This window comes from Pelophylax lessonae (assembly GCF_965119305.1).
Source record: "Pelophylax lessonae genome assembly, chromosome: 8".
Lineage (NCBI taxonomy): Eukaryota > Metazoa > Chordata > Amphibia > Anura > Ranidae > Pelophylax > Pelophylax lessonae.
The window spans coordinates 149,350,969-149,927,684 of record NC_138775.1 but is presented as its reverse complement, the minus strand read 5'-3'; the positions used below and the strand labels follow the sequence as shown (position 1 = coordinate 149,927,684).

At 41.1% G+C, this 576,716-nt stretch overlaps 3 protein-coding genes across 3 annotated transcripts in view; all 3 read left to right on the top strand.

Annotated features, from left to right (window-relative positions):
* Positions 1-42,493, top strand: part of COLGALT2 (collagen beta(1-O)galactosyltransferase 2) — a 166,240-nt gene extending 123,747 nt beyond the window's left edge. The window contains exons 7-12 of the mRNA XM_082265582.1: positions 3,688-3,764; positions 18,621-18,727; positions 22,161-22,293; positions 24,422-24,549; positions 36,284-36,490; positions 41,258-42,493. Coding sequence (XP_082121708.1) covers positions 3,688-3,764; positions 18,621-18,727; positions 22,161-22,293; positions 24,422-24,549; positions 36,284-36,490; positions 41,258-41,531 — 926 coding nt within the window. The 3' untranslated portion in view covers positions 41,532-42,493. The remainder of the gene's footprint in view (positions 1-3,687; positions 3,765-18,620; positions 18,728-22,160; positions 22,294-24,421; positions 24,550-36,283; positions 36,491-41,257) is intronic.
* A 53,196-nt stretch (positions 42,494-95,689) lies between these two features.
* APOBEC4 (apolipoprotein B mRNA editing enzyme catalytic polypeptide like 4) lies at positions 95,690-96,785 on the top strand (the record flags this gene model as incomplete). Its single annotated transcript, XM_082266398.1, has 1 exon — positions 95,690-96,785. Exon 1 carries the CDS (start codon positions 95,712-95,714, stop codon positions 96,783-96,785), a length of 1,074 nt encoding a protein of 357 aa, XP_082122524.1. The 5' UTR covers positions 95,690-95,711.
* Positions 96,786-108,279: 11,494 nt separating this feature from the next.
* HMCN1 (hemicentin 1) lies at positions 108,280-561,033 on the top strand. The gene is made up of 106 exons (XM_082265585.1): positions 108,280-108,673; positions 148,268-148,338; positions 151,820-151,978; positions 165,992-166,114; positions 167,100-167,271; positions 169,117-169,223; positions 171,623-171,743; positions 180,890-181,153; positions 181,383-181,527; positions 182,648-182,769; positions 186,126-186,401; positions 193,390-193,531; positions 194,146-194,273; positions 195,238-195,351; positions 195,439-195,597; positions 200,198-200,380; positions 202,847-202,942; positions 204,033-204,160; positions 205,038-205,182; positions 208,652-208,764; positions 209,161-209,320; positions 220,498-220,669; positions 223,091-223,218; positions 225,359-225,619; positions 225,980-226,075; positions 230,118-230,312; positions 234,162-234,292; positions 241,371-241,518; positions 243,518-243,644; positions 246,037-246,191; positions 249,177-249,455; positions 252,860-253,141; positions 253,566-253,674; positions 259,603-259,772; positions 268,896-269,047; positions 272,943-273,066; positions 273,832-273,933; positions 274,967-275,143; positions 276,120-276,271; positions 277,611-277,734; positions 282,289-282,464; positions 298,904-299,000; positions 302,084-302,206; positions 304,341-304,502; positions 305,153-305,434; positions 308,891-309,058; positions 309,224-309,337; positions 337,858-337,941; positions 343,441-343,632; positions 344,288-344,461; positions 348,182-348,295; positions 348,386-348,531; positions 352,202-352,343; positions 364,290-364,493; positions 369,437-369,550; positions 370,401-370,588; positions 371,698-371,794; positions 373,884-374,045; positions 378,278-378,391; positions 378,482-378,684; positions 378,933-379,014; positions 382,580-382,711; positions 383,899-384,048; positions 384,134-384,293; positions 385,821-385,945; positions 404,107-404,290; positions 413,486-413,583; positions 415,080-415,343; positions 417,639-417,835; positions 420,679-420,760; positions 424,606-424,742; positions 432,011-432,152; positions 432,236-432,380; positions 434,542-434,669; positions 435,102-435,258; positions 438,134-438,255; positions 442,393-442,557; positions 443,081-443,188; positions 443,692-443,826; positions 443,926-444,060; positions 444,680-444,949; positions 445,480-445,670; positions 447,398-447,611; positions 449,182-449,316; positions 449,426-449,616; positions 453,053-453,134; positions 455,107-455,376; positions 461,645-461,815; positions 468,781-468,951; positions 474,430-474,600; positions 474,872-475,042; positions 478,498-478,668; positions 479,431-479,601; positions 485,310-485,459; positions 492,541-492,678; positions 492,964-493,085; positions 493,657-493,894; positions 520,001-520,063; positions 533,675-533,794; positions 544,800-544,934; positions 551,609-551,722; positions 552,645-552,770; positions 555,544-555,672; positions 555,757-555,876; positions 557,383-557,506; positions 560,567-561,033. Exons 1-106 carry the CDS (start codon positions 108,361-108,363, stop codon positions 560,931-560,933), a joined length of 16,554 nt encoding a protein of 5,517 aa, XP_082121711.1. The 5' UTR covers positions 108,280-108,360; the 3' UTR covers positions 560,934-561,033.
* The last annotated feature ends 15,683 nt before the right edge of the window (positions 561,034-576,716 follow it).

The window sequence follows — 576,716 nt, the reverse complement described above, 5'->3', positions numbered from 1 at the left end:
TCAGAGATTATGGGAAGATGAATGGAGCCAAATACAGGGCAATCTTAGAAGAAAACCTGTTAGAGTCTGCAATAGACTTGATACTGGGGCGGAGGTTCACCTTCCAGCAGGACAATGACCCTCTTGTGCCCAGCCAAACTAAGTGTTTGTGAGAGAAGGGCCTTAATCAGGGAGATGACCAAGAACCCAATGGTCACTCTGACAGAGCTCCAGCGATTCTCTGTGGAGAGAGGAGAAACTTCCAGAAGAACAACAATCTCTGCAGCACTCCACCAACCAGGCCTGTATGGTAGAGTGGCCAGACGGAAGCCACTCTTCAGTAAAAGGCACATGGCAGCCCGCCTGGAGTCTGACAAAAGGCACCCAAAGGACTCTTAGGCCATGAGAAACAAAATTCTCTGGTCTGATGAAACAGAGATTGAGCTTTTTGGCCTGAATGGCAAGCATCATGTTTGGAGGAAACGAGGCACCGCTCATCACCTGGCCAATACCATCCCTACAGTGAAGCATGGCGGTGGCAGGATCATGCTGTGGGGATGTTTTTCAGTGGCAGGAACTGGGAGACTAGTCAAGATTGAGGGAAAGATGAATGCAGCAATGTACAGAGACATGCTTAAAGAAAACCTGCTCCAGAGCACTCTGGACCTCAGACTGGGGCGAAGATTCATCTTCTAACAGGACAACGACCCTAAGCACACAGCCAAGATAACAAAGGAGTAGCTATAGGACAACTCTGTGAATGTCCTTGAGTGGCCCAGCCAAAGCCCAGACTTGAACCTGATTGAATATCTCTGGAGAGATCTGTAAACAGCTATGCACCTTGCTCCCCATCCAACCTGATGGAGCTTGAGAGGTCCTGCATAGAAGAATGGGAGAAACTGCCAAAAAATAGGTGTGCCAAGCATGTGGCATCATACTCCAAAAAGACTTCAGGCTGTAATTGGTGCCAAAGGTGCTTCAACAATGTATTAGGCAAGGGCTGTGATTTTTTTTTGTTTTTTATTTTTAATACATTTGAAAAGATTTCAAACAAACCTCTTTCACAATGTCATTATGTGATATTGTTTGTAGAATTTAGAGGAAAATAATGAATTTAATCCATTTTGGAAAAAAGCTGTAACATAACAAAATGTGGAAAAAGTTAAGAGCTATGAATACTTTCGGGATTCACTGTACATGAAGCATTTTTATGCACTTGGTAATATCAAGCAGCCCCACCAAATTAAATATTATGTGTGGTTTACGCCTTTGCACAAGTGTTGGTGCTGCAGGAGATGGACTGTAAACCCTGTTAAAGGCATATTTATTTATTACATCAGGGTTGATTTACTAACGGTAAATAGACCGTACAGTTTGCAAGTGCAGTTGCAGTCATTTTTCCCAGAACTTAGTGAATGTGGTAAAGCCTAAGTTTGTAAAGAATACCCAACCAGCTGGCAATAAAAAAAAAAAAAAAAATCATACTTGATTGGATGATAAATACAAGGATGCCACACTAATTAGTATTTGCTTTATCTGTGCTGACAATCACAAAATATAAAATATATGGTGCCATACAATTATACCATATATCCAATATCATGTGCTTTGGTAAATATCCAAAATAATGTGCATAATCATATGCAAAAACATATATACAAACTTACCGGCCACTTTATTAGGTACTCCTTGCTAGTACTGGGTTGAACCCCCTTTTGCCTTCAGAACTGCCCTAATTCTTCATAGCATAGATTTATAGATTTAACAAGGTGTTGGAAACATTCCTCAGAGATTTTGGTTCATATTGACATGATAGCATCGCGCAGTTGCTGCAGATTTGTCAGCTGCACATCCATGATACGAATCTTCCTTTCCACCACATCCCAAGGGTGCTCTATTGGCTTGAGATCTGGTGACTGTGGAGGCCATTGGAGTACAGTGAACTCAGTGTCATGTTTAAGAAACCAGTTTGGCATGATTTGAGCTTTGTGACATGGTGCATTATCCTGCTGGAAGGAGCCATCATAAAATGAGTACACTGTAGTCATAAAGGGGTGGACATGGTCAGCAACAATAGTCAGATAGGCCGTGGCATTTAAACAATCCTCAGTTGGTACTAAGGGGCCCAAAGTGTGCCAAGAAAATATCCCCCACACCATTACACCACCAGCCTGAACCATTGATACAAGGCCGGATGGATCCATGTCTTCATGTTGTTTACGCCAAATTCTGACCCTACCATCTGAATGTCGCAGTTGAAATGGAGATTCATCAGACCAGGCAATGTTTTTCCAATCTTCAATTGTCCAATTTTGGTGAGCTTGTGCGATTTCTAGCCTCAGTTTTCTGTTCCTATTTGACAGGAGTGGCACCCTGTGTGGTCTTCTGGTGCTGTAGCCCATCTGCTTCAAGGTTTAAAGTGTTATGCATTCAGAGATGGTATTCTGCATACCTTGGTTGTAACGAGTGGTTATTTGAGTTACTGTTTCCTTTCTGTCATCTCAAACCAGTCTGCCCATTCCCCTCTGACATCAACAAGGCATTTTTGTCCACACAACTGCCGCTCACTGGATATTTTCTCTTTTTTGGACCATTCTCTGTAAACCCTAGAGATGGTTGTGTGTGAAAATCCCAGTAGATCAGCAGTTTTTAAAACACTCAGAGCAGCCCTTCTGGCACCAACAACGTATGCCATGTTCAAAGTCACTTAAATCCCCTTTCTTCCCCGTTCTGATGCTCGGTTTGAACTTCAGTAAGTCATCTTCTCCATGTCTAGATGCCTAAATGCACTGAGTTGCTGCCATGTGATTGGCTGATTAGCAATTTGTGTTACCAAGCAATTGAACAGGTGTACCTAATAAAGTGGCAGTTGAGTATATATTGATGCATTCAATATCCACCATAAATTGAGAAAAGTCCTAATATTTGCATGAACTATTAATTATTTTCTTGTGCACACCATCAGTGCCTCCTTTTTTAACAAAAAAAATTGCCTTTTAAAACAATTTCTACCTCTTTAGTGACCTCTACCACCATGTAGGTATTGCCCTCACCTCCAACAGTTTCCTTAACAAGCATTTAGGTCTATCAGCGAACTTCCCCTGTAAGGGTATTCACTCAGCTGTTGGTTCCTCCATGGGGCAATAAGTGTTGAGGATTGCTAAGGACAAAATGGAAGATACAGGTTGTTTTTCATTTGCTAAGCATAATAACCAAATCTGAATAACAAGTCTTATGAGTTGTATTGCTTTTTATTTTTTTTTTTAATTTCTTTATTAAATAATTTCAACATACAAAACATTTTAATACATACAGTACCGTTTCATTTTTCAGAACATTTTTACCGATAGCAACCCCCCCTTCCTTCCCTCCCCCCTCCTTTTCCCTATTTCCCCCGCCCTCCCCCTTTCTTAAATCAGTAAGTAATCCCTTGTTTCTTTAAAATTTTGCCATAACCCCCATATCTCTACCCTATTCTCATATTGCTCTTCTACCCACATTGTTAGAGATTCTAACTTTATCGTTTTTCCACTCGTAGGAACCATTCTTTATATGATGGAGGTTCCTTTTTTTTCCAGTTTAGGGGGATTAAACTTTATGCTGCGTTTAATAAATGGGGAATCAATGATTGTATTGCTTTTTAAATGATGATAGATGCATATCTTTATTCTAATTCTATTTTGTAAACTGGCCCTTATTGTCTTCTAGTTGATCGACCACCCCTGGAAACATCACGATATGTCTACGTGCCACCTAAACTTCCAGACAAGATGGGATTTGATGAGGTTAGCTGTTGACACTTTAAGATTAAATACAATGTCAAGAAAATTAACTTAATTAAATTAGACCAAAAGCAAGGTAACTGTTTTTTTTCCACATGCACTATATCTCTCAGGGAGAGTTGATATGCAATAAGCAACTGTATGTTATAAATCACTGTCACAGCCAAGGGATTTGTGGTGCTTAATATATTTATTGTACAAGGACTGCATTTGGCAACTTATAGGAACTTAAAGCCTAATTCAGTAGAGGCAGTACCCGGCAGCACAGGAATAATTAAAGTGGTTTTACCCACCTTGATTTAGAAGGATCCAGTTCTCATTTTTTTCTAGGGTATGCATAACACACACTAGTACTTACCTTACTCTCCAGCCTAGTACTAAGGTCCTCTTCTCTTCAGCACTGAAATATGGGTGGATACTCCTACCTGTGTATATTTCATGTTCCCCTGCAGTTGTTCTGCACTGTACATAATGGAATGAAGTGACAAGAAGAGGGAGGTTGCTGAAGGAGAGGCCCAGTCATCATAACTAAGAACTGGAGAGGAGGAATATCTTAAAGTGGAGTTCCACCCATTTTTGGAACTTTAGATCTATGTAATCCCCTTTAAAACGGCTTTTAGCAATGGAAACTTTTTTTTTTTGCTAGTAAATACCTTAATTTCTGCTTTATTCCTCCTCTCCTCACTCAATGAGAGGAGGCGGGGCGGAGGCGGGGCAGGCATGGCTCAGTACAGGTCAGCTACTGCAAGATTTCTGGAATAGAATACATCCCAGCAGACACTGCGAATTGCCGAATGACGTCATCGCCGATCGGACCCGGAAGTGAGGAGAGGAGGAATAAAGCAGAAATTAAGGTATTTACTAGCAAAAAAAAAAGTTTCCATTGGTAAAAGCCATTTTAAAGGGGATTACATAGATCTATGCATTCCAACCTATTAAAAATGGGTGGAACGCCGCTTTAAGACTGTGGACTAAAGGGAGTATTAGTGTGTATTACTCGTGCATGACAGAAAATGAGCATTAGATCCTTCTTCGGTAGTGGGAGTTGGAGCTGGATAGAGACCATTTTAATAATTTGTCTTATATATTTAGTCTTATAACTCATAATATATTTGGTTGTAATGTTTCTAGCATGATTTAGATATCCCCATGGTGTACTGGTATTTTTCACATTTGGCTTCATCAGGGCTGCACATGGTCGCCATAGTTCCCTGGTAACCAAGCCTTCATGCCCATGAGCTCTCACACTCAGGATGTCGAAACACAACCTGCTGTACTGTGTAAGCTACCCGGAAGTGGGACACAGTTTCTTATCATGTGATGGTCAACTTTCTGTAACATGATGCAGAACACAGGGAAAGCGGAGTCGTGCTTCCTGGCAGTTTGCGCAATACAGCTGTTCTCATTTGAGTAGTCACGGAATATAAGCAGCTTTGCGTTACAATAAACAAGGTCTTCTTGAGAGTAGGCTTCGCAAAGGACCAAATCACGGTCTTTAAAGTGTAACAATTTAAAAATGAAGGTGTGAGGCGGTGCCCAAGGCAGCCCCCTGGCCATGGGGATACCATATGTCCGCTCTGCAGTACAAAAAGTGAGAAAACTTGGCGTTCAGAAGCAGTTGCACCAGCAGCTTTTCAATGAAGGTTGTTGGGTCTGAGCTCTCTACACCCTCTGGAATGCCCAGAATGTTTATTTTATTTTTTATTATTTATTATTTTATTATTTATTTCAGGTACTTATATATAGCACTGGGAATACCCAGAATGTTTAAGTTGTTTCTGTGATTGTGATTCTCTGCATCTCCAGCCCATGCCTCTAAGTAGCGGACCTCGGTTTTAAGGCCAATGGAGATCAGCTGTATGGTCCTGTTGTCTATCTTCAGTCATGAAAATGCATTTCTCAACTTTGGTAATGTGGTCACGGCATGAATTTAAGCCCATTCTTATCAGACCGATGTCCTATTGGAGGTGCTCCATTTTGGTAGTCAGACCCATTAGACACGTGGAGATGGCTGCCATAACCACAGTGAAATTGTCGATTTAAGCTGCTGCTGCAGACCCTGAGAATCAGTCCATGTGTGGCCATGTTTACAGAAATGGTGCAGCTGCTAGGAACTTTTACTGATTCTTGTGTCACACTAGCTCCTTTGTGGCTGCTTTGCGGCACACTCTTCAACCTGGTTATAGCCCCACGACAGGAGACCAGGGACAAATAACAGAGTGTTGTAATAAGCACTCTGTGTTACTGGCCAAGCTAGTGCAGCTGCCTGTGAGCCCCGCAAGTCCCAAAGTGCAGCAGTGGCTCCCGCTTAGTTGTAATATGCACGCTGCCTCACTAACTTAGATGGCGAAACCGCCTGTGATCTCTACAGGTCTTGGGGTTCAGCAGTGACTCCCGCTGGGCCGCAGAGGAGCCCGCTGCCTTTGGACCGGGCTCCCAGGGAGGAACGGAGGAGATACAGAGGGATGAGACAGAACAGTTTCAAAATACTGCAGGATAAAGGACAATTGGGTCTGGCATGCAGAGACTTTTTAATGTGCACCCTCTCCTATCTATATGTTGGGCATGCCCCCCACAGCTGTTCTCACATTAAAAAAATGTCTGAGCTTTGAGATAATTGAATACCAATCTGCTAACAATAGCTATTAAACACACTGTGGTTTTTTACTATAACCAAATTTTCACCACATTCACTAAGCTAAGACAAAATTCCCTTGCAAAGTGAACAGCCTTTTTGCCTTCATTAAATCAATCCCAATATCACTAGCATTACATAGTAGAGCCAGGGGTTATTAGTAAGGGGAGAATTGTATACATGGATTCTATGAAGGGGCCCACTCTACTCCGATCTGCAGGGGATCAGCTTACAGATCCTCTGCTGATCAGAACGTAATCTGTCCCATGTGAAAGGGGCCTTACTAGTCAATATTGCTGAATCTGAAACAGGATATGGCAAGGTAAATAAAACTGGGCAAAATGTCATATTACTTGTGAATATAATACGGGTCCTCTTGTGGTCAGGTATTAACTACTTGTTGCTCTGATATATTATTGCTGCACAAATGGCCTTTACTGTCTCTTCTATGAACGTGAAGGGCTTGAATAGTCCGGCTGAACGTAGTATGGTATGGCATGAAACCAAACGCTTAAACTGCGATGTCATCTGCCTACAGGAGACTCATTTCCGGTCTCGCGACCCCCCTCCATTCCAGAACTCCAAATTTCCTCACATTTATTGTTCTAATTCACCTAAGAAAAGGGGAGGCACTGCAATAGCTATCAGAGACACAGTCTCCTTTCGGCAGATAGACACCTACTGTGACCCTGGAGGTAGATATGTTGTCCTAATATGTGAAATTAACAACAGCTTATACACCCTAGTCAATGTATACTTACCTAATAGCCGACACCTTACTTATTTGAAAAAAATATGGAAACGGGTAATCTCCATGCGTCAAGGATACTTAATACTATGTGGAGATTTCAATGTTATCCATGATTTGGATTTGGATAGTACGGCCTCCAGTGCGGCCAAGAAATGAAAGCCGACCCTTAAAAAATTTATTTTAGACTCAGCCCTCCTTGGCGTTTGGAGATGCCATCATGCCACAGAAAAGGATTTTACCCATTACTCCCAAGTCCACCAGACCTACTCCAGGATAGATATGTTTTTAGTAGATAAGTTTCTCCTTAAAAAAATCTCTAAATCTGTGGTCCACAATATCACGTGGTCGAGTCACGCCCCTATTTCTATCTCGGTAGGCGTATCCCAGACCGAAACACGAGCTAACAGATGGCGCAATGATCTTTCTATACTTTTGAACCCCCAATACTTTCAAGATATTTCCTCTGCCATCACTGAATATTTTTCTTTAAATGACCCCTCCGTACAGGACCCCTTTGTCCTCTGAAACTCTCATAAGGCAGTTCTCAGAGGCGTCCTTATCTAAATTAGCAGCAGGGTGAGGAAACAGAAAACCAAAACTTTAAATGACCTCCTTGCAGTAATCCATGACTTGGAAAAACGGCACCAAACGTCCCCATCTGCTCCAGTTGCAGATAAATTATTCAAAGCCAGACACGACCTTCGTCTACTACTAATTGACAACCATGGCCGCAATCTTAGATTCCTAAAGGCCCAAACCTATAGATACGGCAACAAGGCCGGGAAATTGTTGGCCTCTCAGCTTAAAGAAAAACAAGCAAAACAAAAGATTAAAAAACTGGGCAAAATGTGAACCTGTGAACAAAACTGTACCAGACTCCATTTAAAAAATACAGGAAAACAGCGGCCAGATGTGTGAATCAAGCTTAAAGTGGTTGTAAACCTCAGTCTTGGAATCAGAGCAAAGTACATATATCTGTAATGTTAACTTATCTCTCTCCTCTCTCTAAGTGTCGTTTCTCTCTGGTGCTTTGTTCTTCTTTTATCAGCATGAGTCACTTGTGGGAAGTTTTCCTGACACATGAGATAAAATTTGTGTCGGGGAGGGAGATAAGCACTGAGTTTGTCTATTCACAACACAGTTCGTCTGCTGTGTTGAGGGGGGGGTGCCTTTCCTCCAATCAGCTCTCACACACTGTAATTGCAGTCTCTCCGCCACCTCCTTTGTGCTCCTGACAGATGCAAAAGGATTTTAACATTTTTACGCCCATTTGAAGCGGTGTAGGGAAGAGAGGGACGCAGATAAACAAGTAAAATCTATGTAGGAAGATTTGTTTCATCTCTGTGTATCATCTGAGGCTCTTCACTTCACTGGGTATATGTGAGGGTTTACAACCACTTTAAGAGTGTCTTATTACAAGATTGATAAGTTTAAGTCCCAGTGATTCAGGAACCTGGTGGTCTAAGGGTAAATTTATTGTTGGGGGTAGGCGGAAGGTTAGGTTTAGTGATACGGTCAAGTGTCAGGGGGTTAAGGTTAGGGTTAAGATTAGGGTTAGTGTTTATGAGGTTAGGTAATAGTTTAAGAATTAGGATGCAGGTTAGGGGGAATTTAAAGTTTAGGTATTTGTAAAACTTTCCTAGTATTGAGTAAAATTACAAAAAAATCTTCAGCTCAGTTATGTGCTATGTGCATTCCTGTCCCTTCCTCCTTCCTGAATCCTAAGTAAATGGATCTGTTTGTTACAATCACTAGATCATTCTTACTGGTGTAATAATAAAATGGTACCCCTTCCACATAGAGGAGAAGAAGCTTAATCTCCAACTGTTAAAAGGGGTTCTTTGTTGTAAAGTAGTAAAGATGTATTTTACAAGAACTGGTTGGAGCTCATTCAGTCCTCTTCACAAAAGGGTTCAATAGTTCCCTAATGTAATATAATGTTCATTGTATTGTTTTGTACACAGTTTATATTAGGGTTGCAGGCATTGCGTTTAAAAAAGCAGTTTTGTAATTATAAGTACAATGCAAGAACAAGGATCTGCTGTGTCTACTAGTTAACTGGAATTTTGAAAACACAAGACTTCAAGATCTATGTAGGTTAGAGGGGCCTCTTCGAGGTTAACAGCCAAAAGTTGTTAAAATTAATGAGCGGGATACATGCCAAAGATTGAGAACATTGTTCTAATTGTCTAGTTTCTGTTTACAGTCTTGAATGATAACCCTCAGGTGTGCAGTGGCTTTTCCTAAAATAAAAACACTTTTTATGGAGTCTCCATGGCTATAAAATAATACACATGCAATTTTTTTTTTTTTTTAAATGACATTGATTCTCAAATTACTAAATCGGGAATAAAAAAAGCTTTTTTTTTTTTTTTAATAGTGGGAGGGGCTCTGAATAAAGTATTGGAATTTGATTAAAGTAAACTTAAATATGTTCATTGTTTTAATGTTTCTTAGATATGCAACTTTTTTTAGAATAAGACCTTTTTCAGGCATGTCCTGTCACTTGAGTGGTCTGTTTGGTCCACACTCCTCTCTTAAAGACTGCAAGTGCCCATGCTGATGCACTTTACACAGGCATTATCAACTGTTGTGACAATATTTTATGAAAATAAAGCATAATCATTATTTATGATACACTATTCATTAGCAATTTAAATGTTTTACAGTTTTAGGGTTTATATCAACTTTAAGTATTTAACTCAACCATACCTTACAGGTGCTAAATGCATAGCTCTACTGGCTTTTTTCATACAATACATACATTGTCCAAACAGCACATCCGTGAGAACATTCCCTTGAAAGAAACAGAGACAGAAAAAGTTAGATTTTCAACTCCTCCCGACATTTCTTTTTGCATAAGAGGAATATTAACAGTCTGCCAAAAATGTGAGAAGGTGAAAAATATGGCTTACATATAGAAATACAAGGAGGGAATACTGTGGGCTTTCAGCAACATTAGGAAAATATAATTACTAGTCTGTTCCATTTTTTTTTGACCTGTCCTCAATGACCACAACTGAGAAATACATCGTTTGGATGGGGGGATGCATCCAAAATCTTAGACTTGTTCCCAAACATCTCTAACTGATGAGGCTTTGTAAATGTGTAGAAACCCAACCAAATAGCCAGCTTACAGATCGGGTTAAATAGAGGTAGGTGCTACTTTAGTGCAAGCGGAAGAGAAACTTCTTTATTGGTACACATTTTTACTAGTCAAAAAAAAAAGAAAAAGGAGGAAACATGGACTTTGCAGGCACTGGGTATTTAAAAATCACATTTTATTGTATAATGCATTTAAAATCATCAAAGAAAAAAAACACAAAAAACATATAACAGTAATATCCCATATACGGGAAATATAAAATACAAAGTTGACAAATAGGTGATTACACTGGTGGTAATGCTGGACAATTATACAAACACAGTATAGTATATCAGTAATAATACTTCACATGGAGACGATCATAGCCGCAGGTGACAGGGAATGGTACTGTCTTCCCAGGAAGATCGAACGATGTATATTAGCAGTAGATCGTACAATTCCGTTGAGCTATATTGCTCTACATGTTTCGCCCTATGCTTTCTCTGGGAGCTAATGGATCAGTATTCTGTATAATTCAATAGGCAATGACGATGTAGATAAAAGGCTTAGTTAGTAGCCAACAGGGAAGGTGTATGAAGGATCAGAATCCTAAATGTTGATGGTTGTTAAAGATAAATATGCAACCAAGTGTTATAGACCAGCAAGAATTGGCATAAAGCACATCAACTGGTATGCCAGTTCACTTTTGCTTGTTTTGTTTCACGTTTTTATGTGATTTTCTGCTCAAATGAAAAAAAAAAAAATCGTAATAGTATATGAATAAATGAATGTAAAATAAATACACAAATAACTAAAATGTATCATAAATAATTAATAAATAAAATGAATACTATGTAATAATAAATAAATAAATAATAATTAACCCCTAACCCTAACAAAAATTATATAAATTAATAATAATAATAATAATAATAACAGCACAATAATAATTAAACACCCAAACCCAAACAAAAAATATAATATTAATAATCATAATAATAATAATAAGTTGTTATTATTATTATTGTTATTATTATTATTTATGATAATAATTTATTTCTTTATTTTGTTTTACAGTGTTTGTATATTATTATTTTATTATTATTATTTTTATTATTTTTTTTTCAGGGTTAGGAGTTAAGGTTAGGGGGTATTTATGTATATATTATTACATAGTATTCATTTATTGTATTTATTCATTTATGATTATTTTATTAATTTGTGTATTTATTTTACATTTATTATTAGTAGTAGTATTAATATCCTAACCTAACAAAGATAAATAAATAAATAAATACATAATAATAATGATAAAACAATAAATACAATTTTAACCCCTAATCCTTACCCTAACCCCAACCCCTAATCCTAACACTAACTTAAGCTTAACTCTAACCCCTTACCCTAACAAACAAAAAAACTTAACTAAGCAAATAATAATAATAATAAAAAAAAGAAATAAAAGCTGACGGAAAAGCTGAAAAACAAATGAAGCAAGATAATAGTTTTATTCGATTGAATAATAAAAAAATGCCAAAGCTCAAAAACACTGTTTAACCAGTTCTGGTCCGGAAGATTTTCCCCCTTAATGACTAGGCCTTTTTTTGCAATTCAGCGCTACGTTACTTTAACAGACAATTGCGCGGTCGTGCGACGCTGTACCCAAATAAAAATTGATGTCCTTTTTTCCCACAAATAGAGCTTTCTTTTGGTGGTATTTGATCACCTATGCGATTTTTATTTTTTGCGCTATAAACAAAAAAGTTTGACAATTCTGAAAAAAAAAACAATATTTTTCACTTTCTGCTATATATTATTCCCAATAAAAAAACAAAATTTAAAAATCAAGCTTTTTATTCATTTTAGGCAAATTTGTATTCTGCTACATATTTTTGATCAAAAAAAAATCCCAATAAGTGTATTTTAAGTGGTTTGCGCAAAAGTTATTGCGTCTACAAACTAGGGGAAAGATTTATTTATGTAATTTTTATTATTATTATTATTATTTTTTTTACTAGTAATGGTTGCGATCTGCGATTTTTAACCGGGACTGCAACAATGTGGCGGACAGATCGGACCCCTAACTGACATTTTTGACACTTTTGGGGGGACCAGTGACATTACTACAGTAATCAGTGCTAAAAATATGCACTGTTACTGTAATAATGACACTGGCAGGGAAGGGGTTAACCCAGGGGCGATCAAAGGGTTAAATGTGAGCCTAGGGGGTGTTTTCTAACTGTGGGAGGGATGGGCTTGAGAACTCAACACAGAGACCTGTGTTCCTAAATTGGAAGATCACAGGAGCTCTGTATTGATTCCAGAGAGAACAACGGTCTGCTGTGTTTACAACAGCAGACCACCTTTCTCTCTCCACGGGAAGCGATCACCGGTGACAGACGGGAATCACGGCCGCTGGCCCCGTCGATTGTCTTCTCTGCTGACGAGTGGGCAGGCACAGATATGGCATTTTGCGGGAACCTGCTGACTTGCCGCCGTGTAACTGCAAAAACGTGCATAAAACACCCAAAGACACTTCGCTCAGGTGTAAATGCAGCTTGACAGAGTAGCTAGGAACACCCTGAGGACAGGATACTATGATCAATAACAACTAGATTAGGGTACCATGATCACGCAGAAGCACATGCTAGTAATCTGAAGGCTACACCAGGCTTATAGAATGTGGACTCATTCATATGTAGACTGCACCAGTCACTTAAAAAGAAAAATAAGGACAGGAAAAAGTTAGACAGTGCGAAAAAAAGGCAGAATTTTTGCCCAAAGGTAGGCTGAAAGGTAAATGAGGCAAGAAAAATAAATCATACCATTGTTAGAATATTCTATCAGCATGGTTGGAACCTACCAAAGTACCCTGCCTTGTCAGGTATAGCGAGAAAAGGCCATTTGACAGTACGGATCACTAGGACTGAGCACTGTCATGTGGGTATCTGACCAAAGCCTGTGCAAGTTGGTATAAAGAACACAAGATTGAAGACTACTAAAGGACTCCAGCAACAACTCAAAGCCCTGTAGGTTTACATACCAGCTGATCTAGACCTGACTGAGGATTTAAGTTGGAGATAAGTGGGAGTAAAGCACACCTAAAAGAAAAAATATAAAGTATTGTTTATAAAAGTTTAAAAAAGTAGTCAGGACGGATTCCCCTCTTCCACTGAAGCAAAGTGACATATGTTTAATGATAGTTTTTTTTTTTTTTTTTTTTTTTTTTAGCTTATTAGAGATGTCTTCTTTTCAGTGTATGTTACTACAATAGCATACCTCCCAACTTGGTAAGATGGGAATGAGGGACACCTTTTGGCAAACGTATGTAGGCATAGGACACACACCCCTGCCATGCCCCCTTAAAGGAGAATTATACACAAAATGATTGGTTAACCTCCCTGGCGGTATGATTATGTCTGGAACTTTCTACCAAAAGCGGTACAATTTTTTGCATGGACATTTGGCGTTATGTATTATAGGCCTACAATTCTTAGTAATTACTGACTTAAACCTTACCAAACAAGACTCTAGTAGACATCCCAGATGTGATAAAGTTTGAAACACAAAATCAAGAATTATAATCTAATAAATAATATAATTTTGTTCAATAATGTAATAAATAATGAAATTTGTCAAACAAAGAAAATTCAATAAACATCCTGAGTGTGATAAATTTTGAAACAATCACAATCACAATCAGTCCCAATCAGGACAATGGAACCTGGTTTCTTCTCTTTCCATTGACTTTCTTTCCATTGCCATCTCTCTTTGAGCAGCAAACTATGCACATCCTGATAGGTGCTGCCTTTTTTGCGGTTGGCGGGAGAAAGTCTGCAAAGTGACGACCGGTCAGGCGTTCTGGGTTGACAACGTCAACAGCGCGATGTCCAGGTCTATTTACAATTACTGATGGCGTCTGGTGCTTGACAAAAATCCGCTCAGCCACCTTACAGAAAAACTCAGAATGAACAAGAGGCTTGTCACTCTTTGCTCTGTGCAGGATATATGCATTCCAAAGGCATTGTTCCAGAAGATGTCTGAATATTTTCTTATAATTTTTTTTGCTGTTTGCGCATAGCCGGATAAAATGTCATTGCCTGATCGGCTCTGTCGATACCTCCCATGGTTTTGTTATAGTCTATCACGACTTGTGGCTTCAGCACATCTTTCCCACTTTTTGTGTGGACCATGGCAGTGGAGGTATTGTGCACAGTGCTCATGAGACACACGTCCTTCTTGTCTCGCCATTGCATTGCCATCATCTTACCTTTCTGCCAGGCAACCATTTCTCTGTTTTTTTTTTATTTTTTGGCAAACAAAGATGGCATGTCTCTTCGGTTAGGCCTAACGGTACCATATGCGTCAGTTTTGTTTTGTAGCAAAACCTCATATAGTTCCGGGGACGTGTAGAAATTGTCCTTGGTCACACAATATCCCTGGTTCAGCAATGGCTCCAGAAGTGCAAGGACAGATGATGTGGCCATCCCATAGCCGCTGTACCTGGGGTTGAACTTTGTGCCTTTACCGGTGTAAATTACCGAATTCCAGATGTACCCAGTGGATGACTCGCAGAGCATATAGGATTTGATGCCAATGTACTGTATCCAGCTTAGGCGTCACTTGTAGGCCATCAAACTTTCATCCACGCTGACATCCCTTTCTGGCACGTAGGTCCGCTGGAAGTTGGCCGCAATAATTTGCCATACCTCCCAGATTATTTTTAGTTTGGGCGCAGGATGCGTGGCCTCATCAAACTCGTCATTGTTTGTGAAGTGGAAATACTTCATAATCAGGGAAAAGCGGTATTCAGACATCACGGTGCCAAAAAACAGAGTGGCCAGTAACTTGTTGGTGGTCCAGTACCATTTCTGGAACGGTTTCCCCACCAACCCCTGAAGAATGATGAGTCCTAGAAACTGCCAGATGTCCTCTTGCGTCAACGGTTCCCACTTTCTGCTTCTGGAAAACCTGGCATGTGGATTGCTGCTCTTGGTAGCGATTCGTCTCCGTGACAATTTTTTCAATTACCTCCTCAGTGAGGAATAATTGCAGGTATGCCAAAGGGTTGTCACGCTCGACATCTACCTTCATCCCAGGTGATCCAGTGAACGGTAATCTTGGGGGCACTACCTGGTCCGCATCGCAGTCAATAGCGCACCAAGTGCGCACATCGCTGAGGTCAGGTGCAGGATCATCGCCATTGTCACTTGCCAGATCAGTGTCAGATGACAAATCACCCCGCGACTCGCTATCGCTCGGTTCTGCGAGCACCTCCGTGTCGCTCTCACTGCCGCTGTCATTCAACTGGTCCAAAAGCGCTTTAGTAAAGTGGCGCTTTTTTGACGCCATGTTATATTTTTTTTGGGCACAAATGACAGTATAATGTCAGGCAAGGGGCACTGTAATGTATCTAATGTCAGATCTGAAGTAATCTGAGGTAATACAGTGTAATCCTCTCAGATTACATTGTATCACCTCTTTTATTTATTTTTCCACTTTTGAAATTCCCGCCCAGTTCCGCTCCTGTGCGCCGCCTCTGCTCGCAGGGAACGGAACCAGGAAGTCAGACGTCGGTCAGCTGACGATCAGAGTGAAGGACATCGCTGGATCGCCGGGACAAGGTAAGTGGACTTCACTGGCAGCTAAGGGGGCTCCGCTGGCACTCTGCAATGCTACCCCGAGCTTGACTCCGAGGTTACCGCTCCTGACAGAAAAAATTATCCCCGAATCACGTTCGGGATCACTGCCAGGGAGGTTAAACACGGCACAGTGGTGTAGTGGTTAGCACTTTCACCTAGCAGCAAGAGGATTGCTGGTTCGAATCCCAACCACGACACTACCTGCCTGGAGTTTGCATGTTCTCCCTGTGCCTGCGTGGGTTTCCTCCCACACTCCAAAGACATGCTGGTAGATTAATTGGATCCTGTATAAAACATTTGGCCCTACTGTGTATGAATGTGAGTTAGGGACCTTAGATTGTAAACTCCTTGAGGGCAGGGACTGATGTGAATGTGAAATGTATATGTAAAAGCGCTGCGTAAATTGACAGCGCTATATAAGTACCTGAAATAAATAAGTGTTGTTTTTTTTTTTTTTTTTAGCACTACTATTCCTTTATATTGGCTTTTGAAATTTACAAATGCAGAAATGTAGAAATTGGATGAAAGGTTTAGCACTGGGAAACACTTTTGTATAGTGGATAATAGTGTATTTTATATACAACTATATAGATCAGAGCAAAATAAGGATGAAAGAGGGACAGAGGGACTTTGTTCCGAATGAGGGACAGTCCCTCAAAATCAGGGAAAGTTGGGAGGTATGCAATAGAAATGCATGTAACATTTGGAATAGAGCTACGAAACAAGGCCTAGTCTTTGACCAGGATAATATAGGTACAGTGGGTACGGAAAGTATTCAGACCTCCTTAAATTTTTCACTATTTGTTATATTGCAGCCATTTGCTAAAATCATTTAGGTTCATTCTTCTTCCTCATGAATGTACACATAGCACCCCACTGACAGAAAAACACAGAATTGTTGACATTGTTGCAGATTTATTAAAAAAGAAAAACTGAAATATCACATGGTCCTAAGTATTCAGACCCTTTGCTGTGACACTCATATATTTAACTCAGGTGCTTTCCATTTCTTCTGATCATCCTTGAGATGGTTCTACACCTTCATTTGAGTCCAGCTGTGTTTGATTATACTGATTGGACTTGATTAGGAAAGCCACACACCTGTCTTTATAAGACCTTCCAGATCACAATGCATGTCAGAGCAAATGAGAATCATGAGGTCAAAGGAACTGCCTGAAGAGCTTAGAGACAGAATTGTGGCAAGGCACAGATCTGGCCAAGGTTACAAAAAGATTTCTGCTGCACTTAAGGTTCCTAAGAGCACAGTGGCCTCCATAATCCTCAAATGGAAGACGTTTGGGACGACCAGAACCCTTCCTAGAGCTGGCCGTCCGGCCAAACTGAGCTATCGGGGGAGAAGAGCCTTGGTGAGAGAGGTAAAGAAGAACCCAAAGATCACTGTGAGCTCCAGAGATGCAGTCAGGAGATGGGAGAAAGTTGTAGAAAGTCAACCATCACTGCAGCCCTCCACCAGTCGGGGCTTTATGGCAGAGTGGCTCGACGGAAGCCTCTCCTCAGTGTAAGACACATGAAAGCCCGCATGGAGTTTGCTAAAAAACACCTGAAGGACTCCAAGATGGTGAGAAATAAGATTCTCTGGTCTGATGAGACCAAAATAGAACTTTTTGGCCTTAATTCTAAGCGTTATGTGTGGAGAAAACCAGGCACTGCTCATCACCTGTCCAATACAGTCAAAGTAGTGAAGCATGGTGGTGACAGCATCATGCTGTGGGGGTGTTTTTCAGCTGCAGGGACAGGACGACTGCTTGCAATCGAGGGAAAGATGAATGCGGCCAAGTACAGGGATATCCTGGACAAAAACCTTCTCCAGAGTGCTCTGGACCTCAGACTGGGCCGAAGGTTTACCTTCCAACAAGACAATGACCCTAAGCACACAGCTAAAATAGCGAAGGAGTGGCTTCACAACAACTCCGTGACTGTTCTTGAATGGCCCAGCCAGAGCCCTGACTTAAACCCAATTGAGCATCTCTGGAGAGACCTAAAAATGGCTGTCCACCAACGTTTACCATCCAACCTGACAGAACTGGAGAGGATCTGCAAGAATGGCAGAGGATCCCCAAATCCAGGTGTGAAAGACTTGTTGCATCTTTCCCAAAAAGACTCCTGGCTGTATTAGATCAAAAGGGGGCTTCTACTAAATACTGAGCAAAGGGTCTGAATACTTAGGACCATGTGATATTTCAGTTTTTCTTTTTTAATAAATCTGCAACAATGTCAACAATTCTGTGTTTTTCTGTCAGTATGGGGTGCTATGTGTACATTCATGAGGAAGAAGAATGAACCTAAATGATTTTAGCAAATGGCTGCAATATAACAAAGAGTGAAAAATTTAAGGGGGTCTGAATACTTTCTGTACCCACTGTAAGATGGTTATTAACATGCAGTCCTGAAAACCTTTTTCCAAGCCATAGGGAGTCTGCTACTACAATATTTATATTTCTCCTACTCATTCACACAACATTTGCTTACATCCTATGGGCAGCCTTGGTTACAGTGGAGACCTGCTCATCTGTTGTCATACTTTTAGTCACTAGGCCTCTGTTGTAATAATTGTGTATCACTGTACACATAGAAATGGCTGCTGTAGCTAAGCTTCCTGACACTTACATATATCACTTACATTAAATTAAAAATAATACTAAGTGTATGTACAGTATATGTTAGAAAGCCTGTTTACAGAAAATATCTATATAACTTTTTTTTATCTTTCATTTCTTATAAATAGGTTTACATGATTAATTTAAAACGTCGCCAAGATCGGCGTGTTCGGATGCTGCGTAGCCTTTATGAGCTAAAAATTCAAGCAAAAATATTTGATGCTGTAGATGGCAAGTAAGTATTTATTTTCCAATACATTTTTATTGAAGGTCAAGCAGTGTATTACAATAAAAGCGAAGGATGCTTAACAAAAAGGCTGTGACACAGCACGCCTATATAGTAATAAAGAAAATACTACAATACAAGCTACATATAGTATATGACGAATCATAAAAAGGCATAGTGACAATGTCATTATCAAAAAGACATTCCTCAATATTTCCAATGTTTAAAGAAGAAGTACAGCCAAAGTTCATTTGGCTGTACTTTCACCGTGGATCACAGGAGTGCAGATCGTTCTGCACCCCCTGTGAACCATTTTCAACCTGTGAACCGCTGTTGGCTGACATTACAGAGCTGGTCCAGGCTTGGGAAGGATCGGACCATATCGGGATCCACCCACATGCCTGGACCGGACCAGCGTGCCGCTGAGAGTCTGAGCCACCTGCTCCCGCCCCCTCCACAGCCCAGCGCTCCAGTGAGCAGGGGGGGGGGGGGAGTAGAAAGCTGGTGACTGACAGTCAGCAGTTCTCTGCTCAGGTAGCCCTGAGAATCAAGTGATCAGTAGTGTATTTACACTTATGCTAATGTGTATTGTACTTCAATGGCAGAGACAGGCTTTTCCTTTTGTTTATGTATTGAGATGTGATGTGGATTCTGTTAAGCCTGTGTATCCCATTGTTAAATGTCAATGAACATATTGTTCCTGTCCAGATGGCTAGATAATCAGTTCAGGTAAATTATAGTTCTATATACAATTTAATCTGCATATGATAATGTAATCAGGTAATCCCTGACCTGTGTATGGTAATCTGATCAGAAGGCGGAAGTCCATGCTGTATATAAATTCTGTGTGACTGTTAAATAAACAGAATATTCCAGTATAAGCTAAGTTGTCGGCTAGCTTTGTATGGGGGTGGCTGGAAAATCTGATATCTATGTTCACGACTGGGAGGAAGCCGTATACTGACGGAAGTCCACAAGTACAGTGTGGGTTGCGGTTCCGTTACAGTTGCATATATGAAAGTGTACAATAGTGTCACATTCCACGTCATTTTGCCATATAAGGGGAGCTTATCTATGACACAATATCTTTATCCAACTTTGGGAAAACCATATTATAATACCTCAATCACATTGGGTGTAATAAAGCGGACGCCTCCATGGAGGGCCGTGTTTACCTGCACAGGTGTTATGTACATCCCTGTGCAGGCGGTCCCATTCATGTCAATTGAGATGCAGCAGCTGCATGACACAGACGCAGCTCCCAATCTGACATCTTTGCAGCTGTGAGTGTACAGCCTGTAAGGAAGACAGTATGCGTTCAGGGCCGTGAACCCACACAGATGTCAGAGTGAGAGCAGCGTCTTTATCTGTGCATCCTCTGCGTCCCAATTGACACCAGTGCATGGAAACACAGCCCTCCATGGGCATACACTTTAGTATGCCCCATGTGAATGACACCTAAACTTATACACATATAAAGAAACATTTTCCGTTGTAATAATTTTTACCTGTACTTTTTTACCTGTATTTTTTAATTGACTGACTAAAATTAAAGCAGTAGTAAACCTGGGATTTTTTTTTTAACTTGCAAGGCAAAGTTAGAATGTGCTAGTATGTATCACATACTAGCACATTATGTGAAACTTACCTTAGAATGAAGCCCTCCAGTGGCGAACTGTCACCGCTGACATGGCTTTCATTTTCACTCGGTCTTTCTTCCAGGTTCGCGGACTGTGTGAGTGACTGGAACCACAATGATGTCACTCCCACGTGCTGCCGTTTACAGCACAGGACTCTGAAGGATTGGCCTAGGCAGACATCACTGGCTGCATGTACAGTAATTATCTCCTAAACAGTGCCCGTTTGGGAGATATTTACAATACCTGTAGATAAGAGTTATGATAGGCTTACCTATAGGTACAATTCATGCATAGGAGTTTACTCCCACTTTAAAGCTGGACTTCATGCAGTTATTAAAAGCAATTTAATATACTCATTCAGAAATACAAACTGTATTACTAAATGCAACTAGTTTTAGTACCTGAATTTGTCATAATATAATCCTCTTGTAGTGCCCTGTATAGCAGTACAGGGACTGGGAAAAGGAAGAGAAACACTCGAAGTAGGAAAATATGTGCTTACACGAAGTGAGCACAGTGTGATGACTTCATCCTCACGACTAGTCTCCCTCTCAGTAGTCTCCAGATGTTTCAATATTCATCCATCCTTGCCACCCCATAGGGAAAGACTAACTCAAGTTTCAAAAAGAGTATACTATTATTGTGTTCTCTGTTTTACCATCAATATTTTATGAAAATACTTAAAAATGTCACTCAAATAAAAAAATGCACAAATCTTGTGCACTTTAGATAAAAACCCGTTAAAGGAGAGTTACAGCCAAAGCTCGTTTGGCTATACTTCTTCAATGGATCACAGGAGTGTATTTAGTTTAGTTTAGTTTTAGTCCTGTGGCCCGTTTTCAGCAGAGAGAGGTCTGAAGTCCCATCTCTGCTGACGTCACAGAAGTCGGTCCAGGCACCTCGTCATCAAAACAATGGAAGTCGATACCTGCCAGGTGCCTGGACCAATACTCTGCTCAGCTAATCAGCGAGCTGCTGAGAGGCTGAGCCCGCCGCTCCCCGCTCCTCCACAGCTCAGCGCTCCAATGAGCGAGAAGGGGGCAGAGCAGAGAGCTGCTGACTGACAGTCAGCAGCTCTCTGCTCAGGGAGCTGTCAGAACCGAACGATCAGCGATGTTCGATCACTCAGTTCTCATCATAGATGCGTCAGGGGACAGATGCAGCATCGGGCTTTGCTGCATCAACCTAGGTAAGTATAATTCTGGAAAAAAAAAATAAAAAATTCTCTTTTAAGGTGCAATATCTCTGGTCACTCACAATATGGCGGCCTGCTCATTTATGGTATTACGGCAGGAGCTGATGACGTCATGCCGCAATACTGGAAGTGAGCGAGCTGCCATCTTAAACTGCACCTTATGGGGGAGCCAGTGCTTTTTTCCTGAAGTGCACTAACTTTGTACACATTTAATGTGAGTGGGATTTTTACATATTTTAATTAAATAATGCTGGGAAAATGGAGAATGCTTTGATAGTGAGAATTTTCCTGTGGAGTGTCATTATTTATTTATTTATTTATTACAGGTATTTTTTTTTAACGCCAGCAATTTAAAGCAGCACTTTACATATTGTACATTCACATCAACCCCTGCCCCCAAGGAGCTTACAATCTAAGGTCCCTACTTCACTTGTGTACATACAAATATCTTTAGATTATATTACAGCTGAGTTTTTTTTGTGCAGTCATAGCAGTCTGTTATAATTCATCTCCATAGTTCAAAGTACAGTACTGTGTATTCAATAAGTTGCTTTGTTATTGTTACCTTGGTTATAGTTACTAAACATTGATTTTCCTACCCTCGCAGGGCCCTTAATACAAGCCAACTTAAAGCTCTGAATATAGATATGGTACCGGGATATCATGACCCGTATTCAGGGAGAACACTAACAAGAGGCGAGATTGGATGCTTCCTTAGTCATTATTATATATGGAAAGAGGTAATCGTTTAGTAAATCTTGCTATTCATTTTGTATCCCATCTAAAGCTGCCAAACATGACTCAAATATAGGTGGTTCCTTTGGATCGGGCAAAGTTTGAGGCATGGATGGCCCTGCAACTGGCTTGATGATCTCCAACTGAAAAGTTGAAGGAACCAGGTGTAAAGAAGTTTTCCAAAATGTGACAGTAGCCAATTGACTGCAGTCACTCTTTTGGTATTCTGACAGTCGTAGGTGCTGGTTGGCAAAATACAATAGCTACCAGTGGGAGATTTTATATAAGAAACAGAGAAGCGCCTCTAAGTGTATACTTTTATTAGCAAGATACAGCAATAGTAATTAGCAACTCACAAGGGATGGTAAAATCAGGCTCATCAATAAGCGGAAACATATCTCCTTCAGGTAGAATGCCCATGCACCATGCAACCAATCAGGGAAGGAGGGATGATTTGTATTCAGGTAGGCTTCTAAAGGAAAGGACATTTTTTTTACAGCTGTTATCTAGGTATTTATTAGAGCGCTATTAAGAAATAGAAGGTGTAATAAAGAGCAAACAGTTGCCTGTATATACAGAACTGTTAGACAGGATGGCAAGAAGAATGGTATGGTTCACTTTAAGTTTTTTAATGTAAAACTAAACTGGTTTGAAATCAATTGTATCTTAGTTGTTTTATTTTTCGAAGGTGTTTACCGTTGTAACTGTTTTATAGCTATTTACTACCTTTCAATATTCTACAAATGACCCGGTTTGTAGAAGTGAACAGCCATAATGTTATGCATTATAAAAGATTCTTAGAACATTTATGTGCATAGATTATTTGCATTATGACACAGCAAAAAATAAAAAATAAAAAAGACTCTCCTAAACTAAAATGGAACCATTAATTTTGGGCTTTGCTATATTGCATAAAACACAAGTACAAGGTACCCTAATACATGGGAGAAATAGACAGTTTTGGCTACTTCCTAAAGTAGCACCCTTGTCTTAAACAGGGCTACTGGTAAATTTAGCTTTGCTGGGTAGTAGTTAACCTAGCTGATTTGTAGGCTTTATGATCACTTGGATTTTCTCCTAAGCCTTGTATAGCTGTGGTTCCTCCCTTCTGTCAGTAGGTGGCACTGTTACCTTTGGTATTAGTATGATGAGATATAGGGAAGTTAGGTTATGAATATGCATAATTTTCTCAGCCAAGCAGTATGAGTTTCTCGTGGCCGCTGAGCATGCTGGGGAATGATATAAATATTTGGGGAGATCAAATGATCAGGGTCCTTCCACCCAGACCTTGGTCTGGTGTGGATGTGTGAGGAACAGCTGCTGTTCTGGGTAGGTCTGAAGCCTAAAGCCTAACCATGTGCTTGAGGCTCTGCAAGGGAGAGCCTGCCTATGGACTGAAGGCATGAAGGAAAGGATGGAGACCTGAGATTAAGTACCAGAAGTTACTCTGCAATGGACCGGGAAACCGTGGAGAGCCTGGAAAAGTGTCAAGATGGAATCATCCAGAGAATTACTGCCCTCCTTTTTTTGAGTTATTTTCCAGTTGCTATAGGAAATATCCATTGCTAGAAAAGTACAGATTGATGGTTACAGCTTAAAGGCTCTTTTTCTGTACAGCTGTCTATCCTTTCTACTTTTTGTCTAAGGAATCTGCTGGTCTCCTAGTCTGTTGGTTGTATTTGACTAAAGGTGTCCAGTGCCCTACCCCTTTCTCCCTGAAATGTCTGTTATCTTGAGCAATAAACTCACCTTTGTTCAGCATAAAAGTTACTGGCGCCCATCTTTTCTACCTTGTACACCAACCACCATGCCTAGTAACCTGCACCCTGAGGGGAAATGTCAGCCCTCCCTTTCTCTGGGGGCCACCACCACACCTCAGGAGGTCAGGGAGGTGCTACACTAGGTTTCATGGAAAATAGCTGTAGGGGAATCAGGGGAAACTGTACTTTAAATTATGTATTTCTATTAAAAACCCATAAACTCATATCTTTACATATCAGATAAAGACAAAAGGATATTCAATTAAAATCTAATGAAACAAAAAAAAATGTGAGAAAATGGTTAGGGTAACCTTTAAGTGAGGGAGTCTAATCTTAAAAAACGTTCTTGACTTGATTTTGTTTACATGTTTAGGTGATTGAAAGGGGACTAGAGCAAGCTCTTATAATAGAAGATGATGTCCGGTTTGAGTACCAGTTTAGAAGCAAACTGCTAAAGGTCATGCATGATGTTGCAATGACTGAGTTGGATTGGGACCTAATGTAAGTATATTTATTTAGGTTGTTATTAAAGCTAAGTTATATTGTAATGAGAATGTCATGTGGGCCTAGTATCGACTACAATGTTATAAAGTTCACTTGTTATGAGCGAAATATTAGAGCTGCCAATGGTGGAGCTTTTGAAGATGCTAGTTGATTGCATATCTGACTTCAATAGAGACCTGAAACAGGCATACATCAAATAAAAGTCAGGGAAAAGGCAAAATTCCATATATTTATACTTGTTCCAGGTCCACATAGGTTAGAGGGGACCTAGAAAGTATTAAAATAAAACAGCCGTATGAAAGTAAGGCACAGAAGCATTTTCATAAATAGGGGCCAGTAATAGATGGTAGAGTTTAGAATGACCTTGCCAGGAAGAAAATGCCCAAAAAAGAGAGTAAATATTACCTGTCCCACCCCTGGTGCTTTGTAGTGATATTAAAGTCTTGTTTTTTTTTTTTTAAATAACAAACATGTTATACTTACTTGCTCTGTGCAGTGGTTTTGCAAAGAGCAGCCCAGATCCTCTTCTTCTTGGTTCCCTCTATGGCGCTCCTGGCCCCTCCCTCCTGCTAAGTGCCCCCATAGCAAGCAGCTTGCTATGGGGGCACCCCAGCCGCTGCTTTGTGTGTCCATTCAGACACAGAGCCATGGCTTGGCCCCGCCCCCTCTCTCTCCTCATTGGTTCACTAACTTTGACAGCAATGGTGCTGACTGCTGTCTCAGCCAATGAGGGAGAGTCCCTGGACAGCCGAGACTCTTGTGCAACATTGCTGGATCAAAATTGAGCTCAGTTAAGTGTTGGGGGGGGGGGGGGCTGTATTTTTATAGAATGCATTAAGATAAAAAAAAAAAAAAACCCTTCTGCCTTTAGAACCATTTCAAAGTCTCCTAAGAAAGCATTTCTTCAATTTCCTTGATCCCTACTTGTCACAGTGCTTCCTCCTGCCGACCTCTATATCAGTACTATGTCCTGAAATGGTGTGGATGCCACTGGAAACTTGGATGAAGGTGGAAAATACTTCTAGTGTTTGCTTTGAGAGCTGTAATGGAATCAGTGGAATGGAAAGCCTATTTAGTAGACATGAGCTCCTCATCTTCCATTAAAAAGGACTGTATAGAAAAGTTCAGAAAGACTGGGTGGTATTGATTACCACAAATGAAATACAATGACAGACCAGTACAAATGCCCTCTTCTGCTAATTTCAGAGTTAAAGGTCTATCAGTGGGGGCAATAATCTTTTCTAAAGTCGATCTGAAAAGGATTTCAGTTTAAACTGCTTTAACTGCTTCCCACAAAATCACGTACCTGTACGGCATTTTGAGGAAGGGGTTGTACCGGGGTGATGCTTGCAGCTAGAGGCATCACCCGGGTACCGTTCTTTTAGAGCAGACAGTTGGCTTTCATGTAATAACAAACGATCTGGCTAAGCAGCTGCTCGGCCATTATCACAAGCAGCGGGAGGGGAACATCTCTCCCTGCCACCTTCTACCTCTCCGCCCAGGTCTCCCATCCCCATGGGAGACCCGAACGAGCAGCCGGAACATCCGCCGGCTAGCCATAGACCCGATCGGGTCCCTGATGTAGTAACCTAAAAACGAGGTCACTTCTGGTTTACTCGGTAGCCACCGGCGCAGATTTTAAAAAATCCACAATATTCAAAAACGCTGATCTAGGTGTTTTAAATTCTTTGAAGTGAGAGAAGGGGTTTGGGGGTCTTCCCTCCAGTACCCTCCATAAAGAGTATCTGTCACTGCCTATTACTGTCACAAGGGATGTTTACATTCCTTGTAAAAGCAATAAAAGTGATCAGATTTTTTTTTATTTTTTTTTTTTAAAGAGACAGTGTAAAAAAATAAAATAAATAAGAAAAAAAACATTTTTTAAAGCGACCCCGTCCCCGCGTGCCAAAGAAAACACATGCGTAAATTGGGCCCCTAAATTTAAATCACACATGTGAGGTATCACCACAACTGTTAGAGCCAAGAGCAATAATTCTAGCAAAAGACCTCCACTGTAACAGATAACTGGTAAAAATTTTAAAGCGACGCCAATGGAGATTTTTAAGTACCGTAGTTTGTCGCCATTCCACAAGTGCGTGCAATTTTAAAGCGTAACATGTTAGGTTTCTATTTACTAGGCATAACATCATCTTTTACAATATACAAAAAAATTGGGCTACCTTTACTGTTTAGTTTTTTTTACATTCAGTGAAGTGTGTCTTTTCCCCAAAAAAATGAGTTTGAAAGACCGCTGCGCAAATACTGTGTGACATAAAATATTGTAACAACCGCCATTCTCTTCCCCAGAGTCTCTGCTAAAATATATATATATATATATATATATATATACTGTTTGGGGGTTCTAAGTAATTTTCTAGAAAAAGATACTGATTTAACTTGTAAGCAACCAATCTCAGAAATAGGCATGGTCTGTATGGCTGGAGAGCAGGTATTTCACACACCTGCTGGCAGGGCCGGGACAATGGGTGGGCAGGAGGGACGGTTGCCCTGGGCGCAATGGTTTATTGCAGGGATGGGAGGGTGCCTTGACCCTAACCCTAAGGGAAGGGGGGGGGGCGCAGATTGACATCCTTGCCCTGGGCACTGGATGACCTTGTCCCGGCGCTGCCTGCTGGTGTTGGGTACCTGCAGTAGCCAAAGAAAAGCAATAGCAGTTTCAATACATGAACTGCCAGAAGGGTAAATATAAAGCATCTGCTTTTACACTCTGTGCTTGCTTAATTCTGCTGTCAAAGTGACAGAGTTACTTTAAGAGGAATTAAAAAAAAAAACTTGCACACTTAGGTGTTACCAACATATGCTTTTGGTTTATGTGTTGACACAGCTGCCTTTGAGAAAATTTGTGGGTGTTATGCTTTGAGAGCTTCTGTGCCAATTTATCACCTGTCTAGACGACAAAACAAATTTTTCAAATCAGAAAATCAAAAATGATCAAATCAGTGATTCTCCTAATGTGATCATCCAAGTCTCAGATAACACAAGACAAAACTAAAAATGGAAAATGGAAACTTAGTTGTACTGGCTGGGTACTATAGCAGTTTCATGCAGGCAATATCTTGATGTTCATGATCAGGCACCTGGAAGTGACGGGGACGATAAATGTTTACCTTTAAATCCTATGGGACTCTTCACACCACTGCGTTACAAAGTCCTGCATTCTGCTGCTTTGGTGTGGTTTAACCACTTTACTACCGGAGGATTTTGCTGTCTTACGTCCAGGCCACTTTTTGCGATTCGGCGCTGTGCGACTTTAACTGACAATTGCGCGGTCGTGCAACGCCGTACCGAAACAAAATTTACGTCCTTTTTTTCCCACAAACAGAGCTTTCTTTTGGTGGTATTTGATCACCTGTGCGATTTTTACTTTTTGCGCTATAAACAAAAAAAGAGCGTTTATTTTGAAAAAATAACAATGTTTTTTCAATTTTTTTATATGAAATTCCCCCCCAAAAAAATGTAAAAATCAAAGTTTTTTTAAATTTTTGGCCAATTTGTTTTCTGCTACCTATGTTTGGTAAAAAAATCACAATAAGCATATTTTGATTGGTTTGCGCAAAAGTTATTGCGTTTACTAACTAAGGGAAAGATTTCTGTCATTTTTGGTGTTTTTTTTTAACGCGTAATGGCGGCGATCTGCATTTTTTTTTGCGGGACTGCGACATTGCGGCGGACAGATCGGACCCTTGACTGACATTTTTGACACTTTTGGGGTTATCAGTGACATTACTGCAGTAATCAGTGCTATATATATATGCACTGTTACTGTAAAAATGACACTGGCAGGGAAGGGGTTAATTTTATTGGAGAGGGAGGGGTTAATGTATGCCTGGTACTGGGGGGGGGGGTGACTGAGTGAGTCAGGGACGGATCGGATGTTCAGCTATGCTGAACCATGCTATCTGTCCCTGCCTGTCACTTAGGAGATCCGCCCGCTCTGTTTACACAAGCGGGCGGATCTCCAAACTAGATTCCCCGACGATCGGGGAAGAGCAGCGGCGATTGCCGCCGCTCCTCCCCTGGCCCGACTCCCGCTGTGACTGAACACAGCGGGAGCGAGCCAAAAGGGGCGGAGTCCAGCGACGTAGGTCTATGTCGCTGGACGATAACGAGCCACATTGCTGCAGTAGCAGCAATGTGAGCGGAGTTAAAGTGGTTAAGGCCCGTACACACGATAAGAATATCTGTAGGGAAAATTCGTCCGACGACTGATCTGCCGATTTTCGGATTGTTAGTATGGTGCTTTCGACAGCCAACTCCGACTTTTTGGCTGACAAAATCCTGATGTGCAGGCTATAAAATTTTTGTCGTCCGTAATACAACGTCCGATTTTCATCTCATTAGTACAGATTTAGACGGAAAAAAATCTTAAGAGCAAGACTAGGCATGCTCAGAGACGAAAGAACACATACAAAACAATCCAACACAAGACATCACTTCTGAAGTAGAATTCTGTCGTACGGGAAAATTCGTATGAAAATAACCTCTTCACTTTCCACATCAGACTAGCATGCCACAAAAAACGGACAACAGATCGTTCGATAATCTGATCATGTGTACGGGGCTTTAGAAAAACCGCATCAAAAACCACAGCTTCTCGTTTAAATGAATGTAAATTGTCGTAAAAATGCACCTCTTTGCAATTTTCCACAGGTTCAGGCAACTAAAAAACGCACCAGAAATACAATGGAAAAGCATCTGAAACACAGCAAAATCACGGTTAAAAACGGATATGCTACAGAGCAGTGTGAAAGGGCCCTAACATGTATACAGGGATTTCCAAGATAGTAGATGAGATCACTTTTAGGCCTGAAAGGCATTTTTTTTCTAAAAAAATCTAAATGCAACCCATTGTTTTCTATTTTTTTTATAATCTTTATTTAAGACAAAGTAACATTTCCAATGATACAAAAACATAAGTTTCAAGGACATGTATAAAATGTGAGTAAACATGAGAATAAAAGGAGGAACAACAGTTGAATAACAGAATAACCATGGGGCTCTCCCCCCGGGGAATCATGAGTAGACCCCCTGAATCCATCACCAACTAGTGTGTATATACATGAATCCAAAAATAAGAAAAAGTCTTCACAAGGAGACCAAATGGCTGGCACTAGGCCAGCATATCCTAATGAGAGTGCTAGATGAACTACTGGAACTGCCCGTCATGCTAGTGCATTATTAAGAAGCTAGAAATATATAGAGTGCATACACACTCCTGCACCTGCGCACAGGACCAAAGCAATAATGTAAAAAAAAAAGTGTGAATGAATATACAAGGTACTGTATATAACTCACAAGCAGCCTGTCATAAAGCAAATACTTTGCCAAAGATGAAAAACAATATACAGTACCTCAAAAAAGTGAGTACACCCCTCACATTTTTGTAAATATTTTATTATATCCTTTCATGTGACAACACTGAAGAAATGACACTTTGCTACAATGTAAAGAAGTGAGTGTACAGCTTATAAAACTGTGTAAATTTGCTGTCCCCTCAAAATAACTCAACACACAGCCAATAATGTCTAAACCCCTGGCAACAAAAGTGAGTACACCCCTAAGTGAAAATGTCCAAATTGGGCCCAATTAGCCATTTTCCCTCACCGGTGTAATTTGACTCGTTAGTGTTACAAGGTCTCAGGTGTGAATGGGGAGCAGGTGTGTTACATTTGGTGTTATCGCTCTCACTCTCTCATACTGGTCACTGGAAGTTCAACATGGCACCTCATGGCACAGAACTCTCTGAGGATCTGAAAAAAATATTTGTTGCTCTACATAAGGATGGCTTAGGGCTATGAGAAGATTGCCAAGACCCTATAACTGAGCTGAAGCACGGTGGCCAAAACAATACAGTGGTTTACCAGTACAGGTTCCACTTAAAACATTCCTCGTCATAGTTGACCAAAGAAGATAAGTGCACATGCTCAGCGTCACATCCAGAGGTTGTCTTTGGGAAATAAACGTATGAGTGCTGCCAGCATTTCTGCAGAGGTTGAAGGGGTTGGGGGTATCAGCCTGTTAGTGCTCAGACCATACGCCGCACCCTGCATCGAATTGGTCTGCATGGCTGTCATCCCAGAAGAAAGCCTTTTCTAAAGATGATGCACAAGAAAGCACGCAAACAGTTTGCTGAAGACAAGCAGGCTAAGGACATGGATTACTGGAACCATGTACTGTGGTCTGATGAGACCAAGATAAACTTAATTGGTTCAGATGGTGTCAATCATGTGTGGCAGCAACCAGGTGAGGAGTACAAAGACAAGTGTGTCTTGCCTACAGTCAAGCATGGTGATGGGAGTGGGGCTGCATGAGTGCTGCCGGCACTGGGGAGCTACAGTTCATTGAGGGAACCATGAATGCCAACATATACTGTGACATACTGAAGCAGAGCATGATCCCCTCCCTTTGGAGACTGGGCCGCAGGGCAGTATAAGGACCCCAAACACACCTCCAAGATTACCACTGCCTTGCTAAAGAAGCTGAGGGTAAAGGTCATGTACTGGCCTAGCATGTCTCCAGACCTAACCCCTATTGAGCATCTGTGGGGCATCCTCAAATGGAAGGTGGAGGAGCACGAGGTCTCTAACATCCACCAGCTCCATGATGTTATAATGGAAGAGTAGAAGAGGACTCCAGTGGCAACCTGTGAAGCTCTGGTGAACTCCATGCTCAAGAGGGTTAAGGTTGTGCTGAAAAATAATGGTGGCCGCACAAAATATTGACACGTTGGGCCCAATTTGGACATTTTGACTTAGGGGTGTACTGACTTTTGTTGCCAGGGGTTTAGACATCAATGGCTGTGTGTTGAGTTATTTTGAGGGGACAGCAAATTTACACTGTTATACAAGCTGTACACTCACTATTTTACATTGTAGCAAAGTGTCATTTCTTCAGTGTTGTCACATGAAAAAATATAATAAAATATTTACAAAAATGTGAGGGGTGTACTCACTTTTGTGAGATACTGTATATGTACTGTATATGTATATGTATATATATATATATATATATATATATATATATATATATATATATATATATATATATAAGGTTGACCGCGCTTAATAAAGCAAAATTTATTAAAATGATAAAAACCACTATGTGAAAAAAGCACAGTGCTCATAGTCCCATAACATAAATTCCTCATAAAAACCATTAAGTGCGGATACAGTGCTCATAAAGTCCCATTACATGAATTCCTATATAACCATGGAAAATTAACATGAGTAGTATGAGAAACATAACCGAGTGGTAATAACCACACCAAAATTCAAAATGTCTATAGGCTAGGCGCAGGGCAGCGCTCCCGAGGGAGAAGTCCCAAAGCCTCAACCAACGGTCCCAATAGGGATCTAAATCCGTATAGGTATGTGCCAACGTGAGAGGGGCGGTGGGGGTGCTCATGCCCAGTTCATCTTATGAGTTGCATACTCAGGGGTGGGAGAGATCCTTGCGGAGTACCCAAATGTTCCAGTCCTGGGCTTTAGCAGCGAGTCTGGGGCACATTAAATAGGAGCTCAAGCAACATTAACATAAAGTCCCGGTAAGCTGGATCCTTGTTCACTGTGCATATTCATGAGCTCTTTTAGGAGCAATCTTACCAGTTCTCGATAAGCATGAGTACCGACTTAGTCCAAGTTGTGGGGGTTACCTTTAGGGCTTAGGTTCTTTCCCCAGCAGAGGGAGAACATAGCCAGTCAGTCCCTTGGAGTGGATGGGCCTGGAGACGAGCCCAAAGCAGGGCGCTGTCGACCCCTTTTGCGGCTTCGGCGCTTAGCAGGCAGCCAGGGTTGGGAGGGGCTCGATAGTAGGAAAGCCCAACGATGCTCTCCAATCTGGGAAGTTGACTGGATCCAGCCCGTGAGTGGACAAGAAATGAGGAAGATCATCTTTAGTACACAACGAAACCTGTCTGCCATCTTAGTTACCTGTAGGTAAAATGGAAAACCCCAACGGTAAGTGAGGCCTGCCTCTTGGATAGCGGCCGGTAGGAGGTGGAGTGCCTGGCGTTGCCTGAGAGTGTGCCTAGATATGTCCTGATAGAAGATAAGGTGTGCCTTATCAAAGTCAAAGTACGGTTTCCCACGCATTTTTTGCATATTGCGATCCTTAAAGAGGTTGTAAACCCTCGAAACTTTTTTATTTTTCTGCAACCTGAAAGAGAAACTCATAATGAGCTAGTATGCATCGCATACTAGCTCATTATGAAATACTTAACTAAGAACGAGCCCCCGCCGTGCCGCCCGCTCACCTGTATGACGGGATCGCGGCATCCGGCCATCTGATTGTCCGGAGCCGCGGTGACGTCACTCCCGCGCACGCTCGCGGGAGCCAACGGTCACGGTACGGGGCTCTGAATTTACGGCACCAGCGGCCGTTCCTTCAGAGCGCATGCGCCAGTGACGTCACTGGCTGCATGTTAGGTAAATATCTCCTAAACGGTGCATGTTTAGGAGATATTTACAGTACCTATAGGTAAGCCTTAATATAGGCTTACCTATAGGTAAAAGTGTCAGAGGAGGGTTTACTTCCTCTTTAAGCGTGTATTTGTGTAGCTTACAGATGACATATCTAGGATTGTTCAAATCTTGAGAAGGAGGTCTAAGTGCCCTATGAGAACGATCAATCTCGATGGGAGCTGTATGCGGGAGCTCCAGTATTTCCCTAAATATGGCCATCAGAGTTGGAATGATATCTCTGGGAGCTGTGGCTTCTGGCAGGCGCAGCCCATTGTTTTTATTGTGCCTTTATACACAGGCGTGTAAACATGTGCTGCGTACGGATCAGTAAAAAGAAAAAAAAATCCAGAAATCAGAGTTGTTGGTCAGTTTTTTTGTGTGTATCCTCACAAACACGCTCATATATGCACAAATAAGCACAAATGACATCCTTCCTGTTTGTGTGTGTGCAAACTTGCAAATACGCGCAGGTCATATACAGCCCATACTTTTGTTTTTTTCTGCCAGAAATGTCTGATGTTCATACATCAGTACACTGTGCAAGAGGCCTCGCTTGAAATGAGCATACACATACAATTCTGCAGTAGAACAGATACATTGTAAAGAAGCAAATGCACTAGCAGAGATTGAATTACTAAGATATAAACAGATCTGTTACTGTAGCATACAGTATGTAATGACCCATAAAATACCAGGCACAGTAAGAGGTAAATATAATTGTCTTAGAGGATGTGGTGGAAATATAAATAATTCAAATGCCTCAGAAGAAATGAAACATAATACAAAGAGAGCAGTGAATACAGTTCAATATACGGTACAGGTTTTCATAAATCAGACAACATAGAAAAACACAAAAAATAAATAAATGTAAAAAGACCTAGCAGAGCATATAAAAGATTATCAAGATTTAGACGTAGCAAAATACTCACTAAAGTAGGAGAGTAATAGTTTGATTTTGAATGTGCAATAAGCAGTTTTGGTCCATAAACTCATGGACATGTCTGAGCCCTTTTGTTTATTATTATACACTTCAGTTATAGTACATTATTGTGTTTCTCTTTATTGGAACTGCTGCACCTTTACAATTTTCCTTCATGTATATTTTCCTTTTTTTTTTGGGGGGGGGGGGGGGGGCTGCTTAACCACTTGCTGTCTCACATACATGTTTTTGCTAGAAAACTGCTTAGATCCCCAAGCATTGTATGTTTTCTGAAAAAAAAAAAAAAGACCCTGCAGAATAAAATGGGGGCTGTTGCAATTTTTTATGTCACATGATATTTGCACAGTTGTTTATCAAACCAAATTTCAAACCAAGAATGAATACACCCAAATTAATTGTATTGCACACAAACACAATATAATACCCATTTTTTTTTGTAAAATATAAAAGATGATGTTGCATTAAGTAAAAAGATATACCTCTGATGATTTAAAATTGTGCATACCTGTGAAATGGCAGCAAACTACATTACCTAAAATTATCCAAAGATGGCTCTTTAAAAGCTTTTACAGGTTACCAGTTAAATGTGAGCTCTGGCATAGGAATTATTGCTCTGTGATATTCATTGTGATATCTCACATGTATGGTTCAATTACAGTTTATGTGTGGGAGCTATGTGTGCCTTTGCATTTGCATATGAATGGGGTGCTTTACTTTTTTTAATTTAAATTAATTTTTTAATACTTTTTAAAATTGTTTTTATTCAACTTTATTGCTCCCACAAGGGATGAACAACACTCCTTCCCCTTGTGATAACTTTGGGCGGTTACAGGTATTCTTTATGGAGAGACCTGGGGTCTGTTAGATATCTGATTCCTTATCAACCCTCCAACTGTTAGATCTGTTTGATTGACTGCTTCACTTGCTGTACCAGCCATTGAAACACTGTTTATAGCAATTCTGCGCTCCCTAGTGGAACAGGAGAGCCTGGGAATGGCGGATGGAGGAAGGCCCCCTTCCAAGTCAGGTAAAAGTGATTAGGTGGCTGTAGAGCCACTCAGATCACTTTTACATGAAAGCTGATCACCGTCTCTAAAAATCAATACCAGGCTCATTGCTGCAGCTGCAGCCGCCGCCATTATCCTGGTATAACCACTTGCTCCCGATGCCATGTATATATGACCAAAGAATGAAAAGCAGTTAAAGAAGGAAGGGAAGAGAAAGAGAAGAAAGAAATATTTTAAGTAATTTGAGACTGAACCGCGCTGACAATGAAGTCCACGTGTACAAAACAGAAAAAGCAGTATACATAAGACAAGAAGCAGAATTATCAGGTTGTAGGATCAAGAGAAGAAAACAATAAGCCGTGTTGGATAAACCAGAAGATGCTGCAAACCTTTGGGGGTTTTCCTTCCTTCTGGTCCTTTCAGAAATGCAGCTCTGTTAGTACTACTTTAATGAAAAAAATATCTATGAATGGAGAAGGCAAACCTTTCATTCATTCACCCATCCTCCATTCATAGATTGTTTTTTATTCATAGAAGAAATAGTACAGGTGGCTGGAAAGGGTGGGCAGGGGTGGGGAGTGCCTGTCCCAGTTCCCTCAGCTTTAATAACTCCCACCACCAGCATAGGTGTGCACAGCCTATTGCATTAGGGTGTGCACCTCAAAGCTCAAACACATACATGTGTATATATACTGATGGTGTCAGTAGAGCAGTGGACGCTGTCAGTAGGGCAGAGAATGGTGTCAGGGCAGTGGATGGTGTCAGTAGTTTTTATTTTTTATTATATCTTACAATTTTAGCATTTTTTATAAAATTGTAGGAGCCATTAGGGGGCTTTGCTGAAATATCAGGGGTTCAAACAGGGGGAATCTGCTCCACACAGGGTTATTAGGATGTGCCCAAGCACACCTGGCACACCCTGTGCGCACGCCTATGCACACCAGAAGATTACAGTGGCATAGCTGGGAAGAATCGAAGAAGGATGATTTCAAATAGGCCAGGAGACAACAGCATAAGGGACAAATCACATTGATAGTAAGTAATGTCCCTTGTGTTGATTTTTTAAGTAAAATTAGGCTTTAAGAAATCACTAAGACCTGATTTTCTTGGTAGAACAGAAGGACACTGAATTCAATAAACATGCCTAGTATAGTTTAGATGTTAATTTAATTTCATCATACAGGAAAGAAAGTCTGCTATCTAAGTTATATGTTTATGCAACCATGTAAGAAATTATTCCACATGCAATATAAGAAGCAATTTTAGTAATTGTTTTAATGTATATTTGTTTTTGATCCTTAAAGCTACATTGGCAGGAAAAGAATGCAAGTGCAACGCCCTGAGAAAGCTGTTCCCAATGTAATGAATTTAGTTGAAGCTGATTATTCATACTGGACACTTGCATATGCCATCTCCCAGCAAGGAGCTCGGAAACTTGTTGCTGCAGAACCATTAAACAAAATGCTGCCGGTGGACGAGTTTCTTCCAGTGATGTATAACAAGCATCCAGTGTAAGTATAACCATTATTCATGGTGGACCAAAGCTCTCACAAACATATTAAAAAAAAACATGAGTGATGTTTAAAGGGCATAGATAATGCTAAAATACTTTTTGTTGTTTTGGAATGCTTGCAATTTACCCTCAGGCACTAATCACATGAACAGCGCTCTATCCTGGAGGGCTGAAGAACTGAAAGCATTCCAAGTGGAAGCTGACTTTTTTCAGCACTGTGTACCTTTTTTTTAAATCCATTGCTTAAGGTGATTTTCTTTTTACGTAAAAACAGGTACTATAGATATGACATAAACACCCTTTACACAAGTTTATGTGCTTGGTAAAAAATAATTATTTATTGTATATGAATATAATCCCCTTCACACAAGGAATCAGGCACCTGGAAAACCTGATATCTATCAAAAGCTATGCTGTATCTGAGAACATTTACTGTTGTAAGATCCATTGGGTTGGTGGATCTTATTTTTGCCCCTTATCAATATAATGGCAAACACTACAGCAGCCTGTACAGTTTCTGCGGTTTGACTTAATCACACCACCCATCATCTGTCTTTGTTACCATTGCATAAAAACCTATTGCCGCAATATTGCTGTTTGTTTATTAGCACTTCCAAAGTAAACTGTGCATGAAACTTGTATCTAGCTTCCTATATACTCTTTGTATTTGTAAATGTTATACACATTTACCTAATATTCACAGTGCATAAAGAGTCTGTTCCAAAATACAGCAACGCCCATGCTCGTTATGTGCAGCAAAAATGCTAACAACCACTCAGGTGATGCATATTCCAAGTTTGCAAAACCAGAACTAGCAACTGGATGACTGAATGTGTTCTCATAAACCAGCTTCTGGGCTTTGTATTGTGAATATTGCTCAAAGTTTGATTGAACCCCATTACAGGGATCTCCATACTACGGCCCTCCAGCTTTTGCGGAACTACACAACCCATGAGGCATTGTAAAACTCTGAAATTCACAAATATGACTAGGCATGATGGGAATTGTAGTTCCTGAACAACTGGAGGGCCATAGTTTGGAGACCCCTGGTCTAAAGGGAGAGGGATGACTTGTTAGTTTCAATTCTGGCCAGTTGTAGAGCTAAAAGGCAAGCTATGATCCAACAAATGGCATGTGATGCCAGCGACTGCCATGAGGATATGTATTAGTGATAAATTAAAAAAAAATCTCAACCTGTGCAATTTATTATAGCTCTCTATCCCCTCCCCCAAGAGCAGCTTCCAGTACACTGAGAATATGGCTGCTCTAAGCTCCGCTTTAATATTGAGGAGGTTGGCTCTTTCAACCTTCCCCCTTTTTGGCCTATCTAACTGTGTTGGCTTTATGTTTTGAAAATGTGCTTTTAAAAACATTCTGGGGATGAAAATGTAGAACCACAGGATTTGTTGCGAACCCATGGTATCAGCAAACCTGAGCTCCTTCACTAATTACAAAGGATCTGACATGTTCAATCCACAAGTATCAAAATATAAACCTTCTATGAACCAATCTGACAACAGTTGGCAGTTGGGATCAATTAATGAGCAGCACTTTGGACAAGCTTAAGATTCATAGAAAATTGATATATTGATTAATTGATATATGCCTAATAGAGCCAAAACAACACAATTGCTATTAAGCCACCTTGTAATTTGATGCATTTTGGAACAAGTTGTGTGTAAAGCCATTTGGGAATCATTTACAAACACAGATTAATTTAAAAACTGTACCAAATCATAAGGTAAATTACTGACACCTAATTTATATCAAAAGGCTATACTGCATGTGGCTGGAACATGTCTTTTTGTTGTACAGGTTTTGAGTCACTTATATTGTGGCATTGCAGCATTGTAAATACAAATGAGAGCAAGGAGGAGGAAAGTAACTGGAGTCTAGAGTGAGGGGAAATTAGTCAGGGAGAACCTTTCTGACCGTAACTGGGTGCCCAATAGAGTAGAGGAGGAAAGGGAGGGAGAGGCACAACCCCAGTAAGGCAGGATGTCATCCAGAGACAGCTTTCAGAGAAGTAGAGGGAAAGGCCACCCAAGTCAAATGAATGGCAGAGCTCCACAGGGGCAGGGCACTATGATTCCTCGGTCTGCTCCCCAGAGCTCACCTTTGGGTCTGGTATACGCCAACATTAAAAAAAAATGGCGTAGGGTCCCCCCAAAATCCATACCAGACCCTTATCCGAGCAAGCAGCCTGGCAGGCCAGGAAAGGGGGGGACGAGCGAGCGTGCCCTTCTCCTGAACCATACCAGACCGCTTGCCCTCAACATGGGGAGAGTGCTTTGGGGTGGCCCCCATAGCACCTTGTCCCCATGTTGATGGGGACAATGGCCTCTTCCCGACAACCCTGGGCTGTGGTTGTGGGGGTCTGCAGGTGGGAGGCTTATTGGAATCTGGAAGCCCCCTTTAAGGAGGGGGCCCCCAGATCCTGCCCCCCTATGTGAATGGGTATTGGATAGTACCCGTACTTATGCACCAAAAAAGTTAAAACCACAGTTTTTGACTCTTTATTAAAAGTCATGACTCCCGCCGGACCCGGAAAATAGAAACGTCATGTGATGTCAGAAGGGGCGGTGCCACCGTGAAAAGAAGAACTGTCAAAGCTGAAGATCAGGCATACAGCGGGTAGCCTCTTAAGAGGCAAAGCATTTTTACATTTTTATATTTTTTTTTTTTATATTTTTCGGGTCCGGCAGGCATCGTGATTGATGATGGATTTACATCGAAGGACACTATTTTTTTTTCTTCTAAATAAAAGATTGTCAAAAACTATGTTCTGTGGTTTTCACTTTTTGACAATTTTTTGGTGAATGGGTAGGGGTACGATGTACCCGATACCCATTCACATGGGGGGGCGGGATCTGGGGGCCCCTGGTTAAAGGGGGCTTTGAGATTCCGATAAGCCCCCCACCTGCAGACCCTGACAACCACAGCCCAGGGTTGTCTGGAAGAGGCCCTTGTCCCCATCAAAATGGGGACAAGGTGCTTAAGGGTGGTGGGTAATAGCCCCCCTGCCTCAAAGCCCCCATGTTGAGGGCATGTGGCCTGGTATAGTTCAGGAGGGGGCGCTGGCTCATCCCCCCTTTCCTGACCTGCCAGGCTGCATGCTCAGATAAGGGTCTGGTATAGATTTTGGGGGGGACCCCACACTGTTTTTTTTTACATTTTGGCCCCCAAAGGGCCTGGTATGGACTGGGTGGGGGACAACCCTATGCTGTTTTTTTTTTTTAATCTGCATTGCCCGGAGACAACAATACATTACAGCCGCGAACAAGTTTAAATTACATTTTTTCCTTTATAAATGTCAGTATTGCTGCAGCAGGCTCCTTACACCGTACAGATGCACCACTCTACAGACACATTAAGGGGACCCCCCAGGCACGATATTTAAAGGATTTTTTAATTTTTATTGTTTCACTTTAACCTTTATTAAAATCACCGCTCCTGTAAAAACAATTGTTTTTTTTTTTTTATTTGCTTGTTTGTGTCTCAAAGACTTTAATAGAGTTTGTATGTTCGCTAGAACCTTTTCCCTGTTTGAGATGTTTTGGTGCGAACCGAACGGGGGGGGGGGGGGGTGGTGTATTGATCGGCTCATCACTATATATGGATATATTGTGTATATACAGAGTGTGTATTTTGACTAGAGGAAACGGCTTTTGCAGATTTCTCTGGATTTTGGTATTTCTGGATGGGACTCTGTAGTTTGGAGATTTCAAAGTGCCGTGGGAGGAAGGAGATCTCCAACCCGGTGGATTTTGTGGTAGGCCTGCATGGTGTGTGCCCAGGTGCACACAACCCCTTTTAATAATGGTTTGGTGAGAGTTTCCGGTGGAGTAGGGGTAGAAGGGGAAGTTGGAGTTGCAGTGGCTGCAGTTTGGAGACAGACCCCCTGTCCGCAGAGCTGGTGGTGCCTTTCAGAGACTACATGCCTTGTGTAAGAGACTTTCTGGCAAAGGACTGAGAAAACCAGGGCAGTTATGTGGGCTTGAAAGTCCAAGAGAGGGTCTGGGAAGCTGAGAAAACTGAGGCGTTTAGCCAGTCCAAGAAGACTGGAGAAAATTTGGAGGTCTCTCAGAAAGTGAATGAACCCAGGGGGGGCTAGGGAATCCTGCCGAGGCCAGGAGTAGGCCTGTGCAGTGAGGTAGTACAAACCATGTGAGCTGGGAAAAGCCAGTGGACTAGCAGCAGTCAGACTGCCAGTGCATAGCAAGGTTATTTGGCATTTTTGTTGCTGTCATTATTTGTATTTTTGCTGGAGACTTTTGCTTTATTTTTGCCTTTTAATAAAAGTAAAAAAAGGTGTTTCATTGACAAGGAGACCCTCCAGCTGTTACCCATCTCTGGTATTAGTAGCATGGACAGGACATTTGGCCTCGGACCTTCTGTCTCTCCACTTCCTCCTTTCAAGATCTTTTCCCAAAAAAACACAGAGTCAGAAAGTGGCATACACATTTTTTAAACAATTTTACATTATAATGTGATATTAGCAGCTGACAGTAGAGTGCATCGGATCCCTACACATGTCTTGAGAAGATGGCTAGAGCGCCACTGAAACATCTATACAATAAACATTTTAACTATTATAAACTGTAACGGTATATGTAATATGTTTTCACCAACTGATATCAAAATGTAGTCAGCTAAACATACATAATACTATTTGACTGCATTTGGATGCACACTGTTATTTGAAGTTATCTTTTAATTTGTGTGTATCTGCATAGGTTAATTTGATCTACTCTTGTGTTTTTAGAGATACATACATGGAGTTTTATCATCCACGGGATTTGAAGGCCTTCTCCGCGGAACCATTGCTTGTCTACCCTACTCATTACACAGGTCAGCCAGGATACTTTAGTGACACAGAAACATCTACTATATGGGACAATGAAACTGTATCAACAGACTGGGACAGAAGATACTCAGGAAAAACTAGGCAACAAGGTGAAATACACACTGATGCTCAGAACACCGAAGCATTGTCACCACAGGCAACACTTGATGCATCATCCCGAGATGAACTTTGATTTTTGCAAAGTATGTGTAGAGCAGATAGATTTTGCATAGAACAATTTAACTGTGAATAACTGAGATTTTTTTGTAAAGATAAATAAACATGTGTATTGTACGCTTTGTAAAATTACAAAAACAACACTTGGATTGCAAATCTTGAATTTGCTCACTTACTCCTCTAAGAAAAAGCAAGAACACAGTGGGGAGTCTGGACTCCCTATAATACATATTTATGATTTTATTTATGTACATTTCAAAAGTAATATATGTTCTTTAGATGTGTCAATATCGCAAAGGATTTCAAAATGAAGAACATATATAATATTGTTGTACAACTAGAAAAATTGAATTTTTACTTTGATACTAGAACTTTCAATGGTAATTATTTTTACAAATTAGTATGAATTTTGGTTAAATGGGTTTTGCTAATTTTTTAATGTTTTATTCAAGTAGACTTGAGAATAATTAATACATAAAATATATAAATACATTTATTTTTGTTACTTTAATAATGATGACAATAAGCTGCTGTTTCAGCTAGTTTTGTAAAAATCTCTGATATAAACAGGAACTATAATTATTGTGACCTTAGACAGAGCAACAAAAATGTTATCCATGCTGCAGGCCCATCTGTAATGTTCAATATTATATTTTACAAATGGTCTCTGCACAGACAGTTTCCAGATTCACTGGTGAATAAAGAGTATAATTAAGCATCTGGATTTGCATCAGAGATACCTATTAGTGCCAACGCAAAGGTATGGAAAAAAAAGTATTTCCACATAAGAAGTCCATCCTACTTAGTTTAAACTAATAAGAGTTGAAAAAGAAAATACATATTTCTGTTCTGCTATCCTACAACATTCTCAGTAGAGGTATATGGCAGGATTAAAAATGTATATGTATAGGACCTCTACAGCAACTAAAATCAGCAAGTTATGGATAGAAAAGGCAGCAGTGGAATATGATCTCAAACTTCATGCAGTACCAAAGTTGGCAAGCAAAGTGAATATCTGGTATTGGATATTTAATGCCATGGTCTGAAAATGTCAAGTAAATTTAAAGTGTTTGTAAAGGTTACATTTTTTTTTTTTTTTTAATAACAAGCATGTCATACTTACTGTACCTGCTCTTTGCAAAGGTTTTGTAAAGAGCATCCCCGATCCTCCTCTTCTCGGGTACCCCGCCAAAACTCCCGGGCCCTTCCCTCTGCTGAGTGCCTTCATAGAAAACTGCTTGCTCTGGGGGGCACTGGTCGTGCTCGCTCCTGAACTACCTCTGTGTGTCTATCAGACAAGCAGAGTATGGCTCGGCCCCATCCCTGCTCTCTTCTCACAGGCTGTGATTGACAGCAATGGGAGCCAATGGCTTCTGCTGCTGAGTCAAAGCCAATGAGACCTGGGAGAGCTTCTGCTCCCATGCACATCGTAGGATCGGGCTCAGATGAGTATACGGGAGGAACTGAACACTGAAAGTTTTATACCTTCATGCATAGACAACATTAAGGTAAAAAACCTTCAGCTTTTAGAACCACTCAACAAGTTGTCTAGCTGATACCTCTTTATGTCAGGTACAGGTTACTATAAGACAGTTAGGGAGGCTGGGGGCCACTACTACATTAGGTATGTAAATATGAACTAACCATAGGTGTCAATGGCAGCAGATTTGTGTATGGAAATATCTCTGTTTACTATCGTCATCTAAATCTCAATGTATATGACCAATTTAACTGGATTTATTTATCAAAATGTTTTGAAAAAAAGCTGTTGTTTTTACATGTTATACTACAATGGGTGGATATAACATAATTTGGTAAGTACACTTGATAAAATAATACTGATATGAGAAGTATCTTACTGCCAATTAGGACCAGGAAAAGCATTCCATCTAAACTCCTAAACCCCAAGAAGTGGAAAATTTCCTGGACCCAGTAGAATCATAATATTCTCTATTTATTATATTCCCTTACATGACTAGTTCTTGCAAGGAAGGAACCAACTACATTTAAATGTAATAACATGTAAGTTATTATAAATCAGAAGTGTTTTATAAAGATTGGACCAATTTTAACAGTTTTTTATTATGTTTAAACTAAACTGAATAAAGTATTTTCTCTTTTGACCATTTTTTTTATTCGTCTGACATAAACAGTTTGTAGGCAGAGATTAAAGGGAGTTAGCAGGAAATATAATGCCTGGTATTTTGTGGTTTAGACGTTAATGGCTGTGTTGAGTTATTTTTTGAGGGGATACCAAATTTACACTGTTATACAAGCTATACACTCACTACTTTACGTGTAGCTATATAGTGTCATTTCTTCAGTATTGTCACATGAAAAGATATAATAAACTATTTACAAAAATGTGAGGGGTGTACTCACTTTTGTTAGATACTGTGTGTGTGTGTGTATATATATATATATATATATATATATATATATATATATATATATATATATATATACTTACACTGCTCAAAAAAATGAAAGGAACACTTTGAAAAAAACATCAGATCTCAATGGGGAACAATATCATGCTTAATATCTATACTGATAGGGTTTTGGTAATGTTTTAGGAATGAAAGCATGCCACATTGTTTAATGGAAATAAAAATGATTAACTTACAGAGGGCTGAATTCAAAGACACCCCGAAAATAAAGTAAAAAAGTGATGCAGCAGGCTAGTCCATTTTGCTGAAATTTCATTGCAGCAACTCAAAGTGGTACTCAGTAGTTTGTATGGCCCCCAAATGCTTGTATGCATGCCTGACAACATCGGGGCATGCTTCTTTTGAGACAAGGGATGTCCTGGGGTATTCCCTCCCAGATCAGGACCAGGGCATCACTGAGCTTCTGAACAGACTGAGGTGCAACCTGGTGGCATCCGATGGACCAAAACATAATGTCCCAGAGGTGCCCTATTGGATTTAGGTCAGGCTAGCGTGGGGGGCATTCAATGGTATCAATTCTTTCATCCTCCAGGAACTGGCTGCATACTCTCGCCAAATGAGGCTGGGCATTGTCGTGCACCAGGGGAAACCAAGGAGCCACTCCACCAGCGTGGGGTCTGACAATGAGTCAAAAGATTTCATCCCAATACCTAATGGCAGTCAAAGTGTCATTGTCTAGCCTTTAGAGGTCTGTGCATCCCTCCATGGATATGCCTCCCTAGACCATCACTGACCCACCCCCAAAGCGGTCATGCTGTACAAGGTTACAGGCAGCATAACATTCTCCATGGCTTCCCCAAACCCTTTCACGTCTGTCACATGTGCTCACGGTGAACCTGCTCTCATCTGTGGAAACTCTAGAGTCTATAAACTTGTTGTGTCGCAACCAATAATTGATATGTCTTTTGAACTGGACAAAGCCTAATTCTGACAGAAAAGACAAATAAATGTCTCCTGCACTCAAATGTTGCATGAAATCCAAAGAGGTGGTGGCTAGATAGTTGGCATCTAAGGTCTTGCTGCCCTCTCAGGATGATGGGTATCCACACAAACTGAAAGCATAAAAAACAAGAGAAGGGCACACTGACCTAGTGCAATACCATAAACTGTTTATTGGAAATGGTTAAAAGTCACAACATACATTATACTCACAAAACTATGCTGTGTAGAAGCATAGAACCAAGGAAATCCTTCGGCTATCCAGAGACCTCAGGAACATATTCCTTAACCGCTTGCCGACTGCTCACAGTATATTTACTGCGGCAGTCAGCCCCTCACAGGCAGAGCGACGTAGGTCTACGTCGCTAGCCTGTGAGGCTCTGGGGAGCGAGCGCGCGCCGCCGGAGGCGCGCTCCCGCTCCAGCGCGGTGACGGACCCCCCCCGCGCGTGTGACCGGCGGACCCGATGTCCGCCGGTCACTCGGCGATCGTCGGGGGAGAGGGAGAAAGTCAGGCGGCTTGTGTAAACAAGCCACCTGTCATTCTCCCCGGTGTAGAAACACTGATCACACGGTTCTACAATGTAGGACCCTTGATCAGTATTCCTACAGCTCAAGCCACAGCCAATCACAGTAAGAATCACGCCCCTAGGGACACACACAGCCCCTCCCTCTCAAATAAAGTTTACCCCTTCACTACCAGTGTATTTTTACAGTAACAGTGCATATGTATAGCACTGATTACTGTAGAAATGTCACTGGTAACCCCAAAAGTGTCAAAAATGTCAGTCAAGGGTCCGATCTGTCCGCCGCAATGTCGCAGTACCGCAAAAAAAATCGCAGATCGCCGCCGTTACGCGTTAAAAAAAAAAAACAACAAAAATGACAAAAATCTTTCCCTTTGTTAGTAAACGCGATAACTTTTGCGCAAACCAATAAAAATACGCTTTTTGCAATTTTTTTTACCAAACATATGTAGCATAAAACAAATTGTCCGAAAATGTTAAAAAATTTTGATTTTTACATTTTTTTTTGGGGAATTTCATGTGAAAAATATTGTTATTTTTGCAAAATTGACGCTCTTTTTTTGTTTATAGCGCATGATCAAAAAATCGCACAGGTGATAAAATACCACCAAAAGAAAGCTCTGTTTGTGGGAAAAAAAGGACGTCAAATTTGTTTAGGTACAGCGCCACACGACCACGCAATTGTCCGTTAAAGTCACGCAGTGCCGAATCGCAAAATACCCCCTGGTCTTTTAGCAGCCAAATCCTCCGGGGCTTAAGTGGTTAATAGTGACAAGCGAACTTGATACTGTCCATACAGATAAGGCTAACGCGTTTCGAGGGAGGACCCTCTTCCTCAGAGCCAGCCATTACCAAAATTAAAAGAAAAAAATGCTTGAAATATACCACTTCGTGTGTAACGCATCTATATAAAATATATGAGTTTCACTTTTTGAATTGAATTACTGAAATAAATTAACTTTTTGATGATATTCTAATTTTATGAGATGCACCTGTATAACAAATTTCTAATAACAATAGATATAGTTCACAAATGCATTAACATGATATCCATATATAAAGTCCATAGTGTATATCTTCTTATTCGTAAACTGAACCAATCCATCCATTTACACATCAGAAGATATGCACTATGGACTTTATATATGGATATCATATTAATGCATTTGTGAACAATATCTATTGTTATTAAAAATTGGTTATATATTACACTGACTAGAGTTTATAAAAAGGACAATTTTATTTTATTTTATTTTATTTTTATTTTACTATCCTTCATTTATTTTAAGGTAGCTTTCTATACCATTTGGTTTTTATTTCTTAAAGACACAGCACTTTTATTAGAGCAACAACCCATCACTTATATTGTTCACTTTCATAAGGAACACACCATAAGCATAGGATTATTTTATACATATTTTGTTTAGAAAACAGAAATACATGCTAAATAAATCAATTGTCCACCAACTAATTGTTCACCCCGCAAAGAAATAGATACTGTAGTCACCTCAATACTAGATGGTTGATACAAGCTTCTTTCTGAAACCTAGGGAGTATATTCAACCTCAAAGGAAGAAACTGAGCTTCCACTTCTCATCAAATAAAGTCATTCCTATCCTACACATTATTATACTTTGTAATATGACATGCTTTTGGTATTGCTTGCTGTATTTTTCGGTGCATGCCATTACCAACATGTGCCATGGGATAGCAGACAGGACTTATTCTAATACTTAGCAACTTAACCTAAAATAATGACACTGTACGCCAATCTGGAATTTTAAAGGCCGCGGCCGTTTTAATACTTGTATAATAAATTAACATTCAGTAAACATAAACTTAACCCGACCACTACGATCCAGGTTAACCAATAAAATTATATAACCACCAAAAAATTATCCATCACATATTCATCTCTTGAAACAAATAAACAATATCAACACATCGCCCCCCTTTGCACTACGCAAAGGTGACCCAACAAGTATAAACTGACCGCGACAAACAAAGGGGAAGGAGGGGAACAAAAGCTGGAATCTTGACGCAAAGTCCTTCTTGAGGTGAGTGGAATCTTCTTGTCCTGAGCCCCCTTAAATATCCCACGGGCAGGCTCTAAAGGCAGGAAAAAACAGGAAAAAAATAGTTATCTGCCTAATCTCCCTAGCTACAGAATAAGCCCCACTCAGATTGGGGCTTATTCTGACCAAACGTGTGCTCCCTTACTTATTCTGCCTAGCAACAACTACCTTCACTAAAAAAAACCCTCTTAAGATGGATTCTTAAAGCTTACCTAGCCTGTCACTATCCCATCTAGAAAAAGGGGCTTATTCAAGCCTCTTTTTCTTTACATGGGATAGCAGACAGGACTTATTCTAATACTTAGCAACTTAACCTAAAATAATGACACTGTACGCCAATCTGGAATTTTAAAGGCCGCGGCCGTTTTAATACTTGTATAATAAATTAACATTCAGTAAACATAAACGTAACCCGACCACTACGATCCAGGTTAACCAATAAAATTATATAACCACCAAAAAATTATCCACCAGACAGGATGCTTAAACCCTCCTGTCACCACCCCACTGCGCGGCCTGTTCGGCACAAGTACCCAGATTGGCGTTGAAGATATCGAGCCCGATATCGGACAGGTGAGTGTCATCACACCTATATAGTCCGGCGATTCCACCTTCCAGCTCGAAATGCGGAAAAGATAAAATGCCAGCATTACCTAACCATCTAGCTAAAGCCTTGTTGATTCGCCTCCGCACCTTCTCCAAGGGCTTCAAGTGCGGATGCTTAAACCAAACAAGCCTGGGAATAACCTCTGAAAAAACAAGCTTTATACCTGGATAAGCGGACTTAAGGTAAACGAGATCGTCTCTAATTTAAAAAATTAAGTCAAGAGTCCTGAATTTACCAATGTCATTTCCCCCCAGATGAATTATCATTACATCAGCGGGGGAAAGGACCTGTAATAATCTACAAATTTTGGGTAAAAATTCCGACCAACACAAGCCCCGTTTACTAAACCAATGGACGTGATAAAACCGTGGATCCAGGCCAATGTTCTCGGAATAAATCCTCCTCCTGGCTCTCGCTCAGGCCCAATGAACAAAAGAGTTTGCCAACGATCCAGACCGAGAGGCATTGGAGTCCTAGAATATCAATGACAAGTGTTAGGAGGAATATAAGTGATATAAGCATCCGACTTCCACCTACCAATGTTTTTTAAAACCTGAGCATTGACCCCTAACCTAGCGGCCTCAGTGGCCGTTCCAATCCTAAAAGAGTGTGAAGATAGCTGAGATTGCTCCAGGTTCAAAAACTTTAGACACTTCCGGAAGACAGCATTAAATTGGAACTTAGTCAATGCCTTACCAGACTGGTGAATGAAAAGAGGCCCATCACTGGACGACCGTACTGATAAAAAAAATTTTAGCAATAAAACAGGGCATATCTTGGATTGCGTGTATTGGTACAAATGAATCCACTTACCAATACCTAACTGATCCATCTTGGAAAAACGCAGCATAATACTGACATTGGTATCCCGAACTTTGAGATCGGATAATAGTTAACCGGAGTTGCTACGCCTGCCATCATGGAGAAGCTCAGAGATCCTCAACGCCCCAAAAAACATAACCGAAAAAGCCGCCTTGAACATGGCCGACTCATATGGCGAAAAACATACACGCCCAGTTGCATGACATAAGTGCTCCCAGAGGTGAGGTGTCACAGCCTCCCTGCGATCAGGGCGCCAGTTCACTTTGCGATAGCCTTTTAGAGCCTGTCGCACAGAAAAAAAGGAAGAACATGGGGGGTGATTTCGTAATTTAGCGAAAAATGAGACAACCGCTAATAATTTGTTGATGTGGGACCAAGAGTACTGCTTAAGAAATAAAAAATTTAAAAAGGATAAAACCAGCTGTTCTGAAAAAAGATCTTGAGATTCCCCAATAGAGCTCAGATGGGACAACCAAAGATCCCAGGCCGATTGATATCCGGCCAGTGTCGCCGGAGCCAGGGAAGCAGCAATATTGTGAGAAACCAAATTCATACAATGCCCCACAGCTGAGCCGGATAACGACAACCTGCTCGATCCGCGTCCGGAAATAGCCGAAAAAATCGCTCCATCTGCAGTCGAGATAAAGAGTCTGCCAAATCGTTGTCCTTACCAGGCACAAAAGCAGCCTTAATCCAAATGTTTAATCGTAAACACCTGGATACAAGGTACCGCAGAAGTTTAATGACAGGTGGGGACCTAGAAGAAAGGCAATTAATGGCAAACAGTACCCCTTTATTGTCAGTGCGAAAAAGAATGCGCCTGTTCCGGAAATGGGAACCCCAAACCTCAAGGGCAACCACAATTGGGAAAAGCTCCAACAATACACTGTTGCGAGTGTAACCCAGTTGCTTCCATCTGTCAGGCCAAGAGTCAGCACACCAATGCGTGCGCCATATGGCGGCGAAACCCACTGAGCCCGCTGAGTCCGTGGCAAGACAGAAGTCCCGATCAGTGACAAAATCTTCCTGCCATACTGCTCTACCATTAAAATAAATCAGAAACTGCACCCAAACCAGCATGTCCCCTTTGATTTCAGAAGACAATCGGATGTGTGCAGTAGGTGACTTCAAACCAGAGATGGCAGCGTACAACTTCCTAGCAAATAACTTACCCAAAGGGATGATTCGTGAAGCAAAAGCTAGGAGCCCTAGAAGTGACTGCATTTCTTTTAAAGTTGCCTTCTTTCTGCGTATCATCAGTAACAAGCAAGATTCCAACCTGTCAACCTTCTCCTGGGGCAATTTGAATTCCATTAAAACAGAATCAATGGAGATACCCAAAAATTGCACATTAGTAGATGGCCATTCTGTCTTTTCATGTGCCAAGGGGATCCCTAACTGTTCACATATATCAAAAAATGTTTCAAGCAAATGTAAACAATCAGAGGATGCCGTCTGACCCATGAACAAAAAATCGTCCAGATAGTGTACAAGACAGGAAGAACCCGACCTGCAGGACACTACCCACTCTAAAAAAGTAGAAAAACATTCAAAATAAAAACAGGACAGGGAACAACTCATTGGAAGGCATCTATCAAAGAAATAATGGTTCAAAAAGAAAAATCCCAGAGAATTAAATGAATCGGGATGAACCGGCAGCAGGCAAAACACAGATTTAATGTCTATCTTTGCTAGCAGCGCTCCCCTACCCAATTTCCGCAAAATCACCAAGGCATCCTCAAAGGAAGAATACTGTACAGAGGCATCATCCCCGCTAATCTCATCATTTAATGACTCCCCAAAAGGGAACGATAAATGATGGATAAGGCGATATGTATTAGGTTCCTTTTTTTGAACTATGCCAAGGGGAGATATCCGGAAATTGGCAAAGGGGGGGGGGAAACAAAGGGGCCTGCAAATCTACCAGCCTGTAACTCCTTACATATTTTGTCAGCAACCACATCTTCAAGATAAGAAACAGATTTGAGATTATTTACCAACTTACAACCTGTGCCGCTAAACTTGGGCAAATAAAAACCATCAGTAAAACCCTCAATTACCAGCGTGGCTTTCGCCCTGTCGGGGTACTGCTGAAGCCACGGTAGCATTGCGCACACCCTCACCGGCGTGGAGGCCTTTTGAAAAACTCCCTGGTTGCTGAGAACTCTGCATTCTCTTAAAACACTTGGCAACTGAGTGGGAACCTGCACAAAAGGCACATTCGTGCCTATATCTGCAGGTCCCAGGCCACTTGCACTGTGAATCGTTGTAACTAAAGCATACTCCTTTCCGAAAGGAAGGAGTAGAAGGCTGTGGTTGTGTACCCACAAACGTTTGTCTGTTAAAAATGGACCTTTGTGGAAGTAAAAGATCCAGCCAAAGGCTGACATCCTTCACTCCCCACTTTAAATTCTGCTGCACAGACAACTTCTGACGGAAGGCAACGTTATAAGAAAACCAAGCCGTTCCGCCAAAGTTTTTATATGCCTCCAAAATGATATCCAAATGCAATGGAACAAACCGATACATTTGGAAGGGTGTTTTTCACACATCACTGCAGCATATATATAAAAATGCCTGTAACCAGTTATAAAAATTTTTAGATACTGGTCGTCTCCTCTCATCCTCATCCTTTCTGTCACCCTTGGAAACAAACTCCTTTGCAGAAGGCAGCAAAGAAAGCATGTCTATATAATTTCCACTCCAAATTTTTTCCTTTATGGAATCCGATAGGTGAAAACCTAAAGGTGACATTTCACATGTCAAAGCCTCCCTGAGACACACCTCAGGGAGATTCTGAGATTTCGCCAGGGTGACAGAGGCAGGAGGAGCGGGAGGAGAACTAACACTTGGGACAGGATTAAAAACTGGCATGCCCGTATTAATTCCTAAAAGGCCACTAGATGGCGCCCATACATCCAACGGAGAAGAAACATGTACTGCAACATCAGCTGAGGTGGTTGACACAGGCACACCAGTAGTAACAACAGGCATATGAACGCTACCAGTGGACACAGGGACATTGGAGTGCAGTACCTGCCTAAACTCATTAAGAAAACCCTGGAAGACACTCGCCATGGCATCGGTGGCTCACTGTGCAGAAAATCCAGCACCCATGTCAGCGTGCCCCGCCGTGACCGGATTGCGGTCATCAGAGCGGAACAAACCTGGGGTCAATGGGGAAGGAGCCTGTGGGAGACAAGAGTTAGAAGCCTCACCTTGCCCCATAAGGGGCGGACGATCTTGTAACTGCCGATCCTGTTCCGCGGCTGCCGGGGCTGCGACCAGCCCGCCGGCGGAGCGTGAGGCCGACCTGCCTCTCTCCTCTCTTCTTGGCGACGGACGCGGTGACTGCCTCAGCTCCCTGTCGACGACGGATGGCGAGTAGCGGCGGCGGGGTGCCCGTTTCCTCTTCGCCGGGATGGCCTCCAACCCGGAAGGTCTCAATGTGCCGCGCCTGCGCACTGCCGACGAATGATCTCCCCCGTCCGGATCCGGTGACGAAGACGCCCTTCGACCTCTGGCGCTGACGACATCCGCTCTCCTGCTTGACTCGGAGGCCGGCTCCATCACTGTGGAAGGACGAACTGCTGCTTCCGGAGGCTCCGCTTGACACGAAGAGGACGACATGGCCAGACACCGCTTGATCCAGTCTTCCGATCCCTCCTCACCGGCCCGCTCAATCAAACGGCGGAGAAGACTCATCACGAAGAAGATTGCTGAACAGGAACAAAAGCTGGGATCTTGATGCAAAGTCCTTCTTGGGGTGAGTGGAATCTTCTTGTCCTGAGCCCCCTTAAATATCCCACGGGCAGGCTCTAAAGGCGGGAAAAAACAGGAAAAAACTAGTTATCTGCCTAATCTCCCTAGCTACAGAATAAGCCCCACTCAGATTGGGGCTTATTCTGACCAAACGTGTGCTCCCTTACTTATTCTGCCTAGCAACAACTACCTTCACTAAAAAAACCCTCTTAAGATGGATTCTTAAAGCTTACCTAGCCTGTCACTATCCCATCTAGAAAAAGGGGCTTATTCAAGCCCCTTTTTCTTTACATTCCCAGTGACTCCAGCTACTGTCAGTACTTTAGGGGCCAGTTCACACCATAGAAATGCAGTCCGGATGCATTCCAGATGCTTTTCGGCACTGAACCATTGCTATTATTTTTACATCACTCTATCAGGAGAATCTGTGATGCTGATACATTCTGTTCAACCACAATAGTACTTGCCTGGTTTAATTGAAGATCTCTCACACTATTCAAGCTCTTCTGTTTATCAAGTCTTTTCCTGGATGTACTCTGTTCTTTCATCATAAAAGATCAGCAAGTGCACCACCTTAAAGACACTTAACATCTAAAGGGCCCTGTCTATATTTGGGATTCTGGTTACTATATGTGTGAGTTAATTCAGTGCACTGGGTAGGGTACTGTGTTTGCACAGGTTATTTGAGACTGTGATGCTGGGGTGAAGAAGGGAGAGTACACCTGTAGCAAAGGGAGGCACTTCCCAAAAGCACTGCAAAGGGTAGTATAGCATGCTTGAACACTACTATAATGCAGGATATTATTATTATATGGGATTTATATAGCACCAAACGTTTGCACAGTGCTTTGCAAAAAGAGGGCAAACTGTACAGTTACAATACAAATCAATACAAGATGAATCAGAGGGCCCTGCTTGTTAGAGCTTACAATTAAAAAGGGAATCTCAAGTGATTCAAAAGGTAATAACTGTGGAGGATGAGCTGATGGAGAAAATAAAAGTACAGTTGTTAGATGGAGGGAGAATAGGCTTCTCTAAAGAGAAAAGTTCTTAGGGATTGCCTAAAAGTGGACAGAATAAGAGATAGCTGAACAGATTGGAGTAGGGAATTTCAGAGGATGCAAGAGGCGCTACAGAAGTCCTGGAGGCGAGTATGGGAGGAAGTGATGTGGGCACTAGAGAGCCGGAGGTTTTGGGAATAAAGAAGAGAATTATTTGGTTGGTATTTCAAGGCAAGGTTAGTGATATAGCTGGGGGCAGAGCTGTGGATGGGTTTTTAAGTTGTTGAGTGGAAGCCAATGGAGGGTATGGTAGAGAGTAGGGTTGAGCGAACACGGACTGTATTATTCGTGTTCGTACCGAATAATTGGATTTTTGTTACCCGAACACGGACACGGACACTTTACTGTATATTAGGGTAAAAATCCGTGTTCGGTCGTTTTATTTCCGGGTTTTGCATGCTTTGGCGCGCTTTTCATGGCGGGCTTTCAACAGCCAATCAACAAGCGTTTAACTGGTGTGCCTAAGCAATTCCAGCCATGCCTGCAAATGTATCAGTAGCTGTGATTGGCCGTCTGAAGCATGTGACCAAGTCTTTATAAGTTCGAGGCAGCGCCACAGCGGCGTCATTCTGCTGCTTAGATCAGGGAGAGAGCACACATCAACGTGCTGGCTGCTGATTAGGGACAGACAGGCAGGAAAAAAACATTTGTGTCCGGATAGAATTGAGGGACAGGTCGGAGTGTTTTAGGCAGGGCCAGTTGTAGGCATTTTAGGGATAGAGTCTGCTGATTTTTAGGGAAAGTGTGTTCTACAAACTACAATCGACATTGCTGTGTGGGGTGGGGTCTGCACTTAGTCCCGTTTTACGATCTCTTATCAATCCTGTTAGGGATAGAGTCTGCTGATTTTTAGGGAAAGTGTGTTCTACAAACTACAATCGATATTGCTGTGTGGGGTGGGGTCTGCACTTAGTCCCGATCTACGATCTCTTATCAATCCTGTTAGGGATAGAGTCTGCTGATTTTTAGGGAAAGTGTGTTCTACAAACTACAATCGATATTGCTGTGTGGGGTGGGGTCTGCACTCAGTCCCGATCTACGATCTCTTATCAATCCTGTTAGGGATAGAGTCTGCTGATTTTTAGGGAAAGTGTGTTCTACAAACTACAATCGATATTGCTGTGTGGTGTGGGATAGGAGATAGGCAGGTGTCAGTGATCCACATCCATTTTGCTGTGTGTGGGCTGCAGTGAACACAATCTTTTTGGGGTGCAGTGAACACAATCTTTTTGGGGTGCAGTGAACACAATCTTTGTGGGGTGCAGTGAACACAATCTTTTTGGTGTGCAGTGAACGAAATCCTTTTGGGGTGCAGTGAACACAATCTTTGTGGGGTGCAGTGAACACAATCTTTTTGGGGTGCAGTGAACAAAATCCTTTTGGGGTGCAGTGAACACAATCTTTGTGGGGTGCAGTGAACACAATCTTTTTGGGGTGCAGTGAGCAAAATCCTTTTGGGGTGCAGTGAACACAATCTTTGTGGGGTGCAGTGAACACAATCTTTGTGGGGTGCAGTGAACAAAATCCTTTTGGGGTGCAGTGAACACAATCTTTGTGGGGTGCAGTGAACACAATCTTTGTGGGGTGCAGTGAACACAATCTTTTTGGTGTGCAGTGAACGAAATCCTTTTGGGGTGCAGTGAACACAATCTTTGTGGGGTGCAGTGAACACAATCTTTTTGGGGTGCAGTGAACAAAATCCTTTTGGGGTGCAGTGAACACAATCGTTGTGGGGTGCAGTGAACACAATCTGTTTGGGGTGCAGTGAACAAAATCCTTTTGGGGTGCAGTGAACACAATCTTTGTGGGGTGCAGTTAACACAATCTTTTTGGGGTGCAGTGAACACAATCTTTGTGGGGTGCAGTGAACACAATCCTTTTGGGGTGCAGTGAACACAATCTTTGTGGGTTGCAGTGAACACAATCTTTTTGGGGTACAGTGAACACAATCTTTGTGGGGTGCAGTGAACACAATCTTTTTGGGGTGCAGTGAACAAAATCCTTTTGGGGTGCAGTGAACACAATCTTTGTGGGGTGCAGTGAACAAAATCCTTTTGGGGTGCAGTGAACACAATCTTTGTGGGGTGCAGTGAACACAATCCTTTTGGGGTGCAGTGAACACAATCTTTGTGGGGTGCAGTGAACACAATATTTTTGGGGTACAGTGAACACAATCTTTGTGGGGTGCAGTGAACACAATCTTTTTGGGGTGCAGTGAACACAATCTTTGTGGGGTACAGTGAACACAATCTCATACTTCTGAAGATTTGAGGGTGCTGCCTGTTCCATACTCCTCCTACTCCTCATCCATCCTTTTAGGGGTACAAACAATAGTAATTGGGGCCTAGTGTGGTTGTGTACGTGTGAGATATATACACTTTTTTTGATCATATTTCCTATTCCGCTATTCAATAAAAACCTTTGGGGATCAATTAAATTGCGGGATAGTCTGTGTCAGTACGTGTGAGATCAACCTTTCCAAGTTTTTGGGGTTCATCTCATACTTCTGAAGATTTGAGGGTGCAGCCTGTTCCATACTCCTCCTACTCCTCATCCATCCTTTTAGGGGTACAAACAATAGTAATTGGGGCCTAGTGTGGTTGTGTACGTGTGAGATACATACACTTTTTTTGATCATATTTCCTATTCTGCTATTCAATAAAAACCTTTGGGGATCAATTAAATTGCGGGATAGTCTGTGTCGGTACGTGTGAGATCAACCTTTCCAAGTTTTTGGGGTTCATCTCATACTTCTGAAGATTTGAGGGTGCTGCCTGTTCCATACTCCTCCTACTCCTCATCCATCCTTTTAGGGGTACAAACAATAGTAATTGGGGCCTAGTGTGGTTGTGTACGTGTGAGATACATACACTTTTTTTGATCATATTTCCTATTCCGCTATTCAATAAAAACCTTTGGGGATCAACTAAATTGCGGGATAGTCTGTGTCGGTACGTGTGAGATCAACATTTCCAAGTTTTTTGGGTTCATCTCATACTTCTGAAGATTTGAGGGTGCTGCCTGTTCCATACTCCTCCTACTCCTCATCCATCCTTTTAGGGGTACAAACAATAGTAATTGGGGCCTAGTGTGGTTGTGTACGTGTGAGATACATACACCTTTTTGGATCATATTTCCTATTCCGCTATTCAATAAAAACCTTTGGGGATCAATTAAATTGCGGGATAGTCTGTGTCGGTATGTGTGAGATCAACCTTTCCAAGTTTTTGGGGTTCATCTCATACTTCTGAAGATTTGAGGGTGCTGCCTGTTCCATACTCCTCCTACTCCTCATCCATCCTTTTAGGGGTACAAACAATAGTAATTGGGGCCTAGTGTGGTTGTGTACGTGTGAGATACATACACTTTTTTTGATCATATTTCCTATTCCGCTATTCAATAAAAACCTTTGGGGATCAATTAAATTGCGGGATAGTCTGTGTTGGTACGTGTGAGATCCACCTTTCCAAGTTTTTGAGGTTCATCTCATACTTCTGAAGATTTGAGGGTGCTGCCTGTTCCATACTCCTCCTACTCCTCATCCTGCCTTTAGGGGTACAAACAGTAGTAATTGGGGCCTAGTGTGCTTCTGTACGTGTGATATACATACACTTTTTTTTTGATCATATTTTCTATTCCGCTATTTAATCAAAACCTTTGGGTATAAACAATTAAATTGCGTGATAGTCTGTGTCGGTACGTGTGAGATACACCTTTCCAATTTTTGGGGCGCATCTCATACTGCCGAGGTTTTGAGGGTGCTTCAGTCTGCCTCCTGCCTGCTCCTCCTACTCCTCTTCCTCATCCTGCCTTTAGGGTACAAAAAATTGTAATCGGCGGGGCCTAGTCTGTGTTTGTACGTGTGAGATACACCGTATTATAAAATTTTTCCTATTCCGCTATTCAATAGACACCCTTTTGGAGTGTAAAAAATTAAATTACGGCATAGTCTGTATTGGTACGTGTGAGATACACCTTTTAAATTTGTTTGGCGCATCTCCTTCCCCCGCCAAGGATTGCAGGGCGCTTCAGTTTGCCTCCTGTTCCCAACTCCTCCTACTCCTCTTCCTCATCCTGCCTTTAGGGTACAAAAAATTGTAATTGGGGAATAGTCTGTGTTTGTACGTGTGAGATACACCGTATTATAAAATTTTTCCTATTCAGCTATTCAATATACACCCTTTTGGAGTGTAAAAAATTAAATTACGGCATAGTCTGTATCGGTACGTGTGAGATACACCTTTTAAATTCGTTTGGCGCATCTCCTTCCCCCGCCAAGGATTGCAGGGCGCTTCAGTTTGCCTCCTGTTCCCAACTCCTCCTACTCCTCTTCCTCATCCTCCCTTTAGGGTAGAAAAAAATTTAATCGGGCCTAGTCTGTGTTTGTACGTGTGAGATACACAGTTTTTTATCCTATTCCGCTATTCAATATACACCCTTTTGGTGTAAAAAACATTAAATTGCGGCATAGTTTGCATATTTGACTGTGAGATACACCCGTGCGATACTGTTGTTGTTTTGTTCCGCTATTCAATAAACACCTTTCTAGGGCAAGATCTTAAATTACAGAAATATGAGGAGACCGTCAAATAAGGGCCGTGGCCTGGGTCGTGGTGCTGCTGGTAGAGCTCCTGTTGCAAGGAGAGGACGTGGTCGATCTGTGCCAGCTACACGCAGAAGTGAAACACCTTCCTCAAGTGTGAGTAGGCGACAGAACCTGCATCAGTATTTGGTAGGGCATCATACGCCTCTAGAAGTGATGAGGCCAGAACACAGAGAGGCGATAGTAGATTGGTTTGCTGCTGACAGTGCCTCCAGTTCCTTCACATTGTCTCCCACCCAGTCTACTGCAGAAAGGTCAGAGTTGGCACCTGCAGCCGATGTCCAACCGTCTTTCACCTCACCTCCTTGCAAATCAGGCAAGCAGTCTGAGCCCCAAGCCATACAGCAGTCTCTTCTTCTTTTTGATGACTCTGTCAGCAGGGTTTCCCAGGGCCATCCACCTAGCCCTGCCCCAGAAGTGGAAGAGATTGAGTGCAGCGATGCCCAACCACTTATTTCTCAAGATGAGTACATGCAAGGACCATCGCAGCACGTCTCCGATGATGACGAAACGCAGGTGCCAACTGCTGCGGCGTTCAGCATTGTGGAGACCGACAAGGAGGGCAGGGGTGAAGACTGGGTGGAAGATGATGTGGAGGACGATGAGGTCCTCGACCCCACATGGAATGAACGTCATGCAGGTGACCTGAGTAGTTTGAAGGAAGAGGCGGTGGTCGCACAGAGCCACCAGCACAGCAGAAGAGGGAACAGGGTGCAGAAGCGGAGCGGCCGTGCCCTAGACACTACGCCTGCTACTGCCCAACGCAGCAAGGGAACGAGCGCACCAAAGTCAGCTCAAAGGAGTTCTCTAGCGTGGAAGTTCTTTAGAAAATGTGCTGATGACAGGACACGAGTGGTTTGCACCCTGTGCAATCAGAGCCTGAAGCGAGGCATAAACCTTCTCAACCTGAGCACAACCTGCATGATCAGGCATCTAAGTGCAAAGCACGAGCTGCAGTGGAGTACACACCTTAAAAACCAAGAAACGTCTCTGGCTCATCCTGCTTCCTCTTCTGCTGCAGTCTCGGCCGCTCCAGCCACATCTGTAGTGATACCGACACCTGCCACCCCGCAAACAGACGATCTGTCAGCAACACCACCACCTGGGTCACCAACAACCATCTCCACAATGTCCCGTGGAAGCGTTCAGCTTTCCATCTCCCAAACACTTGAGAGGAAGAGGAAGTACCCCCCTACCCACCCGCGATCCCTGGCCCTGAATGCCAGCATTTCAAAATGATTGGCCTTTGGAATGCTGTCATTCTGTCTGGTGGAGACGCACAGTTTTAAAAACCTTATGTCGGTGGCTGTCCCACAGTATGTCGTGCCCAGCCGCCACTACTTTTCCAGGCAAGCCATCCCTTCCCTGCACAACCAAGTGGGGGAAAAAATCAGGTGTGCACTGCGCAACGCCATCTGTGCCAAGGTCCACCTAACTACCGATACGTGGACCAGTAAGCACGGTCAGGGGCGTTATATCTCCCTAACGGCACACTGGGTAAATGCAGTGGCGGATGGGCCTGAGGCGGATAGCAATTTGGCCCTGTGCGCACGCCTATGACACCGCCACATCCACCACCACCTCAACCTCCCTCCTACTCCATATGGGCCTCGTCCTTCAGAGATGAAGAACATTGTTTTATTTTTCTGTTTTTTTTTGTTGTTTTAAGTTATTTCCCTATCCACATTTGTTTGCAGAGCACTTGCCATGCTCTTAATTACGTTTTGCTGCCATTTGCAGCACTCTAGCCCTTTCCTTTGGTGTTTTAGAGCCATTTTAGTGCCTGAAAGTTCGGGTCCCCATTGACTTCAATGGGGTTCGGTGTCCGGGAAAAGTTCGGCAAAAGTCCGGGACACGGACCCGGACTTTTTTTTAAAGTTCGGCCGAACCCGTCGAACACGGACATCCAGGTGTCCGCTCAACTCTAGTAGAGAGGGATAGCAGACACTCAATGGTTGGTAAAGTGGATGAATCTAGCAGCAGCATTTATGGTGGACTAAAGGGGCGATAGCCTATTTAAAGGTAATCCAATGAGGAGGGAGTTGCAGATAACCAGGAAGTAAATTAGAACCTTTTTAGTGTCATTTGTTAAGAAGGGGCATATTTTGGAGATGTTGCACAGGTTAAAGTGATTGTAAAGTCTTGTTTAAAAAAACAAAATAACAAACATGTTATACTTACCTGCTATGTGCAGTTGGTTTTGCACAGAGCAACCTGGATCCTCTTCTCGGGTCCCTCAGTGGCTCTTTGCTGCTCCTGGCCCCTCCCTCCTGTTGAGTGCCCCCACAGCAAGAAGCTTGCTATGGGGGCAACTGAGCTGAGCTCCATTCAGGCACAGAGCTTCCATTCGGCCCTGCCCCCTCTCTCTCCTGATTTGCTAACTGATGTTGATTGACAGCCATGGGAGCCAATGGCGCTGCAGCTGTGTCTCAGGCAATCAGGAGGGAGAGTCCCTAGACATCACTGGATAAGGATGCAGCTCAGGCAAGTATTAGGGGGTGCTGGGGTGGCTGCTACATACAGAAGGCTCTTTATCTTAATGCATAGAATGTATTAAGATAAAAAACCTTCTGCCTTGAAGGCATCAAGATTTGGGCAGTGATTGGATGTTGGGCTGAAATGAGAGTTCAGAGTCCAAGATTATATCTAGCACTGTGGCATGTCAAGACAAACTGATAGTTGTGCCATTAATCTTGACAGAGAAGTCAGGGGAAGGGCCACATGTGGGAGAAATAAATGATGAGCTCGATTTTTTAAGAAGTGGTGTGACATCCAGATTGATATTTCTGTTAGTAAATTAGTGATGCGTGAGGAGAATTATAAAGTAAACAGAGGGGTAGAAAGATATATTTGGGTGTCGTCACCATGTAAATGGTATTGAAAGCTGTGGGAGGCTATCAGCTGATCCAGGAGGAGATGTACATTGAGAATAAGGCTGGGTACACACAAACCAAATATCGACCGGTACAGGTTGGTTCAATAGGAATCGACCGATATTCGGTTAGTGGACATTCAGTAAGGGATTTGCTGGAAAACCAGCATCTGATTCTGGTGAAGGGGGGGTGGGGGGGGGCAGTCTCTCTGTCAGAACACAAAGGCACAGCAGGGGAGATCGCTGCAATAACATTGCTTGTGTTAGTACGACAAACTCTCAGGTTTCTTCATTCAGCCCCCTGGCTTTAACAAAAAAAACTTTGTGTTTACCCCGCCTAAGAGAGGTGCAAGAGCAGAACTTTGGGGGGCCCCGACAGAAAAAGGAAGAGGAGTAGAGGAGGTAGAATTGTAAGTGACACTGAAGGTGCAGTGGGATAGGTAAGATGAGAACCAATGAAGAGTACAAGGTAATGAACGATAAACTCACATTTGCATACAAGACAGAAAGGTGAATAGAAGAAGGTGATAATTGTTTCTCATCTTCCTCTCAGAGCCAGCAGCAGACAATAAGAATATATCAGGTGAATCTTGCCAAGTTCAGAAAAATCCATTCTGTCTGTAAAAGTTAGTGTATTTTATCTTTTTAATAAAGCAGTGTTCAAATGTGCTGCACTGTGAATGTGCACTTTTTTGCTTGTCGCCATATTACTGAGAGGAGGAAAAGAAATACCAGTTTACTGACTACAGTATAGGTAAACATTATGCTGTGATGGTGGGGAATATTAAATATAAATCATTTAAAGGTTAAATAAGATAAACAAATTTTTCAGACAAATTTACCATCTTACCTGTCAATTAGGGCCTGAAAATACAGAAACTGTCATCTACTGTGTCCCAACAATCACCCAACTGTAGAAGGTACAAGATGGAGACCACAAGCAAACTAAACTAGTGCCTTTCCCCTGTAGTGCCCACTAGTGGCAGAAATGCAGATTTATCTTGTTTAAGAACTGCATTAAGAAGTACAGTGTTACCTGAACTGTATTCCAGGATTTGCTTGTCTTCAGCTGAAAATGTTTGCAATAATAAGTCTTTACATAAAGTCTTAGAAATCTTTAATTTAAGGTCTTCATGTTATATAGTTTGAATACCATGGCACAGACATACTACTTATCATTGTAAAAGAACATATTTTACACTTCTTGTTGGTAATATATTAATACCTGAAATAAAATGGATAATTCATTAGGAATTTTGGGATTATATAGATAGAGTATGTCTAATAAGTCCTATATTATTTTATACAGCAGGTGCCAAATTACAACTGAACTATGACACTGACATTTTTTACATTAGTGCTACCTCAAGGATGAAATCATCTCCTGCCACATTGTTTCATTCCCACCAGGCTTTGCATACCACAGCTGATTGGGCTGGCAGAGATGTGATTATTTGACAAATCCCCACAGGTTCAGCCAAACTTGGTTTGGACAAAGTCTTGACTGAACCCTAACTCATCCCTACCTGGGGGTATGTAACATGCTTCCCCATAACTGGAAGCACGGAGTAAATTTGCCAGCTAAGGCAATTAAAGGGAGAGCTTTCAAGATTAGAATCACTGAGCCTTGGGGTCTTTTGCACAGACTGTCACGTTGTTTGTCTTGTCTATTTAATGTGCTACTTCTTGTTTCCAGTACATTATTTATTTAGCAGTTCACAGGAAGGAAATGTCTCCTTTCAATTCTTTCAATCTGGAAACTATACACCATAATAGATTCATAGTGCCCACCTATCTTGTAGTCCTGTTATGAAACACAGCATAGTTTGGATCAATGTAGAGTTATCATGCTTTATCCAGTGCAATATAATCTATTTTCGCTTCTGTACTCCCTTGGATCCTCTACAATTTATTTGTCGATATTTCATGGATGGAGCAAATCAATGTCCAAATAAATGTACAATATGTCTGGATAGCTGCAAGTTATAGGTCACAGAACTGACACATTTAATAAAAGAAAAATACAGGATTTAAGGGAAGGAATGGAGGAAAAGGCTCCAGGAAGACGTTAAAGTAGCTCTAAAAACCTGGATGATATTTAGTATGGTAAAGCATTGCGTAACATAAATAATTGTAGTTTTTTTTTCTTGTCAAATGTTTAATCCGTTTTTTTGCAGCTCAGTGTTGCTGATCTGCACCGGCCTCCCTCGACCACTTCTTGTCTACATGCACATGTTCCACTGTTGGCTGCAGAACATCATCCTAGACCAGCTCCCTTATAGTGACAATGATGCAAGTCTGAGTAATACATCACATATACAGTAGTCTCCATCATAGATTTGTGTCATAACATACAAGCACAATTGAGGGAAAATTGTCACCCCATAATAAGAATTGCCTGAACAAGTGTCTTCATGGAATGATCACCAGTTATAGTTTTAAAGAGAATATGCAGGTTTCAAAAGAATGAAGAAAACTTTTATAATCACGTTAACATGTTTAAACTTGTATGTTGTTTTAGTGATTGAGCATAGGTCTACTTGGTTAAGTTTACATCTTTTCTGAGACTAACTTTGCAACTACATTTCTGCAAGTCCTTCTAGCTTTTAATGAATTAACGTACTCCTTCTTCAGTCACTCAGGAAAGACTTGCTATAAGCTATGAAATAACCCAGTCTATTGTTACATTATTATGTCCGGTTTTGCAGTTTTGAGAATTCTTGAAGCGTGAAATCCTGTATGTGAGTATTATGTTACAAATAGGAGAGGAATGCTTTAGTGGTGTCTGGCTTGTAAAGTAATTTAGCCACACCTAGCTAGAGAGACGTAACAGGCACTTGACTTAGCAACAGCTTTGTATTGAGTATAAATAAATACAAGGACGTATAAGAGATACACTGCTGATAAAGTCTTACAAAAATTACTGAATCCCTAATCAACAGATCATTAACGGTAAGAAAATATATTTCTATCGGTTTTGATGACATGTGCTTTCAAATAGCTAAAAATAATATTTATTTGAAAGTGAGATTACAGTGGAAAAATGGATTCTGCACAAGTATACAACCAAGCAGGATAGCTACTCGAACTGAAAGTTACACCTACATGATGATTGTAAAAATCTATTACTATAATCATCATATTAATTGTTATAGATAGAACATATTTATTTTAAATATACAATAGTAATCTTAAAGTACTTAAAATTGCATTTAGCAAACAGTTACCTGCCTGTCATGCACCAAAGATTCTTAATATGATCAGATTAAGTTTACAATATTAATGCTGAATTTCTTTTGTTTATAATGAAGCTTGTTGAGTTTTCTTTTCGTTGTTTTTTATTCTTTATTTTGGACAAGGTGTTTACAGATAAATACACAGCCATTATACATTCTGTACTAATACAGTCCAGTCAGATATATTAACATACAATACAATATTTAAAAACACAAAGTATAACTAGTATCAGGTTTTTTAACATGCAAGCACATACAGTGTCTTCATACCCCTTGAAATTTTCCACATTTTGTCATGTTGCAACCAAAAAGTATATATATTTATTGACATTTTTTGTTATAGACCAACAAAAAGTGGCATATAATTGTGAAGTAGAAGGAAAATGATAAATGGTTTTCAATTCTTTTTACAAATAAATATCTAAAAAGTGTGACGTGCATTTATATTCAGCCGTCCTTTACTCTGATACCCCTAACTAAAATCCAGTGGAACCAATTGCCTTCATAAGTCACCTAACTAGTAAATAGAGTCCACCTGTAATTTCATCTCAGTATAAATACAGCTGTTCTGTGAAGCCCTCAGAGGTTTGTTTAAAGCAGGGTTAGTTTATAAAAAATGTCCCACGCTTTGAACATTTCACGTTCAGCACTGTTCAATCCACCATCCAAAAATGGAGAGTATGACAAAATTGCAAACCTACCAAGACATGGCCATCCACCTAAACTGACAGCCAGACAAGGAGAGCATTAAATTTGAAGCAGTCAAGAGCCCCATGGTAACTCTGGAGGAGCTACAGAGATCGACAGCTCAGGTGGGAGAATCTGTCCACAGGACAACTATTAGTCGGGCTGGCACTCTACAAATCTGGCCTTTATGGAAGAGTGGCAAGAAGAAAGCCATTGTTGAAAGAAAGCCATAAGAAGTCCAGTTTGCAGTTTGCAAGAAGCCATGTGGGGGACACAGCAAACATTTGGAAGAAGGTGCTCTGGTCACATGAGACCAAAATTGAACTTTTTGGTCTTAAAGCAAAACGCTATGTGTGGCGGAAAACTAACCTGCACATCACTCTGAACACACCATTCCCACCATGAAACATGGTGGTGGCAGCATCATGTTGTTGGGATGCTTTTCTTCAGAAGGGACAGGGAAGCTGGTCAGAGTTGATAGGAAGATGGGTGGAGCTGAACACAGGGCAATCTTAGAAGAAAGAAGAGAGATGGCAGCGCTCTTGTGAGGGATGATGGTCAGTCCTGGGCAGCAGCAGGGAGGTGACACTCAAGGCAGCACTTTGGTGAGGAGAAACAACTCTGGAGAATCAGGAAAAAGAAAAAATGCACCTCTAAGTACAGGATTAAAATGTATTCATGAACACAAGGGGTTACAAACACTTACACAATTATCATGGAGATGGACCAAAAACATTAAAAGATTTTTCACTAGTTCATGCGCTGACCAATTAATCCTTCAAAGTTGGCTGGTAGATAATCTTGTTACAACTAAATAAAACCTTTATAATGCCAGGTTGTTCCAGCTCTCCTTGATTCCACTGGGTGGTGGACGAACAATCTGTACAAAAAGTCAAAGGAAGACAAGTGCATGGCCACCCTAGCATAGAAAAGCTTTTATTGTTGACATTGAACAAAAACTTTTGTTCAGTGTCAACAATAAAAGCTTTATTATGCTAGGGTGGCCATGCGCTTGTCTTCCTTTGACTTTTTGTACAGATTTTTCATGGAGATAAAGCATATCAATAGTGATCCTCTGGCAGATCGCTGGGCCCTGTGCTTCTGTGTGGGAGAGAGCCATGTATGTCAGCAGTAATCCTCAGGGGGACCGCTCATTTTCATGCCTCTGTATGGGGAAAGAGAGAGCCGGACAGCAGCTGTCATCCCTGGAGAGCGCAGAGAAGCTTAGGAACGAGGAAGCGATGACACAGCGCACCTTCCAGAACCACGCTGGAACGCAGGCAGCCGGTAGTAACATGGGATGATGGTGGTAGGTGGTAAAACGTTCCTGAGCAAGCACGACTCCTTCATCAGACCTATGCCCATTGTTCCGAGGTTGGCTTATGAAAGGTAAGGGGGAGAAGAGAAGGGAGTAGTAGAGGCTCAGCAGACTGAATGATCAAAATTCACAGTGGATACAGGAGTATGCAGCCGATGACCTGCTGGGGGCGTGGCTAGTCACAGGCATATTTACAATGTGATGGTATCATGCCATAAAAGAGTAGCAATACAGGACAATTAATATGTGCATGTATATATTTGGAGGCACTGGAATGGATACGTTACACGGCAAGGGTATATAAGCAAGCAGTAGCGTAGCGCGGGTTGTCAGCCCACGGGGCAAGGTAAGTAATTTGCGCCCCCTACACAAATCTACTAGACCACTAAACAGACCACTACACTGACACCTACACTGACCTAGCTGACCACTACACAGACCTACCTTATTCCTACACTGACCTACCTGATTACTATACTAACACCTACACAGACCTACCTGACCACTACACAGACCTACCTGGCCACTACACAAACCTACCTGACCACTACACAAACCTACCTGACCACTACACAGACACCTACGCTGACCTACCTTATTCCTGCACTAACCAACCTGATCACTACACTAACTTACCTAATTTCTATACTGACACACAAACCTACCTGACCACTACACAAACCAACCTGACAATTACACTGACCACTAAACAGACCTACCTGTTTCCTGCACTAACCTACCTGATCACTATACTGACACCTACAGAGACCTATCTGACCACTACAGAGACCTACCTATTTTCTACACTAACCTACCTGATTACTGTACTGACACCTACACTGACCTACCTCACCACTACACAGACCTACCTGACTACTACACTGACCACTACACTGACCAACCTGATCACTACACAGACCTACCTAATTACTATGCTAACAGTTACACAAACCTACCTGACCACTACACAGACCTACCTGACCACTTCACAGACCTACCTAATCAATACAATGACCACTACACTGACCTACCTGTTTTCTGCAGTAACCTACCTGTTCACTATACTGACACCTACAGAGACCTATCTGACCACTTCAGAGACCTACCTGATTCCTACACTAACCTACCTGATTACTATACTGACACCTACCTTACCACTACACAGACCTACCTGATTCCTACACTAATCGACCTGATCACTACACTGACCTACCTTATTACTACACTGACCCCTAAACTTACATCCCTACACTGACCCCCCCCCCCACACTGACCCCCCCCCACACACACTGACCCCTTCACTGACACCTACACTGACCCCCCTACAGTGACAACTACACTGGCCCCCCTTCACTGACCCTTCTTCCCTGACCCCTCTTCACTGACCCACCTACACTGGCCCCCCTAGACTGAACCCAATTCACTGACACCTACATTGACCCCCCTTCACTGACACCTACACTGACACCTACACTGACCCCCCTACAGTGACACATGCACTGGCCCCCCTTCACTGACCCTTCTTCCCTGCCCCTCCTTCACTGACCCCCCTTCACTGACACCTACACTGACACATTCACTGACTTCTACACTGACCCCTAGACTTGCCCCCCCCTACACTGATTCCCCTTACACTGACTCCCCCTACACTTACACTGACCCCTCTACAATGACCCCCTACACTGATCCCCCTACACTGACACCTTCACTGACCCCCCTTCATTAACCCCCCTACACTGACCCCCCCTAAACTAACACCCCCCTTCATTGAACCCTTACACTGACCCCCCTACATTGACCCCTTCACTGACACCTACACTGACCCCCCTTCACTGACCTCCCTTCATTGACACCTACACTGACCCCTTCATTCACACCAACACTGACCCCCCCTACACTGACCCCCCCTACACTGACCCCTCCTACACTGACACCTACACTGACCCCCCCTACACTGACCCCCCCTTGCAGGCATAGTAGAGGAGAATGCATGGCTGTGGGCATGGTAATGGTACAGGAGAATGCAGGGCTGCAGGCATGGTACAGGAGAATGCAGGGCTGTGGGCATGGTACAGGAGAATGCAGGGCTGCGGACATGGTACAGGAGAATGCAGGGTTGCAGACATGGTACAGGAGAATGCAGGACTGCAGACATGGTACAGGAAAATGCAGGGCTGCAGGCATGGTACAGGAGAATGCAGGGCAGTGGGCATTGCACAGGAGAATGCAGGGCTACAGGCATTGTACAGGAGAATGCAGGGCTGCGGGCATGGTACAGGAGAATACAGGGCTGCGGGCATTGTACAGGAGAATGCAGGGCTGCAGGCATGGTACAGGAGAATGCAGGGCTGCGGGCATTGTATAGGAGAATGCAGGGCTGCGGGCATACTACAGGAGAAAGCAGGGCTGCGGGCATGGTACAGGAGAATGCAGGGCTGTGGGCATTGTACAGGAGAATGCAGGACTGTGGGCATACTACAGGATATGCAGTGCTGCGGGGATGGTACAGGTGTACCATCCCCGCAGCACTGCATCTCTTGTAGTATGCCCGCAGCCCCGCATAATGGCAGGTAGTGCGGCTATGGAGGAGTCTCACACTTACCTGTTCCTGAGGTGCCATAGATTCAAAAACGGCGCCGCCTGACGGCAACACGTCATTGCACATGTGCCGCCGCCACTAGGGAAAGCTCATATACGTTCGGCTATTCCCGGCGACGCATGCGCGGTGACATGTTTAAATCTAAGGTGTTCCATTAAAAAAAAACTAAACCAGCTGCGTTTAAGTGACACTGGCAGGGCCCCCCCCCCAGATTTTGCGCCCGGAGCGGCTGGTCCCCCCAGCACCCCCCACGCAGCCACGCTACGCCACTGTAAACAAATAAGGGGTATGTTGCCGGTGCCATACTGGAGGCGTGTCACAGGTATGCAGATGAAATGATCATATCGTGCCATAGTGTAGTTTTAGCAAAGAATATTAGTATGCGCACTTTTCACATATTTATTTGTAAAAAAAATTGAAAACCATTTATCATTTTCCTTCCACTTCACAATTATGTGCCACTTTGTGTTGGTCTATAACATTAAATCCTAAAGAGACACTTTTAAATTTTTGGTGGTAACATGAAAAAATATGGACAATTTTAAGGGAAAAAAATACTTTTTCAAGGCACTGTATATTAACCTAAAAGGTGTCCATAAAGCCTGACCAGTATTGATTAAAGAACATAGGAACAGGTCAGAAATTACAATATACAATACTTCTTGAGAGGTAAGGTTATTAGGGCTGTGTGTCATAGAACATATAACTTTATAAACAGATTTCCAATATCACCATGGCCGAGTTTTTACCTCTATGTAGCCTCTTTCGGAGACTGGGTCTTAGATCAGACCCCTAGAGTTGGAGGATATGGGGAAGGGCCTTACAATGGAATGGAATTACAGGTAAGAGGTATAGGAAAAAGAAAAAGAAAAAGAAAAAGAAAGAAGAAAAAAAAAGGGAAAACAAGGACAAAGGATGCAGGTGGAGGGGGAAACTATGAAAGTGCAAAAATTACACATCTAGGACCCTGGAGCCCCCGCCCCTCGCCTGAAAGTCCCTAAATGGAGTTTTCTATGCAGCTTACAATTGAATGTGGTAGCTAGTGTATATACCAGTACATGTATTAAAGGAAACCAGTGCAAACACATGGAACACAATTAAACTGCATGCAGATAGTTTCACTGATGGAATCTAGCAGTCGGGGCATTGCTACTGCTAGACCATGTCACTGTGTCATGCAGGGTATATGCCCTAGTTTTTATATTGAGTGCCTCTCACCTCCTTTGCAGTAATTGCTACGGTTATCCCAAGTACAACTGTTTTTATATATCATTATCCCTTTCATATATTTCTATAGTGCTGATGAAAAAGGTGCTTCAAGACCTTCAAAAGGGTGAGGAGTAATTTTGGCTGTATTCCTGTTTGCTTAATTAAACAAAAACATGGATTCTTCACATCAAAGCCTCATGACCATTTTTTTCATTACTCCTCACCCATCACACATTAAAGTCACATGCTTAAATGGCTCTGAGCCCGTGTTGAGCTGTTACAGGAGAATTCTCCTATAATGTACATAACCCTACTGGAATTGAAAATATCCAAACAAATATTGGTTTGCTATTTTACAGTTGCTTATGCTTTCCTATTCCAGTATGTTAAGCCTTTTTATACCCTATATTTAAAAAACACAAAATATTAACAGCATTACAGTACTGTACCAGTGGCATTCATACCTAATATTAGCCTCTCCCTCTGAATAGGTTCACCAATTTTGTTCTAGTTGGCCAGTTTTGACTCAGTTCATTAATTTTTTCTGGCCCTTTGGCACACGGCACAATTTCACTTACAAGCAAACTTGGATAGCCAGTCAAGCAAAGCGTTTCTTCCTGGCAAGATGTGATTCAGAGAGAACCAGCCCCATTTGCTTTGAATTCAGAAAATCTATTTGTGGGCAGGATTTAAACACCCAATGGGGGACCCTTATGAACATGCTAACTAATCCCCAGGACACAGGCAAGGGGGGCTATGGTTATGCGAAAATCAGCATTAGGGCTTCACCCTAACTTAGAAGCGAGTCATTTGCCTTGCACAGTTCCACATCATACACTGAGAACTCTTTAAAGCACTTGTCCCGAGGGTGCGAATGCGCGGCAGTTCCGGGACGGATGACTAGCCCGTGAGCTCCGCACCACTCCGGTCTATTGTGAGCCCCAGCTCCGGCACCGCCGGGAGAATCTCTCTCCCCCGTCAGAATCCAGCCTCCCGCACACCCGAGGGATGTTTTCTGCATGTCGGCGGGTCACAAGAAGGAGGTATCCCGCCGACTCGACTTCTCATCCCCTCTGCTGGACTTTTCTAAAATGGCGGTGGCCAGCTCACAGCAGCAAGATGCACGAGGCAGCTCTGAGGTAGGAGGATTTCATGACTCCATTGCAGACATACCGCCAGCATCCCCTGGGCCCTGGTCCTCCCCAGCCACCCCAGCCTATCCCACTAATCACCCGGAGATCTCTCCTGCCTCCACAGAATCTCTTCTGCACCGATCACTGGTACAACTAGGGGGGACACCAGGACTACACAGCCCGGCCTCTCAGGCCTGCTCGCAGCAAATGGGCCTCAGTCCCCTATGTCCTAACCCTGACATCGCACAACTAATGGCCCAGTTTTCTGACATGCTGGCTGCGGGGTTAGCACACACAGCCACCCAGATTACTGATTCGATCAAAGCAGAATTACAAAATATAGGCGCAAGAATGGAAGCTATAGAATCCACAGTGGACCAAACCGTGGCAAGAGCCAATCAAAACTCAGCTTGCATCCAAACGCTCCAAGACCAATTGAACACTGCACTTTCAAAGCTGGACGACCTAGAGAATAGGAGCAGAAGGCTTAATTTCAGGATCCGTGGGGGCCCCAAATCCGTCACGGATGTTCCCACCTCTGTTAAGAACTTTATAAAGGACCTCATCCCTGACATCCCGGACCACCGGCTAGAGCTGGACAGAGTGCACAGAGCCCTGCAGCCACTTCGCAAGGATGGTTTACCGAGAGACATTATTGTCAAGCCTCATTTTTTCGGGGTGAAGGAAGAAGTTATGAGGAGAAGCAGGGGCAAAGAGGATCTATCTGTGCAAGGTCAAAAAATTCCGTTTTTTGCTGACCTCTCGCCTAGGACGATTCAACGCCGCAGGTCCCTGAAACCATTACTCAATGCTCTTTCCAATAAGTCTCTGAAATACTGGTAGTCCTTCCCTTTTAAGCTGAACTTTCAACATCACAAGACTTTTGGCTTCTCCAGCTTCCAGGAGGGTGAAGGTTTGCTTCTGCAGCTGGGAATCATCACCAGAGACCCTCAGACCTCTGCTCCGACAGCAAGACCACCATTGTCCAAGCGACCTCCTCCAATCAGCCCCCTCTCGAACGTTTGGAACAAACATCAAACGAAATGCCATTATGATGTCCAACCCCCTTGATGACTCTGTTTGGTCCCAAGTTTTGTTTTTTCCTTGTTCCACTTTGTGCTTCTGGGATTCCTATCCCTGATGGGGTGGCTTACTGACACCATAGTCCTACTTGGAGGTTTTTTTGTTTTTACTTGATTAATGGGCCTTAACCCTAGCTCCCCCCCTTTTTTTTTGGCCCTTCTTTTACCTTTTCTTGGATTTACCTCCCCGCAGTCCAAAATGTATATGTTTGTCTTACGCTTGTTTTACCATTCCTGCATATGTTATTAGTTTATATCCTGTCTCATTATATGGATGTTTAGTTTTATTTTTGCAGTTCCTCTTGCCACCAGTCCAAGCCCTCCTATTGTTTCACTTACTACTGACCCCCTTTTTTAAACTGCTCCTAGGCAATAGTATTGGCTGCTGCCTTCCTTAACATTCAACTAGTACCTTTTACCCTTCATTCCTACCTTAACTCCCCTTCCCTCCTGCCTACCCCCTCCTCTCCCTGCTTCCACTCCCTCTCACCCTCCCCTTCCCCCATACCCCCCCTTTCCTCCCCCCCTCCTTTATCTTCCCCTCCACCATTCCCTCTTCCCCTCCCTCTCCCCACAGGTTTCCCTCGCTTCTCAGGATCAGGTGGGGTTTATCCCTGGCAGGCAGGGCCCTGACCAGGTATGGAGGGTAATTGATGCTATCTCCCTGCTGCATTCGGGTTGGGATGGCGGGAAGGCTCAGGAGGGGTTTCTCCTCTCGCTGGATCTGCAAAAGGCCTTTGATTCCCTATCTTGGGCATTCCTTTTTATCACACTGGAAAGATGGGGCTTTGGCCCCTCTTTCCTCACAACACTTACTTCACTTTACTCCTCCCCGATAGCCCAAGTCAGATTACAAGGCTATTATTCGGCTGACATTTCAATCTGCAGAGGCACGAGACAAGGATGCCCTTTATCCCCACTTCTTTTTGCCATTGCTTTGGAATATCTGGCCACGGCAGTACGCCTTCGCCCTAACATTCATGGCATCCGTTGCGGAACTGCTACCCACAAATGTGCTCTGTTCGCGGACAACATCATGCTATTCGTTACCTCGCCTTTAATATACCTTCCTAATATAGTTGCCCTCCTTGACACCTTTAGCGCAGCCTCAGGCCTACGGGTCAATATGAATAAATCGTTGGCACTGAACGTCAACCTCCCCACGTCGCTGGTTGATCGTCTTAAGGCCCACTTTCCCTTTTTCTGCCACTCGGACGCCATCCCTTATCCAGGAATCTCCTTGACCTCCGTGATAGACAAGCTTTACTCAGTCAACTACCCACCCATGATCAAAAAATTGTCTAATGACCTATTGGAGTGGTCGCGTTATCACATTTATTGGTTAGGCGAATTAATGCAGTTAAGATGACCCTCCTTCCGCGCATTCTCTATATTTTTCGCTCACTCCCCATCCCAGTGTTTAACCTGCACATTCAGAAACTTCAAGCTAGCATCTTTAAGTTTATCTGGGGTAAGAAGGGCTATAGGATAAACAAACACACACTCTTGCGATCCCGGAAACAAGTAGGCCTGGGGGTACCAGACCTCTGGAAATATTATCAGGCAGCTCAATTAACGCAGTTTTCCATCATATACTCCAAGGGGGACAAGCCTGACTGGTACTATATGGAACGTCAGGCCATCCCTCTTCACACTATTGACTACCTGGTTTGGGGCCTACTAAATCTTGCCCTCCAGTTATGGCGCCTACCCTCTCTCACTCTTTCTCCTTATGTGATTCAATCCACAAAACACTGAGGGTCACATCTCCTTGGGCTCCCCTCACTCACATATTTCATAACCCAGCATTTCCTCCTGGTGAAGATATCAGGGCATTTAAATGGTGGACGGACAAGGGCCTCTATAGGATAGGCCATTTTTTTGACAGGACAGGTCCCCTATCGTTCTTGCACTGTACGAATACATTGAAGATGCCACCTGTGGAGCGATTCCGCCTAACTCAAATTACACACTTCCTCAATTCCCTCAGGACTGATTCCCCCGTACCCCTCAGGGTTACCCCGTATGAACAGTGGTGCGCCCAAATTTTCGATGTGAAGAGAGGGATTTCCCTGATTTACACTCTATTGAACGACTCTCAGACCAAAACCGCCTACATGATTAAATGGGAACACGATCTAAATTTTGACTGGGACGTCTCTGACTGGCATGCCTGTGTTGGGCGTTCCTTTCAGGGAATACACAACATAGGACTCATGGAAGCTAACATCAAGGTGATTATGAGATGGTACATGGTACCTACATGTTTGGCGGCAATCTTTCCCTCTTCCACCCCGGTCTGTTTTTGGGGCTGAGACCTATCTGGTACTCTCCTCCACACATTTTGGGAATGTCCCAAAATAAGGATGTTTTGGCAGTGAATCTTTGGAATGGTTCGTCAAATTACAGGCCTGTCCCTTCACCCTTCTCCAATTTATGCCCTGTTGGGCCACCGCGTCCCCAAGGTTCCAAAACACACCCAGGCGCTTATTTTCTATATATTTCTCAGAGCCAAAATGACAGTAGCCAAACAATGGAAGATGCCTTCGGTTTCTTTCCGTCTTGCTAAACGCAAGATCTCCTGGATAATGTCTCAGGAGAAAATATTCAGTATTTTAGATGACTCAAAAAAAAAAATTCGAGAAGATCTGGGAACCTTGGGCAGCTTTCGTAAATGTATCGATCTAATACTAGCCAAGTCTAGTCTTAACGACTAACGCTATTCTTCAAACACGTAATGGGAGGGACACGGGCCGCAGGAACCTTCTCCCTATCACTTCTTCTCTCTAAAACACTCTTCTCCCTCTCTCTACCTCTCTGTCCTTACCGGCTCCTTTCTCTTCTCTTTTTCTCCTATAGTGTTTTTGCTGTTGACAAAGTGTCAGGTTTTAATGTTTCAATAGGGATCGGGTGGGTCGGGGTCTCCTACCCCATGTCCTGATTTGGTTGGGTACAGACCCCACATTTTGTTTTGGCCAGGCTTATAAGTTTTCACAATTTTTTTGTTTATGTTGTAAGGGAAAGCAAGGTCTCTCAGATAAACTTGTAATGTGGGGTTTGCTATGGTCTCAAGTAAGATCCTTTTTAGGTGGGACACTACCCCTGACACACAGTATGCTCCCTTTAGGGGTGTCTTAGGGGTCGTGGCCAAGCGTTTTGGGGGTCCCCCCCCTTTGTTTTGTTACCTCCTTTTCTTATGCTGTTCCATGACCTTATGCAAATTTTTCTACCCTCATTACCTGAAGCCTGATTCGCTTATTATGGTTTGACCTGGTTTTATTCTGTCCTACTGCTCACTTTTGATACCTGTTGTCTGACCTTTGTTATCAGTTGGTATGTCTACTTGATTTTGCTGTACCTTTACTGTTTTGTATCTGCAGTTGTTATACTTTAATAAAAACCATTGAAACATAAAGCACTTGTCCCCTCTTACTGCACATCTTCTTCTCTCTTCCGAATGCAGCACTTCTGAAGGGACACCGTGGAGCCTATATCCTGCTTCACCAGCAACGCCATCATTGCCATCTCACTTCCAGGGACAATGTGAGGATCCTGCCATTCACACATTTCGTTGCTTATAAGCCTTAACACTTTATTGCATCCACTTCTCTCTATGCTCCCATTCCTCCAGGCTAGGTCCAGAGATTCCCTGTGCCACAATGCTTGTCCTGGCAAGGAAATGGAGAAGGCGCCTCTAAGTGCAGCTAGTGATACTTTTATTTTGCACACGAGAATAAAAACACTTACTGATGTCATTACGCTTTGTGCGTTCCACAGGTGAGGCGTGCGTTCCATCGCAGCCTCGAACAGAGTCACTGCCCCTGGTTGAACTCCTCCATTCCATCATCTCCTTGCTGCTGGACGGCTAGGGAGGATCGAGCCGCAGGGTCAGGAAGGGACCCCGAGCAATGACGCTTATGTTTTTCCATCCTGTAAGTGTTTTTATTCTCATGTGTAGAATAAAAAAATCACCAGCTGCACGTAGAGGCCCCTTCTCCATTTCCTTGCTTTAAACAGTTGGATTCGCTTCTACCAATTCAGAAGAGCTTCCCCCTGTGTCAGCGTGGTACCTCCGCACGAATATGGGAGTCCATCCATCTCTTTTCCCCTCTTTTTTCCATCATTATTGAGGATTGATTTTCCAAACAGAAGCGCCCTTTATTCCATGCACAATGCTTGTCCTGGGTATGGGGTACCGATCGCTAGCGAGAGGGGCAAGCTCACCAGCCCTTTCACTAACAGGGTTACCGTCTCCCATCACCTTTAAATTATAAAAACATAGGGAATAATAATAGGGGCAAATGGTGCCTCTTGTTGGTTGTCCACTCACTAATAAGTGATAGTTTGGCTCTATGGTTCAAACTCATGCATTACTAAATAACCAATAGGAAAGAATAAATTGTTAGTACTAGAGACTATAAACTTGAACCCGCAGAGCTTAAGCCCGACTATTAATAAATTAGTCTGCAATATGCAAAATGACAAAAGTCTTTTTTTAAAAAATACTCAAATCATAAGCACCAAAAAGTTTATGAACAAGCAACCCACCACCACTTTAAAAAAAGACATAGTTGTCTTTTCACATTTGTAGGGGTCTTAGCGTCTCTCATACATGCACTCCACCATGTTAGTAAGCCTTAGCTGAGTGAAAAGAGGTTTCCATAAAATCTCATAAATCCTTATTATGGAGTATAAAGGAAGGCTATCTCATTGCTAAAGTCCCCTTCAGAGAAACATACACATTGTGGTAATAGATTCCAGACTGCCTCCCCTTCTATTTATAGCCCTCAAGAAAGGGGCAGAGCTATGAACAGCCGGGAGTGAGCAGACATAATTCCTTCCTAACTCCCTGGGTGGCCTTTTACACAAAACCCACTAGCACAGACATACTACAAACCCCACATAAACTAGTAATATAAGGCAGTGTACACCCCAACAGTAGGCATCTGCCTACAATCTCTTCTCTATTACAGCCACATATATTTAATGTGACAAATAAAATGTATTATTTTGCAGACTATATTTTTGATGGATCATTTTTTGGTATCTTTCAGTGTGAGATGATTTTCTTTTTTTAACCATTTTTTTTTTTTTTTTTGTAGCTAGAATTAATGCAACACACTTTTTGTCCATGCCTATATTCCTCCCTTATTAACAATAGGATTGTATTTACAACAGAATATTGACTGAACATTGAGTCATATAGCATGATGGCGGTGTTATACTTAATCAGGTTGCAATAATTATTGTAACAAAGTAGGGAAAAGAAAGAAAGAAAGAAAGAAAGAAAGAAAGAAAGAAAGAAAGAAAGAAAGAAAGAAAGAAAGAAAGAAAGAAAGAAAGGAAGGAAGGAAGGAAGGAAGAAAGAAAGAAAGAAAGAAAGAAAGAAAGAAAGAAAGAAAGAAAGAAAGAAAGAAAGAAAGAAAGAAAGAAAGAAAGAAAGAAAGAAAGAAAGAAAGAAAGAAAGAAACCCTAGCAAAGGGTAGAGCATAGTCTTGCTATTCTTTCATGGGAACACAATCCTTCTTATGCCATCAACTAGGAAAAGTCCTTACAAACCAGTTCCAGATGAGAAATACTGTTTGTTTTTATCTACAGGCTGAACCCTGTACTACACCCTGCACTAACCCGTCAACCTACTTATATAATCCTACAGGATCATCCCAGACTGTCAGGGCAAAGTTGCCAAGCAACCTAAGGTGGGGTGCCATCTTAAAGGACTTTATCACAACTTCTCCTCAACCTGCAAACACTTATAATAGTGACAATTTGTGTTGGTTCAGGGACTACAGCCAGAACTCTACTGGACTCCCTACAACAGCTTTCTATTGGCCAACTGAGCAGAGTACACGAAAAAAGCTTTTTAGAATACTAAGTTCTCTTTGCAGGCATAGTGTACTAAATTTCTTTCTAATGTATAAACACCCAAACATAAATTTGTTATCACTTTGACATCCCTGTGTAAAATACATTTCTGCACAGATGATATTCACCTAGCAAATGATGTTGAAACTTATAACAACTCACTGTGAGTAGACAGGTTTATTGAAGCCTTTGAAATACATGGTGCTCTTTCTTGGAGACTGCTCAATTTGCAAAGAACTCTAATTCCATGGCTCCATTGAAATTAGATGAATAATAATTGAGCATAAAACCTCTGTCACATTTTGAATACACTTTCAAAGTGTTTAAATTCCCATTTAGTGCAGTGGTTCTCATCTCCACTGTTGGCCTGCAGCCTCCCTCCTTCTGGGCCACAGCTTCAGGATCAGGCAGGGCTGGAGAGCAGATGTGGTTGGTGCCTCTGTAGGTTGTTCAAGTTGCACACCCATTCAGAACTCTATCAGAGCAGCACTTGCTGTAAGAAATGGTAGCTGAACTGAAAGAAGTGTTACAGAGTGTAATGAGTAAACACAATCAGTAGCCGATCAATCACTTTGAAGCTGCAGCTATTTAGCACTTTCACATAACAGCATCAGACCTTCCTGGCTGCAGTTCCAAGGTGTCTAACTGGTTAAACATTGTTACACATTACACGCAGGACCATGGCTATTTAATTCATTAATAGATTGTAGGATAAATTGGGGACGAGAGAGAACAAGAGATAGAAAAAGAATGAAAAGGAGATAGAGAATAAAGGAAAAGTAGCTAAAATGTGGGATAAAATCCATCCAGATCGTAATTCGGATGGTTTAGCAAGAATTTCGATCCATCTATTGGCCGCCTGGTTGAACTGAATTTGATCCATTGGCTTTTTACGTACGATCACTGCTGCCGGCATCGATCATTGTATTCTGATGCAAGGAAAACCTGCTGTCAGAATACAATAGTGCGGTGGAAGGTATTTCCCTATCAACACTGACTGTGTTGATGGGGGAATCAAGTGATTTTGTTTTTTTCAACCCTTGGTAAAAGGAAAGAAAATTGCATAGTCTATAGCCAGCCTAAGGTAGAGAGAATCAGAGAGAAAGAAAAAGAATAGTTGGAAAGAGAATAAGAAAAATAAAACTTTAAATAAACCTAAATAATTTTCGTTATAGGGGTCTGTTTATCAAAAAATGACTTTGAGAATGTCTCAGCATTCACACACTGGTCTCAAATAAAGCCCGCAATGTTTGTAACATGTGTAAAATGTTCATATGTATTTGACCCCCTTTGCAGAGTGAATACTATTGTTGTGTTAATACGTGATTTATATAGCGCCAACACTTTTCGCAGCTCTTTACAATGTTAATATAGCTAACATCACTAAAATTTGGTCCTAAAAGGAAAATAGCTTTAAGAGCAGTTGACTAGAAAAAATGAAGAACATTCAACCAAAAGAGACAATAACATGAGAGGGATGTCTGCACTGTATATTAAGGAGTTGAATAAAAAAGAATTTGCATAGCTATTCGCTCAGTAAAAGTACATTTGTTCTGTGGATCAGGGGCAAAAACTCACATGTAAATAGGCTATTTTATATGCTTTTCAAATATGAATGATTGATTTAAAACAGAAAATACCAGATCTGTCCACTAGATTGAAGTATTGGTGTATGGACATTTCTGTGTTTACCACCAGGAATGGGCTGATGGCTTAGTTCGGAGGAACACCCAAACTTTTGCCCATACAGCTCTGCAGGAGCAAGGCATCATATATAGAAACTATAATTCTACTGCTTCTATATATGACAGCTTCCTGCTGCTATTGGTTCTTAAGGACGTGTTGTGTGCTTGCACCTGTCTCATCCCTAGCAACTGCTGATGTCAGTGGTAATCCCTGCCACTTAAGCAAAGGGATGGGGATAGCAGTGACATCACTGTCCAAATATAGATTTTGACCATGTTTGAGTAATGATGTCACCACTATCCCCACCCCTTCCCACATATAGCTGATAACAGCTCAGGGAGCTGTCATTCTTCTATATTTTTTTTTGTAAGTTGACCAGTGCCAAGCATCGAGGTTGACAGTGGATTTACTAAGACGGACATTTTTTGATGATTTTTATTTTTTTACAAGGAACTTGTCAAACATTTGGGTGTCTTCGTTTGTAGGTTAGAGCTTTTTTTTTTTTTGTGAAAGAGTATGGGTACTATGAGGGGGGCATTTAAAGTGGACTTCCAGATTCTTATAAGGCCTATGCCTGCTGACCTATATTACTACCAGCAAGGGTTGTGGGGAAAAGGCCCTTGTGCTCATTAACATGGGAACAAGGTGCTTTGCAAGGGGGCAGGAGGAGGGGGTGTCTCTAGCTGCATGCTCGGACCCTGGGGAATCTTACTTATTTTGCCTATTTTTTTGCATGAGGTACCCCTAAAATCCACACCAGACTCTTTACTAATTGTTTTCTGGATTAACATAGTACAGTTTTATTTTCCTGGAAAAATTCCCTTTCTCAGTTCACTACACCATACAGTGAGGGGAAAAAGTATTTGAACCCTGCTGATTTTGTATGTTTGCCTACTGACAAAGAAATGATCAGTCTATAATTTTAATGGTAGGTTTATTTTAACAGTGAGAGACAGAATAACAACAAAAATATGCTGAAAATCGCATTAAAAAAAATTATAAATTGATTTGCATTTTAATGAGCGAAATTAGTATTTGACCCCTTTGCAAATCATGACTTAGTAATTGGTGGCAAAACCCTTGTTGGCAATCACAGAAGTCAGACGATTCTTGTAGTTGGCTACCTGGTTTTCACACATCTCAGGAGGAGTTTTGATCAAAGCCTCTTTGTAAATCCTAACTATATTTCTACTGATATGCAACAACATATGTGAGTCCTAAACTGGCTATACACTCAGATTTTTAAACGAGCATTCATACAGACATTTGTGCAAGAATTTGTATAGAAACTCTCTGCATATTTGAGGGCTTAAAAATTTTAATTTGAAGGTACTTAAAAATTTAGCTTGTTTGGAACAAATATATTTTCTTGAACGAAAACCACATACATTGTTAGAAATTAGTTAGTTCACCAAAAATTTTCTATCTTTCTCCTTTGTAGGGATGTTCGTCACGTGACGTCAGAAGGGGGCGGTGCCCCCGGGTGACACAGCCTGGTGGCCCCGCACCTTGTCTATAAAAGAGCTATCAAAGCTCAAGATCGTCATTCAGAAGAGGCGGAAGTGTCTTTCAATTTTTTTCTATTTTTCGGGTGCTGCGGGTTTTGTGATTGACGATGGATTTACAGTACATCGAGGGACACATTTTTATTTTTGAATAAAGGACTTGTCAAAAACTGTACACTTTTTTGGTGAATGGGTAGGGGTATGATGTACCCGACTCATTAATATAGGGGGGGCTGAGATATGGGGCCCCCTTGTTAAAGGGGGCTTTCAGATTCTGATAAGCCCCCCACATGCAGACCTCCACAACCACAGCCCAGGGTTGTCGGGAAGAGGCCCTTGTCCCCATCAACATGGGGACAAGGTGCTTTATGGGGGGCACCCCAAAGCACCCTCACCATGTTGAGGGCAAGGGGCCTGGTATAGTTCAGGGGGGGGCGCTCGCCCCCTTTTCTGGCTTGCCAGGCTGCATGCTCGGATAAGGGTCTTGTATGGATTTTGGGGGGGACCCCACACTGTTTTTTTTTTAATTTTTGGCGTGGAGTTTCCCTTAAAATCTATACCAGACCCAAAGGGCCCAGTATAGATTTTGGGGTGGCCCCATGCCATTTTTTTTAAATTCTGTCATAGGGTTTCCCTTAACCACTTAAATACAGCGCACTTTCACCCCCTTCTTGCCTAAACCTATTTTCAGCTTTTAGTGCTCTTTGGCATCTATGGGAAATATTGGTCAGCTTGACATGGCACTGCTCCCCATCTTTAACATTGGTGTCTATGGGAAATATCGGTCAGATTGGCATGGCACTGCTCCCTGTCTTTAACATTGGCGTCTATGGGAAATCTTGGTATGCTTAGCATGGCATCGCTATTACCAGGAACCGACAATACATTACAACCGCAAGCAAGTTTAAATTACATTTTTTCCTAGAAATGTCAGTATTGCTGCAGCAGACTACATACATCATACAGATGCTCCGCTTTACAGGCACATGAAGGGGGCTTCCCAGGCACGATATTTAAAAGGAATTTTTCATTTATATTGTTTCACTTTAAGCATCATTAAAATCACTGCTCCTGTAAAAATGATTGTTTAAAAACATTTTTTTTTGCATTGATGCATTTCCCTAGGGCAGTACCCGGTCCCCATACATTTTTTATGGCAATAACTTGCATATAAGCCTTTAAAATTAGGAATTTTGATTTTTCATGTTCGTGTCCCATAGACTTTAATAGAGTTTGCATGTTCACTTTTTCCCTGTTCGAGATGTTCTGATGCGAACCGAACAGAGGGGTGTTTAGCCCATCACTAGTCCTTTGTATTTTATCATCACTGCGCTCGAAAACCAATGTGGTTTTGACCCTACTAATGATTGGAAAACTGAAGGATAAAAAGAAAATGTTCAAACGAAATTCTACTAGTGTATATCCAGCTTTAGTCTGACAAAGTGGGAGGTTGTTGGGGGTAGTTTCAACAAACTCCAAATAAAACCTCATTCAACAGTCATTATATAAATGTGTTTGTACCTTTTAATTAACCTTCTGGGAGATCACATGCCTATTTCTAAAGACTTATTTACTGTATATTTTCCTTCTTCTGAAACATCATTTTCTCTGACTGATGTTAAACTGTGTTTATGGTCGTGCTTTTGAAGTGAAATACCTCATGTGTACAGTTTTTAAATCAAAGCAAGGCTGTTACATGGTGTGCGCACACACACAAAAGTGCAAAGCACAATGAAACGTTTCCAGTTGCTGGTAAACACCAAATAAAAAAAAAAACCTAACAATTGACATTAATACAATCATTACCAGATGTACTGTATAGAAGTATGCTCTGTTCTATGACATTTCTCCAATGCATCATTTTACGTATCGGGTTTTTAAAGAAACGCATTTGGAAATATTTTTCTTAATTTCCCTGCAAAATGGAAGAAATATTTGCATTTTATCTATGGAATTAGAGCAACATTCTTTAACATCTTTTTCTCAGAATTTTTTTGAAAAACTTTATTATTACTGCTCATGAGACTAAAATGGCTCTAAATAAAGGAACAGTGGGGTTGGGTTACTAAAAATGAAGAGTGCAAAATCTGGTGCAGCTCTGCATAGAAACCAATCAGCTTCCAGAATTATTTTTTTTTTTTGTCAAAGCCTAATTGAAAAAGCGGAATTTAGATTCTGATTGGCTAACATGCACAGCTCCACCAAATGTTGCAATCTATAGTTTTAGTAAATCAACCCCACTGTTATTTTTCTTCAGATCTACAAAAAGATCTGTATACTTACTTTTTTTTGTCTGCTCCACTCTGGTTATGGGATCCTGCAGCTCTGACTGCAGCTCTGACTCCCCTATGTCAGTGAGCAGCAGCTGCAGGGGGGAAGAGGGAGCACTGACAATTAGGGATGATCGAACGGTTCACGCCGACCATCGGTTCGACCCGAACATTGGGAGTTCATATTCTGAACTTTTTGCGGTAAAAGTTCGGAATTTGGTCACCAGAACTGCCCAAAATGCAATGGGACAGGAACTGGGCTTTAAAAGCCCGTGATTGGCCCAGAAATGTCAGTAAAAGCCAATTGAGGGGGCAGGAGTCTGCTAGGAATGTGATTGGGGTGACTACGAGGTCCAGAGGCCAATCAGGAGTGAATACACCCCCCAGTATATAACATAGCCCTGCCAAACCTCTAGCACTGTAATACAGAGGCTGTGGAAGAGAGTGGAAGCATTTGTGTTTCTCCTGCTGTTCGTCATTTTGCAATTATCTTCTGTTGTATGGAGCTGTTCTTTTAGTGTGAGGAAAGGGATATGCAGTGTAGTTAGGGTACTATATACCACTATAGTTAGATTCAATAATCTAGTTTTTGTAGGGATACTTTTAAGTATCAGGGTGACCATAGTGTCATTTAGGGTGACCTGATTCTGCCATGTCAGGGTGACCGTAGTGTAGTTTAGGTGACCTGACTCTGCCATGTCAGGGTGACCGTAGTGTAGTTTATGGTGATCTGACTCTGTCATGTCAGGGTGACCGAGCTCTGCCATGTCAGGGTGACCCCACTATGCAGATTCTGGGTTAGGGGTATATATATATGTATATATATATGTGTATATATATATATATATGTTTATATATACACACACATATATATATATATATATATATATATATATATATATATATATATATACATACACACATATATATATATATACACACACACACACACATATATATATATATATATATATATATATATATATATATATATATATATATATATATATATATATATATATATACCCCTATACAGAAGTTCAGATGTCATGCCTGCCTCCAAACGCCTTTAAAAAATGCCCAAAAAACGCCTGAAAAACGCCTGAAACAAAAACGCCCAGGTGTGAAAGGAGGGTAACACCATCCCTGTGCTACTGAAATTAAAAAAAAAAATATCTGTTTTTTTCTGGTTCTGGACATGCTACAAAGCTGAAACTTCACAGGTACACTTTTTAGACCCCCCAGACACTAAATCCAAAGAAATCTAAATTTTTTTTTTCAATAATTTTTTTAATAATTGTCTCTCTATCAAAAACGACAATTTTTAAGAACTTTTTTTGCCTGATTCATAGTCCCTGGGGCATGACCCAGAACCCTAGGCACTTTTTAGGGGCATTTATTGGGTTTTAGGGCTTCAAAATGTTTTTTTTGATTCCCGAAGTTCGGGTCCCATTGATATCAATGGGGTTCTGGAATCCGAACCAAACTTTCGGGAAATTCGGGTGTTCTGGTCGAACCAAACTTTTCAAAAGTTCGAACATCCCTACTGACAATGTCACGCTCCAAAAATTCCCCACTATTGTCAAGCACTCCATGACACAGGGGACCTGGGGCTGTAGGATCACATGAGTGGACCAGTCCGAACTGACAAAAAAAAGGTAAGTATACACAGGGTAGGCAGAATAGGTGGGGGGGGGGGGCAATTGTAAAAATAGTTCCACTTCAATGTGAAAGGTAATAGAGATCTTAAGGGGTAACTCCACTTTCGTGGGGAAAGGAAATTGCAAATAAAGAAAAAATGATATAGCATATTAAAAATATGACACAAATCATATTGTAACTGAATGTTATTAAAAATTCCCTTTCCATTTCAATCTGCAGCTGTTGTATTTTTCTGAAAATGCAATGCAATATGGCTACCTGGAGCTGTTCTGTACACAGAATGTATACTGACCACACCCCAGAAACATAATGTCCTGCTTGTGTGATTGGCTTACCAATTTTCCCAGAAGTCTGTCTAAGATACAAGTCAGATTTCTGGCAACAAAAATGTCATTTTTGGTGAGATACTCCCAATAGGAACATGTCTAAAGGGATGCAGGCCCAGCAGCTTTCCTCATTAGAGCCCTGCAGCTGCCGCAGCTGATAGATAATTATGAAACGACTCCCATTAGACACACTTAGCACAGAGGCACAGAGGAACAAACAGGGATTTCTTCAGAAAAACAAAAGGTAAGAATCTGCAACCACGTTTTTTAAAATCCTTGTAATGTACAGAAATCAGCCAGAGGGGAATGTTTTTTTTCTCAACAAAACTGGAGTTACGCTTTAAAGCAGAACTTAAAGTTTCTTACCTGTTCCAAGGGTTCATCACCTATGAGGTCCCTCACCGACACTGTTATCTTCTCCTTTGCTTCTTCTGGGTTCAGTCCTTGGCTGCCTTGATTGGCCAGTGCAGGATGATGTCCCTCCCACGCATGCAGGTTTATTCATTCATCATGGTACACTGGCATCGTGATGAAAATGTAAACTGAGTTGAACATACATTCTGCAGGGGATTGCAAACAGGCAGTTAAGTTTATTGGGTTTATACTTTTCTGCAGTAAGGTTCCTGCCTGCTAGTAATTTTTTTTTTTTTTTTAGCCCTTTTTTCAAAAAAATTTTTTAACGTTGGACAAATGCAACATCGAATCAATGCTTAATCCACCTAGATGTATATAAATGTTTTTTTCAAAATACCATACATATTTTTTTATTTTTAGGCTGGCCATACATCTACCAGTAATAATATGAGGTCAAAACTAAACAACACTTTCAATTGTATCCAATTAGGCAGGCCTTTGTACTACATAGTTGAAGATAAATTAAAAGAAAATTGTACAGAAAATTGTAAGAAAATTGTAAAATGGATGGCCAGCCTAAAGCCTAGTACACACGCAACGATTATCGGCCGACCGATCATCCGTCTTTTGTCCAGAGTGGTGTTTTGTTGGTTGGAATGTGCCTAGACTGCACACGAATTTTCTCGCCCGACAAAATTCTACTTCAGAAGTGATGTCATGTGTTGGTTTGCTTTCTTTGTGTTCTTTCTTCTCTGAGCATGCCCAGACTTGCTCATTAGATTTTTCCCTGTCGAAATCTGTACTGAATGCCCGAAAATCGGCCGTGTTTTTACGGCAGACAAAAATTTTATAGCCTGCACACCAGATTTTTTTCGGCCGAAAAGTCGGATTCGGTTGTCGGAAGCATCATACTAACAAGCCGAAAATCGGCAGATCGGTCGTTGGATGAAAATTCCCTGCTGATTTTCGACGCGTGTGTACGAGGGTTTACTTTCTGACCTAGCCAGTATGATAACCTGAGCTGTAGGAAGGGGTGGGAACACTCACTTATCAGAGCATCAATTGTTAGTTCATTTATCGTAATAAATATGTAATTTACACACTAATTAATGCACATTAATGTCACTGCTGTTGTGTTCTGTAAGCAGTGTCCAATTAAGGTATCCATACAGATGCCCATTGTAAAAGGACAATTGTAAGGACAAAGTGGTGTTAGTTTACAAAAAACTAGAGAGTGCAAATCTGGTGCAGCTGTGCATGGTAAACAAAACAAGGGGGAAATAGCTGCGCTCAAAACATACACTAATAGAAAGGCTGCCGGTACAGTAGTATATCAAACCATAAAGCAATTGTAATTAAGGTACAGCGCCACTAAATTCAAATTCTTAAAGCAATGAAAATACACCAGAGTCCATATAGTCCATCTGAAAAAATTAATTCAGGTGTAGAAAGGTATATATGTATATTTCAACACCAATTGTGCAGAAAAGTTCCTGATGGTCACCACGGGAAAAGCAATAAATGGTTGTCTCCTTACCAGAAACTTAGACCCCCTGTTAAGGAAGGTCCACCAGGCATGCGAAGTAGATGGTCACCAGGAACAGAAACGCACCAAACCTTCCTCCAATCCTCCACGGGATATCCAGATAGAACCACGGACTCGGTCAACCTCATATAGCCCAGATGAAAGACATAGGTGTTCCTCCAAGAATACAAATGGGGGCGCACATAGTGAAGTATGTACAGGTTTTATTGATAAAAAATCAGGTAAAAGCACTCACATGATATCTGCTTGATACAGGCATGTATATGATAAAGATGATGGCCACGGCTGTAAGCATGTCTGCATGGGGGCTGGCGTGGCTGACGCGTTTCGTCCTGCTGAGGCGTTATCATGCTTTTACCTGATTTTTTATCAATAAAACCTGTACATACTTCACTATGTGCGCCCCCATTTGTATTCTTGGAGGAACACCTATGTCTTTCATCTGGGGTATATGAGGTTGACCGAGTCCATGGTCCTATCTGGATATCCCGTGGAGGATTGGAGGAAGGTTTGGTGCGTTTCTGTTCCTGGTGACCATCTACTTTGCATGTCTGGTGGACCTTCCTTAACAGGGGGTCTAAGTTTCTGGTAAGGAGACAACGATTTATTGCTTTTCACGTGGTGACCGTCAGGAAATTTTCTGCACAATTGGTGTTGGAATATACATATATACCTTTCTACACCTGAATTAATTTTTTCAGCTGTGCATGGTAGCCAATCAGCTTCTAATTGCAGCTTGTTCAAAAAACCTGGGAGCTAATTGGTTTCTATGCGGAGCTGCACCAGATTTTGCACCCTCCAGTTTTAGTAAATGTATTTAAAATATTTATGGAGCAGAAAATCTTAGACCCTTATCTCACATGCATACATACACATGCAAAGAGCCAATTTAGGCTACAGCGAATTAAACTGGAACAACTGGAGGAAACCCATGCAAGCACTGGGAAAACATGGAAACTCAATCCTTTTAGTACTTCGGCCTTATTTATCTTAAATCTTATTTACACACAAAAAGAAAACTGTAATATATTGCAGCTTACCAATAGGTGAGGTAGCACATTAGTCTTCTTTTTTTCAGCCCTGTTTCTTATACTTGCTCTTGGCAATTGTGCCTGTAACACACTTCCTAGTCCTGGCTATGTTTGCTCCTCCTCTGTATGTATGGAGGGAGTCATTGTTGTTACTCAGGCTGGACTTCAAACATATCTCAAAACCAAAAACAAAAATGTTATATATTGCAGCTTACTTATTCTTATATGTGATTGCTGCATTTGTTTTCCTTTTTTTCGTTTTTTTTTCCCCCTTTATTTTCACCTTGTGAAATATAAAGTAAAAACTGAACAAAACTGAAAAATGCCCTTGCTAATGGTGTAGGCCAATTATGTACCCTATGAAGCCTGACTGGAAAACTCCCAGGAAGTTGCTAGGATGGTGCTAAGAGAGGCCCAGCTGTTACTGTTCACATTCACCATTACAGGAGTGAGCTCTTTCACTGATTCAAACCCCATCACATGCACTTTATCTCCCATGATGCACTAGCTCTGATCTCAGAGTTTGAGAGTGTACGGGGAAGCTGATTCATGGGGCCGGCGCCCATGATCGCTCCCCATGGAGAGAGAACAGCGGTCTGCTGTTGTAAACACAACAGACCGTTGTTCTCTCTGGAATCAACACAGAGCTCCTGTGTTCCTCCTATTTAGGAACACAGGTCTCTGTGTTGATTACATAAGCCCACCCCCCCCACACTTAGAAAACACCCCCGAATCGTAAAAAATGGCCTGGTCATTAAGGGGGACAATCTTCCGGTCCAGAAGTGGTTAACTTTAGTCAAAGCTACATAGTTTGTTTTTATGCACAGATATCCCTTATCTGCATAGGCAGTTTTTTTGGTAAAGGTAAATGAACACTTTACCAGACCAAGCTGTCCAACAAAAGTGGCAGTTAGAGGGATGAGACAAACCATTTAACACTGACAGGGTTGCTTTGATCATCCCTGGTGTTAACCCCTTCCCTGCCAGTGTCATTAGTACAGTAACAGTGCATATTTTTAGCACTGATTACTGTAGTAATGTCACTGGTCCCCCCAAAAGTGTCAGTTAAGTGTCCAATCTGTCCGCCAAAATGTCCCGGTCCCGCTAAAGAACGCTAAAGGCCACCATGACTAGTAAAAAATAAATTAATTAATTAAAATTACATAAATGTATCCCCTAGCTTGGGATAACATTTGCATGCACCAATCAATATACACCTATTGGGATTTTTTAAACCAAAAATATATAGCAAAATACATCTTGGCCTAAATTGATAAAAACATTTGATTTTTAATTTTTTTTTTATTATTGGGAATGTTTGATAGCAGAAAGTAAAAATATTGTGTTTTTTTCAGAATTGTTGCTCTTTTTTTGTTTATAGTGCAAAAAATAAAAACTGCAGAGGTGATCAAATACCACCAAAAGAAATCTCTATTTATGGGAAAAAAGAACATCTATTTTTTTGGGCACAGCGTCGCACAACCGCACAAATGTCAGTTAAAGTAACGCAGTGCTGTATTGCAAAAAATGGCCTGGTCATTAAGGGGGTAAATTTTTCCGGTCCTTAAGTGGTTAATTTGTTAATAACTTCTCCCATGTTTTGTACAATAAACACAATTTAGTGTTTTATGGCAGAATAAAATCCATACTTTTTATTTACAGTAGTAGGAGTCATTTATTTTTTCTTTCTGCCTGAAAATATATATAACTAAATAATTATTTAAACATAATAGTACTAGTAAAATGCTTGATTGTTCCAAAAAAAGATCAACACATTAATCACTTTGGTATCTTAAGCTATTCTTCAATAAATAGGTCTATAATTAAAATGTGGAAATTTCTCTAGTCCAATTTGGAAAGCAGCTTCAAGAGCTAATGTGAAAAAAACAAATTTATACCCGCGCTTATGGAATAAAATAGCTAAATTATAAATCTCCAAGTGATCAAATGGTGTATAAATTCAGTGCAAAGAAATAGTATAATTATAAATGAGCAGCTGCTGCGACACTAAGAAAATCTTAGGAATGATGTACAACACAAATTTAAAGCAGCGCTAGCCCTAAAATTGTATAAATAAATAAATAACTCTAGGTAGCTCCTAGGTAAAAAATGTGACACTCTCAAGTAAAAAATGTGAATATTAAATTATGTTAAACAATTTTTAGAAACAACTATATATTAGATGTTGTGAAAATGACAATTTCAGTGCTAAAATACATATATGATTATAAAAAGCTGTGAAATCGTGCTAAAGTCCATAAAAAATATGAAATAATAGCCCTTGGGTGATCGAAATAAGGTGCTCCGGTGCCGGTTATACAGTAAAGTGCTCCAAGGTGAAAAAGGTGCCCCTTTTGGTTCGCTACTCACCACAACGCCAATATTTAAGAGCCTCAACAGTATTGCAAATAAGCCTTGACACCAGGATAATCTCCTCTGTACACCTTTCACTATAAATATGGGTCCGCTTACGCATCCACCATTGAAAGAAATAAAGGGCGTATATAGTGAAGTACGCCGGAACTTACGGCGAAATGCGTTGACGCACTTCCTGTCACGCACGTAGCGGCACGTCACTTCCGGTCCATCACTTCCTGCCCGTGGAACGCACGCCGAGCGGCGTAACCACGAGGCACTATTGTGTATATGCCTAATTATCTTTTACTTGCTGTAAGTATGCATTTGGCTGCTAAACAGAAATAAACCCATACGTACATACTTCACTATATACGCCCTTTATTTCTTTCAATGGTGGATGCGTAAGCGGACCCATATTTACAGTGAAAGGCGTACAGAGGAGATTATCCTGGTGTCAAGGCTTATTTGCAATACTGTTGAGGCTCTTAAATATTGGCGTTGTGGTGAGTAGCGAACCAAAAGGGGCACCTTTTTCACCTTGGAGCACTTTACTGTATAACCGGCACCGGAGCACCTTATTTCGATCACCCAAGGGTTATTATTTCATATTTTTTATGGACTTTAGCACGATTTCACAGCTTTTTATAATCATATATGTATTTTAGCACTGAAATTGTCATTTTCACAATATCTAATATATAGTTGTTTCTAAAAATTGTTTAACATAATTTAATATTCACATTTTTTACTTGAGAGTGTCACATTTTTTACTTGAGAGTGTCACATTTTTTACCTAGGAGCTACCTAGTGTTATTTATTTATTGATACAATTTAAGGGCTAGCGCTGCTTTAAATTTGTGTTGTACATCAAGAGCTAATGTGGTTAAAAACATCTCATTGAATAGAATGCTGTACTAATTGCAGTTTCTTCAAGATGTCATTATCCTAGAGAGTCACATATTTTAATGTCATTCACTTGAATTGTTTAAACTTTTAGTTTAACAAAGATGCAAACATGTTGTGTGTTGTAATGTTTTCATTATCAAGCCTCGGTTCACATTTATGCGATGCGGGAAGGCTGCGAATCCGCAGCCTGTTCCCGCATCGCACACGAACCCCCGGCAGTTCACACTGCCATATGCGATACGCTGGGGGTGTCAATGTAATGTTAACGACACCCCCAGTTTGATCGCATATCGCAGTGCGATCGTGCAGCTCGCACAGGATCGAATCGCACAAGTGTGAACCGCTGTGCAATCCGATCCTGATGCGGCTGCCAAAAAGGGTCCCTGTGCCTGTTTTCTGCGGCTGCGGTGCGAATTTAGCCATACAAACTGTATGGCTAAACTCGCACCGCACAGCCGATCGCATGTAATGTCGGAGCAGTGCGAACCGGGGCTTAAGGAAAAGAAGGGCAAAAACTCTTTTGGCCCTACTTCTCCTGGGGATTACAGGAGTGCACTTCGCTTTAGCCTGGGCATCACTCAGCTGGTCCAAGCTCTGGAGAGATCCCAACTTTAATGTTGGAATTCACCCAGATGCCTGACTGGCAGCTGGCTCAGCCTCTCAGTGTGCTGCCGAGAGCCTGAGCCAGCCACTCCTGGCCCCTGCACAGCCTGGAACTCCAGTGAGCATTGGAGGAGCAGAGCAGTGACTGATAGTCACCGCTCTGTGCTCAGAGTGGACCTAAGAACTAAGTGGTGAGTGGTTCTCGGTTCTTGGTGCAGAGGCAGCAGGGGACAGATGCAGCATCGGGTAAATTCTGCATTCAGCTAGGTATGCATGTTTGTTTTTTTTCATATCCTATACTTCTGTTTTAATATTGTGATTTATGGGCGGCACAGTGGTGTAGTGGTTAGCACTTTCACCTAGCAGCAAAAGAGGCACTGGTTCGAATCCCAACCACGACACTACCTGCCTGGAGTTTGCATGTTCTCCCTGTGCCTGCGTGGGTTTTCTCTGGGTACTCCGGTTTCCTCCCACACTCCAAAGACATGCTGGCAGGTTAATTGGATCCTGTATAAAAAAAAAAAAAAAAAATGGCCCTACTATGTCTGTATGAATGTGAGTTAGGGACCTTAGATTGTACGCTCCATGAGGGTAGGGACTGATGTGAATGTGTAATGTATATGTAAAGCGCTGCATAAATTGACAGCGCTATATAAGTACCTGAAATAATAATAGACTGGTCAGTAATGCCCTAATGTCACCTTAATCTGACTGCCAAATGTGTCGCTTGGGGTAATAACATAGACTTGACTAATCTGTACAATCCTTCCCTCTTTTTAGAATATTGAGTCATAAGAATCAGCATTACATCTTCAAGTGATCAAGGTGATAGATGTCTCCATTATTCTCAGGTAAACATCTTCTGCTTGTGATGACAATTTGATGAGCATCAGATTAGATTTTAGGATTCATTATTTGGAAATCCAGAAAATGTAATCTGAAAAGTAGCATTTTTGCTAATGCTAAAAGGATATCTAAACCCAAGAAGATATGTAAAATATACAGATGCATATATTTACCAACTTTTAAGCTCCTTCACCACTCTGTTTAACTGCTGGGAGTAAAATAAAAGTCCTTTATAAACCATGAGTTACCAGACATGCTACTATCACAGAACTATGAATTAACCTGTGACAAAACTGTCCTACAGTGTCACATGGTGTGAATCACATGTTGGTTACTGGGTGTTTATTTCAGCTTCCAATGTGGTTGGGCGAGTAAATGAAAAATAAGCATATGCTGGTAAACTTTCTTAATACATCCCACAATACAATGGTGTCTCAAACACCCACAGTACGCTCAATCCATATCATGTAGAGACTGGTGGGAGTGGCTATTCATACACAAATAGCAACATAGAGTAAATTGTTTTTTGGATAATTTTGCTTGGATTGTGTTTTTTCAATTAGTAAGAGCTGTGTTCAACCACAAACAGGAACATGGATAGTGTAATATTTTATTAAACGTGGAATAATGCAAAAGTCACTCAGAGTTAGGTGACATAACGGTTAGCTCATTTGTTGCCCAAGTCCTATCCAGGTGATCCCTTTCACTTTGGTCAGAAGGTGGGATTAGGCTATGTAGTGTTATAGGTCCCAAGATTGACTGTAACAGACCCACTCCTTAGATGTACGCAAAAAGGTGCTATGCAGCCACAAAGACTCCTTATGGCTGCATACTCTGGACTACAGCAAAATGGCCAACAAGCCTTTTTCTTTGCAGACAACTCAAAGGGTTATCATTTTAGTTGTCCTCAAAGAAGAAGGCTCAGTTCATAAAATAAGCCATGATGTAGAAATGTTAACATTCTGAGTATTTTCACCAGGTTTCATGGATGACAGAAAAGGCCTACTGGTATGGCGTTTGCATTAAACAATATTATAACAAACAGCACAGTGCATTTTAAACTACAGGTGACCCTTGTCTGCAGGGGCCAGTTTATGTAAAAAAAGACCCTTGTCTGCATAGATCAGTTTATGTGAAAAGTGAACTTAACCTTTAGTTGTCCTTTAACTTTAACAAAGTTTGATCAAACAAATGAATTAAGAACCATCCAGCGCCCAGTCCAAGAAACTTCTCAAAATGACTATGGGAAGCAATGGTTTCCTCAATGCAACCCTCCTTAGACTGGAGGATCTTCAAAGTACTGTAAAAACACACACAAGAGGGTGCAAATGTCTAGTGCATTACCACCATAACCATTTTTTAAATACACACAACTTCTGAGGAAAGAGGCCTGTCCCCCAAAAATTATAAGCTTCTCCACCATGTGTCATCAGATAAGGATACCCGTCCCACCTGCTGGAGCTGTGTATTTGGAAAGCTTGATTAAATCTACTTTTATGAGTAAGATGTTGTGTGTTGTTAATAAATGCATATGGTGGTAATGTACTAGGCGTTTGTGCCCTCTTGTGTGTGTTTTTACTGCTATATAATACAAGGACTTCCTGTATCCAAAGAGAAACCTGTGTAGCCAAAATTAAAAAATTTGAAATGTCCAGTTTTAAGGACAGCTAGCCACAATGCTCATAGAATACCACCTTAACAAACCCAGCAAAAAGAGATAAATACAAGGATGTATCCTTATGCTGAAGAGGGTATATTAGGTTTAGTGTTAATGTATTTAAGGGGATTTTTCCTTAGCTGTGGACTGTTTGTAAAGTGATTGTAAAGGTTTTTTTTTATATTAAAATAGAAAAAAATGTTACACCTACCTGCACAGTGCAATGGTATTGCACAGAGGGATGACTTATCACCTGTTCTGAAGTCCCCCACCAAAGTTCTCCACTGCTCCTTCTTCCGAATGTCCCCTTAGCAAGCTGGCTGCTGAGGGGGCATCCATTCATCATAGATACACACAGCGCAGCTCAGTCACACTCCCCCGCAGATGGAACAGCGCTGGATTGGTGGAGGATTTAGGCAAGGTAAAAAAATGCTTAGACTTTAGAACCACTTTAAATGAAGCTGCAAGTCCATATTAGAAAACTGGGTACATTTATAAGAATCCTGCTTCGTTAGCTCATTAGTTTAAAAACAGATATTGTATGTTCTTGTCTTTGTAGATAAATACTGGAGCTGGAAGGCCATATCTAAGAAGCTTTAGATGGAAACCGTTTTTCAAGAATTCTCTAGTTATCATGGGACATTAGTCAAACCTTATTACTGGCTTTACCCAAACCAGAACTGCTCCAAATGTCCTTATCATATTAGAACAGGAGAAGAGTCAAGAGTCACCTACAGGGAGTTTTATGAAACTTTTGGATTCCCGTATGGGCCAACAATGCATGAAGACAAACAACTCATATTTTATGAAATAAAGTCCTTTAATGGAACAGTAATACAAAAAGGCCAAGTTACTAGTTGTGCTGCTTCTAACATTCATGCAGAATCCATGTTGTTTGAAAAACATGGCTACTTGGATTCCCTTCTCTATCAGCATGATTCAGTTGGCTACATTACTCTTTATGCCAACTTTACACCTTGCAATGAGTATGGTCACTACTGCATTAGCAAAATGTATGATATATTACTTAAGTATACACAAATGCGTCTAGACATCTATTTTTCACAGATGTATCATGTTGAAGTGAATTTTCCTTCAGCTGTCTGGAACAGAGATGCATTAAAGAGCCTTGCCGGTCACTGGCCTAGAGTAACACTGAATCCACTGAGTGATGGAATTTGGAAAACTGTTTTGTACACCTTTGTGAAAGAAGTTCCAGAGACAACAATGAATAAGCCCATTTTGCCTATCCGAGCATCTGCAGATAGACACAATGCATACATGATCCATGTTATCACAGGCATTAAGCCCTACTTTGTTGAAGATCCTCCTGTGCCTCAGCCTGAAGAAACAAGACATCAGCCAAAATATCACAGACAGAAATTAAAATACAATGTAGCTCCCCAGCTTCCAAATGGCTTCCAGCAATACCTCCCTTTCTTTGTTCCGCAAATATCATTTGCACCTGCTTTGCAAAGTCAGAGAGAACTGATGACCAAGCCTAAACAAGTTGTCCGTCATCTTAACATGCCTATGAACCTGAATGAGGAAGCAAATGAGAGCGAATTCATACCCAGTACCAGGAAATTTACCAAGGTCGTAAACACTGAGAAATCAGTGTGGGAAAAGGATAAAGAAACAAAAAGGAACACAAGGAAACTAAAGAAACAATAATATGACAGTGCCAATTCAGAATAAGTCATCAACAAACACAGATCAGAATAACAATGCTAAATGTATATTGTTCTCGCAAATGCCAAGTGCCCTTCAAAAACTGGGCTTAGAAGTCTGCACTGAGTTGAATGGCTGTGGGTGGAAGTAGGCCTTTGTTGTGTTGTGGTCCTAACAGGATGTTCAATAATTAGACTACAGCTGTCTATTGTCTCCTATAGCTTTCTAACAGCAGTCAAGGTGTGGGTAGAAAACTGTCCATGCAAGTTCCCATCAGATTTTCCACTAATTGCTTTTTCCTGCTTATATGATTGCAGGTGTATCCATTGTTGGGCCTAATTATAATGTCTAAAATATGTAATGGGTGCCCAAAGAGTGGAAAGAAAGCAAACAGAAACAGCCCCACAATTACATAAGACTTCTGTTTCTGATTTACAGGGCAAACTCTGTGTGGCAAATTTTCTTCTAACATTATACCCATAACATCTTACAGAGGAAAATAGCTATTTATTGCAATAAGATTTTATTTGTAAATTTTGTGTTTCATCTTATCTTAATAATGTATATATACAAAAACAAAGATTCAAACTGAATCAAATGTTACTAACGTGAAAGCACTAAATTATGTTTGTGTATAAAATAAATTTGTTTGTTTTACTGTTTGCTGACAATTGATATCCTAATAAATGCCACAGCTGTTTTACAAAAGTTAAAGCAAATTAACGAACAAAATAAACCATTTCAATTGCTTTTTGATACCTTTTTTGTCTGTGTCCAGATGAAGGCCTGGATAGTCTTATTCTAGAAGACAGCAGACCTTTATTTAAACATGCATCCTACACCTGTTATGTGGCCACATGAAGGCCCAGATAGCCTTATTTAATGCCAGGGAAAAGCCAGGGGTGGAAGGAAAGGGATAGCCTGGAAGGAATACAAATTTGGGGATATGTCTTTCTTAACAGCATTAATGCGACCAAATCACGATATGGACGGTTTATCATAGGCGTTGAAACAAGTACAGGCCTTATGTAAGAGTGGTGTGCAATTAAGGTTTGTCATGGTGGATAGTAAAGATGGGATGTAAACGCCTAGATATTTTATAGCTGTTTGCTGCCATTTGAATAAAAAATTAGTTTGAAGTTGGGATACTAGTGATTGGGGCAGAGAAACTGTCAGGGGTGTCGTGGCAGAGCCTGGCGTGTAGAGGAATGTCTCAACGGATGAAGAGCCTGGAACTATGTGCGTCCCCAGGACAGGGATGCTGACAGGATACCTTAGCAGTAGGGATGATCGAACTTTTGAAAAGTTCGGTTCGACCAGAACACCCGAACTTCACGAAAGTTCGGTTCGTATTTCAGAACCCCATTGAAATCAATGGGACCCGAACTTCGGTAATCAAAAAACACCATTTTGAAGCCCCAAAACCCAATAAATGCCCCTAAAAAGTGCCTAGGGTTCTGGGTCATGCCCCATTAACTATTAATCACACAAAAAAAAGTTCTTAAAAATTGTCATTTTTGATAAAAAAGCCAATTATTGAAAAATTAAAAAAAAAAAAAAAAAGAGATTTTTTGATTTTTACTTTGGATTTCAGATCTGGGGGGTCTAAAAAGTGTACATGTGAAGTTTCAGCTCTGTAGCATGTCCAGAACCATAAAAAAAAAAGATCGTTTGTATTAGAAAACTTTAAGCACAGGAATATGGCTTCTCTGCTGTAACACCTTGCCGGTTTAATAGAAGGCATTTTTTTGGGTTCTTTGCAGTTAGGAAAAACATCTGAACTTGTGTATAGTGGTACTGTGCACAAGTTCTGATGTTTTGCCTGCCTCCAAAACCCCCCAAAAAATGCCAGCAAAAACACACCTGGGCATTTTTTTTTTTGACGCTAGCGTTTTTTTTGGCATTTTTTGGGGTTCTTTTGAGGCAGGCAAAACATCTGAACTTGTGTATAGTGGTACTGTGCACAAGTTCTGATGTTTTGCCTGCCTCCAAAACCCCCCAAAAAATGCCAGCAAAAACACACCTGGGCATTTTTTTTTTGACGCTAGCGTTTTTTTTGGCATTTTTTGGGGTTCTTTTGAGGCAGGCAAAACATCTGAACATGTATATAGGGGGTATATATAGACATATATGTCTGAATATATACCCCTAGACATATATAGGTGTGATAGTAGCAGAAATAAATGCTTGCGCTAATGAAATCATTTACAGTAATATATTTCTGCTACTATCCCACCTATATATGTCTAGGGGTATATATTCAGACATATATGCCTATATATACCCCCTATACACATGTTCAGATGTTTTGCCTGCCTCAAAAGAACCCCAAAAAATGCCAAAAAAAACGCTAGCGTCTAAAAAAAAATGCCCAGGTGTGTTTTTGCTGGCATTTTTTGGGGGGATTTGGAGGCAGGCAAAACATCAGAACTTGTGCACAGTACCACTATACACAAGTTCAGATGTTTTTCCTGACTGCAAAGAACCCAAAAAAATGCCTTCTATTAAACCGGCAAGGTGTTACAGCAGAGAAGCCATATTCCTGTGCTTAAAGTTTTCTAATACAAACAATCTTTTTTTTTATGGTTCTGGACATGCTACAGACCTGAAACTTCACATGTACAATTTTTAGACCCCCCAGATCTGAAATCCAAAGTAAAAATAAAAAAATCTCTTTTTTTTTTTTTATAATTTTTCAATCATTGGCTTTTTTATCAAAAATGACAATTTTTAAGAACTTTTTTTGTGTGATTTTGTGTCTGGGGGGTCTAAAAGGTGTACCTGTGAAGTTTCAGCTCTGTAGCATGTCCAGAACCCCAAAAAAAGATCATATAAGTGTAAAAGAGGGGTCCCACCATCCCTGCTCTACTGAAAAATGATCTTTTTTCTGGTTCTGGACATGCTACAGAGCTGAAACTTCACAGGTACACTTTTTAGACCCCCCAGACACTAAATCCAAAAAAAGTCATGCCTGCCTCCAAAAATGCCCGATAAATGCAAGAAAAAGCGCCGTAGAGAAGCCGTATACCTGTTCTAATAAAAATTATAAGAAAATGCTAATTTTTGGGGGGTTCTGGACATGCTACAGAGCTGAAACTTCACATGTACACTTTTTAGACCCCCCCAGATACTAAATCCAAAGTAAAAATCAAAAAATCTCTTTTTATTTTTTTTATTTTTTTTTTTATAATTTTTCAATCATTGGCTTTTTTATCAAAAATGACAATTTTTAAGAACTTTTTTTTGTGTGATTTTGTGTCTGGGGGGTCTAAAAGGTGTACCTGTGAAGTTTCAGCTCTGTAGCATGTCCAGAACCATAATAAAAAAGATCGTTTGTATTAGAAAACTTTAAGCACAGGAATATGGCTTCTCTGCTGTAACACCTTGCCGGTTTAATAGCAGGCATTTTTTTGGGTTCTTTGCAGTCAGGAAAAACATCTGAACTTGTGTATAGTGGTACTGTGCACAAGTTCTGATGTTTTGCCTGCCTCCAAAACCCCCCAAAAAATGCCAGCAAAAACACACCTGGGCATTTTTTTTTTTTTGACGCTAGCGTTTTTTTGGCATTTTTTGGGGTTCTTTTGAGGCAGGCAAAACATCTGAACATGTGTATAGGGGGTATATATAGGCATATATGTCTGAATATATACCCCTAGACATATATAGGTGTGATAGTAGCAGAAATATATTACTGTAAATGATTTCATTAGCGCAAGCATTTATTTCTGCTACTATTACACCTATATATGTCTAGGGGTATATATTCAGACATATATGTCTATATATACCCCCTATACACATGTTCAGATGTCATGTCTGACATCAAACATGTCCTCAAAAAACACTGGCAGTGGCAGCCCCTGCAGCATAAAAAATGCTTGCTGGTGAGAAGCCACATACCTGTCCCGAAGCAACTCAGAGAAATGATCATTTCTCTATAGCGGTCACCCTGCTATGGAAGGGTTTTGTCACCCTGCCATAGCAGTCACTGTCAGTTAACCCTACACTACACTACGGTCCCCTGACACTTAACACTTTCCCTACAGAAACTAAATTTTTGAAGCTAACTTAAGTGTAAAGGAGCACTCTAACTACACTAGATATCCCTTTCCTCACACTAAAAATAGCTAAATGACACTTTTAAAGTAAAATTAACAGAACTGCTTCCACTCTCTTCCATGTCCAGTATAACAATGCTGGGAATATGGCGGGGGCGATCTTATATACTGGGGGGCGTATTCACTAATGATTGGTCTAGGGACCCCCTAGTCACTCCAATCACATTCCTAGCATTCTCCTGCCCCCTCAATTGGCTTTTGCTAATGGTTCTGGTCCAATCACGGGCTTTTAAAGCCCATTTCCTGAAGCATTGCATTTTGGGCGGTTCTGGTTGCCGAATTCCGAACTTTTTGGGCAAAAAGTTCTAAATTCGGCCGAACCTCGAACACCCAATGTTCGGGCCGAACCGATGGTGGACCCGAACCGTTCGATCATCCCTACTTAGCAGGACACAGGTTCACCAGAGGCGTGGAGTCTAAGTGATAGCCGGTATTCACCAGGGCCCCTGATGGTGGGGATATGTTTGGCTGCGTGCTAACACCAGGTCGCAGTCCTCCGAATTCTCCAGCCAGGCCAAGAGCAGGTCCAGGTCTAACGGCCGATAGCAGGTAAGCAGATTAGGGTGAGGCGGAAGAGTAGTCAAGACAAACCCAGGTCAGGTACAGGAGACAGGAAAGCTGAAGATCACACAGCAAAGATTCAGTGTGACCACTGCCCTTAAATAGGATGCTTGGCGCCAATGATGATTGCGCGCACATGCGCATTGCCGCGAAGGCGAGGTAGCCTCCAACTATTCTATGGTAACCTCTAACTATCCAAGGCGCCTCTGCGTACGTGCATGCGCATAGGCGTCCGCCGGTTTGCAGCGCCTCTGCACCTGCGCATAATAGTGAATCCCGGAGAGAAACATTTAAGACCTCCGTCTTGCCATAGTTTCTTTTGAAATTGCTCACCGCCCCGATTTCTCAAAAGTGGGCATGAGAGAAGGAAAAGAAATATAGGGGTGTGTGATATAAAGCAGAAGATCATCCGTGTAGAGTGAGAGCTTGTATTGATGCTAACCTATAGTGAGACCCAGGATATCTGGGCTTTGTCATATGGCTATCACCAGATACTACATGGTGAGTATATACAGTAACAAGGAGAGAAAGCAACCCTGTCGGGTGCTGTTGTGGATCCAGATAGGGTTAGTTTGTGTTTAAACAAATTTGTATTTCTTTGGGGACCAAAGAATTTCAGTGGGGGGAGAGAGTGTAGTGCTGGAGAGGAGAGCAAAGAGGGGACTTTGATTGGCCGCTGTTGCTGTAGCCAGGGGCCTGTGTCGAACCCTAGTAACAGGGACAGAATAATTCCTATTGCCCACCACAGTGGCAGGGTTTAGACCCACCCACCACACAGACAGGAGAGGAGCAGAGTGAGGGAGAGTCTAGAGAGCCTAGGGTGGTCTATAGGCAGTACACTAGAATTGAGTCCATGGTCTGGGAGAGAGCTGCTATGGGCTTTGATCCCTGGCTGTGTGACTGCTGGGAGACTAAAGGACAGAGCTGAGAGGGCTGCAAGAGAGAGGTCATGTGACTGTGCTGCCTGGAAAAAGAAACATGACTGCATATCAGATGAGAAAGCATATGGCTGTGGTGCTGCATCTGGGAGTGAGAATGCCTAATAACCTGTGCTACTGCTGCAGTGTGTTGCTGGCTTGTGTGCCCACCAGAGACTTTGTCGTTGTATGACAATATGTGCTGTGCTGCTGTGAGAGACCACTGCATGGAGCTAAGTTGCAGAGACCATAAACTGACTAAGGTACTGTGCTACTGATCCAATCTGCTCCCAAAAAGACAGAGAGAGCTGCAGGACCAAAAGGTTGCTGTCCAGGGCAAAGTATCACATACCTGGAGAAGACTGGAATGTTGTGAAGGCCTCACAACATCCTGAAGGTGGAGACAGGGAGTGTAAAGGCAAAGAGTGGCACGAGTGCCGCAGCAGCTAGCTGGTGATGTCCACTCTGTAGCTGGGTAGAGCTGGTAGTCACAGTCCTTGGAACAGGATACAGGAGCAGCTTGGCATCAGAACGTGGGATGGAAGTAGAACCAGAAGACCAGCAGAAGTCAGCGGCAACCGGGCAGGGAGGCACTGAATCAGCAGGCATAGCAAGTCCAGGAGATAGGTCAAGGTCATTAACAGCCGGGCAATGCAGTACAGAGTTAGCAGGGAGAACAGATCCAGTAAAGAAACCAAGGTCGGAGGAGTAGGTAACAGAACTAGAGTGAGAGCAGAGGCGAAGTCCAAAGGCAACCTGGGTCATACACGAGTAAGCAGGTACAGCAGATCAGGTCTTGGGAACACAGGAATGAGCTGAAGACCATTCAGCCTCTGCTCAGGTGATAGACCAGTTGAAATAGGCCGCTGGCTGCCAAGTGCTCATTAGTATGTGCATGATGAACTGGCACTGCATAAGTGACATTGGTCCTTTACTCTCTATTATTAGCACATGCGCAATGTGCATGAGCATGAATCTGCACTGGCCTTTTGGTGCTAGAAATCTGGTTTACCTTACACAATGCTGTATACCAAGAGACTGCAGAGGGCCCAACGGGTGCAGGTTTTACCGGTGGGTGTGGAGCCTGGTGGACTATCTTTTTCCTGATTCCCTTAGCAACTATAGCAGCTCTGCTGCTATAGGGGTAGGGAGAGTTTACTGCTCATGTGCAGGTTTTGAAAGAGAGAAATGTATGATGCGTCCTAGCTTCTAGCCATGATGGGGATGATTGTTTACAATGGGAGTTTTTCAGCCATTGTGGATGCTGCTCATGGCATACATGTATGGCATTTAAACTAAGCAAAAACTTGTAAAATGTTTTAATCTACTGGAGACTGTTGACTGCAAAGTTTATTTTATTCAAAAAGTGAACTTGGGCTTTAAGAGATTTTGTCAATCTCTCTAAAAAAAAAAAAGCAGTGAGAGCACTTTAACACAATCCCTCATTCACATAAAAAGTTAGAGGGGTTGTGGAGAAATTCACTTTCAATTTTTTTTCCTATTACTTTTCATGGCACCAGAATTTTGAAAGCCTTTCAATCTTGGAAAGTAAACACACATTAGGTGCTTATATTCTGTTAGAAACTAACAGAAACTGGACGTTAGAGCCTTTTTTGTGATCTTTGAAGAATTTTGAGAATTAATTACTTTATAGTACAAGCAGATACAGAGGTCAGCAGCATTTTGCTTTAAATCCCTTTTACTGCTTGTTAAAAAAAAAGGAAATAATGTAATATCCATTGCATGGCCATAGGTGCATTTTAACCACCAGCCTGTATTACCCCTTCATTACCAGGCCATTTTTTATTTTCGTGTTGTGATATTTGACAAATGTTCTGCTTTGCAAAGCTGTACCCAAATAAGCTTTATTTTATCTTTAGTCCTTGTTCACACTGCCGCGGCTCCAAAGTTGCGCGACTTTATAATTGACATCCCTGCATGTCTTTATCACGGCTTGCATATGACTTCTTTAACAGAAGTCAATGCAAGTCGTGATGAAATTGCACCAAAGTAGCGCAGGAACCTTTTTCTAAGTCGGAGCGAATTGAGTTGCACTGATTAGAACGGTTCTATTGCCGTTAATTGACGTTATTGGGGCGCAAACTCTCAAGTCGTATGTCGCATGACAAGTTGTGGCAGTGTGTTTGTTAGGATGGACTGACTGACAGGCAAAGCACTAAACAAGGTAATAATATTTTAGTTGCAATAGCAAATGTAAAATATTTAAAAGATTTCTACCTTTCTTTTTTATGATGCCACAGCACTGGCACTGGTGAACCAATGGGATTGATCCTAACATTAGAGCCAACATTTTTGTTTTACTTCTCTTTTGTTTCCTTCTTATCCCATTTTAATATTTCATTGTTTTTGTAGAAAGCGTAAGAGTTATAAAAATGTATCTGACAAACAACATTATACTTTTCAGCCACATGTGCATGATATTATAAAAGAAAAAAGAGTTTAAAAAATAAGAAGGAAAGTTGAAACATTGAAGCAATATTTTTTGTAAAATTCAAGTCCAGCCAGATTATATGTTATTTGGCTTGGATAGGTTAGGACGTTGAGTTTTTATGGGTGTTTGTTGGGGGTCTTACTCTAATTTCTTGCTCCAGGTGACCCCTTTACAGGAAGTGAAGAGAGTCTTTTAATGGTTGTATAAGCAGAAATTAAAGTCTGACCAAGGTTCTAACCCTTCCCTGGTCTACTCTGTCTCAGGTTTCTTCTTACTTCCCGTCTTAATGATCCCACAAGATGTGAAAGGGAAATAGACAGCAATACAAAATAAATAGAGATTTTAGCTCTTTCACTACGCACATTTTTTTTAACTGTTTGTAATTTGTCAGATTGCCTTGAACTCTTCAGCTCCAATTGACTGTTCTTTAAATTTAAGGCTGGTAGAACTGATATAGAAAGCTTCTACAATTACAGTGGGAGGGGGAAAGAGCTAACTTACATACTCAAGATCTATTTTCTAGCAGCTCCTACAATTTAATTGGTTAAAAGATACATCTATGACCAAGGCTGTTAGAGGAACACAATCCATAACTTTTTACTTTTTACTTTTTACTTTTTCTTATGAAGTAAATCTAAATTGAACCATTAGGCGAGAAATGTTATATCCAGGAAAACTGGACAGTACATTCTTACGCTGGCCATACACTATACGAAAAATCGTTCAAACTCATTTTAAAAAAACGAACACTCGGTTGTGAGAGCTAACGATAGTGGCATCATGTAATGACTGATAAATCGTCCAATGGACATAAATTAATCAGTTTTTTGTTCGTTTTTTCACATATACCTAGTGCAACACTTTGGATGAGAAACACATTAAGCTTTCAATTTATTGTTCATTCGGCAGGAAATTTCCAAACTTGTCCTTCGTTTTTTCGGCTCAAAAACTTTACAACCATGTCCATGCCCATTAACTGGCCAAAAAACTAAAGAACTGTCCAAATGACCGAATTTCAGCTGATTTTTTCTTATAGTGTATAGCCAGAATTTTAACTGGAAGTCCTTCAGAATCTCTCAAGAAAATAATTCAGATGATATGGTAACTTAAGAGAGAATTGTGAGACTAAAGAAATCAATCATACTCACCTAGGTGAATGCAGCATTGGTCAGATGCTACACCTGTCCTCGCCGCCTGAAAAGATTGACTCAAAGACTGCTGATCACTCAGTTCTCAGTCTTCAGTTAGCAGAGAGCTGATGACTGTCAGTCTGCTCTTCCCCTCAAGCGCTCACTGGAGTGCTGGGCTGTGAAATTAGAAGCCTGGAAACCATGTACCGAAAAGAATACAATTAACATATTCTGTAGTGGGTTTAAAGGACACCCCATAAAGAAACATCAACGTATTCTTTATTGATATCTAGAGACTAAAGTAAGTGGGGTTGATTTAATAAAACCTGGAGAGTGCAAAATCTGGTGCAGCTGTGCATGGTAGCCTTCTACCTTCGGCTTGTTCAATTAAGCTTAGACAAAAAAAAAACCTGAAAGCTGATTGGTTTTTATGCAGAACATCAGATTTTGTACTCTCCAGTTTTAGTGAATTAACCCTAGTGTTTTATCATTCCCCATGCTGTGTTCATGGCATTTGACACAGTAGACCATTACATTCCAACAAAATGCCTTGAGCGATAATGTGGTATAGATTGCTCAGTACTCACATCTTTCTTAACAGGAAAATCTTACATAATCATGTCTGGACAGTACTCCTTTACAAGTATACCTCTTTCCTACAGAAGATTGCACGGATCAGCACTGTTAACTTCACTTTTTACAGCAGATGTAATACTAGTCAGCAATATCATCAAAGGCTTTGACCTCCTCTATCATTCCTATCCAGATGACACCTGGTCTTATGTGTATCTAAATTTCAGGCAGCTATTAAAATAACTGCAATTATGTAATCTTAAAAAACAAAATTGTTAAATATTTTTTAAATGTTCTACTGTATGTACCTGAATTTGACCGAACATCAGGCTCTTATAATGCCTTGTACAGCAACACTCAGATTGTTAAAAGTAGAGGCAGCACTAGGAGCCAATAAGGCACACACATATGCTGAGAAGGAACATGATGACAGAAGGAAAGAGAAGAAGAATCTCATCAGCCTATTTCTGTTCCTTCACGGTTCAACCACAAGCTGGGGGCAACAAAGTGATCTAGCTGTATTGGTCTTACATTACTTTAGAGAAAAGTCATGTAACCAATCTGGTTGTGAAATCTAGCAGGGCTGAATGAGTAGAACTATAAATCCCTCATCTCCCAAATATATATTTTAGCAGTTTTTTTGTATGTTTGCCTGTAGTTTAGCCTTTGAAGTTTAAAGAGCAACTTTACTCACTACTTCATAATTTTCTTTAATCCCCACATACATGTTATCCAGGCATGTCCTCATCTCCTCGATTCAGATACTCATCCACCTAGTGGATCCAGTGGTGCTATGCTGTAATCTGCTGATCAGGTGCAGCAGCCCGGGTCCCATGCTACCATCTTGGTACTCCTCAGTCATCGGAATCTAGCTGCCTCCTTCTGGCTTAGGCAGCTGGCCTCCGATGATATGTGAAGCTCTGACCGATGGGCGCTGTCAGCCACTATTCCTTTAGCCTCCTAGGATATGTGATGTGGAATCCCAGGAGGCTGAGGCAGCAGGCAATAATTGCAACAGAGGGTTACCAGACATTAAGTGTGGAAAAAGCAGTAATAAAAAAAAAGGGCAATCCATACTGCAGAGAGGGGTGGGAGTGGAGGAAGCCATGGGTGATCTAGAGGTTGAACGTCCACTCTAATTCAAGGTTTTTTTTTTTTGGATAGGGTTTAGTAAATGTAATGTAAAATAAGCTGTCTTACCAGCAAAAACCCTGCTTCTACTGACCTCTCAGTAGTACATTGTTTTACAGCAATACTTGTCACCAACATGAATCAGAAGTATACACCTGCACCTAACCATTGGGTAGGAGGCTAATTTTAAAAAGACAATCATAGAACCTTGAATTTTCTTACATTTTAAAATCCAAATACATTTTAGTGCCAGTTACAATGTGAAAAATGCTTATATTTGGGATCCATAAATGCAGTTATGTCATGTCAACGTGTCATCTATTTTCCAAACTTTCCTTTTTTTTCCAGAATTACTTTGGCAAAGAGAAAATGATGTTAGATAGTTTTTTTTTTTTTTTTTTTTTAAGTTTTACTAGTACTTGCAACTAGTCAAGAAAAAAAATCCACATTAGGAGAAAAGGACTCCTGGAATATACATCACAGCTCCAGCAGGTGGCAGCCATGACCTATTCCAGCAAGAAGCTGGAAACCTTTGTCTCTGCAAAGTAGAAACAAAATATAAAGCACAGTTGTGGTTCAGCCCATTGAGCTGTTCCATTGTTTGTGCAGTTTGAGAGGAACAACTGGAAAGCCACTTGGACTCTTCCTTAAGCAATGTCTTAAGACATTTCACTATATTCCTATCACACTATCATCATGTCAATAAGTCAACAAAGTGAAATCAGGAGGAATGTTAGGATGTTTTTCTTTAGGAACATTTCCATCCAGCTGCCAATTGTTCTACTTCTGCTTCAACTACTCAAACTACATTCCTGTGCAGAATCAGAGCCACAAATTGGAAAAACCCCGGACGGAGCTTCTACTTTAGCATTTGTTTTTGACGTCACTGGATCCATGTATGACGACTTAGTTCAAGTGATTGAGGGAGCATCAAAGATTTTAGAAACATCTTTAAACAGACCGAAAAAGCCGCTGTATAATTTTGCTCTGGTGCCATTTCATGACCCAGGTAAGAAGCTTTGTCTATCTTATTTAAAAATGTGTATACCTTTAAATGAATGTCAGTTTTTTTTTTTTTTTATAACAGTGAAGAATACAATATAGTTACATAATAGATAGTACTATTTAGCAGGAGTATTGCTCATTATTTATCATGTAACTCAATTGGTGATGTCATTGCTTATCTGATTAAATGGAATTTTTTCGTCACCCACATCATAAAGTAACACAAGTTACATTTTATAATTCAGATATTATGCAGGAATAAGAGTGTCAGACTTTTAAGTGAAATAAACAGTGGTACTATTAAGCATGTTGGATTTCTTCTTTGTATGGTATATGTGTTTAAATAAGTAGCAGCAGTAAAATTAGTATATATTTATGCTTAATTTATCCTAGCGCTGGAAATTACTACATTGTATTATACTTTATGGTATTATTATTTTATTTTAAAATTGGTACTGTCTATGGTCTAATTGTGTATTTTGCTACCTTAAAATTCTCCAAAACCAATAGCAGAATAAAGTTTAAAAGTTTGAACTTATTTGTTTGAACTAGATGAATTAAAAGTTTGGCACGTTACATGAAGCAAAGCAGTAACAAATCCATTGCCTTTAGTCATGCTGACATTCTTTAACCCTTTTGATGTACATTTTTAACCTCCCCGTGCTCTTTCAAGTAACAAGAATCCAGTGCAGGAAGTTATCACAGCCTAACGTTAATTCTCTTGATGTTTATATGTTGGATCATTGCACTTTATTAACCTACTACAAGTTCTGTACTTGCTTTAGAGCTAAATGTCTTTTGGAAAATGTGGATCTAATTTGGTAGGTTACAAATTCTTTTAGATTCTCAAATTAGAAAATATTGTGCAATAGTAAATGGTTTACATAGATTTTTAGGATTCCCATAGCAAGTTAAGGAATTGGTTATGTGGCTTGTGAAATTGGACCGCAAACAAAGGTGCATGTTATGTATTCCGATTTTATTGGAAGAGACAAACAGGATCAGACGGTTTGGGATTTGACCAAGAATACCGCAACTGGCACGGTTACAAATGATGGTTTTATAAAAGACCTTTTATCTCCAATTATGAAAATAATGGATAGAGATGGTGAACTGGACACTGATGGATGGGGCTTCAATTTGGTTGCACATTTGTATACTGGGAATAAAATTCATAAATTGACTATTTAAATTATAAACTCCATGCACCTTCTGCAAAGAGGAAACATGGCCTACCTACCTTCTGTTTCAACATTTCATCCAGACACCAGCCCACCCTTCCCACCATTCTTCTACCTGTTTGTCGGTGTTAGTTTGCTGTGTCTTACATGTAGAAAAAAAAGAGTCTATACAGCAGAACTAAATGCAAAACTTTCTACATTTTGGATAGAGTAAAGGAATGTTATAAATCCTGTCAGTTTTTTTTATTTGTCATTTGTATCCCATTGGGGAGATTTCCCTTCACTTCCTGTCCCGTAGCCAAAACAGGAAATCAGAGGAAACTCCTGCAAAGTAAGGGAACACCTGGATGACACCAGGATCACTGGAACCAATGTCCCCATTGGAAGATTTCCCCTCTATTACTGTTTTGACTTTCTTTCACTTTCATACACAAAGATAACAGTAAACAGGACAAGTATGAAGGCAATGGAAGAACAGACAGCAATAAAAAGCTGACAGGGTTTTTAAATCCTCTCCATTCTGTTCAAAACTAAAAAGAAAAAAAAAAAAAAAAAAAAAAAAAAGGTTTTCTTTTAGTTAGACTTTAAGAAAAGACATGAAGTTGTACAAAATACCCACACCACATATGAGCTGCTTTCTGAAATCCAACTACAGTTGGATACATATACCTGGTCACAAATTGCTAAACTCCCTGATAAATGTTATTTGATGCATGGAATTCATTGTATTTTATTTTTTAATAACAAACAATGGTTTTGCACAGAGCAGCCCCGATCCTCTTCTTTTTGGGTCCCCCACCGTCAGTCTTAGCTCTATTCCTCTGCCGAGTGCCCCCAATAGCAATCTTTTATATTTGGGATGCACCAATACCATTTTTTTTAACACTGAGTATGAGTACCGATACTTTTTTTAAAGTACTCGCGGATACCAATTACCGAAACCTATTGCCTAAGAAGAGTAGGTTCAGGGGTGGTTTGGAAGGTGGAGAAGGAGGGGAGTAATGGGTAAGGGCAGGGTAGTTGAGGGTGGTTTGAGATAGGGGTTATGGGGTGGGAGGGCTGGAGTTGTTGGGATGGAAAAGGCTGTGATCACTGGGGTGGAGAGGAATGGATGGGAGGGTCATTGGGAGATTGCTGGATGGCCAGCAGGAACCTCTGGAGTGTTAAATTTGGGTGGTAGAGGATAGGGCATAAGGCTGGGCTATGTATTGGGGGCTGTGGACATATTAATGGAATGAATTGTCAGCCAGTTATTAATTTAAAGCAGTGGACAAGAGTAGGAGGCTTTAGGAGTTGACGACAATGTTGGGAGGAATGGAGGCTGCTGCGGGTGGAGCAGGTGGGAGCTGGAAAGACATGGGGACAGAAGTAACAGCTGGCAGAGGGAAGGAGGAGACTGAGAACCCAGCAACACATTACTGCCAGCACTGTTCCTGCCCTCAAACAACTCTGCACACTGTACCCCCTCCCACACCTGCACTCCTATACCACCCATGTGTCCCCTGCCACCATTGCACTTCCCCTTTCTACCACTGCCATCAATACTCCTCTTGCATACCTCCTCTGTACCCCTAACAAATCTCCACCATAATCTTTGTCACCACTGTACCCCCAGCACCATGTTATTCCACCATCAGGTCGCTTATACTGCCTGCAATTTCTTTGTTACAGTCAAAAGATCTTCTTTCCTCAGTCAAACCGCTTAAAACAAGCTGTGCTGTTGGGAAGGGGGCAGGAGCAGGTTGTGGTTTTCTGCAGGCTCCTTGCAGGGATTGGAGCCTCTCTACAGACCTGCCCCCTGTCTCGCCACAGATCAGATCCGATCCTCTGTGTCCGGTCACCACAGTGACCAGGAGAAACAGCAAGAACCGCACATGCAAATCGGGACTCAGCCCATCAGGACACAGACATCCCGGGACAATGGACCAACGCTAGGCTAATGTGTGCAAGATGAGGGGTGAGCGGCTACAGCGAAGATCCGTACAAGCTGACGTCACTTTTGGTATCGGTTTTGGGTATCAGAGTATTTGAGTGAGTACTGACACAAATGCTTAGTATCGGCAACGATACCAATACCAGCATCAATATCAAGGCAACCCTACTTTAGATATATAATATATACTCTGTATCTTTCGCTGTTGTCACTTTAGGGATGTTTTCTGCTGAGGAAGCCTACTGATCCTCCCAGGGTTTGATTACATATTTACAGTATATAATATATATATATACTATATATATATATATATATATATATATACAGTATCTCACAAAAGTGAGTACACCCCTCACATTTTTGTAAATATTTTATTATATTGTTTCACGTGACAACACTGAAGAAAGGAAACTTTGCTACAATGTAAAGTAGTGAGTGTACAGCTTAAATAACAGTGTCAATTTTCTGTCCCCTCAAAGTAACTCAACACACAGCCATTAATGTCTAAACTGCTGGCAACAAAAGTGAGTACACCCCTAAGTGAAAATGTCCAAATTTGTCCAATTAGCCATTTTCCCTCCCCGATGTCATGTGACTCGTTAGTGTTACAAGGTCTCAGGTGTGAATGGGGAGCAGGTGTGTTAAATTTGGTGTTATCTCTCTTACTCTTTCATACTGGTCACTGGAAGTTCAACATGGCACCTCATGGCAAAGAACTCTCTGAGGATCTGAAAAAAGAATTGTTGCTCTACATAAAGATAGCCTAGGCTATAAGAAGATTGCCAAGACCCTGAAACTGAGCTGCCGCACAGTGGCCAAGACCATACAGCGGTTTAAGACTACAGATTCCACTCAGAACATGCCTCGCCATGGCCTACCAAAGAAGTTGAATGCACATGCTCAGCATCATAACCAGAAGTTGTCTTTGGGAAAGAGACGTTAGAGTGCAGCCAGTATTGCTGCAGAGGTTGAAGGGGTGGGAGGTCGGCCTGTCAGTGCTCAGACCATACTCTGCACACTGGATCAAATTGGTCTCCATGGGCGCGCAGCACGGTGATCTGGGACGAGGCTCGTCCCTCGGACAGAGCCCGTCCCCGGTCTAGGTAAAGAGCCAATGAAATTCACTGTCAATCACAGCCGGTCACAGAATGTTTACAGAGAACACGGTAACCAGCTGTTACCGTGTTCTCCTCCTCACACACTGATCCTGTGTGAGGAGGAGATTGTGGTAACAGCTAGTTACCGATTACAGTGCACCCCAAAACACACTGATTGCCCCCCCAATGAAGAGGACCTGTCACTAGCCCATCAAAGTACCTGTCACCAGCCCATCAAAGTACCTGTCACCAGCCCATCAGAGTACCTGAGTACCTGTCACCAGCCCATCAGGTACTCTGAGGACAGGTACTCGGGTACTCTGAGGGTACTTTGATGAGCTGGTGACAGGTATTTGGGTACTCTGATGACAGGTACTTGGGTACTCTGATGACAGGTACTCGGGTACTCTGATGGGCTGGCGACAGGTACTCGGGTACTCTTATGGGCTGGTGACAGGTACTCGGGTACTCCGATGACAGGTACTCGGGTACTCCGATGACAGGTACTTAAAGTACCCGAGTACCTGTCGTCAGAATACCCGAGTACCTGTCATTAGAGTACCCGAGTACCTGTCATCAGAGTACCCGAGTACCTGTCTCCAGCCCAGAGTGCCGGAGTACCTATCTGCACCCCATCATTTTACCCGAGTACCTTTTTCCAGTCCAGAGTGCCAGAGTACCTATCTGCACCCCATCATTTTACCCAAGTACCTGTCTCTAGCCCATCAGAATACCCAAGTACCTCTCTAAAGCTCATCAGAGTACCCGAGTACCTTTATGAAGCCGATCAGTGTACCTGAGTACCTGTCTGCAGCTCATCAGAGTACCTGAGTACCTATCTGCAGCCCATGCCTCCTAGATTATGTGTTGGGGTGTTTGCTTTCCAAAATTGGGTCATTTTGTGGGGGTTTCCATTGTCCTGGGGTTCCAGGGCCTTCAAAATTGTGATTGGTTGTAATTAAATTATATGTGTACTTTATGCTCCTAGAACACCTGAAGGTGCTTCATGCATATTGGGCCTCTTTTTGTGGCTATGCTGTCACAAAGTCCCACATATGTGGTATCCCTATACTCAGGAGGAGTAGTAGAAAGTTTTTTGGGGTGTCATTTGTGCTATCTACATGCTATGTGTTAGAAATATCTTATAAATTGACAACTTTGTGTAAAAAAAAATGTGTTTTCATTTTCTTTCCACATTTTCCAAAAACTTGTGGAACAAAATGACATGTTCAAAAGACTCATTATGCCTCATATACATTGGGGTGTTTGCTTTTCAAATGGGGTCATTTTGTGGGTAATTCCATTGTCCTGGAGCTCCAGGGCCTTCAAAAGTGTGATAGGTCGTTAGGAAATTATATGTGTAATTTATGCTCCTAGAACACCTGACGGTGCTCCTTGAATGTTGGGCCTCTGTATGTGGACAGGCTGTGTAAAAGTCTCACTCATGTACTATTGCCATACTCAGCAGGAGTAGCAGATTGTATTTTGGGGTGTAATTGCAAGTATGCATATACTGTGTGTGAGAAATAACTTGTTATTATGACAATTTTGTGTAAAAAAAAAGTATTTCTTCATTTTCCCAAGAATTGTGGGAAAAAATTACAAATTCAAAAAACTCACTATGCCTCTTACTAAATACCCTGGAATGTCTACTTTCCAAAAAGGGGTCATTTGGGGGGTATTTTTACTGTTCTGACATTTTAGGGCCTCAAGAAATGAGTATACATCGGTACATCAGGTGTGATCAATTTTCAATGATTGGCACCATAGCTTGTAGACTCTATAACTTTCACACAGACTGAATAATAACCACTAATTTGGATTATTTTTACCAAAGATATGAAGAAGTATAAATTTTGGCCCAAATTTCTGAAAAAAAAAATACTTATTTGCAAAATTTTATAATAGAAACTAGGGCTGGGGAATATAATCGAAAGATTGATGCATCGCGATTCGACCCTTCGCGATTCTGCATCGATGCGGGCTGCCGGCATAATCGATTATACGAAATGACGTCATCAGCCGCGGCCACGCCCTATCGTGCAAGGAAAAAAAAAAAAAATCACAAGATCGCAGGATTGGCAGCTGATTGGTGGGTTAGTGGTGGGAGCTTAATAAAAAGGCTCCGCCCCTCCCCTTCCGCCTCTTTGACCCGGGCCGAGGCGCAGCAAGACATCCCCCGCGTGTATCGGCGTCCCACCTGCGGCCTAGAAGCCAGCCAGCCATCCAAGCCAGAAGCCGCCAGTCCAGTGAGTCCACACACAGGAGCGAGGAGCCCCAAGTGCGTCCCCATCGCAGCCAGCCAGCGCCGCCAGCCTCACCTCACCGTAGCCGACAGGCCCTGGAGGCCCAGCCGCCACGCCACTGCCAGTGACGCCAGCCACCCACCACAGAGCCCAGAGAGCAGCACAGCACCTGTCCTCCTCTGCAATGCAGTGCACAACAACCCACACAGTCACACAGCAGGTATGTCCGAACAAATAATTGTGTAATCATTCATGGGGGTCTCTCGTCTGTATCTCTGGGGGATGTCTGTGATGGGGGTGGCCTGGGACAGGGGATGGTCGGTCGGGGCCCGGGGGTACTGTTCTGCTGTGGCAGTCTGGCAGCCAGGGGGGTCAGTCAGTGTCAGTGGGGGCCTGGGGGTCTCTTTTAGTGTCAGTCAGCTATGGGGGTCTGGGCAAGGGGGGGACTCACTCAGTGTTTGTCAGTGCTGTGGGGGATTGGGGAAGGTGTGGGGGACATCCAGGTCTCTGTCAGTGTGGGGGTCTGGGCAAGGGGGGGACTCACTCTCACTCAAGTGTTTGTCAGTGCTGTGGGGGATTGGTGAAGGTGTGGGACTTCCAGGTCTCTGTCAGTGTGGGGGTCTGGGCAAGGGGGGGACTCACTCACTCTCAGTGTTTGTCAGTGCTGTGGGGGATTGGGGAAGGTGTGGGACATCCACCCAGGTCTCTGTCAGTGTGTCAGGCTGCAGTCAGCTCAGCTGTGGGGGGAGGGGGGTCTCTGTCAGTGTCACTGTCACTGTCACAGGCAGCTGTGGGGTAAGGGGGGGCCCCGGGGGTTTTGGCTCAGTACATGCAAGGAAGGGATTATCCAAAATCCAAAAAGTTTGGCCTTTAGTTGTACTTTAAATGGTGGTAGGCCTGGCTTATATTAATATTTTCTTTTATGAAGCAGTAAACTGCACTACTACAGTTTTTTACTAATTTTACTGTTACTTCTAGTAAAATACTAGTGTTGTTGTCTGTCTCTGCTATGCTGTTTGCATTTTCAGACCTTCCTATATGTTTGCAGTGCAAGTGCACTAAAGTATGCAGGGCTTGCAGGCCATGACAGGGTCCAGGAAAGTGTCCTTTGAAGCAAATGAAAATAAAAAGGATTCTTTTATTTGTGACTGCTTGATTGTTTGTTTTTTTTGATAAAGTTTTGAAAACCATTGGGCAGTGGGCTGGGCATGGGCATTGGGCAGTAATCGTGATGCATCGTGATGCATTGCGGAATCGAATCGTATCGATTTGTGACCCTAATAATCGTAATCGCATCGATTCGTGAGGTAAGTGAAGATGCACAGCCCTAATAGAAAACTAAAACAAAATGTTTTTTTTCAAAATTTTCACTCTTTTTCCACTTAAAAAATAGAAAACCCAGTGGTGATTAAATACTACCAAAAGAAAGCTCTATTTGTGTGAAAAAAATGATAAAAAATTTGATTGGGTACAGCGTTGTATGATGTAATTATCATTCAAAGTCTGAGAGCACCGAAAAGCTGAAAATTGGTCTGGGCAGGAAGGGGGTGTAAAAAAAAAAAAAAAAAGCTTTGCATATAGTTCTATTTTAGTGTAATAGACTTACCAGACTTGCTGCTTCTCGCTCAATGCGTGGTTCCGTCTGCGTGTCGCGTGGCTCCGCCTATCCGCAACTTGAGGCACGAAATTCATTTCCCTGGCATCTCAGGAACATAGCAGACGCAGGAGAACAGCCTCCTACAAGCCGTTCTTCCTGTCTTCCTCCCCACTGAGACTGTTCCATTCTCCAGACTCTCGCATCAATAGCTAAGTCACAGCACCATCTAGCGGCAGAAGAGTGGAACTACATCAGCTGTTACCTCCAAACACCAACTTTACCAGTAAACAGCAAGTACATTATCTGAATTCCAAATTGTTATTTCTGCCTAAAGTCGCACCGTGATGTAACTATAGCCTATACCACCGAAACCTGGTTTTTGGTGGACATTGCTTCATTACTGAGTGTCTTCACTTCATTACTACGCAGCTGAGGTCCATATAAAATTTGTGTGAATTGCTACATTTAGGTCTGGTTTGTAAGTGTTGCAGAGCTGACCTGATTTTACTATGGCACTGAAACCAAGACATACAGTTCAAGGAACTGTGAGCTAATAAACCCCATGTGATCATTCATGCAAAGCTTGTAGGGAAACAAAAGTACTCCACTAAAAAATAAAGTATAGCAACCCTAATATTGCCTTTACAAATAACATGACATGCTTAGCAGATCTCTTGGGACATCCCCACTTTCTTTCATGCTAGGGGGATTAAGGGAAAAAATTATAAATATAATATAAATATAAAGACAGATTTTCCTTATCTTATATAAGGTTGGAAAACTATAAATTAAGTCTGAAAACGGTAGCCTTTACTTCTGTTGTCTTTTTATTGAATTTCCTTCTAGGTCTATGTTATAGAACACATAAATGTATGAATTAGTCATTAAAAACCAAATACGGAAAGGTTTTTTCACAGTAAGAGCTGTGAAATTGTGGAAAAGACTCCCTCCAGAGGTGGTTCTGGCCAGCTCAGTAGATTGCTTGAAAAAAAGGCCTGGATTCTTTCCTAGGTGCACATAATATAACTGGGTACTAATATTTATAGGTAAAGCTGATCCAGGGAATATCCGATTACCTCTCTGGGGATTAGGAAGGATTTTTTTCCCCTGTTGTAGCTTATCGGGTCATGCTTTACTGGGGGTTTTCATCTTCCTCTGGATCAGCTGCGAGTATAGGATTGTGTATATGGGATTGTATGGTTTTTTTGTTTTTTTTATTGGTTGAGCCAGATGGACTTGTGTCTTTTTTCAACCTGACTAAATATGTAACCAATTAAATCTAATAAGTACATTTAGAATTTGGTTAGTAGTAAACATTTATGAAAACCAGTGGAAAGAAAAGTGAAGGCCATAGCTACAGCAACTAGATTCCAGTTGTTACTTTTTCAGTTCTCTTTAGAACATGAGAGTTCGTTGTCTTACGATGACTATACTGAGTGAATTTTCAAAAATGATCTTTAAAAAGAACTGACATTAACACTAAACTTTCAAGCAAGAAAAAGTTACTTAAATTATTATGTACTCACACTAGGAATGTATTTTTAAAAAAACAAATTGCATAGCAATTCATCCAGTGAAAGTGCATGTACATTAGTTCTTTATGAATGGGGCAAAAAAACCTAATGTAAATAGGTAATATCCTGTGATTTAAAATGGACAATGCTCCATTTGGTCACTTGATGGAGGTAAGTATCAGAGAACGTTCCTTTAATTATTATTATTGGTTTTTTTTTAGGATTTATATAGCGCCAACAGTTTATGCAGCGCTTTACAATTTGAGGGTAGACAGTACAAATACAATACACTTTAATACAGTAGGAATCAGAGAGCCCTGCTCGTTAGAGCTTTCAATCTAAGAGGGAGGGTCAAGAGATACAAGAGGTAATAACTGTGGGGGTGGGCTGATGGTGAAAATAAAAGTACAGTTGTTAGGTGGTTGTCAGACATCTCTGAAGAGATGTGTTTTCAGGGATCGTCTTAAAGTGGACAAAGTAGGAGATAGTTGGACAGATTGGGGTAGAACATTCCAGAGGATGGGATAGGCTCGGGAGAAGTCCTGGAGGCGAGCATGGGAAGAGGTGACAAGGGAGCTAGAGAGCAGGAGGTCCTGGGAGGAACAAAGAGAACGATTTGGTTGGCATTTTGAATACTTAGCTCCATCTAGTGCAGTATTTTATGTTTAAAATCAATTATTTACATTCAATCAGCACATATTTTAACCTATTTACATTTGTTTTTTCCCCATTCGCATATAATGCACTTTCACTAGACGAATTAATATGCAAATTATAAAATATCCTCTAGATGTTTTCACCATGCCCAGGCTTGGCACTTAGGGCTGTCTGTGTAGCATAAGTGCTCCAAACCATGCCCAGTTAAGCATGCCATTTGGAAACACAGTTCACATGGAGTCTAGTACTGTTTGCTTTAGTGTGAGTGTAAACTGTGCCTCTCCATAGATCACTAAGCATTTAAACAGGGATCACTGTGGTCTGGCTGGCAGAGGTGATGACGTAAGTGTGCCTGGGAATGCTTCCTTTCAAGAACAGCGTGTGCGCAGACCAACAGAAGAGTGGGGAGGGGGAACAATTGTACTCGGGCCTGGTTCCCATCAACCATGCCCAATATGAGTATACCCTAAAAGTAGACACACTGAAGCAAATTATTTTCCAATGTAGTTAGGGAGGATAGCAACATAAAAACAATATTAAAATGTATTGTAATAAAAAATGTTGAAATTCAAGTCTGAAGCACAATTTCTAGAATTCCACCTTTTTATTAGAATTTTTCTTTCTAATAAACTCTAAGGGTATTTTAACATAATAGTGCATTTAATATCAATAATTAAAAAAAAATGTTTAGTAGCATGTTGCTGTTGAAAACTATTATCAACGAATAAGAATTCTCCCACAACTACTGTTTATTAGGTTAAGGCTGGATGACCTTTTTCAGGAAATACAATCTGCCATAAAAAAATATTTACATTTTTTAATAAGAACGGCTAAACAAAATCCTAAAAAAAAAATATTAACACCAGACGTTTGGCAGAGCTATGAAGACTACAAAATGTTAGGAACTGTCTGCGTTCACATTCCCACCATGAAAACATCTTATGCTTTATCAGTCTTAAAACAGCCAAGAGGCTCAGATGTAATCTTGTCTCTTCCTAAGGTTAAGTTCAAAGTATTCTCATTAGTATTCCAGCACAGGGGGTAAAAATCAGAGATGTGTGTGAAAAGGCAGTTACAGGTCATCCAGAGCTTCATACCACGACTGGGACAAATTAGATACCCCCAGACCTAGAAAAAGTTAAGCAAAGATTTTGTTTAATCATCATCATTCACCCCAGAAGCAGCATTTTGGTATGGTGGAAGGTGTAGCCAAGATATAGGCCTGAATGAAAAGGAAATCTTTAAGCCTGGCTTCAGCCTTAACAGTTTTTTTAAGTAGAAAATCAAAATTCAGTTGCAAGCTTGAGGAGAGAACCCACCCTTCTTTTTCCCTTAAGAGAAATAGGGATGGGAAAATAGAGGGATTTGAAAGTGCCAAGCATAAATGAGCACAATATACACTTTATTAGTATACCATATGTGAAACATTTGACAATACATTATTCCACATGGTGTGTCTCACTAAGCACAAACAATTAAAGCAGATGTGGGTAATTCGGCATCTACGCAATTCGCCTGGACATAGGGGCTTCTTCAGGATCCAAAACAGTTGAATCAACACCACTATAGATACAAGAATATAATTTAAAAAAAGGTCATATAGATCAACATATGAATACAAACATCCATCTGTACATATTGCAATTCAAAATATATATAGCTATGAAATAGCAGCATGTTAGAAGCAAAATACATAGGGAGGAGAGATCAAGGATAATCAGCACCAGTTGCAAGCTTATTTATTTTAAACTAATACAATCATGTCTTAATTTTGTTCTAGACAAACTTTTTTCCCTTTCCCTTTCTGTTCTTTGCTTTCTTTTCTTACCTACTTAAATAAATTATGGCTCAGGAAAAACTCAAGGAAAAAAAAAACATTAGATACAAAGAAAATGCCTGTCTCAAATTTGCAGCTTTGCTGCTGTTCTATCACCTTTATTCACAAAGACCAGTGGGCATCCTGGTACACGAAGTTCCATGGCTTTTTTTAGAACATTCTAATGTTGCCTATTCTCCAACAACACTTGGATAACAGCCTCTGTTAATTCAATCAGGCAAACCACAGTTTGCCTCCAAAGCCAAGTATCCTGAGTCTGCTACAGAGGCCAGGTACCCTGAGTTTTGCCTCCAAGGCCCAATACCCTGAGCTTGCCTCGGATGATCAGTACCCTGAGCATGCCTCTGAGGACCAGTACCCTGAGTTTGCCTCCAAGGGCCAGTTCCGCAAATGAGATGCTGGGTCAGGGCTGAGTGTCTCAGGGAGACTGGATGACTTAGCAAGCAGCACCTCTGTTAACTCCCCTTGCTCTCTGAAACCTTGGAGAAGCTTCCAGAAGTAGAGGGCGGAGTTTAGGAGGAGCTGCTTGGAGTATTGATGAGGACCCCAGTATCACATACCGGGTGCTGGAGACCAATGGAGAGAGGGGTTCTGTTGCAGCTAAGTTTCAGACCCCCCTGAGGGTGAAACAGGAGGGATCATGCCCAAAGTAGCACACTGCTGGGCTGTGTGCAAGAAGTTTCAGAGTACCGTTGGTGTGCTGGAGTGGAGTCAGCAGGCAGGTGCTGCCCGTGAGATGTTGCAGGTCTAGGATAGTGCCAAGACTGGTTGGAGGAACCCGAGGTGAGGAGCCAGGTGGGTATTAGAGCAGACATGCTCAGGTGGATAGCTCAGGAATATCACGGAGATAACACACTGAAGGAGCTGAAGATCAACCAGCAACTGAAGTCACTGACAGGCTACCTTATAAAGGCCAATTGGTGCCAAAACTAGGCCAGTTGCATGCACTTCTTAACGCCAGATCACCTGCACGGTCCTCCGTGGTCTGGCGCACACCCGTGCACGCACCCGTTTGCCAGTGCGTATGCGTGTGCGCACTGGTTATGCACCAATGCGAATTCCTACGACCATGTGAAGTACTGGTGGAGCTGTCAGGTCCTTGAGCACTTTTATTGCTGTTGATGCCCTGACACCCAACCAATACCCAGCAAGAGCAGTCGGGTGGAAGATGGAGAAGGAGTGCTGAGGAGGCTGTCATGGCCCTGGAGGATGCCCCCTGGCCGAGGGGGAGGTGACATCGGGCCTAGAGTCAGCTGGGTGGGCTGGTGAGTAAGCAGTCTGGGAGGACTGAGGAGAAGTAGCCAGGAGGGCTAATGAAAGGGCCAGCTGCAGCCAGGTCGGCTTGCAGTGTCTGAAGAGGTGTGCTGGGATCAGTAGCCACAGGGTTGGAAACTTGACACTGATTTTTGCTACACATTTAAAGGGGCCTCGGGTTCCTGCTTATAACAGGCTGTTGCTCTGAGATCTGACTGAGTGCTGTGTCAGGATAATTTTTTTGTCAAGTGTACCAGTGGAGTTCTGCAAGCAGGACTGCTGGAGGAGCAGAGGCGTGTATAAAGTCAGTATATAGGAAAGTTGTCCCTGATGTGGTCTGAAGTCAAGTGGGCATCCCATAATATCCCTATTCTCCATCCAAGTTTTATCCCCTCAATAAAGTACAAAAAAAGTGCTGGACTGCTTTTTAACTCTAGGAGACTGGGGAAATTTGGTGTTCCTGGCTGTGCAGGGTGGGGGATCCAATTTCACCTGTGGCTTCTACTTGGGGTGCGGTACACCATGATAAAATGATGAGCAAGAATCTGAGAGAAAGATGAGAAAGAAACTGATTTAACGAAACACCCACTGGACAAAAGTGGCTGTACATAGATACCAAATAGCCATATTTTAGCAGAAACAAACTTTGAAGATTTGTTAGGCTCTGACTAGTTGGGGAAATTAGGAGTAACTAAACAGAAAGTAAAAATGTGTAACAGACTCCAGATGGCTACACAATTACAATTTCCTATACGAATGCAAGGGCCTCAGGCTCACTGCTGTACCTAATGGATGTAAGGGCCTCATCCTATCTAGCTTTAATGATAGCAATTGCAAAGAACCACAGCTTTCTCCAATCACAAACAACAACAGCTTTTCCCACATGGGTTGACATACTTGGGTCTGACACCTGCTGCACATATAGCAACCAATATAGCAACCACATGTACTTATGCTAGCGTCTAGAACTCACTAATAATTATAGTTCAAAGTGGAATATACAATATAAGCCTAAAATTGTGTAGTGCTACTAGAAAAAAATAGATCTATTTTTATTTTACTACAGGATTCTTATTAGCGCCATCAGTTTGCACAGCCCCTTTTTAAAATAAAAGGAGACTGTACAGTTACAATACAATTCAATACAAGAGGTCAGGTGGCCCATCTCACGAGAGCTTACAGTCTAAAAGAGAAGGTGAAACAAAAGGTAATAACTGTAATGAATGAACTAATGAAGAAAGCAAAAATACAGTTCATTAGGGGGAGACAAGATAGGCTTCCTTGAAGAGCTGAGTTTTCAGGAATTGCCTAAAGGTGGACACAGTAGAAGAGAGCTAGACAGATTGAGGATTGTGGTTTCAGAGGATGGAGGGGCTCTCGTGAAGTCCTGAAGATGAGCATGGGAGGAAGTGATGGGGGAGCTAGAGAGCAGAAGGCCTTGGGAGGAATTAAAAGGGCAGTTTGGATGATATTTTGAGATGCGGTTGTTGATATGGTTTAGAGCAGAGTTATGAATGTTTTTTTATGTTGTTAGTATTTTGAAATATATAAGTTGGCCAAGTGGAGAGATTCTCAGAGAGGGGTGGCAAAGTTGGTAAGGTGGATGAGCCTGGCAGCAGCATTTATGATGGACTGAAGGAATGATAGCCTATGTAAAGGTAGGCCAACTTGGAAAGAGTTGGAATAGTTGAGGTGAGAGATAAGTAAGTTTGTAGCTTTGGCGTGTTTTTGGATAAGAAGGAGCATATTTTGAGATTTTATGAAAGGCAGCAAGATTTGGACAGCAATAAGATGTGGGGCCAAAAGGAAAGGTCAGAGTCCAGGATTAAACCTAGCACCCTGGCATGAGAGGAGGAACTGATAGCTTTGGCATTGATCTTAATGGAAAAATGAGGGGTGGGGGGGCTTGGGAAGGGGGATATTATAAGCTCAGTTTTGGAAAGACTGGGTTTGAGAAAGTGGTGTGACATCCATAATGATGAATACAAATATAAGCCACACTCCAATGTTAAGCTCTCTTTGCTGTGTTTAATTTGTCAAAAAAAGACTGCATACATTAATGTCTCCACCTGAAACCAACCTTCCTTGATGCATTTTTCCACTGCTGGCTTGCTCACAGGGATAGGGGAAGTAATCCATAATGATGTGTTAGTAAATTAGTGGTGCACAAGGAGATTGATGGGGTGAGCAGAGGAGAAGAGGGATAGATTTAGGTGTCTTTAGCAGAAGCATGGTATCAGAAGCTGTGGCAGGCTATCAGCTGACCAAGGGAGGAGAGAAAGAAGAGAGGGTGAAAGAAGGCAGTAGAGTTGTAGGTGACCCTGAAGGTGCCAAGAGATAGGTAAGAGTAGAACTAGCAAACAGCAGAGTCTCAGAGTCCAAGGGAGTGGAGTTTTATGAGGGGGAGTGGTTGGTCAACTGTATCATAGGCAGCAGAAAGGTCTAAGAGTAAAGCCCCGTACACACGTAGCGATTGTCGGCCGTAAATATTCGGCCGCCGAACGATCGGCCGATTGTCGGCTTGTTAGTATGATGCTTCCGACAACCGACAGCGAATTTTCGGCCGAACAGAATCTGGCGTGCAGACTTTAAAATTTTTGTTGGCCGTCACCAGAACGGCCGATTGTTCGCCAGTCAGTACAGAATTCGGCCGACAAACAGCAGATTAGCAAGACTGGGCATGCTCAGAAAAGAAAAAACACACGGAAAGTTAACCATCACATGACATCACTTCTGCAGTCGGCTGTTGTTGGCCGACAAAATTCGTGTGCAGTCTTTAGCACTTTTCAGCCGACAGGACAGCACCGGACAAAAGACGGCCGATCGTTCGGCCGACATTCGGTACGTGTGTACGGGGCTTTAGAGTGTAAAGTAGTGGCCATTGTTTTTATCAGATAGTAAGCTGTTAGTGGATTCCTTACAGGACTTCCTTACAGGATGTCTCCAACTTACAAGCTGACCTCAATGCACTGTTTCATTGGTCAACTATGTGGCAAATGAGGTTTAATGTTGAGAAATGTAAAGTTATGCACTTGGGGGCTAAGCATATGCATGCATCATGCATACTAGGGGGCAGAACTGGAGGAATCCATAGCGGAGAAGGATCAGGGTGTTCTGATAGATCCTAAGCTTAATAATAGCATGCAATGCCAAGCTGCAGTTTCCAAAGCAAGCAAAGTCCTTTCTTGTATTAACAGAGGCCTGGACTCCAGAGAGAGAGAGATATAATTTTGCCCCTGTACAAATAATTAGTAAGACCTCATCTGAAATATGCAGTTCAGTTTTGGGCACCAGTTCTTAAAAAGGATATCGGAGAACTGGAGAAAGTGCAGAGAAGGGCAACCAAACTGATAAGAGGCATGGAGGAGCTCAGCTATGAGAAAAGATTAGAGGAGCTGAATTTATTCTCTCTTGAGAAGAGGAGATTGAGGGGGGGATATGATCAACATGTATAAATACATAATTGGTCCATATAGTGAACTTGGTGTTGAGTTGTTCACTTTAAGGTCAACACGGAGGACAAGGGGGCACTCTTTATGTCTAGAGGAAAATAGATTTTGTCTCCAAATACGGAAAGGTTTCTTCACTGTAAGAGCTGTGAAAATGTGGAATAGACTCCCTCCAGAAGTGGTTCTGGCCAGCTCACTAGATTGCTTTAAAAAAAAAGCCTGGATTCTTTCCTGAGTGTACATAATATAAATGGCTACTAATATTTATAGGTAAAGTTGATCCAGGGAATATCTGATTGCCTCTCAGGGGATCAGGAAGGAATTTTTTCCCCTTCTGTAGCAAATTGGATAATGCTTTGCTGGGGTTTTTTCACCTTCCTCTAGATCAACAGCGGGTATAGGATTGTGTATATGGGATTGTATGGTTGGATTTTCTTTACTGTTTTTTCTTTTTTTTTAATTTGTTGAGCCAGATGGACTTGTGTCTTTTTTCAACCTGACTAACTATGTACTATGTAACTATGTAAATGCATTTTAGGAGCACAATTTCTTGGAGTGTTCTGGGTAAAAGTGAGATGGGAGCTCAGACAGTTGTAGAATAGGCTTTCTACAAGTTTGGAGGAAAACAGGAGCAAGGAGATGTGTCTTAGGTTGCTAACATTTGTGAGTACAGTGAGGGCATTCAAAGAGTGAGGGTGACCAGTGCTTGTTTAATAGGGCTGGGGAAAACACCTATAGAGACAAGGAATTTGAAGATGTGAGTTAGAGAATTTAGTATAGAGCAGAAGGGTGACTGTAGTAGTTGTGTGGGAATGGGGTGCAGGGGGGAGGTAGTTAAGTGGGCATTAGAAAAAGGTTTAGCAACCTCCTTTTTATTAACAGGGTCAAAAGAGGAATGTACTAAATTTGGTGGCAAACATGGGGGTTGATTTGCTAAAACTGAAAAGTGCAAAATCTGGTGCAGCTGTGCATGGCAGCCAATCAGCTTCTAACTTCAGCTTGTTCAATTAAGCTTAGAAACCAAAACCTGGAAGCTGATTGGTTTCTATGCAGAGCTGCACCAGATTTTGGACTCTCCAGATTTAATAAATCAATTTTTTTAAATCATGTTTTTAAATGAATGGCAATCTGAGCCATTGAAATGTCATCCATGTCATCCACATCATCAAAAATGAGCAGTGAGTGAGTTAATGGGTGGAGGCAGTGAAGAATGAAGTAGAGCGTTAAGGGCTCTTTCACACGGAGCGGACCGTATTGCGATCTGCTCCGGCACTTTTTTTTTCACGGACATGGATGACACTTGTGTCATCTGGTCCGTATGTCCGCATATCATCCCATCCGTTTGCGGATGATATACGGACATAATGTATGTCTATGGTGATTACGGATGTCAGTGGATGACATCGCTGACATCCGATTTTGCGTCCGTTCCATTTTTTAAACGGAACAAAAATAGGGTTCTGTTCCGTTCCAAAAAACGGAACAGAACTGAAAGGATGAAATTCGGATGTCAGCGGATGGTCCGCTAACATCCGCAATCCCATAGACATTCATTATGTCCGTATAACACCCGCAAACGGATGGGGTGATTTGCGGACATACGGAACGTCCGTGTGAAAGAGCCCTTAAGGTAGAAAATATTTTTTTAGGACTGGATGAAAGGGTGTTAATGAGAGTGATGAAATAGATCTGCTTGGCAGTACAGAGGCAGGGGTGTATTTTTTAAGGCAAATTTATACAGGGTAATATTTTCACAGGATTTCGTTTTATGCCAAAGTTGCTCAAGAGTATGGCTATGTCTTTTGAGAATCTCTGGTGTCTTCTTTTTACCAAGATTTTAGTGGTAGGGGCATGATTCTGTATGTGGTGAAGAAAGCGAGTGTGTCCAAGGAGGATGAGAGTGGGCTTTTGAGATAGAAGTGGCCAGGTTGGGGTAAGACAGGGGTCAGATTTTGTTGTCGAGGTAGTCTGTTACAAAATGGAGGAGAGAAGGGTTAAAGCAGCGGTGGGTACGGTAACTCTGCTGATTGGAGGGATAGGGGTTGAAACCAGGGAGACTGTGAAACTGATAAGGTTTTTATCAGAAAGAGAGAGTAGGTTGGGGAGGTTGCAAGAAGTGCAGAGGTGGAAGAAGGTCCAAGGTTTTGCCATCAGTTTTGAAATGTATATTCATTGTTTTAGGTAAAAAAAGAAGGGTACACTAAACAGTAGAGAGGAAGCTGGAGTGATAAAATTAGCAGGGATGTTGAAGTCACCAAGAATGATAGTGGATATTTTAGAGGATAGAAAGTAGATAGCCAGGCAGAGGTAATCAGGGACGCTTAATACAGGAGGCCAATAGATCAAAGCAAACTTTAGAGAAACTAGAGAGAGAGATAAATACAGTGAGCTTCAAAACAGGAGAAGGAAAGATAGGGAAGAACCTTAAAAAATGCTTCATGGCAATATACTTTTGAAAAATAAAAAGATTTCATATTCGCCTACACTTCATTTGTTGGGTGACTGATTCCAGTGTCTGCCATGGTAGAGCGGTGATCGGTGCTGCGGCGTGTCACTCTGACACACCGCATCTCCAATCTCGGTAAAGAGCCTACTGACGTAGGCTCTTTACCATGTGACCAGCTGTGTCCAATCACAGCTGGTCACATAGTAAATTGGAAGTGCCATTGATCGGCTTTCCTTAGTTCGTGCCTGACAGGCACGAGTATAGGAGAGCCGATCGGCGGCTCTCCTGACAGGGGGGGGGGTCTGCACTGGTAATCAGAGGATTGATTACCAGTGCAGATCATTAGGGGGGGTGCCACTAGAACCACCAGGGATGCCCACCCATGACCCCAGGGATGCCCACCCATGACCCCAGGGATGCCCACCATGGCCACCAGGAATGGCAATCAGGGCTCAGGGAGCCCACCAGTGCCCTCCCCATCAGTACTGCCCGCCAGTGCCCTCTCCATCAGTGCTGCCCACCAGTGCCCATCATTGCCATCTATCAGTGTTGCCGCCTATCAGTGCCCATTAGTGCCCATCAGTGCCAATCAGTGCTGCCTATCAGTGCCCATCAGTGGCACATATCAGTGCCCATCAGTGCCACCTATCAGTGCCCATCAATGCCGCCTATCAGTGCCCAGCAGTGCCGCATATCAGTGCCCACCAATGCTGCATATCAGTGCCCATCAGTGCTGCCTATCAGTGCCGCATATTCGTGCCACCCCATCAGTGCCACCCCATCAGTGCCACCCCATCAGTGCCTGTCAGTGTGGCCTCATCAGTGCTCATCAGTGCAGGAAAAAACGTATTTACAAAATTGTATAACATTAACAAAAAACATTTTTTTTTTTTCAAACTTTTATTTTTTTTTTAAATTTGTTTAGCAAAAATGAAAAAACATTGCAGTGATAAAATACCATCAAAAGAAAGCTCTATTTGTGGGGAAAAAAATGACACAAATTTGGTTTAGGTACAGCGTTGTTATTCAAAATGCAACAGCGCTAAAAGCTGAAAATTGGCCTGGGCAGGAAGGGGGTGGAAGTGCCATGTATTGAAGTGGTTAATAATAGCCAGTAAAAAGCAGTATCATACCTTTTTGTTATTTCACAACCAAAAGGTTCAAGTGAAAAACATTAGCAAGTTTTCCTTACAATCAGAAAACTAATGCCCTGTACACACGTGCAGATTATCTGAAGACTTTTGTCTGTAGACTTACCAAAACCATATAATATGACGTCAAACCTAAACACTTTCAATTTGTATGCAATCTGGCAGGCCCTTGCACTACATAGAAAAGGTAATGGGATGGCAGACAGGACTTGTTATTAGCTTGACTTAATACTAATTAAATAAAGAGACCTTACACAGCTGTGGAATTTAAAGGCCGCGGCCGTTTAATGCTTGTTAAAATTATCATTAACAAATTCATAAATCAGAATTGACCTGATTACCAAAATCTGGGTCAAACAAATCCAACTTAACTTTTTAGAAATTATCCATAAGACAGGAGGCTCACGCCCTCCTGTCACCACCCCACCACGCGGCCTTTTCTATACACGTACCCAGGTTAGCATTAAAAACATCTATACCCAGATCCGACAGGTGTACATCGTCAGACCTGTAAAAATCGGGGGTCCCACCTTCCAGCTCCAAGTGTCTGAAAGAGAAGACACCGATCCCGCTTAATAATTTAGATACGGCTCGGTTGATTCTCCTCCTGACTCTTTCAAGGGGCTTGAACTGACCATGTTTAAACCATAAGAGTCTGGGTATAATTTCGGAAAATACAAACCGTATACCTGGATAGACAGACCTCAAATAGTTAAAATCGTCACGAATTTTGAAAACGAGGTCCAGAGTCCTAAACTTCCCGATGTCGTTCCCCCCCAGATGAATTAACATCACATCCGGGGGAGGAAGGACTCCTAGTAGCCTAGAGATTTCCGGTAAAAACTCATGCCAGAGCATGCCCCGATTACTAAACCATTGAATACGATACTTCCGTGGATCCAGGCCAATGTTTTCGGTATAACAGCGTCTCCTGGCTCTTGCGCGTGCCCAGTGTACAAACGAGTGGCCGATGATCCAAATCGATAAACATTGATATCCTGAAAATATCAAAAAGACACATTAGGACGAACGTACGTACGGAATGCATCCGATTTCCATCTACCAATATTTTTTAACATTTGAACGTTAACTCCTAATCTAGCGGCCTCCGTGGCAGCGCCAATCCTGAAAGAATGAGAAGAGATACAACAGTGATCTAATCTCAGGTATTTCAAACATTTTTTCAAAACCGCGTCAAACTGATACTTGGTCAAACTCCTACCAGTTTGATGAACAAACAAGGAACCATTGCAGGGTAACCTCACAGACAAAAAACGCTTTAAAAGCAAAACTGGACATACATCTGAATTCACGTATAGGTTAAGATGAATCCATTTGCCGACACCTAGCTGGTCAGTTTTGGAGGATCGCAGTAAAATACTGATAGAGGACGCATAAGTTTTAACATCCGAAAATCGCAAACTGGAATCGCTATGAACATCGTGTATTAGCTCGGAAATTCTCAGCGCCGCAAAAAACATAAGCGAAAACGCCGCCTGAAACATATCCGACTCGTACTCGGAAAAACAAACATGCCCAGTTGCACGACACAACCGCTCCAAAAGGCGAGGGGTAACCGCCTCCCTGCGATCAGGGTGCCAGTTCGACCTCCTATAACCTTTTAGCGCCTGACGCACGGAAAAAAACGACGAACAAGGTGGATGATTATCCAATTTCACAAAAAAGGAAATACCCGCCAACAATTTGTTAATATGCGACCAAGAATAATGTTTAGAGAACAAAAAATTTAAAAATGAAAGAACCAAAGACTCGGAAAAGGAATCGTGTGAGACGCCAAGCGAAGTCAAATGTGATTTCCAGACCTGCCAGGCCGATAGATATCCGGCCAGTGTAGACGGGGCGAGCGAAAGTGCAATATTATGCGACACCAAGTCTAAACTATGTCCCAAAGCCGATCTGGATAAAGGCAGCCGGTCCGGTCCGCTTCTGGAAACAGCAGAAAAAACCGCTCCATCTGCAGACGAGATAAAGAATCTGCCATACAGTTGTCTTTACCAGGCACATAAGAAGCCTTGATCCATATGTTCAGCCGCAGACATCTGGAAACAAGGTATCGCAACAACCTAATGACAGGTGGGGATCTGGAGGAAAGACAGTTGATAGCAAACATCACTCCCCTATTATCTGTTCTTACCATTAAACGTTTATTCTTAAAATGGGTTCCCCAAACCTCCAGTGCAACCACAATTGGAAATAGCTCCAACAAAACGCTGTTCCGAGTATAACCCAACTGCAGCCATCTGTCCGGCCAGGAATCCGCGCACCAGTGGGTTCGCCAAATAGCGGCAAAACCCACCGAGCCCGCAGAGTCCGTGAAAAGACAAAAGTCCTTGTCAATAACAAAATCTTCTTGCCATATTGTCTTACCATTAAAATAAAACAAAAACTGCAACCAGACCAGCATATCTTCCTTAACTTCAGAAGACAACCTAACATGGGATGAGGGAGATTTCAGACCAGAGATAATACTGTACAACTTACGAGAAAACAACTTACCTAGAGGTATGATCCTGGAAGCAAATGCCAACAAACCTAGCAACGATTGCATTTCTTTTAGCGTCGTCTTTTTCCTGCGAATCATCTGCAGCAGGCTGTCCTGTAACTTTTCAACTTTTTCAAGCGGTAGACTAAATTCCATAAGTTCGGTATCAATAGTAATACCTAAAAATTGAACCCTAGTAGAAGGCCATTCCGTTTTTTCATGAGCCAAAGGAACCCCAAACTGCTCGCATACCTCAAGAAATGTTTGAAGCAAATGCAAACAATCAGTGGAATTCGCCTGACCCATAAACAAAAAATCGTCCAGATAATGAACGATATCATCGAGACCAGTCCTAAATGAAACTACCCACTCTAAAAAAGTAGAAAAGCATTGAAAATAAAAACACGACAGGGAACAACCCATAGGGAGACATTTGTCGAAAAAGTAATGATTCAAAAAGAAAAAACCGAGAGAGTTAAAAGAATCAGGATGAACCGGTAAAAGGCGAAACGCGGATTTAATATCGGTCTTCGCTAAAAGAGCCCCCTTTCCCAACTTCCTCAAAACCACCAGAGCATCCTCAAAAGAAGAGTATTGAACCGAAGCTTCATCCTCGCCAATCTCATCATTCAGCGACCCCCCAAAGGGAAACGACAAATGATGGATAAGGCGATAAGTATTAGGTTCCTTCTTCTGAACAATTCCCAACGGAGAAATATGGAAATTGGGAAATGGGGGGGAAAGAAAAGGACCTGCAAACCTACCCGCAGAAATTTCTTTACCTATTTTTTCTATCACTATGTCCTCAAGGTGATCAACCGACTTGAGGTTCTTAACAATTGTGCAACCATAACCCGAAAAGGAAGGCAAATAGAACCCGTCAGAAAAACCATCAGTTACCAGAGTGGCTTTCTCCCGGTCTGGGTACAGCTGCAGCCACGGTAACATTGCGCGTAGTTTCACCGGAGTTATGGCCTTTAGAAAAATTACTGGATTGTTGTGCACTGTGCATCTTTTTGAAGCACTTGGCAATGGGGTGGGAACCTGCGCAAAAGGAACATTCGTGTTTATATTTGCAGGTTCCCGGCCACTTACACTGGGAGTCATTGTATGAAAAACAAACTCCTTTGCGAAAAGAGTGGGTGGCGGGCTGCTGCTGAGCCCCCGGGATGGCCTGCCTACCGAAATTGGATTTGGGCAAAAACAGATCCAGCCAAAGGCTGACATCCTTCACACCCCATTTTAAATGCTGTTGTACAGAAAACTTCTGGCGGAAGGCTACATCATAAGAAAACCAAGCCGTTCCGCCAAAGTTTTTATAAGCCTCCAAAATTATATCTAAGTGTTGAAACAAACCAACACTCTTACCCGGGTGCTTCTCACATAATACAGCAGCATAAATAAAAAATGCCTGTAACCAATTATTGAAAATCTTAGTAACAGGCCGCCTCCTGTCGTCCTCATCCTTCTTATCCCCCTTTGATACAAACTCCCTGACCGATGGCAGAAGAGAGAGGAGATCGACAAACTTAACATTCCATATCTTCTCTTTTATACCATCAGAAAGGTGATAACCCAATGGGGACAACTCGCACGGCAGAGCCTCCCTAAGACATGTCTCTGGGAGATTCTGTGACTTGGCTAGGGCAATAGAAGCAGGAGGAACCGGAGGAGAAGCAATGCTGGGGTTCGGGTGACCCACCGGAGATTGCACATTTACAGCTAAAAGCCCGCCAGATGGTGCCCAAACGTCCAAAGGGGAAGGTTCATGTACCGCAGTCAACACAGGTGTGGAGGATACAGGAAAGTTGTTAAGACTAGAAGCTACAGGCACGGCTGCCATTGCAGCCGCAGAGGACACAGGCACAGGTGAAGAAATAGGCATAGCAGCAGAGGAGAGTGAGTGTGAAGGATTGACATTGGTAGATGAAGCAGGCAAAGGATTGGAGGACTGTAAAATAGCCTGGAAAGAGCTTAAAAACCCTTTCATTAGTTCTGACAGTGCCTCCGCTGTGTTGGGCCCGGTAATAGGCCCCCCTGGAGCCCCCCCTACCCTGCTGATTGCATCGGGAAGGGGGGGCAAGCGGACCCTCCTATCGCTGTTCGGGGAACAGCAGCTGATCTCCTAGCAAGTGAGGGTGATGTAAAAGCTGGGCCCTCCATCTGGGCCTGAGAAGTGGAAGCTGGTGTAGTAGAGGGGCCCTGAGACCCTTGTAGCGTGGCAAGCGCGGTACCCTGGGACCCTTGTACCATGGCAATTGTGGCACCCTGAGACCCCTGTAGCGTGGCTCGAGAGGTGTAGGCAGTTGTGATCTCACCTGGCCCTCGGACGGGCGGACGTTCCGGAACCCTCAGGCGACGATCCTCTTCTGGTGCAGGAACCGAAGAACCCCCGGCGGAACGAGGAGTAGGCCCACTCCTCTCCGATGTTCGCGAAGGAGGACGTGCCGACTGCACCCGTCCGGCGTCGGTGGGTGGCGAGAAGCGTCGTCGCGGAGCCCGTCTCCTCTTCGCCGGGGCGGCATCCTCCGCTGCAGGTCCTCTCGATCCTCTTCTGCGCAGGTCAGCGCTCCGGACGTCAGGATTCTGCGCCGGAGACCTCCGTCCCTCACCGATGACGACTTCCGACACCCGACTTGACCCGGCGACCGGCTCCGTCACAACCGCGGGACGAACGACCTCTTCCGGTGACGCGCCTTGACTCGCGGCGGACGGCATCTCCAGGCAACGTCGGATCCACTCCTCGGCTCCCGCTTCGCCGGCCCGCTCGATGAGACGTCTCAAAAGGCTCATGATGCTGGACGACAAGACACCGGTAAGTTGAAACGAAGCACGACACCAGCCAGAACCGGAGACTTGACCCGAAGACCTTCCTCTTCCAGCAGATCGAAAAACTTGACCCGATGTTCTTCCCTCGCCAGGCGGACCAGAGACTTGACTCGAAGTCCTTCCTCGTCCAGAGACGGTGGCTTGACCCGAGGCTCAATAGACAGTCACGGCTGCTGATGAAAGAAACTGCAGGGAACCGGTGACAGCCAAATATCCGCGCAGTAGAAGGTCAGTAGGACAAAACTTGAACTTGACACGGCGATCTCTTCTGAGGTAATTGAAGACTTGTGTGAATGAGCCCCCCTTTTATAACATAGGCAGGCTCTATAGGCGGGATAAAAACAGGTTAAAACCAGAATTAAACCTAAACTCCCTAGCTACACATATCCCTTAATATGATTGGGGGTTATCTGACCAAACAAACACCTGAATCCTTAATCTGACCTAGCAACAGTTTAAAACTATAGACTGTCCTCTAACTGCCTTGTTAAAACTTAAATTGGCCTGTCACCATCCCATCTGCAAAAAGGGGCTTATTCAAACCCCTTTTTCCTTACAATCTGAAGACAAAAGTCTTCAGATAATCTGTACGTGTGTACGGGGCATTCGTTTAATCAATTAACAGGCCAAGTGCCTAGGAAAGGTGGTGATATGTCAGAGGCTTTGTTCAAGAGTAAACAGACTTTTTTTAAAGATCTCTTGTGCTTTCAACAGTATTGCGTTTCAATATATTTGATTTACCATGCTAAAACATGCAGTTTACCATTGCAAATCTTTTTGATGATGTTTTTATTTCCCAGCATGGGCCCAGCTATCACACAGCCTGCTGGGATCTGACAGCCAAAACTTGCCGCCTTCACAACTCACAGAAAACAAGGGGCCTGCATAATCCAAACATTTAGATTAATAGAGGCATTGTATATAGCATGCAAAGCTCTAGTGGAAACAATGTTGAGGTCAAGTATACCTCTTTCACAACTCACAATCCTTCTATTGGTAAAATAAGGCCTTGTATGCAGCTGACATATCTCTAAAACTTGAGTGAATGAGACCCAGTTTGCTACCTACATTGTTTAGTCAGAGTATGAAGCCTAGATGCCTGCAATGAGATCTAGCATAAAGCTACAGAGATCATCATCTAGTTGCATTGATAAAGCCCACACAACTCGTAGTCTAGTAAGGATATGAGGTCTTGTATGAAACCCTCATAACCCACAGATTAGTGAATAGGAGGAGGTTCCTTATGAATTCTGCACAAGTCAAAGTACAATGAAAGGATAAGGGCTACTAGAAAGCCCACACAGGCCACAGTCCAATGAGGATGGTAGGATGAGGCTTAGCATACAGCTTGCGTAGCCATTGTTCTACTGGAAAGTAGGTATAATGCCTACACACGGCAACATTTAGTAGGATGATGGCTGATATAAAGCCTACATATGCCAGGGTATAATGGGGAGATGAATCTTAGCATTAAACATACAAAGCCCACAGTCTAGTGGAAAATTGAGGTTTAGTAAAAAACCTACTTTCTTCACAAAGACCGCAGTTCGAAGGCTAAAGGGTCATAGCATGTAGACTTACCAGATCCACCACTTAGTGAGAATACATATCATTGCATGTAATCCTCAACAGCCCTCAGCCAAGTGGGATAAAGATGAATTTGCATGTGACCTTGCAGAGCCTACGGTGTAAAAGGATGAGTTCAATTGAGCATTCAGTCTAGAGGACTAGTACCAGGGGAATCCATAAGAGGCATGATTCCAAATTCCACTGCTCTACCTCAAAGTACCATCTACCCTTGAAAGCCCATGATGCAGATAGGAGCATTGAACTATCACAAAATGGTATCGGTCTAGAAGACATTTCTCAGTCTGGAGTGCTCCTCACAACCTGTCCGTTGGGAATCGAAGACACTGAGGAGGTGAGTGAGGGTGGACATTTTGAACTTCCTACATATCACCCCAGTAGGTAGGCAGGCAGTCTCTCCAGTCATGTTCCGTGACAGAGGATGAAAAGGAAAATGCAGTTCCATGAAATCCATCTAGTTCTTTCAAATGGAAAAAATACTGAAAAAATACTGTATGTAATAGGGGTGCGTGAAAGGTAAAAATGTGAAAACAGTATGTTATATTCTTTGAAAATTGCAGTTGCTTTGAAGGCACAGTGTTTAGCAGTTAGCGTTTATGTGTTGTTTAAGGTGATCCTGTCATTTCTGTAGAAAAAAAATGACAGATCCCTGCAATGGAAGAGCTCTTTTACTTCCATTTCATTCCAGCATATGATGCCTGTGTTTCACGTTGCATGCCATGATTCCCATGGTTCCTTTTACATCTGTGAAGTAGAGGATGAAAAATGGATCCATAGTGTGGCAGGGGGTACAGGAATCTGACATCCCCACCCATTAATTCGATTAGCTAACTCGGATCGACCGCAGGTATAAAGAGAGCCGACAGATACTGTGTGGTCTGCTGCAGCTGTGTCAACCTTTCAACATGACCAATCAAGGTCTAAGTTTTGGTGCAGTCAACGTGACAAAAGCAAGCATAAATTAAGGAGAAGCAGTGTCTGTCAAGTAGGTCACATGATAGGACACTTATAACAAGGGGAGAGAGAAAGATTGGGACTTTATATGAGACTCATGACCAATAGAGTCTCCATCCCTGATGCATAGGAAACAGAGACAAAAAACAAATTGGGACTTTATATGAGGTGTGGCCAGCTGCAGAATAATTGTAAACATGTCATAGAAAGACCAGATGGATAATAATATAATCATTTATTTATTAAAAGTCTGTAGACCAATTAACAGTAAAACCAAAGTGCTCACAAAAGATATGTAACCCATGGTACTGGGATAAACATAATGATACACATATGGATGTAACTGGTACAAGATCATCTATTACAGGGCCCAGAAACTGAACTCTTAATACCAACATACATGTTATGTATACGGCATCACAGTTGGACTGACATAAGAAGCTGAGTGTTTCTTCAGTCTGCTGGTATCTACGCAGAATTGAATTTTTCTTTAAATAGGGTGAATTGTTAAATAAATTTGTATGAAAAGTATTCTGATGTTCCTTTTTTCACATGTATCTCCATTAGTCTGACTGTGAAACTACTGCATGTCTAACCATGCCAGAACACACAGCTGAGAATGTATTTAGTATATATAAGCTTCAGGTTAAAACCTTTGTTTATAGTACATCCACATTTTACTCAAGCCAGGCTTATGTTTTAAAAAATGAATAGATTGCGTATGGAAATTTTTTTAAGTAAAAGGAAAATGTGTGACATTGTAGGCAATACACTTTTATCATCATTATTAGCAGTTTTAAAATAATACTATACTGAAATGCTGGTTTAACCAAATATCATGCATTCCTCTGCAGAGAAATGCACTATATATACCTGAATTTTTTTTTATTTTTATAAATATTATTAATTAATCATTAATAATAAATAAATGCTTATTTAGAAATGAGTATGAAGCGATACCTAATGCCCAACCCCAGGTAAAATTATTGTAGCCCTGACTAGCATCCCCATTGAGCAGTGGTATCTCTCTGGTAATGGACAGACCTGCGGGTGGGAGCACACAGAGAGTCCAGGAAAGAGGAAGATGAAAGAAGGAAGGCTGGTGTGCAGAAAGGAGAAACAAGGAGAAAAAACATTATTTGCTTCACTGTGCTAATGAATATTTTAGGCGTTGGTAACATGCTAATTCTGCTACAGTCAGTTCTGTTTAATCAATGTTCTGTTACTAGGGCTTGTTCCTTCCTAAATAAAGCCCTGTTGTTTTATTACTGGTGGGTTGTTGAGTGCCTGGTCCACCTAACTGCTTTTGGCAGGTTTCACAGTTACAAGTCTATTTCTACCCTTTAATTATCATGATGAATTCCATACATCTCTGGCTACCTAGAAAAGGTTAAAGCCATGATAAATAGTTTCCTTTCATCCTTGAGAGCCAAAGCGTTAAAGGGGAACTCCACTTTAATGGGGGAAAAAACCGCAAATAAAGAAAAAACAATATAGCGAATACAATTAGGACACAAGTCATACTGTAATTGAATGTTATTAGAAATTACCTTTTCTTTTCAATCTGCAGCGGTTGTAATTTTCTGAAAATGCAATGCAATAAGGCTACCTGGAGGTGTTCTGTACACAGAATGTGTACTGACCACACCCCAGAAACATCATTTCCTGCTTGTGTGATTGGCTTACCAATTTTCCCAGAAGTCTGCCTAAGATACAAGTCAGATTTCTGGCATCCCCTGCAACAAAAATGTCATTTTTGGCGAGATACTCCCAATAAGAACACTTCTAAAGGGATGCAGGCCCAGCAGCTTTCCTCATTATAGCCCTGCAGCTGCCACAGCTGATAGATAATTATGAAACCACTCCCATTGGACCCACTCAGCACAGAGATATAAACAGGGATTTCTTCAGATTAACAAAAGGTAGGAATCTGCAACAAAGTTTGTTAAAATCCTTGTAATGTACAGAGTTCACCCAGACGAGAATGTTTTTTTCTTAACAAAAGTGGAGTTACGCCGTAAGGAAAACCTTTACAATCACTTTAAGGTATCTAGATCAGCATGACAGACAGATATCGACTATTTTCAGGGGAGGTTAACAATAGCGGCAAATCTGCGCTCTATTCGGCTTTAAAATTTCTGTGTAACAGACCTGGAACAAGCATGCACCTTGAAAAAAAACAATGCTGTATTAATTAATCTCAATATGTACCACTAGAGGGCAAACTGGCTATAATGCATTTCAAGGCTTATAGAAAATAACTTTGCCAAACTACATAGAAATATGTGCTACCTTAGTTAGCTGATACACAGAAGTCATGAGAAACTAAGGGGTCTATATAGTAAAGTTTTGCTTCACAAATGTCTCAGGATTTGTGCAAAATAAGTACAGTTAATGTTTGTAATATGTGTGTAATGTCAGTTTGTATTTGTTACCTTTTACTGGGAGAATGTAATATTATACATAGCATTCAATCGTGAGTGTATTCCTACCCCGAAAGGGCCGCTTGTTTTTGGAACTTTTCCCTACACATCACAACCCAGCAAAGGGGATTTTCCACACTCTCTCCAATTGCTCAATAATCAGTCTAAGTGATTTGTTTTTTTAGGTTTATTATAGAACATTTACCTTGGATGGGGAATAGGGATACATGAGATGCCCAGAATGGAAGAACTTCAAACTTCAAACAAACAATTAAGGACCTGCTAAAGCCTCTAGCTGCAACCAATTGACTTCAAACTGAGCTGCACACCAAGGGAAGTGATGGTGCAGCTGTAAACTGAACAAAAGTTCCAAAAGGTTAAAGTTGCAGATGCAGCACCTGGCTTTATTGCACGGCACTTGGCTGCTCTTGAACCATGCTAGAGATATATTGGGGTGCTCCTGGCTGTATTACATGTGCTCCCAAGCTGTTCCTCTGGTCCCAGGCATGTGAGGTATTGTACTTCACTTTCTTCTCTATAGCTTTAGGTAGGTTGGCTGGTATGCACTCACTCAGTCTCTTTAAGTAGCTCCTAGAATCCAGAAAGCTGCTGCACTGGCCCCTATGTTGCACAGGCTGGTTCTGTAAAGGGGGGGGGGGGTGTTGTAGGGTGGCTGTTATAGCCATCATCTGTGTGTATTGCATTCTGATAGCAGGGAAACCTCACACTGTCAGAACACAATAGCGTATCAACATGGATTCCCCCAACAGTTTTGTGATCGGGAAGAAGAAGATTAATTTTGGTTCAGCACTTTATTGCTGTGCTTTTGTCTTCTTTTAGAAGAGGTAGAAGGGAGCTTCTAGAGCTCTCAGTGTGCCCTTGCCTCTATCTATTACACCGTCTGTGTCCCGGCCCTTGGAGGAGTTCAGCGGTTGGGCAGAGTGTCCAAGGGTGGAGGCGAGAGAGGGTTTCTGGCTTTGGGGGGGCGCAACTGGAACCCCCCAAGATCCAGCCATGCTGGACAGATTGGAAAGTTTTTAATTTGATTTGTTTCTTCCCTTCTTCTTCACTATTTTGCAATTTATCCTCAATATCAGACACATAATCTGATCTTTAAATGCTTAAAGCACATTTCCACTTCTCCAAGGCTGCCTACTATAAACTAGGAGGTTGTTCCTTGACTCCTTATCCTCCAATGCCTCCATATTGGTCCAGCAATGTAATAGGTGTCTTCACTGCACTGACTGACTGGGAAGACCTTTATACTTGAAAATTTCTGGCTCAGGGGCACAGAGGAAGGTTTATTGTACATCAGTACACTAGGTCTGGAGATGGACACGGTATGGGTTAATATGTCAAGCATTGCTGTAATTTCCTATCCCAGCTCTTAATGTCTCTGGTGATACTATTGACATTTCCTGTGAGCTAATGAGCTATTTTACTGATGGTTAACAGCTTATGGGACCCATAAATGCAAGCATTGTTTTTATTTGAAATAATTAACTTGCTAGGACATTGAAAAACAATTTAGGAATGTATGCTTCATTTATAAGAACACAATAGGGGTTTACATATCTAATAATTAGGGCTTATGAACCACACTTTTACGGAAAATAGCCATGTATGTATTACAGTTGTGTTTATTTATACAAAGTATACTGTTATACTCTTAAAATTTGTACCATTTGGTATTTACACTCTCAGGGATCATAGTTGGAGTCAGCATTGTGAGATTTAGCTCTAGGAGCTTTCCAGGGACACAGTTCACCCAGAAAAGTACATTTTAGGGCTCCTACCCGCTTTTATTAATTATAGAAAGTGCCTTCACACAAAGTTTTCCCTTACATTCAGCCTTCTGGCTATAGTGTCGCCCAGCTTGGGTTATACAGAGGTTTTCAACTAATTAAATATGTTATCCCCCTGTCTACAAGATAGTAACCCACTCTCATCTCAGGCAAAGTCAGTCTGCTCTAAATATCTGCCTCCTGCCCATGCACTCTTTGTGTATTCGCACACACTGATCCCACAGCATTTTTTTTTGTCCACAAGAGAGAGTTCTGACTGATTTCCAAAAATAAAGAGGGTATGTTGCACTATCCCATAAAGTACATATACAGTGCCTTACATAATCCATAAACAAATGAAATGTATCAATAAAACAAAAATTACAAAACATGCTAAATTAATGTGAGCATAAACCAACAAATTCCTAAATTCCTAAATTCTTGCATCACTTCAAAAGAAAAAAAGAAACAGTCCCAGTGATATAATTGGAAGAATGTGTAATACCTTATGCACCTTATAAGAAATCCTGTGCTTTAGGTGATCACCCAAATGTGTTCCACCAAAGGAATATTATTGCTTCTTACCCAGACACTAAGACCACTTTGAAAGGTCTGGCTGTGCTAAAGTGCCGGTTCACACTTCCGCGTGTGCGGCGATCGCATGTAATATCGGATCGCACTGCACCTTCATTACATGCGATCGGATGTGCAGTGCGAATTCAGCCATACACTTTGTATGGCTAAATTCGCACTGCACCCGCACAAAACTCGCACATGAGGCATTTTTTCAGCCGCATCAGGATCGGATCGCACAGTGGTTCACACTTGTGCGATCCGATCCTGTGCGAACTGTCAGATCGCACTGCGATATGCGATCAAACTGGGGGTGTCGTTAACATTTCATTGACACCCCAGCGTATTGCATATGGCAGTGTGAACTGCCAGATGTGCGTTTGCGATGCGGGAACAGGCTGCGAATTCGCAGCCTTCCCGCATCGCACAAGTGTGACCCGGCACTTAGTGAGAAACCCCCAGTTGGATGAATGGATGGATGGATAAATATAATGCAGCCCTGTTCAATAAGCATACCCGGCAGCTGTACACAATCCCCTTTGGTGCTTCTCAGGCCACCATTAGACAACCAGAACAGAATAATACATTTGCACATACACTTTTTAGATGAAAAAAAATAAGGCTGTTCCTGAACAGATGAGATGCTTTTTGTACAACTCTTTTTTGTTTCAGGTGCAAATAGGAAGTATGTAGGACTGGGCCAGCAGGACAGTATGCAGAACAAGCTGCTGGAGTGTATACTCTCCACAGTGGCCAGACCCATCTGTAACAGAAAGCATTCATTTGCACTAAGCTGGCCCAATAAAACATTTTAAAGTGATAGGAAACATGGGGTCTATTTACTAAAGGACAACAAGAATTTTTTCTTTACATGATTGGATGATGGAACTTAGCAGAGCTTCACCTCATTCATTGAGCCATGTGGTAAATTCCTTTGCAAATTTCTACTATTTTTGCAAAGTGAAGAAAACTGACCCCAGGGAGTTCTAGTTTGAAGAAAAATTATATTAAAAAATAAGTATGTCAGGAGGGTGAGTACCACTGGTAAAAAGTTCTGATAAAAACAGTCATTCTGTAAGCTCCCTGGATGTACAGCATATTGGTTCAAGGGCAGTAAAGCTGATTCTTTAGCTTTAATTGAGTTAAGTCAATCATCTGAAACGAGTATGGCCATGAAAGTTTCAAACAAACTGAATGCATGCTAGTATTGGCCCAGAGTCTTTTCTTCTGTTCTCTGCATTGTAGAGGAGAGTACAGAGGGCAGGGGAGTGCCATCCGTGAAATTGCTGAGAGGAGGGGGGAGGAGGAGGGAGAAGGGGCTTGACTTGCCTGGAGCTATGTGTGTCTATGGATGTGCACAGCACAGGCTAGGAGTGCACACAGAGGGGTGCCTCCTTGACATCTGGCTACCTAAAGGAGACACCCACAAACAGGATAGAGGTGGGGATAAACCTTAGGAACCAGATGGGCCAATTTAAAGTGAAGCTTAGAGACTATTTAAAAAAAGAACAGTGTATGGACCTCCTCCTCTTAAGATAAATAAATACCTGTTAAATATTTTTTTCCTTTTCATAGGGTTTATATTAAATTATAAATATATTCTACTCTCTAAAAGTATAGGTTTTATGACTTTAAAGCATTACAATCCGTTATGTTTTACTTGATTTCTACAGGTTACACAAGGAACTGAATTATAGTGTATATTTACAATGTCACATGTTACACAATTAAATAGTTACATAGTTAGTGAGGATAAAAAAAGACACAAGTCCATCTAGCTCAACCAATAAAAAACCAAAAAAAAAAAACAGTAATGAAAACCCAACCATACAAACCCATATACACAATCCTATACCCGCAGTTGATCCAGAGGAAGGCGAAAAAAAACCCTGCAAAGCATGATCCAATTTGCTACAGCAGGGGAAAAAATTCCTTCCTGATCCCCCGAGAGGCAATTGGATATTCCCTGGATTAACTTTACCTATAAATATTAGTACCCATTTATACTATGTACACCCAGGAAAGAATCCAGGCCTTTTTTAACCACTTCCATACAGAGCAGTTATACCCCCTTCCTGCCCAGACCAATTTTCAGCTTTCAGCGCTCTCAAACTTTGAATGATAAATACGTCGATCCCCGCTGAGCAGGCGGATGACAGCTCCATCTCCGCTTACTTTGCAGAGACAGACTTCTCAGATCCCTGCTCTTCTCTATGGGAGATCGGATGAGAACGGACTGCCTGTCCGTTTTCATTCGATCCTATCCGATCCAATATAGGGTTTTCCATCTGTCTGGATTTCACGGACAGGATCAGATCGGATAGCAGCGGGTGTCAGTGGACATGTCACAGCTGACATCCACTGCTCCATAGGGGTGCATGGAGCATCCGATCAGGTCTGTCTGAAAAACTGACAGGCGGACCTGTTCGGAAAGCCCGTGTGAAAGGGGCCTTAGGCAAAAAAATCAGGAAGCAACTGAAGAAATGTAATAAAAAAGGTTAAAACAAATAAATATAATATACCTATTTATTTACTACTACTTTAAGCACATAGCATATGACTGCAGTTTATCAGTTAGGGGCATATTTATAAAACAGTGAATATGACTTTCACCAAACATTCACTGTTGGTGGATCTATCACTGTCATTTAAAACACATATGCCTTGAAGATTCACATACAGTACAGTGAATGTTTGTTGAAAGTCATATTGACTACTTTATAACGTAAATATGTCCCTTATTGTTTTGGGAACCCACAAATATCCATGAATATATGCATATTCTTGGGGTCATTACAGGTTACTAGTCACACTTACCACCTTAAGTTCAGTGATCTGCGAATCATTCCTGGAATTGTGTGGCAAATATATCCCGTGTGCGTACAACAACCAAGACGCTTAGTACTTTATCATAGGCACAGTATGAGGCTGAAGTATATTATATAATCCAGGAACCTGAATGTCAGTGAACCTGATACTGGGAGGTGAGGCTAACAGTGGCACACTGAAATGGAGGCAATGGCTGTGAGGTGGTTACTGTGGCATTGCAAACTGAAGGGTTTCATAGCATTGCACATATTGTACTGTGCAAAAATATAGGACTAGCAATGACAGAGGAAAAAAGCTCCAGGTTTGGTGGTGTCAGTGTGAGATACAAAAATTCCCTAATGTTTGTAGTATCAATGGGTGGAAAAACTGTCCTCAGTGCCGTTTGGAAAAAAATGTTGGTGATATCACTGGAGGGAAAAAAATGCCTCAGCAAAAATGAAAAGAAACAACACAAAAATGCTCTTGTGTCTATGATTGTTGTTGTTGTTCAGTCGTTTGGTCATGTCCGACTCTTCGTAACCTCATGGACCATAGTGCACCAGGATTTTCTGTCCTCCACTGCCCCCCGGAGCTTGCTTAACTTCATGTTCATTGTTTCATTGTGTCTATGGTTAGTGGGAGACCGAATTGCCCCAACATCCGTGGTGTTAGTAGGAGGAAGTCAGGCCTGGTGTCTGTGTCAGTGGGATGAAGGGGCACTGTGAGGATTTTTAGGACTTATAGGTCTGTTCTGAGCGTTCTCCTTGATTTCTTCTGCCCACTCTAGCTTCTATTGGGGAGAAGGAGAGAAGAATTCTACCTCCAGCAGCTATCTCTGTCTGTTTGTTTCCTTGACTGGACTGACATTAGCAGGCAACCAAAGATTCCAGGCCAGTAGTTGGAGTTTTTGTAATCATTCAGGCAAGTTTCTAGCTATGATACCATGTAGAAAGCCAAAAAAAGAGAAACAAAGCACCACTGACTAAGTGTAGCAATCTATTACTGAATAATATAAAAGACAATTACAGGCGGTCCCCGGGTTACAAACAAGATAGGGTTTGTAGGTTTGTTTTTAAGTCGAATTTGTTTGTAAGTCGAAACAGGTACATTTTTTAAGTGTAGCCCCAGCCAAAAGAATAATTTCTAAGTTTTTTTGGATAGCATAGGGAAGGGTTAACACCCCTGTAATGTTTGTTTTGCTGTCTGTGCCCCTGTTCAGAAGAGGTCACCTCACTTTCTGTCCCTGTGACAATTGGATTTGACAATTTTGGGTTGTTGTGGAGACAAGAATTGGGGATAAAGCTTCAGTGGAGACACCTTTTTCCCATGAGAACTCTTACAGGAGTTCATTTCTCTTCCTAGGGGGAGATTTCCTCTCACTTCCTGTTGTCTCCCTCCATTTGTAAGTAGGAGTAGTTTGTAAGTTGGATGTTTGTAAACCGGGGACCGCCGGTATGCACTCGCAATGTGTGATCTTGAACACATTGCGAGTGCATAATTGTCTATTACTTTATTTCGATTCTTAAAGCGGAGTTCCAGCCTAAACACACTCACCTGTCCAACGGACCAACGATGCGGCCGCCCGAAGCGTCGCTCTTCTCCCTCTCTCCTCTGCGGCGCCGGCATCATTGGTGTGGGCATCCAGCTGTGACGGATTCACAGCCGGGTACGCACTGCACAAGCGCGAGTTGCGCTACGCGCCGTGATTGGCCGGCAATCTTCTGGGACCTCCGACATGTCCCAGAAGATTGCAGGGAGGGAGGGGGAGAGGAGAACTTCCGCTCAGGGCGCCGCAGCGCTCCGAGCGGAAGTAGGAGCGGGTACATGTCAAAACTAGGTACCCGCTCCCCCCCCCCCCAAAAAAAATGACATGCCAAATGTGGCATGTCAGGGGGTTAGAACTGCTTAAACTCGGAAGTTCCACTTTTGGGTGGAACTCCGCATTAATTGTTACACTTAGTCAGTGGCACTTTTTTTCTCTCTTGTTTTTTTTAGTATTTCTACATGGTTTTACTGCAGGAATCATCCGGATCCTGCCCACTGAAAAAAAGTTGCTCACGCTGACATTGTTTATCACTTTTATTCCAGGAAGAATAGAGAGATTTCTTTTATAGATTTTCCTTTGTGGATTTTCTTATGAGAAGTCATGTTCATATTTATTTCATGTAATTGGAAAGGCCTGGCATTAGTTCCTATTTTGTGCTAGTTGCTTGTGCATGCCTTGTGGCACACACAAGCATATTCTAGCTATGATAATATATTATTTGTCACTCTGCTGTAAATTTGTCCAAGTTTTATTAACCAGCTGGCAGGTAAGTTTGCTGGGGTACATTTTGTTTTGTATTGAAATGTGACCAAGTGAAAGTGAAGCTGAACCAGGAAAAAGTAATGTAATATTCTTTAGTAGCCAAGTGATGTATTCGTTGCGTATGAATCCCAAGGAGGGCCGAATCGAACCTCCCCAACAGAGAGACTAACAGCAATAACAAAAAGATTCTAACTCTGATAAAGGTTCTAACCCTTTCCTACTCCAGCAAAACCAGTGTTTATTACTTTCTGTGTCACATTACAAAGATTTCCCCTCACTTTCTGTTCTAGTGGCCATATATGAAGAGAAGGTGATATCTTCCCAATGAGGTGACTGACAGCTTTAAAGTCAGACTTAGGTTCAAACCCTTCCTCATTCTATGAAAAATTAAAGCGGAGCTTAAAGTGATACTAAATTCTTGTTTTTTTTTTTCTTTAAAAAAACAAACATTTTATATTTACCTGCTCTGGGCAGTTGGTTTTGCAGAGAACAGCCCAGATCCTCCTCTTCTCAGGTCCCTCAGTGGGGCTCCTGTCCACTCTCTCCTGCTGAGTGCCCCCACAGCAAGCAGCTTGCTATGGGGGCACCAGAGTCAAGCCACAGCTCTTTCTGTCTATTCAGACACTGAGCTGCAGTTTGCCCCCACCCCTCTCTCTTCTCATTGGCGAATTGAATTTGATTGACAGTGGTGCCACTGCTGTGTCCCAGTCATTTAGGAAGAAGAGTCTTGGACGGCCGAGGCATTCGTGCACATAGCTGGATCGAGATGGGGCTTAGGTAAGTATTAAGGGGCTGAGGAAGGCAGCTGCAAACGGAAGGTTTTTTATCTTAATGCATAGAAAAATTACCTTCTGCCTTTAGAACCACTTTAAATGTATCTGAGTGCCACAAACTGAAAATGCTTTTAATTCATTTTTAATATGCAAAGCTTACTCACCAATTCATCCATGTCTCAATACTTTATTTTGTTGACAAATCACTTTGAAAAAAAACCCCTAACATTTCTAACCACGGCCATCCTGAGTAAAGGCAGATGATTCATGTAGGGTTTACTTTCTGGAATCCATCTGCCCTTAGCTCAGGCTTGCAGACAGGAGGATTTAAAAATAATTAATGGTGATTGAGAGTACACTGTGCTACTCCACTCTCCTCTCCCATAGGTCCTTCCTTACTTATCTCCTCTGCCTGTGCAGAAACCTCCTATAAAATTGAATGCCATGTTACCCCTGTAGTATTTGTATGTTGCATTTAAGTCTATGAGACTTAAGTGTCATAGGTGGATATAGTCAGAATTCCCCAGTGGCGTGGGTGGCTGCAATAGTGAATCGAATAGTCTTTAAATGCATGTATAAATATGGATTATGTTTCCTCAATTAGATAGCAATTAGATAATCTGTTTTTTAAGATATAAATATATATACATTTACTGTAATTAAATAACATTTCAATAATTGTATTCTGTTCCAGAAATCGGCCCTGTCACAATTACAACAGATCCAGAGACATTTCAGAATGAACTTAAAGAACTCTATGTACAGGTCAGTACAGCATTACATTTCCTAGTCTGTCCTAATCAGATTGGATTATATACGTGTTTTGGGATCACCAATAATTGCATAAGTTCATTGCATCACAAAATGATTGTTTATGGTTTCCGGAAGTGAAGGAATTAAATAAAATACGTATACAGGTAGTCCCCTGGTTACAAACATCCGACTTACAAATGACTCCTACTTACAAACTGAGAGAGACAACAGGAAGTGAGGAGAAATCTCCTTCTAGGAAGGGAAATTCATTCCTGGAAGAGTTCTCATGGGAAAAAGGTGTCTCCACTGAAGCTTTATCACCAATCCTTGTTTCCACAACAACCCACAATTTTTAAAATCCAATTGTCATAGGGACAGAAAGTGAGGTGAAATCTTCTAAACAGGGGCACAGACAGCAAAACAAATGGTACAGGGGTGCTAGCCCTTCCCAGAGATGTATAGTAACTAAGTAGAATTACTTCACTACTGTACTTAAGTACCAAAAGGCGGTATCTGTACTTTCCTAGAGTAGAATTTTTTTCTCCTACTTCCACTTTAACTTCACTACATTTTTTCGATGATTTCAATACTTCTACTCCAATATTTTTTTTTTGTGCTGCATAGTTACTCATTGCAATTATAAAAATTACCACTGCCAGAACAGTAGATGGCAGGTTTCATGAAGCTCAAAACATGTGTATTATCAGCGCATACGAAAATAAAAGCTACTGTATGTATAAATAAAAGCTGCTATACCAAATCTTTCCACTAAAAAGAAAATATGAAACAAACAAATTGTGATTGTCCTTTAGGTTAATCATTTGAAATAATAAAAAACAATATGATGTTCAAACTTTTGACTTCTTTCTTTAATAACTACATAACACAGTACTTGTACTTTTACTTTCAGTACTTGAGTAGCAATTAAAAAAAAAAAACTACTGGTACTTTTACTTTCAGTACTTGAGTAGCAAAATAAAAAAATAAAAAAACTACTTGCAATACTTAAGTACAAAAAATGTTGAATACTTTAGTACTTCTACTCAAGTCACTTTTTGATCGAGCACTTCCACTTCTACTCAAGTCACTTTTTGATCGAGCACTTGTACTTTTACTCAAGTATGGGTTTCGAGTACTTTATACAACTCTGACCCTTCCCTATGCTATCCAAAAAACTTGGAGCTAAGACAGCACAGACAGTAGTTAAACATCCTTGGAAGAGGAGAGGACTGTGATAGGAGGGAATGTACCAGTGAATCTACTTTTCCTGTACAGGATGAATTCCCTAAAAAAATTCAAGACACCTTACAATTAAAAAAAAAAATGTTAATGGAAAGGAAAGATGCTGCAAATGAGCATTTAAAACAGCTGTTTTTTTTTCTGTCCTTTTACCAGCAGGGGTGACAGCGTCTCTTAAATCTCAAAAGAAATCTCAAGAGAATGTTGAATATTACAAATATATTTTCCATTTTAATGGCATTAACAGGGTCTAACCAAAAACATAGGATAAATTGTATGAAATGCATGTAAAAGGTGATTAACACTGTGGGAATATCTTTTAGATAACTTGATTGAGCGAAGCAGCTGTACAGTGCATGTGGAAAGTATTCACAGCACTTTACATTTTCCACATTTTGTTATGTTATAGTCTTATTCCAAAATGGATTAAATTAATAATTTTTCTCAAAATTCTACAAACTATACCCCATAATGACACTGTGAAAGAAGTTTATTTAAATTTTTTGCAAATTTATTAAAAAAAATAAAAAACTAAAAAATCCCATGTACATAAGTATTCACAGCTTTTGCCATGACACTCAAAATTGAGCTCAGGTGCATCCTGTTTCCACTGATCATCCTCGAGCTGTTTCTTCAACTTGATTGGAGTCCATCCGTGGTAAATTTAGTTGGTTGGACATGATTTGGAAAGGCACACACCTGTCTATCTAAGGTCCCATAGTTAACAGTGTATATCAGAGCACAAACCAAGCCATGAGGTACAAGGAATTGTCTGTAGACCTCCGAGACAGGATTGTATTGAAGCACAGATCTGAGGAAGGTGGCAGAAACATTTCTGCGGCATTAAAGCTCCCAATGAGCACAGTGGCATCCATCATCTGTAAATGGAAGACGTTTGTAACCTTCAGGACTCTTCCTAGAGCGGACCGCACAGTCAAACTGAGCCATCAGGGGAGAAGGGCCTTAGTCAGGGAGGTGACCAAGAACCCAATGGTCACTCTGACAGAGCTCCATCATTTCTCTGTGGAGAGAGGAGAACCTTCCAAAATAACAACCATGTCTGCACCACTTCACCAATCAGGCCTGTATGGTAGAGTGGCCATAATGAAAGCCACTCCTCAGTAAAAGACAAGGCAGCCCATCTGGAGTTTGCCAAAAGGCACCTGAAGGAATCTCAGACCATGAAAAGCAAAATTCTCTGGTCTGATGAATCAAAGATTGAACTCTTTGGCCTGAATGATAAGCATCAAGCTTCATGTCTCGAGAAAAAACAGGCACCACTCATCACCTGGCCAATACCATCCCTACAGTGAAGCATGGTGGTGGCAGCATCATGCTGCATGGATGTTTTTGAGTGACAGAAACTGGGAGACTAGTCAGGATCGAGGGAAAGATGAATGCAGCAATGTATAGAGTCATCCTTGATTAAAACCTGCTCAAGAGTGCTCTGAACCTTAGACTGGGGTGAAGGTTCATCTTCCAACAGTACAACAACCCTAAGCACACAGCCAAGATAACAAAGAAGTGGCTACAGGACAACTCTTTGAATGTCCTTGAGTGGCCCAGCCAGAGCCCAGACTTGAACCCAATTGAACATCTCTGGAGAGATCAGAAAATGGCTGTGCAGCGGCGCTCCCCATCCAACCTGATAGAGCTTGAGAGGTCCTGCAAAGAAGAATGGGAGAAACTGCCCCAAAATAGCTGTGCCAAGCTTGTAGCATCATATTTAAAAAGACTTGAGGCTGTAATTGGTGCCAAAGGTGCTTCAACAAATTATTGAGCAAAGGCTGTGACTACTTATGTACATGGGAATTTTTCCAATTGTTATTTTTAATAAATTTGAAAAGTTGTCAAACAAACCTCTTTCACTTTGTCATCATATGGTATTGTTTGTTGAATTTAATCCATTTTGGAATATGGCTGTAACATAACAAAATGTGAAAAAACTGAAGCACTATGAATACTTTCCGGATGCACTGTAGTAGGAAAAGTATACTGTGCAACATCTGTTTAAAATTACATCATGTTGACATCATGCAAGAAGTAGACAGGGTTGAAGGTCGAATAATAAGGATGCTTTTAAGACAAAAGCTGTTGAGATTGGTAAACCATAGGAATTAAACACGATTCCCTAAATCTAATTTTGTATTTCAATTGAACAGTCTAGATTAAAATTCATCCTTTTGCAAATAATACCATAATTGTTTGAATTTTGAGCTACTATGTGCCACAATCTGTGTTTTTTATTTTTAAGGGAGGAGGAGACTGTCCGGAGATGAGTGTGGGTGCTATTAAAATTGCCTTGGAAATATCTCTGCCAGGATCTTTTATTTATGTGTTTACTGATGCCAGATCAAAGGACTACCAGCTTGCCAGTGATGTGCTACAACTGATACAGCAAAAGCAGTCTCAAGTAAGGAGATCTGGAGCTCAATATAAAGGCAAATCTTAAACATAATGGCTTTATCGCATTTATGTTTATTGTTGTTAAGAAAAAAAAGTCTCCCATCATTAAAATTGCTCTTAAACATGCAGAAATGTCATTAGATAACTAAAATACTTTTCATTCAGTCTGTTGGTTTTGATAACTCAATTTGATATAATATAAATTTATTGTGTATCCATTATACTGTAAATAATTATTTTTAGTTTTCAGGCTTAAAGCATTTTTTACTGTTAGAGATTCAAACAGAATCTATACAACTTTCATCTACAGTGTTAAAAATATAAATGAACTGCATGAAAACAGTTGATTGTTGCATATAATTTGGCAATGATATGCTAAATTGCAGGGGAGGACTAGGCCAGGGGGCAGGGGGGACATTGCCCCCTGGGCCGCTCTGATGCCCTGAAAAAAGGCTGCACAGCTTCTGCCACAGACATGCCCAAAGGGTTCCTGGTAAAGGGAAGTAAAAAGTACCCACTGCTGACCTACTGAGTTCGGGATGAAGACAAGGACAGAGCGCAGGCCTCCCCCTCCAGCATGTATGGTGTAAACTGTGTCTGAGCAGAGGCTGGTTCCATGCCCCACTAGAGATTCTCAAACCCAGGCAGCCCCAACCAAGCTGTCCCAGTTCCCCCCAACTGCCCCCTGCTGGCCAGGTCGAGAACCGGGATTCGGCCAAAGAGTAGAGAGTACCTGGAGCGGGGCTTCAGCCTGGAATGGGGGTCAGGAGGAGGCCGGGGAAGAGGGAGAATGGGAGGGGGCCGAATTGCTGCACCACGCACCTTTGGTTTGTACTTGACCCCTGGGCTGAAAGTTGCCAGTCAGCTCCTGCTAGACTGCCATCCTTTTCTCTGCTTTATTGTTACCTGGCCTCACACTGACATACTTGTTTAAATTAAAGCCATCATTTACTTACTCTATCATTTCTGTTCATTGTTTCCCATAATGCATATGCTCCCTTTCCTAGAGTTATTAGAAATATATACTGTTATGTAGGAAACCATAGTATTTTGCAGATCACAGTTCTTCATATAACAAAAATGCCCTTGATAAGCAAGCCAGTAACGTTTATATTGATGATCTCCCAGGTAACAAAAAATATATATATCTTGCAGCATTATTTCAATAGCTAGCTAAGAAGTAGAATACATATTAGACTGTGTAGAGATTTTCTTTTTAATTTGTAAAAGTGGTCCTTGCAAATCAACTATTGAATATAAACTTAGTGGTGGATTATAATGAGAGAAAAATTGGCCCACACTCCAGGGGGACCCATGGGATGCTAAAAAAGTTCTGCATATTGGCACTATATATGGTAAGTCAATTTCAGCTTTGCGAGTTTGGGGTTTCCATTTAGGATCCATTCACACTAGGAACTGCATGTGAATCACACAGGAGTGATGTGTGGTGTCTGTACAATTTACATGCAGTATATACAGAAAATGAATTGGCGCTATATTTATAGATCCTAGCTATATCAAGTGTCAAGCCTATGGGAAAAGACTGGAGAAGGTTCCAATGGCTTTAAATATCTCCAAACAGGATGATAATCCCAATATGTGAATGGTGAGATAAAAGAGTTGTACACCAATACATTAATAATATAATATATCAAACATCCATATTGCTAAAAGACACATACAATATATAAAATATAAACAATCAATAAATCTGTGATAATTAAAAGAGTGGTAGTGAATATAATGTGCAAACAAATACAAATCAGCAATAGTAAAGTGCAATAGTGAAGATGAATAGGAATAAGTAGCTGATATAAAGTGATCATATAAGTGACATTTAAAATGCACAAAGTGAAAGTGCTGTGATCAAATAACAGTCCATTTCAATAATAGTGCAAAATTGCAAAAATTTACGACTCTGTGGAAGTGATATGACTGACACCAGGTACACTCAGTTTCAAGGTGGTCGTCTGTGCGGTTAAATTTCACAGTGAATCCAGGTGCTGATTAGAAATGGCCGCTCACCTTAGCCAAAAGATAAACAGGCGTAGTAGAGAGAATGTGTCTCCTGACAACTCTCAATCACAGGCACTCGCAGGGATAAGCATTAAAGTTGGTCTTTTGCTCAGACTTGCTTACACAGCAGATAGAGCGATGTGGAATAGCCCCATGGATATTCACTCAAAGTGTTCCAAACTGTTCCATCATAAGGGTAAATAATAGAAGGCGGCTCATTGTGCAGTATATAAAACCATTTATTCACAACAAAAAGTAGTAACTTACATATACATTAAGATAGATGCTCCACCGCAGATCGCGGAATGAGGATAAAAGTAGAACTTCTGGCCACTGCCGTAGACACGGAAGTGACGTCACCCGGCTCCTCCCGACACGTTGCTTCACACACCTTGTGACTTTCTATAGGGTGTCTTTATCTTTGCACTGACCCCTGCAGTAGATCACAAGGGCATCGCCACTGGAATGCGGTGTGAGAAGCTGTATGGAAACGCAGCTTTCCCACACTGCATTCTAGTGTTGAACGAGCCCTTAAAGACAGCCTGAGGCCCAAAGTATAATAAATCCTCTGCTCTGTAAACCCATGCAGATGTTTATAATTTTTGTGAATGTAATAGTATTTCAAACCTTTTGATGTTAGTAGTATATATTTCTTTATTTTATTTTATTTTATTTATTTATTTGTTTTAGTTTTAGGAAGATAAAGAATGGGAAGGGTTAGATAGTTTGTGAGGTTGTTATTGCTTTCTTCCTTTCCACTGGAAAGATCTTAACAGGCTACTGCTACTTGGGAGAGAAGTAAAGGGAAGTTCCCCAATGAAAACACAGTTTATTTACTAAAATTGGAGAGTGCAAAATTTGGTGCAGCTCTGCAGAGAAATCAATCAGCTTCCATTTTTTTTTTTTTGTCAGAGCCTAATTGAACAAGCTGAAGTTAGAAGCTGATTAGCTACCATGCATAGCTGCACCACATTTTGCACTCTCATGTTATAGTAAATCAACCCAACTGATAGCATAAACAGCCTGAGATTTACACCCTTTCCAATTTTATCCAAAAGAAAGAAACATAAACTTTTGTCCGGAGTTATGCTAGTTTATTGGAACTTAATATTTTATTAGCTAATCTATGTGGCATACAAGCATTTGAAGAATGCTAAATTTTCTGAAAAAGTATATTGTTTACTTTGTGTATTTTAGAGTATTGGTTGGGATGCATTCTTTCTTAAGGACACTGGGGCTTGGGGTCAACAGCAAGCTGACGATGTTTATTACTTGTTTTCAGTTATACATGACTGGTATCTAAAACAATTTGCATACTCACTAAGGGATCATGATGAAGCTTTCTCTACTGCAGTCCAGCATATTAAAGTTAAAGTGATCTAAAGCTTAGTAACCTTAACTGATATTCTGATCTATTAGAACAGGTCTCCATGTGGTCTGTTTGCAAGAGACAGGATAAGACAAGATTCATTAAAGTGGATGTAACCCCTATTCATGAAATGTGACCTGGGCACATATATCTGTAGTATTTACTTATCTCTCTCCAAAGCCCTAAGTCCTGTATCTTTCTGCTGCTCAGTTCCTCTGTTATCAGCATGATAACCTCTGACAAGTTCTCAGACACAGGAGATAACAGCAGCTGGAACTTTGTGTCGGGGTGGGTGCATAGAGATAGATTAGCAGAGAGCTGGTCTATTCACTGCACAGCTCAGCATGTTTCTTCCTTCCTCTGCCTATGTGGAGGGGGGGGGGTGTGCTTTTCCTCCAATCAGCTGTCACACAGTGTATGCCAAGACTCCACACCCAATGCTGAAACCGAAAGAAAAAAATCTAACACGATGTTTACTTTCTAAACAGTGTAAAAAGCTGAAGACAACAGATATACAAATAAAACTTTTGTAGGGAGATTTGCTTTACCTCTGTGTATTATTTAAGGCTGTTAACTTCACTGGGTATATGTGAGTGTTTACACCCACTTTAAGGCCATATTAACACCATGCATGCTTCGTTAAGCATGTATTAAAGAATTAATGCATATGATGCACATAATGCATATGTTGTGTGTTGACACCTTTTTCTTTTTAAACGCATTACATTGTGTTGATGTACATTTTTTTTTAACATGCAAAAGCTGAAATACTTGATTTTGGCTACCTTAACACATGCTGTAATGAGCTGTAGTGTGCCGTGCTGCGTTTCATCACATTGCTCTGTGTTAAAATGCAGCATCTTCCCAAGGGGACTATAGTGCAATTTGTTGATGGGAACTGGATCTATTGGATTTCAGATTACTATTGCATTGGAGCGGTGTTGAGCAATGCAACCCAACAGACAAGGTGTGAATGGGCTTTAAATGATTTGATTCTGTCCCAGATGGATGCAGCTGCCTATTGTGTCCCGAGTGCACCTTTAAGAGAACAATAACTACAAATTGCTACCAAAGGCAAATACAAGTGTTTTTTATAAACATTAAACAGGTTTACTTTTGATTGGAAAAAATGTAAATGCAAAAGTAGATGATAATGGGATACTTGTTAGAGGCAGTCAATAGGAATTGTTAAAAAAAATGTTGTTACTGAAATTTTTTAAACTCTAGAGATCCAGGATTTTACTTCAGCATGACTTAAAATAAATAAAACAGTTGAACATATTATAAATCCGGTAAAATAATGTGGAACAGCTGTGGTCCACCCAGAAGAAGGGAGTACAGGAAGAAACCACTTTACAGAAGCATTTGAAATAAATTATTTAGAAAAGTTTTAGTTCTAAATCTTTTTTTTTGTAAAAGGTTTTTAATTTTTATAAAATGTAAAATTCCATGTGCAAACATTTACACGGGGTATGCGATACACGGTATACAGTATCATTTTGTATTATGAGCTATTGTAGTCTATTGTAAAGTAGTCAATATTTGTCCAAATATAAAACAAGTTAAAAACTATCAAATAAAAGTTGCGAGAAAGATATTGGGAAAGGGAATACAAATTAATAATATTAAAAGTAATAAAAAAGAAAAAACGACAACAAAATTGTTGTGTTAATATAAAAAATTTTAAGAAAACAAAAGCGAGAGGGTAAAATTGTAATGTTTACGGAAGTAATTATTGAAATAATTATCATACGAGGAATTCTATATTTTGTCAAAAAAACAAACATTATTAATATTATTTTGGGTACAGCTTAGTTTTCTAGTTTGCTATAATCATACATATGCTTGACTTCTATTATTTCCCATGATTTTAGTGCACTTTCTGAAAGCACACCAAACCTCCTGCATTAAAGAACAACTAAAGGCAAAACTTTATTTTTTTTGGTTTTGGATACAGTGGAGAGGGATTATAACACCTGTCAGTTTTTCTTGCTTTCTGTGGTCCCGTAAGGGGGATTCACCCTCTCTATTCTCTATCCTAAATGTTGGGTTTTCCCCAGAAAAGTAATATAGGGGAAATCTTCCAATGGAGAAACTAGTTCTGGCAGGGCTCGACAAACCCCGAGCGGCAAGTCGCATTGGCAATTAGAATTAGAGATCTGGCGCCTGGGGTGCACTGCAGGAGGTGTTCTGTCCCTTCTGCGCCCCCCACCCCCTCGCCGAGTACGCGGACTACCGCGCCATCCGATAATTGAGGCCACGGCTTTTCGTCCTTCTTCAGTGAGAGACGCTTCCAACGGGGAACTGGCGCCCTCTTGTGGGGGCCGGGAGTTTGACAAGCAGTCACTAATGGCTCTATTTCCCCTGCCTGTTCTCAATACCTGCCCATCTCCTTCCCAAGAGGAGATGAGACGGAAGTTTTTGCAGGCTTCATCTCCCTGTCCACTTACCTTTGCTTAAAGGTAAGTGGACAGGGAGTGTGGTTATTAGTATTATTTATTTATTTTTAAATTATTTATAAAAAAAGAATAATAATAATAATTATTTTTATTTTTTTTTTAATTATTTAATATATATATATCTTTTTTTCATCATCTCCCTGCAATGCCACAGCCACACAGCCGAAGGCCCTTTTCACACGGGCTGTCTGATCAGGTCCGCCTGTCAGTTTTTCAGGCAGACCTGATCGGATCCTTCAGTCAGGCGGTCTGTTTCCATCTGATTGCCCTATAGAGAGCGGGGTTCTAGTAGTTTTTATGTGTAAATTTAGTATCAGTTATTTTTTTAAAAATAAAGCTTGGTTGTTAGTAAAAAAAACAAAAAAACAAAACTGGCTCCTAACTTTTTTAGCTGGTTCCTAGATTTCAGGCAAATTTGTCAAGCCCTGAGTTCTGGTGACCAGGGTGTCCCCAAGGAATTCCCCTGATTTGCAAGGAATTTCTCTCACTTCTTGTTTTGGCTATAGGACAGGAAGTGAAGGTATATTTCCCTAATGGAACACAGAGGGCAAAAGATAGATATGACCCTCCCTTAATGTATCCAAAATTAAAAAAAAAAAAAGTTTTGCCTATAGTTCTAATTGCATAAATTAAATATGTAAAGACAAATAAAAAAAGAGCAGCTTGTTCTTGAATCTTTGTTGTCCTAAATCACAGGCCTGTGCATGGAATAAAGAAAGAATATAACTGCGCTAACTAATAAAAAACAGCAGCAATTTAAATTGTGACAAGCAAAGGTAAATATGTAAAGGGCTAAGTTGCGCTAATATGTACTGAATCAACAAATGATTATCAGATAAAGCACAATAATTGATAAATAGTCCACAATGATAACAAATCTGTATCCAAATGGTAGACACAGTCCAAATTCCAAAATTCCAGTGTCAGATGAATAAACCAATGTTCATATCTCCTTACCAGAAAGCGGAATCGAGTTCGCTGAAAAACTCAAATGAAGTAGGTTCAACCAGCCTCCGATCGATATGCTTGGATAATCCTCACATCAACAGATGGTAATCATAATGGGAGGAAAATTGAAATTCCATAGCGTAATACTGTTATATATTCATGGATCACCCTGAGAAGTGCACACCGTCACCAGAAGGCAGATAGTTGAAAGCACGAGCACCCTTAAGTCCCAAATGCTTACTAGATGTCAAATTGTGAGTGATATATAGGGAATAGAAGTGACACACAAAGACCTCTCCCGACACCGCTGCCTCTTACCGGATTACAGTAGGTTCAGGCCAAACAATCCGTCATGCGGTCCTCGGAGCCAATAACTCTAAAAGGATCACTCCAAAACAGGATAGGGTTCTCCCACAAACACAGATGGAATAGAGTCGACCAGCCTCAGATGAATGTGCTCAAGTTCGCCTCACATCAGTCAATGGTAGTCATATATGGGAAAAAGTAGACTCCATAGCATAATACTGTTAATGCTTAAAGGTCACCCTGAGAGGTGCACACCATCACCAGAGTCAAATCCCCAGACAGAGCACCAACACCCCTATGACCTAAATGCTTACCAGATAGATTAAGCTCTAGGTGAAAAAAGAGGGAAGGATGTAACACACAGAGGACCTCTCCCAACACCACTGCCGCTTACCAGACTGCAATGGGTTAGCAACCACACTCTCCAGAAGCCGATCCTTAGAGCAGGTGTCACTGGAAAGATTACTCCTGAACTGGCTCGATCATAACCCCAATATAGTGTAAATGGAAAACAAAGGCACTACATATTGCATTACCACAACACTTTATTGGAAAACAAATAGACAGCAACTTACAGAAATGTAGATATAATACAGCGAGGATAAGGCAAGCCGCCGGCCGGTCGGCTCCTCCGCCCGTCCTATCCAATAGCGTCCGCACAAGCAGGTGACGTCAGCACGCCGCGACCGACGCACGTTTCGTCAAATGTGACGTTTTCAAGGTAGAGCTTAATCTATCTGGTAAGCATTTAGGTCATAGGGGTGTTGGTGCTCTGTCTGGGGATTTGACTCTGGTGATGGTGTGCACCTCTCAGGGTGACCTTTAAGCATTAACAGTATTATGCTATGGAGTCTACTTTTTCCCATATATGACTACCATTGACTGATGTGAGGCGAACTTGAGCACATTCATCTGAGGCTGGTTGACTCTATTCCATCTGTGTTTGTGGGAGAACCCTATCCTGTTTTGGAGTGATCCTTTTAGAGTTATTGGCTCCGAGGACCGCATGACGGATTGTTTGGCCTGAACCTACTGTAATCCGGTAAGAGGCAGTGGTGTCAGGAGAGGTCTTTGTGTGTCACTTCTATTCCCTATATATCACTCACAATTTGCCATCTGGTAAGCATTTGGGACCTAAGGGTGCTGGTGCTTTCAACTATCTGCCTTCTGGTGACGGTGTGCACTTCTCAGGGTGATCCATGAATATATACCAGTATTACGCTTTGGAATTTCAATTTTTCTCCCATTATGATTACCATCTGTTGATGTGAGGATTATCCAAGCATATCGATCGGAGGCTGGTTGAACCTACTTCATTTGAGTTTTTGGGCGAACTCGATTCCGCTTTCTGGTAAGGAGATATGAACATTGGTTTATTCATCTGACACTGGAATTTTGGAATTTGGACTGTGTCTACCATTTGGATACAGATTTGTTATCATTGTGGACTATTTATCAATTATTGTGCTTTATCTGATGATCATTTGTCGATTCAGTACATATTAGCGCAACTTAGCCCTTTACATACACTGTGCATGGAATAAGCCATAACAATTCATAGAAAATCTATCTACACAGAGTTAAGGAAAACTGACTTAGAATGACTTATTGCAAATCTCTACTCTTTGAGATCTGCTGTGACATAATTCCAATACTTTTTCACAGCAGTTTGCGATGAGTTCATCAGTGTATCCATATATTTTTCTAGTTCATGTTTGCTGTAATCACGGTTATCTACATGCGGTGCTGGATTATTGCATAGCCAACATAGGACATGGCCCAGGCTGCTGGACTGGCAAGGACAGCACACAGCAATCCAGGCATCATTTGTCTGACTGTAACACATATTTGTGTATGTTAAAAGATTCTAAACTAGTTCCCTGTCTGCCGGAGCAGTGCAGTTATGTCCTCATTGTCCCTACATAGTTGGTGCATTTCTATTGGTAGTAAAGTATATATATATACAGTTTATTCACTTTGGGCAGGTGGCCCTAGAACAAAGCTGTTAGCAAAAAAGGTAAAGTTTCTCTACTCTTCTAGTTGGTTCTAGGTATACTGACCCAGAGTGGGTTAGTTGTCACTTTCAGCTTCTCCAGCCCCAACCTTCTATACATTATGTAACTACGATGTGTGATTTTTTAGTTTGATACCAAGGTTGGCCAGTTCAAAAAGGTAGGGAGGGGATAGTACAAGACATTTGGCCTAGTCAGGCAGTAATAGAAATTGAGTGTGTAAAACTGAAAATTTCTTTAACCAATTGCCACCTGCCCACAATACATATACTGTGAGCTGGCAGCAGTTGCAGGCACCACAACATACCACATGAGCCCTGGTGCACCCCTTGGGATGCACAGTGGCACGATCCTGTGACCGCTGTGTCAGGTGTACACAGCAGATCACAGTGCTCGGTACCTGGATGCTGTAAGTGGCTGGGGTATCATGTGATCACTATGACCTATCATAGCGATCACTTAAAACAAAACAATCATGAATGGCTTCCATTCATGACTGCTTGCTTACTATTGTGATGCTGTGATTGACCCACAGCTATTACATGGTACCTTGCACCATGTACCATGTGATTAGCTCTCGCCAATCACAAATCACAATAGGAAGCAAGCTGTCATGAATGGCTTCCATTCATGACAGTTAAAACTATTGCTTATAACAGTGATCATCACTGCTATAAGCAATAACAGTGTAAAACAAATCCCTGATCAGCCCCAGAATATTACACTATGGCGATGCTGAACTACTGATGAGAGTATGTAAAAAAAAAAAAAAAAATCTTAAAACAAGTTAAAAAAATGTAAAAAAATTACCAGTCACCAGTCAGTATCTCTGATTACTGCTACACCAGTATGATGAAACTGTACTGTGCTGGTGAAAGTATGTAAAAAATAAATTGTGAATAAAAAACTAATTTTATTTTATTTCTCCCAAAAAATTGTGACAAAAAAATTACAACTTCAACTTGGCATGCCTCCAACTAAATACCTTGGACTGTCTACTTTCCAAAAATGGGTCATTTGGGGGATATTTGTACTGTCCTGGCATCTTAGGGCTTCAAGAAATAAGCCATCAGTACACCAGGATTGATCAATTTGCAAATATATATACCATAGTTTGTAGACTCTGTAACTTTCACACAGACTAAATAATGTACACTGATTTAAATTATTATTACCAAAGAAATGTAGCAGACTACATTTTGGCCTACATTATGAATAAATTATGAATACAATATTTTTGTTTACAAAATTATTTAACCGAAACTAAGAAAAAAAAGTGTTTTTTTTTTTTTTTTTCAAAAATGTCTGTATTTTTTGTTTATATAGCAAAAAAATAAAAAAAAAAAACCAGTGGTGATTAAATTCTGCAAAAAGAAAACTCTATTTGTGTGAAAAAAAAATGATTTAAATTCCACTTGCGTACAGTGTTGTATGACCACGCAATTGCCAGTTAAAGTAGCACAGGGCTGAATAGAAAAAAAAAGCCCTGATCTTGAAGGGGGTAAAACCTTCCAGTGACCAAGTGCTAAAAGTGAACTTATCATGTGACATTTTATGTTGCCATGTACAAACTGTCATCTGTAGAAAATTAAAAAAAAACATGCACAAATGAAAGGAGCATCAGATCAAAGGATAAAAAAACAAAAAAAAAACATCCAAATTCATTTATCAGTTTGTACAAAAAAACAGCCAGCATATTTTGGGGGTCGAAGAAACTCCCACTTCAGCAGGGAAAACAAAACACAATATAATGTAAATGTAAATGCGACTAATAAAATCATGAGCCTAACAATAATAGAACATCATAGATAACATACATACACATAAGTGTATATATATATATATATGTGCATCAGAAAATACACACATATACACGTACATGTACACATATGCATGGAAATGAAGAAAATAAACATCAGATGGTAATGTATAATAGGTTCATTTTTGGAGGTAATATTATCAGGCGCTACATAGGTATGGGCTTTGTGTTCAAGTACAATGTTCCCGATACCCATTCACATATGGGGGGCCAGGATCTGGGGGCCCCCTTGTTAAAGCCCCCACCCGCAGACTCCAACAACCACAGTCCAGGGTTTTTGGGAAGGGGCCCTTGTCCCCATCAACATAGGGACAAGGTGTCCTGGGGCGGGAGGGGGGGAGTGAGCTAGGGTACCCACTGAAAGGTAGCCTTGTCTGTTGTGAGCAGCCTAACCTGAGCCTGTGAGCTCTTCAATAGGGATGATCGAACGGTTCGGGTCCACCATCGGTTCGGCCCGAACATTGGGTGTTCGAGGTTCGGCCGAATTTAGAACTTTTTGCCCAAAAAGTTCGGAATTCGGCAACCAGAACTGCCAAAAATGCAATGGTTCAGGAAATGGGCTTTAAAAGCCTGTGATTGGACCAGAACCATTAGCAAAAGCCAATTGAGGGGGCAGGAGAATGCTAGGAATGTGATTGGAGTGACTAGGGGGTCCCTAGACCAATCATTAGTGAATACGCCCCCCAGTATATAAGATCGCCCCACCATATTCCTAGCATTGTTATACTGGACATGGAAGAGAGTGGAAGAAGTTCTGTTAATTTTACTTGAAAAGTGTCATTTAGCTATTTATTAGTGTCAGGAAAGGGATATCTAGTGTAGTTAGAGTGCTCCTTTACACTTTAGTTAGCTTCAAAAATTTAGTTTCTGTAGGGAAAGTGTTAAGTGTCAGGGGACCATAGTGTAGTGTAGGGTTAACTGGCAGTGACTGCTATGGCAGGGTGACAAAACCCTTCCATAGCAGGGTGACCGCTATAGAGAAATGATCATTTCTCTGAATAGCTTCGGTACACCCATATGGCTTCTCACCAGCCAAGCATTTTTTATGCTGCAGGGGCTGCCACTGCCAGTGCTTTTTTGAGGACATGTTTGATGTCAGACATGACATCTGAACATGTGTATAGGGGGTATATATAGACATATATGTGTATATATACCCTTAGACATATATAGGTGTGATAGTAGCAGAAATAAATGCTTGCGGTAATGAAATCATTTACAGTAATATATTTCTGCTACTATCACACCTATATATGTCTAGGGGTATATATTCAGACATATATGTCTATATATACCCCCTATACACATGTTCAGATGTTTTGCCTGCCTCAAAAGAACCCCAAAAAAATGCCAAAAAAACGCTAGCGTCAAAAAACAAAAATGCCCAGGTGTGTTTTTGCTGGCATTTTTTGGGGGGTTTTGGAGGCAGGCAAAACATCTGAACTTGTGTATAGTGGTGTATATACACACATCCATATATTTATATACACACCTAGACATATATAGGTGTGATAGTAGCAGAAATATATGCTTGCGCTAATGAAATCATTTACAGTAATATATTTCTGCTACTATCACACCTATATATGTCTAGGTGTGTATATAAATATATGTATGTGTGTATATATACCACTATACACAAGTTCAGATGTTTTGCCTGCCTCAAAAGAACCCAAAAAAATGCCAAAAAAACGCTAGCGTCAAAAAAAAAAAAATGCCCAGGTGTGTTTTTGCTGGCATTTTTTGGGGGGTTTTGGAGGCAGGCAAAACATCTGAACTTGTGCACAGTACCACTATACACAAGTTCAGATGTTTTTCCTGACTGCAAAGATCCCAAAAAAATGCCTGCTATTAAACCGGCAAGGTGTTACAGCAGCGAAGCCAACCTCCTGTGCTGAAAATTTTCTAATACAAACAATCTTTTTTTTTTTATGGTTCTGGACATGCTACAGAGCTGAAACTTCACATATACACTTTTTAGACCCCCCAGATCTGAAATCCAAAGTAAAAATCAAAAAATCCCTCTTTTTTTTATTTTTTCAATAATTGGCTTTTTTTTATCAAAAATGACCATTTTTAAGAACTTTTTTTGTGTGATTATGTGTCTGGGGGTCTAAAAGGTGTACCTGTGAAGTTTCAGCTCTGTAGTATGTCCAGAACCAGAAAAAAAGATCATATAGATGTTAAAGTTAAAGGAGGGTCCCGACCCACATCCCTGTTCTACTGAAAAATTATCTTTTTTTTTTTTCATGGTTTTGGACATGCTACAGAGCTGAAACTTCACATGCACACCTTTTAGACCCCCCAGATACTAAATCCAAAGTCAAAATCAAAAAATCTCTCTCTTTTTTAAAATTTTTTCAATAATTGGCTTTTTTATCAAAAATGACAATTTTTAAGAACTTTTTTTGTGTGATTAATAGTTAATGGGGCATGACCCAGAACCCTAGGCACTTTTTAGGGGCATTTATTGGGTTTTGGGGCTTCAAAATGGTGTTTTTTGATTACCGAAGTTCGGGTCCTATTGATTTCAATGGGGTTCTGAAATCCGGGGCGAACTTTCGGGAAGTTCGGATGTTCTGGTCGAACCGAACTTTTCAAAAGTTCGATCATCCTTACTCTTCAAATGTTTTTGCTCTCTCACTATTTTTCATGAACTCATTTTAAAGTCCAAACACCTGTTGGATGCTTTTTTCTTCATTTGTGGATAATTGGCAGTATTAGTACTGGGTCAGTAGCAAAACCTAAAATCTAGCATTGCAGATCATTTTTCAAAATGGCCGTGCTGCCAATAACTTTGGTAATATGCTCTATAATTAATTTGGACACTTTCAAGTTTGGCAGAAAAATGCTAATATATCTTACTAAAAACTGCTGCATATCCAAGAGGTACTCTGTTGAAAATAAACTATTACTATTTACTTTTAGATTGCAAGCTCTAACGAGCAGGGCCCTCTGATTCCTTTTGTACCAAATTGTATTGTAACTGTAATGTCTGCCTTCATTTTGTAAAGCGCTGCACAAACTATTGGTGCTATATAAGTCCTGTACAATAATAATAATAATATACCCTTTCTATATTTACTTGTAGGTGGTTTTTGTGCTTACTGGAGACTGTGATGACAGAGGTCATGTGGGGTATAAGGTGTATGAAGAAATTGCTTCCACCAGCTCTGGCCAAGTATTTCACCTAGACAAGAAGCAAGTTAAAGAGGTAATGTAGTGTATTAATAATACAATATTCCAAGGTTTATAGCTACTACAAGTAGTGAAAACTATTTATAAAAAATTGCAATAAACAACTGCCATCCTTTGGAGAATGTAAAAAAAAATCCTTCATTTTTTGCCATTTTGTATTTTCAAATATATTTCATATTATATATGGAATTGTTTGCATATTTATAATTACACAAGATGACCTTTTAATAGCGATTGCCTAGTTACATAACTGATAAGGTTGACCCATATCCAACTTAAGGCTGGGTTCACACTTATGGGAATTGGATGTGGGTTTCCCCACATCCAATTCACATGACAGAAGAGTGTGACCACCTCTCAATGGAGACACACATCTTCGGGGCGGCCACGGATAGCACTGGAGAAGGGTCCTGTGTGTCTTTGGCTCCATTTCAAGCCCAAATTCAGGCAAAAATTTGGATCTGATTCGCATCTGAAATGGTGAACTGGGACACACCAAACTTCCTGCTGTGAGCTGCTCCGCAAATAGTGTGAACACAGCCTTAGAATCCTACAGCTCCTGCAGGTTTGGTCCACAGGAAGGCAAAACAAAATTGCCAGTTTTGCCCATCTGTATTTCATTTCATTATAGGGGAGTAATTCTATTGTCACATATTATACACATAGCCCTATATTTTTCAACATTAAATTCATTTGCATTTTAGCTGTCCATTTTCTGATTTTGTCGAGACCCATTGGAAATAGGTGATTTTCCTACTAGTTTTTAATACATTTACATATTTCATATCATCAGCTAAAAAAAACAGAATTATTTTGTATTTCATATAGCAGATCATGTACACCAATGCTTACTTTAGCTCGTTTTAAATATCTTTTGCTTACAACTACCATGTAACCATTTTCCAGCAGTTAAGTACACCTTTCTTAAAAATAATTGTACAAAAGTTCATAAATATTCTGATATGGTTTTCATATGCAAAATGTCTTGTTATTTTGCATAGGTATTGAAATGGGTAGAAGAGGCTGTTCAAGCTTCCAAGGTTCATCTTATGTCCACAGACCACTTGAGTGAGGCATCATTCACTTGGGAAATCCCATTTGATCCAAGCCTTAAAGAAGTCACCGTGTCACTGAGTGGGCCGGCACCAGACATTGAACTGTACAATCCATTGGGTGAGAGAGTCTAACTCAATAATAACTAGAAAATGTATACTGATTCACAAATTGTTTAATTAGGTCTGATTGGTTTTTGGTCTATAAGTGATTACTAACTAACTGGTATGGATCATTACACTTTCAGTCAATATGTTAGCTGGGCATATGTTATTTGGTCAAGTGTGCCATCTCACTTGAACTGATGATGGGAGTATCTGATTGTAAGCTGTAAGTGGTATAAGACTTAAGCGCTGACCATAAACAATATGTAGAGAACAGGTAGACTAAATGTGATAGAAAACGCAGTATTAGCAGCCAATTCTAAGTAGTGTCACCACATACATAAAAGCATTTAGAATAATCAAAATGAATCGGCGCTTACTAGATCACATAATACACATGGACATAGCAAGAATAAAATCTATTAGAACTATAACACTAATAGTAAGTGAGTGATAATGCAGTGATGTGGTATAGTGCATTGTGCTATAGGTGAAAAATGAGTGACCACAATAGGTAATAATATCACATAAAAAGCTTCAATCACTAGAATGGCACAAATAATAAAGTGACAGTGAATCAAAGTTTACTGTGCAAAAAATCTGATTCAGTAGCAAATCTGATCAGGAAAGCATAAAAGTGGTAAATAACACGCTATAAATAAAACTGCGAAAAGAAACATAAGTTTACTGTGCAAAAAATCTGATTCAGTAGCAAATCTGATCAGGAAAGCATAAAAGTGGTAAATAACACACTATAAAAAAAAGTGCGAAAAGAAACATAAGTTTACTGTGCAAAAAATCTGATTCAGTAGCAAATCTGATCAGGAAAGCATAAAAGTGGTAAATAACACACTATAAATAAAAGTGCGAAAAGAAACATAAAAAACCCCGGAACGCAAAAAAGCCTGGGGGGGGGGGGGTGGTATATAAAAGAACAGCAAGTGCTGCAAAGGCTAAAAAGTCCTTGTAAAATGATAATAACGTGGTGTATAAAATCCATAAAACAGGCGATAATTTTAATAAAAAGTGCTGGTGTCTAGGCAAGTTGTCAGATGTTCGGGAAACTGGATAAGTGCAGTAAACTTTAATCTCTGCGATGGTGAGCATGAATCCATAAACAAGTGAAATGGCCGCTCACCTCCAAATCACTCATAAAGAGCGTTTGTACCAAATAGGTAAACAGGGTCTCCACTGTGGATAGATCGATCCGCTTTCCAGTAGCCAGGTAGGGTCAGTTCTATGACAGGCTCCTAAATCCCTTCTAGACAGCCAGCATCAGGCGCCAATGGATAAATAGTCCTAATCAGGGTATGTAGCTCAGACCAAGGATAAAGGGAAGGACTTCATAGTGTAGTAAGTTTGGAAAAGCATTTATTGAAAAAACAGTAAAACTCACATTTCAGAATGAGGATAACAGCATAGTAGCGTGGCAGCGGTATGGCGGTGAAAACCGGAAGTGACGTCAAACGGCTTCTCTGGACGCGTTGCGTCACAGCACAACGTGACTTTCTCAAGGGATCCCAGAATTGCCAGACTTGTATCTTAGGCAGACTTCTGTATTTTCAGAAAATTACAACAGCTACAGATTGAAAAGGAAAGGTCATTTTTAAATAAAATTCAATTACAATATGATTTGTGTCGCAATTGTATACGCTATATTGTTTTTTCTTTATTTGCTAATTTTTTTCCCCATGAAAGTGGAGTTACTCTTTAAGAATCACCATAAAAACTTGCAGTAATATTGATTGAGGTCACTTTAGCTTGTTTCCAGTCCTATCTATGGTTGTAGGCCTGGCAACTATTTTTAAGCAACGTTTAGTGTCATTATGTCTAAGATGTTTTGTTTTTCATGTATTCTTAGGGAGACAGATGAAGCCAGAAACAGGTCTCAATGAATTACTGAACATATACAATTCTGCCAAGGTGTTAAATATCAAAGAACCAACACCGGGGATGTGGAAAATTAAGGTGAGACAGGGGTTAATGCTTTTCTAATTAAATTATCACAGTACTAAATTCCTGATAAAGAAGTAATACTTTTGTAATTAAATTATCACAGTGCTAAATTCCAGGCAAAAAAAAAAAAAAAGCAATCCTTTTAATCCAGGGGCCAGTCCTATAGGGAAGGCAACAGCAGTATGGAATCTTGTGTTATCCTTGTGTTTCCCCCAACAGTCCTGCTACCCTTGGCCGTGTCATATGCAATCTATGTAGAAATCTGGCCCTGCCTTTCATAACAGTTTGGTAACGCTGTGAATCTGTCCACATATGTATATGAATATTTACTATATACTAGCTGAAACTAGCTAGTTCAGATTGTGCATCTGCGAGGATAATACTTACATTTCATCAGTTTCAATTGTTTCTTTTAATATAGTTACATTTTATCAGTTCTTCGGGATCCTGATCTTTCTCTTCTACATAGAAATAACGCTAGATTGTCTCCATATCTACAGCCTACTGATTGGACAATAATGGAGCAGCAGGCCACTTAACTCATTCTATTGCTTATTTTGCTCCTTCCTCCTGTCAGTATATTTCTTATAATATGTGCAGTTCAGGACAACATATTGGCTCTTAGTGCTGCCCCACCCTCTCCAAGTCTGTGTGCTGTTGTACAAAGGATTACAAGAGGCTCATATCAAATCTAAATCAGGCACTTACACTAGCTGCATTTAAAGAGGAAGTAAACTCTTAATTTTTTTTTCTTTTTCCCCTGCAAAGTAAATGCATAATGTGCTAGTATGCATCGCATACTAGCACATTATGTGACACTTACATGCAACCAAGTCCGCGTTGTCCCTGCTGCCGGCCGCATCCATCTTCACCTGTCTTCCTTCTGGGTCTGTGGACTCCGGCTGTATTACTGGCCAGAGCTGCGTGACGTCACTCCCGCGCATGCGTGCGGAAGCCGCCAGTCACAGCACAGGGCTCAGAAGAAACGGCTGCATGCAATGTAAATATCTCCTAAACGATGCAAGTTTAGGAGATATTTACAGCACCTATAGGTAAACCTTAATACAGGCTTACCTATAGGTAAAAGTCATCAAAGTGGGTTTACAACCACTTTAAAGTAATTCTAAAGTTATAATGTTTTTTTTTTTTTTCAGATTAAAATTTAAATAAACATGTTATACTTACCTGCTCTGTTCAATAGTATTGCACAGAGTCTCCTCGAACCACCTCTTCTGAGGTCCCCCCACCTGAGCTTTCAGCTCCTCCTCCCTTTCACGTGTTCCCATAGCAAGCCGTGAGGGGGGCAGTGTCCAGTAAGGGGGTGCCTCAATGCATTTGCACCACGCCCACTACAACAATAGCTATACCACTGCATCTATCACTACGTGTAATACAAAACATTCCCAAACTGCTGTTAGTAGCAGTTAAGAAGTCTATTTGATGACCACATTGCAGCAACAACATTGAAGTTTGAAAGGCTTTATTGACAACAATGGCCAGAACTTCAGATGCAATTTACTAGTGGAAATACACAAAAGAGCATAAGTATAAAATAAGCCCCTAAAAGGCTTTTATTCTATAAAAAAAAAGAACTAAAAAAAGGGCTAAGAAAAATATGGGGCTTTGTATGGGCAAATGGAAAGAGGGTAATCACAAATATCACGCAATTATGATAAAATTACTCTCTTTATTGTACATACATATATATAAAAAATTGACTATAGGCACATATTGAATAAAAGATAAAAGAAAATCGTGTGTAGAAATATATTCCCGTAGGGAATGCTGATATAGTGTATCTCAAAAGATGTTATGGTCACTAGGTAGCACGGTCTAGGGTCCCCAGCAAGCCGACGCGTTTCGCAACAGGGCTTCCTCAGGGCAGACCGATATTTCCAACTGTGATAAAGACCTGGACAGACACATGCGTTGAGGAGCAAGTCAACACGGATGGGCATACAAGGGGGATGTGCACTAAAGCACCTGCAGTCATGCAGATTCGGAAGGCATTCCCCTTCAATATCCTTTAAATATTATCATAGGACCCCAAAATACAGGTAACAGACATGCTCCTCGTATCATACTACATCAACATTGATGGGGTCCCAGTTTAGACCACTGTATGCATGAGGCAGGTAATTCATACGGTATATTTTATATCCACATATACTAGCAACATCATGGACCTTGTCACCAGAATGAAGGACTCCTTCCATCCACCCTTGTAGCATAGACCTGCCTGCAACAACATTGAAGTTTTAAAGGCTTTATTGACAACAAAGGCCAGAACTATAGATGCAATTTACTAGTGAAAATACACAAAAGAGCATATGTATAAAATAAGCCCCTAAAAGGCTTTTATTCTAATAAAAAAAAACATTTCATTAAAATTTCCTTTTTTTTTCTTCCAGACATCAAGCAGTGGGCGGCATTCAGTGAGAATCACGGGTGTCAGTACGTTGGATTTCCAGGCAGGATTCTCCAATAAGCCTACATTAGATTTCAGTAAAACATCCAGCAGACCCATAGAAGGTTGTTTTTTTTTTCTATAACATTTCCTCTCATTTTTTGCAGAAAAGAGAACTAACAAATGTTGAACTTCTGACAATGAGAAAAGTGCAACATTAACGCATTAAATCTATGTTTTGCCAGCCAATGGCTGGTTGAATAAAGTACATACAGCTTCACCTTTTTGCTAAGCAAAAGCTGGCCATACACTAGCCGAAATATTGGGCGAACTCATTTTCGAAAAAACGAAAAATCTTCCGTGACAGCAGATCGTGCCATCATGTAAAGTTTGTCACATATGCCTAGTGCAAACAGGTCGGCCGAGAAAAACATTAACCTTTCAATTTATTGTTCGTTTATCGACTGGTCGGCGGATTTTCTTCGATTTTTCGGCTCTAAAAAAGTTAAAAACTATTTTCTATTTGTGCCCATTAAATGGACGAAAAACGAACGATTGGACCAAATTACATATTTTCGAATGATCTTTCGGCTAGTGTATGGCCAGCATTAGTGAACATTCACTTTGCTTAGTAGACATTTTCAAACCTTTAGTAAATAAAGCCTACATTGTTATTCTGAATGCAAAAACAAATCAAGTGCTTTAATTGTCTGCATTTACTAACAATCAAAACATTTATTTTAACCTTTTTTTTTCAAATTTTTAGTGAAATTAGGAGAGCAAGAAAGTACAGTGCCTTGAAAAAGTATTCATACCCCTTGAAAAGTTCCACATTTTGTCATGTTACAACCAAAAACATAAATGTATTTTATTAGGATTTTATGTCATAGACCAACACAAAGTGGCACATAATTGTGAAGTGGAAGGAAAATGATGAATGGCTTTCAAACTTTTTTACAAATAAATATCTGAAAAGTGTGACGTGCATTTGTATTCAACCCCCTTTACTCTGAGACCCCTAACTAAAATCTAGTGGGACCGATTGCCTTCAGAAGTCACCAAATTAGTAAACAGAGTTTACCTGTGTTTAATTTAATCTCAGTATAAACACAGCTGTTCTATGAAGCCCTCAGAGGTTTGTTAGAGAACCTTAGTGAACAAACAAGCATAATGAAGGCCAAAGAACACACCAGACAGGTCAGGGTTAAAGTTGTGGAGAAGTTTAAAGCATAGTTTGATTATAAAAAAATATCCCAAGCTTTGAACATCTCATGGAGCACTGTTCAATCCATTGTCCGAAAATGGAAAGAGTATGGCACAACTGAAAATCTACTAAGACATAGCCGTCCACTTAAACTGACAGACCAGGCAAGGAGAGTATTAATCATAGAAGCAGCCAAGAGGCCCATGGTAACTCTGAGAGAAGCTGCAGAGATCCACAGCTCAGGGGGGAGAATCTTTCCACAGGACAACTATTAGTTGTGCACTCCACAAATCTGGCCTTTATGAAAGAGTGGCAAGAAGAAAGCCAATGTTGAAAGAAAGCCATAAGATTTCCTGTTTGTAGTTTGCGAGAAGCCATGTGGGGGACACAGCAAATATGTGGAAGAAGGTGCTCTGGCCAGGTGAGACCAATATTTAATTTTTTGGTCTAAAAGCAAAACGCTATGTGTGGCAGAAAATTAACACTGCACATCACCCTGAACACACCATCCCAACCGTGAAACATGGCGGTGGCAGCATTGTGTTGTGGGGATACTTTTCTTTAGAAGGCACAGGGAAGGTGGTCAGAGTTGATTGGAAGGTGAATGGAGCCAAATACAGGCCAATCTTAGAAGAAAAATTGTTAGAGTCTGCAAAAGACTTGAGACTGGGTTGGAGGTTCATCTTCCAGTAGGACAATGACCCTAAACATATAGCCAGAGCTACAATGGAATGGTTTAGATCAAAGCATATTCATGTGTTAGAATGGCCCAGTCAAAGTCCAGATCTAAAACCAATTTTAAAATCAAATCAATCAACAATGCCACTCTCTAGATGTGCAAAGCTGGTAGAGACATACCCAAAAAGACTTGCAGCTGTAATCGCAGAGAAAGGTAGTTCTACAAAGTATTGACTCAGTGGGGCTGAACACAAATGCACGCCACAGTATTCACACATATTTTTACATATTTATTTGTAAAAAAATTTGAAAACCCTTTATCATTTTCCTTCCACTTCACAGTTAAGTGCCAATTTTTGTTGGTCTATCACAGGGGTCTTCAAACTTTGGCCCTCCAGTTGTTCAGGAACTACAATTCCCATCATGCCTGGTCATGTCTCTGAATGTCAGAGTTTTACAATGCCTCATGGGATGTGTAGTTCCACAACAGCTGGAGAGCCGTAGTTTGAGGATCCCTGGGCTTTCACACAAACTCCCAATAAAATACATTTACGCTTTTTGGTTGTAACATGACAAAATGTGGAACATTTCAAAAGGTATACATACTTTTTCAAGGCACTGTATGTGGCTGCTACTGGCATCACAGATAATACTTTGTTAAACCCATACTTTGTTGATGCCAACTATGCCTGGGTAGGCTAGTGTCTATAGCCACAATTAGCCATTTTGTTAGCTGATGTACTAGAGTGAAGCCACACTTATGATACCAAGAGTCTTTGCAGTACTGACTGTGATGCCTGCAGGACCCTTAATCTGGTTGTATAAGTGTATGAGGGGTGCGCACTCTCCCATATTTTTAATTATATATTATTAATAATATATTTTATTTTTAACAAATACACCCCCCCCCCCCATATTCTAAATTAATAGTATATTGTGATTCTTCTGGGGCCACTTTAAAAGTCCATGTCGGGTTGGGATTTCGTGTTATAATGGGATGTGGTGAACCTACCTTTTGCACCTAAAGCTTCCCAGGCTTCCTTTAGTTTGAATCTGGTTGTGTTGCCATCCAACCACTAAAGTAAAAAATGTGTGCCAGCTGATGGGCATATTCTAAAAGATTAGGCCTCTAGGTGCTGGCAGTGAAACTCCAACCATGATTATAGAGTGTAATGTTCTGTTGTAGAGTTTTCTGTACTCGGCATCAGCAGACAATCGGTAGACAGAAAATATGCTTCTTACCTCTAAAAAGCCACAGGTGGCTTCAGCCTCACTTTTCGCTAACAAGTAAAATATATAGATCTATCCTCTGATATTTATGGTGGTACATAATGTTCTGCAGAGGACCATTCTTTTTTTAAAGCAAACTATACTTTATGATAATCATGGAGGTTATCCAGGTTCATGGGGGGGGGGGGGGGATCCAGCCTTGGGCAGCCAGAGAAAACCACTAGGCAGTGCACTGTGGTAAATCATGGATGTGCCAAATTGTGCTAACAATAGGAGGGGCTTAAAACTACGAGCCTACGCAGTGTGTACATGGTAATATATGGTAGAGCTGCCTGTGATTGTGCCAGCCAACCAGAATCTAGAAACCACTGTTTGTTTCACAGATTCCTAATGAATTGGAAAGAACTTTTACAAACATGGATATCTTTATTTTTTATTTTTTTCTAATAGTTGCAGTACCCTGATTGCCCCGTTATATAAATATATATATATATATATATATATATATATATATATATATATATATATATATATATTTATATAACAGAGGAAAGGTGTTCAAATGTGGTGAAAAACACAGATAAAAGTATACATGAAGACAAAGTCCTTTTAAAGGGCAAGGCGCATATTAACCTAATTTTTCGTAAGTTAAAATCTGAGACAAGTAGCACTGGTGCACGTTTCCTTTTTTATGATGTCAAATTGAGTTGGAAGAAAAAGATGAAATATATATATATCTATATATATATATATATCTATATATATATATATATATATATAGATATATATATATATATAGATATATATACTTTTTTTTCACTATATACATTTTTTTCATTATTCATTATCATTTGCATATAAGAGGATGCTGCGCTGCGTTTTGGACTTGCCACTTTATATTTTGGAATGGAAGATCTTCAGATAATATTTTTTTAGTCACACTGATCTATTATTCATTATTTATTTGACAGAAATTTATATGTTATGTATATGGTTTCATTTTAGTTGATTGCGCAGAGCTTTATTTATTTTTATAGCATAATTTTAGATCATTCCATCTCTTATGGGCAATGCACCTGATTGCTGGAAGTGTTTATTCTCATGTGAATTGCTGATACATGGCTATAGTTAGTTACACACTGTACTAATTCTGCCACTACAAGAGAACATAGTTATGGCATACATACAGTATATACTGCACATACTGTACATACATACAAACTTTTGTAATGTATTTTTATAAGTGAATGAACTGTTTTTACACAAGCGTTTATTCAGCAAGCAAACAGAAATAAAAAGTGTACTGACCTGGTGCAAATAAAAATGATGCTCTTACAAGTGAATTTCATGGATTATTCTTTTCAGTAAGGCCCCTTTCACACATACGGTCCGTTCAGTTCATCAGTTCAGTCACGTCAAAATGTATCAGTTTTCCATCCATTTTTCATCCATTTTTCATCCGTTTTTCATCAGTTGTCATCCGTTTTTCGTCAGTTGTTATCCGTTTTTCATCAGTTATCTGTTTTTCATCTGTTGTCATCCGTTTTTCGTCCGTTGTCATCCATTTTTCGTCCGATCCGTTTTTTTGACGGATGAAAAATAGAGCATTCATACGTTAAAAAAAACGGACATTGACGGAAGCGGATGAAAACGGATGTTAATTGATGATCATCCGTTTGTCATCTGTTTTTACATAGAGATACATTGATGTCCATTTTTCGTCCGTCAACGGATGGATGAAAAACAGACAAACGGACAGCATGTGTGAAAGGGGCCTAAACCTTTTAAATCTTTTCTTATTGCATATGTGACATGCACTCATACAATAACACAACCCAGGTATGTCAAGAATGTCCAGCTCATTCATAGTTGGACATATATCCCAGGAGGGCACATAGTGCTATTCACAGACTCTAGGTGATCCCATCCTTATGAATAAAGTTGGGATCAAAGGTTGGGTTGAAAGAGTGTATCAACGTGCCTTACTAAAATATATATTTCATAATATATTTCAGCTCATGCCCACTTTCCAATGGAATGTGGGCCCCTTGCAATTACATATTAACGAGCCAGACTACACCTGGCAGTTGGATATTTTGCATATAGACGACAAGACATTGATAGGAGTTTACATGTCAAACACCTTTTCATTCATTCATTTGGACACTTGACATACCTTAAGGCTTCGCATAGAGATGACAGACAACACCTGAACTCATTGACACTTACTTACATGTCAACACATCAACCAGCTGAGTAGAGACGGAACGGCCCTTGTCCACAAACACAATCTCAGACACACGACACCCCACACTTACAGAAATGTATAGGGAAAACAAAAGCCTTTCATGTATTGTTTCTGTGAGATATGTTCTATTGTTAAATTGACTCATGAATTGTAACCAGTTTCAAGCAGTTTTTGCCGCCCAAATATCCTTTAAATGTGTGAGTGAAACTTGAAATAAACAGATGTGTCTACGCTTTGTTTAAGTACTCTGTGTCTTCATATCTCCTGGCCGGAAGAGAGAGAATTCACTATACAGGGGGGTTAGCAACTGAAGGGTCGTAAATCATCTCATACCTGTCTCTTGACGTGGACTAGCTAACAATATGCTTTGGTGCACTTTTTGTTTGTGGTCTCATTTTTTCAGGACTGGACTACCCCTGCTTTAAGAAGCTGCAAGATCTAGGTCTCACTTTTTATATAGAAACCCAGAAGAGTGATGGCAGAAAAACGGCCAAGTGGTCAATCAAGTCTGCCCATTTTTTTTTTTTAGTTATACATTTTTTGTTTGTTTTGTTTTTGGTAACTTTATACCAAAGATATAATTGTCCCAAGTATGTCTGAATCTACTTATTGTTGACAGTTTAGTCATGTCTCAGCTTTCCCTTTTTTCCTCCAGACTGTTCATATTAAGTTCCTTGAGTTTCTCCTGATCTGTTTTATCCCTCAGACCTTTCACCATTTTTGTTATCCGTCTCTGTATTTGTTCTATCCTATCAATTTTTTTTTCTAAGTGAGGTCTTTAGAACTGGACACAAATGAGGTCAAACTAAAGATCTACTGTATATAGTGAATCAGGACTATTCCCTCTGCTGGTGACCCCTCTAGTGATGCATCCTAGAATTCTATTTGCTTTTACCACTGCCTGACCACATCGTTTGCTCATTTTGCACTCATCTGAATAAGTACTCCCAAATATTTTTCCTCTGTAGTGCTGACCAACACTGAACCCCCCCCCCCCCCCATAGTGTTAATTTTACATTCAGAAACACTGAACAACAGTTTCCACTGCTTTGAGAAATCTTCCAGGAATGCCAAACCATGTTCCATGTTACAGACACCCTCAGGGATCTCAACTCTATTGCACATCTTTTTATTATCAGCAAAAAAGACATACCTTCACCAACAAACCTTTAGTTATATCTCTAATATATAGATTAAATAGAACAACCACACTCTGGAATCTATTCTTAAGCCATCTGAATAGCCACTGAACCACCCAAGGGTAAGTCCTAGCTTGTACAACTTTTTTATTAGATCAGTAGGTGGAACTTTATCAAATGCTTTGCTGAAACCAAGATAGTCTATGTCGACAGCACCACCCAGATTCAACACATTAGTGATATAATAAAAAAAAAATGAAATCAAATTAGGTTGAAAAAATCTGCCCTCTATAAAGTCATGCTGCTTTGGGCCCAGCAAGTTGGGTGTTTTTAGGTGGTCAATGATCCTTCTTTTTAGGGGTGATTCCATTACCTTGACTACAACAGATGTTAAACTCACTGGCCTGTAATTGCTAGCTTCTAGCCTGCAGCCCTTGTTGTAGGTAGGTACAATATTAGCTGTCTGCCAGCTATGGTGAAGAGAGCCCCCTATTGCTTACTTAAGCCCCATTTCTGTACAGCGATGTCCACGAGCCCCTCAGCTGTCCGGAACTCTCCCTCCTGATTGGCTGAGACACTGACTTCTGCGGCTGTCAATCGAAGTCAGTTAGCCAATCAGGAGAGAGAGGGGGCAGGGCCGAACCGCAGCTCCATGTCTGAATAGACACACAAAGCTGCATCTCTGCATCTGCTTGCTGTGGGGGCACTCGACAGGAGGGGGGGGGGGCTAGGAGCAGCAAAGAGGGACCCAAGAAGAGGAGGATCCAGGCTGCTCTGTGCAAATCCACTGCACAGGGCAGGTAAGTATAACATGTTTGTTATTTAAAAAAAAAAACTTTAACCAGTTATGGACCAGAAGGAATTGCCTCCTTGATGACTAGGCCATTTTTTGCAATTCGGCACTGCGTTATTTTAACAGAAAATTGCAGAGGCGTGCGACACTGTACTAAAATAAAATTGATGTTCTTTTTTTTCCCCCACAAATAGAGCTTTCTTTTGGTGGTATTTGATCACCTGTGTGATTTTTATTTTTTGCGCTTTAAACAAAAAAAGAGCAACAATTCTGAAAAAAAAAAAAAAATTCACATTCTGCTATATATCACCCCCCCCCCCAAAAAAAAATTAAAAATCAAAAGTTTTCATCCTTATAGGCCAATTTGTATTCTGCTACATATTTTTGGTAAAAAAAATATAGCAATAAGTGTATTTTTATTGGTTTGCGCAAAAGTTATTGCATCTACAAAATAGGGGAAAGATTTATGTCATTGTTATTCATTTTTTTGCTAGTAATGGCGGCGATCAGATTTTTAGCGGCGTTGTGACATTGCAGGGGACATATCAGACCCCTAACTGACATTTTTGACACTTTTGGGGGCACCAATGACATTACTACAGTAATCAGTGCTAGAAATATGCACTGTTGCTATAATAATGACACTGGCAGGAAAGGGGTTAACCCAGGGGTGATCAAAGGTTTAAGTGTGAGCCCAGGGGAGTGTTTTCTAACTGTGGGGGAAATGATCATAGAGACCTGTGATCCTATATAGAAGGATCACAGACGCTCTGTGATCATTTCAGAGAGAAGAACAGTCAGATGTGTTTACAACAGCTGACCATCCTTCTCTCTCAGCGGGGAGCGATCGCGGGTGCCCGGCAGCAATTGCGGCTGCTGATCCCGTGGATCAGCATTCCCGCTCGACCCCCAGCACCACTCCCGCGACCGACGTACCCTTACGTCGATTCGCGCAGCTGAGCCAGCGGCGGCCGGCAAGTGGTTAAGCATTAACTAAACCAGTTTCTCTGCTACCTTTGTCTCTAGAAATCCAGAAATTGAACTATCATTACTAGAACTAATATGATCCCCTAACGCAGTGATGGCAAACCTTGGCACCCAAGATGTTTTGGAACTACATTTCCCATGATGCTCATGCACTCTGCAGTGTAGTTTAGCATCATGGGAAATGTAGCTCCAAAACATCTAGGGTGCCAACGTTCTCCATCACTTCCCTAACGTGTTATTGTTAGTGCAAATGATTTCTCAGAACACTGAACAGAAGTAATTGTTTGCATGGTTTACTCCTCCAGGTCTCTACCAACATAAGTGCTGTGCCCAGTTTTCATTTTAGTGACCCCATTATATTTTTTCTTACAATCACTAATATACCTAAAAAGTTTTGTCTTTTGTCTTAAAATATTTAGCCATTTTCTCCTTTTTATGTGCTTTTGCAGCACTCATAAACTGTTTGGCTTCCTTTTGTCTATTTTATATACAAATGGAGATCTCTATACTTTTACTTTATATTTACAAATGGACAGCTTACTCTTCACTCTTGGCTCAGCCTTGGATCAGAAAGACTGAATTGTTAGCTTAAACTTGCCTAGATGTGTTTTTTGTGCAACTATTGTTTGATTTTTATTTTATTTTTTTTGCTCAAGGTATGTCTTTGTAGAAAACTACAAAGACACTGCAAAGGATGCGAAAGAAAGAAGTGATTTGTCTTTGCAAAGCAAAAGCAGTAACTGCAGAAAGGTTGCATATGTGTGCTATTAAACCTTTCTGTGTAGTGAAGAGTGCTACTCTGTTATATTATGTAGATGTTGAGATCCCTGTAAAATGTAAATTCTTCAAAACAGGCTTTCCATTGGCAATATTTTATACAATTTATTAAATGACATGATGACAATAGTGGCTTGATGTAAGCAGTATATGCCATTTTGAAGCCTTTCTTTCTGAGCATTGTTTCTTATTAACAGAATGCTTAACACTTGCAGGCATCCTCACATATGTGCTTCTAAATACAACTGGATTGCAGCATCCAGCAAGAATCGATCGTCTTGATTTGCTGACTACTTCAGGAAAGCTTCTGGAGTCCATTCCAGTGAAATATTACCCTGATAGGATACCCTATAAAATATGGAATGTAACTGAGTTTATTCCACCAAACGAAGCATTTTTCTTAAGAATAACAGGATACGATAAAGATGATTACTTATTTCAACGGGCATCCAGTGTTTCCTTCTCAAATATTATTCCAGGTAATTTTAGAATATTTACACACTCACAAGGTATGTTCTACCATCAAGGAAGGAGAAGGGCGGGTATTAGTCAAATAACTTGTTCACATTATCATAATATGATTATTCATTTGTACAGCCTAATACTCACTTTTATTAGGTAGTTTTTTCAATAGTTCCATTATAGATCCACCTTACTAAACCTCATTATATTGGAAATTATATCTGATTTCATTGTTTATTCTTATAGGAGCTCCAAAAGTTTCAATGCCTGAAGTAACACCTGGGTATTACTTGCAGCTTGGTCACATTCCATGCTCTGTGGAAAGTCTCATACCTATAACAGTGCACTTCAGTAAAAATGGGGTTCGACTTGGTTCAGAGCAAAGATTCAGGTAAGTGCAAAATGTTTATACTCAAGATTCGCACTATAAATGTGCGTATGCCTGTGTATGGGATTGGTATACTAAAACTTGGGAGTGCAAACTCTAGTGCAGCTCTACATAGAAACCAATAAACTTCCAGTTTTCTTGTCAAAGCTTAATTGAACAAGCTAAAGTTAGAAGTGGATTGGCTATAATGAACAGCTGCACCAAATTTTGAACTCACTAGTTTTAGCAAATCACCCGCAATGTGTTGTAAGAGAATGGCTTTTCCAAGTTTTTTCTTAGGATGTGCTAATGTGATATCAAAAGTTTTATTCATTTTATGAATGCAGCTTTTAATAAAATAATATCTAGTGATTCTGCCATGAAGTCGTTTGTTCAGGTTTTTTCTTTTATTCGATGACAACTCTCTCCCAATTGTGCTCCATTTCTGTCACCCAGTCACATGGGCCCCAGATAGGAACTGAAAGTGGCTGTGCCAACACATTACAAAGCCATGGTCTATCATTGAAGTGAAAAGCAGATGAGCCGCTCAGATGAAGATACTTGTCGGGTGCGACATGATTTGTAACATCACAGACAGGAGCCCATTGATTCCCATCTATCCATGATGGTCTATCATTGTCACTATAAGAAAGCAGATTCAGAGCATTGACCTGTAGCCAACTGGAGAAAAATGAAAGTAGTTTATGAAAGAAAAAATGCTTAAAAAAACGAAATGTTGATTAGTTAGAGTTTAGAACTACTTAATTATGCAGATATGTGGGAGAACAGATGAAGGAAAGCTTTTGATGTATGGGCGTGGTAAAGTACAGATTAAATAGGGGCTGACAGAAGGAACCACAGCTGTCGGCAGAGAAAAAGGCATCCAAAACTACCAGAAGTGTGTTGAATGAAGATGGACACTGCAGTTCTTGAAAACAAAGAAGACTGGTAGTGTGCGTGGTGGGACAGGTAAGTATAATCCTTTTTTTTTTTTAGAAGGGAACCTTTTTTTACTAATTTTTAATTTAGTGACAGGGTCGCTCTACTCTATGTACAAGCAGGTTTCAAAAAGTTATTGTGAAATTTTTTAGTGCATGTTAGTAATTAAAATTAAAAGCAATCATTTCTAAATTTGTATTTGTAGAGAATCAATCAATACAAGTTGGGTAATAGCCAATGTGTCTTCCCGTGATGAGGGCTACTATGACTGTTTTGTTACTAGCAGTGCAGGAAGTGGACGGGCTCGGACATTTCTAGATGTAAATGGTAAGTGTTAAAATAATGGGACAGCAAAATTATTACTATACAGTATAATAGTTTTAATACATGAAATATGTTCATGGTTCTAGCTGAGCGCCTTAAAAAATGATAGAAAGTACATTGATATATGATGTTTGTGTATTATTACAAATCAAGTTTAATTAATGAAGTTCATCTCATTTTCATTCTCATTCATTCTCTGAAGCCTCAAAGTTTAAATTTGGACACATCTCTTTCCTACCCCTAAAATCTTTAGCTTTTAAATGACTTTAACCTGCTCTAGGCTGAATTCCAGAATGTGACAAAAAAAAAACCCTTGTAGCAGACACTGCAAAAGTTAAATACTCATTTAAGAGCTAACAAATTCCACTGCAGGCTCCATATATCCTCTGACCCTGGGTGCAGGCTGTTTGCGGTTGGTATCCACTGTAAATGGTAGTCTATGACAGTGCAGTGAGCGTATTTTGTTATGGAGTGACTTGTAAAGCTTGTTTAGACAATAGACATTATTACTTGCCTGACACCTTGGTCCATCTGGCTCCGATGCTCTCCTCCTATAACGTACCTGATGAAGACTGGAATGTTGTGGAGGCCTCTCTTGAACCTCCCGCCTAACACTCCTAAAGGTGGGGACAAAGAGTGTAAAAGCAAGGAGTGGCATGAGTGCCGTAGGAGCTAGCTGGTGATGTCCACCCTGTAGGTGGGTAGAGCTGGTAGTCACAGTCCTCAGAACTGGATGCAGTAGCAGCTTGGCACCAGAGCGTGGGACAGAAGCAGAACAGGGAGACGAGCAGCAACCAGGCAGTGAGGTACTGAATCAGCAGGCACGTAAAACCAGGATATAGGCCAAGATCGTTATCGGCCGGACAATGCGGTACAAAGTCAGCAGGCAGAGCAGATTCACTAAACAAGCCAAGTAGTAGGTAACAGAGCTAGAGCACAAGCAGAGGCAAAGTCCAAAGGCAAGCCGGGTCATACACGGGTAAGCAGGAACAACGGATCAGGTCTTGGGAACACAGAAACTAGCTGAAGACCATTCAGCAAATTTTCACAGCAATAGAGCAGTTTTAATAGGCCACTGGGCGCTAAGTGCTAATTGGTATGTGCACGTGTGTGCATACGTGTTCACGCATGTGCACAAATATGTGTGCGATGAACTGGCACTGCAGAAGTGACATTGGTCTTTTGCTTATAAATATTAGCATGTGTGCAATGTGCATGAGCATGAACCGAATCTGCACTGTCCTTTTAGTGGTAGAGATCCAGTTACCTTACACCTCCTCTCTCTGAAGCTCCAGTTTGTGGACAGGGCCTCGGCTACACCTTGTGCAATGCAGGGCTATTAATATTTTATTGTAAATGGTGGGGCCCAGCATCCGACTGCAGCCCAAAGTGGCTGCGGGGGACCGGTTTTGGAGATCGAGAGAGCCTGCCAGAGCCATGAGTAATGTAGGTATTTCTCCTTATCTGTGCAGCCTTAGACTAAATAAGCATTTAACCTTTAATGGGAGAGATTGGCAGGCTTCTGTAAACATCACGGTACCCTGTCTTGGATCTTTCAAGAGCATTATAGGAAAGTACATTTCTCCAGCATCCCTTTAGACATGCATATTCCTTGCTGTTGGTTAGTAGGTGCTGCAAACTTATCTGTGCAATCTGCTGAAAAGTTACCTGACTGGTAACATATTCTACATTCTGCACCATCCAGGGAGTGTACACATCCAGAGAGATGCTAGGATATATCTTTTCATATAATACTCAGGAACACGATAGTTGATGGCCGAGAAAGCTAATATATGTGAGAGGTGGACAATTGTTTCAGAATTGTCGCTCTTTTTTGTTTATAGCGCAAAAAATTAAAATCACACAGGTGATCAAGAGGAGAGGGGATTGATGATGGTTGAAGTCATTCAGACTTCACAATAAAGATGGGTTTAAGATAGTTGCAGCAGCTTCAAAGGGTTATATTGTGGAGATGCAAGTTTGCCGGAAATTAAGAGTAATCAGTTTCAACATAGGACAGGACTTAGAGCCCATTCACACTGCCGCGAATTGTCAGGCGACTTGTCAGCCTGACAAGTCGCGGTCGGTCGTGGTCCATTGAGTAGTACAGGACCCGTTCTAATAAGAGCGACACAAGTCGCTCCGACTTAGGAAAAGGGTCCTGTACTACTTTGGGGCGACCTCGGAGCGACTTGCATAGACTTCCATTATGTGAAGTCTCTGCAAGTCGCACCGAAATCGCGGTGCACAGCGGTGCACGCGACTTCACAGGTCACCTCCTGAAGTCGTGTCGCCTCAGTGTGAACTTGCTCTAACTGTAAGGAAAAAAAGGTAAGGCTATAGTTCAGATTTAAAAAAGCATGTAAACTCTTAATCTGTTCAAAGATCCTTTGCTGGAGATCCTGCCAGTGACAGCACTTTCAGTTGAAGACTTACAATGCCAAGCCATGGCCTAGCAATTAGCAGCACTGCTGTTAGCTTGCTGTTCAGGTTCCATGAGTTGACAATAGGGCTGCCTGATCTATAGACCTGACAGGCAGCTTATGGGTTAACTGAATGACTGCACACTGCATGCTATTAAGATTGCTGATAATTGTGAGGTAGTGGCTTAGTGTTGTCAGCTGGAAACCAGAAGTACTGTTACAGACAGGATCCTCCAGGAAAATGATTTGCTTATGAAAATTGTATACAGTGAGGCATGATGACAAACATACTAAAGAAAAGATTCTGAGTTTACATATGCTTTACATAGTGAACAGGATGCCAAGGATGAGTCCTGAATGGGTGCTATGCTATTTGGGTTATGGTCCCTTTAAGGCAGATAGATGGTGTACTCAAGTGTCTCACCCATGGAGGGCGAGAAATTCTGTCAAGAATAAAGGAGAGGACTGACTTGTGGTTCTTTCTGCATTAATAATTGCCTATTTGGGGCCTGAGGTTCAGAGTGAAATTGAGGTGGGAAGGAACCTCCGCCCCTGATTACAGGGACCCTGGTCCTGCTACTGGGTATGGAGCAGTAGGACTTTGGGAGAAGAACCTGTCTGAGTGCTGCATGCTTGCTGAAATCTGTCAAACAACTGAAGCTGTACATTTCTAACTTTGGGTAAATCCCTTACGTGAACTTTGCTAAAGACAAGCAGACTTTTGTGTTGTGCTGATGTAGTCAAGTTAGTTTTGTTTACCGCTAAAGTGTTGTTTTCATTTTATTTAAAGATAAAAATAAAATGGTTTAAGGCTAGTGGCTTTTCATGTGATCCCAAAGTGCTATACCCCAGAGTTTTACAATACACATTAAATAGCAATGTATAATGCTAATATTTTATTGATATGTTGTTCTTTGCTGTATTATTATTTTGTAGAACCGCCACCTGTAATTAAAGCTTCAAATAATATCACCATCAATATTGGAAATCAAGCAATACTGAGTTGCAATGTTTTAAGCACGGTCAGCTACAATTTAACATGGCTGAGAAACAAACTTGATTTACGTCAAGCAAGTGTTTCTGGAATTCAGGTTCTCCCTAATAACTCTCTGAAGATAATAAGTGTGGATATTACTGATGCAGGGGAGTATATCTGCTTTGCAACAAATGAAGGTGGAACAGCTGCAGCTTCTGTAATTCTTACTGTACAAGGTAATGTCAATTGTTAGCTGGGAAGGAAATACTGAAAACTGAAAAAAAAAACTGACACTTTATGACCAAAGATTGACCAATGTCTCCCTGTAATCATTTCTCTTTACCTGATCTTATTTATCTTGTCTATGTGTTTCTACACATTACCCAATGTTGGTGTTAGAATAAGCTAATTTCAAATTCCAAACAATTATTTTTCTACATGAAAAAGAATACCCTAGCTCAGTCTCAAACACAATTTGCAGAATTATTATAATACAGGATTTATATAGCGCCAAAAGTTTGCTCAGCGCTTTACAATATGAGGGAAGACAATACATGTACCGTACAATTCAATACAGGAGAAATTAGAGGGCCCTGCTCGTTAGAGCTTACAATGTAGAAGGGAGGGTCAAGTGAAACAAAATGCAATAACTGTGGGGGATGAGCTGATGAAGAAAATGGAAGTACAGTTGTTAGGTGTGGGTAGGATAGGCTTCTCTGAAGAGGAGGGTTTTCAGAGATCGTCTAAAAGCTAATAAAGTAGGAGATAATCGGAAAGATTGGGGTAAGGAGTTTCATAGGATTGGAGAGGCTCTGGGAAAGTCCTGGAGGCAAGTATGGGAGGAGGTGACGAGGTAGCTAGAGAGCAGGAGGTTTTGAGGGGAATGAAGAGAACAATTAGGTTGGTATTTTGAGACTAGGCTCGTGATGTAGCTGGGGGCTAAATTGTGGATCGCTTTATAAGATGTTGTTAGTATTTTGAATTTAATTTGTTGGGTGAGCGGAAGCCAGTAGAGGGATTGACAGGGAGGAGTAGCGGACACTGAGCGATTGGTAAAGTGGATGAGTCTGGCAGCAGCATTCATGATGGATTCAAGGGGGGATAGCCTATGTAGAGGTAAACCAATGAGAAGGGAATTGCAGCAGTCGAGGAGCGAGATGACCAAGGAGTGAACTAGGAGCTTTGTTGTGTCATTGGTTGGAAAGTGGCGATTTTGGCTCTGAAGAAGAGGGTCCTCCCTCGAAACGCATAAGCCACATCAGGTTTTGAGGACGCCATCACACTATCCAGCAGTAGAGAAGTGTCCTGGAAGCGAGCGGTGCCCATTTCCTATATGCTTGTTCATATGCTACATTTGTCAGTATATTGTACGCTACCTTTCTTTGGTTTTAATAAACTTTTAAGTGGTAATGCACAAGGTCGGTGCGCCCTTCTCTTGTTGTTTTCTTGTAGTGCCTTTTGGATACCCTTGGTCCTGAGGGGGGCAGCAAGACCACTTCATTTGTGTCATAAAACTGCCTAGAAGATTCACCTTCCCGCATACCACTTGACAGCAGGAGAGATATTGTTGTTTTTAGGCTATCAGCTGACCCAGGGAGGAGGTGTAGATTGAAAATAGGAGAGGTCCAAAAACAAAACCTTAGGGGACCCCCAACAGAGAAAGGAAGAGGAGAGGAGGAAGAAGAATTGTAGGTAACGCTAAAGGTGTGGTTGGATAAGTAGGAAGAGAACCAGTAAAGAGTACAGTCACTGAGACCGTGGAAATTTTTTGAGGAGGTGGGGGTAGTCAACCATATCAAAGGCAGCAGAAAGGTTCAGTAGGAGTACAGAATAGTGTCCATTGGTTTTGGCCATTAGTAGATCGTTTGTTAGTTTTAGGAGAGCAGTTTCTGTGGAGTGTTGAGGCCAAAATCCAGACTGAAGAGGATCAAGAAGGCTATTCTCGACAAGGTGGTCGCTCAGTCGGTTGTAGACCAGAGGTTCAAGGAGTTTGGATGAAAAGGGGAGCAAGGAAATAGGGCGTAGGTTGTTAAGATTGATTATGTCCAGTGAGGGCTTTTGAAATATAGGACTGACTAGTGCATGTTTTAGAGAGTTGGGGAAGATGCCAGAAGAGAGGGAGAGATTGAAGATGTGGGTTAGAGAGTGTAGCATAGAGCCAGAGGGTGAACATAGCATTTGCGAGGGAACAGGATCCAGAGGGCAGGTGGTTAAGTGGACGTTAGCAAGTAGTTTAGCAACCCCGTCTATAGTGGTGGGGTTGAATGAGGGAAGTAGTGATTGTACCTGTGGGCATGAAGTGTAAAGCATAGAAGGTATCTGAACAGCAGGGATCGCCTCACAAATTGTATCAATCTTCTGTTTAAAGTGACTGGCAATCTCCTGGGCAGTAAGTGAGTTAGTGGATGGAGGCAGTGGAGGACAGAATAGAGAATTGAAGGTAGAGAAGAGTTGCCGGGGACGGGATACTAGGTTGTTAATGAGAGTGATAAAATAGGTCTGCTTGGCACTGTGGAGACTGGAATTGTATTTTTGGAGGGCAGATTTGTATTGGTTGAAATCTTGCTGAGACCTAGTCTTAGGCCATAGGTGCTAAAGAGCACGGCTATACTTTTTCAGACTTCTTGTGTTATCTGTTTGCCAAAGTTGAAGGGGTCGGGGCCTGATTTGATGTGTAGTAAGGGGGGCCAGAGTGTCCAGGGAGGCTAAAAGTGAAGCTTTGTAGACAGAGGTGGCTAGGTTGGTGCAGGACAGGGGTGCGATTTTGTCATAGAGGTGGTCGGTAGCAGAGTAGAGAAGAGAAGAGAAGGGTTGTGATGGCATAGGTTTACACGGGTAACTGTAAGGCAGTTGGAGGGAGTGGAAGTGGAGGAGAGGGAGAGAGTGAAAGTAATAAGGTAGTGATCAGAGAGAGGGAAAGGATAGTTGGAGAGGTTGCATGGAGTGCATAGGTGGGAGAAAACAAGGTCAAGGATATTGCCTTCAGAGTAAGTAGAAGCATGTATCCATTGCTTCGGGTCAAAGGAGGAGGTTAGACTGAGAAGTTTGGAAGTGGCAGGAGTGTTAGTATTAATATGGATGTTGAGGTCACCAAGAATGATTGTGGGGATTTCAGAAGAGGGAAAGTAGGGTAGCCAGGCAGAGAAGTCATCAAGAAAGGTTGATATTGGTCCAGGGGGGTGGTAGATTATAGCTTTTTTTAGAGAAACTGGAGAGAAAAGACAAATGCAGTGTGCCTCAAATGAGGAGAGTGACAGAGAAGGAGGTGGGTGAAAAAACCTGAAAGTTGCTATGTGGGGCTAGAAGGATCCCGACACCCCCTCCCTTGCATTCATTGGGTCTGGGGGAGTGAGTCCAGAGAAGACCACCTTGGCATAAGGCAGCAAAAGACGCAGTGTCAGATTCATGAAGCCAGGGTTCGATAATGGCGAGTAGATTAAATGAGTTAGCAATAAATAGGTCATGGAGAGAGGTGAGTTTATTAAAGACAGAGCGGGCATTCCAAAGGGCCCAAGAGAAAGGGAGTCTGGTCTTGGGAAGAAGAGAGATGGGAACTAAATTGTGCTGATTGCGGCTGCAGCCAGAGGGTGCAGGGTAATGGGTGTGTTGAGTACAGGTAAATGATGGAGTCCCAGGGTTTGGGGATATATCTACAGAGGTAAGGAGAAGCAGAAAGGTGAGGGAGGTAATATGAGTATGTGATTAATATGAAGGGACATGCCCCAGTGTCCTGGAGATTTTGCGGGCATGTGGATTTAGCAGGAGATGGTGAGTGCAGTAATAAGGAGAGGACAGAAGTGAGAGTGATATATATATATAAGCTGTGGGGTGGAGAAGAGGGGTGAAGGAGAGAGAGTTTAAGGATAGAGGACACGGCTGTCAGAAGGAATGGTAGAGAGTGCATGTTACAAGGAGACAGAGCTGAAGGGGTAAACAAGGTCACCTGTAGTCTGTGTGGTGTTTATCTTAGCATTTCCTATGTTCGTTCACTTTGTGCAATTGCTGAAGGGCAGAGTCAGAAGTGCTCCCACTTATAGAAATACTCCCACTTTGAGAAAGAGCCCCAACAGCAAACGCGCCCCCCCCCCCCTGCAAACGTGCCTTCCCCAAGAAGTGCTTGCTTATATATTGTTAGAGATGGGGTGGATGCTTTCCAATTACCTAATCAGGAGTTAATAAAGTATGACTGGCTAAACAGAGCAATATTTTCATTTCAGAAACAGATTTAAATTAAGGTAAGACATAGGGGGGAAATAAAGCATTGCAAAGAGAACTATGTGCAGAGGGTTGAGCAAAATAAACATACAAAACAAGACAAAACATAAGGAGATCATTTTTCAGTATCACAGCTATGGGTGGAGTTGCAGCAGTATGAACATAACACAGTTAAAGACAACACATAAGGAGAACAGTTTTCAGTATCATAGTTTTGGGTGTAGCAGCAGCAGTATGAACATACCACAGTTTTTGGAAAAAAAAAAAATACCACAGTTAAAGACAAAACATAAGGAGAGCAGTTGTCAGTATCACAATTTTGGGTGGAGTTGCAGCAGTATGAACATAACACAGTTAAAGACAAAACATAAGGAGAGCAGTTTTCAGTATCACAGTTTTGGGTGAAGTTGCAGCAGTATGAACATACCTGTGGAGGGACAGAGAAGAAATTTTCAGATGACACATTCAGATGATGAGTGCAGAGACAGAAGTGCTCCCACCTATAGAAATACCCCCACTTTGAGAACGAGCCCCAACAGCAAACGTGCCCCCCCCCCTTTGCAAACGTGCCTTCCCCAAGAGATGCTTGCTTATATACTGTGTTATGTAATTACACTATGAAAACATCCCAGTAAGGCAACACTCCTAAAATGAGACTCTATAGAGATAAAAGCAGATTTAAGATCAATAGGTCACTGTTCAGTAATCCACCCTAGCAATACTGTTAAGAAAGGCTGCTCTAGACATATAATATATCTCAATTACGTGGGGTAAGAGGCCAGAAAAGAAAAGAAACACATTGCCCACAACCCTGGCCCTTTGGTTGTGGGGTTCTGTGGGTGCAGGACCTAATTGAATCTGGAAGCCCTTTTAAAAATTGTCATGCCCCCAGATACCAGCTTACCCCCTACGTGAGCGACTAGGGGTTGCCATTGTACTACTACTACTGGTTCACCAAAAAAAAAATGTCAAAAGCAAATAAACACACAGAGTCTTTTAAAAGTCCTTTAGTTAGTCCCACAATGTAAATTCACCAGCAATCACATTGTCCAGCGATACAGATCCACCATAGTCTTGTTGAAGACGCCCGCTGGTTCACTGTAAGAAAAAAATCTGTTGCCTGCTAACACATCCATACCTGCTGCTTGACTCCCACTGCTTTACATTTCCTGGTCCCTGCTGCTGCTATGTAAACAAAGGGGCTAGGTCTCCCTAGTGACATATTGACCATACAATATATGGAGATGACCATATTAGGTCAATGATGTTATGAGGATTCCTCAACAACACCCCCTAGTAAGGTACTGCTTCATTCTGAGGACACATAGCCTGGTATGGTTTGGAAAGGACACACACCCTACCCACATCCCTTTCCTAGCCAGCCATGCTGCATTCTCAGATGATGGTCTGGTATGGATAATTTCTAATATTTGAGCATTTGTAAACTTCAGGGTCCTACCACCATCCATATTTCCCAATCTGGCTGAAAAAAAAATCATTATGTAAGCAATGCTTAAAAAAAGCTTCACTGAGGCTTCTCCCTGGTAAACAGAGCAGGTTGCTTTAGCAAATCAACAGATTTTGTACATCAATATTTTGCTGCTATTATTAGGAACCAAGTCGCCAATTTGTTTGGACTTTCTTGGGGATTGTATTTTGGTTGATGAAATTGAGGAGTTTGGCTATGAGAGATTGAGATAGTGCTCCAAGGGGAAACAAACTAAGGAGGTCCTTATGCTTTCTGTCATTCCCAATGAAGGCTGTGCACCCACAACACAGGATAATTCATAAAAAAGAGAAGTCCTGTAAATAAGATCATCTATACTTACCTTTCCGCTAGCCTGCCTTCAAACAATGCCGCTTCACTGCTGAAGGTATTCCACAGCAAAGGATCTGTGAATACCTGCTCTCGATGCTACACATGTATTTGCTCTTGCCAGCATGTATGTCACTAAAAGATGTATGAGCCGGCAGGAGGAACCACTACATGTGGTGGGGAAGCCGGTATAGGACCCACCAAAAAGTGTTTACTGTATGTCTGTAGATTGAGATCTAATATTGACCCCATTCACAAACACTATTGAGGAATTAGCAGCACCAGGGGTCATATTGCCTAAGGACAAGCCGTAGACAGATACCGCACTTCTGTGGAAGCTCGACTGATTTTGTGCTAGTAATACTGTGTGAATTCTAGGTGGTACTTTGATGGGAGCTCTATGCAAACAACATAAACTTTTACATTGAGATACTCCTGTGTTGGTGTTCAATGTTTACTATTTCTGGTATTAGATAGGAGAAAGAAGCAGACTAGGCATATCTGTGTAGTGTTTAAAATGTTAGAATGGAGAAATCCATGGTACAGCTAAAGAGGATATGCTAAGCTCTGTGTTCCACTTTATCAGCTTCTGTCCACACCACCTTCTCAGTTTCAGGTGAAATGTTTTTTTCTTTTTTTTTTTTTAAGCAAATACACTTTATATGATTTAAAGAGAACCTGAAAGGATAGAAGAATGTGGACTGCCGTTATTGCCTTGATTTTAAAAGTGAAGGCTCTGGGGCTGTCATTTTACTCCAAGCTTCACTAACCTAGTGAGTCACTGACCTGAACTATGGACCCTGGACATAACATACCTAGGCACATTTTTAGGGTCAGTGGTTCACTAGGTGGATAAGCCTGGCTTAGGTAAAAGACCTGAAGCTTGCACCCTTATTTCTGCATTTGCAATTTCAATAAGCCATGTTCAAAATTACTTTAGGGTAAACCATGGGTGCTTAACCTGTGACCCTACAGCTGTTGTGGAAATACAAGTCCCATCATGCCTCTGCCTTTGGGAGTCATGCTTATAACATTCAGCATTGCAATGTGTCATGGTACTTATAGTTTCGCAACAGCTGGAGGGCCACAAGTTGAGCACCCATGGGGTAAACAAATTCCTTTCCTGTGAAATGTCTTTGCATTTGATCATTACAGCATTACTTTTTATGGTTTTCTTTTTTAATTCTTTGCAGACCCACCCAAAGTTTTAGTAGAGCCCAAAATTGTAACATTTACTAAAGGACTTAGAATTAAGCTGAAGTGCTCTGCAACAGGATTCCCTGTTCCTCAGATAGTTTGGACCCACAACGACATGTTCCTCACATACTCTAGCAGGTGAGATGTACATTTTATATTATTTTCTTTTATAGGGACACCAAAAAAAAGTTTATTTTTACAGAGTGTTTAGTAATATCAACAGAGTTCCCTGTGGATAGTTGAAAGGTCCACCCTTCCATTCATAGATCAACTTTCATTCATTGAATCTGTAGTAATGGCTTCTGTGAATAGAGGGGTGGGGTAGAAGGGCAGCATAGTTGGGCTCCCTTGATCAGTGCCTAGTACAGACCTTCAATTAGTGATGGGACAAGGTCATCCAGCGCCCAGGGCCAGGATGCCAAACTGCACCCCCGTTCCCTTAGGGTTAGGGTCAAGGCACCCCCCCATCCTTGCAATAAACCATTGTGCCCAGGGCAACCGTCCCTCATGTCCCAGCCCTGCCCTCAACTATATTAACCCCTGCACCGTAAAATCACAGCAGCGGGGATGGGGGTAGACATAAGAGGAGGTAAACTTTTTTTATACTGTCGGTAAACTGAGGCTTTAAACTACTTTGTTCACAAAAATTCTACCTTTGCCTGGGATTGCTTTTCTGAAACTGTCTCTACACTTTAATACAAAAACAAGTTTCATTTAGTACACATTTTATTTAACATTATTATTTTATACAGATATGTGATAACTGAAGATGGCAGCTTTATTATTAAAAATGCAATGGAAAAAGATTCCGGAATTTACACATGTCTGGCTGCTAATAATGCTGGAACAGACAGACAGACATCCAAACTCACTTACATAGGTAAGTGTATAACGTTTAAATATGTATCGCAGCAGTGTTGTTTAATAATACTTTATAAATACATGCTGATAACTAAACCATGATTGAACTATTTTTTGCGAAAGGCTGAAAAAATGAGTGAAAAAAGCAAAACAAGTGAAGCAAAAACTAGAAAATATGTGTTATTCAATAAATGTTTGTATGTACAGTACTTCCAGTTGACTAAAGGGTCTTAGCTAATGATCATGGAGGTAAACAATGTAAAACAATAATAAAGTTTGAAAGGTAATATATGGTGAGAAATGTATTACATAAACCAGTTGAGGAAAATAATATAACAGATACAGTAAAGCTGCATTGGTTTCTCAGGGACTTTCCTGAATGCAGTTGGCCTGTGTTCATGATCCTAACATGGGTCCCCTTCAATCAATGTTTAAACAGTAAAAACAATGTGTAAACATTTTTAATACCCATAAGAGCCCATTCACACTGGGGCGACGCGACTTGCCGGGGAGACCTCGGCGCGACATGCACGGACTTCATATCATTGAAGTCAATGCAAGTCGCCTCCAGGTTGACCCAAAGTAGTACAGGACCCTTTTTCTAAGTCGGAGCGACTTGTGTCGCTCCTATTAGAACGGGTCCTGTGCTAATCAATGGCAGGCGACCCACCCCGACTTGTCAGGCGACCAAGTCGCCTGACAAGTCGCGCTAGTGTGAATGGGGACTAAGATTACCTTGTTTGGTTTTACCATGCATTGCCATAACTCATCAGTATTAATGCGCCCTTAAAAGTAGGGTTTTTTTTTTTTTTTTTTTACATCTCTCCTAAATATTTATGCTTGAAAATCCAGATTTTGCCTTTTTTAACTGTTAAATGTTAGTTGGATTTTGTGTTTAAGATGCTGAAAATTGTGTCTGCTGTTTTCTTATTTATTTTCTTTCATTAATGAATTAATAGCAACTTTTGCATTTTTTGTTCCAGAGGCCCCTGCGGTGACAGTTGTCAGAAAAGAAATGTTAATAGCAGTTGATACCGAGGCAAATATAGAATGCAGAGCAACGGGGATTCCAGAGCCACAGTTTGATTGGTATAAAGGTATAAAACAGAATTATATTGTAGTCCAGCATTTAGTGATGGTTAATATGATGTAATGCCTATCAATCTTGCCATTTATTCTTTCAGGAGATTTAAAGTTGAATACATCCTCACAAATTTCTATTGATCACATTCCTGGAACACTAACAATTAAAAAAACACAGTATATTGATGCCGGGGAATATACGTGTGAGGCCAGGAATGAAGCAGGAAAATCAAGTGGAAAAGTTACCCTAATTGTTGGTGGTGAGGCCTTATTTTGTCTTTAATAGTAATGATTCCAAAATAACAATGAACGTGCAGATGCAAGCATATGATTTTGGCTTTGCAGAGTGCATATTTTGCATGCCCTAGATAATTTAGGGGGAATAAGTATTTTTCAATTCATATTTTTTTGTTGCATTACAACCTGAAATTAAAATGGATTTTTTTTTTTTTTGGACTATGTACCATGTGATGTACACATACCAAGGACTTTAAATGTGCAAAATGTTTTTTATTGTGACACAAGCAATAATTTTGACCAAAAAAAGCACAAATCTTGAGTGTGCATAATTATTCACCACTTTTGCTATGAAACGCCTAAGGTGTGGTCAATCCAATTAACTTTAGGATTCCCATATTGTAATGAGATAGTTACGTAAGGTCCACCTGTGTACAAATCACGTGTTTCACGATCTGTCATATGATGTCAGTATAAACATCTTTTCTGAAATGCCTGAGTCTCCAATATCACTAAGCAAGCAACATGAAGACCAAGGAGCTCTCCAAATAGGTCATAGGCAAAGTTGTAGGGAAGTATTAGGGTTGGGTTATAAAAAATATCCCAAACTTTGAACTTCGCAAAGAGTACAATTACATTATTTGTAAAAAATTGGATTGAATATGGCAAAACTACAACTACAGACCTGAAAAGAGAAGGCTGCCTAACAAAACTCACAGATCAAGCAAGAAGAGCATTTTTCAGAGATGTAACAAAAATATCATAGATAACTCTGAAGGAGTTGCAAAGATCCACAGTGGAAATGGGAGTATCTTTTAATACGACCACTTTAAAACAGAACATTTTTTTTCCTTGTGGATAGAGTAAGGAAGGCAGGATATACACCAGTTTGGGTTCTTAAAACCCAAAAAGTGAATTTTCCCCCAGCTCCCCATTTGCCACTGATTCAGCAGCCTTCTAATTTCTAATACAAACACAGAGCATATGCTGTAGGAGGGAGAGCTCCCCAAGTTGAGCTGCTATGAGGAGGACTTGAACTTCAATACTTCTGTGAAATTTGATGATAAATTCACTATATTGTTAAAAGTATTGGGACACCTGCCTTGAACACACATGAACTTTAATGGCACCCCAGTCTTAGTCTATAGGATTCAATATTGAGTTGGCTCTCACACTTTGAATGACAATTGCGCGGTCATGCTACACTGTACCCATATGAAATTTTTATCATTTGTTCCACACAAATAGAGGTGGTATTTTATCATCTCTGGGTTTTTTATTTCTTACTAAAAAAAAAAGTAAAAAGACAGAAAATTTTGAAAAAAAAATGTTTTTCTTATTTTCTGCGAGTAAATTTTGAAAATAAATACATTTTTCTCCTTCACTGATGTGCGCTGATGAGACGGCACTGATGGGCACTGATAGGCTGCACTGATGGGCACTGATGAGGTGGCACTTATGGGCACTGATGAGGTGGCACTTATGGGCACTGATGAGGTGGCACTGATTGATGAGGAGGCACTAATATGCCGCACTGATGAGCACTGATAAGCGGCACTGATATGCGGCACTGATAAGCACTGATAGGCGGCACTGATGAGCACTGATAGGTGGCACTGCTGGGCACTGAGAGGCGGCACTGATGGGCACTGAGAGGCGGCACTGCTGGATACTGATGGGTGGCACTGATGGACACTGACGGGTGGCACTGATGGGCGGCACTGATGAGCACTGATGGGCAGCACCATCAGTGCCCACACTCAGTGCCCATAGTGCTGCCAGTCAGTGCTCATCAGTGCCTAGATGAGCAGGCACTGATGGGCACTGACTGGCAGCACTATGGGCACTGATTGTAGGCACTGATGGTGGGCACTTAGTGTATTTTATTTACCTTGTGTAATCAGGGCACTGGTGATCAGTGCCCTGATTACATTCCTCTGTGTCCCCGAACGGCTGATCGGCTCTGTTCCTTCCTCACATGCAGTCTCTGTGTGAGGAAGGAGAGCTGGCGATGAGAGATGATCTCATATGTTTACATATGAGATCATCTTTCATTGCATGGGCCGATCACGTGGTAAATGGCCGCTGTGATTGGCCATTTACCACGATCTGTGATTGGCTGTGTGGCTGTGTCCAAGGGACACGGCCGACACAGATTTTCCCCGATGCGCGCTCGCGGGAGCACGCTGGGAGCCTGTCTCTGGGAGACTGTTTAAAGACGGCCTCCCGGAAATTTGAGTCCGCGCTGCAGCCATACTTCGGCTATAGCGCGGATCTGAAGAAGTTAAACGAGAAGCTGTAATTCAGATGACAAAGGTGTTTTCAGACAGTTTAAGGTCAGGACTCTGTGCAGGACAGTCAAGTTCCGCCACCCCAAACTCGCTCCTTTATGTCTTTATGGACCTTGCTTTGTGCACTTGTGCGCAGTCATGTCGGAACAGGAAAGGGTCATCCCCAAACTGTTCCCACAAAGTTGGGACCATGAAATTGTCTAATATTTCTTGGTATGCTGACACCTTAAGAGTTCCCTTCACTGGAACTAAGGGGCCAGGCCCAACCCCTAAAAAGCAACTCCACATCATAATCTCCCTTTACCAAATGATTTGGACCTGTGCACAAAGCAAGGTCCATAAAGACATGGATGAGCGAGCCTGAGGTGGAGGAACTTGACTGGCCTGACCTAAACCTGATAGAACACCTTTGAGATTAATTAGAGCGGAGAATGCAAGCCAGACCTACTTGTCCTTGCCTTTCCTGACGTCACCAATGCGCTTCTGGAAGAATGGTCAAACATTCCCATAGACACACCCCTAAACCTTGTGGACAGCCTTCCCAGAAGAGTTTAAGCTGTTATAGCTGCAAAGGGTGGGCCAACTCAATATTGAACCCTACAGACTAAGACTGCTATGCCATTAACCACTTGCCGCAAAATCACATACCTGTAGCTCATTTTGCTCAAGTGGTTGTACCAGGCTAATGCCCATAGCTGCAGGCATCACACTGGTACTGTTTTTTAGACCCGACGGTCTGCTTTCTTTTAATAACAACTGAGGTGGCTAAGCAGCTGCTTGGCTGTTATTACAAGCAGTCAGAGGGAATGTCCCCCCTCCTGCCATGCCTTTCACAGCTCATCTGAGCTTTGATCGGGTCTCTGATGTAGTAACCTGGAAGCAACATCAGACCATCACTTTCAGTTTACTCGGCAGCCAACGGCGCCAGTTTGAAAAAATCCACTGTATTCAAAAATGCCGATCTTGGTGATTTGAATACTTTCAAGTGCAGAGGAGGGGGTTGGGACCCCAGATCCCTCCATAAAGTGTACCTGTCACTGCCTATTACTGTCACAAGGAATGTTTACATTCCTTGTGACAGCAATACAAGTGATAAGATTTTATATTTTTAAAGGGACGGTGTAAAAATAAAAATGAATAAATAATTAAAAAAAAAAAACTTTTTTAAAGCACCAAAACAAACGCATATGTAAGTCCAAATACATGCTGGTAGGTTAATTAGATCCTCTCTAAATTGGCCCTACTATGTGTATGTATAAAAGTGGGTTAGGGACCTTAGATTGTAAGCTCCATGAGGGTAGGGACTGGTGTGAATGTACAATGTATATGCGTAAATTGATAGCGCTATATAAGTACCTGCAAAAAAATAAAATAAATAAATAAGTCACGCCTGCAAATGTAAACAGTGTTCAAACCACACATGTGAGGTATCGCCGGGATCATTAGAGCGAGAGCAATAATTTTAGTACAAGACCTCCTCTGTAACTCTAAACAGGTAACCGTTAAACATTTTACAATATAGTGTAGCTTTACACAGCCTACAGAGCTACAAAGCTATAGCAGTCAGTAAGTACTTGCTTTCTATGTTTAGCTTGGTAATGTTTTTAAAGAATTTATAAACATAATGAATGAATTGAAAGTATACATCCTGGCTATAGGTTTACATTAAGGAGCGGCAGGTGTCCATGACAGAGATGCAACAGTTGCAATGCCTTCAATTTATTTTCACTTCACTTTGTTACTTCTGCTTCTTCTTCAGTTCTTTTTTCTTTTGCGTATACATTTATGTCTCATTCCTACATATGTTTTCCATTTTTCTTTTTGTACATGGTAGTCCTCTTGGTTCTTCCTAACTATTTACAGAAATGGAAGCCTATAACAATACCGGAAGGCAGGTGCTGTAGAACGTTTGTGCTGCTTTTCTCAAAGAAAAACTTTTATTAAGTCTCTCAGCAAGTGCAATTAAATTTTTTTGTCACTTTTAACAAGAAAATTCTTCTAAACTTGCATTAAGCACAGGTTAGGTGGGCTAGTATACAAAATAATCATTATAGAGAGCATCTATTGGTTTTAGGTCATTTTATGTTATCTTTTTTCTGTTTAGAATTTTATAAACTTTTTTTAAAGTTTTGATAGTTTACATTAACTCTTTATTAAACAAATAAAGGTATTGTTGCATGGTAACATTTTTTTTTTTTTTTAGTTTTAGCTTTCTTCTACGGTATTAAACACTTCAAGAACTACTTTTTATGTATTTTGTATTCTGATAATCTCATATTTTTGTCTATGGATGTTATTTAAATATGTAATACTATATCTTCTGCTTTCCTAGCTGCCCCTGTGTTCACACAGAGTCCAAATGATATAGCAATAGATATTGGATCAAATGTGATTTTGCCTTGTTTGGTCCAAGGATTCCCGGAACCAAAAATAAAATGGACTAAGTTAGGTGGAGCATCAGCACTATCAAAGCCACTTTTACCACAGCAGAAGACTGGAGCACTAAAGATTACCAGTAAGACTTATTATAAGTTAAATGTCCTCATAAAATTACTTTCTATAGCTGAAATCCCAGGACCTGTGTTGTAACGGACCGGTGACAGATTTGTAGTGACTGGTTTGTTTTAAAAACCTATATATATATATATATATATATATATATACATATATATATATATATATATATATATATATATATATATATATATATATATATATATCTCAATCAGTATACCTTCTTAGACCCAGTCACACTTGCCAAATTTGGGGACACTTGCCAAATTTGCCAAATTTGCAAATTCCACAACCAGCTTAACAAGTTTACATCAGATGAATGCAGTGCAAGAGAGCCTTTTGAAGTGTAAGAAAACAATGACTAATGCTGACTGAGCAAACATGGAAAACAATAGAGGATCCAGCTAGGAATAAACTAACTAGCCCTAATGGTCAGGCAGAACAAAGCGGTATACCAACTACAGAAAACAAGTTAGAGTGGCACTGAAATACCACAAGATGTCAGCAGACAACAGAACATCAATAACATAATGCAGTTCAATGCAAACATTACATCTAAGGTAGGATACAACAGTGACAGTGGTAAACCGGGTATTAGAGAGGAACATTCCATGCAGGTTTGTCCTGTACTTTTATTCAACATGGCAGAATACAAACACAATTCAATGCAGGAGGGTTTTGTACCTAGTCCATAACATAAAACAAGTATCGGCTTGTTCAATCCACAATCTAAGCTTATGTCAGTTCCTGGCTAACAAACCCAATAGGTTTTCCAAACAATCAGCACATCCACCTTTTTAGTGTTTTGTCAGTAGTCAATCTTTTCTTGAGGCAGCCAGCTCTCACAGCAGACAGAGTAAAAGATAGAGCCTTCATTTGAACCTCAGTAAGCACACATGTAAAAAAGGCCTGTGTATAGCTGAGACTAATAAAGAGGTCTGACAAACAGGTAAGATGTAAACCTAGGATGATGTTTTTTTCCCAGCAAAAGCTCTACAAAGTCCCAGGGCTCAAAGTGCAGGACCAAAACCTATTAGGTTTGAGAAAAAAAATGAATTCCGCTGTTCAGACCTGTGAAAAGGAGCATATTTTGCCAACATACAGTGAAGGTCTATCAGCAACCACATGCGTTCATTCAATAAAGAAAGGGGCTGGTAAATGACATATTTACTGGCCCCTTCCTTGCTCTCCAACCTGAAACAATCCCCCACAGCAGCTGGCAGGAGAGGAGGGGAATCTGGAAATTCTATGGTGGAGGGACCAGGGGAGCAGAAAGAAGAGGAAAAGGGACATGAGGGATGGAAGGGTCAGCATATACTGGTACCGATCCCCTGTATTTTCCTCCTGTGGCAGCTAAATGCTGGTGGTAGGAAGAGGAGAAGAAGCCTACTTCCAGCTGACACGGGAGGAAAATACTGCTTGATTTCAGTAAATGCCACCCTTGCTGCCCCTCCTGACCAGGTTTTGCAGTTCAGCAAGGAAACATTGCGATGTGCCTGTCACCTGCCCATGATCAATGGGTAGATCACAATCGACCGGTTGCCAACACCCCAGTTGGGTTGTACCCCACATGCACACATTTGCCAATAAGAGTTCCACTTTACTCTGATGTGAGGTTCAGTCCCATTCTCATCGTAAGGTATGCTAGTTTAACCAGGTAATTCAAAAAAGCACCTGTATCTTCTTTGACAAAAACTCTTGCACTTCTTAAATCTGAGATGCAGACAGGATCTTTGACATCCTAACCTCTGGTATACCTTTCACTGTTGTCACTTTAGGGATGTTTTTTGCTGAGGAAGTCTACTGATCTTCCCAGGGTTTTATTACGTATTTACAATATATATATATATATATATATATATATATATATATATATATATATATATTTGGAGGGGCTTTCTCTTCCTGGGCTGGTATATCTGGTAGTTGACATCACTGATTTTCTCTCTGGTCTCAAAGGGGCCCTGCCACTTTGCCAGAAATGTACTTTGTACAGTGGGTACCAAAATTAAGATTCTGTCTCCCAGGTTAAAGATTCTATTGTTAGCAGAGCAGTAAAAAAACTCTGGCCTTTGCCTTTTGGGTTTGGAGCACCTCACCTTTCCTATATACCATGACTGGCTTATATCCTAGGTCCCAGGGACAATTAGTGTACAAATGCTCAATTGATGAAAGGCCTGTGGATAACTGTGGAACTTCTCTTACTGGAAACATTAAGTGTGGCAACAGGATCAGATCACTATAAGGGCACATGTCAATGGCCTTTGAGCATATGCCGATGGTATCAGTTTGACGCCAAAAAGACACTTAGATGATTTAAAATTTATTGTATGGGAATAAAAAAACCCACTTGAAGTAAACAAAAGACATGCAATTCAGTCTTTAACATGTCAACAATGTTGTTCTGTGTCAATGAGTGTTTGATTTCCATATTACACTATATAGAGAGATGTCAAATATCTTTTAGATCTGTGGGTAGGAGATGAAGGTACCTACATCTGTGAAGCTGAAAATCAATTTGGAAAAGTTCAAGCCCAGGCCACTGTTACATTAACTGGACTAGGTAAGAAAATGGCAGTGTGAGGTAATGTATATATGATTATCTTCATAGTAATGTTTCTAAAGAAACAACTAGCATGTTCAATATGCATATGCTAATTTGTTTGAGTAGCTAGATCATATAAGAATGCAAAAAGGTGTTCAGCAATGACTGTATCTTATATTGCTGACAATTTAGGACATAGATTATTCATCTCTGTAGGGCTTTTACATAAGCAATTGGTTAAATGTAGTTTAGTGTATTTGGCTTTAAAACCACATGGTTTCTCTCTTTTTATGGGTGTGGGCTGACACAACAGAGGCATACAACCTGATTCAGGCTTTGGAGGGAATGTCGATGTAATTCTGGAATTTAGGATTCAGACATGAGAACGAGGTGATGCCATATTAGAATAAGCATAGTTAGCCACTGACATTGTTGGAGTGTACAGCACCATGTATACAAAAAACAATTCCTAAAATATAAGTTGTAATGTGCTTACGTAATTTTAAAAGTAATTTACCATACTTTTTAAAATTGCACTTGTGTTTAAAATAATAGCTAGTGATCCTGCCATGAAGGTCCCTATGCAGGCACTTCCTGTTGTAGATGACATGCCCTCTCCCTGTGTCTTAATTGTGCTCCTGCATCATCACCCTGTCATAGACACTTTCCAATTAACCTACTGTATCAATGCCTTTACTGACACAGATTTCATAAGCATAGTCAATAGTTGTCACCATCATAAACCTGTCATGAGAAATAATGTGCAGTAGTTGCAGGACGGCATGCTTATAGACAGAAAATTGCTTTTAAAGATTATCGGAGATAAACAGCACTGAAATGCATTTAAGATAAAAAATAAAAACATTGTTTTATCAGTGTTTTTATCAGTTTTAAAAAATGCAATTGTTTATTAAATACAGTGTTTTAGCAAACGAAATGCCATTCGGTTTGGGCTAACATGTTCTTCAATGTACTTATGTTGGGATTTACTTTCTGTATTGGAAATTCAGTCTATGATAATCAGGGTCCAGGATTTCATATGTAATATTTTAATTAATTTTAATTATTTTTTTGCATTTTTGGTTGCAAAATTCTCCTCTTTTTTCAGTAATTCCTGTTATTGGTGAAACCCCTCCTGTGGTCAATGTTATCGAAGGAAACCAAGTTACATTGCCATGCATTCTGTTAGCTGGGAATCCTCTTCCTGTGAGGCAATGGCTCAGGAACAATGAAGTAGTATGTTTTCTTTCTAATCTGATTCTATGGATATTTGTAAAATTTAACAATTAATAATGTAAACCTGATCTCCAGCATTGTGTGTACAATGAAAAACGTGAGATACCTCAGTTCATAAACTGTAACATATGGTGGATGGAAGACCAAAATACCGTATACGATTTAGTGCTACTCAGGGAACCTAGAAGAAAAGAGACAGAGGGCAGTGAGCACCCCAGTGAATCATGTGTATGGCAAAATTGCAGTAACAGAGAGAGGGACTTCATTTTTGTGCAGAGGTTAGAAATATGTAGTGCACAGAGTACACATTTTTTGGTTTATGTACTGTACAGAGTTCAGGGGTCTGGTGTATGTAATGTGCAGAATGTAGTGGTCAGGACTGGGTAATGCACAAAGTGCAGGTATGAAGAGTATGTAATGCACAGATTGCAGGGGTAAGGTGTATGTAATTTACAGATTGTAGGGGTCAGGAGTATGTAACATACAGACTGCAGGTGTCATGGGTATGTAATGTATACGGTGCAGGAATGATACAGCTCAGCACCCCCTTTAATTCATTTCACCACTGTCCTCTTATGCTGTATAATAAAAATGTGGTTACCTGGAAGCAACATGCTGAGAAGCTGCAGGGAACAGAGAAACATGGGTGACAGCAGAAATAGGACCTGGAGCACTATGCAAAAGATGCTAGGCACATGCACTGGGTGTCTGGCCCTAATCCCATGCTGGAGATGTTCCAGGGAGGTTAGGAACCCCCCTTATTTATGCCCCTGATACCATATCGTAGTTGTGTATGTATAGTTGTACTAAGAGGTTAAAACATTTTTGTAACTTTAAAAATCTTTAAATTGTATATTTTCTACATTGTTTCCTTTAGTTGATCTCCAGCCCATACATTAGCATACGTTCTGATGGAACCCTTCATCTTGAGAGTGTTCATTTAAAAGACAGTGGAGAGTATATATGTGCAGCAACAAATGTTGCTGGTACAAGCAGAAGGGTTACAGCTGTTAATGTACATGGTAAGATATGTTAGACTTTTATACTATTCTAGTCATCTTAGCTTTGTCCAAAACAGATGTTTCACTATATTTACATACAACCTGATATTTCAATGCAGCACTAATAAAAACAAAGTAAAACATCCTCTATACATTAAAGAAACCTTTTCCCACACAAAGCCGACATAGTATTTAGAATGAATAATAGGTTAGAAAGTTAATTTTTGCCAACAATTTGTATAATTCTGTAAATCCAAACAGTACATTTTTAAAGCAAGTCTATACATATTTTCTTGCTCTGTACGTGTGGGACATTTGGCTAAATATGACAGCCTGTTACAAACTTGTATTAAATGAGTGCATGAACATATTGTTTATTTAAACATGAACTCTTCAGTTATTTCAAGTATGTTCTTTAGTTTCTGTTTTTACTCATCTATGATTTATATTAGCATTTACTTTAACTGTATTTCCTCTTTAAAACTGAAAAGAAAAATAGCCATGACACATGACATATACTAAATGACACATTTGAAAAAGATGATTTGAAAAACGTAGAATTGAAATATTGACTGTATTTAAAATGTTCAAGTTAAGTACGAGAGGTAATTTTAAAATTTAAGAAACAGTGTCCGTAAAGGAAGAAAATATCTCAAATCGAGGACCATTTGAGATTGTGGGAAAGTATTTAACAGATTGTAGAATATCGCAATTGTTCCTGCAATCACTAGAAAAATTAATGGACACCTCTTGTATCAACTGCATCAACTGCAATTTATTAAGTGTACAGGCCATTCAGCTTATAAATGTACAAATTACTTGGCAATCTCATCAAATTTAGGTCCCAACTTTACAATTTTGTCATGTATGCTTATTTAGAATATTTGGAATTGCTAGCAAGTAGAAACCACTGAAATCAGAGAAAAAATGAATTGCCCTCACCTCTGGTACTGACCTTCCTTGACTCCAACAACATCCATGATCTGATATTTGGTGTAAGCTACTGTATTTTTAAATTTTAGGTAACCAACATCTAAGGGAAAGGTAGACTTCATCTGAGAAAGTTTGGAAATTGTTGAGGTCAAGTGATAATCAGTGCAATTTTAAACAGCTTTGGAGAGTTGCCTTAAAAACTTGGATTTCCCAACACTTTGATTCAGTGGCAATAATCACTAGGATTAATAGAAAAGGTGACTCTCTCAGACAGGAAAAAGACAGCAAATAAAATTGAATTGTGTAGTCTTGCCTAGAGTTGGACTTTATGTTTTTCTTACATAGATGTGGTACTCTAGGCTTTCTTTTGTTAGCTTTTGATCATAAAAGTTCCTGATATATTGTAATTCATAGCAACCAATCATATTTTCACTTTCATTTTTTCAATATACAGTAGAAAGTAGATGGTTATTAGGCAGTTGCAGGTTTTTTTTTTTTGACACGTTAAAGCATGTGGATTACATGGCAGCAGTGGAAAATGTGAGAATATTAGAAAAAATATTTTATATATATTTACTGATTATTTTTAACTGTTTTTGGTGAATTTGCTGAAAAAGTATTTTGATTTTTACATTGCCATATTTTTATGCCTAATGTTCAGATTTGTAAACTATTTCATCTTGTATGTCAGTACATTCAGCTTTCTTGCTAGGCAACAACTGTGGAAAAATACAAAAGTGTATTGGTTTCAGTGAATACTATCTAAAAGGAGCCCGTCAGTGTAAAATTTTTTGGAGCTATTGCCTACTTGTTTTTGAAAAGTGCATACTGCAGATCTCTCATCTTTATGCATGCTTTACAACCTTGTGGGTTACTAGATTGAAACAAAAACATGAATTTTAGATGCCTGAGCTAAGTCATAACTTACCAAATAGTAATGGAAGGATACAGTGGAATGCCATGAAACTGATGATTTTGTAAACAAATTAGCAGAGGATTCTCTCTTTTTTTGCTATTGATATATATTTTTTTAAACATAGGAGGGAAAGTAGAGCATAATGATTGCACTAATTACATTAGATGGATACTCCCACCTCTTCCATGAATGAATTTGAAGTATTCTAATTCTAAGTATTTAAGAATGTAGGCTTATTTTTGCAGAAGGTAATCTTTAGGTACTAACATAATCACAGACAGTGGGACATGGTCCCTAAACAGGTGGAAAAAGATAAAGAGGAAGCTCTTAATGCCCTAGTTTTAATCTTGGAAAAGAATGTGGATATTGAATTGAAGATGATTATGACCTCTCCTCACCTAGTTATACAAGACCAGGGGACATTAAAAATCAGATCTACTAAAATGCCCCCATTTTCTAAACATAAGTGGATAGGTCCGTTCTTAGATCAGGTACAAAAATACCTAGCCACAGTAAATTGGAACTGGAAAGGTCTGGATTTAATTATTTGTACACTGGTGTGCATTCATGTTGGAACAGGAAGGGGCCAACTCTTAAACTGTTCCCACAAAGTTGGGAGCATGAAATTGTCCAAAATGTCTTGGTATGCTGATGCCTTAGGAGTTCTCTTTAGTGGAACTAAGGGTCCAAGCCCAACCCCTGAAAAACAACCCCACATCCTAATCCCCCTCCACCAAATGATTTGGACCAGTGCACAAAGCAAGGTTCATAAAGACATGGATGAGCATGTTTGGAGTGGAGGAACTTGACTGGCCTGCACAGCACTGGCCTGACCTCAAACCAATAGAACATCTTTGGGATGAATTCGAGTGCAGACTGCGAGCCAGGCCCTCTAGTCCAACATCAGTGCCTGACCTCACAAATGCGCTTCTGGAAAAATGGTCAAACATTCCCATAGACACACTTCTTATCCTTGTGGACAACCTTCCCAGAAGAGTTGAAGTTGTTACAGCTGCAAAGGGTGGGCCAACTCAATATTGAGCCGTATGGACTTTATAGGCAGATGACATTCTGACATTCCAATACTTTTGGTAATATATATATATATATATATATATATATATATATATATATATATATATATATAGTAAAAGTCTATAGATTATCATAAAGTGAACTAAAAGGATATTGTTTTTTTTTTATTTTGGATAGAAGGAGGTAAGGGAGGGCTATAACCTCTGTCAGTTTTGCAATCTGTGTTCTATTGGGTAGATTTCTTTTCAAAATGAGGGAATTCCTGCTTGTCACCAGGATCACCAGATCTAGTGTCTCCATTAGAGGATTTCCTATCCATTTCTGTCCTGTGGACAACCCAAAATTTGGGATTTTTTAAAATCTCTCACTTTGAATGGAATTGGTAAACAGGATAAATAGAGAGTGAATCTCCCTAGGGGGCACAGACAGCAGGAAAACCTGATAAGTGTTCTAATCTCTCTCCACTCTATGCAAACCTAAAAAAATGTTTTGATTTTAGTTATCCTCCAAAACTATAGATGATCTAGTCGTTTTTGCCTCATGCATTTAACTGGCTGTTCATAACATGTATCCTTTAATGCTTACTTTTTTTAAATGCTTTTTTAGTTATTCCAGTTATACAACATGGACCACAGATATTCAGTACAGTTGAAGGAAATGCAATATCTTTGCCATGCAAAGCCAGTGGAGTCCCTACACCATCTATTATATGGAAAAAGGTATCTTTTCTGAAAGGTCTTATTCAATTAAAATCTATTATATTTACATTTCCAATTAAAATGAAAAAGTTCAAATCTGTCGTGACACTAATGGGATAAGAAGGATAATATGTAAAAGGTAAAAATGACTAACTAGACAATTTTCTGTGTCTAAATCTGCCTTTCATTATCAGATCTGTGGCAAAAAACTATACATCATATTATTTATAAATTAGAAAAATACACTTCTCTATTGCATTTGATCTGTGTGAGCACTAATCACGCAAAAAAAAGTGTTATTAAAAAGCAATATTTAAACTTAATGATGCAAAAGAAGACTATGGGAGAAAAATAAGCTTGTTGTTAGTATTTTTTAATGTGTCCAGTTTCAGTACTAACTTGTATTTTAACTTACAGAAGGGCGAAACTGTTGTTCCAAACAATGACACTATTTTGATTGAATCAGATGGAAGTCTGTTTCTGTCTGTTCCACATGGGGAGGATTCTGGAGAATACTCCTGCAGTGCAATTAATGCTGCTGGTTATGCAACGCGTAAAGTTCAGTTAACAGTTTATGGTAAGCTGCTCATACATTTAGGTGTATTGATTATAAATCCTGTATAGTAGGTTTCCTCTTAAAGTAGAGCTAGACTCTCACAAAACATGTTTATTCATTTTAATTTTGTAGAGCATTGTTAAGTAAAACAAAATTCCTTACCTAAGAAACATCCAAAAGGTAAGAAATATTTAGAATAAAAAAGGTTTAGGTATGCTGTGTATATCAAAACATATAGAGAACATAGAGGGGTTTTCTCAAATTTGACTTCCAAAGATGATATACACTTTATGTTTTTGGGTTAAGTTATAGTGCTATTTTTATATTTTAAATAGCCTATCACCAGGACTTTCCATGAATAACAAAAAGTATTTATGCCCTTTTATGGAGAAGATTATTGTATACATTTTAGGAAGCATTACCTGAAGCCTCTTTGCTTGGAGACCGATTTAAATAAAGACAAAATTTCCATCTTTGCCTCTTACCACTCTCTATGTAGTTACATATGGGGTCCTATTTGCAAAGGAGGGTAACCTCAAAAGAGACATTCATGCAGAAAATTTTGTATATATAGACCCCATGATGTTCTCAACACCTATAGTTTTTGTAAAAAGGTCCTTAGCAGGGCATTCATCCCTCTGGTGCTTGCTGTGCTTGATAAAATAATTGTAATCACTGTAAAAACCAACTACTGTGACAGTCCAACCCTCCATGCCATCATGCTAGAATCCACTGTAAATACCCACAGAGAAAAGTAAAAAATATGTCTACCTTACACCCCAGCTTCTGCCCATGGTGCTTAGGTGAGGGTGACATCATGGTTCTTTTATCGAGATTGAGGGATACACAGAATTCCCAGGATCTCACCAAAGGATTTTGTGGTTACCATCTCTAATGTTGAAGTTGGGTGTAAGGTACATTTTTTTATCAACTTTTGTCTACAGTTTTTTTCTCAGTGAATTTCAGCATTTTGGTATAAGAGTGGGGTGCAGGGGGCAGTATTTAATAAGTAGGCTTTACATTTGGAGGGTAGATCCCTCCATTCCACCATGCCACAATCCACTGTAAATTCACTCAGAGAAAAGTTAAAAATATTGTTACCTTACACTCCAGCTTCTGCCCTTGGTGCGTAGGTGGGGGTGAGGTCATGGTGCTTTCAGCAAAATTGAGGGATACATAGCATTTCCAGGATCTCGCCAAAAGGAATTTGAGGTCATTCTCTCCTGTGCTGATTTGGGCTTAAGGTAAATTTATATTTAACCGCTTGCCGACCACATACTGTAGATATACGGCAGCAAAGTGTCTCTCCTGCGCAGGATCATGCACTAGGTACGTGATCCTGGACTTCCTGGCATGGGGCGCACACCACTGCGGCCCGTTAGTGTTGTTATTAGACACAGCAGGAGCTGACTGGCGGGTAAGGTGGACTCAATGTCCACCTGCACCTTGCCGATACTACGGTATACAGACAGAAGGCGGTCTTCTCCTAGTACAAACACCTCCCCCACAGTCGTAAATCACTGGCCAGGCAAACATTTAACCCTTTTATCACCCGTGATATTAAATTCCATGCCAATGTCATTAGTACAGTAACAGTGTAAATTTTTTAAGGACTGATAACTGTATTAGTGTCACTGGTCCCCAAAAGTTTCAGTTAGTGTCCCAACTGTATGCCGCAATATCCTAGTCCCGCTAATAGTTGCTGATTGCCACCATTACTAGTAAAAAAAATATGTATATATTCCATAGTTTGTAGACGCTATAACTTTTGCACAAACCAATCAATATATGCTTAACCACTTAAGCCCCGGAAGATTTTACCCCCTTCCTGACCAGGGGGTTTTTTGCGATTTTTTACTGCGTGACTTTAACGGACAATTGCGCGGTCGTGCGACGCTGTACCTAAACGAATTTCACGTCCTTTTTTTCCCACAAACAGAGCTTTCTTTTGGTGGTATTTGATCACCTGTGCGATTTTTTGATCATGCGCTATAAACAAAAAAAGAGCGTAAATTTTGCAAAAATAACAATATTTTTCACTTTTTTTTATATGAAATTCCCCCCCAAAAAAAAGAAAAAATCAAAATTTTTTAACATTTTCGGCCAATTTGTTTTATGCTACATATGTTTGGTAAAAAAAATCACAAAAAGCGTATTTTGATTGGTTTGCGCAAAAGTTATCGTGTTTACTAACAAAGGGAAAGATTTTTGTCATTTTTGGTGGGTTTTTTTTAACGAGTAATGGCGGCGATCTGCAATTTTTTTTGCGGTACTGCGACATTGCGGTGGACAGATCGGACCCTTGACTGACATTTTTGACTCTTTTGGGGGTACCAGTGACATTACTGCAGTAATCAGTGCTATACATATGCACTGTTACTGTAAAAATGACACTGGCAGGGAAGGGGTTAACTGTATTGGACAGGGAGGGGTTAAGTGTGTCCTAGGGGCGTGATTCTAACTGTAGTGGGACATGACTACTAGTGTAAAAACAGAGATCAACGGTTCTACATAGTAGAACCGTCTGATCTCCATTTTTACACAGGGGAAAATGACAGGTGGCTTGTTTACATAAGCCGCTCCGCCTTTCTCCCGCTCTACCGACGATCGTAGAGTGACCGGCGGACATCGGGTCCGCCGGTCACATGTCCGCACTCCTCCGTGAACGAGCCGAGGCAGGCGCGCGCCTCAGCGGGCACGCGCTCGCCCGCTATTGGCTCAAAACCCGGTGACAGGCGAGCGACGTAGACCTACGTCACTCTGCCTGGCCGGGGCTGACTGCCGCAGTAAATATACTGTGCGCAGTCGGCAAGTGTTTAATTACATTTGTTTTATCAAAAATATGTAGTAGAATACATATTGGCCTAAATTCATTTGATTGAAAATGAAATTAGATTTTTTACATTTTCTTATTGAATATGTTTTTTAGCAAAAATTGTCAGTTTTTTTTTTTTATAGAGAATCATCACTGAACTTAAACTCATTTACCATGACTATGTCAAGGGCGAGTTTGTATGTCATAAATTAATTAGTATCCTTGCAAAATAAATGATAACTCGTTTTGAGTTGTTGATTAGGGTTGAGCGAACACGGACTGTATTATTCGTGTTCGTACCGAATAATTAGATTTTTGTTACCCGAACACGGCCCCGAAAACATTACTGTATGTTCGGGTAAAAATCCGTGTTCGGTCATTTTATTTCCGGGTTTTGTATGTATTGGCGCGCTTTTCATGGCGGGCTTTCAACAGCCAATCAACAAGCGTTTAACTGGTGTGCCTTAAGCCATCCCAGCCATGCCTACAAATGTATTAGTAGCTGTTATTGGCCATCTGAAGCATGTGACCAAGTCTTTTTAAGTTCGAGACCGAGTGCCGCTGCGTCATTATGCTGTAGTACAGGGACAGAGCACACAACATCATACGTGCTGGCTGCTGATTAGGGACAGACAGGCAAAAAAATCATATTGTGTCCGAAATAGAATTGAGGGACAGGTCGGAGTGCTGCAGGCAGGACGAGATATAGGCATTTTAGGGCGAGGCTGGAGATATTTAGGGTCAGTGTTCTACAATCGATTTTGCTGTGTGGGGGGGGGGGGGGTTTGCAGCGCCGGCAGTGACCGATCTTATCAATCCTTTTAGGGAGAGGCTGGAGATATTTAGGGTCAGTGTTCTACTACAATCGATTTTGCAGTGTGGGGGGGGGGGGGGTTTGCAGTGCCGGCAGTGACCGATCTTATCGATCCTTTTAGGGAGAGTCTGGAGATAGGCAGGTGTCAGTGGTCCACATCGATTTTGCTGTGTGTGGGGTGCAGTGAACACAATCTTTTTGCCCACTGAGGAGGAGGGAGAAAAGTATTTTTTATCAGTCAGTTGTGTGCAGCGTTTTTCCTTCAGTGCTGCTGTGCTGACTGTGATAATACACTGCTGTGTTCACATGTGCTATTATTGAGTGATTTCAAAGGTTATAACTTTTTTCTATTCCACTATTCAATATACACCCTTGGGTTAAAAAAATTAAATTGTGGCATAGTCTGTACTAATCTAGTTAAAAATTACAAACTTAAAAGGGGAATTTTTTTTTCCCTCCATAGCCTGCATCAGAGCTGACTGATATAAGACACTGCTGTTCACATGTGCTATTGATAAATCACCAATTTTATATCATATTTTCTATTCCGCTATTCAATCTACACCTTTGGGTATAAACAATTAAATTGCGGGATAGTCTGTGTCGGTACGTGTGAGATACACCTTTCCAATTTTTGGGGTGCATCTCATACTTCCGAGGATTTGAGGGTGCTGCCTGTTCCGAACTCCTCCTACTCCTCATCCTGCCTTTGGGGGTGCAAAAAATAGTAATTTGGGCCTAGTCTGGGTCTCTACGTGTGAGATACATACACCTTTTGATATCATATTTTCTATTCCGCTATTCAATCTAAACCTTTGGGTATAAACAATTAAATTGCGGGATAGTCTGTGTCGGTACGTGTGAGATACACCTTTCCAATTTTTGGGGTGCATCTCATACTGCCGAGGATTTGAGGGTGCTGCCTGTTCCGAACTAATCCTACTCCTCATCCTGCCTTTGGGGGTACAAAAAATAGTAATTTGGGCCTAGTCTGGGTCTCTACGTGTGAGATACATACACCTTTTGATATCATATTTTCTATTCTGCTATTCAATCTAAACCTTTGGGTATAAACAATTAAATTGCGGGATAGTCTGTGTTGGTACATGTGAGATACACCTTTCCAATTTTTGGGGTACATCTCATACTGCCGAGGATTTGAGGGTGCTGCCTGTTCCTAACTCCTCCTACTCCTCATCCTGCCTTTGGGGGTACAAAAAATAGTAATTTGGGCCTAGTCTGGGTCTCTATGTGTGAGATACATACACCTTTTGATATCATATTTTCTATTCCGCTATTCAATCTAAACCTTTGGGTATAAACAATTAAATTGCGGGATAGTCTGTGTCGGTACGTGTGAGATACACCTTTCCAATTTTTGGGGTACATCTCATACTGCCGAGGATTTGAGGGTGCTGCCTGTTCTGAACTCCTCCTACTCCTCATCATGCCTTTGGGGGTACAAAAAATAGTAATTTGGGCCTAGTCTGGGTCTCTACGTGTGAGATACATACACCTTTTGATATCATATTTTCTATTCCGCTATTCAATCTACACCTTTGGGTATAAACAATTAAATTGCGGGATAGTCTGTGTCGGTACGTGTGAGATACACCTTTCCAATTTTTGGGGTGCATTTCATACTTCCGAGGATTTGAGGGTGCTGCCTGTTCCGAACTCCTCCTACTCCTCATCCTGCCTTTGGGGGTGCAAAAAATAGTAATTTGGGCCTAGTCTGGGTCTCTACGTGTGAGATACATACACCTTTTGATATCATATTTTCTATTCCGCTATTCAATCTAAATCTTTGGGTATAAACAATTAAATTGTGGGATAGTCTGTGTCGGTACGTGTGAGATACACCTTTCCAATTTTTGGGGCGCATCTCATACTTCCGAGGATTTAAGGGTGCTGCCTGTTCCGAACTCCTCCTACTCCTCATCCTGCCTTTGGGGGTACAAAAAATAGTAATAGGGGCCTAGTCTGGTTCTGTACGTGTGAGATACATACACCTTTTTTTTAATAATATTTTCTATTCCGCTATTTAATCTACACCTTTGGGTAAAAACAATTAAATTGCGGGATAGTCTGTGCCAGTACGTGTGAGATACATACACCTTTTGATATCATATTTTCTATTCCGCTATTCAATCTACACCTTTGGGTAAAAACAATTAAATTGCGGGATAGTCTGTGTTGGTACGTGTGAGATACACCTTTACAATTTTTGGGGCGCATCTCCTTCCACCGCCGAGGATTGCAGGGCGCTTCAGTTTGCCTCCTATTCCCAACTCCTCCTACTCCTCTTCCTCATCCTGCCTTTAGGGTACAAAAAATAGTAATCAGGGCCTAGTTTGTGTTTGTACGTGTGAGATACACCGTTTTGTAAAATTTGTCCTATTCCGCTATTCAATATACACCCTGTTTGAGTGTAAAAAATTAAATTGCGGGATAGTCTGTATCGGTACATGTGAGATACACCTTTTTAAATTTGTTTGGTGCATCTCCTTCCACCGCCGAGGATTGCAGGGCGCTTCAGTTTGCCTCCTGTTCCCAACTCCTCCTACTCCTCTTCCTCATCCTGCCTTTAGGGTACAAAAAATTTTAATCGGGGCCTAGTCTGTGTTTGTACGTGTGAGATACACCATATTATAAAATTTTTCCTATTCCGCTATTTAATATACACCCTTTTGGAGTGTAAAAAATTAAATTACGGCATAGTCTGTATCGGTACGTGTGAGATACACCTTTTAAATTTGTTTGGCGCATCTCCTTCCACCGCCAAGGATTGCAGGGCGCTTCAGTTTGCCTCCTGTTCCCAACTCCTCCTACTCCTCTTCCTCATCCTCCCTTTAGGGTACAAAAAATTTTAATCGGGGCCTAGTCTGTGTTTGTACGTGTGAGATACACCGTTTTTATCCTTTTTCCTATTCCGCTATTCAATATACACCCTTTTGGGGTAAAAAACATTAAATTGCGGCATAGTTTGCATATTTGACTGTGAGATACACCCGTGCCATGCTGTTGTTGTTTTGTTCCGCTATTCAATAAACACCTTTCTAGGGCAAGATCATAAATTACAGAAATATGAGGAGACCGTCAAATAGGGGCCGTGGCCTGGGTCGTGGTGCTGCTGGTAGAGCTCCTGTTGCAAGGAGAGGACGTGGTCGATCTGTGCCAGCTACATGCACAAGTGAAACACCTTCCTCAAGTGTGAGTAGGCGACAGAACCTGCAGCAGTATTTGGTAGGGCATCATGCGCCTCTAGAAGTGATGAGGCCAGAACAAGTAGAGGCGATAGTAGATTGGTTTGCTGCTGACAGTGCCTCCAGTTCTTTCACATTGTCTCCCACCCAGTCTACTGCAGAAAGGTCAGAGTTGGCACCTGCAGCCGATGTCCAACCGTCTTTCACCTCACCCCCTTGCAAATCAGGGAAGCAGTCTGAGCCCCAAGTCATACAGCAGTCTCTTCTTCTTTTTGAGGACTCTGTCAGCAGGGTTTCCCAGGGCCATCCACCTAGCCCTGCCCCAGAAGTGGAAGAGATTGAGTGCAGCGATGCCCAACCACTTATTTCTCAAGATAAGTACATGCAAGGACCATTGCAGCACGTCTCCGATGATGACGAAACGCAGGTGCCAACTGCTGCGGCATTCAGAATTGTGGAGACCGACAAGGAGGGCAGGGGTGAAGACTGGGTGGAAGATGATGTGGAGGATGATGAGGTCCTCGACCCCACATGGAATGAACGTCATGCAGGTGACCTGAGTAGTTTGGAGGAAGAGGCGGTGGTCGCACAGAGCCACCAGCACAGCAGAAGAGGGAGCAGGGTGCAGAAGCGGAGCGGCTGTGCCCTAGACACTACGCCTGCTACTGCCCAACGCAGCAAGGGAACGAGCGCAGCAAAGCCAGCTCAAAGGAGTTCTCTAGCGTGGAAGTTCTTCAGAAAATGTGCTGATGACAGGACACGAGTGGTTTGCACCCTGTGCAATCAGAGCTTGAAGAGAGGCATAAACCTTCTCAACCTGAGCACAACCTGCATGATCAGGCATCTAAGTGCAAAGCACGAGCTGCAGTGGAGTAGACACCTTCAAAACCAAGAAACGTCTCTGGCTCATCCTGCTTCCTCTTCTGCTGCAGTCTCGGCTGCTCCATCCACATCTGTAGTGATACCGGCACCTGCCACCCCGCAAACAGACGATCTGTCAGCAACACCATCACCTGGGTCACCAACCATCTCCACAATGTCCCGTGGAAGCGTTCAGCTTTCCATCTCCCAAACACTTCAGAGGAAGAGGAAGTACCCCCCTACCCACCCGCGATCCCTGGCCCTGAATGCCAGCATTTCAAAATTCTTGGCCTTTGAAATGCTGTCATTCCGTCTGGTGAAGACGCACAGTTTTAAAAACCTTATGTCGGTGGCTGTCCCACAGTACGTCGTGCCCAGCCGCCACTACTTTTCCAGGCAAGCCATCCCTTCCCTGCACAACCAAGTGGGGGAAAAAATCAGGTGTGCACTGCGCAACGCCATCTGTGGCAAGGTCCACCTAACTACCGATACGTGGACCAGTATCTAACGGCACACTGGGTAAATGCAGTGGCGGATGGGCCTGAGGCGGATAGCAATTTGGCGCATGTCCTTCCACCACAGAGGATTGCAGGGCTCTTCAGTTTGCCTCCTGTTCCTAACTCCTCCTACTCCGCTTCCTCATCCTCTACTGCCTCCTCATCCGGTCAGCGTAACACCTTCACCACCAACTTCAGCACGGCCAGGGGTAAACGACAGCAGGCAGTTTTAAAACTTGCCTGTTTGGGGGAAAAACCACACACCGCGCAGGAGTTGTGGAGGAGCATGGAACAGCAGACAAATGAGTGGTTGCTGCCAGCGAGCCTCAAGCCCGGTCTGGTGGTGTGCGATGATAACGGGCGAAATCTCATAGCAGCTCTGGGCCTAGCCGGTTTGACGCACATCCCTTGCCTGGCGCATGTGCTGAATTTGGTGGTGCAGAGGTTCCTTAAAAATTATCCCGATATGTCAGAGCTGCTGCAGAAAGTGCAGGCCGTCTGTGCGCACTTTCGGCGTTCTCACCCTGCTGCTGCTCGCCTGCCAGCGCTGCAGCGTAACTTCGGCCTTCCCGCTCACCGCCTCATATGTGACGTGCCCACAAGGTGGAACTCCACCTTGCACATGCTGGAAAGACTGTGCGAGCAGCAGCAGGCCATAGTGGAGTTTCAGCTGCAGCACGCACGCGTGAGTCGCTCTGCGGAACAACACCACTTCACCACCAATAACTGGGCCTCCATGCGAGACCTGTGTGCCTTGTTGCATTGTTTTGAGTACTCCACCAACATGGCCAGTGCCGATGACGCCGTTGTCAGCTTAACTATCCCACTTCTATGCCTCCTTGAAAAGACAATTCGGGCGATGATGGAAGAGGATGTGGCACAGGATGAGGAGGAGGAGGAGGAGGAGGATGAAGAGGTAACATTTCCAAGGCTTTCAGGGCAGTCATTCGCAAGGGGCTCCGAGGGTGGGTTCCTGCACACACAAACGCCAGGGACACAATTGTCCAGCAGGGGCACAGTTCTGGAGGATGAGGAGGATGAGGAGGAGGAGATGGAGGAGGAGATGGAACCATGTTCACAGCAGGGTGGCACCCAGACCAGCTCATGGCCATCACTGGTGCGTGGCTGGGGGGATACAGAGGACACAGACGATACACCTCCCACAGAGGACAGCCTTTCGTTGCCTCTGGGCAGCCTGGCACACATGAGCGATTACATGCTGCAGTGTCTCCACAACGACCGCCGAGTTGCCCACATTCTAACTTGTACTGATTACTGGGTGGCCACGCTGCTGGATCCCCATTACAAGGACAACGTACCGTCCTTAATTCACTCACTGGAGCGCGATCGCAAGATGCGCAAGTACAAGCGCACGCTGGTAGACGCGATGCTGCTGGCATTCCCACCTGACAGCGGGGGCCACAGTGGAAGCACAAGGCAGAGGAGGAGGAGGAGGAAGAGGTCGCCAACGCAACCAGGGCCCGGCCAGCCCCTCAGAAGGCAGGGTTAGAATGGCCGAAATGTGGAAAAGCTTTGTCAGCACGCCACAACAAACAGCAGCACCAGCAGCTCATATGGAACGTCTTAGCAGGAGGCAGCATTTCACCAACATGGTGGAGCAGTATGTGTGCACACGCCTACATGTAGTGAATGACGGGTCTGCCCCCTTCAACTTCTGGGTCTCCAAATTGGGCACATGGCCTGAGCTTGCCCTTTATGCCTTGGAGGTGCTGGCGTGCCCTGCAGCCAGTGTATTATCTGAACGGGTATTTAGCACGGCTGGGGCGTTATCACAGACAAGCGCAGCCGCCTGTCCAGAGACAATGTGGACAATCTCACGTTCATTAAAATGAACCAGGCATGGATCCCACGGGACTTTTCCGTACCTTGTGCAGAATAGCGATGGATACCGACCTTACCCAGCCATTGTTCTATTTTTGCTCTTTCTCACTCTTTTGGGGTGTACCCTCATTTAAAATTTCTGAAAAAAAGCAGTGTTGGCTACCTTGTCCTCCTCCACTGCCGCTTCCACCTACACCGCCCATAGGTGTGCGCAGCCTATTGCATTAGGGTGTGCACCCCAAAGTTTAAATACACATGCATGTGTTTGCCTACATGTACATGGCCCTGATACATTACTCTCCCTGCTGGCAAAGTGAAATAGAGCAGAGCAGGTCCGAGGGAGATCTTTCCCATCTCCTCACTGGCAAACAGAGCGAAAATGCTAATGTGCCCTAGGTGATTAGGGTGTGCCCAGGTACACCCGGCACACCCTGCGCACGCCTATGACACCGCCACATCCACCACCACCTCAACCTCCCTCCTACTCCATATGGGCCTCGTCCTTCAGAGATGAAGAACATTGTTTTATTTTTCTGTTTTATTTTTTTGTTGTTTTAAGTTATTTCCCTATCCACATTTGTTTGCAGAGCACTTGCCATGCTCTTAACTACGTTTTGCTGCCATTTGCAGCACTCTAGCCCTTTCCTTTGGTGTTTTAGAGCCATTTTAGTGCCTGAAAGTTCGGGTCCCCATTGATTTCAATGGGGTTCGGTGTCTGGGTAAAGTTCGGAAAAAGTCCGGGACACGGATCGGACTTTTTTTTCAAGTTCGGCCGAACCCGCCGAACATGGACATCCAGGTGTCCGCTCAACTCTATTGTTGATTTTTCTGCTTTTTGTTTTTGCTTTTATGATTCATTTGCTTAGGAGCTTATATACTTAAATATATGCTTTTATATTTCATACATGAGCAAACAGCGAGAATTCAGAACAATAAAACTGCATAGTTCTCTGCTTGACAGCTCAACAGGTTTGCTGTGCAAAAGGCATGCACAGGGAAACAAACACCCTCAGAAGATGAACTCTTACACGTTTCACACAATAAGCCTTAATTGTAAGGACTGTGACAGCAAGGATTTTGCTGCATGTGTCAAAAAGGCCATTCACGTGACATGTTTACTTTGTAGAATGTATTAAAAAATATACTGATTTTTTTATTTTCAGTAAAGCCCAGAATCCTAAATACATTGAACCTTCAGGATGGCTCTAAAGGTCACATTGAGATATCAGCAAAAGTGAGTGATGATGTGGTGCTTCCTTGTGAGGTCAAAAGTGTTCCTCCGCCATTTATTACCTGGGCCAAAGAGACACAACTCATTTCACCTTTTTCTCAGAGGTAAGATAATTTCACTGCTATTTCTTGGTAGTCTTTTCAGTTTAAAGGGTAAGCTTTAGTATGTTTAAAGTGGAAGAATTCCAGGTATGGATATTTTTACATAGTTACATCATTGGTCCAGCTTGGACCAATGTAACTACTGTATGCATATACTATATCTGTCTGATCCCTCTAGAAGCTGGGAACCACTGTGGTAGACACTGCTATTCCAGTGATCTCAATTGATGTCATAGCCCCGCACCTCCATGTCATTCAAACAGAGAATTCTTTGAGAAAATGCAAAGAAACCTCTGAAAGGTGCCTGTGCTGAGTTGGCTGCCTCATGTGTTTACAATTCAGCAGGTACTTGGCATGGATACAAGAAGCTAGTGCAGATCACTGTGGTAGCAGTGTTTACCGCAGCAATTTCCAGCATCTATAGGGATCCCACAGGTATGGTATATGCATACACTAGTTACACTGTGATGAACTAATGTGATAAGCATCCATACCTGGAATTCTTCTTTAGCTTCTGGAAGTTTTAGGTGGTAGTTGATAATATTTGGTAGACTTTTTAAACTCCCTAAAGGCAAGAAACACAGAGACTGTCATTGCTGAGCTCCCTCTGAAAATGCTTGCTACTTAGCACTAGTGTTGAACCCTCTGACAGATTCTGGGCCACTCCCCTGGAAAAAGCATGCTGCAAATTAAATTTGATCCCTAGATCTGCATGTGTGTTCCAGGTCAATGTTGAAGACATTGGAACAGCATGACTTCCAGGCAAATTACAGTAGGTATCTAGCAGAAGCCTCCTTGGCAAAAGGGAATCTCATGTGTTTTAACACCTCTAACCTTTACTAACTGCTTTTGTACATGATTCATCTTATGGTTCGGCTATGAGAGGAATAGCTTAAACAATATAGGCTATTTGGGACTTTTCCAAACAGTGAGTTTATTGAAAACTTTAGCGCAGTACAATTAAAATAGCTCAGTAAAAGAGAAACTGAACAAGTACAACAATACACACAGTGTACAGTAAATAAAGATGGGTAAGGGCAACAGCCAAAATGCAGGTATACAACCGGTTAGTGCTAGCCAATATAGGTCGGTAGTGGTGCATGAAGATAAATAAAGACAGAAACCATGTAAGGCGGGCAGTGTTCAGAACAAACTTATACATTAGTGTCTGGACAACTCATCCACCTGTCCCAAAATTTATCGAACTTGGCGGGACATCCCCTGTGTTTATAGAGCAATTTGTGAAAGGGAATATTGGTATTCACCTCACGTATCCACCTAGCCAAGGTTGGGGGATCGCTGGGCATCCAAGTCCTAGCTATCAGTTTCCTAGCCACAAACAGCGTCTCCTGCAAGAATATGGACATAAACTTATTCATATCCCCATCAGGGTATATACCCAGGAGACACTGCTTGGGGTCCAGTTGCAGCAGAGACCCCATCTTGTCATGTAGAAAGGCTACCACCTGTTGCCAGTAGCCCCGGAGCTGTGAACAACTAGGCTATTTGGGACTTTAAGTGAGACACCAGCAGGTAATGCCCAGCGTCTCCATCCCTGTATCAGAAAAACTGAAAATTGAAAGGATTAAAAGAGGCGCATGGAAACCAGCCAAGTAGACCTGTCTCACGATATAAATAAAGAACAGGGGTTTAGTTGACACGCATTTGCAAACGCATGCGTAAGCTGCAAGTCCTCTACACGGCACCCTGTGTTACTTGCAGTCCTAACACTGACTGGGGGCTGGCTGGCTTCCATGCACCTCTTTAAATCCTTTCAATTTTCAGTTTTTATTAGAGGAATAGCTAACCAGGAACGAGCAACAGGTCCTAATTTAGTTGGTGCTAAGCTTGTAGCAGTGAGTTTTTTCATAGTGAGCTGGTGATTTACGTGGGCTACTATAATAAATGAATTCTGCAAGGAAAGAAGGGTTGGAAGTAGTCATGGGTATTTTTCCTCATGGTAAGCACCCCTCATAACATGTAGTCTCAAGCTAAGCATAGATGGTTTGAATTTTGGCCATCCAACCTATAAGAGACAGGGAGAAAAATCATTTGATTCCCCCTTCCTTGCTGTTAGCACCATATGGCTGCCTGTATACAACTGGTCTGTCGAACAGTGATTGCTTCTGATAGAATGCAGTCACTGTCTGGGTTGTAATTTTCCAATTGAAGCAGTCTGTTTTCAAATCCTCTTTTGGTAAATCACATGGTGCTTGCAGGGTCACCCACAGTTGAGTTTCAGCCTAATTAGTACTAATCAGAAGAAACTCAATACATATATTTCCAGCTTAACCCCATCTATATATGATCTGCTTGCTCAATTTTAAAACCCTATTCCAGAAATTGAAAACTATTCAAAAATGTAAACCATTAATAAAAAAAATGTTGTCCATACTGAAACCTTTTTTTGTGTGTTTATTGCAGACACTCAATTCTACCAACTGGCTCAATGAAAATATTAGACATTAGGGTTACTGACGCTGGAACATTTACTTGTGTAGCTACAAACATAGCAGGGAATGCTACTCAAACAGTAACACTTAATGTCTATGGTAAGTACTTATTTATATTTTTGACATATTCATTCATATTACTGAAGCTGATAAAAACCTTGAGAACCTGAACCTAATCAACTAAAACCTCAAAACAGAATTCATTTTGAATAATGAATGACAGTAGCAATTGTGTTATCACATTAACCAACCAACCAATTCTATTTTCAACATTCTAACTAGTAATAAGAGACACAAGCGAAGAAGGTGAATAGCAAGATATCTTACTACAGTTAAATCTGCAGTCTATGCTTAACTATAAAATATATGTTAGCACATCTAACTAGCTAAAGTTTCTCAGTTCTGGATTAAATAACAGTAATTTAAGCTACACATATTTTTTAGTTAAAAATAAAAAAAAATGGTGAGGAGCTCTAGGTATGTTTAATGGAAGTCTTTTGGGAAGCTTCCAGTAACAATTGAAGGAAGCTGTGGAGCAGCCTCAGGAGATCCTTTGAACAACCAGCAAATTCTTAAAGTGATTGTAAACTATCACCTTGTAAAACAACCCATTTAGTTTAACTGCTTCAATACAGGGCACGTTTACCCCCTTCCTGCCCAGGCCAATTTTCAGCATTCAGGGCTGTCACACTTTGAATGACAATTCCACGGTAATGCAATGATTTAGCCAAATTAAATTTGTATCATTTTTTTCACACAAATAGAGTTTTCTTTTGGTGGTATTTAATCATTGCTGGGTTTTTTAATTTTTGCTAATAACAAAAATGCAAAAAGACCGAAAAATTTGAAAAAAAAAAAGATTTTCTTTCTGTCAGAAAATGTTGTAAATATATAATTTTTCTCCTTCACTGATGTACACTGATGAGGCTGCACTGATGGACAGTAATAGGCTGCACTGATGGACACTGATGAGGTGGCACTGATGGGCACTGATGAGGTGGCACTGATGGGAACTGATGTAACGGCACTGAAGGGCACTGATGAAGAGGCACTAATATGCAGCACTGATGGGCTCTGATAGGTGGCACTAATATGCAGCACTGATGGGAACTGACAGGTGGCACTGATGGGCCCTGATAGGTGGCACTGATGGGCAGCACTGATGGGCACTAATGGGTGGCACTGATGGGCACTAATGGGTGGCACTGATGAGCAGGCACTGATGGACACTGAAAGGCAGCATTGACTGGCATCACTGATGGGCACAGATTGACATCACTGATTGGCACAGATTGGCATCACTGGTTGGCACAGATTGACATCACTGATGGATACTGACTGCCATCACTGATGGGCACTGATAGGGTTGCACTGATAGTTAGGGAAATGGTGATAATCAGGGCACAGGTCTCCCCTGTGAGGAGATGTCGTTGACCGGCTCTCCTCTCCTCACACTCTGTCAGTGTGAGACGAGGAGAGCTGTTAACTGGCATTTCCTTGTTTACATGTGATCAGCTGTGATTGGAGACAGCTGATCACATGGATAAAGAGATGCATCTACTAAGATCAGGGTTGTCCCAGGGACACAGCGCAGTGAGACCGGGACGACGCCCTAGAATGAGAGAACACCCTGCCTGCCATCATTTGTCTATACGGCGGGTGGGAGGTAGTTAAAATAGGAATAAAAGACAAAACATTTGTGTATACATATAAAAAACATTATAAATACATTTTTTCCCCTCTTTTTATAAGTGATCACATTCCCTCTGTTCTTTCTGTTCTCAGTTGCATAAGGGCTGGGGGAGCAGAAGCAACAGCACACTGATCTTCCCAGTGAAAGACTGTGCAGGGCAGGGCCAGTCAGGACAAGCTTGATAAATGGAGAAGAGCAGACTGAGTTCTCAGCACAGCTAGAGAACTAACCACCGTGTGCTCTCCTGTTTAGTGTGGTCAGTTGTTAATAGGAAGGCAGAGGAACTGACATGAACACCAGGGATTTCACACAAAGGAAGCAATACAAAGAGATCAGGATACTTTCTCATATAAGTACATGGTACAGCAGGCACATATCAGGAATATGAAATGTTGGCGTAACAAACACTATAAGTCCATGATAGGGCAAAGAAAAGTTTCCTGCCTAGATTTGTTCCCTTTTGATGACAACACAAAGATAATTTCATAATTTAACTGCTGCTGTTGTGCTAACATTTATTCCTCTGTTTTCATTTTTCTTCCACAGTCCCTCCCAAAATCCAGCGTGGCCCTCAAATGATAAGAATACAGGTTAAACAAAGCTTTGAAATTGCCTGCATAAGTCAAGGGATCCCACCGCCAACAACAACCTGGTTTAAAGATGGAAGAATGTTGGAGCTGGATGAAAAGCTTCAGCACTTTACAATCAGAGTTGCTACGGCTGAACTTTCAGATGCTGGAGTGTACACTTGCGTTGCCAGTAACATGGTTGGCCAAGACAGTGCAAATGTGACAATAGAGGTCCAAGGTAAAATTAATCATTCACTGAGCACTGAAGTTTAGTAAATAGAAAGTGTTCCTAGTAGTTATTATTTATATCTGTATTAGTCCCCATTCACACTAGCACGACTTGTCAGTCGCGGTGGGTCGCCTGCCATTGATTAGCACAGGACCCGTTCTAATAGGAGCGACACAAGTCGCTCCGACTTATAAAAAGGGTCCTGTACTACTTTGGGGCGACCTGGAGGCGACCTGCATTGACTTCAATGATATGACTTCACAGGTTGCCCCAGCAAGTAGCGTTGCCCCTGTGTGAACGGGGTCTTACATATTTATTTTGATGCGATAGTTTCCTTACACTTACCTTATTTGTTTGTTTTCATCATAGCACCACCTACTTTTTCTGATTTGGAGCCTCCTTATGACAAAACACACCAGGAAAGGCTTTCCAGTCAACAGGTTGCATTTCCCTGCCCTGCAAAAGGTATATGTTGAACTGATTCTATAGTGCAACCATCTATATTTTTTTTGTCATTTCGTCATATTAAACAAAATGTTTAAATGCATCTTTCTTAAGGGAAATACAAGGGTTGCCATTGCTGACCATTCCTGAAAGCAGTAGTTGCACAGCCGTCATGCTGACCTTGTGACACTTGTGAGCCCACTTGCTTTTCTCTGACTTTTCTGAGCTGCATACTTGCTGAGGGTCAGAGGGAATGATTTAATAAAAAGGGATAGTGCAAAATCTGGTGCAGCTCTGCATCAAGGTTTTTGATCAACACTTAATTTAACAAACTGAAGCTGATTGGGTAACGTGCACAGCAGATTTTGCACTCTCCAGTTTTATTAAATCAACCCCAGAGACTCAAAGTATTTAAAGCGGAGTTCCACCCAAAAGTGGAACTTCCGCTTTAGGGAGTCCTGACCCCCCGACATGCCACATTTGGGATGTCATTTTTTTGGGGGGGGGGGAGCGGGTACCTAGTTTTGACAGGTACCCGCTCCCACTTCCGCTCGGAGCGCCGCGGCGCCCTGAGCGGAAGTTCTCCTCTCCCCCTCCCTCCCTGCAATCTTCTGGGACACGTCAGAGGTCCCAGAAGATTGCCGGCCAATCACGGCGCGCAGCGCGACTCGCGCATGCGCAGTGGGTACCCGGCTGTGAAGCCGCAAACTGTAACAGCCGGGTGCCCACAGCAGTGATGCCGGCGCCAAGGGAGAGGATCGAGGCTTCCGGCGGCCGCATCGCTGGACCGTTGGACAGGTGAGTAAATGGCTGGAACTCCGCTTTAAGCCAGTGAATTCAGCATTCAACCAGTCAACAAACTTTTACAAAAAGAGGTCAGTAATGGCAGCTTCTTATTATTTTTCTAATGACAAGTTTGTTTGAAGTAGCCTTTATCTCTGCAATAATTCACTAGTTCATTTTTTTTCTAATATTTCAGATACAAAATTAATAAATAAAGTAATATGATCAATTTAGTAGTCAAATAAATCATGTTAAGAAGTTCTATAATCACACAATCACACATGAATGCTAATCTCATATTTGGAACAAAGATGACAATTATTATTTTTTAAATAATAATAATTTACAATAATTCTCACAAAATGACATTAAATATGCTAGAAGCCAATTAGCATTTTTCTTTTTTTTTTTTTTGGTATTTTTGACAACAGATAAGTATTAGGCATAAATTAGTAAATTAGTAGGTTCTAGCTCAGGTATTTTTTGTGCTTAATTTCATCTATTGTGCAAGATGATCCTGGTCAGGTATAGAACAAGGGATTAGGTTTATTAAGTAAAGTGAGGGTTAGTGTTAAAGTAAGAAGGGGGATGATTAGTGAAATAGATTGTGTTCGAGGGTTAGTGGGAGAAGAGCTTTTGGGTAAGATGTTTCTCTCTGCACCAAAAACACACTGCCAATCTTCTGGTGCCCAGATGATTTTTACTAAAACTGGAAAGTGGTAGCTGCCTGATCAGCAGTGCTGTATTTTGGCCTAGGCCAACAAGGCCCAGGCCTAGGGCGGCACTTTGCAGGGGGGCAGCAAAAAAGCTGCCCCCCCTCCACCTGAGACTCTATTGGCCACTGGTTGCTAGAGCCGCCTCTCTCACCCCCCTCTCTCTCACTCACCCCCTCTCTATCACCCCTCCTCTCTCTCATCTCCCTCTCTCTCTCTCAACCCCCTCTCTCATCCCCTCTCTCTCTCTCTCTCATCCCCCTCTCTCACCCCCTCTCTCTCTAATCCCCCCTCTCTCTACCATCCCCCCTCTCTCTCTCATCCCCTCTCTCTCTCTCTAACTCTTTGATTCCCCTCCTCTCTCTCTCACCCCCTCTCTATCATCCCCCTCTCTCTCTCTCCCCCACCCCTCTCACCCCTCTTACCCCCCCCTCTTGTGAGATCTCAGGGGTTCATGCTGGGACTTGTAGTCCTTCAATTTTGGAGGGAGTCACATCCCTTTAAAAAAGGAGTGGGGCAAATTTACATGGGGGGGGGGTGCCCAATTTTAGTCTTGCCTTGGACAGCACAAAACCAAAATACACCACTGCTGATCAGTGCAAAATTGCCAGAGTAAGAGTACATGTGGGTGGCACAATTTACAGCAAATAAATAGTACCAACATTACTCAGCACTTAATCCTGCTAACCAATTATAAATTATAAATGTAATTCTCACATGCATCTAGTTGCAAATATGTAGGGCTCACCACCATCAAGATACCTCTTTTCATCGTGATTCTTCTTCACTCTATATGAGAACTACATATATATATATTATGTATATATACTGTATATATATTTATAAAAAAAAAACAGTTAATAAACTGAGAACAAGAGTACCCAATCCTCTTTCTTGCTTGTGTTGGGTTTTGGTTATGTGCCTTAGACAGACAAAGGGGTCTTCAGCTATTTTGTGCAATAGACAGAGGCACCTTTATATAGCAGTAGCAGGATGGTTCACATATATTTGGATTTTTTTATTTTTAATTTAAATGCTACAAACCAATTGTAGATGTTTTTGTCTTGCTAGTAAGACTGCATGCAGGGAAATGTTTTGTATTGCTAATTAACTGTGCTGTTTATTGGCATAGGAACCTCTATAGGAACCTCTGACCAAGAGATCTCAAGGGGCAAAGTTTGTTAGCTGGATAGTTATTTCCTGGCCAGATGTTATTGTTTATTTGAGAGAAATAGGATGGGTGGCAGGATAATGTTTAGTTGTTCGAAATGCGTTTTATGTCTATGACATGTGTCAGTCTTCTGATGTTTGTGGTCAACTTTATTATGTACAAGTTAAACAATCGTAACACTGGAAATTGGTTTGGTTATTGATTCAACCCAAATACTTGCCTTAAACAAAAACAAGCATGATAGATTGACATTTGTTATTCAAATGCCCTCCTTCTTCAGTCTATAACACAAACTGCAAGGTTGAGTTTCTAAAGAAATAAAGGTTGTTTAGTTAGCAAATTCAACTATATATATATATATATATATATATATATATATATATATATATACATATATATATATATATATATATATATATATATATATATATATATATATGTATATATATATTTTTTTTATGAATGACCAATCATATATAATCGATTTATAAATTAAACTAAATCTTTATTTCAAATTTGATAAATACATTCCAGGTCCATCAAAACAAAACTAATGCTAAGTTTTACAGTTTTTTTTTTTTTATATATATAGAAAGCAGCCAAGGCCTGAGTAGAAAAGTATGTCCTATGCCAATATGTTATAGAGACCCTAACTCTCTATAAAGAAGCAGTGGTCTTTCTGCAGAGGTCTGAGATGTCTTCTGCTAAGTCATACTTACAGCCCTGCAGTCAGCAAAGCTCATGCTTCCTTCGTATTGGGGAACTTTAGCTCTGACACAGCAGAGGGCTTGTCAGACTTCTGCAAAAAACCGCTGCTTCCACATAGAGAACAGAGGTCTTTCTCTGCTGTATTCTTGCAGAGGACAGCCTTTTCTTTACAGGATATGACTGCTTTTTAAAGAAGACAAACTGCACGCCTTTGCACATATGCTGTTGTGATGCATTTGAAAGGTTTTCAACTAATTTAAACCTAAAGTTCAGTTGAGCTTTAAAAAAAATATATATTAATTTGTTCATCTGCCTAATTTGATACGGACTATGACATACATTTCTTTCTTAAATGTTCCATAAAGATTGTATCCAAAATGTTCATATATACAATGAAAATCATTATTCTATGAGTTTCAAACACTCTGCTAATGCTGCATGGCTGACCTGCTACATTGCTCTACTGGCAAGGCATAATGGTGCCTTGTTAATAAACTGCACTATTAAAGTCCTAGCCAAAACCAAATGAATATGAAAACAGTAGAAATTTGAATACATCTTTCAAACACAAGAGTTCTTTGTTTAATTCCTCTACAGAGATACAGTATATTGTGCTCAAAAAATGTAATATAACTTATACCAGAACTACCTACAATATATTATATTTCTTTTGTATTCATCTAACTAGGTAATCCTAAACCGGTTATTAAATGGTTACGTAACAACAAAGAGGTAACTGGGACAGAACCTGGTATCAAGATTACAGAAGACGGGACTCTGCTCATCATCAGTTCCCTGACACAGTATGACAATGGAGAATATAAGTGTGTGGCCTCTAATCAGGCAGGACTGACAGAAAGGAAATATCATTTGAAAGTTTATGGTAACTTTTAAGTTTACTTCAGCCTGTGTTATATGAAATCATTGTCTAATATAGTCAGAAGTTTGTGTGTGTTTAGAAGCGACTGTCATTTTAGGATGGGCACTGTGGGGTTGATTTACTAAAACCTGAGAGTACAAAATTTGGTTTAGCTGTGCATTGTAACCAATCAGCTTCTGACTTCAGCTTGATCAATTAAGCTTTGATTAAAACAAAAAAAACTGGAAGGTGTTTGGTTTTAATGCAGAACTGCACCAGATTTTGCAATCTCTAGTTTTAGTAAATCAACCCCTATATACAACTCAAACAAAATTACAGTGTATCTTAATGTTTTTGTTACCCTAAGAAATAAAAATCTTGTTCCCTTAAATCATGTTATACAGCAAAGTGTTTGTTCTGTGTAATTTGGCCCTCTGTATTATATAAATTACCTGGCTGATCCTGCCTGGTTCTGCCCTCCCCCTGTAAAAAGACCACGGTTTATCATGGCAGCTGAGCCCTGACACTGTGGTCAGTTTACGTGTCTCCATCATCCGCAGCTATATGCAGCTCTCCTGTGTCCTCCCCCTCGCCTGTCTACTTGTACCAGTGCCCGCCCCTCCCTTTCTGCTGCTAAAAAAAACTATGAAATGATCATACAATAGCCTCTGTTAAATAAGGATATGTGCCCCACTGCATGTGTTTTATAAAAAGAAAATGCAGGTTCTACCTTATTTCACAGCGCCCCCCCGGCACTCACGTGACTGCTCACCTCTCTCCTGCCCTTCTACCTCTCCTCTCGGCTGACATCAGCATGAGTTCTCGGCCCCTCTCGCTGTAGTTGTGAGCCCAGGAGAGGAGAGAGGCGAGGAGTCATGTGAGTGCTGGGAGGCGCTGTGAAATAAGGTAGAATAGGCACTATTTTTATAAAATACATGCAGTGGGAGACATGTCCTATTGTATGATCATATCATAGTGGCTTTACAACCATTTAAAGCCACAAAATATGGACATTGCCAAACCTGCTTTTGTTTCTAACAGTTTCCAATGTTTTACAATACAAAAGAGTTACAATAAAAATAGAGAACAAGAGGGTTAGGGGGCTCTGCTTGTGAGAGCTTACTGTACATGCCAAAAGCATTTTACATCAGTTTTTTATATATGTTTTCCAGGGTAAAGGTATTTCTTATTTTATATGAGTTTATTGCATTAAAACTCATATATAGTCATTTTCTACATATGATACTATTAATCGCCCATGGAAAACGCATTCTCTTGTACCTGCACAAAGAATCCAGTGAGAGGGATTTTAAAAACATGCAGAGTAATAAAATGCATAGATGAAAGATGTACCATTTAAAATGACGTCGCAAACCTTTTAATGCATTTTATGTTAATTTAAAGAAGAATTTCAGGTTTTTACATATTTATGTTCATCCAGCTTGAACCAATAGAACTATGCATATACCATACATGTGGGATCCCTCTAGAAGATGAAAGATGGAAATGACTGCAGTAGGCATCTCTACTCTACACTACAGTGATCTCCACTAGCTTCCAAGTACATTCTGAACAGAGGAGGTCGCCCACTGGGCACCATTTAGAAAATTCTTTGCAATGCATTCTCTGATTGGACAAGGTGGAGAGTATGATGTCTCTGCCCCACCTTTCAATCTTGTCCAATCTCAAAAAGAGGGGAAAGTCAGAGAAAGAGATGGGCCAAACACCACACTGCGGTTCGCAACAGAACTCCCGAACAGGGGAAATGTTTTGACCCGAACAGCGAACCCCATTGAAGTCTATGGGAGCCGAACAGGAAACATCAAAAGTGGCAATTTTGAAGGCTTATATGCAAGTTATTGACCATAAAAGGGGTATGGGGGTCCAGGGCACTGGCCTGGGGGACATGTATCAATGCAAATTCTTTTTTTTAAAACAATGTTTTTTTTCAGGAGCAGTGATTTTAATGATGCTTAAAGTGCAGCAATAAAACTGAAAAATTATTTTAAATATAGTGCCTGGGAGGTCCCCTTAGTGTTCCTATAAAGTAAAGTGCATCTGTAGCATGCATGGAACATGCTGCAACAAAAATGATATTTCTAAAAAAAAAAAGAAAGAATCAAATTACATAAAAAAACAAAAGAGAGACCCTTCGGGTCTGGTATGGATTTTAAGGGGAATCCCACGCCAAAAAAAAAAAAAAAAAACAGACCCTTATCCAGATAGCTGCCATAACCCTGGTATTTTTTTAAACTGCAGGCGGTTGGCTTTCAGATAAGGGTGGTCCCAGTGGCGGTGCCCCCCCTCCCGCCAGCAGCGGGGAAAACTATCGGGTCCTGGATCCTCTTAGACAAGAAGTCGAGTGAGGGCAAGCTGGCCCTCACTCGACTCTATGGTCTTGGAGGACCAGAGTGACATCAAACGTCGTTGCCTAGCAACTGGTTTAAAGGTCCTTTTTTTTTTGTGTACTTGTGAGGTCTGAGGTCTTTTTGACCCCAGATCTCACAATAAAGAGGTCCTGTCGTGCCTATTTCTATTACAAGGAATGTTTACATTCCTTATAATAGGAATAAAAATGGTTAATTTTTTTTTAAACTGTGTAAAAATAAAAAATAATAAATAAAATAAATAGGGGAAAAACATTTAATTAAAATTGTTTAAAACTCTCTCTATGTGTTTTCTTTTTTTTTTTTTTTACTTTTTGACACTTTTCTTTGGTGAATGGGTAGGGGTACAAGGTACTCCATGCTCATTTACATAGGGGGGGGGCAGGATCTCGGGGCGCTGCTTAAAGGGGGCTTCCAGATCCCAATAAGCGCCCTGCCTGCATACCCCCTCAACTACAGCCCAGGGTTGTGGGGATGAGACACTTGTCACCATCAGCATTGGGACAAGGTGCTTTGGGGTGGGGGGGTTTTACTATTTTTTCGGCAAATGTTTTTATTTTTTATTTTTTTTATTTAGCTGTCAGTGGGGAAGCCCATTGACAGCTGATGACTCATCGGTTGTTAAGGATGCCACAGCCCAATCATGGTGCAGAATTCACTGTGCAGCACGCTGAACACCCTGCAATTTAGGGTGTAAAAGCCAATGTTATACTGTGAAACAAGTGTTTTTTAATGTCCCCCTCTGTCAAAATACACAAATCAGCACTGCAGCCTATTGTTCAACCGCAGTGACCACACATGGATCGAAATTTGGCACAACTTTTTTTTATTATACCACAGCATTTTGCCATGGGGGTGGGGGAGAGGGGTTAAGTGAATAATCAAACTTTGCTTCTATTGAAAGTCTGCTTTAAGCAAATCAAAAAAAAAACTAAAAAAGAACCAAATCTTACTCTAACATATATCATATCCAAAGGCTGCAAACTGGTTAAAGAAGAAAGAGGGTAAAAATACCAGCACTAAAACTGTTTTTCCTAGTGAAGCTTTAAAACTAGGTTGTGTGGAAAATATAGGTTTTTCAATGTTAGTATAAGGGGGTTTCAATAAATACATTTTATGAGGAAAATTATACTGCTGTAGTTTAGTTGGTTGTACATCAATAGCTGTAACCCCACCTAATCACTGGACTCATACTGTATCTTTCTTAGCCTTAGGCTGCGCAATTTATTTGCTTTGATGTGTGCCTTGTTTGTCAAATTTCCTGATTCCTCCTCAAATGTTTAGTGAGTGCCAAGCATCTAATTTAATGCAGATGCTCAAGAACAGTACAGTGAGTCATTCTCACACATGGTAATCTTAGCCTACAGAACATATTAATTAGACACTTGTGTAAACATGAGCTTCCTTTTTTCAAATTTGCACATACTTTGTTAATTATTTGTAGGAGTAAATTTCTCATGTTATGTCTTTTAATTGCTCTTTACAGATTCTCCGGCTATTAAAGACAAGGAAAAGCTGACAAATGTATCCGTTTTGTTGAGTCGTGACACAAGTTTATTTTGTGATGCTACAGGAAGTCCGCCACCTCTTATCACATGGTATAATGGAAGTACTCAGGTAATCGTAATATGAATCTCATTTCATTTTACATGAACACTATATTAAAAAAGAGATGCACATTTTAAACACATTAGCATCCAGGCAAATTTGTCTAGAGAACCCTTCATTCTCTTCTCATGTCTCTTAACAGCTCTTTCAGGATCATTTACTATTCTCAACTGCTAATGCTTGTAGTGCCACTCTAAGCAAAGAAGGAGAGTGTATATAGTCCCGCTGGTGCTCAGGAATGGGGTGCTGGCTCAAAATATCACCATCCAGTAGTGTGTTGCATACTTAGAAAAATTGCCGCTCAACCCTTTCCAGTCTATGTGGTTAACATATATAAGATGGTCTCAGCCTTGCACCAAATTTAAAACAGTTATATCACATGATTCATCCTTGCCATCTTTTTAAATGGCTATTCCAACAGCCTTGCACTCCTGCAGGGAGGATTATGGTTCCAAAGCAGTATTAGCCTTCTGCACTCTAGCAGTGCATTCTATTTCCTCCTCCAGTTCCAGCCACCACACCTCTTTTAGGTTGAATTATGCCCACCATTTTCCTGTGAACCCAAGAAGACTTAAATATGTGCCCTCAGGGTGCCCTTGGCAGTGGAAAACTAAATAAAGAAAAAGAAGAATGGTGGTGTATGCAGACACAAAGGAGAAGGGGAAAAGGGTGCATAAGCAACATTTAAAAAAATCTGTCTGCACCTTTGAAGGGGAGGAAGAAAAAAACGCCCATTAGTATCACTTTAAAAGAAGGATGCTATGCTCACTTGAGAAGAAAAACTCACCATTAGAAAAACTTAAAGAAAATTGGCTGCTTTGCTCTTTTGGTGAGTATGTGCTTTCTGCTGCTAACTTGTCTCATTGAGGTACGTCACCCTAAGATCTAAACATTTTTTTACATAGGTACATGTTTTCTACAACAGTACCCAATTCTCTATGGACTTTTTTGACAATCCTTTACTTATCAGCCTTGAAAATGGCCAGAATTGACTACATAGATTATATGTACTATATAGATTTTAGTGGGGTTTGATTTTAGGTTAGGAATTTAATCGAACCCCTTCAAAAACTGAAAACACATTTGTTTATCCCTATTCATTCTCACTTCCTGCTATGTGAGGAGAAATGGGACCCAGGCAGCCATATAAACCTGAGAGAAGACACCAATCCTTTCACTCCATATCCAGGACAATCATTTTTTTTTTTTTTTGCTGTATTTCCACATAAAGTAACACTATTGGTCTAGTAGGTTAACCTTTTTTGAGGAGCTGAAAGCTAAACTTTAGGCTGATATGAAAAAAATAAATAAATATGGTTCTATAGTCATTATTATATCAACAATCTATTTGTAAATGCTGACAGTGTAAGTGACTGAATTTGACCTGGCATCAACCTTGTGCAGTGCAGAGAAACAAAGTGACAAAGAGATGTGCTAATCACCTTTTGCTGTCTAGTAACTGGCTGGAGTGGGTTCAGAATGTTCAGCTGTTATCTTCAGCCACTAGCTTATATACTTTCCGAGTGACTGACCAAAAAAGTATGTAGATCAGACAAGTCAAAGAAAAGTCAGAAGTCCCTATCTCCATATTTTTATCGGGTTATTTTTTCAATTAAATAAATTAGGAGGGTCAGCATAACACTTAAGGTTGATACCAGGTTTCCTGTGAAATGGCCACAAACTTCCAGTAAAACAAAGATTATTCTTTAATGAACCCAGGATCTCTAAATCTGGAAACAAATCTTCTCAGACCATTGTTAATTTTGGAGGTCAGTGGGTCTGTGTCTTCCAACAGAGGTATTTAAACACCTTGGGTGAAGAGACCACTTTCTTGATTCTGGACGTTCATATGACTAAGGAAATCTGCCTGCCCGTTTTCCACATGCAGGATGTGTACAGTAGACAGGGATGGAACATGTCGTTCTGCTCATGCCAGAACCATATTCAGTTCTGTTTAGGTTTGTGAGACTTCTGGTTCCTTCCTGATGAATGATGTAAGCCACTGCCATGGCATTGCCTAACTGCATGCTGGTTGGAAAACCTTACATAAGAGAGTTTCAGCACAAGGAATTATTGAATCACCCTGAGTACCAGAATATAGATTGGAAGATGACCTTCCTTCAACAACTATTTCCCTTGTACCAGGAGTTTCCCCGAAGTCTTTTCCATAGCCCAAACGCTGGAATCCATCGTAAACACTTTTTAAACCAGTGGGAGAAAGGATTTTCCAGATACCAGCACTGAACTTGTTATCCACCATTGCAAAGCAAGCCCGGCTCAGCTGGTCAGGCATATGGGATGCTTTAGAGACTTTGAGGGTCCATCAGTCTTCATAGGGATGTTGATAAGTTTGACAACATGAAGCAGAGTGGAGGCAGAGACCAAAATTCTAGTTTGTTGCCCTGGGATGCAATCTTCTGGACAAAAAACATGTGAAATGTCCTGGAAACAGATGGCTGCAAAGGCCATGACAAGTGAGAGCGCTCCCTCATTATGAGGTGGAATTGCTTGCAGACTTAGAGAGACTTGGGAGGTCAGTACTTAAAATGGAACACAGTCTTAGGTTTTGCTTTGGATCTGGAGGCCTGATAGAAACAAAAGGAACTTTTATTGTAAACAGGTAAATAAATCTGGGGAACAAAGAAAATGGCCTCTGCCCCCATCTATAACTGGCCTTCATAGCAAAGAACACATGGAAGGGCAACGCACATGAAACAAACAAAGATAAAATTCCCAGTTCAATTTGCCAACCAGTCTGCTTACCAACCAAATTGGCCTGTCTAACAGTTTGCGTCAATACAGGGGTTTAGTTAGCACACATTTGCAAACGCATGTGAAAGCTGCAGGGCCACGTCAAGGCTCCCTGTTACCTGCAGTCCTAACTCTAATGAATTTTAAAGAGTCTCCACAGTGGGAGCACATGCATGCTAATGGATAGATAGGGGGCAGGTGAGCCTGGAGGTGGCCCATCCCTCCTGAAAGGTAATTGGGGGCATAATGGAAGCCCAGCTGATAGTATTACAGCAAAGGCACCCAGTATGTCCACTCACCAGTACACATATACAACAAAGAAAATGGCCTCTGCCCCATCTATAACTGGCCTTCATAGCAAAGAACACATGGAAGGGCAACGCACATGAAACAAACAAAGATAAAATTCCCAGTTCAATTTGCCAACCAGTCTGCTTACCAACCAAATTGGCCTGTCTAACAGTTTGCGTCAATACAGGGGTTTAGTTAGCACACATTTGCAAACGCATGTGAAAGCTGCAGGGCCACGTCAAGGCTCCCTGTTACCTGCAGTCCTAACTCTAATGAATTTTAAAGAGTCTCCACAGTGGGAGCACATGCATGCTAATGGATAGATAGGGGGCAGGTGAGCCTGGAGGTGGCCCATCCCTCCTGAAAGGTAATTGGGGGCATAATGGAAGCCCAGCTGATAGTATTACAGCAAAGGCACCCAGTATGTCCACTCACCAGTACACATATACAACAAAGAAAATGGCCTCTGCCCCCATCTATAACTGGCCTTCATAGCAAAGAACACATGGAAGGGCAACGCACATGAAACAAACAAAGATAAAATTCCCAGTTCAATTTGCCAACCAGTCTGCTTACCAACCAAATTGGCCTGTCTAACAGTTTGCGTCAATACAGGGGTTTAGTTAGCACACATTTGCAAACGCATGTGAAAGCTGCAGGGCCACGTCAAGGCTCCCTGTTACCTGCAGTCCTAACTCTAATGAATTTTAAAGAGTCTCCACAGTGGGAGCACATGCATGCTAATGGATAGATAGGGGGCAGGTGAGTCTGGAGGTGGCCCATCCCTCCTGAAAGGTAATTGGGGGCATAATGGAAGCCCAGCTGATAGTATTACAGCAAAGGCACCCAGTATGTCCACTCACCAGTACACATATACAACAAAGAAAATGGCCTCTGCCCCCATCTATAACTGGCCTTCATAGCAAAGAACACATGGAAGGGCAACGCACATGAAACAAACAAAGATAAAATTCCCAGTTCAATTTGCCAACCAGTCTGCTTACCAACCAAATTGGCCTGTCTAACAGTTTGCGTCAATACAGGGGTTTAGTTAGCACACATTTGCAAACGCATGTGAAAGCTGCAGGGCCACGTCAAGGCTCCCTGTTACCTGCAGTCCTAACTCTAATGAATTTTAAAGAGTCTCCACAGTGGGAGCACATGCATGCTAATGGATAGATAGGGGGCAGGTGAGCCTGGAGGTGGCCCATCCCTCCTGAAAGGTAATTGGGGGCATAATGGAAGCCCAGCTGATAGTATTACAGCAAAGGCACCCAGTATGTCCACTCACCAGTACACATATACAACAAAGAAAATGGCCTCTGCCCCCATCTATAACTGGCCTTCATAGCAAAGAACACATGGAAGGGCAACACACATGAAACAAACAAAGATAAAATTCCCAGTTCAATTTGCCAACCAGTCTGCTTACCAACCAAATTGGCCTGTCTAACAGTTTGCGTCAATACAGGGGTTTAGTTAGCACACATTTGCAAACGCATGTGAAAGCTGCAGGGCCACGTCAAGGCTCCCTGTTACCTGCAGTCCTAACTCTAATGAATTTTAAAGAGTCTCCACAGTGGGAGCACATGCATGCTAATGGATAGATAGGGGGCAGGTGAGCCTGGAGGTGGCCCATCCCTCCTGAAAGGTAATTGGGGGCATAATGGAAGCCCAGCTGATAGTATTACAGCAAAGGCACCCAGTATGTCCACTCACCAGTACACATATACAACAAAGAAAATGGCCTCTGCCCCCATCTATAACTGGCCTTCATAGCAAAGAACACATGGAAGGGCAACGCACATGAAACAAACAAAGATAAAATTCCCAGTTCAAATTGCCAACCAGTCTGCTTACCAACCAAATTGGCCTGTCTAACAGTTTGCGTCAATACAGGGGTGTAGTTAGCACACATTTGCAAACGCATGTGAAAGCTGCAGGGCCACGTCAAGGCTCCCTGTTACCTGCAGTCCTAACTCTAATGAATTTTAAAGAGTCTCCACAGTGGAAGCACATGCATGCTAATGGATAGATAGGGGGCAGGTGAGCCTGGAGGTGGCCCATCCCTCCTGAAAGGTAATTGGGGGCATAATGGAAGCCCAGCTGATAGTATTACAGCAAAGGCACCCAGTATGTCCACTCACCAGTACACATATACAACAAAGAAAATGGCCTCTGCCCCCATCTATAACTGGCCTTCATAGCAAAGAACACATGGAAGGGCAACGCACATGAAACAAACAAAGATAAAATTCCCAGTTCAATTTGCCAACCAGTCTGCTTACCAACCAAATTGGCCTGTCTAACAGTTTGCGTCAATACAGGGGTTTAGTTAGCACACATTTGCAAACGCATGTGAAAGCTGCAGGGCCACGTCAAGGCTCCCTGTTACCTGCAGTCCTAACTCTAATGAATTTTAAAGAGTCTCCACAGTGGGAGCACATGCATGCTAATGGATAGATAGGGGGCAGGTGAGCCTGGAGGTGGCCCATCCCTCCTGAAAGGTAATTGGGGGCATAATGGAAGCCCAGCTGATAGTATTACAGCAAAGGCACCCAGTATGTCCACTCACCAGTACACATATACAACAAAGAAAATGGCCTCTGCCCCCATCTATAACTGGCCTTCATAGCAAAGAACACATGGAAGGGCAACGCACATGAAACAAACAAAGATAAAATTCCCAGTTCAATTTGCCAACCAGTCTGCTTACCAACCAAATTGGCCTGTCTAACAGTTTGCGTCAATACAGGGGTTTAGTTAGCACACATTTGCAAACGCATGTGAAAGCTGCAGGGCCACGTCAAGGCTCCCTGTTACCTGCAGTCCTAACTCTAATGAATTTTAAAGAGTCTCCACAGTGGGAGCACATGCATGCTAATGGATAGATAAATAAATCTGGGGCACATATGGCATGTGGAGGCAAATTAAGACTGGAGTGTCCATATGGCTACCCCATCTTTAGTACAACTGTGCTTTCTTCCACTGCAACTGACACACAGACAGAGCATGATGGGGATTCACAGACACTAGTTCCCTATCTTATCTGCTCTCCTTGTGATTGACAGCAGGCAGTTTCCTTCCCTTGGTCAATGGGCAGCCTGCCATTGGCTATAGAATCTGCCCCCTGCCTGCTGTCAATTAAAAGGAGAGAGTGGACCTGATGAGGAACTAGTGTCTCAGCTTTCCCCTCAGGCTCTGCCCACTGCATCATCACTGGTTGCTAGCAGGTTGTCAGCTGTGAAGCCAACAGTCTCCTTAACAACCAGTGACAAAGAGAGGGAAGTGGTGGCAAATATGCTGCTCTACTATACTACGTACAGGCACAGGCACAGGCACAGGCACACTGCCTATCTCTGTACATCAACTTAGGGTTGGTTTTAATTAGCTATGGTTTCATAATCTACGAACTGAAGGTAACTGAAGGTAATTATTTTTTAACTTTGTGCATTAGTAATGCCACATTGTAAAATAACTACCTGAATCTGTCACGGGTGTCATTAAAGTTACTGAAACAGGTGGTAGAAGTTTTATTATCTGGCTAAGGCCATTTTAAATGGCCAATGTTTAAGAAAAGTGTTGGTGGTGCTTTATTGAATTCTCCGAAATGTACATAAAAATTCATCCCGTGTCCCATAATGTACAATTAATAAAAAATGATTTGATCCTTTTTATTACCAGCAATGCATTTTTATGGTTGTGTAGTCTGTATGCAAGTAAATAATGTTACTGGATATGAGATGAATACATTTTCTGAAGTAAAGTTACAGTAAATTGTTTAGCAGTAGAATTTGTAATGTGATGTAATTTGTAATGTGTCTTTTCCTGTGTGCTCACAGGCCTTAAAGGACATTGACCTTCTATATAGTTTTAGCCAGAAGCTTTTTATTGCTTTTAATCTTCATCTGCTTGATGGATTTATGCATTATATTCCCTTACAAGCATCAGAAATATTTCTGCAAAGGTGATTCATCGGTATAAAATTGTCAGTGGTAACTTGAGCAATCTGTAATTCATTTGTATAGCTGTCATCTTATTACAGGTCATTGAAAGTGATAATATCAAGATTTTAGAAAAAGGAAGAATTCTGAAGATTTTGAAAACAACCTTGTCACACTCTGGATCCTTTACTTGCACTGCCAGCAACATTGCAGGAAGTGATGAAAAGCACTTCTATGTAGATGTGCTAGGTAAGTTAGCTAAATAATAATTGTTATTATTAATAATAATAATAATAATAATATTAATTATATTGTTATCCATTGTATATTTGTTTCTACATTAAATTTAAAAATGGTATGTTGGATATATATTAGAAGTCCAAGGAAAATTAGAGCAAAATTATTATGTTACTACTAAGAATTGTTTTGTAAGCAAACACAATCATTTAGAAGGACTTATTATTATTATTATTATTATTATTATTATGTGCATTGGAATTGTTTTCTTGATTAATTCTAAAGAGATGATACCAAGTGCTTGAACCAGTAGGGGGAGAAGAGTTGGTTCGGAAATATAATCTTTAGCTTTTTTCACTAAATTTCATATAAATTATAGGGATGGAATGAGGGTTTACTTATTAAAAAGGTTTATTTTTACCTTAGCTCAGTAAAGCCGTTTATCCTAAAAAAATCCAATCAAAGTTTAATTTACTCTGCACCTCACTGTATATTAAGATGAATACAGGTTTGTATCGGAAAGCAAACAGAAAGGTACTCCTTTCATAAATCTCATCCAGTGGCTTTTAGCAATAAGTCTAGATCTACACACTTTATTTATAGCACAAGGCCCAGCATTTGGAAAGGACAAAATCACAACAAAAATCCCTTAGGCTGCTAGAAAGTGAAGTTCCCCCATACTTTAAGGATCGGTGATGAAGTGCATCCATTACATTGGTGGTCACTAGATATGTGCCTCCCTAAACTGGAGGTCAATGGAGAAGTTTCCCTTTACACTTTGGGTCAGTGAGGTTCGCCCTTACACTGAAGGTTAGGGTAAAGTTTCCACAATAGCTTTCAGGTCCACTCCAAAACCACATTGCTCCAGGATCTTGAATATTGGGATTTTTAAATTTTAATTTGATATCAATTAGGTAATTGCCAACAAGTGCATACATCTCCCAGTAGAAAAGAGATTTTGATCACCTGTGATGATCTAGTCATAACACTTTCCGTGTATTGCATGGATTGTTGAATATCTTCATTATATTATTATCCAGCTTACTGACTAGAAGTATTCCCATTCCAAAAAAGTTGTTATAGTACAGAGACACAGGGACTGAAATGTCCATAAGCAAGGAGCCATATGAACCCTTAATGATTCACCTATAGGACCAGGCACAACATTGTTTATTGTCAGTAAAAGGATGTGGAGCCTTTTTATTATTGTGGGTAGTATTATTCAGAAGGTCTCTGCTGCATTCGTGTTCCTCTGTGACCTCTCTTTTCTTAGAAAGTAAAAGCTTAGCAATGAGGTTTTATTTGCTCCCTATTGGTTTGTTATAATATCCTTTTGATAAATTTAAAAAAATACCTGTTATCCTACCTGAAATTTAGTGAGGTGATACCTTCCTGTGCTCTCTGCTTTTCTGCTATTAGATCATTAGCATTTTCGCAGATTTCTCTGCAATGTACAGAAAAGGAGAGGGATGTATTCTGTAGTCCTGTCCTGGTGAAAACTATTTTCCTTCATAGATACATAATAGTGGGTAGGTGTTGTCACTTTAGGACACAAAGTATTTTACTGGCATCATTACCAGGTAAATGGAAAGAAGCCTTAAAAAGGAAAACTAAGGTAACTAACATATCTGATAGGATGCAATATATAAATGTTTTTTATGTCAAAAAGCTTAAACATAGGATACTGACATGTAATATGAATGGGAAACGGCAATACACTTCTGATTGTGTTGCACAAAACTTTAAATACATTGTGCACACATTCCAAAGCAGACATGTTCCAAGCATGTACCCATCTGACCAGACAGTTATATAAATACTGTTGTATAATTAAAAATGTATACATTCTTATTTATTACTGTATGGTTTGTAATTATCCTATTTGTCTAGACATATGCATTGTGTTTGGTTTTGGACTATTTAAATAAGGATTTAGTTGCCAGAATAAGCTAACAGTATAATATATATAAAATATTTTATATTATTTAATAATATTCTCATTTTGTTCCAGAACCACCTGAAATTGCTGGTAGTGGAACAGTTGATTACATTTCTGTAATTATTGGAAGAGCAATTAAGTTACAATGTGAGGTAAAGGGAAAGCCCTATCCTGCTATTCAATGGTACAAAGATAATAGGTAAGACATATAGGTCCCATACTGATTATCAGTGTAGGCATATTGGCTCCCTATTTAACCCCTAAGGTTTATCCCCCCTTCATGACAAGGGCATTTTTTGATATCCAGCACAGCACTATTTTAACTGACAATGGAGCGGTCATGCAACACTGTACACAAACGAAATGTAAATTATTTTTTTCCACACACCCAATAGAGCTTTCTTTTGGTGATATTTGATCACCACTGGGTTTTTATTTTTTGTTATATAAATGAAAAAAGACAGAATATTTTGAAAAAAACCTCGGTATTAACTACTTTCTATTATAAAACATGTCCAATAAAAAATGTAAAAAAAAAAATAATTTCTTCAAAAATTAAAAATTTAGGCCAAATGTATTCTGCTACATGTCTTTGGTATAAAAAAAAAAAAAAAAAACTCAGATAAGTGTACATTAATTGGTTTGTGTAAAAAGTTATAGTATCTACAAACTATGGTATATACTGTATACTGGGATTTTTTGCAGCTATAGATGCTATACTGTAATGACAGTGATCGGCAACTTATAGTGTGACTGTGATAGGGTGGCAGGCATTCTGGAGCTAACAGACCCACGCTGGGAGGTACACTGACTAACTGACATTGTACTAATGACACTGGCTGGGAAGGGGTTAACATCTAGGGGAAATCAAGGGGGTAAATGTGTGCCTAACAAGCTTAATGTGTGTAATATGTGCTGCTTTTACTTACAGATTTGGCCGTTTCTTCTCCCTGCCTGACGGGGTGAAGAAATAGCCAGATCACTGCTTTGAGTACAGACTGAGTCTTGTGTGTTTGTAAACACGAGACTCTGTTCGGTGAATGGCTACAGCCGATCAGCAGGTCCAAAATAATTTTGCTGGACCTGCTAACAAAATTGCGCTGTTGCCAGTGACAGCGCGGGTGAGCGCATTCACTCCCCACACTCATAAGAAGCTGAAAAATGTACATGATCCAACCTGTCCGTGCCACCCTACCACAGTATATATACTAGGGGTGGGTGGCAAGCAGTTAAAAATGGTGCCTTGAATGAACAAGTAGTAAATGAAAGAGTTGATTTAGTTTCATACAATATGAAAAATTTTATGACGACACAATAATTTAGAAACATTGCTTTAAAAAAATACTCAATGTAAGCTAATTATATAATCTCATCCTCCTTGTTCATTTAATTGCTTACTGAGCCGTGTTTTAGAAGTCTTTGGGGTAGATTTCATAAAGGCAAATAGACTGTGCATTTTCCAAAGTGCAGTCTGTAATTGAAGTTGCTCCAGAGTTTAGTAAATGAGGTGAAGCATAACTTGACAAAGAACACCTAATCACATGCAAGGAAAAAAACGGAAAACAGCATTTTTGGATGATGGAAGTCAGCAGAGCTCCACCTCAATTACTTAGCTCTGGCGCAACTGCACTTACAGAATTTGGTGCACTTTACGTTTAGTAAATAACCCCCTTGCCAGTTCTTTTGTCCTGATTTAATCTGCAGAGCTCCGCTGTCAGATTGTTAGCACTAAAAGTGCTTCTCTTGATGTAATCTGCAGTATCTAAGGTGAACGATTCTACTGCTTATATGTTGGCACCTACATTTTATATATGAATTGTACCATACAAAAATACTGAATATTAGTCCCGGTTCACACTAGGGCGACCTGTGAGGCGACCTGGTCGCCTCACAGGTCGCCGCAGGTCGCCTCCCATAGGGAAGCTGCGGACCCGTTCTAATAGGAGCGACACAAGTCGCTCCGACTTAGAAAAAGGATCTGTAGCTTCTTTGGGGCGACCAGGAGGCGACCGCCATAGACTTCAATGTTATGAAGTCCGTGGCGGCCGCTCCGAGGTCGCGGCGCGCTGCTCGCACCGCGACCTCGGAGGTCGCGGTGCGAAGTAGCATCGCCCGTATGTGAACGGGGCCTAAGAAGTATATTAATGACTTAAAAGGAGTATATTTTTACATGCAATGGTGCCCCATGTGATAAAATGTTCATTCTTTCACTATTATATTAGCAAATATTGAAGGCATTTTAGCATGTTCAGAATATTATAAACTGTATTTGCATTATACAAATTATCATTACATACTTGTAGACATGAAGAGAGCCCATTGAAATCACTGATTTTGCTGTCATGCCTAACTGATATATTACCAGATACAAGACATTGTGTAAACATACAGTATACTGACATTCATGCAGCCGCTTGGGGAGCTTAAGAAGTGAAATCTCACTTGGTGAGAAGCTCTTGCTATTAGGGTATTAAAGAAAACCACAAATGATTTGTCCCATCAGCATCTACCCATAGCATTAAATGTTTTTCATTTAAGAATAAGTATTCTTTTTTACGTTGTAACTTAACTTTTCCTGACTTTTATTATAGATTAGTTGGTGGAGGAGACACAAACATTAACATTTTAGAAAATGGACAAATTTTGCACATAAAGAACTTACGTTTAACTGACAGTGGACAATATAAATGCGTAGCAACCAATTCAGCTGGCTTACAAACTAAAGAAAGTGAATTAGTTGTCAATGGTAAGTTAATTTAATGTAAAATATATGATTTACTCTATTTACTTATCAAATACAGTATATATATATATATATATATATATATATATATATATATATATAGGTTTATATCCTACCCAGCTAACATACCATTACCCATAACTTCAAATATACATTATCTCACAAAAGTGAGTACACCCCTCACATTTTTATAAATATTGTATTATATTATTATTATTACTATATAGTATTTATATCTTTTCATTTCTTTTCAACACTGAAGAAATTACACTTTGCTACAATGTAAAGTAGTGAGTGTACAGCTTGTATAAGAGTGTAAATTTGCTGTCCCCTCAAAATAACTAAACACACAGCAATTTATATCTAAACTGCTGGCAACAAAAGTGAGTACACCCCTAAGTGAAAATGTTGAAATTGGGCCCAATGTGTCAATATTTTGTGTGGCCACCATTATTTTCCAGCACTGCCTTAACCCTCTTGGGCCTAGAGTTCACCAGAGCTTCACAGGTTGCCACTGCAGTCCTCTTCCACTCCTCCATGACGACATCACGGAGCTGGTGGATGTTAGAGACCTTGCGCTCCTCCACCTTCCGTTTGAGGATGCCCCACAGATGCTCAATAGGGTTTAGGTCTGGAGACATGCTTGGCCACTCCATCACCTTAACCCTCATCTTCTTTAGCAAGGCAGTGCTCATCTTAGAGGTGTGTTTGGGGTCATTATCATGTTGGAATACTGACCTGCGGCCCAGTCTCTGAAGGGAGGGGATCATGCGCTGCTTCAGTATGTCACAGTACATGTTGGTATTCATGGTTACCTCAATGAACTGTAGCTCTTCAGTTCCAGCAGCACTCATGCAGCCCCAGACCATGACACTCCTACCACCATGCTTGACTGTAGGCAAGACACTCTTGTCTTTATACTCCTTACCTGGTTGCCGCCACACGCGCTTGACACCATCTGAACCAAATTAACTTATCTTGGTCTCATCAGACCACAGGACATGGTTCCAGTAATCCGTGTCCATTAGTCTGCTAGTCTTCAGCAAACTGTTTGTGGGCTTTCTTGTGCATCATCTTTAGAAGAGGCTTCTTTCTGGGATGACAGCCATGCAGACCAATTTGATGCAGTGTGCAGCTTATGGTCTGAGCACTGACAAGCTGACCCCCCCACCCCTTCAACCTCTGCAGCAATGCAGGCAGCATTCTTACGTCTATTTTCAAAAGACAACCTCTGGATATGACGCTGAGCACGTGCACTCAACTTCTTTGGTTGAACATAACGAGGCCTTTTCTGAGTGGAACCTGTCCTGTTAAATCGCTGTATGGTCGTGGACACCATGCTGCAGCTCAGTTTCAGGGTCTTGGCAATCTTCTTATAGCTTAGGCCATTTTTATGAAGAGCAAAAATTATTTTTTTTCAGATCCCCAGAGAGTTCTTTGCCATGAGGTGCCATGTTGAACTTCCAGTGACCATTATAAAGGAGTGGGAGTGATAACACCAAATTTAACACACCTACTCCCCATTCACACCTGAGACCTTGTAACACTAACGAGTCACGTGACACCGGGGAGGGAAAATGGCTAATTGGGCCCAATTTGGATATTTTCACATAGGAGTGTGCATTAATGGCTGTGTGTTTAGTTATTTTGAGGGGACAGCAAATTTACACTGTTATACAAGTTGTACACTCACTACTTTACATTGTAGCAAAGTGTAATTTCTTCAGTGTTGTCACGTGAAAAGATATAATAAAACATTTACAAAAATACTGTATGAGATACTGTATATTTGTAGAAATAGATATCCTTCTTAGCTGATTTACCATTGTTCATCATTTCAAGATTACTACTCAATTTCAAGGTTTTGTTATTTATAGTTGATTGCAGTTTATACAGCAAGTACTTTCAGAGAAACAGTGCCACCACAACAGACGTCAATGGTTCTTATTAACTAAGGAAATAAACGAAAACAGAGATTAATTACTGTAGGATGCCTGAACAATGGGTTCACATCAATGTGCAATTTTACTCCTGTGTACAAATTATAGTTCTATAATATTGTACATCAATGCTTGCAATTTACAGTGCGGGCCTAGATTCTAGCATGTGTTGAACATCCAGATCAATTGCAGTACGAATTACTATGTCTGCATTTTCCCTGTATTTTCTAAAAAATACAAAGAAACACATGTGCATTGAATACTAAATCTGAAAATATGCACTGTGATTCCCCCAGCAAAGCTTGCACTATGGATTTCTTATTTATACTAATTTTCTACAGTCCCTTTTATCAATACTATTTTGCTCTTCGTTTGTTTTTGTTTTTCCTACTCAAGATATGTCCAGAAAGTCCCCAAAACATTGGCATAAAACACATTTTTATTTTAGGCATACTGCCGCTTAGCCTGCAAAGTTCTTTGCAAAACAAAATTCTTCATACATTTACTGTATCTATGCAATGATTTATGGTTTTTTTTATGTGCACTGGAGACACATACTAAATACTGTGAGTGTATGCTTTGGGTATCTGCTCATGATCGGTGCATTGATGCATAAATCAAAGGAACTTGTGTTTCTGGATTTTGGGAGACTGCATATGAAGTCCAAGCAGAAGCACAATTACCATTTTTAGGGCCTGCGTTGACGGGTCTTGGGGTGTGTCGATGGCATTAGTTTGACATTGATTTGAGACACTTTTGAGATCATTCAGAATTAATTGACAGTTGCATTTAACCTGCAGTTGACCTCAGCAAGTTTTACATTCCTAAAGACTTACATGAGAATGCGAAACCCATTGGAATTTAACAAAGGCCCATCAACATAATTTCTGATAGTATAGCAGTCTGATATTATCTGCAAAAACTGTCAACATAAAAAATAAATAAATAAAATAAACACTACTAGAATCATCTAGATTCATTGATTTTTTTTTTTTTTACATTTGAATGTAATACTGACATTATTTACAAAATGCTATTTTTTTTCTAGTTCCACCTAGCATTAAGAATGAAAACACTACGACAGAGTTTTCTTTTAATGTGGACAGCAGGGTCAGCCTTGAATGCGATGCTTGGGGAATTCCTCATCCTGCAATAACATGGTATAAAGATGGTGACAGAATTCAGACGAGCACACAGATCAGTTTCACTGAAAATGGCAAATATCTTCATATTTCAGAGGTGAAGGTTGCACATTCAGGCAAATACAAGTGTTATGCAACCAATTCTGCAGGACATGCTGAGAGAGAGTACCTGCTTGATGTTTATGGTAAGTTATATGCTTTTGATGTTTGCATTGTACAGTGTGAAATTCATATTCACACTGACCTATACATTTGTAATAACCTGAAGCATATAGATATTTTGAAATTAAAGTAGAGATTAGGCTACTATGATTAAACTGAATACTATTACAGATGTGTAGTAAAGATGTTTGCTAAATCCTGTTGTAGTTCTTTTTACCTGCAGATGGTGTAGTCTAAGCAATAACGGCACATATGAAAAAAACTCCTATCAAGTAAAGATTCAGATACCATACAAGAATGTGTTTATTTCTTTATATCCAAAGTCCTTTATCTCTAACCAAGTGACTGTGCCTAACAGCAGTCTCTGATGGTCTGCCTGAGATGGGGAATCTGGGAAAATTATGTTAGTACCAGGAAGGAGGAACCTTTCTTCAGACTCCCCCCCCCCCCCACTGATCCCTCACTAAGACTGTTGTAAGGATCCATGAATACTGGGCTTAAAAAAAATGCCTGTTCCCTTGGCTGTAAAAAATGCTCACATAAAGTGTTTTTTGTCCATAACTTAGATGGGTTTAGGAGTGTTTTGCATTTTTTTCTGGCAGAAAGCTCCAATCAGAACCGCAAACCAGAAGGGTTTTCTTCCTGCCTCTAAACGTTCAGCCTAAAATATGCCTGTAATCGTCCTAATGTGCATAGACACATAGGATAGCACTGAGATGCTTCTACAGGCAGAACATAAAACTCATGTAGAAGCAGCTAATTTTTAAGCCAGTGTGCATGGAGCCTAACATAAGTTGCAGTTGCTCACACGTTAAGACACAGAGCAGGTGCTGATCTATGGGTGACAAAACAAGCAAATATATAAAATATACTGCCTAAAGTGTATCAAAAACCAATAACAAATGTAATATATTTCAGTATTCCAGTTGTTAGATGTTGTTGCTTCATTAATTTGATTTATTTATTAAAGCTTTTGTTTCCCTTACAACACTTACATACTGTAATTGATACTGGGTTTCTATCAGGCTTAAAGTGATTGTAAAGTCTCTTTTTATTTATTTTTTTAAATAACAGACATGTTATACTTACCTGCTCTGTGCAGTTGGTTTTGCACATGGTGGCCTGGATTCTCCTTTTCTCTGGTTCCTCCTCTGTGTTCCTGGCCCCTCCCTTCTGTTGAGTTTCCCCACAGTAAGCAGCTTGCTGTGGGGGCACCCGAGCCGAATCACAGCTCCTTGTGTCCATTCAGACATGGACCCGCAACCCGGCCCAGCCCCCTCTCTCTCCTTATTGGCAGACCGACTTTGATTGACAACAGTGGGAGCCAATCACGCTGCACTGCTGTTTTAGCTAATAAGGAGGGGAGTCCTGGGCTCAGGTAAGTAAGAGGGGGGTTGCTGTACACAGAAGGTTTTTTTTTTTAACTTAATGCATAGAACTACCTTTACAACTCCTTTAACAGGTACTTTAGTCAAAATACATGACCACTACAAACATGCTATATCAATACAAAATAACATTAGGGCTAAGTAATCATATAAACAGTGACTAAATCCAAGTAAAAGGTCCCAAATAAAACAAAAGAGGTACTCCTCTTCTCAGTGCCTCCAGTGTTCCCATACAGACAGACACTCACCACAAGTTGTTGACCTACTTTTGCTCGTCAGGTCAGTAGTGCTTGCATTTGGGGATATACCCAATGGCTTGTTCCTATGGGTCCTTCTCAGATAATGTACCATCATGAATGCAAATGAAATACCAGGCGTGATCTCATAGAATAGAACCGTTTTTATTAAAACACACAGAAATTTTGTAAAATATTCACACTCACATTATAAGAACCGTCACTGGGTATGTATGGCTTGCATAAGAAATAAAAAATATCCATGGCTGTGCATATGTTGAAAACCAGTGTATGCTCCAGCAGGAGGATATGACATTGCTGGAAATTATGTCAACATGTAGACCACACCTCAACCAGTTTTGTCCTGATAGAACTTCTTCAGGAAGTTTGTCTACAGCCATTTTGGTGATGGTATTTATACCCATAATCTTAACTCTTAATGTACCTAATGAAAATTAACCCCTGTAAAGATACATAACCGTTGCCAGTTCCCATATACACTAATACATTGTGCATTAAACATACAATGTATGTGTAAAATAATTAAATAGCTATTTGGTTGGCAAAAACACAATGAGCCTAATTAAAATATAAAATCAGTTTGGCATACCCAGGCGGTCCCCCATCCTAGTACTAGCCAGGCTTAATCCTGCTTAGCTTCCAAGTTCAGACTTGATCAGGTGCATTCAGGGTGGCATGGCCATAGACAAGCAAATAAATCCACTGAAAAGCAGACTTAGAGTAAAAAAATAAAAGTAAAACAAAATTTAAATGAAACACTTCTCTGAAACTCTTTTTTTTTTTTTTTTTTTTTTATTAAAACCAAACTGATGCCAAAACGTAAATTTATTAAATATATAATCTTAAAGAGGAACTCCCCTTTACAAGTTTTTGCACTTTAACTTATTATTTCCTGAGCGCAAGATCTTTTTAGTTTCTCAACAGGTACTGTATTTTTGTGTACAGAAAATGTATTTAGACTGAAAAAAAAAGAAAATGCAACCATCACAACGCCTTGTTTTCATTGGAAAAAAAAAATACAAGGCATTCTGTAATTAGCGGCAGTGCTGATCGAGCAACATCCTGTGGTCAGTATGCAGAAGGGAAGCTGGTTGGCAAAGGACCCAGAAGTTAGTGGCAATCACTGTAGTAGCAGCAACTGCTTTAGTGACCAATGTAGCCATGCAATAAAAATTATACCTAGACTTCATCCTTAAGTACATGGCTCCGTAATTTGACATTGCTGTGCACTCTAAAAAGCTGATGCTGATCTGGATTTTTTACTGTTTAAACTGAACTGAACTAAACTTGTGTTCAATTCAAATATCCAGTCTATTGAAGGGGGGTTCTGAATATTTCAACAATTTAAGACTGAATACCATAGGTCACATAACTCATTTTCTTTAAAGATTAGAAAACAATTGAATAAATTTGCAAAACTTTCGATCTACAATGCTGTTTCATTTGAAGTGCGTTTTCTTTTCTAAATTCTTTTTTTTAAATAGGTTAATAAAAAGATGAACTAAAATAAGTATAACTGTAATAAAGATAATGTCTAGGTTTAGAACAGAGCTGAAATAATACTTTGACACGTAGTACATCTTTGCCATAGGTATTCTAAATCAAAACAAGATGTTATATTTAAGCCCATGTGTATGCTTTAGGGATTTAAATAACTATACCTAGAATTATTATATTGCTTTCTTGTTTCTTTATATATATATATGTGTCTGAAATACATTTTGTCTGTGCTGCCCATGGTACCCTGCTGTTCTAACAACGGAAATTTGTCTTGTTGAGCAGTTCCAGCTTCCATTCATAAAGACTTAAGCAAGCCTCAAACCACAAAGGTCATAGTTGGTAAAACACTTGTACTGGAATGTGAGGCCACAGGACATCCATCACCCTTAATCACTTGGCTAAAAGAAGGAGTGCCTATACAGATAAGTGACAACATACGTCTTTTGTATAATGGCAAAAAATTGGAGATAAAGTCAACAGCGGAATCTGATCAAGGACAGTATATTTGTGTGGCAACAAATTTAGCAGGAGAAGCTGAAATGATATACAATGTTCACATCCTAGGTAAGATGAACTCTCTCCAGAAGTCTTGTTCATTACCCACTTATTTAATATTAATTGAATACTAAAGATGAGCTCCAGGTGCACGAAAAAATAAAAAGGTTTCATAACAACAATAATGAAGGCCAAAGTCTTCATTTTGACTAAAGCCTTCATTTCTGTGCATTGTATTTCATGCATGAAGATACCCACCATGAGCTGAGAATATGTAATTTAGCATGGGAGCGGATATTTTTTTTGGTAAACCAGGCCCACCTGGTTAATATAAAACCTATGCATACTGTAAAGCTGTCATATGATGTCTGTACTGTCACATCAACTTAAGGGAAATAGTTTGTGGCCATTTTGTCTTTAATACATACTGTACTTGTGTACTGATTCATCACATCTATATTTCTAAAATGGTTGTTCTATGCAATTTATACAGTACCACCCACTATAGAGGATATTGATGATCCAGGAGAGTACACGGTCATTGCCAGCAATCCTTTGGAACTAGAATGCTATATTAAAGGAACCCCCCTTCCAGATGTAATGTAAGATGAAAGTATATTCTTTTTATTTTCCCATGCTTAGGAGGCATTTATCATGTCATTGTTGAGATAATTTTATGGATTATGGGAATCAGTTAAAAAAAAATGTAATCCAAATATTTTGGTTTCTATAGTAGAAAATTGAAAAATGTTCTGTATATACCTCAAGTGAAATTAAAACAGTATTAAATCCAAAACCAAAAATGTAATATGTTTCATAACCAATTTGTAAATGTGGTAGCTGCATTAGTTTAGTGGTTTTTAGACTTTCTTTTTCATTCTCACCTGGGGATCCTGCCAGTAAATCTGGTATTTTTGAACGTTCTTTAACAGACTTGAGCTGGGTACACACTATAGGAAAATTGGGTGAATGATTGTTTGTTTTTTCGGAATATTTAACAGCAAGTTGATACCGAGGATGGTACTAATTGTGTGAAAATTCTCGTACGACAAAGAGGTTTTCTTTGCTTGACCTATTTTTTTTTAATTGTTTCTGATCATGCATAGTCTTTTTCGTATACAATTTTTCATTCCACATTAAATGAAAATCGTTAGTTTTGTTCACATGTGAAAAACATTTTGGAGTTTGTCCCTTTGGAAATTTTCGTTTGAAAAGTCTGACTCAGAGGTCAAAAGTTGTGTACACACTAAATGAAAATTGAAAGATCGTTCCTCGTATGTATTTTTTCTTCTGATTTTCTTATAGTGTGTACCCCACTTAAACTGTTCAGCAAAAGTGGGAGGTAGATGGTTGAGACAAACAATAAAGACCGGAGCTAAACCCATAAATTTAGCCGTTTCTGACAAGAGTTACATTTAAGGAAAGCTATTAATAACTGTCGCAGTTGCTTGCCCCCAGAAATGAACTGTCAAGCCTCCAAATGACTGCTGTCATATCTGATCACAAGTGCAGCACCATGGCAACTTCAAATCAAACAGAGGCTAAGATGGCAGCTTCCTTGGCTGTAAAGATAAGGAGGTTTAATTCCACGGTAACAGTGACCAGGGCACTTCCAATTGTCAATTTTTATTAATTTATATAAAACCTTTATCCTGAAAGGAAGAAAAAAAAAGTTAAGGTAACTGCTTAAAAAGTGTTAGCTGGAGTTTAGCTTTAATTCTTAGTTACATAGTTACCTAGTTAGTGAAGCTGAAAAAAAATACACCAGTCCATCCAGTTCAACCTATGAGTGTATGTGTGTGCTGTCAATAGTACATTATATACCCCTTTATGTTGTGGTCATTATGGTGCTCATCTAATGGTTTTTTGAAACTATTGATGCTCCCTGCTGATACCACTGCTTGTGGAAGAGAATTTCACATCCTTACCACTCTGACGGTAAAGACACCTTTTCGTGGTTTAGGGTAAACCGCTTCTCTTCTAATTTTAGTGAATTTCTACATGTCTCTTTAAATTCCCTTTCACTGAAAAGTTTGTTCCCTATGCTAAGGTCACCAGTACGGTATTTGTACATTGATATAATATCCCCTGTCCAGTGTTTCCCCTCCTGCTTGTAATCTTTCCTCATAGCTGAAGTCCTCCAGTCCCTTTATTACCTTTGTTGCCCTTCTCTGGACTCTCTCCAGTTCCAGCACATTTCCTCCTGAGGACCAGTGCCCAGAACTGGACGGCATACCATTGCTGAGCTTGTCGTCAAATAGGACCCCCAGGTCCTATTCCATCTAAGAATCTCCCTAGTGAGTAAATTGTGATTGTATTTTTGGCACCCAAATGCATTACCTTACATTTTCCAACATTAAACCTCATTTGCCATGTAGATGCTCACCCCATTATTTTGTTCAGGTCATCTTGTGAGGTTTCCACATCCTGCGTAGAAGTTATAGCCCTCCATAGCTTAGTATCGTCTGCAAATACTGAGATTGAGATGTTTATCCCATTCTCTAGATCGTTTATGAATAAATTAAACAGGACAGATCATTGGGGAACCCTACTTTCCCCACCAGACCATTCCGAGTACTCGCCATTTATCACCATTCTTTGGACTCGCCCTTGAAGCCAGTTTTCAATCCCGGTACTCACCCTATGGTCCATACCTATATTCTTAAGTAAGGATGGGCTCTGTGTTCGAGTCAAATGTAAATTCGACTCGAACATCAGCTATTCATGTGTTTTCGCAGAACACACAAACAAATGGGGCGCTCGGCAGGAAGTTCGCCCACCGATGAGTGCCTCATAATGCACTGCGCTGTTGCAGTGCATTGATTGCTGATAATTGGCCAAAGCATGCACCTGACCTGTATGCTTTGGCCAATCACAGCACAATGTCCTGTCAGAGCCATGATTGGCCAAAGGTGGGGTGGGGTGCCTTTGGCCGACCATAGCTCAGGAGCTAAGTCCATGCCCCACTCTATTTAAGGCTGCTTCTTATGTGGCAGCCGTGTATAGTGTGTGACAATAGAGATTAGGCAGGTAGTTAGTGGATAGTGATTTCAGTCAGTTTAATGCTGTCAGGGAACTGTAAAGGCATACTCTACTTTTAAAATGTATGGAAATGTTGTAGTTCTGGGTCCCCTCTCGGTGCTCCCCAAGTTTTGTGTCCCTGTCACTTATAGTTCGGGAGCAGTGTAATGCCAAGCTGACCAAAATTTCCCATAAATGCCAATATTAATGATGGGGAGCAGTGCCATGTCAAGCTGACCAAGATTTCCCATAGACGCCAATGTTAAAGACAGGGAGCAGTGCCATGTCACGCTGACCAATCTTTCCCATAGATGCCAATGAGCACTGAAAGCTGAAAATTGGTCTGGGCAGGAAGGGGGTGAAAGTGCCCTGAATTTAAATGGCTGAGAGGAACCCTATGACTGAATTAAATAAAAAACGGATTGAACCCCCCCCCCCCAATCTACACCAGGCCCTTTGGGTCTGGTATAGACATTTTTAGGGGTACTCCACTTCAAAATAAAGAAAAGTAGGGTGTGGGGTCCACCCCAAAATCCATACCAGGCCCTTTGGGTCTGGTACAGATTTTAAGGGGAGCTCCATGCGAAAATTTAAAAAACAATGGCATGGGGTCCCCCACAAAATCCATACCAGACCTTTTTTCGAGCATGCAGCCTGGCAGGCCAAGAAAGGGGAAATTGAGCAAGTGGCCCCACCTCCTGAGCCATACCAGGCCGCTTGCCCCCCAAGGGCCTCTTCCTGACAACCCTGGGCTGTGGTCGTGGTGGCCTGCGGGTGGAGGGCTTATTGTAAACTGGAAGCCCCCTTTAACAAGGGTATCCCTAGACATTCACCAAAATAGTAAAAAAAAATAAAAACCACAGAACACCGTTTTTGACAAGTCCTTTATTAAAAAGAAAAAAGTAGTGTCCCTCAATGTCAATCCATCGTCAATCACGACGTCCGCTGGACCCGATAAATAGAAAAAAAATACAAAAACGTTTCACCTCAACGCTTCTTACGTCACGTGACGTCAGAAGGGGCGGTGCCACCGAGTGACATAACCGAGTGACCCCACCTCTTGCCTGTAAAGAACTGTCAAAGCTGAAGATCGGACAGAGGACAGGTAGCCCCTGAAGGGGCAAAGCCCTTTTAAATTTTTTTGCATTTTTGGGTCTGGCGGGCGTCATGATTGACGATGGATTTACATTGAGGGACACTATTTTTGTTTTCTTTTTAATAAAGGACTTGTCAATAACTGTGTTTTCTGGTTTTTACTTTTCTACACTTTTTTGGTGAATGGGTAGGGGTATGATGTACCCGATACCCATTCACAAAGGGGGGGATCTGGGGCGCCGTTGTTACCATTACCGTCAGTAGACTGTCAATAAAAATTAGGTACAATGGTCTGGCTATCACCTGGCTGAGTTCCTGAAGGACTCTCGGGTGTAAGCCATCTGGTCCCGGTGACTTATTTATGTTACGTTTTTCAAGTCTAATTCTGAGTCTGTCTTCTGTTAAACATGAGGGTGCTTCCTGTGATGTGTTTTTAACATTACAGTCTAGGTTACTGTATCCCCCCCCCCCCCTATTTCTTTTGTGAAGACTGAGGAGAAGAATTTATTCAGGAGTCAGGACCTTTGCCTTCTCTCTGTCCTTTATAGCCAAATTCCCTTCATCATCCTTTATGGGGCCAATATGTTCTGGCTCACTTTCTTACTATTTATATACTTAAAGAATTTAATGGGTTTTTTTTACTCTCTTCCGCTATGTACCTTTTGTGTTCTATCTTAGCGGCCTTGATTGCACTCTTATATTTCTTATTGCATTCTTTGTAATGTTGGAATGCTGACAATGACTCCTCAGCCTTGTATTTTTTAAGGCCTTTTCTTTTGTTTTTAGCTGCATTTTTACATTGGAGTTTAGCCACCCAGGGTTTATTTTAGCTCTTTTAACCACTTAAGCCCCGGAAGATTTTACCCCCTTCCTGACCAGGGGGTATTTTGCGATTCGGCACTGCGTGACTTTAACGGACAATTGCGCGGTCGTGCGATGCTGTACCTAAACGAATTTGACGTCCTTTTTTCCCACAAACAGAGCTTTCTTTTGGTGGTATTTGATCACCTGTGCGATTTTTTGATCACACGCTATAAACAAAAAAAGAGCGTCAATTTTGCAAAAATAACAATATTTTTCACATTTTTTTATATGAAATTCCCCCCAAAAAAAAAGTAAAAATCAAAATTTTTTAAAATTTTCGGCCAATTTGTTTTATGCTACCTATGTTTGGTAAAAAAAATCGCAAAAAGCGTATTTTGATTGGTTTGCGCAAAAGTTATCGCGTTTACTAACAAAGGGAAAGATTTTTGTCATTTTTGTTGTTTTTTTTTTTAAAGCGTAGTGGCGGCGATCTGCGATTTTTTTTGCGGTACTGCGACATTGCGGCGGACAGATCGGACCCTTGACTGACATTTGTGACACTTTTGGGGTTACCAGTGACATTTCTACAGTAATCAGTGCTATACATATGCACTGTTACTGTAAAAATACACTGGTTGTGAAGGGGTTAACTTTATTTGGAAGGGAGGGGCTGTGTGTATCCCTAGGGGCGTGCTTTCTACTGTGATTGGCTGTGGCTTGAGCTGTAAGGACACTGATCAACGGATCTACATACTAGATCCGTTTTATCAGTGTCTTTACAGCGAGGAGAATGACAGGCAGCTTGTTTACACAAGCTGCCTGACATTCTCCCTCTCCCCCGCCGATCGGCGAGTGACCGGCGGACATCGGGTCCGCTGGTCACACGCGTGGGGGGGTCCGTGACCACGCGGGAGCGGGAGCGCGCCTCCGGGGGCGCGCGCTCGCTCCCTAGACCCTCACAAGCTAGTGACGTAGCCCTACGTCACTTTGCCTGTGAGGGGCTGACTGCCGACGTAGATCGGCGTTAGGCAGTCGGCAAGTGGTTAAACATATTCCCTGTTGGAATGCACTGGCCAATACCTTTGTTTAGTATGTTCTTAAACACTCCCATTTTTCCCCCATGTTCTTTGTTCCTAGGATTCTATCCCATTTAATATCATCTTGCAAAGAGCGCAGTTTAGGAAGTTGGCTCTTTTGAAATTCAATGTCCTTGTATTACCCTTGTGTTTCCTATTTCTGTGATTTATACTGAAACTATTTGACCTGTGGTCACTGCTTCCTAAGTTGCCCTGTATTTCTACATTCTCGATAAGGTCAGTATTATTCATAATCAGTAGGTCTAGCAACGCATTGTTTCTTGTTGGTGCGTTCACCATCTGACCCATGAAATTGTCCTGCAAAACATTTAGGAACTGACGAGCCTTAGACAAATGCATGGTTCTTTCTGACCAGTCTATATCTGGATAATTAAAATCCCCTATTATAATGGACCATTATTATTTTCATTAGCGTTTATCTGATATTGCTTTACAGCACGTTGAATATAAACATGATTTTATAACCAGACACCCTGGTACTAAGTTTAATGGTTTTTTTTTCCTCTTTAAAAGGTGGCTAAAAAATGGAGTTCCTCTTGAGACAAGCAACGATTTGCATCTTCAAGCCAATGGACAAAAGCTCATAATTCCAAGCTCAGACTCCTCCGATAGTGGAGTATATGAGTGTGTTGTGAAAAATGAGGCTGGAACAAGTAGAAGAATGTTTAATGTCAATGTGCATGGTAAATAATGTAGACTCCTTCTTTGTTATATCATAATATCATGACATAATAGCATGTCAACTAATGACATGCTAATTCCATATTTTTTAACCACTTTAAGACCGGAAGGATTTGCCCCCTTAATGACCAGGCCCTATTTTGCGAATTCGGCACTGCATTACTTTAACGGACAATTGCACGGTCGTGCGACGCTGTACCCAAATAAAATTGGCGTCCTCCGTCCTGTTTTTCCCACAAATAGAGCTTTCTTTTGGTGGTATTTGATCACCTTTGCGATTTTTATTTTTTGCGGTATAAACAAAAACTGTGACAATTTTGAAAAAAAAAACAATATTTTTTACATTCTGCTATATGACATTCTCAAAAAAAAAAAAAAAACTGCAGGTATGAGTCCAACAAAAAGTGCAGTGCAATATATAAATCTAGACATATATCTCCATGTGACTGTGTCTACTGGCAAATATCACGTTCTACAATATACCAATATATCATATATACATACTCAAATCCACACTTAAAAATTGAAATATATTTATCATTCCTCCTCCTGCAATATTCCACCACCAGTGAGTTCTACCACCATTCACACAGTGCGCTCACCTGATTATATTGACCTATCAAATGAATAGGTCACTATGCGCATTCCCCTTTTAGGGGCCTCAGTTATCTTATTGGAGTGCTGTTGGATTTTTTCCCCTGGATCTCCTCTTTTTTAACCCTTGTTAATAGGAACAGCCTTAAGCCATACTATCCATCAGGAAACTCCTCAGCTCAAAACAAAAAAAAAAAACTAAAATTAAAAAACCTTCATGGTGCATTACCACTTTAAAAATTGTCATTTTATTAAAATAATGGAAAAAAATCAGAAATATTGCACTAAAAAGTAAGTAACCTTAAGGTCACTTCAGAATTTACAGGTGCATTGTACCCTTAAGGTATAGACTTCGCATCACCTCAAAATCCAAACATCTGTCGACTTCTGAGTAGTGTGATGACATCACTAGGCTCCGCCCCAACACATTTCATCACTACCCCACGTGACTTCCTCGGGTTAAACAAAGCCTTGCTGTCCTGATCTCCAATGAATAGCAATTGCTTATTTATTACTGTTGCTTTGCTACCAGCACCATTTTCTTTGCTCCCATCTACTGGTTCAATCCCAATTCAGCCAATCATACCTTGGTTACATTCTTTTTAACCCTTTCTCAGCTTGCTAACTAATTATCAAGTCCAGCTATAGGTAAAAAATAGTGTTTGCTTGCTGCATGTGATACCGATCATAAAAATTAGATAACATAGCATAACTTATTATCAAACATTTCAGAATTAAAATATTAACCACTAAAATCTATACTTCAAAATTAAAAGCTCCCTACATGGAACTACTTATAAAAACTCTAAAACACCAATCGATATATGATCTACTATTTTATACTACATACATACTACAAATACAGTAAGTTACCCTGCCTCTAATTCATTAAAATCCACCAATTTACTTAACCTAATCTCCAGTCCCACCTACCTTATAATAATTATAATTATATAATAATAATAATTAATTAATTATAATCACTTCAGCCCCGGAAGGTTTTATCCCCTTAATGACCAGGACATTTTTTGTGATACGGCACTGCATTGCTTTAACTGACAATTGCGCGGTCGTGCGACGCTGTACCCAAATACAATTGATGTCCTTTTTTCCCACAATTAGAGATTTCTTTTGATGGTATTTGATCACCTCTGCGTTTTTTTATTTTTTGTGCTATAAACAAAAAAAAGACTAACAATTTTGAAAAAAAAAACATTTTTTTTACTTTCTGCTATAAAACACATCCAATAAAAAAATGTAAAAAATCGAATTTCTTTATCAGTTTAAGCCAATTTGTATTCTGCTACAAATTTTTGGTAAAAAAAAAAATCCCAAAAAGCGTATATTAATTGGTTTGTGCAAAAGTTATTGCGTTTACAAACTATGGGATAGATTTATGGACTTTTTCTGTGTTTTTATTAGTAAATGCGGCGATCAGCTATTTTTAGACAAATTGCAACATTAAAGACAAATCTGACACTAATTTACACTTTTTGGGGACCAGGGACACCAATAGTGTTCATTGCTAAATAATATGCACTTTTACTGTATAAATTACACTAGCAGGGAGGTTAACATCAGGGGCGATCAAGGGGTTCAGTGTGCTCCTAGGGAATGCTTTCTAATTGTAGGAGGAGTGGACTGACAGCAGGAAGAGAGAGATCTGTATTCCTCCTGATTAGTATGAACACACAATCTCTCTCTTCCTGTCTGACAGAATAGCCGTCTGCCTTGTTTACATAGGCAGATGGCTGTTCTGTCATTCTTCCTCACAATCACGGGTGGCTGGTGGCCATCGTCGCCCCCTGGACCCACGGACTGGCTCCCGCTGTGTCTAATCACAGTGGGAGCGTGGCTCCGGCGGTGCGCACGCGCCACCCTAGAGCTCTAAAACAAAATCATGTATATGTATATGTGTATGATTTTGTGCTTAGGGGCCACCCTGCTGTAGTATATCCCAAATCACTGATAAAACAATTCAGATCAAAGTATACATTTAGTCCCTTTTGTGGAATTTGTACAGAGCAGCCCCTAACCTACTTCTCTAGGATCCCCAGCACTTCTGGCTCCGCCTCCCTGGAGAGTGCACCCATAGGAAGCTGCTTCCTATGGGGGGACTCCTGCAGGCTTGTTCCTGAGCCTCACTGTCTCTGTCTATTGACCCGGCCCTGCCTCCAGCTCCCTCTTCACTGGCTTTGAATGACAGCAGAACCAGCTGCCTCAGCAAAGCCTGTGAGAACATAAGTGAAGGGAGAGAGCTGCTGCAGATGGGCACAATGCTGGATCAAATGAGGGCTCTGGTAAGTGTAAGGGGGGGGGGTACTACTACCTAAAAAAGTTTTATCCTAATGCAAGGAAGGCATTAAGGTAAAAAATGTTTAGGCTTCATAACCACTTACTGGCTCATTATACACAGCCACGCATTTATGCGCCTCACAGAATTCACTAGAGGACCTGTGTCAAGGCTTGATGAAGATTTGCATCTCCTGATGGCACTAAAGGCAGTCAACCCCTAGGGAAGGTACAGCACAGTGATCTGCAGCCTATGTCTTTGCTCTGGTACTCAGTCTGGCTCCAAGGCTTGAAAAAATAGTCATACCATTTAGTAATAGCTGCAGTTGATATGTATATTATTTTAATGATATTGCCAGTACTGGCAGCAGAAGTGAGACCCCTCTCTGGAACCCTTTGTATTACTGCTTTTGTGTTAATGGCAGGAAAGGTGGGCTTTAACACCCAGTCACCACACAACCATAGCATCCATGGTGGCTAGAGGCTGTGTGCTGAAAACGTGCTTACTGTGTGCTCCCAGCACACTGACGGAGCTGTCAAAGTCTACTCAAAGGGCTGCTGAAAGGCGGTGTTAAGTGGTTAAAGAATATGCAAGTGCAAAAAAAAAAAAATTAAACTTCCACAAAGGCACTGCTAATAGACTGTGTGTTATTATTAAGGCTCGTTTTTATCTTTTCCTAAACTACTCACACGCGCCCACCCTCACATCTCCACAACATGTAGACTAATCAATTTGTAGTCCCAAGAACTAATTATTATCCTTAGAATAACACAGCAAGTGTGCCAAACTCAGGACAGCTCAAACTTTCTGAGCTCTGCAAAGCTGGCTCCCCTACAATCAGCACAAATAAGAACTCAAGTGTTTTTTTTTTAGTGCTATGTTTGTGCTGTTTTGTGCCATAAAAATTTAAAAAATGCTTTAATTTTAAAGATATTAGCAATTGTTTTTCTCTTAATGATGACATCACCCAGCCTCGCTACAACAACCAAAAGACACAAAACTGGGCTGGTTGGTTGGTACCGCATTTTTGTTGGTTTGTGCCGTTTAAATCTCAGGTTTAAAGCTTCGATCTTTTATTGTTTTTGCCTTATTAATGATTTATTAAAGGTCACCAAAGGTCACTCAGCTGCCCCAACAGCCAAAAGACACAAAATTGTGCTGGTTGGTTAGTGCTACGTTTGTGTTGGTTTGTGCTTTTTAAATGTCTGTTCTATCTCTTATCATTTTTCCATTATTAATGGTTTATTAAAGGTCACCAAAGGTCACTCAGCCCCCCTACAACACCCAAAAGACACCGAAACCGGACTGTTTGGTTAGTGCTACGTTTGTGCTGCTAAAATTTTTATTTGTGCTGTTATGGTTTTTAGTTATAACAGCTTGTTTATATTTAATCACACCTCACTCACTTTGCACCCCATGTTATTAAATCATAAACACAAATATACCATTTATTAGTGCTACGTTTGTGCTGTTTTGTACCATAAATGTCATTTGTAAGATATTAGCAATTGTTTTTTTCCAGACGATGACATCACTCAGCCCCCCTACAACAGCAAAAAGACATGAAACTGGGCTGCTTGGTTAGTGCTACGTTTGTGCTGGTTTGTGCTGTTAAAATGTTCATTCTATCTCTTATCGTTTTTGCGTAAATAATGATTTATTAAAGGCCATCAAAGGTTACTCAACCCCCCTACAACAGCCAAAAGACACGGAAATGAGCTGGTTGGTTAGTGTCGCGTTTGTGCTGGTTTGTGCTGTTTAAACCTTTGTTCTATCTCGTATTATTTTTGCGTTATTATTGATTTATTAAAGGTCACCAAAGGTCACTTAATCCCCTAAACAGCCAAAAGACACTAAACCGGGCTGCTAAAATTTATATTGGTGCTGTTATAGTTTTTTAGTTATAACAGCTTGTTTTTATTTGATCACACCCCACCGACTTTGCACCACATGTTATTGAATCTTAAACACAAATATACCATTTGTTAGTGCTATGTTTGTGCTGTTTTGTGCCATAAAAATTAAAACTTGTGCTGCTTCTATTTTAAGGATACTAGCAATTGTTTTTTCCAGACAATGCTATCACTCAGCGCACCCTACAACAGCCAAAAGACATGAAACTGAGCTGGTTGGTTAGTGCCATGTTTGTGCTGTTATAACAAAAAAAAAACAAAGCAGCACAAAAAATAATAATTTAGCACCTGTTTTTTGGATGCTGTAGGGGGCTGAGTGACTTTTGGTGACCTTTAATAAATAGTAAACAACTGATAAACAAAAAGCGGTAGAACTGAGATTTAAACAGTACAAACCAGAACAAAGGCGGCACCAACCAGCCCGGTTTCATGTCTTTTGTCTCAGCTGGGTGAGCTTTGGTGACCTTTAATAATTCAATAACAACTGAAAATCAAAAGAAGATAGAACGGAGATTTAAGTGGCACAAACCAGCACAAACATGGTACTAATCAACCAGCACAGTTTGATGTTTTTGGCTGTTGTAGGGGGGCTGGGTGATGTCATTGTCTGGAAAAAACAATTGCTAATATCCTAAAAATAAAAGCAGTACAAGTTTAAAATTTTATGGCACAAAACAGCACAAATGTAGCATTAACAAATGGTATATGTGTTTTTAAGATTTATTAACATGGGGTGCAAAGTGGGTGAGATGTGATCAAAGAAAAACAAGCTGTTATAACTAAAAAACCATAACAGCACAAATAAAAATGTAAGCAGCACAAACCAGCACAAATGTAGCACTAATTAGCCAGCACCTTTTCATGTCTCTTGGCTGTTGTAAGGGGCTGTGTGACCTTTGATGACCTTTAATAAATTGTTAATAGTTGAAAAATGATAAAAGATAGAACAGAGATTAAACGGCACAAACCAGCACAAATGTGGCACAAACCAACCAGCCCAGTTTTGTGTCTTTTGGCTGTTATAGGGGGGCTGGGTGATGTCATCATCTGAGAAAAAAATTGCTAATATCTTAAAAATAAAAGCAGCACATATTTACATTTTTAGGGCACAAAACAGCACAAACTTAGCACTAACAAATGGTCTATTTGTTTTTAAAATTAATTAAATAGGGTATGAAGTGGGTGGGAGGTGATCAAATAAAAAAAAAAAAAAACTGTTATAACTAAAAAACAATAATGGCACAAATAAATATTTTAACAGCAAATATCAGCACAAACATGAAGGAAGATTTTTGAGTAATTGGTGCTGCCTATATTAAAAAACTGTGGTGTAAACGATAAAAATTATATATAAATAAATGAATGCACCGTAATGTGTACTGTATATAAAATGTGGTGTTCAATAGGTTATCAGTGCAACAAATAGATATATAAAAAATGAGAATGTAAAATCAACATATAATATAATAAAATGCAGTGATTAATTTCCTGTGTATTTAAGTTTATGGGAATAAACACTTCCAGTTTATCTACTCCTGAGTGCGGTCAAATTTTCTCTTTGAATACCTGAATACTGGATGGCGGATCTGACTGGCACCAGAGTGCCTTGCCTCACCTGAGCAGCTGTTTTCTGTTTGCTACAACAGCAGAAACCTATCACTAACCAACCAGCCCATTTTTGTGTTTTTTGGCTGTTGTAGGGGGGCCAGAGTGACCTTTGGTGACCTTTTATTAATCATTAATAACACAAAAACGATGAAAGACATAATGGAGATGTAAATGGCACAAACCAGCACAAATGTAGCTCTAACCAACTAGCCCAGTTTTGTGTCTTTTGGTTGTTGTGGGGGGGGGGGGGGGGCTGAGTGACCTTTGGTGACCTTTGATAAATCATTAATAACGCGAAAACTATAACAGATAGAATGGAGATTTAAAGGGCACAAACCAGCACAAATGCTGCACTAACCAACCAGCCCAGTTTGTGTCTTTTGGTTGTTGTAGGGGGGCTGGGTGATGTCATCATCTAGAGAAAAATAGTTGCTAATATTTAAAAAAATAACAGCAGCAGAAATGTAAATTTGTACGCCACAAAACAGCACAACTAAAGAAAAACACTTTAGTTTTTATTTGTGCTGATTGTAGGGGGGCCAGCTTTGCTAAACAAACTTTCTGGCATAATCAACAGGTATTTTTCCTCTAATTAAACAGATATAACAAAATGTATATTTAACAGATTAAAAAAAAGCAAATAAGTCAAATTCATTATTAGGGTTTACATATACTTTAAGGTAGCAAAACTTTGGCCAGATCCAGGTCATAATCAAGGGTAAATAGTCTGCTGATTGCCACTAAGTAATACTAATACTTACTTTGTATTTGTTAACATTTGATAATTTAGTACCTATATTAATTGGATATAAGCTAAATCTCTAAAATTGTGTACTGATTCACACATTCAAAACACAAATGGACAGGAGTGCAGGATCCAATCAAAAGAAGTATCAGCTTATTACACAACACAATAGCATACTTACAACTAAGTGTAAACAGTATACTGTATGTATACAGTGAGCAGGGTCTGCAACTAGCAGGAACCAGGATCCTCCACTGCTGTTACCTACAGTTCTGTTCTAGCGATCTGCTTGTGATGATCTGCACTTTTCCATGCTAGCCTTTAGCATCTTAAGTGTCAGGATGCTTTTTTCTTTCGTACAATAAATTGATACTTTTTTAAATGATTCCCAACCATCCTGTCAATTTGTGTTTTGTACCAGCATTGATCAGCCGAGATCTGCAAGTGGATCTGCATAAACTGATTGCCCTTGCAACCATGGAATTTTAATAATAATGGACTCCATCCAAGCGGCTGTGAGATACTTAACACAGAGCAAGTTCAGATTCATTGTCAAAAAGAGCCATGCTACAAAATAGTGATAATCAAAAAGATAATAATAATAATAATAAAAGTGTCCATGCAATTTTCCCTATTTAGGGGATAGCAACAGTGAAGTCAAAATGCAAAGAAAAAAAAAAGAAATAATGTGCAAAGTTGAAGTGCAAATTTATAATCCTCTTCATAAATGTTCAAAAACAGTGAACCTCCGTCCCCACCAATGCAGCCTCCAAGTTGTGACACCACCACCCTAATAAAGAGTGCAGGCTTACTGTCTTCATAGGACCCTCTAATTAATGAGAGGTCAGCAGAGCCTGTGGCCAAACAACCCAGCCAGTTTTTTTTCCAAAGTATTCCTTCAGGACAGGAGTTTAGGCTGTAGGCGGCCATCTCAACATCATCTCCATTAAGTCATCAAAGAGATAAAAGAGAAAGCTCCATACAGTATAAAAACCCTTTTATTGACTTTATTATATAGTTAAGATTGCACTTATATCAGTTAAATAGGTATAGAGTTTAAAATCTTCTACTGGCTGACATACAGCAAGACAACCCACACTTCCGGAAAAACACAATGACGTCAGAACGTCACTCCACCCTACGTGTTTTGTCACACATGACATTGTCTGGGAATGCTTTCTCTTTTATCCCTGTGATTACTCCATGGAGTTAATGTTCAGGTGACCACTGCAGCCTAAACTCCTGTCCTTCAAGAAATACTTTGGGAAAACCCTGGCTGGGTTGTTTTGCCACAGGCTCTGCTGATCTCTTTAATTAGAGGGTCCTTTGAAGTCGGTAAGCCTGAACGCTTTATTAAGGTGGTGATGTCATGGCTTGAAGTCTGCAATGATGGTGATGGAGGTTCACTAATTTAACTTTTTTGAAGAGGATTATAACTTTGCATTTTAACTTTGCACAGTATCTCTTTTTTGCATTTGGACTTCACTTTGTGTGGCTGTCTCCTAAATTAGTAAAATTGCATGGACAATTTTATCATCTTTTTTGATTATCTCTGTATTTTAGCATGGCTCTTTTTGACATGTAATCTGCACTATTACACATGTTACTAACATAGAGCTGAATAATGCTTTAATATTGTAGGAAAAAAAAATCTACATTGTACTGTATATAATAAGTACATAGCTGGTGAAATAAGCTTGTTGGCTTGTTTAGCCAGGTCTGTTTAGATTAGCTTAGTTCCTTGTATGTGAAAAAGAAGGCACCTATGGTTTTGACATTCGCATTTTAAGGTAACACATCCATACTTAAAAATTGTCATATTTCTGCAGTATTATATTGGAAGATTCAGTCTTTGCAAAGACCCTTCCGACAGCACTACAATTTACAAAAAATGCACTAATTTTTTTTGCCTTTTTTTTATTAATGCATGGGTATAAATAAAACATTAAAATGTGTGTTATTTATTTTGCAGTCCTGCCTTCCATTAAACCTGAACCATCACCATTGTCTGTTGTAATGCGCAAACCCATAACTTTGCAGTGTATTGCTACTGGAATTCCTAGCCCACAAATCACATGGTTGAAGGATGGACTACCATTTAATATTATTAAAGGGGATATCTCAGTGAGTATAATGAATATATTTTAATATTTCTAGTCACTGCCGTGTCTCTGTTTTATATTCACCTTAATCAACATGTTTTTCAGAATAGTATCTGCAGACTTTGATCTTTACACTGTACATGAATGTGGCCTAGTTCAGCACTGAAGCTTGTGCAGTACACTTTGCAACATAATTATAGCCATAGCAGCCTGTGTAGCTGCTATGAGGCTCCAAAGTTTATGTGGGTGCATGTGTGTTTGTGTATATGTGTGTGTGTGTGGGGGGGGGGGGGGGGTGATGGGTGAGAAGTAGCTGTTGAAGCAAATTAAAGATTAGGTTTAGGTTTTTTTTTTTTCAGCACAAGGGATGGTATTTTATCATTTTTACGGTGTGATATTGTTTTTGTTGCCTGGGAAATTGTGAAATCCAAATACTCTGCTTCCCGGTTACACCCCTGCAGCTATAATTGTCTGGTGCTGTGGGGGTTAATACAAGCACTGGACCTGTCACATGCACTCATCAAGAGTGGTGACTGTGGCTGCCCTTCCTGCTCTTCTCCACTATTCATAAAAGCTGTACTATTGCTTCTATGAATCAAAGGGGCACTATGAATGGAGGCCAGACAGGTAAATTAAAGGTCTGCCTTCTCCATTCATAAAGCACTTTTTATTAAGGAAGCTATATTACAGCTATATTACAGCTTCTATTAATGGGGGGGGGGGGGATTTCAATTAGGACACCCAGGGACTATCACAAGGGACATTTCTAATTAAATATAACATTTAAAAAAGAAATACCTAAACTTTAAAAAAAAAAAAGAAAGTTACCTAAACTAGCTCACACATGGTTTTGCAAACTTCCACATCTTATGTTTTTTTATCTCAATGGGCTGCCAAATGTATGAGAATATGCAAAAATTATGGCAGACACAACTTTTAAAAAATATGCATTTGGAAGATGCATTTGAGGTACCATTAAAAATAAACGGCATCTATACTCGTCTAACGGGGCCATTGCATTCCTATGTAATGTGGGAAACATGCACAGAAATGCACCTTTCTGGCACTGCGTTCTAGTATGAACAGGCCCTAATGCCCGGTACACACGATGAGATTATCGGACAAATCTTATATCAAAAATGAAGACTTTGCTAAAGTTATGAAAATTTTTGTACGACAGAATAAAAATTTGAAAGTGATGTATTGTATTGCTTTTGTGATGCATTTTGATTAAACAAAACTCGTACTGGTTTTGTACAGGAAATTTGTCATGCTTGTCCAAATGGATGAACTGTCGTGATTGTCTCTCAAAAGCTGTGTAATAAAGATCAGATTATCATACGGTCGCTTTGAAAGCGGCATTTTTTGTACAATTTTCTGATTGTTTGTACGGACTATTAGGCATTGAAAATATGTGTGCTTGTGAAGATAACACAGATTAGTACTGTATCATTAGGAGTTAAAGCGGAGTTCCAGCCATTTACTCACCTGTCCAACGGTCCAGCGATGCGGCCGCCGGAAGCCTCGATCCTCTCCCTCGGCGCCGGCATCACTGCTGTGGGCACCCGGCTGTTACAGTTTGCGGCTTCACAGCCGGGTACCCACTGCGCATGCGCGAGTCGCGCTGCGCGCCGTGATTGGCCGGCAATCTTCTGGGACCTCTGACGTGTCCCAGAAGATTGCAGGGAGGGAGGGGGAGAGGAGAACTTCCGCTCAGGGCGCCGCGGCGCTCCGAGCGGAAGTGGGAGCGGGTACCTGTCAAAACTAGGTACCCGCTCCCCCCCCCAAAAAATGACATGCCAAATGTGGCATGTCGGGGGGTCAGGACTCCTTAAAGCGGAAGTTCCACTTTTGGGTGGAACTCCGCTTTAAAGAAGATGCAGTTGAAGGTGTCTCTGGTCCATTTGGAGTCTCAATTCTAATTGAGTCTATGTCAAACACAAAGGACGCTTACAGATTGTTGCTAGTCAGAGCTCTCCTCCACTTTCTCTATGCTGCAAGTATCCCTTTTTTCAGACTGCTGGGTATCTTTGTAGTATAATCGAGTCAAAAAAATTGCATATTCGCTTTCCTTATTTAATCATATGAAAGCATCTGCACATGATTGGGCATTCAAAGTGAAAAGGAATTTACATTCCACAAAATTGGATCAATGAAGTGAATATTCACACAATTATTTGATAGTGTAATCTCAACTACTTTAGTAAATCAGTCTGAACACCTTGCAGAGCTTTTGGTGCAGTCTGTCAGGCTGCCAGAAATACTTTCTGCTTGGTTGTCTCTCTCTCTGTGCCCGCTCACTCTTCCCGCCTGTCGCAAATTTAACGTGTCACCGAAGGCAGGGTGTCAGCATGGAGCACTTTCCAAAATCCACCAGCAGGGGGAGGCAGAGCACCTTCCGACAAGCTGGAGGCCTCACACTCCATTAATTACTACTATCAATAATGTTTTTTTATAGATATAATTTATACACCTGTTAATTGATACATATATATAGTTTTCTAGCTCTAGATAAATGTGTGTACATATCCGTGTATGTGTATGTGTGTGCATATATATATATATGTATATTGCTCAAAAAAATGAAAACAGACCTCAATCCTCAATGGGAAAAATCTCATGCTGGATATCTATACTGGTATGGACTTGGTATGTGTTAGGATAATATGGACTGGGTAATGTGTTAGGATCTATACTGGTATGGACTATACTGGTATGGACTCTGTAATGTGTTAGGATGGTATGGACTGGGTAATGTGTTAGGATCTATACTTGTATGGACTGGGGAATGTGTTAGGATCTATACCGGTATGGACTGGGTAATGTGTTAGGATCTGTACTGGTATGGACTGGGTAATGTGTTAGAATCTATACTGGTATGGACTGGGTAATGTGTTAGGATCTATACTGGTATGGACTGGGTAATGTGTGAGGATGGTATGGACTGGGTAATGTGTTAGGATCTATACTGATATGGACTGGGTAATGTGTTAGGAAGGAAAGGATGCTACATTGTTTTATGTAAATGAAAATTATCACCCTACAGAGGGCTGAATTCAAAGACAGGTGAATAAAGTGTGAAATGTGCTCAGGTGTGACCATACAAAAAATTGAATATGTAAATCTAAATAAAGTATTAGGTGTAAATAAGTACGATAAAACCTAATTATACCAGATAGTATAATCATACTTATTTACACCTTGCACTTTATTTATATTTCCATATTATATTTTTTGTACGGTCACACCTGAGTACATTTCACACTTTAGAATTGCAGGGAATTGTGATGAGAATTTTAAACTTTAGGCAGAAGTAGTGCAGCTGAATGGGAGAATTATTCCAACTCTGCTATTTTGGCCTCAAATTTTTAATTCCCTCTTCAATTTCCTGTAATTCTCTCTTTATGAAGTAGACCCTATAATCTGATAAGTAGGCGGAGATTAATTATGCGGAGTGGGCGGAGCTTCGGGGAAGTGGGTGTGGTAAGTAATTGATAACTGTGCTGCAAAGTGTCCCTGGAAATTTTTTTCAAATGTTGGCAACTATGTATTATGCGTATCACTTCTGTTTTCTCAGTGGGAAATCTGTGATCACCCAGTATAGGTTAAAATAGTATGATGTGTAGATGGCTTATCTTGTAATTCATTTTATATCAGTGGTTGTTCAGAAAGGATATTGATTGCACTGTCATACATTATGCATTATTCTTACTCACTATAAATATACATGTTATAAATAGGTTTACTGATTTTTTGATTATTATTCAACATTTTTTTTTGCTATAGGCATATATCTGTGTGAGTATTATTAAAGCATCCTAATGTAATATCATAATTGGAATTCTTGTTATACCCATAACAAAATGGATGCGTGGAAATGTATTCAAACGTGATGTCTGCATTTTTGTATTTTAAAGGTGGATTCCTTTGGTCGCATTTTACATTTCAAAAGCACAATGACAGATGATGCGGGGAAGTATACCTGTGTGGCAAGCAATGCAGCTGGAGAAGCTGAGCAAAGCATATGGCTAAATGTCTATGGTAAATCATACACATTTCATACTCATCATGAACAATAAATATCTTCTGGTGTGCATATGCCACAATGATGCAACATTAAGAAAGGATCATCATAAGTTAAAATAGGCAGAGTTAAATGTTAGCTTGTCTTTACCCTAATTATCCTAATAAAAAAGAAAATCAGGTGCTATTTCTATGAGATACAGCATAAAAAATATATAAGGACTGATAAGCCAAGAAAGAAGAATGGAGGCTATTTTCTCAGACCTTGTATCCATTATACGAAAGGCTACAGCCAGCCTATGTATATATTTTTTTAATGCATAGAGGATAATTTTCTGTCTACACTGTATCCAGCTACAGTTGAACTAATGAAAATAGCCATAATTATTACTAAACACTTGTTTAGGATGAACAAATATATAGATTTATGTCTTTATGAAGGTTAATGTCCATTCAACCACATTAGTATTGGTAATAATAGGATTATTATAGTATTATTATCATTATTATTATTATTATTATACAGGATTTATATAGCACCCACAGTTTGCACAGCACTTTACAAAATGAGGGCAGACAATACAGTTACAATAAAATCCAATACAGGAGGAATCAAACAGCCCTGCTTGTTAGAGCTTACAATCTAGAAGCGAGGGGTAAATGAATAGCGAGTAGAGAGTTGACACAAAACCACACAAATATATTATGACCTGGAATTTAATTTCATCAGAGTGCTATATGCTAGAGCTCCTCATTTAATTTGTTTAATACTTTTAATGACAGAACCACCCACGATAGAGAATTCTGGTGAAGTTCACCATGAAACCATACTTGGCAATCAATCAGTAAGACTGGAATGCAAAGCATCAGGCAACCCTGATCCTGGTAACTATGACTTGTTGCTATGTATCTTTTGTTGTTTTTTTTTTTGGGGGGGGGGGGTTAGAATGGTAAGATTTGTTGATATCATACAAACATATGGATAATGCGCATACAATAATTATCCACTGTGTGTGTTTCAGTTACGCCTATTGCAAATAAACATCCTTCTGTCCAGTATTTCATTTCTGTGCTTCCTAGCCAGTTAAAATGGAACTTCAGCCAAAACTCATTATTAGGATTTTAGTTCTTAGATCTGAGTGCCAACAGATCTCTTTTATATAATATCTTTCAATGGAAATGCATTCATTTTTTTCTGGAGATGCCCACGCTAACTGATCTTGTAAGAAAAATAAATAATCCCTAATAAAATTTCTCAAAATCTCTATGAACATTATAATTTTCCAAGATTAGACCAGTACCGGGGGAGTCTTCTCAGTTTTGAAGCAGATGTTTATAATATAGTGGTGGAGGGTATCATATACCTTTACCGGATACTGGTTGTCACTGTGGGCAACTTTAATGTAGAACTCAAAAGAGAATACTCACATCTCTGGCATATATTTACCACTCGCTGCTTATAGGATACACTTTTGGGTTGTTTCTAAGGAGGAATATTGTGTGTGATTTTCTGTGACATTCATTCCTGGTAGCAGAATTTTCCAGAAGTGAAAAAAAAAATATATTCTCTGTTTATAACAGGCTGGGAGAAGGACCTGCCCTGTAAGCAGCTGAGTGGGACTGTGACTCATCATGTGTTGGGTGGTCAGGAAATTATGGTAGAATCCACACTGGATTCAACAGTAACATTTCCATTAAACCTTATGATTTTCCAAATAGTTAATTCTGCTTTATTTATTAACATGCATTTAAGTTTTATGCATTATGCTCATTTTTTTCAATAGGTTTTTATTTCAGAAAAACAACCTTGTGATTTACATGATTCATTTTTTTATGGAAACATTCATGTCAAAATAAATATGTCAAGGAAAAAAAACAATATTTTTAACTTAAATTTTTCATATTATTTCTCTTGTAGTTGTAACTTGGTTAAAAGATAACCACCCCCTTACAACTTTTGATGATATTCTCCTATCAAATCAAGGACAAGTTCTCCAGATAACAAATGCACAGATACACAATGCTGGTGTATATAAATGTGTTGCAAGTAGCATCGTAGGGACAGCTGAACTCACTTATGTCTTACAAGTTCATGGTAATTCTCCCATTATGACTAATTTGCCCAACTTCTGTCTTCTTGGCAGGTCTGGTTATGTTTATAGTCCTTTGTTGTTACAACTGGTCTATTAAATGAAATAGAATCAATGTTGAAGGTACTCAAGCTTTTAAGAATGAGAAGGATATTAAAAGCTTGACTGAAAAGGCCACAGTCCCGAATGAGCATTTAAGCATGATTTAATAATTGATTGTACAAATATGATGATGATTGCTATATTTAAACACAGTTGGGGTCATCGCCTTTATTATTACTTTTTTGTCATAACTGGCTTTTTGCTCAAGTTGGAAACACTATTTACATCATAAACATTCCAAATCGGACATACCTACACCCCTTCCACACGGGGTGGGCTCCACTAGGAGTGTGCTTGCTCAGCAGGGAATCTGTCCACTGATCCTCGCTGAGAAGGTGGATTACAAGTCCATATCCACTCTGCTCTTATGCAGAGCAGACAAACACCTCTTTCATCAATGAGTGGTCGGATGCAAATTGACTACCTGTCCATTAACACCCGACTGCCATCCGATACAATCTTCTAGATGGAAGGGGAATCTGTCTGTTTTTGATGGATTGGAATGGGTGTTGGCAAGTGTGAACAGACACATGTACTTTTACATTTATGTAAATAAATTGAAGGCTCTGTCTGTCACCTAGCATGAAAGGTCTATTTGATGATACAAAATATTATGAGCATTATAAAAAAAATTCTAATATATATGCTTCTTACCAAAACCTTCTAACACGATACTCTACATTGCCTCCAATAACAGACTGCAGCAGAAATTTTAATGCAATTCAGCGTACACATAATCAGCTAGGGTATTGGACAGGAATTATCAACATTATATTTTATGTATAAATTATGACATTTATAAATGGGCAAGCTTGTGCAAGGCATTGTTTTTTTATCCTTTAACAGTTCATTACCTTAAAGCATTTAACTTTCTTACAGTTCTACCTTCCATTTTTGGTAACAATGACCCTGTATCTGTGATAGTCAACAAACCCGCCAGATTAGAATGTGAAGCCACAGGATTCCCAGCTCCCAGTTTAACATGGCTAAAAGATGGCATCCCAGTTTCCAGTATCAGTGGTGGAATTCAGGTATTATCTAATCTGAATAGAAGTAAACGTGTACTTACAAACAGGGTCGGGACAAGGGGTGGGCAGGAGGGGAGACTGTACTTGGAGGAACAGTGTTATTGTGGGGAAGGTAGCACCAGCCACAAGTTCTTTCTACTACAAAGCTGACAGGGGTAGTGAAAGCAGCATCACTACTCCTGTCAGCCAGTTTCTGGAAGTGGTGAGGTGGAGACAGCAGGGAGAAGTTGCGGTCTGTGTTCTTTTGCCTCCCCATTCTTTGAGTGCAGCCCTCTGCTATTACCAAGTCAGTCACCAGCAGCTGTGTGTACATGATACCAAAGTGCTGCCCTTACCGGAAGGAGGAGCTGGAGGGGGAAGAGAGTGCACAGCCCACAGCTGACTGCAAAATGTTGCCAGGATAGGAGTAGAGAGCTGGAAGGATGCAGGGGTGGAGTTCTCTCTCCAGCTCAAGCTCCTCCTTCCTGCAAGTGCTGTGCTCCTGTATCATGCACACACAGCTGCTGGCTCCTAATACAGAAGCACTGTCAGATCAAGACAATGCTGGGTCTGCTTACCTGTCTTTTACCTGCATATTTCTCCTGTCATTTTACAAAATTTCATGCAGGGGGTAGGTAAGTAAACCCTGCAAAGGATCTGCCAGTGCAGTCTCTAGTGCTGCCCTGATCTAACAGCAGCCTCTGGGGATCAAGGGTATGAATGGCTTTGATTATCTTCAGAGATCAGAACTATGAATGAATTTACTAACAAACACAAATTCATTCATAAATGTAAGAAAAAAAAGCAGTTAATAAAAAAGAATCATAAAATAATTTTATTCATAGTGAGCTTAGTCATAATGAACAACAGGACAGCACTACCAATGTCTACTAAAAAGGTTAATGGCAGGCAGGTATACTTAGCTGGTGATAAGTGTATATGAGCATCACAAATCCACCTGTAAGATGTAATTTCTGTATGGTTACACACATAACTGAATTCTTAGAAAACATAATTGAAGCACTAGTTAAATCAGACTGTAGCATTACATCTTTATTTCAGCTGTCCTAATCTTAGAGAATGGCCATGCCATTGAAGCACAGTGTTTGGATATAGTTTTCCTCTATCTGTGTACTCTATGATAGGAAGAAAGCACTGTGCATTTCCAGTGAATAGGACACTAGTTAATGAATGTCTTTGGGTCTAGTAAAAAAATGTAATGGGTAGAAAAACCACTGTTAAGATGTGCGTTACCTAAAAAGTCACATTCAACATTTATTTTTTTATCATACAGCATAGGATAAATCTAATGTGACACATGATTAATAGTGGCATGTCTGTTTGATCAATTCTTGTGTCATAGATTCTTTCAGGTGGAAGAGTTCTAATGCTAGCCAATACACGGGTTGGAGATGCAGGGAAATATACATGTGTGGCAGTTAATGCTGCAGGAGAAAATCAAAAAGATTTTGATTTATCTGTGTATGGTGAGTTTTGTTAGATCAATATTTTAAAGATGTTATAAATAATAATCCAAGTAACAATCAAAAATAACTTATGTATGGTTTGGTAACTATAATGAATGTAGTACTTCCACCAATTTAATTTTAATTATTATTTTTATTAATCTTGTATTTCATAGTGATGTTTAAAAAAAATCTATAATATTTTTACTAAAGATCTGGGTAAAATTCCTGGACAAGTCTACCATACTGTATTCATCTATGTATCTAGATTGTTAGCTCTCGCGAGCATGGCCCCCGATCACTCTTGTACTAAATTGTAGTGTAATTGTTCTGTCTACCTTTATTTTGTAAAGTGCTGCACAAAATGTTGGCACTTTATACACTGCTCAACAAAAATTAAAGGAACGCTTTGAAATAAAAGTATAGCATCAAGCCAAGTAAACTCCTGGGATATTGATCTGGTCAGTTAAGTAGCAGAGGGGGTTGTTAATCAGTTTCAGATGCTTTGGTATTAATGAAATCAACAACAGTTGCAGTAGATGGGCAACAATGAGACGACCTCCAAAACAGGAATAGTTTTACAGGTGGAGGCCACTAACATTTTTTTCTCTACTCATCTTTTCTGACGTTTTTAAACTCATTTTGAATTTGGCTAGAGTCAGTGTCACTACTGGTAGCATAACGCAATACCTGGACCCTATAGAGGTTGCACAGGCAGTCCAACTCCTCCAGGATGGCACATTAATACGTGACATTGCCAGAAGGGTTGCTGTATCTCCTAGCACAGTCTCAAGAGCAGTGAGGAGATTCCAGGAGACAGGTAGTCACTCTAGGAGAGCTGGACAGGGCTGTAGAAGGTCCTTAACCCATCAGCAGGACCAGTATCTGCTCCTTTGTGCAAGGAGGAACAGGATGAGCATTGCCAGAGGCCTACAAAATTACCTCCAGCAGGCCCCTGGTGTGAATGTCTCTGACAAAACAATCAGAAATAGACTTCATGAGGGTGGCCTGAGGGCCGACGTCCTCTAGTGGGCCCTGTGTTGACTGCCCAACACCATGGAGCTTGACTGGCATTTGCCATTGAACACCAGAATAGGCAGATGTGGGAGGAAATACCCCAGGACACCATTCATGGTCTCATTAGTAAGGATGATCGAACTTTTGAAAAGTTCGGTTCGGCCAGAACATCCGAACTTCCTGAAAGTTCGGCCCGGATTTCAGAACCCCATTGAAATCAATGGGACCCGAACTTCGGTAATCAAAAAACACAATTTTGAAGCCCCAAAACCCAATAAATGCCCCTAAAAAGTGCCTAGGGTTCTGGGTCATGCCCCATTAACTATTAATCACACAAAAAAAGTTCTTAAAAATTGTCATTTTTGATAAAAAGCCAATTATTGAAAAGAAAAAAGAGATTTTTTGATTTTTACTTTGGATTTAGTATCTGGGGGGTCTAAAAGGTGTGCATGTGAAGTTGCAGCTCTGTAGCATGTCCAGAACCATAAAAAAAAGATAATTTTTCAGTAGAACAGGGATGTGGGTCGGGACCCTCCTTTAACTTTAACACCTATATGATCTTTTTTTCTGGTTCTGGACATGCTACAGAGCTGAAACTTCACAGGTACACCTGTGTATATAAATATATAGATGTGTGTATATACACCACTATACACAAGTTCAGATGTTTTGCCTGCCTCAAAAGAACCCCAAAAAATGCCAAAAAAACGCTAGCGTCAAAAAAAATGCCCAGGTGTGTTTTTGCTGGCATTTTTTGGGGGTTTTTGGAGGCAGGCAAAACATCAGAACTTGTGCACAGTACCACTATACACATGTTCAGATGTTTTTCCTGACTGCAAAGATCCAAAAAAAATGCCTTCTATTAAACCGGCAAGGTGTTACAGCAGCGAAGCCAACCCCCTGTCAGAAAGTTTTCTGATACAAACGATCTTTTTTTTAATGGTTCTGGACATGCTACAGAGCTGAAACTTCACATGTACACTTTTTAGACCCCCCAGATCTGAAATCCAAAGTAAAAATCAAAAAATCTCTTTTTTTTTTTATTTTTTCAATAATTGGCTTTTTTATCAAAAATGAAAATTTTCAAGAACTTTTTTTGTGTGATTTTGTGTCTGGGGGGTCTAAAAGGTGTACATGTGAAGTTTCAGCTCTGTAGCATGTCCAGAACCATAAAAAAAAAAAAAAGGATTGTTTGTATTAGAAAACTTTCTGACAGGGGGTTGGCTCCGCTCCTGTAACACCTTGCCCGTTTCAAAGCAGGCATTTTTTTGGGTTCTTTGCAGTCAGGAAAAACATCTGAACTTGTGTATAGTGGTACTGTGCACAAGTTCAGATGTTTTGCCTGCCTCCAAAACCCCCCAAAAAATGCCAGCAAAAACAAACCTGGGCATTTTTTTTTGATGCTAGCGTTTTTTTGGCATTTTTTTGGGTTCTTTTGAGGCAGGCAAAACATCTGAACATGTGTATAGGGGGTATATATAGACATATATGTCTGAATATATACCCCTAGACATATATAGGTGTGATAGTAGCAGAAATATATTACTGTAAATGATTTCATTAGCGCAAGCATTTATTTCTGCTACTATCACACCTATATATGTCTAGGGGTATATATTCAGACATATACCCCCTATACACATGTTCAGATGTCATGTCTGACATCAAACATGTCCTCAAAAAAGCACTGGCAGTGGCAGCCCCTGCAGCATAAAAAATGCTTGGCTGGTGAGAAGCCATATGCCTGTCCCGAAGCTATTCAGAGAAATGATCATTTTCGTTTTGTCACCCTGCCATAGCAGTCACTGCCAGTTAACCCTACACTACACTACGGTCCCCTGACACTTAACACTTTCCCTACAGAAACTAAATTTTTGAAGCTAACTAAAGTGTAAAGGAGCACTCTAACTACACTAGATATCCCTTTCCTCACACTAATAAATGCTAAATGACACTTTTAAAGTAAAATTAACAGAACTGCTTCCACTCTCTTCCATGTCCAGTATAACAATGCTAGGAATATGGCGGGGGGCGATCTTATATACTGGGGGGCGTATTCACTAATGATTGGTCTAGGGACCCCCTAGTCACTCCAATCACATTCCTAGCATTCTCCTGCCCCCTCAATTGGCTTTTGCTAATGGTTCTGGTCCAATCACGGGCTTTTAAAGCCCATTTCCTGAAGCATTGCATTTTGAGCGGTTCTGGTTGCCGAATTCCGAACTTTTTGGGCAAAAAGTTCTAAATTCGGCCGAACCTCGAACACCCAATGTTCGGGCCGAACCGATGGTGGACCCGAACTGTTCGATCATTCCTACTCATTAGGAGCATGCCCGGACATCGTCAGGCAGGTATACAAGCACAAGGGGGCCATACAAAATACTGAGTACCATTTTGAGTTACTGCAATGAAATTTCAGCAAAATGGACTAGCCTGCTGCATCATTTTTTCACTTTGATTTTCAGAGTGTCTTTGAATTCAGCCCTCTGTAGGTTGATAATTTTTATTTCCATCAAACGATGTGACATCATTTCATTCCTAACACATTACCCAGTCCATATCAGTTTAAATATCCAGCATGCTATTTTTCCCCATTGAGATCTGAAGTGTTTTCAAACTGTTCCTTTCATTTTTTGAGCAGTGTATAAATTCTGTATAAAAATGATAATATATACTGTATGTCTATATACAGTATCTAAGTGTTGGGGTTTTTTGACACTTGCAATAACTATATAGCATCTTTATACCTCTGAACATCAAATACTGAACTCCAGAGATATACTGTAAATTTAAAAGATATTCTGTTTCTTGAGTAATAACAGAAGTTGAAGAGACTAAGCCCCGGTTCACACTTGTGCGTGTGCGGGGTTCGCATGTAATGTCGGAGCGCACTGCTCTGACATTACATGCGATCGGCTGTGCGATGCGAGTTTAGCCATACACTTTGTATTGCTAAATTCGCACCGCAGCCGCACCAAACACGCACAGGGAACCTTTTTGGCAGCCGCATCAGGATCGGATCGCACAGCGGTTCACACTTGTGCGATCCGATCCTGTGCGAACTGCACGATCGCACTGCGATATGCGATCAAACTGGGGGTGTCGTTAACATTACATTGACACCCCCAGCTTATCGCATATGGCAGTGTGAACTACCGGGGGTGCGTGTGCGATGCGGGAACAGGCTGCGGATTCGCAGCCTTCCCGCATCGCATAAATGTGAACCGAGGCTGAGATAATACAGAGTGTCCAAACATACATTATATCATATTTCTTTAAAATGTATTTATAACAAAAACATATTTTGAACATCTGTTTTTTGTTTTTGCTGTCTCTGTATTTACATTCCCCATCAATTTTTTTGTTCCGGTGATAATGGTCATTAGGACAAATATAGAGAGGGTAATAAAAACCTGACTGATATTCTAAGGGCTCACTACTCTATCCCAAACTAAAAAAAAAGATTTACCTATAGATGCACTATAAGTTAAATAAATTATACATGTATGTGTATGTGTTGGAAATCAATGTAACACATGTTTTTTCTGTTGAACACAGTACCACCAAACATAATGGGAGAACAGCAAAATATAACAATCTTAATGGGTCAAACACTTTCACTAAAGTGTGAAAGCAATGCAATACCGCCTCCTGTGCTCATGTGGTTTAAAGACTGGAGACCATTGGTAAACAGACCAGGGCTTAGTATTTCTGAGGGTGGACATGTTTTGGAGGTAAGTTAATGTCCACGGATGTTAATTTTTTATTTATTTTCTATTTCTATCACACATTACATCAGCTCAGTTCTACAACTTGAGAGTTATCAAATTTCTACTTGGTGAAGGATCTCAAGTGCCAGCTATTGGGATTTTGCCTTTCTAGGTCCCTGAGGACATGTTAGTACACTATACAGAAATCCTAATGAAGAATATTCCCTATTGAGGTTTGTTTTAAAAAAGAAAGTATTTAAATATAGGCAAAGATGATTTTTAGGCTAGGTTCACACCTGTGCGGGTGGTGCCGCTTTGGGACCCCTACAAATTCCCAAACCTGCAACCACCCACACAGTGAAACGTGGGAACTATGGAGGGATGCCATTAATCCTAATGGCATGCTGCCTTTACTAGAAATCGCTCCTGCACTGGGAATCTCGCTGTACTCAGGGTTCCTGGGCTGGCTTCAATTTCCAAAGTAGTGTAAAGACTTATTTCCTGCATTTCACGGGACATGAATGGGCTGTCTTACCGGAGCAAAGCCTAGTGGACTACTGATCTGGAAAACAAATATGACAGCAAAGCATTGGCAATGAAAAGCCTCAAAGTGGTCTAAATGTAGAGGGTAAAAATTGAAATCTTAAACACCAAATGGAATTACTATTCTTCCTTGATTTGGTTTGAAGATTTCACAATCTTCCATTTTTGAATTTCTTTCTGAATACCTATGCATAACCAGAATTCACATAGCTGTTTAACTAAGGTTAAACCCCTCAAAGTTGTTTAAGAAATTAAGCAGAAATGAACAGATGTGTTGCTGTTTTTATAAATTTTGACTTTGCTAAAGCATTTCCCTCATATGCGTTATATGCAAATTAGGGTCTGAGGCTGAAAATGTAATTGGACAGAGATATAATCATTTCGTATAAATACAAGAATGGAGTTTATAGATTAACCACTTAAGCCACGGAGGATTTGGCTGCTCAAAGACCAGAGCCTATTTTGTGATTCGGCACTGCGTGACTTTAAGGCTCCGTTCACATGTGAGCGTATGGATCGCGGGCAGAACCGCCGCGGTTCTGCCCGCGATCCGGAGATTTATTGCAAATCGCGGGTCGCCTAGCGATGCCCGTTGATTTGCAATAGCCCCCCAAACGCCGAGCGATGTTGCCGCGATTTCCGCCTGCCGAATCGCGGCAACATCGCGCAAACAAAATCGCGGGACGCAATACGCTCCAAAGAAGTACAAGAGCTTGACTGTGATAATACACTGCTGTGTTCACATGTGCTATTATTGAGTGATTTTAAAATGTATACACTTTTTTCTATTCCACTATTCAATATACACCCTTTTGGGTTAAAAAAATTAAATTGTGGCATAGTCTGTACTAATCTATTTAAAAATGACAAACTTAAAGGGGAATTTTCTATTTTTTTTCCCTTCATAGCCTGCAGCAGAGCTGACTGATATAAGACACTGCTGTGTTCACATGTGCTATTGAAAAATCACCAATTTTATATCATATTTTCTACATGTACGTGTGAGATAGATACACCTTTTTTCTATTCCGCTATTCAATCTACACCCTTGGGGTAAAAACAATTAAATTGCGGGATAGTCTGTATCGGTACGTGTGAGATACACCTTTCCAATTTTTGGGGCGCATCTCATACCGCTGAGGATTGCAGGGTGCTTCAGTTTGCCTCCTGCCTGTTCCGAACTCCTCCTACTCCTCACCCTGCCTTTGGGGTACAAAAAATAGTAATCGGGGCCTAGTCTGGGTCTGTACAGGTGAGATACATACACCTTTTGATATCATATTTTCTATTCCGCTATTCAATCTACACCCTTGGGGTAAAAACAATTAAATTGCGGGATAGTCTGTATTGGTATGTGTGAGATACACCTTTCCAATTTTTGGGGCGCATCTCATACCGCCGAGGATTGCAGGGTGCTTCAGTTTGCCTCCTGCCTGTTCCGAACTCCTCCTACTCCTCATCCTGCCTTTGGGGTACAAAAAATAGTAATCGGGGCCTAGTCTAGGTCTGTACGTGTGAGATACATACACCTTTTGATATCATATTTTCTATTCCGCTATTCAATCTACACCCTTGGGGTAAAAACAATTAAATTGCAGGATAGTCTGTATCGGTACGTGTGAGATACACCTTTCCAATTTTTGGGGCGCATCTCATACCACCGAGGATTGCAGGGTGCTTCAGTTTGCCTCCTGCCTGTTCCGAACTCCTCCTACTCCTCATCCTGCTTTTGGGGTACAAAAAATAGTAATCGGGGCCTAGTCTGGGTCTGTACAGGTGAGATACATACACCTTTTGATATCATATTTTCTATTCCGCTATTCAATCTACACCCTTGGGGTAAAAACAATTAAATTGCGGGATAGTCTGTATCGGTATGTGTGAGATACACCTTTCCAATTTTTGGGGCGCATCTCATACCGCCGAGGATTGCAGGGTGCTTCAGTTTGCCTCCTGCCTGTTCCGAACTCCTCCTACTCCTCATCCTGCCTTTGGGGTACAAAAAATAGTAATTGGGGCCTAGTCTAGGTCTGTACGTGTGAGATACATACACCTTTTGATATCATATTTTCTATTCCGCTATTCAATCTACACCCTTGGGGTAAAAACAATTAAATTGCGGGATAGTCTGTATCGGTATGTGTGAGATACACCTTTCCAATTTTTGGGGCGCATCTCATACCGCCGAGGATTGCAGGGTGCTTCAGTTTGCTTCCTGCCTGTTCCGAACTCCTCCTACTCCTCATCCTGCTTTTGGGGTACAAAAAATAGTAATCGGGGCCTAGTCTGGGTCTGTACAGGTGAGATACATACACCTTTTGATATCATATTTTCTATTCCGCTATTCAATCTACACCCTTGGGGTAAAAACAATTAAATTGCGGGATAGTCTGTATCGGTACGTGTGAGATACACCTTTCCAATTTTTGGGGCGCATCTCATACCGCCGAGGATTGCAGGGTGCTTCAGTTTGCCTCCTGCCTGTTCCGAACTCCTCCTACTCCTCATCCTGCTTTTGGGGTACAAAAAATAGTAATCGGGGCCTAGTCTGGGTCTGTACAGGTGAGATACATACACCTTTTGATATCATATTTTCTATTCCGCTATTCAATCTACACCCTTGGGGTAAAAACAATTAAATTGCGGGATAGTCTGTATCGGTACGTGTGAGATACACCTTTCCAATTTTTGGGGCGCATCTCATACCGCCGAGGATTGCAGGGTGCTTCAGTTTGCCTCCTGCCTGTTCCGAACTCCTCCTACTTCTCATCCTGCCTTTGGGGTACAAAAAATAGTAATCGGGGCCTAGTCTGGGTCTGTACGTGTGAGATAGATAAACCTTTTGATATCATATTTTCTATTCCGCTATTCAATCTACACCCTTGTGGTAAAAACAATTAAATTGCGGGATAGTCTGTATCGGTACGTGTGAGATACACCTTCCAAATTTTTGGGGCGCATCTTCCACCGCTGAGGATTGCAGGGTGCTTCAGTTTGCCTGCTGTTCGGACCTCCACCTACTCCTCATCCTCATCCTGCCTTTAGGGTACAAAAAATTGTAATTGGGGCCTAGTCTGTGTTTGTACGTGTGAGATACACTGTTTTATAAAATTTTTCCTATTCCGCTATTCAATATACACCCTTTTGGAGTGTAAAAAATTAAATTACGGCATAGTCTGTATCGGTACATGTGAGATACACCTTTTCAAATTTGTTTGGAGCATCTCCTTCCACCGCCGAGGATTGCAGGGCGCTTCAGTTTGCCTCCTGTTCCGAACTCCTCCTACTCCTCTTCCTCATCCTCATCCTGCCTTTAGGGTACAAAAAATTGTAATCGGGGCCTAGTCTGTGTTTGTACGTGTGAGATACACCATTTTATCAAATTTTTCCTATTCCGCTATTCAATATACACCCTTTTGGAGTGTAAAAAATTAAATTACGGCATAGTCTGTATCGGTACGTGTGAGATACACCTTTTAAATTTGTTTGGCGCATCTCCTTCCACCGCCAAGGATTGCAGGGCGCTTCAGTTTGCCTCCTGTTCCGAACTCCTCCTACTCCTCTTCCTCATCCTCCCTTTAGGGTACAAAAAAATTGTAATCGGGGCCTAGTCTGTGTTTGTACGTGTGAGATACACCGTTTTATATCCTTTTTTATATTCCACTATTCAATATACACCCTTTTGGGGTGAAAAAAATTAAATTTGTGTCATACTTTGCATATTTGACTGTGAGATACACCTGTTGTATTTGTATACTGTTTTTCTATTCCGCTATTTAATAAACACCCTTTTGGGGTAAAAAAAATTAAATTGCGGCATAGTTTGCATATTTGACTGTGAGATACACCCGTGCGATACTGTTGCTGTTTTGTTCCGCTATTCAATAAACACCTTTCTAGGGCAAGATCATAAATTACAGAAATATGAGGAGACCGTCAAATAGGGGCCGTGGCCTGGGTCGTGGTGCTGCTGGTAGAGCTCCTGTTGAAAGGAGAGGACATGGTCGATCTGTACCAGGTCGATCTGTGCCAAGTGAAACACCTTCCTCAAGTGTCAGTAGGCGACAGAACCTGCAGCAGTATTTGGTAGGGCATCATGCGCCTCTAGAAGTGATGAGGCCAGAACAAGTAGAGGCGATAGTAGATTGGTTTGCTGCTGACAGTGCCTCCAGTTCCTTCACATTGTCTCCCACCCAGTCTACTTCAGAAAGGTCAGAGTTGGCACCTGCAGCCAATGTCCAACCGTCTTTCACCTCACCCCCTTGCAAATCAGGCAAGCAGTCTGAGCCCCAAGTCATGCAGCAGTCTCTTCTTCTTTTTGATGACTCTGTCAGCAGGGTTTCCCAGGGCCATCCACCTAGCCCTGCCCCAGAAGTGGAAGAGATTGAGTGCAGCGATGCCCAACCACTTATTTCTCAAGATGAGTACATGCAAGGACCATCGCAGCACGTCTCCGACACGTTGACGTACTATCCACGTTCCTGCACGAGGCTGGCTTGGCGCCAACCTCGGCTCGGCAAGCTGCCAGCAGCCGCTGGGGCTTCCCCCTTTGGATCAGTGAGCGTGACGCTGGGAGCTTTTTCTTATGCACGCTTGGATGGAACGTTCTTATCTTTTTACTTTTTCCTTGGATCATTGCCTTTTTTACCATTCCTTCCCAATTCTCTCCGGCCCCATTTGACCTTGGAAGTCACTCACCTCTACTTGGTAAACATACTTTGTCTCTGGTACCTTTTCTCTTTCCCATATCCACAATTTACTTTTGGCTAGAATGGTCTTCTTTACCACATAATCCTACCCCATTTATCTCTTCCTATCTCCTTCGTCTTGACTTTTTCCCTTGTCACTTACTGGTTTGCTCTTACTCTCTCCATGGTCATTTCCACTGGCCAAACTCTCATCACAACTCTACTTGTACTCCCATCAGTATACAGCATGTATCTTTATGGGGCACCTCTTGTCTATATGTTTCATTTGTTTTTTTCTTTTTCTTTCGGCTTTGGGAGATATCCAAACTTTTTTCCACTTCTACTTTTTTTCTACCCATTTTTGTAATTATCTCACCATCTTGTCAATATACTCCATTACAACATATCTATTTCCAAATTTACTCTTAGAAACCATACGGAATGGATCAGTGAGATAACGACTTCTCTCCCAGCCAACATGATTCCTTTATTCTACTCTAACGGTTCACCTCCATGCGTGCCTAGCATTGCTCCCTCAGCTCCCGGGGGAGACGGTACAGGGGTTCGTCCACGGCAAGCTACCAGAGGCAACAGCTTCAAAATTCCATTTCATTGTAAGCCATTTTCCACACTTACTTTTTTGCCCTAGTTAGGTTTTACCATATACATTGTTACACTCATTATATTTCCTTTTCCATAGTTAATCAATTGCACCAGCTCCTGAGGAAGTGTTACACACACGAAACGCGTAGAGCATTTATGATGCAATTCTGTGGATAATGTATTTATCTTGCCATACAATGTTTCTTGTTCTTACAATCATTTTTTAATATTAATCTGACATGTCAATGTGTATCTCCCAACATGTTTGGGTCATTGAATTATATGTATGATATTTACTGTTTTTACGCTGTTACCATCTATGTATATCAATAAATTCATCCACATGAGAATATATACACACATTATTTTGTCTGTATTTATGGTCATGACCACACGCCTCATTCAAAGTCCCAAATTCCCCCCCCACTTTTATTTCTCAAGATGAGTACATGAAAGGACCATCGCAGCACGTCTCCGATGATGACGAAACGCAGGTGCCAACTGCTGCGGCACTCAGAATTGTGGAGACCGACAAGGAGGGCAGGGGTGAAGACTGGGTGGAAGATGATGTGGAGGATGATGAGGTCCTCGACCCCACATGGAATGAAGGTCATGCAGGTGACCTGAGTAGTTTGGAGGAAGAGGCGGTGGTCGCACAGAGCCACCAGCACAGCAGAAGAGGGAGCAGGGTGCAGAAGCGGAGCAGCCATGCCCTAGACACTATGCCTGCTACTGCCCAACGCAGTAAGGGAACGAGCGCACCAAAGCCAGCTCAAAGGAGTTCTCTAGCGTGGAAGTTCTTCAGAAAATGTGCTGATGACAGGACACGAGTGGTTTGCACCCTGTGCAATCAGAGCCTGAAGCGAGGCATAAACCTTCTCAACCTGAGCACAACCTGCATGATCAGGCATCTAAGTGCAAAGCACGAGCTGCAGTGGAGTAGACACCTTCAAAACCAAGAAAGGTCTCTGGCTCCTCCTGCTTCCTCTTCTGCTGCAGTCTCGGCCTCTCCATCCACCTCTGTAGTGATACCGGCACCTGCCACCCCGCAAACAGAGGATCTGTCAGCAACACCACCACCTGGGTCACCAACCATCTCCACAATGTCCCGTGGAAGCGTTCAGATTTCCATCTCCCAAACACTTCAGAGGAAGAGAAAGTACCCCCCTACCCACCCGCGATCCCTGGCCCTCAATGCCAGCATTTCAAAATTCTTGGCCTTTGAAATGCTGTCATTCCGTCTGGTGGAGACGCACAGTTTTAAATGCCTTATGTCGGTGGCTGTCCCACATTACGTCGTGCCCAGCCGCCACTACTTTTCCAGGCAAGCCATCCCTTCCCTGCACAACCAAGTGGGGGGAAAAAATCAGGTGTGCACTGCGCAACGCCATCTGTGCCAAGGTCCACCTAACTACCGATACGTGGACCAGTAAGCACGGTCAGGGGCGTTATATCTCCCTAACGGCACACTGGGTAAATGCAGTGGCGGATGGGCCTGAGGCAGATAGCAATTTGGCGCATGTCCTTCCACAACCGAGGATTGCAGGGCGCTTCAGTTTGCCTCCTGTTCCTAACTCCTCCTACTCTGCTTCCTCATCCTCTACCGCCTCCTCATCCGGTCAGCGTAACACCTTCACCACCAACTTCAGCACAGCCAGGGGTAAACGACAGCAGGCAGTTTTCAATCTTGCCTGTTTGGGGGAAAAACCACACACCGCGCAGGAGTTGTGGAGGAGCATGGAACAGCAGACAAATGAGTGGTTGCTGCCAGCGAGCCTCAAGCCCGACCTGGTGGTGTGCGATAACGGGCGAAATCTCATAGCAGCTCTGGGCCTAGCCGGTTTGACGCACATCCCTTGCCTGGCGCATGTGCTAAATTTAGTGGTGCAGAGGTTCCTTAAAAATTACCCCAATATGTCAGAGCTGCTGCAGAAAGTGCGGGCCGTCTGTGCGCACTTTCGGCGTTCTCACCCTGCTGCTGCTTGCCTGTCAGCGCTGCAGCGTAACTTCGGCCTTCCCGCTCACCGCCTCACATGTGATGTGCCCACAAGGTGGAACTCCACCTTGCACATGCTGGAAAGACTGTGCGAGCAGCAGCAGGCCATAGTTGAGTTTCAGCTGCAGCACGCACGCGTGAGTCGCTCTGCGGAACAGCACCACTTCACCACCAATAACTGGGCCTCCATGCGAGACCTGTGTGCCTTGTTGCGCTGTTTTGAGTACTCCACCAACATGGCCAGTGCCGATGACGCCGTTGTCAGCTTAACTATCCCACTTCTATGCCTCCTTCAAAAAACAATTCGGGCAATGATGGAAGAGGATGTGGCACAGGATGAGGAGGAGGAGGAGGAGGAGGATGAAGAGGTAACATTTCCAAGGCTTTCAGGGCAGTCATTCGCAAGTGGCTCCGAGGGTGGGTTCCTGCACCCACAAACGCCAGGGACACAATTGTCCAGCAGGGGCACAGTTCTGGAGGATGAGGAGGATGAGGAGGAGGAGATGGAACCATGTTCACAGCAGGGTGGCACCCAGGCCAGCTCATGGCCATCACTGGTGCGTGGTTGGGGGGATACAGAGGACACAGACGATACACCTCCCACAGAGGACAGCCTTTAGTTGCCTCTGGGCAGCCTGGCACACATGAGCGATTACATGCTGCAGTGTCTCCACAACGACCGCCGAGTTGCCCACATTCTAACTTGTGCTGATTACTGGGTGGCCACGCTGCTGGATCCCCGTTACAAGGACAACGTACCGTCCTTAATTCACTCACTGGAGCGCGATCGCAAGATGCGCGAGTACAAGCGCACGCTGGTAGACGCGATGCTGCTGGCATTCCCACCTGACAGCGGGGCCACAGTGGAAGCACAAGGCCAAGGCAGAGGAGGAGGAGGAGGAAGAGGTCGCCAACGCAACCAGGGCACCACCAGCACCTCAGAAGGCAGGGTTAGCATGGCCAAAATGTGGAAAAGCTTTGTCAGCACGCCACAACAAACAGCAGCACCAGCAGCTCATATGGAACGTCTTAGCAGGAGGCAGCATTTCACCAACATGGTGGAGCAGTATATGTGCACACGCCTACATGTAGTGAATGACGGGTCTGCCCCCTTCAACTTCTGGGTCTCCAAATTGGGCACATGGCCTGAGCTTGCCCTTTACGCCTTGGAGGTGCTGGCGTGCCCTGCAGCCAGTGTATTGTGTATTATCTGAACGTGTATTTAGCACGGCTGGGGGCGTTATCACAGACAAGCGCAGCCGACTGTCCAGAGACAATGTGGACAAGCTCACGTTCATTAAAATGAACCAGGCATGGATCCCACAGGACTTTCCTGTACCTTGTGCAGAATAGCAATGGATACCGACCTTACCCAGCCATTGTTCTATTTTTGATCTTTCTCACTCTTTTGGGGTGTACCCTCATTTAAAATGACTGAAAAAAAAGCAGTGTTGGCTACCTCGTCCTCCTCCACCGCCGCTTCCACCTACACTGCCCATAGGTGTGCGCAGCCTATTGCATTAGGGTGTGCACCCAAAAGTTTAAATACACATGCATGTGTTTGCCTACATGTATATGGCCCCGGTACACTACTCTCCCTGCTGGCAAAGTGAAATAGAAGTGTGTGGCACTTCTCTTATGGCAGAGCAGGTCCGAGGGAGATCTTTCCCATCTCCTCACTGGCAAACAGAGCGATAATGCTAATGTGCCCTAGGTGATTAGGGTGTGCCCAGGCACACCCGGCACACCCTGTGCGCACGCCTATGACACCGCCACATCCACCACCACCTCAACCTCCCTCCTACTCCATATGGACCTCGTCCTTCACAGATGAAGAACATTGTTTTATTTTTCTGGGTTTTTTTTGTTGTTTTAAGTTATTTCCCTATCCAGATTTGTTTGCAGAGCACTTGCCATGCTCTTAACTACGTTTTGCTGCCATTTGCAGCACTCTAGCCCTTTCCATTGGTGTTTTAGAGGCATTTTAGTGCCTGAAAGTTCGGGTCCCCATTGACTTCAATGGGGTTCAGTGTCCGGGTAAAGTTCGGAAAAAGTCCGGGACACGGACCCGGACTTTTTTTCAAGTTCGGCCGGACCCCCCGAACATGGACATCAGGTGTCCGCTCAACTCTAGTTAGGACCAGTGTCACTACTGGTAGCATGAGGCAATACCTGGCCCCTATAGAGGTTGCACAGGCAGTCCAACTCAACACATCAATACGTGCCATTGCCAGAAGGTTTGCTGTGTCTCCCAACACAGTCTCAAGAGCAGTGAGGAGATTCCAGGAGACAGGCAGTTACTCTTGGAGAGCTGAACAGGACCGTTGTTACCGAGAAGCTATGAGATTTCATTTACCTCAGACAATATTCGGGTTAAATGAGAGTTCTTTGACCATGAGTAAAAGCTTCAAAACAGCAATATTAGTTTTATTGGTGTATACCCTGGAAGCCTAAATTAATTTACAACAATCTATCTATAGTACATACAAAAATGGAAAATATTCCTAGTTTACAAACACAGCACTACCGACACAAAGAGGACAAGCAATGTATACCTTTTAAGTGCAGGAGATAAAAGTTCATAGTTACCCTTCCCATGGGAGTTTCATAATGCAAGAGGGCTTCCTCTCCTTCCCACCTTCACTAATATAGATCTATATTGCATAGACTTGTATAGGGCTATTCTGATTGGTTCAGCTATCCTGCCCTGTTCCTCCCACTGGGCGTATCTCGTTCAGGATTGGACAACTTCCTCCTCGCCTAGCTTAGCATAATTCAGCCCCTTGCTAACCCCTCCTCTCTGCTGGAGGGAGAATTTAATTATACCTGTTGGTTTGCTCTGAAATTGAAAATTAAGATATGCAAGGTTCATCTCCGGGCAACATTGTCCAACCCTCAACAGATAGTCCATCTTCATTGCATATCTTAATGAGAGTTCTTTGATATGGAGGATGAATTAAGGGCGGATATGACCTGGTCTATTCACCTTATTGCTTTGGCCTCAGGATGTCTGGCTCATATGAATTTAATTAAAGAGTGATACTATTTGGCATATCAGCAGGCCACCTCCCGGGTAGAAAAACAGCTCGTCCTTCAAACAGACTTATCGTTTTATGTGTTTAAATGTAAATAGCAGGCTGGCATTTCTAACAGACTTGTTAAATTGGATTCATACTACTGCGTCTGGGTTACACAACTTACAACTCTACCATTATATTGCAAATATGAGTTTGAAATCAAAAATTTGTACATTTATTTTCATCTATCTATTTACAATTACTAATGGAGATTTCTACATAACTTCTCATCAGGCAACCCAGTAATGGAGATTACACATAAACTCATAAGGCAACACCGTATAAGGATACACCAGTATCTGCTCCTTTGTGCAAGGAGGAACAGGATGAGCACTGCCAGGGCCTCACAAAATGCAGGCAAATGGTGTGAATGTCTCTGACCAAACAATCAGAAACAGACTTCATAAGGGTGCCCTGAGGGCCCGATGTCCTCTAGTGGGCCCTGTGCTCACTGCCTGTTACCGTGGAGATCGACTGGTGTTTGCCATTAAACACTAGAATTGGCAGGTCCGTCTCTGGCTCCATGGGCTTTTCACAGATGAGAGCAGGTTCACTCTGAGCACATGTGGCAGACATAAAAGGGTCTGGAGAAGTCATGGGGAATGTTAAGCTTCCTGTAACATTGTTCACCATAACCGGTTTGGTGGTGGGTCAGTTATGGTCTGGGGAGGCATATTCATGGAGGGATGCACAGACCTTTACAGGCTAGACAATGGTCCCCACGCTCACCTGGCCTAAATCCAAAAGAACACCTCTGGGATATTATGTTTCGGTCCGTCTGACGTTGCCAGGTTGCACCTCAGTCTGTTCAGGAGCTCAGTGATGCCCTGGTCCAGATCTGGGAGTAAATACACCAGGACACCATACATCATCTTATTAGGAGCATGCCCTGACATTGTCAGGCATGCATGGAAGCACGACGGGGCCATAACAAAACTACATTTTGAGTTACTGCAATAACATTTCGGCAAAATGGACTAGCCTGCTGCAAAATTTTTTCCCTTTGATTTTTGGGGTGTCTTTGAACTCAGCACTTTGTATTTTGATAAGTTTCATTTCCATCAAATGATGTTGCATCCTTTCATTCCTAACACATTACCCAGTCCACATCAGTATAGATATCCAGCATGATATTTTTCCCCATTGAAAATCTGATGTGTTTTCAAAATGTTCCTTTCATTTTTTGGAGCAGTGTAAAAAGTGTTTGCATTTTTTTCATTCTTTAGAGGGTGAAATTCATGGTCTTTTGTCACTTTTAACCTTTAACCTATGTAACTGTGTAAATGCAGTTGTAGATACCGCTATTCATGTTTATTATTTTGAAATGAGAGATCAGGTATTTATGACCATAGCTTATAAATGTAACTACTCCCTCGATGGAAGATCTCCTTCCCTTTACACTTATAAGGAGACTTCAGTTTCTGTTAAATACAGACAAACTAGGTGCAACTGTATTGCAGATGGGGATTCCTAATTGTGCATAAGCATGGCATAACCCTTTGCAATATAGTCATGTCACATTTCCTGTCAGCTTTGAGCCCACATCTGCTACAAGCTGATTAAATAAAAGCACATGCTTATGACCAAATATTTGTATTTTGGAACACTACCTTATGGCATAATATAAATTTGCCTTCTGATTGCAAAGATGGAAACACTATGGAGACAATCAAACATTTATTTTATATAACTGTAATGGTTTATAATACGTTTAGTGATATAGTTTAAGTTGAATGGATTTCTCCTTGAAAAATATAACAGAGGTCATATACAGTAGGTGTCCCCCACTTTCCCCCATCTTCACCTGGAGTATCACATCATGCAACCTGGAACGAATTTGGGACTGATGAGGCACCTTGGTCATAAGAAGCTCAGAGAAGTACTTTGAGATCAATTTAGTTTCATCTGGAGACAGTAATAGTTTTTTTTTAAGAGGTCTATCGGAATATACCCTTGCCAAATTTAAAATTAACTCTTAATCGCATATTGGAGATTATAGTACATGAAAATTTGTTTTGCTGGTAGATTGAATTCCAACTGCATGGTCCAGAAGTCTTTTAATTTGCTTTTTTGAAATAGTTGATGTAAAAATGTAAGGCCCTTAGAGGACTAATATCCTGCACTAGGCACTGTAAGGAGCTGAATTGTTAATGGAACTGGCCAGTTAGTAAAGTAAATAGAGCAGCTAAGGTGTTGTAGAAGCTTAAGAGAAATAATGATGAGTGCCCTGCAGGTTCCCACTAGTTTTTCGGCATGGAGGGACTCGAACATGGTCATTATGACTGTCTCTCTGCAGACATTATCCTTACTAGGCCTGAGCCAGTCAAGTAAAGAAAGCAGTTGGGCAGCAAAATAGTATAACTGGAAATTAGGTAATGACAATCCTACATGTCTAGTTAGCAGGTGGGGTATAGTAAGGAATATTCAGATATCGTAAAATGTGAGTCTGAATTATAGCGCCAAGATAAATTAATGAATGCACCATTTGAAGTAGGGATGTATATTTGGCATAGTTTTAAGCCTAGTAAACACAAGCAGAATGTCAGGCAGCATTGGCTGGTTCAGTAGAAACCGGCCAACATTTTGAAGCCATAGGCTACCACTGCTGTCTCAGCCAATGAGGAGGTAGAGCCCACGGAGAGCGGAGAGCCAATGATCTTGTGCACATCACTGGATCAGGGGGGGGGGGCTCAAGTAAGTATTAGGTTGGGCTGAAGGCAAAACCTTCATCCTTTAGAAACACTTTAACCACTTAAGGACCGGAAGGTTTTACCCCCTTAATGACCAGGCCATTTTTTGTGATACGGCACTGCGTTACTTTAATTGACAATTGAGCAGTCGTGCGATGCTGTACCCAAATAAAATCAATGTCATTTTTTCCCACAAATAGAGCTTTCTTTTGGTGGTATTTGATCACCTCTGCAATTTTCAACATTTTAGGCCAATATGTATTCTGCTACATATTTTTGCTAAAACAAATCCCAATAAGTGTATATTGATTGGTTTGTGAAAAAGTTATCACGTCTACAAACTAGGGGAAAGATTTATGTCATTTTTATTTATTTTTTTATTTACTAGTTATGGTGGTAATCAGTGATTTTTAGTGGAAATGCGATATTTACATGGTGCCCGCATGCCCACACTAACTGCTACACGAAGCGAGGTACATGTACGTCGTTTCGCGTAACAGAGCCGACCTGCCCCAGTATAACTACGGCGGCTTGTCGGCAAGTGGTTGGGTATAAATAATGGAAAGGTATTCTATTCATTACAGTGGCTTAAACATTTAGATCTGGGACCCCTTGCCATTTTTATTTTTTTCACATTTTGGCATGGGGTTTCCCATTAAGACCCAAGTCACATTAATCTAACACTTCAATTCAGATCCCGTTCATTAAAGTCACATGGACATCCGATCAATGTCAGACCAATGCCGCAGGGCAAAGTCGGACCAACAGTCGCCCGACTTTTTATGTCGCACCAGTGTAAATCTGACCTTCCACAGAGGAACATTTTATTTAAAAAAAAAAAGGTATTTACTTTTCAAGTTGCTTTAACTGACATTATCTGCAAGATCTAAGTCCATCCCTTTGATCTGCAGATAAATGAAAAGACTGATACAAAAGTAACAATATGTTACATTATATTTCTGTAGCATTGGAGCAAATGTTATTTATAAATATTGTTAGGTTGCTTTTTTTTTTCTTTTTTTTTTACAGCAAAAGCTGCTAACTTTTTCTGTGTACTTGGTTAATTAATCAAACCTGGCATAGTTGTTTACTGGAAGAGGGGGTCCTGGCAAACAAGCAGAGAGACTGGGAGTTCTATACACATCCTGTGTACAGAGATGACCTTTTTTTGGGTGTGAGTAGCATGCCCAAAGTCTGCAACTAGTTAAAGTATATGTGTAGCCAAAAACATTTTTTTTTCAATTTTAGATGCTGTAGGGAAGGGCTACAACCTCTATTGGATTTCTGTTTACTGCCTGTGTCTTGCTATGGAAGTTTCCCTATCTTTCCTGCCCTGGAGATGCAGCAAGTGAAAATCTCAACAATGTGAGGGTGATTCTCACCTTAGATAGCTCTCACCAGAACACTTGTCCTTGATGATTAAGCCTCACCTTTTGCTTTCTGGCAACTCCAAAATTCTGGATTTCCCCTGGGGACACAGACAGCAATAAAAACTTGATATCGTGTCTAACCCCTACATACGCTATCCAAAAAAGTTGTGCCTTTACATACACTTTAAGCTATCATTGACTGTCAGTGCTGAAAATGTGACAATTTGAATAACTGAAGTAACTAACCCTCAAAACTGTGTTTGTTACACTTGTCATCTTTGGTACTTGACCTTTCTCTATTACACTGACCTATGTCAATACATAAAATCGTATTTCCATTTAAAGTGTTCTAATTAAAGGTAGTATATAAGAAATTCAATTCTTTTCAGAATATATGTAAATATATCTCAGCTAGTTTGCATGTTCATAAAGGTCATAGAGAGTCATCTATATTACATTGAATTCGTTTAATACAAGGTTTCCTTTTACCAAATGACCCTTGGGTTGTGTTATTCCACTGTACGGGTGAACCAGTTGGCCTATATAAGAAGTCCATTAACCTCCATCTCTTGAATGCTGGAAACAATCTTCCTTTCCCACAATATGACAATGGCTATGACCTCACATTAAATATGGGCCCGCTGGTTCGCCTTTATGTTCTCCTCTGCATACGCGGATATTATGTCCAAATCTGATTAATCATATTCAACATAACATAGATTCTTTATGTTACTATTTGTAAAAAGCAGGTGCCCCCCACCTAAGTTCTTTATCTCCTACCTTACCCCTTACCCTACTTTACCTACTCTCCCACCCATCTAAACCTTTTCCCCCGTTTCTTTTTGTCCCCCCCCCCACTTACTACTTCTATCTCTACCTCCCTCATATAGGCCTTACACCTTTTACCAAACCTACTTTTCTTTGACTACTGATCTGTTACTAGTTTGTGTTACTTTGGTTTTGTCAGGTGTCTGTGATAAGTACTCCTGATGTTCTGACCTTGTATATTTCACTTTGATGTACACATTATAATGGTGTCTTATTGCTATTCTTTTTTAATGAAATTTTAATTTTTTTGAACAAAAAAAAAAAATAAAGGTCATAGAGTTCTGATTTGTTAACTTCTTTTTTTTTTTTTTTTAAATAATTTTCATTGAGTTTTCAAAAAGGTAACAAACAAGAGTAAATGTTCAGTATTCCATTACAAAGCAATACGTTCAGGCAAAGTGTCAACAAATTGTTGAAAATAACAATGTGGGTTTGAACAAAGGGAGGGGAGGGGGGGGGGAGTCCGTCATCCCTAAGAGGGCAGGCAAAGTGGTGGTAAATAATTTTTATTGAGTTTTCAAAAAGGTAACAAACAAGAGCAAAACGTTCAGTATTCCATTACAAATAATTTGTTAACTTCTGAATGAGATGTTCACTGAGAAGTAGCTCTTGCATATACGTTATTTATGTGTTTCTAAGGTAGTATTTATTTAACTGTTGTTTTTCAGATTGAAAATGCTCAGGTGAAGGATACTGGACGGTATTCTTGTGAGGCTGTAAATATTGCTGGAAGAACACAAAGGAATTTTAATGTGAATATTTTAGGTTAGTTTATAATATTTACTTTGTGAGTATAAATTTGCACATATGGAACAAATCACTTTAATTGTATTTAGAATTTCACATGAAAAGTCTTTTTTGCCAGCGCACATCTTCCTTTTATTTTGTGTGCACTACCATCTGAGAATGTGCAGCACAGTGTACACTTACAGCTCATTTTCAACATATGTAAGTTACCCAGTAAAGTTGGGTGCTGGAACAATGCAACTCCAACATGAATATGCAGGAGTTACATTATTAATAGCTGACCAGAGTTAAAAACTCTGCAATATACATTAATCACTCTGAGGGGATTATTATTTATTTGTTTTAACAAATATGGAGTTACTTTTTAAAGCTCCATTACCTTACTTTCAGGTATGGGTAGCATATGAACCCCTCCCCCTGCGTAAAATGTTAGTGCTTTATGCACCCAACATTGTTACACAGGTTATTGTCTGTCTCCTCAATGAAGAGATTTCTTCCCACCTCCTACCTTGGTTACATAGTTAGTCTGGTTAAAAACAAGGCACAAGTCTATCTAGTTCAACCAATAAAAGGGAAAACTTTTTTTTTACAAACCTACCGTGCACTTGGAAAGTATTCACAGCGCTTCACTTTCTCCACGTTTAGTTATGTTACAGCCTTATTCCCAAATGGATCAAATTCATTATTTTCCAAAAAATTCTACAAACAATACCCCATAATGACAACGTGAAAAAAGTTAGTTTGAAATCTTTGCAAATAAAAAAAAAAATAAAAAATGAAAAAAATCTTATGTACATAAGTATTCACAGCCTTTGCACAATACTTTGTTAAAGCACCTTTGGCACCAATTACAGCCTCAATTCTTTTTGAGGATGATGCTACAACTTGGCACACCTATTTTTGGGCAGTTTCTCCCATTCTTCCCTGCAGGACCTCTCAAGCTTCATCAGGTTGGATGGGGGGCATCGGTGCACAGCTATTTTCATATCCCTCCAGAAATGTTAAATTGGGTTCAAGTCTGGGCTCTTGCTGGGCCACTCAAGGACATTCACAGAGTTGTCCCTTAGCCACTCCTTTGTTATATTGGCTGTGTGCTTAGGGTCATTGATCTGTTGGAAGATGAACCTTCGACCCAGTCTGAGTTCCAGAGCACTCTGGAACAGGTTTTCATCAGAGATGTCTCTGTACAATGATGCATTCATCTTACTCTTAATCCTGACTAGTCTCCCAGTTCCTGCTGCTAAAAAACATCCCCACAGCATGATGCTGCCACCACCATGCTTCACAGGATGGTATTGACCAGGGGATGAGCGGTGCCTGGTTTCCTCCAGACATGACACTTGTCATTCAGGCCAAAGAGTCCAGTCTTGGTTTCATCAGACCAGAGAATTTTGTTTCTCATGGTCTGAGAGTCTTCAGGTGTAATTTGACCTCTGGAAGGTTCTCCTCTCTCCAAAGAGACACTGGAGCTCTGTCAGAGTGACCATTGGGTTCTTGGTCACCTCCCTGACAAAGACCCTTCTCCCCCGATCACTCAGTTTGGCCAGGCGGCCCACTCCAGGAAGAGTCCTGGTGGTTCCAAACTTCTTCCATTTACAGATGATGGAGGCCACTGTGCTCATTGGGACCTTCAATGCTGCAGACATTTTTTTCTATACCCTTCCCCAGATCTGTGCATCGATACAATCCTGTCTTGGAGGTCTACAGACAATTCTTTGGACTTCATGGCTTGGTTTGTGCTCTGACATGCACTATTAACTGTGGGAACTTATATAGACAGGTGAGTGCCTTTCCAAATCATGTCCAATCAACTGAAGTTACCACAGGTGGACTCCAATCAACTTGTAGAAACATCTCAAGGATGATCAGTGGAAACAGGATGCACCTGAGCTCAATTATGAGTGTCATGGCAAAGGCTGTGAATATTTATGTCCATGTGATTTTTTCCTTTTCTATTTTTAACAAATTTGCAAAGATTTGAAACAATATTTTTTCACGTTGTCATTATGGGGTATTGTTTGTAGAATTTGGTGGAAAATAAAGAATTTAGTCCATTTTGTAAAATGGCTGTAACATAACAATAATAATACCATACCCACAGTTGATCCAGAGGAAGGCAGGATGTCACTAGTACTAGAAGTTTTTAGATATCTTCCACCTGGTGGCAGATATCTCAACAAAAGCACATCTTTTAGTTGAGAGGCTAGAATATCTGTAAGGGCTTTATGGCCACTGAATAACCTCCAGTACCTCATTTCCAGTGATAGCTACACAACTCTTTTATTGTCCTGGTGTTACTGGGATGATCTCACCAATGAAGACACAAATAATAATACATGTTCTAAAGACATTATTACTCCTACTTACTATATTGAAAACTAAAAAAAAAAAAAAAAGTTTGGGCTGTAAGTATTAAGTATAAGTAAGTGCTGCTATATCATTAGGACAGTATACTATTTTATTAGAAAAAGTCTAGCACGAGATGAGGTTGAGCAGATTTTAGGTACCGTACTTTAATAAGTCAACAACTTATTTTAGTTATACCAAGTCTTCTAATAAATTCCAGTATTAGATTGGGAGCCTGGGCCTCACTAAGGGTCATAAACCAGAGTGGGTGGCTTCAAGTCACGTAAGTGTCACAGTTTAACAATCTTCTCACATTTTTCTTGCCAATATGCCTCATTCTAAACCCCTAGATGATTTTTTAAAGAGAAAATATGGTGGTTTTGGTCAATATTGTTTCGTTAAAAAAAAACACATTGTAAACTGATTTTTTTTATATAATTATTATAAGATATTTGTTGGTAGATTGACACAGACAACATATACTGTGCACCACACAGAGGAAATATGCAACATTGTGTTCTTATTTTCTGTGCTGAAGTAGTTATATAAAATAGTGACACTGACATTAAGAATGAACCATACAAAACATTTTGGTTAGCAAGTGGCTTATATAGCTTACCTTTATATGTTTTTATTGTTTGACTGCATCTGTTCATTAATGTTCATTAATGTTAAAAAGATAGTAAATCTTGTGTTATCATTCTTTTATGATGACTGGGAAAGGCAGTGAAAATAGTATATTCATTCTGTTTCAGTTCCTCCAACAATAAAAGATTCAGCTGAAGAATCAGATGTTACAGTAATTGAAGGAACACTGATAAGTCTTGTGTGTGATTCCAGCGGTATTCCACCCCCAGCACTGACTTGGAAAAAAAATGGTATGGTCACTTGTTGAAGGATACAGCAGTACATCATGTATTGTTCTACCTTTTCAATTGATTACTGCATAAATTACTAATGGGCAGTCATTAGTGTGTTTTGTATTGGTAGGTGGGTTATACTGTATAAAACTGTGGCAAATATTTCCTCCCAGAGGCATATTTAGTCACAGATCTGCACCTCCTTGTCATTTAGACTTTTTCAATCAAACCGCAAACAAAAATTGTATTAAATAAATAACAATAGAACACTGCTTGCCTAAAATAGTACACAAGTGCAACAATATATGAATAGAGTGCTAAAATATTCCACAACTAAAAGTGCAGCGGCATTTCAAGTGTCCATAAAAGTGCATACGGTAAATAATAAGGTGCGCTAATGGTTAAGAAAGCTGCTACCAAAGATCCAATTAGTCAATTGGAAAAATAACTGTGTATAAATTATCTGGTGCGCTATTAAAAACATATAAATATGTGTTCATAAAAATAAACACAATATAGTGATGGGGTAATAAAAATATAATAACACAATAACATATATATGACTAAAAGGATTCATAAAAAACTCCCAAAGTCAAAGGATGCTCTTCAGAGCCAGTGTGAAGACTGTGAAAACTCACAATAAGGCACTTGGGGTGTCCCTGCCGGAGGCAGACGTGCTGAGGAAGAACCGGCCCCGGGGGACCTTCAGTGCCAGAGCCCGGGATGTGAATTTAAAGCAGTATTAAACTTAAAAGCAAACATTTATTTATGCTGTGAGAGAGACATCTTCCAGGAGACTAATCCATGCCCATTACTGTTGCTGTTTGGTAAGAGGCTTTATTTACTGGGTGTGCACACAGTGGATATTGGAGCACCCACTTATATTACACAGGAGTGAATTGGGAAAAGTTTTGTTTTGCACTCTTACCATCTCCATCTGGTAAGAGAACAGCTTGCAAGGTGGTGTGATTTATACACTATCATTTGGATTTATGAACTTTCACCATTTGTTTTTGAAACATAAGATTCACCGTTGATTTGAAAATTTGTTTTTCATAGACTTTGGGAGTTTTTTATGAATCCTTTTAGTCATATATATGTTATTGTGTTATAGAATTTTTATTACCCCATCACTATATTGTGTTTATTTTTATGAGCACATATTTATTTGTTTTTAATAGCGCACCAGATCATTTATACACATAAAAGTGCATAAATGTGCTTGAAAATATAAAGTGCTGGAGTGCTTGAAAATCATCAACCGGAGGTGGGGTGCGTCACTCCCCTCTTATGTCCCCACTCACCGAAAATATTGGACTCTCAGCTATTTCAGTCTGGGGTCAATAAAGCTTAGAATCAGTGAAGTGAGTGCCAATGGTCCTCCTTGTTGATGCCACACTCAGTTGCCCACCAGCTATCATGCGATCTTTAAGGCTCAAACAAAATAAAGGGCTGGCATAGTGAAGTCCGTAAAACAATTATTTATTTGCGCACAATCTAATGCTACTTACAGAAAATCGGACAGATTCCACTTTTGGAGAGTACAACTCTTCGGGGAATGCTGTACTAGCGTGCGTTCCACGCAGGACAGGATGTTATGTCAATGATTTCGGAGTACCGGAAATACGTCAAACAAAAACTTAGCAAGTTGTAATTCAGCCGTTTATAAAATAAAATAAGTCATATTTAGTAAATAGTCATTTATTTAAAAGTTAATTTTAATGTAATTTTACAACGTGATGAACGGACCATTCATCATGACCTATTTTATATCTATATACTGTATATATATATATAAAAAACATTGGGAAATGCGCATTTATTAGAGAGATGTACTATTTTTTTTTTTTACATATACTTGAATTTACTTGGCAAGCAGTGCAGCAAGTTAGGTTAGGCTTTGTTTGAATGTGCTTTCTTTGTAGTGTATACTTAAAACTACAGTATATGAGATTGAAGTGTTTACCTGTGTTGTTGACCTATTATGTGTTCTTTGTGAGGGGTGCTAAAATTGTAAAGTAGATTTATTAGGTATTTATATATTGACCATACAATGTAAAATGAATACTTAATTGCTATATATTGTGTACTGGTTTAGTAAGTGGTATGACTGTCTACAGCAAGATGAATATAAAATTATTGTATTTCACAGACACGCCAGTTACACCGGACAGCAAAGGTCGGATTTGTTTTCTTTCAGGAGGGAGACATCTTCATATTGCAGTTGCTATGGAATCTGATGCATCATCATATACATGCACTGCTTCCAATGTAGTGGGGAATGCAACAAAAAAGTATAATGTGAAGGTTTATGGTAAGTAATGTATAAAAAAAAACCACAAGCATGTAACAGTAAAAATAGATCTCTACCTCCAATGTAAGATGAAGACCACTTTATGCAGAAATAGACTGCAAAATGTTACTTTCCGTTGTTAACAAATGATGATAATGAATGTTCAATTTCCAAACTGAATATTCTAATTAGCCTAAAAGGTATAGTTATACTGACATATCAACACAACTTATTTTAAATGATGTCCCCTAATTGTCACTATTATTAAGGAGTTAGTATTTCTTCTCATGTATTTATGAAAATATGGATTTATTATATGAAGATAAAAAATTATGAATCTATATAGTTTTTGGAGGAAGTGTAGAGCCCATTAAGGAATGTATTTCACAAGATAGATGCAAATGATGCTGCTATAGTGTGAAGTGAGGAGATGAGAAATAAAATGAAAAACAAGGATGAACAGTGCCTTACATTTAGGGATGCTGAAACTAGATACTTGCAGAAAATAATATTCTAGATTGCTAATCTCAGATCAGTGTTAGCATGCTATCATATTAATGTATTCTGTGTTGCCAGGGTTATACAAGTGTGCTCAGTGCTCACACACATCTGCTAGCCAACTAAATCCCAAACTGTTTTTCTTTTCCTTCTTATTAATACTTTTATTACAGTACATCCCAGTATATCAGGAAGTGGAGCTGTACCCTTGGATGTGGTAGTAATTGAAGAGAATAGTGTGACTATGGAATGTGACCCTAGTGGAAGCCCACAACCCATGCTGACTTGGCTTAGAGAAGGGATTCCTTTAAATAATGGAGATGGATTTAAAATCCTCAGAAATGGAAGACAGCTACATTTAGAAAAGGCACAGGCTTCAGATTCCGGACTGTACGTATGTGTAGCAGTGAATGTGGCTGGGCAAGCTGATAAAAAATATGATTTAAAGGTTTTTGGTAAGTAGCTATTCCATTTGAAGTTCAGATTTCTTATGTCTAAAGTTAAAAGAGGAGTTTAATTTATGGAATATCATTTCAGTCATCATTATGTAGAACTATTCACCTCCTAGTAAAAAAAAGTATGCATTGCAACACCTAATTATGGGGGCATCAATACAAACCATTTTCTCCTTAGTCTCCTGCAAAGTCCCACAAATACTTGCTGAGCCTGCCAGTGAAGTCCAGCTAGTGCAGCTTACTGTGAAGGGGTGACAAGGCTGCACTGCTCCTGAGTTCAGAGTAGAGTTACCACTCTTATGTACTCTGTGCCCAATGCACTACAGTGGGATAAACAGTGGGGATGGTGTGTTCATGGTGATGTGCAGTGTTAGTTTTCAGTCACACACAGCATTTTGCTTTTAGATAAAAAAAGTTAAATTTTGGTCTCATCTGACCAAAGCACCTTCTTCCACATGTTTGCTGTGTCCCCCACATGGCTTCTCGCAAACTATAAATGTGACTTCTTATGGCTTTCTTTCAACAGTGGCTTTCTTCTTGCCACTCTTCCATAAAAGGCCAGATTTGTGGATTGCCAGACTAATAGTTGTCCTGTGGACAGATTCTCCCACCTCAGCTGTGGATCCAGTCCCCACGGGCCTCTTGGCTGCTTCTCCGATTAATGCTCTCGTTGTCTGGCCTGTCAGTTTAGGTGGAAGGCCATGTCTTGGTAGGTTTGCAGTTGTGTCATACTCTTTCCATTTTCAAATGATGGATTGAACAGTGCTCCGTGAGATGTTCAAAGCTTGGGAGATTATTTTAAAAATGAATCCTGCTTTAAACTTCTCCACAACTTTATCTCTGACCTGTCTGGTGTGTTCCTTGGTCTTCATGATGCTGTTTGCTCACTAAGGTTCTTTAACAAACCTCTGAGGGCTTCACAGAACAGCTGTATTTATACTGAGATTAAATTACACACAGGTGTACTCTATTTACTAGTTAGGTGACTTCTGAAGGTAATTGGTTCCACTACATTTCAGTTAAGGGTATCAGAGTAAAGGGGGCTGAATACAAGTGCACGCCACACTTTTCAGATATTTATTTGTAAAAAAATTTGAAAACCATTTATCATTTTGCTTCCACTTCACAATAATGTGCCACTTTGTGTTAGTCCATCACAAAAAAATCCCACTAAAATACATTTACGTTTTTGGCTGCCACATGACAAAATGTGGCAAATTTTAAGGGGTATAAATACTTTTACAAGGCAATGTAGTAGCTCGATTTGGTACTTGTATAGACTGTCATATGAAAGCCTTTAGTTGTACTTAAAAGCAAGTAATGCTTATTCATTATTGTTCCAAACAGTGTCACAAACTGAGTTTTTATGATTTATCTATGATTTACAGAACTTGAATTTATTTAATGTTCTGGGTGTCGATTCTTATTATATCTTATGCTCAACTGAAGGAAACCTATACCGGGAGAAATTACTTTTTTGCTTTACTTGCTACACAAGGCAAAGCCAACACCCAGACTTGCAGGGCAGAGGTGTATATTGGAGACAGGACACCTGGAGCGGTATCTATACAGTTGGGAGGAAAAAGTGGGCTGCCATTATTGACATCTTTCTGAAAATGCAAATTTCCTTGCCACTGGCTTAAATACTTTGTAGGTGGAAGACAATAGGCATAGCACATTAGACTGATATTCAAACTCCTATTCTGAATTTGACCAGTACAACAGACAGGGAACTTGCATTTTCAAAGGTATAGGTTAGCAATATCAGCCCACAAATACCCTCATTGCGTGTTTCTTTTGAAGTCTGTAGAATAGAGACCATATAGATTAAGAATGGCTCCTTTTTCTAAAGGCTACACATATATTGCATGTTGTGCATGAATATTTCATGATCAATATTAACAGCCAGTTGGTGGCACTTTTAGCCCATTTTCACATTTTCCAGGCTAACTTTAACTGTTTTGCTAAAAAAAATCCTGTTGCCTTAAGAGCTGATACTCAATATGCATACATAGCTGAATCAGAGGTGAGACCCTCCCCTTTTCCCTCCTAATACAGCCAGATACAGAGTTTTAATTAGATAATTATATTTAGGGAAATGTGACTACTGTGCTTTAGAACTGTTAACACTCTGGAAAACCTGTGTTGTGTTACTTGCAAACAGGGCTGGCCCAAGTCATTGTTCTGCCTGGGCCCAAGAATAAAATGCTGCCCCCTCCCAAAAAAAAAAAAAAAATCACGCCCACCAAAAGGCCCCTGCATCGATTATTTTATATAAATATAAAATATTATATATCCTGTTATCTTCTTCCATAACTCACCACCAGACCTATCCACCAAACACCCACTGTCTGTCCTCAGTCCTCCCATCACTCCTGTGTCTGCTGTGGCCACCGCCCTAAAAGATCCAGCCTGCACTGCGTAAGATGGAGTGCGCTGATGTCTGATGTCATTGTGCACACCATGATCACGCGAGGGACGTTACCCGCAGGAGACTCTCCGCCTTCACATACTCATCAGCTTGCACTACGGGCGGCAGTATGAGATGGGTAAATGCTGCCCCATAACGCCCCGCAAACTGATGACACACAAAACTGCTGGAAAAAAAATCTGGGGAGTCAATTTGCTGCTCCTCTCCAAGATCTGCCTGGGTCCAATGGACCCAGCGGGATCCATGGTATGGGCGGCCCTGCTTGTAAAATATAGAAACGATGTAATAAATGAAATATTAACTGAGTCTTGAAGGACAACACCAGTGACAACTTTTACATGGGCCTAAGAGTAGTAATCCAGATGCACAATTTTCAGTATAATATTCAGAGTATTTCTTTCTTCTGTATTTTTGCAGACCCTTGCTTGAATATATGCTATATGGGCCATATCAGCTACCCCAACTATTACATGTGTAATTAAGTAATTGCATCATATTCTATACACATCAATGCATTGACAGTCTTGAAACGTACACGTCTTGAAACGTACACTAAATCCACAATGAACAGTTACCTATAGAATTGGCATGCATATTTGGATGAAAATTATGTTTCCTCCTCAGCTCTCAAGCCAAACTATCCCTGAATGCCGGGTGGCCAACAGTGCCATTGCCCTCCAAGGATAACTCCTGTTAGAAGCAAGAATTAAACTTGGGATGCATATGGGGTGCACACCTTAGGCAGACCTATTGTTCCCTCAGGCCACTCATTTATGATCTCCTGCTTGGGATGTAGGGAAACTTTCCTAAACAAACAAACATTTTTTTTTTATACAGTCTCCAATCAGATTCAAACCTGCCTTCGAAGATGTAATTGGTGATACCAAAAAAACATAAAAAGCACATAGCACATGCTGCAGTATTTGCCAAATAAATATTTATAAAATTTCTTTAAATTTGTGAAAAGACACATATGCTATATGTATAGAGGCATTTTGTATAATTCTCCTTTTTATTGTTTTAAGTCCCTCCAAGAATTTTGGGAACATTTGAAGAGCATGAAAATGTAAGTGTAGTGGAGAGAAATCCAGTGACTTTAACATGTGAAGTATCGGGTATCCCACCACCCAAAATAACATGGTTCAAAGATGGTCAGCCCATTCACCCGAACAATACACCCCAAGTGATGTCAGGTATTTCAATTTATCTCCATATAAAGCCACTGACAAACTCAATTTCATGTTGTAAACTTTATATTTCAGCTCATATACAACATATATTTGATCTTCAAAATGATTCCATTTAACGTTAATTAACTTTCTGGTGTCCATATAATGACATGATATATTTTGTGACAGGTGGTATGACGTTAAGGTTTGTGCACACAGCCCTGTCTGATGCTGGACGATTCCAGTGTGTTGTATCCAATGCTGCTGGAGTGAAAAATAAAGAGTTCCATCTCAGTGTATTAGGTATGTGATTGGTTACTGCTGCAGAACTTTCTACTAAAAACCTTTTATAAGAATATATACATTTTGTATCACTAATAGTTTAATCTATTCTAAAGATATAACAGTTACTGTTTGAGTCATCCTTGCCAAAAATCGACTTTTGGTCTAATCAGGTAACTGTCAATGCTTTAATCTAGTTTGAAAGGTCTTTTTTACTTTGAATGGTTAAGTTGGTTGGGGTCTAAACATGGTTGTAAAGGCTGATGACTTTTTACCTTCATGTATTCTATGCATGAAAGTAAAACACCTTCTGTGTGCAGCATCCTCCTCAGCCCCCCTAATACTTACCTGAATCAGATCTCGATCCATCAATGTGCACAAGAGCAGTGACTCTCCTGGATCTCTCTATCCTGATTGACTGGGAAACAGCAGCATGAGCTGTCAATCAAAGCCAGTGAGGAGGGAGCAGGGGGTGGGGCCGAGCTATGCTGTGTGTGTCTTATGGACACACAGAGGTGGCTTGGGAGTGAGCACACACATATGCCCGCCACAGCAAGCGGCTTGTTATAGGGGCACTCAGCAAGGGGGAAGGACCAGGAGCACCTGCTGTAAGGTGTAAGAGAAGTTCAGCTGGAACCAAACAGGCATTGGTTGGCACATTGCTGAGTTGTCTTTCAGCTTGTTCCCAATTACCTGTGCCCTGATCTGCTTCCTGCCTACCTGTGTTTGACCTTGACTCTCCTCTGAACTCCCGCCTGCCTACCTGTGACCTCGGCCTGTGCTTTGACCTTGCTTTGCTTTGACCTTGCTCCTGTCTCATGCTCTTGTATCTCGCTGCCCAACTGTGTACCGACTCCGGCTTGTACCCTGACCCTGCTCTTGTCTCATGTTCCTGTACCTGCATTGCCGGGCTGTTGATGACCCCTTGGCTTGTTTTCCGGCTACGCTCCTGCCTCCTCATCAAGAATCACAGAGTTCCAGTTCCAGGTGCCCGTCTGGTGATCCATGGCCATCGGTTTCCTGTCAAGTCTCAACTGGTGCCACCTGCTATCCCGGCCCTCGTGCCACTCTGTGTCCTAAGCTACCTGTCATCTCTACCAGGGGTTTTGGACAGGAGGTGCAAGAGAAGCCCCCTCTACAGCTCGATCTCCACCAGGCACGTGATAGCGGGGGACCCGAGAAGAGGAGGATTGGGGCTGCTCTGTGTAAAACCATTCCACAGAGCAGGTAAGTATAATATGTCTATTATTTAAAAAAACAAAACAAAAAAAAACATGAGCTTTTAGTATCATTTTAAGTTTAAATCCCGGCTGAGACATTAGAATCATAATTAGCTTTATTTGCTTAGAATGAACATGTATTTTTTTAAACGGCGGACGGTCTGCTTTCAGATTAGGGTGGTCCCAGTGGCAGATTCGCCGCAGGATCACCCTTACGGTGCAGTGGAAGAGGTGCCCCCCCTCCCACCACGTCCTGCCCATTTTCCCAGCTTACTGGACCCGCTGGCAGGGGGGAAAATGATCCAGTCCCAGCTCCTCACAGACTGGAAGTCAAGTGAGGGCAAGATGGTACCCCACTCAACTCTATGGTCTTGAAGGACCGGAGCGACGCCAAACGTCGTTGCCTAGCAACCAGTTTAAGGGGCTGATGTTTTTTCAGCAATTTTTTTTTTTTCCTTTTTTTAGTGTAGTTGTGAGGTCTGAGGTCTTTTTGACCCCAGATCTCACAATAAAGAGGTACTGTCATGCATATTTCTATTACAAGGGATGTTTACATTCCTTGTAATAGGAATAAAAATGATCATTTTTTTTTTTTTTTTAAAGCTGTGTAAAAATAAAAAATAATAAATAAAATAAATAGGAGAAAAAAAAAAATTAAAGCACTCTGTCTACTTTAGCTCGCGCACAGAAGTGAACGCATACGCAAGTCCTGCCCACATATGTAAACTGTGTCCAAACCACACATGTGAGGTATCACCGCGATTGTTAGAGTGAGAGCAATAATTTGAGCTCCAAAACCTCCTCTGTAACTCTAAGCTGGTAACCTGTAGACAATTTTTAAAGTGTCACCTATGGGGATTTTTAGATACCAATGTTTGTCGCCATTCCACGAGCGTGTGCAATTTTGAAGCATGACATGTTGGGTATCTATTTACTCAGTGTAACATTATCTTTCACATTATGGAAAAAAAATTGGACTAACTTTACTGTTTTCTTATTTTTTAATTCAAAAAAGTGATTTTTTTTCCGAAAAAATTGCGCTTGGAAGACCGCTGCGCAAATTCGGTGTGATAAAAAATATTGCAACAATCTCCATTTTATTCTCTAGGGTCTCTGATAAAAAATATATATAATGTTTGGGGATTCTAAGTAGTTTTCCAGCAAAAAAAAACCTGATTTTAGCTTGTAAACACCAAGTGTTAAAAATAGTCCCGGTCTTAAAGTGGTTAAAAGTCAATAGCTACAGCATTTGTATCTTCTGACTTTAATTTTTTTGTTTGGGAGGAGGGGACTGATGCAAATTTCTACATGTGTGCAAAAAGTGAAAAATTGCTCTAGAGCCGAATTGGTAAAGCAGGAATAAAATTGCTCTCTGAATACTTTGCATATGGATCAACATTTATGTGTATGTACACACACCGTATTGAAAGAAACCACAGCACGATATGCTAAGTTTTGGTTACACACAGTGCCATATAAAAATGCAGTGTTATACAAACACAAAGAAAAGCACAGTGCTAAGTGCAATATTTATTTAAATGTATAAAACATCAACTGCAGCAACTCACAGGAAGCCACAATATAAGAGCTGTTACATCAATGGATAGATATCGCTCCTCTAGGTGGTGGAGCTCCCTGGTGACATTGCCGCATCTCCTCCTTCACCTCCATATCGAAGGCATCGTTTGGGACGCCAATGAACATGGGAGATAGCCGGCACCCTTCCTCCTGTGACGGATAGCTGAACCTTGCATTGTCCCATGTGTGGATGGATGGCACCACCTAGAGGAGCGATATCTATCCATTGATGTTACAGCTCTTATATCATGGCTTCCTGTGAGTTGCTGCAGTTGATGTTTTATACATTTAAATAAATATTGTCTGCACTTTTCTTTGTGTTTATATAATTTGCTCCAGAGTCTCCTCACTTTTGAGAAGAGCTGCTCAGTGCCGGCAGACATCTTACACTTTTGGACCTTCATTCATGTACATCTGGTATTTAGTCCAATATTCCTAATTGGTCTCTTCCCTTATTTTATTTCCCATCCCCCATCTCCCTCCGTCTTTTTCCTTCCATTGTTTTTTTTTTATTGTTTTTTTGTCACTCTTTATATGCTGTTGGTTTTAGCACTCTTATATATGTGTTTTTATAAAAATGCAGTGCACCCTTGAAGGAGCTGCTAGTTTCCCTCTGACGCTTGATTTCATTCACTGAACTTAAGTTCACTGGAATAGCTCTACCTTCCCAACACACTCTTATGACAAAATAAACCACACCTGGTAAATAGACCTAGAGTATATTAAGATTTAGGGCTGGTTCACACTAGATAATGTGCAAATTCACAGTCAATTTGCTGCATATCTGCACCGCATCAAAATCGCAACCTGTTCATGCGAACTGATTGCAGATTGTATGTTAACAATACGCCGCAATCAGTTTGCAAAACGCAGCGAGATTTGCAGAATCGGATCGCATGGGTGTGAACTCCGATGTGATCCGATTTTGGTGCAGACAAAAAAGGATTGTGCACGAGTTTGGTCTGAATGCAATGCCAATTCAGCCATACAGTTTGTATGGCTGAATTTGCATCGCACAGACATCGCTTGTGATCTGCACAGCAATGCTGTGCGAATTACATGTGATGTCTGGAATAGCACTAGTGTGAAGCCCTTAAATTTCATCAATGATAGTAAAGGATAGTTAGTAGTAGTGAAATAACAAATCACTGCAATACAATATTAACATATAATAAACCAGACTTCTGAGATAAACACTAAAGGTAACTACAGGGAGTGCAGAATTATTAGGCAAATGAGTATTTTTGAGGATTAATTTTATTATTGAACAACAACCATGTTCTCAATGAACCCAAAAAACTCATTAATATCAAAGCTGACTATTTTTGGAAGTAGTTTTTAGTTTGTTTTTAGTTTTAGCTATTTTAGGGGGATATCTGTGTGTGCAGGTGACTATTACTGTGCATAATTATTAGGCAACTTAACAAAAATCAAATATACAGTATACCCATTTCAATTATTTTTTTTACCAGTGAATAGGGTTGAGCGGACACCTAGATGTCCGTGTTCGACGGGTTCGGCCGAACTTTAAAAAAAAGTCCGGGTCCGTGTCCCGGACTTTTACCGAACTTTTCCCGGACACCGAACCCCATTGAAGTCAATGGGGACCCGAACTTTAAGGCACTAAAATGGCTCTAAAACACCAAAGGAAAGGGCTAGAGTGCTGCAAATGGCAGCAAAACGTAATTAAGAGCATGGCAAGTGCTCTGCAAACAAATGTGGATAGGGAAATAACTTAAAACAACAAAAAAAAAACAGAAAAATAAAACAATGTTCTTCTTCATCTCTGAAGGACGAGGCCCATATGGAGTAGGAGGGAGGTTGAGGTGGTGGTGGATGTGGCGGTGACATAGGCGTGCGCACAGGGTGTGCTGGGTGTGCCTGGGCACACCCTAATCACCTAGGGCACATAGCATTGCCAGTGAGGAGATGGGAAAGATCTCCCTGGGACCTGCTCTGCTCTATTTCTCCTTGCCTACAGGTACATGGCCCGATACATTACTCTCCCTGCTGGCAAACACATGCATGTGTATTTCAACTTTGGGGTGCACACCTTAATGCAATAGGCTGCGCACACCTATGGGCGGTGTAGGTGGAAGCGGCGGTGGAGGAGGACCAGGGCCGGATTAACAGCATCATGGGCTTGGTGCTGAGGATTTTGAAGGGCCTTAAGGGCCGTGCCTTGCCATGCACCCAGAGGAGGAAGGGTGCAGCCATGCATGCCTAATTCAACATGGGATGCTGTCTCTGAAGCCCATAAACACATCCATGCATCGCCAACTGTCCCTCCTTGTCCGGCCTTCACGCTGTGTGGGGAGGTTCTGAGGGTGCTGCCTGGGGAAGCGAGCATAGAAGCCAGACTTCTGTGTTTACAAGTGACAGAAGAGCGGTAACAGTGAATATGGCCAACCCGGGGCCTATATAAAAGGTAGGGGCCTGGAGCTGCAGCTCCAATAGCCCCTACATTAATCTGGCCCTGAGGAGGAGGACGAGGTAGCCAACACTGCTTCTTTTCAAAAATTTTAAATGAGGGTACACCCCAAAAGAGTGAGAAAGAGCAAAAATGGAACAATGGGTGGGTAAGGTCGGTATCCATTGCTATTCTGCATAAGGTACGGAAAAGTCCCGTGGGATCCATGCCTGGTTCATTTTAATGAACGTGAGCTTGTCCACATTGTCTCTGGACAGGCGGCTGCGCTTGTCTGTTATAACGCCCCCAGCCGTGCTAAATACCCGTTCAGATAATACACTGGCTGCAGGGCACGCCAGCACCTCCAAGGCATAAAGGGCAAGCTCAGGCCATGTGCCCAATTTGGAGACCCAGAAGTTGAAGGGGGCAGACCCGTCATTCACTACATGTAGGCGTGTGCACACATACTGCTCCACCATGATGGTAAAATGCTGCCTCCTGCTAAGACGTTCCATCTGAGCTGCTGGTGCTGCTGTTTGTTGTGGCGTGCTGACAAAGCTTTTCCACATTTCGGCCATGCTAACCCTGCCTTCTGAGGTGCTGGCGGTGCCCTGGTTGCGTTGGCGACCTCCTCCTCCTCCTCCTCTGCCTTGTGCTTCCACTGTGGCCCCGCTGTCAGATGGGAATGCCAGCAGCATGGCGTCTACCAGCGTGCGCTTGTACTCGCGCATCTTGCGATCGCGCTCCAGTGAGTGAATTAAGGACGGTACGTTGTCCTTGTAACGGGGATCCAGCAGCGTGGCCACCCAGTAATCAGCACAAGTTAGAATGTGGGCAACTCGGCGGTCGTTGTGGAGACACTGCAGCATGTAATCGCTCATGTGTGCCAGGCTGCCCAGAGGCAACGAAAGGCTGTCCTCTGTGGGAGGTGTATCGTCCGTGTCCTCTGTATCCCCCCAGCCACGCACCAGTGATGGCCATGAGCTGGCCTGGGTGCCACCCTGCTGTGAACATGGTTCCATCTCCTCCTCCAGCTCCTCCTCCTCCTCATCCTCCTCATCCTCCAGAACTGTGCCCCTGCTGGACAATTGCGTCCCTGGCGTTTGCGTGTGCAGGAACCCACCCTCGGAGCCCCTTGCGAATGACTGCCCTGAAAGCCTTGGAAATGTTACCTCTTCATCCTCCTCCTCCTCCTCATCCTGTGCCACATCCTCTTCCATCATCGCCCGAATTGTTTTTTCAAGGAGGCATAGAAGTGGGATAGTTAAGCTGAGAACGGCGTCATTGCCACTGGCCATGTTGGTGGAGTACTCAAAACAGCGCAACAAGGCACACAGGTCTCGCATGGAGGCCCAGTTATTGGTGGTGAAGTGGTGCTGTTCCGCAGAGCGACTCACGCGTGCGTGCTGCAGCTGAAACTCCACTATGGCCTGCTGCTGCTCGCACAGTCTTTCCAGCATGTGCAAGGTGGAGTTCCACCTTGTGGGCACGTCACATATGAGGCGGTGAGCGGGAAGGCCGAAGTTACGCTGCAGCGCTGCCAGGCGAGCAGCAGCAGGGTGAGAACGCCGAAAGTGCGCACAAACGGCCCGCACTTTCTGCAGCAGCTCTGACATATCGGGGTAGTTTTTAAGGAACCTCTGCACCACCAAATTCAGCACATGCGCCAGGCAAGGGATGTGCGTCAAACCGGCTAGGCCCAGAGCTGCTATGAGATTTCGCCCGTTATCGCACACCACCAGGCCGGGCTTGAGGCTCGCTGGCAGCAACCACTCATTTGTCTGCTGTTCCATGCTCCTCCACAACTCCTGCGCGGTGTGTGGTTTGTCCCCCAAACAGGCAAGTTGTAAAACTGCCTGCTGTCATTTACCCCTGGCCGTGCTGAAGTTGGTGGTGAAGGTGTTACGCTGTCCGGATGAGGAGGCGGTAGAGGATGAGGAAGCGGAGTAGGAGGAGTTAGGAACAGGAGGCAAACTGAAGCGCCCTGCAATCCTCGGTGGTGGAAGGACATGCGCCAAATTGCTATCCGCCTCAGGCCCATCCGCCACTGCATTTACCCAGTGTGCCGTTAGGGAGATATAACGCCCCTGACCGTGCTTACTGGTCCACGTATCCGTAGTTAGGTGGACCTTGGCACAGATGGCGTTGCGCAGTGCACACCTGATATTTTCCCCCACTTGGTTGTGCAGGGAAGGGATGGCTTGCCTGGAAAAGTAGTGGCGGCTGGGCACGACGTACTGTGGGACAGCCACCGACATAAGGTTTTTAAAACTGTGCGTCTCCACCAGACGGAATGACAGCATTTCAAAGGCCAATAATTTTGAAATGCTGGCATTCAGGGCCAGGGATCGCGGGTGGGTAGGGGGGTACTTCCTCTTCCTCTCAAGTGTTTGGGAGATGGAAAGCTGAACGCTTCCACGGGACATTGTGGAGATGGTTGTTGGTGACCCAGGTGGTGGTGTTGCTGACAGATCGTCTGTTTGCGGGGTGGCAGGTGCCGGTATCACTACAGATGTGGCTGGAGCGGCCGAGACTGCAGCAGAAGAGGAAGCAGGATGAGCCAGAGACGTTTCTTGGTTTTGAAGGTGTGTACTCCACTGCAGCTCGTGCTTTGCACTTAGATGCCTGATCATGCAGGTTGTGCTCAGGTTGAGAAGGTTTATGCCTCGCTTCAAGCTCTGATTGCACAGGGTGCAAACCACTCGTGTCCTGTCATCAGCACATTTTCTAAAGAACTTCCACGCTAGAGAACTCCTTTGAGCTGACTTTGGTGCGCTCGTTCCCTTGCTGCGTTGGGCAGTAGCGGGCGTAGTGTCTAGGGCACGGCCGCTCCGCTTCTGCACCCTGCTCCCTCTTCTGCTGTGCTGGTGGCTCTGTGCGACCACCGCCTCTTCCTCCAAACTACTCAGGTCACCTGCATGACGTTCATTCCATGTGGGGTCGAGGACCTCATCGTCCTCCACATCATCTTCCACCCAGTCTTCACCCCTGCCCTCCTTGTCGGTCTCCACAATGCTGAACGCCGCAGCAGTTGGCACCTGCGTTTCGTCATCATCGGAGACGTGCTGCGATGATCCTTGCATGTACTCATCTTGAGAAATAAGTGGTTGGGCATCGCTGCACTCAATCTCTTCCACTTCTGGGGCAGGGCTAGGTGGATGGCCCTGGGAAACCCTGCTGACAGAGTCCTCAAAAAGAATAAGAGACTGCTGTATGGCTTGGGGCTCAGACTGCTGGCCTGATTTGCAAGGGGGTGAGGTGAAAGACGGTTGGACATTGGCTGCAGGTGCCAACTCTGACCTTTCTGCAGTAGACTGGGTGGGAGACAATGTGAAGGAACTGGAGGCACTGTCAGCAGCAAACCAATCTACTATCGCCTCAACTTGTTCTGGCCTCATCACTTCTAGGGGCGTTTGATGCCCTACCAAATACTGATGCAGGTTCTGTCGCCTACTCACACTTGAGGAAGGTGTTTCACTTGTGCGTGTAGCTGGCACAGATCGACCACGTCCTCTCCTTGCAACAGGAGCTCTACCAGCAGCACCACGACCCAGGCCATGGCCCTTATTTGACGGTCTCCTCATATTTCTGTAATTTAAGATCTTGCCCTAGAAAGGTTTTTATTGAATAGCGGAAAAGGAAATATGATCCAAAAAAGTGTATGTATCTCGCACGTACAAAACCACACTAGGCCCCAATTACTATTGTTTCTACCCCTAAAAGGATGGATGAGGAGTAGGAGGAGTATGGAACAGACAGCACCCTCAAATCTTCAGAAGTATGAGATGAACCCCAAAAACTTGGAAAGGTGGATCTCACACGTACCGACACAGACTATCCCACAATTCAATTGATCCTCAAAGGTTTTTATTGAATAGCGGAATAGGAAATATGATCAAAAAAAGTGTATGTATCTCGCACGTACACAACCACACTAGGCCCCAATTACTATTGTTTGTACCCCTAAAAGGATGGATGAGGAGTAGGAGGAGGAGTATGGAACAGGCAGCACCCTCAAATCTTCAGAAGTATGAGATGAACCCCAAAAACTTGGAAAGGTGGATCTCACACGTACCGACACAGACTATCCCGCAATTCAATTGATCCTCAAAGGTTTTTATTGAATAGCGGAATAGGAAATATGATCAAAAAAAGTGTATGTATCTCGCACGTACACAACCACACTAGGCCCCAATTACTATTGTTTGTACCCCTAAAAGGATGGTTGAGCAGTAGGAGCAGGAGTATGGAACAGGCAGCACCCTCAAATCTTCAGAAGTATGAGATGAACCCCAACAACTTGGAAAGGTGGATCTCACACGTACCGACACAGACTATCTCGCAATTGAATTGATCCCCAAAGGTTTTAATTGAATAGCGGAATAGAAAATATGATCAAAAAGAAAGTGTATGTATCTCGCACGTACACCACCACACTAGGCCCCAACTACTATTGTTTGTACCCCTAAAAGGATGGTTGAGCAGTAGGAGGAGGAGTATGGAACAGGCAGCACCCTCAAATCTTCAGAAGTATGAGATGAACCCCAAAAACTTGGAAAGGTGGATCTCTCTCACACGTACCAACACAGACTATCCCCCAATTTAACTGATCCCCAAAGGTTTTTGATTAAATAGCGGAATAGAAAATATGATCCAAAAAAAGTGTATGTATATCACACGTACACAACCACACTAGGCCCCAATTACTATTGTTTGTACCCCTAAAAGGCTAGATGAGGAGTAGGGGGAGTATGGAACAGGCAGCACCCTCAAACCTTCAGAAGTATGAGATGAACCCCAACAACTTGGAAAGGTGGATCTCTCTCACACGTACCAACACAGACTATCCCCCAATTTAACTGATCCCCAAAGGTTTTTGATTAAATAGCGGAATAGAAAATATGATCCAAAAAAAGTGTATGTATATCACACGTACACAACCACACTTGGCCCCAATTACTATTGTTTGTACCCCTAAAAGGCTAGATGAGGAGTAGGGGGAGTATGGAACAGGCAGCACCCTCAAACCTTCAGAAGTATGAGATGAACCCCAACAACTTGGAAAGGTGGATCTCTCTCACACGTACCAACACAGACTATCCCCCAATTTAACTGATCCCCAAAGGTTTTTGATTAAATAGCGGAATAGAAAATATGATCCAAAAAAAGTGTATGTATATCACACGTACACAACCACACTAGGCCCCAATTACTATTGTTTGTACCCCTAAAAGGCTAGATGAGGAGTAGGGGGGGTATGGAACAGGCAGCACCCTCAAATCTTCAGAAGTATGAGATGAACCCCAAAAACTTGGAAAGGTGGATCTCTCTCACACGTACCAACACAGACTATCCCCCAATTTAACTGATCCCCAAAGGTTTTTGATTAAATAGCGGAATAGAAAATATGATCCAAAAAAAGTGTATGTATATCACACGTACACAACCACACTAGGCCCCAATTACTATTGTTTGTACCCCTAAAAGGCTAGATGAGGAGTAGGGGGAGTATGGAACAGGCAGCACCCTCAAACCTTCAGAAGTATGAGATGAACCCCAACAACTTGGAAAGGTGGATCTCTCTCACACGTACCAACACAGACTATCCCCCAATTTAACTGATCCCCAAAGGTTTTTGATTAAATAGCGGAATAGAAAATATGATCCAAAAAAAGTGTATGTATATCACACGTACACAACCACACTGGGCCCCAATTACTATTGTTTGTACCCCTAAAAGGCTAGATGAGGAGTAGGGGGAGTATGGAACAGGCAGCACCCTCAAACCTTCAGAAGTATGAGATGAACCCCAACAACTTGGAAAGGTGGATCTCTCTCACACGTACCAACACAGACTATCCCCCAATTTAACTGATCCCCAAAGGTTTTTGATTAAATAGCGGAATAGAAAATATGATCCAAAAAAAGTGTATGTATATCACACGTACACAACCACACTAGGCCCCAATTACTATTGTTTGTACCCCTAAAAGGCTAGATGAGGAGTAGGGGGGGTATGGAACAGGCAGCACCCTCAAACCTTCAGAAGTATGAGATGAACCCCAACAACTTGGAAAGGTGGATCTCTCTCACACGTACCAACACAGACTATCCCCCAATTTAACTGATCCCCAAAGGTTTTTGATTAAATAGCGGAATAGAAAATATGATCCAAAAAAAGTGTATGTATATCACACGTACACAACCACACTAGGCCCCAATTACTATTGTTTGTACCCCTAAAAGGCTAGATGAGGAGTAGGGGGGGTATGGAACAGGCAGCACCCTCAAATCTTCAGAAGTATGAGATGAACCCCAAAAACTTGGAAAGGTGGATCTCTCTCACACGTACCAACACAGACTATCCCCCAATTTAACTGATCCCCAAAGGTTTTTGATTAAATAGCGGAATAGAAAATATGATCCAAAAAAAGTGTATGTATATCACACGTACACAACCACACTAGGCCCCAATTACTATTGTTTGTACCCCTAAAAGGCTAGATGAGGAGTAGGGGGGGTATGGAACAGGCAGCACCCTCAAACCTTCAGAAGTATGAGATGAACCCCAACAACTTGGAAAGGTGGATCTCTCTCACACGTACCAACACAGACTATCCCCCAATTTAACTGATCCCCAAAGGTTTTTGATTAAATAGCGGAATAGAAAATATGATCCAAAAAAAGTGTATGTATATCACACGTACACAACCACACTAGGCCCCAATTACTATTGTTTGTACCCCTAAAAGGCTAGATGAGGAGTAGGGGGGGTATGGAACAGGCAGCACCCTCAAACCTTCAGAAGTATGAGATGAACCCCAACAACTTGGAAAGGTGGATCTCTCTCACACGTACCAACACAGACTATCCCCCAATTTAACTGATCCCCAAAGGTTTTTGATTAAATAGCGGAATAGAAAATATGATCCAAAAAAAGTGTATGTATATCACACGTACACAACCACACTGGGCCCCAATTACTATTGTTTGTACCCCTAAAAGGCTAGATGAGGAGTAGGGGGAGTATGGAACAGGCAGCACCCTCAAACCTTCAGAAGTATGAGATGAACCCCAACAACTTGGAAAGGTGGATCTCTCTCACACGTACCAACACAGACTATCCCCCAATTTAACTGATCCCCAAAGGTTTTTGATTAAATAGCGGAATAGAAAATATGATCCAAAAAAAGTGTATGTATATCACACGTACACAACCACACTGGGCCCCAATTACTATTGTTTGTACCCCTAAAAGGCTAGATGAGGAGTAGGGGGAGTATGGAACAGGCAGCACCCTCAAACCTTCAGAAGTATGAGATGAACCCCAACAACTTGGAAAGGTGGATCTCTCTCACACGTACCAACACAGACTATCCCCCAATTTAACTGATCCCCAAAGGTTTTTGATTAAATAGCGGAATAGAAAATATGATCCAAAAAAAGTGTATGTATATCACACGTACACAACCACACTAGGCCCCAATTACTATTGTTTGTACCCCTAAAAGGCTAGATGAGGAGTAGGGGGGGTATGGAACAGGCAGCACCCTCAAACCTTCAGAAGTATGAGATGAACCCCAACAACTTGGAAAGGTGGATCTCTCTCACACGTACCAACACAGACTATCCCCCAATTTAACTGATCCCCAAAGGTTTTTGATTAAATAGCGGAATAGAAAATATGATCCAAAAAAAGTGTATGTATATCACACGTACACAACCACACTAGGCCCCAATTACTATTGTTTGTACCCCTAAAAGGCTAGGAGTAGGGGGAGTATGGAACAGGCAGCACCCTCAAACCTTCAGAAGTATGAGATGAACCCCAACAACTTGGAAAGGTGGATCTCTCTCACACGTACCAACACAGACTATCCCCCAATTTAACTGATCCCCAAAGGTTTTTGATTAAATAGCGGAATAGAAAATATGATCCAAAAAAAGTGTATGTATATCACACGTACACAACCACACTAGGCCCCAATTACTATTGTTTGTACCCCTAAAAGGCTAGATGAGGAGTAGGGGGAGTATGGAACAGGCAGCACCCTCAAATCTTCAGAAGTATGAGATTGTGTTCACTGTACCCCACAAAGATTGAGTTCACTGCACCCCACAATGATTGTGTTCACTGCACCCCACAAAGATTGTGTTCACTGCACCTCACAAAGATTGTGTTCACTGTACCCCCCAAAGATTGTGTTCACTGCACCCCACAAAGATTCTGTTCACTGTACCCCACAAAGATTGTGTTCACTGCACCCTAAAAGGATGTTGTTCACTGCACCCCACAAAGATTGTGTTCACTGCACCCTAAAAGGATGTTGTTCACTGCACCCCAAAAAGATTGTGTTCACTGTACCCCCCCAAAGATTGTGTTCACTGCACCCCACAAAGATTGTGTTCACTGCACCCCAAAAAGATTGTGTTCACTGTACCCCCCAAAGATTGTGTTCACTGCACCCCAAAAAGATTGTGTTCACTGTACCCCCCAAAGATTGTGTTCACTGCACCCCACAAAGATTCTGTTCACTGTACCCCACAAAGATTGTGTTCACTGCACCCCAAAAAGATTGTGTTCACTGTACCCCCCCAAAGATTGTGTTCACTGCACCCCACAAAGATTCTGTTCACTGCACCCCACAAAGGATTTTGTTCACTGCACCCCAAAAAGATTGTGTTCACTGCACCCCAAAAAGGATTTTGATCACTGCACCCCAAAAAGGATGTTGTTCACTGCACCCCAAAAATGATTTTGTTCACTCCACCCCAAAAAGATTGTGTTCACTGCACCCCACAAAGATTGTGTTCACTGCACCCCAAAAAGATTGTGTTCACTGTACCCCCCAAAGATTGTGTTCACTGCACCCCACAAAGATTCTGTTCACTGTACCCCACAAAGATTGTGTTCACTGCACCCCAAAAAGATTGTGTTCACTGCACCCCAAAAAGGATGTTGTTCACTGCACCCCAAAAAGGATGTTGTTCACTCCACCCCAAAAAGATTGTGTTCACTGCACCCCACAAAGATTGTGTTCACTGCACCCCAAAAAGATTGTGTTCACTGCACCCCAAAAAGGATTTTGTTCACTGCACCCCAAAAAGGATGTTGTTCACTCCACCCCAAAAAGATTGTGTTCACTGCACCCCAAAAAGATTGTGTTCACTGCACCCCACAAAGGATTTTGTTCACTGCACCCCAAAAAGATTGTGTTCACTGCACCCCAAAAAGGATGTTGTTCACTGCACCCCAAAAAGGATTTTGTTCACTGCACCCCAAAAAGATTGTGTTCACTGCACCCCACAAAGGATTTTGTTCACTGCACCCCACAAAGATTGTGTTCACTGCACACCAAAAAGGATTGTGTTCACTGCACCCCAAAAAGATTTTGTTCACTGCACCCCAAAAAGATTGTGTTCACTGCAGCCCAAAAAGATTGTGTTCACTGCAGCCCAAAAAGATTGTGTTCACTGCAGCCCAAAAAGATTGTGTTCACTGCAGCCCAAAAAGATTGTGTTCACTGCAGCTCACACACAGAAAAATGGATGTGGATCACTGACACCTGCCTATCTCCAATCCTACACCACACAGCAATATCGATTGTAGTTTGTAGAACACAGTTTCCCTAAAATTCAGCAGACTCTGTCCCTAACAGGATTGAGAAGAGATCGTAGATCAGGATTGAGTGCAGATTCACCCCACCCCCCACACAGCAATATCGATTGTAGTTTGTAGAAGACACTGACCCTATAATTCAGCAGACTCTATCCCTAAAATGCCTACAACTCGCCCTGCCTAAACACTCCGACCTGTCCCTCAATTCTATCCGGACACAAATGGTTTTTTCCTGCCTATCTTTCCCTAATCAGCAGCCAGCACATTGATGTGTGCTCTGTCCCTTAGCTAAGCAGCAGAATGACGCTGCTGCGGCGGCTGCCTCGAACTTATAAAGACTTGGTCACATGCTTCAGACGGCCAATCACAGCTACTAAGACATTTGCAGGCATGGCTGGGATGGCTTAAGGCACACCAGTTAAACGATTGTTGATTGGCTGTTGAAAGCCCGCCATGAAAAGAGCGCCAAAGCATGCAAAACCCGGAAATAAAACGACCGAACACGGATTTTTACCCGAACATACAGTAAAGTGTCCGTGTCCGTGTTCGGGTAAAAAAAATCCAATTATTCGGTACGAACACGAATAATACAGTCCGTGTTCGCTCAACACTACCAGTGAAACCAATATAACATCTCAACATTCACAAATATACATTTCTGACATTCAAAAACAAAACAAAAACAAATCAGTGAACAATATAGCCACCTTTCTTTGCAAGGACACTCAAAAGCCTGCCATCCATGGATTCTGTCAGTGTTTTGATCTGTTCACCATCAACATTGCGTGCAGCAGCAACCACAGCCTCCCAGACACTGTTCAGAGAGGTGTACTGTTTTCCCTCCTTGTAAATCTCACATTTGATGATGGACCACAGGTTCTCAATGGGGTTCAGATCAGGTGAACAAGGAGGCCATGTCATTAGCTTTTCTTCTTTTATACCCTTTCTTGCCAGCCACACTGTGGAGTACTTGGACGCGAGTGATGGAGCATTGTCCTGCATGAAAATCATGTTTTTCTTGAAGGATGCAGACCTCTTCCTGTACCACTGCTTGAAGAAGGTGTCTTCCAGAAACTGGCAGTAGGACTGGGAGTTGAGCTTGACTCCATCCTCAACCCGAAAAGGCCCCACAAGCTCATCTTTGATGATACCAGCCCAAACCAGTACTCCACCTCCACCTTGATGGCGTCTGAGTCGGACTGGAGCTCTCTGCCCTTTACCAATCCAGCCACGGGCCCATCCATCTGGCCCATCAAGACTCACTCTCATTTCATCAGTCCATAAAACCTTTGAAAAATCAGTCTTGAGATATTTCTTGGCCCAGTCTTGACGTTTCAGCTTGTGTGTCTTGTTCAGTGGTGGTTGTCTTTCAGCCTTTCTTACCTTGGCCATGTCTCTGAGTATTGCACACCTTGTGCTTTTGGGCACTCCAGTGATGTTGCAGCTCTGAAATATGGCCAAACTGGTGGCAAGTTGCATCTTGGCAGCTGCACGCTTGACTTTTCTCAGTTCATGGGCTGTTATTTTGCGCCTTGGTTTTTCCACACGCTTCTTGCGACCCTGTTGACTATTTTGAATGAAATGCTTGATTGTTCGATGATCACGCTTCAGAAGCTTTGCAATTTTAAGAGTGCTGCATCCCTCTGCAAGATATCTCACTATTTTTGACTTTTCTGAGCCTGTCAAGTCCTTCTTTTGACCCATTTTGCCCAAGGAAAGGAAGTTGCCTAATAATTATGCACACCTGATATAGGGTGTTGATGTCATTAGACCACACCCCTTCTCATTACAGAGATGCACATCACCTAATATGCTTAATTGGTAGTAGGCTTTCGAGTCTATACAGCTTGGAGTAAGACAACATGCATAAAGAGGATGATGTGGTCAAAATACTCATTTGCCTAATAATTCTGCACTCCCTGTAGAAAGAAGGTGCCCACAAACTCAGAGCTCCAGGTCAGGCACACCCTCTCCCTCCTCTCATCCTCTGCTGAGAACCTTCTGGAGCTGCTAGTTGTTTTTTTTTCCTTGGCCCCTCCCCCAGCCGAAAAGCCCCAAGAGAGCTGTAGAATTCTTTTGGGGGTGGAGTAGTGTGTCCATCAATTCAAATCAACACCAGCCAATAAGGTGAGCTGACACCAACAGTTCACAGAGATTGAGCTAACAGTCTTGCTGAGACTTATTGTCCTACATACATTTCTAGAAAGTTCAACTAGCACCCAACTATATTTGGCCTCCTTTCCCTGAATGTGGATCCTATGAATGTGTATTTGATGAAACCGCAAGCTGTGTCAACTCCAAAATGGCAGAGCTCTCAGCGGGACTTTGGTCTTTAGTGTGTGTAGGTTTGTGATGAAGTAGTACAAACGGTGCAAAATGGCAATTGTGCAAGTGAAGGATTTAAGTGTTCATGAGTGTGATAGCTTTAGGGAGAAACTGTTCTTAATGTGGTGTTATGCCCCAAAACAACAATTTACTATATTGCAGCTTACCAAATCTTTGTGGTGGCTTCACTTGCCTCCTTTTTTTCCTTAACTTTCACCTGATGATCAGGCCAGTGAGTCATTTTTTTTTTCTACTTCCTTTAACATACCAAGTTGTTTAGCAAAAGTGTCAGTTAGAGGGTTGAGACAAAACATTTACCACTAACATGGGTGCTTACAATGGTCCGAATTTTTTCATTTTTGTAAAACATTTTATCCCAAAAGGTTTTACATAAATTAAAATTGTCGGGAAGAGGCCCTTGTTCTCATTACCATGGGGACCATGTGCTTTGCTAGGGGGTCTCTCCCTGGCAAGGTACTCCCTCATGTTGAGGGAATGTGGCCTGATATGGTTCAGGATAAGGGAACACCCTCTTTCCTACAGGCTTGGATAAGAGACCAGTATGGATTTCTTGGGTGGCACAGTGCTTTTTTTTTGTGGGATTCCCCCTTAAACTTCATGGAGTCCTGAAGGATCTTGTATATAATTCTTTGATGGTGGTGGTGGTGCGCTAATACTATTTATTTGGCCCTAAAAGACCTGGTATGATTAAAGGGGGAATGCCATGCTGCTTTGTTTGTGTGGATGTCCTCAACATCCCTCATCTAGGAAAATGGTCTGGAATAGATGAAGTAAAACCCCATCTACTTTGTGTACAAGAAGAATGAAGCTGCTGGGAGCTGTCACTTTGCCAGCAATTTAACCAGTTCATGACCGGAAGGATTTGCCCCCTTAACCACTTTAAGACCGGAAGGATTTGCCCCATTAATGACCAGGCCACTTTTTTCAACTTGGCACTGCGTGACTTTAACTGACAATTGCGCAGTCGTGCTACACTGTACCCAAACGAAATTAACGTCCTTTTTTCCCACAAATGGAGCTTTCTTTTGGTGGTATTTGATCACCTGTGCAATTTTTATTTTTTGCGCTATACACAAAAAAAGAGCGACAATTCTGAAAAAAAAAAATCTATATTTTTCACATTCTGCTATATAACATTCGCAAAAAAAATTAAAAAATCAAAATGTTTTAACATTTTAGGCCAATTTGTTTTCTGCTACATATTTTTGTTAAAAAAAAAAAAGCAATAAGCGTATTTTGATTGGTTTGCGCAAAAGTTATTGCATCTACTAACTATGGGAAAGTTAATTTATGTCATTTTTATTTATTTATTTAATCTCTTACTAGTAATGGCGGTGATCTGCAATTTTTTTGAGGGACAGTGACATTGTGGCGGACAGATCGGACCCCTAACTGACATTTGTGACACTTTTTGGGGTACCAGTGACATTACTACAGTAATCAGTGCTAAAAATATGCATTGTTACTGTAATAATGCCATTGGCAGGGAAGGGGTTAACCCTGTGGGTGACGCATGGGTTAAATGTGAGCCTAGGGGAGTGATTCTAACTGTGGAGGGGCGTGGCTTCTGAAATGACCATAGAGACATGTGATCCTATATAGAAGGAGCACATGGGCTCTATGATCATTCCAGGGAGAAGAATGGACGGCTGTGTTTACAACAGCTGACCGTCCTTCTCTCTCAGCGGGGAACAATCGCGGGTGTCAGGTAGCAATCGAAGCCACCTGCTCCGTGCATCGGCTTCCCCGCTGCCGACTGGGGGTAGGAGCGTGCCCCCAGCGGCGCGTGGTCACCCCCTAGATCCCTGCTCGTGACCGCCGTACAGTTACGGCAATTCACGCTGGAGAGGCAGATGTACTGCGGCAGGTGGTTGAAAAGAGGTTAATGACCAAGCCTTTTTTTGCGATTCGGCACTGCATTCATTTAATGGAAAATTGCGCAGTCGTGTGACACTGTACCTCAATAAAATTGATGTCCTTTTTTTTCCCCACAAATAGAGCTTTCTTTTGGTGGTATTTGATCACCTGTGCAATTAATATTTTTTGCACTATAAACAAAAAAAGAGCGACATTTATGAAAAAAAAACAAACAATATTTTATTCACATACTGCTATATAACATCCCCCCCCCCCCCCCAAAAAAAAAAAAAAAATGTAAAAATCTAATTATTTCATCCTTTTAGGCCAATTTGTATTTTGCTACATATTTTTGGTGAAAAAAAATCCCAATAAGCGTATTTTGATTGGTTTGCGCAAAGTTATCACGTCTACAAACTAGGGGAAAGATTTATGCCATGTTTAGTTATTTATTTATTTTTTTACTAGTAATGGCAGCGATCTGCGACTTTTAGCAGGATTGGGACATTGCGGCGGACAGATCGGGCCCCTAACTGACATTTTTAACTCACATTTTTGACACTTTTAGGGGAACCAGGGACATTGCTACAGTAATCAGGGCTAAAAATATGCACTGTTACTGTAATAATGACATTGACAGGGAAGGGGTTAACCTAGGGGTGATCGAAGGGTTAATTGTAAGCCTAGGTGAGTGCTTACTAACTGAATGGGGGAGAAGGCTTGTGAAATGATCATAGAGACCTTTGATCCTATATAGAAGGATCATGTGATCATTTCAGAGAGAAGAACGGCTGGCTGTATTTACAATAGCTGACCATCCTTCTCTCTCAGTGGGGAGCGATTGGTGGCAATCGCAGGCGCTGGCCCCGTGATCGGCATCCCCCCTTCGCCCTCCAGCACCCTGCGTGAGACCAACGTAGAGCTATGTTGGTTCGCGCAGGAGAGCCAGCCTGCCACAGTAAAACTGTGGTGGGCGGTCGGTAAGCAGTTAAACACATTTTTTCCTTTGTAAATGTCAGTGTTACTGTAGTAGGCTGTGTATATTGCACAGATGCACCACTTCACGCACACAGACAGGATCAGGCATATTATTTATTAGTGTTTTGCTTCAACCATTATCCATTATCCATTTGCATTTTCAATGTTTTACTTCAATCATTATGAAAATCACTGTTCCCAGCCAGGTACAGATTACACATGGCAGTGCCCAGCCTCTTTTCCATTTTAACAGTCCCGTGGCTATTAGCCTAGAAAATGGCCAAAACTGTTTTTTTTTATAAAATTTGGCTACCATTTTCTTCACTAGGGTTTGAATTTGAACTTTAGTCATGTTCACCAAACACTGCTCAAATCGAACCCAGGTGTGTTTGGCTCATTACGAAGTGGGATTCACATATGAGACATTCGTAGGGAGAGACATACAGTCAGGTCCATAAATATTGGGACATCGATACAATTCTAATCTTTTTGGCTCTATACACCACCACAATGGATTTGAAATGAAACAAACAAGATGTGCTTTAACTGCAGACGCTCAGCTTTAATTTGAGGGTATTTACATCCAAATCAGGTGAACGGTGTAGGAATTACAACAGTTTGTATATGTTCCTCCCACTTTTTAAGGGACCAAAAGTAATGGGACAGATTAACAATCATAAACTTTCACTTTTTAATACTTGGTTGCAAATCCTTTGCAGTCAATTACAGCCTGAAGTCTGGAACGCATAGACATCACCAAATGCTGGGTTTCATCCCTGGTGATGCTCTGCCAGGTCTCTACTGCAACTGTCTTCAGTTCCTGCTTGTTCTTGGGGCATTTTCCCTTCAGCTTTGTCTTCAGCAAGTGAAATGCTGAATTGGATAGGATTCAGGTCAGGTGATTGACTTGGCCATTGCATAACATTTCACTTCTTTCCCTTAAAAAACTCTTTGGTTGCTTTCACAGTATGCTTCGGGTCATTGTCCATCTGCACTGTGAAGCGCCATACAATGAGTTCTGAAGCATTTGGCTGAATATGAGCAGATAATATTGCCCAAACCACTTCAGAATTCATCCTGCTGCTTTTGTCAGCAGTCACATCATCAATAAATACAAGAGAACTAGTTCCATTGGCAGCCATACATGCCCACGCCATGACACTACCACCACCACGCTTCACTGATGAGGTGGTATGCTTTGGATCATGAGCAGTTCCTTTCCTTCTCCATACTCTTCTCTTCCCATCACTCTGGTACAAGTTGATCTTGGTCTCATCTGTCCATAGAATGATGTTCCAGAACTGTGAAGGCTTTTTTAGATGTTGTTTGGCAAACTCTTATCTGGCCTTCCTGCTTTTGAGGCTCACCAATGGTTTACATCTTGTGGTAAACCCTCTGTATTCCCTCTGGTGAAGTCTTCTCTTGATTGTTGACTTTGACACACATACACCTCCTGGAGAGTGTTCTTGATCTGGCCAACTGTTGTGAAGGGTGTTTTCTTCACCAGGGAAAGAATTCTTCGGTCATCCACCACATTTGTTTTCCGTGGTCTTCCGGGTCCTTTGGTGTTGCTGAGCTCACCGGTGCATTCTTTCTTTTTCATTTCAATAGTTTTTTATTAAATTTTCAAGAAAAAGAACAAATAACAAATACGTTATACAGGTACACCAGTTAAAATCCGCAACAATCACAATGAACAATGTATACCCAATTCAGCCATCAGACAGCGCCAACCTATTACTTGGGATAGGGCCTCCCGCTAGCCGGCCCCCCAGCCAAACAATTCCGTGCAGCGCCAACGGGGAACCCACCCCGGACCACCCCCATCGGGAACAACACTGTGATCCAGTGCGGGCCCCCCCCAGCCCCCCCGGGGGCCAGGCGCCAACCCACGGGACGCCCACCCACTGCCCCCACGTAGCGTGTGGGCATTGAATGTGGTAGTTACAATCAACTCTGACAGCATTTCAACCCTTGTACAGTCGAGAAACATAGATCCTTAATACATAAGACTATCAACTGGACAGTCTAAAACTTTAACCTCATATGCAAGTACATGTCATCATTCAAAAGTATAAGCATTACATTATAACAAAACACCTAGAGACAAGGCTGCCCCTATCTCGGGTATTTCGATGACCAACAACCCCACATCTGTTCAAATTGCGTGCACTGTCCTTTAACATTAGCAAAGAATCTTTCATATGAATAATGGGAACAAACTCTATTAATCACCCCCAACACTTGAGGTTTATTTTCCGATCTCCAAGCCGCAGTAATAGTTAACCTGGCTGCGGTGAGGATATGGGTAACGATAGCTCGGTGTAAGGGAGGCACTTTTTGGATGCCTAGGTTCAATAGAGCCAAGGCCGGGGACATTGGCATCAGCTCCCCGGTCACCGACCTAAGTAGAGCGAACACCGCCGCCCAATAGCCTGTGAGACACCGACATTGCCATAGAAGATGAAATAGCGTTCCCTGTCCCCCACACCCCCGCCAGCAGGCCGTGGAAGCGTCGCCAAACATTCTGCCCAGGCGCACCGGGGTCAGATAGCTGCGGTGGTGGATTTTGAGAGCCACCTCCCAGTGAGTAGTACAATGTGTCAATGAATATCCGGAGCGAGTGGCCAGCCGCCATTCACGCTCCGTATATTCCTCCCCTAGGTCTTTTTCCCATGTTAATTCGTTAGAGGACTTGCTGTACCTAGTATGGTGTTGCAGTGCCTTGTAGAACCACGAAAGTCCCCTTGGTTTGCTATAGTGGTTTGAGAAATAGTCCCAGATATCAGAAGGTACCTCCACTAAGGGATTAGGGTGTTTAATGTGGTAGTGATATAGCTGGGCCCTAAAAAAAGAGGGATTATTAACAGGATGGTTGCGTATTTCCCGGTATGAGGATGACCTAGACCATTCCCCAAGAGGTATTTTCAGTGAAGGTATAAGATATTCATAGGAGTCTAGCTTCAATTCCAGTTTAGTTTTAGGGATCCCTGTCAAGGATTGTGCCACTTTCCAGGCTCGTAACGTCGCCTGCAAAGAGGATATCCTGGGGATGCAGATTGCACTGTCAGATACAAAGGCCAGAAGCAAGGCCGGGAGTTCCCTTTGCGCCACTATTGCCCTTTCTAAAAGCACCCATAATTTATCTGAGGTGGGGTCAAACCAAGCTTTCGCTTGATCTAATAGGGCGGCCGCGTAATAAGTTTTGAGGCGCGGGAAGCCGACGCCTCCCACAGATCTAGATTTAATCAGTATAGAGTACGGGATCTTCGGTACCTTACCCCCCCACAGGAATCTCCGAAATTCCTTGTCCATATTATTGAAGAATGCTTCTGGGATTACCAACGGGAGTGTCCTAAAATAATAAAGAATCTTCGGTAGCACCAGCATCTTGAGTGCAGATATGCGTCCCAACCATGATAGTTCATAGGAGGCGATATGTGCTAGGTCGTCCCGAACGATGGACTGCAATTTGGTGAAATTAGTATGATATGTTTGAGATGTCGGCGCCACCAAAGATATACCTAAGTACGGAACCGATTTAGTGGTCCATTGAAAAGGGTGCTTGCTCTTAAGGCTTTGCAGCTCTCTAGCAGACAAAGAAATCGGCAAGCACATGGACTTTGTTACGTTAAGCTTATAGTAGGAAATGGCTCCAAAAGCTTCCAGTTGGCACTGCAAATGGTGGAGGGATCGTGTTGGGGAAGTCAGGGTAAGGATCACATCATCCGCAAATAGCCCGATTTTGTGATCTCTTCCCCCTACTCCAATACCCGAGATATTGGGATCACTCCTAATGGCCTCCGCCAGGGGCTCCATAACAAAGGAAAAAATAAGTGGTGACAGGGGGCACCCCTGGCGCGTTCCATTGGTAATCACAAAGCTGTCAGACATGGCACCGGATGTAAACACCCTGGCCGAGGGTTTAGTATATAGGGCAGAGATAGCAGAAAACATAGGTCCCTGAAACCCAAATTTGGTCAATATCGCTTTTAGGTACCCCCAGTGAACCCTATCAAACGCTTTTTCTGCGTCTAACGTCAGGAACACCGAAGGCACCTTCCTGTTTTCAGCCATTTGCAAGAGATCCAACATTCTCCTAGTGCCGTCCGGCGCCTGTCTACCTTTCACGAATCCCACCTGATCCGCCTTGATCAGGCAGGGAGTTACCTCGGCCAGGCGCACAGCTAGGATCTTTGCATATAGCTTAAGATCCGAATTTAGAAGAGAAATGGGACGGAAATTTTGGGGCACATCAGGCGTTTTGCCTGGTTTCGGAAGTGCAACAATCACTGCTTGTAACATTTCCTCTGGGAAGGAGGCACGCTGGGCAGCCGCATTAAATACTTTACAAAGATATGGGGACAAGGTTTGTTGGAATGCCTTGTAGTATTCAGCCGAAAAGCCGTCCGCTCCTGGAGATTTGTTAGGTGGTAGGGACGAGATAGCCTTTTGAACTTCCGCCTCTGTTATAGGGGAATTCATTACCTGCCGCATCTGATCCGTTATAGTGGGAAGATGCAAGGAGTCTAAGAAGGACTTAATAAGGGGTTCTGAAGGTTGAGGGGTCTTCGCATCATCCTTAAGGTTGTAAAGTGCCTTATAGTAACTAGAAAAGGCGTTGGCTATAGCAGTGGGGTGGCGTACTAGGATATCAGTTGTGGGCTCTTTGATAGAGGGCAATTTAGTTTTTTGGTGCCTCCATCTCAGGAAATTAGCTAACATTTTGCCCGATTTGTTACCCTGAGAATAGTATCGTGCTTTAGATAAGAACAAGAGATGCTGATGTTCTTCTAGAAGTTTAAGACGGACAAGTTTTCTGCACTCAGTAAGCTCCTCCAATTTAAGCGGGGTAGAGTCTGCTTTATGAGCGATCTCAAGGGATCTGAGCTTCCCCATCAGGGAATCCAACTCCCGAGCCCTCGCCCTTTTTACTCTAGAGGCCTGTTGGAGAAGAATCCCCCTGGAAACCGCCTTGTGTGCGCACCATAGTGTGAATATGTCCACCTCCGGAGTGTCATTATCCTCAAAATATTCCCGAATCCGACCACCCATCCGCTCCCAATGGCCCGCGTCCCGGAGCAGAGACACATTGTTGCGCCACAGTTGGACCGGGGTAGTCATATGGGGCTCCGAGAGCACCAACGGGACCGGAGCGTGGTCAGACCAGGACATAGTGTGGATGGTAGACTTCTCAACCGCTCTTAGGAATTGTAGGTCAGCCACAAATAGATCTATTCTCGAGTACGATCCATGAGGGGCTGAGTAGTACGTGAAGTCCTTTTCCGTAGGGTTCAAACAACGCCAGACATCATATAAGTCAGAGGTGTGCAAAAACTTTTGTAGAGTAGCCCTCGCACGCCCCTGAGTGGGAGAACAATCCAACCCTTTATCTGCAATACAATTAAAATCCCCACAGTACAGTGTGAGACCCTTTTTCACACGATCCACTTTTCTCCTCAGCGCCCGTAAGAATCGCAATTGCCCCTGATTGGGAGCATAAAGGTTAACAATTGTGTAGGTGATATTATTAATGTCACAGACTAGGATAAGGTACCGACCTGCCTCGTCGGCCAACGAGTCGTGTAAAGTGAAGGCAACAGAATTTTTAATAGCAGTAAGTACACCCTTCTTTTTAGTAGCACCCGAAGAGGAGAAAATGTGGGGGTAGGACCTGTCAGAGCACCGAGGAGGATTGGACCGTGCGAAGTGGGTCTCTTGGACACAAACTACATCTCCATGTAAAGCGCGAGCCTCCCGCCAGAGAGACCTGCGCTTGAAAGGACTGTTAAGGCCGTGTGCGTTAATAGAAACTATCTTAATAACCATTTAAAGAGAAAAGGCATAAAGATAATGAAACTTTGCAGTTATCAGACTTAATTCACTACAAGCAGGGTCTTCATAGGTCAAGCAGCCTCCGCCATATCGAGATAGGAAAAAGGTCAGACAGTGCGGACAGTACCTGTAGAGAGTGTACAAGGACACAGTCCCCCATGTGTGCTGCTGGTGTTGAGCACATGCAATGGAAAAGTTCTTGGTCATCAGGGTAGTAGTTTCCAGTTCTTCGTAGACAATGGTGAGGTCAAAAAAATGAACTATAAAACAAAATGAAACATAAAAAGCACAAAAAACAAGTAAACAAGAGTTCGGAGTAAACCCCGTCATGCGATAAGATCGCAGACACTGGTCAGAGGGGAGTCAGCTCCGAGCACCCGGTCACTCCTGGACCCCGACTCATCCAGGTAGGAGGTAACTTCAACTGCTCAGAGTGGAAACATCAAGAGGAAACTATAAAGGCAAAAGAAAAAAAAAAAAAAGCGACTTGAAGAAGGTGCAAAAGGAATCCGCTGTGGATCCATGGTACTAGTATCCCGGGAACTTCTCCAGCAGCTCGGGCTCAGCTGTTGACTTTACGCCATTCCGGTTCTAGACGGGTAGGTTCTGCACGAGGAGAGGTCTCCTGCGGGTCCGGGAGAAAACCCCATTTTTTAGTGAGGGCAAATCCTTCCTCCACCGATCGGACGACGTGTGTACGGCCCTCTCTAATGATAAGTAGCTTGGTGGGGAACCCCCAGGAGTATTGCACCTGGTTGTTTCTGAGCAGCTTGGTCAATGGGATAAGCTTCTTCCGAGCGGCCATAGTAAATTGCGATAGGTCCGCATATACCGAGATACCGTGGTAGGGATCAGGCAGTGGGGTGGTTTTCCTCGCAAACCTCATAAGGTCATCCTTCACGTGGAAGAAGTGGATGCGCGCAATGACATCCCTTGGCACTTTGTCCGGTAAATGCTGTGGTTTTGGTAAGCGATGGGCCCGGTCCACCACCACTTCAGTGATCGGGGTGTCCGGCATTAGGGCTAGCAGCATAGCCTGCACATAGGCTCTCAGTTCTGAAGGGGTGACCGACTCGGGAACCCCCCGCAACTTCATGTTATTGCGGCGGGCCCTGTCCTCCAGGTCCGCCATCTTGCTTCTCAGGGCATCTAGGTCATCCCCCCGGGCATTATAATCGTCCACTAGCTCGTTGTGGGCAGTAGAGAATTCCTCCATTTTCCCTTCAATATGATCCACCCGGCCTCCAAGTTCTACTACGTCAGTCTTTATGCCATTAACACACGCCACTATCTCCCTGTAAAACGCTCCATTAATGGACATCAGCATGTCCTTCATAGTGACATCTGTGAGTGGCTGCCCAGTAGTAGGAAAATCCCGTATATTAGCGTAGAATTCAAGTGTGCTATCCAGGGATCCATTGCCTTCCCTACTGTCGCCCGCACATCGGTGTGCCTCCGACCGTTTGGTCGCATGTTTTTGCGGGCTGTGGGATGGGGAGCCCCCTTGGGATGACCTGCTGCTGGCCGATGGAGAGAGCAAGCCCGGGTCCCTCCCGCTATTGTGCCGCGATCCGGCCGAGGCTCCGGCCTGCAGCAAGGCCCCGGCGCCATTTTGGGACCTGGGTGTACTCGTAGAGGAGAAGAAGTCCGTTAACTTACGGGGCCCCCCGCGATCCTTTCGCTTCCGCATCTTGCTCCTCAGGGTTCCCGGTTTCACGAGGGTGTAAGGAGAGCCGGAGTCGCTGCCCTACGTCGCTTTAGGTGTTGCGGAGAGACCGGGAGTATCGGAGCTCAAACCTCACGCGGCCATCTCCTTCGGCTGCCGGCCACGCCCCCGCATTCTTTCTTTTTAAGGATATTCCAAACAGTTGATTTGGCCACACCTAATGTTTTTTCTATCTCTCTCTGATGGTTTTTTTTTTTTTCAGCCTAATGATGGCTTGCTTCACTGATAGTGACAGCTCTTTGGATCTCATATTGAGAGTTGACAGCAACAGATTCCAAATGCAAATAGCACACTTGAAATGAACTCTGGACCTTTTATCTGCTCCTTATAAATGGGATAATGAGGGAATAACACACACCTGGCCATGGAACAGCTGAGCAGCCAATTGTCCCATTACTTTTGGTCCCTTAAAAAGTGGGAGGCACATATACAAACTGTTGTAATTCCTACAACTTTCACCTGATTTGGATGTAAATACACTCAAATTAAAGCTGAAAGTCTGCAGTTAAAGCACATCTTGTTTGTTTCATTTCAAATCCATTGTGATGGTGTATAGAGCCAAAAAGATTAGAATTGTGTCAATGTCCCAATATTTATGGACCTGACTGTATTATCGCCTTCTGTAGCCAAAAAACTAAAACCTGTTCTCTGATATTGTTATAAAGAATGACATAACCATGCATGGATTGTTAAAATATGATACATGAGGATATGAATATGTTGAGGTAAAATGGTATTATTGCATAATATGTACAGTCATATTGTAATATGTTTTATTAACTTATTATTTAAACACTTATTTTATTTTATATATATTTTCTTTACTTATTTTATATACTACTGTAATGTGTATTGTATGAGTACCTAATAAGTTCGTAGATACTTTTTCGGGTTAATTAATTGAAAATACTTTGTATCATCTGACTGTTTACCTCTATAAAGCTAACAATTAAAATAAACTTTTTATTTTAGTGCCCCCAAGATTTACAGGAAATGTTTTAGAAGATATAAAGGTTAAAGAAAAAAGTGACGTTGTCCTTTCTTGTGAAGCAACAGGTATTTACTTGTATTTCTGTAACTTGTACAGCTGGGTATATAAAGACAATAATATAAAAAAATGTTAAAATAACAACAGAAACTCACATTCAAGTGCCTGTGTTAAACACACCTATCTGTCAGTAAATAAATCAGTGAACTCAAGTATATGTGTGAAGGGTGTTAGGGTAAAGTTTATCCTAGGATGAAAGGCGTTTGTTGAACTGATATTTGTTAACATTATTATCCATTCCTAAAGATAAACCAGTGTTTTCATTTAAATAATCTAAAACATCTGAATCAGTAAGATACCAGAAAACACAAGCAAATAAGAAAGTTATATAAACACATAACCACATATAAATAAAGGGAGTAAGGAAGTCAAACACGCTAAGACAGAAAGTACTTCTTACTCACCCAGCGCTAAAAGACAATATAAAATATTCCAATATAAAATATTAAAATAATTAAAATGTTAAAAAACAACCAAAAACAGGTCAACAGCTGCTGCTATAAAACCAGAATATAATATATAGGTTCAATAGATTCACTCTAAAATGAATAAATAAATCTAAAACACTAGCAGCGCTATACTGTACATATCACAACTTAATGCATGTACATAAACAAAATAAATATGAGTAAAAGACTGCATGCATGTAGCAAACGTCCCAGCTGAGAAATTATTGGCAGTCCAGAATGTATATCAAGGGAAGGGTGTGAGAGGGTTCCTGAAAACACCCCAAAACCTCCACCATCAAGACGTGCTCCCCGTCAAAATGGACACTCACCAGACTGCTGCAAAGATTAAGCCTTTAATATCTCAGACAGCTCCCAAATAGCGTAACTCTGTATATTTATTGCAAACATAAAGACAAAGCACTACTCCCCGCTCCCATCCAAATCCTACTTACAGAGGTAGATGGAATGAAGGCATTACAAATGCATGAGACACACTCTGTCCACACCGCTGCTAACCGTGCTGCTAGGTACTGTAGCTGTCCGGAGCTGGTGGCGTGGCTTGGCATGGCGTCTATTGTTACTATGGCGACCGCGTACTCACGCCCGACGCGTTTCGTCATCACAAATTTCAACTGAGGGCACCAAGCCACGCCACGAGCTCTGGACAGCTACGGTACCTAGCAGCATGGTTAGCAGCGGTGTGGACAGAGCGTGTCTCATGCATTTGTAATGCCTTCATTCCATCTACCTCTGTAAGTAGGATTTGGATGGGAGCGGGGAGTAGTGCTTTGTCTTTATGTTTGCAATAAATATACAGAGTTATGCTATGTGTCCCCCGCTTCATTTATATTGTTCCATGACAGGGCTTTGGTGAGTGGATTTCATATGGAGGCTTATCATGAGTATGATCCGCATTGCAGCTGAGTTTGTGTCCAATCATTTGGGAGCTGTCTGAGATGTTAAAGGCTTAATCTTTGCAGCAGTCTGGTGAGTGTCCATTTTGACGGGGAGCACGTCTTGATGGTGGAGGTTTTGGGGTGTTTTCAGGAACCCTCTCACACCCTTCCCTTGATATACATTCTGGACTGCCAAAAATTTCTCAGCTGGGACTTTTTCTACATGCATGCGGTCTTTTACTCATATTTATTTTGTTTATGTATATGGATTAAGTTGTGATATGTACAGTATAGCGCTGCTAGTGTTTTAGATTTATTTATTCATTTTAGAGTGAATCTATTGCACCTATATATTACATAACCACATATGTAAATATAAAAGTATAACCAGAATAAAGCCTTTATCAGGATGTCCACCAGAGGGCACAAGTATACCGATTTGCAAAGACTCTGCCTGTGGAGAGGATTATGTGACTATGTACAACGTAAGAATGGACAAATTAGAAAATGATAGACCTTAGTATCTATAAAAAAAAACCTCACACATACTGTGTGTGTGTATATATATATATTTATTATATACAGTGGGTAAAATAAGTATTAAAAACGTCACCATTTTCTAGGTAAATATATTTCTAAAAGTGCTATAAACATTAAAATTTTCACCACATGTCAGTAACAACCCATACAATCCATACATACAAAGAAACTAAAACAAATAAGTTCAGAAAATAAGTTATGTGTAATAATATGGAATCACACAGGAAAAAAGTATTGAACACGATAACTCAAATTTATTTATTACTTAGTACAAAATCCTTTGTCGGTAATGACAGCTTCAAGACGCCTACTGCATGCATTACTCAGGTGGGATGTTGACCCATTCTTCCACACAAACAGTCTTCAAATCTTGAAGGCTCTGTGAGCCACTTCTATGAACTCTGATCTTTAGTTCTTTCTATAGATTTTCTATTGGATTCAAGTCAGGTGATTGGCTGGGCCATTCTAGCAGCTTTCTTTTTTTCTTTGAAACCAATTGAGAGTTTCTTTGGCTTTGTGTTTGGGATCATTGTCTTGCTGAAGTGTCCGCTCTCACTTCATCTTCCTCCAACTGGTAGATGGCAGCAGATTTTTATCCAGAATGTCTTGGTACATTTTTCCTTTTATCCTTCCTTCAATGATATGAAATTTGCCAGTACAGTATGCTGAAAAACAGTCCCACATCATGATGTTCCTACCTCCAAATTTCACTTTTAGTATGATGTTTTTGGGGTGATATGCAGTGCCATTTGAGCTCCAAACATGGTGTGTATTATGGCATTCAAAGAGTTCAATTTTGGTCTAATCTGACAAGACTACAGTATATTCTCCAAGTATTTTGCAGGCTTGTCTAAATATTGTGCAGCAAACTTTAAACAAGCATCAACAATGGAGTCTTGCGTGGTGAGCGTGCATATAGGCCATGGCGATTAAGTGCATTATTTATTGTTTTCTTTGAAATAATTGTACCTGCTAATTCCAGGTCTTTCTAAAGCTCTCCACAAGTGGTTCTAGGCTCTTGGACAACTCTTGTGATCATTCTTTTCACTCCTCTGTCAGAAATCTTGTGAGGAGCACCTGGTCATGCCAGATTATGGTGAAATAATGTTCTTTTCACTTCCAGGTTATGGCCCCAACAGTGCTCACTGGAACATTCCGAGGTTTAGAAATCCTTCTGTAACCAATGCCATCAGTATGTTTTGCAACAATAGGGTTACAAAGGTATTGAGAGAGCTCTTTGCTTTTACCCATCATCAAAAGATGTTTCTTGTGTGACACCTTGGTAATAAGACACCTTTTTATAGGTCATCAGTTGATACTGAACCAGCTGATAGTAATTTGCACTGACAAAGGACAGGATTGCTTTTTAATTACTGATAGATTTCAGCTGGCATCTTGGCCTTTCATGCATTTTTGCTCCTCCCTTTTTGCATGCGTTTAATACTTTTTTGCTGTGTCATTCCATTTTATTACACATAACTTAATTTCTGAACTTATTTGTTTTGTTTTCATTGTATATATAGTTTGCATGAGTTGTTGCGACATGTGGTGAAAACTTGTCAATGGCGCCTTTAAAAATAGATCTACCTAGAAAAATAGTGATGGGTTCAAAACTTATTTTACCCGCTGTATCTACACTTATTGCACGCGGCTGTTTAAATTTCACAAAAAGTGAGCACTGACTTCTTTATTTTGCAATTTTACTTTGTTTAATGAAGTCTTAAGCTGATTATATATATATATATATATATATATATATATACACTTTATTACCAAAAGTATTGGGACACCTGCTTTTACATGCACATGAACTTTGATGGCATCCCAGTCTTAGTCCGTAGGGCTCAATTTGGAAGTGGCCCACCCTTTGCAGCTATAACAGCTTCAACTCTTCTAGGAAGGCTGTCCACAAGGTTTAGGAGTATGTCTATGGGAATGTTTGACCATTCTTCCAGAAGCGCATTTGTGAGGTCAGACACTGATGTGGACGAGAAGGCCTGGCTCACAGTCTCTGCTCTAATTCATCCCTAAAATAACAAAATATCTGCAATAAGACTGGAATGGTAGCATGGCTATTTAGGCTAGGTTCACACGTATGCAATTGGCGCTGCTCACATTTATCCGGACACAGCAGCCCATTCAATTAAAATGATATCTGCTCCTTTTTTAAAATACAGCTACATGAAAATCACATGGTGAAACATACCTCCGAAGGATGTTAACACTTAAAGAGTAGTTTATGCATACTTATTAAATTGACACGATGAATAAAAAGTACTTTTCATTGTGTTGTCCACAGCAGAAAAAAAAGTCCTATCAATTATCAATATCCAAAAAAATAAAAGCAGAACAAGGTATGTTTGTTGGAATCTGGGACATGTAAATCTGTCTATTAGTAATGTAGCCAATATGAATCCCAGGAAACTACAAGAAACATATACAGTTTCAGCTGACAGCTTCTGTAAACCTTGAATTTATTGAGACACATACCAAATGGAAAAGCTCCTATTAGGACCCAAACTACAAAAGCTTCTGGAAAGTGTCCTAAAAATGCATATTAGATATATTGAAATAAAATGTCAGTGAGCAGGTGTAATATAAAAGTGAAAAAACCAACAAATCAAATCAACCTATATCAAAAAAGGAGCATAATTCTGTCACCATTGACGTGTGCTTGGGAAATTCGAGCAGGGTATATGTGTTGGCTGAAATTTTTAAAATATAGGATATGGTGCTAAGAGCAAAGGGAAGTGGTTGGATGTCACCTCACTTTGTAGAGGTGGTACCTTACTGTTTAGATGTTTTATAATAATTATACTGTATTTATGAATTGATTTCAATTTTAACATACAGTATCAACATATATATCAATTTGTTATTTTTTATGATAATGACAATTATTTTTTTATATAGCCTCTAAGGTTTATCATGAGTTTTATATGTCTTGCTTTAGCCCTGATGAGGCGATTATTTTCCACCCTAAAATATGTTGGATACCTTTTATCTTCCTGCTTTCTCAATTTATTGACATTAAATTGGCTTTGCTCTTTTTGTCAATCTCACTATTACTTAAGTCTGTGCTCCGGACAGTCCTGTGCCATTAGTAAATAGGCAAGGTGCTCATGAAGATATAGTTGTGCAATACTTATAAATATTGTGCACTTTAACAATGAAGAAAAGGGGTATTAGCAAAGATTTGGCTTAAATTAAGGAGATATTAAATTGCAACACATTTTGTTCTCAGATATGTCTATCTAATGGTAACCTAATTATATTAGATCTCTAAAAAGTGGTTCAATGTATCCACAGTCTTGTAAACCAAGATCTACACTGCATGTTCATCAAAGATGTTTAATTACCTTACTGTTTAGATGTTTTATATTAATTATACTGAATTTATGAATTAATTTCAATTTTAACATACAATATCAACATATATATATCAATTTTCTATTTGTTATTTTTTTTTCCCAGATATGTCTAGTCTAATGGTAATCTAATTATATTAGATCTCTAATAAGTGGTCCAATGTATCCACAGTCAAAGATAATAAAATAAAATGTAAAAAATAAAAATTCATGAGGAATTGCTGCATGCTATGTAACTTTGTAACTTTGTTTAGGCAATCCTGTTCCACAAATAACCTGGCTAAAAGATGGACAGCCATTACAAGAGGACACCCATCATCGTATTAAAGATGGCGGCCAACACTTTGAAATTATTAGTGCCATGGAAACTGACACAGGAAGATACACTTGCATTGTTTCCAATTTAGCAGGGGATAAAAGCAGAAGCTTTAGTCTTGCTGTGATGGGTAAGTTAATTGTTAGGATATGAATAGGTCAATTAATTTAATTGGTTATATTTTTATTTTTTTCCGTTTCCAAGAAAAGGCAAATTCTTAATAAACCTGAACTCCAGGCAAGCAGTTAAATGCCTAGATAAAATACATATAAGGGAGCTGTTTTAAATGCCAAAGGATTTTTATTTCTGTCCATCCAGGGCTGAGATTTAGACAGCTTATCCACACAGTACAAACCTGTCTGGCAGGGGAAGGGACCTAAATAGATTCTACTGCAGTTAAGTAATTTTTACTGGTCAACTCTTCACCCCCATCTTGTGATTGGACTGTGAAAGGAGAATAAGCATACTGATGAGCAAATCTCATTGTCTGTCTCATTATCTTTATCCTGCTATCAGCATGTCCCTGGTAAGAACATGAGCACTGCAGCACAGCTAGCTGTTACCTTGCACTGCTTCTCTCTCAGGTCTAATGTACAGTAAAGATGATACCAAAACAAATTGAGATAATTACACGCTTGAATTCTAATAGATTATTGATGCATTAATGAATAGTAAGCTGCATTCATTTGTGCCTTTTATATGTGTCTGGAGTTCAGCTTTAGGATATTTTCTATTATTGCTGCAATTCAATCTTGAATAAATAAGCTTCCAATTCTTTTTCACAGTATCCCCAATAATCTCTGGTGCTAAACCAAAAGAATCCCCTGAAGATATCAGTGTAATTCTGCACAGCTCTGTATTACTGGCCTGTGAAGTTCATTCATATCCCACAGCCACCATAGCCTGGTATAAAGATGGACAGCAAATACGTTCCAAGGATAACATCAGAATTCTTCCAGGTAATGTTGTCAGTTTTCCAAACGACAAATTACGTATTTCTGTTTTTCTATTTCCAATGTTTTCTGATTACTATTTCCAATCAGTAAAACTGCTAAAGTGTATGTAAAGCCAGAACTTTTTTTTTTCAATAGAAAAGGGAAGGTAAGTAAGGGTTTACGCCTGTTTGCCCCTATGGTAAGGACATCCAAGATCAACTGGGATCATGTGGAGACTGATAGGTTCCTAGTGCTTGTGCATATAGAGGGGACCGATACTTATATCTAAAGTTACCTAGTTAGTTCTCTGCCGTAGTGTGATACAGCATATATTGCCACTTACCCTGGCATGTATTTGTGCTGCATTATATGGCCTTTATAGATGTGGATTTGCACATAACTATTTCTATATTTGGATATTTTACTGTCAGTTAAGGTATACTCAGCACCCCTTTGTGTGGATGGTGTGTAGATCATAGATCTGCCTTGAAACACAAAAAGGAATATGCCTAAAATGCGAGCATACATATTTGCAAATGACCACATTATATCACTGTTATTGTATGGAAGGCCCTATTTGAAACTACATTGGGTTTACCTATTAATGCATTGCATCAAGCACACCGCATGATTTACTGACTCTGCGATTATGTACATATGGTCATCTATATTATTTGATTATGAGATGAGAGTTCATTTATAGCGAAAAGGTATCCTTATGGAGGGAATGAAGTGAACAAATGTAAGTCAACTTACATTACAGTGTCTATAATTATGGAGCACCATCACTACATCAGAGAGAATTTTTTTGGATATATGGTAAAAATGTATATATGAGAAAACTGTGAAGTGGTTTGAATACCAGTTGTAAGGGGCACAATTTGGCAGGCATCTTGCCATTGCAGCTGCCATATTCTGGTAATAACTAATGACATTCCTTTACAAACTAATATGGGACCAAGACACACAAGGTGTTAAGTCAATTTGTACAATATAGTACCCCCTTCTCTGCTTTAAGGACAAACACATAATGTACAGTATTTCTTGATACAGTCAGGTCCATAAATATTAGGACATCTACACAATTCTAATATTTTTGGCTTTATACACCCCCACAATGGATTTGAAATGAAACAAACAAGATGTGCTTTAACTTCAGACTTTCAGCTTTAATTTGAGAGTATTTACATCAAAATCAGGTAAAAGGTGTAGAAATTACAACAGTTTGTATATGTGCCTCACACTTTTTTAGGGACCAAATGTAATGGGATAATTGGCTGCTCAGCTGTTCCATGGCCAGGTGTGTGTTATTCCCTCATTATCCCATTTACAAGGAGCAGATAAAAGATCCAGAGTTAATTTCAAGTGTGCTATTTGCATTTGGAATGTGTTGCTGTCAACTCTCAATATGAGATCCAAAGAGCTGTCACTATCAGTGAAGCAAGCCATCATTAGGCTGAAAAAACAAAGCAAACCCATCAGAGAGAGATAGCAAAAACATTAGGTGTGGCCAGATCAACTGTTGGAACACCTAAAAAAGAAAGAACGCACCGGTGAGCTCAGCAACACCAATAGACCCGGAAGACCACGGAAAACAACTGTGGTGAATGACCGAAGAATTCTTTCCCTGGTGAAGAAAACACCCTTCACAACAGTTGGCCAGATCAAGAACACTCTCCAGGAGGTAGGTGTATGTGTGTCAAAGTCAACAATCAAGAGAAGACTTCACCAGAGTAAATACAGAGGATTCCCCACAAGATGTAAACCATTGGGGAGCCTCAAAAACAGGAAGGCCAGATTAGAGTTTGCCAAACAACATCTAAAAATGCCTTCACAGTTCTGGAACAACATCCTATGGACAGATGAGACCAAGATCAACTTGTACCAGAGTGATGGGAAGAGAAGAGTATGGAGAAGGAAAGGAACTGCTCATGATCCAAAGCATACCACCTCATTAGTGAAGCATGGTGGTGGTAGTGTCATGGCATGGGCATGTATTATGGCTGCCAATGGAACTGGTTTTCTTGTATTTATTGATGATGTGACTGCTGACAAAAGCAGCAGGATGAATTCTGAAGTGTTTTGGGCAATATTATCTGCTCATATTCAGCCAAATGCTTCAGAACTCAATGGCTGGCGCTTCACGGTGCAGATGGACAATGACCCGAAGCATACTGCAAAAACCCTCAAAGAGTTTTTTAAGGGAAAGAAGTGGAATGTTATGCGATGGCCAAGTCAATCACCTGACCTGAATCCGGTTGAGCATGCATTTCACTTGCTGAAGACAAAACTGAAGGGAAAATGCCCGAAGAACAAGCAGGAACTGAAGACAGTTGCAGTAGAGGCCTGGCAGAGCATCTCCAGGGATGAAACCCAGCGTCTGGTGATGTCTATGCATTCCAGACTTCAAGCTGTAATTGACTGCAAAGGATTTGCAACCAAGTATTAAAAAGTGAAAGTTTGATTTATGATTGTTAATCTGTCCCATTACTTTTGGTCCCTTAAAAAGTGTTAGGCACATATACAAACTATTGTAATTCCTACACCGTTCACCCGATTTGGATAAAAATACTCTCAAATTACAGCTGAAAGTCTGCAGTTAAAGCACATCTTGTTTGTTTCATTTCAAATCCATTGTGGTGGTGTATAGAGCCAAAAATATTAGAATTGTGTCCCAATATTGTTGGACCGGACTGTACAATTAATATGGTTGTACATCATTAGAGATGGGCTCAGGCATGTCTGATCCAGCCAGGAAGCCATCACTGCACACCGCTAATCACAGGCAGTGAGATGTTTCCTAGTCTGCGTAGCTGCGGACCGGGAAATGTCTCAATGCCTGTGATTAGCGGTGTGCAGTGTTGGCTTCCTGGCGGGATCAGGCAGGTGGGTTGGGACTAGGATCCCAAACACACCTGAGCCCATCTCTATACATCATGGATCAGCCACCTATATGAATTGTCTTACACATGACATTAGGGTGTATTTGGGGTGTTTTTGGAATAGTTTTTATAACATGTATAATTTAGTTTTAGCAGCATGTACAATTTGTTATATACATTTGTCTGCAAAGCCTTAAAGACTAAGTGTAGCTATAAATAAAGTAACAGTAAAATTATCACAAAGGACTTACAGTTAGTAGGATGTGTCCATTGTGCTGAATCCTCTTCTGTTCATAGAAATCTTTCTCACTCTATGCCTCCCCCCCACCCCCTCCGCCATAATCCTGTGGTGTGACGGGGGTTAATACAACTAAGTTTGCATTAAGATATCCCAACTATGTCTGCCCTTTCTGCCTCATAGAAGTCGTACTACAGCTTCTATAAATTAAACACAATCTATATAGAGGATGGATAAATGATAGGTCCACTCCCTCCATTCATGGATAATGGCTTCTATAAATAGAAAAGCTGGGTGGAAAAGTCTGGCATAGCCAGGTTCTCTGGATGAGAGCCTGTAACAGCCCCTTAGTTGTATTATTCCAAAACCGCACCAAAAGATTACAGCAGCAGGGGTAGGGATGCATGGAAGGTGGAAAATTACTTCTAACAGAAGAGGAATCAATACAAGGAATCGTCCTACTGACTGTAAATTATGCCCCTTGTGCTGATTTTCCTGGTTTTTTTTTATTTTAGCTACAGACTTAGGCTGCAATAGACTCCAATAAAGATTGGAAATAGTGTATTTTTTATATATTATTATATATAGTTTATTTTATATATGTATATTGTCTGTTCTGTACAGGAGGGCGTACTCTACAGATCTTGAAGGCCCAAGAAGACAACTTTGGAAAGTACAGCTGCATTGCAGCTAATGAAGCAGGAATGGCTGAACATCATTATGATTTGAAAGTTAACAGTACGTTAACCTAAAAACAAGTACCAACAACATTTTAGCATTCATAAGCCCAAATAATGCCTTTTGACTCTTTCTGTTCCCTGTTTCCAGCTCCTCCTCGAATTACAAAAGATAATCTTGCAGCAACTGGATATTTATCAAAGCAGATCAAAGCTAAAGTGGGCACAAACATTTCATTAGAATGTAATGTACAGGCTTTCCCAGTGGCCACAGTTAGGTGGTACAAAGATGGGCAGGTTTGTGACATTTATTTCCATGTCTGTTTTATTGTTCCTTTGACTTCAATTAATTTGTGCTGTATATGTTACAATTTTGATAAGAAAAAAACATCTACTGCTCTCTATTAAAAAGCAAAAGGTGCAATCAAACATGCAGCTAAGCATGTGGCAAATGTCTGGCACATAGTTTAATTCTTCAGCAGTGCCGGTCATACACTTTACACAGTCCTTGTTTGAGGCCTTTTACCCTAGGTTCACACCTATGCCTTTTTTAGCGCATTTTGCAGATTTCAGAAAAGGTTTGCGTTTTGCGTGTAATGGACTTCAATTGAATCACACCAGAAATGCAAGTGTTGTGTTTGTGATGCGTTTTTTTTATGTGTTTTGCGGTTTTTATATTTCTGTTTAAACACTGTATATAGCTGGTTGCTAAGGAGCAGGCTGGGAAGCCGGCCACCGTGTCTTTAACAACCAATGAGTCATCAGCTGTCAGCGGGGTTCCCTCCCTTTTCTGACATGCCGGGCTGTATGCTCAGATAAGGTCTGGTATTGATTCTAGGGGGAACCCCACACTGTTTTTTTTTTACATTTTGGCAAGGGAGGTCCCCTTTGAATCCATACTAGACTCGAAGGGCATGGTATGGACCTGGGGGTGGGGGGGGCCATATGTTGTTTTTCTCATTATTTTTATTTGATGCCAGCAATTTGTTTTGCATTCAGCGGTCAGCAGGGAATCTTGCTGACCGCTGATGACTCATTGGTTGTTAAGGACATGGTGACCAGCTTCCTGGCCTGCTCCTTTGCATCCAGCAATTTACACTGTGTTTACAGTGTATTTAACCACTTTACCACCGGAGGATTTTCCTGCTTTACGTCCAGGCCACTTTTTGCGATTCGGCACTGTGCGAATTTAACTGACAATTGCGCGGTCATGCAACGCCGTACCCAAACGAAATTTACGTCCTTTTTTTCCCACAAACAGTGCTTTCTTTTGGTAGTATTTGATCACCTCTACACTTTTCATTTTTTGTGATATTAATAAAAAAAAGCAACAATTTTGAAAAAATAACAATATTTTTCTACTTTGACAGTTAGAAAATATCCAATATATTCAATTTTTGTGATATATTTAGGCCAAAATGTATTTAGCTACATGTATTTGACAACAAAAATTCTCAATGAGCGTATTTTTAACCGCTTTAAGACTGGAAGATTTTACCCCATTCCTGACCAGGCCATTGTTTGCGATTCGGCACTGCGTTACTTTAACGGACAATTGCGCGGTCGTGCGATGCTGTACCCAAATTCAATTGATGTCCTTTTTTTCCCCGTAAATAGAGCTTTCTTTTAGTGGTATTTGATCACCTGTGCGATTTTTACTTTTTGTGCTATAAACAAAAAAAGAGCGACAATTTTGAAAAAATAACAATATTTTTCACATTTTTTTATATGAAATCCCCCCCCCCCAATGTAAAAATCTAAATGTTTTAACATTTTAGGCCAATTTGTTTTCTGCTACATATTTTTGGTTAAAAAAATCCCAATAAGCGTATTTTGATTGGTTTGCGCAAAAGTTATCGCAGCTACTAACTACGGGAAATTTATGTAATTTTTATTGTTTTTTTTTAACTAGTAATAGCAGCGATCTGGCGGCGATCTGCAATTTTTTTTGCGGGACTGCGACATTGCGGCGGACAGAACGGACCCTTGACTGACATTTGACACTTTTGGGGGTACCAGTGACATAACTACAGTAATCAGTGCTATAAATATGCACTGTTACTGTAAAAATGACACTGGCAGGGAAGGGGTTAACTTTTATTGGTGATCAAGGGGTTAATGTATGCCTGGTGCTTACTGATGTGTGTGGGGGGAGGGGGCTGTGTGACACAGGCACAGATCCCAGGTTCAGCTATGCTGAATCCTGCAATCTGTCCCTGCCTGTCACTTAGGAGATCCGCCTGCTTTGTTTACACAAGCGGGCGGATCTCCACACTCGATCCCCGACGATCGGGGAAGAGCGGCGGTGATCACTGCCGCTCTTCCCCTGGCCCGACTCCCGATGTGACTGAATACAGCGGGAGCGAGCCCCCAGCGGCACGTGGCGCCCACAAGGGGAGGAGTCCAGCAACGTAGGTGTACGTCGCTGGACGATAACAAACCACTTTGCCGCAGTAGGCTCAATGTGAGCGGTCGGCAAGTGGTTAAAAAGAAAAAAAAAAAACATGAAATGCTAAATGCATGAAAACTGCATGCAAAAACGCATATAAAACGAGGGTTTAAAAACGCAAAACGCACTGCATCAAGCACAGCCGCATAGAAGTGAACCTAGACATAGACAAAACTAGCATGACAGCCCATGTTTCCCAAACAGTAAAGTTTTCACCTAGTATATAAATAATAAAATTATTAGTCTACAAATTATAACATTTAGTCTTAGTCTATTGTGGCAGTCTTGAGAATCTACATTTATAGGTGTTAAAAAATGTCTTCTGCTTGTAACAAAAATGTTTTAGGGAAAGCTATTAAAAATGAAGAAAGAAAATCCGAACCTAGAAAGCACTTCAACAATGCATGGTGAACTTACTAAACATGAATACTCTAGGAGCTCTATATTATTATATGGAAAAGTGTTAGGTAAAAGGCACCAAAACTGTATGAACTTTAAAATAAAATCCTGCTTTTTTGCAATATCTAGAAGTGGCTCTTGGGAAAGGCTTGAGCTCTTGTGTGATTTGGCACAGCACCTGCAAATTTTATAATAAAAAAACAACTAATCTTAAATCTTCTCTGCCTTACTTTCCATTACCCGTTGTCCTGATTTGACATCAGATCAATGTCTGCTCATGGTTTGTCTCAGTTCATTGTTTGATGGCCCATATGACTGCATACAAATTTAAGGGTAAGGGCTCTTTCACACGGTCCGCCTCCGTAGGCGGATCCGTGCTGCTCAGCGGGTTTCGATCCGCGATCCCCGCTGAGCTGGCGGATGACAGCTCCGTCTTCGCTTGCAGTGCAGAGAGGGAGGTGTCACAGCCCCCACTGCTCTCTATGGGGAATCGGATGAGAGCGTACCGCCTGTCCACTCTCATCCGATCACATCCGATCCAATCCCCAGGACGGATGGAAAATAGGGTTTCCATCCGTCCGGATTTCACGGACAGGATTGGATGCGGATGGCAGCGGGTGTCAGTGGACATGTCACCGATGACATCCGCTGCTCCATAGGGCTGAATGGGGCATCCGATCAGATCCGCCTAAAAAACTGACAGGCGTATCTGATCGGACCGCCCGTTTGAAAGAGCCCCTCATAGTGTTATATGTCCAAGCTACAGTCCCTTCACAACAGATGGTGTTCAGTTTGTGTAGGTGTTTTGTCAATTTGCAAGTGTAAGCAGTAAACCAAAGCCAACATATATCTATTGCCTTGTCTGTGCTTGTCCTAGTCAGCCTCTGACCATCTACACAACTCCTTATTTCAGTAAGGTAACACAAGCTTCTGCTGTTAAGTTTCCGCATATGGCTCCAGGATGAAAAAGCTGCTTTAAAACCAGTTTAGGTCACAAAACATTTTGTGAGCCATTGCCAATTGTTTCTATAACTTGATCTTTAATGTTTGCAACCTTAATTGTTTGTGCTTTTATTTGCTACAGTCATATTAACATAACGTTACTGTACTTTTCAACAGCCTCTTGATTCTAAGAGTCTAATAGTTTATGGTAACAAGCTTTATGTAGATAAAGCAGACTTGTCTGATACAGGACGTTATACATGTGTGGCCTCCAATGTTGCTGGAGAAGATGAACTGAATTTTGATGTCATTATACAAGGTTAGAAACTACTTTTAATATTTTCAACACTTCTAAAAAATTAAAATTAAGGAGGTTATAACCTAGAAGGTTATAGTAAAAAGGGATAAAAGGAATTTAAAACCATCCCACTGAACTAGTGCATAGAACATTAGAGCTTTCTTATAACAGAAGGTATCAATATGTACTATTCCATCACACATCCCAAAAATAAGGGGATTATTCCTCATTTCAGAGCAGTCGGTAGACTGAGATTTGTGAATATCTTTTGTTAAAAGAAAGCTCAATCTATGAATCCATGCAGCATTAGTGTTCTGATGTTTTTTCAGACACAAATAGCAAGAGCTTTGCGTAACTTTGACCTGTTTGGGGTGCACAAAAGAAGATATCATTCAAAGAGAACACATGTTGGGATTTTTCCATGAATCTTTAGAGTAATCTATGAGCAGTATATAAAAATGTTTTTTTTTTTGTTTTTTTTTAATGGATGAGACCGATGTGGATTTGCATTAAATGTATGGGTTTTGAAAACACTATATCAGATGTGTGGTGGTAGCATCATGCTGTATTGTTACTTTTCATCAATATATTTTCCCTGGATATGATAGGCATTGGATGTCTATAAGACTATACTGACTTCTTGGTAAGAAAACGTTTCTTTTCATACACCGTAGTGTGTGCAGCCCCTTAGTAGTTGCTGGCACATGCCTTTTTGTCCTTTATTTTACCATTTCAAATGACAGAAGTTGTCACTATTATTATAAGTTAAAATTTCTAAAACCTGTCATCAGGTCTAACCACCAAACATTTTTTTGTACAATCTCTTTTAGGGGATGTGGGTTGAATCATTGACTGAAACTAAATAGAGTGCCATTTGCTCTTATCAGCAAATTCAGAAAATATCCACTGGCGTTAAGGGCCACCCATAGACTGATACATAGTACAGTACATTTTGAGAATTGAACTTAAAGTACAACTTGTATGATAGTCTAAACTGGTACCAAATTCAGTTTCTATATAATGCACAAGCTTTAGAAGGTAAACGAAAAACCTTTTATCTTTCCCGATTTAGGCCAAATCCTCCTTTATTTGTGTTTCTCATGCTCCCCCTCTCAGACCCTGCAGCTTACAATGGGATAGTTTCAGAAACTGATGCAGCAGCTGATAAATCTAGAAATCAGTGGGCAGGATTGGATGTGGGCAGCTACTGAGTGACAAGCCACATGTTTTTGAATTAGCAATGACAAGGCAAACATCCACAACCCTTGAAACATTTTTTTAGTCCAACTATAGTACAAGCAGTCACAGCCTACATAAGGGTGGCAAATCTGCTCTGAATTTTGAAAGTAGTGCAGCATTGTTGCCACACCATCATAGGAAGCTGCCTTAGGTGGACTTCACTGGCAGGATCAACAGGTATTTGTGGGACTTTACAAGAAAGCAAAATTCACAGAAAACTGTAAGTGCTGCACTTCTAATTAATCATGCTGCAGGTCTACTTGAAATGAGATCAGTGGCAAAAAATCAGTTTCTTGTAAACACACAGTTGTTTTATATGTTTTTAGATTAATACTTTAAACATATTGGACTAGGTGGGACTTTAGATGAGACCCAAGCTGGTGTTGCCCGGCGTCTCCATCCCTATAACAAAACACAAAATGAGGTTGAAGGATTGTAAGAGGTGCATGAAGGTCAGCCAGCCCCCAGTTTGATGTACTCACCTTCCAGTCTGTCACCAACCAAATAAGACCTGTCTCTTGGTACAAAGAACAGGGGTTTAGTTGACACACATTTGCAAACGCATGTGAAAGCTGCAGAGCCACGTCACGGCACCCTGTTTAAATCTGCAGTCCTACACTCTTAATTTAGTGTCCTCACACTGGAGGCACATGGCCGCTAATGGGTGGATGGGGAACAGGTGAGAGGGAGACAGCCCAACCTCCCCCAACCCATCCCCATGCACGACTGGCTATTGTCTCAAAAAGTTCAAATAATTAGGTTAAAATATAACCATGGTGCAAACTGGAGAAGACCAGCTGAAAAGCATTACACCTCCATCCCCTTGGTGGATGCAGTATATGGATAGGAAGGGATTTTATATATGGGGCATGGCCTGTAAAGCACACTGCCTTTGAAATCCCTTATTTCCTTTGGGACTTTATATGAGACAAGCAGGTCATGCTATTGGTCTCCATCCCTGTATGCGGAAAACACTAGGGTCAAATCAAAAACTGCATCCACCAAAAACGCACGAAAATCGCACGGTGGGACTTTAGATGAGGCACCAAGCTGTAAGCAAGGCGTCTCCATCCCTGGTTGCTTTAAACATATTGGACTAGGTGGGACTTTAGATGAGACCCAAGCTGGTGTTGCCCGGCGTCTCCATCCCTATAACAAAACACAAAATGAGGTTGAAGGATTGTAAGAGGTGCATGAAGGTCAGCCAGCCCCCAGTTTGATGTACTCACCTTCCAGTCTGTCACCAACCAAATAAGACCTGTCTCTTGGTACAAAGAACAGGGGTTTAGTTGACACACATTTGCAAACGCATGTGAAAGCTGCAGAGCCACGTCACGGCACCCTGTTTAAATCTGCAGTCCTACACTCTTAATTTAGTGTCCTCACACTGGAGGCACATGGCCGCTAATGGGTGGATGGGGAACAGGTGAGAGGGAGACAGCCCAACCTCCCCCAACCCATCCCCATGCACGACTGGCTATTGTCTCAAAAAGTTCAAATAATTAGGTTAAAATATAACCATGGTGCAAACTGGAGAAGACCAGCTGAAAAGCATTACACCTCCATCCCCTTGGTGGATGCAGTATATGGATAGGAAGGGATTTTATATATGGGGCATGGCCTGTAAAGCACACTGCCTTTGAAATCCCTTATTTCCTTTGGGACTTTATATGAGACAAGCAGGTCATGCTATTGGTCTCCATCCCTGTATGCGGAAAACACTAGGGTCAAATCAAAAACTGCATCCACCAAAAACGCACGAAAATCGCACGGTGGGACTTTATATGAGGCACCAAGCTGTAAGCAAGGCGTCTCCATCCCTGGTTGCTTTAAACATATTGGACTAGGTGGGACTTTAGATGAGACCCAAGCTGGTGTTGCCCGGCGTCTCCATCCCTATAACAAAACACAAAATGAGGTTGAAGGATTGTAAGAGGTGCATGAAGGTCAGCCAGCCCCCAGTTTGATGTACTCACCTTCCAGTCTGTCACCAACCAAATAAGACCTGTCTCTTGGTACAAAGAACAGGGGTTTAGTTGACACACATTTGCAAACGCATGTGAAAGCTGCAGAGCCACGTCACGGCACCCTGTTTAAATCTGCAGTCCTACACTCTTAATTTAGTGTCCTCACACTGGAGGCACATGGCCGCTAATGGGTGGATGGGGAACAGGTGAGAGGGAGACAGCCCAACCTCCCCCAACCCATCCCCATGCACGACTGGCTATTGTCTCAAAAAGTTCAAATAATTAGGTTAAAATATAACCATGGTGCAAACTGGAGAAGACCAGCTGAAAAGCATTACACCTCCATCCCCTTGGTGGATGCAGTATATGGATAGGAAGGGATTTTATATATGGGGCATGGCCTGTAAAGCACACTGCCTTTGAAATCCCTTATTTCCTTTGGGACTTTATATGAGACAAGCAGGTCATGCTATTGGTCTCCATCCCTGTATGCGGAAAACACTAGGGTCAAATCAAAAACTGCATCCACCAAAAACGCACGAAAATCGCACGGTGGGACTTTAGATGAGGCACCAAGCTGTAAGCAAGGCGTCTCCATCCCTGGTTGCTTTAAACATATTGGACTAGGTGGGACTTTAGATGAGACCCAAGCTGGTGTTGCCCGGCGTCTCCATCCCTATAACAAAACACAAAATGAGGTTGAAGGATTGTAAGAGGTGCATGAAGGTCAGCCAGCCCCCAGTTTGATGTACTCACCTTCCAGTCTGTCACCAACCAAATAAGACCTGTCTCTTGGTACAAAGAACAGGGGTTTAGTTGACACACATTTGCAAACGCATGTGAAAGCTGCAGAGCCACGTCACGGCACCCTGTTTAAATCTGCAGTCCTACACTCTTAATTTAGTGTCCTCACACTGGAGGCACATGGCCGCTAATGGGTGGATGGGGAACAGGTGAGAGGGAGACAGCCCAACCTCCCCCAACCCATCCCCATGCACGACTGGCTATTGTCTCAAAAAGTTCAAATAATTAGGTTAAAATATAACCATGGTGCAAACTGGAGAAGACCAGCTGAAAAGCATTACACCTCCATCCCCTTGGTGGATGCAGTATATGGATAGGAAGGGATTTTATATATGGGGCATGGCCTGTAAAGCACACTGCCTTTGAAATCCCTTATTTCCTTTGGGACTTTATATGAGACAAGCAGGTCATGCTATTGGTCTCCATCCCTGTATGCGGAAAACACTAGGGTCAAATCAAAAACTGCATCCACCAAAAACGCACGAAAATCGCACGGTGGGACTTTAGATGAGGCACCAAGCTGTAAGCAAGGCGTCTCCATCCCTGGTTGCTTTAAACATATTGGACTAGGTGGGACTTTAGATGAGACCCAAGCTGGTGTTGCCCGGCGTCTCCATCCCTATAACAAAACACAAAATGAGGTTGAAGGATTGTAAGAGGTGCATGAAGGTCAGCCAGCCCCCAGTTTGATGTACTCACCTTCCAGTCTGTCACCAACCAAATAAGACCTGTCTCTTGGTACAAAGAACAGGGGTTTAGTTGACACACATTTGCAAACGCATGTGAAAGCTGCAGAGCCACGTCACGGCACCCTGTTTAAATCTGCAGTCCTACACTCTTAATTTAGTGTCCTCACACTGGAGGCACATGGCCGCTAATGGGTGGATGGGGAACAGGTGAGAGGGAGACAGCCCAACCTCCCCCAACCCATCCCCATGCACGACTGGCTATTGTCTCAAAAAGTTCAAATAATTAGGTTAAAATATAACCATGGTGCAAACTGGAGAAGACCAGCTGAAAAGCATTACACCTCCATCCCCTTGGTGGATGCAGTATATGGATAGGAAGGGATTTTATATATGGGGCATGGCCTGTAAAGCACACTGCCTTTGAAATCCCTTATTTCCTTTGGGACTTTATATGAGACAAGCAGGTCATGCTATTGGTCTCCATCCCTGTATGCGGAAAACACTAGGGTCAAATCAAAAACTGCATCCACCAAAAACGCACGAAAATCGCACGGTGGGACTTTAGATGAGGCACCAAGCTGTAAGCAAGGCGTCTCCATCCCTGGTTGCTTTAAACATATTGGACTAGGTGGGACTTTAGATGAGACCCAAGCTGGTGTTGCCCGGCGTCTCCATCCCTATAACAAAACACAAAATGAGGTTGAAGGATTGTAAGAGGTGCATGAAGGTCAGCCAGCCCCCAGTTTGATGTACTCACCTTCCAGTCTGTCACCAACCAAATAAGACCTGTCTCTTGGTACAAAGAACAGGGGTTTAGTTGACACACATTTGCAAACGCATGTGAAAGCTGCAGAGCCACGTCACGGCACCCTGTTTAAATCTGCAGTCCTACACTCTTAATTTAGTGTCCTCACACTGGAGGCACATGGCCGCTAATGGGTGGATGGGGAACAGGTGAGAGGGAGACAGCCCAACCTCCCCCAACCCATCCCCATGCACGACTGGCTATTGTCTCAAAAAGTTCAAATAAGTAGGTTAAAATATAACCATGGTGCAAACTGGAGAAGACCAGCTGAAAAGCATTACACCTCCATCCCCTTGGTGGATGCAGTATATGGATAGGAAGGGATTTTATATATGGGGCATGGCCTGTAAAGCACACTGCCTTTGAAATCCCTTATTTCCTTTGGGACTTTATATGAGACAAGCAGGTCATGCTATTGGTCTCCATCCCTGTATGCGGAAAACACTAGGGTCAAATCAAAAACTGCATCCACCAAAAACGCACGAAAATCGCACGGTGGGACTTTAGATGAGGCACCAAGCTGTAAGCAAGGCGTCTCCATCCCTGGTTGCTTTAAACATATTGGACTAGGTGGGACTTTAGATGAGACCCAAGCTGGTGTTGCCCGGCGTCTCCATCCCTATAACAAAACACAAAATGAGGTTGAAGGATTGTAAGAGGTGCATGAAGGTCAGCCAGCCCCCAGTTTGATGTACTCACCTTCCAGTCTGTCACCAACCAAATAAGACCTGTCTCTTGGTACAAAGAACAGGGGTTTAGTTGACACACATTTGCAAACGCATGTGAAAGCTGCAGAGCCACGTCACGGCACCCTGTTTAAATCTGCAGTCCTACACTCTTAATTTAGTGTCCTCACACTGGAGGCACATGGCCGCTAATGGGTGGATGGGGAACAGGTGAGAGGGAGACAGCCCAACCTCCCCCAACCCATCCCCATGCACGACTGGCTATTGTCTCAAAAAGTTCAAATAATTAGGTTAAAATATAACCATGGTGCAAACTGGAGAAGACCAGCTGAAAAGCATTACACCTCCATCCCCTTGGTGGATGCAGTATATGGATAGGAAGGGATTTTATATATGGGGCATGGCCTGTAAAGCACACTGCCTTTGAAATCCCTTATTTCCTTTGGGACTTTATATGAGACAAGCAGGTCATGCTATTGGTCTCCATCCCTGTATGCGGAAAACACTAGGGTCAAATCAAAAACTGCATCCACCAAAAACGCACGAAAATCGCACGGTGGGACTTTAGATGAGGCACCAAGCTGTGAGCAAGGCGTCTCCATCCCTGGTTGCTTTAAACATATTGGACTAGGTGGGACTTTAGATGAGACCCAAGCTGGTGTTGCCCGGCGTCTCCATCCCTATAACAAAACACAAAATGAGGTTGAAGGATTGTAAGAGGTGCATGAAGGTCAGCCAGCCCCCAGTTTGATGTACTCACCTTCCAGTCTGTCACCAACCAAATAAGACCTGTCTCTTGGTACAAAGAACAGGGGTTTAGTTGACACACATTTGCAAACGCATGTGAAAGCTGCAGAGCCACGTCACGGCACCCTGTTTAAATCTGCAGTCCTACACTCTTAATTTAGTGTCCTCACACTGGAGGCACATGGCCGCTAATGGGTGGATGGGGAACAGGTGAGAGGGAGACAGCCCAACCTCCCCCAACCCATCCCCATGCACGACTGGCTATTGTCTCAAAAAGTTCAAATAATTAGGTTAAAATATAACCATGGTGCAAACTGGAGAAGACCAGCTGAAAAGCATTACACCTCCATCCCCTTGGTGGATGCAGTATATGGATAGGAAGGGATTTTATATATGGGGCATGGCCTGTAAAGCACACTGCCTTTGAAATCCCTTATTTCCTTTGGGACTTTATATGAGACAAGCAGGTCATGCTATTGGTCTCCATCCCTGTATGCGGAAAACACTAGGGTCACTGTTATAGGGATGGAGACGCCGGGCAACACCAGCTTGGGTCTCATCTAAAGTCCCACCTAGTCCAATATGTTTAAAGCAACCAGGGATGGAGACGCCTTGCTTACAGCTTGGTGCCTCATCTAAAGTCCCACCGTGCGATTTTCGTGCGTTTTTGGTGGATGCAGTTTTTGATTTGACCCTAGTGTTTTCCGCATACAGGGATGGAGACCAATAGCATGACCTGCTTGTCTCATATAAAGTCCCAAAGGAAATAAGGGATTTCAAAGGCAGTGTGCTTTACAGGCCATGCCCCATATATAAAATCCCTTCCTATCCATATACTGCATCCACCAAGGGGATGGAGGTGTAATGCTTTTCAGCTGGTCTTCTCCAGTTTGCACCATGGTTATATTTTAACCTAATTATTTGAACTTTTTGAGACAATAGCCAGTCGTGCATGGGGATGGGTTGGGGGAGGTTGGGCTGTCTCCCTCTCACCTGTTCCCCATCCACCCATTAGCGGCCATGTGCCTCCAGTGTGAGGACACTAAATTAAGAGTGTAGGACTGCAGATTTAAACAGGGTGCCGTGACGTGGCTCTGCAGCTTTCACATGCGTTTGCAAATGTGTGTCAACTAAACCCCTGTTCTTTGTACCAAGAGACAGGTCTTATTTGGTTGGTGACAGACTGGAAGGTGAGTACATCAAACTGGGGGCTGGCTGACCTTCATGCACCTCTTACAATCCTTCAACCTCATTTTGTGTTTTGTTATAGGGATGGAGACGCCGGGCAACACCAGCTTGGGTCTCATCTAAAGTCCCACCTAGTCCAATATGTTTAAAGCAACCAGGGATGGAGACGCCTTGCTTACAGCTTGGTGCCTCATCTAAAGTCCCACCGTGCGATTTTCGTGCGTTTTTGGTGGATGCAGTTTTTGATTTGACCCTAGTGTTTTCCGCATACAGGGATGGAGACCAATAGCATGACCTGCTTGTCTCATATAAAGTCCCAAAGGAAATAAGGGATTTCAAAGGCAGTGTGCTTTACAGGCCATGCCCCATATATAAAATCCCTTCCTATCCATATACTGCATCCACCAAGGGGATGGAGGTGTAATGCTTTTCAGCTGGTCTTCTCCAGTTTGCACCATGGTTATATTTTAACCTAATTATTTGAACTTTTTGAGACAATAGCCAGTCGTGCATGGGGATGGGTTGGGGGAGGTTGGGCTGTCTCCCTCTCACCTGTTCCCCATCCACCCATTAGCGGCCATGTGCCTCCAGTGTGAGGACACTAAATTAAGAGTGTAGGACTGCAGATTTAAACAGGGTGCCGTGACGTGGCTCTGCAGCTTTCACATGCGTTTGCAAATGTGTGTCAACTAAACCCCTGTTCTTTGTACCAAGAGACAGGTCTTATTTGGTTGGTGACAGACTGGAAGGTGAGTACATCAAACTGGGGGCTGGCTGACCTTCATGCACCTCTTACAATCCTTCAACCTCATTTTGTGTTTTGTTATAGGGATGGAGACGCCGGGCAACACCAGCTTGGGTCTCATCTAAAGTCCCACCTAGTCCAATATGTTTAAAGCAACCAGGGATGGAGACGCCTTGCTTACAGCTTGGTGCCTCATCTAAAGTCCCACCGTGCGATTTTCGTGCGTTTTTGGTGGATGCAGTTTTTGATTTGACCCTAGTGTTTTCCGCATACAGGGATGGAGACCAATAGCATGACCTGCTTGTCTCATATAAAGTCCCAAAGGAAATAAGGGATTTCAAAGGCAGTGTGCTTTACAGGCCATGCCCCATATATAAAATCCCTTCCTATCCATATACTGCATCCACCAAGGGGATGGAGGTGTAATGCTTTTCAGCTGGTCTTCTCCAGTTTGCACCATGGTTATATTTTAACCTAATTATTTGAACTTTTTGAGACAATAGCCAGTCGTGCATGGGGATGGGTTGGGGGAGGTTGGGCTGTCTCCCTCTCACCTGTTCCCCATCCACCCATTAGCGGCCATGTGCCTCCAGTGTGAGGACACTAAATTAAGAGTGTAGGACTGCAGATTTAAACAGGGTGCCGTGACGTGGCTCTGCAGCTTTCACATGCGTTTGCAAATGTGTGTCAACTAAACCCCTGTTCTTTGTACCAAGAGACAGGTCTTATTTGGTTGGTGACAGACTGGAAGGTGAGTACATCAAACTGGGGGCTGGCTGACCTTCATGCACCTCTTACAATCCTTCAACCTCATTTTGTGTTTTGTTATAGGGATGGAGACGCCGGGCAACACCAGCTTGGGTCTCATCTAAAGTCCCACCTAGTCCAATATGTTTAAAGCAACCAGGGATGGAGACGCCTTGCTTACAGCTTGGTGCCTCATCTAAAGTCCCACCGTGCGATTTTCGTGCGTTTTTGGTGGATGCAGTTTTTGATTTGACCCTAGTGTTTTCCGCATACAGGGATGGAGACCAATAGCATGACCTGCTTGTCTCATATAAAGTCCCAAAGGAAATAAGGGATTTCAAAGGCAGTGTGCTTTACAGGCCATGCCCCATATATAAAATCCCTTCCTATCCATATACTGCATCCACCAAGGGGATGGAGGTGTAATGCTTTTCAGCTGGTCTTCTCCAGTTTGCACCATGGTTATATTTTAACCTAATTATTTGAACTTTTTGAGACAATAGCCAGTCGTGCATGGGGATGGGTTGGGGGAGGTTGGGCTGTCTCCCTCTCACCTGTTCCCCATCCACCCATTAGCGGCCATGTGCCTCCAGTGTGAGGACACTAAATTAAGAGTGTAGGACTGCAGATTTAAACAGGGTGCCGTGACGTGGCTCTGCAGCTTTCACATGCGTTTGCAAATGTGTGTCAACTAAACCCCTGTTCTTTGTACCAAGAGACAGGTCTTATTTGGTTGGTGACAGACTGGAAGGTGAGTACATCAAACTGGGGGCTGGCTGACCTTCATGCACCTCTTACAATCCTTCAACCTCATTTTGTGTTTTGTTATAGGGATGGAGACGCCGGGCAACACCAGCTTGGGTCTCATCTAAAGTCCCACCTAGTCCAATATGTTTAAAGCAACCAGGGATGGAGACGCCTTGCTTACAGCTTGGTGCCTCATCTAAAGTCCCACCGTGCGATTTTCGTGCGTTTTTGGTGGATGCAGTTTTTGATTTGACCCTAGTGTTTTCCGCATACAGGGATGGAGACCAATAGCATGACCTGCTTGTCTCATATAAAGTCCCAAAGGAAATAAGGGATTTCAAAGGCAGTGTGCTTTACAGGCCATGCCCCATATATAAAATCCCTTCCTATCCATATACTGCATCCACCAAGGGGATGGAGGTGTAATGCTTTTCAGCTGGTCTTCTCCAGTTTGCACCATGGTTATATTTTAACCTAATTATTTGAACTTTTTGAGACAATAGCCAGTCGTGCATGGGGATGGGTTGGGGGAGGTTGGGCTGTCTCCCTCTCACCTGTTCCCCATCCACCCATTAGCGGCCATGTGCCTCCAGTGTGAGGACACTAAATTAAGAGTGTAGGACTGCAGATTTAAACAGGGTGCCGTGACGTGGCTCTGCAGCTTTCACATGCGTTTGCAAATGTGTGTCAACTAAACCCCTGTTCTTTGTACCAAGAGACAGGTCTTATTTGGTTGGTGACAGACTGGAAGGTGAGTACATCAAACTGGGGGCTGGCTGACCTTCATGCACCTCTTACAATCCTTCAACCTCATTTTGTGTTTTGTTATAGGGATGGAGACGCCGGGCAACACCAGCTTGGGTCTCATCTAAAGTCCCACCTAGTCCAATATGTTTAAAGCAACCAGGGATGGAGACGCCTTGCTTACAGCTTGGTGCCTCATCTAAAGTCCCACCGTGCGATTTTCGTGCGTTTTTGGTGGATGCAGTTTTTGATTTGACCCTAGTGTTTTCCGCATACAGGGATGGAGACCAATAGCATGACCTGCTTGTCTCATATAAAGTCCCAAAGGAAATAAGGGATTTCAAAGGCAGTGTGCTTTACAGGCCATGCCCCATATATAAAATCCCTTCCTATCCATATACTGCATCCACCAAGGGGATGGAGGTGTAATGCTTTTCAGCTGGTCTTCTCCAGTTTGCACCATGGTTATATTTTAACCTAATTATTTGAACTTTTTGAGACAATAGCCAGTCGTGCATGGGGATGGGTTGGGGGAGGTTGGGCTGTCTCCCTCTCACCTGTTCCCCATCCACCCATTAGCGGCCATGTGCCTCCAGTGTGAGGACACTAAATTAAGAGTGTAGGACTGCAGATTTAAACAGGGTGCCGTGACGTGGCTCTGCAGCTTTCACATGCGTTTGCAAATGTGTGTCAACTAAACCCCTGTTCTTTGTACCAAGAGACAGGTCTTATTTGGTTGGTGACAGACTGGAAGGTGAGTACATCAAACTGGGGGCTGGCTGACCTTCATGCACCTCTTACAATCCTTCAACCTCATTTTGTGTTTAGATTAATACTATCTCTCTTTTTGCCTTTCCAGTGCCTCCAAACTTCCCGAAAATGTCTAGCCTCCTGCTAAATACTGACAGCAGCATCGTGGGAAAAATCGGAGAGACCAAAGATGTTATCATCAACAATCCATTTACTCTTTATTGTGAAACAAATGCCATTCCACCACCAACTATCACGTGGTATAAAGATGGCAAGGCTCTAACCTCCAGTGACAAGACATTTTTATTACCAGGTACTCATTCTTTCTACATTTCACTATGACTAATGTCATACATTACAAGAAAAAAAATGATTGTTGAAAGTCTTTTTAGAATTATTTACACAGAAAGGTTAAATATGTATATTAGCATGACTTAACGTACTTTTTGTTAACTGTTTACATTTGCCCAAGATCTTTTTCTGTATGCACATTATTAGGATGTTCTTCAGTGATCTGTACTTGTAATAGGCCATGTGTATATTGGAATTAGTAAGCTATTTTTGTAGGTGTCTCTCCTGATTTTCTGAGTAATTTCTGCTTCTTGATCTTAAGGGATATGGGCAGGAAGCAAAATTTTTTTTAGAAACCATTGTAATTACGCAAATAGAATATAAAATGCAGCGCATAAAAGACAGTGGTGATTAGTCCATAATGTATTCAATCAGTGAAGTTGAGACAAAAGTTTGCACCTCTCGATGTGCAAAAGGTAGACTGACACAAGTGATCCAGATGGACAGGCACCTCCACCACATTGAGTAGAAAGCCCTTACCAGAAAGTCGGGATCATTGCTTGCACAATGATCTACAGCACTTTAGAAATGGATGTCTATCCAATTGTACACAGCACAGATGCATCAAATATACTTTACTCCATGTATAGACAGATGATTCAATGCCGTCCAGTAGAAGGGGAGGGTGCATCATAAAATAAGAAAAGAATTCTCTTTTGTGCAATGTGTCTAAACTAAAATGTATTAATCCAAAGTAAATGCACTCACTGATTAAATAACAATGTACAGCGTAAAAAGGCATCCGGTAACGCTGGAGACAGCGCCAAATCTTCCTGGTTGGTGATGTCAGATGCAGAGTTGGCTCCTCCTACGCGTTTCATAGTAAGATACTTTGTCAGGGGGCGTGACTCTGCGCTTATGTACCACCATTTATATACGACCTGGACGGGAAACGGAAGCACAAATGGCCAATAGCACATCGGACCATAAACCAAAACCGGAACGCCCACATTGTGTAACGCAAACAGTAGCTAGAGTGGAAATTAGTCCGGAACCGGAAACATTGCTGAATAGAACGCATTTGAGAAAGCCGCAAAATACATAAAAACATTAAATGCAGCATATCGGGGCTAAAGCAGAACTCCCCGCTATAGTATTCATAAAGTGCCCATGACTGATCCCAGTGTTAATGTATAATTAAAATGACATGTATAACACTTTCCAATGTATCTCAAAAGGAAAAAGGGGAAAGATAACACTGGATATCAATAAGTGCTTGAGGAAATTATAACATACCCAAAAAATGCCTGCGTGAGTCGCCATTTACCAGAAAGATCTGACTGTTACATATAAAATAAGAACATATATAATTATAATAAAAATACAATACAAAGGAAAACCGAAAAATAATAAAATATAAAAGAAAAATTATATTATAAGAACCTAGCTATTATTAATAAAAGTGTTGAAATCTAGGTCCACGTTCAGACCCAGTGGTCTAAAACATTTAAGCTGGTATATCCACTTAGTTAACCCCAACCTCAATAAATTTGAAGTTTTTATGGACATTCATAAATATTTTAGAAAATTAAATATACAGAGGTACCTGGTCCCCAACCCCATTAGGAGCACTCTTCCAAATTCAGATGGTTTCAGACACTCCGAATTGACCAATGCTTCATTATTCAATATTCAATCCCCCAGGGAACCTTCCCCCTTCACTGAATGTCTTCAGGGAAGTGGTTTTGGCTGATTTGGAAAAAACAATCATAAAAAAACATACTTGAACCCAAGATTCAAGATAGGCATGGAGTCCCTCAAAGGTCAAAATGATATAGTAGTCCGCCCTGCCGACAAAGGCGGGGGTATTGTTGTGTTGATTAGGGCAGACTACTATACAAAAATGAGGAGTATCTTATCAGATACAGACACATGGTGTCCCCTAGACAGAAATCCCACTGCCACTTATAAAAAGGAATTGACTCTATTGGTGGAGGAGGGATATCGAAAGAACATCTTAGACACTGCGGGATCCAGTAATATATTACTTACCTAAAGTTCACAAGGATCCCCTCCATCCACCTGGTCGCCCTATAATCAGTGGAATTGATTCCATAACTTCAATGGTAGGGTGATATATAGATAATTTCCTTCAGCCATTGGTTACTGTCACTATCATATATAAAGGATACCACTCAGGTATTGAACATCCTGGAAGGTATCAAATGGCAGGAGGGTTATCTATTAGCAACAGCCGATGTGGCATCACTTTATACTATCATCTCTCATGCTCACTGCAGGCATGCCGTTGAGCATTTCCTTCAAAGGGATGCTACCTTACCTGTTATCCAACAGAAGTTTATTCTAGATCTATTAGACTACTCTATGAGTCATAACTTCTTTTGGTTTCGAGACTAATACTTCCTTCAGTGCAGGGGAGTGGCCATGGGGGCAAAGTTTGCCCCCTCCATGGCCAATCACTTCATGGAGGAGTGGGAGGAACAGGTAATTTATGCGCAACCAAGACCATAACCTCTGTTCTGGGGGTGCTATATTGACGACGTGTTGTTGCTTTGGAATGGAAATAGGGACTCTCTAGAGTCCTTTTTTCCATTCTGAATGACAATGACAGAGGTATATCCTTACAGTATGAAGTAAGTAGTGAAGAAATTCACTTTTTAGACCTCAGGATTAGAGTGCAGCAACATCAGATTGTGACGTCTACTTTCTTTAAAGAGACTGATCACAACGACTTTATCAGCCTTGACAGTTGCCATCACAAGTCTTGGCTCAAAGATGTTCCCAAGAGCCAGTTCAGACGGCTGAGGAGGAACTGCACTCTACTCCATGACTACCATAATGAGGCTGAACTATTGAAAGCTAGATTCTTGGCCAAAGATTATAGTCAAATAGAGCTAGATTCCATCATCAAGACAATGGGGGAAATGGATAGGGACACTATTCCAAAACCCACAGGACTGTTACCCCAAAATGGCAAGCCTGTTGCTGCATCTGAGAAATTTTCACCTTGTTTCTCTTTCTTCACAACTTATTCTACCCAGAATCGCGTAGTTAAAAATCTTCTTTCAAGGCATTGGAATATTCTAAAAAGTGATAGAATCTTGGGTCCACTTATATCGGACACTCCCTCTGTCATCTGTAGGGGTGCTCCCCCTCTTAAGTTACAAATTGCACCAAATGTAATTGAACCTCCTTCTTTAATCTGAAGGGCTTCTTTCCATGTAAAAAGTGTGGGGTATGTGCCCTTAATACTTTGAAAGCCAAAAAATATACACAATTTTCTTCCAATATTACCCAATCGTCTTACAATATTGAATTTTTTTGCACCAATAATGTCATCTACATGGTGACCTGTCCATGTGGCTTACATTATGTTGGTCGGACCATCAGGGCCTTTCAGACCCGAATGAATGAACATATCAACAACATCCGCAAGGTTTTTCCGAAACATAATTTATCAAGGCACTATGATCAATGCCACAACAGGAATCCAGCTGGGACGTCCTTTTTGGTGATTGATTTGTTTAAACCTAATTGGAGAGGTAGCCACTTATGTTGAGAGATACTAAGTGGATATTATGTTGAGAGAAACTAAGTGGATATACCAGCTTAAATTCTGTTTATATGGGTGTGATTCTTGCACCGTCCTGAGAGGTATATGAGTGTGTATGCCCTCAATGCCACTTGTACTATTACTGCTAACCACACAGTTACAGGAATAGAATTAAGGGGGGGAGTACCGCGCTTCAAGGGTATTGTATGGAATAAAGTGACTTAGTGATTAATAATAATAATAAATATATCAGTGATATTAAAATCAATAAATAATTAAACTTGTTCCTGATATGACGTATTCCAATATATTACTGTGTTGTATAAATCAAATTCATAAAATGTAGGCAAATAAAATCAATAAATATGACAATGAAATGATAAAGTGCTGATAGTGATAAGTGTATAGAACCTTGTATAAATCATATCATATATATAAAAAAACATATACAATCTTCTCAAAAATAAATAAATACATATATGAATAATAAATAATGAAAGTGCTTATGGTGGTTCTGTGTTCAAACAAAACTCTATGAAGGTGATATTTGTGTGCCAATAAGGTGCTCTGTGCATATCAATAACTTGCTTAAAGATATTTCCTTAATATATTTCCAATGAGGTTAAATGCAAATATGCATCATATATATATAGTGCTCAAGTGTCCAAAACAATAAAAACAGGAAAAGCAAATCTTCCTCTTCTGGTTATCAAAATAACTTTCCTTCCACCTCTACACCTTGTGAATCAGAGTGCTCTTTGGTGCTCATCACCTCTAGGTGTGCTAACTGCTCACCTCAATGCCTTAGGCAATGCGCTTTTAGATCTGTTAAAAGATCTGATCCTTTATCCTCTCTTCCTCTGAGTATATTAGGTTAGATATGGGGGATGGTGGTGTACTCCTCCTTGCCAAGATCAAGCTTGGGCTTGCTGGTGGTTCCACGTATCTCAAAATAAGGGGGCCGATATAATGTTATCGTGATGTAACGCGTAGGGCAGACGGAGCACCGGAAGTGAAGTTACGGGACATGGAGGAATAGTCCCACGGTATATTGGAGGACAGTAGCGGTTTTAAACTGTGAGTTGCTACATTTTTTTCTTGAATAAACTTATGTGAAATACTACACTATATCAGCCCCCTTATTTTGAGATACGTGGAACCACCAGCGAGCCCAAGCTTGATCTTGGCAAGGAGGAGTACACCAATTGCAGTAACAGTAATGGGATAGGAGGAAATAATAGTATTAAATCTTTAAAGTCTTCACCCAATGAAACATTTCCTCTACATGAAATGTATGTATATGTGTAAATATTGTAATTTTAGTTTAATTGTAAACTCAATTGTAATATGGACATCATTAATACAAGCCTTATAAATTCATTTATTTATAGGTGGACACAGTCTACAGATTGCAAGAGCACGCCTGGAGGATGCTGGGACATATAGTTGTGTTGCTATAAATGAGGCAGGAGAGGATTCTCTGCAGTATAATGTGGGAATACTATGTAAGTATTCTACTCTAATTTTAAAAACCTTTACTTAAAAAACTTGTTAAACTATTATGTGATTAGATGTGCTAGTGTTTTTGTAACACCTTTTATTGTCTTGCATAAATAACGTAAATACATCACAGCAAAAAATCCTACTGAATGTTCAATAAAGGTTACCCATGCAGACAAGTTGTCGTCAAACCACAAATTATTTTTAAATCGTGTAAACAAATAAGAATTGGTATCTTCATCTTAATTACATCTAATTGGATTTCACATACTGAGATAGCCTGACTACATTGTAACCTTTTTTTCCCTTGAGGTCATTGAGAAATGTATGTTAAATATGTGTGTATTGCATGGGAACACTCTATATTTTTACTATAGTCATCATATGACATTTTCTATTTGTGTCCATCTTTCTAAAACAGTAAAACATGTTTCCTTTGGAAACCTTGCTGAAATGTTATGATTGTCACAGCCAAACTCCAGCCAAATCTGTTTTACTTTATTGTTTTTGCTTTAAGAGAAATTGGGGGTACAGTTGTTAGTTGGACAGGAAGGAGTGAGTAGTGAAAACGATTGTCAGATGTTCTTTCGCTTGCTCAGTACCAAAAATATTTTGTCTTTGTTTTTGTCCTGGTCAGACAGATTTTCATAATTTCCTGTCCTGAAAGAAGGTGAGGTGGTATCACCCAAGTGGGAATACAAAAAAGAGCAATTGAAGCCTGATAGAGCTTCTAGCTATCCTTGCAAACAAAAACTGAAAAAAAAAGTCTGGAGTTGGGCTTTATATTTGAGTTATATCTGTGCAACATCTACAGTATGTAAAGATACATTTTTTTAACAGAACTTTTTTATTTAGTGCCACCAACCTTTGAGGGGGGAAGTGAAAATTTGTCAGAGGATGTAACATTTCTGGTAAATCAGACAGTGTTGTTGGACTGTGTGGGGGAAAGTAATCCTGCTCCAACAGTAAGCTGGCAGAAGGATGGACAGGCCATTAAAGATGGAAAACACTTTCAGATTTTATCCAATGGAAGATACTTGCAGGTCTGTATTATTATTTTCTATGCAAATGTTTTAACCTGCTAAAGAGTATGTCCAGACAAAATGTTTTTTTTTTTTTAAAGAGTAGGGAAGGGTTAGAAACATTGTCAGGTTATACTGCTATCTGGGGCTCTGTTAAAGGAGAAGTACATCCAAAGCTCATTTGGCTGTACTTCTCCTGTAGATCCTAGGAGTGCAGTTTGTTCTGCACTCCTGTGACCCACTTTTAGCTGACAGAGCCAGTCCAGGCTTGGGAAAGATCACTACCATATGGTCAGGATCCACTCAGAATCCTGGACTGGCACCTGGCTCAGGCTCTCAGCAACAGCTTCCACCCCTCCACAGCCTAGCAATCCAGTGAGTGCAAGCGGGGGGGTTCTTAGTCTTAGAGCCATCAGGGAACAGATGCGGCATCAGACCATTGCTGCATCCACCCACGTTTGTATGATTAAAAAAAACCTAACTTCTCTTTTAAAGAGATTTTTCTTCTTAATGTCATGCTTACAACACGAGAAAGAAAGTGAGGGAAATTAATAACAGCAACATATACAGAAATAAAAAATACTTTATTTAGTACAGAAGAGGAAGGCTAGAGCTCATGTCAGCTTTGTTTTGCCATGTGTCCCTCTTGCAAGTTTTCCCCCACTTCATGTCTTGTGACACTGCTGTCACTGTGACTGGAAACCATTGGGAAAGATCTGAACCTCCTGGAGCTTCAGATAGTATTAACAACTATAGTATTAATAACCCACAGAGGATTCTAGTTCTTCTTGGGTTTATACAAACATTAAAAAAAAACAGCTGGACATGAAAACCACTTTTCAGATTGTTGTTCTCCATTTTGCTGGGTGTGTTACTAGAATTCAATTTAAAAATAGAAAATCAGAAATCAGGATTTCTGATAAAGCAGATTATCTTTGGTGACACAATAATCACTCAATGGGTGGTATAGCATTTGATTGGATGGGCATATTTTTCCAAGTGAATGTAAAATAGATAGGTACAAGGCCATTTATGTCTGATTTATTTTTAATATTATAATGTGGTCTATTGCCTGTTAGTAACGCTATGATAATTTATAACTATATTTTACCATTATGTTTTTCCTTTAGATCTCAAACACTGAGTTATCAGATACTGGTCAGTACATCTGCATTGTGGAGAATGTAGCAGGAAGTGCACAGAAATTGTTCAAGCTGAACATCCATGGTAAAGTTCCCCTAATGTAATCATTATTTTCTTTTGTTCACTTACATTAGGAAGGAAATACATATTACCATTAGGTATATACAGCAGCAACACTATGTAAACAAAGCAACAGTTACTGTAACCTATGTTAACAATATATAGAGTTTACATTTATAATAAGTCGGGATGAGCCTGCATTTGTTCAAAACCAGGTTTGGGTTTGAACCCAGAAACCAGCTGTTATTCTTGGTCCATTGAGCTTTGGGGAGTGGGATTGTCTGCCCTGCAGCAGATGTTTCAGAAGGGTGGGGGTGCTTGTGATATCCTTGACCTAATATGGACTTGGGGCCTGGTTTTGAGAAAACATAAGCTCTTCCCTAATAATAAGTTATATTAGTTGATTAAGGTGTAACTAGGATTTTTTTTGTTTTAAAAGAGGATGGCAAAAAACTACTACAGAAGTAAAATATTGCATAAAGGAAACTTGCTGTGTCTCGCTCAGCAAAGCCAGGAGTATGTAGATAGAGTTTCTTGAAACTATTTGATCAGCATGATTACTGTACTAGGGAACTTGATTATTCAGAGGGGATGTCAACATTGGTAGCTTGTTGCCCAAAAAAAACGCCTGCAATAAAACACCTGGGCATTTTTTTTGGCGCAGGCGGTTTTTTGGGCATTTTTTGGGGGTCTTTGGAGGCAGGCAAAACATCTGAACTTCTGTATAGGGGTATATATAGACACACATGTATGTATAAATACACATATATAGGTGTGATAGGAGCGGAGCCATATGCCTGTTAATTATTTCATTAGCGCAAGCATAGTGTTCTGCTATTTTCACACCTATATATGTATAGGTGTATATATACATACATGTGTGTGTATATATACCCCTATACACAAGTTCAGATGTCATGCCTGACTCGAAAGACCCCAAAAAAATGCCCAAAAAAACGCCTGCAATAACACACCTGGGCGTTTTTTTTTTTGGAGCAGGCGTTTTTTTGGGGTCTTCGGAGGCAGACAAAACATCTGAACTTCTGTATAGGGGTATATATACACACACACTTATATGTATTATACACATACACACATATAGGTGTGATAGGAGCGGAGCCATATGCCTGTTAATTATTTCATTAGCGCAAGCATAGTGTTCTGCTATTTTCACACCTATATATGTGCAGGTGTATATATGCATACATGTGTGTGTATATATACCCCTATACACAAGTTCAGATGCCATGCCTGACTCCAAACATGTCCTCAAAAAAGCCCTATAAACGCCTGCAGCAAAAAGCAGGCTGACCGGCGAGAAGCCATATCCCTGTTCTATAAGTCACCTAAGAGAAACGATCTTTTCTCTATAGCGGTCACCCTGAAATGGAAGGGTTTGGTCACCCTGCCATAGCAGTCAGTGTCAGTTCACCCTACACTACACTACGGTCACCCTGGCACTTGACACTTTCCCTACAGAAACTAGATTTTTGAAGCTAACTAAAGTGGAAAATAGTACCCTAACTACACTAGATATCCCTTTCCTCACACTAATAATTGCTAAATGACACTTTTGAAGCAGAAGTAACAGAACTGCTTTCACTCTCTTCCACGTCCCTGTATTACAATGCTAGGAATTTGGCGGGGCTATCTTATATACTGGGGGGCGTATTCACTAATGATTGGCCTCTGGAACCCCTTGTCACTCCAATCACATTCCTAGCATTCTCCTGCCCCCTAAATTGGCTTTTACTAATGGTTCTGGTCCAATCATGGGCTTTTAAAGCCCATTTCCTGTCCCATTGCATTTTGGTCGGTTCTGGTTGCCGAATTCCGAACTTTTTCAGCAAAAAGTTCTAAATTCGGCCGAACCTCGAACAGTCAATGTTCGGGTCGAACCGATGGTCGACCCGAACCGTTCGATCATCCCTAGTAGCTAGTATACTTTCTCCGTACAGGTGTCTTTTAAAGAAGTAAATTAAGACAAAAACACAATCGTTGGAGTTGCTACTCTCACCCAAAAATTATTTGGAAGAATATAGACTTCTGTAATAGTTCTAAAACAAATGTTTAATTATATATGCTCTGTAATTCTTCCCATTTTTTGTTGCAGTTCCCCCCAAAGTCACAGGGGACGCTTTCGAAAATGTTACTGCCATAGAGAATGATTTCATCTCCTTGTCATGTGATGTAACTGGATTTCCACCACCTGCAATAAACTGGATAAGGGATGGCGATGTCCTTACTCCTAGCAAGCATCTATTAATTGTCCCAGGTAAAAATCCATAAAACTTGAGCTTTAGCATTAGCTATAACAGTGGTTCTCAATTCCGGTCCTCGGGACCCACTAACAGGCCAGATTTTAAGTATTACCTTGGGGGATGCAGACTAGAATACTGCAATCACTAAGCAGCAAATTAGATCACCTGTGATGTAATTTAGTTATCTTGCAAACCTGGCCTGTTGGTGGGTCCCGAGGACCGGAGTTGGGAACCACTGAGCTATAGTATGCTTATCGTTTTCTATAGAACAAATGTCTACTTTAAAGAGTTTGCCACCTCATCTTTCGAATAGTGGGTTTTCAGTCATTTCGCGCAAACTATCACCATTTGTTTGGAAGAAAAAAAAAAAAAACATTCAAGGATTTCTTTATATTTGTCTCAGTTAAAAAGCAAGAAGTGCTTTGTCAATTCTAGACCATAGAAAGTCAAATTAAACCTCTCTTGAGGGCACAATAAAGATTACATTAAGGAAAAGCAGCTTGCACAATATTAGATATATTATATACATAAACATTAAACTTGAAAACAAGTGTTGCACTAATCCAAATACGATAATATGCACATTCAAAAATGATAGTAAATATCTGTGCCAATTTTATGTGAAAAACGCCAACAAAAAAAAAACAGTCTGTGAAATAATCACAACAAAGTCCTTCTGTGTCACAATGTGAGGGACAAAAAGTAATCTTCCAAAGTGCTCAGCTGGTCCACATGTGAAGGCTTACCAGAGAGCCATAAACCCCATTTATTGAGTAGTCATATTTTGCATTGATGTTACAACCATCATGAAAGCAATGCAGTTGTCAAATTCTGTCACCTCTCTTTAAGTATCACCTCAGAACATTGCATGTATGAGAAAAGAGAAAATAAGAGCCACATGCTCTCAACAGTTTAAATTCAATATTACGTTTATAAAAAAAAAAACAAAAAAACAAACTCACATATATAATAGAAGTATTAGCGCTATGTTTCTATGTATCCACAATACTAACTCAGAACCCAATCAGTACACTTCCACAAGTGTGATGACATTGTGATTTTTTCATGTATTGTTTTTTGTGGGTTTTTCACTCAATATTGGCAGATATTGGGGTCATTATTATGTTAGAATAATGCCCTGCAGCCCAGTCTCCAAAGGGAGGGGATCATGCTCTGCTTCAGTATGTCACTGTACATTGTGGCATTCATGGTTCCCTCAATGAACTGTAGCTCCCAAGTGCCGGCAGCACTCATGCAGCCCCAGACCATGACACCACCATGCTTGACTGTAGGCAAGACACACTTGTCTTTGTACTCCTCACCTGGTTGCTGCCACACACGCTTGACACCATCTGAACCAAATAAATTTATCTTGGTCTCATCAGACCACATGACATGGTTCCAGTAATCCATGTCCTTAGTCTGCTTGTCTTCAGCAAACTGTTTGCGGGTTTTCTTGTTCATCATCTTTAGGAGAGGCTTTCTTCTGGTGGGATGACAGCCATGCACACCAATTTGATGCAGTGTGTGGTGTATGGTCTGAGCACTGACAGGCTGACCCCCACCCCCCCCTCACCCCTTCAAACTCTGCAGCAATGCTGGCCACACTCATACGTCTATTTCCCAAAGACAACCTCTGGATATGATGCTGAGCACATGCACTAAACTTTTTTAGTCAAACATGGCGAGGCCTGTTCTGAGTGGAACCTGTCCTGTTAAATCACTGTATGGTCTTGGCTATCATACTGCAGCTCAGTTTCTGGCAATCTTCTTATAGCCTACGCCATCTTCAGATCTCAGATCTTCAGATAGTTCTTTGCCATGAAGAGCCATGTTGAACTTCCAGTGACCAGTATGAGCGAGTGAGAGCGATAATACCAAATTTAACACAACTGCTCCCCATTCACACCTGAGACCTTGTAACACACTTGATAGCAGCAGGAGCCAATGGCTCCTGCTGCTATCAATTTATCCAATGAGGACCCGAGACAGCGGCTGGAGCTGCTGGGCTTGTGCTCGTTGTTGGAACGTTTGGGTTCAGGTAAGAATAATAGGGGGTCTGGGGGGCAGCTGCAACCAAGAATGCATTAAGGTGCAAAACCTTGAGACTTTACAATTCCTTCAAAGATACCCCTTTATTTATAAAATCCAGGTGGACTTGTAGGGAAATGACCATAGTATTTACACTACAGCATAACTATTCATCATTACAACTGCTAGTTTAAGAACCCTGTAATGATGATGCTAGCTAAGTTGTCTGATGTCTTTACTTGACCATTAGAACAAATTGTAATTTTACACATCTTGATAAAAAAAGACTTTGCTTTTATGGAACATTATCTTGATTATAAATTATTCTTCTGTTGAACAGTAATTATGTGACATTTTGGAAAATAATAATAATAAAGGTTTTTGTTTTGTCAGTCAAGAGACACACGTTTCCTTAAACAGTAACATATGCAGTCTAGAACTTTTCACTTGTTGAATGAGGTAAAATAAGTCTTCAGGGAATCAAGGCTTTAATCTAACAAAAACTAAAAGGGCAATACTTTAAGAATTTCCACTGTGCTAGTATTGGAGTTCATAAACTTAATAAACCCCTAGTAATTTAAATTGGTGACCTAAATGTGGTTTTTGCAAGTGATTTTGATCCATAATTTTTTTTCAATGCCTTCCCCAGCCACTCCATAGAACAAGGTCCCTACCAGATTAGGACATTGTTCAGTTTTTTGTGTTGTGGGGAATCCATATTGCTCAATTCATGATGGACTGAGGTTAAATACAATCAATATCTCAGTTTAGAACATCTACCGATCCTCTCTCATCCTCTGGAATGTTCTACCCCAATCTGTCTGACTATCTCCTACTCTGTCCACTTTCAGATGATCCTGAAAGCACATCTCTTCAGAGAAGCCTATCTGGCCCCCCCCTTACAACTGTACATTTTTTTTCTCCATCAGCACATCCCCCCCACAGTTATTACCTCATGCATCTCTTGACCCTCCCTCTTAGATTTTAAGCTCTAACGAGCAGGGCCCTCTGATTCCTCCTGTATTAAAGAGTATTGTAGTTGTACTGTCTACCCTCAAGTTGTAAAGTGATGCATGAACTGTCGATGCTATATAAATCCTGTATCATATTTAATATTAATAATAATATTTGTCTTGTGTTAGTGATAACTAGGAAAGTTATTTAAAGTCAATGGTAGAAGTTCACCCATTTTCAATTGAAGAAATTCATGAGTTATTATTGCTTGCTTTAAGCATTTGATGTAAGATGTGGCTCAGAAAGATATAACAGCAATTGAAGATGCCTTGATCCATCATTCTGATTTTAATGCTGTAGCTGGACAGCAGAAAATGTAGTTTCTACTTAACATAAAAAACCTTAGCTCTTTCTTCTGTTTTTAATCCTCTTCAGCTTATTTGTCATATTTTTGTCAGTTTTATACAACTTTTTTGTGTTCATTATTTTGAGGAATAGTAATTATGTATCAGCATGTCTCTGTATATATTTCATTTGTTCATTAGTCTTCAAAATCACAGAATAGTAAAGAATTGACACGGCACTAAGTTGCACCTAACCAAATTCAAAACATGTGTCATTTAGATGTACAACAGAGCATGAGACAATGGAGCTAAGCTAAGATGGCTAAGCTAAGGTAGTTAAGTGTCTTATTTTAAATATTTAGGTTTGACTTAAAATATGGAAAATGACTTATATGTGGAAAAACAGTGCTTTAGGTTCCAGGTGGATATTGTTATAGTCTATTAGCACTTTATGAAAGGATAATCAAGTATGCAAAGTAAAACATCATTGTAGCAAACATGGTCTTATATGGAGCTACGAATGCAATTTTAAAGTGAGATCTCGCCATACTAGTCCCTGACTGTCTGTATAACATAAGTGGGCTAGCAACATTTTTCAGAGCATGGTAAGTGTCAAATGCCATTTCTGTTGTTTAAGCTATTAGTGAACATCATTATTCAACACAAATATGAGGTGTGTTCCTTCTGCTAAGCTCATGTTAGCCCATTGTCTTCCTGTCTGGGAGAACAGGCATACATACTGAATCCTTCATATTAATGTTTATTCCTTAATATATTTCGTATAAAGATAGATTTAAGACCACTTGACCTAATCTGAAAATGAATATTGGCATTCAGATTAATACACAACTGAACTAAAGGTATAATTATATTTAGAGCACTGATTCTCCTTGTAATCAATACTATATTTATTTTAGGTGGTCGAGTTTTGCAGATTCCTCAGACGAAACTGACAGATGCTGGTGAATATGTATGTGTGGCCATCAATCAAGCCGGTGAAAGCAAGAAGACATTCTACCTTAGTATTTTTGGTGTGTTTTTGTAATTATATTATGCACAATAGATACAAAAATAAGAATAAGTCAGGAAAATATTGACTATAATTATTTCTGTTATTTCAGTTCCACCCACCATCATAGGTGGTGGCAGAGATTCTAGTACTGAGGTGAACATTAACATTGCTACATCTGCGTCACTTGAATGCTTTACAAATTCTGTCCCACCTAGTGTCATTAGCTGGTATAAAAATGGTCAAATGCTCTTGGAATCCACAAATTACATGATTATGGATGAAGGACAAATAATGAAGATTAAGAATGTTCAGGTAGGGACCAGAGAAAGAGAAAACGTATCTGTTTTTTTAATTATTAAACCTAAACACTGAAATATGTGAAAAGTGGAAAGAAAGTGGCAGTTGTTTTTTTGTTTTTAAGATTACAGTCCATATACAGTACATTTTGAATGCTTAATATACTTTTCCTATTTTCACAAAAATGCAGTGCATTTAATAAATATTTTTTATTTGTTTGTGCCATGTAAATTATATTAAATAACTCTTTAAATATGTTTCAGGTATCTGATACTGGTGAATATGAATGTGTAGCAACGAATGTTGCTGGGGAAGACAAGAAGAAATTTTTAGTGAATGTTTATGGTGAGTGAATCTACACAAATGTATTAAGGGCTACTATAGTCTTTGTGTGTATATATATGTGTGTATATATATGTGTGTATATATATATATATATATATATATATATATATATATATATATATATATATATATATATATATGTGTATATATATATATATATATACATACAGTATATAAAAAACTGTACAAAAGCGGCCTAATGCATACTTTCAAGCTGACCAGAAAAAAAAACAAAAAAACAAAACTCTTTTGACAACTCAACAAAGGTTTTAGTAGCCTACATTTGAAAATACATGTGGAAACTTCAATGTACCTGTGGTAAGTGTGATCCCTAACACTAAACTATCTGGGTTTCCAAACTATGGAATATATATAGCAAATTCACAGAGAGAAGGCTCAGCTGGAGGCATCACTATACTCCCTAAAGTCAGCAATATCCAGGAAGCCCACAAATTGCCTGTACAAGGCAGCTCAGGATTTTCAGTGTGTGTCTGCACCAAATCCAAAATATGGCAGCCACTCTGGCCTGTTTGATATAGCAAAAAGGGAAAAATGCACATGGGAAGGGCAATGTACAAATGTGGTACCCAGCACAATGTCATGCTAGCTAGAAAAAAAATAGACAACAACAAAAAAGTATACATCCATGAGCAGTTTGTAATGTTATACCTACAGGGGCAGTCATATTTAGGGTTCACATTCTAAGATCATAAGATCATTACCACTCTATCTACCTTACTTTCTCTTCTATCTTCTTTCCTCACCCTCTTCTGTCTCTATTTGTCTTCTATCATATTTTGGATGGACCAACACTTAGGTCCACCCTTCTCGCTTCCATAAGAACAGTAACCACATTACCTGATAATTGCACATCTTATGCAATCAGGACTATGTGCTCTGATATAGATGAAGTATGGTAATCGTCTTCTCCATACTTAAAAAACCCATGACCCATGCACTTCTCAAAATGTATTGTACATTGTACCTACACATGTTTGTTGTTAATTGTTACTGAAAAGTTTCTTTTGCTTTATATCCAAAGCACTTTACCATTGTTTGCACTTTGTATGACTTTTCTAATTTTCTGAATAAAGTTTAAAATTGTGAAAAAAAAAAAAAAGATCATTACAGTTGTTATACAACAAGTCTGAATAATTTTATTGAAAAACAGATATCCCTCTAGTAACTTTTCAAATCCACAATTCTACAAATGGTGAAACAAGCATGCTTATGGTATGCTACAATATAAACAGTACAGAAACAGTAATCACTCAAAATACACCATTAGTGTCCTTTTAAAGTAATGTGTGAGTACTGTCTGCATTAGATTTTCTATGATGACGGGGAGGGAAATTAAGAAACCAGCAAACTGTATCACTTTAACAATTTAGCCTATAGGTACAGGGTTACTAATTAAAATTCAGTCTAAAATTCTATGGAAAACCTTTTGCCAATTTGGATACACCTTTTAATTTGAGTCCTGTGTATTAAAATGGAAAGGTGTGGAACTACAGATCAAAAGTTCTTCTTGTAGTAACCACTCTTCAAACAACTAGTAATGGTTGATTGCTTTATAGTATCCTTCAAATGGATTGCTCTTAGAATGCTTGCAGTATGCAATAGTCTTTACTGATTACAATATCTTTAGCTGTCATGAGTGGAGCATCTATGCAGCTGAGCTCAAAGGTATTCCTCATAGACCAGGAATCCTAAAGTACATTTCTGGGGGGGTTCCATACCTGTTACACCGTAGTTTAGATTGAAATATCATATATCATACAGTATCTCACAAAAGTGAGTACACCCCTTACATTTTTGTAAATATTTTATTATATCTTTTCATGTGACAACGCTAAAGAAATGACACTTTGCTACAATGTAAAGTAGTGAGTGCACAGCTTGTATAACAGTGTAAATTTGCTGTCCCCTCAAAATAAATCAGCACACAGCCACTAATGTATAAACCGCTGGCAACAAAAGTGAGTATACCCCTAAGAGGAAATGTCCAAATTGGGCCCAAAGTGTTAATATTTTGTGTGGCCACCATTATTTTCCAGCACTGCCTTAACTCTCTTGGGCATGGAGTTCACCAGAGCTTCACAGGTTGCCACTGGAGTCCTCTTCCACTCCTCCATGAAGGCATCACGGAGCTGGTGGATGTTATAGACCTTGCACTCCTCCACCTTCTGTTTGAGGATGCCCCACAGATTCTCAATAGGGTTTAAGTCTGGAGACATGCTTGGCCAGTTCATCACCTTTACTCTCAGCTTCTTTAGCAAGACAGTGGTCATCTTGGAGGTGTGTTTGGGGTAGTTATCATATTGGAATACTGCCCTGTGGTCCAGTCTCCAAAGGGAGGGGATTGTGCTCTGCTTCAATATGTCACAGTACATGTTGGCATTCACCATGTTCCCTCAATGAACTGTAGCTCCCCAGTGTTGGCAGCACTTATGCAGTCCCAGACCATGACACTCCCACAACCATGCTTGACTGTAGGCAAGACACACTTGTCTTTGTACTCCTCACCTGGTTGCCACCACACACACACTTGACACCATCTGAACCAAGTAAGTTTATCTTGGTCTCATCAGACCACAGGACATGGTTCCAGTAATCCATGTCCTTAGTCTGCTTGTCTTCAGCACACTGTTTTCTGGCTTTCTTGTTCATCATGTTTAAAAGAGGCTTCCTTCTGGGACGACACCCATGCAGACCAATTTGATGCAGTGTGCATGGTCTGAGCACTGAAAGGCTGACCCCCCACCCCTTCAACCTCTGGCAGCACTCATACATCTATTTCCTAAAGACAACCTCTGGATATGACGCTGAGCATGTGCACTCAACTTGTTTGGTCAACCATGGCAAGGCCTTTTCTGGGTGGAACCTGTCCTGTTAAAAAAAAATTGTATGGTCTTGGCCACCGTGCTGCAGCTCAGTTTCAGAGCCTTGGCAATTTTCTTATAGCCTAGGCCATCTTTATGTAGAGCAACAATTATTTTTTTCAGATCCTCAGAGAGTTCTTTGCCATGAGGTGCCATGTTGAACTTCCAGTGACCAGTGTGAGAAAGTGAGAGCGATAACACCAAATTTAACACACCTGCTCCCGAGTCCCCATTCACACCTGAGACCTTGTAACACTAACAAGTCACATGACACCAGGGGGGGGGTGTAATTGGGCCCAATTTGGACATTTTTTCTTAGGGGTGTACTAACTTTTGTTGCCAGCGGTTTAAACATTAATGGCTGTGTGTTGAGTTATTCTGAGGGGACAGCAAATTTACACTGTTATACAAGCTGTACATTCACTACTTTACATTGTAGCAAAGTGTAATTTCTTCAGTGTTGTCACATGAAAAGATATCATAAATTATTTACAGAAATGTGAGGCATGTACTCACTTTTGTGAGATACTGTATATTACATACAGCATATCTTCTGTTGATGGCAATTTTATTGCCTTGATTTTTAAGATGTCAATATCATGGGGCTATTTGATTTTAGGTAATGCTTACATTTATTGCATTGGAATTCATTTTCAAATGTTTTGGAATAATCTTTTTTTCAGTACCTCCCAGTATACAAGGTCCCCAAGTGGAATATCATAATGGAATCATTGAAAACTCTGTTACCTTGCATTGCAATGCTTATGGCATACCCCTTCCAACAATGACCTGGCTTAAGGATGGAAATCCTATAAGTAAGCATTATTTTGCTAATTGTGTACTAATTCTCCAATGGTGGACATTGATCTTAAGCATGATTTTTTTGTATGGAAGTTCTCTCGGGTCTGGCACTACAAAAATGGTCTGTGACAGTGTTGATTTGCATACACTATGAAGCCTGGCTGTGCCTGGCTACAATACTTTCTGAGTCGTAAAAAAAAGCAGCTAAATGATGCTGAGAAAAAAATGTAGTTTCTTATTTCTCTACAAGTTTTAGGTTAGTGACACTTAATGTTTTGAAACCTTTGGATTAGCATGACAGCAAGGCATCTAGCATTGAGAAGAAGAGGTCAGCAGTTACAGCTTGCATTATATATATATATATATATATATATATATATATATATATATACATATATATATATATATATATATATATATATATATATATATATATATATATATATATATATATATATATATATATATATATATATATATATATATATATATATATATACACACACATTATATATGTAAATACACACAGCTGAGAGGCTGTTTGCTTTGGGGGGGGGGGGGGGTGGCCTTTACCAGGGATGGTGTGGAGTCACAACAGGGATGGTGTGGAGTCACAAACACTTGTGATAGTAGTTTCTTATTTCTCTACAAGTTTTAGGTTAGTGACACTTAATGTTTTGAAACCTTTGGATTAGTATGACAGCAAGGCATCTAGCATTGAGAAGAAGAGGTCAGCAGTTACAGCTTGCATTATATATATATATATATATATATATATATATATATATATATATATATATATATATATATATATATATATATATATATATATATATATATATATATACACACATTATATATGTAAATACACACAGCTGAGAGGCTGTTTGCTTTGGGGGGGGGGGGTGGCCTTTACCAGGGATGGTGTGGAGTCACAACAGGGATGGTGTGGAGTCACAAACACTTGTGATAGTAATCAATTACCTTTCAGGCTTTATTGTCATATCCTAATAAAACAATCTGAAGTTAGAAGCTCATTGGTTAATATGCACAGCTGCATCCGATTCTGAGTGTACCAGCTTTAGTAAATCTCCCTCTGTGTGATTACATACTATTATAGAATACTTAAAGTTGGCATTACTGGAGTGAATGCAGAAGATTTAAAATTACATTTAAAACTTACCATATCATCATTATATAGATTATTCAGATTCCTTGGAAACACTCTTTCTTTCCGGAGGAAGTATTATGAAGATAACCAGGGCTCAGCTGGCAGACAGTGGGAATTACACATGTCTTGCATCAAACATAGAAGGCAGCACTCACAAAACCATAATCTTGGCTGTTCAAGGCAAGTCATTCCATCCTATTTGTATGGTTTACCAAAGTATTCTATTAGGGTGTATACAATATTAAAATACCCTAATTATTTGAAGTTCCCCCTAGCATTACTGGGTCTGGAACACCCAATGAAATCAATGCTCTGCCAGATGATGATGTACAGCTTATGTGTAAGAGCAGAGGAGTTCCAACACCAGTGGTCCATTGGTCAAAGGATGGCCAACTCATTAACACTGATGATCGCCTTACCATCAGGTAAGATTTTTAAATAACAGTATATTAAAGCTTGCAATGTTGATTTTTAATTCTCTTTTTTATTGATAACAGATACACTATTATTAACAATAGACATGGGTTTCCTGCTGGGTCACATTTAGTCAACCCTGTACTGTGGGCTTTTAGTTGCAATTACTTTTTTTTGTTCAAATGTTTTTATTGATTTTCATTAATAGAAATACAACATACCAAAAAGATATCAAGCAGTCACTGTTACAGTTACAAATATATAGAGGAAGAAAAAACAAAAAAAACAAAAACCAAATAAGATCGACATATGTATGCTTAGCGGAGTCTGGGCGTGCCCGAAACAAATATCAAGGCATGGTTTTGTCTACATTCCCGAACACGGCTCAATCTGTGTCCCGGGGATGAGGACTACTTGGTCTGTTAGGGCCAATCGGGCCTCCGCCTTAGAAATGCTGTCAATTATAAAGATGTTAACATTAACCGTAGGCTAAGGTAAAAGAGATTTGTCTCTAGTGCTAACAAAGGAAGGGTAGCCTATAGTGTAGGCGATAAAACCAGAGTATACAACCAGTTATGTTCTCCCTATAGGATGATGGGGAAGAACACAGAAAAGTAAGGAGGAGCAGGGAAAAACATGTGAACAAGAGTGAAAGGAGAGTAGTAATATCAATATTCACCGTTTCCACCAGTATGCAAGGCATAAGTATAGGATGTATAGTAAGTGTATATCGTTAGTTACCCCCCGAAGGCTCTTCCTGGTGTCTGTATTGAGCCTATGTGGTGATATAATGTTATCTAGAGCTAGAGTCTAGGTCTTGGGTGTAGCTTCAAATCAAAGGGGCAATTTAGCTCTATGATCAGCCAACCAGGGTTGCCTAGTTGCAATAACTTTATGCACATAATTATCTGTTATAGGGTTCCAACACTAAAACACACCCTCACTGTTTTTAGACAGCTAAATCACAGGTTTTCAGGTAATAGATGCACCTTCAGAAATAATACATTGTGACATTGTATCGTAGCTATACTGTACAGGTGCATAGAAAAATGTACTATTTTGCTTAGCTGTGTAGCCATTTAGAAACAATCTAACACGTTGCTAAATACTTCTAGTATAAGAAGGTAGCAGAACAATAAGTAATTTCATTGCTCAGTTGTGTCATCTTAACATGTTTTAGGCAGTGAGAACATGAAGGGAAGTATTTAGGTGAGCTTACAAAAGTGATGGGCACCCTCTTGCAAGTTGCAACAGTTGATAAAGCCTATAAGACTATGAAGGGCTATAATCATATATCTCAAGTCCTGATCAGCCCACAGTTAAGCAGATTGTTGCATGCAAACTAAAAATTGTTTATTGTGCCACACTGCTCAAACAGGTGAGAAACATCCCTAGGGTAAAGTTAGTTATAATTATTCTGCTTTATAATACTGTATATCATGTGGAAATTCTTCAGCTGTCCAATGTTATACTTTACAGTTGTAAGCACAAAGCAAAAAAGTATATTTATTAAAATCGTTTTGTTGTAATTTTTAAAGAGAAATTGAAAATGGGGAAATACTATCCATTTTAAAAGTTCAAAGATCTGATATGGGAAAATACACATGCGTAGCTACCAATTTAGCAGGCGAAGATGATCGAATCTTTCACCTAAATGTGTATGGTATGTATGCCAGCTTCTAAATAATTATTAGTCTATATAATTGTAACCTACATATGCACTGTTTTGTATAAAAGGTTACCCAGAATCCTTAAATCCTTGCTTTTGTAACTGTTTCATACCTTTTCCATTGGGCTATGAAGCTTTTTGCATTAGGCATAGCAGTTCTGACATGCACATTATGCCTTTTCATATGAATTGGAGTTACAGTACATTATTAGAATGTTTTTTTGCAAATCCAATGTGATACATCTAAATGTATGCAGGTGAGGCAATATTTTATACATTGAATAATGAGTAAATATAAGTTGTTGGTTCGGTCTGAACCTAAGTTCGGACTACATAGTTGTTCAGAAATTTGGAGTAAATCCCAAACTTTAGGTAGATTCAGCACACATTTCTCTCCCAAACACACCATAATAAATTGCAAAGTAAACAGATACCCCCATCGTTATTAAAATCTCAGTTTCAAAATACATAGATGTATTGCAGGTAAAATACAAAAAAAAAACACTATTTCCTGGGAGAAAACTCTCCAACAGCCTAAACATGTTGTGGATGAACTCAGGGATTGTTATTGACAATGTATTTCTTTCTGCTATGAAAAACGTGTATGACTGTGTAAACAGTCATTGATATGCTGTATTTTTGTTCTTTAGTATTTATTTCTTATTGACAAAACTTAAATAAAAACATTGGAAATTAAAAATGCCATAGATGGTAGACTCCAAGGTTCAATTCGCTAAAATAATAATTGCACTTGTAAGTATACATAAAGCAAAATATACATAGTCCATACAATACAGTATAACTACAGTCAAAAATCTCAACAATATACAAATCGTGCTTTATTCACTGTTCACTCACTATAGCAGCAGATTTTGCTTGACCAAGATCCCAATAAAAAAGGGGAAGTTTTCCACAGTACATAGAATGTCATGAGAGGCAAAGAGACAAAGAGACAATATTCTTATCAGCCCTATGCCTGCTGTGAAATCTAGCAGCTTACTGAGGAAACAGAATAGAGGGATCTATCTAAATGACTAAACTAACTAGCCCCAACAGACAGACAGGGAGGTGGTTTATACCATGAATTAATACAGAAGTAACAAGTTGTAGTAAGACTGAATTGGCATTAGATGTAAGCATCATATATCCATAATGAAATCATGGATAATGAAATCCTGTACAACAGTAATGGATATGTAACAAGTGCTCCAGAACACACAGGCCAAAGCAGTGGTCAGGTTAAAGCATCAAGAAGTTGAGAGTGTGTGTCTTTATTTTTTCGGCAGTAGCTATGCTATACAGTCAGAGTATTGGAGGAGTCGATGGAGTGGCTATCCAAGCCTTCATCATCCTTTTGTTCTGTGTTCCAGGCTTATAGTAGCTTGAAGTCATTGGCAGCTGCATCTACAAATCATCCACAGCTACTTCTGCTGTTGCCACACCAATTGGCACAGAATAGTCAGATGCAAAAGGTTGTTCAGCAACTAATTGCATCTGAAGTTGAGGAGGTGAGCAATGGGAGTATAGTGGGAAGTGACAACAGGCTTACAAGCTCATATCTGATAGCTTTGGGCAGGTGACAGGTAGTCTTTATGGAGATATCAGGTGGCTTTTAGATTCCTCCCCTGCCCACCAAACCAGCTAATCAAGTACAGATCATGCCTAATTAGCTGCTTCCCTATCTGTAACAGTCAGGGAATGACAGATTTGAAAGTGGAAGAGACAAAATCATTGGGACTTCCGGCTTTATTAGGCACAGAGCAAATTGGGGAAAGTGTGTTCCTCCATCTCTTCTGTGTGAAGCAATACCAACCATTTACCGCACTTCCGAGCTCCCCGGAGGAACAGGAAAGCCTAGGAACCACTGGGGGTGGTGGCCATTCTTGGAATTGTAAAAGTGATCGGGCAGCTGTAAAGTCTAAATCTAAAAGAACACTTTTTTTCTTTTAGATTTTACCAAATAGACAGTAATTTTATATTTCAAGCTGTAATATGCATTTTTTTTTGCAGATGCAAAACATCTGCTTAATTGCTCAGAAATTGAAGCTGGTTCACACAGACTTAATATCTGTGGAATAATTCTGTAACATGTATAACTTAATTCTCCTGAAAATACATTAATAAGTGCCTGTTCCTTATCCAAGAAAGACTTATATGTGTGCTAAAAGTCTGTGCGATTTTTCAGTTCTGAATCTTAGGATATAGACACTCTTTTTTACTATAAAATCTGCCTGTTCTCTCTCTCTAAAATTCCTCTAAAGAAGCAAACTATCAAAGTGGCTTATGCTGCAAATAAATGAGTATTACTTTCTGCGCTAGGGACCTGTAATATGGTTGATGCCTTACCCCAATACCCCGCCGGAGGTGGAATATATAAAAAGGAACAGAGAGAGGTATAAGTGGTGCAGTCCAATTATAGGTGTGTGATATGCATGCAGGTATTGTGCACTTCCCCTTTAAGTAAAGGGCTAAAAATATGTATTGCAATTTGGGTGTAGCACTAGACAGCTGTACTCAGTACATGTGGATTATCTCTTTTAACCACTTAAGCCCCGGAGGATTTGGCTGCTAAAGGACCAGACCCCTTTTTTCAACTTGGCACTTCGTGACTTTAACTGATAATTGCTCGGTCATGCAATGCTGTACCTAAACGAAATTTACGTCCTTTTTTTCCCACAAACAGAGCTTTCTTTTGGTGGCATTTGATCACCTCTGCGCTTTTTATTTTTTGCGATATTAATAAAAAAAGAGCGAAAATTTTGCAAAAAAATGACATTTTCAACTTTGTCTTTTAAAAAATATCCAATATACTCAATTTATGTCATTTTTTTTGGCCAAAATATATTTAGCTACATGTCTTTGACAAAAAAAAAATCAATGAGCGTATTTTTATTGGTTTGCGCAAAAGTTATAGCGTCTACAAACTATGGTGTAAATACTGAAATTTACGAAGCTTTAATTTCTGACTGCCTATCTCATTTCATGAAGTGCTAAAATGGCGGGGCAGTACAAAACCCCCCCAAACTACCACTTTTTGGAAAGTAGACATCCTAAGGAATGTTCTGAGAGGCATGTTGAGCTCATTGAATATTTTATTTTTTTGTCACAGGTGTTTGAAAAATGACTAAAAAAATGTATTTTTTTTTTTTTACACAAAGTTGTCATTGAAATGATATATTGCTCACACATGCCATGGGTATATGTGTAATTACACCCCAAAATATATTCTGCTGCTTCTCCTGAGTACAGGGATACCACATATGTGAGACTTTTTGGGAGCGTAGCTGTGTACGGGAGCCGGAAAACAAATCACCACCATCAGAATTTCAAAGGGCGTACATTTTTCATTGCATTTTCTCACTACCTATAACGGTTTAGGAGGCCCTGAAATGTCAAGATACCACAAAACCCCCCCAAATGACCCCATTTTGGAAAGTAGACACCCCAAGCTGTTTGCTGAGAGGCATGGTGAGTCCATGGAATATTTTATATTTTGCCACAAGTTTCGGGAAAATTACAATTTTTTTTTTTAATTTTTTTTTTTTACACATCGTTGTCACTAAAAGATAAATTTCTCACACATGACATGGGTATATGTGGAATGACACCCCAAAATACATTCTGCCGCTTCTCCTGAGTATGGGGATGCCCCATGTGTGAGACTTTTTGGGAGCCTAGCTGTGTACAGGACCGCGAAAACCAATCAACACTCTCAGGTTTTCTAATGGCGTAAATTGTTCATGTCACCTCTGCACTACCTGTCGCAGTTTCGGAGGCCCTAAAATTCCAAGATAGCACAAAACCCCCCCAAATGACCACATTTTGGAAAGTAGACACCCCAAGCTATTTGCTGAGAGGCATGGTGAGTCCATGGAATATTTTATATTTTGCCACAAGTTCCGGGAAATATATATATATATATATATATATATATATTTTTTTTTTTACACAAAGCTGTCAGTAAATGATATATTGCTCACACATGCCATGGGTATATGTGAAATGACACCCCAAAATACATTCTGCTGCTTCTCCTGAGTACAGGGATACCCCATGTGTTTGACTTTTTTGCAGTCTAGCCGAGTACAGGACCCCGAAAACCAACCTCCACTTTCAGGCTTTCCAAGGGCGTAAATTGTTGATTTCACTCCTGACTACCTATCACAGTTTCGGAGGCCCTAAAATTCCAAGATAGCACAAAACCCCCCCAAATGACCCCATTTTGGAAAGTAGACACCCCAAGCTGTTTGCTGAGAGGCATGGTGAGTCCATGGAATATTTTATATTTTGCCACAAGTTCCGGGAAATATATATATATATATATATTTTTTTTTTTTTTTACACAAAGCTGTCAGTAAATGATATATTGCTCACACATGCCATGTGTATATGTGAAATGACACCCCAAAATACATTCTGCTGCTTCTCCTGAGTACAGGGATACCCCATGTGTGAGACTTTTTTGCAGTCTAGCCGAGTACAGGACCCCGAAAACCAACCTCCACTTTCAGGCTTTCCAAAGGCGTAAATTGTTGATTTCACTCCTGACTACCTATCACAGTTTCGGAGGCCCTAAAATTCCAAGATAGCACAAAACCCCCCCAAATGACCCCATTTTGGAAAGTAGACACCCCAAGCTGTTTGCTGAGAGGCATGGTGAGTCCATGGAATATTTTATATTTTGCCACAAGTTCCGGGAAATATATATATATATATATATATATTTATTTTTTTTTTACACAAAGCTGTCAGTAAATGATATATTGCTTACACATGCCATGGGTATATGTGAAATGACACCCCAAAATACATTCTGCTGCTTCTCCTGAGTACAGGGATACCCCATGTGTGAGACTTTTTTGCAGTCTAGCCGAGTACAGGACCCCGAAAACCAACCTCCACTTTCAGGCTTTCCAAGGGCGTAAATTGTTGATTTCACTCCTGACTACCTATCACAGTTTCGGAGGCCCTAAAATTCCAAGATAGCACAAAACCCCCCCAAATGACCCCATTTTGGAAAGTAGACACCCTGAGCTATTTGCAGAGAGGCATGTTGAGTGTTTTGCAGATCTCACTTTTTGTCACAAAGTTTTGGAAATTGAAAAAAGAGGAAAAAAAATGCATTTTCCTGTTTTTTCTTCATTTTCCAAAAAAAATGAGAGCTGCAAAATACTCACCATGCCTCTCAGCAAATAGATTGGAGTGTCTACTTTGCAAAATTGGGTCATTTGGGGGGGTTTTGTGCTATCTTGGAATTTTAGGGCCTCCGAAACTGTGATAGGTAGTCAGGAGTGAAATCAACAATTTACGCCCTTGGAAAGCCTGAAAGTGGAGGTTGGTTTTCGGGGTCCTGTACTCGGCTAGACTGCAAAAAAGTCTCACACATGGGGTATCCCTGTACTCAGGAGAAGCAGCAGAATGTATTTTGGGGTGTCATTTCACATATACCCATGGCATGCGTGAGCATTATATCATTTACTGACAACTTTGTGTTAAAAAAAAAAAAAAATTATTTTCCCGAAACTTGTGGCAAAATATAAACTATTCCATGGACTCACCATGCTTCTCAGCCAATAGCTTGAAGTGTCTACTTTGCAAAATGGGGTCATTTGGGGGGGTTTTGTGCTATCTTGAAATTTCAGGGCCTCTGAAACTGTGACAGGTAGTCAGGGGTAAAATCAGCAATTTACGCCATTAGAAAACCTGAAGATGTGGATTGGTTTTCGGGGGCGCGTACACAGCTACGCTGCCAAAAAGTCTCACACATGGGGTATCCCTGTACTCAGGAGAAGCAGCAGAATGTATTTTGGGGTGTCATTTCACATATACACATGGCATGTGTGAGCAATATATCATTTAGTGACAACTTTCTGTAAAAAAACAACAAAAAAAAAAGAAATAATAATTTTCCCGACACTTGTAGTAAAATATAAAATATTCCATGGACTCACCATGCCTCTCAGCAAATAGCTTTGGGTGTCTACTTTTCAAAAAGGGGTCATTTGGGGGGTGTTTGAACTGTCCCGGCATTTTATGCTCAATCTTATCCACACATCACCCACTCTTCTAACCACTTGAAAACCAAGCCTTTTCTGTGCCTTTTTGTTTACATGAAAAAATATTTTTTTTTTACTAGAAAATTACTTTGAACTCCCAAACATTATATATTTCTTTAAAGCAGAGGCCCTATAGAATAAAATGGGGGATGTTGCAAATTTTTTTGTCACACGGTATTTGCGCACAGATTTTCCAAACGCAATTTTTGCGAAAAAAATACATTTTTTTAAAATTTATTGCACAAATACACTATATAATTCCAATTTTTTTGGTAAAATTTAAAAGATGATCTTATGCCGAGTTCATAGACACCTGACATGACATGCTTTAAAAATTGCGCACGCCTGCGCAGCGGCAACAACGTACGTACATTTTTAAAAACTTTAAAAGTCTCTACAGGTTACCACTTTAGACTTACAGAGGAGGTCTACTGCAAAAATTACTGCACTCGATCTGGCGATCGCGGCGATACCTCACATGCATGCTGAAATTGCGGTTTACATATGACACTAGACCAACGCTTGCGTGTGCCATTGCGTGCAAGCACGGGGGGAAAGGGGGGGGGCTCAATTTTTTTTTTTTTTTTTTTTGCTTTTTTATGTTATTTTGACACCTTTCCTTTAATTTTTTTTTTTTTAAATCATTTTTATTGTTATCACAGTGAATTTAGATATCCCCTATGATAGCAATCGGTAGTGACAGGTACTCTTTTTTAAAAAAATTGGGGTCTTTTATACTCTAGATCTCTCCTCTGACCTTAATGTATCTGACCACGCCAAAATTGGTGTGATAAAATACTTTCCCAATTTCCCAATGGCCCTGTTTATTTCTGGCGAAAAAGAAGTCATGAAATGCTCGTAGCCTCCGGCATCTTAGGCCATAGAGATGATTGGAGCCATTCTAATCTTCAATTAGCTCTATGGTTAGATAACTGAACCACCGGCTGCACTCTCGGGTTAACCGGTGGGACAGGAGAGCCCGAGAAAAACCACGGAAGGCTGCGGAAGGCGGCGGTGGGGGGGGGGGAGACCCCTCCCACTGCATGTAAAAGCAGTCTAGCGGCCAATTACCTGCTAGGATTGCTTTTACATGTTAGCCGACCGCTGGCTGTAAAAAACGATACCAAGATGATGCCTAAATCTGCAGGCATCATCCTGGTACAACCACTCAAAGTCCAGCAACGTACCAGTACATTGCTGGTCCTTGTTTGGCATATAGGTTTTTTTTTTTCATGCAGCCTGTGGGCTGAACGGAAAAAAAGAGAACCTATCAGAAATCAGCACAGGAATAATGCGTAGTATTACTCATCATTAACCGCCCAAACAACCACCCACTGAATTTAATGATGGGTATACACGACACTATCCACGTATACCAAAATAGGATTTTAACTGCAGTGCTGAAATCAGAAAATCACCACAGCTGCTATCAGCAAAGGTATCCATATATGCTGAGCGCAAACGCTGTTTGTGTCAGAATATATAAAATCAATGCGTGGTAGCCGACGAGTACCTGCAAGAGAAACAGGTCACAAAAGAATGAAAAAACAAACAAAGTACATTAAAAAAAAGTACATTAGGAAGAGTAGGACATATAAAATGACTGACACAACAAAAGTTTTTGGATTCTCATCATTAACCGCCCAAACAACCACCCACTGAATTTAATGATGGGTATACACGGCGCTATCCACGTATACCAAAATAAGATTTTAACTGCAGTGCTGAAATCAGAAAATCACCACAGCTGCTATCAGCAAAGGTATCCATATATGCTGAGCGCAAACGCTGTTTGTGTCAGAATATATAAAATCAATGCGTGGTAGCCGACAATTACCTGCAAGAGAAACAGGTCACAAAAGAATGAAAAAACAAACAAAGTACATTAAAAAAAAGTACATTAGGAAGAGTAGGACATATAAAATGACTGACACAACAAAAGTTTTCGGATTCTCATCATTAACCGCCCAAACAACCACCCACTGAATTTAATGATGGGTATACACGGCGCTATCCACGTATACCAAAATAAGATTTTAACTGCAGTGCTGAAATCAGAAAATCACCACAGCTGCTATCAGCAAAGGTATCCATATATGCTGAGCGCAAACGCTGTTTGTGTCAGAATATATAAAATCAATGCGTGGTAGCCGACAATTACCTGCAAGAGAAACAGGTCACAAAAGAATGAAAAAACAAACAAAGGACATTGAAAAAAGTATAGTAGGAAGGAGTAGAAGGACATATAAAATTACTGACACCACAACAGTTTTTGGATCCTTTTATTTTACTTTCTAACTGTTCCTTTATTTCTTGATTTGGGAGGGAGTGCGATCTTCTGCGATCTTCTCTTCCAGCTTGGGTCTCTCAAAATGTCGATGGACATCCAACATCCTTCGAGACCCTGTGTTTGTGTGCCCTACACTGTGTCGTGCTGTACCCTACACTAATACTCCACTAGTGTATGGTAGCGCTCAAAACATTCCCCGATGCAGAGACCAGGTTGGTCAGGACATTTGGGGCAATAATAACGGGTGTCACGCCTAAATCCGCGCCTGCTACAGACACGACATCGTCTTTGGGGTCGTATTTGGGTAGGGGTACTCGGGAGGGCATAAGGAAAATGCCTCTCATGCAGCCGGCTCACTGCATCTGGAAGGGGAAGTTGGGCAGGCATGCCTCCTGGGTACAGGTAGGCAAGGATGACCGCTTCCTGGAATTCCCGGAAGGGTCCAGTTCGTCCTGACGCCCTGTATAGGACAAAGGCGTTCAGCATAGCCAATTGGAAAAGGTAAACAGACACTTTTTTGTACCAGCGTCTGGCTTTACGGGCAACTAAATACGGCGCCAAAAGCTGGTCGTTAAGGTCCACCCCTCCCATGTTAAGGTTATATTCGTGGACACAGAGGGGTTTCTCCATAACGCCAGTTGCCGTAGGGATTTGGACTGTCGTGTCTGCGTGAAGGGAGGACAGAACATAAACATCCCGTGTATCCTTCCACTTCACCGCAAGTAATTTGTCCGTTTTCAAGCAGGCTCTCGCCCCCCGACTAAGACGGGAATTTACAAGCCGTTGGGGGAAGCCCCGGCGATTAGGTCGCACGGTGCCACATGCGCCAATTTGTAAATCAAGCAGGTGACTAAATAGTGGCACGCTTGTGTAAAAATTGTCCACGTACAAATGGTACCCCTTTCCGGATAAGGGTGACACCAAGTCCCAAACAATCTTACCGCTGCTCCCTATGTAGTCTGGGCAGTTCGGGGGCTCCACAGTGCTATCTTTTCCCTCATAGACACGGAAATTAACTGTATAGCCTGTGGCCCTGTCACAGAGCTTATACAACTTGACCCCGTATCTGGCACGCTTGCTGGGGAGGTACTGTTTGATAGCAAGACGGCCAGTAAATTTAATCAGGGACTCGTCAATGCAGACAACTTGTTCGGGGGTAAACAAGGCTGCAAACCGCTGATTGAAGTGGTCTATGAGGGGCCGAATTTTGTGGAGCCGATCGTATGCAGGGTCTCCCCGAGGACGACAGATTTCATTGTCGCTGAAATGCATAAATCGCAGAATTTGCTCGTATCTCCCCCTGGACATGGAGGCAGAGTACATGCGCATATGGTGAGCTGGGCTAGTGGACCAATATAGCCGCAATTCACTTTGTTTAGTTATGCCCATGTGGAGGGAAAGGCCCAGAAAGATCTTAAATTCGGAAACCGTTATAGGATTCCAGCCGAATCGTCTGGCAAGGTGCGAATTTGGGTTGGCGGCGATAAATTGTTGAGCATATAAATTTGATTGATCCACAATAGATCTGAAAAGATCTTCCGTGAAGAACAGCTCAAAAAAGTTCAGGGGCGTAAAACCAGCTGTCTCCATGTGGATTCCAGGTTGGGCGGTGAATGGGGGAAGTACTGGCGCTGTAGAATCAGTGGGTTGCCAATTGGGATATGCCAGCGCATCAGGGAGGGCACTATGGGCTCTACGGGCCTGTCTTCGAATACGCGGTGGCTGCGGGCCACTACTTGTGCTAGCCACCGCACCAGCTTCAACTGCACTTAGGGGACTCGCCACGTCACCAGGTCTTACTGCAGTGCTGGTTGTACTAGGTCCAGGTTGTACTAGGCCGCTGGCGCTTGCCAGGTCGCCAGAAGGATGAGCGGCACTAGTACCCACACTCTGCTCCATACGAGCACCCTGCGATTCCTGCATTTCAACAACACCAGAATGGGGTCGGGTACGCCTGGGTCTAACAGGGACCCATCTGTCGTCGGAGCTGTCTGTCAGGGAGCCGCTGCTGTCATCTGGTTCGTATACTGACCCTGATTCTGCCGGTGAGGCTTCCCCATCGCTCTCACCTGACATGGTCATTATACTGTAAATAGCTTCATCACTGTACGAACGTTTAGACATTTTGGTAACTAAATTTACCCGTACAGTGATGCGACTCACAGGTAATAAAAGCACCTGGTTGTCGAAGACTATTTCAAGCGCTACCAAAAAAACTGCTAATGCTAGCAGGGATCAGGCTTGACTCTGCTAACACAGCGGTTTTGTGTCTTGTGTTTTTTGTAAGTGACAGTAATCTATTGATTACTACACTTACCTGGGTGAAAGGGTTAAACGCAGGTGCTGGCAGGAATCAGTGCTGATCGTGCAAACACCGCGTTTTGGGAACCCTAAACTATGGGGGCGCTAGTATAGCTCTGATCAGATCAGATATTGATCTGTTCAAACACTATACTAGAAATGGAAGTGTAGGTGCGTGCGTGCGTGTGTGGTAATCAAGGGGTTACTTCTAAACTATGCGCCGGGGATCTGGGGGGGGTGGCGGGGACCCTAAACCTCCTTTGGGAAAGAAACTAGCTAGCTAGCGCAACCTCAAGTCACAATGACACCAATACAAAATACAGTAAAAACAGTATATTATGTGTGTATTAGTGCTAATGTGACAGAGGGTGTAGGGGTTAACGGGATGTGATCAGGGGGGGATCAGGGGTTTAAATCTTTATTGGAAGGGACTGGCGGGTATCCTAAGGATAAAAGGAACGGTGGCAAGCGCTAAACCTGGTCACAAGTCACACTTATACGGGTATATAGAAAATGCTATATACTGTATACAGTGTGCGTTGTGGCAGGGGGTGTAGGGGTGATCAGGGGGGGATCAGGGGATTAAATCTTTATTGGGCGGGTGGCGGGGACCCTAAACCTCCTTGGGACACAAACTTAGTCGCCTGCGCTAATTCTGATCACAATCACACTAATACAAAAATACAAAAACACAGTATATTACGTTTGTATTAGTGCTGATGTGACAGAGGGTGTAGGGGTTAACTAGCGGTGATCAGGGGGGGGTCAGGGGAGATCAGGGGCTCAAATCTTTATTAGGGGGGGGTGGCGGGTAATTCAAGTGGAAAAAAGGGGGTCGCAAGCGCTAGACCTGACCACAAATCACACTTATACGGGTATATAGCAAAATGCTATATACTGTATACGGTGTGTGTTATGGCAGGGGGTGTAGGGGTGATCAGGGGGGGGTCAGGGGCTTAAATCTTTATTGGGCGGGTGGCGGGGACCCTAAACCTTCTTGGGACAGAAACTTAGTCGCCTGCGCTAATTCTGATCACAATCACACTAATACAAAAATACAATAACACCGTATATTGCGTTTGTATTAGTGCTGATGTGACAGAGGGTGTAGGGGTTAACGGCGGTGATCAGGGGGGGGGTCAGGGGAGATCAGTGGGTTAAATCTTTATTAGGGGGGGGTGGGGGGTAATTTGAGTGGAAAAGGGGGGGTCGCAAGGGCTACACCTGTTCACAAATCACACTTATACAGGTATATAGGTATATGCTATATGCTGTATATAGTGTGTGTTGTGTCAGGTGCTGTAGGGGTTAATTGGGGGGGCGATCGGGGGTGAAATGTGCCTATCTAACTGTGTATGTACGTGCTTGGTGCTGTACTTACAATTAGATGTGCTCTCCTCTCACGCTGGATCCAAAAAGACCGTTGGGAGGGGAGGGCACATCTCCTCTAAGCCTGTGTTTACATTTCACAGGCTTAGAGGGAGATCTGATTGGGCAGGACCGATCAACAGGTCCAGACCAAAAATGATTGGCCTGGACCTGATGACTGATCGGTTCTGAACCCAATCGAGTCATCGGCGGGACCGCGGGTGCGCGCGCGCGCGCGCCAGAGCGGCGAAGGCTAGTGACGTACCGCTACGTCACTCTGCCTGGCTGGGGCTGACCGCCGCAGTATATAGTCGTGCGGCGGTCGGCAACCGGTTAAAGAGTGCTCTACAATGTGTACATCCATTCACAAAATAAATCAAATCTTCTAAAATTATCTAATGTGGTCATAAAGTGTAATACTGTAGTACTTAAACAAAAATTCATACATGCCAAATTCACCATGTAACAAAGTGAAATGAATAAGAATGATAGAAAAAAATAAATTAAATTTGTATTTATATGTACTGTCCCTTTAAAAAAGTAAATCATATCATATAACTTGACATATATTTCCTTAATTCGTCTAATATGGTTACAAAGCGCAATGGTGCTTAAAGTATAACTAAAGGCAAAACTTTTTTAGTTTTGGATAAAGTGGAGAGGGATTTGAATGCTTGTCAGTGTTTATTGTTGTCTGCATCCCCGTTAAAGAGATTCACCCTCTCTACTTGTGCTGTTTACCATTATCATTGAAAGTGAAAGTAAAAAAATATCTCTATTTTTGGGTTGGCCCCAGAAAAGTAATAAAGGGGAAATCTTCCAAAGGGGATTTCTTCTCACTTCCTGCTTGGCTATGGGACAGGAAGTGAAGGGAAATCCCTGCAATGGTACACAGATGGCAAAAAAAAAATAATCTGACAGGGGTCTTCCTCTATCCAAAATGAAAAGTTTTAACTAAAGTTCTACTTTATTAAATCAAATATGCATATATGCAAGAGAGGTATTTACTGTGCAATAGAGCAAATAATATCAGAAGTCCATAAAAACTGTCCCAATCCAAAGTGACTTGTGCTTGAATATCCGTGCAACAATATCCAACTGAATGGGTGGAAAAAACTTGTGCTCCCCCTCGGACCTACACTCAATAGATGGCTGCACCCCTGCAGAGGCAACAGGCACTGTGTGTAACCACTTCTAATCCCTTAGAAGAAAATGTCTGGTCTCTCCTCCCCCTTCTCACCAAATATGGTCAATGAAAATACTCATGTGGACATGGGTGGACAATGAAGCATCTCATAGTGTGATTGCGTATGATAGTTTTAATATTAAAAGGCCAAAAATGCACTAACAATCATGTAGTTACATACAGTTACATAGTTACATAGTAGTTGAGGTTGAATAAAGACTATAGTCTATCCAGTTCAACCTGTGTAGGTGTGTGTGGCCATAAATATTTCACATACCCCTGAATGTTCTGATCCTTGAGATGTATGTCCAAGAGTCTTTTGAAAGTAGCTATACTTCCCGCAGTAACTACCTTTTGTGGCAGAGAATTCCAAAGTCTTGTAGCCCTAACAGTAAAGAACCCCCTGCGTTGCCTGAGGTTAAAATGTCTCTCCTCTAATTGCATTGTATGGCCTCGTGTCCTCATGCAATCCTTGCGACTGAATAATTTTTTTTCTATGCTGAGATCAACGTTGAGGTATTTGTAAATCACTATCATGTCCCGTATCCGGCTTCTCTTCTCCAAGGAGAATAAATCAAGCAATTTAAATGCTCTTCATAATTAAGGTCCTCCAATCCCCTAACTAGTTTAGTTGCCCTTCTCTGGACTCTCTCCAGCTCCAACACATCCCTTCTGAGGACTGGCGACCAGAACTAGACAGAATACTCCAGAGGCGGTCGGACCAGAGTTTTATAAAGTGGAAGGATTATAGTTTTATCTCTGGAATACATCCTCTCTTCCTTATGCATGCTAACATCCTGCTGGCTTTGGCAGCTGCAGCTTAGCTGCATGCTATTGCCAAGTCTATCCTCTACTAAGACTCCCAGATCTTTCTCCATGTTTGTTTACCCCAAAGGTACCCCCCTAAAGTGTATTGTGCTTTTATGTTTTTAGTCCCCAAGTGCAAAACCTTACACTTCTCCACATTAAACCTCATTTGCCATGTAGTTGCCCACTCTGTTATTTTGTTCAGGTCATTCTGTAAGATTTCTGCCTCATGTTGTGAAGTTATTGCCCTGCCCAATTTTGTGTCATCCGCAAAAACTGAAATTGTGCTAATGATCCCGCCCTCAATGCTGTTTATGAATAAATTGAACAAGGTTGGTCCCAGGACTGAGCCTTGAGGGACCCCACTTACCACCCCAGACCAGTCTGAGTATGCGTTATTTATTACCACCCTTTGGACATGCCCTCCTAACCAGTTCCAAGAGCAAACCTTGTGGTCAATGCCTGCAGACCTTATTTTATAAATGAAGCGCTTGTGGGGAACTGTATCAAACGCCTTAGTAAAATCCAGGTACAACACATCCACTGGTCTCCCCCTATCTAGCTCACAGCTCACTTCCTTGTAGAATGTTAACAGATTGGTTTGACAAGAACGCCCTTTTGTAAACCCATGCTGATTACTGCTGATGATGTTGTTGTCTTTAGCAAACTCTTGGATATGGTCCCTTATCATCCCTTCCAGAAGTCTACATACTGTTGACGTCAGGCTAACCAGCCTATGATTTCCCTGGATATGCCTCTGCCCTCTTTTGAATATCGGTATCACGTTAGCTTTCCTCCAACCACCTGGTACAGTTCCTGTCATAATACTGTCAGCAAAGATCAGGAACAGTGGTCTAAATATAGTTTTACTAAGTTCTTTGAGTACCCTCGGATGTACGCCACCTGGGCCTGGCGATTTATTTGTGTTAATTTTATCCAGCCTTTCCTTTTTATCCAGCCTTTCCCTGTAGAAATAAATGCGCATATGATAAACACTTTGCCTGGGACCCCCTGCGCTCCACGGACCGAAGAGTCAGAAACCGGAAGTGATTAGATGTCGCTCAAAGCCCCAGGTCTTTGAGAGTCATCACGTCACTTCCTGGTTCCCCTTAAAAGGCAAGTGGACAATACCTGCACAAATATCACACACCTATATTGGGCAGTGCCTCCTATACCTCTCTCTGTTCTTTTTATGCTGCAAATATGTACAATTTTTCAGGTCTTTGGTTTCCAAAAAATACACTGTTATCTGTTTAAAAGGATGGAATCTATAGGTTTGCTTTACTAAAACTAGAAAGTGCAAAATCTGGTGCAGCTCTGCATAGAAACTAATCTTGCGGGGTTTTTTTTTTTGTCAAAGCTTAATTGAACAAGCTGAAGTTAGAAGCTGATTGGCTAACATGCACAGCTGTACCAGATTTTGCACTCAACTGTTTTAGTAAAACAACCCCTTAGTGTTCTCTCATTGCAACTTAGCTAAAAAGGGATACATACTGCCAAACAAATCAGTTCTGTTTTTCTTGCTTGTGGTTCTGGAAAATTTAGTCAAATTTTTGCCAAATTCTTTGTCTTATTTTTTTATTTATTTTATTTATTTCAGGTACTTATATAGCGCTGTCAATTTACGCAGCGCTTTACATGTACATTGCACATTCACATCAGTCCCTGCCCTCAAGGAGCTTACAATCTAAGGTCCCTAACTCACATGCATACACAGTAGGGCCAATTTTTTTATACAGGATCCAATTAACCTACCAGCATGTCTTTGGAGTGTGGGAGGAAACCGGAGTTCCCAGAGGAAACCCACGCAGGCACAGGGAGAACATGCAAACTCCAGGCAGGTAGTGTCGTGGTTGGGATTCGAACCAGCGACCCTCTTGCTGCTAGGTGAAAGTGCTAACCACTACCATTGTATTCCAAAAAAACTAACATTGTGTACAGCATGTCCGTGAAATATTTCTGACTCTTAAAAGTGACATATTAAAGTGAAATTTTTTCAAAGTCATTTGACAAAATACAGATGCTTGCATTATGTGCAATGAGCCTTTGCAATATGTATGGCTTATATCTTTGCAATAACACACCCTAGTTGTTATTTCTGGAACAAAAAAATCTCCTCCTCTTAGATTGCTGCTGCAGATCCAAATTAATCTGCTTCCATTCTCTCCATCCACTGTTCCATATGTTTGGCTGTTGTCTCTGAAACATGCAAATGTTATTTTATAGTTCAGCAAAACAACTGCCTCATCTCTGGAATGTAGGATTTTGCTTTGGAGATATTAAACTGGTAGAAGGTTTTTTCTGCATTAAAGTAAAAAGCCTTCCATGTGCAGCCCTGCCCCCAGCCCAATCTTGATCCATTACTGTGCTCAAGAGCAGCTGCTCTATCGGCTCCCTCTCTCCTCAGATTGAGGCACTGGCAGGAGCCTTTTACTCCTGCTGCTGTCATTCAAAGCCAGTGAGGAGAGAGCTGGGGGCGGGCCAAGCCAAGCTATCCATTGACAGGAGAGAGCAACCAAGAGTGCTGCCACAGCAAGCAGGTTTTTTATGGGGGCACTAGTGGGGGGGAGGGGTACCGGTGGGAGACCTCAGAGGAGGAGGATCGGGGATGCTCTGGGCAAAACCATTGCAGAGAGCAGGTAAGTATGACATGTTTATTATTTAAAAAAAAAAAAAAAACAAACCTTTAGAATCACATTAAGTGCACTCTGGGTTGATATTTTGTTTTGCACAGAATATAGAGTGATACAGAAAATAGGATCACTGGAAACTAAATGGCTTGAATTGCCACTGTTTGGCACTGGCATTTAACGTGCAATAGATTTATAGCTTTATTGTCCCTTCACTTCCAGCAAAACTCGACACAAACGCAAAGATAAATTGTCTTTGAAAAAAAAAAACCTAATGAAGATTTTTTTTTTCATGTAGAATTTAATCATATTAGGTTGTTGAGTAAAAGTAAACAATTACACATGCAGTTTATGTGATGCCACAATACGGAGTCACTTTTGCTGGCCTGGAGAATCATAATATTCTTTAAAATAAAGTTCAACTTTAAAGCATCCCACAAACATAATTAGAAGATTTCTGAATTTTGCCTTTTGAGCGATTTGAGCAATATTTTTTTAACTTCTTTTTTGCCTTGGTACATGTCCCCCAGGCCACTTCCCATGCTTCCCATGCCCTTTGTTTGATATTACCTTGCCTAAAAATCCAAGCATTTGCTAAATCTCCATCTGGCATCCACAGGAGACAGACTTCCTAGTGGAAATTAAATGTTGCATGATATTTCATGACAATGCTGAATTCCTGTTGCTCTTAAGCCCCACCCCTTCTATTTAAGTCTTTCCCATTGTTTTAGCAGTGTTGTGGAAGATACTGTATCTGTACTGCTACTGTAAAGATGGAATGTATAAACTGTTGTTCCTCCCCACAACTCAAGCTTAGTATGAACATGTAAATATTAATAGATCTTGTGTTTGCTATTGTTCCCTAATGACCTATTCACGCCATATGCACTGGGCAGTCTTGAATAATTCCGTCCCAACACACAGACAAGCAACTTGCCTAACATTCTATTGGTTCAGTTGACACAACCGGTGGTGTGCACTGAAAAATAAATAGGACTCGCTGTACATTCTTTCAGCCAAAGGTGTTGCGATGCACTACACTCCATCACTACGCTCCTTCACAGAGCCCAACAGCAGCCCGAAGTAATGCCAACTGTTTGTATAAACATAATACATTATTCCCACTTTCATTCACACCTATCAAAATCACATACTGTCGTAATAGTATTTTCCTGTAGGTCCAATACAAAATTAGACAGAATAAAAGCACCAACTCCCTTTTCTTTCTCTTTCTCTTCCCTGTCTTCCTTCCTTTCCCTCTCGTTTCCTTCTTACCTTTTCTTTCTTTCCCTTCCTTCCTTTCCTTTCTTTTTTTTCCCGTAGTTTCCCTTCTTTTCCTTTCTTCCCTTCTTCGCTGTTTTAGTGAGGACTAATCAATAAAAACAACAATTTACTCTGCTTTTCTGGATATAGTATTATCTAAGCAAACTCTAACTTTATGGTGTCTCATTTTGACATGTAAGCTTACTGTTCATATTGTGTATAAACGTATTTATCATTTGTTTACTGTATTTCAGTTCCTCCCAAGATTGCTGATAATGAGGGGCAACCAGTGTCAATGGCAGCAGCTTTGGAGACATCAGTAAATATTGAATGTTTTGTAACTGGTGATCCAACACCACAAATCAACTGGCTAAAAAATGGCCTTCCACTTCCTGTATCCTCACAAATACGACCTCTTTCTTCTGGAAAAATCTTAAGGTAACTCTTCATAGATGCAATCTTTCCTAATTATTAGGATACTGTTGTTCAAGGCCACACACCCAAGTGAACTTGTGCATTGCAGATACTTCATTCTCGTAGGCTTGTCAGACACCTAGGAAGTGCAATGGGGACTGAAACACCCAGAATAAACTCCCCTATAAGGAGGCATTGGTGTGCACCTCCATGTTTTATTTCTGTTTTTCTACCCATGGGTTTATCCAATTTCCACTTGAGTCTATGTAAAGAGAGTTATTCTCAATGGAAACACTGAAAACCGTGCCACATCCCTAGTATTAATAAAGAAAGAAGTTCCCCTATTGTTGGGACTTTTAAGGCACTTTGAAAAATCACAGAGTATAATATAATATACATTTTATTGTAGAAGTCATAACAAAAAGTGAATCATTAAAAAACAGCGAGCAGTGTATACCAGAATACAGAATGCAAATAGGAGTAAGGTTACACAGCAATTGGAACCCAATGCATTTCGAAGTCGCACAACTTGTTCTTCAGGGGTAGGTCTGTGAGTACTCCTCTATAATTAAGTTCATAAGTACAAAGTCAATACAGACATTTTCACACTACCAAATAATATATATATATATATATAAAATTATAAAATTATATATATATATATATACATATACATATACATATATATATATATATACATATATATATATATATATATATATATATATATATATATATATATATATATATATATATATATATATATATATATATATATATATATATATACACATATATATATATATATATATATATATATATATATATATATATATATATATGTATATATATATATGTATATGTATATATATATATATATATATATATATATATATATATATGCCAATTAGTAACAACATAATGGAGGAGTAATACAACACTTACATCCACTGCGACTCTGTAGTGATTACACTGCTAATTTAAAAACAAAAGTTCAAATGATAATCCGCCTGATGGATCAAAGAAATCATCAAATATTCTGGAAAAGTGGGATCACAGCAAGCCAGTGAGGGAATGCACCCCGTGGTATTAGCCTCTGGACGGCTGGAGTCCAAAAAGGAAGGGAGCCTAGCAAGGAAAAGAATATTCAAAGTAACAACTAGTGTTCACAGCATATTCCTATGTTAGCTCACAGTAGTATGGTAGAAAATAGTATGAAAGGGCATGTAAAATATTGAGTGATGGGACATTATGTAGAAAAAATAAGTCGCGCTGAGTGATATGGATTAAACAAATAAATGTCCAAACAAATGTCCCAAAATGTCAACTTGAAATGGTGTTGAAAAACGAGAATCTTGAACAAACTCCAAGGTCTCTTAGGAAATGTGCTTACCAAACGACCACTAAAAATCTGCCAGATTCATATGTCAAGGTGTATTCACAGGCCAGGGAGATTGACTGGAGTTCATATGCTAGGATCCTCGATGAGTGATGTCGTAAATGGAACATGAAAGAAAAAATCTCCATAGTGTGATACCGTACAAATATTGAATGTAGTGATCAACTATATAGATCAGATTGGATTCCACCACCAATTATGTGAAATATCCCTGACCAAATGTGCAGCAGCTTACCAAATAAAGGAATTAAGCCAGTGAATAACCCAGTGTTGGGAAAAAAAGGATGAAGGGGAAACCACCACCGATTGTGAAGCCTCTTACCAGATGAAAAATAAAGTGAGCAAAACACGGTTATTTCCAGATGCACCAAGAAGCCAACACGACACCCAAGAGCACTGCAAGCCTCTTACCAGATGATAAATGATATGCACAGTATGGTCACTTGTTGCGCTTCCCCATCATAGGCAGATAACTCCGGGACGAAATGGCATCAATAGATATTGCTGTAGAGTTCTCAGTACCAGGGTAATAAATTACACCAGCCCAAGTAAAAAGAAAAGCGCCAATAGTGTAATATATTCTAACACAATTTATTAAAAAAGGAAAGGCACTTACAAACATAAGTATAAAAAGTCACGAAGGATGAGAAGCCGCCGGCCGGACGGCAAAGCGCATCCGCTCCTTAGATAAACATTCCCGGAAGTTTATCTAAGGAGCGGATGCGCTTTGCCGTCCGGCCGGCGGCTTCTCATCCTTCGTGACTTTTTATACTTATGTTTGTAAGTGCCTTTCCTTTTTTAATAAATTGTGTTAGAATATATTACACTATTGGCGCTTTTCTTTTTACTTGGGCTGGTGTAATTTATTACCCTGGTACTGAGAACTCTACAGCAATATCTATTGATGCCATTTGGTCCCGGAGTTATCTGCCTATGATGGGGAAGCGCAACAAGTGACCATACTGTGCATATCATTTATCATCTGGTAAGAGGCTTGCAGTGCTCTTGGGTGTCGTGTTGGCTTCTTGGTGCATCTGGAAATAACCGTGTTTTGCTCACTTTATTTTTCATCTGGTAAGAGGCTTCACAATCGGTGGTGGTTTCCCCTTCATCCTTTTTTTCCCAACACTGGGTTATTCACTGGCTTAATTCCTTTATTTGGTAAGCTGCTGCACATTTGGTCAGGGATATTTCACATAATTGGTGGTGGAATCCAATCTGATCTATATAGTTGATCACTACATTCAATATTTGTACGGTATCACACTATGGAGATTTTTTCTTTCATGTTCAATTTATGACATCACTCATCGAGGATCCTGGCATATGAACTCCAGTCAATCTCCCTGGCCTGTGAATACACCTCGACATATGAATCTGGCAGATTTTTAGTGGTCGTTTGGTAAGCACATTTCCTAAGAGACCTTGGAGTTTGTTCATGAATTCTCGTTTTTCACCATTTCAAGTTGACATTTTGGGACATTTGATTGTTTGGACATTTATTTGTTTAATCCATATCACTCAGCGCGACTTATTTTTTCTATTTACTATCCAAGGGTGTGGTCACACTTGAAGTCGCTGCTTCCTAATCTTTTTCACCTTAGCGCGGTTATCACTCTGTGTTTATTCCATGGGACATTATGTATCTGTAATAAAGATACATTAGCTAGTATGCGTGCCCATTGCGTGCGCATGCATCACCAAAGGATGATGCGGAGGAGCTGCAACTGGTCCTTGCACTCCACCAACACGGAAGACCTACCCGCTGTGTGTTGCACGGTTGAAAGGAGGTTTTGAGCATGCGCCGGGTGTCTTACAGGTAGTATTTAAACCGGCCTTGCAGCGGGCATTTGTGCTGTGCCTGCTGCAAGCTCCAGTTGTGGGACATATAGCTCTGTGTAATATAAGGTATGTGTTAATATTTTCTGCTCTCTACCTCGCAGGAATATATTTTTTTAAGCCCCTTACTTACAGATATTACTAAAGAAACTCCCTCCTTTTTAGACTCACACAATGAGATATTTTCTTATACAGTATATATGTTTTATATATATTTTTTCTACTAAGACTTTTCTATTGTTATTTTATTTTTTATTTATTTTTCTTTTTTCCTTGACATATACTAGCTAATGTATCATTTTTACAGATACATAATGTCCCATCACTCAATATTGTACCTGCCCTTTCATACTAATTTCTACCATACTACTGTGAGCTAACATAGGAATATGCTGTGAACACTAGTTGTCACTTTGCATATTCTTTTTCTTGCTAGGCTCCCTTCCTTTTTGGACTCCAGCCGTCCAGAGGCTAATACCATGGGGTGCATTCCCTCACTGGCTTACTGTGATCCCACTTTTCCAGGATATTTGATGATTTCTTTGATCCATCAGGCAGATTATCGTTTGACCTTTTGTTTTTAAATTAGCAGTGTAATCGCTACAGAGTCGCAGTGGATGTAAGTGTTGAATTACTCCTCCATAATGTTGTTCCTAATTTGCATATATATACTAATTTGCATATATATATATATATATATATATATATATATATATTTTTTTTTGGTAATGTGAAAATATCTGTATTGACTTTGTACTTATGAACTTAATTATAGAGGAGTACTCACAGACCTACCCCTGAAGAAGAAGTTGTGCGACTTTGAAATGCATCGGGTTCCAATTGCTGTGTAACCTTACTCCAATTTGCATTCTGTATTATGGTATACACTGCTCGCTGTTTTTTAATGATTCACTTTTTGTTATGACTTCTACAATAAAATTTATGATATTATATACTCTGTGATTTTTCAAAGTGCCTTAAAAGTCCCAACAATAGGGGAACTTCTTTCTTTATGAGTCTATTTAAAGGTCAAAAGGTAAAGCTAACTGCTCCTAATGAAGATAAACTTTTCCTATAACCACGCACCCCCATAACAAAATTGCATAGTACCATATTCATAATTCCAGTTTATGTATACTATACCTCATTTATATAGGTGAAATTGTAGTAATCACAGCAAGAAAACAGTGTCTGCCACTTTGCATCTTTTCTCAAAGCCTGACCTATGAACTTGATAGGGCAATGGCTTGAATGAAACTGTTGCTATGATTACGTCCACTTTAATAAAGCTTTCTGTCTCGGCTGCAACTAACTTCCTTGGTTTACCCATACCTTAGGGCAGCCATACACAGTTTGAATCTCAGCCAGTTCAGCAGGAACAGGACGAGATTTGAACCTTTAGTGGGCAGGCTGAATGTACCGGGTTGATCAATTGATCAACATGGGTACAACCAGCCTGCCAGATTAAAAAAAAAGTAAAAAATGGGATAAACCTATGCCCTAACCATTGACCAGATGTAATAAGCGGACCAGAGGAATGTATAATATATGGTATATAGAGTAAAGAATATATATAAAAATGTAATACACTGAAAAGATGGGGCCTGGTAATCAGCAGTCAATTCCTAGCAGTGTCTCCACATACATAAAGGAAAAATGAAAATATGAATAGAACCGGCGCTCAATCAACCCCAATAAATAATGGAATCATAGAAATAAGTATACAAGTTCATAAAAAAGTGCTGGTAAAGAGATATTGCCGGCAATCTGCGGGAAACTCCTATGGTGCGGGAAACTAATAGCACTGTGGTGGTGAGCATAAATCCATAAATTAGTGAAATGGCCGCTCACCTCCAAAACACTCTTAATGAGCGTTTGTACCAATAGGTAACAGGGTCTCCGATATAGGAATAGAGGTCCAGTGATGGTCCCTTTGAGGCAGGCTCTTTAAATCCTTTGGGAAACCAGCATCAAGCATCAAGGGGGAATATCCTGAGTAAGGTTTGAGACTCAAACCATAGATAAAAGGGAGCACTTCATAGTGTAGTACGTTTAAAACATTTATTGAAAAAGTATAAAGTAATGAACTCACATTCAATTATTGATATAACAGCATGTAGGTAGCATAAAGTAGCGTGGCAGTAGTCAGGCACTGTAATCCAGGGACTTCCGGTCTCGGCCGTAGACCGGACGTGACGTCAGACGCTTCTCCTGACGTGTTGCGTCACAGCATTAACGTGACTTTATCAAGGCATTATCCCTTGATAAAGTCATTTGTTTATTTCACTCTAAAAGTTCACAAAATATTGCAGTGCATTCTGGTACAGTATTTAAACACTTTGATTAGGCCCCTTTTTCCAAAAATCAACGTTACAATGCTTTTTTTTTCACTAAAAAAGCCCTCAAAATATTGTAGTAAGTATGCTCACAACATTTAAACACTTTTACTTTGACATTTTTTCAACAGAACCCACACCAGACAGCTTTCAATAGAAAACATAACATTAGAGTGTTTTTTTCAGTGAACAAAAATACCCCCAAATATTACAGTGGGTACATACACAGTCTTTAAATAAAATTTTTATTAAGTTGCTATTTTAACAGAACCCACATAAGCCAGCTTTTCATAAAAAAATCAACATTATTCACACACTAATGAGTACATGCAAGCACAATATTTAACACTTTTTCAAAACACTAAACCCTAACACACACACACACATTATTTTAAACCTAACTGAAAGTGAAATAAATGGGTAACCCCCTAAAAAATGTAAACAACTAAAGGCCTATGACATGCCTTATACATAAAATGTATATCTCCCTTCAAACATTCTTTAATCTTCTACAGGGGTGTCTAAAACATTGTGTCTATGAATCAATGCTATAAATGTAGACATTTCCAGCATTCACCAGCAGCACCTAACTCTCACTGTGCACACTGTGTGATTTCTCTCTCATTTGCTATATGACTTTCCAACACAACATAATTGTGTCTGTGCCTCTTTGTGAATATAGAGATTCTCACCAGCAAAAGCAGCAGCAGCTGTGGCAGCACCTAGCTCTCTCTATAAACACTACCTATAAACAGATGGTGACCTTTCCTACTTACACCATGTCTCTTCTAACACACACTAATGGCACTTTTCCACTGCAAGTACCGGCTCGGCTGCACTCGGCACTGCTTGGCACAGCTCGTCTCAGTTTACTTTTCCACTGCGTGGTATGAGTCGGCACCTTTCAGCACTGTATAGGCTCTACTCGGCTCGGTTTGCTTTTCCACTGTTGTTGTACTTAGTAGTAAGTGGGTGGGATTACAACAATTCTCTGACCAATCAGTGGCTAGTAGTGACAAACAATCAATGCTGCATGCAAAGGATTGTGGGATATGGTATCGGTACGGCCCGCTTGGAACCCCAACTGAGGTGGTACTGTTTAAGCAAGTCGTACGAGACGTACCATGTAGTGGAAAAGCGCCGCCGTACCGTACTGTAGCGAACCATTCTAACACGTACCATGCGGTACCATGCAGTGGAAAAGCGCAAAAGCATGCTAAACCGTTCGGTTACATGCAGTGGAAAAGCGCCATAACCAAAGGCTGTTGGGAACCATAATTTTTTATTTTTTTTGAACTGTGAAATACTTGGGTTCAAGTCAAACTCATGGTAAACCCAGCCCTGAAGATCATCCTTACCTTTGACAAGTTGGAAAATTTTTACAGTAGAATTAGTTGACTTAACAAATGAAAATTTGGCTCCCCTTAACCACTTGCCTACAGTGCACTTTCACCCCCTTCCTGCCCAGACCGATTTTCAGCTTTCAGCGCTCTCACACTTTGAATGACAATTACTCAGTAATGCAACACTGTACCCATAAAAAATTTGTTTCCTTTTCTTCACACAAATAGAGCTTTCTTTTGATGGTATTTAATCACTACTGGGTTTTTTATTTTTTGTGCTATAAATAAAAAAAGACTGAAAATATTGTGAAAAAACGCATTTTTCTTTGTTTCTGTCATAAAATTTTGCAAATTTGTCATTTTTCTTCACAAATTTTGGCCAAAATTTATACTGCTACTTATTTTTGGTAAAAATAACCCAAATAAGTGTATATTATTTGGTCTTTGTGAAAGTTCTAGAGTCCACAAGTTATGGCGCTAATCATTGAAAATTGACCTTACTTGATCACACCTGATGTACTGAAGGCCTATCTCATTTCTTGAGACACTAAAAAGTCAGGAAAGTACAAATACCCCCCAAATGACCCCTTTTTGGAAAGTAGACATTCCAATGTATTTAATAAGGGGCATGGTGAGTTTTTTGAAGTTGTATTTTTTTCCCACAATTCTTTGCAAAATGAATATTTTTTTTTTATTTATTTTTTTCACAAATTGACGTATTAACAGGTTATTTCTCTCACACAGCATATATATACTTGCAACTACACCCCAAAATACATTCTACTACTCCTCCTGAGTATGGCGATACCACATGTGTGAGACTTTTTCACAGCCTGGCCACATACAGAGGCCTAACATCCAAGTAGCACCGTCCGGCATTCTAGGAGCATAAATTACACATTTTGGAAAGCAAACGCCCCAACGTAAAATTTTGGAGGCATAATGAGTCTTTTGAACGTGTCATTTTTTTCCACAAGTTTTTGGAAACTGTGGAAAGAAAATGAAAATGCATTTTTTTTACACAAAGTTGTCCATTTATGAAATATTTCCAACACATAGCATGCACATAGCAAAAATTGCACCCCAAAATACATTCTGCTATTCCTCCTGAGTATGGCGATACCACATGTGTAACACTTTTACACAGCCTAGCCACATACAGAGGCCTAACATCCAAGTAGCACTTTACACAAAGTTGTCCATTTATCCACTTTAAGGCTGGGCCTATTTTTGACACTTGGTGTTTACAAGCTAAAATCATTTTTTTTTGCTAGAAAACTACTTAGAACCCCCAAACATTATATATTTTTTTTTAGCAGAGACCCTAGAGAATAAAATGGAGATCATTGCAATATTTTTTATCACACTTTATCTGCGCAGCAGTCTTCCAAAGGCAATTTTTTTGAAAAAATTCACTTTTTTAAATTAAAAAATAAGAAAACAGTAAATGTAGCCCAATTTTTTTCCATAATGTGAAAGATAATGTTACGCCGAGTAATTAGATACCCAACATGTCATGCTTCAAAATTGCGCACGCTCACAGAATGGCGCCAAACATTGGTATTTAAAAATCCCCATAGGCAACATTTTAAAAATTTCTACAGGTTACCAGCTTAGTGTTACAGAGGAGGTCTAGGGCTCAAATTATTGCTCTTGTTCTAACGATCGCGGCGATACCTCCCATGTGTGGTTTGAACACCGTTTACATATGTGGGCGGGACTTGCATATGCGTTCGCTTCTGCGCGCGAGCTAACGGGGACAGGGCACTTTAATTTTTTATTTTTTTCCTATTTATTTTATTTATTATTTTTTTATTTTTACACAGTTTTTTAAAAAAAAATGTTTTGATCATTTTTATTCCTATTACAAGGAATGTAAACATCCCTTGTAAGAAATAGGCATGACAGGTCCTCTTTATTGTGAGATCTGGGGTCAAAAAGACCTCAGACCTGCGGACCTTGCGGGAAGTGGTTAAACAACTGTTCATAAGAAATTATTTAACTTGTCATTTCAGAAGACAATGTATAAAACCTAATATAAATTAAACAGGAATTACTCACACATAAATAAATTAAATATATTGACCATTAAGTAACAATACAGACATTATTAAAATATATTGATCATTATATCTCAATATTTGATCAGATAGAGAGTGATAACTGAGAAGGCAACTAATTAAATATTTCAATAACATGTATTGATGTGCATGCATTATTTATGTTGTTTTAGCTCATGTATGTACAATTATTACAAATTGATATGTCCGTTATGATCACTATTTTTTTAACTGTTCTGTAGAATTTCAAGATTACAGAAATCTGATGAAGGATTCTACACATGCGTGGCTTCAAACAGGGCTGGTGTTGACAGAAAAATGTACAATTTAAAGGTTTACAGTAAGTAAGCAAATTGAACTGTTATTCAGTTTGAGTCATTTAACGCTTTTATCTTCCTCTGTCTTCTTTTGATCTACCTGTATTTAAGTGCTAGAGGCGTGCAGAAAAGTGTTGTATTAAAAAGGTAACATTTGGGGATTTGCAGGTGCCATGTACAGCCTGCCATAAAAGTGAATGGCTGGCATACTCATGTAAACGCCTGTGTTTCTTTGCATCAACATTTACCTATGCATGTGCATATAATGCATCATACACGCATGCATGGCTATGCACAGAACCCTACCCTATGCATTCCTTTTATCTTTTGTGATCTGCAGAAACTTGTGTCAAACTCCCTGCCAATCAGTGATCTGCCAAATAGAGAAGGTTCATTGAGTGACCTGTCTGTTAAATCATCTTCCAGGCTTCCATTGTAAATTGGTAGTAACAGTGTGTTACTCCACACCTGAGACTACAACAGGCAAAGAACTGCCTACGATTGTGAGCAGTGACACAGTATTGCTAGTGACCCAGTCCTGCTCAGATACCTCTCTTGAGCTGACTGCACCTCTGCAATTCAACCCAAATCTTTGCGGTGCATGTGGTGGTGTGAACCTCCTCCTTCCAACCTCTATGCAACTGTTTTTCCCAGCTATAAATTGCTCTATGGGGTGTCTGTTGCTACATATGGTGTCAGGCACTAGGTATCTCTTCCTGATTCTCCGACCCTGCCAGCCACAAAACCAGCCAAGCCTGCCCTGTTTTCAGGGTACAGTCTATGGTTAGTGTCTCCTTCTGCCATGAGCTTAATGCGCTACTCTGGGGAACACTGCCTTTTCACTACCCAAACTGCAGGCTCAGGGACTACATGCTCTTGATGAAAGAGGAGGAGGGCTGGAGGGTTTCAGGGGCCATTTCCACCTTGCAAGTGAAGGGTAATTGACCTGCTGAAGATGGAATGAAGCAATGGCATACAGGCACTTGCTTTTCATTTATGCATTGTTACGATAGCAATGTTGGGGAATTGTTGAATTGGGAAGGACCATCTTTAAAATTCCTTATGGAAAACATTTAAAAACATTTCAAGTCAGTTGTAAGCAAAAACAATAATACCAATAGACTGGGAATACACTGTGTTTTCCTAAGGAATGCGTTTTTGTAATAAACCAGCTACCCTTAATCTAATTTGCCACCCTGGCTTGGTGTTTCTTTTTTACATAATCCTTGTTTTGCCCAGGTTGACATTTCTGAATTTAGACAGAAAAACCTAATAATGAATTAATAAATATCACTTTAATAAAGTAGAGCAGGAGGCAGAGATCAGTAGTCTGGAAAGTAAGAACAAATCATATATGCCTAAACTAGGTACATATTATCCCTGTATCTACCTCAGCTACTAGGTAGAAATATGTTCTGGTTTTGCTTCCATTTGTAAATCTTTCTGCTTAGGGGATGCCTTGCTTGTCTATAGGTTTTATTATCTCATTCTGACTCATGTATTACTATCATTATTCCAGTTGCACCAACTATGGATGGTTCAGATATAACTGAGGAGCTCACCACCATCAAGGGAAATCCAACTACAATGAATTGCATTGCTGATGGATACCCTGAACCCAATATCTCATGGCTAAAAGATGGAAAAGATATTGACCTTGTGACCAATAAAGGGACAACCTTCCATATCATGAATACTGAAATGACTGATATTGGTAGATATACATGTACTGCAACTAATGAGGCAGGCAGTATCAGCAAACATTTCATACTAAATATTCTGGGTAAGTTTTGTGATTGTTATGTCTAGAACAATTAAAATGCTATTGTTACACATGTTAACATGGAAATCTGATTATTTTCTTTGGGTCACTCCACTTTGCATAGTTATTTCATTACCATGCACACCTCATACTCTGTGCAAACTATCCATAGGATAGAATAGAGATGAAGAGCACATGTGTGGGCCCAGCTGGAAGGCTTCAGCAAATGATTTTACAGCCAAATGAATGATATTTTGCGGGATCGGGGCCAGGAGAGTTTATAAGTAGTGGTAGTGTTATCTACATTATAAATACATCTGAACCACAGGTTAATGATTATACACAATAAACCGGTATCATTGGAAAAAAAAAAACTGATTCTGACAGGATGTAATTGCTCCTTTTTTGGGTGTGTGCATTCAGTTGTGTGCCAGCAGGGGCTTTTCACTTAGCAAAATTAATATTCACAGAGTTTAGTAAATAGGGTGAGGCTGTGCTTGGTTTAATCATTAACTGAAAACATTTTTTTCACCTCCTTTGGACAGGATTGGGTATTCAAAGTAAATGCAGGGTCCCCTTATTTACTAAACTATGTAAACATTCACTATGGCAGGTGAAAACTCTCTACTCCATTGCCAGTCCTATTCTAATAGCCAAGATCCATTCAGAGGAGTTCCAGATCAAGTAGGGTAAACTTGTTGATGATGAAGTGTTTAACCACTTGCCGACTGCCGCATGACTATTTACGTCGGCAGTCAGCCCCTCACAGGCTGAGCGACGTAGGGCTACGTCGTTAGCCTGTAAGGGTTTTGGGAGCGAGCGCGCCGGATGCGCGCTCCCGCTCGGTCATGGACCCCCCGCGCATGTGCCCGATGTCCGCCGGGCACTCGCGATCATCCGTGACAGCGGGAGAAAGGCAGGCGGCTAGTGTAAACAAAGCCGCCTGTCAGTTCTCCCTGTGTAAGAATGGTGATCAAACGGTTCTACTATGTAGGACCGTTGATCACTGTTCTTACACATCAAGCCAAAGCCAATCACAGTTAGAAACACGCCCCTAGGACACACTTAACCCCTCCCTCTCCAATACAGTTAACTCCTTCACTGCCAGTGTAATTTTTACAGTAACAGTGCATATGTATAGCACTGATTACTGTAGTAATGTCACTGGTAACCCCAAAAGTTTCAAAAATGTCAGTCAAGGGTCCGATCTGTCCACCCCAATGTTGCAGTCCCGCAAAAAAAATCGCAGATCGCCGCCATTACGCGTTAAAAAAAAAACAACAAAAATGACAAAAATCTTTCCCTTTGTTAGTAAACGCAATAACTTTTGCGGAAACCAATCATAATACGCTTTTTGCAAATTTTTTTACCAAACATTTGGTAAAAAAAAAAAATTGGCCTAAAATGTTAAAAATTTTTGATTTTTACATTTTTTTGAAAAATATTGTTATTTTTGCAAAATTGACGCTCTTTTTTTGTTTATAGCGCATGATCAAAAAATCGCACAGGTGATCAAATACCACTAAAAGAAAGATCTGTTTGTGGGAAAAAAAAGGACGTCAAATTTGTTTAGGTACAGTGTCGCACGACCGCGCAATTGTCCATTAAAGTCACTCAGTGCCGAATCGCAAAATAGGCCCTGGTCAGGAAGGGGGTAAAATCTTCCGGGGCTTAAGTGGTTAAAGTGATTGTAAAGTCTCGTTGTTGTTTTTTTTTTTTTTAATAACAAACATGACATACTTACCTCCTCCGTGCAGTTGGTTTTGCACAGAGCAGCCTGGATCCTCCTCTTCTTGGGTCCCTCGTTGCTGCTCCTGGCTCTTTCCTCCTATTGAGTGCCCCACAGTAAGCAGCTTGCTATGGAGGCACCCGAGCCAAGCTGCAACTCTGTGTGTCCATTCAATGCAGAGCTACAATTCGGCCCTGCGTCCCTTTCTCTCCTGATTAGCTCAATGACTTTGATTGACAGCCACAGGAGCCAATGGCACCGCGGCTGTATCTCAGCCAATCGGGAGGGAGAGTCCCAGGATGGACTAGGGACTCATGGACATCACTTGACAGAGAGGGACCTCAAGTAAGTATTAGGGGGTGCTGAGGGGGCTGCTACACATAGAAGATTTTTTACCTTAATGCATAGAATGCATTAAGATAAAAAAACCTTCCTGACTTTACAACTCCTTTATTATATGCCCATATATTTTAAATACATTTTTATAAAGATAATATGAAGTACTATTTTGTTTTCTGAGAATTTTAGACAACAATGGTCTATATAACATATAGTAGATTCATATTTTATTTTCGTGTTGTCTGTAGAGCCACCACATATAAATGGGTCAAAGAACATTGATGAACTATCAGTAACTATCAACAACAAAGTGGAGCTGGTTTGCTATACAACAGGATTTCCCCCTCCAGTAATTAATTGGCTTAAAGATGGTCAGCTTCTTTCTCAGACTGAGAATATGCACTTTATGAAAGGGGGGCAGATTCTTCAAATAACAAGTGCACAGGTAAAGCTTAAAGGGAAATTTGAATGATTTTAGACCATTTTTACTTTGTATATAATTGTAGGTATGTATTTTTGTATATTTAATTCAGATATTGCCTGTGATTCAGAATTCATAGAGCACTATTTAATGAATAGTTTCCCTGTAATTAACAGGATGGCAATTGTTTTATACAAACCTTTTGATCAGAAACATCAAAATGTGCTGTATAAATGTGGAACTTTACCCATAACAGCTTTATTAAAATTACCCATGACAGTTTGATAACAATTAATGTTCTTTAACAAAATAACATAATAATCGTAGCACACCACATTAATAATTATGCTACCAAGCGAGTGTGTGCTGTAAATTGCCTCCAGTGTTGCTCCTGTTTCTTTTTGCTGAAGGCTGCCATTTGTTGAAGCCTAGAGCAGTCATTTCTGTAGTGGAACCTCTCTCCTCTCCTTGGTCTCAAAAATTGTATGTCACGTTCTCATACCTCCCAACCATCCCAGATTGGCCAGGACCATCCCGGGATTTCATGTAAATTACGGTTTTCCACGAATCTGAACTGAGTCCTGCAGTGGAGCCACTAATCCCCTGTCCCCTGTACATGATGTCTGCCTGAGCCTGGGGTGAGTGAATTCTCCCCTCTCTCTCTTCCTTCCATGTGCTGTAGTGATCCATCCTTCCTACCTTACATGTCCCATAGTGATTCATCCTTTCTGCCACCCATGTACCATAGTGATCCATCCTTCCTGCCTTCCATGTGCCATAGTGATACATCCTTCCTGCCTTCCATGTGCTGTAGTTATCCATCCTTCCTGCCTTCCATGTGCCATAGTGATCCATCCTTTTGGCCTTCCATACCTCATAGTGTTCTTGCCTTCTATGTCCCATTGTGATCCATCCCTCCTGCCTTTCATGTGCAGTAGTGATTCTTCCTTCCTGCCTTCCATGTCCCATAGTGTTCCTGCCTTTCACGTGCCATAGTTATCCATCCTTCCTGCCTTCTATGTCCCATAGTGTTCCTGCCTTCCATGTACCATAATGATCAATCCTTCCTGCCTTCCATATGCCATAGTGATCCACTCTTTATGCCTTCCATGCGCCGCAGTGATTTATTCGTCCTGCCTTCCATGTCCCATAGTGTTTCTGCCTTCCATGTGATCCATCTATAGTGTTCTTGCCTTCATTGTGCCATAGTTATCCATGCTTCCTGTCTTCCATGTGTCGTAGTGATCCATCCTTCCTGCTTTTCATTTGTCGTAGTGATTCATCCTTTCTGCCTTCCATGTGGTGTAGTGATCCATCCTTTCTGCATTCCATGTCCCATAATGATCCATCCTTCCAACCTTCCATGTGCTGTAGTGATCCATCCTTTGTCCCTTCCATGTGCCTTAGTGATCCTTCCTTCCTTTCTTCCATGTACCATAGTGATTCTTCCAGCCTCCCATGTACCAGTGATCATTCCGTCCTTTCTTCCATGTACCACAGTGATCATTGCTGCCTTCCATGTACCATAGTGATCCTTCCTTCCTTTCATCCATATACCATAGTGATCGTTTCTGCCTTCCATGTACCATAGTGATCCATTTTTCCTGCCTTCTATGTACCATAGCGATCCATTATTCCTGCCTTCCATGTACCATAGTGAGCCTTTCTTCCTGCTTTCCATGTACCATAGTGATCCCTCCTTCCTTTCTTTCATATATCATAGTGATCCTTCCTGCCTTCCATGTACCAGCGATCATTCCTTCCTTTCTTCCATGTACCATATTGATCCTTGCTGCCTTCTTTGTACCATAGTGAGTCTTTCTTCCTGCCTTCCATGTACCACAGTGAGCCTTTCTTCCTGCCTTCCATGTACCATGGTGAACCTTCCTTCCTTTCTTCCATGTACCATAGTGATCCTTCCTGCCTTCCATGTACCAAGGATCATTCCTTCCTTTATTCTATGAGGAAGCCCAGGTTTTGCTTAACCACGGCACTTAAGCCCCTCCTAGTATCACGTTTGACCACGCTAACTTTTTTGCCGTGGTGCGCATAGCGTGCCGCTGGTCACTATCTCGTTGAAATGTCCCTCATTCTCAAGCTCAAAACTTGGTAGGTATGCTTTCTGTAATTAAAATGTGTGCATTTCAAGCCTTAATTTGTATGTATTGGCTCAACTGGAGAGGACGGCTGCAGAAGTTTTATAGTGCTGAAGTTTACAGGCTGCTGCTGCCTAGGGGTAAAGGAGAGAATATCAGGGAGATAATATGAGACACTATCCTTGTAAGTTTAACTCTTTTGTGTCTCCTTGGCAGCAGAGTTTGCCCGATCACCTCTCCTGATTTTCGTTTCCCCCTCCCTAATCTGTGTTCCCTCAACACAGTCTGTGTCATTGCTGTTTCCTCTGCCCTCTGAAGCAGTAAATCCTTAGGATGTCAGCTGATCAACCTGTAGGGACTTTTTGATTATCGGCACAGTGCTGAGAGCACAGGATAACTGACCATGTACAGATCAGGATGAGACAGTGCCTTACTAGATTTTAGGTTTAGGCACTTATTTTTAATGTTTTACATAGCTATACCTGCAAAAGGGCCAACATAAGCGATCTATTAGGACATATTTTTCTAGTTCCACTTTAAGCCAACCAACGACCAACAGTTTATACATTAATATCTTTATACAGGAGTATTACTAGATTCAGTTGATTAACTATTTTTTTACAATTGAAAGCTTGTTGAAAGCAGTTCGAATTTGAAATTGTGTATAGCTAGCTTATCTCTATCAGTTTTTCAATAATGCATTATAAAGTGTTCACGTTTTCACATTTGCATGCAATGTAATCATGTATATTCTTTTGTTAATCATACTAGGAAGAAAATGTAGGGCTGTATACCTGTCTGGCTTCAAACAATGCTGGAAACACTAAGAAAGAATTTGCTGTAAAAGTTCACAGTAAGTTGAGTTAGAGTTGAGCTCTTTGGAGACATTGTCATCTCTATTGGTGCCTAATGGTTTTTGCCATTTAGATGGTATTACGGATCATTCAAGCTTGTGTGCTAAAAACACTGGTCAGTAAGGCCAGTGCATTTCAAAGTGTGACTTTAGTGCAATGGTAAGGTGCCAGAAACTACATTAGCCCCAGTGTTGACATGGAAACAGCTCAATTTCTGAACCTGGGCAGCAATTAAAATTTACGTTGAAAAAAGTAATAGATGTGAACAAGCACTTAAGGCTAACCATAGTTGAATGGATGCTAAAAGGACAAATCACAAGTACATTAAATTGCAACTCACTACAAAATGTTCATCCAATTTACTAACATTCAATTTAAATCATATACATCACTTTGCAAAGTAAAAATTCACTTTGATATGTGCACAGCCTGTACTCCTTTAGTAAATAAACCCTTTTGCACTCAGAAGTGAACTTTCCATCTTTGGCATCAATTTACTAAAGCAATATGGATTGTTCACATAGCAGAAGCTATGTTTACTAAGGAAATAAAGTGAAGCTAAGTTCACCATGAATATCCAATATTATGCAATAGGGATTAAAAAAATTATTTTTGCTTGAATAATTAACCACAAATGTATGTTTATAAGAATCATTAAATCAAGCTCTAGTGCCACGCAAGCACTTTTACAGGGCTCTCAAAGGTGCCAACTCCCCCACCCCCCACTGGGGGCACCCGTGGTGGTTCCGAGGCTCTCCAGTTCCACGTGGGAGCTCAGGACTGTGAGAAAATGTTTCTACTTCGAAAGCAGGGGGAACTCTCAAAAAAACATTCTCTGATCCCACCTGTGACTAATGCCTTTGGACGCGACATGTATCACATCAATTCCGGAGTCACAGCTGTCATTCCTCTGGTGTAGGAGAGCACATGTATGTAAACATCAATTTTGCCACATATGAGGTATTTCCAATGCAAACGTTTACTGAATAGTATTCTCCATACAATGCGTGAAAATAAGCAGAAACTGTACAGTTTCGAGCATACCATGCCCTTCATTAAGCTGTGTGTAACTATATACAACAGATCCCTACCTATATACCCACACAGCAGGGTGTAACCACACAGGTGCATCCCAAATCGCCAATCCTACCTAAGTTAACCCCTTCAGTCTACTATGTACAAAAGATTTCAATAGTGTATTATGATTTGCTACACACAATAATTTTCTAACTAAACTCGGATCCGCCGTGTGGAGGTATATAACTGGCAGCATCTCCAAATCTCACACCCACTCTCACAGAGCTAGCAAGAGACCAAATCAGGACGGGGGTGGACCGCAACCCGTTTCTAAGGTGTCCCCTCCTTCTTCAGGCAAAAACAAAGAAGAAGGAGGTGGCGCCTCATCCCTCATGATGGCTGGCTGCTTGATTGGTGATTCACATCCACCCTATGTGTAGCTTACAAGATACTTTTATATAAGTGTATCTGAATAAAGTATTACTTGTTTTTACTATCACACTGACCCAGGCACCCTCTTTTTGTGTTTTTTTTTGTGTCTGAGAGAATTCCCATTTCCCAAGGTCTCTCCAGCATAAGGGATTATAGAAGGAAGAGACTTCATGGTGCAGTACTTCAACCAATATTTACCAAAAGTATCTATTGCACCTACATGTAATAAAATGATAGAAGGCAAACAAACAGCCATGGGCTTCACCTGCAGGCTGATACCTGGTGACGTCACAGAATTCGGCTCCACCCGACGTGTTCCCCATCGGCGTTGACTGGCAATGGAGGCTATAACATAAATGTTGGTTTGAAGTACTGCACCATTGACCATGACCCTGACTTTTGACCCTTACTTGACTCAAAATCTAACCCTGGCGCTGACTTAGATCAAACCTTGATCTATGAATTTTTCTATTTCTAATTTTTATTTTATTTATTGTTATTATTATTATTATTATTAATAATATTCTTTTTTTTTACACACAATTGTATTTTTTCCTCTCGGCAAGCAGAGAAAAAGATACAATTTATCTTTCCTGTCCATTCACAGAGAAAGAAACACGGGGTAGGCGTCACAGTGACTGATCACTGTGGTAGCCAATCAGAGGCTGTCACAGCAATCAGGTGACCTGGAACCAGGAGTTTTAACGATCGGGACCTGAGGCTCTTGCGAGACCCCGGTCTCACATTGGTCATCATAGGAAATCTTGCCACCATCAGAAAATGTTTCTAATTGAGCACCTTCTCAAGTGCTACATTTTGCATTCTTTCTGTGATAGGCAATCTAATAGGCTGGCCACCCAATAGTGGTCCCTCTGTTCAATTTCCTGAGTCCTTAGATTTTTGCAATGGTATTTGAGCAGCCTGCAACAGAGGAGTCCTTGACGTCACCGACGGCAACACTGTCCTCAGCAGTCTCACCCTACCCTCATACAGTACTCTGGGTTTTGGAGGTTTTGAAACATCCCCCCTGAAGTAAGCCCTATTTCCTCTTCTTCCTTGCCACCAACACCCCCCACCTTCCTCCTCATGAATCATTAACACAGTGGAAAAAAAACTGCTTCCCAGAGGGTATGGCTAGTAGTATTTAGTCACAATCAGCTGGACATGTTCAGTAGTGATAAAGCTGTTTTGTCATCCAAGTAGCTTCCTCAGTTTTAATGAATTTTAGGAACTTACCCCTTGGTTTATAACTATATGTAACACTTAAAGTAGACCTTCACCCAAAAAGTGATTTTCCAGGAACTTGATTGAAACTGTGAAAGTATGTGAAATCACCATGGTATATTCCCATAATCCAGTCACCACAGTGGCATGAAATCTGGGGCAGGTGTAATTTTTTACAGTTACATGACAACAAGGTGTTGTCAAATTGTTGCTAAAACAGTGGTTTGTGTGAGTGAACTGTAGTGATGAAGGCCGCCAACCCTTTTTTGGGAAAAGTTTTTTAAAGTTTGATGGAGATGGACTTTTTCACACCTCTTATAAAACGCATTGTTCTTGCTGTCCAAACTGTGACACCTTACTATCCTTGGAAGAATGTGCATTTTCCTTAAAGTGAAAGTATACACAATAAAATAATTACATATATCATGCACTCTTTCACTAGTATTTTACTAGTACCGCCACAGTTTAATTCCTGTTTCATTTTTTCATATGATTAACCCCTTTTTCTAAGAGACAAAAAACTGTTGCTGTTAGTGTTCATAAAGTTTCGACTGGAGTTAGGCTTTCATTTGTTTCTCTTTTTACTAAAAGTTCATTTCTAAGACTGCCTTGTACACAATAATAGTTCATTATAGAATTAATAGCATTTTTATTCTGTTAAAGGATGTTAAAAATTAAAAATCTTCTGGCAGGATTTATTGGGTAACAAAACCATGTTATGGGGACTCAGAAGCAAAAAAAAAAAAAAAAAAACATTCCCTAGTTATCACCAGTGTCTCCAGGACTCTCCCATTGGAAGATGTCCCCTCTTTTTATGTTCTAGTGACAAAATATGGGATATTTCACTTTCTCTCTCTGTGATAATGGTTTCATAATATGGACACAGACAGAAATGAAAATCTGTCAGGTGTTCTTATCCCATTCTAATCTACTACATTTTTTTTTTTTAAAGCTTTGCATTTAGGTATACTTTAACAACAACCGAGAGTCCTTTGTATGATCAGCCAGATGTTTGAAAATGTATGCACTGTGCGAAATCCTGAGATGAGACTGGTTTGCCTATCTTTAGTTATAACTGTAAATACATTTTGAGACTACATCCACCATATAGTATAAAATTGGCAATTTTACAGAAGAATATTGTCTTATTGTTCATGTCTCTTTTCTCTAGTGCCCCCTAACATTGCAGGCATCAATGGCATCCATAATATAACTTCACTTAAGGATAAGAAAGTTACTCTGGAATGTAAATCAGACGCTGTCCCTCCACCAGAAATCACGTGGCTGAAGGATAATAAGCCATTGTTGGTAAAGCTTCCTATTAGACATCTTATGCATTGGCATTTGTTCGATAGGATTAATGCAGCATTTGCATATGTAATAACATAAAAGTTAACTGTTTTCTGTGATGCTATATTCATTGTTTCATTCTGTTTGTTTAAAGAGGACCAGTCACAACTCAACTTATGTAAGAATCATAATATTCAGGTTCAAATTATAGTGTTTGCATAGGCTTTTGTATTTATTTATTTATTTTTAAATAAAATGTTTATATTCATCCCTAGTTTTAGCATTACTTACTTTGTCTAAGTTTGAACCTTCACTTTCACATGTTTAGCACATAACAATATCACATAACAGAATCCTGTAGCTGGACTTCTTTGCTACACAGAAGGGGATTATTTATATATCAAGGTATACATATTAATCCTAACTTGAGTAAAAGTTATAGGTGGTCATATTTGTGGCACCATAATGAAATGAGTACCATTACAGCTGGAACTCAACTGCACTGGAAGTAGAATGCCACAGTAATTTTGGCTCCTCTCTAACTCTTGCTCTGCTTCTGGAGGCCAATGCACAGCACAGAAACCCTCTTTGCAATGCCTAAAGACTGTTTTGCAAACAAAAAAATGATGACCCTTCAATGAGGAGACGTCATATTACTTCCTCACCGCCTGTCAGTAGCCTCTGGAATGCGATCCAAACTCAGATCAGGCTTCAAAGGCAAGGGAGATTTAGATGCATGTCTAGTTTCCTGAATTGATTTTAATTTTAGAACTGGTATCAAGGATAATCATATTGGCATTTCACATATTAGGTACAGTAAACAGTAGAATTGTTTAAATACCGTAAGTTTAAAGTTTACCTTTCACAAACCTGGGCAATTCAAATTAAGCATTTAAAAATACATACAATGTTTTAGATATGTTGTAGAAGAGGGAAGAGTTAAAAACTTTGGCAGGTTTCTACTGCTGTTTGAGTCTCCACTGAGGGTATTTATCATTGTTACCAGGACTGAAAGTAAGTTATAATCCAAAACTATGAGTTGCCACCAAAACTAGACTAGAGGGTACACCTTTCACATCTTTCCATGCTTGGCTTTTAAGAGGGTATTTCCACTACTTTTGAGAAATTTCCTCCCAATTAATGTTGTATTTATGGGACACGGTGTGAAGTTAATTCTTTAAAAAATAATAGTTTAATAACTTAAAGCAATACATTGCCTCATTATCATTATCATCAGTTCTATTCGGTACCAGTATAACTTTAACCACTTGCCTACAGTGCACTTTCACCCCCTTCCTGCCCAGACCGATTTTCAGCTTTCAGCGCTCTCACACTTTGACTGAGAATTACTCAGTCATGCAACACTGTACCCATACAAAAATTGTGTCCTTTTTTTCACACAAATAGAGCTTTCTTTTGATGGTATTTGATCAATACTGGGTTTTTTATTTTTTGTGCTATAAATAAAAAAAGACTGAAAATATCGTGAAAAAACGCATTTTTCTTTTTTTCTGTCATAAAATTTTGCAAATTAGTCATTTTTCTTCACAAATTTTGGTCAAAATTTATACTGCTACTTATCTTTGGTAAAAATAACCCAAATAAGTGTATATTATTTGGTCTTTGTGAAAGTTATAGAGTCCACAAGCTATGGTGCGAATCATTGAAAATTGATCACACTTGATCACACCTGATGTACTGAAGGCCTATCTCATTTCTTGAGACACTAAAAAGTCAGGAAAGTACAAATACCCCCCAAATGACCCCTTTTTGGAAAGTAGACATTCCAAGGTATTTAATAAGGGGCATGGTGAGTTTTTTGAAGTTGTCATTTTTTCCCACAACTCTTTGCAAAATGAAGATTTTTTTTTTTTTTTTTTTTTTACAAATTGCCATATTAACAGGTTATTTCTCTCACACAGCACATGCATACTTGCAACTACACCCCAAAACACATTCTACTACTCCTCCTGAGTATGGTGATACCACATGTGTGAGACTTTTTCACAGCCTGGCCACATACAGAGGCCTAACATTCAAGTAGCCCCGTCCGGCATTCTAGGAGCACAAATTACACATATAATTTCCTGACAACCTATCGCACTTTTGAAGGCCCTGGAGCACCAGGACAATGGAAACCCCCATAAAATGACCCCATTTTGGAAAGCAAACAGCCCAACGTATAATTTTTGAGGCATAATGAGTCTTTTGAATATGTCATTTTTTTCCACAAGTTTTTGGAAAATGTGGAAAGAAAATGAAAACACATTTTTTTTTACACAAAGCTGTCCATTTATGCAATATTTCTAACACATAGCATGTACATAGCAAAAATTGCACCCCAAAATACATTCTGCTATTCCTCCTGAGTATGGCGATACCACATGTGTAACACTTTTTGACAGCCTGGCCACACACATAGGCCTAACATCCAAGTAGCGCTTTACACAAAGTTGTCCATTTATCCACTTTAAGACTGGGCCTATTTTTGACACTTGGTGTTTACAAGCTAAAATCATTTTTTTTGCTAGAAAATTACTTGTAACCCCCAAACATTATATATTTTTTTTTAGCAGAGACCCTAGAGAATAAAATGGAGATCATTGCAATATTTTTTATCACACCATATTTGCGCAGCAGTCTTCCAGATGCGATTTTTTTGAAAAAAATTCACTTTTTTGAATTAAAAAATAAGAAAACAGTAAATTTAGCACAATTTTTTTCCATAATGTGAAAGATAATGTTACGCCGAGTAATTAGATACCCAACATGTCATGCTTCAAAATTGCGCATGCTCACAGAATGGCGCCAAACATTGGTACTTAAAAATCCCCATAGGCAACATTTTAAAAATTTCTGCAGGTTACTAGCTTAGAGTTACAGAGGAGGTCTAGGGCTCAAATTATTGCTCTCGCTCTAACGATCGCGGCGATACCTCACATGTATGGTTTGAACACCGTTTACATATGTGGGCGGGACTTGCGTATGCGTTTGCTTCTGCGCGCGAGCTAACGGGGACAGGGCGCTTTAAATTTTTTTTTTTTTTTTCCTATTTATTTTATTTATTATTTTTTTATTTTTACACAGTTTAAAAAAAAAAATGTTTTGATCATTTTTATTCCTATTACAAGGAATGTAAACATCCCTTGTAATAGAAATAGGCATGACAGGTCCTCTTTATTGTGAGATCTGGGGTCAAAAAGACCTCACACCTCACAACTACACTAAAAAAGAAAAGAAAAAAAAAAAAAAATTGTTGAAAGAGGAAAAAAAAAAAGCAAAAAAAAAAGCGGCCCTTTAAACCGGTTGCTAGGCAACGTCTTTTGACGTAGCTCCGGTCCTCCAAGACCATAGAGTTGAGTGAGGGCCATCTTGCCCTCACTCGACTTCCTGTCTCTGAGGATCCGGGACCGGATAGTTTTCCCCGCTGCCGGCGGGTCCGGTAAGCTGGGAAAACGTCTGGGACGCGGCAGGAGGGGGGGGGCACCTCTTCCCCTGCACCGTAAGGGTAATTCCGCGGCGAATCCCCCACTGGGACCACCCTTATCTGAAAGCCGACCGCCCGCCGTTTCAAAAAATACCGGGGTTATGGGGGCTATCTGCTGCCATAACCCCAGTATTTAGCTTTTAATGGCCGACGCATATAGTCGTTAGGCGGTCAGTAAGTGATTGCATGCATATGGCAAACAGGTGACGATGACTGATGGGGTGACAGGTGACGATGACTGATGGGGTGACAGGTGACAATGACTGATGGGGTGACAGGTGACAATGACTTATGGGGTGACAGGTGACGATGACTGATGGGGTGACAGGTGACGATGACTGATGGGGTGACAGGTGATGATGACTGATGAGGTGACAGGTGACGATGATTGATGAGGTGACAAGTGACGATGATTGATGGGGTGACAGATGACAATCACTGACGGGGTGACAGGTGACGATGATTGATGGGGTGACAAGTGACGATCACTGATGGGGTGTCAAGTGACGATGATTGATAGGGTGACAGATGACGATGACTGATGGGGTGACAGGTGACAATGACTGATGAGGGTGACAGGTGACGGTGATTGATGGGGTGACAGTTGACAGGCGATGGTCACTGATGGGTGACAGGTGACGGGCAATGGTGCACGGCGGTACTGATGGCAGTCTCTGGTGACCGGTGAACTTTAGGCTATGTTCACATGTGAGCGTAGCGATCGCGGGCAGAATCACTGCGATTCCGCCCGTGATCCAGAAATCATTGCAAATTGCGGGGCGCCTGTGCGTTGCCCGTGATTTGCAATAGCACCCCAAACGCTGTGCGATGTTGCTGCGATTTCCGCCTGCCGAATCGCGGTAACATCACGCAAACAACGCATGACGCCCCAAAGAAGCTCTTGTACCTTTTTTGGGCGTCATGCGTTGTTTGCGCGATGTTACCGCGATTCGGCAGGCGGAAATGGCGGCAACATAGCACAGCGTTTGGGGTGCTATTGCAAATCACGGGCAACGCACAGGCGTCCCGCAATTTGCAATGATTTCTGGATTGCGGGCAGAATCGCGGTGATTCTGCCCGCGATCGCTGCGCTCACATGTGAACGTTATGGGTGTCAATTTCTGGGCACTGATGAGGTGACTGTTGGGTGACAGGTGACATTGGGGGGGGGCTGAGGACTGTGTGGGGGGACCTTTATTTGTGTGATTTTACTTTTTACAGGTGTACAGATCAGTAACTCACTATTTCTAGCTCTTCTCCCCTCACACTGGAAACTGTATGAGGGGAGAAGAGCTAGTAACACTGAGTTACTGCTCTTTGTTTACATTTTATGATCGGCTGTGAATGGATTCACAGCCGATCACATAGTAAACAGTCACTGTCAGTGACTGTTTACTACTGCCGGTGACAGCTGTGTTCCTACGGAACACAGTGCCACCGACATGACCGCGCTGCGCGCTCCCGATCGCGCATGCGCGGTCATCTCCCGGCCGCCTCCATTGTGATCGCTGTGTCATTGGAACACAGCCGATCACGTGGGAAACAGCCACGCCCAGTGGCTGTTTCCCCCCTGCCGGTGACGGGGGGGTGTCCCGGGGACACCCCGACACCGGCAGTGCACGGCGGCGCGCCCGCGATCGCGCGCCTGCCGTGCATTTCCTGGGTCACGTCATATGACGTCCGCCCAGGATAATAGCCGCACCGTCCCGCCGTCATATGACGGCGGGCGGGCGGTAAGTGGTTAAACAGTGAATTAAATAGCTTGGATAACTGGGAACAGAACAGCTGAAAGAAAATCATATGGCTTTTATATAAATATCTATCTAATTTATAAAAAAAAGGAATGAAACAAATACCATATCTGTTGTTTTTGTGCAATCAAAGCAAGGATTTTCACTGGCAATATTATCCACACGTCGTGTGATATATCAAGTCAACGTATTCAATTTGACTTTGGATTAAATATTACAAAAATACTATTCAAAGATTCAGTCCCATACCCCAATCTTTTGGCTCCCAATAGGGAGACAAAGGAGATGGGAAGAGGTGTGGTGAAACAGAACTAAACCCAGTGCTGAAAGTGTTTGTTATCCAATACTGCAAGGTTACAATCGTAACTTTTTCATATGGCATACAGGGGTTGATTTACTAAAACTGGAGATCTGGTGCAGCTCTGCATAGAAACCAATCAGCGTCCAGGTTTTTTTTGTTTCCGTCAAAGCTTAATTGTATAAGCTGAAGTTAGAATCAGATTGGCTACCATAAACAGCTGAACCAGATTTTGTACTCTCCAGTAAATCAACCTTAGTGTTTGCTTTCTACTTACATTTCTTTTTCCTACCTTCTGGTTGCAATTATACATTTCGGTGCGGTTTTTGGCACACTTTTTTGTGCAGTGTGTGGGCTTACCACAGCCCCCAGTTCTCATTGCAATTACAACAGCTCATGATCCCAAAAGAGATCCAGAGATGTCGCCAACATCAGCTAAATTAGAAAAGGTGAAGAGGTGAGTCCAGAGCATTATGAGGCAAATAATGAGTAGATTTACAGTTCCTTTCTTATGCAAATTAGAGGGTTTAGTTCCACTTTAAATTAAACTTTTACAATTAAAATTTGCATACTTCACATTCCAATATATTCCTATATCTGTGAATCTACTAAGCATTTTAGTATATGCTTGGTTTGAATTGCCTAGCTTTGTGATAGATGTATTTTAAAAACAATCGTCATTCATGGACCCTGCTTTCTTTTGTAATACATGACAGCATGTCTGTCTCTATTCTAAATGTATATTTGTGTTCTGAAGGCAAAAAGCTATATAGGTGTTTTATTTTAGGATGTCCAAAAATACTTTAATTTGACTGAAAATGTGGCCCAAATTTTCTCTGAATGGATGAGTTACTAAGCATCCATTAAGATCTTTAGGTCTCATTCACACAGATGCTGAGGTTCGCACACTGTGAATTGGTTGTTTGCTAATGCTTCTGAAGCTGCCATGTGTTGCATGCCGGCAGCCTATGCAAGTCTATCAGGACACAACATCTGTTTGGACACAGCTGATTGTCCTAATGTGACAGGCACGTGGGAGTAGGTGAACAGCCCAAAACTTAGACTTTATGCTTTCGAGGCTATGCACCTGCACCCCTATCATATGAAGACAACTGACTGTGTTGCTGCCTCCCCAAATACTTACACAGGCTGCCACCGCACATCACCTGGCAGCTCCAACAGCGTAAAAAAATGGCAAGTTTACAGTCTATGGGCCTCAATGCCAGCAAGAGGCCTTAGTACTTACAGAAAACAATATCTGACCCCAGTGAGACTGGTTAAAATAAAATAAATATATGAATAGACTACATATAGACATTCTGTTTTCCATCCCTGATACAGAAAGCAGATGCATGAAAAAAATCTACAGTTCTCAGTGCATTCTAATACCACCATAAAACTTTCTTTTGGCTTTTCTTTTATATAAAAACATAACTGGGGCAAGATAAGTAACATAATGACCCCCATGAACAAGCTCCTATTTATTATAATTGGATACTTTGTCACAAAGAATCTGAAAGTCATATAACATGCTATCAAACATGATCCTTAATAAAGCAATATACAGATAGTGTTCAGTATTAATTTCACAAATGTAGCAGTTACTCACAATCTACATTGTGTTTTTGAAATTCATACATAATTTTTCTTGGTTTGGATATGTGTTTTTGACTTGTTTACTTATCTACTTCATAAATTACTTTATTTAAATTGTTAAATATATTTGTGTATACTTCTCCACTTTTTTTAGCCCAGTGTTGGAATACGCATTGAATCTGATGGACGATTTGTACATATCAATAGTGCAGAGGTGGAAGATGCTGGACACTATATCTGTATTGCTAGAAACATTGCTGGAAAAACTACCAGGGAGTTTATCCTTAATATATATGGTAATACTTAATCTTGAGTATAGTATCCAATTTTTGTTTCAGTTTCTGGAACTCCGCAATAATACACTGCTTTTGGTTCCCAGTTCCTCCAACAATAAAAGATGGACCAAACTTAGTTACAAGTTTTGTCAACAATCCTGTCAATTTGGAGTGCAAGACTGCTGGAGTCCCACTGCCCCGCATATCTTGGAGAAAAAATGGAGCTATTCTCCATGAGAACAATGAGAGGTCAGATAAATATTATTTATTTTTATTTTTTTTATGTTAGAAAGCCAAAGAAATGTTAAAATCAAAATATTTAATTATGATAGTAAACATGAAAAAAGAAAACTAAATAAAATGATGACTTTTGTGTGATATCTGTGATATAAAATGAAGGTCCAAATGTATACAGTGTGTATGTGCACTTAGGTTTCATATGGTTGTAGTTCATCCTGTGTATGATTTCTATTGCATATTTACAGCTTGTATAGGTACATTCAGTAAGTATGCACATCTAATACCTGAGCAATTGCTGTGGAAGCTGGCAATCATTGTAGTAGTCTTCGTTACTACAGCTATGCCAACAATATTCTGGGTTCTGCTCTGAGCGGCTTCACTTCCCTATAGTAAGCACAAGAAATCGCTTGCTCAGCACGGCCACCATTCTTGTAACACCTTACATATATATTTTTTTTAAATCAGAAACAAAGTTTATTTGAAAGAAAAAGTAACATACATCGTACAGTTTATGCATTTCCCGAAAAGTCCCATCCCAAGGCAACTACAATGCAGCATCACATTATACAGATAAACACCGTCCCGCACTAAATAAATATTTAGGAAAGCATATTGAGCACATTCTCCTTAGTCCCGCCCACCATCCCAGAAGGGTCGAAATAAGAGTGCCAGGAAAATTGTTGTAACAACCTGTCTAGGACCAAATCAGCAGGAGCCAGACCCGGAACCGCCAGCCACCCTCCCCAAATCCTATCATATCTATGTGGGACTCCCCTGTGCTGGTAAATCAGACATTCACATCTCAGAGAGGCTCCCATATTCTGCACCCACATCTCCAGTGTCGGAGGTAGCTGAGAAGTCCAATGTTGTCAAACGAGTTTCCGAGCCTGGAATAATGTCCTAGTCACTGCTACCCTGATATTAACATCTTGAGTGTATTCCTCCAACATGCAACACCTTATATTTTTTAATGATGACACAATCTCCACCTCTATGATCACAATGTTTTACCTACCACCAGTATCATGTCCACTATCTCTGACCATCTCCTGTGTATATTAGCACTCTGTTAAAGTTTCATGTCAATTTTTTACCATTGTTTGGAACATAAAATATTAAAAGTATTAGGTAGGTCAGGTATCTGATAAATCTGAATAAAAGTTGATGCTGGATTGCAAGTTGCCATAAGTCCAGGCAGAGGCTGTCTGTGTTTTAGGCAGTGCAATGTGACAGAATATTATCATCTTGGTATGAGGATAAAAGAGACCAGATACTGTATGTTTTCTTATGAGGATGAATGGCAGGCTGTAATTGCCCGGTACATATCCCTGCTAGGCTAAACAATTGGAAGATGGCACTGCTGTTGTAGGCAATAGGGAAAAATACAACGAGAATGAAGGGGAGGTTATTATCTATATTGACAGGCCTGTCATCCATGACACAATAAATGTTCTAGGGTTAGAAAACCCACGAGTCTGCACCAGTTGAAATACTACAAATACTGGTTATATTATGATATGTTATGTTATGATTCTCCAACAGCTTCAATGTTGTTGCATGGCGTTTCACTTTTCAGAAACTCTATAGGCAGGTTTCTAAATTAATTTGAAAATGAACCCCATATGCCTATTTATCTTGTCAGTTCCTCCTTCAAGAAAAAGTAATTTGAAAGATTTCAGATGGACTTGTGTCTTTTTTCAACCTGACTAACTATGTAACTATGAATTTGTTGTCCAGCAGTGTGCTGGATGATTCCCACTGTTGCCATGACACCCTCTTGAAAAGTGGTGTACAATGCAGCCCTGCATATCTTTTACCATGAACTGAATGTTTATGTTGTTTTTAAGCATTTTGTCTTTCACATGTGTGGGATTTTGCTGAAAAGTTCACGTTTACCTCCCAAGTTTTCTCTAGATGAGAGACAATTGCGGTAATATTATTAGTTAGTATGAATGAGTGAATATGCTGTGTTTGTGAATGAACCCTATTGTGTAGAGTGAGAAGATCTCCTTGGTGCACAACCTTTCTATAGGAACTATCATTTTCACTCTAAGTCATCCTTTACTGAGAATGGAAATGACATAATTTGTTTATTGTATGTCACTAAGGAGTAATATTTAAATGTGCTTTACATTTTCCTGAAATACATGGTTATCTGATTGTATTTCAGGTATACAGTCATGGAATCTGGCACACTTTATTTTCTATCTTCCAATGTTACGGACTCTGGAGTGTACACCTGCCTTGCAGCTAATGCAGCCGGATCTACCCAGAAGCAGACCGAACTTTTGGTTTATGGTATGTATGATATGGGATTGTAAGGAATTGTTTTAATTCAGAGTTAAACTTATACTGAACAAAAAACAAAACTAAAAGCTATTCTGACACAAATTCCTGTATATACGAGTACAAAGAATATTCATTATTAGATGAAAACACCTTCTATAGGAACTAACTGGGACTGAGACAGAACTAAAACCCAGAATGGGAAATGTAATTTAAATGAAGTACTACACAATAGTATCAAATACCAATCTCAATTTATATTTATGTCCATAAAGTGTTGGAAAGAAAATCCATAATAGCAACCTTACATTCAAAAGCCCGTCAGAAATACAGAACAATCTTCAAAGTTAGTGTTTACCTCCCTGGTGATAGCCAGGATTTTCAATATTTACTATCAACAGTTTAATTAACATTTATATATGTTGTTGTGCAAATGTTTTATAGATCCTCCACTGATATACCCTGGCTCAACAAATATTACCACAATAGTGAATAATCAAATAACACTAAACTGTGAAGTAACAGGTACTCCTAAACCAAGAGTGGAATGGAAGAAAAATGGACTGTTAATAAACACAGATATGAATCAGAACATGTACAGGTATGATGCAGAGTGAGAAGATCATATCGTAATATAGACATGTGGAGAGCACATATTGCCATACCAAAATATTACCCTTTTCCTGGTTCCATCTGTCGTGGTACATTTTTAAGTCTTCATCCAAAATCTAGTATTAGACACAGGGCACCAGGGTCTAATAAAATAACACTTTTTTAAGTTATGCTATCTATTGGATAAACAATGTTATGTACTGAATACACAAAGTTATTCAACACCAACCCAAGTATAGAAACATTAAACTATTGTTCTTCCTGCTGCAGTTATTCAAAAATTTCAATATCAGATTTTCATATAACTGTGGGAAATTTTAACACAATCTTATTTGTAGAAACACTGGTAGGCTATTGGGAATTTAGGCCCACGAGGCGAATGCCAGTCCGATGTATGCCAGTTAAAAAAAAAAAAAACAGTCAATATTCATCTGTGTATGGCACCCTGTCCTAAGGAAGCCGGCCGAGCATGCTGGAAAATCAGCAGCCGACTGGCTCCCAATCAGCACTCTCCCGATCAGCGCTAATGGCGGAGAGATCTGATCAGAGTGTTCTGAAGGGGGGCCGTCGGGGAGATTGCTGTACTAACGTTGGACCGCTGGGGTAAAGGGAAAAAAAATGAATAGTGTGTACCAGGCTTAACTCTTTATAACAGGTAATTCAACAGAATGTTGCATTTATATTTGGACTTTTGACAAGGTCAGTTCATATCCTGATTTTTATTATTTTCATTCATCCTGATGTGAACATGTTTTTGGCTCTTGAATCTAATATATGACTGAATACTTTAGCTTTACTTCACAGATGGATGATTGAATATTTTCTTATACTTGGTAGAATTGATGGCTCCTTCAGTGCTAGTGCATTGTCCGAGGCACCAAAAAATGTCTTAATTCTATTTTAGTATGACGTTGTCCCTGTGTAATGTTGTGTTTAATATATGCTATACATAACAGGATGTAATTTATCTTAAATGTTTCATTTTTGTCTTATATATCAATGAAATATATACATAAAAAGTACAGCAAAACTGCAGGAAAGGGTACTGGGGGGCAATTTAATGTGAATTTATTTTATTTTGAATAGTATCAGTGTGTTTGGTGTGTTTTACATTTGAATTTGCCGCCGGTTCCACCCCCCTGCGAACGTCACGTCGCAGGAGACGGAAGGCGGGGAACGGAGAGGATTGGGAGGAAGATCCACCGCCACATACCGCTCGCATACATCGCTGGATCCCGGTGACAAGGTAAGTAACCTCTTTTACAGGATCCAGCGATGCTTCTGGCGGTACCCCGAGTGTGGTTACCGCTTTTGGATCTGAAATGTAACCCCGAGCCACGCTCGGGAATACCGCTAAGAAGGTTAAGGAGTCTTCATGGGCATTTTTTTTTTCTTTCATCTGGAGGAAGAGAGGAGGGCTTTTTCAGTTAAGCACACCTACATGCCTGCATGCTTGAGCTAAGGGTAGATGGATTCCATGAAGTAAATGCTACATAAATTATCCACCCTTACTCAAGATGGGCATGGATAGAAATGCTAGGGGGGTTCAGAGTTATTTCTCAACAAAATAAAACATGCAGAAATGAATGGATGGGTGAGTTTGCTTTGAATATTAAAAATGAATTAATTTGCGTTCTCAGTTTGCGTTGCTAAGACACAGTTAAGTTTCTCTCTAGGGATTAGGGGGTTGTGTTGGTGCTTTCTAACTAGCTTCTTAGTGATGAGAGTAGAGCATTTATGTTCTTGGTTAACAGCAGTGGTCTAAGTCTTGCTGGTCTCAGAGGAAAACCATTTTTGCTTAGAGTTTTGATTTTGGAGCCATGAACACTGACCGAAGCCGAAACAAGAGAAACCAACAGTTCTTGACATACTTTTGTGACTATTTTTGTGTTTTTTTTATCTTTTTTAAATGAGGAGGGGTACTATGTACTACTACTTATACGCATGGGGGGTGGGATCTGGCAGATTCCTGATAAGTCACCCCCTGCACCCTCACAAACACTGGGCCAGGGTTGTGGGGAAGAGGCCTTTGTCCTGATGGGGACAAGGTGCTTTGGGCGGCAGACACCCCCTGCCAAAAAGCACCCATCATGTTAAAGGGGGGGGGATGCCAATCACAGCACAATGTCCTGTCAGAGCCATGATTGGCCAAAGGCAGGGTGCCTTTAGCCAATCATGGCTCAGGGGCTAAGTCCACGCCCCACACCATATAAGGCTGCTTACACGGCAGCCATGTGTAGTGTGTTAGGGGAGATAAGGAGTAGAGATTAGGTGATATAGTTAAAGGATTGTGCTTTCATATTTAATGCAGTCAGTGCAGTATAGTGTAGGGCTGATTCTTGTGTAACAGTGTAGTGGAGTCAGTATACTATAGTGCTGTGCTCATTCATCTTGTGTAACACAATGTACTGCAGTGCAATTTATTGTAGGGCTGATTCTGAGGGGGGGGTGCTCATTTATCCCCCTTTTCTGGCCTGTCAGGCTGCATGCTTGGATAAGGGTCTGGAATGGACTTTGGTGGGACCCCACGCCATTTATTTTTAAAATTGCGATGTGGGGTTCCCCTTAAAATCCATACCAGACCAAGAAGTCCTGTTTTTTTTCAGCAATTTTATCTTTGACATCCTTTTGTTTACATTTCAGCTGTCAATGGGTTTCCCTGCTGACAATTGATGAGTCATCAGTTGTTAAGGACGCAGCGGACAGCTTCCTGGCCCACTCCTTAACAACCAGCTATTCTTCACACAGAATTCAAATTGATCGATTCTTTTACTATTTGTTATTTTTACTATTGGGTTTACAGTATGCTATTTTAAAATTGTATTATACTAGAAGCTAACAATTGTGTTCTCCTATTTTTCTAGATTTCTTTCTTCAGGATCTCTCATAATAATTTCTACAGCTGTAGAAGACACAGGAATGTATGTGTGTTCTGCATCAAATGATGCCGGTCATGATGATATTTCAATTTATCTTTCAGTACTTGGTAAGGCCAAATGTAAAAATTTGCTAAATTTTGTTTATTATACTGTATGTGCTATATAACATTCATAGTTATGCGTACAGGGTGCTATCAGCTGTGCCTAGGCACACCCTAATCAGCCCATTTGAATTACCATTATTGTGCAGAGTGCCACAAGGAAGGATATATGTTCAGTATACTGAACGTGTCACCATTTTTCTAGGTAAATATATTTCTAAATGTACTATTGACATGAAATTTTCACCACATGTCAGAAGTTTAGAAATCCTTCTGTAACCAATGCCATCAGTATGTTTTGCAACAATAAAGTTGTGAAGTTCTAGAGAGAACTCTTTGCTTTTACCCATTATTAGATGTTTTTTGTGTGACACCTTGGTATTAAGACACCTTTTTGTAGGCCATCAGTTGAGACTGAACCGGCTGATATTATTATTTTTCACATATTTTTATTTAGAAAGTCAGAAACAGTGGAAAAAACATTGGCATACAGTTCAAATAACATCAAAAGTAAAGTGCATATACACCAAACCTGGAAAAATGTTAATACAGTGGATTTCAACGCAGAAAGAAAAGCATCATGATCCCTAGGTAAAATAGGAAGTTAATAAACATTGTACTGCCGAAGGTGCATTTAACGCCTGAAGGCACGTGGGTATCCATATATGGAGCAACAGGGCTGTAAAACAATTCCGAATGTCCCTGCCAGATGTTATAGTAGGACAAAGGGAGGTGAGAAAAGAAGAAAAGAGGCCATAGAGAGTCAATAAAAGGGAGGAGGAGAAAAAAAAAGGGGGAGGGAGGAGTGGGTATAACGGATGGGGAAGGTCAAGGTGAAGTAAGAGGTATGGACGTGGCCAAGTGTCAACAAGTGGAGTATTGCGATTCTACGAACACATCAGGGATTTCTCCCTGTCAGAGAGGATAAACACATTCCAGAAACCCCAGACCTTCTCATAGCGCTCACGCCTATGTTGAGCTGTGAGGGTTAGGTCCTCCATTTTGTTGATCTCTTCCAGTTTGCACATGCAATCACCAATAGTGGGTGAACGGGAGGTCTTCCAATACAGTGGAATACCCGACTTAGCCACACATAAAACGTGAGGAAGGATCGACTTTTTATAACTTGGGATTGGGATGTCCGATATTTGAAGTAGGAAGAAGGCCGGGGTGTCCAGGATGGTATGATCGGTAAGCTCTCCTATAAGGTCTTTGACAGCCCTCCAAAAACCAACTATCCTAGAACACGACCAAAAAACATGCAGCCACGTAACCTTTTCCTCCCGGCATCGCCAGCATGTCCCCGAGACATACGGGTAGAACTTGTGTAAGAGGGAGGGCACTCTGTACCATCTGGTGAGCACTTCTACGTGCATGTAGGAGTCTTGACTGCAAGCGTACAGACATTTAACCGTTGAACAGACATAAGTGTACACTCAAGATCGGCTCCCATTTGCGTAGGCACGATAAGGTGAAGCCCTCTGTGGGCGTAACGAGTAGGCTATACTTCTTCGAGAGTGGGCTAGGTAGACCACCCTCACCAAAACAATAGTCTTCTAAGGGCATGAGTTCACGAGCATACAGTTTAGGGGAGGGTAACAAATGCAGGAAATGATGAAGCTGGGCCACTCTCCAGAACCACAGACCAAAAGGACCATCCAGCTGATATTATTTTGCACTCACAAGGGGCAAGATTGCTTTCTTTTTACTGATAGATTTCAGCTGGTGTCTTGGCTTTCCATGTCTTTTAGCTCCTCCCTTTCTTCAGGTGTTCAATACTTTTTCCCTGTGTCATTCCATTTTATTACACATAACTTAATTTCTGAACTTATTTGTTTTGACTTCTTTGTATGTATGGATTTTCTGGGTTGTTACCGACATGTGGTGAAAATTGCATGTCAATAGCACCTTTAGAAATATATTTACCTAGAAACGTTATGTGTTCAATACTTATTTTAGCCTCTGTATATAAATATACACACACACACACACACATGCATGTGTGTTTGAGCTTTGGTGTGCACATCCTAATGCAATAGGCTCAACACACCTATGATAACATTATTCACATAGCAAACTGCATCTTTCATTAAAATGCATCAGTTGTGATACGGTCTGGTCTTGTCTTGCTGAAAAAGTTCTTGTTGATCTGGCAACTCCTGCTGACCTTGTGTCTTGGAATCTGCATTATCAATGCAGTATTATTGGGCCAGACATAATGATGTGAATTTATCAAATACAACAGGAACATCATTCCTTTTAGAATTGGTAAATTAATGGGATCACACACAGCATTCATACTCTATCAATCCCCAGACATGCATAATGACTACAAACAAATACTTTATTGGCAAAATATTTGGCCACAGCCTTTATTATTGGTTTCAAAGTAACATATTGTTAAAACTTATTAACTTCATACTAACAACGATATCACGTAAACTTTTACTTTCAATAACATAAATTCCAACTCAGCTATTACAGCTCAAGCTGAATTACCACATAACTTTATTAATTTCACTGCACCCCTTTCCAACGAAAGGTGACCCACCACATTATAAAGGCCACGACAAAGGGGAGGGGGAGGGTGGGTGAGCTCCTCAGCGTGTTCTTTCCACGGTGACTGGCAAAAATTCCAGTCAGAGAGCCCCTTTTATTAACACTCAAGGGGCTTCTAGAAAATTCTACCTGCTTCTAAAGCTTCCTACCTATCAGGTAACAGACTCCCCTTAACCACGCCCTTACCTGTAGGGGATACTTGAAACCCTGAGCTGTGGTGATCCCATGAGGGAAAAGGGGGGCCTTGAAACTCCTGTCCCCTTTTCCTTACATTCTTGTAGTTGATAAAATGATTATTTAGCTATAGTTACTTCACCTGTTGCTCTGCAGTTGACTTTGTGTTGTCTTACTTTGGCAAGATACAGCATGTCTAAATAACATTACAAAATCAGAGGTAATGGGAGACATTTATTTAAACCACTTGCCGACCAGCTGCCGTAGTTATACTGAGGCAGGTTTCTGCGAATCAGCGTACCTGTAAGGCAGTTCGCGGGAGCAACCCTGTGGGTGCATGCGCACTGCTGAAGGCGCGCACCCGTGCCCACTCGCTAGTGGGGCCGGCAGCTGCAATTGCCACCGGCCACCCGCAATCGCTCCCAGTGAAGAGAGAATGGTGGTCTGCTGTTGTAAATACAGCAGACTGTTGATCTCTCTGCTATCAACACATAGCCCCTGTGTTCTTGCTATTTAGGGACACAGATCTCTGTGTTTATATTACAAGCCCACCCCCCCACAGTTAGAAAACACCCCCTAGGCTCACACTTAACACCCCTGGGTTACCCCTTCCCTGCCAGTGTCATTAATACAGTGTCAATGCTTATTTTTAGCACTGATTACTGTAGTTATGTCACTGGTCCCCCCAAAAGTGTCAAAAATGTCAGTTAGGTGTCCGATCTGTCCACCGCAATGTCGCAGTAGAAATCGCTGATCACCGCCATTACTAGTAAAGAAAAAATAAATAAATAAAAATTACATAAATATTTCCCCTAGTTTGTAGACGGGATAACTTTTGTGCAAACCAATCAAAATATGCTAATTGGGATTTTTTTTTTCAAAAATATGTAGCAGGATACAAATTGGCCTAAAATGATGAAAACATTTTATTTATTTATTTTTTGGGAATGTTATATAGGAGAAAGTGAAAAATATTGTTTTGCTTTTTCAGAATTGTCCCTATTTTTTTGTTTATAGCGCAAAAAATAAAAATCACACAGGTGATCAAATAACACCAAATTAAAGCTCTATTTGTGGGAAAAAAGGACATAATTTTTTTTGGGCTATAGCGTCACACGACCGTGAAATTGTCTGTTAAAGTAACTCGGTGCCAAATCACAAAAAATGGCCAGGTCATTAAGGGGAAAAATCTTCTGGTCCAGAAGTGGTTACAGCAGTGTTTATAATTCCCATGGCAGGAAAAAGGTTGCTTTTTTTATTTAATAATTTGGATTAGAGTGTTGTCTGATAGCTATGATAAAATGTTAAAACATTATTTTGTCTTATTTTTGTTTAGCTTAATACTACTTTGGTGATTATATAAATATCCAGATGTAAAACTCATTTATTTGTCTTTGAATTAATCTTTAGTGCCACCATCCATCGCTGATGAAGTAACAAATATATTTATTAATAAATTCTCATCAACCATAATTCCTTGTACTACATATGGTGTTCCACAGCCTGTAGTTCATTGGTTGAAGGATGGAATTCGCCTTCCAGCTGTTGGAGAAAGTTACAAGATATTGAGTTCTGGTAATTTTGTTTTGTGTTTCATAAAAAACAGGTTTTAAAGTAGCCTCCAATTTGCAAATAAGGTCACTACTCTATTATTTACTGTTTCCTATGTGAACTTCGTAATGGGCTTCTTATTTGCATTCTGACAAATAGGTTTGCTGGCTGAGACCTATTCCCACTTTAAGCCTACCACTCTGTCCAGGTTCTTACATTTGGTCCTCTGGGCATATAAATCTGTCCTATTGGCATATTGAAGACATTGTAGTTTAAAAGCATGTGTAGATGTAGATATAGAGAGTATTTAATAACATATTTATTTTTAAAAATTGGCAACAATTATTATGATCATCTTTGGTAAATGACACCCAAATATGTGATGTTCTAAAACTGAAAAGGAAACAAATATGCTCATAGTTTACTAGTTTATGTAATTTGTTTCTGAGTATTTAAGTTACAGCTGAAGTCCAGAATGATCAAGTGTGAAATGAATATTCCAACAATTATTCAGACACTCAATTTAAATTCTGTAATTACATTTTAGGAAGTATTGAAATACCACGTACGGACTTAACCCATACTGGAAGATACACTTGCAATGCAGTAAATGAGGTTGGCTCTGCTGAGATTCATATAAATCTCTATGTTCAAGGTTGGTAAATAAATTATTGATGTTAACCCATAATTCTAACAACATGGAAAATGTACATAGTGAGAATTGTTTATAAAATATTTTGTAGGACAGTATGTAGGTGCTTAGTTTACCCCCAGAGTTGTGTAGGAAAAAGTAGCTGACCTACTGTACTGTTTGATTTTTATATATAAAGAAACTTTGTGAAAAATAAGATTGCATTGGATTTTGGAAGAATCATGGGCTCATTGTATCCAACTTGTAAAATGTATCTTTCAGTTCTGTATTCCTCTCCTTAGATTTACTTAACTGAGGCAGTTGCACACTTTTTTTTTTAATACAAAAACAATGTTAAGCCAGAGGAACACTTGCTTGTAGTGGTTGCAAGATAGCGCTCAGTGCTGTAGATCTTCTGATAATAAGAGACTGATAATATCTTCAGTGTCACCACCCCTGAACACTCACATACTGTGTCTTTGGAAGCACCTAATTTTATCTATTTTCCATTATGTTTCCTGAATTAGAGGTTCCTGTTATACACAGCCATGGTGATTACTTTGAAGCCACAGTAAACAACTCCATCACACTTTCATGTGAAGCACTTGGGACACCGTCACCCACTATCACATGGCAAAAGGAAGGTGTTGGTATCAAAACAGGTGACACGTGCATCTACACCTAAATCGTTTTTAGTTTTATGATTTTTTTTTACTATCGCTGTTTTAATGTTATGTGAATTTTTTTTCTTTTTTTGATAGGAGGTCATTATACTATGTTTTCTAATGGCAACCTTAATATTGCATATGTTACACAAGAAGATGGTGGTACTTATACTTGCATTGCCCAAAATCCAGCTGGAACAGCACTGGGGAAGATAAAACTGAAAGTTCTTGGTAAGTTGCTTATAAAATATTACAGTAGCAGTAGTGAGTATATCTTGTATGAAATAACAAGTATTTATTTCTATAAAATGTTACTTTGCAGCATTTTAAATCATTTCTAGAAGACTGCTGTGGTATATTAGTTCAGATGTTTGCAACATAAAGTTTGAGCCGGTGGCAAGTGCATCACATGACTTTTTCAGTTACAAAGTTATAGCCAGTTGTTAGAACAAATGTTTTCATGCTGAGAATGGAATGTTGACTTATATAGTTATTAAACAGTTTCCGCCTTATATGTTAGGCACTAGAATAATCTATTATTTTTTTTTTTTTTAAAGCCTTCTATTATTAATAGGAAACTAAGTGAGGGGCATGTAGCATACTATACATTGGAATGAGCTCTTTTTTTCAGTTTTCACTATAATGAGGCAGTCAGACTAGGCCATGTTTCTCAATCTTTAAAGGTTCCTTAAGCTTTCCAGTAACAATAAAACAATAATAACTATAATTATTTCTGCACATAGTAATATTTTACTATAATAGATCATAAGATTCTGAATATTACTTTCTGCTATTTACTAGCCCTTTCATATAGTTAAAATGTTTATTTTGTTTTTGTTTGTTTTACTAGAGCCACCTTTAATAAAACCACATAAGAAAGAATACACAGTTGTAGTGGATGAACCGGTCACAATGATCTGTGAGGCCTTTGGCAACCCAATGCCAGAGATTGCTTGGCATAAAAATGGAGTACCTCTTGCTAAATCAGCTGTACAGAGAATAATTGGCACTGGAGCCCTTCAAATAGGATATGCACAGCCTGATGATGCAGGTCTATACACATGTACAGCAGAAAATGCAGTGGGATCTGTGAGCTCCAGTATAAATCTATCGGTTTTAGGTAGGTATGCTTAAATGAGGATAATAATTATTGCCTAAAACCAGAGTGGACCAACATTTTGTGTAGACTGCAATAAGAGCCCTCTGGCAAATACAGGCCCATCAATACATAGTGAACAAGTGTTTGCACTTGAGTAGTAGTTGCCCTTTGGTTAGTGTGTCCATCACTGGTCTAAAAGACTACATTTTAATGAATAATCTGTTGTACAAATAATCTTTCATAACTTTAAAATTGTATGTCCTATTGTAAATCTTTTTAAATTTTACATACATTAAATAAAATTGCAAACTAAGCATCCAGTTCCATCCAGAACATTATGTCAAACTGTTGCTGTGCTTGAATCCAATGAGTATATATGGTAGCATAACAAAAAATGTGGATTTTAACCCCAATAAATACACTAACAGGCTTTGCCTTTGGCCATTTATATTGTCATTCAATAATTTGAATTGTATATTTCTTTGTTCATGTATATTTTCAGATTGTTTATATATTTCTTCCTTGCATTTTTTTTTCTGTCTCATTCTTAGTTCCTCCTCAGATTCTAAAAAAAACGAAAGAGTTATTTGTGATACAAAGTTTTCCAATTACTATTCCTTGTAAGGCATATGGAATTCCTACTCCAGCAATAGCCTGGACAAAGAACAATGTTCCTATAGCAGATAACAGTGAAAGATATGCTGTGACTAAATCTGGGGATTTAAATTTGCATCAAGCAGAGGTAATAGTATTTCCATTTAAAACTTTTTGCAGTTGTAAACAAGTATCACATGCTTTATTAAAACACTATAGGGCAAATTTATTAACATCTATTCTTATTCTATCCTATGTTCACTTCCAATACTGTGACCATAAGCAAGACCAAAAAAGGTCTCTTTATAACATGATTCCCTATGAAGATTTCATATTTTGTCCATTTTTATTCCATCTGTGATCTTTTTGGGAGCTTTTCACTTCACTTCCTGTCCCTGTGACCCCTGGACAAGCAATGAGGGATAAAATAGCAATTTAAATATTATTAAAAGTTCTAACCTTTTCTCATTCTATTTAATTTTTTTTTTCTTGTCCTGACAGGAAGTGAGGTTAAACCTCCCCAGCAGGGGTGGGGCTGATGGGGTGGGAGGTCAGTCAAAGCTGTTGCTTTCACTCTTTGGATTTGGTCCAATATTTCAGCATTTCCTTGTTTATGGTTAATTCCACGGTGACAGAGATCTATAAATAGGAGACCTCTATCTAGCAGTACCATGCCCCCCTAAATCTTCCCTGTTGATGTTTTGAACATATTGTTAAATCTTATATAGTTTTTAACTAATTTATTTTGAAAAACTATAAGTTTAGCAGATGTATAGTTAGGGACCTTTTTGTATTTATTCCTAGGCAGACTATTAAAATACTACAGTTATTGTACTGGGTATCAGATTGATATCAGTCATTTTCAGAATTAGATCTTTCCCCTGAAATCAAAGGGGCTTCAACCTTGGACAAAAAATTGCATATCCTCAAATCCAGACCCGCACTAGATTTTGCACTCTCCAGTTTTAGTAAATCAACCCCATAGCGTCCAAAAAGTGTTATAAAGTGATCACTGTCATTACATCGCAGCAAAGAATTGCAATATTTTGGAATTTAAATACCTGATAGAGAGGTCCTGCGTGGGCCTGAAATGTTGCAATTCTTTGCTGTGATGTGATCACTTTAGTAAACTTTTTATACACTAATTGAAGATCCATGACGATATTGGACATATAACCAGACTCTTAAAATATGATAGCTATAGAGGAATGATGGACAATGTAAAGAATATCCTATATTTGTTGGAAAGCAAAAGACACATTCAGATCCCTTTCCCATATATGAAAATAAAGTGGGGGTACAGTCTTTTAGAGGTGAGGTGAGATAGTAATAACTTTGTGAAAGTGTGTGCCTCAAAGTACCTGTTTACGTACATTAACTCCCAAAAGAGGATCGTTTTGGTTAGACAGGTAGCATTTTGGAAAAAAAACAATAATTGCTCTCCAGGTGTCCAAAGGGGATCCATCATACCTTGAATTTACAACACTCATGGAGGATAAAAAGTCTTTGAGTTTGTATTTGCTAGTTTTGAGGAGGAATGTGAGATGTTTTTCGCAAAGGTCAGAAAGTAATGAGGGAAACCCAGTATAGGAGTCATTTCTGAAATGGCCTGTGTCAAAGGAATAACACAGCCTGTTGTGTGGGGTCTCCAATTACCATCTATAAAAAGAACCTCATCTAGGATAAGGGTCTTATTTAAATGAAAGGAATCCCCAGTTGCTTTGTTTACAAACAGAAGTATGCGGCCAGAAGCAGTCACTTATTTGAAAAAATATTCTGAATCAAATAAAATAATAATGGTACATACCATAGATTGCAAATATGACTCTAAATGCAAAGGTATACTTATAGTACAATCACTTTTTCTTTGTACAGCATCATGATATGGGTAATTATACCTGTACTGCCAGTAATATTGTTGGGAAGGATTCTCACACAGTTAGTATCACTATCCAGTATGGTCCATCCTTTACAGAACTGCCTTCAGATGTATCATTGAATACAGGAGAAAAACTGAGATTAACATGTAAAGTGACAGGAAACCCTCGCCCCCAGATAACATGGACATTTAAGCATAAATCAACACCTGGTAAGTATAACTAACAGGAGCTGTTACATTTTACACAATCTTGCAGGTTGCTTTTGCTCAATGTTCCACAATTATTAAAAATAATTTAATTAAGTGATAGCTTAAAACATAAATCTGTCTTTGCTGAATCTGTGATGACTAACCAGCAGCATGAATTAGGAGGAGCGGTAATTGCATCAAAATTTCAGTTTAATTTATTTGACCTTTTTGATAAATTATTGTAAATCATATGCACAGCAAATGTTAAAATGCCCCAAAAAGTTTCTGTTTTGATTTTGATGTACAAACGTCATGTGATGACATAATATGGAGAAGAATCATGGAGGCTACCATTGCTAACCATGGTAATTGCCTATCTGTGTATGACTTTAGAACATCTGAGCCACTGAGACCCTGTTCACACCTGAGCGTATTTCAGCTCATAAAACGCACATCTCTGAAGTCTCAAAACACCCAACAAGCAAAATCCCATTCATTTCAATAGCCCCTGTTCACATCTGAGCGTTTTGTCACCTGAAGCAAAACGCCTGAAGCTCAAAAAAGTACATGAGCTTCTTTTTTGGCAGATTGCAAGCATTTTTGTTAGATGTCACTGCCTGCCTCCAAACCCCTGCAAAAAAACACCGGAAAAAAGCCTGAAAAAAGCCTAAAAAAAAAAAGGCAGAAAAAACGCCTGGAAAAAAGCCAAAAAAAAAAAAAACCCAAAAAACACCCGAAAACGATACGCATTGAAGTTCACAGTGTGATTTGCTAGATTGGAGCAGGAATCGCGTTTGCTATATTTCCATACATCCCTACACTCATGCAAGAGTTCACTATTTATCCCTGATTTATCCCTGATGCTGTTTAGGCCCTCTGTTTCTTTTTTTCTCTTTTTATTTAGTTTTGTCTCCTTTATTCACTGCAAGTAAAGTTTCATTTCATTTCCAAAAAGTTTTTTTGTTCACACTTGTACAAGAAGGTTTTTAGGAGTACAGTCTTTGCAATATATCATGATTCATGTAAATCTTATTACATAATAAGTTTCCTTTCTTAGACGTTGCCATCATAGTCTGGATTCAATTACTTTAAGGGCCCTTTCACAAGGGCTTTTACAATCAGGTCAGTTTTTCAGGTGGAGCTGATTGCAAATTCCATGCAGCTCAATAGACAGAGGGATGAAAAGGGACTTGTGTCCGTTCACACCGGCCTACCTCCAAGTACTTCTAAGTCTGGAAAAAAAAAACAGAAGAAGACTACATCCTTTTCTGTTTTTCTAGACCTAAATGTGATGGATCAGAAGTAGCCTAATGTAAATGGACAGCAGAGTCCATTTACACCCAGTCGCCCATAGAGCTGTAATGTCTGCCAGACACAAATCGAATAGGCATAAACGTAAAAAAATTGACTTCCATTAGTCTTCGCTCACAAATCCACTGCTGATTCATGCAGGCAGCACTCTGTGTGTAAGAGCCCTAAAGGTAATGGCCTAACTGCCTCTATGTTTCAAAACTGTATAGTGTGTAGGCTCAAAAGCAAAGAGATATTGTATAGTATGTGATGATGTATTCTACTATTCTTTATCCCACAGGGCAGATTGGGCAATCTAAATATCTGAATGATCTTATAATTGAGAGGGTTTCAAAAGAGGATGGTGGCACCTATACTTGCATAGCAGAAAATATAGTTGCATCAATCAATACTACAGTGAACGTTTTTGTAAAAGGTAGATATTGAGTAAAATAAAGCACTCAAACATTTGATAAATATTCACATAACATACATGTTTTTTTACATTTACTAACCAAGTATTGTTTTTTTTTTTTCCCCATCAGAGCCTCCTGTTCTTGTCGGGTTCCACCACACCAATCAGACTGCAGCACTAGGAGGCAGCATTATCTTAAATTGTATAGTACAAGGGAATCCTATTCCTAGAATTCAGTGGAGTAAGAAAGAAAATGAAATCCTTTTTAATAGGCGATTTAAACAGTTCAATAATGGCTCTCTTGCAATTTACAACACAACAGTAAGTCAGCTTGCAGCTAATCTACCCACAACTTCATAGCTATTCTTCTACAAGAATATAATTTATTAGAAGACACAGCATAACCCATGGTGTATATTTCCTGTCTATAGGTAGTTAGAGCCTATAAGGTGTACTGCAACACTAGGCACCAGATCTTCAGTCTTTAAGATAATAGTAGATCTTGTAGGTTTTTAATATTTCTTCAAATTATTTAATTTTACTTTTATATATGTTGCTTTTTTTTACCTTTATTTTTCAGTCTACGTGAAAGGTTTCTAGGGTTGAAAAATATTCTTGCTTTTTACAATCCACTTTCACTTGACATAAAATGTATTAAGCTTTTTTGTTGGCTGATGCTAAGGTCACAAACCTGGTAGCTTAACCAATAAGTCATTCTATTTAACCATTTATTACAATGTAGAGCCTATCACTTCCTAGCTTACCTTTAAGGCCTCATATACACTGGATGTTATCAAAATGTAAATAGGAAGCTTTAGCTGAAGAATGAGTTTTTCGGCCTTTTTGCAGTAGTAGCGTTTTTCAGCATTTTTCAGCGCTTTTCTAGCTTTTTTTCAGCTGTAGCGTTTTTTAGCTTTTTTTTTTTTAGCAAAACTATACTCCCACAGAAGCTTGTCGCTCAAAATGTTGATAAACGTCAAATAGCATGTTTTTTTGGCATTTTGTGGCATTTTTAAGCTTTTATCAGAGTTAGAGCGTTTTTACAACTGAAAAACGCCTTTTAAGTCCCACTACTTCTGGGGTTTTCTCCAGCCAGAAAACGCCCTAGCCAAAAACTGCTGATAACAGTCTATGTGTGCATGGAGACATAGGGTAACATGCTGGGGAGTTTACTGGTTGCAGAAAAAAAACGTCTGATGCCAAGAACAGCAACTGTAAAAACGTCCAGTGTGCATGAGGCCTAAGCCTTAGTTCTCATTTTTCTATTTGCCCCTGCCTATCCTAGTCCCCATTTTACCCTCCATACCCTGGCTGCCTCAGGCAAAACACCTTTTATATATATATATATATATATATATATATATATATATATATATATATATATATATATATATATATAAAAAAAAATATATAATATTTTGCAGGAGGCTTTGAATGACTGGTCTGACATGTAGCAGGCCTCCTTCATTTTCAATTTCTCCACAATTTTTAGTACTTATCCAAGCCATGCTTTGTACTCACTGTAAAGCATGTTTATTTTACATCAGTTTGGGAACATTTCTTCCATCTTTGGTTTTAATGCCTTTTTTTTTCAGTTATATTGTTGCCTAAATCTCTTGCTTCCATGTTGCTACTGTTATTTTTATTAAACACCGATCTGCTTTGTTTCATTCACATTCTTGATCATCATTTTTAGGATACATTTACACTAGTCTCCTGAATTTGGTTTATTTTTAAATTGAGGAGAAATCATCTGGGATGTATAAACAAACCTCATGCTTTCCAGATCAGGTTCTCCTACATTTAAATGTACCTGCGTTTACAAGTGTTTACATTCATTTACATGCATTTAGACACATTCAGGGTATCTAATCTGCCCTTGGACACACAGAGTTCTATTATTTATAATCCCAGCTAAATGGAATGCACCTAAATGTTGGTAAATGTGAACTATGAGGTCTTAGGGTTCCCTCTTCTCCTGCTTTGCTACAGACTGAAGAGCTAGAACCTAGTGCAGAAATAAATACCTTAGGGGAGGAGCAATCATTCTAAATATTCTGCCTCCTATAGGTAGCGCATATATCTCAACATGTCTCCCTAAGGTAAGGAATAAAAAGATGTATAGTCATTCAACTATTAGCAGCGCAATTCCTCAATAAATAGACATAATCATTTGTGAACTATTGTGATAAAAAAAATCATGAATAAAGTGCTCAAGTGCAATAATACTTACATTCATTATAAATAAAGAAAAAATGGTGCAATATCATTCCAAGCATATATAATGTCCAAAATAAAGTTAAAAAAAATAGCCCATGTGTGTGGAGGGGCTTCTACAATAAATGCTATTTCCTTTGATTCCAAAACAGCATAAATTATTCTCAAAAGTGCAAAATGCTATTAGCCAAGTTCAACAGTGATGGTGACACCTTCCGTGTGATAGGAGATTGGGAAGAATTCAAACTCACCAAATGGTGTTGATCTTTTTTAACTTATGGCAGATAAATATCAAATAGCGCTTAAGAGATCCCCGTGATCTCTGGTTCACCAGCCATTGCGTGTTTTGTGGAGGATGATCCTAGATGTGGATATTTGGAAACACAAGAGATGGACTCCTCATATTGTAGTGTTCTTTAAAATCTTTGTTGTTTATTTCTAGGTTGAAAAACAGGACAAGAAAGATGGACAAAAAATTGCTCTGTGTCCAGCCTTGGCCTTCCCGTGTGGGGGTACTTCCTTTTGTGGCGTGCGTTCCAGGCAGGCATTCGGCTCCCCGAATAGTGTGCAGGCAACCCACACGGGAAGCCCCAGGCTGGACACAGAGCAATTTGTTGTCCTGTTTTTCAACCTGGAAATAAAAACCGAAAATTTTAAATACCACTATACTATGAGGAGTCCGTCTCTTGTGTTTCCAAATATCCACATCTAGGATCATGCTCCACAAAACATACACCCGCTGGTGGACCAGAGATCACAGGGATCTCTCAAGCATTATTTGATCTTTATTTGCCATAAGGTAAAAAAGATCAACAACATCTGGTGAGTTTGAATTTTTCCCAATCTCCTATCACACGGAGGGTGTCCCCATCACCGTTGAACTTGGCTAATAGCACTTTGCTCTTTTGAGAAGAATTTATGCTGTTTTGGAATCAAAGGATATAGCATTTATTGTAGAAGCACCTCCACACACTTGGACTATTTTTTTGCACTTTATTTTGGACATTATATATGCTTGGAATGATATTGCACCGTTTTTTCTTTATTTATAATGACAAAAGTATTATTGCACTTGAGTACTTTATTCATGAATTCTTTATCACAATAGTTCACAAATGATTATGTCTATTTATTGAGGAATTGCACTGCTAATAGTTGCTTGACTATACTTCTTTTTTTTCCTTACCTTTTGGGGTTGTAGTAGTGGCAGTCTTTATCATTAATTTTAGGTTTTGAGTTTACACTGCTATAATTTTTTCCACAGTATAGTTTGGTTGGCGTGAGTGGTATTTTTCCAATATATTTAATATGTCTTCCTAAGAACTTGACAGGAAAATTATTTTACAGCAGTGGCCAGAAAATCTTCTTCCTGCACTTGTAACATGTACATATCTACCGTACTACTTGTGTTCTTTTCTTGCCATAGAGTACTGTCACAGTTTTCTATCCATTTTTCACTTATATTTGTTTTCTTACCCTGTTAAAGTGTGTAATATGCATGTCACTACTATTTTTAGTAACTGTTTCTGTCACTGTACAGAATGAAGACATTGGTGATTATATATGTATAGCTACAAATGATGCTGGAACAATGGGACACACAGTAACACTGTCCCTGCAAAGTAAGTTATTTTACCATAGAACTAGCTGAATGATAAGTTGCCTAAATAATTAGTAAAATATAACAGAAAATGTTGTGTTAGTTGAGATGAATTCTGCTGAAGACTTGTTTAATAATAGTCAAGGGGAGGCAGGGATTGATTCTCCACCAAATGATATCAACCCTATGCAGCAGAGGTGAGATGTTACAACCTGCTGCATTGTCCATATGAGTATATGAAGAATTTAGCTTACAAACAAAGCTACTGTTCTGCTGCATATCTAAAGATGGTCCATGACAACTCACTAGATTTCACCGATCTCATGAGATTTCTACAATACTTTCATAGAGACACATCTTTGTGATTGAAAAATCTCACATATTTTCAATTGTACAAGAATAGAGATGTGTGTGTATTAAACGTACATATAAAATTAGGAAACAAACGTAACAGATTTTAAATGTATGCTATTTTAATATTTCATATGCCAATCCACATTTCATTCCTCAAAAAAACTTTTAAAAAGGAATCAGAGCCCTACATGCTGTAAATATTATATGCAGGAGTAATCCATTTGATAACAGATGACTTTCCCAGACTGCCAGCACTAGGCAAAAGCATAAAAAAAACATCTTTTTATTCATAAGTCGGGCATAACTTGGGAGGACTCAATCCAAAAAAGTGCTTATTATATAGTTTACTAAGTCTAAATATGATCCAACACAGGGATCATCCAACATATAGATTGGGTAAGTCATTTCTGAATAATTTTTTACTGTTTCAATGTTGAGCTTATATATGTAGCACAAATATAATGCTTATGAAATATAGAGCCCATTCCCTCAGACATAAGGCACAGATGCTACTCTTTGTAATGAGTCTTCTCAAGCTATGACAACAGACTTATGAATAGGAAGTCGTAAAGGCAAAATCATCCATTAGGGGGACCTGTTCATATGCAAATGTGACAGACCCAACCAGGACAGAGTCTTTTGGAGGGGACTGCAAACTATCCTCTTGCCAACTGACTATGGGCACTTGCTCTTAGGGACTCTTTGGGAGGTGTGTGCCTTGGAGAACCTTGGAGTGGTCTTGCTTCTGATTCAAGTCTATGTTTCCCCAAAACACACAGACTCTGGGAACTGGAGGACCCCTATACATATTTGGGGCCCTACACCCAAACCAGCAATGACTGCTTTCGATTGTGATACTCAGAGCAGATGTTAATATCATCAGCTAAAAGGAGGCCTCCTGATAAAATCTGTTTAAGGTGTTATGTGTTAAGTGTCTTTCTTCCATTGTGTGCATTCCCATTGTTAATTAAATTAATTGAGTCACCTGTTGTTTCTGTCTGTTGGCTAACTTGGCTAACTCTTGGAGTTATCTATGATGGAATTAGCCTTGAGTACACTCATTATCTAAACCATTGTGTGATGTTTTGGATAAATATTTGGTTTTATTGTTCATATTATTGTTGGTTTTATTGTTGGTGACTGATCTAATTTTGAAATGTATAAAAAAAACCGGTATTTCTGTTCAATAAACAGTCATTCCTTTGGTTCTATCCCAACATCTTGTCTGTGTATGATGCTTGGGTTAAAAAGGGCTGGTATTAGCTTTCAGTCTGCTCTGAACAGTTCAGAGGGCAGGAGGAACTGTTTGGCAGAGGAAAGCATCCAAGCGGGGTGCCAAAGTCGTTCCGTCACAACAACTCTCCAACATGGGACCTCAATTCATTGTTGAGAGATCTCTACTTATTTCCTCCTGCATCTCTAGGACAGTAAGTAAGAGGAAATCTACCCAGTGGGATGGAGGTAACAGAAAAGATCCTGACAGTGTTAGCTTTATTTACACTTAAAACAATTTAAATGGTTAATAGAAATACATTTTTTGCTTTTTCCTAAACTAATTATGATAAAACAGTGTTCTGAGTGTCTGTCAGGCCTGCTGTCACCAGTGTACAATTCTGATTCTTTATTTATTTACTTTACAGAACCTCCCATTATAAAGATTCCGCCAGTTGACATGACAGTGAATGCTGGTACATCTGTGGTTTTGAATTGTCAAGCAGAAGGAGAACCACGGCCTGACATTGTTTGGTCTCGTCTTGCTCGTCCTATTTCTGGGGATAGCCGTTTCTCAATATTGCCAAATAAATCTCTGCACATAGTTGCTGTTCGTAAAGAAGATACATCAGTGTATGAATGCAGGGCTACAAATGTCATGGGATCAGCTGTGGCTAAGTCTTCTTTCATTGTTCAAGGTATGAGAATTAAATAGCACATGCAATATATAACACAAATGTTGTGCCAGTATTATACTAGCCTTATACAGTAAAACCTTGGATTGAGAGTAACTTGGTCTGAGAGTGTTTTGCAAGACAAGCTAATTTTTCTTTTATAAATTTTGACTTCATAAACAAGCGATGTCTTGATAACCAAGTAGCGTCCGGTCACAACTTAGTATAAAGGACAGGAGTCCCTCCACAAACGGCAGCCTCTACAAGAAGATTAGAAGCAAAATCCATCAGGAGGTACAGAGTATAAAATAGAAGAGAGATGCCTCTAAGTGTAGCAATATGGTTCCATTTAATGAAGGTACAACATTTGGCAACTCACATGGTTGATGACTAAAATAGTATGCAGTTATCCAGGGTTAAAGCTGTCCACATAGACCATCCTCCGCACCACCATCGGCGTCATCCCTTCCACACTGTGCTCCATGAGCACGTCAAGCCTTGCTTTCAGATTGCTCTACTGCAGGGTAGTCTTCCCGGTCACGACTGAGTGACAGCAGTGAGATCCGGCGGTGCGGAGGATAGTCTATGTGGACAGATTTACCCTTGATACCTGCATACTTAGATGTGCCTCTTTTAATCATCAACCATATGAGTTGCTAAATGTTATACGTCCTTTATTAAATGTAACCATATTGCTACACGTAGTAGCTCCTCTCTTCTCTTTTATACTCTGTTCTTCCTGCTGGATTTTGCTTCTAATCCCCTTGTAGAGGCTGCCATTTGTGAAAGGACATTTTATGGTTACACAATCACATTGCTTTAATCATTTTATTTGGACTATAATCTGAAGGACTTATGAATAAATGCTTGTGGAATGAATCATCTGAGTTTCTATTATTTCTTATGTGGAAATTCACTTTGATATACGAATGATTTGGATTACAAGTATGTTTCCGGAATGAATTATGCTCGCAATCCAAGGTTTTACTGTATTTACAAAAAATGTGAACAGCGCTCAGAATATTAGGTGTTATTTAGATCGGTTAGAATGGTAGTTTGATTTTCTGTTATTTTTTAAACCATGTTATTTATTTTATGTTGTATTTTAATTGTATGGATGGTTTATTAGAGTGTAGTTTTAATTTATTTTATTTGGTGCTAATGTCTGTTATTGGGAATTTTGCTGTCTCTTTGCGTCTTGTTCTGTTCATTGTTGTGATCTTGTGTTGTCTTTGTTGAGTATGGCATGTGTTTCAATCATTTCCCTTTGGGTTTAATAATGTATTCTGAATCTGAATCACCGTAAAGTGTTATTTAGATCATAAAAACAACATCAATACAAATAAAATGCTCAAAGTGCACACATTTAAATATGACACACTCCAACCAAATGCATATGCAAAAAAATGTAAATTTCAATACTGTATCCACAAAAAAAAAAAACATAAACAGTGCTTAAGAAGAGTGTCCAAACAATCAGCATTCAAATTTTCATCACAAACCTTTTACTAATCAAAAAAAGTGTCAACTCTTCAACACTGCACACTGGCCAGTTTAGGCACATATCATGTTTACAACATGTTTTTGTGGTTTCATGGCCATATTTAATAAAGAGTTATGCGATAATGGTATTTCTGGTTTGTGTTTTCTATAACTCCTGAGTAAATCAAGGTGCATTAAAGCCTACTAGGGTTATATATTTATGTTTCCTGTGGTGGCTGGAAGAGCATTTTGGAGAGACCTATAGAGCACTGTTTCACCTACTAATTTCACCACCTTCACCACCACCTAATGTACATTTACTGTGGCAGGTCAGCTCTATTGTGCAAAATCACGTACCTGTAGGTCATTTTGTGCAAAAGCCACTTGGGTGCACGTGCACACTGCCGAATGTCCGCCGGCCACCCACAATAGTTCCCGAGAGAGGCAAAACGGAGGTCTGCCTATGTAAACAAGGCAGATTGCCATTCTGACAGGGGAGAATATAGAGATCTTCTGTTTCTGCTTAGCAGGAACACAGATCTCTGCCTTCCTCCAGTTAGAGCAACCCCCACACCGTTAGCAAGCCCCCCCCTAAAGACAATTTAACCTTTTGACCTCCTCTGATGTTACCCCTTCCCTGCCAGTGTCATTAGTACAGTAACAGTGCATATTTTTTAGCACTGATCACTTTAATAATGTCACTGGTCCCCAAAAAAGTGTCACAAGTATCAGTTAGGTGTCCGATTTATCTGCCGCAATATCGCAGTCCTGCTAAAAATTGCTGATCGCCGCTATTACTAGTAATACACACCATAAAAATATCCCGCAGTTTGTAGACGTGATAACTTTTGCGCAAAACAATCAATATACACTTATTGGGATTTTTTTTACCAAAAATATGTAGCAGAATACATACTGACCTAAACTGATGAAGAAATTAGATTTTTTTTACATTTTTTATTGGATGTTTTTTATAGCAGAAAGCAAAAAATATTGTTTTTTTTTTTTCAAAATTCTCTATATGTTTTTTATTATGTTTATAGCGCAAACAATAAAAACTTCAGAGCTGTTCAAATACCACCAAAAGAAAGCACTATTCATTTATTATTTGGGTGCAGCTTTGCATGACTGTGCAATTGTCAGTTAAAATAACGCAATGCTGTATCGCAAAAAAATGGGGGTAAAACCTTCCGGAGCTGAAATGATTAGTTGTAAGGGGTCGACTAGTTCCGACAAGTGGACACTTTGAAGGGAGTGAAGGAGCATATGTTGAAGAGTTGGCACGTTTTCTTGATCACAAGAAGTGAGCATTCAGGATCAGGAGGACACTTTGAATGTAGATTTTGTGAACACTTTTTTGAGCACTGTTTATGAATTTTTATGGGCACACTACAATATTGAAATTTGCATTTTTTGCACTTTGAGCACTTTATTGTACTGATGTTGTTTTGATGATCTAAATAATGCTTAAGTGCCCGTTCACACTAGTGCGGCTGCGGCGATAGCATGTAATGCTCCTTCATTACATGCGATCGGCTGTGCGGTGCGAGTTTAGCCATACACTTTGTATGGCTAAATTCGCACTGCACCCGCAGCAAAGACGCACAGGACCCTTTTTTGCAGCCGCATCAGGATCGGATCGCACAGTGGTTCACACTTGTGCGATCCGATCCTGTGCGAACTGTAAGATCGCACTGCGATATGCGATCAAACTGGGGGTGTCGTTAAGATTATATTGACATCCCCAGCGTATCGCATATGGCAGTGTGAACTGCCAGGGGTGCGTTTGCAATGCGGGAACAGGCTGTGAATTCGCAGCCTTCACGCATCGCATAAATGTGAACCGGCACTTAAGGTGATCTAAATAACACTTAATAGCCTGAGTGTTGTTTACGTTTTTTTGGTAAATATAAAGCTGTCATTTTTTCACAGATATCAGCACATGTTGTTTTATTTTATTTAAGTACATTATACCAGCCTTGCCAATGTTATTAATCGGAAAGATCATACAGTTACCTAGCTAAACAGTCATTATTTTTCCTATTAAAAGTGGTCAGTTTTTAAATAATTTATTTAGCATATTAATAGTAAAATGCGGGCAAGTAAATTACTAAATTTGATCAGGCTATTAGAACTGTGTTCACTACAAAAAGCCATTCACTCGAAAAGAAAAAGCTAAAACAACATAAAAATAATTATAGTGCACTCGATAGTGCACTCAATATTACATTTTAGTTAAAAATGTGGGAAGGGTAATCGGCCCTCAGCTTAATATACTTATTGGGAACTCTAAGTTGTTTTCACCTGAATTGCCAGGTCACTTCCACATACAACAGTTTTACACTTTCACTGCTGTTTCCTTTCAATGTGTCATTCATGCACATAACTGGCATTCATTATTAATAAGTGGCGCATTACCATGCATTATCTTAGCCAAATCAGTACTAAGGCTCAGCTGGTTAGTAATTGGCCTTGCCTGATGGACAGTCCTCAAGGACACCCTGGTAAGACTTAAGCCCCATACACACGTACCGATCGTCGGCCGAACGATCGGCCGTCTTTTGTCCAGGGCTGTCGTGTCTGTTGAAAAATGCAAAAGACTGCACACGAATTTTGCCGGCCAACAACAGCCGACTGCAGAAGTGATGTCATGTAATGGTAAACTTTCCTTGTCTTTTTTCTTCTCTGAGCATGCCCAGTCTTGCAAATCTGCTGATTGTCGGCCGAATTCTGTACTGACTGGCGAACAATCGGCCGTTCTGGTGTCGGCCTACAAAAATTTTAATGCCTGCACAACAGATTCTGTTCGGCCGAAAATGCGCTGTCGGCTGTCGGAAGCATCATACTAACAAGCCTACAATCGGCCGATCGGTCTTCGGCCGAATCTTTACGGCCGACGATCGGTACGTGTGTACGAGGCTTTACTCACTTAAAACTGTATTAAACACAAAACATGTAATATATATTCCAGTTTACAAAATCTTTAAATGTGGTGGCTGTGTTAGTTTATTTTGCAGTTTTTTGTTTCTTTTACTTTCACTGGGTGATCTGGCCAGTAATACACTTCTGTGGAGACACCTTTGGACAACAGCTATTTCAATATGGCAAGACATGCACTATATTACCAAAAGTACTGGGACGCCTGCCTTTACACACAAACTTTAAGGGCATCCCAATCTTAGTACATAGAATTTAATATTGAGTTGGCCAACCCTTTGCAGCTATAACAGCTTCAATTCTTCTGGGAAGGGTGTCCACAAGGTTTAGGAGTGTGTCTATGGGAATGTTTGACCATTCTTCCAGAAGCGCATTTGTGAGGTCAGGCACTGTTGTGGATGAGAACATGTGTCATGCAGTCTCCATTCTAATTAATCCCAGATGTGATCAATCTGGTTGGGGTCAGGACTCTGTGTAGGACAGTCAAGTTTCTCCATCACAAACTCGCTCATTCAAGTCTTTATGGACCTTGCTTTGTGCACTGGTCCAAATCATTTGGTGGAGAGGGGATTATGGTGTGGGGTTGTTTTTCAGAGGTTGGACTTGGTCCCTTAGTTGCAGCGAAGGGAACTCTTAAGGCGTCAGCATACCAAGACATTTTGGACAATTTAATGCTCCCAACTTTGTGGGAACAGTTTTGGGATGACCCCTTCCTCTTCCAACATGACTGCGCACCAGTGTACAAAGCAAGGTACATAATGACATTGATGAGTGAGTTTGGGGTGGAGGAACTTGATTGGTCTGACCTCAACCCAATAGAACACCTTTGAGATGAATTAGAGTGGAGACTGTGAACCAGGCCTTCTTGTCCACATCAGTGCCTGAACTCACAAATACACTTCTGGAAGAATGGTCAAACATTCCTATAGACACACTCCTAAACCTTGTGGGCAGCCTTCCCAGAAGAGTTGAAACTAGTATAGCTGCAAAGGGTGGGCCAACTCAATATTTAACCCTACAGATAAAGACTGGGATGCCATTAAAGTTCATGTGCGTGTAAAGGTAGGCATCCCAATACTTTTGGAAATATAGTGTAAGTCTTAGATCAGGGATATGCAAACTGTGGCCCTCCAGATGTTGCAGAACTCCAAGTCCCATGAGGCATAGCAACACTCTGACAGCCACAAGCATGACACCCAGTGGCAGAGGCATGATGGGACTTGTAGTTTTGCAACAGCTGGAGGGCCACAGCTTGCATATCCCTGTCTTAGATCCACTAGCAGATTTAGAAGAACTTGACTATCACATTAAAGCCAAACTATTTTTTTAAGCAGTTACAGCAACAGTTTTATTTTCCTTCTGGGATGAATATTTTAAATAAAGTAATAAAAGCTGACCATTGTAAGCACCCCTGTCAGTTTAAATGCTTCATTTTGATCCTCTAACTACCAGTTTTGCTGGACAATTTGGCCTATTAAAGGTAGTAGAAAAATAACAGACCTAATGGCTGGATCATCAGATGAAAATAAAGGAAAATAAGCCTTAAAAAGAAAATTAATGCATCCAGCACATCTAAGATTTGGTAAGTTTCAGTATAATACATTTTTGTTTTTAGGTTTAATATGAATTTAAGTGAAGACATCAGCCTTGGTTTCTGCAGTTATGGCTTGCTAAATAGGAGTGTCATCTAATTCTTTTGTTCCTGGCATACTGGCTGGTGTAGGTATATGTTTGGAGTCCTTTTTAAAGGTGATTTTCATCCTTTCTGCATTCTTGCCTCAATACATCAATGCATAAGCACATACTCTGACATTGAAACCAAAATTGTTTAATTTAAAAAAAGACATCAACATAATTTATAACTATTTTATAGTTCATGGTGGATTTTCCGAATGGTTGCCATGGCAATCCTGCAGTGTGACTTGTGGTCAAGGAATACAAAAACGGATGCGGCTGTGTGACAATCCAGCTCCAGCAAATGGTGGATTGTATTGCCAGGGAGAGGAATCCGAGACCCGTCTCTGTCAAAATAAGCCATGCCCAGGTATTATATTTATTACAATTTATAGCTAAATTTTAAACCCAAACTCCAACCAAAACTTTTCATTTTGCTTTAAAGTGTTTGTTACCCTAAAGAAAAAAAGAAAAATGGATCCTGTTCCCTTAAAGCATGTTATACAACACAGTGCTTGTGCTCTATTATATGGCCCTCTAGCTGATCCTGAATGGCTATATCCTCCCCTCTGTAAACTGACCACGGTTTATCAAGGCTGCTGAGCCCTGACACCGTGGTCAGTTTATGTGCCTCCATCATCCGCAGCTCTCCTCTCTGTTCTCGTGTGTCCTCCTTCCCCCTCCCCCTCCCCTCCCTGCCTGTCAGCTCCGTACACTCCACGATCCTCCCCTCCTGCTGCTCTCATATCTATACTATGATTATGCCATCCCCTCTGTTATATAACGCTATGTGTCCCTGTGCTATGATAAAAAAATGCAGATTATACCTTATCTCAGAGAGTCTTCCAGTGCTCAAATGACTCCTCGGCTCCCTCTCCTCTCTCCTCTCCTCCTTGCCGGCTATAGTCAGCAGGAATGCTTGGCCCCGCCCGCTATATCTGTAAGCTGGGCAGCGGAGAGAGCTGAGGAGTCATGTGAGCACCCCGAGACGCTCTAAGATAAGGTATAATCTGCATTTCTTTTTTCATATAGCACAGGCACAAGGACACATACCGTTATATAACAGGGGGATGGCATGATCAAAGTATAGTGATTTAAAAACCACTTTAAATAGAGTGGAACTGTTAGATCCTCTGTAAAATTTGTATTTCTCTCAGTGCACCTATTGAAAATACTTTTTGTTAGGAATAGAAGGGATTGAAAATCTCTCCAACAAAGGCACAGATAAAAACAAAAATATATTTTAATAGATTGGAAAATGTTAAAACAACTGACAATTTTTTTTAATTGTTGCCTTCCTAAAGTATATGTATACTGTATGTGTGTATAGATTAGTATTTTTGTTAAGAATATAAACTAAAAGGTTATATAGGATAACCTGTATTATATAGTATATGAAATGCTCAGATTATCTGGATTTCACCAGCACATTTTAAAAGCACATATTTATTTACTGCAATATTTCAACTGCAGTGATGTTTTATTGGACCTATTGCCTACCTACCACCACCACCCAAACCAAAATGCTAATTTAAAGCAATGAAAAATATTAAATATTAAAAAAAAATGTACCTCGCACTGCAACTTCCAGTGTCTAGGTGAAAGTTATATCACCAATGGGATCCTGGAAAGGTTTGGAATCCCCTATTCCACTACAATGTTCTTCTGCAAAGTGCAGGAGGATTTTCTTGCAAGATTTGAGAACTTCAGCTTACTTTGCTTATCCTGTGTAAAGGCCAACTGATGCCACTGCAGCTCATCCAATACAGAAGCCAATTTATATTATTTTGTTTCCCCTAATGTGTATTTATTTTTATTTCTTTTGTTTGATGCGGGCTAGGCATTGAGGGGACATTATATCTTTTTAAAAGGTCTGCATTAGCACAGTTGTCCTGCAGAGTTTGCTTTCCACAACCCCCTCTGAAGCAGTTTCCCACAAAATATATCTCTGGAGCGGAACATTTTTTATATACAGTATCTCACAAAAGTGAGTACACCCCTCACATTTTTGTAAATATTTTATTATCACAGAAATAGGAACATCAGATCTTGGCCACCTATAGATAAATCCTACCACAGCGCCTCAGCATATACTACAAACAACAGAATAAATGACACTCTGATCTAAATAACAAAATAAAATACAATAAAAAATGCACTGATGCTGGCCAGCATTAAAAATTATAAAATTATAAAAGTGCTCAAACTCCCAAGAAAGAAGAAGACATGCGGCACATCAATAACCCCGTGTTGGTGAGGTATAGCCAGTGGTACACAGTTCAAAAACGTTCATAAAAGTTCATAAAGTGCAATATGATCAAATCCAAAAGATGCTTGATAACATCTGCCGTCCACGCGGTGTGAGATAGTGCCACCACTCCCTTAAGGTAGTACACTTGCCAGAAATCTGGCAAACAAATGCGTGTCCAGCCCACCAATTTAAGGGCTGTATCAATAGCTTTCCCCGGGTTAACAGCATCCATATATAAAACAGAAAATGGAAAAGACCATAGCGTAATACCGCAATCACATGAATTTATAAAAAGAATAAAGGTTCCACTCACATGTTAAAATATACAAGAAAGTATTTAAGACATCCTCCAATAGCCGAGACTGGATCCAGGCAATGGAAGACTGCCAGAAAAGCCATCTCTACCACACAGGAGTGGAAGAGGACTCCAGTGGCAAACTGTGAAGCTCTGGTGAACTCCATGCCAGAGAGGGTTAAGGCAGTGAAAATAGAAAAAAGTGCGCTGATATTAAAATTGTGCTGCTACCAAGATCCAATGTGTGGAAATAAATGTTTGTGAAAAATAATTAGTGCGCTACAATGTGTTGAGAGTTCACATAAATATAAACATATAAACATAAACAAATGCAATGTGCATACACCACGTGATAACAATGATGAGTGAAGATAAAAATTATGTTCGATCAACACTGTGACCCACAAAAATCCAAAAGAAATTGTCCAAAACTCAAATATATTGTCCACCAAGTGCAATGCCACATTTGCAAAAAAAAAAAAAAAAAATTTAAAAACTACAAAAATAAAAATGTGCTGAGTCTACAGCCCGATGACACAGACTGTTCAATGTTTCTGCTGCAAAAACTCAGTCTCCAACAGGTGATGATGTGAAAACGAAAGATGAACTGGTGATGAAGTGATGTAACAAATTGGTGACAGTTTCCCACACCTGCTAAATGTGCTTCTTACCAGATAAAGATTATAAAGGGCATATATAAGTGATCGCTACCCAGAAACTTCTGATAACACCTCCAAACAGCTTAAGGTGAATCAATATCCCTTCACCAAAATTTCAGACGGCTCCTTACCAGATGTAAAGAGTTAAAGAGCATAACACAATGACCCTTGTCTTCCTGAACTGGAATGATGGGAAGTTTCTCCTGGCACTTGTCATCAGTTTACCATCCACAGCATTTCCCCATGTGAAAGAAAAGCAACGAAGGCCACAGATAGTGCATTATCCCCAGAATAAAATTTATTAAAATGGAAATACACTTACAAAAATCTGTTGTGAATGATGCCTCTAACGAACGATACCGCGGATTGTCTGCAGCACAATACCGACCAGGGGCAGACTGGCAACTTTCGGCCCAGGGGGCAAGTACAAACCAGAGGCCCATAGTGCCGTGACGCAGCCCCCCTCTCACTCTCCCTCTTCCCGTCCACCTCCTGATGCCCATTCCAGGCTGAAGCTCCGCTCCAAGTACTTTCTACTCCGATTTCCCAACCTGGCCATCAGGGGGCGGTTGGGGGGAGGTGGGACAGCTCAGGTTGGGGCTGGCCAGGAGAGGAGAGTCTCCAGTGGGGCATGGAACCGGCCTCTGCTCAGACACAGTTTACACCATCCACGCTGGGGGGGGTTCGCTCTGTCCTTGTCTTCATCAGTCAGTAGGTCAGCAGTGGGGACTTTTTTACTTCTCTTCACCAGGAATCCTTTAGGCATGTCTGTGGCAGAAGCGGTGCAGCCTTTTTACGGGGCATCAAATCGGCCCGGGGGGAAATTGCCCCCCTGCCCCCTGGCCCAGTCCTCCCCTGATACCGACGGTGTGTAGAGTGGCGGCGCGACTCCTCCTACTTCTGACGCGGCGTTTCTCCTCAATAGGCTTCCACGGAGACAGGACGGAAGTCAGCACCGTCACTCATGCCCTTTTACATGTGAATGCAAGTTTACTTCCGGTGTCATTCGCATTACAAGCAGGAAGTATACCGTGGATTGTGGCCGCAATGAATTAGAATAATTCCTCATAGAGATTCTCTTACTTCTATATATTTTGCGGACCTATATGTAAATCTTAGTACTCTTCTTATTCTAAGCTGTTTAGCATGTTTTATCCACATCTCTCATGCGACCTTTGCACCGGAAGCAAAATTACCTTACACATCCAAAACTTAACCCTGTCATGGTTTTCCACAGGGTTTGAAATGTGACCAATATGCAGGGATAGCCTTTAAAATAAGTGATCCCCTTTTAAAATCTAAGGATTTAAATAACATATTAAAATCTAATACATTTACATTATAAATATAATATATTAAAATATTGAAACTTTATTAAAATGATATAAAAACAATAAACATGAGGAGGTTGATATAGAGAGACCATGATATCCCATTTTTGAAGGTCATGCATTAAAAGGTTAAACAACCCACCCCCCATCAACGCACCTGATTAGGAGGTGCTGATGGGTAGGGAAATGCATGATACTTCCACTGGGGACACTGATCTCCCCCCAACCCCATCATATAAATATATAAGTCAAGATATTGAGAGTAGATTTGTGATAGAGAGGAAGAGGAAAAAGATTGTGTATATCTACTCAACTGTTGTTAATATATGAGTTTATATCCCACTCAACATTATGACCTAGAGGTCGAAAGCATTTCATTTCATAAATCCAGTAGACTTCTCTTCTGGAAATTGACCTTTTTAGGTTACTTCCACGCCAGTGGGGATTGTATTTTTCCATCACTGTAATGGTCATATCTCGTGGATCTTTGTTATGGCAGGATGCATAATGCTTAGATACGCTGTGTCCTGGAAAACCTTTATATATGTTAGTCAAATGTTCACCAATTCGAATACTGGCAGTCCTGATGGTTCTGCCAATATATTGCTTCCCACAACTATATGTGAGTAAATAGATTACCCCCTTTGTATGACAGGAAAGTGCTGGAAAATAATGGTAGCCACACAAAATATTGACAGTTTGGGCCCAATTTGGACATTTTCACCTAGGGGTGTACTCACTTTTGTTGCCAGCGGTTTAGAAAATAATGGCTGTGTGTTGAGGTTTTTTGAGGGGACAGCAAATTTACACTGTTATACAAGCTGTACACTCACTACTTTACATTGTAGCAAAGTGTAATTTGTTTGTTGTCACATGAAAAGATATAATACAATCTTTACAAAAATGTAAGGGGTGTACTCACTTTTGTGAGATAATGTAAATGTAAACTGGGTATGTTTCTCATTTACAGATAGTACGATGTATACAGTGTTGGACAAGGTCACCCAGCGCCCAGAATGAATATGTCAAACTGTTCCCCCCTCACCCCCCCCCCCTAAATTACGCATAGGATATTTAAGACATTTCAAAATAAAACAAGCAAAACAGAATTTGCTTACAGCTGAGCCCCCTGTCCTTACCCCATCCTAGCCCTGATATTACCAGACCAAAAGGCAGCACACAATGAGGAAATTAATTGTTATAGGTTACATACACTTTAACCACTTAAGCCCCGGAGGATTTGGCTGCTCAAAGACCAGGCCCTATTTTGCCTTTCTCCCTCTCCTGCGGGAGATCGGGAGCGCGGGGATCCCTGTGAACGAGCGGGGGCAGGAGCTCACCTCTGGCGGCGCGCACTCATCCCCTACAGGTTCCTGGGCAAGCAACGTAGTACTACGTCGTTTTGCCCAGGAGCTGCTGACTGCCGCAGTAAATGTACTTGCGGCGGTCGGCAAGTCTTTAGGTAGTTCGTTAAGCACACAAAACTATCATAAAGTATAAAAACTGCTTTCTCTTTATAACATCTATATACCCGCATGAGCTGATAATGCTGAAGTCACAAATGACAGCATTATTCAGGACAAGTTTCCCATGGTTCACCCATATCACAAACAATCTCTAAAGTGATTCTAAAGGTTTGTAATATAATAAAAAAACAGAAATAAATATGTTATACTTATCTGCTCTGTGCAATGGTTTTGCACAGAACAGGCCTGATCATTTTATTTTTGGATTTCACCCCTGTGGCCCTGTGGTCCTGGGTCCTCCCCCCTGCTGAGTGTCCCTAATAGTAAGACTCTTGATATGGGGCACTCAAGCAGGCTTGCTCCCGAGCCGCTCTCCTGTGAATGGACTTTGTCCATTCACAAGCAGAGCTCCACTAGGCCCCGTCCCCACTCTCTCCTCATTGGCTCACTGGATGTGGTGAACAGTGGCTCCTGCTGCTGTGTGAGCCAGTGAGGAGAGAGAGGCCTGGGCTCTCATGAATATCGTTGGAATAAGATTGGGCTCAGGTAAGTATAAGGGGGTTGGAGGAGGAGCTAACCTTTTGCCTTTAGAGACTCTTTAATTTTACCAGCTGTTGGATATGCCATTTAAACAAATGGTGACTGAGCATTTGCATTGATACATAATCAGCACAGTTTCTGATCTTCCCAGACCTAATCTATTTCCCAAAGTCAATGCAGAAATTAGAGTATTACACAACAGAAAGAAACCAGTGTTTACACACACATGGACACAGTGGCATCACTTCTTTTGACATTAGCACAGTAGAGACAGTATCACCTTTCTCTGTTGTCAGTATGGGCACCTGCTGGTAAAGGACAGGGAGACAGGTCACATGACAGGGGAGAGGAAGTATGTGATTTTACTCCCTGGTGTGCACCCATACTGATGGCAAGTCTGCTGCTGCTGCTCTGCATCAAGGAAAGCATTGATCTAGAATACCATCTAGTGATGCCTAATGTTTAGCATTCTAGCCCAGGGTACCTGCTTCCACTTTGCAACCCTGGCAACAGGGAGGGGATACTGCAGCTTGCTACGTGATGTACATGTGTGTGTGTTCAGTCCCATGCAAATTTAAAACATAATTCCATATTTATTTGAGTGTAAAAGCTTATTTTTTTTAAATCATCCAACTGATGTAAACAAAAAAAAAAATGTAATACTCATTTTAATGGCTGATTAGTTTGTTCTACTAATATAATAAGGTCACGACTGTTTTTAGTTGTATGTCTTCTGAGCTTAATTCCACCATCTATTATAGTTTTTTATTTGATTTTTTATTGCATGACAAAGTTGACGCAAGTTGGTTTGACTGGAGCCCATGGGAAGAGTGCTCTAAAACTTGTGGAAGTGGCAAACAAACAAGAACAAGGATTTGCAATATTCCCCAAGCCCAAGAAGGAGGAAAGACATGTGATGGAAAAGCTATTGACACCAAAGTTTGTAACACCAAACCCTGCCCAGGTAAGCATTATGAAGCATACTGGCCACACAGGGGGAAAACCCAAAAGTCTGTTTTCAAATTTGTCCATTTACCTCTAGGAGTATGGACTAAATCCAAAAAAAAAAACCTAATCCAACTCATAAAAACGAATGTTAAAATTTCTAATCATGTTACAATAATTTTACAACTATGATTGATATTTTGTGCACAGATTGCACCAACTACAAGTTCATGTGGCAGACATTTCAAAACAGTTATTAGTAGGAGCTGTAAATCAAAACGTGGGATTAGAAACATGCAAAAATCAAGAGGAATGGGCACTTAGTGGTCTGGAAGAACATAACAGGATTTATTTACTAAGGGAGTGAAGGCTTTTTATGTAGTTTGTTTAGTCTCTGTTCACTTTGCAAAGTAAAAATAAAAAATGAAAATATATGTATCCAAATTTGCTATTTGTCCTGGGAAAACAATATGTATAATACATTGGGGTAGACTACAAATGCTCAAAGGTTTATTGCGCAGAACTGAGATATTTCTAAAAACGTAAAAGCACTCTGGGACTGATCGCTTTCAAATTGTGACCTGATGGTACAGAACTCCTTCAGTACTTGTCAAGCTTTTTCCTGAGACAGACTGACCTATACTGGTGCTGTAAGTCCCATAAGGGACTACATATCTTTTGGGAGTGTTCAGAGATTCGCCCCTTTGGCAACAGGTCACGCACATAATAAAACAAATAATTGGGAATTACCATTCAGATAAGTAGCTATCCTTTTCAATCTGGCAATGATGTCCAGGAAACCATACAGAAAATCGCTACCGATCCACCTTCTACATGCCGATAGAGCTTGTGATCCTAGTTTTTGGAAACACTAAAGCACACCAACACTTCAACGGTTTTCCAGAGTAAACAGTATAGAAAACATAGAGAATCTTACCTCAACCATTAGACAGTAGGTCAACAACATCAATTGGCGGGTCTGTGCGGGAGAACAGCAGACCAAACAGAAATAAACAAAACCGCCAATCACGTTTAACTTCCGTAAAACTAAGAGGGGTATATGCTAATGCCAGGAGCCTAGCTAATAAGATGGATGAGTTGGAAATGTTAGTACATGAGGAAGACATAGACCTTGTGGGAATAGCGGAGACTTGGTTCGACCCCTCACATGACTGGCTGGCCAATATCCAAGGGTATTCGGTGTACCGGAAGGACAGGGTTGGTAAAAGAGGGGGAGGGGTATGTCTCTATGTCAAGAACAATATAAAGGTGCTAGAAAGGAGTGACATTACGGATGGGATGAGCATGGATTTAGAATCTGTGTGGGTTGAACTCGATAGGGAAGAAGATAAGGGAAAAGTAGTTGTGGGGGTTTGCTATAGGCCACCTAACCAAGGGGAGGAGGTAGAGCTGGAATTTTTAGCACTAATAGGTAAAGCGGCAAAACTAGGATCAGTCATCATATTGGGGGACTTCAATTATCCCGACATTGACTGGGAAGAGGGGACTGCACACTCGCATAAGGCCCGGCTATTCACGGAAACCTTACAGGATAACTACATGTCGCAGTTGGTGGATTCCCCTACTAGAGAGAATGCTATCCTGGATCTATTGATCACTAATGACCCAGACATAATCTCGGAGGTAGGAGTCCAGGACAACCTGGGCTCTAGCGATCACAGGATGATCACATTTAGTATAAATAACAATATAAAAAGGCAAGTGGGGAACATAAGAACCCTAAACTTCAGAAGGGCAGACTTTCCAAAATTGTACTCATTGATGGAAAGGGTAAACTGGGACCAAACCCTGGGATCACTGACCACAGAGGAAAAATGGGAATGCTTTAGAACAATATTAAGCAAAGGCATCTTGCAGTGCATTCCTATGGGGAATAAATTTAGAAGAGACAAAGCCAAACCTGGCTGGCTAAACCGTAGCGTTAAAAAACTTATTAGGGGAAAAAAATTGGCCTTCAAGAAATATAAATCAGAGGGCACAGTATCGGCCTTCCAGCAATACAAGGAGGAAAATAAGAAGTGTAAACACGAAATCAAGATGGCTAAAATCAACTTTGAGAGACAAATAGCGGAGGATAGTAAAAAAAACCCAAAGAAATTCTTTAAATATATCAACAGCAAAAAAACTAGGGCAGAGCATATTGCACACATAATTAACGATGATGGGAGGATGGTTACAGAGGACACTGAAAAAGCAACCGTGCTGAATTCTTTTTTCTCGTCAGTCTTTACGCAGGAAAAGGAAGGGTACACTGACCATGACTGTATGGTTAGTAGTAATACACAGGACTTGCCACTATGGCTAACAGAGGGGGAAATCAGGGAAAGACTGGATAAACTTAACACAAACAAATCACCAGGCCCGGATGGCGTACATCCGAGAGTGCTCAAGGAACTCAGTATGGTTATATCTAGACCACTGTTCCTGATCTTTGCTGACAGTATTAGGACAGGAGATGTACCAGGGGATTGGAGGAAGGCTAACGTGATTCCGATATTCAAAAAGGGCCAGAGACATATCCCGGGAAATTATAGGCCTGTCAGTCTGACATCAATAATATGTAAACTTTTGGAGGGGATGATAAGGGACTATATCGTAGAGTATGCTAAAGACAACAACATCATCAGTAGTAACCAGCACGGGTTTACAAATGGGCGTTCTTGTCAAACCAATCTCTTAGCATTCTACGAGGAAGTGAGCTGTGAGCTAGATAGGGGGAGACCAGTGGATGTGGTGTACTTGGATTTCGCTAAGGCGTTTGATACAGTTCCCCACAAGCGCTTAATTTATAAAATAAGGTCTGCAGGTATCGACAGCAGGGTTTGCTCTTGGATACGGAATTGGCTAAAAGGCCGTGTCCAAAGGGTAGTAATAAACAGCGCATACTCAGACTGGTCTGAGGTAGTAAGCGGGGTGCCCCAGGGCTCAGTCCTGGGACCAACCTTGTTCAATTTATTCATAAACAGCATTGAGGAAGGGATCAGTAGTTCGTTATCAGTTTTTGCAGATGACACAAAATTGGCCAGGGCAATAACTGCACAGCATGAAGCAGATATCCTACAGAATGACCTGGACAAAATTACGGAGTGGGCAACGACATGGCAAATGAGGTTTAATGTGGAGAAGTGTAAGGTTTTGCACTTGGGGACCAAAAACATAAAAACACAATACACGTTAGGAGGGGAACCCTTGGGGGAATCAAAAATGGAGAAAGATTTGGGAGTCTTAGTTGATGATAGATTAGGCAACAGCATGCAATGCCAAGCGGCAGCTTCCAAAGCCAACAGAATATTAGCATGCATAAAGAAAGGGATGTATTCCAGAGATAAGACTATAATCCTTCCACTTTATAAAACTCTGGTCCGACCGCATCTGGAGTATTCTGTCCAGTTCTGGTCGCCAGTCCTCAGGAGGGATGTGTTGGAGCTGGAGAAAGTCCAGAGAAGGGCAACTAAACTGATTAGGGGGTTGGAGGACCTTACCTATGAAGAGCGGCTGCAATCGCTCGATTTATTTTCCCTGGAGAAAAGACGTCTGAGAGGGGACATGATAGCAATTTATAAATATCTTAATGGGGATCTCAGCTTAGAAGAAAAGCTGTTCATTCGAAGGAATTGCATGAGGACTCGAGGACATACAATGCGATTAGAGGAGAAGCGTTTTAACCTCAGGCAACGTGGGGGGTTCTTTACTGTTAGGGCTACAAGATTGTGGAATTGTCTACCACAAGAGGTGGTTTCTGCGGGTAGTATGGTGACTTTCAAAAGACTCTTAGACTTACATCTCAAGGATCAGGAGATTGAGGGCTATGTTAGATGATTACAGTCACACACACCTACACAGGTTGAACTGGATGGACTATTGTCTTTATTCAACCTCGCCTACTATGTAACTATGTAACTATGTAACATAAGGAATATAAAAAGGGATAGTTTTAGTGGGAGCTGGTTAACTCTGAATACCTGTCATATATTACCAAAAAAACATATTTTTCCCTGGATAAAACCTCCCCCCACCCCCTATAAGTAAAAATTTTAGTTATCCCTGAACCCACAACCACACTGGTCAGTGTTTCTTATTAGGACAAAGGAATCTAGCAGATGTTTGACAAGAATTAGTATTTGGTGGTTGCTTGTTCAAATTTCTGTATCATATTGTTAGATGTTGTTAATGTAACCCTTATGGCTTATGTGTTAAAAAACTAAATTACTTGATGTATGATTTGGTGAACTTAACCACTTTACCACTAGAGGATTTTGCTGTCTTACGTCTGGGCCACTTTTTGCGATTTGGCGCTGTTCGACTTTAACTGACAATTGCGCGGTCGTGCGACGCCGTACCCAAACTAAATTTATGTCCATTTTTTCCCTATGCTGAACCCTGCAATCTGACCCTGCCTGTCACTTAGGAGATCCGCCCGCTTGTGTTTACACAAGCAGGCGGATCTCCACACTAGATCCCCGACGATCGGGGAAGAGCAGCGGCAATCGCCGCTGCTCCTCCCCTAGCCCAACTCCCGCTGTGACTGAATACAGCGGGAGCAGGCCTCCGGCGGCGCGCGCGCGCCACCGAGAAAGGGGAGTGTCTGACGACGTAGTACTATGTCGTCAGACAAAAGCGAGCCACTTTGCCGCAGTAATATTACTGCAGGCAGACGTAAAGTGGTTAATAAAGAGTTTAAAAAAAAACACTCTGGGACCGAAGGGAGTTAAGGGAGAAAAAATGCTCCACCCTCTAGCCCCATGGATGAAATCAAGAATTAAAGTATTATTTAAGCATTATAGATGATAATGCTAAGAAGTACGTCCCTGAAAGGAGATACTGATGTCATGTGAGGGAGATAGCCTTGACTGGAAGCACACACTTCCAAGATATCCTAAAGAAGTACATGATTTTGAGAAATGATTTATGGTTTGATTCGCAACAGTAACTTCTGCAAGAGATCATCATAATATAGAGGTTTCTGAATCTCAAGTATTGTATGGTCTAGTCACATTACTGCTTACTCAGTGCACTCATTGTTCACAGATACAGATAGGATCAATAAAAGGATGGCAGGAGACTGCAAGAGATTTGCCTAATTGAATAGTGTTTAGATTTTATTTTAAAAATAGGGCGAATTATATGAATCTAATATCTGTAACTGAATATTATTAGCTTGGTATACTATTTTCATGTGTGAACATGCATGAATATGGACATGAATTAGCTGCACAGAGTTGACAAAAGATCAGCAGCACTGAGATGTAACAAGCAATGAAAAAAGTTGAAAACAAGTGCAAAAAGACCATTATTTATGATACGTAGTGCTAGTAAACTGAATGTCATTGAGAAACGTTATACATTTACTGTAAATACAGGATTAACCAACTGTGAAACTTAATATACAGCCATATCCACAAATAATATTTTAACTAAATAGCCTACCAGATTTATAACATGAACATACTATACTGATTCTTTTCACTTATTTTAGTTGATGGAGAATGGAGTTCCTGGCAAGTGTGGGGTCCATGCAGTAAGACATGTGGGAAGGGAACTCAGATACGTGCAAGGCTCTGTAATAATCCACCTCCATCCTTTGATGGAACATTTTGTGAAGGACAAAACACACAATCACAGATATGTAACATACGCCACTGTCCAGGTAAACAAATTATTTTATTGTGTGTTTGTATTCATTTTTATATGTTATTTTCAGATCTAGTAAAACACATAACATTGTTGGACTCAATAAAGATGGTTAAATGTAAAGGATTTCTTGCTTGATAGTGCATACAGATAATCTCTAACAGCAAACAAAGTCTCATTACCTCATGATAATTTTTTTCAAGATCACTTTTTTTTATACTGAACAAAAATCCTCTGGAACCAAGTGTTTTTTTTTTCACATAATTGTTCTCTTGTCTTTCATACAGTGGATGGGAAATGGTCACCCTGGGGCAGTTGGACACCATGCAGTGTTTCCTGTGGTGGAGGCCTTCGACAAAGAACTCGTGAATGTTCCAGTCCACAACCACAATACGGAGGCCACAAGTGTAAAGGGAAAGCCTTTGAGAATGAGTTTTGCAATGGAGAGTTATGTCCTAGTAAGCTTCATTTTCTTTCAAAATTAAATTAAGTTTCCCAGTTTCACTAAGTGGGTGGAACTTATTTTCTATTTTTTTTTCTAACCTATGCTCTTTTTGTATACCTAGTCCAATTCAGAATAATAATAAAAAAAAAAAAAATGTTCTTAATCGTTCACCAAAAGACACAGGAACAGTAGAATCAGGAAAATGTGGTTAAACTGCCACCTTTAGGAAGAATTGGAACCTGTCAAAACATAAAAGCCATTGGCAAGCCATGTATAACCCCTCTCATGCCCATGAGGCTTGAGGCTCATGCTAGAAGGAAGTATGGCTTTTCTCTTCAGGGAAAAATATGCACAGCTTCTGCACAGTTTACTTTTATCAAGATAAATATATATTCAATCAAGATTCTTTGTTATGCTGCTGAGCTGAGACTCGTCTTGCAGCTAACCAGATTGGCTGATCCTTTGCACTACTTTGCATGGATCCTGATAGACTGAGGATTGCAGGGCTAGTTTTTACTGTAGCCCTTAGGCACTGGGCCCTGCTAATGGCATGCCCCAAATACCTATAGTAATGGTTACTTAGCCTCAGATCTCTTATACAGTTCCAAGGCTGTGCTTCTGGTTTCTCCTGATCCCTGAAGACCCCCTTGGGAGGATAGCCATAGTAGAGACAAAGATTTTCCCGGGAAGTGACATGTTCACTGGATTCTACATGTAGCACTCTGCAGTACTTAGTTACTGTGCTTGTTAGGCAAATAATGCTTTCCAAGCCTGTGACTACAATAAGTCTGGGGCTTGTCACATATGAGCTTGGAACATCTCTTTTTTCTACCAGTATTCCCTGAAATGAATAACAGTGGAGAATTAGATACTGGGTCCCATGCACACTGCCTTTCCTGCCTTTCAGGGTGAAGTAGTTGCCTGCCATTGCTCTCCTCACAAGGATGATGGGTTTACCTTGGTTTGTTCTGGCTATTGTTTTATACTGACTCAGTCACGTCTGCCAAAATATATCCTTGCCTGCTTACGCAGTTGGTAGTGAGGAACACAGATGCTTCTGGTGGGTATTACTTTGCTTTCATTGTTATGTAGTATGTCAAATCCTAAGTGCAAATGGAATTTCCCCATGGGTCTCTCCAGCTTATGATCATCTAGCACAACTCAGTCTGCCTGCAGCATTCCTCTCAGGGGACCTGACACTAAAAGCTTGGATTATAGCCCCCTGCTTGAGTCCACAAATTCCTCAGAGTCTTCTCTAACCCCATCAGGTGTGCATCCTCCTGTGCTCTGTTCAGGGAGTTTTCTTCAGCTATGAAACATTTCATGACCAAAGTCACTGCCGTAATAGTTGACTCTCTAACATTTGAACAGCTGCAGCAGCCACGGTGCATACAGCTGTGGATGACAAGGAGTCTCACTGTTTTTTTTTTTTTAATGCATTGGTGCCTTAGGAGCTTCAGGCTGCTGATATAATTCCTAAGAGGCCCCAAGTCTTCTTTCTACCTAAAGGGGGGGGGGTCTCTGCATTCTACCTTAACCAGGACATCCTCTCTGTCCCACTTCCGTTCATTTTAGGGAGATCTTCCTCCAATGCTTGGATGTGGTTAGAGCAGTTTGTGTCTACCTCTCCGCTACATCTTTCTTCAGACAGACTGACTACCTTTTTTATCATTACTGAAGGTTCTCATAGCAGACAGCCTGCTTCACATTTCATCATTTATCAGGGGTGAAGGTAGGCAATTTTTCAATCTTACTGGCTTAAGTATAAGATTCCACCTTTTCTAGTCAAGGCACACTCCACAATATATGTCAGTGCTTTTTGGACTTTTTATCATCATGTTTGCCATTATCAGATTTGCAAGGCTGCTACCTGGTCTTCTATTCACACATTATTAAAGTTTTAGCAGATGCTTATCTAAGCATTTGCAAATACAAGCTATGGATGTAAGGTCCCGCAGACATATCTTTAAACTGCAAGCAACCTGTATTCCTGTGTTTTCCTCTCCTTGGTATCCTTGGTAAATTGCTTTGGGACATCCCAATGTTCCTGATTCTTGTGGGCCTTTGTTCTTTGATGAACAATTGACAAACAGGATTTTTGTAAACATGGTAAAACCTATTGTTTGGGGATATTTAAGGGACACAGAATACATCAATGATCTTTGATTGTTTTTACTCTTAATTTTCTTCAAATGTTTGCATTAATTTTATTAATAATACATTGTTGTTGTATGAATAGCACCTTAAAGTGAAAACGCACCTGTTTAGTAAAAAGTATATTTAGAAGAGCTAGTTATATTATGTAATGGATACATAAATAACGTATGTTTAAAAGTAACATAGCATTAACAAGGGACACCAACCAGTGAACTTCTAATGCTGTTTATCAATCAAGGAAATTTTACTTTGTTTAGACTAATCTGCATGTCCTAAAATCCACTGCAACTAGTCTTTATGGAGCTCCAAATAGGTATTCAGGTAGAGATCATCTCAAATTCTGTGCTGTGCAATTTCTACCAGTTTTTTAAATTCTACCATGTGTCACAATGAAATTTGCAAAGCAGGTGTAAGGCATGAAAAAAAGTCTTAGTACTGATACTTTGCTATACTGTATCGGGCTTTTTTTAAGTAGTTTCGTATTTACTAGTGTGTGTCTTTACCATTTTTTAATGTTTTTTTTTACACATACACGCTATGTCTGCTTGCTTTTTACACCTGTCTGTTGAATAGGCACCAGTATGTCTTATTTATGAAATGTTTTTATATGTGTACCAGTATATGAATATATCAGTTTAGTAAAGAGTTCAGAAGTGGGAATTCTCAAGTGTCTGGTGCGTCAATGTGTCCAGATGATCTTGGTTCTTTTATTTTTACTATTTGGCTCCTTGCAGCTGGAATAACAAAAAAAGGAAACCACAGTTTTTCCATGTCAAACTCAATGTGTATCACTACTCTGTTTCAACACAGCTGTTTATATAACTTAAAGAGTTCATACAAGCTAATGGTTGTTTATTTGTAGCCACTATTAAATGTATTTTTGATTTTATTGATTTTCAAGAGGTTACCATAAAGATACAGGCCATAAACATTTGGCAATGAGGTTTACATTTCAGAAAGGTTCATGATACATAATAAGCATGCATATTTTTTTAAAAAGCATGCCTTCTAAGGTTGATCATTATTCCAAGACAATTATTGAATTGGGCATTTGTAGGAGATAGTGTAGGGTTGGCATCGTACAAGATAGCTCCTTTTATAGAGAAGAAGCAGATAGTAGATTTGCCACAAGGGGACTTGGAGCAAACCGCTAGAAATAGAAACATATGGGGAGTTGGGAAAGAAAAGTTCAGTAGGAGGTTTATTGGGAAAGCAGAATAGGTGCTGGTAAGGGATGGAAGGAGAAAATATACAGAACATTTTAGATACTGCATTGCCCATCAGTGTTTAAAAAGAAGTTTTGTTTTTTAGTTAATGGAAACTGGGGACCATGGAGTGCATGGGGAACATGTAGTCGTACATGCAATGGAGGCCAGAGGAGGAGGCATCGCACCTGTGACAGTCCTGCTCCTTCACATAACGGAAGAGGATGCGCTGGCAAGGACACAGAAATACACAAGTGTAACACCGAAATATGTCCTGGTGAGCTTAGGCTTATGCTTCTTTGAGCAGTACATATTCAGGCAAATTTTATTGTTTTATTAATACAATGAACAGTATATTTTTTTTTTTAGTAAATCAACCATATTGCATATATTACATGTATTTTATTTTCATTTATAGTTTTTGACCTCCGCTAAGGTTTTTTAAAACATGGATAAAACAAATAATTAAATATATGTAATCTGCGCTATTGATACTCAACAATATGTGGCAAGGTGATAAGTGTGTATAGAGCCCCCCCTTATGACTTCTACCTGGGTAGGGCCTATAATGAAACCTGTAAAAAAAGTGGGTTTTTGGCGCTGCTCACTGTGTGATATACAACTAATGAAATTTGTCATATATTAAAGAAATAATTAAAATATGTGGAAAGTGCAACATATGTGCAAAAAATGCATGTGCTGAATGAGGTAAAGAGTATTGTGCAACATATGCAAAACTTAGGTGCAAATAATCAAGCAATTTTTACTAAGTCACACTTTTGAAAAAATGGTTTCAGAAACTCAACTTCTATTGCACTAACAATGCTTTCATCCGAGTAATAAGGTGAATGAAAACTGGGAGCAGCACACAAGCCCGCAGCAGCCCATTGATGCCAACGTTTAACCCAAACTTGTGCTCTGTATCATTAACAGTACTTTTAAATTCTACACTCCTTTTATGTTAAATGTGATGTGAGTGAACACACAAAGAATTAGAGTGCAATATGCACACATTTGTTTCCTTTCTTTACTTTTGCAGCTGATGGTAACTGGGGTCCATGGGAAGCATGGAGTAAATGTTCTGTATCATGTGGAGGTGGCCAACAGATTCGAACACGTATTTGTATACATTCCGTCCGATCTAACAATGGCCGAACATGCCCAGGGGATTCCATGCAACTGTTGAGATGTAATGTTCAAGGTTGCCAGGGTGAGTTCAAATCTTCAAGTAACATGTTTTTTTGCACTTATATACCAGTATCAGTTCTAAAAAGATTTATGTATTTTTTAACCTAACTATGTAACTATATACCAGTACTTACCTAGTAATATTTTTCATACATTGGCTCCTTAGTCTTCATTGATGTTAAAGTACCATTTTTTTTACTGGGCTCAGCAAAGTATAATATATAATCCAAAAGATAGGGCAGCACTCATGGGGATTGAAAGGTGAGCACTCAGTGATAAGGCTTTTAATGATGAGGCATAAGCACCTAGGAATATGAGATTGTGCATTGATGAAATATCAAAAAACTATTAGTGCAATTTATAATGCTGAATATAATAATGTAGGCAACATAGGAATTGCCAGTGCTCCAATAATATTCAATACAAGACAATGTATTTAGTTGCTGAAACTAAACATTACCAAATAACATGTTTACATATTGCTTTCCAGTACCCAATAGCCTAAGAAACTTTAGACCTGATTTACTATATGCAGCTAAATTAAATCAAGGTGGGCTCACGTTAAACATCCAGTAATGTACAGTGGAATGTAAAGGGAACTGTTCGAAGTAAAGACAGGTTCACTTCACTTTCAGTGCAGTTGACCTTACTTCACAGTTTCGTGAGTCGGACCCAAAGTATAGGGAGAATGTACTGTAAAAAACTGATATGATCACATGTACCCATTACATTAGTATTTGGACATATTTGATCTTTTTTGGACCCACAGTCTATGGCCAATTTAAAGGAGAAAAATAAGCATTTATACTCACCCACTGTAGTGAGATGCAGCATCGATCTGATGCTGTTTCTGTCCCCTGTCAGCTCTGCAGTGAGAAACGAGCAATCAAACACCACTTATCACTCAGTACTCCCCTCCACTCAGAGCAGAGAGTCGTGACTATTAGTCACCCGCTCTCTTCTCTGCCCCTGCAAAGCTCACTGGAACACTGGGCTGTGGAGGTGGTAGGAGTGGCTAGCTTAGTCTCCCAGCGACTCACAAAGAGGTTAAGCTAGGTGCCGATCCAGGCTTCTGGAAGCACAATGCTTCCCTCTGTGTTCTAAACATAAAAATGGAGCAGAAGCTGTTTCTAACAAAGGGGCTCACAACCCTTACTACAAGGTCACACCTGGTGGGAATCTGTAGCAGTTTTCCATATGAAAAACTGTTGCATACTCTCTGTTAATTAGGAACAGACCTGTGTTGGTTTCTATTTCACTCTGAAAAAAAAACTGGTGCAGGTGGCTCAGATAGACCTAAAACAGATCTATCTGCTCTATCTGTGCATGCCTCATGCTTCTGACAGTTTCTTCCACCTTTACAAAGGAGCAGGGAGCTTAGTTATTCTCCAGGATACATCCTAGTTTTAACAGTACAGAGTCAAGTATTAAGACAGTGGCATTACCATATGCAAGTATCTTCTAAAAAACTGTTGTGTAAAACATTACAGAGTGGAAAACATTATAGAGAGTATGAAAGTTCATGTACACTCATTCTCTGCAAATGGGACAAAAAAGTAATGTTATTGGGCTATCTCCCCTGCTAGATGAATGTATGTAATTGATTTAAAATGGAAAATATTGCATTTGGTCTCTAGATGGCGTTAAGTATCACAGGAGTTTCCAATGACACAAAGCACCATCTAGTGGCCAAATGCAATTTTTTTTTTTAGAACAAGCAAATACGTTTATCCAATAGTGCCTGGGCCACATTTGTATCCACCCCCCTCCATCCCTTTTAGGAAATATGGAACCCTGTATCATTTTGTGTTGATATATGTGGGGTTTTTATTGTGATTATTTTGATATTTAAAAAAAAAATTCAATAAAAAGCTAAAAAAATAGAGTGCTTTTATACAGCCACTGAGTGTATTTTAGACTGATCGTTATTTCAATTATTTCAGTACCACAAACTGAAAACAATATTTCCTTTATTTTTAATATTCAGAGCAACCTCAACCATCCTTCCATACAGTATCTCCGTGTTTTGTTTTGTTGAGAAACCACTTCACAAAACACCCTCCTAGCAGTTCTAGCCGTGGCCATCTTGAATAAGGGCAAATTATTTATGTAGCATTTACTTGCTGAAATCCATCTGCCCTTAGCTCAGGCTTGCAAGCAAAAGGGTGGCCTTAGATGAAAACATCCCTCCTCCCCTTCTCCAGATATAAGAATAAAAATAAAATCCCCATCAGAAACTATAAAATAACTAAGAAATGTAAAAATGAGTTTAAACAAAATAAATCATATACCTTCTTATTTATTTGCAAAGGCTAATAGCATAAGTATTAAAAATAGTTAATGCTGAGTTTTGTTTTACTTTAAACATGTATTTTTTAAAATTTTTATCATGCACTGGTCCACATCATACAGCTGGGACCATTAAAATCTTAGCAGAGAATAGGAATAGAAAGCCATGACATCTGAACAGTTTTACTGCATATGCCAGGACAGATATCATAGCAACAACAGACACTTAGGGGTCTATGTATAAACTGTTTGTTGTACGTATGAGTGCCAAAATTGCTATACTTTCTCTGTTATGTGTGATTCCTATATTGTCAGCGCCATCTAGTGGCCCCAATGTATTTTATTTCCTGATTGAGGTATTCTTGGAAAAAAAATATTATGGCCACTGGGTGGTGCTGATGATATAGGAATCACATATAATATAAGATGTATGGCAATTTTCACAGTGATTGTGGAAATATTTGTCACATTTGCACAATGACTGTTATATACAGTGCCTTGCGAAAGTATTCGGATCCCTTGAACTTTTTCGATCTTTTGCCACATTTCAGGCTTCAAACATAAAGATATAAAACTGTAATTTTTTGTGAAGAATCAACAACAAGTGGGACACAATCATGAAGTGGAACGAAATTTATTGGATATTTCAAACTTTTTTAACAAATAAAAAACTGAAAAATTGGGCGTGCAAAATTATTCAGCCCCCTTAAGTTAATACTTTGTAGTGCCTCCTTTTGCTGCGATTACAGCTGTAAGTCGCTTGGGGTATGTCTCTATCAGTTTTGCACATCGAGAGACTGAAATTTTTGCCCATTCCTCCTTGCAAAACGGCTCAAGCTCAGTGAGGTTGGATGGAGAACGTTTGTGAACAGCAGTTTTCAGTTCTTTCCACAGATTCTCGATTGGATTCAGGTCTGGACTTTGACTTGGCCATTCTAACACCTGGATATGTTTATTTGTGAACCATTTCATTGTAGATTTTGCTTTATGTTTTGGATCATTGTCTTGTTGGAAGACAAATCGTCCCAGTCTCAGGTCTTTTGCAGACTCCATCAGGTTTTCTTCCAGAATGGTCCTGTATCTGGCTCCATCCATCTTCCCATCAATTTTAACCATCTTCCCTGTCCCTGCTGAAGAAAAGCAGGCCCAAACCATGATGCTGCCACCACCATGTTTGACAGTGGGGATGGTGTGTTCAGGGTGATGAGCTGTGTTGCTTTTACGCCAAACATAACGTTTTGCATTGTTGCCAAAAAGTTCGATTTTGGTTTCATCTGATCAGAGCACCTTCTTCCACATGTTTGGTGTGTCTCCCAGGTGGCTTGTGGCAAACTTTAAACAACACTTTTTATGGATATCTTTAACCACTTAAGCCCCGGAGGATTTGGCTGCTAAACGACCAGGGGGTATTTTGCGATTCGGCACTGCGTGACTTTAACAGACAATTGCGCGGTCGTGCGACGCTGTACCTAAACGAATTTGGTGTCCTTTTTTTCCCACAAACAGAGCTTTCTTTTGGTGGTATTTTATCACCTGTGCGATTTTTTGATCACGCGCTATAAACAAAAAAAGAGCGTCAATTTTGCAAAAATAACAATATTTTTCACATTTTTTTATATGAAATTCCCCAAAAAAAATGTAAAAATCCAAATTTTTTAACATTTTCGGCCAATTTGTTTTATGCTACATATGTTTGGTAAAAAAAATCCCAAAAAGCGTATTTTTATTGGTTTGCGCAAAAGTTATCGCGTTTACTAACAAAGGGAAAGATTTCTGTCATTTTTGTTGTTTTTTTTTTAACGCGTAATGGCGGCGATCTGCGATTTTTTTTGCGGTACTGCGACATTGGGGCGGACAGATCGGACCCTTGACTGACATTTTTGACACTTTTGGGGTTACCAGTGACATTTCTACAGTAATCAGTGCTATACATATGCACTGTTACTGTAAAAATACACTGGTAGTGAAGGGGTTAACTTTATTTGGGAGGGAGGGAGGGAGGGGCTGTGTGTGTCCCTAGGGGCGTGCTTTCTACTGTGATTGGCTGTGGCTAGAGCTGTAAGGACACTGATCAACGGATCTACATACTAGATCCGTGTGATCAGTGTCTTTACACCGAGGAGAATGACAGGCAGCTTGTTTACACAAGCTGCCTGACTTTCTCCCTCTCCCCTGTCGATCGCAGAGTGGCCGGCGGACATCGGGTCCGCCGGTCACACGCGCGGGGGGGACCGTGACCGTGCGGGAGCGGGAGCGCGCCGCCGGTGGCGCGCGCTCGCTCCCCAGACCCTCCCAGGCTAGTGACGTACGTGGCTCTGAGGAAGAGGCTGGGCCTCGAAACGCGTCAGCCGTCATCTCATCAGTTATGAACGATTGTATGGACTACACCCGGACGTTTGAGCAATTGAGCTTGATATGACTTACTTTATCTACGTCTGTGAGTAGCCATTTTTTAATGTTACTTCAATAAAGCCTTCTATTGAGGATAATGCGCTAGGTCGGTGCGCCCTTTTTTGTTTCTTTACTCTGCCTGTGAGGGGCTGACCGCCGCAGTATATAGTCGTGCGGCAGTCGGAAAGCGGTTAAGAAATGGCTTTCTTTTTACCACTCTTCCATAAAGGCCAGATTTGTGCAGTATACGACTGATTGTTGTCCTATGGACAGAGTCTCCCACCTCAGCTGTAGATCTCTGCAGTTCATCCAGAGTGATCATGGGCCTCTTGGCTGCATCTCTGATCAGTCTTCTCCTTGTATGAGCTGAAAGTTTAGAGGGACGGCCAGGTCTTCGTAGATTTGCAGTGGTCTGATATTCCTTCCATTTCAATATTATCGCTTGCACAGTGCTCCTTGGGATGTTTAAAGCTTGGGAAATCTTTTTGTATCCAAATCCAGCTTTAAACTTCTCCACAACAGTATCTCGGACCTGCCTGGTGTGTTCCTTGTTCTTCATGATGCTCTCTGCGCTCTAAACGGACCTCTGAGACTATCACAGTGCAGGTGCATTTATACGGAGGCTTGATTACACACAGGTGGATTCTATTTATCATCATTAGTCATTTAGGTCAACATTGGATCATTCAGAGATCCTCACTGAACTTCGGGAGAGAGTTTGCTGCACTGAAAGTAAAGGGGCTGAATAATTTTGCACGCCCAATTTTTCAGTTTTTTATTTGTTAAAAAAGTTTGAAATATCCAATAAATTTCGTTCCACTTCATGATTGTGTCCCACTTGTTGTTGATTCTTCAAAAAAAATTACAGTTTTATATCTTTATGTTTGGAGCCTGAAATGTGGCAAAAGGTCGCAAAGTTCAAAGGGGCCGTATACTTTTGCAAGGCACTGTATATATACTGTACATACATGTATGTGTGTTTCAACTGTGGGTCTGGTTATTCTGTTTATCTTTATGTCTACCCCTCTGTGTCTCCTTTGTATTGGCTAGGAGGAGTTCAGTCTGTAAGAGGAACATTAGCGGGAACCATTAATGATGTTGATCTTCATATTGCACAGCTAAATGGTTCTGTTTCCAACAATTCTGAATCAGATGTTAGCACAATAAAAGCAACATTCACAAACATCCCTAAAAGTCTGGGTAAGTCTTTTTTTTAATTCTTTTTTTGTAAGTTTTTCATTTATTAGAAAGGGAAATACAGACCAAGAAAATCTGTATATGTCATGTAGCACATAAATCCAAATGAAAGAGCAAGCAACCAGGTTGGCAAGTATCACAAGTACGTAGTGATATACACGTGGATGGTTCAGGTAGAATCAAGGTGCCAGATGTTGACCATACAAGACTGAATGGGGACATGACATAAGGGTTATGCTGTACATTCAGTGAAAACTTTATAAGTTTTAAGGAAAAAAAAGCTGAGAATTTAAGCCAACTTTTGAATATACAGAATCTCAGCACTAGCCAAGAGGAACATAGAAACAAGAGGACTAGCAAAACAAAACACTAAATAAAAGGGTGGGGGGGAACTAGGACGGCCACTGATGGCCATAAGGTTTCTGAACGATCCAGAATGACTTTGTATTCATGCGAGTATGTGAAGTTGTGCCAATAGAACAATTTCTTGAGAAATTTGTCATGTGTATCCCTGTCCACTGAAATCAGATCCTCCATTCTCTTTATTTCCTCTACATTAGCCAACCACATTGCCACAGAGGCAGAGCTGGACTGCTTCCAAAGTTTAGAGATGCAGCTTTTAGCCAGATTTAGTAAATGAGGCAGGACATTTTGTAGGTCTTCAGTGGTATGGTATGATGATGGAGAAGGAACCTGGCTGGGTCAAGGGGGAGTTTATTAATTTTTTTTAAGCATGGACTGAATATGCTATAAAAAAAGTAATATGCCGAGGTAATCATAACCAAACTGTAAATTATCTATCTTACATAAAAACGTAGATTAATTTTCACAGAAAGTTCTCCTTCCTTATAAAAGTTTAAGATTTAGATATAGACCTCAGTTGCTGACGAATATCATCCGTTATGCCTCGACACACCCAGTGTATAGCTTGCAGCACTACAGCTATATTATGGAATGTTGAGCATGTGCTAATTATAGAAAATAATTTCTGTCTCTAGCTTTGGCTAATTTCTTCTTCAAGAGATCAATTCATGCACATAATTTCAAATTTCAGGCCAGCCATGTCACTGTATACTGCAAACTCTACTTAACCAGGTAGAAAGGCTGTCAGTATCGGATTTTTTTGAATATATATTTTATGTTCGATGGGGAGGGTGGGGTGATATTTGGGTCTTTTCTTAAATGATTCTATATTTTTATATTTTTATATTTCCCCTCTGCTTGTTGCTATTGTACTTCACTGCTGTTACTTTAACCACTTCCGGCCCGCGCTATAGCTGAAGTACGGCTACAGCGCGGACTCGAATTTCCGGGAGGCCGTCTTTAAACGGCCTCCCAGTAACAGGCTCCCCGCGCGCTCCCGCGAGCGCGCATCGGGGAAAATCTGGACACAGCCAATCACAGATCGTGGCGAATGGCCAATCACAGCGGCCATTTACCACGTGATCGGACCGTGCAATGAGAGATGATCACATATGTAAACATATGAGATCATCGCCAGCTCTCTTCCTCACACGGAGACTGCAGTGTGAGGAAGAGGAGAGCCCGATCACCGGTAAGGGGACACAAAGGAATGTAATCAGGGCACTGATCACCAGTGCCCTAATTACAGAAGAGAGGAAAAAAATGCCACAACTGCCCACAGTGCCCGCCATCAGTGCCCCCCATCAGTGCCCACAGTCAGTGCCCATAGTGCTGCCAGTCAGTGCCCATCAGTGCCTGCTCATCTAGGCACTGATGGGCACTGACTAGCAGCACTATGGGCACTGATGGTGCTGCCCATCAGTGCTGATCAGTGCCACCCGTCAGTATCCATCAGTGCCACCCATCAGTGTCACCCATCAGTGCCGCCTCTCAGTGCCCATCAGTGCCCCCTATCAGTGCTCATCAGTGCTGCCTATCAGTTCTCATCAGTGCGGCATATTAGTACCTCCTCATCGGTGCCACCTCATCAGTGCCCATAAGTGCCACCTCATCAGTGCCCATAAGTGCCACCTCATCAGTGCCCATCAGTGCAGCCTATCAGTGCCCATCAGTGCCACCTCATCAGCGTGAAGGAGAAAAAATTATTTATTTTCAAAATTTACTCACAGAAAATAAGAAAAACTTTTTGTCTTTTTTCTTTTTTTTTTGTAAGAAATAAAAAAGCCAGAGGTGATTAAATACCACCAAAAGAAAGCTCTATTTGTGTGAAAAAATTATAAAAATTTCATATGGGTACAGTGTAGCATGACCGCGCAATTGCCATTCAAAGCGTGACAGCGATGAAAGCTGAAAATTGGCCTGGGCAGGAAGGGGGTATAAGTGTCCAGTAGGCAAGTGGTTAACATGCATTTGAAGTTTTGCCCCTAAATCTTGCAAGAAGGGAGTTACAAGATTGATGCTGCTTCTTCATAATGCTCTTCACTAACTGGGGGGGAGAATTCAGGTGGAACCAGCACACCACTTCAGTAAGGCCATCAGCAACAACGATTTTAACAGGCATAATGCCATGAGCTAATACATATGCACACAGCTTTGCTTATATGCGAATAGCTGAAGACAATAAACCGAATATTTGTTCCAAGTGTTTACAGGTCAGATCACGCTGTGCAGTACAATATGCTAGTCTGAGCAACATAGCATGTGGAATCCTTACATCTCCACGATTCAGTGTGCATGGGTCAGGTTTTGCAACTAACCCTTCACATCCAGATCATACTGGTTTTATGGCAGTTATATGCTTAACAGAAGACACAACAGCTGTGACTGATATCCACTAAAGCTTAAAGAGCAGTACAGTTGTGCATCAAGAGCCAGTGGCAAACAAAATATGGTACAGAAAATGGTTAGGCTGAGATTCTTCTTAAAGCATAACCAAACCCAGTGATTCAACAGTTTCAAAAGACAGTTACATTCCCTGTAACTGTGCTCTAAACCAAACTGTCAAACCATGAAATGGTTGGTGTCATAACTAATTAGATGTGCAGCATCATGGCAGTTGTTGAAGATCAAACAGAGACCAAGATTGCGGCTTCCTTGGCTGAAAATGATAGGAGGGTTTAGTTCTGCTTTAAGGCTTTAACAACCATGGGCAGTACAGCTACGGCCTACTCTACAATGCAGACTTGCAACAGTTTCTGCCTAACTCTCCCTTTTGAACTCTGCTCTTCCTATGCAAAAACTGGGCAGTTACAAACAGCCTAAGTCTCATACATAGTGCTGGCAACCAATTAGAGAGGATCCGGGCAACAAACTTCTTTATTTAGCCAAAAAGAACATATGAAACATTAGCATAGTAAATACACAACTTTGTCTCTTTCATCTCTTTCTTTGACAGACTGCAGAGATAAAGTGACTAGTTGTAATTCCTGGTATTTTGTAGTAGGTGTTACATTGTAAAGTGTCATTAAGTTTTTTTACATTGAACCAACCACTCTACATAGCATCCTTTCTATTGTAAAGCGAATATTAGTAACTGCGCTTCCTGGAAAATCACAGCAACTCAAATAAAATACAAAGCAAATCTATAAAGTGCATAAATAGGTGCAGTGTCCATAAAACAACCACTAGGTGTCTCAAACTAATGCCTGGTGGTTGTTTTATGGACACTTCACCTATTTATGCACTTTATTGATTTGCTTTGTATTTTATTTGAGTTGTTGTGATTATCCAGGAAGTGCAGTTACAAATATTAGTTTTACCATCCATAGGCTAAAATTAGCCTTGCAACTAGCAGCTCCGGAGATTATATATATTTTAAGGCTGGGTTCACACTGTTACGAATTGGATGTGGGTTTCCAATTCACATGACAGGAGATTGTGCCTGGCTCTCAATGGAGCCGAATCATACAGCTCCGTGTCAACTGCGAAGTGGCTTGCAGAAAAGTCCTGTGCGTCTTCTGGTCTATTTCAGGTCCAAATCCAGTCAAAAATTTGGACCTAATTTGACCCTGAAATGGTGCACAGGGACACACCAGATCCCCTGCTTCGTGCCACTCTGAATTCAGTGTGAAGCCAGCCTTACACAAAATACTTAAGTCTAATTCCAAGCACATTTGTTTATTCATGATATTCACATCATATATTTATCGATTAGTCACGGTATTTACACAGCATATCAATTTGTCCAGTTTGCGCAGGTTGAGGGTTAAACCTATATTTTTTACATCCTTTCCATAGGCGTGCACAGGGGATGTGCCAGGTGTGACTTGGCACACCCTAATCACTATGTGTGCTGCCGATTCCGCCTACTGCCTGGGCTCCCCCCCCCCCCCAGTTGGCCTCTCTGCCCCTCTCTGCTGTTGGCTTCCCTCCTCTCATCTCCCCTGGCTGCTGTGGGGGATGTTTCAGCATGGAGAACAGGGGAAGGGGCTAGTAAATATGTAATTTAACGACCCCTTCCTTTTTTAAATGAACACATTGAACACACTCGCTCACTGTGTCCATTCATAACTGTAACATACAGTAGTAAACTGTTTTTATGATACTTTAGTTTGTGAAGGAACAGGAAGCTGCTTAACACAGAGCACTTCCCATTCATTTACTGCCCTGTGCAGCTGAGGCTGCAGAGAAATGAATGTGTGTTAGAGCATTGGGTGCACACCCTAATGCCATAGGCTGCACACACCTATGATCCTTTCTATTGTGCCCTAGGCTTAGTTCACCTTGCTGCAGGTGGCTGCTGGTACAGGAATTGCAGTTGTTTTGGCACCCACAGTCAAATTGCACTGCTCTGTAAAGAAGACATTTTTAACTACTTCCAGTCCGCGCTATAGCTGAAGTACGGCTAAAGCGCGGACTCGAATTTCCGGGAGGCCGTCTTTAAATGGCCTCCCAGTAACAGGCTCCCCGCCTGCTCCCGCTAGCGCGCATCGGGGAAAATCTGCTGTTTTGGTCCCTTGGACACAGCCAATCACAGATCGTGGTAAATGGCCAATCACAGCGGCCATTTACCACGTGATCGGGCCGTACAATGAGAGATGATCTCATATGTAAACATATGAGATCATCTCTCATCGCCAGCTCTCTTCCTCATAACTGCAGTGTGAGGAAGAGGAGAGCCCGATCAGCGGTAAAGGGAACACAAAGGAATGTAATCAGGGCACTGATCACCAGTGCCCTGATTACAGAAGAGGGGAAAAAATGCCACAACTGCCCACAGTGCCCGCCATCAGTGCCCACAGTCAGTGCCCATAGTGCTGCCAGTTGGTGCCCATCAGTGCCTGCTCATCTAGGCACTTATGGGCACTGACTAGCAGCACTATGTGCACTGAGTGTGGGCACTGATGGTGCTGCCCATCAGTGCTGATCAGTGCCACCCGTCAGTATCCATCAGTACCACCCATCAGTGTCACACATCAGTGCCCATCAGTGCCACCTCTCAGTGCCCATCAGTGCTGTCTCTCAGTGCCCATCAGTGCCGCCCGTCAGTGCCGCCTCTCAGTGCCCAGCAGTGCCACCTCTCAGTGCCCAGCAGTGCCACCTATCAGTGCTCATCAGTGCCGCCTATCAGTGCGTATCAGTGCTGCCTATCAGTGCTCATCAGTGCGGCATATTAGTACCTCCTCATCAGTGCCACCTCATCAGTGCCCATAAGTGCCACCTCATCAGTGCCCATAAGTGCCACCTCATCAGTGCCCATCAGTGCAGCCTATCAGTGCCCATCAGTGCCGCCTCATCAGCGCACATCAGTGAAGGAGAAAATTTTATTTATTTTCAAAATTTACTCACAGAAAATAAGAAAACTTTTTTTTTTTCAAAATTTTCTGTCTTTTTTCTTTTTTTTTTGTAAGAAATAAAAAAGCCAGAGGTGATTAAATACCACCAAAAGAAGGCTCTATTTGTGTGAAAAAAATTATAAAAATTTCATATGGGTACAGTGTAGCATGACCGCGCAATTTTTATTCAAAGCGTGACAGCGCTGAAAGCTGAAAATTGGCCTGGATAGAAAGGTGGTATAAGTGCCCAGTAGGCAAGTGGTTAAAGGCACCCTACACATCTCAACCTGCATCATGTTTGTGGGTGTGGGAACCCCAGGAATATCGCATGGTGCTAAAGCACTATGTGATTTCCCTGCAGCCTCATTTTTAAATAGGGGCAAGCACTTTTTTGCAGGAAACTCAGGCTTGGCAGCTCATTCAAATGAATGGGCTGCCGTGCTCATGCAAATGCGGGTCACAAACTCGCACAGCTGTGAACCAGGGGGTAAATTTTCTTTCCCCTCCATTTATCTTTAGAGAGTTACAGTATATTTTGTTAGGGATAGTATAAAGAGTAATGCTACCCATAGAAACTGACCCCTTGGAGACAAATGTGTGTTTGCCTAATTGTCATACCAAAAATCTTAGTCGCATAAGTAGACATAGCCTTCTTTGGAAGGGTTTGGGAAGAGTTAAGTAAGGAAAGTATTAGGGTTAGGTTATAGTTGAGTCTTCCTTATTTTTTTTAGCCTTTGTTGGTTAATTTAACTTAATTTCAGAAAAAAGCAGGAGATTAGATTTCGCAGTCTACCTACTGATATACTGTATAACTGTATATAGGATAATATCCCTTTCTAGATGAAGTTCGTTTTTTAGGGAGAATGAGTTATATCTGTGTTCTGTACATATTATGAGCCTTCTCGGATGTATTGTACACATGGTGTCATTATGCATAGGGAAGAAATGCCTGGGTATGTTCTATCATGAACTGGCAAAAAAATCTCAGATGTGTGGAAAAGAATAGCACAATTGTACAATGACACGAGTAAAAAAATAATAGTTGATACATGATTCATTCCTGAATTTAAGCAATTGTAAATAGAGTATTGGTGATATTATGATTTTGAGACCTTTTATGTATATTAAGGGCCAGAAAACATAAATGCACTTTAGAAAATATTATGTGCATGATCATTTTTATATCTAGGTGTGATTATTACACATAAAGTATGTTTGTAATACCTGAAAGAAAAATAGCATATTTGGGGGTTTTAATACACACATTTGTAAGATAGTATTAGTACTTTTTTTTTTGTGGAAACAATGCAAAGTAGTCCTAAAAATTAAGCAGTTTATTTAACTATATATTGTGTGTATTTATTTTGACATTATATGGATTGTAGGTTCTTCTATGAGGAATCTTGCATCTTTATTGAATCCTATATATTGGACAGTAGCAAAAGAAAGAGGAGAAGCAGTAAATGGATTTACTCTGACGGGTGGTGAATTTATAAGAGAAACTCAAGTGGAATTTGCAACAGGTCAGTGGATAAGTGTAATCAGCAGATTGGTTTTGTATTTTCATTTTTAAATTTTCATTTTAAAAGCCTTTTATATGAACTGTAAATCTTTTCAGTTACATTTATCATTACATTACATCATTCAAAAAAAACTTTTTGTTAATAACAAGCACCTCCTTTTCCTCCCTCACACTCTAGCATACAAACAGGTGCCATCAAAATGATCTAATTTGCTTTCAAGTAATATAAATTAAAATGTAAGGCATTTTATGATAATATCTATTTGTGTCTTATGCAATTACACAGGAGAAATCATGAGAATCTCTCACAATGCTCGTGGTCTTGATGCTGATGGCTTCCTCTTGTTGGACACAGTCGTGAAAGGATATATTCCTCAGTTAGCTACTTCTACTAACATCAAATTAAAGGTAAAATTAACAGATAATTGTAACTATAAAGTTTTCAACCACTTTTTAAACAATAAGTAAACAATTTATTACACCAAACAATGGTTTTGATAAATACACATGGGTCATTGCTATTAGTGCTAGTGCTCAAAAGTCTTCTCAGCAGGTACTGTATGAACACCTGTTGCACCATATAAACGTATACACAGTATCATATAGCCAGGCATAATTACGGTTCTTTTAACCAACATAATTTCAACTAAATATTTAATCATGTACTGCTATTATTATTATTCTTTACCTACTATTATTAATACTCATCACCTTTCATACATCAAATGTGGAATGGACCACAAGCTCACAAATGTTTGTGTCCTCTGATCTATAAAGTATATTTTACATTGTTTATAGTCACAAATATTCACATATTTGTAGAACATTAAAAAAAGCAAAACATATAGTTATTTTTTTTTTTCCGTTATGTACACATTTCCTCTTAGTAATATTATTATTATTTTTATTATTGTAATACAGGATTTTTATACCCCCAACAGTTTGCACAAGACTTTACAATGTGATTTTTTTTTGTTAGGGTTACACAGAGGATTATGTCCAGACTGGTCTTGGACAACTCTATGCATATTCAACAAGAATGTTCTATCTGGATGAAGTTAGTGTGCCGTACACCTGGAATCATACTGTCAGCTATGACCCCAGCCATGGAAAAATGCCTGTCATGTTAGAGACTTTGCATGTGTCTTCCATAGGAGCGGATTACAACCCATTAGAAGAAACTCTAAGCTTTCAAATGCATGCTTTCATCTCCAAAGGTATGACTTACAGCTGAAACAAGAAATGGTTGCACTAACACAGTTTGCATGTAACACTGTATCCTACAGACATAGCATACAAGACACATCACACACTTATTAAGGGGGGAAAAAACACTTACAAAATATCTTATACAACCAAAAAAGGATATTTGTAATTCATAATTCGAATTAGCCTACTCCACTTGCAGGGACATGGCCTCAATCCATTGTGACCAGATGGCATCAAACTTCCTCCAAGTTAGGAGGATATGGGGAGGTCCACCTGAGGGCAATTTGTCTGCGGGCCACAAAAAGAGCATGCAAAATAGTATTTGAAATAGGAAAAGTATTAAGAGTTGGATCAAGATAGCCCAACAGGAATATATGTGGGTCAACAAGAATATTTACATTGAAAAGCCCATTAATTGTGCCAACCACCTCCTCCCAATATCTCTTCGGGGCAACGCCCCAAAAGGTGTATAAGAGTACCTGAATTGCCACATTTGGCACAGGCTGGGTTAGATCTCAGACCTATGGAGTACAAAAATGCTTGGGTTCTATATACCTTGTGGAGAATAAAAATCTGGGCCAATCGGTGTGATGGGGAAAGAGAGGTTAGAGGGAGGGACAGTAGAATATCTTCCCAAACCTCCTTGGAAAAAGGACCCATATCCTGTTCCCATCCTTCCCTGGCATGAATAGGAAACCTCAATAAAAACTTGTCTAATAGGACTGTATATGTTGCAGAGTCCCTTAGTTTACTTCGCTTGCACTATTCTATCCAGGACAGGGGTGGGAGAAAAGAACACCTCAACTGAGGAAAACCTAGGCACGTATTGCGTGACGCAACTGATGGAACTGATAAAACCACCTTGATTGTAAGGGGTAGTCTGTCCTCAACTGCTCATAAGTTTTAAGATGACCGTTCTCATATAGTTGGAATAGGGTAGTTACCCCTGCTTTCTCCCATCTCTGAAGACCCTGGAGAATAGAAGGCTCAGGGAACTTATCGTTTCTCCGGATCGGAGAATATCTAGTAGGGCAAGAGATCCCCATCATATTTTTAACGGCATCTCATACTTTATACATTAATACCAGGGTGGGCATAGCGGTAGATGAGAACCTTCCCCCTATTGCCCCCTCCAGTACATGCAATAGTGGCTGACCCCCAAACACATAGGAAAATAAATGGAACGCAGCGCAGGATGGTAACTCAGGGTCCCATCCTGCAAAATACTGTAGTCGGGCGGCGAAGAAGTATATCCTCGGATTGGTTACTGCTAAACCCCCAGCATCCTTGGAGTACTGCAATACTTCCAATTTTATGTGGGGGGCTTTATTTCGTCAGATTAACTGTCTAAATATACTGTTGATTTTCATAAAAATCCAAAGTAGTATCCAAACAGGGGATTATATAAAGAATACAGAAGCTGAGGCATCCATATCATCTTAAGTAGGTTAATACCACCTACTTTGAGGTAACTTATTCCAAGTTTTACTTTGAATTTGGAATTTAGAAAGTAATGGAGCTATATTGTCCCAAATATACGCCTGGGGAGAAGCAGATATAGTTATTCCCTAGTACTTTATAGAAGACACTACTTTAGGATGAAACAATGAGGATGGTAGCATATCTGGCAAAGGGTCTAATGGCAAGAGCATAAATTTATTCCAATTTATACCCAGTCCTAGAACCTGCCAAACTCATTGATATATTGTATTACTGCTGGCAAAGATGAATGGATATTAGTTGAAAACAGAAGAATGCCATCCGCATATAGCGCAATCTTTTCCTCAATATCACCTCTAACCAGACCAGTAACCTCAACGGAGGTCCACAGGAGACAGGCCAGAGGCTCTATAAAGAAGAACGGCCCACAGATATGGCCACTTGACACTATCAAAGGCCTTGATGGCATCTAGCACCAGAAAGGCACAGTCTGAACTGTCTGGAACCGAAACCTGAATATTTAAATAAGCACGCCTAATATTAACTGCTGTTGACATGTTAGGCATGAAGCCAGCCTGGTCCGGATGGATAATATATGTAACGACATTATTTAATCTATTAGCAAGTACTTTGGCAAGTATTTTAACATCAGTGGGTAGGAGAGAAATTGATCTATAGGATATAGGGTATGGAGGGTCTTTATCTTTCTTAGGTATAACTATTATAGCAGCCTCTCCCATGGAATCTGGGAGCCGGCCTAGACTGAAGGCCTCGTTAAATGTGCTAAGAAGGGCTGGGAGCAGCAATTCACTATATTTTTTGTAAATCTCTATAGGGAGACCATCTACTCCTGGAGCTTTAGAATTGGGGAAGCTGGATACTGCAGTTTCCAGTTCAAATAAATTAAGTGGAGCATTAAGAATTTCCCGATCTGTTGATCTATTTAGTATCCAAATAGGCAGACAGCTCCATTGAGTTGTAATCAACCCTGGAGGTATATAGATCCTGATAGTAAGACTAAAATATCTTTACGATAGAGCTTGTCTGGATTTATATCTCTCCCTCTCTATTCTTCAATGCAGAAACATAAGTAGGATTAGATTGGGACCTCATTACCTGGGTCAGCAATCTACCAGTATCCTCTCCCTCAGCCCAAATCAATCTCCTCTGGAAGAATTGTTTATTCCTGGCTCTAACCGCCAACAGCTCATTTAATCTTCTCTGCGCAGATAGCCATTCAGGTTTGCTGTCTAGGGTGGAATCTAAAATATAATTGGATTCCGACATTGCGGTCTCTGCTTTTGCGAGCTCCAGTTCTCGGCAGGAAGCAGTCTTGATGGTGCTAATTTTTGGAATTAGCAGGCCCCAAAGAAAGGCATTAAAGGTATCCCATACTATCCCCAGCGAAGTACAATAGAGCCTTCATTCTGGGAAAAATAACCTCAATGGATAAGGGGACTTAATCTTCCTCAGGGAGGAGATCCAGCCAGAAGGGATTCAATCACCAAGGAATGTTCTGCAGCCCCAGCTCCCTGCATAATCTTTCTAGTGGGGAGAGGCTCTCAGCTGATAGTGATCTAGGAGTTGGACACCTATCATGGGCCAGATCCATAACATTATTAAAGTCCCCAATCACCTATATAAACCAGAATAGAAACCCCCCTTGAATGGGAGGTATAAACCGAATGATAGGCTTGTTGAACAAAAAGGTGTTTCGAGAATCTAATGGTATCATGAGTGGTATGTGTCTCCTGCAGGCAGACTAAGGAGGGATGGAAAGAGGTGATATAGTCAAACAAAGATTGCCTTTTCAGGGCATCATTTAAACCCCTTATGTTCCAGGAAAAAATACGAATCAACTGATTCACCATAGTTAAACATTAATAATAATAATAATCTCTTAAAGAAAGAAATATTATTGTGCGTCCTGCGGATAAGGGGGGGGGGGGGGCATTGTGGTTCTTGACAAGATAGCCTATGTCTCTGAGATGAATAGGCTATTGTCTGATAGTGACAGGACTCTCACTCCCAGGAAATCCTACTTCCAAGTATAAAAATGAGTTAACATCACTTGTTGCTTAAGGATATCAGGAACACATCTTAAATAAAAAGGATAAATCCTTTTTGATTCCTGTGGCACCACGGGTGCCTGTGATATATTATCTCCCAAAGGTGCATAAAGACCCTCCACCGGGTCCTCCCATCATTAGTGGAATCGATTCTGTAACCAGCAGGATAGGGAGGTATATTGATGGGTTTTTACAACCTTTGGTTACACAGACACCCTCTTACCTCAAAGATTCCACTCAAGTGTTGAATCTGCTTGGTGACATCTAATGGAAGGATGGGTATTTACTTGCCACAGCGAATGTCACATCCCTATACACCATTATTTCCCATGACCATGGATATAATGCAGTGGAAGTCTTTCTTGAGAGAGATACTTCCCTGGTGCCTGCTCAGTGTCAGTTTATTTTGTCTCTTTTTTTGTTTGCCATGCAACATAATTACTTTTGGTTTGGCGGCTCCTACTATCTCCAAAATAGAGGAGTCGCTATGGGCGCAACATTTGCACACAGCATGGCCAACCTTTTTGTGGCCAAGTGGGAGGAGGACGTCGTCTATGGCCAACATAGACCTGAATGGGATGGTGACAGGGATAATTTCATCAGAGATCTCAACATCAATTCTTTAGGGATTGTGCTCCAGCATGAGGCTAGTAGCACACAGATTAATTTCCTGGATCTCAACATTGAGATTAGAAATGGTAGTCACCAGTACGTATTTTAAGACCACTGATCGTAATGGGTTCATTGGGCAGGGGTGCTGCCATCATCCGCCATGGTTAAGTTCGGTGCCCAAGAGCCAGTTTTTGCATCTGCGCCGTAATTGCACCATGAGGGATGATTATTTTCAACAGGCAGCCTCGCTGAAGCACAGATTCCTGGACAAAGGTTATGATGGTGCTACTCTAGACACCGTGATAGATGAAGTGGGTGGTTTAGATAGGTCTGCCCTCTTTAGGGGTAATGCTTGAAGGCCTGAGACTAATAACCAGTTGGGGTATGCCTTCATTACCACCTACTCAAAACAGCATCAGGAAGTAAAGCGCATCTTCAAGAAGCATTGGGGAGCCTTGAGGAATGATAAGATATTGGGGTCTCAATTACCGGCTACCCCACAGGTGGTTTTTAAAGGGGTCCAACCATTGAGGCTGTATATAGCCCCAAATGTTTTGGATCAGCCCAACAGAGTATCCTTTTTTCACAATCTTATCAGATTCTTCCCTTGCAGAAGGTGTGTAGTATGCCAGGTGAATGCTTTACCCGGCAGGAGAATTTGTGATGTACAATCCACTGCTACATCTAATCATCATAAAATCAAATCTTTCATTGCCTGATCCTCCATAAATGTCGTTTATCTCCTACAATGTCCTTGCGGTCTTCAATATATAGGCCGCACTATGAGGACTTTGACCATCCGGGTAAACTAGCATTTTAAAAATATTAGGAAGGGTTTTCCGGGCCTTAGCGTGTCCAAGCATTACGCTAGATGCCATAACAAAAACCCGGCTGGCACCATGGTATGGGGCATTGACAAGTTAATCCCCCACTGGAGGGGTAGTCATGTCCGGCCCGAGATTTCTAAATTAGAAACCCGCTGGATATATAACATGAAGACTTACACTCCATGGGGGATGAATATAGAGTGGGACCTTAACTGTCACATCAACAACAGTAAGTGGGTGTGATGGTTGTGGTCCCATTCTTGCCCTTTTCCGGGCTGACCGATTGAGCTTTTGAGGTTTGTTGTTATATCAACTTTCCAAAATATTTTTTGATTATTCTATTAATTCATTTATCATTATGGAATTAATTTATACCATGATGATGCAATTTTTATTGCTTTATCAGCAATCAGTTCTTTGGTGTGCTGCTTGCAGTTTTATTATTTTACCTTTGAGCTTATATATATATATATGTTTTTATATTATTTTGGGTTGGCATATTCTGTTGCTATATATATACTATTTACTTTATGGCCGGCATGTGTCTACGTTATTTTTTCCTGGATTTTTGCATAATTTCTGGGATTTTATTTTATCGCTGTTTATCTGATTTATATTGTGGCTTGTTATTTATTTATGTTTTAGATTGCCAGATATTTCATTATATAGGGTCATTTTAATACTTTTTTGCACTTATATTGTCATAATACTGTTTATGTACGGTTATCTAGTATGCAAATGCGCAGGTAGTCTGTCATTTGTAGTTCCACGAGCGGGACCCAGTACACTCAATTGTGGGAGGATATGACGTTCTGTCATCCAATGATAACCGGTTCCCACTGAGTCTGGCTTCCTGTCAGTGGAGCAGATGTTGACATTCACTTTCCTGTATGTCGCGTCTGGTTCGTATCCTTTTTATTTGCGTGCTCTCGTCCGATGGCCACGCCTCTAATGATGTCAATCTATGACGATACGCGTAAGGCGGATCCATCAGCCGGACATTCGGATGACTAGCACGCTTATGCTAGCGCGGTGCCTACTCTGCATATATGCTTATATCTACTTGTATTCATGTGAATGCCTTTCTTTTTTTTTTTACAAAAAATGCTTTGTGAAACATATTGCACTAGTGGCTGTCCCCCCCTTCTTTCTGAGGTGATGTTTTACATAGAGAGGAGGAGGGCTCTTTGGCTGCCTGTGTGCCTATGTCCTGCAGTTTCTAATCTCTCCAGGGAGTTCCGGATGATTTAGCTAAGGAGGAGGAGGAGAGCTTGATCAGCTGTGCTACAGTTACCCTCTTAAGGGGCATTTCTGCTATATCTGACCCCTCTGTGAAAGGAGGGTCAGAGCCTCTGGTAAGCAGTTTATAGAACTGTCATGTGGTGGTTATTGATCACCTTCCACTTTGGTGCACCGGTGATTAGAATACCTTTTGCTACCCTACCTCTTTCAGAGACTTTACATTTGGAAGGATTGGGAAACAGAGATTTCGGGCACAAAAGTTTTGTTAAAAAGATTTCTTTTATTCAATACAAAACTAAATATTTTAAAATCATAGAAAAATACAGGCAAATGATTGTGTATTAAGGACACAGTGAGACCACATAACAATGGTCTATGTTGTACAATATCTCAGTGCATAGAACTTATAAAAGTCGGTTTACATACAGTTCAAAGTACAAGATCATTAGTAGTCATATAATCCTTGGAAACGTATTGCTTGTTATCAGAAGAACCGCCGACGGACACCCAAGCAGTATGGTGCCGGTCAGCAGGGTCGACTGAAAATATAAGTTAACATTCACCATGTAATATATGACCTTTGCTCGACATGTTTCGCTTTCTTAGACAAAAAAGCTTCATCTGGAGCATATCATTTCTTTTGTCTGTGTGAGAAATAACAGTATTTAGATAGATTACATATATGTGTTACCTTATTTTCAGTATGTTATAATTACAATTGCATATCATTTATCTTTCCTTTTAATTACATATAATCGTCTTACACATCTCAGATAAGTCCTTCTATTTTTGCAATATCAACACAATATAACATTGGGTCTTGAGTTGCATTCAGACACTAGAGGAGTTTAGGGGAAAGAACGGAGGTTGCCAATAGTGAGTATATGTGGGGATCCATGCTGTAGTTATAGTATAAGCATGTATATCCTATTTATGTACCTGGTAAATGGACAGAAAAATGTATACATACCTGTACATATAGTAATCAGGCACATATCTCAATTTCCATAGAGAATTCTTTAACGAGGAGGACTGTGCGTTTTGGGAAGCTCAGAAAGGCAATGTATAGTGACATAGTAGTGAGGGTAGTCACTCCATGTCTCATATCTGGGTGGATGAGAGCAGAAAAACAATGTTTCTCAGAGTAGTAAGCGTTTTAATTCTATGATATCACTTTAAGGGAAAGCCCATAGGAATGCCAAACCATAAGCTCAAGTGTTCTAAAGTGGTAAAGTCAGTGTGCCTCATGCTTGTTATAAGAGTGTGTAAGTACCTATAGAGCCCATAGAACATCTGCCCTAAACGGGGGGGCAACAGAAAAGACACATAGTCATTCTGGACCGTAAGAGAAGACAGGTGCCATGCGTTTATAAACGATTATACACCAACATACAGAGTTTACCCATTCGTATATGGGCTACCCCTATAGTAAAATATATATCATGTATATTGATTTGCTTTCACACACATATGTGAATATGTGTGTGTAATCAATTTCGTATCCGGCCCACCCTCCTCTATAATAGTAGGGGGGTGACCAGGGTTATATATAGATAAGCAGTTGCTACATGAGGTCCAAGATGAGTACATGCAAAGCGTACTTAGAATAAACATAGGTAATAAACATAGTAGTAAATATATATAGAGTGCCACCCAAAATGATAGATCGCTATGCAGTACAAAAGTTCCAAACATACACAGACACCTTAGCAATGCTCACCAAACTTAGGAAGGACCAGAGCTTAAATGTAGGGAGCGTGTCTCCTCTGCTTGTATGTCGGCTGTTAAGCACAGTAAGATTAAGGTGAATTCCCGGATATCATAAAAGTGTAATGTTACAGTATTAATACTGGCCATATAAAGCTTACCCCTTGCCACGCTGTTACCAGCTTCCGCACAGTCCTCACCGGATGGGGAACCTCCACCATACCAGGGCTTGTAAATGGCGCCCTTAAGTAGCATGGATCCCGGGTGGTTCGTCAAACGGACGTCACCACCCCGGCCACTCCCACCGGACATCGCTCGAGAGCTAGCGCGGGGACACCCCGGCGAGGCTCTCGGCTTAGTCACAGGTGTATGCAGACTATGCAGAGGCAGGAAGTGCCTCCACAGTCCGCTCAGGTGCCACAGGAAGTTCCGCCCGGAAGGGGCGGGACTGACCTGCGGCCTATCTGGCCGCACATATCTCACTGATGAGGCCGACCTCCATGCTTACCCACACTGCCCCCACAGGATCGGTCCGCAATTACATGAGAATTCTAATTGCCTGAAATGAAAAAACAACACAACAAAGACAGAAATTATATATTTAAAAAAATACAGATATAAAAGCATATTTTACTAAGGTACAAAGATGTTCCTGGTGAAACCAGGAGATATATATCGGTAACATATTTGTTTATCAAAAATTATTCTATAACCATGTTTATTTTTTGACATTAACCACTAGTAAGGGCTTCAATAGTAACAGCCCTAATGAAAGAACAGGGGCTGAACTGCCCCCTACTAGAAACACTTCCATACTTCAAACCCCAAGAGAAAGTTGCATATTTTGACTTATTATAAATCCTCAAGATCATAATATTGATGAGATAGGGATTATAGCACAAAAAACTGTTTGTTATACATAAGAAAGGAAGAGGGGTATATGTGCCATAAGACCTATTTGATGTGAAGAGGTATCAGAATAATTGAATATATGTATATACGGGGGGAGGATGACCACGCCAAAACCAAGCCGACACCCTGACCCATATATCCCACAAAGGGCCATTATCGTAACCCGAGTATACTACTCGAGGTCAATTAGGTCTGTTGGCATTAGGTAAGCAAGGAAACCTTCACAGAAAGGGTTTGTACGACTGTGTTTCGTTTAACCCAGGTCTATAAGTGGCATTGAGACGCTCTATCCAGAGAGTTTCTCTCTGGAGAATTTTTTTGTCCCAGTTGCCACCCCGAGGATCTTGAGGAATAACCTCAAGCACATAAAATCTTGCCTTTTTGGGATTGAACCTGTGGTATAGGTCAAGGTGTCTGCTCACGGGCGTGATCATCCTTCCCCCTGCTGATACGTACACATGGTCATTTATCCTTTGGCGTAGCTCTCTTATAGTTTTACCTATATAGAACATGCCGCAGGTACAATGCATCATGTATACCACTCCACGTGTGCTACAGTCGGCTCTAAATTTTGGAGCAAATGTCTCCCCATTAGGTAAAGTGTATTCAGTATTCTCCTCTATCCAAGGACATAAAGCGCATTTGCGACATTTATAAGTACCTCTACCTGTTGTTACTTTATTTCTAATGGGTTGATAGTGGCTTGTTGTTAGTTGATCTCTTAAAGATCTTGTTCTCCTGAAAACAATTTGGGGATGTTTGCCCACGTATTTGTTTATAACTGGATCATCACGAAGAAGATGCCAGTTCCGTTCAAGAATATCTCTCAATACTTTTTCATGAGCGGAGTATTTGGTTATTAGTTTAACTGTCGATTGCGTATTTGGAGGTTTGGCTCTAAAGATGAGGCTGTTTCTATTTTGAGAAAACGCTTTGTTGAAAGCTGTTCTCAACAGACGCTTACTGTATCCACGAGCCATTAGGCGTTCTCGTAAAAGGTTAGCCTGTATTTTGAAATCCTTATCAGATGTGCAATTACACCGTAGGCGTATGTATTGGGCGTATGGAATACTACGTATAAGCGCCCCTGGGTGGGCGCTAGACGCATGTAATATTACATTCCCTGACGTCTCCTTTCTGTATAGGTTAGTCGTCAGGTGTCCATCCACATGTTTGAGTACCGTTAGGTCAAGGAAATTAACACTCGAGTCACTGATGGTAGATGTTAACTTCAAGTTGAAGTCGTTTATATTTAGTTGGGCAATAAACTCATCTAGCATTGATTTTGAACCTGTCCAGACAGCAAAAATGTCGTCTATATAACGAAACCAGATTGCCACAGAGGAAAAAAAATGGGATAAATTGTCATCTGATGTGATTTGTCGCTCCCACCCCCCCAGATACAGGTTGGCGTAGGCCGGGGCACAACAAGTGCCCATGGCCACGCCCTGCACCTGGAGGTAGTGGGACCCGTTAAAAGTAAACCAGTTGTGTTTCAAAATAAACAATAGAAGTTCCAAAATGAAATCACAAAATGGCCAAGTGTGATGATCTTGCTCATATAAGAACGTGCGTATCATCCCGACGCCCTGCTCGTGAGGGATACTGGAGTATAATGCCTCCACATCCAAAGTCACGAGCAGGGCGTCGGGAGGAACCACCATATCTTCAATCATTTTTAAAAACTCGAGTGTGTCCTTGACGTATGACGGTAACCGCACTACGTGTGGTAGTAAATAATAATCGATCAAACGACTCGCATTTTCAGTTAAACTTCCAATGCCCGATACAATAGGCCTCCCGGGTGGAGAAGTTAAATTTTTATGGGTTTTTGGGAGTGAATAGAATGTCGCCTGTCTCGGAAATTTGTTGTTAAGAAAATTATAACAGTCTTTGTCTATAAGAGCCAATTGATATGCACGTCCAATTATATCCAAATACTCTGCTTTAAATTCTGTAGTAACCGATGGGGATATCTTTTTGTACCATGTACGATTTGAGAGGATATTAAGGCACATTTTTTCGTATCCCTCTCGAGTCATCAATACTAGGTTACCACCCTTATCTGAGGGTTTGATGACCAAGTCTGTATGGTTTCTTAGTTTGTTAAGCATCTGTAGTTGTTGTTTAGAAAGATTATTTTGTGTTGATTTTAGCTCACAATTAGTGTTGAGCGAACACGGACTGTATTATTCGTGTTCGTACCGAATAATTGGATTTTTTGTACCCGAACACGGACACGGACACTTTACTGTATGTTCGGGTAAAAATCCGTGTTCGGTCGTTTTATTTCCGGGTTTTGCATGCTTTGGCGCTCTTTTCATGGCGGGCTTTCAACAGCCAATCAACAATCGTTTAACTGGTGTGCCTTAAGCCATCCCAGCCATGCCTGCAAATGTCTCAGTAGCTGTGATTGGCCGTCTGAAGCATGTGACCAAGTCTTTATAAGTTCGAGGCAGCCGCAGCGGCGTCATTATGCTGCTTAGATTCAGGGACAGAGCACACATCAACGTGCTGGCTGCTGATTAGGGAAAGATAGGCAGGAAAAAACCATTTGTGTCCGGATAGAATTGAGGGACAGGTCGGAGTGTTTAGGCAGGGCGAGTTGTAGGCATTTTAGGGATAGAGTCTGCTGAATTATATAGGGTCAGTGTCTTCTACAAACTACAATCGATATTGCTGTGTGGGGGGTGGGGTCTGCACTCAATCCTGATCTACGATCTCTTCTCAATCCTGTTAGGGACAGAGTCTGCTGAATTTTAGGGAAACTGTGTTCTACAAACTACAATCGATATTGCTGTGTGGTGTGGGATTGGAGATAGGCAGGTGTCAGTGATCCACATCCATTTTTCTGTGTGTGAGCTGCAGTGAACACAATCTTTTTGGGCTGCAGTGAACACAATCTTTTTGGGCTGCAGTGAACACAATCTTTTTGGGCTGCAGTGAACACAATCTTTTTGGGCTGCAGTGAACACAATCTTTTTGGGCTGCAGTGAACACAATCTTTTTGGGGTGCAGTGAACAAAATCTTTTTGGGGTGCAGTGAACACAATCCTTTTTGGTGTGCAGTGAACACAATCTTTGTGGGGTGCAGTGAACAAAATCCTTTGTGGGGTGCAGTGAACACAATCTTTTTGGGGTGCAGTGAACAAAATCCTTTTTGGGGTGCAGTGAACAACATCCTTTTTGGGGTGCAGTGAACACAATCTTTTTGGGGTGCAGTGAACAAAATCCTTTGTGGGGTGCAGTGAACACAATCTTTTTGGGGTGCAGTGAACACAATCTTTTTGGGGTGGAGTGAACAACATCCTTTTTGGGGTGCAGTGAACAAAATCCTTTTTGGGGTGCAGTGAACAAAATCATTTTTGGGGTGCAGTGAACACAATCTTTTTGGGGTGCAGTGAACACAATCTTTGTGGGGTGCAGTGAACACAATCTTTTTGGGGTGGAGTGAACAACATCCTTTTTGGGGTGCAGTGAACAACATCCTTTTTGGGGTGCAGTGAACACAATCTTTTTGGGGTGCAGTGAACACAATCTTTGTGGGGTACAGTGAACAGAATCTTTGTGGGGTGCAGTGAACACAATCTTTGGGGGGTACAGTGAACACAATCTTTGTGAGGTGCAGTGAACACAATCTTTGTGGGGTGCAGTGAACACAATCATTGTGGGGTGCAGTGAACTCAATCTTTGTGGGGTACAGTGAACACAATCTCATACTGAAGGTTTGAGGGTGCTGCCTGTTCCATACTCCCCCTACTCCTCATCTAGCCTTTTAGGGGTACAAACAATAGTAATTGGGGCCTAGTGTGGTTGTGTACGTGTGATATACATACACTTTTTTGGGATCATATTTTCTATTCCGCTATTTAATCAAAAACCTTTGGGGATCAGTTAAATTGGGGGATAGTCTGTGTTGGTACGTGTGAGAGAGATCCACCTTTCCAAGTTGTTGGGGTTCATCTCATACTTCTGAAGGTTTGAGGGTGCTGCCTGTTCCATACTCCCCCTACTCCTAGCCTTTTAGGGGTACAAACAATAGTAATTGGGGCCTAGTGTGGTTGTGTACGTGTGATATACATACACTTTTTTGGGATCATATTTTCTATTCCGCTATTTAATCAAAAACCTTTGGGGATCAGTTAAATTGGGGGATAGTCTGTGTTGGTACGTGTGAGAGAGATCCACCTTTCCAAGTTGTTGGGGTTCATCTCATACTTCTGAAGGTTTGAGGGTGCTGCCTGTTCCATACTCCCCCTACTCCTAGCCTTTTAGGGGTACAAACAATAGTAATTGGGGCCTAGTGTGGTTGTGTACGTGTGATATACATACACTTTTTTGGGATCATATTTTCTATTCCGCTATTTAATCAAAAACCTTTGGGGATCAGTTAAATTGGGGGATAGTCTGTGTTGGTACGTGTGAGAGAGATCCACCTTTCCAAGTTGTTGAGGTTCATCTCATACTTCTGAAGGTTTGAGGGTGCTGCCTGTTCCATACTCCCCCTACTCCTAGCCTTTTAGGGGTACAAACAATAGTAATTGGGGCCTAGTGTGGTTGTGTACGTGTGATATACATACACTTTTTTGGGATCATATTTTCTATTCCGCTATTTAATCAAAAACCTTTGGGGATCAGTTAAATTGGGGGATAGTCTGTGTTGGTACGTGTGAGAGAGATCCACCTTTCCAAGTTGTTGGGGTTCATCTCATACTTCTGAAGGTTTGAGGGTGCTGCCTGTTCCATACCCCCCCTACTCCTCATCTAGCCTTTTAGGGGTACAAACAATAGTAATTGGGGCCTAGTGTGGTTGTGTACGTGCGAGATACATACACTTTTTTTGATCATATTTCCTATTCCGCTATTCAATAAAAACCTTTGAGGATCAATTGAATTGCGGGATAGTCTGTGTCGGTACGTGTGAGAGAGATCCACCTTTCCAAGTTGTTGGGGTTCATCTCATACTTCTGAAGGTTTGAGGGTGCTGCCTGTTCCATACCCCCCCTACTCCTCATCTAGCCTTTTAGGGGTACAAACAATAGTAATTGGGGCCTAGTGTGGTTGTGTACGTGCGAGATACATACACTTTTTTTGATCATATTTCCTATTCCGCTATTCAATAAAAACCTTTGAGGATCAATTGAATTGCGGGATAGTCTGTGTCGGTACGTGTGAGAGAGATCCACCTTTCCAAGTTGTTGGGGTTCATCTCATACTTCTGAAGGTTTGAGGGTGCTGCCTGTTCCATACCCCCCCTACTCCTCATCTAGCCTTTTAGGGGTACAAACAATAGTAATTGGGGCCTAGTGTGGTTGTGTACGTGCGAGATACATACACTTTTTTTGATCATATTTCCTATTCCGCTATTCAATAAAAACCTTTGAGGATCAATTGAATTGCGGGATAGTCTGTGTCGGTACGTGTGAGAGAGATCCACCTTTCCAAGTTGTTGGGGTTCATCTCATACTTCTGAAGGTTTGAGGGTGCTGCCTGTTCCATACCCCCCCTACTCCTCATCTAGCCTTTTAGGGGTACAAACAATAGTAATTGGGGCCTAGTGTGGTTGTGTACGTGCGAGATACATACACTTTTTTTGATCATATTTCCTATTCCGCTATTCAATAAAAACCTTTGAGGATCAATTGAATTGCGGGATAGTCTGTGTCGGTACGTGTGAGAGAGATCCACCTTTCCAAGTTGTTGGGGTTCATCTCATACTTCTGAAGGTTTGAGGGTGCTGCCTGTTCCATACCCCCCCTACTCCTCATCTAGCCTTTTAGGGGTACAAACAATAGTAATTGGGGCCTAGTGTGGTTGTGTACGTGCGAGATACATACACTTTTTTTGATCATATTTCCTATTCCGCTATTCAATAAAAACCTTTGAGGATCAATTGAATTGCGGGATAGTCTGTGTCGGTACGTGTGAGAGAGATCCACCTTTCCAAGTTGTTGGGGTTCATCTCATACTTCTGAAGGTTTGAGGGTGCTGCCTGTTCCATACCCCCCCTACTCCTCATCTAGCCTTTTAGGGGTACAAACAATAGTAATTGGGGCCTAGTGTGGTTGTGTACGTGCGAGATACATACACTTTTTTTGATCATATTTCCTATTCCGCTATTCAATAAAAACCTTTGAGGATCAATTGAATTGCGGGATAGTCTGTGTCGGTACGTGTGAGAGAGATCCACCTTTCCAAGTTGTTGGGGTTCATCTCATACTTCTGAAGGTTTGAGGGTGCTGCCTGTTCCATACCCCCCCTACTCCTCATCTAGCCTTTTAGGGGTACAAACAATAGTAATTGGGGCCTAGTGTGGTTGTGTACGTGCGAGATACATACACTTTTTTTGATCATATTTCCTATTCCGCTATTCAATAAAAACCTTTGAGGATCAATTGAATTGCGGGATAGTCTGTGTCGGTACGTGTGAGAGAGATCCACCTTTCCAAGTTGTTGGGGTTCATCTCATACTTCTGAAGGTTTGAGGGTGCTGCCTGTTCCATACCCCCCCTACTCCTCATCTAGCCTTTTAGGGGTACAAACAATAGTAATTGGGGCCTAGTGTGGTTGTGTACGTGCGAGATACATACACTTTTTTTGATCATATTTCCTATTCCGCTATTCAATAAAAACCTTTGAGGATCAATTGAATTGCGGGATAGTCTGTGTCGGTACGTGTGAGAGAGATCCACCTTTCCAAGTTGTTGGGGTTCATCTCATACTTCTGAAGGTTTGAGGGTGCTGCCTGTTCCATACCCCCCCTACTCCTCATCTAGCCTTTTAGGGGTACAAACAATAGTAATTGGGGCCTAGTGTGGTTGTGTACGTGCGAGATACATACACTTTTTTTGATCATATTTCCTATTCCGCTATTCAATAAAAACCTTTGAGGATCAATTGAATTGCGGGATAGTCTGTGTCGGTACGTGTGAGAGAGATCCACCTTTCCAAGTTGTTGGGGTTCATCTCATACTTCTGAAGGTTTGAGGGTGCTGCCTGTTCCATACCCCCCCTACTCCTCATCTAGCCTTTTAGGGGTACAAACAATAGTAATTGGGGCCTAGTGTGGTTGTGTACGTGCGAGATACATACACTTTTTTTGATCATATTTCCTATTCCGCTATTCAATAAAAACCTTTGAGGATCAATTGAATTGCGGGATAGTCTGTGTCGGTACGTGTGAGAGAGATCCACCTTTCCAAGTTGTTGGGGTTCATCTCATACTTCTGAAGGTTTGAGGGTGCTGCCTGTTCCATACCCCCCCTACTCCTCATCTAGCCTTTTAGGGGTACAAACAATAGTAATTGGGGCCTAGTGTGGTTGTGTACGTGCGAGATACATACACTTTTTTTGATCATATTTCCTATTCCGCTATTCAATAAAAACCTTTGAGGATCAATTGAATTGCGGGATAGTCTGTGTCGGTACGTGTGAGAGAGATCCACCTTTCCAAGTTGTTGGGGTTCATCTCATACTTCTGAAGGTTTGAGGGTGCTGCCTGTTCCATACCCCCCCTACTCCTCATCTAGCCTTTTAGGGGTACAAACAATAGTAATTGGGGCCTAGTGTGGTTGTGTACGTGCGAGATACATACACTTTTTTTGATCATATTTCCTATTCCGCTATTCAATAAAAACCTTTGAGGATCAATTGAATTGCGGGATAGTCTGTGTCGGTACGTGTGAGAGAGATCCACCTTTCCAAGTTGTTGGGGTTCATCTCATACTTCTGAAGGTTTGAGGGTGCTGCCTGTTCCATACCCCCCCTACTCCTCATCTAGCCTTTTAGGGGTACAAACAATAGTAATTGGGGCCTAGTGTGGTTGTGTACGTGTGATATACATACACTTTTTTTGGATCATATTTTCTATTCCGCTATTCAATAAAAACCTTTCTAGGGCAAGATCTTAAATTACAGAAATATGAGGAGACCGTCAAATAAGGGCCGTGGCCTGGGTCGTGGTGCTGCTGGTAGAGCTCCTGTTGCAAGGAGAGGACATGGTCGATCTGTGCCAGCTACACGCACAAGTGAAACACCTTCCTCAAGTGTGAGTAGGCGACAGAACCTGCATCAGTATTTGGTAGGGCATCAAACGCCCCTAGAAGTGATGAGGCCAGAACAAGTTGAGGCGATAGTAGATTGGTTTGCTGCTGACAGTGCCTCCAGTTCCTTCACATTGTCTCCCACCCAGTCTACTGCAGAAAGGTCAGAGTTGGCACCTGCAGCCAATGTCCAACCGTCTTTCACCTCACCCCCTTGCAAATCAGGCCAGCAGTCTGAGCCCCAAGCCATACAGCAGTCTCTTATTCTTTTTGAGGACTCTGTCAGCAGGGTTTCCCAGGGCCATCCACCTAGCCCTGCCCCAGAAGTGGAAGAGATTGAGTGCAGCGATGCCCAACCACTTATTTCTCAAGATGAGTACATGCAAGGATCATCGCAGCACGTCTCCGATGATGACGAAACGCAGGTGCCAACTGCTGCGGCGTTCAGCATTGTGGAGACCGACAAGGAGGGCAGGGGTGAAGACTGGGTGGAAGATGATGTGGAGGACGATGAGGTCCTCGACCCCACATGGAATGAACGTCATGCAGGTGAACTGAGTAGTTTGGAGGAAGAGGCGGTGGTCGCACAGAGCCACCAGCACAGCAGAAGAGGGAGCAGGGTGCAGAAGCGGAGCGGCCGTGCCCTAGACACTACGCCCGCTACTGCCCAACGCAGCAAGGGAACGAGCGCACCAAAGTCAGCTCAAAGGAGTTCTCTAGCGTGGAAGTTCTTTAGAAAATGTGCTGATGACAGGACACGAGTGGTTTGCACCCTGTGCAATCAGAGCTTGAAGCGAGGCATGAACCTTCTCAACCTGAGCACAACCTGCATGATCAGGCATCTAAGTGCAAAGCACGAGCTGCAGTGGAGTACACACCTTCAAAACCAAGAAACGTCTCTGGCTCATCCTGCTTCCTCTTCTGCTGCAGTCTCGGCCGCTCCAGCCACATCTGTAGTGATACCGGCACCTGCCACCCCGCAAACAGACGATCTGTCAGCAACACCACCACCTGGGTCACCAACAACCATCTCCACAATGTCCCGTGGAAGCGTTCAGCTTTCCATCTCCCAAACACTTGAGAGGAAGAGGAAGTACCCCCCTACCCACCCGCGATCCCTGGCCCTGAATGCCAGCATTTCAAAATTATTGGCCTTTGAAATGCTGTCATTCCGTCTGGTGGAGACGCACAGTTTTAAAAACCTTATGTCGGTGGCTGTCCCACAGTACGTCGTGCCCAGCCGCCACTACTTTTCCAGGCAAGCCATCCCTTCCCTGCACAACCAAGTGGGGGAAAAAATCAGGTGTGCACTGCGCAACGCCATCTGTGCCAAGGTCCACCTAACTACGGATACGTGGACCAGTAAGCACGGTCAGGGGCGTTATATCTCCCTAACGGCACACTGGGTAAATGCAGTGGCGGATGGGCCTGAGGCGGATAGCAATTTGGCGCATGTCCTTCCACCACCGAGGATTGCAGGGCGCTTCAGTTTGCCTCCTGTTCCTAACTCCTCCTACTCCGCTTCCTCATCCTCTACCGCCTCCTCATCCGGACAGCGTAACACCTTCACCACCAACTTCAGCACGGCCAGGGGTAAACGACAGCAGGCAGTTTTACAACTTGCCTGTTTGGGGGACAAACCACACACCGCGCAGGAGTTGTGGAGGAGCATGGAACAGCAGACAAATGAGTGGTTGCTGCCAGCGAGCCTCAAGCCCGGCCTGGTGGTGTGCGATAACGGGCGAAATCTCATAGCAGCTCTGGGCCTAGCCGGTTTGACGCACATCCCTTGCCTGGCGCATGTGCTGAATTTGGTGGTGCAGAGGTTCCTTAAAAACTACCCCGATATGTCAGAGCTGCTGCAGAAAGTGCGGGCCGTTTGTGCGCACTTTCGGCGTTCTCACCCTGCTGCTGCTCGCCTGGCAGCGCTGCAGCGTAACTTCGGCCTTCCCGCTCACCGCCTCATATGTGACGTGCCCACAAGGTGGAACTCCACCTTGCACATGCTGGAAAGACTGTGCGAGCAGCAGCAGGCCATAGTGGAGTTTCAGCTGCAGCACGCACGCGTGAGTCGCTCTGCGGAACAGCACCACTTCACCACCAATAACTGGGCCTCCATGCGAGACCTGTGTGCCTTGTTGCGCTGTTTTGAGTACTCCACCAACATGGCCAGTGGCAATGACGCCGTTCTCAGCTTAACTATCCCACTTCTATGCCTCCTTGAAAAAACAATTCGGGCGATGATGGAAGAGGATGTGGCACAGGATGAGGAGGAGGAGGAGGATGAAGAGGTAACATTTCCAAGGCTTTCAGGGCAGTCATTCGCAAGGGGCTCCGAGGGTGGGTTCCTGCACACGCAAACGCCAGGGACGCAATTGTCCAGCAGGGGCACAGTTCTGGAGGATGAGGAGGATGAGGAGGAGGAGGAGCTGGAGGAGGAGATGGAACCATGTTCACAGCAGGGTGGCACCCAGGCCAGCTCATGGCCATCACTGGTGCGTGGCTTGGGGGGATACAGAGGACACGGACCATACACCTCCCACAGAGGACAGCCTTTCGTTGCCTCTGGGCAGCCTGGCACACATGAGCGATTACATGCTGCAGTGTCTCCACAACGACCGCCGAGTTGCCCACATTCTAACTTGTGCTGATTACTGGGTGGCCACGCTGCTGGATCCCCGTTACAAGGACAACGTACCGTCCTTAATTCACTCACTGGAGCGCGATCGCAAGATGCGCGAGTACAAGCGCACGCTGGTAGACGCCATGCTGCTGGCATTCCCATCTGACAGCGGGGCCACAGTGGAAGCACAAGGCAGAGGAGGAGGAGGAGGAGGTCGCCAACGCAACCAGGGCACCGCCAGCACCTCAGAAGGCAGGGTTAGCATGGCCGAAATGTGGAAAAGCTTTGTCAGCACGCCACAACAAACAGCAGCACCAGCAGCTCAGATGGAACGTCTTAGCAGGAGGCAGCATTTTACCAACATGGTGGAGCAGTATGTGTGCACACGCCTACATGTAGTGAATGACGGGTCTGCCCCCTTCAACTTCTGGGTCTCCAAATTGGGCACATGGCCTGAGCTTGCCCTTTACGCCTTGGAGGTGCTGGCGTGCCCTGCAGCCAGTGTATTATCTGAACGGGTATTTAGCACGGCTGGGGGCGTTATAACAGACAAGCGCAGCCGCCTGTCCAGAGACAATGTGGACAAGCTCACGTTCATTAAAATGAACCAGGCATGGATCCCACGGGACTTTTCCGTACCTTATGCAGAATAGCAATGGATACCGACCTTACCCACCCATTGTTCCATTTTTGCTCTTTCTCACTCTTTTGGGGTGTACCCTCATTTAAAATTTGTGAAAAGAAGCAGTGTTGGCTACCTCGTCCTCCTCCTCAGGGCCAGATTAATGTAGGGGCTATTGGAGCTGCAGCTCCAGGCCCCTACCTTTTATATAGGCCCCGGGTTGGCCATATTCACTGTTACCGCTCTTCTGTCACTTGTAAACACAGAAGTCTGGCTTCTATGCTCGCTTCCCCAGGCAGCACCCTCAGAACCTCCCCACACAGCGTGAAGGCCGGACAAGGAGGGACAGTTGGCGATGCATGGATGTGTTTATGGGCTTCAGAGACAGCATCCCATGTTGAATTAGGCATGCATGGCTGCACCCTTCCTCCTCTGGGTGCATGGCAAGGCACGGCCCTAAGGCCCTTCAAAATCCTCAGCACCAAGCCCATGATGCTGTTAATCCGGCCCTGGTCCTCCTCCACCGCCGCTTCCACCTACACCGCCCATAGGTGTGCGCAGCCTATTGCATTAAGGTGTGCACCCCAAAGTTGAAATACACATGCATGTGTTTGCCAGCAGGGAGAGTAATGTATCGGGGCCATGTACCTGTAGGCAAGGAGAAATAGAGCAGAGCAGGTCCCAGGGAGATCTTTCCCATCTCCTCACTGGCAATGCTATGTGCCCTAGGTGATTAGGGTGTGCCCAGGCACACCCAGCACACCCTGTGCGCACGCCTATGTCACCGCCACATCCACCACCACCTCAACCTCCCTCCTACTCCATATGGGCCTCGTCCTTCAGAGATGAAGAAGAACATTGTTTTATTTTTCTGTTTTTTTTTGTTGTTTTAAGTTATTTCCCTATCCACATTTGTTTGCAGAGCACTTGCCATGCTCTTAATTACGTTTTGCTGCCATTTGCAGCACTCTAGCCCTTTCCTTTGGTGTTTTAGAGCCATTTTAGTGCCTTAAAGTTCGGGTCCCCATTGACTTCAATGGGGTTCGGTGTCCGGGAAAAGTTCGGTAAAAGTCCGGGACACGGACCCGGACTTTTTTTTAAAGTTCGGCCGAACCCGTCGAACACGGACATCTAGGTGTCCGCTCAACCCTACTCACAATTTTTAATCTCACCTACCACTGTGGTCAGAAAAGCCAAAAGGTTAGGATTTGTAGTCAAGTCAGGGAAATTATTGGATTTTGGTTTGAAGGGGACCTGTCTTGGATTTACTGTCTTTGTTTGTATAGGTTGATCGGGGGACTGGGAATCCGGAAGACTGCCTTCCTCCAATAGTAAGATTAGATCCCGTAGAACACGGAATTCTTGCATTGTATAATGTTTTATTTTTTCTGAAATTTCTTTATCTTGTGTATTGCGTTGTCTTTCTGGGTCGTAGATATGTTTATACGTCAAGTTCCTTATGAACATATAGACGTCCTTTATGGTCTCATATCTATCCATAGGAGTAGATGGACAGAACGTGAGGCCAAGTTCAAGGACCTCTTGTTCTTGGGGGGAGAAGTGATAAGGGGTTAAGTTAATGATCGATAATTTTAGGTGGGAAGGCTTAGTGATGTGCTCAGGGGAAAATTTGAGGCCTGGGCCTGTGAAGCTGCAAAGTGGCCATCAATAGTGGTTTGTCTAAGAGAGGTAGTGCTGGGTATATTTAAAGGTAGTGTGTTAGAAAAAACCGGTGCCGCAGCACCTAGTGAATGTGTTTGAGAATTAGATGTGAAATCCTGTGTGGATGGATTACTTGGATTAGTGTTAGTGGATAAGGGTTGCAACATTTGTATCGCTTGGAGAGCCAGGGGTCCCAAATAAGGGTCCTGTGCTTCCAAACCATCTTGTGTGAGTGCCTCGACAGATCGAACAGTCTGTCCAATTTGAGTCCCCCCAGTTCCTAATGGTTGAAATTTGGAAGTTTCATCGGGTCGCTTTTTGGAGCGTGGTGTGTAATTGGCTCCTTCCTGTTGTCCTCGTTTACGTGTCGCCATGTCTGTTTTGGGTCTAGTATCTTGATTAGATCTAATCGATGTTTTGGATCTATTAGATTGTGCGGAGATCGAAGACGAGTCTGATTCCCAGTCAGTTTCCCTTGGACCTGTATTCAACATCTGTTCACGGGGGCCTCGCGAATAGCAGGGTCGCCTTGAACTATTGGGTCCCGGCCATCGGTAAGCATAGCCTTCCGTGAAGGCCATCTTATCTTTTAAAAATTTAGTTTGTTTTTTACCAATGATATCCCTATTAAGTTTGATTCCATACTCCTTCACCTCCTTCCATCTTGCCTCGTAATGTATATGTTTTTTTAGATTCTCGTTCTTAGTATATAAAGATGATAACTCAGTGTCCAAAGTAGCTAGGTCCAATTTGTATTGGGACACCAACAGCTGGCACAAGTCGGTACTGCATTTGGTTAGAATACGTTCCCACAAAGTTCTAAACTCGCTCGAAGCATTATCGAAGGAGGGGAATAGATGAATCCTCAGACCCATAGGGCATACATTTGCCTGTATATACTTCAAGAAAAATTCTATATGCCAATATAGATTTGACTTTTTTTTAATAAGTCTCTTTACTGTATTAATATATTGGTTTAGGCTTATATCGTCCTTGGCCGGGATGTTACAGGTAGATTCAATTTCAGTCATAAGACCCGTCCATGCATTTCCAACGAAATCCATGGTTGTCCTATGAGTTCTATCAGTTATTGTTAGAATGATTTATGGTCTCTTCTATATAGGTTTCTATTTTTTGAAGAAATGTGTATAAATTATGGCTTGACTAAATAAACAACTACAAAATTATCTTCAAACGCCAGATGCAGGCCAAAAATTGGCGCTAAAAAATTATAGGCAACTTTTTACGGGGTTTTTTTGCATAAAAGATGTTTCACGATCCTTCCATATGATACTGTTCAAATATAATATGTATAAAAGGTAATAAGTGATACTTAAACCTATATACTTTGCTGCTTGCCACTTCCCAGGATGGCTGGTGTACATTCAAATGGGGCTAATTTCAGAGACTTTACATCTAAACTTTTTATGATTATTTAGAGTTTGGGGCTGCTTCCATGACTTTATATTAAACATTAATAATAGTTGTGTCATTCGGGCCATATGTAAAATTTGAATATGTCCCAGCTTATAGCAGGTAGTAAGTGGTAAAAAAAAAAAGATACAAAAACATGGTTCCACGCAGGAGAAAGCCGCTAAAAGAAAAATTCATATAGTGGCTGTTCGCTGATTGAGCTTCTGGCATCACACCATATCAATAACAATATGCCTATGACACTAGGACAGTAGGGGCATAGGCATAAACATAGGGCATAAGGGTGGCATTACCCAAACAACAAGGGAAAAAAAATTAAATAAAAACATTCGCAAGACATAAAGGACATGTGTGTGCAACCATGTGCTCACACGCATCCATACATAAACATTTCCTCCCTCTCTACCCCTTCTTCATTATGAGTAATCAAGCTGCTCCCAAAAAAAAAATCCTTGTTTCAACTGCCTAAGCAGCTCTTATTCCTCCTACTTTTAGAAATAGTGTACTCTTCAGATACTTTTCTTAGATTGTGAGGTAGCACTTTTGATTGCTTTTCTATTGACTAAATCTCTGTTCAGTAAGAATGTCACTAGTGTCTACTGAGAAAATGTTTGGAAAAATAGCAGTTGCCAGGGCTTAGCCTTAGGCTCTGTTGGCGTACCGGATCGTGGGCAGAATCGCCACAATTCAACCCGCAATCCTGAATCATGGCAAATCACAGGACACCTGTACAATTCCCGTCACTTCCAATGGCACCCCAACCGCGGCTCGATTTTTCCATGATTGTCGTCCAATGCATTGTGGTAAAATCACGCAAACAGAATCGCATGACGCCTGACGCCCAACAGAAGTTCTTGTACTTTTATTGGGTGACAGGCATCCCACGATTCTGTTTGCATGATTTTACTGTGATTCGTCGGACGACAATCACTGCCAGATCGCTCAGCGTTTGGGGTGCCATTGGAAGTTACGGGAATCGCACGGTGTCCCGCAATTTGCCGTGATTTAAGATTGCAGGCAGAATCGTGGCGATTCTGCCAACGATCCGGAACGCCAAGATGTGAACGGAGCCTTAATGCTGAGTACACATGATCCGAATATCGGCCTGTTTAACAGGAACCAGCCAACATTTGGACAGTGTGTACAGCTGCCTGTCCATCAGAACCCGGTCCAACAACTGGCTTTTGTTGAAGGGACTCAACGGGGGGAGATCACTGCGCTAACATCACATAGTTAGTACAGCGACCTCTCAGTTTTTTTTTTCTTCCTTTAGTCCACTGGGTTGTCGTGCTGTGGTTTGCCAAGTTTGTTAGCATGCAAAATCATTGGCTGTGAACCTCCTGACCACAGCACAGAGATCTGTGTGTTTTAGTAAACACACAAGTCAGATCTGGCTGGTTCTTCTCCCTGAATTCACTTACTGTTCAGAGGTGAAATCAGGACTTCTGTATACCACCTCAAGAGCCCGACAGGGGAGGGGGTGGTGTGGTTGCCCAACCTGGCTGCCTATATCCTGGCAGCATGCTTAGTGTGCAGATCCTAATGCGCATGCACCCAGTTCAGCCAGCGCTGCGCTCCTAGGACACACAAGCCCACACAAGCTGGATACAGGGTTCTGGATCTGGCAGAGATTTCTTCATCCATATCTATTTAGGCTGAATGAAAAAAAGCATGTTACATGTATGCCCAACAGTAGGAGTGTGGCAGAAACTCCTAATGCTGACCATACACGTAATGTTTTTAGAGCCGTCTTTGTACTATCCTGGCATTTTAGGACCTTTGAAACTGTGATAGGTAATCAGGAAAGGTGCTCAATGGATATTGGGCCTCCATACATAGCTAGGCTCCCAAAAAGTCTCACCCCATAATCAGAAGAAGAAGCAGAATGTATTTTGGGGTGTAATGACACATATGCCCTGCCAGTTGTGAGAAGTTTCTCAGTAAAGTGACAACCTTGTTTTCATTTTTCAAAAGCTTACAATAAAAAAATAAGATCCTCCAAAGACTTTACATGCCTCTCAGCAAATGCCTTGTGTGTCAACTTCCCAAAAAGGAGTAATTTGAGGGGTGTTTATTCTATTCTGGCATTTTGGGGCATCCAAAAATGTTTAGGTAGTCAAGAAATCCAATGAATAATTAACGCCCCTTGAAAATGTGGTATGTGGTATCCCCATACTCTGGAGAAATAGCAGAATGTGTTTTGGGGTGTAATGCCACATATACCCATACATAAATGCTCTGATCATGAAGAGGGTAAAACCTTTTAGGGGACAAGTGGTTAGGTAAGTAAGAAGCCTGGCACTTGGTTTAAAGCATGGATGCTGCTTTGAAGAAATCCAACAACTAAAAGGGTTGTAAGCAAAGAAAAACAGACCTAAACATTCCCAAGGTCCCAAAAATACTGGAATGCACCTTGTGGTGCCTGCAAGTTACTGTATTGGTCTTTGATTCATCTTGTGTTCCTCTGAACTTCCTTTGAACTACAAGCCCATGATGAAATTTGGGCCACAACTTTTTTCCAAAGTTAAATGAAGCTTCTCTGAGTGCTAAGACCTATGTCTATCATTCAACTGTTTAAATGACAGAGCCTCTACTGTTTATTGAAGTTCTGACATTCAAATGGGGCTTAATGCAGTGTTTAATATGAAGACACAGGTACCCTGCAATAGTTTAAGCCAGATGAGGCCTACTTTTTTTTGTAATTCAGGAAAATTGACTACATCCCCAATTCTATGCCTATAGGTTTGTACCCCCTTTTTTACTGTTCAGTCTTTAGAATATTACAAGTAATATTTAAAACTATATTTTAATGAGATTTAACAATTTGATTAAAACGTGTTTATGTTTTCAGGCAGTAGATATCAATATTAATTCATAATTGGTCATTTAACATTTGACATATACCAAAATGTTTTTCCACAGGTGACATTGATGACCAGTGTCCTACTGGATTTAGTTACGACATCTCTGGACTTTATTGTGCAGGTAATAAAAATAAATATATTTTAATTTTGATAAACTCTTAAATTGAACCTATTTTTCCCACTTAAAACTTGAACACAACCTAATTTCTATAATTTTTTTTTTAACAAAGTACAAGGTATTTAAGTGAGTAAAAACACTGTGCAATGATTGTTATATGAATAAAGCCGGCACACGAAAAGTATTCTTCCAAGTAAAATACTTTATTCCAACATGGATAGCGGTGACAACATGACAAATTCTGACGCGTTTCGGCTTTACTCCTTCCTCATAGCATGTGCAATGATTAGCTGTATCTCTTTATTTTACGCTGTATCTGGGTGCATTTTTAGTTATTTAAAATTATTCAAGGTCAGGCTCTCTCACTAATTTTAACTATGATTTGGTGAATCCACAGTTTCCCATTACTTGTTTGTTTCAAAAATGTTAAAATTATTATAAACATTTATTGAACACATTAAACACTCTGGTGTATTGTACCTGAGGGTATTCTCTTGCGGTTTCATAATGTAATAATAAAATGTTATTTTTCAAATAATGTTTTCCAGATGCAAACAAATTAAACGCAATGAAATCAGATTCCTAATTTGATACTTGCATTTGAGTATATGTAAACCCTACTCTACTTTCAATGGTTAATAGACCATTGAAAACATTTTGGTTTATTGGTTGAAAAAGTTAAAAAAGATCTCTTGATTATTTTAGAATCCAAGGAGCTTGTAAGTTACTGTGGACTCTGCAGTGTCATATCAAGAATTTATATCAGTAACTTTTGTTCCCATCTCTTTGCAGACTACAGGACACCCCGCCCATGCTAATGAGTAGATTAGGAGAGGTGTTGTTTAGTCTAAAAACACTTCCTGTCCTAGGATGATATATCTGCTTCTCTTTAGAAGCAGTATGGTGAATAACCGTTGTCAGCCTACAACACAAAGTATGTTACATTCAACTGTTACAGTCACCAGTACAACAGGTTTGGAACATATGTTGTTTATTATATTTAATGTAGAGGCATCTCACTCCTGACAGCCCATGTACTATATTGATAGGAAAAGGGGCCTAAGCCTAAGCTCTTCCCAGGCCACACCCTCTGACATGTTTTGCCCTGCCGATGGGGCTTAATCATATCGCTATGACTAAGTCCCATGGATGGAGTGAAACAGGTGAGAGGGAGTGGTCTGAAAGGAGCCTAGGTCGAGGCCACTTGTCTCGGTATAGTACATGGGCTATCAGGAGCGTGTTGTCTCAACATTAAACATTACACAGTGGGCTTAGATGAGCAGCACTACAGATGCTAGCACCTGGATGTAGTGGATCTTTGGTGCTCAACAAATGAATGACCCCAAGTTAACAAATGATGACCCCATTGGATATTTATAGTTGGCAAAGAGATAAGAATGAATCAATACTAAATTCTTTGAAAGACTTGACATGCTCTATACACCATAATATTCACTGCATACATTTGCCGCATATTTTACACCTGCAAATTTGGATAATAACTTTCTTTTGCCCACGCTAGCATTCTCCATCTACACCTCTTGCTAACTGCAGAAATGTAGGATGAATATAATCAAATCCAGGGACACACATTTAAGCTAATGTTGATAAATATGTCCCTAAATTTAATACTCAGCTTGAGTACTTTAAAGCGGTTGTAAACCGCTGGGCGAGTTTTTTTCCCTTTTCCTTACCTGCAATTTAAAGGTATAATGTGCTAGTTTGCATTGCATACTAGCACATTATTTGAAACTTACCTGAAAACAAAGCATTCTAGTAATACGATGTCACCGCTGGAGGCCGCTTCCATCTTCATCCGTCTTCCTTCCGGGTCTGCGGACTCCGGCTATGTGACCTATAGGTACAAATCAGAGATGGAAGTTTACTTCCACTTTAACTAAAGGATGCAGGACCTTCCAGAGCTAAAGCTACAGACCAATAGCAATATTTGATGCAGACACTAAAATATTTGCTAAAATTCTGACAACAAGGATGAAAACATTAATGGTAGAATGGGTGCATGCGGACCAAGTGGGGTTTATCCCGGGAAGAGAGGGTAGGGAAAATGGAGTAAGAACCCTGCTTCTACTAAATAAGAACAGCACAAATGGACCCCCAATGCTACTCCTGTCTATAGATGTGGAAAAAGCATTTGACAGGATAGATTGGGGGTTCATGATGAATACACTCGAAACGATAGGAATTGGCCCCAGGATGGTCAAATGGATTCAATCCTTGTATAACCACCCAAGTGACAGTAAACATAAATGGAGCTTCATCTGCACCATTTGAAATGCATAATGGAACTAGACAGGGATGTCCCCTCTCGCCCCAGTTATTTGTTCTGACCCTGGAGCCGCTGTTAACAAGAATTCAAAATAAAAATAGTTAGGAATAAAACTTACACCATCGTTTGGGAAATTATATCAGGTAAATTCCATTCCATTTCTCAACTAAATAAAAAAGGAAATAAAAAGAATAATAATGAGACCTCTCTCATGGATAGGGCGGGTGAATATGGTAAAAATAGTTTTATTACCTAAAATATTATATAAATTCCAAATGTTACCTATTCCCCTGCTCCAAGCATATTTCAAGACCCTAAAAACAATGATATCAAAATTTATTTGGAAAAATAAAAAACAAAGTTTACAGTTTTCAGTACAATGTAAAAATAAAATGCAAGGGGGCCTAGCAGTACCAGATGTTAAGAATTACTACAAGTCAATTTTACTTTCATAGGTAATTGAGTGGACAAAAGAAAAAAGCGAAAAAAGATGGGTAGCACTAGAGGAAACAATGAGTGGTGTACAGCTGGGAAAAGCTGTTTGGATTGCAAACCAATTTAGAGATTTAGATTAGAACACACATATAATGACACACCTAGTTTTGAAAAAGTGGGATAAAATTCATATAAAAGCAAACTGAAAGTTTAACTCACCACTAATACCACTAAAAGAAACAAGGTTTCCCCCCCCCCCCCCCCGGGAATGAGGAGTATATCAGGGGATGGATAAAAGATGACAATACATGGTTGAAAGATGTAATAAATGTTAGGGTAATATGCACAATACAGGAGTTGAAACAAAGAATCAGAAATGTTGTTGATTGATGAATGGCGGTATCTCCAGCTGAGGCATTTTGTCATAAAACTACCACAGCCGATAAAATCGGAAGAGAATCTCTTACCTTTAGAACAGATGTGTAGCTCTGTAAATATTAGGCATCACCTGGATCCATAAGATCTTGACGATGCTGGAAGGTCCGGGGACACCGCTATACATTGAGAAATGGGAGAAGGAACTGGGCACACGGGTGGATGATCAACACTTAAAGAAAATTGAAAAAATGGTACTTAGTTAATCGATGGATTTAAACACGAATAATTATAGAAATTGTTAGGAACCTGTCAGGAAGGCTCTGGCAGTGGATGAGTTAAGACTCACAGGCTATTCCGGCCCCACCCCTCTCATCTAGAAAGAGCTCTATTTAAGCTGGATCAGCACACAGGTTCAGTGCTGTCTTGTCTTCAGCTCCTGCCGTTGTTCCTGAACCTGTGACCTGTTTGCTGTTGATTTCCTGTTGACCTTTTGGCTTGTTCCTGACTCCGCTCGTCTGCTGCCCGTCCTGATCCCGGCTTGTTTGACCATTCTCTCGGATCTCCCTTGTCTGTTTACCCGCCTTCGGACCTTGATCGGTTCACCCCTGGTGGGGCGACCCTGAGGACCGCGACCTGGTATCCACACGCAGCGAACTCCATCCTCACCACTAGAGGCTCTGGCGAAAACCGGTGGATACTTAGACTCCGCACCTCAGGCTAGCCTGTGTCACTTACCTTGGGGGGTTCTGTCCAAGCTCCGCCCTCTAGCGGACATCGGGGCCTATCTCTGTCGCCAGGTTACCACCAGCACCCTAACAGTACAAGACAGCCATGTCGGAACCTGCAAGAGAGGCTTCACCGTTAGAGGAGATCGGCCAACACCTAGCAGCCCTGTCTCAAGCCGTGAGGACGCTTCAGGATGGCTATACACAGTTAGAGGGACGATTACGCTCTGTAACCCTCACGGCAGATTCCACTGCGCCATCTGCTCCCTCCTCCGCTGCCGCAACCACAGCACCGGCCTCCAGCCCCACAGTAGTGATGCTGCCACCGGAACCTCGGGTCCCTACCCCTGAAAAATATTCCGGAGATCGGGGTAAATTCCGAGCGTTTCGCAATGCCTGCCAGCTCTACTTCTCCTTGCAACCCCGGACCTTCTCCCTGGAGGCCACCAAGGTGGGGTTTGTTATTTCATTGCTACTATGCGGACCCCAGTCCTGGGCCCATCGGCTCCTTGAAGAGGGTAGCCCCCATTTGAACTCTCTATTGTCATTTTTTGAGGCTATGGCCCAACTCTATGACGATCCACAGCGATCTTCCACCGCAGAAGCTGCGCTACACGTTCTCCAGCAGGGGCGCAGACCCGTAGAAGACTATGTCACGGACTTCCGTCGCCTGAGTTCCGACACTTCCTGGAACGAGGCTGCACTCCGGTACCAGTTCCGTCTAGGCTTGTCCGAAGCACTGAAGGACGAATTGGCCCGGGTGGGCATCCCCGACGCACTAGAAAATTTGATCTCCCAGGCCATTCAAATCGACCGTCGGCTCCGAGAACGCCGGGCGGAACGATCAACGCAGCAGTTTCGGCCAGCCTGGATGTTGCCACGAGTAGCTCCTCCTGTACACTTCCCTTCCGCTGGGGCAGTCTCTCCCAGCCCTGCTCCGGCCGGAGCCATGCCTGATGCCCCTGAACCCACGCAACTTGGGGTCATGCGGCCTGTCTTGTCTCCGGAGGAGAGACGTCGCCGCCAGCTGGGTAATCTTTGCCTGTATTGCGGAGAAGCTGGCCATTATGTGCGCTCTTGCGCAGCAAAACACCATAAGTCTTTGCCAGTCTCGCCCTCCAGTTGTGTGGCATCAGTTACCTCCACCTCCCACTTAGGTTTTCCTGTGTCTTTGCAACTCCCAGAAGGACCCGTCCAGGTTACAGCAATCATTGACTCGGGAGCCTGCAGTTGTTTCATTGACCGTTCCTTTGCGGGGCAGCAAGGCATACCTCTCCAGACCAAGACCCAGGACCTCACTATCTTCCTGGCCGATGGCTCCCACATCAAGTCTGGACCCGTGACCCAAGAAACCCTTCCTCTTCCAATGGTCTCTCCATCTGGCCATAAGGAATTGATACGTTTGGATGTCATCGCATCTCCCTTATTTCCCATTATCCTGGGATTGCCATGGTTGCAGGCACACAACCCGCAAATCAACTGGATCACAGGAGCCGTCCAGTTCCCGTCTCCTTACTGCAGGAACTCCTGTCTACCCGCTCCATCCAAGTCCCCCCAAACTCTGTTCTGTCTCGAATCTGAGCCTGATTTATGTTCTGTTGTACCCAAGGCATATCACGACTTCCTGGATGTTTTCAGTAAGCGGGGAGCTGAGACCTTACCTCCTCACCGTTCATATGATTGCCCCATCGACTTGCTCCCGGGAGCCGAGATCCCATTTGGCCGAATTTACCCACTATCTGAACGTGAGCTGGACGTTTTAAAGGACTATGTGGACGAAAGTCTGAAGAAGGGGTTTATCCGTCCTTCCACCTCTCCGGCAGGGGCAGGTATCTTTTTTGTAGAAAAGAAGGATCACTCCCTTCGACCTTGTATCGATTACCGAGACTTGAATAAAGTTACCATTAAGAACCGCTACCCTCTCCCTCTGGTTCCCGAGCTCTTTCAGCGGCTCAGATCTGCTGTCCTGTTCACTAAGTTGGATCTCCGCGGGGCCTACAACTTAGTCCGTATTAGAGAAGGCGATGAGTGGAAGACAGCTTTTCGTACCAGGTTCGGGCATTTTGAATATCTTGTGATGCCTTTTGGCCTCTGCAACGCCCCAGCTACGTTCCAACACTTTGTGAACGATATTTTCCGGGATTGGCTGGATATCTTTGTCATAGTTTACCTAGATGACATCCTAATCTTCTCTACATCCCTGGAGCAACATCACGAGCATGTTCGAAATGTCCTCGGCCGCCTCCGTCAGCATGGTCTCTATGTTAAGGCCGAGAAGTGTGAATTCGAGCGGAGCAGCATCCCGTTTCTGGGGTTAATAATTTCTACAGAGGGTATAGAGATGGATCCCCAGAAAGTCTCTGCCATCCTGGATTGGCCACCTCCATCTGACAAAAAGGGAGTGCAGCGATTCGTTGGCTTCGCCAACTTCTATAGAAAGTTCATTAAGGGTTTCTCTCATATCATCACTCCCATTACTCAGCTCACCAAGAAGAGTGTTCGCTTTCAATGGACCCCCGAAGCCCAGTCCGCCTTCTTGGTCCTTAAGAAGCTCTTCACGTCAGCCCCTGTGTTGAGTCACCCGGATCCCACCTTACCCTACCTCCTCGAGGTTGACGCTTCTGAAGTTGCTGTCGGGGCAGTCCTCTCCCAAAGACAGGGAACCAAGGACTTGATACACCCAATAGCCTTCTTTTCCCGGAAACTCTCCTCTGCAGAGAGGAATTATGATGTTGGGGACCGGGAACTTCTGGCGATCAAAGCCGCACTTGAAGAGTGGCGGTATTTGCTTGAGGGGGCTGTACACCCTATTCTTATTTTTACGGATCACAAAAACCTTGAGTATCTGAGATCTGCAAAACGTTTGAGACCCCGTCAGGCACGGTGGGCACTTTTTTTTTCAAGGTTTTCATTCCATATCACCTATCGGCCTGGGTCTAAAAATGTTAAACCGGATGCCCTGTCCCGGATGTTTGATAGCCCGAAGGAAACTTCAGTACCTGACACCATCCTATCCGAAAAGAACTTCCTACTTTTATTCACAAATCTGAAGGCCCGTCTTGAGCAAGCCTCTGCCCACATTCCTGGTCCACCGGGAATACCCCTGGTGCACAAAAATGGCTTGTTATGGGTTAAAGACAAGATCTTCGTCCCGGAAGAGGTCAGAACAGCAATTCTGGCTGCCTGTCATGATCACCCTCTGGCCGGTCATTTTGGCGTCCATAGGACCCTTGACCTCCTGCAGCGTTCTTTTTGGTGGCCTGACATGGAAGAGAGCTGCAGGAGTTATGTACTCTCCTGTACCACCTGTTCCCGGTGTAAAACCGCCAGAAGTAAGGCATGGGGCCTTCTCAGACCTCTTCCCATCCCTGATCGGCCCTGGCAAACAATTGCCATGGATTTTATCGTGGAACTTCCACCTTCTGCAGGGTGCTCTGCCATTTTTGTGGTGGTGGATCGACTCTCTAAAATGGCCCATTTTTTGCCCCTCAAGGGTACTCCCACTGCAAGGGAAACTGCAGAGATCTTCATTAGGGAGATCATAAGACTCCATGGGATTCCCAGGAACATCATCTCTGACAGAGGGGTACAATTTACGTCCCGCTTCTGGAAGGCTTTATGTAAACTGTTAAAGATCGAGCTGTCTATGTCCTCAGCCTACCACCCACAGACCAACGGACAAACTGAGAGGACAAACCAAACCCTGGAGCAGTACCTGCGGTGCTTTACCACCTTTGTCCAGGACGACTGGGTAGCCCTGTTACCATTTGCAGAATTTTCCTACAACAATTCCAAGCACTCTGTTACTGGCCAATCTCCCTTCTTCGCTAATTATGGATTTCATCCCTCTTTCTTACCAGATATTCCATGTGAATCCGGAGTTCCTGCAGTCCAAGACACTGTCAACTTTTTTTCCCGGAATAATAACCTTCTGCGGGAGACCTTAGCCAAGGCCCAAACTGCGTCCAAAAGGATCTTTGACAAGAGAAAGAAGGGAGAGTTGATTCTTCAACCTGACGATCGGGTCTGGCTTTCCACGGCTAATCTCCGCCTAGCCTGTCCGTCCAAGAAACTGGCTCCCAGATTTATTGGTCCATTTCCAGTTAAAAGGAAACTCAATGATGTGTCCTATGAACTATCCCTACCCGATACCCTTCGGATCCATCCCATATTTCATGTTTCCTTACTGAAGCCCGTGATCCCCGATAACTTCCCTGGTAGAAGTTCAGGTACCCCAGAACCTGTGTTCGTGGATGGAGATGTGGAGTATGAGGTTGAGGCTGTGGTGGACTGTCGAAAGAGAGGCAACCAGCTACAGTTTCTCATCAAATGGAAGGGTTATGGTCCGGAAGATAACTCCTGGGAGCCTGAACGGAACGTCCATGCTGCGGACCTAATCCAAGCATTTTTTCGTGCTCATCCACAAAAAAGGAGCTTGTTGGGCACCCGGAGGTTGCCCTTAAGGGGGGGGCAATGTTAGGAACCTGTCAGGAAGGCTCTGGCAGTGGATGAGTTAAGACTCACAGGCTATTCCGGCTCCACCCCTCTCATCTAGAAAGAGCTCTATTTAAGCTGGATCAGCACACAGGTTCAGTGCTGTCTTGTCTTCAGCTCCTGCCGTTGTTCCTGAACCTGTGACCTGTTTGCTGCTGATTTCCTGTTGACCTTTTGGCTTGTTCCTGACTCCGCTCGTCTGCTGCCCGTCCTGATCCCGTCTTGTTTGACCATTCTCTCGGATCTCCCTTGTCTGTTTACCCGCCTTCGGACCTTGATCGGTTCACCCCTGGTGGGGCGACCCTGAGGACCGCGACCTGGTATCCACACGCAGCGAACTCCATCCTCACCACTAGAGGCTCTGGCGAAAACCGGTGGATACTTAGACTCCGCACCTCAGGCTAGCCTGTGTCACTTACCTTGGGGGGTTCTGTCCAAGCTCCGCCCTCTAGCGGACATCGGGGCCTATCTCTGTCGCCAGGTTACCACCAGCACCCTAACAGAAATGAACTTCAAATGCCTCGCTAGATGGTACATTACACCAGATATAGTACATAAATATTGCATGGATAAATCTAAAAATTGTTGGAGATGCTGTGAAGCAACAGAAAACATATGGTGGGAATGTCATAAAAAAAAAATACTGGAGAGAAGTATTGATAAAGATAAAATAGATCACAAACATAGAAATTCTGGAACACCCATGGGCCTGTTTATTTCATTATACAGATAAGCCAATAAAGAGTATAAGAACTTAATAATTCCATACTTAATGAATGCAGTGAGAAGTTTAATCCTACAATTTTGGCAAAAACAAGAGTGTCCATTAAGAGACGGGGGGAGAAAAGTAAAAAGTAGATATAATATGGAACATCCACGATGTAGCGAAAGGGCAGAGAGGAAAGAATTGTCTACTACCTGGGAAAGTACAAAAGGACAATACAATATATGGAGTTAATGGGAGCTTAAAAAATGAATAAGGAGAGGGAGGACTGGAGATGGAAGGAGGGAAAGGGAAATCGGGGGAGGGGGGGGTATTGGGATTGGAGGAGGTTGCTGCATATTGAAAATGTAAGAGGTTGAATAATTTGTTAATTTGTTTTGGTTTTGTATTGTGGAAAACTAATAAACATATTATAAGAAAAAAAAAAAATAAAGATGATTTTTTAAAACTGGGGCAGCATATCTTCTGAGTACTGTACAATGTTTCACAAAAATGTCAGATTTCTGTCAGCCTACCTAGTTTGAAGTAAGATACACACCATAAGAAAAAGCAGAAAATAAATTCAGTTTGAGACATGATCATTCGATTTTCGTATAGTGGGTCAATGCATGGGGGAGGAGAGTTAGAGAAAAACAGGCACCAAGATCAGAAGGATATACAATAGCTATTGTGACAAATTCCTAAACCATCACCACCACCACCAAAAACTCTCAGTCAGTATTTGCCTGCCACCAAAGACAAGAGATGGTGTCTTTGGCATGATCTGGTAACTGGCATCATATGTCCATGTGCTGCTTTTTTCTGTAAATGCATAGATCCCAACTGCACCAGATCCTGCAGAACTGTCCTAGTATTTCAACAAGATTCCAATATCCTACTGCTGCAAGACATGTCCTGCCTCTAGGTGCTGAAAATCATTCCAACAGGCAGCAGCAGCTCTATGCAAGTACTCTTAGGTGGAGTGATGTCCTGTCATTCATTACTTTTATAGATTAAGCACTGATGTCTTTAGAGCCTTTAGAGTCTTTAGAGCCAGGAAGCAATGAAGGACAGTGAACCTTCCCAATGACACCAATACAGGGCCCTTTCAATTTTCTGTCAGTAAATTTTAAAAATAAGTAATCTTTCTCCATCACTGATGTGCGCTGATCAGGCCGCACTAATGGGCACTGATGAGGTGGCACTTATAGGCACTGATGAGGTGTCATTGATGAGGAGGTACTAATATGCCATACTGATGAGCACTGATAGGTGGCACTGATGAGCACTGATAGGCAGCACTGATGAGCACTGATAGGCAGCACTGATGGGCACTGACTGGCAGCACTGATGGGCACTGATGGATGGCACTGATGGGCACTGACTGGCAGCACTATGGGCACTGTGTGTGGGCACTGATGGTGGGCAATGTTGGTACTGATGGTGGGCACTGATGGTAGGGACTGTGGGCACTGTTTTTTACCTTTTCTGTAATCAGGGCACTGATGATCAGTGCCCTGATTACCTGTCCTAGACTCCCCTTTGAGGACGATCCGCTGATCGGCTCTCCTTGCCATACACTCTGACATTGTGAGGCGAGGAGAGCCAATAAATGGCACTTCCTCATTTACATGTGACCGGCTGTGATTGGACAAGCCAATCACACGGGTAAAGAGCCAAGTCATTGGCTCTTTACCAAGATCGGGGTCACGCCATCATATGACGTCGTCCCAGAACGGGAGCCGCACCGCTCTGCCGTCGTTTTGATGGTGGGTGGGTGGGCGGGAAGTAGTTAAGCTACATATATAAAAACATTAAAAAAAAGCCCTTATAATTGAGCATTATGAATACATAATGTACATTAACTGTTAAAGTAGAGTAAAACTATAGGCAAGACTTTTTTTTTGATAGAGTAAGGCAGGATTTTAACCCCTGACATTTTTTTTTTTTGTTATCTGTGTCCAATTGGGGAGATTTACCTTCACTTCCTGTTCCATAGCCAAAACTGGAAGTGATAGGAAATCCTTGCAAATTAAAATAATTCCTTGGGGCCCCCTAGGTCACAAGAACTAGTGTTGACATTGTAAGATTTCCCCTCTATTACGTTTCTGGAGATAACCCATAAATAGAGTTTTTCTTTTACTTTCACTTTGGGTGATAATGCTAAACTGTACAAATAGACCCAAACAGCAATAAGAACCTAACATGTTTTCCAATCCCTCTCTGCTCTGTTGAAAACAAAAAGCATGTTTTGCATTTAGTTATACTTTAAAGCTTTTTTGAGATGTTAGTGATTGGGTTTACATACAGTATAAAAAGTGTCCAAGTGGCAGGAAAAAGAATACACAGAGGCCAAGGTTGTGTCAGGTAATATGGGAATCTTTGCCAGTTTGAAATTGAGTTTGGAGCTTGTGTACAAATTGGGGGGAATTCAATAAAGCTGCTGCACCACTTTTCTGGTGTTAATCCCTCTTGTTAATGTATTGGGCCAAATTCATGAAGCATTTGCGACACTTTTGGTTTTAACAGCGACTTGTGCACCAAATTCAGATAGCTTTAAAATGCGCCACTTTTATATTGTGTCAGATTAAATGTTCCAAATGTAAAAGTGGAGCTAATTAAGACCAACTCTCTTTGGCGTATAGAGAAAAAAACTAGCTCACAGATTTTGTGAAAGTGTCTCAAGTGTTACAAATTGTAGACAGGTATATGAATTTGGTAGATTCTTTTCCACTTTTAGAACGCATGAGAAACACTTTCGCAAAATCTGCCTGCGCAAGTCTTTATGAATTCCAGGGATTGAGTGAGTGATGCATGCAATTATATGAATTATAGGCTAAGATTCATAATGGTTTTCTGAATTGGGGTGAGAATGTATGCAGATTGATGAACTTCATAAATTAAGGTTTTCTTGATGGTCTATGTAAAATTTAAAATTAATATTGTTGTGTTTGGTTTATCAATAGATTTTCAGTCTTATCCTGTTAAAAGTAGAAAAGTATTTTTCAGATCAGTTAGGCCCCTTTCACACGGCTCTGTTCTGTCGACGGAGCCGTGCTGCTCAGAGGGAGATCAATCTGCCGACCCCCCTCTGAGCAGGCGGATGACAGCTCCGTCTCCATGCTGTGTGTGGAGACAGAGGTGTCAGATCCCTGCTCTCATCTATGGGGGAATCGAATGAGAATGGACTGCCTGTCTGTTCTCATCCGATCCGATCTGCCAGACGGATGGAAAATAGGATTTCCATCTGTTCAGATTTGAGGGACAGGATCGGATCGGATGTCAGCGGACATGTCTCCGCTGACATCCGATGCCCCATAAAGATGCATGGGGCATTCATTCAGATCCGCCTGAAAAACTGACAGGCGGATCTGAAAGGTTCACAAGTGTGAAAGGGGCGTTACAGTTGTGTGTTTAAATGGTTCCTGTTCAATAAGAGATTGTTAATTTTATATATTTTTGATGGATTATTCTCGTATATTGTTTTTTTAGTATTTTATTATAAAATAAACACTTTTGGGATAGTACCATATTTGTTATTGTTTCAGCATGTTGTGCATTTTTAGATGCTTTTCTGCTCAACCCAGTTGCAAAGAGTAGCTTTCTGAGTTCCTGTAACTTGTCTGTCAGCTAAAACCAGTTTTGACTTAATCTTCTGAACTTTTCATCAGCAAGGCATAGATAGAACTAACTCTTACTGAATGTTTTATGTAGCATTTTGTGTAAATTAGAAAGTGAAAATTCCAGATCAGCAGTTACAAAAATGCTCATACTTGCCTGTCTAGCACCAATAATTGTGTCACCGCCATAATCAGAGATGACATTTTTCCTCATTGTTTGATGTGAACACTCACTAATGCTCATAACCTGTCTCTACATTATATTTTGCATTTGTGTTACTGACACAAGATTGGCTGAATAAACGATTACAAATAAAAGCAGGTGCTCAGATGTTCCTAATAAATTTTGGCCTATTGGCCCTAATCTGACAGCAGCCCACAATCTAAGGCTCCATGCACACTGGCTTAAAAATCGCTACCTCTAGAGGGGTTTTGTGTTTTGCCTATAGAAGCAGCTCAATGTTATCCTATGTGTCCATGCACATAAGGACAATTACAGGCATATTTTAATCTCAACGTTTAGAAGCAGGAAAAAAAAACCTTCTGGTTTGCGATTCTGATTGGAGCTTTCTGGCAGAAAAAACACAAATCTCTTCTAATTTCACCTAAACTATGTACAAAAAATGCACTTTGTGAGCATTTTTTTTTTCTGCCAAGTAAACTGGTGTTTTTTTTTCGTTTTTTTTTTTAAGTCAAGTGTGCATGGAGCCTAATGAGCATTTTAGCATGCAGTGTTGTGTGATCAAATCTTTAAGATTTTGGTCAACATTTTTCATGTAAGCTTGCAAGGAATGAATGAAAGATGTACATACTTCTTTAACTGCGCCTCTGTTAATACAATAGTGCTTTCTGGCAGCATTTGGCTTGAAGTTATGTGGAAAACAATTTAGTTACTTTAGTATAAGCCAGATAGTTGCCATCTAAGCTTTTCCATAAAAGGTTTTATGACAAATATTTTTTAAATACTTCCAGATGATGATGAATGTGCCATTAACAGTCCGTGCTCACAATCCTGCCATAATGTTATGGGGAGCTACTACTGTTCATGCCCTAAAGGCTTCATGACTTCACCAGATGGAAGGACGTGTCTTGGTAAGCTTGATTTCATAAGTGTACTTTCATATCACATTATAGTCCATTTTAGTTATAGCTCATTAGCTTTGTGCATATAAAAGCAGTTTCCATACCATGTGTGGTTTGATTCACAGTGAAGGAAAATGGTAAAAGAATAAGCTCAGTGGAAACCTTATAAATATTGACTTTATAGAACTAATCATATGTGCTTACATGAACATGCAATTGTATGTGACTGTAAGCATGGTAGCTAAATGTATTTAAATACTGCATATGTTTGATATATATAATTATATTTATATGCTTACTGTATATGTTTGTTATGTATAAACATATACATAAATACTGTATATGCCAATCGATCCAATCAATTTCCAAACAAATATATTAACTTCATTATGTGGTGGCACAACAAAGCACAGTGAATGAACCTCAGTTTCATTTCTACAAGTGGTTTTTGGTATACTGGATTCTAGGGGGGAAGTGGAGCTCCTTTGGTGTATGTACCCACTTGTGGAGGAATTTGTGTATACAGTATATGCTGTGTACAGCCTCTAGCTAGTCTTTAAAGTGTGGCTGCCTCCCACAGGAAATATTCTTTATTTTACCTGGACACCTCAAAGAAAAAAAAAACTCCCTTGACAGTGGGTACCCTTGGTGCTGGGGTGAACTACAATGCAGTAGAAATTACTTCATTTAATACTGAAGCCATGCCATGGCTGCTGCTATCCAGTGTGAGTTATTTCCTGTTTATTTGCACAGTATAAATTACAGGTAACACCTGGCTGGCTATGTTGTTTGGTGTTTTTTCACTTAACAAGCTTGCTGGCACTTGAAGTCCTCCTACTATGTTGGCTTATATGCTCTGGTGTGGGGGTGGATGGCTGTTGTGAGGTGGGTAATGTGTCATGGTCAGATTTGCTGGCAGGGAGGCGGGGCTCATCCTGTTTTCCCCCGATTACTATGGAGCTGTCAGGATTCTTTTGATGATTGGAAACCACCTCTTTATCGTGCAGCCTGCTTCCTTCTCCCTCTGCTGCTACCACCACTCTGTATACAGTCTAGGTCTCTGCCTCCACTCACTGTGCATACATACCAAGTGTTCCTGCAATGCATTTGTCTCCTTCCCTGTTGTGCCTCCTGCTGGGCTATACTGGGGATATGCCAGGTTCTTTGCGGGAGCATGGGGGGTGTTATGGAAATGAATGGGGCTTGGAGCATAGAAATTCACTCTGTGCCCTGAAAACTTTGCTGCGCTGAAAAGCGCAGTTGTGGATATTAATACGCGCCATTAATCCCTTGTACTGACAAGTACAATGTACAGCTCTTTTTTATAAAGGAATTCAAGCTCTGGGCAACAAAGAAGGAAACAGGCGCACACTGTGTCAAATCGATGCCAACTGAAGAATTCTCTGCCTTTAGAGCAGAGCCTAGGTTTATTTATAGTCAGAGAACAAAATAGGGTTACAGGGGTGGTGGCATCAACACAACCAATCACAGACATGTATACTTTCAAAAGTACATTAGGAAAGGGGAGTGCATTTTTACGGAGAAACATGGCGTGTGCATGAGATTCCAACTGTCAAGTGAAAGCGAAACAAAGCACTATTACTAAACATGGCGTCCAAACACTATCATGGATTCTCATGGACTTGCCCACGCTAATTCACAAGCATGCACTCCCGTAATAACCCGTTAGAGTGAATCCTATATAATATAGTTCATAAAAAACATATTTGATAGTGATCATGCTACTGTTCCAGTGAATGAGACTTTATCTGCTGGACAATAACAGCAGTATTTCAATCATACAGGTCAAGCATAATAGAAAGCTACCAACCATTAATCCTGGCAAAAGAGCAGATATTATCAAAACAATAAGAAGTCCACATCACAAACATATCCCCGTTGGTGAATACCGGGGGCCCCGGCTGGCTGATATACATTTGTGCGGTGGAGTTCGCCTTGCACTGCCATAGATCTGGACCTGCACTGCCGATAGGGATGATAAGACTACAAGTAGCGTGCAGTCTCCATTTAATGGAAGGTTTCCAGAATTACAGGTCTTTCCTCAATGCCAGTTAAAGCCATATTCGCTGTGCATAGCAATTACTGGTAAACTGACACTGGGAGACATAATGGCAATTTAAATAAAAACACATCCTGAAAAATGACCACAAAAATATTAACACAATTTCCACAACAGGTGAAGATTTTATACAGAGGGCTTCCGTTTGTGAATTTTTTGATCCAGAGCCCTTCCTCCAGCCTCAGGGTTCTGAAGATATTGGGGAAAGGAATGTATTTTATTTTATTTATTATTATTTTTTTAAGAAGAGCACTGCTATTTTCAGTACCCAGGACAGACTAATATTCTGCCAGGAGATCGCTCCAAGTGGACTTCCAGGAAGTGTGCATTATGGAAAATCCCCCAAGAAGCATAGATCAGCTCACAATCATAGGAAAGGGTCATCTTGTTCTGCCAGAAACTCTTCCCTATGCAAACCTGGGATGGTCGCCTGTTGGGTCTGTTCAGCTCTAGTATTCTTTAAGAATTGGTGGGTGGGGCATGCCTAAAGGTGGCAGGACATGACAGGCCAGCAGATGTGCAAAACGTAAAGATTTACGATAAAGACATACAAAAAGAAGGCATGTGATAGTAAGTCAGTAAGAAGGCTTGAGTGTTGCAACCTGTGCCTTTCTCCTTAGTATATACATCTTCCATGACCGCAGCAAGATCCTGGCCAGATAGAGACAGTGGGTCTCACTCATCAGATTCTGAATTAGCCAGAGGCGCACTCTTTAAAGATTTCCCCATCACTAACATTATCTGCATTCTTCCTTCCTGACATCCTTTTCTCCTGATATTTGAAATTCAGGCTTAGGCCAATAGAAAGTACAACGTCTATCACAGAATTGCAAAGTTATTTCCAAATTGACAAAAAATTTCAGATTTTTGGGACACCAAAAAGTTGCATAAAGTTGGTGCCACTTTGCTTAGGCTTGTGCCTCTCATCACACCACCATTAGAAAACTCATTGCCTTTCAAGGTTCCTATGAAGCGGGAGATTGAACGGATGTGAGAGGATATATTCAGCAGCAGGGTTGTCCTATAAGCCATATTTAGCTTTCAAATCTGTTGCAGCAGCTCTCAGTGTGAGGTTAGCTGATGTGGAGTCTGGTTATTTAGAAAAGGTGAAAAGGCTTACGGAATCATTTCCCTACCTAGTATCTAGGAAAGGCGGCAGATTTCATTGTGGAAGCAGCAATCAATCAAGTGAGGATGACAGCTTGACTTACAGCTCACTCAGTCACAGCACAAATAGCTTTGTGGTTACAGCATTGATTGGTGGACAATGCCCACTACTCTATCCCGTTTGATTGAAACTTTTTATTTGGCAAAACATTTGAGAATTCCATTTAGTGAGTTTTTTTGTGGTAGATTGGGGCTGATTCTACAAGGCAGAAGGCATCAGTGTCACTCCGTTTGCCCATTCAGGAAATCTAAGGAAAATTTTAAAGAAGCCATTTCATACAGCCTGTTTGAGTATTCTTCAGGCAATGGAAAAAGGTTAACTCTTAGTTTCCCAAAGGTGCTAAGTCTAAGTCCAACCAGGGGGCGAAGTCGGTTCGAGTAGATTGTCAATTAGTAGAGTAAGATTCAGTCTACTTACATTCTGAAACAATGTTCAATTCCAGTCACACCCATGTCTTTCTTCCTTGGAGGAAGACCCTGAGCATTTAATGCAGGGAGGTGATGCCCAAGCCCTGCCTATTGGTGACAGGATGTATGCAGTGCTTTAAACCTTCTATCCTCTACCATCCCTGTGGATTCAGAGGCCAGGTGGTGAAGAAGAAAAAGTAATTGTATTTTTCTTCAACAATGGTACAGCACTATTTGTATGTGAACTAGATACAGGGGATCATATACATAAAAGTATAATGCTAAAATTCTGTGATCAAAATACCACTCAAATGTTTTCACAGGAATTGTAAATCAAAGTTAGAAGAAACATATGCAGTCCCAATGTCCAAACTGGTTTCAAAATAAATCTGTGTCACTTGCCTAATCAAAATAAGTGTGCTGTGATTCCAAACCAATATGTTTGGGATCTGCCTGTCCAAACTGTTGAAATTCCACCTGGTGTATGTCTTTCCTCCAATTCCACTGATTCTCAAAATGCATCTAAACATCCAATGGGAGAAAGTAAATACGCCTTTTGGGCTGAGAAAGCCTGGGTTTCCACTCATATAGAGAATTAAGCTGGAGTCGCCCATTCCGCTACCTTTTTGTTGCGATCTCCTAATCCGAATCGAGTCTATTCAATAGAATCCTGAAAGGCTAAAGTTAGTGGCCTGGAGGTTGAAAGGGGCTGTTTAAAGAGGAACTGCAGTCTACTCACATAATTTGTAAAAAAAACATCTTTGCCATTCTGAAGCTTTCCTCCAACCACTTTGCATATTATTTTATACATACTGTGATTCTGTACTTGCCAAATATGCTGCAGAAATATCTCCCTTCACCAAGTCTGCTGCAGCCATTTTACCTGTGGGCAGCTGAAGCTGCTGACTGTTCACTTCCTGGATTTACACAGACACACAGAGGCCCACAGACACACACATACACATATACAGTATACATATACATATATACAGACACACACACATATATACAGACAGACACACTCACACCACTGCTTGACTCAACATTTCTTCATCACTCCTTCCCTTGCTGCCAAACTCTCACGAGTGTGAACGAGAGAGAGCTGTACATGATGTCATTAGCCTAGGCTTTTTACCAGACAAGAAAGAGGAAGTAGGCTGTATAAGGTATTTACTGGCAGAGAAAAAAATGTTTTACTATCTAAAGTTAAAAAAAGAAGGCCAGAGGATTTAATAGATGGAAAGATAAAAAAAAAAAAAAAAAATACAGAAGAGCCAATTTAAGACAACTCTACGTTGCTGGAGGTTGTAATTAATGGAGACCATGTTGCAAACTCAAAAGGAGCCGACTAATTCAACTTATCAACATGGGTAGAAGGCTTTCTTGCAAATCTTCAGAAAAGTATTGGAGTTTCTTGTCTCCTTCACGTTCAAATGTTCTCAAATTTGTGCAAAATGGGTTCGAAAATGGTTTGGCATACAGATCGTTAAAGTCTCTGGTTTTGGCCCTATCACCTATGACAAATAGAAAATGGGCCATAATCCTCTAGTTATCTGTTTTTTTAAAGACGGGAATGAAGATTAGAGGATTAGAAGGTTGGACTGTTCTTTCCCAAGTGAGATTTGTCTATTATTCTGAAGGTCTTATTATCTCCTTCTTTTGATCCAATCTCCTCTTACCCTTTGTTCCATCTAACCTTGAAGAAGATATTCTTTACAGTAATTGTTTCCACATTAATAATGTGAGAATTATGTGCCTTGCCTGCTAATAAACCATACTGCCTTGTGTTTCAAAACAAGGTTTTATTTAGGACTGTCCCCTGTTTTCTCTAAGGTCTCAACTACTGTACACTCCATATGAATTGGGAATCTGTTCTTCTGGCCTTTCTAGATGATTAGACAAAAGAAGTATAGAAGAAATTGGATCTTGTTCTTTCTCTTTTGAGCTACTTGGAATAAACTAAGGGATTTAAAAGGCAAGAAAATTTCTTTGTGTCCCAAGTGGGTCAAAGAAAGGTTTCACTGTATCGACAAGGGTTAATTCTTCCTAGAATGTCAAAATGGTTTGAATCGCTTATAGCTCTCTGAGTTTCTCTGCCATTGAAGGTTATGGCATTACTCACGATAAGTAGGGCGATGTATGCCAATGTTTCGTCAGATGTAGTGTGCAAGCAATTAGCAATGAATACTTGTATTCACTGCTACAGAGTGGATTTGGCCTTACCGCCTTTTAGGCATTTGATTCTAATGTTGTGCCTGCAGCTGTAATTCATTAAATTAGTTTGGCAAAAACGTTTGGTATATCTTTTGAGTCTTTTTCCCTCCTTTAGTGGCATTGCTTTTTACATCCCTTATAGGCTGACATGAGGAGTTTCAAGAATGAGGAAAATTGTTTTGATACTTTCCCTACTTTTCCTTTTATGGATCCACCTAATGTCAGCCTAAGATTTCTAACCCCGTCCTGAGGATTGTAATAGGAACATTTCCAATGGGAGGCAGCCACAGTTTAAAGGCTTGCTAGAGGTTATCCTGGGGGGGGGGGGGGGGAGACAGGGAGAGGCTTTCTATCTAACCCCCAACCCTCCTCAGCTGCTATCCTGCCTATCCTTTCCTACCTCCACTGTCCACAGTAGTACATAAAAAAGCCAAACTGGTCACACAAGCCAGAAAATAACAGACACACATGATCTAGAACTGATCATGCAAGGATTCCTCCAAGGACGCAGCTGTTCCTGGATCATTCTTGTATTTGCAAAAATGCTTTGTTCATTCAGTACTTTCATCTACTTTCTGTAGATAAAGCATAGTTCTCCACCAACTCCCACCCCTCTAGTCGGCAGTCAGCTGCTGTTTCCCTTTTCCTACTTCCACTGCCCATGGCTAGCTCCCATTCACGCTTACCCAATGATACATTAGTAGCTGTCATTCACAATCCCCCCCCCCCCCAGTTGTGATCAGCTTCTGCTCTGCTTACTCACCAACTCCACCCTTTGCACCAATATCAGCTTCTTCCCTCCCTCCCCTAAGGATCAGTTTAGGTAAAATGGTACAGTTGCCTTATCATGCCTATACTTTTTCACATTGTTCTCTACCGCAAACTCTCAGTATATACCATGTGTGTATGTATGTATTCATATATACAGTATTTCACAAAAGTGAGTACACCCCTCACATTTTTGTAAATATCTTATTATATCTTTTCATGTGACAACACTGCAGAAATTAGACTTTGCTACAATGTAAAGTAGTGAGTGTACAGCTTGTATAACTGTGTAAATTTGCTGTCCCCTCAAAATAACTCAACACACAGCCATTAATGTCTAAACCGGTGGCAACAAAAGTGAGTACACCCCTTAGTGAAAATTCCCAAATTGGACCCAATTAGCCATTTTTCCTCCCTGTTGTCATGGGACTCGTTAGTGTTACAAGGACTCAGGTGTGAATGGGGAGCAGGTTGATTAAATTTGCTGTTATCGCTCTCATTCTCTCATACTGGTCACTGGAAGTTCAACATGGCACCTCATGGCAAAGAACCCTCAGAGGATCTGAAAAAAATAATTGTTGCTCTACACAGAGATGGCCTATGCCATAAGAAGATTGCCAAGACCCTGAAACTGAGCTGCAGCACGGTGGCCAAGACCATACAGCGGTTTAACAGGATGGGTTCCACTCAGAACATGCCTCGCCATTGTCGACCAAAGAAATTGATTGCATGTGCTCAGCATCATATCCAGAGGTGGTTGTCTTTGGGAAATAGATGTATGAGTGCTGCCAGCATTTCTGCAGAGGTTGAAAGGGGGGGGTCAGCCTGTCAGTGCTCAGACCATACGCCGCACACTGCATCAAATTGGTCTGCATGGCTGTCATCCCAGAATGAAGCCTCTTCTAAAGATGATGCACAAGAAAGCCCGCAAACAGTTTGCTGAACACAAACAGACTAAGGACATGGATTACTGGAACCATGTCCTGTGGTCTGATGAGACCAAGATAAACTTATTTGGTTCAGATGGTATCAAGCGTGTCTGGCGGCAACCAGATGAGGAGTACAAAGACAAGTGTGTCTTGCCCTACAGTCAAGCATGGTGGTGGGAGTGTAATGGTCTGGGGCTGCATGAGTGCTACCGGCACTGGGGAGCTACAGTTCATTGAGGGAACCATGAATGCCAACATGTACTGTGACATACAGTACTGAAGCAAAGCAAGATCCCCTCCTTTTGGATTCAGATTTCCAACATGATAACGACCCCAAACACACCTCCAAGACGACCATTTTCTTGCTAAAGAAGCTGAGGGTAAAGGTGATGGACTGGCCAAACATGTCTCCAGACCTAAACCCTATTGAGCATCTGCGGGGCATCCTCAAACGGAAGATGGAGGAGCACAATGTCTCTAACATCCACCAGCTCAGTGATGTCATCATGGAGGAGTGGAAGAGGACTCCAGTGGCAACCTGTGAAGCTCTGGTGAACTGCATGCCCAAGAGGGTTAAGACAGTGCTGGAAAATAATGGTGGCCACACAAAATATTGACACTTTGGGCCCAATTTGGACATTTCCCCTTAGGGGTGTAATCACTTTTGTTGCCAGCGGTTTAGACATTAATGACTGTGTGTTGAGTTATTTTGAGGGGACAGTAATTTTACACTGTTATACAAGCTGTACACTCACTACTTTACATTGTAGCAAAGTGCCATTTCTTCAGTGTTGTCACATGAAAAGCTATAATAAAATATTTACAAAAATGTGAGGAGTGTACTCCCTTTTGTGAGATACTGTATATATATATATATATATATATATATATATATATATCTATATATGCATGTATCATATTTACGAGTGTCATGTTGTTTTAATCATAGTAGTAATCTCTTCAAGTTATTTAAAATATCATTTCAAAGCATGCATAAATCATTGTAAATAAGCTATTAATTATACAAAGTGTTTCTTCAAATACAAATGATAAATATGTATTTTCCTAATAAACAAAATGTTTGTGACGTATTTTCTCCAGCTTACTTTGCGGAGTATACCACGGTACAGGTAAAACACAAACATTGAAACTACTCCTCTGTACACAGGGTGGAAAAATAAAACTAGGAAAGTATGTGTTTTTCAGAGCAATGAGTTAAACTTAACTTGCTTTAGAAAAATGATAAAAAACACAGATGTTTTGCTTTTATAAATCAATTTCATAGTATACAAAAGGTAAGTTTGCCAAGCCTTAGTTCACACTTTAACTTCTTTAACTCCTTTACAACCGCCCGCCGCAGATGTACTGCGGCAGGCAGCTGCTCCTGGGCGAATCGCCGTACCTGTACGGCGCTCGCTCTCGGGAGTATAGGGGGCGAGCACGCCCCACCGCCAGCGCGCTCCCACCCCTGCTCATCAGCGGGGGAAGCTGATGCGTGTGTCAGGCGGCTCCGATTGCTGTCTGACACCCGCGATTGTTCCCCGCTGAGAGAGAAGGACGGTCGGCTGTTGTAAACACAGCCGACCGTTCTTCTCCCTGGGATGATAACAGAGCCCATGTGATCCTGCTATATAGGATCACATGTCTCTATGGTCATCTCAGAACCCACACACCCCCACAGTTAGAATCACTCCCCTAGGGTCACATTTAACCCCTTGATCACCTATACTGTTAACCCCTACCCTGCCAGTGTCATTATTACAGTAACAGTGCATATTTTTAGCACTGATTACTGTAGTAATGTCACTGGTTCCCCCAAAAGTGTCAAAAATGTCAGTTAGGGGTCCGATCTATCTGCCCCAATGTCGCAGTCCCGCAAAAAATCGCAGATTGCCGCCATTACTAGTAAAAAAAACAATAAAAATGACATAAATCTTTTCCGTAGTTAGTAGATGCAATAACATTTGCGCAAACCAAACAAAATACGCTTATTGTGATTTTTTTTACCAAAAATATGTAGCAGAAAACAAATTGGCCTAAAATGTTAAAACATTTTGATTTTGAAATGTTTTTTTTTTTGAGAATGTCATATAGCAAAATGTGAAAAATATTGTTTTTTTTTTTCAAAATGGTCGCTCTTTTTTTGGTTTATAGCGCAAAAAATAAAAATCGAACAGATGATCAAATACCACCAAAAGAAAGCTCTATTCGTGGGAAAAAGAAGGATGTAAATTTAATTTGGGTACAGCGTCGCACTTGTCCGCGCAATTGTCCATTAAAGTAACGCAGTGCCAGATCGCAAAATAGGGCCTGGTCAGGAAGGGGGTAAAATCTTCCGAGGCTGAAGTGGTTAAAGAACTTTTAAATAAAACCTAGTAATGAAGGTGCAATGGTTATTGTTGTTATTATGTAGAGAAAGCAATTACATCTTTTCTAGTTAATATTGGTAGAAAGTGAAACAGGACACCTTAGCTTCAACATTTATTTCTTTAGACTGATTATGAAGATCAAAAAGTTAATCCAACAAATATTTTATTTGGTTGTGAAAAACTGAAAATCCATCATGTACCCAAAGGACAATCAGGGCTTTTAATTAAGACAGCCAAAACTGCAATGGTTATAAGCAGAGTACAACAACCCAGCGAAACCAATAAGGTTTTGGGGAGTTCACTGAAAAATATTCACTTGATAATAGATTTCTTAACAATATATACAGTCATAAGTCATCTTTGCTCCCCGTTAATAAGGAAACCACACCAGTCTTTAAAAAAATAAAAACGGACAGAAATTACTGACAGGTATAAAGCATAGACACATAGAGTTGTCTGCACATGTACCTGCAGTAGCATTTATATCCTCTTCACTGAATGCTCCCCCTCACTGAGAAATAAATGTCAGACTTATTTTTATGTTTCAAGCCAAGGCACACTACACTTACCATTAGAGTTAGTAGGCCTGGCTCAAAATTTGCATTCTCAGTCACCAAACTTGGACTTCAGGGCTCCAGGAGCCAAGAACACATCCAAGCTTATACCATGTGTCACCTGTCTGGCACTGTCCATCTAAACCTGATCAACACTGCAGCCACATCTGACTCCAAGCCTACCCTAGCACCTTGTCAGATAAATCAAGGAATGATTTCCAGCGCACTGCTGTAGTTTCCTCCAACTTTCCTATGCAACATATCTCCAATTTAAAGGAGTACTCAAATTATTGTCACTAATACAGATCTATTTACAGCTTGTACATAGTTCTCCAAGGAAGCCATATTGGTGTGTCAATTAAGACATTGTATATTTTTAATTGATTGGTGATATCTGAATAATTGCAACTCAAGGGAAGCATAAGTGAAGGAAATAATTAAAGCAACTATAACAAATACGTGTCTATATTCATTTTGATTACACTGCAGAGAGATATTGCAATTGAAATATCTTATGTGTTTTAGATATTGATGAATGTACACTGGAAGAGTCTGCATGTCGCAAAAACCAAGAGTGTAAAAATACCATTGGTTCTTATATTTGTGCACTAAAGTGTGGAAATGGATTTACAGCTGCTCCTAATGGCCTGGACTGCCAAGGTACTGTATCTGTAAATGATTGTGCTAACAGATTTTTTAATATTATCATTCAATTATGTTGAACTCCATCAACACATCATTTTATATTGGTTTTTGCAGGTATATTGGTTAAATGAGAAGCAGGTGTTTTGTGTTAGACTGTTTCTGGTTAGTAAAGTACTAATTGCACGATAGTTTTAAGGAAAAAATGTATTTTCAGTTCCAACTTTTACCATCAGAACTTATGAAGTTTACCATTTATTTAAAGGTAATGCCATTTAGTTTTAAGTGGGTTTGAAAAACTTGGTCTTGCACTTACTTAGGGAAACTTAGTGATCTTGTTGAGAATCCTTTAGTAATTAAACTAATTAATGCATTCCTGACAGATTTATGCTCTGCTCCCCTACATAAGTAAAACTTTTATTGCCCTTATGGCACTCTGTTACAGGAATCTGGTCAGACTTTACACAAACCTGCTGGTGACCTCATTATCCCAATTGATGCCCCCTTTGCAACAGAATGTCCCAGGGCAATGTTGACATCATAGATTTCTGCTGCTGCAGAATGCCTCCTTCTGGGAGTAAAACAATTAACTGTGCAATACACAAGCACCCCTCACATACACAGCTTGAAACATATACACTGCTGTAGTGCCAAACTTCAGCACAGCAGTCCAAATACTGTAGGACACATAAATCCAGGATGTGACAGGCCCATAAACCACTTGACACACCAAGTTGGAGGATGACTGTCCTGTAAACAGCACACTTATCTGTCTGTATTGACAATCTTCAAAGCTACATTTGTGTAGAAAGACACATTAGTAAAAAGGAATATGGACAGATGAATAAAATCAATTATGTACAGCTTTCTATCACTGGAACATTGTAACTTTACAACATATCAGGTGGAAGGAAAGAAAATTGCATCATGATGTATGGTCTACCTTACCATTACAAAATGGGAATTATGTTAAAATATATTATATACATACTGTATATATATATATATATATATTATATATTATCTCACAAAAGTTAGTACACTCCTCACATTTTTGTAAATATTTTATTATATCTTTTCATGTGTCAACACTGAAGAAAGTACACTGTGCTACAATGTAAAGTAGTGAGTGTACAGCTTGTATAACAGTGTAACTTTTATGTCCCCTCAAAATAACTCAACACACAGCCATTGTTGTCTAAACCACTGCCAACAAAAGTGAGTACACCCCTAAGTGAAATTTTCCAAGTGTCAATATTTTGTGTGGCCACCATTATTTTCCAGCACTGCCTTAACCCCCCTGAGCATGCAGTTCACCAGAGCTTCACAGGTTGCCACTGGAGTCCTCTTCCACTCCTGCATGAAGGCATCACGGATCTGGTGGATGTTAGAGACCTTGCGCTCCTCCACCTTCTGTTTGAGGATGCCCCACAGATGCTTAATAGGGTTTAAGTCTGGAGACATGCTTGGCCAGTCCATCACCTTTACTCTCAGCTTCTTTAGCAAGGCAGTGGTCATCTTGGAGGTGTGTTTGGGGTAGTTATCATATTGGAATACTGCCCTGTGGTCCAGTCTCCAAAGGGAGGGGATAATGCTCTGCTTCAATATGTCACAGTATATGTTGGCATTCACCATGTTCCCTCAATGAACAGTAGCTCCCCAGTGTTGGCAGCACTCATGCAGCCCCAGACCATGACACTCCCACAACCATGCTTGACTGTAGGCAAGACACACTTGTCTTTGTACTCCTCACCTGGTTGCCACCACACACACTTGACACCATCTGAACCAAATAAGTTTATCTTAGTCTCATCAGACAACAGGACATGGTTCAGGAATCCATGTCCTTAATCTGCTTGTCTTCAGAAAACTGTTTGTGGGCTTTCTTGTGCATCATCTTTAGAAGAGGCTTCTTTCTGATAGGAAAGCTATGCAGACCAATTTGATGCAGTGTGCGGCGTATGGTCTGAGCACTGACAGGCTGACCCCCCACCCCTTCAACCTCTGCAGCAATGCTGGCAGAACTCATGCGTTTATTTTCCAAAAGACAACCTGATATGACGCTGAGCATGTGCACTTAACTTCTTTGGCGACCATGGCGAGGCTTGTTCTGAGTGGAACCTGTCCTGGTAAACTGTGCAGTTTCAGGGTCTTGGAAATCTTCTTATAGCCTAGGCCATCTTTATGCAGAGCAACAACTCTTTTTTTCAGATCCTCAGAGAGTTCTTTGCCATGAGGTGCCATGTTGAACTTCCAGTGACCAGTATGAGAGAGTGAGAGTGATAACACCAAATTTAACACACCCGCTCCCCATTCACATCTGAGAGCTTGTAACACTAATGAGTCACATGACACCGGGAAGAGAAAATGGCTAATTGGGCACAATTTGGACATTTTCACTTAGGGGTGAACTCACTTTTGTTGTTAGCGGTTTAGACATTTATGGCTGTGTGTTGAGTTATTTTGAGGGGACAGCAAATTTACACTGTTATACAAGATGTACACTCACTACTTTACATTGTAGCAAAGTGTCATTTCTTCAGTGTTGTCACATGAAAAGGTAGAATAAAATATTTACGAAAACGTGAGGGGTGTACTCACTTTTGTGAGATACTGTATATATATATATGTATATAATGTGGTACCGCTGGCTGTACATTGCTTGGCTCCCCACTGCAACAAGCAATGTTTACAATTGTTTTTTTTCTAATGAGTGATGTTTATTTATTATCGTTTGGCACAGTGCGATGTGTTGGATTAAGTCACATCACACTGTACTGAAAAAAAGTACTACATGTTGGAGTGTGGCGGTGGGAACTGGCCTGGCAGGGAACAAGGCTTTTTGCCTTGTCTTGCTGCACCTAGTATGAATGGGCCCTGACATATAGTGGTATTATAATTCTCCCTTATAATAACAGAATAGGCGCTGGTAAAACATCAGAAGCAGAGCTGTTCAAATATTGGAATCAACAATGTTGTATGTCAGCAGCAGCCATTTAGTGATACCCACCAATAATAAATTCATAATGTAAGCTGCTATTCAGAAAAAAGAAGCTGATAGTATAGTGGAATATTCAGAGACGGTGTCTGATGCAGCAGAGGAGGATATGTTTGAGTATTCTGTGTATTGGGTGCATTGGTGAAGGCGTTGTTACTTTCTCCAGCTGGTGTTGCTTTACTAACTCAGTTTGGGGAGTCTGCAAAAAAAGGGCATCTTAAAGGCACTTAAAAAAACAAAAAACAAAAAAAACAGACATTTCGTATGTCTATAAAAAATGTTTCCAAATAGCAGTTAAGAGCTGAGATATAAGGTGATGTTTATTTTTTAGTCACTGCTTCCTTTTCTTTATATCCCTTCATCTATGCTATGCTCTGTTATAACTGCATGAGTTACCTTCATGATGTCATCAGTGTGTCTGGTACTGTAGTCTGATTTTCATCTAAGCCATGGGGGGAAAAAAAGCTTTAATTTGAGGACAGTACAGTCAGTACCATGGTATCACAAGTAGTGAAGCAAACTGTTTGCTTTATGGTGCTGACACTAACTGCAGACGGCTGTCAGTGTGGAGGAAGACTGTTTCCAGCACAAGCACAAGCAGTTTTACTCATATCCAGTGTCTGAAATGTACACTTGCTGCACATGAAATATTTAATTTCTTTAAAGCCTGCTGTTTCATTTGCAATGTTTTTGGTGATTTTGGCTGACAACTACCAGGTTAAAGCTGAAACGTAGTCATCTACATAATTCCATGTAAGTTGCTCAACTACTATACTTTTATGTCATTCCCATGTTAACTCTTTACTTTTTACTGCCCACAATAACTTTTCAAGAGTTTGCTCCTGTCTGGCTTCCTGACTGCAGAATGCATCAAGCACTGGTCTTTGTGAAGGATTCAAGAAAACATGCTCCATCTACTATGTGACTTGTAAATGTAATGTAATGTTGCCCAGATGAGATGTGTGCAGTGTGCCAGTGGCTACACAAATGATTGGAGTTTTCTACACACAGTGGTCACAGACATTACTTTACTGATCAACATGGGCTGCCACTGCCAGCAGGAGTAACTGCAGATGCCTTGGAATTTGCATGAATAAAATAAAATATATCACATAATTGGGCAAAAGAAAAACTGTAACTTAAGCTGTAACTACTGCAGGTGTGTCTCTGCAGAACCAACCTTATTCTCACCTGGTCTCCATGCCTGTCTCGAGTTCTCTTACCCTGCACAAATAATTAATTTCTCTCCTGAAACTTCTGTCAGCTCGTCAATTCCATCTGACAGGTCACACTCTGTTCATGTGTTTAGGAGCTTTCCTTGTTAGGGGAAGAGCAGCTGTGCACTTCTTCTATTGTCATAGCCAGAAAATCAAATTAAACCTGCTCACTGTAATTTGGAATCGCCCAAGCAAAGACCCTATACAGTGACTAGGCTCCTTCTCATGACCTTGCTCCTGATTTTCAGTTTCAGATTCTGATTTCTGTTGACATCTTGGCTTATACATGACTATGATTCTTGTCTGCTGCCTGCCCTGAACTTCTGTTGCCGCTTAGCCTGACCTGTTGCTTGTCTTTGACCATGGTCTTGCTTCTCAGTTCTTTACTTCATGCCATTTCTGCAAGCTGCCAATTGTTTCCCATACAGGTGTATCTATGGGCCCCATTCTGGAGCCATTTAACAAAAAAGTATAACACCCCTTGTGTGGTGTGCTGGTTCCCCTTCATGGTTTAAATATTCTACTTCCTTCAAGGGGTCTGCAGGGCTGAAAGCAATCCGTAATCCAGAGATCCGGGGAAAAGCTACGAGCTACAGTACAGATCAGTAACCCAAGAGTTCAAGTGGAGAGCTCAGTTGAAATGGCATCAATTGGAATGTGTCAAAAGAGGGTGCTACAAAACTATTAAATAACTCAAATGAATAAATATAATATACAAATAAAACAGGGTTTGCATTGTGTTATTGGTTTGGGCCAAAGACTCTACATATTGGCACTTGACATCACTCTCTGATACAATAGCCAAATTAAAAATCAATCATCAGAGGGTATCATCAGTTTCCTTGAAATGTAAAGCCTGAGATCAGATCTTTACTAGGAACCACCACAATGAGGGATGCATTTCACTGTCTGATACTTCCAATTTGCAGGCCTGCTTTGTGTTTGCCCTACTGACAATAGTTCACATGTAGGCAGTTAATTTAAATTAAGTACCAATTCAACAGGGAAGAGTGTATTCTTTAAACAAGTGTTGATCATAAAATCAGACATTCAAACAGAACTGACACACATGCAGAAGTAGTGGAGGTAGACTTCATGAAGAGCCTTAACTCATGCACAGGTTAGACAAATAAACACCTGAATACAGAATGCAGCACAGGTTGTAACAGCATAAATAACCAATCAAAAACATAAAAGCGCTACTAAGAATGTTACAGATATATACTTAGCAAGTAGCTCTTGCACCCAGCCAGAAAAAGTAGACTTCCACAAGTTAGTCAATGGAGCAGAGGAATCATATTGGTTCTGGTAATGACGATTTATTTTTAGGATTTCTGGAGACAGAGGTAGCAGAGGAACTGGCTCAGTTAAAGCTTAATAAAGCAATGGACCTTGATGGTATTCATCCCAGGGTTCCAAGAGAACTTTGAGATACAGTTGTTAGAGCATTACCAGATCTTTAAGCTAGGAATTAACCCTTGGCTGGTTCCGTGGATATGTTGTTGGCTAAAGGATATATACCAGAGTGTGGTTGTAAATGGGGTTTAGAACAGAGACCAATCACTAGTGGTCTTCCACAAATCTTCCACAAATCTCTGTACTGGGGCCTGTTCTATTTAATCTATATGTAATAAATATTTATATAACTATAAATTTGATATAACTAAAATTGATATAACTAAAGGTTTGTTGGGCAAAGTATGTATAATTGTTGATGATACAAATGTGTGTAATAGGATTGATATCCCTGGAGGTGTCTGTAACATGAAACAGGATTTGGCATTGCTGGATGATTGGCCAAATCAGTGGAGACCGCAGTTCAATGTTTCTAAATGTAAAATAATGCACCTAGAGGAAAATAATCCCCTGAGAGAGTACAACATTGGGGATACAGTGTTAGCCAGTACTACAGAAGAAAATTTGGGGGTACATATTTTAGATTATTGCAAAATGAACAAACAGTGTGACCAGGCATTGGGAAAAGCAAATAAAATTCTAGGAGTAGGATGCATCACAAAAGCGGTCAAGAACATGGGGACATGGCCTCAAACTAACTGGAGGAAAGTTCAAAACTATTATTAGAAAGTGTTTTTTTACTGAAAGAGTAGTTGATGCTTGGAATAATGGTAAATGACTTCAAACATGCTAGGGACAAACACTTAGATCTATACTCAATAAACAATAAAGTTGACAGAAAAAAAAAGCAAAAAAAAAAAATACTGGGCAGACTCGATTCTGTCTTTTTCTATGTTTCTATAAGAATGCATATATATCTGCGGGCACTTGCTGCAATTTTAGGAAACATGACTGGGCAGTAATGTCTTTGAAGCAAGAATATAGATTTTTTGCACTAGCAGTGCACTATCCCTATGTGCTTATCTTCTTTAAATGTATTGATATTAGTTATTTCCGTTACATCTTAAGAATTAATGTATTGTAGATTGGCAGTCCTTTACCATCATATTTTTGTTTTTTAGACATTAATGAATGCAAGGAGTCAAATCCTTGTCATCAACGCTGCTTCAATACCATTGGAAGCTATCGCTGTGGATGTGATCCAGGTTATCATTTGAAAGGCAGAAGTTGTTTTGGTATGAGTTAAATCAGAATTACTACTATAAAATAAGCATACCACACGCATACTTAAAACAAAAATGTTGACTGTAGTGTTCTGGCCATAAGGTGATCTCTGGAAGTTAGTAACCCTAAATGAATAAAGGATATATTTGTGACTTTTCTATTGTCCTAGTATCCTTTATTCTATGATTATAAAGCTATCCTAGGCTTGATTTTGCACTTTCTTACATATCTGAGCTGCTGGTCTCACTGATTATGCAGCTGGCTAAGTACTGTACATTTGCCTCAGGTCAAAAACCGCCTAGTGCAAAATTAGTCTAGGAATCATACAGATTTCTATTCTTGTGAGAGATGCAACTGCTGTATATTGGCAGATTCTCATTTGCAGCACATTGCATGTAATGTGCCACTAAGGCCATGATAGGTGCCCATTAGGTAAATCTCTCTCTAACTTGCAACAGCATTGGGCGGCCTATTCATTTGAATAAGCCACTATTGCATTTTGCATGTGTGTTTTGGTATGTTTTGGTGCACTAAAAGACACGCAACTGCTACCCATATTTGGGGTGGCACTAAGAAATAACAGCACCACAAGCGCATTGCGCATTTTTCACACATTCCCATAATGTAAAGGTGTGAATAGGGCCTTGGCCTTGCAAAATTATTTGTTAGATTAAATGGACTGTGTACTATGCAAGTGCAGTTGCACTTTCAAGGGAATTTGCTCCAAGGCTTACTAAGAAAGGGAATTCCATCATCCAAAAAAGAGAGTGAAAATCCTGACAGGGGGTCTAACTTCCTACCAATCTATCCAAAACTAAAAAAAAAAGTTTTTCCTCTAGATACATTTTAATAATAGCATAATGGTTACATTAAAGAACGTTAAATCATATAAAGTATAGATAATGAACTACGTGAAATTTCTATTTCCTATAGATTTAAATGAATGTCATCAGAATGTATGTCGACCTGATCAACTTTGCAGAAACACACGTGGCAGTTATAAGTGCCTTGATGTCTGTCCCATTGGATTTACAAAGGCTGAAAATGGATCATGCGTAGGTAAGTTATTAATTCAAAAGGTAGTACTACGAAAGTATTTGTGTTAAAATATTAACATTGTGGAATGACAGGTGGGTTTGTGATAGTTCTAATATAACCCCCTGTATTCTCTTATTGCTATAATCTTTAATGAACAAAAATAAAAGTGAACATCATAAAACATCTAAGGAACTATAACAAGCTTCCCTGGGCAGACATCTACATTTATAAAACCTACACTAAAGCCAAATACAGTTTTCATGACATTGATGCTTCTTCGTCTACACTGCAGGCAGTTGTTGACTCTTTATATGGACAGTACATGAATATTCACAACTGGGCAGGAGCTTTCAGCATATTTGTAATAAGCAAGTATGGCTGACCAATATGTATATCAAACCAAAGGCTGGTGGCTCATCCTGCAACATTCATTCTGCAGGATAGACTCACTGAAAACATGGATCAGCCCAATGATCCAATATACGATTAAACAGTTTAGGTTTGCAGCAGCATAAAACCTTTACTAACAATTGATTTACATAGACAGGTTTTATACAGTGTGATAGTTCTGGATGGATGCCCTTTTTCAAACAGCATTGAGTCTAAAATTAACATTATATCACTAACTAAATATATGCAAAAAGTTTCAGAAATGTTGAAGACAAAAAGGGGTTGATTTACTAAAACTGGAGAGTGAAAAATCTAGTGCAGCTCTGCATAGGAAACTTTTTTATCAAAGCAGCATACGGATGTCCATGCGGATTGCCATGGAGACACACAGCTGTCACAATCAGATGGAAGACCGCTGGCCCACATGCTCGGACCTGCCGAGTCAAGATGAATCTCCTACGGTGCCTGGAGCTCATGCATACCACTGTCAGAGCTGACACAAACTGTTGCATAGGCAAGGGAGGGGGCAGGCTGCAACGTGTTTCTAAGGACCCGTCTCCTTTATCAGGCTAGCCCGCCCAATGGTGAATGGAAAGAATTTAAGCTAACAGATGGTAGCCCAGGGACCAATCGGAGTGGAGACAAAATAATGGGGTCCCTCCAAATTCAGTATTACTAGTGTGGATTTTAAAGGAAAACCTCAAACAAAAGAGCAAGAAAAAATAATAAATCTGAGATCCCCGCCGAACCAACATGTTAGGGGTACCTTGCCAGAGAGGACCCCCTGTCAAACCATCATGTCCCCATTTTAATGAGGGCAGGAACTCCTTCCCCACAAACTTGGCCCGATGGTTGTGGGCATCTGTGTGTGTGTGTGTGGGGTGGGGGGGCTTATCAGAATCTGGAAGCCCCCTTGAAAAATAAGCAGGCCCCTGATACCGGCCCCTCTCATTACATTAAAGAATAAGTACCCCCTACTTGTTCAAAAAAAAAAAAAGAAAAAGTTAAATAAACACACATATATACTATTTCACAAATTCCTTTAATATGCATTTTGGTAAAGTTTCTTTACTTGTTTCAAGCTCTGTTCATCTGCCCGGCCCTTCCCAAACAGTGTGGCGGTTTGGCTGTTCCAAACTTGCAAAAATATTATCAAGCATCACACCTCAAAAGAAGGGTAGACTGGTGTTGTCATGGGGATATTAAACTGTGGCCCAGCATTGAACAAGCCCAGACCTTGATACCACTCACTCGAGCTCTGTGGTGCTATGCTGCTTTGCCTCTCCCACTCAAACAGCACCCTCTCATTGCCACAACATAAGTTCTTTTCTTTTAGCAATGGTGTGAACCTCTGCGCTTGTGAATGAAATAATGTGTGAGAAATAAATAAAATGTGCATATGGAACAATCAATAGAATTTAATATTAGGTGTATAGGTTGCTGCAGCCCCTGTTGTGTTCCCGCAATGTAATGAAAATTAAACATGATGTGGGGTTGCACAGCCTCTTTGTATATAGGTCAAGCCAAATATATAGAATATTAAAGTGAATAAACTTTATTTTGGCTTTTTTCCACAACAAGATGTATGGGCAGATTTTTGTGTTCTGAACTTGCTTTTACTCTTCAAATATAAAATATTTAATTTGCCAAGAAACTGCTTCAGATTTCCCAGGTTCAAGGAAGAAATTGCTTTTTGAATGAAACACTTCCTCAGTGCATGTTTGAAGGGTAGGGACAAGGGAGGAGGGCAGAAGGCAGACTGCCATAATACTGCAACACTGGTGGGGAGTGAGGCAAACTGCACTTATTCCTATCTCTCTTTAATATGTGACATATCTCATGACCAGTCATAAGAAGAAGGAGAAGCTGTCTTCTTTTGGGGGGGGGGACCCCCTAAGAGCCCCTTAGCTTCCTCCCTCTCTTACTCTCTTAGAGCCTTTTAGTTCACCTTCCTCCCTCAGAGCCTCCCATATCCTCTTAGTTCCATACAGCCCATAGAGCTCATCTCCCATCTCACCTGTTCACCATCATCCTACTGACAGATGCCAAATCAGGCCTCCTCAGACGCAATTTTTTTCCCTTCCAGTGACACCACCAATGCAAGAAATTTTTTTCTTCCAGTGAAACCACCAATGCATGTACATTTTTCTTTCAGTTTCAGTTTCACCACAAGTGCAGGGACACATTTTCTCCCCTATTCATGCGCCAATAATAAACTTTTCTATTAACCCCCTTCCCTCCTCAATATTTTGGGGAGGATGGGGGGGGGGAGCATTGGTTTGCCATCTTTTCCCTGGATTTATTATGTATGTGTTATTTTTTTTTATTAAAAGGTCATATACCTAAACATCAAAACTAATAAGCTCTATATTCTAAATACCTACATGTTTTGTAATAATCTTAGATACCGATGAGTGCAGGGATTCTTCACATCGTTGTAAAAGCAATCAAATATGTGAAAACACACATGGAAGTTATTTGTGTGTTTGTCCTCGTGGATTCAAGTCTGAAGGCCCTGGAAAGCCATGCAAAGGTGTGTGAACTTATCAATGTTAATATATTTTGTATGTTATTATTTTAAAAGTTTAACCTATTATTATTCTGTATTACTATACAGATGTAAATGAATGTGAAAAGCAAGATGTGTGTCAACATGAATGCAGAAATGTTCTTGGAAGTTATCAGTGCTTGTGTCCTACTGGTTACCAGCTCATGGCCAATGAAAAGACATGCCAAGGTACTACTGTTTTGAGTTTTTTTGAAATTACTTTAATGGAACCCACATAAGACCAGAACATTTAAAGTTGCTTTATCCAAACAGCTGTATCAATAATCATATTGGCTAACAAACAGCAAATCATGAGTGCTTGTCCAGGCAATGTGATGAAAGTTGCTGCATTTCTAGAAAAGTGGCTGCTACTTTCATTAGGGGACTTGGTGATTCAAACCTTAACTGCGTTGCAAGAGAAGTACCAAATAAGTGATAAAAAGCACTTGTTTGCAACAACAGTATTCAGTGAAGGTTCTAGAAAAATCACTAAGCAGCATAATGTTAAAAGCTTTATCATTGGTAAAACAAAAATGCACATCCTACAGCTAATAAAAGAACACTCATTTTTTGTCAAGTTTATAGGTGACAGCAACGGAGATGGAGCTGATTTTTATTTTTAGCTACTGCTTATTTCATTAGTGTTCTTTAACAAAGGTGGAGTTGAGCTTTAAGATGTATCTAAAGCTAAAATGTTTTTTTAGTTTTGAATGGTGACAGGAAGGAACCCTTGTTGGGTTTATTTGATGTCTGTGTCCCCATTGGAGAGATTTTTTCCACTATCATTGGGAGTAAGAGTGAACAAAATCCAAAATTTTGAGCTGCCACTAGAACAGGAATAGAGTGGAAATCTTCTGATGGTGGCAGATGTTCGAATAACCACATAGGAGGGCATTTCCTTCATTTCCTTCCTTCCTCACTTTGGAGAGATTTCAAATAATTTCCAGTATATCTAAAGGACAAGATATGAAAGGAAATGTATCCATTTGGACACAAATTCTTCCCTGCTCTATCCAAAATTGAAAAAAATGTTTATACTTCAGAGAAATAAACCAGATATATAACAGTAATTAGATAGGAAAGTAAGGAAGGGATGTGCAAGGCAATATTTACAGGAAATGTTTGTTATTCTTTACCATTTGCAATAGTTATATTAAACATTTAACCTAGGAATCTAGTCAATATTTGTTCATTTTGCACACATTTGAGGAGAAGGCTTGGAGTTTCAATCAGTTATTTTATTTCTTTCTTTTGGGGGGATTCACTAGTATTACATCTGTGTCATTTGGGCAGGTAGGGAGGGCAAACCTGTCCAATAGAGGCCATTGAAAACATCCTACAGAGATCCTAACCCTTTCCTACTGCTTTCAAAACTGAAAATATTTTAGTCAGAATTCCACTTTAAAAGTACTGTGAGGCAGCCTAATTGTAATATAAATCTGGAATCTGAGCACAACTAGAAATGTGTCAAACCCTTTTTTAAAATATGCAGTCTTAGAGACTGCAGTAGTAATATCGTTACATATAATGTCTGGTACAAACACATTTTATTTCCTTTATTATTCCTAAATTATTAGATATAGGTTAAAACTAAAGTTAAACTCTTTTTTTTTATTATAACATGAATCAGAAAATGTTATCTATACAGTGTTTAACAATCTGGGCATCAGGCTAATTAAGTCTTTCTGTCAAAAGATTTAGATGAATGCCTTGTTCATAACATTCAGTGTGGAGTAAATCAGATGTGCTTCAACATGAGAGGAAGTCACCAATGCATAGATACCCCTTGTCCTCCTAACTATTTGCGTGACTCTTCTGGGTAAGTTATCTTTTGAATTTATTATAACGATGACAACAGTGCCATATTAACCTTATTCCTCATGCTAATATAGGTTAGTGATTTATTAAGTTATTTTTTTTTCTTTTATTAACCTGCGATTCTATTTTACAGTATAAACCAGGGGTCCCCAATTTCTGGGCCTCGGACTGATACTGGTCCTTTGCCTGTTGATGAGCGGGCTGCACAGCGGAAGATGAATGGTGACCATGGTTTAGAGAGAGCTATTACGACCATGGTAACTGTTCACCTCCCACTGTGTGGCCATGCCTGTGTCTCCTCTCCCAGCTCTCCACCTCTGCCAACGCTGTCATCCAATCAGCAGGGCAGGGGCAGGAGGAGCTGGAGATCTACATAGAGAGCAGGAGTCTCCTCATGTTAACAAGCGTGTAATCATCCGTTTGTTAATATAAGTTGCGGAGCTGCCGCTCTCCATCAAGATCTGCAGCTCCTCTGCCGCCCTCTGACCTGCTAATAGAATGACATTGTCAGAGGGATGGGAGAGCCAGGAGAGGACACACAGGCTGAATCCTCCCTCAGCCCTGCCAAAGGTAGGACTGTGCAGGCGAGGCAGAAATTGAAAGGGGGCACTGTGACTGGAGAGAAAGGGGGGGGCATAACTGCAAGGGGCACAGTGATGGGGGGGGGGGTGCTGTGATGTAAAGGTACACTGTAACATATAGTAAACTGCACTGTAATCGGGCACTGTGAACATTTCAGTGCCCCTATACAGTGCAGTCCCCTTTATATCACAGTGCCCCTTTACAGTGCAGTCCCCTTCCTATTACAGCCCCCCCTTTACAGTGCGGTCCATGTTATATTAATCACAAATCTATTTACCCCTTTGTTGGTAAATGACGGCTTACAGCTCCTTACTTTACTGGTAAACGATTTACCAGTGGAAAAACGATAATTCTACCATCCTCAGAAAGGATTTGCCGGAACTAGAGAGAGTTCAGAGAAGGGCAACAAAATGAATAAGGAGGCTGCAGGACCTTAAATACGAGGATACATGCGCTAAATATATTCTCCCTGGAGAAGAGAATCTTTGAGAGGAGATATGATAGCAATATATATATGTAGCACTGTCCCCGTAGGGCTTGCTGTATGATGACTTCTTAGGCCTCCTCTGATTACCTGCAGACAGTCACTTAGTGACAGTTCACTTATCCATCCTTACTTCCAATGGCTTGTTACTCAATGAACGGTCCAGGGTTTTTTTTTTTTTTTTTTGGTATTTATTGTGGAATTTGGATGGGAGAAGGGAATAGTGAGATACTCCAACTTGAACTATTTACAGTTGAAAAGGACAGTTCTAACTTCACCAGATTACTTGTGAAAGCAGTCACACTGCCTTAAACATACAGCCACTTGTATGGAAGGGGTTAAGTCTTCTTGCTCTCTCCAGCAGCAGACTTGGTGCACTACCTTCAGGACACTCTCTACCATCCCCTTGACTGACACCCATCCACTGATTCTTCTAGCTAAAGGGAAGGCCCTCTCAGGACAGGCCCCATGACAGAGATCTGTACTCACTGTATGCCGAATCAGATCCTTTCCAGTGTCTCCCTTCTATTCAGCTCTGCAGGACACTTGGTTCAGCTCCTCTCTAACTCTGACCACCTGAGGCTGCATGGTAACTTCTACAGAGAAGGGGCAGCCGCCCTCTCCTTCTGGGACTCCGCTCTCAAGCCAAAAGCACTGAAGCACTTTCCTCTGCCAATCACCAGGGCTGTAACAATGCCTGTGCCCCACTTGTCAGGTTTCCTCCCACGTCTTGCTTTCTCCAGCAGCAGACTCGGTGCACTACATTATCTTCAGGACACTCTCTAGTAGGGATTGACCAATTATCGGCAAAGCCGATATATCGAGGGCCGATATGCACTTTCCCCGATATATCAGAATCGGCCCCGGAGGTTACCGATATTGCCGATGTTTCGGAAACTGCATGTACCGGAGTGATGCCTGCAATCATCACTCAATCGGTGTCAATAGCCAACGGTCGGCTGTCTTGTAATGACAACCGATGCGGCTGAGAAGCCGCTAGGCTGTCATTACAAGGAGTGGGAGGGGGTGTCCCTCCCCCTGCCACCTTCTGCGGCTCGCCCGGGTCTCCCGTCCCACCAGGAGACTCGGGCAACCAGCCTGCACCGCCACCGAAGCCCCGATCAAAGACGCATTCAGCTCTGATTGGGTCTCCATGCAAATACTCGGAAGTGATGTCATGACATCACTTCCGGGTACTGGCGCCAGGTTAAAAAAAATTACAGCATTCAAAACAGCCAAACTTGGTGTTTTGAATGCTTTTAAATGCAGAGGAGGGGTTTTGGGTCTTTTTTTTTTTAAATCAAACGAGTCTTTATTGTACAAGTATCCGTAAATAACAGTAACAGAGGAATGCAGTGAATCACAGTCATTGAAGTGAGCAATTCAAGGTACATCTGAACATAAATATCAAACAGGGCGTAATAAAATAAAAGAACAAAAACAAAACACAAACAAACAGTGCGAAAAATACGTCAAGGAGGCGTCTCCTGTGTGGAACCAAGTCCAAATATAAAACATGAAGACCGAGGCATACAATAGTTGGTCGACAGACCACCTGCACAGCACAACATAAGAGGGGAACCCAGACTAAACACGTTTCCGGGGCCTGCGTCCATCTGTCCCATATCTTATTAAATTTTGTGGGGCAACCCCGATGCGTGTACAACAGCTTCTTGTAGGGCACAACAGTATTAACTTCCCTAAGCCAGTCATGAAATGTGGGGGGTCTATCACGCATCCATCGGCGCGCTATCAATTTCCGGGCGGAGAATAAAGTTTCGTGCAGGAATATAGTAGTAAATTTATTCATACTGGTATCAGGAAAAATTCCCAACAAGCACGGTTTGGGGAGCAGGGAGAGGGGGGAGCCCATAGTGTCATGAAGGAATTTAACTACCTGAGTCCAGTATTTGAAACATTTAAAATATAAGTTAAACAAATGTTATGTTATGTAATATTGTCACTAATGATATTTATTCCTTTTAAAACCACCAGGTATTGTTTAAAAAATTGCGCACCAAATGATCTGGAGTGTGCTCTTAGTCCATATGCCTTGCAATACAAGCTGGTTTCACTTCCTTTTGGCATTGCTGCTAACCAGGACCTAATTCGTTTGGTTGCCTATACACAAGATGGCATATTACATCCAAGAACAACTTTTTTGATCACTGATGAAGATTCTACTTTGCCATTTTCTATAAGAGAAGAAAACATGAAGGGCGTAGTGTTTACCAACAGACCACTTAAAGAACCAGAAACCTACAGAATGAAAGTGAGAGCCTTATCATACAGCACAGATCGCACCATTGAATATCAGACTACTTTTATTGTTTATATTTCTGTGTCTCCCTATCCTTATTAAGGTATTTTACAGTTTTGATACCCTATAATTTAATATTGCAAAACATTCTGATGTAGGAAACAATTCTGAGAAATAAAATTCAATGACTGTAAATTGTAAATGTTTGCACTGTAGCAATCATTTGTAAATATTAAGACAAGGTGTTGTAGAACATAACAACCAAACCAAATCCAGAAGTTACTAATCTGGCTTCAATAAACTCTACTCTATGCTCTTAATCCACTGAACGAAAAATATGAACAGAACTTTTGCCTTTTCTCTTCAGTTATAATGGAGAACTAACAAAAATGTAGAAATATTCAATGGAATGCCAGGACACGGTCTTTTAGCACCCAATGTATAACGGCCAACGTGTGCCCCTCCATAAGCTGTGAACTACTTCAACAGCAGAGGCTGGAAGTCCTGCTCTTTTTTGCAACCCCCCCTCCTGCCAAAGCATCCAAGGTGGCTGCCCCTGCTCTACTTCTGAAGTGTTACTGAACTGTATTAGACAGATGGAACAGGTATGTTAGTTCAGAACAAATATTTACTGTAATTCAAAAAAGGGAAAAAAATAAAGCTTCTTACCTTGGTTTCAAACTGGTGCAGCTGAAGCATGATGCAATTTTCAAGTGTTTTTGTAGTACGACATCTATTTTGATGTACTTTTTTTTTTTTTTTTGGTGAATTTTTTAAGGAGACTGTATTTTATGCACAAAATTCTGCCAAAAATGCACTAAAAAAGCATGCACATGCATTTTACTTGTGATGCGTTTACATGCATTTTGGTGCATTTCCATTGAATTTAACGGGGCTAAAATTGGACTGCAACTGCACCAACAAGGCCCAGGCCTAGGGCAGCACTTTGCAGGGGGCAGCAAAAAAGCTGCACCCCGCGCAAAAAAAACAAAAAAACAGCCTCCTCCCTGCTACCGCACGAAAAGGGTCCCCGCCGGCTTGCGCTACACTTTTAGTATAGTGCCAGTCTTATGGGGCAAATTGGGCCAGGGGGCAGGGTTCAGGAGGCAAATAAGTCTGGCACCCACATAAAGCACTCACACTGCTACCTGCCGTTATGATAATACCGGTAGATGAGGACATTCAGGCAGACCGCAGGCCGCCAACGACACTTAATACAACTGGCCTGACAGCCGTCAATGCTAATAAGTGTGGCACTGCAGCTTAATGTTCCGCCTACCCTCCTCTGCCCCCAGGTATGGCAGGCATCATGTCATTAATATAATTTCATTTCTTTAAACATCCTTGTCCTTGAGCAAGCATATTGAATTGCATCATATACAATTAAGACTTTTGATGGCAATCATATTTTGGACCTGCTTACCTCATATGTCCTATCGCAATATGTCACTGGGTTAGTAAGATTACTCCTTTCTTATAATATATTTGGTCTTGTGTTCCTGCCACTGATTATTTCACTTCCTAGTCAATATACAAATAAGTGAAATATTCCTATAAATACAATCAGTGTAAGCAAACACAAGTCCAAATATCTCAGGCTGCACTAATGGGCACTGATAGGCTGCACTGGTGGCCACTGATGGGACTGTACTGATGGCCACTGATGAGGCTGCACTGATGGGCAGAAATGAGGGGGCACTGATGAGGCTACACTGATATGCTGCACTGATTAGGCTGCACTAATGGGCAGTAATATGGCGGCACTGATAAGGCTGCACTGATGGGCGCTGATGAGGCTGAACTTATGGGAACTGATGAGGCTACACTGATGGGCACTGATATACTGTGGCTGTGGCCTGTGGTTTATAGATGACAGAACGGGTCAGAATCAGGAAGGGGTGTGGCCTTTACAGGAAGTGGTGGGTCATATTTAAATTAAGGGGTGCACAAGTTTAGTCAGGCCTAGGGCAGCACAAAACCTAAATACACCACTGCCTGTACCCTTTTCAAAAAACGCACTACCATAGAGAATATTGTGATTTCCATTGTTATGCACTGCAGCGCGACAGCAACTGCATGAGAATTCACACTAATGTGAACAGGAGTGTAAAATGGATTCCACAATGAAAAAATAGAGTAATGAAAAATGATTAAAATATATTAATGTTGATTTACTAAAGAAGTATAGGCTGTTCACCAAGCAAAGTAAATAAAAACCTGCCCCCAAAAATATACACACTACCAACGATCAATCTATATAAACTTAAAAATACATTCCTAAAATCACCAATATTAGTAATCAGTAGTGATGTCGCGAACCTAAAATTCGCCGTTCGCGAACGGCGAACGCGAACATCGGCAAATGTTCGCGAACCGGCGAACCGGGCGAACCGCCATAGACTTCAATAGGCAGGCGAATTTTAAAACACACAGGGACTCTTTCTGGCCACAATAGTGATGGAAAAGTTGTTTCAAGGGGACTAACACCTGGACTGTGGCATGCCGGAGAGGGATCACGCAAAAAAAAGTTCTTAAAAATTATAATTTTTTGATAGAGAGCCAATTATTGGAAAAATTAAAAAAAAATAAAAATAAAACATTTCTTTGGATTTAGCATCTGGGGGGTCTAAAAAGTGTACCTGTGAAGTTTCAGCTCTGTAGCATGTCCAGAACCCCTAAAAAACAGCATTTGTCTTATATTTTCAGGAATATGGCTTCTCTGCGGCTGGCTTTTTCTCTTGCAGGCATTTATCGGGCATTTTTTTAGGCAGGCATGTCATTTTTTGTATTTAGTGTCTGGGGGGTCTAAAAAGTGTACCTGTCAAGTTTCAGCTCTGTAGCATGTCCAGAACCCCTAAAAAACAGCATTTTTCTTATATTTTCAGGAATACGGCTTCTCTGCGGCTGGCTTTTTCTCTTGCAGGCATTTAGCGGGCATTTTTTTAGGCAGGCATGTCATTTTTTGTATTTAGTGTCTGGGGGGTCTAAAAAGTGTACCTGTGAAGTTTCAGCTCTGTAGCATGTCCAGAACCCCTAAAAAACAGCATTTGTCTTATATTTTCAGGAATATGGCTTCTCTGCGGCTGGCTTTTTCTCTTGCAGGCATTTATCGGGCATTTTTTTAGGCAGGCATGTCATTTTTTGTATTTAGTGTCTGGGGGGTCTAAAAAGTGTACCTGTGAAGTTTCAGCTCTGTAGCATGTCCAGAACCCCTAAAAAACAGCATTTGTCTTATATTTTCAGGAATATGGCTTCTCTGCGGCTGGCTTTTTCTCTTGCAGGCATTTATCGGGCATTTTTTTAGGCAGGCATGTCATTTTTTGTATTTAGTGTCTGGGGGGTCTAAAAAGTGTACCTGTCAAGTTTCAGCTCTGTAGCATGTCCAGAACCCCTAAAAAACAGCATTTTTCTTATATTTTCAGGAATATGGCTTCTCTGCGGCTGGCTTTTTCTCTTGCAGGCATATATATCAGTGGTGGGTGGGCAGTGGCACAGTACACTCTCTGTGGACCTGACAGCAGTCACTGGCACCCAGGCAACTGCAATTTAAAAAATATATATATATTTTTTTACTTTGCAAGCTGCTGTGCCACTTTATATATCAGTGGTGGGTGGGCAGTGGCACAGTACACTCTCTGTGGACCTGACAGCAGTCACTGGCACCCAGGCAACTGCAATTTAAAAAATATATATATATTTTTTTACTTTGCAAGCTGCTGTGCCACTTTATATATCAGTGGTGGGTGGGCAGTGGCACAGTACACTCTCTGTGGACCTGACAGCAGTCACTGGCACCCAGGCAACTGCAATTTAAAAAAATATATATATTTTTTTACTTTGCAAGCTGCTGTGCCACCTTATATATCAGTGGTGGGTGGGCAGTGGCACAGTACACTCTCTGTGGACCTGACAGCAGTCACTGGCACCCAGGCAACTGCAATTAAAAAATATATATATATTTTTTTACTTTGCAAGCTGCTGTGCCACCTTATATATCAGTGGTGGGTGGGCACACAGTGGCACTGCAGTGGGCACAGTACACTCTGTGGACCTGACAGTAACTGGCAGCCCAGGCAACTGCAATAATAAAAAATATTTTTTTTTTCAATTTATTGCAACAAGATGCTGTGCCACCGTATATATATCAGTGGTGGGCAGTGCACTGCAGTGGGTACAGTGCACTCTGTGGACCTGACACAGCACTCACTGCAATTATGACAGAGGAAAAAAAAAATATTTTTTAAAATGCAAGGTACTGTGCCTGTGCCACCCGAAATGAGTGTGGTGTGCACACAGTACAGTCTGTGGTGGGTCTGTGGCCTCTCACACACAGCGGGCAGGCAACTGCAGTATACAATAGATATATATAGATATATATATAAGGAAAAAACTCTATTACCTTACCAGCCCTTAAAAGGGCTTTTGGGGACACTATATATATATATATATATATGTATATATATAAATAAAAAAAATCCTCAATTACCAGCCCTTAAAAGGGCTTTTGGGGACACTAGATAGATATAGATATATATATATATATATATATATATATATATATATATATATATATAAGAAGAAACAACTCAATTACCAGCCCTTAAAAGGGCTTTTGGGGACGCTAGGTATATATATATATATATATATATATATATATATATATAAAAAAAAAAACACAAATACCAGCCCTTAGAAGGGCTTTTTGGGGTGCTGATATTACAGCAGTAGTGGACCAAGAACACTGCAAGACCAGGAACACTGACTAACTGTCCCTAGCTTAACAGCAGCAGCAGCAGCAGCAGCAGCAGCAGCAGCAGCAGCAGCTCTCTCCCTACTCTCACTACACACACTGCTTCAGAATGATCTAAGATGGATGCTGCCCTTGCTTATTTATAGGAGGTGGGAGGGTGTGGGAGGGAGGTATGCTGATTGGCTGGAAATGTGTCTGCTGACTGTAAAGTTCAGGGTCAAAGTTTGCCTCAATGATGTCTTATGGGGGGCGGACCGAACATCGCATATGTTCGCCGGCAGCGGCGAACGCGAACATGCTAAGTTCGCCGGGAACTGTTCGCCGGCGAACAGTTCTATACATCTCTAGTAATCAGCACTCAGCAGTAGAGTTGAGCGGACACCTGGATGTCCGTGTTCGACGGGTTCGGCCGAACTTTAAAAAAAAGTCCGGGTCCGTGTCCCGGACTTTTGCCGAACTTTTCCCGGACACTGAACCCCATTGAAGTCAATGGGGACCCGAACTTTCAGGCACTAAAATGGCTCTAAAACACCAAAGGAAAGGGCTAGAGTGCTGCAAATGGCAGCAAAACGTAATTAAGAGCATGGCAAGTGCTCTGCAAACAAATGTGGATAGGGAAATAACTTAAAACAACAAAAAAAAAAAACAGAAAAATAAAACAATGTTCTTCATCTCTGAAGGACGAGGCCCATATGGAGTAGGAGGGAGGTTGAGGTGGTGGTGAATGTGGCGGTCTCATAGGCGTGCGCACAGGGTGTGCCGGATGTGCCTGGGCACACCCTAATCACCTAGGGCACATAGCATTATCACTCTGTTTGCCAGTGAGGAGATGGGAAAGATCTTCCTCGGACCTGCTCTGCTCTATTTCTCTTTGCCAGCAGGGAGAGTAATGTATCGGGGCCATGTACATGTAGGCAAACACATGCATGTGTATTTCAACTTTGGGGTGCCTAATGCAATAGGCTGCGCACACCTATGGGCGGTATAGGTGGAAGCGGCGGTGGAGGAGGACCAGGGCCGGATTAAGAGCATCATGGGCTTGGTGCTGAGGATTTTGAAGGGCCTTAAGGGCCGTGCCTTGGCATGCACCCAGAGGAGGAAGGGTGCAGCCATGCATGCCTAATTCAACATGGGATGCTGTCTCTGAAGCCCATAAACACATCCATGCATCGGCAACTGTCCCTCCTTGTCCGGCCTTCGTGCTGTGTGGGGAGGTTCTGAGGGAGCTGCCTGGGGAAGCGAGCATAGAAGCCAGACTTCTGTGTTTACAAGTGACAGAAGAGCGGTAACAGTGAATATGGCCAACCCGGGGCCTATATAAAAGGTAGGGGCCTGGAGCTGCAGCTCCAATAGCCCCTACGTTAATCTGGCCCTGAGGAGGAGGACGAGGTAGCCAACACTGCTTCTTTTCAGAAATTTTAAATGAGGGTACACCCCAAAAGAGTGAGAAAGAGCAAAAATGGAACAATGGGTGGGTAAGGTCGGTATTCATCGCTATTCTGCACAAGGTACGGAAAAGTCCCGTGGGATCCATGCCTGGTTCATTTTAATGAACGTGAGCTTGTCCACATTGTCTCTGGACAGGCGGCTGCGCTTGTCTGTTATGACACCCCCAGCCGTGCTAAATACCCGTTCAGATAATACACTGGCTGCAGGGCACGCCAGCACCTCCAAGGCATAAAGGGCAAGCTTAGGCCATGTGCCCAATTTGGAGACCCAGAAGTTGAAGGGGGCAGACCCGTCATTCACTACATGTAGGCGAGTGCACATATACTGCTCCACCATGTTGGTAAAATGCTGCCTCCTGCTAAGACGTTCCATCTGAGCTGCTGGTGCTGCTGTTTGTTGTGGTGTGCTGACAAAGCTATTCCATATTTCAGCCATGCTAACCCTGCCTTCTGAGGTGCTGGCGGTGCCCTGGTTGCGTTGGCAACCTCTTCCTCCTCCTCCTCCTCCTCTGCCTTGTGCTTCCACCGTGGCCCCGCTGTCAGGTGGGAATGCCAGCAGCATCGCGTCTACCAGCGTGAGCTTGTACTCGCGCATCTTGCGATCGCGCTCCAGTGAGTGAATTAAGGACGGTACGTTGTCCTTGTAACGGGGATCCAGCAGCGTGGCCACCCAGTAATCAGCACAAGTTAGAATGTGGGCAACTCGGCGGTCGTTGTGGAGACACTGCAGCATGTAATCGCTCATGTGTGCCAGGCTGCCCAGGGGCAACGAAAGGCTGTCCTCTGTGGGAGGTGTATCGTCCGTGTCCTCTGTATCCCCCCAGCCACGCACCAGTGATGGCCATGAGCTGGCCTGGGTGCCACCCTGCTGTGAACATGGTTCCATCTCCTCCTCCAGCTCCTCCTCCTCATCCTCCTCATCCTCCAGAACTGTGCCCCTGCTGGACAATTGTGTCCCTGGCGTTTGTGTGTGCAGGAACCCACCCTCGGAGCCCCTTGCGAATGACTGCCCTGAAAGCCTTGGAAATGTTACCTCTTCATCCTCCTCCTCCTCATCCTGTGCCACATCCTCTTCCATCATCGCCCGAATTGTATTTTCAAGGAGGCAAAGAAGTGGGATAGTTAAGCTGAGAACGGCGTCATTGCCACTGGCCATGTTGGTGGAGTACTCAAAACAGCGCAACAAGGCACACAGGTCTCGCATGGAGGCCCAGTTATTGGTGGTGAAGTGGTGCTGTTCCGCAGAGCGACTCACGCGTGCGTGCTGCAGCTGAAACTCCACTATGGCCTGCTGCTGCTCGCACAGTCTTTGCAGCATGTGCAAGGTGGTGTTCCACCTTGTGGGCACGTCACATATGAGGCGGTGAGCGGGACGGCCGAAGTTACGCTGCAGCGCTGACAGGCGAGCAGCAGCAGGGTGAGAACGCCGAAAGTGCACACAGACGGCCCGCACTTTCTGCAGCAGCTCTGACATATCGGGGTAGTTTTTAAGGAACCTCTGCACCACCAAATTCAGCACATGCGCCAGGCAAGGGATGTGCGTCAAACCGGCTAGGCCCAGAGCTGCTATGAGATTTCGCCCGTTATCGCACACCACCAGGCCGGGCTTGAGGCTTGGCAGCAACCACTCATTTGTCTGCTGTTCCATGCTCCTCCACAACTCCTGCGAGGTGTGTGGTTTGTCCCCCAAACAGGCAAGTTGTAAAACTGCCTGCTGTCGTTTACCCCTGGCCGTGCTGAAGTTGGTGGTGAAGGTGTTACGCTGTGCGGATGAGGAGGCGGTAGAGGATGAGGAAGCAGAGTAGGAGGAGTTTGGAACAGGAGGCAAACTGAAGCGCCCTGCAATCCTCGGTGGTGGAAGGACATGCGCCAAATTGCTATCCGCCTCAGGCCCATCCGCCACTGCATTTACCCAGTGTTCCGTTAGGGAGATATAACGCCCCTGACCGTGCTTACTGGTCCACGTATCGGTAGTTAGGTGGACCTTGGCACAGATGGCGTTGCGCAGTGCACACCTGATTTTTTCCCTCACTTGGTTGTGCAGGGAAGGGATGGCTTGCCTGGAAAAGTAGTGGCGGCTGGGCACGACGTACTGTGGAACAGCCACCGACATAAGGTTTTTAAAACTGTGCGTCTCCACCAGACGGAATGACAGCATTTCAAAGGCCAATAATTTTGAAATGCTGGCATTCAGGGCCAGGGATCGCGGGTGGGTAGGGGGGTACTTCCTCTTCCTCTCAAGTGTTTGGGAGATGGAAAGCTGAACGCTTCCATGGGACATTGTGGAGATGGTTGGTGACCCAGGTGGTGGTGTTGCTGACAGATCGTCTGTTTGCGGGGTGGCAGGTGCCGGTATCACTACAGATGTGGCTGGAGCGGCCGAGACTGCAGCAGAAGAGGAAGCAGGATGAGCCAGAGACGTTTCTTGGTTTTGAAGGTGTGTACTCCACTGCAGCTCGTGCTTTGCACTTAGATGCCTGATCATGCAGGTTGTGCTCAGGTTGAGAAGATTTATGCCTCGCTTCAGGCTCTGATTGCACAGGGTGCAAACCACTCGTGTCCTGTCATAAGCACATTTTCTAAAGAACTTCCACGCTAGAGAACTCCTTTGAGCTGACTTTGGTGCGCTCGTTCCCTTGCTGCGTTGGGCAGTAGCAGGCGTAGTGTCTAGGGCACGGCCGCTCCGCTTCTGCACCCTGCTCCCTCTTCTGCTGTGCTGGTGGCTCTGTGCGACCACCGCCTCTTCCTCCAAACTACTCAGGTCACCTGCATGACGTTCAGTACATGTGGGGTCGAGGACCTCATCGTCCTCCACATCATCTTCCACCCAGTCTTCAACCCTGCCCTCCTTGTCGGTCTCCACAATGCTGAACGCCGCAGCAGTTGGCACCTGCATTTCGTCATCGTCGGAGACGTGCCGCGATGGTCCTTGCATGTACTCATCTTGAGAAATAAGTGGTTGGGCATCGCTGCACTCAATCTCTTCCACTTCTGGGGCAGGGCTAGGTGGATGGCCCTGGGAAACCCTGCTGACAGAGTCCTCAAAAAGAATAAGAGACTGCTGTATGGCTTGGGGCTCAGACTGCTTGCCTGATTTGCAAGGGGGTGAGGTGAAAGATGGTTGGACATCGGCTGCAGGTGCCAACTCTGACCTTTCTGCAGTAGACTGGGTGGGAGACAATGTGAAGGAACTGGAGGCACTGTCAGCAGCAAACCAATCTACTATCGCCTCTCTGTGTTCAGGCCTCATCACTTCTAGAGGCGTATGATGCCCTACCAAATACTGATGCAGGTTCTGTCGCCTACTCACACTTGGGGAAGGTGTTTCACTTGTGCGTGTAGCTGGCACAGATCGACCACATCCTCTCCTTGCAACAGGAGCTCTACCAGCAGCACCACGACCCAGGCCACGGCCCTTATTTGACGGTCTCCTCATATTTCTGTAATTTAAGATCTTGCCCTAGAAAGGTGTTTATTGAATAGCGGAACAAAAGAACAACAGTATCGCACGGGTGTATCTCACAGTCAAATATGCAAACTATGCCGCAATTTAATGTTTTTTACACCAAAAGGGTGTATATTGAATAGCGGAATAGGATAAAAAACTGTGTATCTCACACATACAAACACAGACTAGGCCCAATTAAATTTTTCTGTACCCTAAAGGGAGGATGAGGAAGAGGAGTAGGAGGAGTTGGGGACAGGAGGCAAACTGAAGCGCCCTGCAATCCTTGGCGGGGGAAGGAGATGCGCCAAACTAATTTAAAAGGTGTATCTCACAGGTACCGATACAGACTATGCCGTAATTTAATTTTTTACACTCCAAAAGGGTGTATATTGAATAGCGGAATAGGAAAAATTTTATAATACGGTGTATCTCACACGTACAAACACAGACTAGGCCCGGCCGATTACAATTTTTTGTATCCTAAAGGCAGAATGAGGAAGAGGAGTAGGAGGAGTTGGGAACAGGAGGCAAACTGAAGCGCCCTGCAATCCTCGGCGGTAGAAGGAGATGCGCCAAACAAATTTAAAAAGATGTATCTCACATGTACTGATACAGACTATCCCGCAATTTAATTTTTTACACTCAAAGAGGGTGTATATTGAATAGCGGAATAGGACAAATTTTACAAAACGGTGTATCTCACACGTACAAACACAAACTAGGCCCCGATTACAATTTTTTCTACCCTAAAGGCAGGATGAGGAAGAGGAGTAGGAAGAGCAGGCAGGAGGCAGACTGAAGCACCCTCAAATCCTCTGCAGTATGAGATGCGCCCCAAAAATTGGAAAGGTGTATCTCACACGTACCGACACAGACTATCACGCAATTTAATTGTTTATACCCAAAGGTTTTGATTAAATAGCGGAATAGAAAATATGATAAAAAAAAAGTGTATGTATATCACACGTACACAACCACACTAGGCCCCAATTACTATTGTTTGTACCCCTAAAGGCAGGATGAGGAGTAGGAGGAGTATGGAACAGGCAGCACCCTCAAATCTTCAGAAGTATGAGATGAACCCCAAAAACTTGGAAAGGTGGATCTCACACGTACCAACACAGACTATCCCGCAATTTAATTGATCCCCAAAGGTTTTTATTGAATAGCGGAATAGGAAATATGATCCAAAAAAGTGTATGTATCTCACACGTACAGAAGCACACTAGGCCCCAATTACTATTGTTTGTACCCCTAAAAGGCTGGATGAGGAGTAGGGGGAGTATGGAACAGGCAGCACCCTCAAATCTTCAGAAGTATGAGATGAACCCCAAAAACTTGGAAAGGTGGATCTCACACGTACCAACACAGACTATCCCCCAATTTAACTGATCCCCAAAGGTTTTTGATTAAATAGCAGAATAGAAAATATGATCCAAAAAAGTGTATGTATCTCACACGTACACAACCACACTAGGCCCCAATTACTATTGTTTGTACCCCTAAAAGGCTGGATGAGGAGTAGGAGGAGTATGGAACAGGCAGCACCCTCAAATCTTCAGAAGTATGAGATGAACCTCAAAAACTTGGAAAGGTGGATCTCACACGTACCAACACAGACTATCCCGCAATTTAATTGATCCCCAAAGGTTTTTATTGAATAGCGGAATAGGAAATATGATCAAAAAAAGTGTATGTATCTCACACGTACAGAAGCACACTAGGCCCCAATTACTATTGTTTGTACCCCTAAAGGCAGGATGAGGAGTAGGAGGAGTATGGAACAGGCAGCACCCTCAAATCTTCAGAAGTATGAGATGAACCTCAAAAACTTGGAAAGGTGGATCTCACACGTACCAACACAGACTATCCCCCAATTTAACTGATCCCCAAAGGTTTTTGATTAAATAGCAGAATAGAAAATATGATCCAAAAAAGTGTATGTATCTCACACGTACACAACCACACTAGGCCCCAATTACTATTGTTTGTACCCCTAAAAGGCTGGATGAGGAGTAGGAGGAGTATGGAACAGGCAGCACCCTCAAATCTTCAGAAGTATGAGATGAACCTCAAAAACTTGGAAAGGTGGATCTCACACGTACCAACACAGACTATCCCGCAATTTAATTGATCCCCAAAGGTTTTTATTGAATAGCGGAATAGGAAATATGATCAAAAAAAGTGTATGTATCTCACACGTACAGAAGCACACTAGGCCCCAATTACTATTGTTTGTACCCCTAAAGGCAGGATGAGGAGTAGGAGGAGTATGGAACAGGCAGCACCCTCAAATCTTCAGAAGTATGAGATGAACCTCAAAAACTTGGAAAGGTGGATCTCACACGTACCAACACAGACTATCCCCCAATTTAATTGATCCCCAAAGGTTTTTATTGAATAGCGGAATAGGAAATATGATCAAAAAAAGTGTATGTATCTCACACGTACAGAAGCACACTAGGCCCCAATTACTATTGTTTGTGCCCTAAAGGCTGGATGAAGAGTAGGAGGAGTATGGAACAGGCAGCACCCTCAAATCTTCAGAAGTATGAGATGAACCTCAAAAACTTGGAAAGGTGGATCTCACACGTACCAACACAGACTATCCCCCAATTTAACTGATCCCCAAAGGTTTTTGATTAAATAGCGGAATAGAAAATATGATCCAAAAAGTGTATGTATCTCACACGTACACAACCACACTAGGCCCCAATTACTATTGTTTGTACCCCTAAAAGGATGGATGAGGAGTAGGGGGAGTATGGAACAGGCAGCACCCTCAAATCTTCAGAAGTATGAGATGAACCCCAAAAACTTGGAAAGGTGGATATCACACGTACCAACACAGACTATCCCCCAATTTAACTGATCCCCAAAGGTTTTTGATTAAATAGCAGAATAGAAAATATGATCCAAAAAAGTGTATGTATCTCACACGTACACAACCACACTAGGCCCCAATTACTATTGTTTGTACCCCTAAAAGGATGGATGAGGAGTAGGGGGAGTATGGAACAGGCAGCACCCTCAAATCTTCAGAAGTATGAGATGAACCCCAAAAACTTGGAAAGGTGGATCTCACACGTACCAACACAGACTATCCCCCAATTTAACTGATCCCCAAAGGTTTTTGACTAAATAGCGGAATAGAAAATATGATCAAAAAAAGTGTATGTATCTCACACGTACACAACCACACTAGGCCCCAATTACTATTGTTTGTACCCCTAAAAGGATGGATGAGGAGTAGGGGGAGTATGGAACAGGCAGCACCCTCAAATCTTCAGAAGTATGAGATGATCCCCAAAAACTTGGAAAGGTGGATCTCACACGTACCAACACAGACTATCCCCCAATTTAACTGATCCCCAAAGGTTTTTGATTAAATAGCGGAATAGAAAATATGATCCAAAAAAGTGTATGTATCTCACACGTACACAACCACACTAGGCCCCAATTACTATTGTTTGTACCCCTAAAAGGATGGATGAGGAGTAGGGGGAGTATGGAACAGGCAGCACCCTCAAATCTTCAGAAGTATGAGATGAACCCCAAAAACTTGGAAAGGTGGATCTCACACGTACCAACACAGACTTTCCCCCAATTTAACTGATCCCCAAAGGTTTTTGATTAAATAGCGGAATAGAAAATATGATTCAAAAAAGTGTATGTATCTCACACGTACACAACCACACTAGGCCCCAATTACTATTGTTTGTACCCCTAAAAGGATGGATGAGGAGTAGGGGGAGTATGTAACAGGCAGAACCCTCAAATCTTCAGAAGTATGAGATTGTGTTCACTGTACCCCACAAAGATTGTGTTCACTGCACCCCAAAAAGATTGTGTTCACTGCACCCCACAAAGATTGTGTTCACTGCACCCCAAAAGGATTGTGTTCACTGCACCCCAAAAGGATTGTGTTCACTGCACCCCAAAAAGATTGTGTTCACTGCACCCCACAAAGATTGTGTTCACTGCACCCCAAAAGGATTTCGTTCACTGCACCCCAAAAAGATTGTGTTCACTGCACCAAGATTGTGTTCACTGCACCCCACAAAGATTGTGTTCACTGTACCCCACAAAGATTGTGTTCACTGCACCCCAAAAAGATTGTGTTCACTGCACCCCAAAAAGATTGTGTTCACTGCACCCCACACACAGCAAAATGGATGTGGATCACTGACACCTGCCTATCTCCTATCCCACACCACACAGCAATATCGATTGTAGTTTGTAGAACACACTTTCCCTAAAAATCTGCAGACTCTATCCCTAACAGGATTGATAAGAGATTGTAGATCGGGACTGAGTGCAGACCCCACCCCACACAGCAATATCGATTGTAGTTTGTAGAACACACTTTCCCTAAAAATCTGCAGACTCTATCCCTAACAGGATTGATAAGAGATCGTAGATCGGGACTGAGTGCAAACCCCACCCCACACAGCAATGTCGATTGTAGTTTGTAGAACACACTTTCCCTAAAAAACAGCAGACTCTATCCCTAAAATGCCTACAACTCGTCCTGCCTAACACACTCCGACCTGTCCCTCAATTCTATCCGGACACAAATGTTTTTTTTTCCTGTCTGTCCCTAAAATCAGCAGCCAGCACGTTGATGTGTGCTCTCTACCTGATCTAAGCAGCAGAATGACGCCGTAGCGGCACTGCCTCGAACTTATAAAGACTTGGTCACATGCTTCAGACGGCCAATCACAGCTACTGATACATTTGTAGGCATGGCTGGGATGGCTTAAGGCACACCAGTTAAACGCTTATTGATTGGCTGTTGAAAGCCTGCCATGAAAAGCGCGCCAAAGCATGCAAAACCCGGAAATAAAACGACCGAACACGGATTTTTACCCGAATATACAGTAAAGTGTCCGTGTCCGTGTTCGGGTAAAAAAAATCCAATTATTCGGTACGAACACGAATAATACAGTCCGTGTTCACTCAACCCTACACAGCAGTTATCTCTTCTAAGCATGCAAATGTACAAAAAAATGTATGTATAAATAAAAAGCTTTGTGATCCTTCCTTTGAATCCACATAAAGTGAAAACGCACTCATTTTCAATAATACTGACAAGCAATTAGGCAGATTGAAGTTAAGGGTCCTTTCACAAGGGCTGTCTTGTCAGTTTTCAGGCAGACCTGATCAGACCCTCCAGTCTCCTCTAGTGAGTGCCATCTGATCTGATCATGCCCACAAAAACCAGATTGATAGTGGATAGGATCGGATGGAAATGGACAGGCGTTCAGTTTTTAATCTGATTTCCCCATAGAGGAGAGCTTTGCTCAGCAGGGATCAGTGGAGGGATCCCCAGGTGAGCAAGCGGAATCCATAACATGGAGGCATGAAAAGACCCAAAGACTCTTCACAAAATTGTGTAAAAATTCTTTCAATCATCCAATCATGTAACAAGCAAATTCCTGTTTTATCTGCAGCTGATTGGATAACTGAAGGCAACAATAATATAATTTTTTGTTTTAAGAATTTCAACTCCTTGAGTAATTAAAACCAAATGTATGTACTCTCACCATCTGCTTCCGTGAACATAAAGTAACTTGTGAAACTTTTTAAAAACATCCCAACCACTTTATAAATATTTTGTGATATGAGAGTGTTACAAAAATAAATGTTAATTTCTATGTGAACTTGGTCTTCATTCACTGCCATACAGAAATGCTGTACAGAAATCATACACACTCACCAGACATGTGTAACGTGTACTTTATTATTGTTTTTAAATTTTTACTTTTATTAATATTATTATTTTTACTCTAAACTGCTCACAACAGAGTACGGTGAAGTTAGAGACTGCACTATCTAGGACATATCACATTTTCCACTTAGAGTAGCATACAAGCACCATCAAATTCTGTTCCTGATGTTCTATTGTTTAGCTTCAGAGAAGGCTCAAGCATTACGCTCAGAGCATTTTTGTAATTTGTTCTAGTAGAAAACTCCCAAACAATGATATATTTCCTGAAAGCAGAGTTCCTGTAGAATAAAATGGTGGTAGTTGTTTTATGTTGCATGATGCTTGTGCAACTGTTTATTAAATACATATTTTTAGTTAAAAAAATAAACTAAAATTATTTTTAATGCATAATATAATACCCAATTTTTGGTGCAAATATAAAACATGAGGTTGCATCAAATAAATACTGTAGATAGCAAACATTTCAAGCCTTAAAATTATGGGTGCCTGTTGAATGACAAAAACTTAC

Excerpts from the sequence above, each read along its gene's own strand:
- HMCN1 (XM_082265585.1), top strand. The coding sequence starts at position 108,361 with ATGTCAATAAGTCAACAAAGTGAAATCAGGAGGAATGTTAGGATGTTT. Across the intron at positions 432,153-432,235 it reads GTTTATCCTTAATATATATG|TTCCTCCAACAATAAAAGAT; the intron begins GTAATACTTAAT and ends TTTGGTTCCCAG. Across the intron at positions 520,064-533,674 it reads CTCTGGACTTTATTGTGCAG|ATGATGATGAATGTGCCATT; the intron begins GTAATAAAAATA and ends AAATACTTCCAG.